At 42.1% G+C, this 497,347-nt stretch overlaps 11 protein-coding genes and 2 long non-coding RNA genes across 14 annotated transcripts; 5 read left to right on the top strand and 8 right to left on the bottom strand.

Moving 5' to 3' along the window:
* Positions 1 to 22,326: 22,326 nt before the first annotated feature.
* On the bottom strand, positions 22,327 to 65,443 carry stxbp1b (syntaxin binding protein 1b). Its single transcript, XM_034118327.1, has 20 exons — positions 65,342 to 65,443; positions 52,377 to 52,426; positions 52,178 to 52,259; positions 51,211 to 51,287; positions 50,466 to 50,544; positions 42,819 to 42,922; positions 35,220 to 35,368; positions 34,757 to 34,841; positions 33,862 to 33,992; positions 33,067 to 33,174; positions 32,900 to 32,960; positions 32,124 to 32,189; positions 31,818 to 31,898; positions 30,523 to 30,661; positions 30,211 to 30,320; positions 29,768 to 29,869; positions 28,848 to 28,933; positions 28,533 to 28,687; positions 26,392 to 26,533; positions 22,327 to 22,453 (listed from the first exon to the last, which is right to left on the bottom strand). Exons 1-19 carry the CDS (start codon positions 65,376 to 65,378, stop codon positions 26,406 to 26,408), a joined length of 1,830 nt encoding a protein of 609 aa, XP_033974218.1. The 5' UTR covers positions 65,379 to 65,443; the 3' UTR covers positions 22,327 to 22,453; positions 26,392 to 26,405.
* Positions 65,444 to 80,888: 15,445 nt separating this feature from the next.
* Positions 80,889 to 124,021, top strand: niban2b (niban apoptosis regulator 2b). Its single transcript, XM_034118107.1, has 14 exons — positions 80,889 to 81,181; positions 100,529 to 100,659; positions 102,292 to 102,420; positions 102,493 to 102,601; positions 105,240 to 105,407; positions 107,436 to 107,551; positions 108,682 to 108,786; positions 109,352 to 109,514; positions 110,852 to 111,039; positions 111,180 to 111,335; positions 121,174 to 121,287; positions 121,522 to 121,629; positions 122,026 to 122,137; positions 122,459 to 124,021. Exons 1-14 carry the CDS (start codon positions 81,127 to 81,129, stop codon positions 123,289 to 123,291), a joined length of 2,487 nt encoding a protein of 828 aa, XP_033973998.1. The 5' UTR covers positions 80,889 to 81,126; the 3' UTR covers positions 123,292 to 124,021.
* A 6,123-nt stretch (positions 124,022 to 130,144) lies between these two features.
* On the top strand, positions 130,145 to 187,401 carry npdc1b (neural proliferation, differentiation and control, 1b). The gene is given in 10 exon segments (XM_034118452.1): positions 130,145 to 130,528; positions 144,935 to 145,093; positions 153,214 to 153,303; positions 153,408 to 153,456; positions 153,458 to 153,621; positions 162,028 to 162,094; positions 174,603 to 174,684; positions 175,732 to 175,811; positions 178,256 to 178,355; positions 184,416 to 187,401. Coding segments are annotated over 10 exon segments (1,035 nt in total). The 5' UTR covers positions 130,145 to 130,356; the 3' UTR covers positions 184,488 to 187,401.
* LOC117472986 lies at positions 132,760 to 135,166 on the bottom strand. The gene is made up of 5 exons (XM_034118453.1): positions 135,093 to 135,166; positions 134,802 to 134,992; positions 134,578 to 134,668; positions 133,496 to 133,668; positions 132,760 to 133,109 (listed from the first exon to the last, which is right to left on the bottom strand). The coding sequence occupies exons 1-5, from the start codon at positions 135,152 to 135,154 to the stop codon at positions 132,931 to 132,933; spliced, it is 696 nt and encodes a 231-aa protein (XP_033974344.1). The 5' UTR covers positions 135,155 to 135,166; the 3' UTR covers positions 132,760 to 132,930.
* Positions 187,402 to 187,835: 434 nt separating the features above from the next.
* LOC117472984 lies at positions 187,836 to 188,381 on the top strand. Its single transcript, XR_004554974.1, has 2 exons — positions 187,836 to 187,882; positions 188,059 to 188,381. It is a non-coding gene; the product is annotated as an uncharacterized LOC117472984 (long non-coding RNA).
* A 3,735-nt stretch (positions 188,382 to 192,116) lies between these two features.
* Positions 192,117 to 194,963, bottom strand: LOC117472982 (fucosyltransferase 7). The gene is made up of 2 exons (XM_034118451.1): positions 194,875 to 194,963; positions 192,117 to 193,635 (listed from the first exon to the last, which is right to left on the bottom strand). The coding sequence occupies exon 2, from the start codon at positions 193,577 to 193,579 to the stop codon at positions 192,551 to 192,553; it is 1,029 nt and encodes a 342-aa protein (XP_033974342.1). The 5' UTR covers positions 193,580 to 193,635; positions 194,875 to 194,963; the 3' UTR covers positions 192,117 to 192,550.
* Positions 194,964 to 213,520: 18,557 nt separating this feature from the next.
* Positions 213,521 to 399,525, top strand: abca2 (ATP-binding cassette, sub-family A (ABC1), member 2). Its single transcript, XM_034118098.1, has 49 exons — positions 213,521 to 213,873; positions 239,834 to 239,927; positions 244,184 to 244,295; positions 279,642 to 279,805; positions 279,980 to 280,101; positions 295,877 to 296,053; positions 302,920 to 303,141; positions 303,855 to 304,231; positions 304,844 to 305,003; positions 305,727 to 305,855; positions 306,034 to 306,201; positions 306,399 to 306,495; positions 324,786 to 324,959; positions 325,967 to 326,069; positions 326,318 to 326,432; positions 330,187 to 330,377; positions 330,612 to 330,762; positions 330,911 to 331,115; positions 331,208 to 331,372; positions 331,910 to 332,090; positions 332,537 to 332,749; positions 336,503 to 336,699; positions 338,987 to 339,160; positions 347,254 to 347,292; positions 347,449 to 347,606; positions 351,776 to 351,896; positions 352,088 to 352,378; positions 356,307 to 356,528; positions 361,455 to 361,557; positions 372,182 to 372,507; positions 373,357 to 373,570; positions 379,615 to 379,720; positions 379,785 to 379,896; positions 380,065 to 380,125; positions 383,844 to 384,018; positions 384,134 to 384,249; positions 389,194 to 389,341; positions 389,443 to 389,566; positions 390,003 to 390,135; positions 391,125 to 391,245; positions 391,558 to 391,736; positions 392,341 to 392,482; positions 392,588 to 392,722; positions 392,903 to 393,006; positions 393,615 to 393,707; positions 393,797 to 393,899; positions 397,923 to 398,060; positions 398,152 to 398,361; positions 398,860 to 399,525. The coding sequence occupies exons 1-49, from the start codon at positions 213,808 to 213,810 to the stop codon at positions 398,893 to 398,895; spliced, it is 7,467 nt and encodes a 2,488-aa protein (XP_033973989.1). The 5' UTR covers positions 213,521 to 213,807; the 3' UTR covers positions 398,896 to 399,525.
* On the bottom strand, positions 262,179 to 277,941 carry LOC117472733. Its single transcript, XR_004554957.1, has 3 exons — positions 277,920 to 277,941; positions 277,668 to 277,669; positions 262,179 to 262,305 (listed from the first exon to the last, which is right to left on the bottom strand). It is a non-coding gene; the product is annotated as an uncharacterized LOC117472733 (long non-coding RNA).
* A 10,163-nt stretch (positions 399,526 to 409,688) lies between the features above and the next one.
* On the bottom strand, positions 409,689 to 414,565 carry paxx (PAXX non-homologous end joining factor). Of its 2 annotated transcripts, none has more exons than XM_034117593.1 (7): positions 414,386 to 414,565; positions 414,073 to 414,148; positions 413,320 to 413,369; positions 413,041 to 413,207; positions 412,878 to 412,928; positions 410,546 to 410,627; positions 409,689 to 410,464 (listed from the first exon to the last, which is right to left on the bottom strand). In XM_034117593.1, the coding sequence occupies exons 1-7, from the start codon at positions 414,484 to 414,486 to the stop codon at positions 410,413 to 410,415; spliced, it is 579 nt and encodes a 192-aa protein (XP_033973484.1). In that variant the 5' UTR covers positions 414,487 to 414,565; the 3' UTR covers positions 409,689 to 410,412. The 2 variants fall into 2 exon arrangements, with proteins under 2 accessions (XP_033973484.1, XP_033973485.1); XM_034117594.1 differs by having other exon boundaries at positions 413,320 to 413,363.
* Positions 414,566 to 416,067: 1,502 nt separating this feature from the next.
* LOC117473005 (phosphatidylinositol 4-phosphate 5-kinase-like protein 1) lies at positions 416,068 to 422,400 on the bottom strand. The gene is made up of 10 exons (XM_034118472.1): positions 422,277 to 422,400; positions 421,299 to 421,487; positions 421,170 to 421,220; positions 420,889 to 421,043; positions 419,145 to 419,269; positions 418,716 to 418,750; positions 418,565 to 418,620; positions 418,363 to 418,475; positions 418,077 to 418,239; positions 416,068 to 417,970 (listed from the first exon to the last, which is right to left on the bottom strand). Exons 1-10 carry the CDS (start codon positions 422,361 to 422,363, stop codon positions 417,619 to 417,621), a joined length of 1,326 nt encoding a protein of 441 aa, XP_033974363.1. The 5' UTR covers positions 422,364 to 422,400; the 3' UTR covers positions 416,068 to 417,618.
* Positions 422,401 to 440,907: 18,507 nt separating this feature from the next.
* On the top strand, positions 440,908 to 442,604 carry LOC117472835 (C-X-C motif chemokine 10-like). Its single transcript, XM_034118257.1, has 4 exons — positions 440,908 to 441,046; positions 441,755 to 441,881; positions 441,955 to 442,032; positions 442,109 to 442,604. The coding sequence occupies exons 1-4, from the start codon at positions 440,992 to 440,994 to the stop codon at positions 442,176 to 442,178; spliced, it is 330 nt and encodes a 109-aa protein (XP_033974148.1). The 5' UTR covers positions 440,908 to 440,991; the 3' UTR covers positions 442,179 to 442,604.
* Positions 442,605 to 445,296: 2,692 nt separating this feature from the next.
* ppm1f (protein phosphatase, Mg2+/Mn2+ dependent, 1F) lies at positions 445,297 to 454,209 on the bottom strand. The gene is given in 9 exon segments (XM_034118362.1): positions 445,297 to 447,002; positions 447,696 to 447,789; positions 448,143 to 448,286; positions 448,875 to 449,063; positions 449,156 to 449,278; positions 449,280 to 449,359; positions 451,272 to 451,402; positions 451,919 to 452,102; positions 454,134 to 454,209. Coding segments are annotated over 8 exon segments (1,293 nt in total). The 5' UTR covers positions 452,083 to 452,102; positions 454,134 to 454,209; the 3' UTR covers positions 445,297 to 446,634.
* Positions 454,210 to 456,746: 2,537 nt separating this feature from the next.
* top3b (DNA topoisomerase III beta) lies at positions 456,747 to 496,672 on the bottom strand. The gene is made up of 18 exons (XM_034118367.1): positions 496,508 to 496,672; positions 476,649 to 476,780; positions 475,946 to 476,052; positions 475,744 to 475,818; positions 472,969 to 473,159; positions 471,553 to 471,709; positions 471,353 to 471,466; positions 469,774 to 469,864; positions 467,226 to 467,380; positions 466,469 to 466,574; positions 466,017 to 466,163; positions 464,624 to 464,797; positions 463,423 to 463,551; positions 463,021 to 463,170; positions 461,879 to 461,979; positions 458,463 to 458,664; positions 457,827 to 458,014; positions 456,747 to 457,133 (listed from the first exon to the last, which is right to left on the bottom strand). Exons 1-18 carry the CDS (start codon positions 496,575 to 496,577, stop codon positions 456,861 to 456,863), a joined length of 2,562 nt encoding a protein of 853 aa, XP_033974258.1. The 5' UTR covers positions 496,578 to 496,672; the 3' UTR covers positions 456,747 to 456,860.
* Between the last annotated feature and the right edge of the window lie 675 nt (positions 496,673 to 497,347).

Below are 497,347 nucleotides of genomic sequence, written 5' to 3'. Positions count from 1 at the left end.
AGATCATTTCATATTTCCCAATATTCTATACTACATTACTCCTAATTTATTTTATGTATACTACAAATAGCTTGCAGTGCAGGATGTTCCATGTTTTAAATGAAACCACATCCACCTACACAGTGGAGGTCAATGAAGGTCACATATGAATGATGGGGACTGAGACTCTGCTAAAGCACTGTACAGCAAACTCAGCCTGGGTCTTCTATCAGAATCACTTAGGTGTATACACACCATAGGCGCATTCACACCGGAGTACTTTTCCCAGGAATAGTTCCGGTAGTTCCTGGGATTTTGCGTTCACACCAAAAAGATCTGGAACTAGAACTTAGTTCTCGGGAACCTTTTCACCCCTTTTCAGTCCCTGCTAGAGAGGTGGAAAAGGTTCCAATTTCTGATTGGCTGGGCGAATTGCAAACCACGCCCCGTAAAACGCCGAAAAGTGTTTGTGAAGCCGCCATTTTATTTGCTCGCATTAGCATTATTAGCATTAGCATTAGCCCAGCACACCAACGGAGAGAGACTAACTTATGGCAACACAAAAGAAAACATGGGAGCGGTGGAGTGATGAGGAGGTGTCGGCGTTCTGGCGATTTACTCGGAAGGCTTCAGTAGAAGCTGCTGGGACTCCCAGCAGCTTCTACTGAAGCCAGTCCCCATCTCCGGGGACTTCCGGCCGGGGACTTCGGGTGGCAGTATACGCCGTGAAGTTGTTTATGGCCTGCCAGTAAACCCAAAGCAGAAGAAGAAGAAGTGACGTCAGCGGCTTCATTTGCGTAATCCTCCCTCAGGGACTTATTCCGGTGTGAACGCGATCTTCTAGATAGTTCCGGAACTAAAGATTTCCGGGGAACTAAGTTCCGGGAACTATTCCTGGGAAAAGTACTTGGTTTGAAAGCGCCTCATGAGGACCAGAGCATAGTGTCAGGTGCTTTTTCTGCTTTGTACAGAAAGCATGACCAACTCATAAAGCCGTAAAATCCTCTGTCCGAGCAGTTCTGGTAAAAAGATGAAATACAGTCATAAAAATGACCCTGACGTGGCAGTGCATCAGGTCGCTGTCCCACTGTCTGCCTGAGGGGGCGATGTTGGCATGTGTTGTTCACAATAGCCGACCTCCAATGCTGAAAAATGAAACTGACAGAATTGAAAAAAGAATAATTGACATTTTGAAATAGAAATCGTTTAGTGCTGTCCCAAAAACATATTCTAAAGATAACCCTGCTGTCATAGTGATGTCATCAGGGTTATCTCATTGTGGAATTGGAGACCTCACATCCATGACTACAAAACGGTGTTATAAACTGCATAGGTGAAGATTACATGGAAAATGATTACTTCCAACTAAAAGATGCTATCGCTAGCGTTATGGGAAATAAAGAATCTTGTGTTTTTGGACCAACACTCAGGATAGCTCGTACACTACAATTTCAAGTAAAAGTTTATTTATTCCATGGTACATTTTTAACTAAGGACACCCAAATGAACGCCTGCAGCTGATGAACACAACAGTCAGAAATGTGACTTTTATTTGAGCTGCTCATAAAAAGTGTGTATTTGTTTAATAGAGCTGAAAAGTATTTTGGAATATGTTTGATTTATAACTGCATCCACCCTGCAATATGTTCCAAATGTATATGGTAAAACCATTAATCCGAATTGAGCCGGTAGTAGTAAATCACAAATGTATTTTGAGAAGATTCTATTTACAATGGTTACATTATATTTTTGTAATCCAATGTCATAATCCCACTCAGTGAGATAGTAGGAGTTAAGTGATATAATGTATGAGTAATGCAACATTAAAGGCTCTGGATTCAACGATGAAGTGTTGGGGAGAATATAGTGCTATTGAATAATGTGTAATGAGACTGTTTTGTTCAAAAAGGATTGATCTCTTACAAAAAAGCTGCACATATATGTATAGAGTTTTACTGTACATGCAGTAAATGGGGAGACTTTTTGTTTATGTAACCTCTCTGTGGCTGACGGTCTGCCTCTCTTGTTGGTCTCCTTCTCATATCCTTCTGCAACTGTTACCACAATAATATCCTCCTGAACAAGTCACCTGCTCTTATTTGTGAAATTGCCCCAAAAAATTATATTATCAAACATTCCCCAATTAGATTTCCTAAAGACAATAAAAAAGGTGTGATTAGTACCAATGCATAAACGTTTTGTTGCATATTTGACACAATATGATGGTCAAGGATTTGTTTGGAGTTTTTTATTCTATAAATGGTAATGGATATTGATTTATTTAAGACATGGGGCAAAATAATTGTCAAACTGAACAGTGATGATAGACTGATGGGTTGACCCAACAATAAATATATAATCTACTAACGAGTATAGGGAGAATCATATCTAATATATTCTCATCCTCTGGGCATCATTGTCCAAAACTAGGGCTGTCAGTCGATTCAAATATTTAATCGCGATTAATCGCATGATGACCATAGTTAACCCGATTAATCGCAAATTAATCGCACATTTTTATCTGTTCTAAATGTACCTTAGAGGAATATTTTTCAAGTTTTTAATACTCTTATCAACTTATGAGTGGACAAATATGCTTTATGCAAATGTTTGTTTATTATCATTTGAACAATGACAAATATTCTCCTGAATATTCTCAACACAAAAACCTCTGAACAATGACAAATCTCCTGAATATTTTCAATACAACAACCTGGAACCTCTCTCTCTCTCTCTTACATTCTCTCCCAACCCTGTCTACTTCTCTGCACTGAGCCAGTTGCTCAAACAGACAAGCCTGTTTACAGTTGTCGGCGAAATGCCGCTCCTCTGTCTTCATAACAGTCAAAGCATGAGACTGAAGTTCCCACTGTGGGTCAAAATAATGCGCTGTGATGTGCAGTCAACACGTTGGATGGGATCCGAATTATCTCACACAGTCCCTCGTCCTCCACAATGTTAATTGGCCTGCAAGCTGTCGCCACCGCCACCCATTTTATCTTCTCATACTGATATTCTGCACAAACTGTGCTGTTGTATTTGCTGTAAAGTGTCTTTACTGTAGGGTATTTTTATTATATGTACAGCACTTTGGCTCGACCAAAAATCGTTTAAAAATGTGCTATATAAATAAAACTTGATTTGATTTGATTTAGCTATCGCTGTTGAAAGCTTGCTGCTCGTAGACGCCGTGTCCAGGCGTCTCCCCGGCAAACTTTCAAGCGTGGTCTGCCGCAAGCGAGCACCAGGATCGGGGCTGTCAGCATCAGCTGTGTGCTTGGCTTGCGGTTTAAAACACCTTTTTCTCGCTAGAATCTCCCACCATCCAACTAACAACAACAACAACGTTAAGCCTTTGGGCACTGAAACTACGGGCGGGCCGAGGACAAATACACATGCGTTAATCGCAGACTCACAGAGAGTCACAGATCTGTCTCACAGAGCGTCACACATCTGTCTCACTGAGCGTCACACATCTGTCTCACAGAGCGTCACACATCTGTCTCACTGAGGGTCACACATCTGTCTCACTGAGCGTCACGCATCTGTCTCACTGAGGGTCACGCATCTGTCTCACTGAGGGTCACGCATCTGTCTCACTGAGCGTCACGCATCTGTCTCACTGAGGGTCACACATCTGTCTCACTGAGGGTCACACATCTGTCTCACAGAGCGTCACACATCTGTCTCACTGAGCGTCACACATCTGTCTCACAGAGAGTCACACATCTGTCTCACAGAGCGTCACACATCTGTCTCACAGAGCGTCACACATCTGTCTCACTGAGCGTCACACATCTGTCTCACAGAGCGTCACACATCTGTCTCACAGAGTGTCACACATCTGTCTCACAGAGCGTCACACATCTGTCTCACAGAGCGTCACACATCTGTCTCACTGAGCGTCACACATCTGTCTCACTGAGCGTCACACATCTGTCTCACTGAGCGTCACACATCTGTCTCACTGAGCGTCACACATCTGTCTCACTGAGCGTCACACATCTGTCAGATTCAGGTGATAAGGTGGGGGGGGGTTACCTTGGTTGGTGATTGGCTAATGGTTACACAAGCCAACAAATCGTTATGACATCATAAAGTGGCCAAAATCTGATCAGCTCATTTTCAGACAGGTTTTTCTATAAATGGATCAGGAGAAAAAGAGAGGGGCTCTTTTTTCCTGAAACTTTCAGAATCTCTTTACACAGAGGGGACAAATGTTGATGTATAAAAGACATGAAAAAGTGGATTTTGCATAATAGGTGACCTTTAACTTAAACCTTAGAAATTAAAGAAAGGGGGGGCAGAAACATTTAATTTAATAGGGGTGGAGGATTACTCCAAAGGGCAGCATAAACCTAAAAGTCACCAGAGCTCCACCCCTGTATCAGAGATCGTAGTTGCAGTCGAATAGTCAAAAAATCAGCTCCTTATCGTCTATTCCTATCCACTATTCCTTGACCTCTGTGTGAAACGTCCACGGGCCAGGGGTTAAATTGGGCCGGGGCCCCGGCACATAGGACAATGCCTTGACGTCATCACCCTCGAACATTTGTCTTACAAAAAACGATATATATGTTAAAACGTTAGGGGGTCGATATGTGTTGACTTTACTTTAAATAGCAGATCTCTCTGATTTTTCGGCTTAGTGAATGCTTAGTGAACGTGTGTCTCTGCTCCGATCAGGAGCTGCAGCTCCTCGGTACAGAGGACCGTCGTACCCGACCCGTCCTGTAACACGGAGCCCATTTCCTAAACCATGCTGAAATGTGTGCATAAAGCTGAGTTATGATCGCTCATAATTAAATAGTTTACATTGAGATTTCCCACATACTTTTGGCCATACTCGCGCAGCCCCTATGAATTGAGATTGAGACATACAGTATAGCCCTTAAGGTCAAATAATGAGATCCTCAACAACCCCACCCCCCCCTCGGCCTCCGCACAGAGCCACCCCACATATCAAACCCAATTTAACCCCTGGTCACGGGGTTAAGGGATAGTGGATATGAGAATTCAAAAGGATTTAGGAGAAGAGACTGCGGTGCGGTCCGACTGCACTATCGACATATTTATGATGCGCCAGCGGACATCATGAATGTGCGTCTGCTGTGGGGAAAACTACAGTTTTCTATACAGCAGACTACATGGATGTATAATAAGAACGGTGGACTACTTTAAACTCATCAAGAGACTCTGCACTGTGCTCTGATGCTGTTGTTTTATGCTTGTAGGGGCCAAAATCCAACAGTTTGTCTTATAACTCGATACTTCAAAAGTTATTTTTTCTTGGCCACATGTAGAGCTTGGGCTGGGAAGCAGTGTCAGACTCGCAATAAAAGATCCACTGGACGTTTGTTGCTCTTGAACGTTTTATTTCCAGAAAGAAACAAAACCAATACGAAAAAAATATGCCTTTTTAACGTAAACTTAAAGGGCCCATGTCATGGCCACTTTTTCACTGATCATAATTACATTGTTGAGGTATACTACAATAGATTTACTACTGTGCAATTTTCCAAACTCACATTGGTTTTCGCATATCCAGCATCTCTGTAAAGTATGTGTATTCAGCAGTATTCACTCTCTCCACTAAACGACTCGTTGGAGCTCTTGCCCCCCCCCTCCCTGTGAGCCTAGTGTGCTCCGATTGGTCAACTCGGCACTCTGTTCTGATTAGTCAACCACCAGAGAGGCTCCGCCCATGTCTAACAGTGCTTTTTTCGGCTTCGCTCTCATCGGAAACAAACACTGTCTTATAATGGCGTCGTACAGCCGTATATTTTATACGCTAACTAACCGAACTGTACCTACAACTGTTGTTTATAGAAGAGTAAGTTATTTTTATCTGTAAATAACTTACTACTGTTTGATGAGAAATCAATCATGGTTTGCTATATATGATGATATGTTATAGGAGCAAATAATTCAGGGAAGAAAGGATAGGCCTACTAAGTATTTCCATCAAACTTTATTTTTAGAAATGTACAAACCCCCTTATCTTTCTTACAGTGCAGACGCTTTTCCGCTTGCTCTGGCCTCTGCTTACTTTTTATGCTGATTTTCTATTCTTATTCTCTGAAACTTCAGCAGCGGCTCCTGGACATTACTTATCACTGGGACAGTTATTCTTCGTAAAATAGACGGAGGGTTTTCAGCCATATTTCAACATTTTTACGACGACCTCAGTCTTACAGTTGCGTGGGCACTAGCAACAGCTAAGCCTGGTAGGCTACTGCATGCTATTTAGCTTAAGCTAGTTGGTAGCAAAATGCCTCCGTTCTCTACAGATGACTTCCACAAACTTCTACAGAAGATGGCTGTGTTGGAAATGAAAATGCAACGGTTGGAAGTTAACGTGGAAGTGAATGGATTATGTTGTGGGAATAACACCACTTTACCAGTGTTGCAAAATAATGGAAAAGTGTATGCTAACTCACAGCTAGTTAGCAGCTACAAGGTTTCCAAGGAACAGGAGGGCTGTGTACTGGGTAATAAATATACAAGTGGTAGTCCTCCCTGGAACTCTCTGGGTGCAAAGCCTAAGAGTAAATCATTTCCATGGGATTTGGGAGGACAAATAACAGGCAGAGCCCAGCGCTCTGAAATCTGTGATGCGACCGGCTGGCCTGCATTGTTATCAACCAGGAAGAGTGCCTCTTCAACCCCTATTCATACTAGGAAACAGCCGTGGACAGCTGCTAAAGGGAGAACTACAAACAATCCTCCTAAACCACCAAGTGTGCCAATCCAGAACAGATACGCTCCGCTGACCGAGAACCGGAGATCTCTTTCTGATGACCTGGATAACCTGTCCTCTTCACACAGCAGGGTAAGGACCAATAGCTACTCCAAAAGTAAAAGGCTAGAGGGAAAGCTAACGACTGGGCCTGAAACTCTGATTGTGGGTGACTCTGCTGTAAGAGATGTAAAAGGTCTGTGTAGTAAGAACAACACCCAAAGTACTCTGTTTCCCAAGGATATGGTCTCCGACTTGGCTGAGAAGATCCCTGCATATTGGGGCTGAACATCCGACTGTGAAGAATGTGGTACTACCATATTGGAAACAAATGATGTTGTGAAACAACAGTCAGAAGCGCTGAAAGAAGACTTTAAATGTCTGTTGGAAACTGTCAGCTCTCTAAATGCGGAGGGTGTTCATCAGTGGCCCTCTACCGCCAAGTCAGCAGAGGAGTGGAGAGATTCAGCAGACTGTTTGCATTTTGAACATTGTGGCTTTCAACTGCCTGTACTGACCATTTCTGTCCATTTTATTGACAATTTTAACTTTTTTCTGGGATCGCAAGACATCTTTTTAAGGCAGATGGAGTTTGCCTGAACAAGTCAGGAGTGAAATTGTTTATCTCTAACATATTCAACTGCCTGCGTCATCAATCTGTTCCCTCTGCCAAGGACAAGCGGCAAGAGGAATCAAAACAGGAGAAAGACACAACGACACATCGCGCAGAAAACCCTGAAGAAGTATCACTGCACTCCGCCTGAGGAATGTTTCTGATTATGGGAGACCTATGACACAAATGGAGGAGTCTCCACTGCCCGTCACCCCATCCTGTCAACGCCTTTGAGGATACTCTTCATTCATCCCCCAGCTCTCTCTACTCTCCACTCACCCTTTCACCCTCCGCCCTCCCCCCTGGGAGTTCGATGACCGCATGAAGGCGATACGCAGGGTTGGCAGCATGTCCTTTACCCCCGCCCCTCAACGAAGCCCACCAAAATCACCGAAGACAAGCCTACGTCAACCACCTCCCCCCCCTGGCAGCATGTCCTTTACCCCCGCCCTTCCACAACGCCCACCTCTATCTCCCTCCGTCTTCATCACCGTGCCTACGTCAACCACCTCCCCTCCCTTCAAGAAAGCTATCTGCAGTCTCCGAAGCCTGATAAGGATGTGTGTGTACAAAACGGCAACAAACTCTTACTGATATGTGCTGGGTCCAGGCTTCAAGGGTATGGCACTCTCAACTCTTTCCAGGACATGCCGGGGCCCTGCCTGCCAGTAGCTTTGCCGATATCTGTGTTGATAGGTAATAGAATTAAGAGCGGTGATGAATCAGCTTAGAAAACAGGAAGTGGTCTCAACGTTTGTGTGAGGTTATCATAATTTAGCAGTGATTCCATGTCAGCCACAGCTTGTCACAAAAAATCTTACTGATAGTGTATTTAACAAACTTAAACTAGCTTTATTAATGTCAGGTCTTTGGCAGGAAAAACATTTTTAATCAATGATTTTATCACTGAGCACAATCTCGATTTTATGTTTTTAACGGAAACTTGGATTTGAACAAAATAACAGTATGCAGCTGTTCTTATCGAATCAACCCCTCCCAACTTTAGTTTTATGAGTCAGGAAAGATGCATAAGAAAGGGGTGGAGTTGCTATTTTGTTTCAATGATTCCATTCAATGCAGGAAGACATCTTATGGTGGACTTTGCTTCTTTTGAAATATGTGGCCCTTCAGCTGAAATGCTCCTCTCGAGCTCTGTTCCTAAACATCTATAGACCACCCAAATACTGTGCAAGCTTTTTTGATGATTTTACTGAACTGCTGTCTATAGTGTGTGTATTGACTTTGACCGTCTAGTCATTGTTGGTGATTTTAACATCCATGTTGACAACCCCCAGGACAGAGGGGCTAAAGAACTGTTTTGTGTTCTTGATAACTATGGACTGACTCAGCATGTGGCGGAGCCCACGCACAATAAGGGGCACACTCTGGACTTAATTATCTCAAGGGTCTGAATATCTCAAGGTTTGTGGTGACTGATTGTTGCACTCTCTGATCATTCCTGTGTTTTCTTTGAGAGCTCTATTTCTGTTCACAAAAATGTTCAGAAAGAGGTAACCACAAAGCGATATTTAACTGTAAATACTAGGGAAATGTTTACTCATAATTTTTCTTCCACACTTGCCCCTGCTAACATCTCAGTAAATGAGCTAGTAGATCATTTTAATTAAAAATTAAAAATGTTATAAGATACCATTGCTCCAACTAAGGTAAAGGAAGTGATTGGCAAGAAAATATCTCCATGGAGAAAGGCCATGACCGTGAGATACAGAAAAAAAGAGAGTGTCGAAAAGCTGAACCATAGGTGGCGAAAAACAATCTCCAGGTTCACTTTGTAATCTATAAGAGAGACTTGGCCTTTGTAATTTGGAATTGAAAAAACGCACGACAGTCTTTCTTCTCTGACATCATTACCAAAAACAAAAACAACGCACGTGCCTTTGTTTGCTACCATCGACAGACTAACTAACCCCCCCAGTGTCAGTAGCCTCTGAATTTCTATCCACCAGGGCCTGCAATGATTTTGCCTCCTTCTTCACTGACAAAATTCAGAAAATTAGACAAGCAGTCAGTGCATTGAACAAATCAATGACTGGATGTGTCAGAACTTTCTCCAATGAAACAAAGATAAAACTGAGGTAATGGTTTTTGGAGCCAAGGCAGAACGTATAAAAGTTAGCGCTGAGCTTCAGTCTGCAATATTCAAAACAACAGATAAAGCCAGAAATCTAGGTGTAGTCATGGACTCCTACTATCACCTGAAGAACATATCTAGGATTAAAAGACTAATGTCACAGCAGGATTTGGAAAAACTTGTCCATGCTTTTATCTTCAGTAGACTCGACTACTGCAATGGTGTCTTTACAGGTCTCACTAAAAATCTATTCGAAGTTGCAGCTAATTCAGAACGCCGCTGCTCGAGTCCTCACTAACACTAAGAAAGTGGATCACATCACTCCTGTTCTGAAGTCCTTACACTGGCTTCCTGTGTGTCAAAGAATAGATTTCAAAATATTGTTGTGGTTTATAAAGCTTTGAATGGTTTAGGCCCCAAATACATGTCTGACCTACTGCTAAAATATGAACATCCAGAACTCTCAGATCATCAGGGACTGGTCAGCCTCTCTGTCCCCAGAGTCAGAACTAAACATGGTTTAAAGCAGCATTCAGTTATTATGCTCCAAATATCTGGAACAAACTCCCAGAAACCTGCAGGTCCGCTGCAACTCTTACTACTTTGTGCCGTGCCGTGCCGTGCCGTGCCGTGCCGTGCCGTGCCGTTCCATAACCCGAAAGTACACACAAATTACACTTCAGATACTCAACTTCCTTGACATGCTTCACGTTTTGAAATTTCACAGATATCTGTTATCGTTCTTCCACAAAACGTTCACATGTAAGAGCTTTATCTCTCATCAGATACAATGCAACCTTTGATCTCTACAGAGCTCGTTAGCTCAAACTATAAAACACCTGTGTAATGGAACACGATGATGTCATCACTCCAACTGACAGCAGTCAGTTCTAAATGTTCATTTCATTCTCTTCTCTCTCTCTCTCTCTCTCTCTCTCTCTCTCTCTCCTCTTCTCTCTCTCTCTCTCTCTTCTCTTCTCCTCTCCTCCTCTCTCTCTCTCTCTCAGACTTCAGATGACGTTAATGGTCCAGCCCTCAACATGTCTATATACCATTAGTGAGTTTTCCTCAAAAGCTGTTGCCATGGCAACGCATCCCTCGCCATAAAACACGATGTCCCTTTAACTCCTATGAAAATGTTCAAAAAGTGCTAAAACTTCACATGTGTAATAACAGTCCAGCCGTGAAGACATCTACGAGACAGTTTTGAGATTTCTTCAAATGCCGTTGCCATGGCGACAGACCACACCGCCATGAAACACATGTCGCTGTAAGTCCAATCGACACGGTCCAATCGTCCCCCCAATCTTCACTTGTATATCACCGGTCCATGCCTCAACAGCTCTACGCCAAATCTGAGATCTCACCATATGCCGTTTCCATGGAAACGCATCCCTCATGATGTCGCTATAACTCCTATGAAAATGTTCAAAAAGTGCTCAAACTTCACATGTGTGCTAACAGTCCAGCCGTGAAGACATCTACGGGACATGCCGTTGCCATGGCAACACAATGCCCGCCATGAAACACGTTTTTCTCATAACTTCAGTGAAAATGCTCCAAATGGCCCAAAACTTCACAGGTTTGGTAACACAGCCATCAACGCATCTAAGCGTATTATGGGATGTCATCAAATGCCGTTGGCATGGCGACAGATCATTCGCCATCAAGTTAGTTCAAAAGTTTGCATTCAAATATTCTGCTGCTTTTCCAAGCCTTTTTACTTTCTTTTCTTCTCTCATCACACATTCAAGCCCCCAGTGTTCATGTATCATTTCAATCTAAATTCTTCACTTTCTTCTTACACATTACATTTCAGCATAGCAGTTTAGCGTCAGCTTTTCAGCATAAAGCATTCCCACTAGCAATTTCTTCAGGAATTGCATTATCTAGTTATTGTTGTTATTGCTATAATCAGTGTTGGGACTAACGCGTTACAAACTAACGCGTTACTGTAACGCAACTACCTTTTGCGGTAACTAATAACGTTACTAGTTACCTATTCCCATTCAGTAACGCCGTTATAGTTACTGTGATTTAAATGGATGCGTTACTGCGTTACATTATGTGATCCAACTGAACCGAATCTCCCTGCGGATGTAACTTACAGGCGAATACAGTGATGTCCTCTCACAGTACCATGGAAAAGTGAAAGTGACCAGAGAGGAGTGATGATTGGTTAACGCGGGGTAACATTTCAGGGTAAGCCAATCAGAGACAGAGTTGGGCGGGTCTTGCCTTATGGGGAAAATACACAGACACACAAACACTTGCTAACACACACACATACACGGCAACGCCCACCACCAGCACACACACACACACACAATGGCAGATGCAAGTATCAGCGAGAGCAGCAGCGCATTTACAACTTGGAGATATAACCACTATTTTCAATTTGTGGGGATAAAGGACGCAAAATATATTACGGTCAAATGTAAACTGTGTGCAGGACAGAAAGCATTGTCCACATTGAATAACAGCAATGCCAATCTCCTGAAGCACCTAACTAATGTACATGGGGCTATAAAACTAGTCGCCAAAGACCCCACCGTCTCAACCACCGGCAGTGACCCAGATGGAGCAACACCAGATTGATTGCCAGGTATGTTGTTGAGGACATGCTGCCCATCGCAACGGTCGAGTCTGTTGCCTTCAGAGAACTAGTCAGCAAAATACCAGTGAAAGCAGTGAAAGCAGGGCCACAGTGCAGAAAGACCTTTTCCAACAACACAAAAACTTGTATTTTTATTGTTATTATTTTTAAAGTAAAGTAAAGTAACTTGTTACTAGTTACTTTTATAATTTAGTAACTAATAAAGTAACTAGTTACTTTTTTGAGAGCAATAACTATAACTATTAGTAGTTACTTTTTAAAAGTAACTTGCCCAACACTGGCTAAAATGCAGGGGTATTATTATCCAGTGGAAAGTCCTTACCTACTGGCCTAGTTACTTTTTTTTTGGCTGGGCAGTGTAGTTTTACACACTGTCTTATTTGACTTTCTCAGGACTTAAAACAGTTTTTTGGGGGCAGACCCCCACAAAGAAAAAAATATATACACACGTAAGGTCATCATCTTAACAGTTTTTTATGCTCATCGAGTCATCCGTGAGCAGAGCATCAAGTTGGGATGCCTATAACAGCTGAATGCGGCGATTACCATCTTGTTCAGCAAAACGCCTCACAAACTTATTAAGGTCTAAAGCTTTAGTGCCTTTTGATTCAATGCTGAGTACAGCCACACTTGACAGTCTCTTCTCTGTCATTGTAGACCGCAAATACCTCATTCCTTTCTTCTACTTGGGTCCGAATACTTCTCGTTTTGCGCCATCCCGTTCAAATGAAATCGCCGCCAATCACATTTCCTCGCTCGCGCAAGGGGGGTTACAAGGCTCGCGTCTTGTGCTGCATTCACTTGCACTCGGACATTAGGGATTTTCTCTCATAAATGTCCGATGAGCCACAACTTTTAGGTAGATCCGCCTTTTTGGCGAGGTGGGGGAATTCGGTCTCCACAGACAGCCAAAAGTGTGCAAGTGACGTTTTCTGCCAAACGCTGTCTCCTCTCTCACTTTAGGTAACTTCACAAAAATAGATCCATGTTGCCGCTAGCATAAAGTTAGCTGAAGTTAACTAGCTAGATTTCACAGGTTCTCGTAATATTTTTCTCACGCTGCGCCTCCCCTGAAGCTCTCTGGCGCCCCCCAGGGGAGGCACGCCTCACACTTTGAAAACCGCTGGCATAGACAAATGTCTCCAATATAACCCACAGTCTATGGCTGTTACTTGTGGGTTATAGCATCATTTTATATCTGTATTGTGCTCTGGTAGGAATTCGCACCCAACATGTTAATAACAGTCAACTTTTTTATTTTTTTATTTAACTCTATGGTTGTACACAGTTTTTATAACCTGAAATTCACATATTTAACAATTCAATCCAAAAAGTAATACAAGTCCAAATGTGTTAAAATTTTGTTTTTTTTACTATAATAGGATAGTCAATACCTGTGTTTTTACCAGTTTATCAATGTAAAGTAGTAGTTAAATTAAGCAAAATTACAAAATATTTCTTTCTTTACTCATATATTTTCTTGCAATTATAATTTTTTTTTAATGAGTATTAACAGTATTTGTTATGTATTTGACATATAGCCATAACAAAAGTATTTTTTTGTAAAATTACAGAAAATGCAGCTAATTTTGCCAACAGAATTTTTTTACAATGTAGCGCTTGTACTGGCATATGATTTGATTGGCTGGTGCTTCCGTCGACGCTTGAAAAGTTGAAATTTTTTTAAGCGAGCAACGGAGGCAAAGCCACGCGACGGAACCACAATGCAGTTTGGCAAAGCTTGACGTCACCCCATTCAAAGTGAATGGGAAGCGTCTCCGTTGAAGCACGCGACGGAACCGTGTGGACGTTACGTGACAGGAGTCGAGTCCGCCTCATCAGAACTCAGAATTTTAATCCAAAATAAACTTCAAAATGTTTAGAAACAGTTATTTCCGTTATCCTTGTATTTCATAGCTTAACTCAGGTTCATTCATAAGTTCATTCATAAGTTCATTCATAAGTTCATTCATAACGGCCCGTCCACACAACGGCGTGCGATGAAGCTTCAACGCTTCTGCCCATTCACTTTGAATGGGGTGACGTCAAGCTTCGCCGAACTGCATTGTGCGTTGCTCGCGTTGCTCACTGCAAAAAGTTGAGCAATGTTCAACTTTTGAAGCTTTTGAAGCTTCGGTGGAAGCGTCAGCCAATCAAATCCTGTGTATGCAAATCTGCCAGTACAAGCGCTAGCCAATCAAACCGCGTGTATGCTGGGAGAGACATATCGCAGGTCATTTCCTCATATTCCAAAAAATGGAGGAGAAATTAATTATAACGGTAGGGAATCACCCGGTGCTTTACGACCAGTCCCTATTTACCTACCGGGATACAAATCGGAGGAGCCAGGCATGGAGGGAGGTGGCAGAGACAGTGGGTGGAACTGGTAGGTTTTCGCCTGTTTGGGGAGTTTATATCCAGTTTTACTTCGTAAACTGTATGTCGGGGGGCGGGAGATTCATGTGATTGGTTGTTGGTCTCGTTGCTCGCGAGAACTCCCCCAAGCTTCAGACACGCCCACCGCCAAGCTTAAACGCACGCCGCTGTGTGGACGGGCCGTAAGAGGCCGTTTTTTCACCGCTGCTCTTTTTTCTCCAACGTCACAGAAAAGTTGACAAATAAAATATTCACTGTCCATAAACACAAATATCAGCGATGAAATCCGTTTCCAAACACTTCAGGTATTTCTTCCAAACGAATAATCCTTCAGTGATGTTTGATCTGAAAGCACATACCTCCTCCGAAGTGTTTCTTTGTTTACTCAGCCACGCGTCGGGCCGGTGTTTCCTTTTTCTTTGATTCCTTTGGTTCCTTTGATCCTCCAATAGTCCTCCAGTTTCCAATCACAACTCGTCATTGACTAATTGTAGGGGCCAAAATCCAACAGTTTGTCTTATAACTCGATACTTCAAAAGTTATTTTTCTTGCCCACATGTAGAGCTTGGGGCTGGGAAGCAGTGTCAGACTCGCAGTAAAATATCCACTGGACGTTTGTTGCTCTTGAACGTTTTATTTCCAGAAAGAAACTAAACCAAATACGAAAAAAATATGCCCTTTTTTTACCTAAACTTAAAGGGGACCTATCATGCAAAATGCACTTTTGTACGTCTTTTATACATGAATATGTGTCCCCGGTGTTCCAGGGAACTCACCAAGTGTCAGAAAACACAACCCTCTCTATTTTCCTCCATACCCAAATCTCTAAAAAAGGGGCTGCAACGGATCTGATAAAAACTGATCCAGATTTGAACACTGTCCTGACGTCAGGACGGTGGCGCTACGGCTATTGGGCCAACTCCACCAATCAGGAGGAGACAGCCACGGCCATTGCCGTTCGAAAGCGCTGGAGACGCTGTAGTACATATGCCAGGCCAGTAGATGGTGCTGTTCTCACTGAATCTGCCCTTGCAAATCCAGAGCTAAAAAATGTCAAATTGAGCAAAATGAGGCATGGCTAAAATGCATGATCTGTTTGGTATTTTGAAAAAAAAAAAGTATAAATATGCCTTATATAGGTATGGTCCTACACTATATTATTCTAATATAGCATGATAGGTCCACTTTAAACAGCATATCCCAATCATCAGTCTTTACTAAAAATAAGGCTGCGTGTCAATGACGGTATTACTGCTGCCTGCTTCCCCCCCGTCACACACCGCACCTCCAACTTAAGGTTTTAGCCCCGCCCTCACCTGAGCAAACCGCACCTCTCACTGAAACAGAAACATTTATTAATAAAGGTTCCAAATTAATCAAAACAAAATAAACTTAAATGCGGCTCCTACAATGCTTTATGAACGTGGACAACAGAGAAACAAATATTTTTCGTGACCAAGGTTGGAATTTAAATAAAAAAGGAAAGTGAAACTTGTGCTTGTGGACCCGTTCAAATCCAGTTTTGGATAGTCTTCCGTGGTTCCATCCCATTTCAAAGTGCTGTTTGACACTCGGCGTAACCCTCGGCGCACTGCCACTCAAACATCCAATCACAGAGCTTGAGGACTAATCACAGGGTTTGCCAAGTAAAGCGGAGAGAATACTTACTTACTTACTGGCAACGCAATCGCACAACGTCACGTCCGTTAATTCCACAACTACACACATGGATTAACATCGATTTAATACATTAATGTAGCCTTTGTTTCTGCTAAAAGAGGTGTCAACCAGCTGGGGCAACAAGAAAATCGGCGAAATCGAGTGTGACTATTAAAAAATAAATAATTATTATATTAATATTGACAATAACAAACGACCGTCGTGGTAGACTATTTGCTTGGCATTTCCGGATATTTCTCCACTGGTTGGGCCATGTTAACAATACCGTGTAACTGTCACGTTTGAAGGGACAAAATCGTGACATCTTCACGTCTCCCAGCATGGTAAATCGTCACATGTTCACGTCTTGCCGTGATACCGGGTTGTGTAATTATGCCTTTACAAGCTTCAAAGTTGTATTTATCATCTGAATTTGGCGAAACAAGTTTAATATTCTAAAAACCAAGACATTGTTTATTTGAAATCAGATGAAAACAAACTGTCACAGACCCTGCCGTGTTATCTATGATTACTATACGCTTTTCATTCATAATTTCAGCGGGAGGGAGGGGGAGCGGCGCTGAGGAACAGCAGAGTGCGGGTTGACAGGTGCCTGTGTTTACATTCCCCTTATTGTGCGTCAGCAGAGGCTACAAGTGTCTTAGGTTCAAGTTAGACAACTAATGTCTGGGTTAGTGGTCATGACTTCATGTTTATGTCATCTTAATGGTTAATCTTAATGCACACACATTTTCCGTGCTTTCCAATAGTTTAAAATAGTTTTATTCCACTGTTAAATAACCTGTTCAATACAAACATGTCACTTGTAAAAATTAAAGGTCCCATGTCATGCTTTTCTGGTTATTACCCGTCCCCTTGTGTGTTATGAAGGTTTTTATGCATGTAAACGGTCTGCAGAGTCAAAAACCCTCAAAGTACACCCTGTAGGGAGTAAAACTCTAACACAGAAAAGACCTCCCCAAAACGCCTCGTTGGAGATTTCTCATTTTCCATTGTTTACTTCCTGGGTACTCTGACGTGGGGATACCCAGAGGCCACACCCACTGCCAGCCTTTCACGTAACAAAGCTTCCCAAACCTTTCAGCGATTCATGCCGGATATGTACAGCGTAGGGCACTGAAGAACGATGCTGTTCCTACTTTGTTTGTATGGGCTCAGAACAGTCTCATAATACTCACATGCACACAGAAGGATTCACACTTGTATTTCATGATCCGCAAAAGGATTCACACTTGTATTTCCGGATCCACATTTGTGTTTTTCAATGCACACACAAATGTGTTCCGTTTCATATACATGTAAATAAAATCCAAATACAGAAAAAAGTTTTACATATGTATTTTTGATCCTCACATATTTGTTTTCCGTTTAAATCCCCTGAACCTGCAAACACAAACCGCTTTCTGTGCATGGATCGCTGTGCATTCGTGTGTGGGTTTTTTGAGACTCCCCTGACGGTCACCCGATTCGTACTTGTAATTTTTTCTATAGCCAATCAGATGTCTCCTTCATTCTAAGCCAATCAGATGAGGGCGTCCCCACGAGGGTATGATTTATTGCGTTCATGACACTTCATATACGCATTTTGCGCTGTCCGGAGCTGGGTGGACAGAATTTATTTTACCGGACAAATTTTAAACTTACCGGTCATGTTTCAATAATAATAATAATAATAATAAGAAGAATTGTGTAGCAGAGTTTCCGTTAGCAGGTAATTACCGGACTATGACCGGATATGGCTAATAACACGGGAGTAAGGATCATCTCTTTTCCTCTGACCCGTCAGTTTCTCATGCAGCTCGCTAAAACTTCACTCGCGTTTATGTCCATATCGATCAGATCCAGCTCTCCTGATCGGCCTTTATAGAGAGCACCGATCAAACTATTAAGAGTGAATATCGGCCGATAATGACCGGCGGGGCTCCCCCCGTTGACAGTTCACTGTCTAGCACTGGCTTCGTAGTGCACTGATCGATTAGGTTAAGCTAACCTGTAGCTGCTCCCTCCACACTCACAACAACTTCATACAGACATCAATAAAGCAGCTGTATTCGCCATACAGGAAACACACATTTTAAAACGGTTTTGCCTGCCGTTTTTGTATACACAAGCATTCATTAATGGTTCGGAAAGTGGCACTGTACCTTAATAATATAAAGGCTTGTATTTGCGTGCATTTCCTGCTCTGAAAGTGGCAATGTACTGAGAGTGGAATTGTCCTGAGATTAGCGCCTGCAGGCAGGCTCCATGGACCTGTCAGCTCCGGACAGCGCAAAATGCGTACATGAAGCGCTACGTCATAAACGCAAGAAATCTACCCTCGTGGGGGCGCGCTCATGTGATTGGCTTAGAATTGAGGAGACATCTGATTGGCTATAGATAGAAAAAATTACAAGTACGAATCGGGTGACCGTCAGGGGAGTCTCAAAAAACCCACACACGAATGCACAGCGATCCATGCACAGAAAGCGGTTTGTGTTTGTAGGTGCAGCGGTTTTAAACGGAAAACAAATATGTGAGGATCAAAAATACATATGTAAAACTTTTTTCTGTATTTGGATTTTATTTACATGTATATGAAACGGAACACATTTGTGTGTGCATTGACAAACACAAGTGTGGATCCGGAAATACAAGTGTGAATCCTTTTGCGGATCATGAAATACAAGTGTGAATCCTTCTGTGTGCATGTGTGTATTATGAGACTGTTCTGAGCCCATATGTTTGGACCAGTGGGAGATTCGGGTACACAACCTGTAAGTATTCATTGTTGTTTGTGTATTTATGATGTTTAAAACAAACAAGGTATCTACCACGACTGTTTAAATGGGTAAACGTTTTTCGGGCTACTACGTTGGGATCGCGGAGAAATGCTCTCCGCAGACCCATGCTCACAGCGTTATAAACCTTTTTCTTACTCAATATCAAGCCATACTTATTGTTTTTACTTCGGCTGTGAGTGTTTGTGTGTGCTCAGGATGAGTTTCACTTGTTCTCGCTGTATCGCCGACACGGAAGCCTGTCTGCTCCTCGCAGCAGCTCGCAGCAACGAGCCTCTCAACGTCCTGACCAATCAGAGCACACTGGGCTCACAGGGGGGGGGCAGGAGCTCCAACAAGCCGTGTAGGACAGAGAGTGAATACACATACTATACAGAGATGCTGTATGAGAAACCAATGTGAGTTTGGAAAATTGCACAATATAAATCTATTCTAGTAGACCTCAACAATGGAATTATGATCAGTAGAAATGGCCATGACATGGGACATTTAAATAACATTTCTGTGAACTGATATTTGTTTAGTGAGCTTATTAGAGGATGTTCCCTGAAAGATTGTAAAATGTCAATGAAGATGTCCGACTTAGTATATTTGTTAATAATTGCATACAATACATGGAATTTGTGTGTGTGTGTGTTCCAAGTGAATCTGCGGCCCCCTGGTGGCCAGTACATAAATGATGTGGCCCCCACCACCATCCAAGTTGCCCATCCCTGATCTAGAGCAGCAGGTTTTTTATTTTTTAAATTTTGTACAGGCTAAAGACACAAACATGGACATAACAATAACATATAGGAGATGACATTCCCATCTCAGACAAAAACAAAACAAAAACAGGAGAAATAAAGATACAGACAGTAGGATCACTTCAACATTTCACAAACAAAAATACCCCCAAAAACACAACATGGCAAGCATATTTATTGTTCCTTTAATCCCACTCTTCGTTAGAGCTAATTATTTCCCATGTCATGGCGTGTTGAGCCACCCTTTGATTTTTTGTGGCAATCATTTTTTTCAAAAGAAGTTGTATTTTTTATCTACTCTTCAAACACCTTAAATTAAGATTACTCCTTGATTGAATTTAAAAAATATGTATTTTAGCCAGAAGAATAGTTGTATTTATTAACTGTGTGCGGTCTTCATCTAAAAGCCCAAATAAAATATTAAAGGGTGTAAATGTAAATTCAATATTTGCCGCCAAATAATCTGCCAAACATTATGATTTGTGTGGAAACATTTTCATTATTAAGATTTATTTTTTATTTTAACCTCTTTTCCTTTCTTTCTTGATCCTCCTTAGCAACGGTCATTACAGTCCTTGACAGCGGTCTGTTCTACTGGATTCACAACATGTCACATGTTCTGAATTGACCAATCAGAACTTTATTTAGCCTCCGTATTGTTTATGGTTGAATGTGGGCAGCGAACATTTTTTTGATTTTTAAGTGGGCCCTGAGTTGAAAAAGGTTGGGAACCGCTGATCTAGAGAATTCGAACGGCTCTTATCATGGCTGCCACTGAGGTACTTCCGGGTCATTTCACTCCGTTAGGAAGGTTCCTAAGCTAAACTGACAATTCGAGTGCAGCCTAAGGTTCTACCAACTAATTATAAAACATTTGTTGGCTCTATGAACCAAGCAGTACAATTATTTGTAGATAAGTTTCACAAGAGCAGTAAAGATTGGATTGCCCTCTGTAACATCTGAGGGTAAGGTGAAGCAGAATTTAGACACTAAACGTGTTACAAGACATTATCTTTAGTTATGTGCTATAGGCTTGGACATGAAGTTGGGGTGTGGCTGCTCCATGCGTGAGTTTGGCCTTTTCCTGACTGACTTCCTTGATTTATCAATGGCTGGCTTTGAGAATTAACCTTTGGACTTTGACTTCTATGAATCTGCCCCTCTATGAATTGTTGGTTTCTCCAACTCTTCAGGATACTGGTTTCCATAGAGTTAAAATGATTCATAAAGTATTATACTGCCTTTTTGCCTTGGGGCTTCGCAGACTACAGTGTTACATAAACAGATCCTCAACCAGATAGATAGCAGAGCATTATTTATGGTGTTCCACGGCTTCCCACTGCTGGTTCACTGGTCGGATGCCCACAGAGAAATAACTAGTAAATAACTCTAAAAATGGCCTTTAATCACAGCTGTGCTGCTGACATCACATGCTCTCAGAAAGAAGGCCTCAGCTGTCGAGCTTTAACAGCTTTCTTTAGCTTTAGTTTGGCAAAGGCTCCCTCCAGTGGCTACATGACGAATAACAGCTGTCCTTTCGGAGAGTATTATTTAACAAGGCTAATCTCCTAAATACTCAATGTACCATGACTGATGACAGAATTATGGTGATGTATTCTGACTAATATTCATGAGTTTATACCAAATGAAGTGTTGAGTTCATTGTCGAGGTACTTGAACTTCACTTAAACATTTCCATCTTTATGGTTGTCATGATTGGTTAGTATATCACGAGAGTGCCAGGTTAATGTTGCATGACTTTATATGCAGAATAAAAACACTGACCTGAACTCTGTAAACTAAATCAATTTGCTTTAAAACTCTGTAAAAGGATAGAGGGTGTTATACGCAAAGATAAAGACACATTTGTGACTCGACTTCTACTTGAATGCAGTATGCTGTACACTCTCACATTGTGCTTTGGAGAGCTAATGAGCGTTTCCTATTCATTCAGACCACACAGGAGAGACATTAAAAACAACCAAGGGAAGAGCTATATGGAAGCAGTTTATTAGCTAACTCACATCCTGTGAGTTTTGTTCATCCATTTGAACGTACAAGAACATACTCGTCATAATACTGACATCTCTCTTCATACACAGTGGATTACTAGTTAAAGAGAATCACTACACAACAATAATCAATCACATCATAATGGTCAAACACAGGAAACCAAAAGCAAACTGAATCTCTACAGGAACAACACACATATGTTAACTGACACATGCATGAGACAATCCAACGACACTGTATGCATCTCTCCAAAGCTCGATCTACAGCTACATATATATTCAGGGGCTCTATGTTGGCATTTCCAAGTTTTCCGAAACATTAATGAAAATATGATTGTACTGAATGGCATGGTTGCTTCAGTAAGGAAAGCACTACATGAAACAGAGGAAAATAGATGATTGGTAGAGGACAGCTTCTAGAATATCCACAGAAAAGGTCAAAGCATGTTTTGTTATATCTGTGTCCCAGTATACTCTGGAAGCAGCTTTCATGTACAGCCATACTCCCTGAATCTCATCTGATCATCTAACCTAATTCACATACATCTATTTTCAAAAAAATAACTTCCCACAATAGACAGTAGACAACATTACAAAGAATTAAAAGATTGTCGGACAAAATGTGATCAACATCAACACAGTCATAAATCTTAAAAACTGTTGGGTTTTATAAGTAAACAACAACTGAATCTTAAACAACATGTATGTGATGCATCATGCTGGGGGGGTCTGTTGTTTCTGCTGAGGGCTGATGACTGACCACTGCTCCAAGTCTTTGAGGGCTTTCAGAAGGCGAGAAGGGGTGAAGATGCAGGGATCCTGGAAGACAGAACATGTGGGATGATCACTTTTTAGTCGAATTACCTTAGAGAAGTATTGTAATGATAATAACGTAGACATCATTAAAGGAAAGCCCCTTTTTAATATCTGTTTGTCAACTCAGAACACTATAATAAATCATACATGGGTTTTTCTTTTTTGATTAAAGGATCATTTCAGTTTATTATGGTTTATTAACCATAGAGTGACTGGGCGAGCACCTGAACTGCCCGGTAACTCCAGGAATTACATCCATCATGGACAATTGCTAACACATCACAGTAACTGAGAACTTCAAAAGCATTGGCAAAAAATAATCAGGTGTTTTTTTAAATCATCGAATAAAATTCAACAACAATATATTCTTGATTTAAACCCAGGTTAAACAGCCAGTTATATCCTGTACTGTAAGTTTAAATATCCATGTTAGTTTACTATGGATATTGTAAAGAAGAGTAACTTGTAACTTATATAGATAACTATAGATGCTCAATGGGCACATCATTTCATGTTTTTGGGGCCCATATAGCATAACTGGTTGCTACCATGCTAGTGTACACAGTTTCCTGATGCAACCGTGAATTCTTAGTGACATTTCAGGTGCACTCCCTGTCAGTTTTAACACAAAATAAAGTGTGACTGTTTATTAATGATTGTATCTAACACACACACACACACACACACACACACACACACACACACACACACACACACACACACACACACACACACACACACACACACACACACACACACACACACACACACACACACACACACACACACACACACACACACAGACTATAACACCCCTTGCTGTTAAATACCAACCAACTATACAGTATGCAATATGTGCTATATGTGCAATATATATATATATGCCGTTAATAACTGTGCAATATATACCTGGCTGCTAAATCCTAAGACCTGTTACAGGATGTGTATTTTGTAAATTGTGTAACTTTTTATTTTTATTATATTTTTTATTATATCATAACTTTTTTTTTACTTTAATACTTTTTAATGCATGTGACATATGTAACATTAAGCTGTCTGTGGCTCTTTTTCTGCTGTAACAACGTACATTTCGCCTCTGTGGGACTAATAAAGGTATTCTGATTCTGATTCAGGCTCTTCAGGTTCTTGTGTATTGTTGTCCGGGTTTTTTTAAGTGGAATTTGGTGAAGGGAATCTTAGGGAAAACAACGACTAGTTTAGCTGCTACCTGCTGATCGTGCTACCTGGTTTTATGAATGCTGTGTGAGCCGGTGACATAGTGCTTCTCTCGTCAACTGGAAGCTTTAGAAGCCAAACTTTGGACACACACACATCTATTCACCAAAGACACACCATATATCACATCTTCCTATTTTTAATTCCTCCGATCCATCATATTTTGATGCCCAAAGAATGTTATTTATGTAATCACCAATAATGCCAAAAGTAAACCCAAATGAACTGCATATTTCATCTTTCAAGGATTATATTATTGCAGCACGATTTTGATCATTAGTTTTGTTGACGTTTTGTGCAAATGAATTTAAGTTTTAAGCTTAACATGCAAGATGTTGGTTACTCATGTCGAGGATAGTACAGCCATGGTGGAAGCATTATTATCTGAGTGCTTGTGTATATTTCTCCTTGTGTATATTATGGCTGTTCAACTGTTGATTTACTTGTGTTCAGACACTAATGCTGGAAGCACATGGTGTCTGAGCAGATAAGGGAAGGGGAAATATGCATGTCAGAAACGTTTGCCTTCTCTCGTCCAGTTTAACAACTTTTTTCTGTGAAGTTGGGCAATAAGGGACATACTGTTCAATGAGAGCATGAAGAGATTGTGTTTTATTTCATGCCAGAAAACCTGTTACTGCTTGACTAAAGCCTCTGGAACAGGAGCATAATACCACAAGATATACAACTGTGTAGGCATGGAGTCACTCTGCACACCAGGGTTTCCGCTAGGATTGTTTCTTGCCGGTCAAGTGTCCGGAAATAATTAATTTTACCGGACAAATTTGAAACTTACCGGTCATGTTTCAATAATAATAATAAGAATTGTGTATCAGAGTTTCCGTTAGCAGGTAATTACCGGACTATGACCGGATATGCTGATGTTTAAAACTCAGTTAATGGGGCTCATTTTTATATTGCTTCAGTTTATAATCGTAACAGATCGAAAAGTTCAGATTCATTTTTCAATAAATGATGCGCTTCCACAAACAACAAACAACATAGTTATTACATTCAAACAAACTACTTATAGTAGATGAAGTACATTATTCAAAAGTTTACATTAACTTTGGATAATAACACGGGAGCAACGGAGCCTCTTTTTCCTCTCTCCCTCCCTCTCTCCTGACAGCCCGTCAGTTTCTCATGCAGCTCGCTAAACAGTGGGCGGGGCTTCAGGTGATCATGCAGAGCTGCGTGTCTCCGTCACGGACCGTCTCCACAGCAGCGTTAAAAAAATCTTGGAGGTGGGCGTATCTGAGGCTTGGGGATTTTTTTGCGATCAACCAATCACATGAATCTCCCGCCCGCGACATACGAAGCCAAAAAGCCCGAAGTAAACTGGATATAAACTCCCCAAAACAGGCGAAAACATACCACTGTCTCTGCCACCTCCCTCCATGCCTGGCTCCTCCGGTTTATATCCCGGTAGGTCTGGTCATAAAGCACCGGGTGATTGATTCGCTACCGCTAATTTCTCCTCCATTTTTTGGAATATGAGGAAATGATCTGCGGTATATCTCTCCCAGCATACACGCCGTTTGATTGGCTAGAGCTTGAACTGCCAGATTTGCGTACACGGGATTTGATTGGCTGCCGCTTCCACCTCAGCTTCAAAAGTTGAACATTGTTCAACTTTGAATCTTGAAAATCCTGAGAATCTCCGCTCGCCTGCCCACAATGCATTCCGGCGAAAAGTGAGGGAAAGTGACGTCAACCCATTCAAAGTGAATGGGCAGAAGCGTTTCAAGATTTTTTAACGCTGCTGTGGAGACGGCCCGTCAGACTCAGCAGCTGATCTGATCTCTCTCTGGCGTCCGGTTATACTTCACTCACGTTTATGTCCATATCGATCAGATCCAGCTCTCCCGATCGGCCTTTATAGAGAGCACCGATCAAACTATTAAGAGTGAATATCGGCCGACAATGATCGGCGGCCGATCGATCCTAATTATTACCGGACATTTTGACCGGCAGGTTTTGAATTTACCGGTTTTTAATAAATGTTACCAGCTAAAAACCGGTAATTACCGGCTAACGGAAACCCTGCTGCACACATACTGTATGTTTGCTGCTCAGTCTTTCTACTGACTGGGGAGGGAACACAGAGCCACACTTTACCACTTAGTGAACACATGTAATTCTACTTTACTGCTTAACTCGGAAATCAAACAAAAACATTCACTGGTCCCTGGTCATAAAACTATCTTTGTAAAAACTGAAACATGAATACTTTCAATCCCTAGCCAATGCAGTCAACATGTTAAAGTGTCCTTTGACAGGGTAATGAACTGTACAGTGCTCCTGATGGCTGATGATTGTGATTGGTCCTCTCTCCTGATCACACGGCACCTTGTGGCAGCCTCGGCCTCCAGTGTATGATGAATGAGTGGAAAAGCCCTTTGACTGGTCTTTACGATTAGATCATCACTATATAAATGTAGTCAGCTGTATGTGCTCCAACAGCATGTACAGTATATGCAGAGTTAGCAGGGAGCAGTAGAGACAGTGATCCACTATAAAGACATGCACGTTATTAGAGAATATATTCTCTGAGAGGTAAGCCCAAAATGCTGTCATATTGCTTCAAGATATAGATATGGAGCAGGAGGGCCAGGCTCAGCTGGAGCAGGGATCAATGGCTCACTGGGTGGGGGGGTTGGCAAACAGGGATTTACAGACCACAGCATGATTTGTGTATTTACTTCCAAATGTGTTTTCATTCTGCAGGCGGCTCCTCTGGGCCCTCTGGGCCCTCTGTGCCCTCTGGAGGGGCGTTGGGGTCAAGGAAGTCTGGGTGCTGTAGTTCCTTTAGATACTTCGGGGGGGTCAGAATATGGGTGGAACCTATGGGGAGAACAGCCTGAAAGCTTAGCAAGGACTCAATCCTGAATCTTGGTTTATTACGTAATAAACTTAATATATTAAACTGATCATGACAACAACAATATTAAATTCACAGTGGTATTAAAAGTTACAGGTTACTAATAAATAGGACTGTCTCAGGGGTCAGTGTAACATTGAAGTCAAGCTTCACAGGAAACTCTTCCATTAGGGGTGCATACCGGTTCCCGGTATTACCGAAATACCGGTTACTGGCGGCTACGGTATACCGTACCGAAATCAGATCCGGTTTTCGATACTTTTCTTCTTTTTTTTTTTCAATTTTTTTTTTTTTTTTTTTTTTCTTATAAAAGTGAGGCGTAATATCCTTAAACTCGCGCCCAAACCCTCGGAATTACGATGTAAATTTCGCCGTGAAACTCCGCAAACGAGTCACTTCAGAAAATCTAAAGTGTGGCTGCATATGACTGCCAGTCTGAATGGTGGGGTCTGTAACCACTGTCAGTCTGAATGGTGGGGTCTGTAACCACTGCCAGTCTGAATGGTGGGGTCTGTAACCACTGCCAGTCTGAATGGTGGGGTCTGTAACCACTGCCAGTCCGAATGGTGGGGTCTGTAACCACTGTCAGTCTGAATGGTGGGGTCTGTAACCACTGCCAGTCTGAATGGTGGGGTCTGTAACCACTGCCAGTCCGAATGGTGGGGTCTGTAACCACTGCCAGTCTGAATGGTGGGGTCTGTAACCACTGCCAGTCTGAATGGTGGGGTCTGTAACCACTGCCAGTCTGAATGGTGGGGTCTGTAACCACTGCCAGTCTGAATGGTGGGGTCTGTAACCACTGCCAGTCTAAATGGTGGGGTCTGTAACCACTGCCAGTCTGAATGGTGGGGTCTGTAACCACTGCAAGAAGTTTATTTCTGGGAAAGGTGGCAACCCATCCAACCTCCAACCAATGCTGTCTCGTATGGCAACCAAGTACCTTTGTGTTCAGGGAAGCAGCGTGCAAAGCGAGAGAGTGTTCAGTTCAGCAGGTGATATCCTACGCTGTGAAAGGGCCCGTTTGGATCCAGAGAGCAGATATGCTCATCTTCTTGAAGATGAATGCACAAAACTGAACTGTGATGGGATTAGTTTTCTTTCATCAGGAAAATGTTGATTTTAATGATGCTATTTGTTTTATGTGCAATGCCGAGATCTCATGATCCTTTATGTGTTCTCTGGTCAGTCGAATCTCAGGTTGAATATTGATTATACTGGTGCCATTTTCTTTTTCCATTGACAAGATGTACTATTCACGCCTGATGGTTGATATAAATGATATTGCAGATTCAGTTTTCTTCATAGATAACGTGTTTTTCATTGTTTGTTCAGTACTAAAAGATCCAAGTCCCACAATTGAATTTAATATTAATTTGACATGTTAACTATATAATAAAGCGCCTCATGGGAGTAACTGCGGGATGATTCAATTGTTCCCTTATGCAACATGAAAGTATCACGATATGTATCGGTTGAGTATCGGTATCGTTCAGTGGTATCGGTATCGGTATCGTAAAAAAGTCAACGATATGCAACCCTATCTTCCATATCCACAAAGACCCTTATAAAGATCCAAACACTGATTTATCCAAGAGCATGTCAGCCAAGGCTGGAGCCAACATGTCAAACCACATTAAGAACAATAATGAATAATACAACCCAGAGAACTATGAGGATATTGTGTCATTGTAAATAATCTTTTCGAATTAAACTAAGCATCTATACTTCACTAGCTGAAACCTTTTCTGAATGTACAATATGCAAATTATAATTATAGCATTTGAACTGTATTTAGTCGATGTATGCAACAAAATGTAGCAGTAATGTTGAAATGGAGTTTTAGACACCTTGATAGGAATAGCATTCTAGATTTAACAATGTAATGTCATATAAAAATGGTTATTCCAAACATGTTGTGTACTCTTCAGTAGAGTGTACGGACTTTCTGTCCAGTGAACTCACCGATCACAGCCTCCCACTTCCCATTGGCCTGTGTGACCTCATACACACAGCGCATCTCACTGTACGTCATCCCTCCAATAATGAAAACGATGATCCTGGGCCCTGTCTTCATCTCTGTGGGGCCCCTGTTCTTATGCCAGTTACCATAGCGAGCACTGGAAGATGTAAAACAAGAGCATACAGAAGCATTAACTGCAAAATAACTGCATGGTTCTCATCTACTAAGTTGTGATATATTATAAAGTTATAAAAGCAATTCATTGTATTTTAAAGCGTTACACAAAGTGTAAGCTCCATGTATTGAAGAACACACACCTTGATGGAGCGCTGGTTTTGGAAGATGCTTGTCGCTGGGAGATGTACGGGTACTGCTTCGGGTCAAGTTTTTCCTCAATGGCATCCTGTGGGAACACATTTCAATTACTACAGTTTGCACCAAAGACAGACTCAAGCATGTTACACATCTTTCCCAAAATAAAGCCACATTCAGACGGGATTAACATCACAGGGAGGATGGTTAGTCAAATATTCCATCCCTAAACGATACGATATTGAAACTAGTTCATTTCCCACTGTAGCTGCGCTGTCTGAATGCACCAGGGAAAAATAAGGTTCATCTCAGCTACTCTACAGTCAGGCACTCACTATCCAAACATGTTGTTCTTGATTCAGTGTCTCTTACCATTTATCTATTGTGCCAAAGTGTCTGTCAACACTTGCTAGGCAATAGCGTAGAGGCTAATGGCTAAAAAATAGCTTATGTTAATCACCAAACAACAACTAAAAGGTCTGCAAACCAAACAGTAAACAACAGTCATCGAGTGGAGCAACTCAGCTGATATTATCCAAGAGCTCTGGCTCTCTGTATGTAATTATGGCTGTTATTATTGTTAATCATCACATGTCAAAAGTTACTGACCAGAACAGTTCATGTTAAAATCACCCAACCAGAGACATATATCCAGTCCATATGGGGCTAAGCCTCATCAAAGAGAAGTAGGCGTGTGAGCTCAAACTGTCAGAACGTTTTCAAGATGACCAAGCCAAGCATAATACGGTATATCACTAATATGAAAAGACTATGCTCTAATTGTCTTATTTTACACATTACCCAATTGAAGGCCACATGACTTAGTTTGAGAAACTAATGTGAAATCAGAACTTTGTATAACAGTAATAACTGTTATTGAAGCGTGAAGTTACTGCATAATGTCTGATAATAGCGTGAGAAGTACCTCAATGAGGTCCTTGACCAGAGGCGTCCAGCGGGACAGCTGGTAGGTCTGCTCACTGACTCGCTCCTTACGATCCGGCTTCTTGGCTTTCTTCACGATCACCTTTGAAGAAACAGAGCTGATCACACTGGTGGAGGTTATTACTTTTGGGGCTAAATGCCACAGACAGAATACAGAACACCAGCAGCAAGGACAAGAGACTCTGATAATGACTGGTCTTCAAATATAATAAACAAGTTAACAATATTTAATGTGCTTTTGTGTAGGGTCTCACATTGTTATTCACACAATTCCATTTATAAAATGTTGAGAATAAGACAAGCTTAAGACTTTCTATATTATGCAATATAAGAAGTACTGTATGAGGGATTTGATGACATGTCAAGACAGGATCCTGCTTGAGACAAAGCTTCATTCGGTTCATGATGAGACACTCGGCTCACCTCAGAGACAATGGGAATGCCCAAGTGGGCCATGTTGGAAATGATGTCACTGTCCTCTGGTGGGATGTTAGCATGCTGAAGGAGTTTACAGAGGTTCTCCTCAGTCACACCTGGCACACATACAGACATTAACACATGCAGCATGCACCAAGGAGGAAAACTCAAAGTGAACAGCGGTGGAGAAACAAAAAAAATGTGATTGCATGCACATTTAGCACTCTAACTGTTCCTTTCTGCTTTTGTCATTATAAAGGAGAAATAAACCTTGGAAGGATTTGATGTGAAAAACATTAGGAACAGTGAATATCTGACCATTCTTAAGGAAAATGTAGAGCAGGATAATGCGGATTTTGTCCGACACAGTGACGTTGGCATCCAGTAGAATGGGTACAATGAGCCTCATGGGATCCTTGATCTTCTCCCCCTCTGCATCTATGCCCATCGCCAGATCCTTGAAAACAATCAGAAGAAAGCAAAGCTTAACTTAAGTTCCGTTTGAACAATACTGATAAGAAGTTCTGTGCAGAAATGTAGCTTAGAAGTTAGAGAAGAGCCTGTATGTGGAGTCATCAGGGAGCGGTCTCATCCTATCAACAAACGAGCAGAACACTCAGTACGAGTCTAAATCAAATTCATCTGCACGCTTTAAAAAGGTGCGATGTGTGCTGTCTGGCCACATGCTTCAAAGAAAAAAAGGGGGCAGCATGTCATGTTTCCAATGGGGTTTGACTTATATCGGCCAAGAGACGACTGTAAAAAGATGAACTATAAGGACTACCCAGTACGAACACTATGTAAGCCATCATTTAAATCATTAGGGTCTAACAGTTGTAAAACTCATATGACTGATCCGAGAGCGGCCGTGACTCTGCAGATTGGAGACTCTTTCTCTCTCTCTAGAGGCAGCCATTTCCTGCTCCACTGAGTCCCACTTCCAACACCAATCCAGTTCTCTGTGTACATCCATGGGGCAGACTGGCACTGTGGAGCCTCCTTTGTACGTGAAGAAGCAGCGGCTCTACTCCGAGCCCCTCCCAGAGTACTGAGCTGCTCACCTCAACACTAAGGGAGATGCCGGCCATTCGCAATCTCATTCTTTTGGTCATGACTAGTTAAAAGTATAACAATGAATAATACATTTTATTTTTGCCCCGTTTAATCCTACACACTGCTCCTCTGAGTAATTAATAATGCTATACAGATATGCAAGATGATGAATACAACTGTCTGTCAGGGATAAGTTCCATTAGGTGTGATGATCATGAAACTGGTGAAATTCATGTGGACACCCCCTCAAATCTGAACAACAACTATCAGAAACAGCTGTGAGCAGTAAATACAACACATCTTTTTGGAGTCCATTTTGTTTCCAAATTATAATGTAGCGCATGAACACACCACATTTGGAAGAATGACTCTCCAAATCATGAAATGATCCAATCAGCATGTTAGTGCATCATGGTCTGCACCCTCCAAGTGCCTTCTACTTTCAGACTGTATCTGTTCATATTTTGTCATATTGTGGAATGCCGTTCAGAGCTAAATTCCTTAATTTCCACACTATTACCCTGGAAACATATCTAATTCAAAACGTCTGTCTGATTTACCTGCTCTATACGACAGAGTTTGTCCACAGTGCCCTGGTAGCGGTTCATACAGTCTTCAGCCAAATGCAGATGGGTTGAATACTGAATAGGCCAGAGAAGAGAGCTGATGTTAGTGACACAGAGCAAACTCAGCACAAACACAAAAAACAGGCTTTGTTTCAGGGTTCATAAATACACTTTTGGAAATCTGCACAATAAAGTTGACCGCTTCCAAGTCTTGGATATACAAAATGTGTGTTTAATATATATATAGTGTATACATGACATGCTGTAACTGTATATGCTCACAAACACGCCAGCACTTACCTTGCTGAGCTCTTTCTGATACTGAGGCATCTTCTTCAGCATCTGAGCCAGTTCCTTCATGGTGGTCTGAAAGACGCAGAGGAGTGATACACTTTAGTCATGGTGGGAGTGATGTCCAGGTCTAAGTTTGTTGGCCTCAATTTCAAATGCTCTGTTCTAGTGCCACCTACAGGCAGTTGCGGCGCCAGGGTATTTTTGTTGGGTAATCTATGGTAGGGCTAACCCATACAGTGGTGGGGCTCAAGTCAGTATTTGCAATGAATTTCCACACCTTTAGTGTATAAAACTCCCCCACTACTTAGACTATTCCTTGCACCCCTCTTCTAGCATAAGCCTGAATGGTCTCAACCATATTGCATCAGTAACGTGCACTTGTTGTTACAGCAGGATCAGTTTGTGTGTTGTGGACACGACCCGTATATTTTCGCAAGCCGTGTTCTCAACATTTAGCATTTTGCTTATTATTTAATTTAATTTGCATCACTTTTCATGGTGGGGCTAAGGTGGGGCTAAGGCGGGGCTAAGCCATTTCTTGGTATGGCTGTAGCCTACCCCAGCCATACCCTCTTCAGTCGCCTGTGTATGTGTGTGTGTGTGTGTGTGTGTGTGTGTGTGTGTGTGTGTGTGTGTGTGTGTGTGTGTGTGTGTGTGTGTGTGTGTGTGTGTGTGTGTGTGTGTGTGTGTGTGTGTGTGTGTGTGTGTTGTGTGTGTGCGCGCGTGCGTGCGTGCGTGCGTGCGTGCGTGCGTGTGTGTGTGTGTGTGTGTGTGTCCTCTACCTTTTCTCCAGTGTTCATCTTCTTGCTGGCAGAGAATTCTTTCAGAGAGCGAGTCACAGCCCTGTGCAGACACACAAGACAGAAATGGACGAGGAAAATAAGGGAGGAGGCTTTGTGACGGAGCTGTGGGGGTGTGCATGTGTGAGGAGAAAGTCAAAAGCCCTCACGTTGACACTTCTGCGATGTGTTTGTGTCTCAGAGTCAGCCACAGGTCATCATCCTCATCTAGCAAGACCTCCTTTGTCCTCGTCTCTCCCATCCCACTGGTCTCAAAACTGACAGAGAGGGCGAGAGAGGTTTACAAACAGTGTGTGTGCATCTGAAAGAGAGAGTCTAACCACATAAACACTGAAGAACATGTTCTCTTTATGTTGTGCAGTGCACTATTGTTTTGTTGTTTTTGGTACTCAGATCTTGTACTTAAGTAAAAGTACCAGAGTTACAAGTAAGAGTCCTGCAAAGTCCCTCAAAATGTTATTCCATTAAAGTACAAAGGTTTTAGCATCAACATATACTTAACGTACCAAAAGTAAAAGTAGTCATTGTGCAGATCCATTCCATCCAGGTCCATTTCAGAATAATTATATTATTATAATAATTATTGATCATTAAAGTGTTATCAAAGCTGGTAAAGGTGCGGCTAGTTTTAATGACTTTGTATACTGCTTGATCATTAATCTGTATTAGCAAAGTAACTTAAGGTACTACATAAATGTAGTGGAATAAAAGTACACTATTTACCTCTGAATTGAATTGAAGTACAAAGTAACATATCATGGAAATACTCAAGTAAAGTACAAGTACCTCAACATTTTACTTAAGTACAGTACTAAAATGAATGGGCTTAGTTACTTCCCACCACTGAGTATACCCAAACTAAGTGACGTTCACGACAATTAATACATTCAAATACAGATATGGACAATGCTATGACTCCCAGCTGTTCCTCTGTAGAGTCTGACCTGTACACGTCGTTCTCGATGCCCAGCAGGTCGTAGGACATGGCCTGAAGGGTGAGCTCATGCAGGATGGGTGTCACGGGATCAAAGCTACGGTCCAAAATGAGCAGCTGAGTACGAGACTTGTCTGGACCCTGAAGGCATCAGAGCAGAAAAGAAACACTACACACACTGTGGAAGTATGACACACATTGTACTTGACTCATCATTTAATATTGCTACATTTCCCATGTTCACATTTCCCATGTTAGCAGCCCATTGAATGGCCGTTTAAAGTTGCGTTTAATATAGCATGTTACTCCGGTAGGACGAAATGTGCATAAGCAACTTTATTTAATCATAATTCATTTTTTTATTAGGTTTAGGCGCCAAACCTATGTTGTTAGACTTATGAAAAAGATCATGGTTGTGATTAAAATACGTATCCCTAAGTGTTTTATTTAAAAAATAATGTAATTACCAAGTGACATACACTCTGCTTTGGCAGGCAACTCACAGTTGACTTAAGATTTAACACAGGATCAAAATGATGCAAAAGGAAAACCAGCCTCTTGGCTAACTAAGTCTATTGATATGAAGTGTCCCTATTAAATAAATAAATCAAATATCATAACTATAAACACCATACCTATGATACTGATGGCCTCTAATAACGGCCAGTCAATCATGTGATGCAGCATACCATTTCTACTCGGTGCAACTGAAGTCTGATCATATCAAGAAATTGATATTATATGTTTGAAATATCCCCATTTGGGGAGGATTCATGTCACATACTTCTGTGCCAGATTATTGTGGAATGATGTTTGTCTTATAGGACCTTATGAACACAAATAAATGTACACATATACACATTGTTCACCATTAATAACTAAGTCATTTATCTCCACTTCCCTACCTCTCCCATGGTAGGGTCATCAGCCTTGTAGCCGTCGAGCTTCTCCTGAAGCATCTGAGCCAGGACTGCACAGTCTTTGTAATCCCTAAGCCGACACACAGCATCACACAACAACTGCTTCATTTACTGCTCTAAAGCTGCAGTGATTCAGACAAGCAGGTTTTGTGACAGTACCACAGTATACAACTTGTTAGATCATTAAGAAATTAAGAATAGGCAAATTCAAAATACTGGTTCACTCTGCAGTTTAAGGTGAATAAGCCACAAAGAATTGGCTTTGCATGTGAGTTACTTCAAAGAAAGGAAAGTAGGCTGAACATCCTTATAGATTTATCCACTCATTAAGAAAAAATGGCAGAGGCAAGAGACACCAAATGCACTAATGCTATATATAAGAGTGCATTAACATTTGTAACATAATCGCAAAAAAAACAAGACAATGCAAGATTGTTGCTGGGCTCACCCTCTGTAGCGGACTCCAGGGTACTCTTTGAGCGTGACACACAGGGTGGCCATCTGCTCAGCACAGCGCTCCAGCATGTTGTTCTTCACGTCAGCCTTGAAGGGGCTGTAGAAGTCCTGAAAGGCATCAGCTTTGTCCAGAGAGAAGACCTGACAGAGGACATGACAGAGAGACAAACATGAGATCTGATCCCAGCTGCTTTCTGCTGCCCAACACTTCAACTCTTACACTCTGCACTGTTCGTCTACAAAGAGCTTAACCTGCATTTATTGAATTGATCTATTTGCAGAATTTGAATCATTATTGTTCTTCTGTTAATTTTTTCTCTCTTTCTCTTGCACAATAGAAAACAGTCACTAGTAATATATAAATGTCCCCCCACCACGTTGTTTTATTCAGTTTCCTTTAAACCCCCTTGGTATTTTGACATTTGTCTTACTTTGTCACACCGAATACAGTGAACTTATTACCATATCATTTTTCATATAGAGAGGCGAAGTCCCTCCCTTTCCGGTGGACCTCCATGGGACCTTATTTCGGAAAAATTATGTATTGAAGTCAATGGCGAGAGAAACGTTATCTTTCGATCCCATTTGAATTGTGCCACGAATTACACATATTATGTTTGTCAATTTAAAAAAAAAAGTTTGCCGTAAAACTGTGAAGTAACACTTTTTTTGTGTGAAACCGCTCAATGAACTACATCTCTGGTCTCCCACAACAACACACGTCACCAAGATGGCCGTCACTACTGTCTTGCCAAACAAGGGATTGACTACCCTCACTATCACCACAATGAAACACGTCCAGAATGTCATGCAAAGCTGCCAGCCTGCCTGCCTGCCTGCCTGCCTGCCTGCCTGCCTGCCTGCCTGCCTGCCTGCCTGCCTGCCTGCCTGCCTGCCTGCCTGCCTTCGATTCTCCCTGAACTGCCTGATCTTATTAATGTTCAATATTAACCATTTGTGCAGATAGCATGAAGTAATAAAAGATCGCCGATGCTAATGTAGCGTTAGCATGTCTCCCCGGGGGCATCCGGGCTTAAAGGTGTATTATAGAATGATCACACCAGTGTGACAGTACTCTTCAAAGGGTTCACGAAATATGACTACTACTCTTACTGTTTAACACTTTGGTTAACTTAATGTTACTTCATGTTAAGGCTAATAAAAATGACAAGGCTAAGCCGGCTGTAATGCTAACTAACGTGCTTGCTACTAGCTAGGTAGCTAACTTGATCCAGCCAGCCACTCCTGGTCCTTTCATCAGACGGGAAGCGAAAGAACAAGTAAGACCCATTGCGGGTATGATTACAGCCTGGTACAAAGCACACAGGCATATTGTTAAAGTTATCTTAGCTATCTCTTATATTTAGAGGAGGAAAACAATTATGACATCACTTACTCTTACTCTGGGATTTGTAGTCTTTCTAGTTGCGTATTTTTCATAGTCTTATATTTTCAGTTTTACGACAAACTTTGCCTTTTTTTTACATGGAAATGCTTTTTTAAGATTAACAAACATCATATGGCACAATTCAAACGGGATCGAAAGATAAGTTTTCTCTCCCCATTGACTTCAACACATAATTTTTCCGAAATAAGGTCCCATGGGGCGGAAGTAGAAGGGCGGGACTTCGCCGTTGAAAGTGGTGAAGGACGCTCGAGCGGTGCGGCAGTGAAAGGAGTTCCCTGGGGACTCCTTTCACTGCCACACCGCTGAAATGCATGCTGGGGTACAGCGCCAAGCGTAGCAGCAACATGTGAAGCTGAATGTAAAGATGGACACTGAAGAACATGAGACTGGAGATCGGAGATAGGACACACAGCACAAGAAGAACTTGTGCCGAGGAGAGGAGCTGAGGTCGTTCAGAGGTTTTGGGGATTTAAAAAATGTGACGTGGACCAAACAAACATTTATCGTAAATGTTGTCGAACTAAAATTGTTGCCCGAGGAGGTACAAGTACTTTAACCCCCCACCTCGACAGAAAGCACTTATTGGAGTACGAGCAACGCTGGTGAAATGTCTTTCTGTAATGTTGCAGTAGTTTCATGCATTCGGATTCCTTTACAACATAAGACTCATGAGGGCCAACACTGATCAGGTGTTTTTCTGTGGGACCAAAATGTATAAATGTAAATAAATGTACAATCATTGAAAAATAAGTAAATACCTTGATGTAGCCTACAGTGATACCGTTATCATTTGGAAAAATACCATGTTATTAGTTATATCTCTCACAGGCTCCGCCCTCTACTGGACTCTATGGGTACTACCCTCTATGCAAGCATTCACCTACTGAGATTTCTATAGACGTAGCCGGCCCCGGGGCGGGCCTACCTGAATGCGCGCGCATCTCACCGTATAAAAGGAGGCCTCGCCTCCTGACTATCATCCCTTTCTCTTCAGCGAGTGGGCAACATCTGAAGCAGAGATAAGACGTTTGAAAGAAGAAGAAAGAGTTATCATACCTCCAGGAGACCTCCTTGCTCACGGGATAAGGAGTAATCGCAGCGTGGCTGCTTCTTGCCCATCCCCAGAGGAAGAAACACTGTCCCACACTCCCCGCCCCCTGCTGTAAACCCCAGTATAGGGAGCCAGCAGGTGGGCGTCTGCACGTGAGTGGAATAAACCGAGTGCTGTCAAAGCACTGTGCGGGTTCAAGAGACGCTATTGCCGGCGTGCTGTTGTCAGAAAACACACCTTGCCTAGTATAATAGCTCCGATTAATGCATTTCACCGTTGAAGGGGAAATACAGCGTTAATACGTGGGCGCGCGGCCCTCGTAGAAGAGTGGCCGCGGTGCGTTCAGGGACCTCCGCAGGAGAACGGTGGTTTACGTTTGTAAACTCTAGTTCCAGAGTGATGTGTGTGTGTGTGGGAAAAATGCATTAGGTAAAAACGATTGCATTTATCCCAGAGTAAGAGTCATCTCTCTCCACAATTCCACTTTTCCCCATAATGTCCGTTTCAAAGAGACGGCATTGTGACGGCGCGCGCGGCCCCCCTCCCCCGAGGGCGGGCCGCGGTGCGTTCAAAGACCTCAATAGAGAGAAGAGTCACCGCAGCGCGCGCTCCTCCTCCACAGGCTTTCCTGCAGACGAGGGAGCGCAGCGCGACGGTGAGACGAAGGGAGAGGTGCCGGCACGGAGATCCCGTGCCCGCGGCGCCCTCCACCTCTTCGGCCCACCCCGTGGAACCGGCGTGCCAGCACTCACGGGGACGGGCTGCCCGTCTTCACGGATCTGGCAGGCGGGGGGGAGAAAATCTCTCCGCCCGGGACGAGAGGGCGAATCCCGCCTCCTCCCTGTATAATGCACAGATCACTACGTTTTCTAATAAGAATGAGGTTGATTTGAATCCAAATCTAAGTGTCTTTTGTTTTCACAAATGCTACACTTACACACAATGTTAACCGTACAAATTCCCCATTCGCTGCCCCAGCTGTAGCTCCTGTAAAGGAGGTGACTAGTGGGCATGCGCAGATGAGAGGGATGAACCGCAGGGAGTGCTATCTAAAGGAAAGCGCTATGCGGTTACAGGGACATTATGGCCGGGGTATTGCTGTCAGAGAACACACTACGCCTAGAGCAAAGACTCCAGTTAATGCAGTTTACCGTAGTGGTAAAGGCTGCATTATGGCGGAGCCCGCACTCACACAAGAGCGCGTGGCGGTGCGTTCAGGGACCTTAGTAAAAACACACTACGCCTATAAAGACTCCGATTAATGCTGTTTACCGTAGTGGTGAGAACAGCATTATGGTTGGGCGCCCACTCACACAAGAGCGTGAGGCGGTGCGTTCAGGTACCTCAGTAAATAATCGGCCCTTTCTGTGTCGTCCTTCCATGGGCAAATCTTCCATTCATGGGGAGTTTTGCGGCGGAACGTATCACAGCTTCATAGCTGCGGCCCCACAGCTGAGGGCTTGTCCATAAACACAATGTTATGGGGAATGGAAACTCAGCTGTGTACTGACAAGGTGGATGGACAGGACGCTGAAACGGGGCTATTCACTCCAGTTTTCCTTTTATGGGCATGCGAGAGGTAAATCTGTCTTCCCAGGAGGAGGTGGGTTTCCTCTCAGCAGAGATTCAGGCTCTGGTGCAGAAACAGGCAGTGTCTGTTGTGCACCCTCAGCACAGAGAAAAGGGTCTATATTCCATGTACAGGGGGACAGGGGAATTCAGACCTATTCTAGATCTCCGCGGCCTGAATCGCCACATTTCCTGTAGGAAATTCCGCATGTTAACTATGAAACAGTTACTGGGCTTGTGCAGCCAGGCGATTGGTTCACCACCATCGACCTGAAAGACGTGTACTTTCATGTAGAAATTGCTCCAGAGCACAGAGGAAAAACCATCTGCGTTTTGCGTTTTGCCTTCCAGGGGATAGCCTACGAGTACAACAGGCTGCCGTTCGGCTATTCCCTATCCCCACGCACATTCAGCAAATGTGTGGCCACAGCGCTTCAACCGCTGCGCGCCCACGGCATGAGAGTTTTCTTTTACATAGACGACCTCATAGTCATGGCTGGGTCCCGGGAACAGGCAATGTTTTGCACAGCACGATTGATCACACACCTAACCAAATTAGGCTTTGCGATCAATTGGAAAAAGAGCACCCCCATACCTCGCCAACAGGCGTTGTATTTGGGAGTGGTGCTCGATGCAGACGCGCTACGCGCCACCCTGTCAGAGAGCAGACGTGCGTCCCTTCTCCGGGCGGTGCACAGGCTGCGACAGGGGGCAACAGTGACAGCTTTAACTGTCATGCAGACTCTGGGTCTCATGGCGGCTGCTCACATTGTGGTCCCGCTGGGGTTACTACATATGCGCCGCCTGCAGAGGTGGTTCTCCAGCCTGCGTTTGGACCCCAAGAGGCACAAACGACGGCTGGTGACCATCCCCCCCTTCAGTGGAGGGCAACCTCCGGTTTTGGGGGTCCCCGGATCACCTCCGGAGGGGGTCTCCACTGGGACGAGTGACCTCCTACATCACAGTGTTCACGGACGCATCCAGAACAGGATGGGGAGGGACCTGCCTGAAGAGGGCTATAGGTGGGCGCTGGGCTCTGACAGAGTCTCGACACAGCAACCTCCTAGAGCTACGGGCAGTAGTGTTAGTCCTCCGGCATTTCAAGCCCCTAATTCAGGGGAGACATGTAATGGTCAGGAGCGACACCACAGTGGCTTATATCAACAGGCAGGGCGGAGTCCTCTCCGCCGCCTTGTTGACCACAGCGGAGAGGCTGTGGTTATGGGCTTCAGAGGTGGTGTTATCTCTGAGAGCCCTCCATATCCCGGGACTGGAGAACAGGGGGGCCGACCTCATGTCGAGGGGCGGCCCCCTGCCAGGCGAATGGACGCTTCACCCGGAGGTGGTGAAGCAGATCTGGGCCCAGTTCGGGAGAGCGGAAGTGGACCTGTTCGCCAGCCGGCGCAACAGCCACTGTGCCCTGTGGTTCTCCATGGCCCTGAGCGACGACCCGCCCTTGGGGGTGGACGCGTTTGCACATGAGCCATGGCCAAGGAAGCTGCTATACGCCTTTCCACCGCTGCGTCTCATTCTCCCGCTCCTGGGGAGAGTGAGGCGAGAACGTCTGGCAGTCATCCTAGTAGCACCGGATCGCGTCGGGGCTCTGTGGTACTCAGAGATGACACAGATGAAGGTGGGCCAGCCCTGGGCGATCCCCCAGTTCTGGGGGGCAATGTCTCAAGAGGCAGGTGCAATCGGGGCGTTACCCACTCTGGGCCGTCCTCTCCAGGCTTGGCTCCTGAGAGGGACAGGCTGAGACAGGGTGGATTGTCTGACAGCGTTATTCAGTCTATCCAGGCAGCTAGAGCTGGATCCACCACAGCCTGTTACAGGCCAAAGTGGCTGAGATTCCAGCAATGGTGTGAGGAGCGGAGAATAGAGCCCCTATCTTGTGAGTTGGGCTCTATTTTATCCTTCTTACAGTTACTGGTGGCGCATTCAACAGTGAAAGTGTATCCAGCAGCCATCTCGTCCTGCCATGAGGGATTTGGTGGCAGGTCAGCCTTTAGTCAACCACTGATGTCACGGTTTTTACAGGGGGTCAGGAGGCTGCGCCCAGTAGTGCACGCCTCCACCCCGCAGGTGCCCTCCACACTTCAGTCACGGGGTCAGTGTTTGAGTGTGGGGCATGGGCACTTGCACTCTCCCTGTGATCCTTAGGGACTCAGAGAGGTAGGTGCACAGTGAGCAGGGCTGGGGATTCTCCCCATCTGCCTATGGGCGGAGGGGGGGGGGGGGCCCCAGCACTGTTTTTTTAGCACACTTTCTGCGAGGTAAGTGCAGCAGAGTGTGCTCTGTCAGCCGCAGCCCAGACTTCTCCTCGGTCACAACCGGGTTAAAGGAGAATGTGGGGCAGCAGCTGCTGACCAGAAAAGCCGGTCAGGGGCAGTAGGGTGGAACGATGTTGTTGGACGACAGCGCGTGTATACATCAGGGCTCCACCCACTGTACCCATAGAGTCCAGTAGAGGGCGGAGCCTGTGAGAGATATAACGCTGGGTTACGTATTGTAACCCTTGTTATATTAACACAGGCGGAGCCCTCTACTCAGGGCACTGTCTGTCCTATACCGCTCGCTGAAGAGAGGTGTAGGATGATAGTCAGGAGGCGAGGCCTCCTTTTATACGGTGAGATGCGCGCGCATTCAGGTAGGCCCGCCCCGGGGCCGGCTACGTCTATAGAAATCTCAGTAGGTGAATGCTTGCATAGAGGGTAGTACCCATAGAGTCCAGTAGAGGGCTCCGCCTGTGTTAATATAACAAGGGTTACAATACGTAACCCAGCATTTTTTGTCATACTGCCCAGCCTTTTTTGATCACTCAATAAAATAAAAGATAACAAATAAAACTAAATGAATCTAAAGCAAGGATTGTCTATTTTATAAACTTATTTAATCAAGAGTTTTTGTGATTTATAAGGATCTTAATGGAGTGTTAAGAAAAATCCGCTATGACAGAAAGATCGTATTTAAAAATAATAATATTTGGGCTTGAAATTGGTTAAGCTAAAAATATTAAGTATAAATATTGACCACCAGAGACGTTTATCCTTCAAACTGGCATTCAAACGCTGACACAATGAGACACTCACAAACTCACTCAAATACATGTTTGCACCCATCTGCTGCTGACTGCATCACATGACAGCAATCTCTGTGCTATCTCTTGTCACACATCTTATCTGAGCTCCCATTGGCTGCAGAATATGAGCATTGGTTCTGTCATCCAATGAGCTAAAGGGATGAGGGCAGGGCCTCCCTCTCCGGATTAAAAGTACAGGACGACAGAGGATTGAAGCTAAAGCTGCTGCTCTGATCCTCTTCAGTACTGCCTGCCCCCCCCCCCCCCCCCCTATTGTAAATCTGTCTGCACCTTTATATTTCAATCTAGTCTTTTATGCAAAGTGTCAAGCTACTTGGGAAACAGAAAGCTGATACTGGACTTCTTTTGCTGAAGTAAGAATTCATGTTACAATTTCACATGTTTTTTAAATGGCTATAATCAAACATGATGATTAATCAGATGAACATATGTAGCCTAATCCAAAAGTGTAGACGATGTGTACCTGAGACTCGTAGGGCAGAAAGGCCACGTGGATCTCAGTCAACGCCTTCATGGCTTTGGAGGCGCGGGATTTGGTCAGCAGTCCAAACAGAGAGTCTGGGATCGCTGGAGAGCAAGACAGAGAAACATGCTGACTTACTGAGATAATAAGAAATTGGAAAATGTTATATCAATCATGAATATTTCAACTTTATTAAATTAAAATATATACAGTTTATTGATAGATGAAATTCAGTTGTTCACATATAAAAGTAAGTTTGAGTACTACACAACTTGTACAAATATTTTCAAGGTCTTCTGTTCACTTGAAAAAACCTTATGATGCCAAATGTTAGTTCTTTTCATTTGGGCTCACAGGCAGTGGTTTAGGCCTGCTGATCAAAGTGGGACATGGAGCTTGATAAGAACATGTTAAGTAGAAGTGTTAAAGTGAAACTAGAGATGGGTGAGTCCTGATTCATCCGGATCATTAACCCGGATCCTAGTAATGACCTGCTGACGAGTCTCCCCTCTCCATTAACCCGAGTCCTTTGAGACCTGGTGACGTACAAATTAAAACTATAAATTGCTCCTCTCGCTACTCTCTTTATAACATGTAAAATCACATTACAACGTACCCCAGTCCATCTGCCTAGCCTTTAGCAAGTAGGATAGCTGCCAGAAGTTATTGTTTGGCTCAGGGGACGCGGATCAGTGAAACTTCCTGCAGACTAGTGGGGACTCAGAGCCGTAACCGTAGCAGATCCAGAGATCCAGAGATCCAGACTCGTAATGCACGAGTCAACAGCAGACTCAGATTCGCAAATCCTGACTCACTGTGCTAACATAGCAGACTCGTGCGGACTCAGAGCTGTAACTGTAGCAGATCCAGAGATCCAGACTCATCATGCACGAGTCAACAGCAGACTCAGATTCGGTGAGCGGACTGAATGAGTGGATTACTCCACACAGCGCGAAAGAGCAAACGGTTTCGGACTTGTCATGGTTTTCAGACTCAGTGAGTGTCAGCTCTGTTTGTGATAACGTAGATGCATACTGTGCACAGATAATTTGACGACTTCACCCAGTCAAGTATAAGAAGCCAAATACTGCAATAAACAAGCATTAAGACACAAACGTTGTTAGATCATGTTTGTGAAGCGGAGGTTAATGTAACGTTAGTTTAATATGCTCGTGAAATGCAAATCTCAAGTGACAAATTCAAAATTACAAATACACAAACAGTGGACTGCCGCCCTCACTAGTAGCTCTAAAATTTGAATTTATTTGGAGTTGGAGACTATGTGCTCCTGTTTCACCAGTAGGATTTCTACGCTCTTGGTGACTCATATGACTCAAAGGACTCGTATGATCCGGATCTCTTCAATGACTGACTCAGAAGACCTTGAGTCCGTAAATGGATCCGGATTTGCCATCTCTAAAGGCCCGGACACACCAAGCCGATTTTGGCCGTCGATAGATGTCTGGCCGTCGATGAGCATCCTGTCGCCCTACTCAGATTGGTGTGTCCCGCACAGTCGTGTCTTTTCGGCCATGCCGATACACGGAGGCTGTCGGCAAAATAAATCACTCTGATTGGCTGTTCAGCTTAGCGAAACACTATTTGCCTGAATGGGAGTGGAGCAGTACAGTACTTAAGTAAATGTACTTTGTTACTGTCCACAATCTGCCTAGAAGTATTTTAATGTTGTAGCTGTTCAAGATGGTCATTTTAAAATGTTTTAAAAATATACTGTTAGTAGGCTAGTTAAACCAATAATAATGCTACGGCTGCAACTGACAGTTATGTATGCACATTTTTATTTTTTATTAACGCTGTGTGATTAAAAGAATAAACACAAATAGCAGGATAGGCTATATTTGCTATATCTTGCCCCACTGAAAAGGCACTGCACCGATACTGTTAACATATTGGCATATGCTGCTTGGCTCGAGCTGTAGCATGTAGCTATTTGTTGTTTGTATATATCACGCAATCTGTCTTCTGGTTGCCTCTTCTGAATGACGAATACACACTACCGCCGCCTGCTGGTAAGGAGAGTTATTGCCACTCACGCATGCGCAGTTCGTACGTGCTATTTGGCCGTCGGCTGAAGTCTTTGCGGTGTGTTCCAGTGCGACTGTTTGGCCAAGACGCAGGAGACGTGAGGCGACACAACAGTCGTGTTCCGTCGTGATGTGTTCTTTGGTGTCAGTTTGGTGTGTAGGGGCCTTAAGTGAGACCTGACCCAGGAGCCAAGTGCCACTAATGGCGCATTTCCACTACAGCGCGGAGCGCGGTTTAAGCATGCCGTGCCGTGCCCGGCCCGTTTTTGGTTGCGTTTCCACTAGGCGTAGTTCCGGCTAGCGGGTACTTTTTCACAGTTTTCTGGCTCTCCAAAATCGAGGTTCTTTCCGTGAGAGAATCGCTGGCAACTACAACAAAATGAACATATTTTACCGTGAATTTAATTGTAATACACGTTTCAAAATGATGCCGAAGTAACAACATACTGATACCGGTTAGTAAAAACCATGAATTAATGCTTTGACAAGTCTGCAGACAGACGGCAGGCGAAAAACCTTTTAAAATGCGTGTTTTCTGAATGGAGATTGGCTAAGCTAACGCAGTATATGCTCCGACCGTCCACACTCACAACGGCCTATACAGACATAAATAAACCAGCGACTGTATTCACCATGACACAGACAGTCTGTGGTTTGTACTTGTTTAACTTTTGTCTAGTTTCTGAACAGATATGAGGAGCTGTGAGCTCTGAGTGCTAACAGCTAACGGCTGATGTTGGTTTTGTGTTTCGCATTGAAGATGACAGTTCCTAAACTGTAATGGAAATGCAGCATAAAGTGAGCCTGGCCTAACAAGGCCTAACGAGGCCTAGCCATACCGTACTAAGCCGAGCGAGGCCCTGCAGTGGAAAAGCGCCATTGCCCCCCGTAGTGGCTGAAATATGTTACAGCATAACTACGTCTAAAACTGTTCCAATACAAATATTTCGTATATCAATATTTTAATAGATGTAATAAAATGATTATTACAATACAAATCTGAATAATATCATGTTTTGTTTGAAATAATTTCATTTTTTAGCAGTTGCATGTTGTGACGTGTGTGTGTGACGTTAAGGACACAAGTTCCCTTTCTTTTTTTTGCATACAAGGGATTCAGCTATTGTATTACAAGAATTAGTAGTAATGGATATTTCTGGGACGTTTAAGGCGTCTACTTCTGCACTAAGGTAGGACACTGGTTAATAATATTGTAGCGTGTTCAAGTAACCAAGGGATATAGTAGTTATCAAATAAGTATAAGATGTGCACAGTTATGATAAGTTTTACAGTTATGTAATGCACTGTTGTTGGGGGGAGAGACCGCCCCTTCCATATGAGTGTGTGTGTACAGCGGGCATGGAAAAGTCATACTCAGTGCGGTGAGCGCTGGCTTTATTGCTACTGTATCCGTAGCACCCCACGCAATAGTTGGGACTGTACTGACGTCAGTAAAAAAGGTTTGCCCCCCCAAGCGCAAATGTCAAACTCCGCCTATGGGTGAGTGTAATAAGGAGGCAAAGTTGACGTTCAGTGTGTTGCCGGGAGCATATAAGGATTCATCCACCATGTTGAAAATGTTAAAAATGTTTAAAGAAAAATGTTTAAAACATAAAGATAAAAAGGTTTTAAAAAGTTATTGTTTAATGTTTTAAGGAGGTGACGCTACTCAGCCAATCAAATCGGTGCATAGGGGGCGTGGCTGTTCTTATGTTCTCTGAGGGGAGGCTCACCTTCCCACACTTTGAAAACCCCTGCTTTAGTAGATATCTACAAACAACGAGTAGGTCTTTTTCATAAAACCATTTAGTGCTTCACATAATAAAATACACACCGGCTGTAGCCTGATATGATATGCTTTAGGAGCTGTACTGTAGGTATGTGTTGTACAGTGTGTAGGTGTGTGTTGTACAGTGTGTAGGTGTGTGTTGTACAGTGTGTAGGTGTGTATTGTACAGTGTGTAGGTGCGTGTTGTACAGTGTGTAGGTGTGTGTTGTACAGTGTGTAGGTGTGTATTGTACAGTGTGTAGGTGTGTGTTGTACAGTGTTTAGGTGTGTGTTGTACAGTGTGTAGGTGTGTGTTGTCCAGTGTGTAGGTGTGTGTTGTCCAGTGTGTAGGTGTGTGTTGTCCAGTGTGTAGGTGTGTGTTGTACAGTGTGTAGGTGTGTGTTGTCCAGTGTGTAGGTGTGTGTTGTCCAGTGTGTAGGTGTGTGTTGTACAGTGTGTAGGTGTGTATTGTACAGTGTGTAGGTGCGTGTTGTACAGTGTGTAGGTGTGTGTTGTCCAGTGTGTAGGTGTGTGTTGTACAGTGTGTAGGTGTGTGTTGTACAGTGTGTAGGTGTGTGTTGTACAGTGTGTAGGTGTGTGTTGTACAGTGTTTACGTGTGTGTTGTACAGTGTGTAGGTGTGTGTTGTACAGTGTGTAGGTGTGTGTTGTACAGTGTGTAGGTGTGTGTTGTACAGTGTGTAGGTGTGTGTTGTACAGTGTGTAGAAATGTTTGCGTTGCACTAGCAAAAAAAACAAAACAAGGCATTGCACATAAGTAGAAATTAAAGAGTAGAAATAAAGAATACTATAAATTAAACATCTCAAAATAGAATTAAAACAGCACTACATATTAGAGAAAATATACAGTATACTGTGAAGATAAAAAATCTATAAACTCTGACAATAAAACACTAGTGAAGGCTTTATATACACACAATATAAAGCAGGATATTATATACATTAAGTGTGTTAAATGAAATATAAATATGAGATGTACAGTGTGTCGAGTTATTCAAGAGAAACTATGGAGCAGAGAGTTCTCTGCCAGCCAGGAGTTATTGCAGTAGGCAGGAATGTTTTGGGTGGGGTTATCTGTCTGTCCAGCTGCAGGTGGAGAGGGGGGGTGGGGTTATCTGTCTGTCCAGCTGCAGGTGGAGAGGGGGGGTGGGGTTATCTGTCTGTCCAGCTGCAGGTGGAGAGGGGGGGTGGGGTTATCTGTCTGTCCAGCTGCAGGTGGAGAGGGGGGGTGGGGTTATCTGTCTGTCCAGCTGCAGGTGGAGAGGGGGGGGTGGGGTTATCTGTCTGTCCAGCTGCAGGTGGAGAGGGGGGGTGGGGTTATCTGTCTGTGCAGGTGGAGAGGGGGGGTGGGGTTATGTGTCTGTGCAGGTGGAGAGGGGGGTGGGGTTATCTGTCTGTGCAGGTGGAGAGGGGGGTGGGGTTATCTGTCTGTCCAGCTGCACGTGGAGAGGGGGGGTGGGGTTATCTGTCTGTCCAGCTGCAGGTGGAGAGGGGGGTGGGGTTATCTGTCTGTGCAGGTGGAGAGGGGGGTGGGGTTATCCATGATGGGCAACAGCCTGTTCATGTCCTCATCTCCACCACAGCTACAAAAGTGTCCAGTTTGACGCCAATGACCGAGCCAGCCTTCTCAATCAGTTTATTGAGTTTGCTGGTGTCACCGGCTCTGATGCGGCGAGGATAGGAGTCAAGGAGAGGAGTCAAGGAGGGGAAAATGAAAAAAGGGCTAAAGAAGGTAGACAGGAAGAAAACACTCACAGGAACACGGTATGGGCTTTGGCATTGATTAAGGACTTGTTAGTGGAAGAGGAACTGTGAACATCGATCAGTGCTGTTAAATGAATTAGTCAATAAAATAGTAAAGTGGGTAGTTTCTTCAGTATGTGACCATGTAATAAGCGGGATAATGAGTTGGGTGTTCTTTCTTGGTAATTAATTACACCTCACTGCACATTAATCCCTTTAGTTTGTAGCCTGCTCTACTTTTGTCATCATCGCTTATCCTAAAATATTTCCAAACTGCAGACATTGCTCCTCCTCCGGCTACCTGCTAAACTGAGGAGAGGGTAACGTCACGTTGCTGTAAAGCGGTGTCGGGTGCGGTTGGATCAGAGTAGATTTGCGATTACAAGTACGAGTACATGAGCACAGTATTGGGCTAATACTGGTATCGTTATCGGTTTATCCCTACTTAATGCATTTCTTTCTCACCAAGGCTGCCTGCTAACTGGTAGTGATTATGATGGGCAGATTCCTGTGTTAGTTCTAGGGCTGTCAGTCGATTAAAATATTTAATCGCGATTAATCGCATGATTGTCCATAGTTAATCGCGATTAATCGCAAATTAATCGCACATTTTTTATCTGTTCTAAATGTACCTTAGAGGGATATTTTTCAAGTTTTTAATACTCTTATCAACATATGAGTGGACAAATATGCTTTATATGTTTGTTTATTATCATTTGAACAATGACAAATATTCTCATGAATATTAAACACAACAACCTCTGAACATTACAAATATTCGCCTCAATTCAACCTGGAACCTCTCTCATACAATAATACTGTGTGTGTGTGTGTGTGTGTGTGTGTGTGTGTGTGTGTGTGTGTGTGTGTGTGTGTGTGTGTGTGTGTGTGTGTGTGTGTGTGTGTGTGTGTGTGTGTGTGTGTGTGTGTGTGTGTGTGTGTGTGTGGAGACACACTGTGATGGATCGTTGGAGCTATGTGCAGCTCAAGGCATATATGCTCGAACGGGAGCTGCCTGGACGCTGCAATCATGTTGCGCGCACTATCCGTGCTGAGTGTGCTGACTTTTCGTACAATGTCCCACTGTCTGGCTACCTGCATAAAGTCAAGTGCTCGGCGCAGTTGTCGGCGAAATGTCGCTCCTCTGTTTTCATTGAAAACAGCTCCTTATATCCGTTAGCGCAGCTAGCTAGCACCAGATGCTAACAACAACAACAACAACAACAACACGTAAGGTGTGCCTCGCCCGCGTCACACATACACACACCCTCCCGGTCCTCCCGATGGCCAGTCCGGGCCTGCCGGTGAGCGTGGAAGTGTGGTCTGCCACAAGCGGGCAGCAGGAGCGGGGCTGTCAGCATCAGCTTGTAGATGGTATTTTAAACTCGATGCGCTCTGAAACTACGGGGCGGCCGAGGACAAAAAATACACATGCGTTAATCGCGTTAAAATAATTAGTTAATTTAATTTTTTTTTTAAATGCGTTAACGCGTTATTAACGCGTTAACTTGACAGCCCTAGTTAGTTCACATAAATTGTGACTGACCTTGGGTCCCTTCTTTAGTATGTTGGATTAAGGAAGGTTTTCCAAAGGGCATTTTCAGATAGCGTGCAATATTGTAGACTTGTGAAGACGTCTCATCCAATGACGTGCAGCCACACGCTCAAACTGTGATAAGTAGTCGACATAGAAAGGGACATAACTGCCAAGAATATCATGATGATTAAGTATTCTACCTATAGAAACAAGTTGTTGTCTGCATGTGTGTCTGTGAATAGAATATGTAACCGCCACAATGGCCTCACCCTGCAACATGCTATCATGAAACTGTATGAATGTGTGGTTAGCATCAAAATAAAGGTTGAGTTGTAAAATGGGCATGTTCCAAGCTTGGGGGGGCGGGGCTATTGGATGGTCTCTACTTTAAGATTGGATCAGCCATAAACCACTTCTGACATGACACTGGATTAGGTTATTTCAACAAAGAAAATATAAATGTTCAAGGAGTCAACTTGACTACATCAAATATATCTCTATGTGTGTGTTGTTGGTGAGGAATGGATGTACTCACTGTCAGTGAAGAAGACGTGAGCCCCTCGGTACCTTGGAGACTGGGGGTCTCTGAAGTCATCGATCAGACCCTCGACAGACTGACACAACAGGACAGGGCTTTAGTCTAGAACTGTTATTAATTCTGTTCAAAAGATAGTGAAATGAAATAGCCCAGTGTGCTTCTTACTTTATCTTCAAGCAGAACTAGCAATATATTTATATATACATATTGTATATATATTTATAGGATACAGTATATATTACTCTTAAATTGAACCAATCAGAGCAGAGCTAGATGACACTGATGATGTCCGATACACATAAGGGACAAAGCATGACTCTATGACCATGAACTAGAAATATGGAGATCAATGTTAAACAGGTATTATTCACTACATCAATCAATCAATCAATATGTTTTGTTTATATATGTTATGCGTGTTCTGCTTTATAGTAGTGATTCGACTGCCTGGCTAAGATCTATGTTGGTTCTAACAAACGGTATTGTACGGTGTATGCAGATATGTATTAGTTTTTCAAAAACCCTACATCTTGTCTGACTTTATCATTGCATGAGTTTTAAAAGAACAAAATGTAAATCTTCATAAACCACACTAACCATAAGACCCACTGGAACTTCATTTTGAACTATTCTGTTGTCAGTTGCTTGACAAAATAACAAAACACTGAAGGATGAACGAGATGCTGAAATAATTTGTATGGTTAACTCATGAAGAGCCAGGGTGAGGGGCTGTGACCGGTACCTCGTCTGAGGGGGTGATCAGGTAGATGGCCTCCATGCTGGGGAGAGGCTCACGCCGCTTGCCTATATCTTCTACAACTGGAGAGCAGGGGAAAACAATAATCAATATTCATCATCAGCGCTACGGAACTATGCCTTCAAACAAGGACTTAAAATAAACTACCCTGCCTGCACAATCATGCACAAAGGAACAGAAGTGCTGTTGAATTACAGCAAACATTTACCAATTATTACAAGATCTTAAAATGTAACATCATCCATGTCATGTGAGTGATGGACAGCACCAAGAGCTTAGTGTAGAGTACATGAACTCATCGCTGTGGCTGCATGGGACTCTTATTTCTGATAGACATTTAATACGTGACATTATAACACATGCAAATCAGGACACATATTTATATTGTCAACCTACAAGTCATTTTGGTTTGCAAAAAATATATAATAACTAAGATTGTTGAGATAAACTTTTAGTGTGAGCATAATAAAAAGGGCATAGGCTTAATACTTGCACTCATTGTGGGTACACCTCACATATTACTAATCAGAATTGTGACATTGTGATTTCATCCAAAACATTATAACCATTAAACCTTACCATTATTGGTGGGTGTGTTTCTGCACACTCAGACAGGTTGTGTGTGGTCTTTGAGCTAAGCAATGCTAACAACATCCTGACGAGCTAGCTCTGTAGTTTCCTAAATGCACATGAGATGAGATATCAATCTTCATTGCTTTATATCAACGCTTAATAAAAGACATGAAAGGTGTTTGGAAAGCCAATGTGAGCAATTCAACACAGTACCTCCATCCATAAATACTTAAATTAAACAATCTAGAAATGAATCATCCACCGTATAGTGGGTTTAAACAGACCCTTCCAGCTGAACTGAATTCATATATCCTGCATAGAGTATAAAGTTATTTCAATGCCGCAGCTGTAGTGAGGTGAGGGACCAGCTGGAACTTACTTGTGATTCCCTCGGACATGATGTCTGTCATCTTACAGCACGAGGAAATCATCCTCATACTCAGTCTGTCCACCACCAGCACCTGCAGCACGGTGACACAGCAGGGGGCTTAATCACCATTCTCTTTTACATCTTATTATCCAGTGTCAAGATCATAGGGGAATTACGCCATATTGAATCACTATAACAGGAGCGTTACCTTCCATTTTCCTTTTTCTCGTGCCTTTTTGATGACATCATTCATTATCTCTGTAAAGAAGGAAAAGGTCATTATAGTCAAGACATCAACAAAAAAACCTGGACTTCACATAACACAACCATTCAACTCTCAGTTTAATTAGACCCGGGATTGAGTAAGCATTAAAAGAAACATTCTAATTGGATATCAGTCTTGTGGTGAGCTGGCTTTGATAAAGTGAAGTATAACTATGGAGACTGACTTTAATTCACTCTTAAGATTCTTCAGTAGTTACAGTATGTCCAGGAGAAATGTCAACATGTTGATTTATTTTTGGTTCTATCAGATTTCCTGCTGCAGATATGACATGTGTCAACCTGCCTCGTACTGCCCAGATCTGATGGCTGCAGGACTAGGAATAACGCTCTGCTCCCCTCACTAGCCTGCAAAAAGACTTGGAACTCAGTGAAGTTAGTCTCTGCCTGATCTCAGAATTGTTATGAGTGCAATGGCAAACCGATCAGTTGGTACGTCACTGTGCTCATGTATATAAATTATTATTTGTTCTTTGGTTGTTGTTGTTGTCTGTATCTTCTTATGCTGCGGTCTCCCTTATAAAAGAGAAGCTTGCTGTCAAAGGTTACACTTTATGACGGCACACTGCAAAGGGAGCTGGTGTTTCTCGAAAAATACATGATCTTAGTATTAACAGTAATACCACATTTGAAAAAGCACATCTCAGAAATATCTGTACAGTTCGCTGGTAAAGTATGTCAGAATATAAGTTCATGATAAAGACCTGCATGCTGAGCTGTCAATGGGACAGCCTTGATGAAAACAACAGAAACAAACTGAACACACATTAAAAAAAAAAAAGACTAGAACACGGTCTCACAACACCCTGATCAAATCCCTCTCCAGGATCCAGGTAGCCGGCGCAGCGGCAGGAAAACAGAGGGACAACGAGATCCCTCATCACCACGGCAACACAACTTAACCATATACTCTGTGATATAATAATAATAGGGTGTTGGACTTATTCAGGGATCCCCCCACTGTAGAGCCTTGCCCAGAGGCGCGAGAAGGTATTTTGAGTTGGGGTGCTGAGGTGCTGTCCGATGTGCTAATTACGCACCAACGGGGGCCACTGTGTGTGTGTGGCAAAACCACACACACACAGTGGCATAACAATGGACTCCAGTGAACACTATTACGGGCACTATAGAGCACGCACAAAAGCGCGAGCACACACACTACAAAGATGGAAAATATTATTTTACCAACAATGTGGAATTTATTGGCTACATATTACACAGATTATGCACGGCTGCAGCAGCAATCATAGGCGGCGTGTGAGGCTCAGGTTTGGGAAGGCTAAATAACTTTTTTTTACCTGACGCTGCCCGCCCCCGGCGTCTATAGAAAAGAGATCAACTCAGTGAAAGCAACGCCTGCTGACCAATCAGAGCTCAGTGTGCGGAGTTTAAATCTATCAAGTCATATTACAGGATAAAGGAAATACAGTTTAAACTGCCGTTGCAGAGAAGACGCCGACGTGTCGCACTTATCATTCATATCACATCATCAATCAGATCATCGATCATATAATATCACAATATTTCCTTATCTGAGTCAGCTTCTTGAGCCGTATCTGGCCGTGCATCACTTACATTGTCACATATACTGTATGCAGAAGTATTATTTTAAGCAACACATTAAGTTGACGAAACACTCAACTCAAATGTAATTAAAGTCAGATCCACTCGTGTCTTAGATGGGGCAGTATCATAAAACTGTTGTACGCTTTCAAACACTCTGTAGTTTATTTATTTTTTAACCAGTTGTTCTGTATTCACCTTGCAGGTGAAACTATGTGGCTTGTATCCTGGATTATATGTTTAAGTCATGGATGTTTAAAATTCATATTTGTCTAATATTAGTTTACTTTTCATTAATGAAGTATGACGCTGCGCTGTCAGTACACTTGTCCCTGTTTGTGATTGGTCAAATGTAGCTAACCCCGCCCCTTTCACGTGAACGCGCTCTCAGCTGGACGGAGAAACCCTTGCTTGATTTACAGAGTTGATAACCAGCGTCGTAGGACCGCTTAGCGAGATCTCGTTTGTTAGGATTAGTTAAGCGCCATGTCAGTTACTTGTGTTGTTGTGCGTCACGTTAAAAGTAGCCGACTAAAAACTAACAAAAAACGTATTTATTTTTCTTCCCTGAAGCAAAATAATTTATTATATAGTTTAAAATTATCATTTGAATAATAATATATAATATAAAATATAATCTCAGGCACAATTAAATGAAATAAATATATATAAAACAAAAATAAAATAAATGTGCAGACAGGGGAGCTCCGCACCGCCTGCCTGCCGCTAGGGGGTGCTGCAGCGCCCCTGGCATTGCCCCCCCCCAGCTGCCCCCCTAACTTTTGTGTCCCTAAAACTGTACTTGTAGAAACAAACCTACACTATGTCCACAAGCTTCTCAGGCAACAAAACAAGCAGTACATTAATTCAAAGAGAATCATTTTAAATATCATCTTAGGCCCGTTAAAAACGCAGCTACGGCCCTGCATTAAAGTGCGGAGCGGCGTTCACAGACCGCGGCTCACACCGCTGCAGAGAGACCGAGCTGTCCCAGCACCTGAAGGTGGATCAGCTTCCCCTGGGAGCATTTCCCCTTCCACTAGTTTTGTTTTTACTAAGGACGAGAGCTTGAAACAAAGTATTAATAAAGCGCTGCCGTTTGAATCGATAGCGTTTAACAGACGGTCGCTGTTTGGGGCGTTACGTTACAAAATACTACGCAGACAGCGCTAGCTAGGAGATCGATCACTTTTATTTGCTAAACTATGCGGTACTATTAAATCCACGTAAATTACTCTCACACATCACAGCAATGAGGCTGATAAATGAAACCAGGATACATCCTTTACCGTCAAACTGGTTCTAAACACAGCTGCATGTGTGCGTTTGATAAATACTTTCTGATTTTATATTTATTGTTGTGGTGACATTTACGGGACACTGTCACTACCCGATCCGTCCACCTGCCCGATCGGTACTGCGCATGTGCGAGATGGTCCGCCATATTGGACAACTACATACGGCAACTCTAATAGGACACTTGACACAGTGGCTTTTGGCAAAGCAGAAAAAGAACTGATAGAGATGAGTTATTGTTATTACAACGTGACTTCACTATTATTTAACAACTCTTTTTATTGGGTTCTTTTATTTGGGGTTAAGTACATTGTTAGAATAAGTGAGAAATGGATTTAACTTCTGTTAGACAGCTATCATACTGAATAAATATTTACTGTGAATGTATGCAAAAATGTATGGCATATAGCTGTCGAACAGAAGTTAAATCCATTTCTCACTTATTCTGACAATGTACTTAACCCCAAATAAAAGAACCCAATAAAAATAGTTGTTAAATAATAGTGAAGTCACGTTGTAATAACAATAACTCATCTCTCTCGGTTTTTTGAGTTTTCTTTGTGTGCTTTGCCAAAAGCCACTGTGTCAAGTGTCCTAGTTGGGTTGCCGTACGGAGTTGTGCAATGTGGCGGACCATCTCGCACATGCGCAGTACATATCGGGCAGGTGGACGGATCGGGTAGTGACAGACACAATTCACTGGGTTGTATAGAGTGTGTTGCACCACGGACGAGTTAGTGAGTGCACCTGCGTTGTGTTGTCATTCTAGCTTGTGTAGCGTGTAGACAAGATCATCCTGCTTTGCTGTAATGTGATGGAAAATAAAGTGTGGAGTTCCATACTAAACACACCGCCTCCGACTCCCATTCATCGGCTTTACACTGGTGACCCTGACGTTTTCGAGATAGATTCCGAAGACTTAAAGGAAACCTATCATGCTATATTTAAATGATATATTGTAGGGCCATACCTATATAAGGTATATTTATACGTTTCTGTTTTCGAAATACCAAACAGATCATGCATTTTAGCCATGCCTCATTTCGCTCTATGTGTTGTTTGCTGTCTACGGGTCTGATTTTGTGAGCTGCAGCTGACCACGCCCCCCTGCAGGACAGGGGAGCCGTGCTCTGATCAGCTGCTGGGCTGTCAGAAGAGGGGGAGAAAAAGAGATCTCCGTCCTCCGTGTTTTATTATAGCCTATATAGAGTCGTTATGGCGTGAGGCCTATGTGTTTATGTGTTGGGGGCAGCGGTTCAACTGGGACTTCGTCACAGCAGACATTTATTTTCCCCTCCTCTGGGCGGATTTTTTATGTGCTCACGGGCTCCTGGTGGACGTTAGGAACAAACGCTTGGTTGATGCCTTGACGTTTTCCTCCCTTGTGTGTACGCTTGGCAAAGCGGCGTACAACGGGGTGTCGGGCTCGCTGTCGGGTGCGGACAAGTACCTCAGGTTGTTGGCTGAGTTCCCGGACCTGACGCTGCCCCCCTTCTCTGCATCTACCACCAAGCATGGGGTGGAGCACCACGTCACCACTGAGGGACCCCCAGTTTACGCCAGGGCCCGGCGGTTGAACCCTCCTAAACTCACAGTAGCGAAGGCAGAGTTCGCAACCATGGAACGCCTGGGTATCATCCGACGGTCTGACAGTCCTTTGGCGGCGCCGCTGCACATCGTCCCCAAGCCTAATGGCGGTTGGCGCCCGTGTGGGGACTACCGCCGCCTCAACGATGCTACGACACCTGACCGCTACCCGGTGCCACATATTCAGGACTTTTCGGCGCACCTGGCGGGTAGGCTGGTGTTTTTTAAGGTGGACCTGGTGCGTGGATACCACCAGGTGCCCATGCATCCCCTGGACATTCCCAAAACGGCGGTGATAACGCCATTTGGGTTGTTTGAGTTCCTGCGGATGCCTTTTGGGCTCAAGAACGCAGCTCAAACGTTCCAGCGCCTGATGGATTCGGTGCTGCGGGACTTGCCGTTTGTGTTCGTCTACCTGGACGACATACTCGTCGCCAGCACTTCTGAGGAGGAACACCTGTCCCACCTCCGAACCCTTTTCGCGAGGCTGAGCCAACACAGGTTGATAATCAACCCTGCAAAGTGCCTGTTCGGGGTGTTTGACATTGACTTCCTTGGGCACCGCGTCACCAAAGGCGGAGCACCACCCCTGCCGGCGAAAGTTGAGGCTGTCACGGCGTTTCCTCGCCCGCACACAGCCCGGTCGCTCCGTGAATTCCTGGGTATGGTAACTTTCTACCACCGTTTCATGCGGCCGCTGTATGAGGCATTGAAGGGCAAGGCCCCCATCCAGGAGATCGACTGGACGGCGGGGGCTGAGGTTGCCTTTAAGGAGGTCAAGACCGCGCTGGCTCAGGCGGCTCTGTTGGCGCATCCGTCATCCACGGCCCCCATCTCCATTACCACAGACGCGTCGGACTACGCCGTCGGTGCGGTGCATGAGCAGTGGGTGGAGGGCACTTGGCAACCGCTCGCTTTCTTCAGCCTTGTGTGGTGACATTTACGGGACACAATTCACTGGGTTATATAGAGTGTGTTGCACCACGGACGAGTTAGTGAGTGCACCTGCGTTGTGTTGTCATTCTAGCTTGTGTAGCGTGTAGACAAGATCATCCTGCTTTGCTGTAATGTGATGGAAAATAAAGTGTGGAGTTCCATACTAAACACACCGCCTCCGACTCCTATTCATCGGCTCTACATTATACTACTTATTAGCTACATGGCCCTAACGTGTAAAGTTATACAAGCATTTGTAACAGAGCTTTTCACAAGTAGACTCTTGCAGGCCAGAGTAGCTGGAGTGAGTCAACAACAAAAAAGACATATCTGAGAAGTGATCAGGATGAGTAGAAAGAGGGAAAGGAAAAGAGAGTACACTGAAGAGACCAGGAGTGTGAGAGCAGGAGGAAGCCAGGAGGAGATGAAGACATTAGTGAAGAAGAAGAAATGTACGTTGGAGTACTGCAGCGGGTACATGAGATTTATTTTATGAAAATAAAAAAGTGCAGGTCACCCTTGAAAAAGAGATCTCAAGGGGCTTTCACCTGGTTAAATAAAGGCTACAAACAAACAATTACAACTTATTAAAAATATCAGTTCAATGCAACTAATGTCGTCTTAGTGTTATTGCATGATGTTCAAATTGGTTTGCCATGAATTTAGTGATGGATTGTAAAGATTTGAAATGTAGCATTTAAGTGTTTCCCAGTTACAAGGTTAATGTTTTAATAAATCAGACACTGATGGTGCAGCACTGTACTGTACCTCTTTATATAGGCTTTTTTCCCCTAACAAATTGTTTTTGCGCTGATCAGGGGGTACTTGGCTGAATTTCTTTTTCAAAGGCGATACATTATTGAAAAAGGTTTGAGAACCACTGATCTATGTATTGTATCTATCTATGTAACATGTATTATGTTTTCCTCCACTGGTGCTCTAATAACTGTGTGCTATTTGGCTGTATGAATAGAATGTGATTGATTGATTGATTGATATTAGGGACACGTGGTAGCTGCTGACGCCAATCAAACTGATGAGACAGAATCCAGTATTTGTCTTGTGAAGGTGGGGGGAGCATCTGTCCTCTGTCAGACTGACATGAAGGGACGCGGCAATCACTGCTCTAATCTGCCAATCCTTACAATCCTCTTACTGCCTCCCACCCAGCTATTCCTGTTTATGTGTCAGCGGACACACACACACACACACACACACACACACACAAACACACACACAGATTATTACACTGCACTCCTCCTCCAAAATATCCTCCCCCGTCAACATGTCCTGGTTCCACAGAGAGACACTCAGGTGGCCACACATTTGGATCACATGATGAAAGTGAGCACACTGTGGGGCTGAGGACGGTATTTGTGAAAGACATAATGACAGATGGAGCAGAATGTATCTTACCCTTCTCATGGTTGAGAGTTAGGGCTATATTGCTTACATAACATGTTGTAGTAGTAAGAACAAGTAAGAATACATCTACTGTACATGTGTATCTAAAATACACATGTAGGTGTTTATTTCTCAGTTTTTCTTATAAATTCAATAAAAGTTAGTATTAGAGAAGGCCTCATTTGCACATCTAAAGATTACTTGTACTTCTCACCTGGGGTGTCTCCCCTAAAGGACGAATGATTTGATTTACCAACAAACATTTCCATTGGGGTGCATCAGATGTTTGTGTTGGAGGGAGGCTGGAGACAAGGAGGGAGAGGCCAGGTGAAGCAGCTGGTAAACAGGATTAGGAGGAAGTGTGTGGGAAAGAATGGGACGCCACCTGACCTGAAGCTTTACGGCGGGACAAACAACAGGCGGCTGCTGATGTGCAGAATGATCCCAATCCAGATGCAAAGTTTGATTTAGACATTTTGAAAATAACTAATTCATTTCAACAGATGTAATCATAGGGAGATTCAGAGGGGTGAAACAGGTTAGTATTCATAAACCTTATGTAATGTCTCTCAGAAAACAATCCCAAATGGATCTCAAGATGATGTGTGCCTCGGACGGTCCTAACTCACAGGTTGGGATGTCTGTCTTCCAATATTGGTGTGTCCATAAACTTTAAAGAGGACACATCACAAGAAACTCACTTGTGATTATTCGATGACATCCTGGTACCTGGACTGCCTCTCAACCAACCAGAGCCAGAGACTTCTCTCTCATCCCTGGAAACCACACCAAGGCTCTGAGCAGGAAGACGCTTCAGAGAGCTGAAGAGTGGTGATAGCTCATGCGGTTAGTCGCTGCAGTAACTCAAAAACACTTTGAGTATCAATAGTTTTTCCTTTCCTCTAAACTACCCAAAAGATACCCAGTAGGTTACTTACAAAAATACTTATGGCCTAAATAATTCTGTAAATGTCCCAATTGCTAGCCTGCTCCTTTGTTCCACTGTACCTTAGCAACTGGTTCGTTTTTTGATTGTATGTGTTGATTTATACGACACCACAATGGAAATTGAAATACATGGTAAATGTCAGGAAATGTCACAGAAATTGCAGGCTGTATTATAAAGTAAAATACTCAGTAGCTCAGTGAGGGCTCAGTTTGGTAACTAGATTGATGCTCAATGGTTCGAAATCCCTGGAGACCAAAATAATATATATGTTGTGTGGACAGCAGCTGGTTTGCAAACTAACAAACCTGGGCCTTAGCCCCTTTCTCTGCAACTGGCTGCTGGACTTCCTCACTGCCAAACCCCAATCTGTACGGGTCGGCAACAACACATCAGGCACCATCACACTGAGTACAGGGGCCCCCCAAGGATGTGTGCTCAGTCCCTTGCGCTTCACCCTGCTGACCCACGACTAGTGATGGGAATTATGGCTCTTTGAAGGGAGCCGGATCTTATGGCTCCGTTCCTTTCAAAGAGCCGTTCAAAAGAGCCGTTTTTTTAAAGGGGGCGGGGTTACTAGGTTTATCTACGAAATAATCACCAGGATAATGATTGACTGTATTGCCAGACCTAATGTCAATAATCTGCATTGTAAACATGACACAAGGTGGCGCCATATCCATGTCATTCATGTCAGTGAATGTACTTTGAATTTACCCTCTGTATGTGTTAAGTAAATAAAGTTGCCTTGCCTTGAATGAAATTCATGCAACTCTTAATATTAGATAGGCCTACTGTGTTTTTAAGTGGCGATGGAGATTATTTGTTGACCCTGCTTTAAAGGATATTTTGCCTTTACAAATGGTGCACTTTATCACTGCCTGGGTTTTGGTTGAAGTGCATCCAAATGCTGCTGCGTTTTCGCGTTTGGCTCATTTTCCATCCGAAAAACACGTCGTCTACCTGTCCTGTACCAGTTGTTATGACTTCTCTCTCTCGCGTATTCCGTTAAGACCCACCCCACCTCACTCCTCGTGCTGAAACCTACCAATCAGAGTAGGGGCGGGTCTTCACAGAATACGTTTGGGGAACAAAATCAAGCTTTTTGAAAGGCGAGTGGATTTTGGCAGGCAGTGAGTGCGGACCAACGATTGAACGACTCTCACCAAGTACGACTCGGTTCCCCTCGTTCGTACCAAAGAGCCGTTCAAAATAATCGGCTCGTTCGCGACCGACACATCACTACCCAGGACTGCACACCCACCCACAGCTCCAACCACTTCATCAAGTTTGCGGATGACACAACCGTGGTGGGTCTCATCAGCAACAACGACGAGACCCACTACAGGAAGGAGGTGAACCAGCTGGCCACGTGGTGCAAAGGTAACAATCTCTTACTCAATGTGGAGAAAACAAAAGGGATTGTTGTCGACTTCAGGAGAACCTACACCCAACACCCCCACCCACTGACCATCGGTGGTGCTGCTGTAGAGCAGGTGAGCAGCACCAAATTCCTGGGGGTGCACATCACCGGGGACCTCTCCTGGACCAACAACACCATGTCAATCACCAAGTAAGCCCAGCAGCGCTTTTACTTCATCCACAAACTGAAGAGAGCAGGTAGAGCATGCTCTACTTCTACCGAGGCGCCATCGAGAGCATCCTCAGCAGCTGCATCACGCTGTGGTTCGGAAGCTGCACAGCATCCAACCGCAAGACCCTGCAACGCATAGTGAGGAAGAGAGGATCATCTGTGCCTCACTCCCATCACTCCCAAAGTGAACACTGCAGAGAGGATCATCGGTGCCTCACTCCCATCACTCCTGGACCTCTACAACACCCGCCTCACCCGCAGAGCACTCAGCATTGCTGGTGACCCCACCCATCCCTCCACCTGCCTCTTCACCCTCCGTTCTTCAGGGAGAAGGTTCCGCAGCCGGAGGTCGAGCACCACCCGACTAAAAAAACTGTTTTTTCCACCAGATTGTCAGGAGGCTGAACTCTCTCGCCTCCCTCCCCTCCCTCCCCCCTGCCCCCACTGGACTTTAACACCCCGCACACACAGACACTCAAATCCAGCACCAGACACTTTTTTTTTTAACGCTGCTATGAACAGTCTTGCACTAATGTACATTCTCAAAGATATTGAAGTGACTGTTATTTTTGTATATATTGATTGTTGTGCTTTTATTTAGGTCTTAATGTGTGCATATGTATAAATGTGTCTTTGATTGTGTATATATAGGTATATACTAGGGGTGTAACGGTATACGTATTCGTACCGAAAATATTCGGTATGGGCCCTTCGGTTCGGTACACGTGTTCTTCAAATGCCGTTGCCATGGCAACACAATGCTCACCATGAAACACGGTTTTCTCATAACTTCAGTGAAAATGCTCTAAATGGCCCAAAACTTCACAGGTTTGGTAACGATGCAGCCATCAACACATCTAAGCGTATTATGCGGTGTCATCAAATGCCGTTGCCATGGCGACAGATAATTCACCATCAAGTTAGTTCAAAAGTTTGCAGTTCAAATATTCTGCTGCTTTTCCAAGCCTTTTTACTTTCTTTTCTTCTCTTATCACACATTCAAGCCCCCAGTGTTCATGTATCATTTCAATCTAAATTCTTCACTTTCTTCTTACACATTACATTTCAGCATAGCAATTCAGCGTCAGCTTTTCATCATAAAGCATTCCCACTAGCAATTTCTTCAGGAATTGCATTCTCTAGTTTTTTCTGCTGTACCGAAAACGTACCGAACCGTGACCTAAAAACCGGTACTGTTAATGTACTGGTAATGTTTGTGAACCATTACACCCCTAGTACATACATATTTGCATACATATTTTTATATATAGTTGTTTTTGTATTCAGGATTGTGGGAAACGGTGCTTCGATCTCTCTGTCTGTACACACAAACTGAAAGATTGACAATTAAGTTGACTTTGACTGGTACTTGGTGAAGTGACAGTTCACCTCCAGGTACTGAAGCCCCTTCACCCTCACCTCTCCATCAATACATGTTTTTTTTGCATGTGTGTATTTTTGGCCTAATTTGTATATCCTGTTTGCATGTGTGTGTTTGAGCAGTAAAGTGCACTCAAGTACTGTACTTGAGTAAAAAAGTAATTATTTAAAAATAGCTCAATTAAAATAATCAATACATTCATGCATAGCTAATGTGATTACAGCGCCCGGTATCATTTTACACACATTTGTATCATGCAGGACTTACACACGCCTGTTATCTAACCGACAGGTCCGCACGCACTCTCCAGACGAAACTCTAATAAGCATTCATTCACAAACTAAATCAGGAGACCTTTAACGTTTTACGTCCGATTCGCTCCTTTTTTCCTCGCTGTACACAGCTCCAGTTTGGGCATTGGCCTGTCATCAGATTTCATTTTAGTTGCTGCTGTAGCGGAAGTTTAGTACAATTATTTTTGATTAAATACTCCAAATCTCCACCCTCCATAATTGCACTTGCTTCAGTTGCTTGCTACTTTCTAACGGCGGTGAGAGTGGTGCAGTGACGCTATCTATCTATCTATTAGATTTATGATTCGAAAATTATAAAAGTAGAGTAGACATGTGGATATTATCCGGCTGAACAAAACGTGCATTTATCTAACAGGTTCGTTTTCCACAGACCTTATTTCGAGCAATTTTCCAAAATCCTATGGAGAAATCCCATTGCTTTTTTGTCGAGGGAACGCGAGCGCAGCTTACTTCCGGGTTTTAGGACGCGTCACTGCACCACTAAGTTGATGCGATTTGATTGGATTGTGAGGCAAGGGAAGCCAGCCGCCTCTGGCTTCCCTTGGCATGGCTCTGACTAATCACAGGTTGGCAGGGACATGACGTGAGCCTTGTCTGATTGGTCAATCCCTCCATTTCTTTTCACCAAGGGAAGCCAATTTCGGCTGGCCTCCTCTCGCAACAGAGAGTGCAATCTACTGTTTTACCATAACATCTAGAGGGGCGCTGTTTCACTCTTTGTAAAATACTCAATGAGAATGGGGGAGTGATCGGCCGGCAGCAACACACAGCAAAGAAGAATTCCCGAAACTAAACGAAGTGTTTTTATTTATTTATTAAAATGATAACTACAATCCGAAAAAACAGGGGAAGCCTGGCTTCCCTTGACCTCCAGGAGAAAACGCCACTGGTGACATCATAAAGTGGCCAAAGTCTGATCAGCTCATTTTCAAACAGGTTTTTATATAAATGGATCAGGACAAAAAGTGAGCGAATCTTTTTTCCTGGAACTTTCAGAATCTTTTCACACAGAGGGGACACATGTTTATGTATAAAAGATATGAAAAGGTGGATTTTAAATAGGAATAGGTCCCCTTTAAGAACAACATCTGAATACTTCTTCCACCTCTGGCTGAAACTGTGTATAAAACAGAGAGAAACCTGGAGTAAGCCTTCTTTAAATACTCATGTATTTTAAAGCCATTAAATATCTTAAGGCAACCCACATGAAAGTACCATTTCATCCAACACATCTTTAGTCCCGAGACCAGACAGACCTGTCGCTCTGCGTCATCATAACAACTCCATGATGTGTAATGACTCCATGGTGTGTAATAATGACTCCATGGTGTGTAATAATAATGAATCCATGGTGTGTAAATTAATAATGACTCCATGGTGTGTAATGTCTCCCGCATAGTGATGGGGGAGCAGCAGAAACCTCTCCTCTGCTCTGAATGATGTCACAGCCCTTAATCCGCAGCCAAAGATTAGCGAGGCCGGATTTACACCAAACCAGGACTGTGCTCTATAACCGTCTTTATACACTTCACTCCAGTTTGCCAAAACACCACCGAAAATATTTGTGTGTCAATCCATTTGACTTACATTTGAGAGGCAAGCCGCATGGTCTGTGCGTCCATGCGCATTGCACTACCCAAAATAAAGTTGAACACATCTTCATCGGCCTTCATTACCATCAACATAGAGAAAGAGACATAATGCAAGCCGCCTTATTCCTCAAGTCCTCATCTGTTGTGAAGGGACAACCCGTCATTCACTAGGCCTACTTTACATTCTTTTGAACTAATTAACAACAAATCAAGTATGGATTATATATCAACATGTCTGTATGAAAGTACAAATATACTTAGAAATATAATAAACTCACTTTCTCCGACAATGGCTTTTAGACCAAGTGGTGCCATGATGCTGCGTGTTCTCCTCCTCACTGACTGACGGGCCACCTGCTGTCAGGCTCTGTGCGATGAGCACCGCACTTCCGGTCCGATCATTCCAAAATAAAAGCCCTGTGATATATTTACTTCCGTAAACATAAGTGTGCAGAAACTATGGAGGGGAAGTTCATTTAAGTAACCTACATTTCAGAGCAGGTGTATATTCTTTACCCTGACTTTATGATCTTTCGGGTGTGTCGCCCATATTCATGTTATGAGTAACGCTGATTAAACGTCACACGTCATCATACCCTCCGCTCTCGTGTCCCCCCCCCCCCCCCACACACACACACACACACACACACACTCACACACACAGTGGTGTAGTGGGGATTTCTTTACTGGGTGGACGCTATTTTAATTAGGTCATGCGCGCAGTGCACTCACACAACGGGCAGACAGGTCTACAGAAACTACCGGTAGCCTATGCTTAGTCCTACTTTAGTTACTGTACTGCAAAAAGCAGACGGCGCTGCGCCTGCACTGAACACACACACAGACTCAAAACCATGGACACACCGGCACATAAATTACATAAATTACTGTGAAATGTATATTTTCGTCATTATTACAACAAATACACACTTGCAACTGATAACACTGGCAATGATTTTATATTTATTAGACCAGTGGTTCTCAACCTTTTTACACCAAGTAGGCCTACAACCTGAGAAAATAGTTGGCTCTCCAAGTACCCCATGACCAATGTTAAAATACAGTCTATTCACAGTTCATGCAGGACTCGGAGGCAAATGTATTCATAATAACATTATTTATTGGCAGCCACAGCTACATGTACAAAGGGCAGTCTCTCTCTCACTCATCACTCACAAACCACAAGTGAGAACATAAAGAACAAAATAACTTGTTCTCACAAAACAAATAACTGTACATACATGTCATTTCCTATACCAAAGTTTGAATGTAGGCCTCCCGCAACAACCTACATTGTAACAGAAAATGTCCTCTTGGGAATTCAGTTCCACAATAATAATGAAAGCCTCCAGGAGCAGATGAGCTTGAGGGCTAATACACTGTAAAACCTGACAAGTTAATAGAACTCAAACATTTCTTTGAAACTGATTACATAGAAGTTTTTGAGTAATACTTATACCTTAACTGAAATGTTTTAAGTTAAAGTATAATCTTATCAATTGAGTTCTATTTAGTAGTAATTTTCAAGGGACACAAACATATTGTTTGTAAGTTAAAGAAACATTATATATTAAGTTTCTTTTAACTAATAATTTGTGTTAACACTGTACATATAAACATCAAGTAGCTATTTTGTTAGCACAGTACAAATGAAAATCAAATATATTTAACTTGAATATTTGTATTATCTCTAAATAAAAAACTTTTCGCTGTATAAAACGCGATATGAATTAAAAACGTCAATTGATTAGTAGTCAAAACTGACTGAATGTAGAGTACTTAAAACATTTTTTGAAACCGATTACATAAATATTTTCAGATAACTGTAACTCAAAATCCCTAAGTTAACATTGAGTAAACATTCAAAAGCACTTTAACACTGACAATTTAAATGCAAATCACTGTTTTATTAAGTGACAATATAGAAAACTCAAAATATATATAGTATAGCAAATAACTCTTTTAAATAAAAAAAATACCTTAAAAACAGTGCTAGGGCCTTGAGAAATATCTGTGTGTATTTTAACCATCACTTATGAGTGAACACAATTTTCAGGAACAGTTCTGCGTGTTAATTTAACACATGGACCATAAAGACCCAATACATATAAAAGTATAAAACAACATCTACAAACAGTCCTTCAACTTGAAGCTGAACAGTAACAAATCTGTCAATGCAATACAGAACACAGATGTAAAGCAGCAGGATGTAAACAGAGGAGAACAGTGTGTGTGTGTGATTGTTAAAGTGTAACTTTGTTGGTAGGATTATACTTCCAAAGGCTCATTTTTCAGGCTCAACACCCTGGGCTTCAAGTTCCCCTCATCCAGGCCCATCAACACTTTCTGGGTGAAGTCGAAAGTGTTGGCCAAGTCTTTTGGGTAGCTCAGATGCAGGGCAAAAGTCAGTGCAAAAAGCAGGATGAATGCGTCAGCCAGTGTGGGGAGTTCGATAACTCTGATCCTCTCTGGGCAGAAGAGCGTGGTATCTGTTGACCTGGCACTGATCATGAGAAGTCCGACCGCAATGTCCTCTATGTCTGGATCATCAGACTGCTCCACCTGATGACAAGAACAGATAAACGTTACCCATTACCCCAAATTGCCTTGGCTATCTCAGAAATCTGTTTTCTAAAAAATACATCAGTGAGATATCACATCAAATAACCTAATGTTTTGTGCATAATGTGGCTTTAACCCTTTAACTGCCAGACCAAGAAAAAAAGCTATGGAAAAATTATTTGTTTGCATTTTTTTATCAAATGGGCCACAAATAATTTTATTTTTCACAGTTTTGTTTTTATGAGCCTCTACCAAATGGTCGAGCTGGCCTTTTATGGTAAAAGTGCATTTTCAAGAATCATCATATACAGTACAGTATTTGTATTTGTTATTATCACTCTTTCACTCTGCCTCATAAGGCAGTACTAGATTTAGTAATATTACCATGAATCTAGCCATTTATTTACCATATTTTATTGGAAAACATCTCTGAAACGCTGAAAAAGTCATATTGCTAATTTACCATAAAAAGCCAATTCCACCGATTGGTTGAGCATATTTTCCAAAAAATAATTACACCCTTGTTAAAACTTTTTTTGTGCATCAAGTTATCTAAATATGTTCACTCAGTGCTCTGACACTAAAATGTGTCAAAATTGATATGGTTACCTTACAAAAGTTGACCAAAAATAGTGATTTCTTCAGCAGTGATTTTTAGCATTGCCAACTTTCTCAGTGGAAGCTAGCTGAAGGGCTTTCTATTCGAACCACAGTGACATCTAGAGGTTGTTTTGTGCATAGCACGTCAACCAGATGGTAGAGCTGGCTGAATCAGATGGAGTTCAACTTCTTTTTAACAAGATACAAAATGTGCTTAAAGGGTTAAGGAAACACCTATTAGCATTGCACAACATAATGTTACAGCCCCAGAAACTTCAGCCTCCAAAATAACCAATCAGTTGACATAAATGCTTTCTACAAAAAAACATTTATAACCTTCATAAGGGTAGGATTTATTGTATCACTGTATTAGACTGTGTTACTATTAGCTAGTTGTACCTAATAAACTGGCAACTGAATATATATTTACAGTATAATCTCTCCCTACTACACATACAAAAATATGGGGAACACTAGAGATTCTTTTGTATTGAACACTGATGCTGCAGGAAAGAAAGCCCTCTCTTAATTGTATATTTTATTAAATCACGTGAGCCCATTTTTAACACTGAAACCTAAAGAGCTTTCAAATAAATCCTAAAGTAGTGAAGTAAAGGGAGATTATATTCAACATATCCATTGTGTACCTTACAATAATTACAATTCTTATGGCAATATTCAAATCTTGGAACTAGAACCTGAATGGGATGTGAGCAACACAAGAGATAATGTTTGAGTAATATAACCTCAGTGACAGAATCAAGCTTTGATGACACCAGGACAGTTCATACTTTTCAAACTAAATCTATCATTTATTATAATTTTTTCACTATAAAAATTCAAATAATTGTCTTCCTGCGATAGAGCTCCTGAAACAATGTAACAAGATAAACTATATTTTTTGATGATCTGTCACATACATTCAAAACAGTTATTATGCTGACTTACATGCCACAGCCTCAGAAACGTGGAGTCATCTTCATGCAGATATGCAGGCAGAGCACAGCAGCACGTCGGACATGGACGTCACCTTGCTCCTTGAGTGTGAGAACATATCTTTGTTTTACTTTGGATGCTAAACAGTATAGCCACACAACAATTGATATCACAAGAAAGGGCTCTTCTATGACTGAAGAGATTACCATTTTGACAAAGATAATCCACTCTAGTATGAGAATAAAACACCAAGAGGCATAACCGACTCACCTGGAGGTCATAGGAGACGAATAGCTGATTCAGAACTTCAGCTACCTTCCCTTTGTTTGCCGCCTTCTTCCTGAACAGGCTCTGAAGACGGGGGGCATGTCTATCCAACTCCGCATAGAAGTGGTTCTTCAGGTTGAGGTTTGTTATCCTGTGAAACTCTGCACAAATCTGCCAAAATATAAAATGACTATTTAATTCACAGTACAATGTACATGTGGACTGAAGGCAGCAGAGATAAACACAAACATAACATGCTAAAACTGAGTAAACATGTCAAAGTTATCAGTGACAAAGGCACACAAAATAATTATATAGTGGTAATAAATACAATATTTTCACCTGTGACTCCATTTTCAAGGCAGGCCAGCATTCCAGGATCTCTCCAACAGGTAGCTCATCATTGATGATCTCATTGCGCCGCAGGGCAAAGGTAGTCTCTGCATTAACTTTTCAATCAAGGGAAGGTTTTTATCACTCCTCGTAACTTCATCTACGATTTGGAGTCTCAATCGCTCAAGGCTTGTACCATCTTCACCCAGTGGGAAATTAGGCAAGAAATTCACCTCTGCCCTCTTTGGTCTTTTGATGTTATGGCGCGTTTCCACTACACGGCCTCGCTCGGTATGGCTAGGCCTCGTTAGGACTGGCTCACTTTATGGCGCATTTCCATTACAGTTTAGGAACTGGGGTAGTATCTATAGTAACGCAGTGTAGGCGGAGCCGTGACGTCATCTTCAATGAGAACCCCAGAAAAACAACACAGCCGTTAGCTGTTAGCACTCACAGCTCACAGCTCCTCATATCTGTTCAGAAACTAGACAAAAGTTAAACAAGTACAAACCACAGACTGCCTGTGTCATGGCGAATACAGTCGCTGCTTTATTTATGTCTGTATAGGCCGTTGTTGTGAGTGTGGACGGTCGGAGCATATACTGCGTTAGCTTAGCCAATCTCCATTTAGACAACACGCATTTTAAAAGGTTTTTCGCCTGCCGTCTGTCTGCAGACTTGACAAAGCATTAATTCATGGTTTTTACTAACCGGTATCAGTATGTTGTTACTTCGGCATCATTTTGAAACGTGTATTACAATTAAATCACGGTCAAATATGTCCATCTTGTTGTAGTTGTAGCCCCCTTGCCAGCGATGCTCTCTCTAGTTTAGCATACTCAGTCCGACTCAGCCTCGTTGTCTCTGGCCCTAGACCCACGATTTTATGAGACCAGAAAAACTGTGAATTAGGACCCGCCGGCCGGTACTAGGCCAAGTGGAAACGCAACCAAAGACGGGCCGCTGACGTCACAGCCCTCTTAAACCGTGCTCCGCGCTGTAGTGGAAACGCGCCATTAGAGTCAGATTGAAGAAGCCATATATCTGCCAGTTGCTTCAGTTTCCTAAAGAGAAAAAACATTGAAGGTTAGCTGGGTTGCAAAGTTTTCACAAAATGATCTGAGAAACACTATTTTCGAACCTAAAATGGCAACACAGTCTCACGGCATTTCGTGTTATAGTCACGAAATTAATCTATTGATTCGTGTTCACCAACACGATTTCGCCATTTTTTCGTGTCACACAGAACGATTTTAAAAGCAATGTAAATAATAACTGTTAGGATGGCGTGGAAGGGTAGGACCCAAATGCAGACTATCAAAAAGGTAACAGGTCTCGTAACAAAAAGCGAGCTTTATTTTAAAAGCTGATCAAAACAAGGCATGAAACAAATGGGTTGTACAAAAAACTGACCGTGACCCACATGGAGGGAGACAGGAGAGACAACCGTGACTGACATGGAGGAAGACAGGAAAAACCAACAATGAACCGACAGGGGAACACAGGAAGAGACAAGACTAAATACAGGGAGGGGTAATCACAAGACAAGACAAAGCTGGGGTAAGAGAGGCAGAAACACAAGGGCAACAGGTGAACACAATCAGACAATCAGACACACCAGGGGAACTAATGACAGGAAGGCAAACACAGGAAGAAGGAACAGAGAAGACACAAGGAGGAAAACATTTCAAAACAAAAGGTGGAAAATGAAAACATAAATACAAAACCGTAACAATAACAAATTAGAAGGAAAAAGACATTTAAAAAAATACAGATTTAAGTATTCTGACACAGAACGATTTTAGAAGCAATGTATTTATATTGGTAGTATGTTTCGTGCCTGCACCAAATAATAACAAATTAGAAGGAAAAAAAGATGACATAAAATACAGATTTCAGTATTCTGAGGCTCTGAGCCATTTATTTTCCTCACTGACGGCAAAAAAAACTCAGACATTATACAATTTAAAATAAAAGGGATAGGGTTAGGCTTAGGGTAAGATATTGAGTAAGAACATGTTTTTATGAACCACACAGCTTCCGGTCTTCCAAGACCCGACCGGACAAAAAGACGTGGTGCAGGCACGAAACATACTACCAATAGAAATACATTGCATTTAAAATCGTGTTGGTGAACACGAATCAATAGATTAAATTAATTTCGTGACTAATAACACGAAATGCCGTGAGACTGGGTTGAAAATGGCGGCAGGAGGCTCGCTTTTCTTCTTTTTTGTTACCGCATGCATGTCTGTGCATGTTTTATTAGCTTGGAGGCATAGAGGATTTACGTTAATTTTATCCACTAACGTTTTAACATAACCGTGCATTCTGAATGTTTGTAAAAGCAAGCTAACTTGAAACACTAGACTATTAATCTGTTAAACCGGGCAGCCCCCGGTACCGAGGGCTTTTTGTTCACGAACTTTGTCTCAGGGCTTCTTAACATTTAAAAACCTATTAATGTGTCATCCCCACTTAACGAAACTCACCTAACTGACGATACGAACCATTTTTACCGAAACAAAACACAAGTCTCACAAGAAGCGTCTAAATTAGCCCTGAGCGAAAAAATGCCTAACTCACGGTAGAAATACTTTATTACTTATCAGATTAAAGCTGAGATTCCACAGATTCTAGAAGTATTAGTATCATCACTGTGCGATCATTACCTTTGCTAAGTTACATGTAATTGAAAACGCTGGGGGGTATAAATTACCTTGTAAAATGAATAGTCTATTGTTTCAAGTTAGCTTGCTTTTACAAACATGCAGAACGCACGGTTATGGTACATTGTAGTGGATCAAATGAACGTAAATCCTCTATGCCTCTAAGTTAATAAAACATGCCCAGACATGCAGTAAAAAAAAAAAGAAGAAAGAAAACGCGCCGCATGCCGCCATTTTAGGTTCGAATTTTCCAGAGAACTTTTGCAACACAAACGTTCCACTTTGAGATATAACTTAAAACAATATAGAAATACTGTCTTACACGTAAGTTAAATCATTTTTCAAGTGAGGCAGATATTAAATGTAGGCTAGCTAACAAGAGCTCAAATCAAACTAACACACCATGTGACACAAAGTGCATTAGATGCAGAAATTAATAAAACATAATTTAAATACTGTGCAAAGGCAAGACGTTAGTGATGGCAGTTTGACACTGAAGCTTTGAACGGAGCTTCAACCCTGGACTTCTTATTCCATAGAAGCAGTGATTCGAAGCTTGCTTCAAATCACGTGACATATGACGTCCGAAGCAGCAACTGCTTCAAATCACGTGACATGTGACGTCCGAAGCAGCAACTGCTTCATTTCCTGAATGAATCACTTGACTGGTTCGCGGTCCAATCACGCGATTCAATGCACTGCCTCATCTCTATTCTGACAGGTGACAGGTTGAAACAGTTTCGAATTTGAGCGCTTCAACACTTTATGACCGCTCTAAACAATGCGCAATGTGTGGGTAGTTTGCGTTGTTGCTGTTGAGTTGTTGTTGGTATTGCATTTTAATTGGATCATTATAGAGCAAGCCAGGAAGAAAGATAGGTCGTTCTGGCTCGGGAAACACTTCGAAATGTGGAGAACTTGTGAACAAAAAGACAATTAACACGAATATAAAAAACATGTTTATAGCTTAAAGTATAGATAGCCCAGTGGTTAGAGCCGGCGGCCCGAAGTGGCGATGACCTCCGCGCAGCTGGTTCGAAGCCTGGAACGGATGAACGTTTAATCATTCCTTTTCAACTTTAATACTTTATTAACTGATAAAAGGCCCTCTCCGCCCAAAAAAAATTCCAGCACTCTCTAGTCTCTTCTCAATAACCCAATACACACAATTATCAATCTTTAATTGCAAATAGAACATGATATTCAGTCTTAGTGTGTGTGTGCATCGAATATTTTTCAAGGCAAAGATACGTTAAACCCACTGCAGCCTTGCACTTCGCCAGGAGAGGTCGCTGTAACTGAAGCTTCGAGAAATTAACCTATTTCCGACACAATTGTCCAAGTGGTTCGATGCTTCATTCAAAGCTTCATTTTGCCATCACTACAAGACGTAACTCACCAGAGTAGTGCGGCCAAAAAAAGGATCAAGATTCCGGCAGTGAGTGCAATCAGCAAGGTGGGGAAAGTATTCTTAAAAGTATGAGCGATTTCAACCGAGGCGAGGAGCTAATGGCGGACTCTGGTGAAGGCATGGGTGAGAGAACGTCTCCGCACGTCGGGGGCGGAGCACATACGTGATGACGTCAGACCAGCGTCAGACAGATTCAGTAAAAATGTTTGAGTACAATCACCAATATGACCCAAAGTGGTTGAACACTGTATACACAATATTAAAAATCAGTTCATAGTCATCAAAACATTAGCGGTGAATTAACTTTTTTAAATGTTTGAGTTAAAACAACCCATTTTCTTTCAGAAGCTTGTAATGTTCGGTCTTACAGTGTAGCTCATCTTCAGTCTGCTGATGTTTGCTATTGCCATTTCTGTGGTGGCAAAGTAAAAAAGAAAAGAAAAAAGATAACAATTAAGGACAAATGTGTGTGCTTTTTCAGCTTTTGACCTCGGTCACAGCCTTCTCTGCATTCTTTGCGCAAATGCCTTCTTCCTGAGTCACTTCTCTCCTCCATCACAGCGTTGTGGCTGTGCATATCACTTTTGCGTTGCTGGCGGAGCCTGCGCTTGTGCTCGGTTGATGACTGTCCTCCTCCTCATTCACTTGTTCACTTTTGCTGGTAATATTCTCCTCTGTACCTCTTTTCCTAATACCTCCCGTTTTGAGCCACATTTTTAACATCATTCAGCTTTCTTCTTTCTTTAGCTTGCTTGCAACGTTCGCTAATCGTTCGCGGGTAGTATGGTTGTCATTAGCAACGCCAGAAATACATTTTTAAAAAACAGTTTCAATTATCTCAAGCTTATTTTCATTCGTTGTAGTATTTTGATAGTATGATTTATTTTGTAATTAATGTTATTCAATCAAGCCTCAAACTGATGGCACTTGTCTCTATATCATGTTTTAAATTGAAGTTGTCTGAGGTCCTTACCACCAGCTGCTCTTGCAGTAACAAGTAGTGCACCTTTCTTACTGTCCTAATGTGCACAATGTAGTGACTGCTTTTCGTCTTTTTGTTTACTTAGTTGTGTTTTCTGTATTTGGTATGTCTGTGTTACTTATGTGTAAGAACCGTTGCTGCCTTCTTGGCCAGGTCAGCATTGTAAATTAGATGTTGTCTCAATGTTTTCATCTGGTTAAATACAATTATTTAAAAAAATAAAATAAAAAATAATTGTTAAAAAAAATAAACATAATGTATATTTCAGATTCCTCCGCGTACCACTAGCAGGAGCTGGCGTACCACCAGTGGTACACGTACCACAGGTTGAGAACCACTGTATTAGACTATTGAAAAAAAATCATGCTTAAAAAAAGTGGGGCTCAAATAAGTGGGGGAACGGCGATCCCCCATGTCCAACGACCACACACACACACACACACACACACACACACACACACACACACACACACACACACACACACACACACACACACACACACACACACACACACACACACACACACACACACAGAGCAGAGCGGAGGAAAGCAGAGACAGAAACGCATTCTAGGAAAACACTGCCGGGGAGTGCTGTACAGGGCCGTCCCTGGCCAACTTGAGGCCCCACGCAAAGTTAGATGATGAGGCCCTCTGGGTGTTTCTCAGGCCCCGGCCACACGAGGACGATAACGGTCGTATCTGCTACAGTTCTCTATCAGATAGACGGTTCGGCCACACGAGGCCGACATGGAAATGCAGAAAACGATAACGATAACGAGTCCCAAGGTGGGTAGATCTGCAAACTAAACGCTCTGGGGGGGGCAAACGGCTCCGTGTTTACGCCTATACGATCATGTCCTGATAACGTTGAAGCAATAGCCCCGCCTCTCCCCACCTCTCCTGCTCAGAGATCAGCTGCTGGGCTGTCAGAAGAGGGGGAGGAAAAGAGAGGCTCCGTTTTTTATTCTTATATTATTATATAGAGTCGTTATCAATTTGTTTTAAAGCTCAATAAATAACAAAGAAGACCTTTGACCGGCACTTTTCTAAAAGAAATCGAACTGAAACTCTGCCGCACGGTCCCCTCGTTCCTTGGAAGAGGCGGAGAGGTGGGTGTTTTTCATCTGCTGGTGGACTAACCAGAGAGATTTACAGAAGGAGCACATGCTTGTCTCGGGGAGGGAGAAAAAAAGCCAGAGCCACAGCGGAGAATAAACAGAAGGGCATGCCATGGTTGCAGCGAAGAAGAAGTCTTCTTCGCTGCTTTTGTGGCCGAAGTACAGCGCCACTTACAGGCCCGGCATATGTACTAAAGCGTCTCCAGCGCTTTCGAGCGGTCTCGTGTGAACGGACACGTTTCTGGTGCCTATTGCGTGTGGACGGAAGACTTTTTTGAAATCGATTTCGGTCCATTTGCGTTATCGTCCTCGTGTGGCTCCAGCCTCAATGTCGAGGAAGGATGCTCCAGAGCCACTATTTCAAGCATACTACGTCATTGAGTGCCGCCGAAGGACTGTTCCAATGTCCAGCATACTGAATTCTACCGAGGCCGGCGTACTTCGTAGCGAAAAATTTCGAGGCTGCACATGTGTCTTAAAATCCCCACAATGCTTTGCGCACGGACCAATTTCCAAATCTTTGGCGGAAATCGCGCTCCATTTAATGCGGGGCCTCGCATATGACGCACACCTGCACACCTGTTAGCCCAGGGGTCGGCAACCCGCAGCTCTTTAAGCCCTCTGCTCTGGCTCCCTTGAGTTTAGACAAAAATAAGAAGGAAATAAAATTTAAATATTTGTAGGACTATTTATATTTTGTTGCACGGTTGAAAATGTTTCGTATCTTGTATTTTGAGGTGATACTGTGACACAAATTAAAATAAATTTTAAAAACGGTTTTAATTAGGTCAACTAAAATATGCGTCATATCCTGCTACGGTCCCGCACCAGCGCCTTTTCTTGCAGGCGAATAACCGGACCCCCGGCTCGATGAGCGAACTGGATAAATCAAAGAAAAGAAAAGTATCGGAGGAACATAGGATTTAATTCTGCATGGTTAGAGTTATATGCTTTCACAGCAAACGATGCTAGCTTACCGGTATCTTTGATATGTAGAGAGAAGTTGTCAAAGGTGCTGCAGCCTTTACATATTGGAGGGAAAACACGGAAGAGGAAGACAGCTGACGATCTTCAGTCATAATTCAATCAGTTAACTCTTTTTAGGGTGCAGCTATATGTTTTATTTATTTCAAAGTGGGCCCATTTTAATTATATACATTTTCTTCAAATGTGCAGAGGACTCCCCAAGTGCTGTGTTGATTTATTTTAAAGTAGGCGAGGCCTGTGTATTTTTTGTAATTCTCCTTATAAGAGTTCTTTGTTTATTATTAGAGGTTAACAGTTTTATATAATGTAATAAATGCAAAAAAACTGCAGTTTTTGTCTATGATGTAAGAATATATACAACTTTATAAGCTATCAAGCTATCAAATAGTTTTGCGGCTCCAGACAAAAAATATTGGTGGAAAAGGGGGCAAAATGGCTCTTTTGGTCAAAAGGTTGCAGACCCCTGTGTTAGCCTATTCCACAATTCTTCGTTTTCCGAGGCTAGGAAGGATTCTTGCCTCGCTTCTGAAGCAAGTGACTCGGAAGACATGTGCTACCAAGCAAGCGTCCTCGACATTGAGAAACACCCTCTGTTTCGCGAGCGTCGACGGGGGGGGGATGCTAGTGGAGCCTCGAATGCAGCGGCGACACCGTGTCCCTAAAGCTGTTACCGTTTATGGTGTTCGCAGGTCAATTTTGACCCATGATTTATCTCAGTCCAAAACACTCAAAAGTAATGGCTATCATCCAATATTGTTTTATCTACATCATAACTAACTTATTATGCATTCATAACCGTACAATGCTGTTGTAATTTTATTTTATGGCCCCAAAAAACATTACACCACATATTTAAAGTGGACCTATCATGCTATATTTGAATAATATATTGTAGGGCCATACCTATATAAGGTATATTTATACGTTTTCTTTTTCAAAATACCAAACAGATCATGCATTTTAGCCATGCCTCATTTCGCTCTATTTTGCTCTCCTCCACCCCTGTCTTTGCATGCGCTGCAGCTGACCACGCCCCCCTGCAAAGGAGGGGGCCGAGTTACGAGTGTCATGTTACCATGCTGGTACCATGCCACGGCAACCTCTCATTCCCCTGATAGGTGGAGAGTTGGCCATATAGGCGGAGCTCCTCCGTCCTGACGTCAGAGAAATGTTCAAATCTGTATCAGTCTATATCAGATCCGTTGCAGCCCCGTTTTTAGATATTTGGGTATGGAGGAAAAGAGAGAGGGTTGTGTTTTCTGACTCTTGGTGAGTTCCCTGGAACACCGGGGACACATATTCATGTATAAAAGACATACAAAAGTGCATTTTGCATGATAGGTCCCCTTTAAGTAAAACATGTGATTCAATTCACTCATTATATTTCCTATAGTGAAGACAGTGGATCATTATGTTATCTGACTATAATAGACTAATATTAGAATACAATCTCCCCAAAAAAAGTTTTAAATTATTGTTACAGTGGATGAAGGGGTGTGGTGTCTAAAGTCAAAGATGAATCTTGATTGGGCCAAATTTGACCCCGAGTCACCCACAACAATGCTGCTGGGTCTTCCCAGACCCGAGCACCAAATTATAGGCTACACTTTTTTTTAGAGACCTTCAGACTTGGCTAAAATTGTCAAAATCAGTTTTTTTGTGTTTATATAGATGTTGTGGAGGATATCATGAAGCCTTTAAGTTCCGTTAAAGAAAACTAGAGCGTAGTTATTATATAATTTTAACTTGAAATGGGTCACGGGAGACCCGAACACAACATAACTTTAAAAAACAATATCCTGCAAAAGTTCAGACCTTCGCCTCTGAAAAGTTGGCACATATACTGTATAGCAGACATCCAGAGCCAGGCCCCGAGACAGAAACAGACAACATGAGCTTCAAGTAGGCTACAGGATGACAATCAGGAAACAGAAGAGCTTCAGAGAAACTGCAACACTAGGTGTTAGGAATAATCTTTATTTGAAGACTAACTATACACTTAATATAAGACGATGATAAAGATGCACCTGATGTTGAATCCTCTGAAGTCCCTCCCTGTCCACATCAGCTGACCAGAGGGCAGAGGCTCACAGCTGGAAACATCTCAGCAGCCTGTTGCTTCACAAACCACAAATAAAGAATTTAAGAGTTTTTTGACACTTTCCAATTTTCCTCTTTTCGGTTGTCCTTTGAAGGCTGATTTGATGCACCATTGATGTGATATTATTTATAACCTAAAACATGTAATGTAAATGTAGGATCTTCAGCACAATTCCGGGATGTTGCTTAGCTGGCTGTTTGAGATCATGTAACTGCTACAACACAGACACACACAACCACACGTGCCAATCTGACGAGGTGAACACAAGCTAATATCATTTTGTACTTGTAGTCTTAAGTTTAAAAACATAATTTGTATAGTTGTACTAATTTTATAATATACAACTTTTGAAGAAATACTGAAAACATGATTGACATGAAATCAGGCAATTATAGGAAAAATACTCGGCTAAGTGTAGCCTACTATTCTACTGTTTGTTCTGTTTCTTGAAGCCTGTTGATAACATTTACATTTGTGTAATCCCCTATGTTATATTCTCAGGATATTCAAAATTCTAAATAATGACTCTTTTAGCACAAATAGGCCAAAGTGCCGTGTCCCAAGTCATGTTTGCTCAACTTCCATAACAGATATAAAAAAAGCAATAAAACAAATTCTGTTTTATTTATTTGTATTGTTTAAAGTGTATTCAAAAGTGTGTGTCCAACGTTTGAATGTCCCCCCGTTACTCTGATTTAAATCCCCTGGCCATGCCCCTTTAATATTCTATTATTTGTATGACTCAGGAAGAAGAATTCATTTTGAGCAGGATAATCTTATTCGAAGAGCAGAGTTAGAATCGCTCTTCATTTAGATAGAAAGATAGTAGATAAGTACTTTATTGATCCTCTGAATTTACAGGTTTTTTAATTATTTGTAAAGAGCTTGACTGTTTTGGTAAAGCATACCGTGTCCACCCTGTTATTTTTTGTGGAAACTCATATATATATGGAAATATCTGGTTAATATATTTATCAAATACGTGTTTCTGTTGTCACCAAGGGATAGCTTGATCATCATCATTCAAGTAGCAATATAGTCCCCCTGTTACTGTCTTTCACAGTAACAGCAATCATTTGACCTAATCTCCTGAGCTGAACCAAAATATTGTTCTTATACTTTAACAAGCCATTATTAGCTAAGGACACCACAGACTATGGATGCTTTTAAAAAAAGGCCTAAAAACGCATCTTTTTAGAATAGCCTTTTACTAGATTTTTAAAACCCCCACATTTTGCCATGCCGGCATTAATGCCACTGCTTTTATTCTGTTGTTTTAATTGTTTTTGTTGTTTTGTTTCACACTTTTTATTCTGTAGCACTTTGAGTTTTGTTTACTCGAATGATAAGTACGCTTATAAATACAATTGATTATTATTAGTACAATTACATTAAAAAAATCATGGAATATTACGATTTCTTAATTTTTTATATTTAAATGGCTGAAATGGCACCGAATGCTAAATCCATGAGAGGGCAGCAGAGGAACAGCATATCACTACAAGTGGTGGGGAATAAACATGTCATCCCAAACGTTTTGCACATTGTCCTCTCAGCGCTGTTTTGTGCCAACCCCTACGTTTTACAATATGTTTGAAATACGCAGGCTGATTATGTCCAGAATGTTCGACACATTCAGGTGCTTCTGTTTCAGGCTCTTGTTCAGGGCTCCTCCCAGGCTCCCACAGACGTATTTCTCCTGGCAGTGTGGTGAAGGTTTGAACACACGGTTGAACGTTCAGCGTTCACAGTGCGGTAAAATCCTAATAGTTCTAACAGATTTTATCCTGAGAGATTGAAGGGGAGAGTTAAATTCCCCCACATGACTTGAACGCAGCGCCGCTGGGAAGGGGGGGGGGGTTTAAAGGAGGGTGTGTCCCTCTCCCACAGCTCCGTCAGTGTGTTCCTCCGCTCACTGTGTCCTCCCTCACCGTCTGCTTCAGTCGTTCCCGACCCGCTTACTGCAGGCCCGGTGATGTTGGACAGCCGGTGACAGCTCAGCCTCTGCAGGAGTCTCCGTTTTTCCGGCTCGGTTCCCTTCTTTAAACACTGCACAGACCAGGAGTCCATCCGCGGTTCTGAGTTTCCTCCAGCATGGGGGACGTGATATCCAGTCACCTGGATGAGGGCAGGCGCGAGCTGATCTCAGGTGAGTCTGCGCGGGCTCTGGAGCTCTGGCTCGGCTGGGGTGGCGGTTTGACACGTTTCTACTGAAGCTAGGAAAAATGAAAAGACTGTAATCTGAGCAGGATGTGTGGTTCTCTTTACTGTTTGTACTTACCGACATACATTTTAGTTTGTCTTCTACTCGCATGTAGTAGCGTCAGTTAATGCGAGATATCGCGAGGAGTGGACAGCACGGTAACACCGGGTCATATCTGACTCACAGCAGAGCTGGGGGGGGGGGGGGGGGGGGTCATCTAAGTATCATACTATAAAAGCAGAGGTAAGGGGAAGTACTCGGATATTGTACTTGAGTAAAAGTACCAGAGTGTAGGAATACTCTGTTACAAGTAAAAGTCCTGCACATTTCACATTATTAGTCAAAATCTGCAAAGTAACTAAAGGTATTAAATAAATGTAGTGTAGTAAAAGTACACCATTTATCCTCTAAAGTGGAGTAGAAGTACACAGTAGCAACAAATGTCCCTCAAGTATAGTACTACTTAAGTAAATGTTCTTAGTAACTTTACACCACTGTATAAAAGTAATTTAACTGATTACTTTCCGTTACTTTGGGATTACCTCAATATCAAATACAATGCCAATAAATATAGAGAATAACAATCAGTAAGATGTTTTTTTACCTGGATGTATTGTGTAATACACAACACAAATTAAACTCCAAAAAAGGAAACTATGTAAATGTTTGTCCATTTCTATGATGGTTAAAGCTAGCCACTAACTGGAATATCTCTTCAAACTCTCCAAAGTGACTGGAACAAAGCTCAACTCTCGTCTACTTTCTGTACATGTCTGTATTTTACCTTCCCTTTTCTTATCATTTGAGGATATATTCACCTCCTCCAATGACCTTTCTGTGTTGCATTAAGTTTCCATTCTTGATTTCTGCATTCAACTTTAGAACACATGCAGTGAACTACCTCCTCAGGAGAAAGAGAAAAAAAGTAATGTTACAAGCCAACTGAGTACACACGTACGCACGCACGCACGTGCGCGTGTCAGATTTGGAATCTGAGGTATGCATGAAAAAGCGTGCGTGATTGTGTGTGTCCTCCAGTCCTTGAGCTGCAGCCACACAGTCTCTGCTGCCGAGACAAGGACAGGGTCTGGCTGTCTTTTAGGGGAAGTGCCTGGATTTATCATTGACACGCACACATTCACACTTTCACTCAAAGTCAATTCCTGTTAATGAAATGGGTGAAACACATGTTGTGTACTTGACTTATCAGACTTTAGGTTATCGTGTTGATAGAGGGCTTCATTAGTATGTGCGTTGTGCTAGCTGATGATTAATGAGCAGCTGATGAATGGAGCACCCCTTACTGTGGAGAAGCCGTGTCTTGATCCTGATAAGAATAATACTGGAGACTCTGGAGTCGTATGTAACCAGTTAGCGGCCTGTTTGACTTCCCTCATAACCTCGAGGGTGAGGTCAGCGTGGGAGGGGGTGGGAGCGCAGATCACCCGGATCACATGGCTAACCTCTCATTTCCTCTCTTGAAACTGGCATGAGCTCACATGTGTTGTGGTTACTCAAGTCAGGCGTATGCACGTACACACAGTTACATGGAAAGCAGATTTATTATTGCTTGTTTATTTGCTGTTTGTTGAAAACCAATACACTCTAACAAATGCACATGAATGCAAAAAGACACTCTTTCTCTTATTTACTCATTTGTGTATTTCCGTTTTGTATGTTTTTGTTCTCTGATAAATGCTGTGCACTGAAACTGTTTTTATTTCTACTAAAGCAATCGGAGATAGTACTGACAATATTTTTTTGAACATTTTAAAGTAAAATACTTAAATCTGGTGCACTTTGAGCTAGTGTTGTAGTGCTAGTACCGATACTTGAAAGGTACCGCGATACCCTGCCGTTAAAAACGTTAAGATTCCTCCGTGTCATTAGTATCGGTACTTTAAGAATGACAGGGAAAAGTACTCCGGTGAGAAAGCGCTGTTTTAATAAGAGCTGTGTGTGTTCAGCGCTCTGCTTCCACTCCCTGCACTGCAGCCGTGCCTACCGTCCCTCCCCTCTCTCGTGCACGCGCTAGCTGCATGTGAGAAAACGAGAAGCTGCAAGTGGGAGTGCAACTGCCGCTGCGCCTCGGCTTGTTGACAAAAAAGACGGCAGAAGCGAAATTTGGAAGTATTTGAGCTATATCTCTGACAGTGAGGGCAAGCCTACGGACACCATGAGGCCTGTCTGTAAGACATGTTTTAGATCCCTGCAAACCAAGGGAGCCAACACATCAAACTTGGCTAAGCACCTCGCCGACCGGCATCCAGAGCTGTTTAAAGAATTTAAAGACAGACAGGTTAGCGAATGTGATAGATAACATAATTACATCATGCTCAAGCCCATGCCCTCAAATCTAAGTCAAACAAGTGTCATTTATTTTGTGACAAACGAACGTTTTCGTAGTTTGACGAGGCAATGGCAATGATAACTGTCTAATATGGCTATCTTTTTAGCTAACTTACCAATGTGGCTAACATCTGCAATGTACATTTTGTCAATAATTATTTATATTACTGTACTATTACATGTTAATAAAATATAAAGTTAACTATCAAAGAAATCACATAAACTCAAGTATAAAGAAGAGACCATGTTGTAAGAAAACACTTAACAGATAAACTACAATTTTATTGATCATGAAAATAATAAAAGAAAAGTATCGAAAAAGAATCGGAATCGCAATTCTTGACTTGGTATCGGTATCGAAACCAAAATGTTGGTATCGTGACAACACTACTTTGAGCACACAATTACTAGAGACCTGATCTAGGGGGTACAACTCTAAACACCCATATGAAAAAGATCGGTTTACATTTTATTAATCAATAAGTATGTGAACATAACCAATAACCTACCATAGCCAATAACAAATAAATGTAACTGATTTTATTTTTGTTGTTCATTTATATCTTATTTTACCTTAACATTTATTTATTTATGCATATTTTTGTATCTCTCCAACTTTAAACAATATTTTTGGTTTACTGTCCTATAGTATACATTGGAATGATTTCAAACCTGTTTTTATTTATCCTAATAATTATAAAGGAGTGCCTTGGAAATATGTGTTTACATAATTTGTGGTCAAAACGTTTGAGACCTACTGAGATAACTTAGACTAAAATTAACTATCTAAACCCTCAGAGTCCTTTACCTCACTGAGCCTCTCAGTCAGACAGGAGAGCTCTCCTCCACCCTGGTTGTAGAAACATCTACTTCTTATATCCGTTAGTGCAGCTAGCACCAGATTCTAATAACAACAGCGCCGGTACCGGTGCGCCCTCTCTCTCTCTCCCTCGCTCGCTCTCTCGCTCCCACGCTCGCACTTTGGCTCTGAGCTGCGGGCGCCTGATAAGCCAACATCCCCCACTTTCATCACTTACAGCGCCCATCGTACAGGGCAAATGAAAAGTGTAACCGGGGTGAAAAGGGTGTTACATTTACTTAATTATGAATGTTGTTACATCAAGGCCAAAAATTAGGATGAGTGCCAACGGTCAAAAATGTTTTTTCCCCTCCCAGAGCTTTGCCCCCCAGATCTGGCGCCCCTATGCCAAAAATCGGCCCTGCCAGTAGATACAGTGGCAATGTCTCAAGATTTAGCAAAAATACACCTTTTATTGAACATACAGTAACACAAATCCACATAACAAACAATCAAAAATGAAAAAGGGTCGCCACTTATTATTATTTTAATATTAAGTGGCGACTATTTGTATATAGGGGAAACACTGACGTTGATGTTCTCTTTTAATGATCTTGTGACCCCTCAGATTTTTATTTGAGGGTCCTGACCCATGGATTGGGACCCACTGCTCTGAGCAGCTTCATTATTGTTGTTGTAAAAAGAAACATGTGTTTCCTAATTATGGGAATCATTGCCTGGAAGATAACAAACAAAATTACAAAATCTAGAATGAAACCACAACAAAAACATAAAAAAAAAAATACACAACTATTTTTGTCAAATGAAAGCAGGGATCCCAAACTTCATGTAATGCATAGAGTAGTGGGTGAGGGGCCAGGAAACAGGAAATCCTAATGTGGTGTGTGTGTGTTTTCTGCCCCTGTTAAACCCTAAAGTTCTGGAGGGAGTGTTAGGGGCCCAACAGGCCGGCTCTGTAGCCTGAGAGGTGTGGCCCTCACCTTAAAACAAGCCTCTCTGTGCGGAGCCGGTTCAGATAGAGGAAGTACCTGGGACCCCACAGAACACACACTGCTCTGATTGAGACAGAGCAGGTCTGGAATGATCTCATGAGGTCAACTTTAACAAACAGCCACAGAATGTTTCTGCTCAGGTTATTACACACTGACTCCCAGACAAAGGGAGACAGGTAAACACACCTTTTAAGTTTTAAATGAATGAATCCAGATTATAAGTATCAAGTTTAGTCAGCCATTTTTCTAAACCTGTAAAATCAAGAAACAGTCATATCTGCACCATAATCTGAAGGTAAATCCTGGATCAGCGCCTTGCACTTTGAAGAGCTGCTGCAGGGAAATGTTTGAATTAAAGCTGCCATCTAATTCCCCTGGTAAACATGCCTAAATGTGAACTCACTTGGTGCTCCACTACATCCTTTCACAAGCACAGCCGTCTTCTTTCAGCTCTAATGGGAACACAGTCTAAATTTATGAGTCAACCTATGGGTCTATCTCAGTGGAATGTTTTTGTTAAGGCACTGGTGGGGGGGGGGGGGGATTGGGGGTTTGTCTTGTGAGTCTATTAAATAGCAGTCTGGTCTCAGCTCAGATCTCTATGATCAACACAGGCTCAAGCAGTAGACCTGCCGTCAGTGATAGGATGATCCGTGTACTGCAGCTTTGATTAGGTGACGTTGCCACAGTGATGAAGGGCACATGGTGGCATTATCAGAGCAGAAAGCTGTAGTTAGTGTGGTATCCAGCTGCAGAACAACAGAGCCACACGAAGCAGCAGCTCACAGCGCCTCTGATATCTTCTTACCTCTAACGCCGTCATGTACTTTGTAAAGAAACCTTCTGCAATGTGACGCGGTAAAACATTAAACTGTGATTGGGAGACGTTGGCCCAGATACAATTTATTTCAGTTACTGTTTTTAAGTTTCATTCATTAATGGGTTACATTTAAATTCTCAATGTCCTAGATAATTGAACCACACAACTGGTTAACGTTATTCAGTTTTAATATTCCACCGTTTCTGAAAGAGCATGTTTTTTTCTTCTGCAGTTTGGTTTGGTAGTTAGCTCTAAATACTTCATTAACACTGATGGAAGGTAAAAGTAGATTTACTACTTGACTGTACTTAAGTAAATGTTTGGGGGAAATAACATACTTTTTACTCCACTTTATTTATTTATATGACTGATTTGATGGTGCTTTATTTGAATGACCATTAACACTTCCACCCCTAACAATGGTAAGCATGATTGTTCTCTGGGAACTTTGCTTTACTTTTCTCCTTTTACATTTTTTTGTTAAAAGGCTTTTAGCTTTAACTTTTGCCAAATAATTAAATCTGGTGTAACACAGTTGCTCATATTTTGTACTGATGATTCAGCCTGAACACTTTCATGTCCATCCTCACACAGATCTGTGCAGGACATAACCTCTGGACCCCCAACCGGAGCTGCTCAGTGCCGCTCAGCCATCTAAGATGCCTCCCATTGCATTTGTAGATTCAGCAGTACGTGTTGTTCTAAGTTGAGTTAAATGAAGCAGTGTAACAGAACAATCGTTCCCCTTGTCAGATATGGTCTCAACCATTGTAGGTGCTGCTGTGTATGTCTTGCAGAAAGTGTAATTATTTGTCTTCTTTTTATTCACAAGGCAGTGATAATACTGTGTACAACAGTGTCCACAAAATCAATGATTATGAACAGGATATAATAACATGACAGAACTGATGGTCCATGCTTTGTTAACTAACACAGAATCCATCTTTAGGTTTAAGGCCAGGGTAGGAATTTCACGACGGTCTGGCCGTTATGCCCCACAAATAATTGTACGTCCTACGGCCACCATGGCCTTTGTGCCCCTCACACTATTAAAATCTCGAAGTTGCTTTAAAAGCGTCAGAGCAGTGGTCTGGTCTCTGAACTGCATTATGCTGCGTTCACAACGGACGCGATGCGAATATTCGCATTGCTCTAATCGCTGGAGCTTCACCGCGGCTGTCAGCTGTGTTTACTCCTGTCATTCAAACAGGACGTGCTGGAGGGGGCGGGGGCTTATATTCATGTAAATACTGTGGTAGATACCAACTACAACAAAATGAACATATTTACCGTGATTTAATTGTAATACACGTTTCAAAATGATGCCGAAGTAACAGCATACTGATACCGGTTAGTAAAAACCATGAATTAATGCTTTGACAAGACGGCAGGCGAAAAAACTTTTAAAATGCGTGTTTTCTGAATGGAGATCGGATCGATCAGGCTAAACTAACCTGTAGCTGCTCCGTCCAAACTCACAACAACGTCCTAAAGACAGAAATAAAGCAGCGACTGCATTTGCCATGACAGACAGTCTGTGTTTTGTTCATGTTTAACTTTGTTCCAGTTTCTGAACAGATATGAGGAGCTGTGTGCTAACAGCTAACGGTAACGGCTGATGTTTTGGTTTTCTGATTCAACGTCAGTGGCTGAGATCCTCACTGCTGATTGGCTACTGCGAGAACGCGTCACGCAAATTTGACGCTCGAGTTGAAAAATGTTATTAAAGAGACTCTCGTACACACACACACACTTTAGCATTTCAAAGTATTGCTTGTTCATACAGTTGATTGTTTGAGCTTCACTGTGCACTGCTGAATGATGTATGTGCAGAGTTTGACCCTTATAGGCTGTTTCTTCTGCTCTGAAATTGAATATATGTGACCTGCTCCATCGAAATCAGTCGCATTGACCCGAAGACACATTTTGAGTTGTATGCACTGTTAGAAAGAGGAGATTCCTAGTTTTTGTACTCCAAATATTAAGCGAAATATGTCACATTATATAATGAACACATATGTGAGAATGCTGTTCATTGACTACAGTTCAGCATTCAACACCATTGTGCCCTCCAAGCTGGCCATCAAGCTCAGAGACCTCGGGCTCAACAGCGCCCTCTGCGACTGGATCCTGAACTTCCTGACGGGCAGACCCCAGGCAGTGCGGGTGGGAAACATCACATCCTCCACCCTGATTCTTAACACCGGTGCCCCTCAAGGCTGCGTGCTCAGCCCTCTCCTCTACTCCCTGTTCACCCACGACTGCGTGGCCACACACAGCTCCAACACCATCGTGAAGTTTGCTGATGACACGACCGTCATCGGCCAGATCACAGACGATGACGAGACGGCGTACAGAGAGGAGGTCGAAAACCTGACATCTTGGTGCCAGGATAACAACCTCCATCTCAACATCAGCAAAACAAAGGAGCTGATTGTGGACTACAGGAAGCAGCAGGGAGAGGGACACGCCCCCATCGCCATCAATGGGACTACGGTGGAGAGAGTCAAAAGCTTCAGGTTCCTTGGGGTCCACATCACTGAGGACCTGACATGGTCTCTTCACACCACCACCATCACCAAGAAAGCTCGACAGCGGCTCTTCTTCCTCCGCAGGCTGAGGAGGTTCAAAATGGATTCCAGGATACTCTGCAACTTCTACAGGTGCACGATAGAGAGTATCCTCACTGGCAGCATGACGGCCTGGTACGGCAGCTGCACCGACCTCGATCGTAAGGCTTTACAGAGGGTGGTGAAAACTGCACAGCACATCACCAGGACGGAGCTGCCATCCATGGAGGACCTTTACTCCCAGCGGCTCAGGAAGAAATCACTACGGATTATCAAAGACCCCCATCACCCCAGCCACAAACTGTTCTTTCTGTTGCCGTCTGGCAGACGTTACCGCAGCATCCGGGCAAGGACAAGAAGATTCGGAGACAGTTTCTTCCCGCGGGCAGTGAGACTGTTAAACAATTGAACTGTTGAAACAACATCAAACATTCAACTGCTACTCAGTAGTATGTATCTAATACCTAATATATATATATATCATTCCAATAACTTGTATATAGACTCATACTGCACTATTCCACATCATAACTTTATTTCATTTTTATAACTATTATTATTTTTGTATTGCTCTTGCTCTTATTGTTATTATGTTATGTTATTATGTTGCATTGTTGGAGAAGCCTGTGACATAAGATTTTCAACTGCATAATTACTCTGTAGCTATGTCAGATTGACAATAAAGAACCTTGAACCTTGAACTTGAACCTTGACTGTCACCGAGTCATCATTTTGAGAAAAAGGTCTTTAAAGTTTCCTCCTCTCTGGAATCCATCGATCTGATTGTGTGTGTGTGTGTGTGTGTGTGGTGTGTGTGTGGGTGTGTGTGTGTGTGTGTGTGTGTGTGTGTGTGTGTGTGTGTGTGTGTGTGTGTGTGTGTGTGTGTGTGTGTGTGTGTGTGTGTGTGTGTGTGTGTGTGTGTGTGTGTGTGTGTGTGTGTGTGTGTGTGTGTGTGTGTGTGTGTGTGTGTGTGTGTGTGTGTGTGTGTGTGTGTGTGTGTGTGTGTGTGTGTGTGTGTGTGTGTGTGTGTGTATGTGTGATGTGTTGTGTGTGTGTGTGTGTGTTGTTGTGTGTGTGTGTGTGTGTGTGTGTGTGTGTGTGTGTGTGGGTGTGTGTGTGGTGTGTGGGTGTGTTGTGTGTGTGTGTGTGTGTGGTGTGTGTGTGTGTGTGTGTGTGTGTGTGTGTGTGTGGTGGTGTGGGTGTGTGGTGGTGTGTGTGTGTGTTTGTGTTATGTGGTGTGTGTTGGTAAGTTGGGCAGAGCCTATTGATTATAATGTTTGATATTTTAAAAAAAAAAGTGATCTAGTTTTTCTCATATTGTCATTCAGTGGTTTTTCTTATCAGAAAGGGAAGTTATTTATTTGTAAGCTCCAAATCCAAATGTTTCCCCTCATGTGGCCTTTGTGCCCTAAAAAATATTGTGACACTAAAGGCCAAATGGCCTTTCCCCTAAAATGACGAAATTCCAAGCCTGTTTAAGGCTCTTTCTCTCTCTGTCCTTCTCTTTGCATTTACATTTAGAGAAAGAGTTCTCAAAATGTTGTTGTGAGTGGAGTAGGGGTGGCCGGTACTGATTTGATCAGTCAGCAGTTTCACATCCTGCCAACACATGGATATTGGGATTTTGTGAACACACATGCTCAAGGTTAACACGCTCTCTTTAGCACAATACCGGAGAAAGTGTTTTGAATGATTATTAAATGTGGGTTGAAATAATGGACTGGTATACAGTTTATGGTTAAGATGTGAATGTTTGTTAGCTATGGGTGTCTACTTCAAAGTTTATGTAGTGTAATGTTATTCCCAGTGTGGCTGGTTGTCCTATGTCAGAAAACAAAGCGATTGCCCCTCTATTTCAGAGGTCAAAATCTTAAAGCATAGTGAACGTGTGAAAAAAAACAGTTTTTCTGTGAGAATAAGCGCTTTCACACCAAGTACTTTTCCCAGGATTAGTTCCCGGATCTTAGTTCCCCGGAAATCTTTAGTTCCGGAACTATCTAGTAGATCGCGTTCACACCGGATTAAGTCCCTGAGGGAGCCGCTGACGTCATTTCTTCTTCTGCTTTGGGTTTACTGGCAGGCCTTGAAATCTGCATGATCAGGGATATGCTTAGTAGGGAAGTCAATGGTTAGTTGAAATATATTAAAACGTTTGCTGAACTGTTCTAATGCAGCTAGCACGCTCAAATAAGGTGAATATCATCTTTAAATGTTTCTCCTGTCGTCTTCTATTGTTTTAAATATATAAGGTCTTTGATTTCCCCTCAGTTGTGCGTTGCAGTCTAGGTCATGTGATCGTGCTGAGTGAATTTACAAAAGAAGCTTATCACTCATGGTGTTTCAGCAAACACCAGATGATTACTAATTTCACAAATAAGTGCTGATTTATATTTCAATGGACAGAACCCGCTGGCAGACGGTGTGAGTAGGGCTGGCTACTGAACTATTGAGTAAAAACACCTTGTCATTCAATACCAACTTTCAATACGTGAGGCGAAAATCTCATCAGTGTTCCTGAGCCAATAATCATGCAGCATGCTTGTCTATTGCTATACATCGTAGGGGCTTGACGTGAAAACACTATGTCCAAAGCTGTCAGACAGTTTGAACAGGGAGTAGAGGAGAGGGCTGAGCACGCAGCCTTGAGGGGCTCCGGTGTTGAGGATCAGGGTGGAGGATGTGATGTTTCCCACCCGCACTGCCTCGGGTCTGCCCGTAAGGAAGTTCAGGATCCAATCACAGAGGGCGCTGTTGAGCCTGAGGTCTCTGAGCTTGATGACCAGCTTGGAGGGCACAATGGTATTGAAAGCTGAACTGTAATCAATGAACAGCATTCTCACATATGTGTTCCTCTGGTCCAGGTGTGAGAGGGCAGTGTGGATGGTGAGGGCTATGGCGTCGTCTGTGGACCTGTTTGCTCTGTAGGCAAACTGCAGGGGGTCCAGAGAGTTAGGGAGGGAGGAGGTGATGAAGGTTTTACTAACCGCTCAAAGGACTTCATAATGATGGAGGTGAGTGCTGCTGGGCGGTAGTCATTGAGGATGGTGGGTTTTGTCTTTTTGGGGACAGGAGGAATGATGGTGGAGTGTTTAAAGAGAGTTCACCTCATCTGGGGAGTCGCACAGAACAGCAACAATGGCGGGCTGCGTCGGGATAATTCTCATTTTGCTTTTACTCGTAAGAAGCCAGATTAAATTAAAGAACCACTTCTCCAACGTTATACTCTTTTCCAGAGTGTAGTGGTTAATTGTTCATATAAACAGACTTGCTAGATCTGGATCATAGATAATCATTTCATTGGGATCAGTTAACTTGCATTTCCAGGAATAACTTTGGGCAAAAAGGCAATGCAAATCTCTCCTTTTAGAAGTGTAATATGTTAGCTGCTAGATATGTGAAGGCTGCCCAGAGCTCTTACTGATAAAGAAAAAGAGCGCAGTGTATGATACCATTCTTTAACCTTCCTCAACTTTCTATTGGACTTTAACCTTAAAGGTCCCCTATTATACTCTTTTTTTTTTTAAACAATATATCATAGGTCTCAGATATATACAGAAAATGTCTCTGAAGTGTTTGGCTGAAACACCAAACCGAGTATTGCAGCATCCCATAGACCCCTCTGTTTCAGCCCTGTTCCAAAAGTGCTGATTCTGTAGCTTTAAATGCTAATGAGCTGCTGCTGGCCACGCCTCTCTGAGAGATGATTGGTTTAAAAAAACAAAACACAATGGTGCTCTATAGAGAACAGAGATGCTGTGGGTCATTGTGCAATCATTACCTGGGAGGATTCATATTCAAAGGAAAATGATACTGAATTCATGCTAAAACAATCACCAAAGCCAAATGAGTCCATGCATCATGTGTGTTTATGGGTGTGAGTGTTTTTATCAGTTCTGCGGAAGTCACACACCCTGACAGGGTGACCGTTTCATTGGAAGAACATTGAGAAAGAATTGTGGTGCAAGAAGTAAAAAAAGCAGGAATGTACCACACACACACACACACACACACACACACTGCCTCCCCATGACAGTTGCTGCACCTTTGATCCCATACAGTACCAGTCAAAAGTTTGAACACAATTGATTATTTAGATTATTTTTTACATTGTAGATTAATACCGAAGACATCAAAACTATGAAAAAACATAATATGGAATGATGTGGTAGACATAAAGGTGTTAAACAAACCAGTATATGATTTATATTTTATATTTTTCAGAGTAGCCTGCAACCTTGGGCTGCTGTGCTCAGTGTTTTGTCTCCCTGCTCCTGCCTGTTGGCGTCAGCTGATAGAGGTGTTATGGTCCTATGTTCCTGCCTGTTGGCGTCAGCTGATAGAGGTGTTATGGTCCTATGTTCCTGCCTGTTTGCGTCAGCTGATAGAGGTGTTATGGTCCTATGTTCCTGCCTGTTTGCGTCAGCTGATAGAGGTGTTATGGTCCTATGTTCCTGCCTGTTTGCGTCAGCTGATAGAGGTGTTATGGTTCTATGCTCCTGCCTGTTTGCGTCAGTTGATAGAGGTGTTATGGTTCTATGCTCCTGCCTGTTTGCGTCAGCTGATAGAGGTGTTATGGTTCTATGCTCCTGCCTGTTTGCGTCAGTTGATAGAGGTGTTATGGTTCTATGCTCCTGCCTGTTTGCGTCAGCTGATAGAGGTGTTATGGTTCTATGTTCCTGCCTGTTGGCGTCAGTTGATAGAGGTGTTATGGTTCTATGTTCCTGCCTGTTGGCGTCAGTTGATAGAGGTGTTATGGTTCTATGTTCCTGCCTGTTGGCGTCAGCTGATAGAGGTGTTATGGTTCTATGCTCCTGCCTGTTGGCGTCAGTTGATAGAGGTGTTATGGTTCTATGTTCCTGCCTGTTGGCGTCAGCTGATAGAGGTGTTATGGTCCTATGTTCCTGCCTGTTTGCGTCAGCTGATAGAGGTGTTATGGTTCTATGCTCCTGCCTGTTGGCGTCAGTTGATAGAGGTGTTATGGTTCTATGTTCCTGCCTGTTGGCGTCAGTTGATAGAGGTGTTATGGTTCTATGTTCCTGCCCGTTGGTGTCAGTTGTTGCGACAGTTATTGCTATCGGGATGTTAAGAGCATTCCATGGAATATAACAAAAAGTGTATCTCGAGCCGGTTTCTCAAACGTACCTACCCTACCTTTAAGTGTTTCTCAGTTACAAGGTAAATGTTTTAATAAATCAGACACTGATGGTGCAGCACTGTACTGTACCTCTTTATATAGGCATTTTGTCCCTAACAAATAGTTTTTGCGCTGATCAGGGGGTACTTGGCTGACATTTTTTTTCAAAGGGGGTACATTATTGAAAAAAGTTTGAGAACCACTGCTCTAGGAGGAGATTATAGGTGATAAGGTGGGCGGGTGTTACCTTGGTTGGTGATTGGCTAATGGTTGCCCAACCCAAAAAACATAGTGACATCAAAAAGTGGCCGACATCTCAGCTCATTCTCAGACAGGTTTTTATATAGATTGATCAGGACAAAAACGTTTGTTCCTGAAACTTTCCCAATCTCTGAAAACAGAGGGGACACATTTTTGTATAAAAGACATGGAAAAGAGGATTTTGCATAACGGATGACCTTTAAAACAATTCCACATAATTGGATAGAAGTCTTGTTTTTCTAATAGGAATTTCTCTTTAAGCATTTCAAAACTAAACAGCGTTCCCGTCTTTAATTATGTTGCAAAGAATAGTTATTCCTTTGGCTGTCCAATCCTTGAATCTAGTGTCTAATTTATTAGGAGTAAAGTCGGTGTCATCTGCACACCATTTCAGAATTGTAATATGTTCCTCTAATTTATACTCAGTTATGACTGCTTTCCATACTTTAAGAGTCAGTTTTACCCATGGATTTTCAAAGTTATGTATGTAGCCCTGTAGGTCGCTGTCAGCTATGATTGCTTGTATGGGAATGGATCATATTTTCTCTTCCATGGTTTTCCATTGGGCATCATACGATGGATTGCACCAGCATGGGCCTCAACTGTGCTGCCCGGTAATACTCTTTAAGGGAAGGTAGAGCCCACCCCCCCTTTTCTTTTGATAATTGTAAAGTTTTAAAACAAATTCTAGGTCTTTTAGCCTGCCATATATACCTTGATATTATTCTGTCCCACTCGTTAAATTGTTTTTGGTTAATCTCTATTGGTAAGATCTGGAACAAATAAAGTAGTCTTGGCAGTATGTTCATTTTGATGGATTCAATTCTTGAGCTGAGACTAAAGAAAGGGATTAGGTTCCATCTAGCCATGTCCTCCTTAATCTTTTTGTTTAAAGGTGAATAATTGTATTCTGATAGTTCTGAAAGATCCTTTGGTATTATAATGCCTAAATATTGAAATGCTCTGTGTGCCATGCCAAAGGGTATCTATTTCTAATTTCACCTGGTGGGCTGTAGTTGTAAGTAAGCAATTGTGTTTTAGCAATATTGACCTTGTATCCTGACAGTCGACCATATTGTTCAAGTGATTGCATCAATTTAGGGAGAGAGTTTGTTGGTTGAGCCAAAAAAAACTAAATGTCGTCCGCGTAGCAAGCCAGCTTGTGTTCCCGCCCGTGATTAGTAATTCCCCTATTCTCTCCATTTTGTCTTATGTATTGAGCCAATGGTTCCAAGTATAGTGCGAAGAGTAGCGGTGACCATGCACAACCTTGTCTCGAGCCTCTTTCGAGGGTAATGCTATTTGACAAATATCCATTAACTTTAATTCTAGCAGTGGGCTTGTTGTATAATGCCTGTACAGTTTTAATAATTGTGTCATGTATACCAAATCTATGTAGAACTCGATAGAGAAAATCCCAATTTACTGAGTCAAAAGCCTTTTCAGCATCCACGCTTATCATCATTGCCTCAATTTTACTTCTTTGAATGTGGTCTATGACATGTAGTGTCCTTCGTATGTTGTCTTGTGTTTGACGTTGTCGAATAAAACCTGTCTGGTCATTGTGGATCAATTTAGGCAGGAATTGTTCTAATCGTCTGGCCATGATGGAAGTAAAAAGCCTGTAATCCACATTAAGAACAGATATTGGTCTGAATGATCCACACTCCATTTGATCCTTTCCTTTTGGTAATACAGATATTATTGCTTCGTTCCAGCTGGGTGGTGTTTGAGCCTTTTTTAAGACCCAATTGAGTGTTGAGAGTATAATCGGTGTTAACTCGCCCTTAAATTCCTTATACCATTCTGCCGTATAGCCATCTGATCCTGGTGACTTGCTTAGTTTGAGTTTACTTATTGCAATTTTTAATTCACCTTCAGTTATGTCGACAGTCATCATTTTATTTTGTTCTTCATTGGGGGTCGGCAGATCTATGGAGCTTAAGAAAGTGTCATTTTGAGTAAGGCTGCCCCCTGGAACTCCAGAGTACCATTTTTTTGTAGAATGCTTCAAAAGCTTCCTGGATATCACTTAATTTGGTTTTTATTATTTTGGTTCTTGGATCCCTGATTTTGTGGATTGTATTCTCTGCTATCTTTTTTTTCAGTTTCCATGCCAGTACTTTCATAGATTTAGTCCCGCTTTCATAGTACCTCTGTTTAAGAAACATTAGTTTTTTTCTCAATTTCTTGTGTAGCCAAATTGTTCATTTCGTTCCTTATTTTCTTAATCTCCTCCAATGCATCCTGAGTCTGTCTAATTTTGTGTTTTCTTTCTAGTTCCTTCAATTTATTTTGTAAATCCTCTTGTTCTTTATTCCTTTTTTTTTTCTTGTATGAGGACAGTGCTATAATTTTCCCTCTAAGAACAGCCTTTAAAGCATCCCACAAAATGGGAGGGGAAACCTCTCCATTATCATTGAACTCCAGGTAAATCAAATCAAATCAGGTTTTATTTATAAAGCACATTTAAAAGCGATTTTTGGTCGAGCCAAAGTGCTGTACATGTAATAAAAACACATTACTACAATCACAATAAAAGACAATAAATTACAACAGATATATATCAAAAATAAAAATGAAACGCAAGGAAAAGTCAGGAGTCGTACTCCGCTCTAACTAGAAGGCCAGAGAGAAGAAGTGTGTTTTTAGTGTAGATTTAAAAACCCCTAGGGTCTGGGCCGACCTCACATGGAGGGGCAGAGTGTAGAGAGGTAAAGGCCGATCTCCTTCTTAATTTGTTCTTTAACATAGGGATCATTGAGTAAACTTGAATTTAGTTTCCATAGATTATTCTTTGGTCTTAGGTCCAGATAAACTGTCAGATATATGGGTGCATGGTCACTTAAATCTATTGATCCAATTCCACACGTGTTTATTTTATCTTTATCTTTACCAAATGTTATGAAATAATCTATTCTCGTGTATGAAGAGTGAGGGGCGGAATAATGAGTATAGTCTCTTCTGTTAGGAAATAGGTCCCGCCATATATCAATCAGACCAACATCTTCAAACAGTTTGTTAACTTTCTTATGTAGAGATTTAGTACCATTAGTTTTCTTCCTAGAACAGTCTAATTCAGGTTGTAAGTGCACATTTAAGTCCCCCCCGCATATTAGAATACCTGTAGTTTCCATTATAATGACATCAACAATTTTCTGGAAGAAATTAAAATCACTTTCATCTGATTATTATTGACCGTGGTTTGTCTCCTGGTCCCCCGGGGGGCTTTGGGACGAGCGACCGGTGCGCCCTCTCGATGTGGAGCTCTGTAGCGGGGGGAGGTCAAGGGTGTCCCGTAGTAATTTTTCCACAAAGTCCACCATAGACGTTCCCTCCTCACCTTCGGACACATTATATATCCTTAAATTCTCCCGTCTAGATCTCCCTTCTTGGTCGAGTAGTTTGCTTTCTTGCCGAGTCAGCACTTTCATCATCTTAGCTAGCACCTGCTCCACGTTTTGAACACGGTCTTCCATCTTTTCAATTCGTGTCTCTGCCTCGGCTATTTTTGTATTAACGTTGGTAAGCTCAGCCTTAATATCGCTTAGTTGTCGTTTCGTGTCCTTTCGAAAGTCCCGTATCTCCTCCAAAACTTTGGCTATACCCAATGAGCTAGTGCTAGCTTCGCCATCTTGTACCTGCGTAGGTGAGCCGTTATTCGTTTTTTCTTCATTTCCAGGTTGTCCATCGGCTTTTTTATTGGTTCCATCCCTTCTTCCCATTATTGCCCCACTGCCAAGTCGCTTATTCTCAGAGTTTGTTTTATTTGACGACCTTACGGGGTTAATTAACTATTACTTTGGAGGAGCTGCTATCTTAGGCTGCCATTCAGGGCGATGACGTCACCGGAACCCGTGTTTGTTCTTTTCAAACTTTTTGTATTAGCTTTGTTGATCTTATACCATTGATAACAAAAACCTTTTAACTAGGGATGTCCCGATCATTTTTTTTTGCTCCCGATCCGATTCCGATCATTTGATTTTGACAATCTGCCGATACCGATTTTTCCCGATCCGATCTTTATGCAATGCATTAAGAGAAAAAAAAAAGGAGAAAAGCATTCAAGTTGTCCCTTAAACCCCACGTTCTCCACCACAGATAACGGCTGGTCATCCAACGCGATGAATTCAGCTATCTTGGCTGTTATTTTTTTGGCCTTTTCATTGTTCTGGCGCAGTTTCTCTTTCCTTTTTAAAAGTCTCTGAAAGTGTTGGTTGTTTCAGTGCCGTTACCTGAATGGCCGCTGTGTACTCGTTGTGTTGTTGTTGGTGTTGGTGTTTGTTTCTCAGGTGGCGTATTAGATTGGTCGTGTTGAACGTAGCTCTGTTCTTTCCACCACGCGGAACCTCCGCCTTGCAAACATTGCATCTGGCTGTTACACTGCCTTCGCTTTCAATTTTATAATACTTCCAAACTCCTGACATTTTCTCTGTCCCGACTCCCGAGTCACCAGCTGAACGTAGCCTCTCGTTAGCTTACTGCTACTATTAGACACTGCGCCCTGCCCACTCTGTTGCCAGATTTGAGAGAAATAAGCAACCAGGTCTATGAAAACAAGCCCAAAAGAAGCAACACATACATGATGTTGTGTAATTTTAAACCAAAACTAAGGCCTCAGGATGACTTTAAGACGTGAACATGGTCATTTTTGTTTTGTAACATTAGATAAAATAAGAAAAATATTTTATTAAAAAAAAAAAAAAAAAAAAAAAAAAAAAAGATTCCCGATCCCCGATTTTTTTCTCCCGATTCCGATCTTTTGAAAATCACGTGATCGGCTCCGATCCCCGATCACGTGATCGGATCGGGACATCTCTACTTTTAACCCTTTGGAGTCCTGGGCTAATTTGGCCGTTTTCGCATACTTTTGATTTGTCTTACTAAACCCCATTAAGAAATGTTTGGCATGTCAATGTTTGGTATCTTTTTTTTAAGGACAACCTCACCTATATAACCTGATAGTTATTTTTTTCATTTTGAGATACTATATGAACATTTTGGACCCAAAATCACAAAAAAATTAAAAAAACGGATTTTGAAAATTATATTATTTTTTATATAGGTAACACAAACATGGACAACGAAACAATTTGAAAGCTGGAAATATATACATGGGATGTCACTATGATAATGTGAAAGTTTGATTGAGGTAGCATGAACCTATATACACATTTTATGAACAAATAACAGGTGTATCCATAGGCGTTTTTTCCTCATTTCTCAAGTTCTGTCAACAGTGACACAGTAGGCACAACAAAACATTTAAAAGCTTAAATAATGTACATTGGATTTCATTCTGATAAGGCAAATATATTATTATATTATTATAAATATAATATATATATATATATATATATATATATATATATATATATATATATATATATATATATATATATACACATTATGTACAAAAATCTGTTTTTTCTGTCTTTATCTGTGCCACGCTTCAAAGCAGTTTCTGTCAACTACGACACAGAGGGCAACATCACAGGCTCCTCCTCCTCCATGTCAAAAAACAAGCTTATAGCTTGACTCGCGTTCAGATTTCTCTTCATCATAGTTGAATCTTCAAAACTCTAAATCTATCTAACTATATCTAAATTCTCAATGTTTGTCTGTCACTTTACTTCAATCGCCGTCTCTCTTCGTCTCCCGCCGTCTCTCTTCGTCTCCCGCCGCCCGCCGCCTGTCTTCGTATATCTTCGTTTCTCTCCATTCCCTGCCGTCTCTCTTTGGTTCCCGCCGTGCCTTTTCGTCTCGTTACGTATCACTCTGTTTACCTGATTACCTCACCCCCTCCCTGGTAAATACATCCTGTTGAGCAGGATCTACAGTTTCCAGTATTTTCCGTTTCGTAAAATGATAAAATACGGCGAAGATATTAAAATATGTGCTTCCATTTTTCATACTTTTGAAATATATTTGTATTAACTTTGTCATCGTATCTCCGTGTTTACTGGGTCTTTTTGCATGAAACAAAGACTGGCATATAGTTTCAAGCCAGTACTTTCGACGGAAACACACGGCAATGTTGTCCGGACTGTTGTTTTTATGCGGCACCGGCTTGAACAGGTCATGTGATCTGATCACGCCGGCGTGACGGTCGACTCCAAAGGGTTAAGATGAGTGTTGACCAAGTCTTAACATTTAGCCATGTAAGCAAACCCTGAAACTGTAATGCTCATTCTTTGACACACAATGTCAAGCCAATGGGCATTACCGAGTGCAAACACGTCCACAATTATTGTGGTAATTATAAAATAATAATTTGTAATCTAAATGTAGAACCTTTCTAGAACACTGTCAGTACTGTGATAACAATCTGTGCGTGTGTGTTTCAGCTCAGACCAGGGAGGTGATGGGGGAGTTTGGCCGTCTGTATGAGCAGCAGTATGCCGTGGCTCTCTTCAACAAAGTTCGCTTTGACATAGAAGGAGGAGCTGGCCCACAACCTCAGCTGCTACACCGCAAGGTAAGACCTCTTCCACCTCTCTGCACGAACATGCCCTCCACACATTGCACACACTCGCTATAGTATTACATATGTTTATATTCCCTAACTTTTCATTCAAAGCACATCAACAGCTTTACAAGTTCATCAGCAATTCATTAAAACGCAACTCATTCTGCCAGTGTTGGTCACATTAGCTAGTTGAGTTACATCAGTGCCAGGTCCCGCACGCTGCCAGACCGTCCGTTAATTTCTAACTTTAACCAGCACAGCTCTTTGAGAGACAAACAGACTTCATATACTTGCTGTTTTGGAGTTCCAGGTGAACTTGTGGAAGCCATCACTGTAGGTGTGGTGAGGCCAGTGATGCCTGCAGAGAGGGTAACGCTTCATTTTGGCATTTTCTTTAAGGGAAATTGCATGTAGGGCTTTTTGCGTTTTAGTCATGTTTCAACATTTAGTTTAACTTAAAGGTCACCTACCAGGCTATTTTTAGGCAATATATATATAAAAAACTTATCTATGAAGTGTTTTGGTCAAAAAAACAAACAGATCACCCATTCTAGCCATGCCTCATATCCCTCTATTTCTCTTCCTGTTACAAAAGTGCTGATTCTGGGTATAAACAGGTTTCTCTTGAGAATGAGACCCTGTGTCTCAATGAGATTTTCACCTGTATAAATAAAGGCTAAATAAAATAAATAAAGCTTTTTTTTTTTTTTTTTTTTTAACTGAAAAAATAAATAAATAAGAGGTGGCAGAGCTTATGCCGGCTCATGCGGGACCTGGCAGGATACTGTCTAAAATGCTGCGCTGATGAAACGCAAGGATTATTAGATCAAGGATTATTTCTGAAACAGTATGGAGCTCAAAGGCTTTCTCTCTTGCCGGTTATACCACAAAGTGAGTTCCTTTTCATTTCCTGCTTCTTCACACACATGCTCTCTCCAGTACAGGTTAGCTCTGAGTGTTAGCGATGCTAATGTAAACACCGACCATATTATGTCCAAAACAGTCGGGCATTGTTTCTGATAGTGCTGTGCGTCCGCCGCCGATATTACGTCACATCGGCCGCAAATCTGGATCAGCTCCGTTGTACCCCCATTTTTAGAGATTTGGGTATGGAGGAAAAGAGAGGGTTTTATTTTCTGACGCTGCGTGAGTTCCCTGACACACCGGGGACACATATTTATGTATAAAAGACATCAAAAAGTGCATTTTGCATGATAGGTCTCCTTTAACATATATGTGGCAATAAAGGTAAATCCAGCAACTGTCACACGGTGTGCTGTGTTCTGCAGCCACTGGAGAAACTCCTTTCTTGATCCCTATGTTATTATTTGTTTCCATTGTCAGACAGAATGCTAGTAAATATCTTTGTCTGCTTTTTACTGTCTGGAGACTGATTATATCCTTGTTTACGAGTGTAGTGAGAAATGCAGTCACCTTGCTTGAGGAAAACATTGTTAGTCTGGTGTTTGGGGATTAAGAAACCACTTCTAATGGCACATTTTAGATGTGTATTTCTATAAAATATAAACACTGTCTTTTTCCTGCTTCTCTGGCAATAACAAAAGCTCCTATGGCCTCCTGCTGTGCAGTCAACTGTCATGAAAATATTTTTGCTTCTATAAGGTTTGTTGTCATTCACAGATTCCTTTGGAAAACAAATCAATTTTCTCTGGCTCGCTCTTTCACTATCTGGAGGAGAACAAGAAATGGAGGAACCGCTTCGTCTTTGTTCCAGACTCCTACAACCTCAACTTTTACGACAGCAAAGCAGTGAGTCTCTCAAATCTGGTTTACATTATTCTGCTTTGACTCACTTTCTAACATGTTAACTATTCTGCCCAGGCCCACGACAGACACCTCCACCCCAAAGGAACCATCAACTGTGCCGGCTACAAAGTGCTGACCTCCGTGGAGCAGTACCTGGATCTGTTCAGCAGCAGCAGCCTGCCTGGTGAGAGGAGGGTGAGGGGTCGGGGGACAGAGGAGACATGTTATGATAATCATTTTATTGAGATGTTTTTCTATTTCAGGTTAGAATAAACAAACAGTTTTCATATGTATTCAACTGTTACTGACACATTATCACCTTGTGTTTGTTTATGCATTTGCCAGGTGTTAATTCTTCATAACTTGGGTTTGATGATACTAGGGCTGCCAACAGTCAAAAAAGTGATGGCCTGTATATTTCCTAATCCTCCGGTATCACTAATTGTTGCCGTTTCATTTGGCAATAACTTTGGTTGTGTTACTGCAAATGGCATGATTTTTTTGTAACAAGGCTATTTTCTCGATATATTTTGGAATTTTAAATTTTTTAAATGGGTCTATTATTTACTGTGTACATTTTTTTTGTTATCACAGTCTTTGCATTGACCCGAAGACACATTTTGAGTTGTATACACTGTTAGAAAGAGGAGATTCATAGCTTTCTAATGATATCGGGATTGTTTTTGTACTCCAAATATTAAGCGAAATATGTCACATTATATAATGACTGTCACCGAGTCATCATTTTGAGAAAAAGGCCTTTAAAGTTTCCTCTTCTCTGGAATCCATCGATCTGATTGGTTATTAGCAAATTATCAAAATACTACGGAGGGAAGATATTTTCGTTTGGATTACTGGTCGTGTGTGTGTGTGTGTGTGTGTGTTACGGGGAAAAGTACTCCGGTGTGAAAGCGCCTAATGAGTTTAAAAAGCTGAATATTTCAAAAAGTATAAAATATTTTGAAAAAGTTGAAAGTTTCCCATCATGTGCTGAAAAGGCTGAATATTTTGATATTGAATGGTTTCTGTAGCTGAAAGTATGCTGAAGTTATTGAGAGCCAAAGTATTGGTTGAAATAAGAAGAAGATTCAAGATTTGAAGAACTATAGTGGAATGCTGTAAACAGCATTCGCACTAATAACTCATTTTCGCTGTTTTTATCATGAAAAACAACAGTGATTTAATTATTCTAAAGGGCATTTCAAGGGTTAAAATCCTGAAAATTATTACATTTTTTATTAGGGCTGAAGTTGCTTTAAAGATTGAACCCAAAAAAGTGGTGAAAAAACATTTGTTGTTTTTATCAAAGTTTTTGCCAGTGGACATTTTTGTCCCGAATGACTAATTGGAGTAGTCCAATCGAATGATACCGGAGGGCTAAGCACTTTCATTAATATTGTTTGTAAACATAATGAGGTCAAAACAATATGTGAAAGGAAAATGAATAAGCAGCTAGGAAAAGACGGCTGCAGTGCTTATAGAATCATAAAGCTCTCAGGGATGTGTCTTTATGCAACTATTGAAGCTCCTTTTATTAGCATTTTGAAAATACAAACATCTCTTCTGGTGGCGGTCACTCCCGGGTCATTTCGTCCCTCATCCTACCTTAAGGAAACATGCAGGTAAAAAACTGTTATTGTTATTCATTGAAGATAATGAATGCTTAAAGGAGAGGTGTCATGCTTTTCCAGTTATTACCCGTCCCCTTGTGTGTTATGAAGGTTTTTATGCATGTAAACGGTGTGCAGAGTCAAAACCCTCAAAGTACACCCTGTAGCGAGTAAAACTCTAACACAGAAAATACCTCCCCAAAACGCCTCGTTAGAGATACGTCACTGTCCATTTGATTCTTCCATTTCGTTCCGGGTACGGCATGATGTCATGCCGTACCCGGAACGAAATGGACCAATCTGTGGAGCCGTTACGTTACGTCCGCGGAGCCGTTACATTAAGCCCCCGCTGATTGGTCCAAATTGACCAATCCACGGACTTCCTCACACGTGGCAGCTCTGCTGATTTCTCCTCCCTGGCTGCAGGCTGATAACAGACAGTTGGGATTGCGGCAAAATTCTCTCTGCAGACCCATTCTCACAGCGTTTATCAACCTTTTTCTTACTCAATATCAAGCCACACTTATTGTTTTTACTTCGGCTGTGAGTTTGTGTGTGCTCAGGATGAGTTTGGCTGTGTTTCGCTATGTATCCTAAACAAGGAAACAACACCTCCACGGAGCTCAGCGCGATTCACAACGTCCTGACCAATCAGAGCACACTGTGCTCACAGGGAGGGTGGGGGCTGGAGCTATTGGAGCTACAACGAGCCGTTAAAGGCAGAGAGTGAAATTCAGTGAATACACGTAGTTTACAGAGATGCTGTATGAGAAACCAATGTGAGTTTGGAAAAATGCACAGTATAAATCTATTTTAGTAGACCTCAACAATGGAATTATGATCAGTGGAAATGGCCATGACACCTCTCCTTTAAGGCTAACCTGGCTTCGTCACTTTACTCAATGAGAGAGAAATGTCCCCTCGAGGCTAAACGTTTAGGTTGCTCTGAAGAGTACTTTGTAATGTTTAATCTACTATAAGGGCAAACCTGGGGAACAAGGGGGTGAGGGCCGCAAAATCTATATTTAGCTTGATTTCCCTCATAATTGTTGTTCTTTCATGGATGAGGGTTAATTTGTGCTTGGTACAACTCAAATAAATCGAGGTGAAAGAGAGTACATTGCAGATTGACAAATAAAATATCTTAGCAGGGGCCGAGCCAGCTTCATTATGCCCCCCCTCGGTGAGATTATGTTGTGTACATTTCTGCAGGTATGGAAGCCAAGGTGGGAAGCTCCCCCTTCCTGAAGTGTGCCACCCAGTTCCCTCTGATCCTCTGGCACCCGTACGCCCGGAGCCAGTCCTTCTGTGTGGTGACGGAGGCGGAGCAGAGGAAGTGGCAAGCCGTGCTCCAGGACTGCGTCAGACACACTAATGATGGTGAGTCCTGCCAGCTAAACATCAACACGCATTCCTGCAGACACACATGGTTATGAATACGTTTGGGAAACAAAAACGTATTACCCTTTTAGTATCTTTACAAATGCTCCAAATGAGTCTTCATCTTGGATGCACCCTGACACATCAGCAGGGTTAGAAGGAGGATAAATGTGAACGGAGTTCTGTGATCTCGTCTGCAGCTGCAGGGCTGCCAGCTCAAAGGAGGCTCAAACAGCATGTGCACTTTTAAGAAATGCATGTACCAACATTTTTTTTCCTTCACCAGGACTTTTTAACTGAAACATTTGTTTCGATTGTCTTTTTTTCTTCTCTGCTCCCATGGCCTCCGGCAGATGCCATATATTTTTTTGTTTAGTTTGGAGTGAGATAGTGAAATCAATCTGAAGAGGACCCCTTTAAAATATATAGCAAAGCAATGACTAAAGGAAATGATGAATTTTGTAATGTAAATTGAGCTGACTTCCCCTTTATTCATTCTTAAACTGAACATTGAGACTATATGTTTGATTTGGATGTAAATCTTGGTTTTCACATCAGTCGATATTAACAGTCATGTGAGACTAGTTAAGAAACACATTGTTAAAAATATGAATTAGTTGTTAGCTCAACAGAAGTAACAAGTGTATCTATCATCCTTAGAAACCAGACCATAAGGGGCAGCATGGTTAGCCTGCTGTGGAACATGAACATGTGTTTCTTCAGGTTGTGTTACTGCACCCCCCCTGCTCACTGAAACTGAGCGCCATCACAGCCCCCCTTTAACCAGTTCTGGCACTTGGAAAGGAGACACAGCTGAATGACTTCATATGTTCTCCGTGAGACCTGACTTTAACAGCTCCGTTAAACAAGGTGTGAGTCAACCAACCTCACACCAGGTCCACTAGTCCACTAGTCCCAAAATTCTGAATTTTGTCCTCTGGGTTGTAAGATAAAAGAAGAAACTAGCTACTTCTGGTTTGTTTGAAAGCGGCTCATACCATTTAAGGCTCCATCTAAATACTAACCCGCTTTTCGAGAGGGTCCTCACAATTTCTGTCTCTGCATCTACTAGGAAATCTGGCCCCCCCCCAGTCCCGCCCCCGCACATACTTCCTGGCTTTGTCATAGTCTGGAGTTCTCACACACTGTCCAATCTGGCTGAACACAATTTCAGCTTTAGCATGTATTCTTTCCCAAAGCACGCTTTTTCCTGATTTGTATTATTCTTTGGTTGCCACAAAACCTTTTAGAATTTGGCAAAGTTAAACTTGAACCCCCTTTGTATCATAGAAGCAATAGGCTTTTTCACAACCTAAATACGGAATTCTTATAGCTGAAAAATGTGTTATCAATAATCTTGAGGCCCCATTCTGCTTTCCTGTAGTGTGTTCTATAGGTTTTTGTGGTCTGCAAAGACTTAAATCCCTGTATCCCCCCCCCCCCCTCCTGCCTGACACACTTTGATTGCAGTCCTTTGTTAACTTCAAGAACATAGTGACATCACTATGTAACACTCGCGCTCCTACTGGCTACTGCTCCAACACATTGTACATAGGCTAAGGGGCGGGACATCTCTAAGCGGTTGACCAATCATAGCAGAGCCGGCCAGCTAACCAATCAGAGCAGACTGGGCTCTGGTTTCAGACAGAGGGTGAAAAGAGGTGCTGCAGCACAGGCAGTATGACAAAAAGAAAGAGCTTTTTGAACATTAAAGCATGGAGACATGTCCCAGGAGCGACGTTAATATGAAGCTGAACATTTCAATAACGGGGCCTCTTTAACAACGGCTCAGTTTTATCTCAAGTTAACCATGATTCAGTGAAGCAGCTTTATAGAATTTAAAATCATTAATTTAAAATTGTAACTTATGCTTTTCCTTATTGACACATCAGCATGTTATCGGCTTGTGCCAACAAGTCATTGATTTTCATATTCAGACGTTTCTTAATTCAAGCAAGAAACTTTCCTCCACATGTCCAAATGGATTGTGTGCTCAAATGCTAACCGCTACTCGTATTCCCATGGCAGGTTTGACAGAGGACAATAAAGTACAAACTCCAGCCTTCACTGATGCAGTACGACTCTATCGCCAAGCTCAAGGGCACTATGGCACTTGGGAGATGATGTGTGGTGTACCATCACAGGTAAGCATGGCAGTACATCATCTACACTGTCCTCTGTCTCTGGATCTGCCCTGAACTTTTAAGTTGGAATGACCCAATACAGTTCCAAAATATACCCGGCCTGGTTCCTCTTTTGTAGTGGGTGGTAAAAAAACACGTTACATTAATCCTGCCTGATTTCAGAATCAGTATATGGTTTATTGCCATGTAGGATTTCATCTTAAAGGGGGATTTTCAAGAAATATATAAATATATAACCATAACAATACAAATGTTAAAAATATACTTTAAGAAAAAAGTACTAAAACAAATATGTACATAATAAGGGTAAAATATACAATATATAAAAGTGAACTATTCAATATCTACAATCCTTTTTTTTTTTTTTAAATGTGTCCCGCTAACCTGGTTTCCTGTGTTCAAGAGCATCTGGTGCTTTGTGACCCCTGAAAGGTCATCCAGGCCTCTGCTTCTATTCCTCTGCCTCAAATCCACAATCACATCACGTTATCATGTGACATGATTTATAGGGTTATAGACATAAGAACATGTCTTACTTTAATGCATTTAGTTGTGGTAGCATTTGTCCATCCTTTTGTAATACTTAAATCTTATTCCATGCATTTAGTTATTTTGAAACATTAGGTTATGTTTTTTGATGACGATGATTTGAAGTACATTTTAATGGGGCTGGACATGGTCCTAAGCACAGAAACAAAAGTATTTGTTGTCCTGTAAACACAACAAATCTGAGTTTTTAAAGCTAAATCTCAATGTGCAGAGTGCAGAGAAGCATTATCTCTGTGATGAGTGAGATAGGACTAAGGCCCAGAAACAACCAGAGATAACTTCAATGACCCATGGCGTCTAGCTGAGTCTGAGTATAGCTGAATGACTTCATATGTTCTCTGTGAGACCTGACTAACAGCTCTGTTAAACAAGGTGTGAGTCAACCAACCCCCAACAGGTCCACACAGAGGCTTCTGTCGGAACACTGTGGGGTTACGGAAGGCCCGGTTCACCTGAAGAGTTGTGGGCCCCTATTGAGTCCTGATAACCATTTTCTATATCCTTACATTTGACACTTTATCCAGTCCAACATGTGTATGTGGTTAGTGAGGTGACTGTGATTGTGTTTGTGTGTCTTGTAGATCCTGGCTAACCTGGTGATGGAGGGCCTCCTCCCGGAGTTGAGGGAGCTCATCTCCCCCCGCCTCAAAGGCAAGCTACACGAGAGGCAGAGAAACTGGATGCTGGTGAGAGACTACTACCTACACATTGTGTGGAGAAAACATGTGTCTAGTTGTACACGGTTGCATAAATCGCTGACATGTTGAGCAAATGGATCATAGGAAACATCATGGGTCTTACCCACCAGTGATGGAAACAGCCAGTCTATGCCTGTATGATAATGTCCAGCTCATATCAGAAAAGACAAGTAGTGCAGAAGAGCATGTGTGATTGTTACGTTCCCTCCTGGACTAGTGGTCCCAAAGGGAAGTAACAAAATATAAAATAACCGGGAGAGAGGAAAACTGATTGCTGAAGCCACAAGGTGATGTTTAATAAGCAAAAAGTAAAGAGGGCTCACCAGCCAATTTGCAAAGTAAACTTAAGGTAAACTGAGAACAACTTTCTTATAAAAGAAAGTGACTAAAGTAAAACAATACACAAAGATACACTGGAGGGAGACAATCAGGGGGAGAGGGGGAGAGAGACACCCACAAACACAACACGGCACGTAACAGTGATTCACACAGACTGAGCGACTGAAGGACCAGGATGTTCTGTTCCCAACATGTGGTTCCTGTATGTGTGTAGATCAGTGATGCAGTGTACAGCCTGGTGCAGGGGCAGTGCCAGGCCCAGTATCAGGCGGTGGTGCAGAAGTGTGAGGCAGCCTGCTCCTCTCTGGAGGCGTCCATACGGTGCGACATGGACCAGATCATCTCCTCCAAGGAGCACGTCAGCAACAAGATCAGAGGTCAGCCTTCTCTCTTCATGAAATCCTTTTCAGACTTCTCTTCTTTAATCCCTGTTTTTATGCATTCCAAGGCCTGTTTGTGATGCTCTGACTGATAAATGAAATTAATGTAGTCTTACCCCCCTAGAGCAGTGACCAGCAACTTATTTTATTTTTTTACAACGTCTCGTGAGTAATGTGCAGTACCGGAGTCCAACAGAGAGACAGTAGACAGTAGCCTTCCCTGCCTTGAAGAAGAAGTGATCCTTCATTGTGAAGAGCCGTCCCGCTTCGACAGAGTCCAACAGGGAGGCAGGAGCTGCTGGACAGCAGAGATGGGGTCGTTACTAAAAAAAAAGTAATATATTACATATTACATATTACTTTTAAAAAAAAAGTAATATATTACACTACTTCGTTACTCTCTACATAAAGTAACTCGTTACTTTACTCGTTACTTTACTCGCAGGGCCGGCCCGCCCCTCCCTACAGGCAGATCACGCAGACTGCTAAAGTTTCAAATGTTCTCTTTAGTTCAGTTTCCATTGTCGCATAAGACTGATCCAGATAGCTCTGACTATGGCTGTCCTCTGTCTCCTGCTATCTGTATTTTGCGCAGTATATCTCTGAACGATGCGATGGTGATTCCACTGTGCAAATGGGCAACATTACCTCTACTATGAAGGATGCTACAAGCCTGTCCATCTCTGCTTTGGTTACCGGTCATTTTTGCTGCTTCGGAGTCGGCGGCGGCGCACTCACAACATCCTCACTCTGGGTTCGGGGGTCCGGTCCTTAGCTATTAGCTTCACCTTAGCATGTGTTCTTTGCAGGTGTTTGTTGAGGTTTGACGTGGTGTTTGCAGCAGTGGATAACAGCTTCTGGCCTGGACACAGTTTGCACCTCACCGTCACATTCCTGTCTATTCTTCGGACGAACTCAAAATAATGGGCATACCTCCACCCCTCGAAAGTTATCGCTGACTCTGCCATGTTTATGCAGCACTGCACGTGGAGATGTGGATGCACATACTTTGTAACGCGTTATACCCAACTCTGCCAGTAGCCTAGAAGTGATCCTTCGTTAGCGTGAAGAGTCTGCTAAGCTTTATGCGCTCCGCAGTACCTGAGCGTGCTCCACTAGCCTGCTTTAACCATTTTATCTGCCGTTGGTTTGAGTGGCATGTTTTTGCTCAAAAGTCAACACAACGATCCCATTTATCCCAGCCAGTGAATGACAAACGGAAATAATCTTTGGACTTTCAAATGTCCGACTGACTGTGTGGGGTTCAGAGTCCTTCAAAAATAAATAGAGAAACACGGATCAGATCTCTCTTCCTCTCACGTTCCTCCCCACAGAGGTGGTCCTCCCAAAGGCTGAGAAGCTGCTGAAGGTGAGCATCCAGCCCTACATCAGCTCCATCCTGGACGCCCTGATGGAGCCCACCAGCCGAGGTTTCTCTGAGGTCCGCGACGTGTTCTTCAGAGAGCTGGTGGACATGAGCAAGAACTCTCTGAACAACGGCACCAAGGAGGCCGTAGCACAGGTGAGGAGAGAGAGAAACAGGTTTATTAAAGCATCAAACTCTGAAATACAAACGATTTATGTCCATTATGGTTTGTGAAACAGATGTATTAATTAATTCAAATGTAAAATAATACTCTGCCCCCCCTTCCTCTCCTTAAGCACATGGAGAAGATCTCCATGCTGGCCTTCCACCCGGTGAAGATGCAGAGCTGCTATGAGAAGGTGGAGCCGCTGAGTCTGGAGGGTCTGCAGCAGAGGTTTGACGTGTCCAGCCCCTCAGTGTTTGTCCAGAGGGCCCAGATCCTTATGAGAGAGGTGACACCCTGACACTGCACTTACCCATGTTGCTTTGCTTCCATCAATGGGGTTAGTCAGGGATGTCACAAGAACATTAGTTGTTTATAAAACTGCACTTTTTATATATGGACAAAGCAAGTTCGACCAGACAACGGCCCTTATTTATTCACTAACATTTCTTACATTCAAAAGTCATGAATCCTTAATTCGCCCCACAGCAGGGAAATGTACATATATTGCATATAGATGTTGTGACAGTGTTTGGTTAAGTTACAGTTTGAGGCGACGACAGTTGTTATTTCTATAATTGAAACGTTTTTGTCAGCTTTCGCAAGAGTTTCATTGCAAAATATGCCTTGTTATCATTATAATTATATGTGCTTAGAAAACTTCATTGTGTTGTCAGTCCACAATTTGGAGTTTGGAGTGAACCATTTACCATTTCAACTAGAAAGCCCTTTTTTATACACTGCTCAAAAAAAATAAAGGAACACTTTTTCAGAGTATAGCATTAAGTCAATTAAACTTCGATCTGATGTGTTTTCAAAGTGTTCCTTAAATATTTTTGAGCAGTGTAATTAAGGGGATCCAACCCTTTTCTTTTGTTCCTCGTGAAGATACAAATAAAATCAGGGTGCTGAGTGAATAGGATGAAATATCAAAAAGATCACTTGATTCCTCAATACATGAGGTTTTCCACCTCGGAACAAAGCGGAATGACCTTGGTCTTGCATATCTCTTGAAGAACTCTGAAAAGGTAGTTTGTATATGTATTGAAACACAGCTGCAACAAAACACCAAATCTACCAATTGTACTCTGAAGCAAACGGAGCAGTGCTGTGTGTGTGCATGTGTTAGTGATAGTGTTAGGGAAGGATATTGTCTTATTGTTTAGTGCCACAGTATTGACTGTATGTAAGTCGCTTTGGATAAAAGCGTCTAACCCCCCATTCTGTCTCTGACCCTTTATACAGAACAGGCTCTGAAAGGGGCCTCAGTCTCAAGGAAGAGGAGCAGGGGATCTACACTCCCTCAGGGTCATTCTTAGTTCAAGTGTTGTTTAAAACTGCAGTCGACCTTTAAGTTAGCCCCCCAAACCATACTGAGTCAGGTTGAGGGTCTACAGAAAGATCTTAAAGCGGCAGCAGATTACTGTATGTTGCAATAAAGAGGTCCATGTTGATATGTCTTGCCAAAGAAAGTCGTAGTTATTCTTGAAGTATCACACACTGCCTCAGTGTGCAGAAGAGTTATTGAAATTCCCTTGCTCTTATTCTGATGGTAACAGATATTCTACCCACTGTGTGATGTAGATATTTTGAAGCTGCTTTGAGTCTAGTTTATTAGTTTATTTTGTTGAACATGCAGATGAGTGATTTTATCCTAAAAGCTGAACAGAAGAATTCCTTGTGTGACATTTTATTCCAGTCAGTTTACCTCAAAGAAACAGAGGACCGAGGTTATGGTTGGGTTCAAATTGTCAGTTTAGCTTAGGAAGTTTATAGGAAATATGAACGTTAGTTTTTTACTCAAATGATCAAATAAAGTCAACATTTCACAGTGTTTACTGAGCTGTCTGGGGGTTTCTCTATTGTCCACTTTCATAAAGCATAGAACGAGGGGTTACGTATGGTAACCCTTGTTATATAAACACAGGCGGAGCCCTCTACTCGACTCTATGGGTACTTCCCCTTGATCCTATCATGCCAGCATTCATCCATTGAGACTTTCTAGATGTAGCCGGCCCCGGGGCGGGCCTACCTGAATGCGCGCGCATCTCACCGCATAAAAGGAGGCCTCGCCTCTTTACTGTCATCCTACACTTCTCTTCAGCAAGCAGCATAGGACAGACAGGGCCCCTGAGTAGAGGGCTCCGCCTGTGTTTATATAACAAGGGTTACCATACGTAACCCCTCGTTATATCTCTCACAGGCTCCGCCCTCTACTGGACTCTATGGGTACAGTGGGCGGAGCCCTGATGTATACACGCGCTGTCGTCCCACAACAACACTGTTCGATCTCACTGTTTCTGACTGGCTTTCTGGTTAGCAGCCGCTGCGCCTCACTCACCTCTCCCTCGGTCGTAACCGTGGAGAAAATTGAGGCTGCGGCTGACAGAGCACACCCTGGCGCGCTTACCCCGCGGAGGTGTGCCCTAAAGCAGGGGGAAAAGAGTCCTCCAGCCCCTATGGGCCCAAGTGCGCGTCACGTAAGCGTATTACGCCCGGGGAGGGGGTCAGATGCCCACTGACCCACAGTCCCCCTCCCTCCTCACCAGTCCTGCGTTGCCCCAGCAAGCACAGATGATGAAAAGGAGCCAGACATGTCCAAGAGATAAAACTTTATGAAGGGGCCTGGCGTTGACCAAGACGCCGCCGTGCATATGTCCTCCACACTCACGCCGTTAAATAAGGCTGTTGACACAGCCATGGCTCGTGTAGAGTGTGCACAGACCCTCGTGGGGAAGGCTCTCCCCGCCTGTCCGTAGGCATGTGCAACGCACTCGCAGAGCCATCCTGCCAGGGGTTTCTTGGACAGGGCTTTCCCGATCACCCCGCCCCCGAAGCACACAAACAGCTGTTCAGTGCGTCTAAGGGCAGCCGTGCGCTCCACATAATATGCCAGTGCACGCAACGGGCAGAGGAGGTGCAATTTAGCCTCCCTCGCCCCACTATGGGGTGGAAGATTAAAGCTCCCCAACTGAATAGCCCTCGACCTGAACGCACTCCTTAGGGTCTTGGGCACAAAGGAGGGGTTCGGTCTGAGTGTCGCCCCGCTCTGGTCACCCCGGATCATTAAAGGGCCCATGTCATGGCCATTTCCACTGATCATAATTCCATTGTTGAGGTCTACTAGAATAGATTTATATTGTGCATTTTTCCAAACTCACATTGGTTTCTCATACAGCATCTCTGTAAACTACTTGTATTCACTGAATCTCACTCTCTGCCTTTAACGGCTCGTTGGAGCTCCAATAGCTCCAGCCCCCACCCTCCCTGTGAGCACAGTGTGCTCTGATTGGTCGGGACGTTGTGAATCGCGCTGAGCTCCGTGGAGGTGTGGTTTCCTTGTTTAGCGATACACAGTGAAACACAGCCAAACTCATCCTGAGCACACACACTCACAGCATAAGTAAAAACAATAAGTGTGGCTTGATATTGAGTAAGAAAAAGGTTGATAAACGCTGTGAGAATGGGTCTGCAGAGAGAATTTCGCCGCGATCCCAACTGTCTGTTATCAGCCTGCAGCCAGGGAGGAGAAATCAGCAGAGCTGCCTGCACTGAGTGTGTGTGTGTGAGGAAGTCCGTGGATTGGTCAATTTGGACCAATCAGCGGGGGCTTAACGTAACGGCTCCGCGGACGTAACGTAACGGCTCCACGGATTGGTCCATTTGGTTCCGGGTACCGCATGACCGTATCGCGTGATTGCTCTGGGCGTGGCTACTGGGTATCCAGACGTCACGATGCCCAGGAAGAACATGAGAAATCTCCAACGAGGCGTTTTGGGGAGGTCTTTTCTGTGTTAGAGTTTTACTCGCTACAGGGTGTACTTTGAGGGGTTTTGACTCTGCAGACCGTTTACATGCATAAAAACCTTCATAACACACAAGGGAACGGGTAATAACCGGAAAAGCATGACATGGGCCCTTTAAACAACCAATAGAGCGGTTAACTCGGACACTCTTTTGGCTGACGTTAAGGCAAGTAGCAATGCTGTCTTCCACGACAGTGCTTTCAGGGAGGAGAGCTCCAGAGGCTCAAAAGGTTCTGTGACCAGAGCCTCGAGCACCAGCGGCACTACTGGGCGCAGCCTCCTGACCCCCCGTAAACTGCAACATTAGTGGCTGAGAAAAGGCTGACCTGCCGCCAAATCCCTCATGGCAGGACGAGATGGCTGCTGCATACACCTTCACTGTGGAATGAGCAAGCCCCCTGTCCACCAATAACTGTAAGTACAACAGAATAGATCCCAATTCACAAGATAGGGGCTCTATTTTCCGCTCCTCACACCATTGCAGGAATCCCAGCCACTTCGGCCTGTAACCGGCTGTGGTGGATCCCGCTCTAGCTGCCTGGATAGACTGAATAACACTATCAGACAATCCACCCTGTCTTAGCCTGTCCCTCTCAGGAGCCAAGCCTGGAGAAGTTGTCCCAGAGTGGGTAACGCCCCGATTGCACCTGCCTCCTGAAACATCGCCCCCCAGAACTACATCTCTGAGTACCACGGCGCCCCGACGCAATCCTGCGCTACTAGGATGTTTGACAGATGTTCTCGTCTCACTCTCCCCAGGAGCGGGAGAATGAGACACAACAGTGGAAAGGCGTAAAGCAGCTTCTTTGGCCATGGCTCGTGTGCAAACGCGTCCATCCCCAAGGGCGGGTCGTCGCTCAGAGCCATGGAGAACCACAGGGCACAGTGGCTGTTGCGCCGGCTGGCGAACAGATCCACCTCTGCTGTCCCGAACCGGGCCCAGATCCGCTTCACCACCTCTGGGTGAAGCGCCCACTCGCCTGGCAGGGGTCCGCCCCTCGACATGAGGTCGGCCCCCCTGTTCTCCAGACCCGGAATGTGGAGAGCTCTCAGAGATAACACCACCTCTGAAGCCCATAACCACAGTTTCTCCGCTGTGGTCAACAAAGCGGCGGAGCGGACTCCGCCCTGCCTGTTGATATATGCCACTGTGGCGCTGTTGTCACTCCTGACCATTACATGTCTCCCCTGAATTAAGGGTTTGAAATGCTCTCCCCAGGCAGGTCCCTCCCCATCCCGTTCCGGACGCATCTGTGAACACTGTGATGTAGGAGGTCACCCGTCCCAGTGGGGACCCCCTCCGGAGGTGATCCGGGGACCCCCAGAACCGGAGGTTGCCCTCCACTGAGGGGGGGGGATGTTCACCAGACGCCGTTTGTGTGTCTTGAGATCTAAACGCAGGCTGGAGAACCACCTCTGCAGGCGGCGCATATGCAGTAACCCGAGTGGGACCACAACGTGAGCCGCCGCCATGAGACCCAGAGTCTGCATGATAGTCAAAGCTGTGATCCCCAGTGATAAAGCTGTGCTACTCTCTGGTGACCCGTCCCGCCGCAAAACTCCCCGCGAAGGGAAGCTCTGCCCATGGGGGGTCGACACAGAAAGGGCCGACTCTCTACTGAGGTCCTTGAACGCGCCACGCTCTCGTGGGAGCCCGCGCTCCGCCATGATGCTCTCACCCAAACAGTGAAATGCATCAAGCGGAGCTTTTACACTCGGCTTTAAATGTTTTCTAACCCTGCTACGCCGGCCATAATGTCCCTGTACCCGCATAGCGCGGTTTATCACTCTCACCCGCGCATGCGCACTAGCTGCCTCCTTTACTGGAGTTACAACCTGGGCAGCGAGTGGGGAATCTGTACGGTCAACATTACGCGGGTGGGTGGAAAGAAAAGACACTCAGACTGGAATACTGGAAGTTATCTTTTTCTATTTTCACTTGAAAAATACGACTTTGTTACCGTTGGGTCAAACAGGGAGGAGGCGGGATTTGCCCTCACGTCCTGGCCGGAGAACTCACCTCTCTCCCCCGGGATGCTTCCTCCCGCCGCCAGTCAACTCCTGGAGGAAGGAGCCCCCCACCCAGTTCCCCTTCGCTGTGGCTGTCCTTGTGAAGGCCGGTACCTCGGGATGGACCGCGGAGGCAGAGGGCACGCCAGGAGTTCTGGGGGCTCTGTACCGGCGCCTCTCTCTCCGCCTTACCACCACCGGGCCATGGCGCCTAGGCTTTCATCCAGTGGGGGCACACCGGGACACTCCGTGTCCGAGTGGTCCTGCAGGATTCCAGCCCATGTCGCCACCGGAGCCTTCGTTCTCAGTGGCTGTGGCCACGTGGCCTCCACACACCACCAGATGTCTGGCAGGGGGGGGTGAAACGAAGGCCGGCTGCGCCGGACCGGCCAGGCCGTAGAAGCCCTGACGTAGGCGGCTCACCGGCCTCTGTGGCAGTGGTGGGGGGAGCGGCAAGCCTGCACGCTCCGCCGCCATAGTCATCACCGCCGGGAAGTCCTGTTGCGCAGACCTATGCTGCTGGCCTTCCTGACGGTCGCCGGAAACATCAGACGACGAGGTGTCGCCATCGTCGTCCCTCTCCCCGACGAGCGGACTCGCCCGGTCCGCTGTAATGGCGAACATGAAGGGCACTCGTTCCTCGAGGTCCTCCATCTCCACCACGTCGAGCTCTGGGTCCTCCACCGGCGAGACGTAGCAATCCTCGAACTGCGCCAGCCGTTGATGGCGACCGGGCCAGGCGCTGCAGACCACAAACGGTCCCATGTTGGCCGCCGCGTGGTCGGACCCCAGGCACTCAATGCACCGACAGTGGGGGTCGGCGCCTTCTATGGCGCCCGGACACGAAGGACAGGGGCGCTCCAATGGTGAGTCCATTTTCTTCGCTTGTTTTATATTTTTATCCGTCTCTCTTCACTCAGTTGGGTCTCACTGCCTTGCTGAAGATAAAGGGATGACAGTAAGGAGGCGAGGCCTCCTTTTATGCGGTGAGATGCGCGCGCATTCAAGTAGGCCCGCCCCGGGGCCGGCTACGTCTAGAAAGTCTCAGTGGATGAATGCTTGCATGATAGGATCAATGGGAAGTACCCATAGAGTCCAGTAGAGGGCGGCGCCTGTGAGAGATATAACAACACCATCAGAGCACGGTGCAAAGTATCTAGATGTCGTACAGTAGTCCGCTGTATAAAAAACTGTAGTTTCCCCACAGCAGACGCACATTTAGGACTGCAGGCCTCTCCACTCCCACTCTAACGGTGCAGCAATCAGCAAAGCGTTCTCCACGTCTTCTCCACACTGTGACCCTACGATCCAAGTGCCGTAGGCAGAATCTGGACTCATCGCTGAACATAATGTTCCTCCACATGTTGAGGTTCCAGTGCTCTGAACATAATGTTACTCCACATGTTGAGGTTCCAGTGCAAGTGGGCTTGACGGTGAAGGGCAGTCATGGCAGGCTCCTGGCAGCTGCTGTTTGGCATTGGCAGAGGAGATTTGTCACATTTTTCATGGGCGCACCCCACATACTCAGCTCTGCTGCTCATCCCACAAATACTTGTTCCTCACAAATGTGGTACCATTGGAAAGGTAAAAAAAAACAGGCTTTCCAACGGTATAAGATTTATTGCATTGTTAAAACATAGAAATCAGGGCCGGTTCTAGCCAATTTGATGCCCTAGGCGAGATTTTAGCTGGATCTTTTTGAACATTTTAAAGTAAAATGCTTCAATCTGGTGCATTTTGAGCACACAATTACTAGAGACCTGATCTAGGGGGTACAACTCTAAAACACCCATATGAAAAAGATCGGTTTACATTTTAATAATCAAATAAGTATGTGAACATAACCAATAACCTACCATAGCCAATAACAAATAAATGTAGGCCTAACTTAGGCCTATTTTATTTTTGTTCATTCATATCTTATTTTACCTAGGCTAGTTAACATTTATTTATTCATGCATATTTTTTTATCTCTCCAGTTTTAAACGATATTTTTGGTTTACTGTCCTATAGTATGTTGAAATGATTTCAAACCTGTTTATCCCAATAATTATAAAGGAGTGCCTTGGAAATATTTGTTTACATAAATTGTGATCAAAACGTTTGAGACCCACTGAGATAACATAGACTAAAGTGAACTATCTAAACACTCGGAGTCATTTACCTCCTTAGCCTCTCAGCCTCCACCCTTGTTGTAGAAACATCTTCTTATATCCGTTAGAGCAGCTAGCACCAGATGCTAATAGCAACAACGCCGGTACCGGTTCACCCTCTCTTGCTTGCTCGCTCCCACGCTCACTCGCACTTTGGCTGTGAGCTGCGGGCACCTGATAAGCCAACATCCCCCACTTTCATCACTCACAGCGCCCATCGTACAGGGCAAATGAAACATGTAACCGGGGTGAAAAGGGTGTTACATTTACTTAATTTAGTGGGAATGCTGATACGGCATTCCAACTATATGTTATGCTACGGACAAAATTCTTATTATTATTCCGCCGACTTATTTTGGCCCTCTTCTCCTCCCACATTCAACATCGCAGAAACTCCGTTCAAACATCAAAACGTTCAGCTCGGTCGGGAATCGCAGGCTATTACTTTTATCATTCATAACTTTCATAATTCCAGAGATACATCCCATAATTCATCACATTTTTAACCATTGAAGTCAATGGAGAAAATCTTCAGACTTGAACAATCTTCATGCGACTTCAACTGCTAACTGTTCATTCATACTTTCACTCAGAAACCTCATTCCAACTTTAAAATGTTACACATCTTTCTGACATTATTCGTGTAACACAACTTTTAAATCTGATTCTTACTTTTAGAGATATTAAACATTGTTCAGACCTTGTTAAAGAGGTTTTCTTCAGATTTTAACATTAACTAGAGTGTGTGATGTCACAGCTAGAGTGGAGCAAATCTTGAAATTTGCCTTCATATATTTTTTTTAAACTGCCATAATTCCCAAACCCTACATTCCTGAGACATAGTTTTTCATGACAAACGTAGGAAAACATCTCGTAGCTTGAAAAATGACAAATAATTAAGCAAAAAATAATTAAACAAAATGCCTCTTGAGGGCATGAAGTGACAAAAACGTTCAACATGTCTCCATTAAAACCCATTGTAATTTCAGGCTGATATTTCCTCACAGCAGCAGCCGCACATCTTTAGTTAAACTGCCAAAAAGGCCACATTATTAACCCGAAAGTACACAAAAATTACACTTCAGATACTCAACTTCCTTGACATGCTTCACGTTTTGAAATTTCACAGATATCCGTTATCGTTCTTCCACAAAACGTTCACATGTAAGAGGTTTATCTCTCATTCAGTACAATGCAAACCTGATCTCTACAGAGCTCGTTAGCTCAACTATAAACACCTGTGTAATGGAACACGATGTCATCACTCCAACTGACATGCTCAGAGCAGCAGACTTCAGATAATGGTTAATGGTCGTGCCCTCAACAGCTCTACGTCAATTATGGGGTGTCATCATATGCCGTTCAAGAGAAGAGAGAGAGGGCGATCAAGAGTCAGTTCTAACTGTTCATTTCATTCTCTCTCTCTCTCTATCTTCCTCTTCCTCAATATCTTCCTCTCTCTATCTTCCTCTTCCTCAATATCTTCCTCTCTCCATCTTCCTCTTCCTCAATATCTTCCTCTCTCCATCTTCCTCTTCCTCAATATCTTCCTCTCTCCATCTTCCTTTTCCTCAATATCTTCCTCTCTCCATCTTCCTCAATATCTTCCTCTCTCCATCTTCCTCTTCCTCAATATCTTCCTCTTCCTCAATATCTTCCTCTTCCTCTTCCTCAATCTCTCTCTCTCGACAGACCACTCGCCGTGAAGCACGATGTCGCTGTAAGTCCAATGGACACGGTCCGATCGTCCTCCAAACTTCGCTTGTATATCACCGGTACAGCCCTCAACAGCTCTACGTCAATTATGGGGTTTCTTTAAATGCCGTTGCCATGGTAACACAAGGCTCGCCATGAAACACGGTTTTCTCATAACTTCAGTGAAAATGCTCCAAACAGCCCAAAACTTCACAGGTTTGGTAACGACGTTGAAGTCCTTTTTAATGATCGAAAAAGCCCTCTATAATCCAGCATCTCCATGACCCAACACAAACGCTCAGACCTTCACTCACTCATTCTTCAGAAGAAATCTAGTTTCCCCAAACTGTCATCTTAGAGCAGCACATTTATTCAAATTTCGCAAATGTACTGATTTATTTTTCACACAAGTTCTTTAATGTAATGTATTGGTCTGTTTCTCTCTCTGTGTGTGTGTCCCCAGCAAATGGACCATGCAGTATATACATTTGAGCAGATTCTCCACCAGAGTCTGGAGTCTCAGGGTACAGAGGAGCTCTGTAAGGCCATCCAGCGCTGCCAGGACAGAGTCATTAAGGTACACACACACTCACAGTTTACTAATAACCTAAATGAGGTATGAGGTATTTATCCAGAGTCGGTGTGTAACCCAGGCCATGGTCCATTTGTCAGAATTTGATCGTCTGCAGCCTCTTTTCCTGATCACATTTAGTTTGGGAACAAAGCAGTTGACTCATGAAATATTTCTTCTTAAAAAACTCCTTTGGCGTTAGTAATGCCAAAGTGTTTTGTTCAATTATTTTGGGTTCAGAAATTTGACTATGACAGCAGCACAGTGAGGAAGCGTTTCTTCCGCGAGGCTCTGCTGCAGATCTTCATCCCCTACATGCTGAAGCAGCTCAGCCCGGCCTGCGGCTCGGTGAGTCCCAACCTGCAGGATTAATGAGACATGAATGCCATCATTTGGTGTGTGTGTATATACAATCCTGAATAACATTTTAAGACTGGGGGGAGAAAAAAAAAAAAACATTAAAAAAAATAGGGTAAGAGTGTAAATATAAAACATTAATATACGCTTTCCATAGTTGTAGTAGTTTGGTATAATGAAGTCTAGTTTATTTCTTTAAATTGGGTATCATACAGATACTCTATGCTTGATAACCTGCTGCTGCTCTTACACAATCAATTCCCAATTTGGGATAATTTAAAGTTTATCTATCCTTCTATACATCTTTAAAAGTCATGGGGTAAAGGAGGATGTTCATATATGTAGAGTAAGATGTTGAAAGGTTTTGATTCTTGTTGTGAACAACAGGAGCTGCCGCGTTTCCGAGAGCTGATCTTCGAGGACTTCTCTCGTTTCATTCTGGTGGAGAACATCTTTGAAGAGGTGGTGCTGCATTCGGTCATGAAGAACATCATGATGGGTCAGTGTTCTCGTCTTCCTTCCTGTCTGATGAGTCCTCTCGAAGGGTTGACCAGACCTACAATCTTTGGGCAGACTTTCAGTTGGTCCAGCAGTTTTGACTAACTGGTGGTGGACAAACACTGTATTACACATGTACTATTGCAATACTGTCGAACACTCAAAAAATATAAGAGGAATTGTCTCCTCGCCCCAAAAGACCTGAGGCGGGGGATTGCAGAATTATTCAATGTTGTGTTTTCAGGAAAGAAGTATTTGTATATATGTTTTTGAGACCACCAATGATCACAATGACACACATTTTGACCTCTTGTGTCTGCAGCTGTGAAGGAGGTGGCGGTCCAGAGGAGACACAATCTCTACAGGGACAGCATCGTCCTCGGCAACAGCGACCCCAGCCTGCACCTGCTCGGAGAAAACCCCTCCATCGACTGGACCGAGGAGTACGGAGGAGCCCAGGAAGAGGCGGAGCCAGCAGGCCAGGCCATTGAGGAGGAGGAGGGGGGGGAGTCTCAGAGGAGGAGGAGGAGGATGAAGCAGGTGGTCTCCATGATCCAGGTGGAGGGCTCCCCAGTGCTGCCCAACGAGTCCTGCATGGAGGTGCCCAGTGTCGACGACATCCTGGAGGAGAAGGATAGAGTTTTTGAGGAGAACTCCGATGAGCACGACCAGGATAGATCTGCAAGTCCCAGCGCTTCAGAGAATGTGACATCTGTGGATGAAGAGAAAGCTAAACCAGAGGAGCAGGGCAGAGAAGAAGTCCCACTGAAGCTCCAATCAGCTGGAGAGGAGAACAGCCGACCCATGGGGGAGCCACAACTGCCATGCAACCAGGAGGAGGCGCCAGAGGAGGCGCCAAAGGAGGCATCAGAGGAGGCGTCAGGGGAGGTGCCAGAGGAGGCATCAAAGGATGCGTCAAAGGATGCGTCAGAGGAGGCGTCAGAGGAGGCGTCAGAGGAGGCGTTACCCCCGCCCCCACCGCCTGAGGAAAGCCTACCTGGAGCCATGGACACAGACCCAGAGGGCCCCCCGGAGCCAGCAGACCTCCCCCTGCCTCCACACGACAACAGTGAGGAGGCAGAGGGACAGGAGGAGGAGCACCCTGAGGGGAGGGCGATGAGTGTTGCCGCAGAAACAGAGACCAGTGATGAATGAGCTCCATTTGAACTGGATACTGCTATGTTCGGTTTTTAGTTTTTATTTGACAAATATTAAATGATACTTCTTTTGGTTTTAACTCCAGGCACAGTAATCACAGATCAGCACATCCTTTTCACCAAGCAGGGCTCAGTTTTTATCGTCATATTATTAAACACGCTTTTTCAGAATAATTTTCACAACTATCCAGCTGACAGAAAATCCTCAGCAGATTCTGAGCTTTCGGTCAACATAAATTCCTCACTTGACTTTCTCTTTACCTGGTATGAATGAGCACAGTGGACGACCGGGGGTCCGTTATGGTGGGTTATGGTATGTTGTGTTGTGTTGAGTGACAGGCTGCAGGGACACCCCAGTTTAGGTGCCTTCGGTGAAATATGTTAATTGGTATAGTTCTTGAGTTCATAAAAAAAAAAAATCATTTTCTCGAATGTGGAACATTAATTCCTTAATTGTGTCAAAGTACTTGCTGGCATCTAAAGACAGGACCACTTGTGTTGGTGGCAAAAACACAAAAGACAAATCTAGCTTTTGTATATTATGTATAAATATTATGGACCCGGGACCTACCAAGTTTTCCTTTTACATTTGATATAGTTTTGTAAGTGCCTTATCAGATCGATCTTTATTTATTGTTATGTATCCCTTTTTTTCACCAATGATTTTTTTACTCTTGTGTGATTCAAATTACTTTCAATGATGATAATAATAAATCATTATCAATTTATTATAATCAGTAGTCATTGTCTTGTTTTTTTTTTATATATATATTTTTTTTTTTTTCAAAAATTGCATTATAATCGGTGACATACAAAAAAAGTAATCTCATTAGGCAGGAAAGTACATGAATATAAGTTTTCACTCAGACGAACATTATACTATATATACTTTATGCTTGTATACTCAAGGCCTTCATTGCCCCACCAGTCGAGTCCTGGGGCCTCATTTATAAACGTGGCGTACGCTCAAAAGATGGCGTAAGAAAATTTCTAAGCAATCTTTGCGATTTATAAAAAACAAACTTGTGTATATTTTGGTCCGTCCTCCACGGACACTCTGGGTGTTTCTCAGTACGCTTGCTTGGTAGCACATGTCTGCCGAGCATCTTGCTTCAGAAGCGAGTCAAGAATACTTCCTGGCATTCGGAAAACGAAGAGTGGAACACGCTAGCAAGTGTGCAGGTGTGCGTCATATGAGAGGCCCCGCCTTACATCTTCCGCCACAGATTTGGGGAAATTGGTCTGTGCACAAAGCATTGTGGGGATTTTAAGACCGCGGCGTCTACACATGTGCAGCCTCGAAATGTCTCGCTACAAAGTACGCCGGGCTCGGTAGATTTCCAAGTATGCTGGAGATTGGAACAGTACTTCGGCGGCACTCGATGACGTAGTATGCTTGAAATAGTGGCTCTGGAGCAGCTTTACTCGCGATTGAGAAACACCCTCTGACCCATGCGTACGCACGAAAACAGGAGAGATGAGAAACTGCGACACCGTTAGCAGAAAGAAGAATGGAGAGAAATAAGTGAACATCATACCATAAATCAAAATATTACCTCATGTATCATATATGAAGAGTTCATTTGCAAAAATGGATAAAAGCCGATCTTAAAATGATTAAACAAACGCCCGTTTGATACTCCTGAGTGCACACAAAAAACATAACTTGGAAAAATAATTAACTACGGATATGTTATTGATCACCCCTCGAATATGTTCTCTTACATGTTATGAAATGTATTCTCTTAAAGGTAGGGTAGGTAAGAATGGAGAAACCAGCTCGAGTGCGCTAGAATTTGAAACTACGCAGCCGAAAAGAATCTGCCCCTTCCTTCAGTCTTCCTTACAGAGCCCCTCCTCCAACACACACGAACGCGCACATGACCAATGAGGGCACGAGATAAATGTGTGCACGAGATGGAAGGCTGGCAGGCAGGTAGGCCAGACCCGGCGCCAGAACAAATCCACAGAGAGGGCATATGATTTTCATGGGAGGGCACACAAAACCGTCATGTGCCGCGGCCAGTGTCGACGCCAGAGATTTTTCTTTTGGGGGTGTGTAGATATTTGTTGATTCTCTCGCGTCCAGGTGAGGAGCTTAAAATAAAGAGACTATTGGAGTCTCTGAAAAGGTTCAAATGGGTACTTTAATTAAATAGCGTGGTAATGAAACAAGCAAAAGGTAAGAGGAGACAAAAGCTGACGTCTCGATGTTGCAGCGTTGAAAAGAGACCGAGCAACCGTCCTCAGTTAGCTTTATCTCCTCCGTGTCTCCTCCTCCGGCTGTGATGAAGGGGGGCCGCCCACCTTACGGCCCCTACACACGGCGGCGTGCGTTGACGCTTCAACGCTTCTGCCCATTCACTTTGAATGGGGTGACGTCACGATTCGCCGAACTGCATTGTGGGAGCAAAGCGTAGCTTTTCTCGCGGTGCTCGCTGCAAAAGTAGAGCAATGTTCTACTTTTGAAGCTGAGGCGGAGGCGTCAGCCAATCAAATCCCGCGTATGCAAATCTGCCAGTACAAGCGCTAGCCAATCAAACCGCGTGTATGCTGGGAGAGCCAGGCTGCGTTTCACTTCTCTTATTTTTCATTTCCTCGCTCCTCGGTCTCGGTCTCACCGGAAGTTGATTTGTCTGCGCCATCTTGAGTAGCGTCCCAATGGCCTTATTTTTGCCGGAGGACCGAGGAGCGAGGAGCGATAATGGAGGAGCTATAACCGAGGAACCACCAGACCATCCTCAGACACTCGCCCCGCCCCCTTACTGTGTATCGCTCACTGATTGGACGATGCAGCGCATGCACTGATCTGATGCTTCTTGACATGAGAGCAGTTTCCCAGCGGAGTGAAAAAAACACATGAAACTCACGGGACTCACTCCTCAGTTTATACTGTTTTGTTTCAATGAATGTATCATTCAGTTACAAATATGTGATATATCTGAACAACAAAGTGGTCAAAAATCATTTTATTCATTTATTGGAAACATTTTCATGATCGCTTTTTTCGTTGTACATTTTCAGTCATAACACACAAGGGGACGGGTAATAACCGGAAAAGCATGACATGGGACCTTTAAGAGGATATGACATGATATCAGCAATACTTCCAGTCAGTACTCCAGCAGCAGCATTTTACACCTTGGAAAGTCTTTAGAGACTGGCCTTCAGCAAAGTGACAAACCCTTGTGACTCTTGTTGGCCTCTTATGACAATGCTGTCTTTTAAATAGGACTATTTCTCTACTCCTAGTTCAGTCCTCTCAGATTATTCCATCAGTCCCAGTCATTGCATGTCAGTCAATAGAGATTCAAAAAATGTGTCCAATTAAACTAAATGTTTTTTTGTGAGTGAAGGCCAGAGCTAAATTATAGAGTGTTTGATTGTGTAATTACAAGGTGAGAGAAAACAATTCCACATCCTCCTATGAAACGTATTTTATTTCCTTCTCCATGTTATAGTTATACTTACTTGTAATAGAACATTTGCATGTTGAACTGCTGGATATCTTCCCCAGCCTCAAGGAAACACAATAAAATGATAAAAATGTATAAATTAATAATGTTGTGTGCCAACATTTCAAATTTAAATATAAAATGATAAAGTTTACTTTTAAATGATTTCTCACAAAAACCTTTCTAAATTATAGTAAATTGTAAATAAAGTTTTAGTCAATATATACGTTTTTTTGCCTAAAATAGTTGAAATTCAACGTAAACTATATCAAACACCACCACCGCAATACATATTGCAAAAAAGGGCTCCAAAAAAGGCATATAACCTGGCCGGCTTAACCAGTCTGTATTTCTTCAAGCACCAAGATTCATAGTTTATAAAGTACAATTCTGGGCCATTTATTGTGTTATTTCTCCAAACACATACAGTAAAAATGCCTGTTATGAAGCCTTAAAATGGTGCAGGAAAAGGACTTTACATTGTATTATACTTAAAGACAGGACTATTCAGTTAAGAGAAGAGAAAAAAGGAAAGCAAATTGTTATAATGGTGATGTAACATTAATGACAGACATAATATGAGGTCCTTGGCACTCAGACTCTAGAGGGGTCATTTTGTGATCATGGGGCATCACCCTTACAGCATCAGGACAATATCATATGGATTCAGACACTGGAAGTGTGCTGGAGGCTGATGCGTTGACTGGGACTGATGGAAGGATGAGGCTGATGAGAATGAAGAGTAAAAAGCAAAAAGCAAAAACGCCTCTCAGACGCTCTTCTGTTTACTTGTTTAATAAAGGAAAACAGTTGGACGGTAGATACACGGATTGTAAATAAATAAAAATGGTCTTCAATTTAAAATAAATATGTTATTTAAACACCAATAGCCTATAGCCTACAGACAAACGTAACTATGAAAATAATAAAAAATTGTAGGATTATTTTATGGGAATATAGCCATTATAGCAATCGCTTAATAATTAGTTTTACTGTTTTGCCTGGTTGGCTGAAGATGATCTTTTAACGTATTGGATCCTACACTTTATATACACTGACCAGGGGCGTCGCCTGGACCTGAAAACATTCGGGGCTTAGCCCACAGTGGCGGCGGCACTACAGTGGCATTTTTCACTGCAACACTCCCCACACACACACACACACAGTACACCCGCGACTGTTACAATGAAGGCTCGATAATCAGCTCACGGCATATAGGCAGGGGTAAAGTGGTATTTTTTATGAGTGGGGGGCTCACCTCCTCTAGGGGGGTCCGGGGGGATACTCCCCCGGGAAGATTTTTTTTTAAATATTGAAGTTAAATGCATCAATCATTTTTGAGAGCAAAATGAAGAGATCTTTGGATACCTCTCTCAACACCCATATGAAGCAGAACTGTAAACAGATGTACTTTTTCTTTATGGATATTTTACTAATCACTCCCCTTTTAAACTCTATTCTTGTTTTACTGCCATATAGTATTTCATAACTGTTTTTCCTTTATTCTCTTATTTTTTTATAACTATAATGATCATATGAAGGTGTGCCGCGGAAATAATCTTTTGAATAATTTGTGACCAAACCGTTTGAGACCCACTGAGATAACGTAGACTAAAGTTATGTATCTAAACACTCAGAGAGTCCTTTAGCTCACCTGAGTCTCTCAGTCTGAGAGGAGAGGACTATCCTCCAGCTTCTTGTGGAACAAACAGCTCCTTATGTCTGTTAGTGCAGCTAGCTAACCAGATGCTAACAACATGGTCCATGCTGGCACCGGTCCCTCCCTCCCCCTCTCTCCCCCTCTCTCTCTCTCTCCCTATCACACTAAACGCTAGTGATGTGTCGGTCGCGAACGAGCCGGCTCTTTTAAGTGAACGACGGGAGCCGGCTCGCGCCCGCGAACGAGCCGTTTTTTTTTGTTATTTTGTTAAGTAATACAAGACAGAAAGATATGATGATCTCCGCGCTACAGCTGCTCCGTGCATGCATGCAGTGACATGTAATATCCAAGGATTAGAGACTGTTGGATGCTGCTGTTTTGAGCATTGCAATACATTTATTTGTATTATGTTTTTTTATGATTAGAGACGGTTGGATGCTGCTATACTGAGCATTGCAATATATTTATTTTCACTATGTTATTTATTTATAATTATCCTTGGGCTCAGCAAAGATTTGATGTCAGCTGTTGCTGTCTTTTTTTCTATAGTTAATACTGAAATAGAGCCCTGCTGTTTTGTCAGGGCCTTTTCTTTAAATATAATTTTAAAATGTCGATACAGTAGCCCCTTTTTTAAAATGTCTATGCTTAAGTTTTTATCTCAATCTCAATCTTTATTTATTTATATAGCCCATTTAAAACAACCTTCAGTTGACCAAAGTGCTGTACAGGCAATACATATTAAATAACACAATGGGAGTACAATAATAAAACAATAATTAAAAACATGATAAAAAGCACAATAACTAGAAAAATATTAAAAAAAAACACATACTAATGTAAAAATGTAATGTTCAACTAGTATTAAAAGCCAGTGCAAAGAGGTGAGTTTTTAGCTGAGATTTAAAAAGTTCAATAGACTCAGCAGTCCGGATATGTACTGGGAGGCTGTTCCACAGTCTGGGAGCTGCAACACTTAAAGCCCTGTCACCTCTGGTTTTTTATAGGTGTTGCTATTTGCTTTGTGTAGCGTGGTTCTACAAGCAAGTCTGTGCATTCATTGGGTGGTATCAGAGAGATACAAGGGTCTGTAAATGCAATGAAAACAATTGGCCACAGCAAATAATTGATATTAAACATGTAATTTTTACTTTTGAATACTTCAGTACAAAGGATGTATTGAATAATTTAAGTGATATGTGTCCACATATAAATCATTAGTCAAAACAGGGCTACATTTGATTGAATTATAAAAGGTATAATATGTGGTAAACTGAAGAGCCGTTTGGGAGCCGAAAGAGCCGGCTCTTCTTGGTGAGCCGAGCCAAATGATCCGGCTCACCAAGAAGAGCCGGAATTCCCATCACTACTAAATGCGCTATTGCCACACACACACACACAGAGCCGAGCTTGAATGACACAAGCACACGTTTATTTCCATGCAACTCTCTGATTGGTCTGGTGTCATGCCTCTGTTGCATTCACCGAACACGGGAAATTACAGTGCTGCCGTCCTCTCTTGTGTCATGATGAGGTTCACGTAAAGCACGGTTAATGTATTATATTATTGAGGGAGAATTGTCCGGGGCTACAGAAAAAACATTCGGGGCTAAAGCCCCGGATGCCCAGGCCAGGCGACGCCACTGACACTGACTATACAGTCTATGATCATAAACAGCACCTGAAGGCAGCTCGAGGGAGCGCAGCGTGCTGACGTCATACCTACAGTACGTGTCCCTGCTACAGCTCAGCAGAAGACACCAGCCTCCATCAGTACTCCAGTCATCGGTGCATCTATGTCGGCAGTCCACGGCGGGGAGCACAGACCCCGCGGTGAACACTCTCGAGGCCCCGGAGGACCCGTGCTGCTGGCCCTGGCTCCTGAATAGTTTTGCTTTAACAGTTGTTGGTATTTTTTCGAGTCTTCTCCTGCCTCGCTAGGGGATGGATGGGGAATGATCCACGCAGACCGTCCTCCTCCGCCTCCTCCTCCGCCTCCTCCGCCTCCTCGGTAGCTCCGTGTCCCGACTCAGGCCCCGGAGCTCTGCCCGGGATGAGGACCCTGCTCCCCCGGGCTGCGGTGCTCGCAGCCCTGCTGGCGCTCAGTTCCTGCCTGACAGGTAAGAGCTGCAGTGGGCCTCAGCACTGCCGAACCGCCCTCTCTGTGCTCGGAGACCCTTGCTCACATGACATCTGATATTGTTGCTGTGGACACCTTCAGCAGTTCATGATGACCCTCTGTACTCACTCACACTCTAGGGTCTCTAGCCTGTTGTCTATATGTTCTCAGGGGGTCTGCAGTGTATCTGCACAAACATCTGTTTAACTCTTTTGGTATGAATATTATAATTGTTGAACATTTTGGTAAAAAGTACCCTTTTTTGCCATATTTATATTTGATGATGAAAATGATGTGTGATTGATATAAATAAGGCTTGTTTCTTGATAAATTCAGAAAATGTCAGAATATAGTAAGAGATGTCAAATGGAACTTCAAAAAGCCAAAAGTGATATATTCAAGCGGCTTGTGTGGTTTGACACTGTTTGCTGAAGGACCATGGCTAATATGAAAGAGAGTACGTCATAAGACAGTTGAAATGATTTGGGGGATGAAAGCAGAAGTCTTAGGGTGTGACGGTGGGCATGCTGAGGTGTCAGAGCCTCAGTAACCATAGAGACGTGGGTGCTGTGCTCTGGTTGTCCTCAGAAACACATTCCTGCTGCCAGAGCTGAAGAGCTCTTACTGACCGGGTGATCATGTGATGTCACACAGTTTATTCTGAGGCTCACATTCCCATCGTGATAGTGCTTGACATCAGGACACTGTGATGCAAACTGTTTTACAACACATGACAGTGATCAGAACAGAATCCAGACCATCATGTCACACTTCTGTACTTTTCTCACTGAAACAGGGATGACATTATTTAATGCAGATCCTCATCATTAAGGCCAGTTCCTGAAATGTAATGTCCCGTTCCACTTCAAATCAATGGATGAAAAGTCCATTAAATTAACAACCATGACTGGATGTCATTCCAAAACAATAAGTGCAATAGATAATCATACAATTATTCTCAGTGAAATATTGAAGGTGTGTAATAGAGGATAAACCCAACTGATCTAATTTCACTCACCTTTTGAAACTGAGATGAACACTATAGTATTAAATAATTGTATACATCCAAATATTGTAGTGATATGCGTTAAAGAGGTGAAATAATTATTATATTTCGGGTTATTCTCACTCTGAAGATTGCTGATTGAAGGTAATGTTAAAATTAAAAAAGATTTTCATCATTAAAAAAAGTATCAAGTTTGGACGAAGGTACGTTTTAACCGTTTGTTTTTTAGTTCAAATTGAAACTAAAAAAAGAGCAGAAACGGGTCGTTTTTTTGTTTTTCAATTTTGCCCCAAAACGAAAAAACGGAAATTCAGCTCGTTTTTTCGTTTTTCTGTTCTTACTGTTAAAACAAGTATACCACTCAATGTTTCGTTTCCATAAGTTGGTGCGTGTCCAGCGCCTCCTTGCTTCTGATTGGCTAGTGTGCCCTATGCTTGCGCTGTACCCTTCAAAATAAAGGTTCTACGTCTTTGCCTTTAGACTGCGTTACAAATATACGTATGTATGTTCATACATGCAGAAAGTACAGAAGACAGTCTGTCCGTATGTCTGTCTTATGTCTGTCTGTCTGTCTCTATGGCTTTCTATCTCTCTGTCTGTCTGTCTGTCTGTCTGTCTGTCTTTCTGTAACTATATTTTAGAGTTTAAAGCGTAGCCACTTTTACTCCACTACATGTATTTAAAACCTTTAGTTACTTTACAGATCTGGATGAATGATGTGAAATATAATCAAGTGTTAAATCAGACTTTAGTTCCACCTGGAGTAAATTCACAAGCTACCCTGCAGTATACAAAGTCATTCAAACTAGCTGCACCTTTACCAGCTTTGAGAACACTTTCATGATCAATCATTATAAAACATATCATATATATTATTCTGAAATGGAACAATCTGCACAATGACTACTTTTACTGTCGCTACTTTCACTAGATTTTGATGATAATACTTTTCTACTTTCACTTGAGTAACATTTTGATTGCAGGACTTTCACTGTAACAGAGTATTCCTACACTCTGGTACTTCTACTTTTACTCAAGTACAAGACCTGAGTACTTCTACTTTTACTCAAGTACAAGATCTGAGTACTTCGACAATGGTTGATTTCCAAATGTTCTGTTGGTGCGTGGATGATAAAATAATAGCGTTTGATTGTATTGCCTTACGTATGCAGCTATTTGCCTGTGTTTAGAAACATAATTAAACATACCATGGACACACATTCAAACAATTATCCATTTATTAAACATTGCAGATGAACAATTAACAAGTCATACAGCTAAAGAAAACTACAACAATTATTTTCTGTATGATGATATCATGGAACCTGGAATTTGAACACACACCACTTAACAATAAACAATAAACTTAACAATAAACGACTGAACTGCTGTCCACTTTAGGGTAGGGCCCTTAAAGCATCCAGTGCTGCAGACAGTCCAGCAACCTGGGTATACACTGGCTCCTGATCCCTGCACTTAAGGCATTGGGGAGATGTTATCCTCCACTCCTCCACACAGAGCCTGCATCCCACGATGCTTCGGCAGCAGGAGGAAAACATGGGTCCAGTCATTGTTTCTTTAAAAAGAAAAAAGACAGGTTTTTAAAGATATGCTGTTAGTTACTGATTGATGTCATGGACTGTATTTCTGAAGCATGCACTCAAACTGAGAAAGATACTGTTCAGAAATAGATTTGAAAAGATGAACTTAGAATAATATGAAAATCCGGCACCTATACGTTTTATTTTTTAAATACTGTTTGTTACGGTACGTCTACACAGCAGCGTTAAAAAAATCTTGGAGGTGGGCGTATCTGAAGCTTGAGGATTTTTTGCGAGCAACCAATCACATGAATCTCCCGCCCGCGACATACGAAGCAAAAAAGCCAGAAGTTTTTTTAACGCTGCTGTGTAGACGTTCCGTTACACTGAGCATTATTCAAAGAGAGGATGAAAACGATACCTCTGCAGATCAAACAGCTAAATGCCTGTTTGACTTCTGGCCTTGGTACTACCAAGTCATGGCTGGCTGCCACTATGTCAGAAATCTTCCTGGTGACTTCTTCCAGGCCTTGGGATGCATCCAGCAGTTCCCCCACCTTGTTGCTCAGTGTGTGGACTTCAGATACCTCATTTCTGTTTTTGTCACAGTTTGAAAATAGTTTAAGTATTAGCAGTCATTTAAGATTTTTTCTTCATTTTATTAGAGATAAAAGAAAGTATTCCGTGGCAAATTAGATGATGCTAAATAAACAAGAGCATGTGGAAACATTTCATTTCTTGAAATTACATTTAAAGGTGGGGTAGGTAAGTTTGAGAAACCGGCTCGAGATACACTTTTTGTTATATTCCATGGAATGCTCTTAACATCCTGATAGCAATGAATATCTTAAGTGCTTTGACAAAAAATCCATAAAAAAATATCATCTGTGGAAGCCGTAATACTGTAAAAAGTACGACCAATTATTTTAGCCGGCCCGGCTAAAATAACTGGATGGCCTACCTGCCTGTCAGCCTTCCATCTGTGCACAAACTTATCTCGTGCCCTCATTGGTCATGTGCGCGTTCGTGTGTGTTGGAGGAGGGGCTCTATAAGGAAGTGGCAGATTTTCTCCGGTTGTGTATTTTCAAATTCTAGCGATCTCGAGCCGGTTTCTCAAACTTACCTACCCCACCTTTAAAGGATATTGTTTATAAATGCTGATTGTAGAACTGATGTTGACTGTGACTCTTCATACCATGTGCTGACCCACAGAGTACTGAGGTGTGCTACAGTGAAGCCCATGCTTATGCATGCCTGCCCCAGATGGCAATCTTATATAGCCCTTGAGCTGCAAAAATGCTAAATGGCCAGAAAGCAGCCTTTTTCAAATAATGAGAGGGTTTTGCCAGTCTGTTGTTAGCGAGTAAAATAAAGTGAAATGCTGCACATCGTGACCCTTCAGTTTGAGTGCTAGCCCTTCTTTACACATTACATTATTTCCCCTATTGATAGACCAGTTCAAACCTTCTCCAGACAAAATCAGTTTTGTTATCCAACCACACCTGCTTCTTGAGCTTCTTCGACGCCATTGCCTGAAAGCAGAACTCTCAACAGCATGGATCTTTCTTGCATTCGGCTTCCAGTACAAAGACCCTTTATGAGAGAAATAAAGAGTAAAGACACGTGAAAATAAAATGTTAAAAGGGGCACATTGTTGTACTGATAGCACTTTCAGACCCTTATCTTTTGCACAAATCAAAATGAAATATAGAATAATTATATTTACCAGTTGTCCCTTCAGACTCAACGATTTCATTCCCAACGGTGTCTGTAAGGATGTACTCCTCACTGTCTCCCATGGCCACATTCACTTTTCCTGTGATCAGTGGAACGCTTGCCTCTGATTCAACAAATCTGATCATGACCACCCTTGTGGAAACAATCTTTCCATCCATTATGTCTGACACATGTATTGACCTGTAATGCAAAAAGAACAGTGACACGCATTTAGTTAGCAACATGGACTAAAACGTAACATTCTAAAGCATGCCAACGTATGAAATGGGCATCTCATTACCTTTGAAATGACCGAGGGGTGCTACTTGATCTAGTCAACTGACTCATGTTTGCAGTAGACATTGGCTGACTATGACGGAACTAAACCTTGAAGACAACATCACACGATATTGTGTGTCCACTCTTACCTGTCGGGTAGCCAAAATTGGACTTGACCGGATGGTGCAGTCCTGGAATGCACACAGAATCCAAGGTTTGTATAGCAGTTTTCAGAATGTTACTTAAGCCCCATAACAAATGACCTTCTTTATGCATTTTTATAAGTTGTACTTATATCCTACATTTGTTTCTCTCTGTATCCCCTTTTTTACACTAGGTTGATGGAAATGTTTAAATGTGGCATATATATATTCCAATATTTCAATAATTGTCTGAGTAAAGACATATCTAATCTAGTTTATAGATTGCTCTTATTGCATGAAACATATATATCTGGTAAGTAAACAGTACAATTAAAAACATACTTTTTAAAGTTTGTAAGAAGTGTACTAATAGCACAAGTAACATTTGTTGTACTGCACTATTCCACATCATAACTTTATTTCATTTTTATAACTATTATTATTTTTGTATTGCTCATGCTCTTATTGTTATTATGTTATGTTATTATGTTGCATTGTTGGAGAAGCCTGTGACATAAGATTTTCAACTGCATAATTACTCTGTAGCTATGTCAGATTGACAATAAAGAACCTTGAACCTTGAACCTTGAAAGGGCAGGCCATGATTACACGCTGTGTGAGGTTCATTGATATGCATGATATGTAACATTACACTAACAATGGCCACTTATTTGTGCTTTTTTTTTAAGGTAAGGGTATCCCAGATCAACTTGCTCATGGTGGATGCCCAAAGAGACTGCCTGCAGATTTTTTGCCTGAAGCTACAGATGCTGCAGACTGCTATCATCAGGAAGTGGGGTCCTCTCTGACACGAGTGTCGCTGTTTGGGAGAAACCCATTTGCCACTGTGGAGCACCAGACAGCAGCTGAACAAGAATTTGCAACGAACTATGCGGACATTGCTGAACTCTTTGAGCGTGCCATTCATAACGAGCCAGCACCATTCCAAAACGGGATAAAGGATCTCATAGACATTGTAAGAAGATATGTGGAAAGGCAAGTGCAGGGATCAGGAGCCAGTGTATACCCAGGTTGCTGGACTGTCTGCAGCACTGGATGCTTTAAGGGCCCTACCCTAAAGTGGACAGCAGTTCAGTCGTTTATTGTTAAGTTTATTGTTAAGTTTATTGTTAAGTTTATTGTTAAGTTTATTGTTTATTGTTAAGTGGTGTGTGTTCAAATTCCAGGTTCCATGATATCATCATACAGAAAATAATTGTTGTAGTTTTCTTTAGCTGTATGACTTGTTAATTGTTCATCTGCAATGTTTAATAAATGGAGAATTGTTTGAATGTGTGTCCATGGTATGTTTAATTATGTTTCTAAACACAGGCAAATAGCTGCATACGTAAGGCAATACAATCAAACGCTATTATTTTATCATCCACGCACCAACAGAACATTTGGAAATCAACCATTGTCGAAGTACTCAGATCTTGTACTTGAGTAAAAGTAGAAGTACTCAGGTCTTGTACTTGAGTAAAAGTAGAAGTACCAGAGTGTAGGAATACTCTGTTTCAGTAAAAGTCCTGCATTAAAAATGTTACTCAAGTAAAAGTAGAAAAGTATTATCATCAAAATCTAGTGAAAGTAGCGACAGTAAAAGTAGTCATTGTGCAGATTGGTCCATTTCAGAATAATATATGTGATATGTTTTATAATGATTGATCATGAAAGTGTTCTCAAAGCTGGTAAAGGTGCAGCTAGTTTGAATGACTTTGTATACTGCAGGGTAGCTTGTGAATTTACTCCAGGTGGAACTAAAGTCTGATTTAACACTTGATTATATTTCACATAATTAATCCAAATCTGTAAAGTAACTAAAGGTTTTAAATACATGTAGTGGAGTAAAAGTGGCTACGCTTTAAACTCTAAAATATAGTTACAGAAAGACAGACAGACAGACAGACAGACAGACAGAGAGATAGAAAGACATCGAGACAGACAGACAGACATATACATAGAAAGACAGACATACGGACAGACTGTCTTCTGTACTTTCTGCATGTATGAACATGTATATACATACGTATATTTGTAACGCAGTCTAAAGGCAAAGACGTAGAACCTTTATTTTGAAGAGTACAGCGCAAGCATAGGGCACACTAGCCAATCAGAAGCAAGGAGGCGCTGGAGACGCACCCACTTATGGAAACGAAACATTGAGTGGTATACTTGTTTTAACAGTAAGAACAGAAAAACGAAAAAACGAGCTGAATTTCCGTTTTTTCGTTTTGGGGCAAAATTGAAAAACAAAAAAAAAGACCCGTTTCTGCTCTTTTTTTAGTTTCAATTTGAACTAAAAAACAAACGGTTAAAACGTACCTTCATCAAGTTTGTGTAGAAATATATATATTTAGTAATATTTGTATATAATGCAAGTTCATACTATAGTGATCATTTAAAAACTTGAACACTAAAACAAATACATAAGATAAGAGAAACCTTCCTGTCGGGAAGTTCATGTGTTTAAGCAGAGACAGGCAGCAGGTAAGAGTTCTCTCAATACATCAGTAGTCATTTGGTGCTAAGTATCTTAGCCAAGGACAATTTGACATGTTGGCTGCAGCCCAGCTGCTAAGCCATGTGTAGCTCACTGCTGTCTGAAGTACAGTGTGAAGGGGGGCAGGGCCGGCCCTAGACTTTTGGGGGCCCTAAGCGAGCTTTGGCTTGGAGGCCCCCCTCACTCTAGCGCGTTCTCACTTCACACAACACGGAACCAACTTTTGTCTTATGATGTTAGCATAAGCACACATGTTGTATAATAATCATGTAAACACCGTGGACCTAACCTCCTCTAGGGGGGTCCTCACCTCCTCTAAGGGGGTCCTCACCTCCTCTAGGGGGGTCCGGGGGCATGCTCCCCCGGGAAGATTTTCTTTTTAAATATTGAAGTTAAAAGCATCAATCTGGTGCACTTTGAGAGCAACATTAAGAGATCTATGGATACATCTCTCAACACCCATATGAAACAGAACTGTAAGCATATTTGTCTTTATGGATATTTTACAAATCACTTAAACTGTATTCTTGTTTTGTCATATGTTTGTTTGTTTGTTTGTAGCCTTTATTTAACCAGGTTAAAAAATCCCATTGAGATCAACGATCTCTTTTTCAAGGGAGACCTGCGGTACATTGGTTACACATAAAAACAACAGAAAACAAAAAGGATATCACAACATAATTACAGGGGTATAAATTAGCAACCTATTCACAGTGACAGGTATCTAATAACATTTCATCCAGCCGTGCTTTAAAATTATGCAAGGGAATCAAAATGCTCAGTTTCAATGTTTTTTGCATAGTGTTCCAAGCTAGAGGAGCAGCGCACATAAAAGCTTTAGTACCTAAAACAGTCCTAGCACTAAAACAGTCCTAGCACACATTATAGTATTTCATAACTGTTTTTCATTTATTCTCTCTGGCTGTCCATCTCATAATGTTCACATAGAAACTAGCTGTCAATAGGAATATCATTCAGAAGAATTATCATTTCTGTCACAAAAAGAGGTTGCACATTTAAATTCAGGTGTTGTTATGGCAACGTCAGTGGCCCAACAGCCACATTTACCAACCTGGTCTCACCAGAATGCGTGACTCCACCACGACTCCTTAACACCGTAGTGCGTGGTGGAGTCACGAACTTTGCTACATTTGCTACGTTACCTGGTGATTTCAAAGAAAGCTCTCTGGGAAATGTTGACTTACTGTTCGACATGAAGCTAGAAGCTACCTTACAGTACACAGTTGATCCTGAGTCCTGTCAGTTAAAGTGTTTCATAGTTAGCTTAGCTAAGCATCAACCTAGCACTGAAATATATGGATGTTATGTGACAGTATTTCTGAGAAAAAGTCAGCTGAAATGGTGGCATAGTTGCCACTGCTTGACAGCATGTTTGAAAGTATTTGCAGCAGTAAATGTCAACCTGGTCTCACCAGAATGCGTGACTCCACCACGACTCCTTAACACCGCAGTGCGTGGTGGAGTCATGAACTTTGCTACATTTACGTGTCTGCACCACGCAAACAACCCCAATGTAAAGTGAATGAGGCTCCTTTGTCGTGGTGCACACACGCAGTTCTACAACGTCCAACATTGAGCTTTTATTCTATAAAACGTTTTTAAAATCTACTTTATAGCTTGTAGTAACTCACGGGAGGCTTCTTTTATTTTATTTGTATTCATAATAATTTTTATTTTTCGTCAGAATGTATGCATTATTCACCAATTTTTGTTCTCAAAAAACAGTGCGTTGTGTGTAATACAACTGTGATTTTTATTAAATTAGTTAGTTTTTAAGGAAGGCCAGAGTTCAGCTGTGTCAAATACATTGTTCCCTTTAGTTAACGTTATTTAAAAGATAATTATATTCCTATTTGATCATGTCCCCTTTATTGTATTACGGACGCAGAGAGCAATGTGAGCGTCCATTCCCATTGGATAACGGAGGATTTTACACCCGGAAGTAAGTATTCTCCTTACTGTCGATTGATTTTATTTACAGTGATATCTGCACTACTCATCAACTCAAAAACACCAGATTATCCTTGTTAATTACACAACATTGATTGGTGTAAATTGTGTACAATGCTTTTGTATTTTCCCCTTTCGATTCGGAGAAACAAATATTTTTTCGTAGTGTGTGGATGGCAGAAGACACTACACTACCCAGAATCCTCAGCTATGGGACTACACCATGTGCTTAGAACTGTCCTACCCCCCCCCCCCCTTAGGTCACAGGCTCCTCCAACAGTGCAACACAATAAAACAGATACACAGACAAAATAGTGCAAGTAAATACAAAAAGAAAAATAGTAAAATAGTAAAAAGTGAAATAGTGCAATAAGAGTCTATATACATGTGATTGGAATATGATATATTAGATAAATAACTTCTAAGTAGCAGCCAGATGAATGTTATGGATGTTGTTTGAAAGTTCAGGTGTTTAATAGTCTTATGGCCTGTGGGATGAAGCTGTCCCTGAGTCTGGTGGTTTTAGTCCGGATGCTGCGGTACCGCCTGCCAGACGGCAGCAGACAGAACAGTTTGTGGCTGGGGTGATGGGGGTCTTTTATAATCCTGAGGGCTTTCTTTAAGGTTAACCTGGTATTTTTACTCCACTACATTTATTTTAGTTACTTTACAGATTTGGATTAATGATGTGAAATATAAACAACCCTTAAATCAGACTTTAGTTACACCTGAGTAAAATTCAGTGAATTCAGCCAACAATCAGGCGAGATATTTGGTAGTGGGTGCTTGAGAAGACTAAATATTTATCTGCAGATCCCTATAAAGCATATTCATTACTCGTTATTCTCTACTAATAGTTAATTAAAAACTGTATATAATAGCTATTTTGCATATCCCTTTCAAGATTTCAAGATTTTCTAAGGTTTATTGACATATCATATACACAACTACGGTGTAGTTATGCAAGTCACAGGTTCCTTAACAGTGCATTACAAGACATCTATCGATATCTGTGTACCTCCACCATTAAACATATTCTGCACCTTTCTTATACTATCTACATACATCTTATAAGAGTATAATTAATATGTATAATATCAGTTAAAATAAGTGCTTCAACATAGTTAACATTGCAGGAAAGTTGATTGTCAATTTCCAAAACAAACCATGCAATATATTAGACGTTAAGTACTTTGTCAGGCTTAATATCTGTAGATACCCCCAAAGCTTTTTTCTTATTTAAAAGAAGACCTTAACCTAAAGTATTCTTTAATGTTTAAATAAAGCCTTATTAGTTTGTCTGTTTTGCACATCCTCCTATCAGGCACTAAACTGTTTTATTGTAGAGATCACTTACAGTATCTTCTTGATATTTTCTATTCTATATTATATATATCATTGACCTTCCACTTTCCCACTATATTAAGAGTATGTACTCTTAATATTTAAATGTTTTCATCAAATATAACACATTCAAAAGTGCTTTACAAAAATGAAAGACATTAAGAAAAAGGCATTTTAAAACAGTCATTAAAAAGCAACACAATCTACCTGCATTGCAATTACTCTAAACGTGTAATAACGTGCTTTAACCAGTAGGAGGTGCGGGTTAAAAAGCTGTCAAGTTTACAGTGTTAACAAAATAAAATATACTGCTGTTTCTGGTTTGGTTTACGACGGATATATTCTGTTATTGTTTTGATATTTGTAACACAAAAGCGATGTAAAAAACCCACAGCAACACAGAAAACATGGTCTTAACATGACCCAGCGGTCTAGTAGTTAATAAAAAACAATAATATCAAAACAAATTATTACTACTAACTTTATTGTGAAATTAAAACAGAACGGTAAAAGAATAGTTTCCGGTCTATTCTGAGGCCCGATCTCTGTAGATAAATAAAGAACTACGACAGATGTGTAATGTTTAATGCAGCCAAACCATTCATTACAATGCATTCATGTGATGACTTTCAAAGAGTAAAGCAAGCACTGCTGAATAAAGTATGATTTTATCTTTTACGAAACGTTTTTTTTCATATGGAATGCAGTTGGAGGTCAACCAATCACAGAGCTTGAGGCAAAGCGGAACAATAGCTGAGGATTCTGGGTAGTGTAGTGTCTTCGGCCATCCTAAACTCTGAACAAATATTTGTTTCTCCGAATCGAAGGGGAAAATTACAAAAGCATTGTACACAATTTAAACCAATCAATGTTGTGTAATTAACAAGGATAATCTGGTGTTTTTGAGTTGATGAGTAGTGCAGATATCACTGTCAAATCAATCGACAGTAAGGAGAATACTTACTTCCGGGTGTAAAATCCTCCGTTATCCAATGGGAATGGACGCTCACATTGCTCTCTGCGTCCGTAATACAATAAAGGGGACATGATCAAATAGGAATATAATTATCTTTTAAATAACGTTAACTAAAGGGAACAATCTATTTGACACAGCTGAAGCTCTGGCCTTCCTTAAAAACTAACTCATTTAATAAAAATCACAGTTGTATTACACACAACGCACTGTTTTTTGAGAACAAAAATTCGTAACTAATGCACCATAATACATTCTGACGAAAAATTAAAATTATTATGAATACAAATAAAATAAAAGAAGCCTCCTGTGAGTTACTACAAGCTATAAAGTAGATTTTAAAAACGTTTTATAGAATAAAAGCTCACTGCTGGACGTTGTAGAAATGCGTGTGTTCACCACGACAAAGGAGCCTCATTCACTTTACATTGGGGTTGTTTGCGTGGTGCAGACACGTAAATGTAGCAAAGTTCGTGACTCCACCACGCACTGCGGTGTTAAGGAGTCGTGGTGGAGTCACGCATTCTGGTGAGACCAGGTTGACATTTACTGCTGCAAATACTTTCAAACATGCTGTCAAGCAGTGGCAACTATGCCACCATTTCAGCTGACTTTTTCTCAGAAATACTGTCACATAACATCCATATATTTCAGTGCGAGGTTGATGCTTAGCTAAGCTAACTATGAAACACTTTAACTGACAGGACTCAGGATCAACTGTGTACTGTAAGGTAGCTTCTAGCTTCATGTCGAACAGTAAGTCAACATTTCCCAGAGAGCTTTCTCTGAAATCACCAGGTAACGCTAAAAAACATTACATTTAGATTGTATGACAAAGTGTTTATTTAAAGTGGACCTATCATGCTATATTTGAATAATATAGTGTAGGACCATACCTATATAAGGCATATTTATACTTACCAGCAGAGTGTATCAGGACCTGGAGAGCTGGGTTCACCTCATTGCACCTCTTCATGCCTTCAGGTCGCTTTTTTATTGGGACTGCTTATGATATTTGTTTATCTCATGCAATTGGGTAATACCATACAGTTGTGGTGTGCGATGAAATGTGTCAGCCATGCAGTTACGGTTAACAGAGAACAGAACACAAGCTATACGAAAAAGCGGAAGTGGGAACTTGTGGGGAACCATAAATACTTTAGTTATTTTGTTAAAACCACAGAAGCTCAAGCTACTGATAAATGTAAATGAGGGTTACACACATTTCTCCGTCTGTTTGTTGTTTTTCTGCTCAGGGCCACAGGACAATAGGGTAACAAATATCTGATGAATATCTACATGGAATTTTCACAGTGGAATACTTACATTAAAGTGGACCTATCATGCTATATTTGAATAATATAGTGTAGGACCATACCTATATAAGGCATATTTATACTTTGTTTTTTTCAAAATACCAAACAGATCATGCATTTTAGCCATGCCTCATTTTGCTCAATTTGACATTTTTGAGCTCTGTTTTTGCAAGGGCTGATTCTGTGAGAACAGCACCACCTACAGGCCTGGCATATGTACTACAGCGTCTCCAGCGCTTTCGAACGGCAATGGCCGTGGCTGTCTCCTCCTGATTGGTGGAGTTGGCCCAATAGCCGTAGCGCCACTGTCCTGACGTCAGGACAGTGTTCAAATCTGGATCAGTTTTTATCAGATCCGTTGCAGCCCCTTTTTTAGAGATTTGGGTATGGAGGAAAATAGAGAGGGTTGTGTTTTCTGACACTTGGTGAGTTCCCTGGAACACCGGGGACACATATTCATGTATAAAAGACGTACAAAAGTGCATTTTGCAGGATAGGTCCCCTTTAATATATCTGGCTAGCTATAGCTACTTGCTAACAGTTTAGCTTACCCCCGCGATTCAAAGTAACGTCAACGTAGCTGTAATTTATGCTTTGCTTACATGTTCCCATAACTTGGAAGTTTACTGACATTTACATACCTTGTTTACCTGTGGCTCTGGGGTTGTTGTGTGAGCCACCACTTGAGAATTCTCGTCTTTTTTAAGAAAATGTTTACTTATGTCCATCTTCAAAAACTCTGAGTCCGACTGACAGTTTATTTTAAACATTGTCACAGCTCACAGGATAGGTACCTGTCATCCAATAAGACAGATGTTTATTTCCATTCAACTCTCTGGTTGGTCTGGTGTCTTGCCTCTGTTGCATTCACTGAACACGGGAAATTACAATCCTGCCGTCCTCTCTAGTGTCATGATGAGGTTCAGGTAAAGCACAGTTAATGTATTATATTATTGACTCAATAATATAATACATGACTTTGAGAGTAGGCAATCTAGGCATATTAACAAAATTAATTAATCATACTTATCACGGCGACGGTGTACTGAGTTTTTTTTTTTTTTGCTAGGGGGCCCCTTAGTGGCTGCGGGGCCCTAAGCGGCCGCTTATGTCGCTTAATGGGTCGGGCCGGCTCTGAAGGGGGGTGTCAGGAGGCTCAGGTGTTGCTTCTTGCTGTGCATGGTAAAGCAGCATTCTGTTGTTATGCTCCAAATATCTGGAACAAACTCCCAGAAACCTGCAGGTCCGCTGCAACTCTGACTACTTTTAAATCCAGGCTAAAGACTTTACTTTTTGCCGCTGCTTTTAATTGATATATTCATATCTTAAACTGCACTTACATTTTATTATCTTTGCTTTTTATCTTTGCCTTTAAATGAGTATTTTTAAATGTCATTTTATATCATTGCTTTTAAATGAGTGTTTCTAGATATCATTTTATAATATGTTTCTTAATGCTCTTAATGTCTTTCATTTTTGTAAAGCACTTTGAATTGCCTTGTGTTGAAAGGTGCTATATAAATACACCTGCCTTGCCTTGTGCTGTTTCTGTGATGTCATTCTCCCAGTGCTAAGGTTCAGTTTCTTGAAAAGTCATTGTGGATTTCTCCACAGGATCTCACCTGTGCCCTCGGAGTTTAGACTGTGCCCGGGCAGGACGGGGCTTCTGCCCCCCGGGCGGCTCCCACTGCGGGCCCTGCCTGCGCCCCCTACTGGAGAATGCCCACGGCCGCTGTGTGGTCCAGAGGAGGCACGCTGCTCACACCACTAAAGGTATGTGGTAGCACAAAAACTAGAGATGTCCCGATCCGATCACGTGATCGGGGATCGGAGCCGATCACGTGATTTTCAAAAGATCGGAATCGGGAGAAAAAAATCGGGGATCGGGATTTTTTTTTTTTTTTTTTATAATTTTTTTTTTTAATTGAATGTTACAAAACAAAAATGACCATGTTCACGTCTTAAAGTCATCCTGAGGCCTTAGTTTTGGTTTAAAATTACACAACATCATATATGTGTTGCTTCTTTTGGGCTTGTTTTCATAGACCTGGTTGCTTATTTCTCTCAAATCTGGCAACAGAGTGGGCAGGGCGCAGTGTCTAATAGTAGCAGTAAGCTAACAAGAGGCTACGTTCAGCTGGTGACTCAGGAGTCGGGACAGAGAAAATGTCAGGAGTTTGGAAGTATTATAAAATTGAAAGCGAAGGCAGTGTAACAGCCAGATTCAATGTTTGCAAGGCGGAGGTTCTGCGTGGTGGAAAGAACAGAGCTACGTTCAACACGACCAATCTAATACAAACACCAACAACAACACGACGAGTACACAGCGGGCCACTCAGGTAACGGCACTGAAACAACCGACACTTTCAGAGACTTTTAAAAGGAAAGAGAAACTGTCCCAGAACAGTGAAAAGGCCAACAAAATAACAGCCAAGATAGCTGAATTCATCGCGTTGGATGACCAGCCGTTATGTTACCTTTTTTTTCTCTTAATGCATTGCATAAAGATCGGATCGGGAAAAATCGGTATCGGCAGATTGTCAAAATCAAATGATCGGAATCGGATCGGGAGCAAAAAAAGGTGATCGGGACATCCCTAACAAAAACCCTTACTTACTCAGCATAGTTTCAATTCCAGAACAACAAAGTGCAAACATATTTAACATCAAATGTAAGCACTGCATCAGGAAAAAGTCAATGTACCCTGTCTCTATCTCTTACTTAGAAGATTAGAGCCTCCTGCCTGGTTTACATCATTGCATTTTAAAACAAGCGCACTAAACCACTGAGCCACAGCCACTGTGAACATGAACAGTACAGGAAGTTGAATTGGATTGGATCTTTTGGCTGTCAATGTGTAAGATCAGTGGAGATCCCGTTATATTAGTACAAGTGTATCATATTAAGCAACAGCACCATGGAGATAAAGAGAACAAGTATGTATGTGAGTAGAAAACATTAATGGGATCAATCATATATATATAGCTGCTTTCTCCAGAGCACAAGAGTGAGTCTTTGGAGACAAAATGAGTGATGAGATGAAGCTGGAAACAGTACAACCCGTCGGCATATCCCTATTTGGTAGATGATACATGTAATAATACACCCTTTGTCTATGACCTGAACTGATTCAAATAAGACAACATGAAAAATAATCCAAACATAATTCAATAGCTATGGCTTGATGTCAAACCTCAAAACGTGTTGTTGTATCTTATGTATTTGTACTTAACAAAGAGCATAGAAACTCAGATGAATCAGATATATTGTCAGATTCATAATCTTTTTTTATTATTTGATCACATAGTAAAATAATAATAATAATAATACATTTTATTTAAGGCGCCTTTCATGACACCCAAGGACACCATACAATTTGTTAAATATTCTAAGAGGTACAAGCAACAGAACATGATAAAAACACAAACAAACCATCATGGAGAAGACAATGAAAGTGGACACACATGATTGGGAAAAGGTATTCAGGGGAAACGATGACAGGGAGCACTACAGTGAGTAGGCTGATCTGAACAGGTGGGTTTTTAGCATGCTTTTGAGGAGGGACTTGAATGTGGCGATTGTGTCAGACTGTCTGATGAGTGGGGGGAGAGAATTCCATAGTTTGGGAGCAGTGCAGCTAAAAGCCTGAGCCCCCATCGTGACTAGGCGTGGGGTGGGGACGGTTAGCAGGCCAGCAGAGGAGGAGCGGAGGGAGCGAGAGGGGGTGTAGGAGGTCAGCCAGATAGGTGGGGGCCAGGTTGTGGAGGGCTTTGAATGTGAGCAGGAGGGTTTTGAAGTCTATCCGGTATTTTACAGGTAGCCAATGCAGATGGATGAGGATGGGGGTGATGTGGTCAGAGGGTCGGGGTGATGTGGTCAGAGGATGGGGGTGATGTGGTCAGAGGATGGGGGTGATGTGGTCAGAGGGTGGGGGTGATGTGGTCAGAGGGTGGGGGTGATGTGGTCAGAGGATGGGGGTGATGTGGTCAGAGGATTTGGTGCGGGTGATGATCCGGGCAGCAGAGTTCTGAATGATTTTAAGTTTATTGAGGAGTTTGATGGGAAGACCTGAGAGCATGGTATTACAATAGTCAATACGGGATGTGACGAATGCGTGAACCAGGACTTCAGTGCTGGGTTGAGACAGGGATGGGCGGAGTCTGGAGATGTTTCGGATATGAAAGAATGCAGTCCGGGTGATGTTTTTTATGTGGGGTGCAAATGAGAGGGAGCTGTCCAGAATGACACCAAGGCTCTTGACCTGTGTAGAATATTGAACAGGGAAACCATCTATGATTAGGTCTGGGGCAGAGGGGGGTGGAGCTTTGGAGAGGGTGGATTTGGAGCCAACGAGCAGGGCCTCCGTTTTGCTCCCGTTGAGCTTGAGGAAGTTATGGCTCATCCAGCTCCTGATGTCCTGGAGGCAGGTGCTGAGAGAGGTGGGGGGAGGGCAGTGTTGGGTTTGGTGGATATGTAGACCTGTGTGTCATCAGCATAACAGTTAAATTGGACATCATGGTGACGGAGGATGGTGCCAAGGGGGAGGAGGTAAATGATGAAGAGGAGTGGACCCAAAACTGACCCCTGGGGGACACCATGTGAAACAGTGGAGCAGCAGGACTTGTGGTTATTGAGTTGTATACTGTTTTCTGTCTGTAAGGTAGGATGTAAACCAGGAGAGTGCAGTACCAGTGATCCCAATGTCTGCCAGACGTTTGATGAGCAGTGGGTGGGAGATGGTGTCAAAGGCAGATGTGAGGTCGAGGAGGATGAGGATGGTGAGCAGTCCAGAGTCAGCCGCACGGAGGAGATCGTTTGTGATTTTGACGAGGGCTGTTTCAGTACTGTGTTTTGGGCGGAAACTGGATTGGAATGGTTCATGGAGGTTGTTTGTGTCGCGGTGGGACTGAAGTTGACTGGAGACCACTCTTTCAAGAGTTTTGGAGATGAAGGATAGGTTGGAGATGGGCCTGTAATTGTTCAGATCAGCTCCATCAGCACCGTTTTTTTTTTTAGAGTGGGTGTGATTGCAGCCATTTTGAAGTAGGATGGTACAGTTCCGGTGGTGAGGGAGGAATGAATGATTCTTGCGATCATGGGGGTGACGGAGGGAAGACAGGCTTTGACCAAGACAGTGGGGAGGGGATCCAACTGACAGGTAGTGGGTTTGGCTTTGATGATGAGATCAGAGATGGTAGAGACAGTTGCTGGTGTGAAGCTGGAGAGGGTGCTGATGGGTAATTGCCTGGTGGGAATCATCCAATAGTTCCCAATTTAAATCATCATTTTGCCTTTTTTCGGTGACTGTTGTTTTTGTATGGCTGTTTGTGTTTAGACAACATTAGACATTTCAGAACTTTTGCTGCTTGGAGCCGCCTTGCCATGAGCGGTATGCCAGTGTGTTTCTATGGAGAGAGATTATGATGCGCAACCAGTCAGATAACCAGTCAGATCATAATAATAATAATAATACATTTGATTTATATAGCACACTTTAAAGACAACGTCATCTCAAGGTGCTTCACAAAGCTATAAGATAACACTTATATGAAGCAGTGCAAGCTAGCAAAGAAGGTAACCATAGAAACAAAACACAACAAGGCTCTGTCTCACCTCGTTGAGCTAAGAGCAAATCGTCCCATTCTCATGAACAGGATATCTTAGCAACACCTTAAGGGGGTGGTCCACTTATACTTTAGCATGAAGTGATTGGATTTTGAGGATGAAATATCACGGTGAGCTAATGTCTGCCCATTCATGTGATATCTCCATAACGCCTTGATGGAATTTCTTTAAATGTAGCATAAGGGTTCACTTTGACGCAAGGATGAACTCAATAGATGAGGTCAAAGATCAAGTTCACTGTGACCTTACACAACTCATATACATATGCAATATGTTCATCTTCAATTTCACAGAAATGTTTAATAGGATAGTATCACCCCACTGTTCTGTATGTATTGGAGCTTCTGAAGGCTCCCGCTAGGAGTCCCGATGAGGAGAGCGTTGCAGTAGTTGAGCCTTGAGGAGACGAAGGCATGGACCAGTTGTTCTGCATCTAAAAGGGAGAGTGTAGGACGGAGTTTTGCAATGTTCCTGAGGTGGTAGAAGGAGGTTCTGCACAGGTGTTTGATGTGGGTGTCAAAGGTCAGATGTCTGTCAAATCTTACACCCAGGTTGGTAACTGCTGTGGAGAGGGGTATGTTTTGGCCAGAAAAGGTAATGTGGGTTATGGGGGATGACTAGACCTGGTTTGGTGTGCCAACTAAAATAGCTTCTGTTTTGGAGCTATTAAGCTGCAAGAAGTTTTGTTGCATCCAAGCCTTTATCTCCTCAAGGCAGGTTTTAAAGGATGTTGATGGGAACAGTGATGATGATGGTGACAGTGAGGATGCATCACACTGTGAGACTTTATTTGATCATTTCAGTAAAAAGGTAACGTTCATATTTCTCCTTTTGATTATTATAGTGATCAATGTTCAAAACAAAGCACTTTAGCAAGTGTCCACATAAGTTGTAAAATGCTGAATAAGCACCTTAACTTTCATGATACGCATTTCTCGGTCACGATCAGTTGTTTCCGTGAATGACTGAATGTTGTGTCATCGTAAATGTTGCAGCAAGGCATTGTGGGACAGCATTTTCGACGCCGATGAAAGTAAAATCCAAAGGATGAGCTAAAAGAGAATAAGAGAGCTGAGAGGCGCTGTGGTTCATCAGGGCAACTGTGGTTCATCAGGGCAACTGTGGTTCATCAGGGCAACTGTGGTTCATCAGGGCAACTGTGGTTCATCAGGGCAACAGACATCAGACACATGACTATGATCCATTGTTGGTAATACAAATGTTAAAAGGCAGTATTTTATTTTGGAACACCGCTAGGGACAGCTTCATTCACTAGCACTAGAACAGAAAGGCTGCCAGACCCCTGACCACACTGTACAGGGGACTGTAAACGTGCACAGTAAACGTGCACAGCCATGCTCTTTGTTCCTACTCTGCCACCCCTCTCTAGCTGTTCGTCCTTCATTGTATTCTTTTCACTCCTCTCGAAGGGTCAGGTTTGAAATGTTTTCTAAATCACAGATAAGGAACTAGGATATTCACAAAGTGTTCATACCCCTTCACTTTGTGTCATGTGTTATATGTTGCAGCCATATGCTCAAATCCAAACCATTATGACAGAATAACTTCTATCATTTTATTTATTTATTGATCCTCAAAAAGATGCTTTACACCTTGATTTGATTGATTTGACATCATTTGGGAAGACACACACCTGTAGGTCTCCCAGCTACCCATACATATTAAAGCAAAACTCAAGGCAGGATGTCAAAGGAAGTGCCTGGCTGCCTGCAGAGCTGAAAGATGAAGCACATAGACCAAGTGTTCCCTGGGTAACCATGGGTAACAAGGAAGCTGTTTCTGGAAAGAGATGTTGCTCTTCAATCTGTTGTTTGAAGGTGGAGGCAGAAATCTAAGAGACAATCTGGTTCCTCCTCTCCCTCTCCCCCCTGTAGCTGGGCCCATGCTTTTCCTTCATGATTCTGAGCTGCTTCCACCCACACAGTAGAACACAGAGCCCTCCACGTGCACACATAACATACAAACACAGAACACAACACATCTATTTACCCACTCACACCAAATGGAACTATAATAAAAAAATGCATTGATGGAAAGGATTTGACACATTTTGCCCATCATCCAGCCCTCTACTCACAACAAACCCTTCAGCCTCCAGCCCCTCACACACTTCCCCCAGCTTCACCTGCAGACCATGCTGTACTATATCCTTGCTCTATTCTTCCAGGACACACATATGGCAAACTAAGCCTTTGTGCCTATGGGTCTTCTTCCCAAACATAAGTGTTATGATACAGATGATAATCTGAAACAGGAAATAGAGGGGACATAAACACTGATCCACTCATTCAAAAACAGTCACGTCACGTTAGCAGTTGCTTCTAATGCCACACAAGGGCGATGTCATCTTTCCTTTTTAAGCCATGACTTGACCTTCAGCAGTGTTCTGAAGGATTAGGACAGGTGAATGTAAGGGCTTCAGTTTATCTGTGTGACTCAGAGGATGTTCATTAGCAACAAACAGCATGTGTATTGCCAATTTGACATTTTAACCATATAAAACTCCAGTGATCAGAGTGTGTACTCCAGGTCCAGTGTGTTGGATTGAGAGGCCTCTAGCAGTAAGGATGCAGATAGCAACAAACTGAACTACGACTTGACTTTAGAATGATGGCTTTATTTAGGACATATTCCTTTTATCTTATAATGTTATAACTTTATTATTATTATTATTATTATCTTTCCAATCCGGCACATAGGCCACGTGCATGCCCCTAAAAGTGACTGGTGCCAAGGTGTGCTCTGATTTAATAGACCAATAAAAGTAGACAGATTCAGGCAGGCCTTGCATAGCCGCACACCATTTATTTTGAGATACTCTTTGACAGTTTTGACAGTAAAGTGTTGAATTGATGTGCTATATTAATTGTCTGCGTTCACAGACATGTAAACCTGTGTCTTGACTTGCAGGATGCTTATGAAGAGAGCAAAAACAATAGTTACCACTGGTCCTCGATGATGTTATACAGTCTCAGTCCGGCTGGTCAAGGTGGTTAAAAAGCTATTCACATGCATGGGAATCTGTTCGATCAGCTGTGCTTCTTGATGAGCTCATGATGTTTTCAGAAAGAAGAAGCTGTTGCTCTGAGGTTAAATCATTTGACATGTGATGTTCAGTTTAATCGTCACTGGGTTCACAAACAACCTACATACTAAATATTAGTCTGTATATTTTTATCAAAACAAAAAAAGAGAGGTAGGAGAAGACAGCCTGTGTAAACCAGTTTTCTACTGTCCTCTAATCAAAACATATTTAGAGATGAAAGATTGTATTTATTTTCATTGCATTTGATATCAAGGTTATTCAAAAGTAACGTAAAGTAATCAGGTTACATTGCTTTAATATTGTGATACTCAGATTTGGTTACCTTTTCGAAGAATCCCTCCCAACCCTGCCTGGTACTTCACTTGGACCCAGCCTGGTCTAGGTTTAAAGGGGGTTCTATCTGCAGTAGAAAACCTAAAGTGTGTTGTCTATGTCTACAATATGCTCTCATCCTTCTCATTTGAGATTCACATTGTAGGTTAAATGCATGGAAGGACAGCCTGCAGACTGAAGTCTCAGATGAAGATTGGAAAAATGCTTGCATTGCTGCTCATACTAATATTAATACACGACTGAAACCAATACAGTATAAATGGTTGATGCGAACATATGTGACCCTGGTTGATTTAAACCGATTCAACAAAAATATACCAGATGTATGCACAAAATGCACATAATCACGGGGAACATGGTTTCACTGTATTTTGCAGTGCAGAAGTGTTCTGGGAAGAGGTACGAGAGATTTGACTGGACCCAGTATTTTCTGATTGGTCCAGTAATGAACATGAGCTAACATTTGTAGACCTCAGCCTGCTCTAAGCCAAAACCTGAATAGCATTGTTTTGGAACAAGGCTCACAGCTCAAGCATCACTCATTGGTTGCGACCGATGCTGTTAGGCCTCCCATTGGAGGAGATATCCTACTGTATATATTAAGAGCCATAAAGACAGCGTTCGAGAACGTATGGAGGCCGTTCATTGATTATGTCAAGGATCTGAATGTATCTAATGGTCAAGAGAATGAGTAGATGCAGTGCCGGTTTCATTGTGTCTTCTCTTTTCTGCATAATGTTTGCAAATGATTACCTTGTATTATACAGATGAAGCATGTTTGTTATTTCTCTTATTTTTGTATTGTTGTATTGAAAATCCAAATATATAATTGTTCATGGCGTCTAATTGTAGTTTTCTGTTCCTCCAGGTAAAGTGAGCACCTATCCTGAGCTGGATGAGGAGATCAACTTCCTGTCTGCGATCATCAGTGAACAGAGAACTCTGTCCAGGCTGCCAGGTACTGAAGCCCCCTGTTCATATTCAGCTCTACAGTACATCCATGCTGACATAATGACTCCAAACCCTTCATTCCTTATCTAAACCCTTCATTCCTTATCTCAGCTCCAACCTCCCAAATTGCCTCTGAACCGTCACCCGGCGCCCCCCCCCCTCACAGCATCCACCACAGAGCAGCCCAGGAGCCAGAGTGTCCTGCCCACCAGTGAGGCTCCAACCTCCTCTACCTCCAAAACCACCTCCAGCACAAACCACACCACTGCTCTGCTCAGCGATCCCATCATCCTCCCGTACCCCCCCCATGACCAGGTCTTCATCAGTAAGTATTTTCTGTACTTTAGCCATGACAACGTTTTATTTTGGAGTTCTACCTCTTGAGCTTGAGGTAGAAACTGTAATTGTGACCTGAGTGCTGTGAGATTTGGTTTAATGACTATATATTCTCAGGTTAAAACGGGGGGTTACGTATTGTAACCCTTGTTATATAAGCACAGGCGGAGCCCTCTACTGGACTCTATGGGTACTACCTCTCCACCATACTATTCGAGCATTCATCAACTGAGATATCTATAACCGTAGCCGGCCCCCGGGGCGGGCCTACCTGAATGCGTGCACAAGCCCACCGTATGTAAGGCGGCCACGCCTCCCGTTTACGTCATCCTACACTTCTCTTCAGCGAGCGGCATAGGACAGACAGGGCCCCGAGTAGAGGGCTCCGCCTGTGCTTATATAACAAGGGTTACAATACGTAACCCACCGTTATATCTCACACAGGCTCCGCCCTCTACTGGACTCTATGGGTACAGTGGGTGGAGCCCTGATGCCTAAACGCCCTGTCGTCCAACAACATCGAGTCACCACACTGCCCCTGACCGGCTTTTGGTTAACAGCCACTGCACCGCAACCTCCTCTCCTCCGTTTGTGACCGGGGAGAAGTGGGGGCTGCAGTTTACCTGGCTGGTAGGGCACACTCAGACACGCTTACCTCGTGAATAGTGTGCCTGGAAAACAGTGAGGAGGGCTCTCCCTGCCTGCCCATTGCCCCCCAGCCCTGTATGGGGCTTACCGCGCACCATGTCTCCCGGGTCCCCAAGGAGCATGGGAAAACATAAGTGCATTATGTCCAGGGGGGGGGTCAGATACCTGCTGACCCACAGCCCCGCCCCTCACCAGTCCTGTGCTGCCTCAGCAAGCACAGATGATGAGAAGGAGCCAGACATGTCCAAGAGATAAAACCTTATGAAGGGGCCTGGCGTGGACCAAGATGCCGCCGTACATATGTCCTCCACACTCACTCCGTTGAATAAGGCTGTTGACACAGCCATGGCTCGTGTAGAGTGTGCACAGACCCCCGTGGGGAAGGCTCTCCCCGCCTGTCCATAGGCATGTGAGATGCACTCGCAGAGCCATCCTGCCAGGCTTTTCTTGGACAGAGCTTTACCGGCTACGCCGCCCCCAAAGCACACAAACAGCTGTTCAGTGCGTCTATAGGCAGCCGTGCGCTCCACAAAACATGCTAGCGCACGCACCGGGCAGAGGAGGTGCAATTTAGCCTCCCTGGCCCCACTATGGGGTGGAAGATTAAAGCCCCCTAACTGAATAGCCCTTGACCTGAACGAGCTCCCTAGACTCTTGGGAACAAAGGAGGGGTTCGGTCTGAGTGTCGACCCGCTCCGGTCACCTCGGATCAATAAGCAACTTGGGTGCACCGACAGAGCAGTCAGCTCGGACACTCTCTTGGCTGAAGTTAAGGCAAGTAACAACGCTGTCTTCCATGACAGTGCTTTCAGGGAGGAGAGCTCCAGAGGCTGAAATGGTTCTGTGACCAGAGCCTCGAGCACCAACGGCAGGTCCCACTGTGGGGCGGGGGCGTGCACTACTGGGCGCTGCCTCCTGACCCCCTGTAAAAACCGCGACATTAGCGGCTGACTGAAGGCTGACCTGCCTCCAAATCCCTCATGGCAGGACGAGATGGCTGCTGGATACACTTTAATTGTGGAATGAGCCAGCCCCCTGTCCACCAGTAACTGTAAGTAGGACAGAATAGTGCCCATCATACAAGATAGGGGCTCTAGACTCCCCTCTTCACACCATCGCTGGAATCCCAACCACTTTGGCCTGTAACAGGCTGTGGTGGATCCCGCTCTCGCTGCCTGGATAGACTGAATAACTCTGTCACACAATCCACCCTGTCTCAGCCTGTCCCTCTCAGGAGCCAAGCCTGGAGAGGTTGGCCCAGAGCCCCGATTGCACCTGCCTCTTGAGACATCGCCCCCCAGAACTGGGGAATCGCCCAGCGTGGCCCACCTTCATCTGTGTCATCTCTGAGTACCACGGAGCCCCGACGTGATCCGGAGCCACTAGGATGACTGACAGACGTTCTCGCCTCACTCTCCCCAGGAGAGGGAGAATGAGATGCAGTGGTGGAAAGGCGTAGAGCAGCTTTCTTGGCCATGGCTCGTGTGCAAACGTCGCAGTCTGCAAACTGCCCAAAGCAAGGATGCCTGTCTGCTCTCTGACAGGGTGGCGCGTAGCCTGCCTGCATCGAGCAACATCCCCAGATACTGCACCTGCTGGTGAGGTATGGGGGAGCTCTTCTTCCAATTGACCGCAAAACCCAACTTGGTTAGGTGTGAAACATTGCCCATTCCCTGGACCTGGCCATGACTATGAGGTCGTCTAGAGTAGTGTTGTCACGATACCAACATTTTGGTTTCGATACCGATACCAAGTCAAGAATTGCGATTCCGATAATTTTTCGATACTTTTCTTAAAAAAAGGGAAACAGTCTTAAATGTAATTATTGTGCTTTATTTCAGCAGACTTCTGTAGTTGAAATAAATGGGTTAGAAAAATGATGGTTAATTAGTTTGTGAGATACCATCATCAGTAGTGTTCAGGGCAGGCTAATCCTGGGTTTGAGCTGTACCAGACTCACAGTTAATGTCATTTATGTTTATTATTTTCATGATCTCTTACAACATGGTCTCTTCTTTATACTTGAGTTTATGTGATTTCTTTGATAGTTAACTTTATATTTTATTAACATGTAATAGTACAGTAATATAAATACTTATTGACAAAATGTACATTGCAGATGTTAGCCACATTGGTAAGTTAGCTAAAAAGATAGCCATATTAGACAGTTATCATTGCCATTGCCTCGTCAAACTACGAAAACGTTCGTTTGTCACAAAATAAATGACACTTGTTTGACTTAGATTTGAGGGCATGGGCTTGAGCATGATGTAATTATGTTATCTATCACATTCGCTAACCTGTCTGTCTTTAAATTCTTTAAACAGCTCTGGATGCAGGTCGGCGAGGTGCTTAGCCAAGTTTGATGTGTTGGCTCCCTTGGTTTGCAGGGATCTAAAACATGTCTTACAGACAGGCCTCATGGTGTCCGTAGGCTTGCCCTCACTGTCAGAGATATAGCTCAAATACTTCCAAATTTCGCTTCTGCCGTCTTTTTTGTCAACAAGCCGAGGCGCAGCGGCAGTTGCACTCCCACTTGCAGCTTCTCATTTTCTCACATGCTCTGGCAGCTAGCGCGTGCACGAGAGAGGGGAGGCACTTAGAGCGTGCTTGAGAGGGGAGGGACGGCAGGCACGGCTGCAGTGCAGGGAGTGGAAGCAGAGCGCTGAACACACACGGCTCTTATTAAAACAGCGCTTTCTCCCCGGAGTACTTTTCCCCGTCATTCTTAAAGTACCCATACTAATGAAACGGAGGAATCGTAACGTTTTTAACGGCAGGGTATCGCGGTACCTTTCAAGTATCGGTACACCGTGCAACACTAGATAAAAGAACACCCTCATGCCACGGTCGCGCAGCGGCTGAAACGCTGTGGCCACACATTTGCTGAACGTGCGTGGGGATAGGGAGTAGCCGAACGGCAGTCTGTTGTACTCGTAGGCTACACCCTGGAAGGCAAAACGCAAATACTTTCTATGCTTTGGAGCAATTTTGACATGAAAGTAAGCGTCTTTCAGGTCGATGGTTGTGAACCAATCGCCTGGCATACAGACAACTCCTGTTTTTGCAACAGGGCCTGAATCTCTGCGGAGAGGAAACCTATCTCCTCCCAGGATGATAGATTTGCCTCTCTATTGCCCCTGAATGGAGGAGGGACGCTGCAAAGCTGGAGTGAGTAACCCAGTCTCAGTGTCCTGCCCCTCTACTCTGTCAGTACACAGCTGGGCTTCCATTCCCCACAAAACTGTGTTCAGGGGGCATGCCAGCAGCTGTGGAGCCACAGCTAAGAAGCTGTCGTATTCTCTACAGTACCTGTGGCCTACTCCGCTGCCAAACCCTCCATAAAAGGAAGTTTGGCATGGGGGCTGACACAGAAAAGGGCCGATTTTCTACTGAGGTCCTTGAATGCACCGCGGCACGCTCCCGTGGGGCCGCGGCTCTGTCCTAATGCCGTCTCTTTGAAATGGACATTATGGTGAAAAGTGGAATTGTGGAGAGAGATGACTCTTACTCTGGGATAGGGATGCATATCGTTGACTTTTTGACGATACCGATACCACTGAACGATACCGATACTCGACCGATACATATTGTGATACTTTCATGTTGCATAAGGGAAAACATGAAGCGCTTTATGATATAGTTAACATATCAAATGAATATTACAATTAATTGTGGGACTTCAACCTTTTAGTACTGAACAAACAATGAAAAACACGTTTGACAACACGGGCTTGAAGACTGTACATTCCTGTACTCTGATTTGTGACAGTAGCAAATGTTTTGAGAGGTTGGATGTGTTGCCGCCTTTCCCAGAAATAAACTTATTGCAGTGGTTACAGACCCCACCATTCAGACTGGCAGTCATATGCAGCCACACTTTAGATTTTTGTGCCGACATCGAGCTAATGAAAAAACGAAATCTAACCGAAAGGCTCAGACGTTCGGGAGGAAGGTGAAGGGCGTTGCTTGGCAATCAAGCCAATCACCGAAGCCGTTGCAAAACGCGCAATCTGATTGGCTGGCGGTTTGGGCGTGAGTTTATGGATATTACGCCTAACTTTATATAAAAGAAAATACAAAAATACAAAAAAATACAAAAATATCGAAAACCGGATCTGATTTCGGTACGGTATACCGTAGCCGCCAGTAACCGGTATTTCGGTAATACCGGGAACCGGTATGCACCCCTACTCTGGGATAAATGCAATCGTTTTCACTGAATGCATTTCTCACACACATCACTCTTTCTTGACAGCACTTCAGTTTATTCCACTCACGTGCGTGCGCCCACCTGCTGGCTCCTATACTGGAGTTTACAGCGGGGCGGGGAGTGTGGGACAGTGTTCTTTCCTCTGGGGATGAGCAAGAAGCAGCCATGCTGCGACTACTCCTCACCCATGTGACCAAGGAGATCGATCCAAAGAGCCCTTCCGTAAACGCGGGGGCTCCCCGGAGATCAACACGATCCTTTTTGAAAAGTGCCATGCGGCGTGATCCCCCAGGGACATCACACGGCAGGCAGCGGCGGCGGCCACACAGTAGACCAAGCTACTAATTCGGCCTTGCGGCCAAATAATCGCTCTGATCTGGTGAGGTGGGGGCATCTCTAGCAATGAGCGAGATGCCCAACACACCTGTGTTTATTTGCAGCCGCCCTGTCACGCGGCAGGTTGGGCAGAGCTCATTTCAGCTCTCTGCCCAACCTGCTGCTTGCTGGGAGCAGCTGCGCTCTGCCACCATGGTCATCACCTAGGGGGAAGTATAGCCCTGGGCGGTGGACTTCCATGGACGCCGGACCCGGAAGTGCCCGACATCGGCAAATGGAGCCATCTGCCCCGCTGGAATGGCGAACGTGAATGGCACCGCCTCGGCCATATCCTGGTCCCCCAAACACTCGAAGCAGAGGTGGTGGGGATCGGCGCCCGCTATTTAAGCCACGGCACGAAGGACAGGCCCGGGTCTCTAGCTGTGGCGACTCCATGGAGGTATGATAACTCTTTCTTCTTCTTTCAAACGTTTTACTTTCTCTGCTTCAGTTGTTGCTCGCTCGCTGAAGAGAAAAGGATGACGGGAACGGGAGGCGTGGCCGCCTTATATACGGTGGGCTTGTGCACGCATTCAGGTAGGCCCGCCCCGGGGGCCGGCTACGGTTATAGATATCTCAGTTGATGAATGCTCGCACAGTATGGTTAAGAGGTAGTACCCATAGAGTCCAGTAGAGGGCGGAGCCTGTGTGAGATATAACAAGTATATCCCCGTTTCTCAGAGTCCAATGAAATAGATTTCTTCTTCCAAAATCTAAAGATTTACTTTAATATAATAATAATAATAATAATAATAATAATAATAATAATAATAATAATACATGTTATTTTTTATAGCGCTTTTCCTGGTGCTCAAGCGATTATGATACCAAAGATAGAAAAGCAGGAAAATCTCCAGTTTTCCAAGGCTGGAAACTTAAATGTACTTTAACTAACTTTAAATAAACAGTAAATGGCCCATACATTTTGTTGCCGTTTTATTTTTCTGTTGATCTTCTAATTGATTAGTCAATGGTTGCTGCCTTATCGCAAAGATGTTTAGGAAGTTCCCGTTATGGATAAGTGCTGCAGCCCTGGAGGCCGCTTCATTTAAGTTTGAAATTATTTTTGCAGCAAGGCAGCATTGAATCTAAACACACTCTGATGATAAGACATTGTAAGACAGTAAAAATAACAGCAGCTGAGGTCGTAAAGAGCAAAAATATAATAATTGATATGACCAACTATTGGAAGGGGACAGGAATACGAGTACTGAAGCAAGCAATGTACTGCTGTTGAAGGGGGGCAAGTGCAACACACATTGTAGTCCCTTAAAAAAAAGAAAAAGGCCTAAACGCAAAAACATTATGAGCTGAATATGCCATATTTAAAATATTTTCACTGCTTTACCTTGCTGCATCGACTGTAGGTGGCTCACTGACAATTGATAAGGACCTCATTCATCCAGGTGTCAAAACATCTGAAATGTTATTTCAAATGCTTTAAAGAATGATTCATACTAATAATTCTAATTATAGTGTTTCTCCCCCTGCACCGACATTTTGCAGCCAGCTATTTATAGTCAGACGTCATTTTCAATCAAATTTCATAAACTTTCAGAATCCTCTCTGGTGTTAGGCATACAGACACGTCGCTCCTCAGAACTAAACGCAGTGCTAAACTGTGCAGGAACCAAGAGGCCGTTCTGCTCCATTAGACACAGAGCTCTTATTCCTTGTAGGATGAAGAAAAACATGAGCCTTCAGAAATCTTTATTTCTGATCAGAGCGGAGGAGGATTCTTAAAGACAGGCTGCTCTATATTTTTCTATTATGCCAGCGTAACATTTAAAATATGGCTGCCGCTAAACAGTGATGTTACTTCATCACAATGGTGTCTAGTTAATTTCTGTTTCTCACATCTAAATTCCTTTATCAATTAATTATTGAGAAAATAAAGACATATTAGATTATAAAATGAGCAATATTCAGGTCTTGATTGTCTGCAGGTGGCTTCAGCTTTAATCTTGGTGTCCTTTCACACTGACTCAGTGTCTGCACACTGAGACAACAACACATGGACTACTAATAGCCACAAGATGTAACAAAGAAAACAAAAAGGCATCTGTTGTTGTTACAAGGTAGAGTAAAACACACATAACCCAGTAGTGTACATCCATCTTAACTGTGACTACAAGTTGCCTTCACTGCACTGTATCTTTGAGGTTGTAAAAACACTTTTTTTTCATTCAGGTACACCACCCTCTACTATGAATTTGCATTGAGTCGATGCAATCTCAATGCAAATGCATAGGAACAAAGCCCAGGGCCTGTATTCACAGATACTGTGGGAATACTCTCAGAGAGCTCCTAACTAACTCAGCCCAAACATCAGTGAGCGCAGAAGGGAATGCACTTTACCCGGTATATTAAGTTGGTTGATTAAGAAAAGAAAACGACAGGCCATATCACAGATGTTATTCTCTATTAAGACATGGTGTGATTAAAGGTATATATTTATGTAATGAACATCTGTGTTGGATAAATTGTAAGCCACATAATGCCTAAAACACAGGAGCCTCTTCACATGCTGATAGTTGGTATATTTGTTTGCTCACGTTTATTTACCATACATGTACTTTTAGTTCTTACTCTAATAATAATTATAATAATCACTCTTTCATACATTTCTGTGATGGCCAGTCAGCAGCAGCGTAGGTTGGCATTTTAATCTCAAAACCAGCAAATCAGCAAACAGCAATAGAAGCAAGTCAAATAGCAGAAAAGCCACCTGCACCGAGGAACATGAAGCTTAGGTCGTTGACCAATCTGAAGTCAGTTTAAATGGAAAGAATACGTCATCTATCTTCATGGGAACAGGCGCCTTAAAGTCCTCAGACTTAGTAAAATACCTCCTTTGTCTGGCAAAATGTTAGCACTCCATGCTGTGATATCTCGGGACTGACCTCAAATTCACTATGGAGCTACAGAACAGAAGAGGTGTGTTTCTGTCCTTTAGTTGTGCCTCGCTCCATATCTCCTCTCAATGCTGTTTCTCTGTCCCTGCGGGGCCATATCAGACACAATGACTCCGTCTTTTTCAGAAGCTCTCCCATGCTCTATAGTCTGCTTCTAACACAGTTCCAGGGCTTTGGGTCAGAATCATGTCTCCTTCCGACGCCTACAGATTTCTCCTCACACTGTGTCTGTATGTCCTCTCAGTCCTCTGCAGTGTCTTCATGGTGGTGGCTTCGATGGCTCTCATCACAGCAGGCGCCTGTTGGCTCAGGTAAGATATATATATATATATATATATATATTCCTGCCTTTCAAATCTACGGCTTCAGACTCTTCAAATATCATGTCACTCACTTTTAGGATTAGATTTTGTACATCTAATTTGATTATATTCAAATATAGTCATATTATGATTGAGGCATCCAGGTGGTTATACAATACATTGCAGCTAACAATATTTTCTATTCTGATTATTATTTATTTATTTATCGTTTATTTCTCAATATTTATTACTCAATCTTTTCTCAGCTGCAGCTCCGCCAATTTCTCCTCCCTGAGACGGCGGGACGCAAACTCCCGGTGTGTGTGTGTGTTCGGGCTGGGTTTCGCTGTGTCTCGCTGTCTCGCAGACGGCCACTGGGCTCATAGGGAGGGGGGGGCAGGAGCTCCAACAAGCCGTTTAGGACAGAGAGTGAATACACATACTATACAGAGATGCTGTATGAGAAACCAATGTGATTTTGGAAAATTGCACAGTATAAATCTATTTTAGTATACCTCAGCTAGCTGGTGGTGTGTGGATCTCTGCTGCTCGGCTGCCAGCCTTTGGCGCGGACGCGCAGTCCTCCGATGGTGTGGATAGAGGTCCTGCTGCTAGGTCGGCAGCCGTCAGCGCGAGACCGCAGAGACCCGCTGGTGGTGCTAGCTGTTCAGCTTGCCAGCCTCTTCGGAAGCTGGCTGGTGGCGTGTGGAGCTCAGCGGCTGGGCTGTTAGCCGTCAGGCTGATGGAAATGACGCCGGGACCCGGACACGGGTGGATATCTCCCGAGAGTAATGGTGCGTTCACACCGGACGCGATGCGATGTTTGGGGGCGGCACGATTACATGTAAAGTCAATGCAGAGACGCGGACAGACGCGGACAGACGCGGACAGACGCAAATTCACTCCGGCGGCGTGCATGAAGCGGTTGATGCGAATGCCGCGGCACGATTGAGGCGATTGAACGGGGCCGCGATAACCGCTCGAGTTCAATTTTTTCAACTCGAGCGTCAAATTCGCCTGACGTGATCTCGCGATAGCCAATCAGCAGTGAGGATCTCAGCCTGCCGTCAGTGACGTTGAACCAGAAAACCAAAACATCAGCCGTTAGCTGTTAGCACTCAGAGCTCACAGCTCCTCATATCTGTTCAGAAACTAGACAAAAGTTAAACAAGTACACACCACAGACTGTCTGTGTCATGGTGAATACAGTCGCTGCTTTATTTATGTCTGTATAGGCCGTTGTTGTGAGTGTGGACGGAGCATATACAACGTAAGCTTAGCCTGATGGATCCGATCTCCATTTAGAAAACACGCATTTTAAAAGGTTTTTCCCCTGCCGTCTGTCTGCAGACTTGTCAAAGCATTAATTCATGGTTTTTACTAACCGTTATCAGTATGTTGTTACTTCAGCATCATTTTGAAACGTGTATTACAATTAAATCACAGTAAAATATGTTCATTTTGTTGTAGCCCCCTGGCCAGCGAGTCTTGTTTGAATGATGCGAGTAAACACAGCTGACAGCCGCGGTGAAACTGGAGCGTTAAGAGCGATTAGAGCGTCCGGTGTGAATGCAGCATTAGAGACATAGCAGAGCTAATAAGACTAAGGCAACATGTCAATACTCACAAACTGGCCCCTGGACAAAGATCATTGCTGGCATTTTTGCTTAAAACAATTTATGAATAAAAAAAATTAATATTGTGTCACTGTCAGTCATCTAATATAATATCATATATAATATGTCCTATGATATCCTGTCAGTCATCTAATATAATATAATATGTAAAATACTGAATACTGTGTTACAGATATCAGCTATAAAAGACTGCTCTTGGTCAGAGTCTACTCCTTTAGCATTAAAGAGTCCTCTCCTGCTGATGTTCAGGTGTATATCAGTATGTAGTGTCTCTACTTTAAAGAGTCCTCTCCTGCTGATGTTCAGGTGTATATCAGTATGTAGTGTCTCTACTTTAAAGAGTCCTCTCCTGCTGATGTTCAGGTGTATATCAGTATGTAGTGTCTCTACTTTAAAGAGTCATCTCCTGCTGATGTTCAGGTGTATATCAGTATGTAGTGTCTCTACTTTAAAGAGTCCTCTCCTGCTGATGTTCAGGTGTATATCAGTATGTAGTGTCTCTACTTTAAAGAGTCCTCTCCTGCTGATGTTCAGGTGTATATCAGTATGTAGTGTCTCTACTTTAAAGAGTCCTCTCCTGCTGATGTTCAGGTGTATATCAGTATGTAGTGTCTCTACTTTAAAGAGTCCTCTCCTGCTGATGTTCAGGTGTATATCAGTATGTAGTGTCTCTACTTTAAAGAGTCATCTCCTGCTGATGTTCAGGTGTATATCAGTATGTAGTGTCTCTACTTTAAAGAGTCATCTCCTGCTGATGTTCAGGTGTATATCAGTATGTAGTGTCTCTACTTTAAAGAGTCCTCTCCTGCTGATGTTCAGGTGTATATCAGTATGTAGTGTCTCTACTTTAAAGAGTCCTCTCCTGCTGATGTTCAGGTGTATATCAGTATGTAGTGTCTCTACTTTAAAGGGTCCTTTCCTGCTGATGTTCAGGTGTATATCAGTATGTAGTGTCTCTACTTTAAAGAGTCCTCTCCTGCTGATGTTCAGGTGTATATCAGTATGTAGTGTCTCTACTTTAAAGAGTCCTCTCCTGCTGATGTTCAGGTGTGTATCAGTATGTAGTGTCTCTACTTTAAAGGTCCCCTATTATACTGTTTTTCTTTAATATATTATAGGTCTCAGATATATACAAAACATGTCTCTGAAGTGTTTGGCTCGAAACACCAAACAGATCATTGCAGCATCCCATAATCCCCTCTGTTTCAGCCCTGTTTCAAAAGTGCTGATTCTCTGTCTGTTACTTTAGATGAACATAAGGAGCCACTCCCCACGCCCCTCTGAGAGATATTTAGTTAAAGTGGCCAAGATCTGATCAGCTGTTTGGTGTTGTTTGGTGGATTGGATGATTGAAGTCTGATGAATCAAGACATATTGGCAACAATTTATTTATTAAGAATGTATTCTTTTAACAAGCAGCCTCAGTAGCGTGTGGAAGAACCAAACACAGCCACAACAGCCTCTCCTCCTCATGCTGTCACCAGCCTGCTCACACTCTGCTGTGGGATGGCATCCCATTCTTCAACCAGCATTTGTCCCAAGTCAGCCAACGTGGTTGTGTTGGTCACTGACAGACTCATCTCTGAACATAATGTTCCTCCACATGTTGAGGTTCCAGTGCTCTGAACATAATGTTGCTCCACATGTTGAGGTTCCAGTGCTGTGAACATAATGTTCCTCCACATGTTGAGGTTCCAGTGCTCTGAACATAATGTTCCTCCACATGTTGAGGTTCCAGTGCTCTGAACATAATGTTCCTCCACATGTTGAGGTTCCAGTGCTCTGAACATAATGTTCCTCCACATGTTGATGTTCCAGTGCTCTGAACATAATGTTCCTCCACATGTTGAGGTTCCAGTGCTCTGAACATAATGTTCCTCCACATGTTGAGGTTCCAGTGCTCTGAACATAATGTTGCTCCACATGTTGAGGTTCCAGTGCTCTGAACATAATGTTCCTCCACATGTTGAGGTTCCAGTGCTCTGAACATAATGTTCCTCCACATGTTGAGGTTCCAGTGCTCTGAACATAATGTTCTTCCCCATGTTGAGGTTCCAGTGCTCTGAACATAATGTTACTCCACATGTTGAGGTTCCAGTGCAAGTGGGCTTGACGGTGAAGGGCAGTCATGGCAGGCTCCTGGCAGCTGCTGTTTGGCATTGGCAGAGGAGATTTGTCACATTTTTCATTGGCGCACCCCACATACTCCGCTCTGCTGCTCATCCCACAAATACTTGTTCCTCACAAATGTGGTACCATTGGAAAGGTAAATAAACAGGCTTTCCAACGGTATAAGATTTATTGCCAAGAAGCATTGTTACAACAAAGAAATAATCTACCAATCACAGATTTCCTTACTTCTTTTTGTTAAGTTTATATTCTAAGTTTCCATGGAATGTAACCAGCTTGTATGGAGGCCCAGTAGAGACCTAGCTGCAAACAATGAGAAGTATATGTTATACATGTATGGGCTTAGATTTGTCTCATAAATATTTGTGTGAACATAAAAATAATTTGTGTGTAAATATGTGATTTGTAAATGTAAAACACCATCCACAAATGCATTTAAAGCTCCCATGTCATGCTTTTCCGGTTATTACCCGTCCCCTTGTGTGTTATGAAGGTTTTTATGCATGTAAACGGTGTGCAGAGTCAAAACCCTCAAAGTACACCCTGTAGCGAGTAAAACTCTAACACAGAAAATACCTCCCCAAAACGCCTCGTTGGAGATACGTCACTGCCCATTTGATTCTTCCGGGTACCGCCTGATGTCATGCGGTACCCGGAACGAAATGGACCAATCCCGAAGAGCTATGGCCACACCAGCAGCGGCGTGTTCCTCCTCCAGAGGTTCGATGAACCGGCATTTCACAGACGAAAGCTTCCAAAAACATTGCCCAGTTTGAGGCCGGATATGCACAGCTTGTTTGGACCGTTTGGAGCAGGGGAAGATCTGGGTATACAACCTGTAAGTTTGCATTGTTATTTGTGTATTTATCAAACAAGACTGTTTAAATGTGTAAACTGTGTTGGACTGCTAAGCCATTGACACAGTGCTAACTGTGCTAACTAAGTTGCTAGAGTTTCCATATATCAACTCTAATATCAGCAGATGGCCTTGCATACATGTATCTCATAGCAGGAGAATGTCTGCATTCACACACAAAATACCTATTGACAGTATACTGCGGGTGATTTGCCGGTCAGTCGCGAAACGTAATTACATTATAGCTGGCGTAGCGATCTAACACACGGAGCTTGAGCTAGTTTTGGTCAGAAAAACATTTTTGTGATGCTACGTTGCTAGCGTTTAAATATATCAACTACAATGTCAGCAGATGGCCTTACATGTTTGTCATGGCAGGAGAATGTCTGCAGTCACACACACGGAATACTCATACAGTATACTCCGGTTTACCGTACATTGTGACCGTACATATACTGCATGTAGCTAACGAGGCTAGCTGTATGCTAGCGCAAAACAATGTATTCATGCAAGTTACATTGTATGGTAGCAGAATACCCGTATACGATTGCAATTATAAACACGTTATTGCTAGCCTAATATGAACCACTAGCTTTTGTTCATAGTAGTTTTATTACACTGCATTATAGTTGCCTTTCCTCCAAGCTAACGTTCATATCGTGTTAGCTACCAAGGTAAACAAAGCTAGGTTAGCATATTAGCAGGCAAGCTGTTCATTACACAACTACTACTAACGAATCTAAAACAACTAAGTTTCTCTAATATTTTGTGATTTGCATTTGATTTCGTCCAGCCAGATCCTGGCGGACAATCCATGACGGGGAAGGGATTCTACTACTACTGAGGCGTCGTGCTAAAAGGCACCGCACCGCACCGGCTGTGCGCAGGCAAGAGGAGGAGGAATGGATGATATACCGTGTATATATGTATATTTATGTTCATTTTGTACATTTCTAAAAATAAAGTTTAATGGAAATACTTAGTAGGCCTATCCTTTCTTCCCTGAATTCATATATAGCAAACCATGATTTGATTTCTCATCAAACAGTAGTAGTTTATAACGGGTAAAAATAACTTACTCTTTGTTATGAGCGGCTCGTAGGCCACAACGGAAAGACAAGGAGACATACACGAGTTTACAAAACCACGGCACATTTATTGTGGTAAATGCAAAGATAGGTGGTTGAGAGGATCGCAGAGTTAGTCTTCCTGCAGCCGCTTTGGAGAGAGACTGGGGCCGTAGTGTCCGGAGGTGTCCGTGATCGTGCTGATTAGCTTCTTCAGCTCCACCCCATCGTAAGACAAAGGCCCTGGGGCCGTCACACTCTTCTATAACAACAGTTAAAAATATATATGTATATAAAATATACCGCTGTACCGACGCCATGATAAGACTGATGTTACGCTGAGAGCAGCCGGGAAAAGCACTGACATGGGCGCAGCCTCTCTGGTGGTTGACTAATCAGAACGAGTGGCCGAGCTGACCAATCGGAGCACACTAGGCTCACAGGGAGGGGGGGGCAAGAGCTCCAACGAGTCGTTTAGTGGAGAAAGTGAATACTGCTGAATACACATGCTTGACAGAGATGCTGTATGCGAAACCAATGTGAGTTTGGAAAATTGCACAGTATAAATCTATTTTAGTATACCTCAACAATGTAATTATGATCAGTGGAAATGGCCATGACATGGGCCCTTTAAAAGATTTGCAAACTCACAAATAAATTTGCAAATGTAAAACGGATCTGCAAATACGCAAAATATTTCCACAAATAAAAACAAAATCTGTGAATATCTCTTTAAAGGTAGGGTAGGTAAGTTTGAGAAACCGGCTCGAGATCGCTAGAATTTAAAAATATACAACCGGAAAAAATCTGCCACTTCCTTATAGAGCCCCTCCTCCAACACACACCAAGAGTACTTTTCCCACAATAGTTCATCAGAACTACGATATATTTGCGTTCACACCAAAAAGCCCCAGGAACTAAAGTAGTTCAAATTAGTTCATCTGACTCGCTTTTCAGTCCCTGCTAGAGAGCAGGGACTGTTGTGGGAGAAAATAGTTCATACGTCTGATTGGCTGTGCGGAATGCAAACAACGCCCCGTGAATCTCTAGAATCTTTTTTGAAGGCCGCCATTGTATTTGCTCGCATTAAGCTCAGCACAGCGCACCAACGAGTGGATTACTTTTGTGAAAGCAGTTATTATGGCAACACTAAATAAATCATTGGAGCGGTGGAGTGATGAGGATGTGTCGGCGCTTCTGGCGATTTACTCGGAGGACGCGAAGCGTCGCATTCAGAAGCTTCTACTGAATGCAGTTTCTGTGGTTCAGCAAAGTTAGCAGACCTGGCAAAGTCATGTCGGGACGAAGGTAAAATAAAATACATGCACTGCACTGTTTTAATCTGCACAATACTGGTCTCAGATGTACTTTTATTTGCTCAGTAGATCGAGCTAGCCATGCTAGAACTAGCTAACAGGTCCAAGCTGGCTAACAACATCTAGCTAGCTAGCTATTCTCAGCCGTGCCCGCTATGAACACGTTTTGACTTGTGAATATGTGTGCAATGTTCTGTAATTGCTTCACTAACTCATGGCACTAATCGTGTGTTTCAGGCGAGGTGTTTCTCTCTGGATTGGAAACTAGTTAGCTTTTCCCTCCGGGATAAAACGATAATATAACGTTAGCAATTAGCATGCTAGCTGGACATAATGCTACCTCTAACAATACATTGTAGTTGCTATAATTTCATCATTTGCAACATTCATTCTACATGTTAATGGTAAAAGCTTAAACAGTTGATTACCTGCATGCCACAAAGACTGATGTTCTAATATTTTGCACATTTAAGCAAAAATGTAATTGAAATTCAATTTATTTTTCCTTTTTTATTGATTGTTATAATTGTACTCAGCCATGTTATGTTAGATGTCAATCCACTTACACTGTAACTACTCTGGCCTTGAAAGAAGGCTACGCATCTAACTGATGTCCACTAATCCCTATAAAACAAAGTTCAAGCATACATTAAGCACAAAACAATAAATAAGGGCACTTTGATATTTATTTGATATTATTTGATCCTATCTTATCTTCTACTTTACACCTGCATTTTGTACACTGTCCCTGCCTGCACCATGTCCAATGTTGTCTCTGTTGACAACCTACTAGGCGATTAAACTGATCTTGTATCTTGCTTATTTCTCCTTAGGAAAGCGGGCACGGGATGACAGCTTCCTTGACACCATCATGGCGATGGACCGCCGTGCCATGGTCAGCAAGGAGAATGAGGACCTGCATGCCAAGGAGATGCACGACGAACGGCTGCTGCATTCACACAAGGCCCAGGAATCGGACGACCAGCTGCTCATGGTGATGCTGCACCATGCTGACTCGGCGGCGCGCCAGGTGGAGGTGTCGGCGCGCCAGGTGGAGCAACAAAATACCTTTCAGGCTGGGCTTCTGGCAGTGCTAAGCGAGCTGATTAAATCCAACAGGCCTTCAATAAAAACATTTAAAAATACTTGTCGTCGTTGATAAACTGTCCAATGACTTGTTGGGAGGCGTGTGGTGCAGTGGTCTGGTGCGTTGGTGTGCGGATCAGGGGAGCACAGGTTCAAACCCCACTGCAGTCAGCATGTCGTTGTGTCCCTGGGCAAGACACTTCACCCCAAATTGGCTACACCTGGGACAGTTAATTTTGTATTATTGTGATTATATATATGCCACTGTTATTAATACTGACACTTCACTTTGCACTAAGGTGTGTCTGCTGAGCCTACCTATTGTTATTATATTGTTATTATCAGAGATGGGGTCGTTACTAAAAAAAAGTAATATATTACATATTACATATTACTTTAAAAAAAAGTAATATATTACACTACTTCGTTACTCTCTACATAAAGTAACTCGTTACTTTACTCGTTACTTTACTCGCAGGGCCGGCCCGCCCCTCCCTACAGGCAAATCACGCAGACTGCTAAAGTTTCAAATGTTCTCTTTAGTTCAGTTTCCATTGTCGCATAAGACTGATCCAGATAGCTCTGACCATGGCTGTCCTCTGTCTCCTGCTATCTGTATTTTGCGCAGTATATCTCTGAACGATGCGATGGTGATTCCACTGTGCAAATGGGCAACATTACCTCTACTATGAAGGATGCTACAAGCCTGTCCATCTCTGCTTTGGTTACCGGTCCTCCAAATTCTAATTTGTGCTGCTTCGGAGTCGGCGGCAGCGCACTCACAACATCCTCACTCTGGGTTCGGGGGTCCGGTCCTTAGCTATTAGCTTCACCTTAGCATGTGTTCTTTGCAGGTGTTTGTTGAGGTTTGACGTGGTGTTTGCAGCAGTGGATAACAGCTTCTGGCCTGGACACAGTTTGCACCTCACCGTCACATTCCTGTCTATTCTTCGGACGAACTCAAAATAATGGGCATACCTCCACCCCTCGAAAGTTATCGCTGACTCTGCCATGTTTATGCAGCACTGCACGTGGAGATGTGGACGCGCAAATCGCGCAGATTACGTACATATAAACCTGCGGCGGAAACCCCTCTTGTCTGTCAGTGTGATTATGACTGATTTTATAAAAGTAACGAAGTAACGCGTGTCGGGGCAATGTTAGTAACTGTAGTGTGATTACTGAATTATAAAAGTAACGCGTTACACTACTCCGTTACCGACAAAAGTAATATTATTACAGTAACGCGTTACTTTGTAACTTTGTAACGCGTTACACCCAACTCTGGTTATTATATATATATATGTTTTGATACTACTGACACTTTATTTGATATTGAAAATGTTAACTTCTATTTACATGCATACAACACACCTGGGACAGCGTGATGCTGTTATTGATATTGTCTTGAGTGTGCTGTTATTGATATTGTCTTGAGTGTGCAATAAAAGAGAACCTACATGGCGATTAAACAGAGCCTGTATCTTACATTTTTCATTACATTTCATGTAACTAAGCTTGCTTATTTCTCCTCTGACACTTTATCTTTACAGTGACCTGTGTAGCGTCCTATACATCACATGTAAGTGATTATTCTGATACCATCATGTTTCATCGGTTATAAACTGGCGAAGATTTATTTATTGTGGCTTTCAAAAAGATAATTTCATTGTATTTCAAACTGGCGTCCAACACAAGCACTATTTATTTATAGAAAGAGAAATGGTTAAGTTTGTTATTACCAGTGTTGTGAGTTAAATATTTTTAATTAATTATAGTAAGGGAACATCTTAGGAGTTAGTGTAGTGAGTTTCAGAGCAGTGTAATAATTATTTGACCTAATACTAAATGTTTTTATGAACATGACATGGGGATTTGCTAACTTTTGATTTCCCCCATTTTACACGACACAAACACACACATACTCGCTGTGAAGTTGTTTGCGGCCTGCCAGTAAACCCAAAGCAGAAGAAGAAGAAGTGACGTCAGCGGTTAATTTGCCTAATCCACCCCCAGGAACTCATTTTGGTGTGAACGCGATCTGCTTTAGTTCATCAGAACTAAAAGAGCTCTCATGAACTAAAGTTCTCATGAACTATTGTGGGAAAAGTACTTGGTGTGAACGCGCCTAATGAGGGCACGAGATAAGTTTGTGCACAGATGGAAGGCTGACAGGCAGGTAGGCCATCCAGTTATTTCAGCCGGGCCGGCTAAAATGATTGGTCGTACTTTTTACAGTACTACGGCTTCCACAGATGACATTTTTTTATGGATTTTTTGTCAAAGCACTTAAGATATTCATTGCTATCGGGATGTTAAGAGCATTCCATGGAATATAACAAAAAGTGTATCTCGAGCCGGTTTCTCAAACTTGCCGATCAGGCATTTGTGAATCCATTTTGTGTTTGTCAACCAAAATGCGCTTGTGGATCTCAAATCTCTGCTTGTGGATCTCAAATCTCTGCTCATGGATCTCAAATCTCTGCTCGTGGATCGTCTTTTTACACACACAGAGTTTTGAGACAAACTTTCCGCTGGTCTCGACCGAAATCTGCTCGTGTCACTCGGTTATTTTCGGAAACCACTTGATGCCTGCTGATGACGACATTTCCGGATTTCAAGGTTTCAAAATAAGAGCATGATGGTTTCTTTAATGTGCCGTTTTTGTATTACTTTAATGAACAGCGGTACGTTAGGTGCATTCTTTATCACCATCATGTTATAGTGATACAGTTAGTTTGTGTTAGTTTATTTGTTCAATACAGCCTATTTCGAGCACATTCGTATGCATTGATGTTGAAGTAGGCTACTTAGGCTACGCCCCTTTCGGGTCCTGGGGGGCTACAGCTGGCAGCAAAGCAGCCCCAGAGATAACTCTTTCTTCATATCTTTTGTTATGTTTTATTTAGCCATTTTCTCAGTCTCTCTCTTGTTTCTCACATACGTTAACTGATGGGAGATACGTGGTTTATGTTTTGTTCTTGGTCGGTAGGTCCTTAGTGATTTCTTGAGTGTCCATTTGTCATTTCAGACCAACATAGCTGCAGCTGCCCCGGCCGAGATTTACTCGACATACGATACAACCAAATCCCACACAGTGTAACGCAAAGTCAAGCTGCTTTGAGCGGCCGTATTGGCTGCTGTGAGTCGTCGGGTAAATTCTCACAATAGGTACAACTGGAAAGCTACAGTTCCAGCGATTCGGTGGTTATCTGCATAATATTTGTTCTCCTTATAATCGAAAAGATCTGATTAAATACGTAGAATAATATGCGCACTTCGACATGGCGCTGCGAGCGTCAACTCCAGAGGGAAGCCATCATGCTCTTACTTTGAAACCTTGAAATGCGGAAATGTCGTCATCAGCAGGCCATCACGTGGTTTCCGAAAAATAACCGAGTGACACGAGCAGAATTCGGTCGAGACCGGCGGAAAGTTTGTCTCAAAACTCTGTGTGTGTAAAAAGACGATCCACAAGCAGAGATTTGAGATCCACAAGCAGAAATTTGAGATCCACGAGCAGAGATTTGAGATCCACGAGCAGAGATTTGAGATCCACGAACAGAGATTTGAGATCCACGAGCAGAGATTTGAGATCCACGAGCAGAGATTTGAAATCCACAAGCAGAGATTTGAGATCCACAAGCAGAAATTTGAGATCCACGAGCAGAGATTTGAGATCCACAAGCAGAGATTTGAGATCCACGAGCAGAGATTTGAGATCCACGAGCAGAGATTTGAGATCCACGAGCAGAGATTTGAGATCCACAAGCAGAAATTTGAGATCCACGAGCAGAGATTTGAGATCCACAAGCAGACATTTGAGATCCACAAGCACATTTTTGGTTGACAAATACAAAATGGATTCACAAATGCCTGATCGAAAGTTGTAAATGTTAAAGAGATATTCACAGATCTTTTTTTTATTTGTGAAAATATTTAGCGTATTTGCAGATCTGTTTTACATTTGAACATTTATTTGTGAGTTTGCAAATCTTTTAAATGCATTTGTGGATGGTGTTTTACATTTACAAATCACATATTTACACACAAATTATTTTGATGTTCACACAAATATTTATGAGACAAATCTAAGCCCATACACATGGAACTAACCTAGTTATCAAATTGATCAAAGGGCAGAAAGGTTTTGTAATGATATTATAATCATTCTGTAACCAAAACTCAGTTGGTGGTTGTTACTCTTATAATTAGTGAATCATATGTCCTGTTCCTAACATGTCTTGGAAATAATTATTTAAGTTTATTGAGGTTTTTATGAACAAATCTAAACTGTCCATCTGCCAGTTAAAATATCCCAGATCCAAAGAAACGCATGCAAATCAATTACAAATGTTTTTTAACATTAGATATCAAAATGTGTATACATCTGCCAGGGAGTGACTTTTGAAAACTTGTTTTCAGAATGCAGAAAGGAGTGAGTCTGACTCACAAGGCGGACTACCCTGCATACAGACTGATGAGAGCACAGGCCTTCGACAATTTGGTGAGTAGTATAAGTTGGTAGTGTTACACGGGAAGAAACCTCCACTGAGTTGTTGGAAAGGTGGGGGCTAACATGAAAAAGCATTTATTAGATTTCCAAATAAAAACATGTTTGGCACATTTGAAATCAATGTTGTTATTCTAAATGCTAATTAGCACTTTTACATGGCGATTTGGATGAGATAAAATATCGTATTTTTACCTAAATAGTTTGATCGATATGAAGTGGAGGAAGGTCATTGACAGAACAGCTACAACAGACTCAAACATATCATTTTACAGTCATGCAGCCTTTGAGAACCAGAAAAAGACAACACGTGCTATATTACTATATTACAAAAGTCCAGAAATCTAATTTTAAATATTTCATCTTATATCCTGATATTGATATAATATTGACATATTGACCAGTCCTTGCCTACTATCTATATATAGACAATTGTCTACTTGTATCAATATTACTACTGTCAACTTAGTTTAAAGTAGAACTACTGAACTTATTTTGGGAGTTAAACGACCGGCAGTGGCTCAGTCAGTAGGGGCTTGGTCTGTGAGCCGTAGGGTCGCTGGAACAGTCCCAGAACAGACCTAAAATATGGAGTGTTGGCTGGTACTTGGAGAGGTCCCAGGTCACCTCCTGGGGAACTGCCGTGGTGCCAGGAGTCGTCCCCCCCCCACTGCTCCCCGGGCACTGTACACTTATCACATCAGCATCTATTCATTATAAAGAGCTTGTAATTGTCTCTGACTGTGACAATGACCTTCTTTTAGAATGCACTTACTCATTTCCACACTCCAACCCTCACTCATGTTAATTCGTTGTCGGGAATAATCAAGGGATTCTGATAGTGATTCTGATTTAGGTCCAGATTATGTAGCAGCTAATGAAAAGTTACCCTTTAACAAGGTTATCTGACAGTTTGATAAGTTTAGAACCCTCAGAGGAAACATGGCTGCCCTTCCTGCAGTTTGAGAACACGGTCACATCATGTAAAGTGAAGGTCAGTTGACAGGAAGTGGATGACCATCTCTGACCCTTGTGTTGCAGCCTGGGGACAGGAAGCTGGCCCACAGTGCCCAGATGTACCACTACCAGCATCAGAAGCAGCAGATGCTCTCAATGGAGAAGTGAGTTACAGTGCATCCGGAAAGTATTCATACCCCTTAACTTTTTTCACATTTTGTTATGCTACAGCCTTATTTCAAAATGGATTAAATTCATTTTGTTTCTCAATATTCCATACATAATACCCCTTAATGACAAAGTAAAAACGTTTTTAACACTAGAACCGCCAACGGGGTCAATTTGACCCCGAGCTGTTTTATATTTGATGTAACTTTTTTTCAATAAAATATTAAAGTCTCCCAGTCCGTGACTTTTCCTGAAAGTGTGTTATGTACCACCCTCTGTTGTTAAAAATTGTCAATATGAAGTCAGATTGAAGAAATCACCCAAAAAATTGCCATTTATACCTATTTCCGCCAAGCGGGTCATATTGACCCCACCCCTTTTCATATAAACATGACGTGTTGCTATAGCAACGCCTTTTGTCTACTGCGGTTCCTCCTTTTAGATTGAGAGAGAGAGAGAGAGAGAGAGAGAGAGAGAGATGAGAGAGAGAGAGAGAGAGAGAGAGAGAGAGAGAGAGAGAGAGAGAGAGAGAGAGAGAGAGAGAGAGAGAGAGAGAGAGATGAGAGAGAGAGATAGAGAGAGAGAGAGAGAGAGAGAGAGAGAGAGAGTCTGTAGTGAGGGAGTGTGCTCCCGCTCACGGGAAACTGCTCGCACTGCGCTCCGCAGCAAACAGCTGTGGGGCGAGTTGAAAGTACGTTATGCTGGCCGCGGTGTCTAAATAATGCTTCCGGGCCAGCGGGCCATTTATAATGTCGAGCCCTGAGAGTCCACAGATTATATTGGTATACGTTTCATCCCTGTGCGATCAAAACTCTCTGTTCAATAAAAGAACATTTTACCTTGAAAATCAATGCATTCTAATAGCGGGTCAATTTGACCCAGGTGGCGGTTTTAGGTATAAAAAATCTCTGGCGGTTCTAGTGTTAAAGAATTGTTTGCAAACGTGTTAAAAATAATAAAATGAAATATCACATGTACATAAGTATTCACACCCTTTGCTTTGACACTGAAAATTGAGCTCAGGCGCATCCCGTTTCCACTGATCATCCTTGAGATGTTTCTATAACTTGACTGGAGTCCACCTGTGGTAAACTAAATTGATTGGACATGACTTGGAAAGGAACACACCTGTCTATATGAGGTCCCACAGTTGACAGTGCACATCAGAGCACAAACCAAGTCATGAGGTCCAAGGAATTGTCTGTAGACCTCAGAGACAGGATTGTATCAAGGCACAGATCTGGGAGAGGGTACAGAAAAATGTCTGCAGCATTGAAGGTCCCAACGAGCACAGTGGTCTCCATTATTTGCAAATGGAAGATGTTTGAAACCACCAGGGCCCCTCCTAGAGCTGGCCGCCCGGCCAAACTGAACATCGGGGGAGAAGGGCCATAGTCAGAGAGGTGACCAAGAACCCGATGATCACTCTGACAGAGCTCCAGTGTTACTCTGTGGAGATGGGAGAACCTTCTAGAAGGACAACCATCTCTGCAGCACTCCACCAATCAGGCCTTTATGGTAGAGTGGCCAGAAGGAAGCCACTCCTCAGCAAAAGGCACATGAAAGCCCCCATGGAGCACCTAGAGGACTCTCAGACTATGAGAAAGCAAATTGTCTGGTCTGATGAAACCAAAATGTATCTCTTTGGCCTGAATGCCAAGCATCATGTCTGGAGGAAACCAGACCTGGCCAACAACATCCCTACAGTGAAGCATGGTGGTGGCAGCATCATGCTGTGGGGATGTTTTTCAGCGGCAGGAACTGGGAGACCAGTCAGGATCAAGGGAAAGATGAATGCAGCAATGTACAGGGAGATCCTTGATGAAAACCTGCTCCAGAGTGCTCTGGACCTCAGACTGTGGCGAAGGTTCACCTTTCAACAGGACAACGACCCCAAGCACACAGCCACGATAACAAAGGAGTGGTTTCAGGACAGGTCTGTGAATGTCCTTGAGTGGCCCAGCCAGAGCCCAGACTTGAACCAGATTGAACATCTCTGGAGAGATCTGAAAATGGCTGTGCACCGACGCTCCCCATCCAAGCTGATGGAGCTTGAGATGATCTGCAAAGAAGAATGGGAGAAACTGCCCAAAGATAGGTGTGCCAAGCGTGTAGCATCATGCTCAAGAAGACTTGAGGCTGTAATTGCTGCCAAAGGTGCTTCAACAACGTATTGAGTTAAGGGTGTGAATACTTACTAAAAATTATTTTAAAACTTTTTTCACTTTGTCATTATGGGGTATTGTGTCTAGAATGTTGAGAAAACAAATGAATTTAATCAATTTTGAAATATGGCTGTAACATAACAAAATGTGGAAAAAGTGAAGGGGTATGAATACTTTCCAGATGCACTGTACATGCCCCCCCTCCCCCTCTGCCTCCTCCAATCTGTTACCCCCTAAATATTAAGCGTGTGTGTGGTTGTGTTTGACCTTTGCAGACACAGGGATGAGCCGAAAATTCCCGACTCAGGAGCATCGACAGATGAGGAGAACGAGGACGGAGACTTCACAGTGTACGAGTGTCCTGGACTGGCCCCTGTGAGTAAACTCTACATGTTATTTTATGTTAAGAGTCATACTGTGTGTATTATTTGGTCATCATAATTATCCAAAAAAACTACCATATTTCAGGAAACAATACTTATATACTTATATTAATAACTATCATTTATTTCTAGTCATATTATAAAATGGGCATATGTATTGCAAAAGATGTCCCTCATTGGTATCATCCTCGACCCCGCCCTCACTTTCCTCCCTCGCGTAAACCAGGTCACAAAAACCGCCTTCTTCCACTTAAAGAACATTGCCCGCACCAGACCCCCCCTCTCATCCACCGCTGCTGAAACTCTCATCCATGCCTCCATTACATCCCGTCTGGATTCCTGCAACAGCATCCTCTATGCATACATCCTCAATAAACTGCAATATGTCCAAAACTCCGCTGCCCGTATGCTCACCTCCACCCGACGCTCCGACCACATCTCCCCTATCCTCCATGACCTCCACTGGCTCCCCATCAAACACCGGATTGACTTCAAATATTACTTCTCATCTACAAAAGCATCAACAACCTTGCCCCCCACCTACTGTACCTCAGTGACCTCATCCAACCACACATGCCCACCCGTCGCCTCAGGTCTGCTGAAGCTAACCTACTAGAGCCCATCAGAACCAAGCTCCGGACCTTCATGCAAATGCATGAATGCAGCCTGACATTACGGGATTGGTTATTGTCGTGGCTTCCTTCCTTTTTTATCTATCAAGCCACTAGACGCCTTAAACAGACATGTTTTAACTCGTTTTCTTCCTTTGTATCACTTACAGTTTGAAGATTTGCTTGGCCTCCGATGGTTTGGATGGTATTAAGCAGAGGTGTGGACTCGAATCACATGACTTGGTCAGAATCGAGTCACCAATTTGATGATTTATTTATTATTTGGACTCGACTTGACAAAATCACAAAACACTTGCGACTCGACTTGGACTTGAACACCAATGACTCGGGACTTGACTTGTAGCCTTTATTTAACCAGGTGAAAAATCCCATTGAGATCAACGATCTCTTTTTCAAGGGAGACCTGCAGTACATTGGTTACACATAAAAACAACAGAAAACAAAAAGGACATCATACAACAAAAAGGACATCATACAACTTGGACTTGAGCCTTCTGACTTGAGGTGACTTGATACTTTAATTCAGAGGTCTACAACACGTCGATCGCGAGCTACCGGTAGAAGAGCAGACTTACGTCGGGGAGAGCCGAATCTTCAGCCGCTCCTACTCTTGCGGGGGAATCCAACCATGCAGGGAGGGGCGGGACTTTATTTTGCTGGCCCACCATGCGGCCAATCCTATGCGAGGACCCACTAGGATCATACCATTATGTGAAAGAAGGGTGGGGGGCAGACACTCCAAAGACAGCAGGTGTAGTGGTACAGGCCAGCTACAGAGCGACGGGGAGAAGGGGGGCCGTATTTAAATGCAAGCGCGTCGGAAAAAGTCAAGTAATGTGCGAAAACTGAAAAAAGAAGCAGCATCTGGCTGCATTTCAATGATATTGGAGAAAGCAAAGCTGAGTGCAGGATTTGTAAATGAAAATAACCTTCAGAGCAGGGTTTTTTTTTTTGGTAACCACTCAGGATTTATTGCCAGAGGTGGGAGAAGTTCAGATCTTGTACTTGAGTAAAAGTACCAGAGTGTAGGAATACTCGGTTACAATAAAAAGTCCTGCATTCAAAATGTTACTCAAGTAAAAGTACACAAGTATCAGCATCAAAATATACTTTAAGTACCACCTACAGAGGGATCTAGATTCAGGTGTTCTCTTCCCCATAATGACCGCCTCGCTGCACATTATCCCTTGCATAAAAATAGATTGTGGGTCCCTTATAACAGTGGTTCTCAAATGGGGGTACGCAGACCCCTAGGGGTACGTTGGAGTACTGCAGGGGGTACGTGAGATTTATTTTATGTAAAATAGATAAATATACCAATTTTAGGAAAAGTAACAGAGTTTGAGCAGTGTGGGTTTTATATTAATAGACTAGAGTTACACATATTTCAAAACACGAAGTGTAATAACTGCAGTTGCCTCCCTGTCAGAATGACAAAGATCCTCAGTGAAGCACAAGCCCATGTTTCTCACTAAATTGTAAGTACAACTTATTAAAAAGATCACTTCAATGCAAATAATGTCATCTTAGTGTTATTGCATGATATTAAAATTGGTTGGCCATGAATTTAGTGATGGATTGTAAACATTTGAAATGTAGCATTTAAAGGTGGGGTAGGTAAGTTTGAGAAACCGGCTCGAGATACACTTTTTGTTATATTCAATGGAATGCTCTTAACCTGTTAAGCCCTGAGCCTGTTTTTCAGGTCTCAGGCTCGAAAATGACATTCCCAGAACAAATGACCATATCTTCCCTTCTAAAAGGGTTAAATTAATAATCTTTTTTCTCAAAGTAATGATAAAACTGTGAGTTGGATGTAGAAAAGTCAGAATCAATATAGATACTTTTTATTTTAAAGAAAATTCAGATTTTACATAGTAAAAAACTGTAAATTATAGTGTCCGTCCAAAAATTCTTTTTTACTTATAGTGAAAACCACCCTTGGATGATGGGTTAGTAGACTAAAAGCTTTAGGAATCCAAAGTACAACATATAATAAGTACCCTGTATCAAGATTGATGCAAAACAAGTGACATTTGACCTTTTTAGAGAGATTTAGCAAAAAGAAACCACTTCTGGGGTCATTTGGGTGGATTTTCCATATCTCTGGCCCCCCTTGCTCGATTGTGATGGTTGACACCTCTTTCTGACCGTTAGAGCCAATAGAATCGAAGGGGGAGTCCCACACACACACACGTTGTGAAGAGAAGAGGTGGGGGCTTCGCGCATGTAATTTTGCATCAGAGTGGACCGATCTCTAGCTTTGACATCTGGAAACGGAAAAGCAGTTTTAATGCTTATGGATTATCAGAAATCATTTCAAAGGGACACAGACACATTAGATTAACCTATGGATTAACTTCAGCAGCGTTTTTTTATCGTTTTCATGCCATTGAAGACCACTTTGGAGAGACTACAGAGCCAAGGTAAAAATGTTAGCATTTTTAGCTACCTAGCGTCACCTGTTTTGATGTCCGTTTTTGCTTATAACGTCGCAAATACGTATAATTCAGTGGTAATGTCGGTGTCGTTAGATTCTGTGTCACCTCACGATGTGTTGGGTGTGGTGAAAAGATAAATAATAAGGTTTTGTGAGTGATGTTCGGTGCAGTAAGGTGTTAGCATTTTTCGCTCGTTGCTAATTCAGAGGCTCAGTGTTAGCATTGTGGGTTTTCTTTTGAAAAAAAAAAAAAAAAGATCAGTTAGATGAGTTTCTTCCCGTTACATGGATATAAAACATTCATAGTTTTATTAAATGAACATGCCCTCAGACACTGTTTCCTGCTAGATGTTGCGGCAGTACCCCGGTACCGGGGTCTCTCGGGCTTAACAGGTTAACATCCCGATAGCAATGAATATCTTAAGTGCTTTGACAAAAAATCCATTAAAAAATGTCATCTGTGGAAGCCGTAGTACTGTAAAAAGCACGACCAATCATTTTAGCCGGCCCGGCTAAAATAACTGGATGGCCTACCTGCCTGTCAGCCTTCCATCTGTGCACAAACTTATCTCGTGCCCTCATTGGTCATGTGCGCGTTTGTGTGTGTTGGAGGAGGGGCTCTATAAGGAAGTGGCAGATTTTTTCCGGTTGTGTATTTTCAAATTCTAGCGATCTCGAGCTGGTTTCTCCAAAATTACCTACCCCACCTTTAAGTGTTTCTCAGTTACAATGTTGTTGTTTTAATAAATCAGACACTGATGGTGCAAGGCTGTACTGTACCTCTTTATATAGGCTTTTTTCCCCTAACAAATAATTTTTGCGCTGATCAGGGGGTACTTGGCTGAATTTCTTTTTCAAAGGGGGTACATTATTGAAAAAAGTTTGAGAATCACTGCCTTATAACATGTTGTACACAGTGGAAATAAACATTCTGGTCAACTTAACATCAGGGATCTTATACATTAAACTCCTTCTGAATCAAACCGTCACAGTAGCCTAACCTTACTGATCCCTCTTAAAATAGAAGAAAAACAGGTTACTTTACCAGCAGAGAGAAAATGGATTATTAAATGATTAATGTGACTAATAAAGGGCAGTTTGATCATTAAGTATTATTCTGTTGATTGATGTCATTACATTTGATGAAAAGCACATAATGACTTGTTTAAGACTCGGTTTTTCAAAGTTTAGGACTTGGATTTGACTTGAACTTGCCCATCCTGACTTGAGAATTGACTTGGGACTTGAGCGCAAAGACTTACTTGTGACTTGCAAAACAATGACTTGGTCCCACCTCTGGTATTAAAGGTGGGGTAGGTAATTCACTTCAGAAACACTTGTTGTTATATTCCATGGAATGCTCTTAACATCCCGATAGTAATGAATAAATTAAATGCTTTGACAATAAATATATACAAATATTTCATCTGTGGAAGCCGTGGTACTGTAAAAAGCAAGTCCAATTATCTGCCTCGGCCCGCGGCAGATAATTGGATGGCCTACCTGCCTGTCAGCCTTCCATCTCGTCCACAAACTTATCTCGTGCCCTCATTGGTCATGTGCGCGTTCGTGTGTGTTGGAGGAGGGGCTCTATGAGGAAGTCTGAAGGTAGGGGCAGATTTTTTTTGGTTGTGTACTTTCAAATTCTAGCGCACTCGAGCTGGTTTCTCCATTCTTACCTACCCTACCTTTAAGCGATGTGTTTGCTCAAAATAAAATAACAAACTTTTACATGTGCAACAAAGAAAAGAAGCCTTTACAATATTCAAAACAAATAAGCAAAACTCAAATAAAATAACAAACAACTTAGGTATTCTTTCTTTCTTGACAATGCTTATATAACTTAATAACTTGTTCCTCGACGGCGTCTTTCAAGCAGGTTGCCCATCACTGTCACTTTAGAGGAGGCGCCGCGGGAATTGTAGTCTTTTATAGTGTGTTGACTACATTAGGTGGCCTTTCTTATCAAAACAAAAATACTGGCTCTAATGGTTACTCTAAGGCACATGTGTCAAACTCAAGGCCCGGGGGCCAAATCAGGCCCTTGGTGGATTTAATTTCGGCCCGCAGGATAATTTTTAATTACTATTAGATCTGGCCCGCCGGTATATTGCACGCACACCTTCACTCCATCCTGAGGGTCTCCTCAGCTCAGAGCCTGACCCCAAACATTGATGAACTTGCACCCAAGATGAGATGCCAAGTATCTGCTTGAACTAGCATCACAGAGCAGCACACGGAGTTTACATGGATGTTTCCTTCTGCACTTTCTTTCTTGAGACAACAGGGCATGTTTGTTTTTTTCTTTGAGGGAAAGTGTTTTTTTGAAGCTGTTGGCCTGTGGGAAAATGTAATCATAAGAAATGACTCCGGAAAAGCTGCAGATAGAGCCACAAGAAATGAATGCAACTGATTATTTAATGTTGTTTTTATAGGCAATCATTTAAGCTTTGTTAGTTCCAGGTTTAATATGTGCAATAAGTTCATTTCAATACGTTTTGCAATAAACATTGAACCAGTCCGGCCCTCGACTAGTACCCATTTTTTAATTTTGGCCCACTGTGTATTTGAGTTTGACACCCCTGCTCCAAGGTATTGTTTACAGATTGTTGCGCTGCCCCCTGCTGGCCAAAGAGATTTTGAAATGCTTGTTTAATGGAATTCAGATATTATTTCTCTGTTATGATAAGTCAAAAAGTCTGTTGTGAAGGATAAATGGGCTGAGATTTTTTTTTTATGTGATAATATGTTGGATTTTTTGCTTTCAACCATCCACTCATGTATTGCAATTAAAACAACAAAATCAGTTGTGTTGCCATTATCCAAATTCCAATGTGCTCTACTCTTTTATCCATTTTGAAAATCGTGAAGATTGAAACGTTTTTTTCACAAAACCTAATTCCTGTGCAAACATGACACTGATTATAGCAGAGTAACATTTCTACTAAATCAGCATCTATTCTTCTGTTTCCGTCTTTAGACTGGAGAAATGGAGGTGAAGAACCCACTGTTTGACGACTCCACCCTTTACCTTCAAAGGATCCACAAGTAAACCTGGACTCGAGACACTTCACTCTGAATGCAGCATTGTGTGTATAAATAGTAGGCACAGTTACACATAATCCTAGTACACTGCTGTGCTCAGGACAGGACGGAGAGTGGAAGGTCCTTAGAGGAGGAGGAGGATCAAGAGTGAGGCGTTCATGGACACAGGGCTGGTTTCTGTTTGAAACAGGACTGAAGCAGGGACCAATGCCTCCAACATTCTGAATAACTTCAGAGGGGTAACATACACAAACATTGAATCAAATATCCTGAGTGAATAACAAAGCAGAGTCCAGTAACAGACAGGTGTCTGCACCACTGAGCTACCACTAAGAAATTCTGAGTCCATAGGTTAATAGGTCTCCATGAATATCCATGTTTATTGATAACTAAATAATCCTTAATTTAATGTGTTCACACTGCAGGCTTTGATTTTATTCACGCATTTTTAAATGTGATTTTAATATTTTATTAACACACCGTGATCTTTATCAGTATGTTAGTTATGTAACCGTTGTATCTAGTTCCTCTATGCATGAATTGATAACGCTGTGTTATGAAATCTGAAAATCAATATGCATTTTATACATGCATTCCACACATTTTGCAAGATAATACAGGTAAATCAGTTATAATTGATAGATGTCTCTACAAGGCTTCCCAGGGGGATTTCTTGATGAGGCATTACCTAATGTTGACTTTAAGGATAAATCTAAAGACGCAAATAGAGAAAAGTGTAGAAAATAAGGTTCAAGGTTCTTTATTTAGTCATACGAACATAGCTACAGTGTAGTCATGCCGATTAAAATCTTGTGTCACAGGCTTCTCCAACAGAGCAACACAAAACACAGATAAACAGAAAAAATATAGTGCAAGTAAATATTAAATAGTATTTTACATTTCTTAAGTATATAATATAAAATGATTTCAAAGGAATTTGGAACCTCTTTACCTAAGACTCTGAAACAGAGTGTACAGTATCTCTCAAACATGGCTTGTCTCCATGGTTTTGTGATCTGTAAATAGCTGCTAACATGTACAGGACAGAGATCTTGTGTTAGTACTTGTGTTCCGCTAGTTTGTGTCACATCTTCAGTTGTTTGTTTCCTTGTTGTTAACTGAAGGGTTTGAAGAGTTCCTACACATGTGCAAAGGACAGCAAATGTCTCAGAAAGTAAGTAATGTCAAGGTTTTGAAAAAATTATTCACCTATTATCTGTGGTGCGTTACAGTTTGTAGTGTAATAGTTGTGTAGATAAGAGCGTAGGTATCAGCACACTGTATAGCATAGCTCCCGCACATTTAATCCTACCTTCACCAGATAAAACATGACAAAGGGACTAGGTCTTTGTTGGTACAATGCAAAAGTGCCTTAAACTTGCATTATTTATAATGGCCAGCAGCGGCTGCAAAAAGAGGTCGGATTGTATAGAACTCAATGAGAAAATGACCCTATTTCTCACTTGATTTATTACCTCAGTACACATTTCACTCGCCAGTTTCATGCTTCTTCAATACAGCTGGATGTTTATTTCATACATCTTTACCCCAGTCAGAGTAAATAGACAAAAAGCAGGGTGTGCTTTGGGGGGCAACTTTCTGATTGAAAAGTCACCAACACCATGTTCTCGCTTTAGAAATTCAATCCTTTCACATCGTGTTTAAAAAAAAAATGTTTTAAACCAGTTGGTAAAAGTCAAAGCTGTAATCCACTAACCAGTTGGTGATTGACAGAAGGTCACGTTGACGTTTGGCCCCAAATGAATCCAAGTTTTCCATTCCTGATAATTAATGGTAGAAATGCTGAATGTTAAAATGATGGTACTGTATGGGCACTGTTACTCATATGACCTCTTGGATTCTCTGCTTTTACCTTTACTGAAGCGGCTATCCTCACCTGGCCTAAACACTCTGGTGGAAATTCCAGACTTAATCACCTTCTGGTAAGAAAAGAACACATACAGTACAAGCTTAAACCAAAGTTGTGTTATTTAATAAAGAGTTATAGCATTTAACAGAATCAATCTATTTCCAGCTGGAAAGGACAGATAACCTTTACCACTGATGTAGTACAAGAATCTGACCCTGTTACACAGAAAAACAATGACTTTATACACAGGAAGAGCATTCATTCAGCTAGGTCATTTACATTACAGCCTTAAGAAAGGTCGGGGGGCAGACAGAAGGGGAAGTATAGCATGGCAATTAAAACCCTAACATCCATATGATAATTGCCTGACAATGGTCAAGGCGACACCCTTCTGTCTGAGAACATTTTGTAGTTAGGAAACCTATATATTTATATTGAATTATTAGACATTCCCATGATACATTATTTTAGGACTGGATGTGAACTATCTTTCTGTGTACTGTATGTATGCTCATATTGCCCCAGATTACATTCAACTTCCAGATTGATATTTGGCCTCAGTGACAGATGTTTGTCAGGAAACTGTGCAGGAACCCTGATCTAACTCAGGAAAGCTGCACTCTTTAGGCCCCTCTCAGCTCTACCACATTAAGAGAGATGGTTTAACTGTATTAGACCTGGACACATATCCACAATATGTCAAAAGAAAATATCTACAGCAGATGCCAGGGAGTATTAACAGGGGAGATATTTAACTATGTTGTAAGACAGTTTTATCCAAACATACTGAACTTGTGGAACAAAACAAAGGGCCATGTGGGATGACGAGAAATTATACAATTGTCATGCTGTTTGCCTTTTCTACATGTTATATAGCTCTGAGTGCAAAGAGCCAAACGGTTGCCTTGTTTTGGTCATGCTCGCTCTGATACAGACTGTTTTTGACTACATTAGTTCTACACACTACGGAGAACTTCTTTACCACCATGTTTAGCCTGCATGTAGATATACCAGAGCTGAAATGAATGAAATAAATATTTATATAATCTGATGTGAAAAATGGTTTGACTCTTTTTTCCTTATTCACATTTTAAAGGGTCTAGAAAACACTGGCATGTTTTAAGTGCTCATTGACCCTCCCACACTCAAAAAACTGACTTTTTGGTGTAATAAAATATACTTAATTAACTGTCGTACTTTTTACATGGTAATATCAAGATTCACAAAGAACTAGAATTTCTTAAGTAACATTTTAAATGTATACACCTTTTATTCATGTAATACATTTACAGTATGGGAGGAGTACGTTTTATTATATATTTACTCATCCTATTTAAATGATTTATAGTCACTGCTCATAAACCTTAAAATACTAAGTAAATGTTAATCTAAAACCATAGTAGCTGTTTGAATCCGCGCATGCGTCTTGACAAGACAAGATACCCGTGTTTTTGGACGACGGTGCAGTTGGGTTTGCAGTTGCACATTTGAAGGCTGTTGGAGGAGCTGCATGGCTGGAAAAAGAAGTGTTGGTAAGTTATTGTCTCTCTGTTTAAGACTTATGATAATATATGTGTCTTTGTGCATAATAGCCTGATTCTTGTTTGCTTGAACCATGTTAACTGTTATGTTTATGCATGGGTTTTGTTGTGTGATTTCCTGTTTTGCTCCTTTTACCCCTCACTACCCTGTCTCTCCTTCTCTGCAGGGCTGGTGTGTGACAGGGGGCGTGGCTGGTATTCTCCTGGCTGCAGATGAGGCACACCTGTTCCCATTCAGATAATCACCTGCTCTTTAAGAGCCTGGCCCTCACCTCACTTCTCTGCCAGAGAATTAAATGCTGTTCAACGATCCAGAGTGCCTTTCTGCAGCCTTGAGTTTTGTTTTGTTTCTTTGCAGTTTTTGAGCTACTTTTCGAGTATAGCCTGGGACGTTTCCCTCTGCTTTGTTTTTGGACCTTTCTGCAGCCAGCCAGCTCCCTGTTTTCAGTACCTGCCTTGGCCTATTATTTATTAAACACCTTGAGCTTAACTTGTGTCTGTCTCTGCTTTGGGGTCCAAGAATCCATACGTCACATTAACGTTTCTGTGCATTAGTTCACAAAGTTGAGAGATTATGTTTTAGATATGTTACGTGCTGTTAGCTAGCTAACCTTAACTGTAATTTACCAGATAATTACACTCGCATGCATCTAAAGAAGGTTCCACGTTTTATTTCAAATAATTGAAATTCTTTCATTTTCATGTCTTGTATGTAACTTTTTCTCGGACTGGATGGGATTAAGCTGACCCCAAAAGTACAAGCTTTGAAGGTGAACCTGCTGTCTTAAAGACATGGAAAATCTGTTCTTCATATGTACCTTCCACTGTCCATGTTGCAATTGCTCAGTTTCAGGGAGCTGTATCAATCTCTGTCTCCCCCCTCTACCATTTTTTTCTTTCTCCGTATAAACATTTCTCCCTCTTTCTCTCTCTCACACGGATTACAGTTGTTGCCGTCTATTCATATTCTGTTATATGTTTTTCCCCCCTCCTTAGGTAAAGAAACGTTTGTATTGAATGTTTAAAAAGCACCACTCCAAATCTATGATGGAGTAGATTTTGTATTTTTTGATAAGTTAATGTTAATATAATGTTAATGTTGCATGCAGTTATTATAATGTTAATGTTGTCGGCTAATAGTGATTGAATTGTTGACAAAATAAAGTTTAATTCTATTGTATTTTAGTTGTGTGATTTGTGCTCAATGTATATTAAATGCATAGATTATTACATTTATTAGGTAACATTTTTCAAAAGTAAATGAGTAACAATTACGTAATTAAAGTGAGTAATATAACTTCAAACAAATGAGTAATTCAACATTTTAAACAGAAAAAATATGATAAAATCTACTTATTTACTTCATAACAGTAACTATTACAGATATATAATATTTACTTAATAATTTGATAACAGTGATGTTCCTGTCCATGAAGAAAATAATTAGACTTTACTTAATTAGTTCAAATAAATATAACGTGTAACTTAAACATTATTAAGTAAGATTTACTTAATATTTTCACAAATGTTACGTCTGGTGATAAGTACATTTTACTTGATACTGGAAAGTAAGTTCTACTTGATATTACAGCAGTAAAATATACTTAAAAAAAGTAAGTGCAAATACTTGCTAAGATTTAATCAAGTAAATCCTACAAGTCGTTTCTTTCAGTGCATGCCAGCAGCGACTTTTCCTTCGAAAGAAACTAGTCAAAACAATGGACAGCATGTCACATGGAGAAACAGGAACAAGTCTTCCTTAAAGAAAATACTTTTTATATCATTTTCCAGCAATGTGAGTAATTCCATTCCATGAACCAACATTGTACTTGGCACTCTTCTTCTTAAACTATTAACACTTACCATTTTCCTTTAAACAATAGGACTCAACCCTAACCGCTTTACAGGGCACCACTCTCTATTTATATAAATACATAATTGACATGTCAGCATAATTAATAAATGCAGTTTTTAAAATATGAAGTTAGTAATAAGTGAAGTTATTATACAGAGATGTAAATACTTAAAAATCACAAAAGCACAAATCAGCTCCCTTATAAATGAAGGATTTATTTACTACTTAAGATTTGTGGTATCTGTTGTGTTTTGCTGTTGCAGTTTATGCCTCATTAAATGTAATTTATAAACATTAGCATTCATTATTTTATTGTGGCCCAAAAAATGGTAGAATAATGGTTAGTCACTGAGCCGTCCATTGGTGTCCTTTTCAACGCCAGATCTGTCCCGCATCCTGTAGGTTGAGCTTCATTGAGTTTACCTCTTGGGAAGAAAGACATCCTGTGTCCCCCCCACCACCGGCTGCATCAGAGAGGATACCTCTCATACAGGCATTCGTGATATTTATGGGCCCAAGTCCCCCCCACTTCCTTGTGGACGAAAAAACAACTGACAACAGAGACGGGTGAGGAGTCCCAACCAAACCTACATTCATGAGATGGTAAACTGCTCGTCTACAAATCAGAAGGTTGGTAGTTCAATTCCCAGCCCCTGCAGTCAACATGTTGATGTATCCTTGGGCAAGACTTAACCCCGAGCTGCTCCCGATGGCATGGCCACCGCTGTGTGAGTGTGCGTGCATTTCCCATTGAGCACTGAAACTCACTGAAGTCATGAGCAGACAGCAGAGGAACAATGTAAGCCACCTGGTGGGACTCATAGCAGGGGAACGAGCTGGGATCATCTAAAGACTTTCATACAAATATACGTATTGGGATGGACATGGGTGGACCGGAGGGTGACAACAAAAAGTTCGCTTTACTTTTGTATTTCAGTTCCAACCTAATGAAGAGTATATTGTCACTGTAGTCCTCTGTATATAAAATTGTAGTTTCCCCACAGCAGACGCACATTTATGACCTCTGCTGGCGCGTTATTAATACATCGGATAGTGTCAGTGCAGTCGGATTCTCTTGAAGCCCGGTCGTCTTCTCCTAAGTCCTTTTGAATTCTCCTAACCACTATTCCTTAACCCTGTGACATACAGAGGTCGAGGAATAGTGGATAGGAAGAGACGACAGGAGACGTTTTTTTTGGACAATTCCACCGCAACCCAGGAGTACTTCTGAGGTGTGAGCACTGACACAAGATGGCTCCCAGGACTGAACACAGGAAATGGTGATTAATATCATGATTGTGTGTCTTTTTAACATAATTTTAAGAAGCAACATTTATTGAAATGCATAGTTATTTGCCTTTGTAAATGGATTAAATGAGATAAAGAATTTCTTAAGAAAAATGCCTACCTTTCTTTACAGACAAAGGGCTTGCAAAATGTCCAAATGTTAGTGAAGGAGTTTGTGCTTCCTCACAAGGTGAAATACCACAGGGAAAAACATGTTTTTTTCACGCACCTCTCAATCTGTTTTCTTCCATAACATGTCTTCTTATAGGCCAATGGAAAGCAAAACTTTCAAAATACACATTTAGCTGTTTTTGTTATTGTACTGCTCTTTTATTGCTCTTATATTACACAAATACATATTACATAAACGGGTAAGTAACTAGCCAAGTTTCATATTAGTTCAAATGTTGTTACCATATTCATCTGTCTTGAAAACAAGTTTTTACTGAGGTTGGTCAAATCATAGCCTGATATCAAAGCCTTAAAACATTGCAAATATAAAAGTAATTGCTGTAAACAATATTTAATATAAATGTATGAAGGGATACACGGAGATGAGGTCCACAATCCTCTAATTCTTCCACACAAATGTAATTAAATGTACATTTTGTGCCTATTTTACATATTTATACCAACAATTTCAGAAAACTCTTAAAGGGGACCTATCATGCAAAATGCACTTTTGTACGTCTTTTATACATGAATATGTGTCCCCGGTGTTCCAGGGAACTCACCAAGTGTCAGAAAACACAACCCTCTCTATTTTCCTCCATACCCAAATCTCTAAAAAAGGGGCTGCAACGGATCTGATAAAAACTGATCCAGATTTGAACACTTTACTGACGTCAGGAAAGTGGCGCTACGGCTATTGGGCCAACTCTCCACCTATCAGGAGGAAACAGCCACGGCCATTGCCGTTCGAAAGCGCTGGAGACGCTGTAGTACATATGCCAGGCCTGTAGATGGTGCTGTTCTCACAGAATCAGCCCTTGCAAAAACAGAGCTAAAACGGTGCAAATTGAGCAAAATGAGGCATGGCTAAAATGCATGATCTGTTTGGTATTTTGAAAAAAACAAAGTATAAATATGCCTTATATAGGTATGGTCCTACACTATATTATTCAAATATAGCATGACAGGTCCACTTTAATGTAAGTATTCCACTGTGAGAATTCCATGTAGATATTCATCAGATATTTGTTACCCTATTGTCCTGTGGCCCTGAGCAGAAAAACAACAAACAGACGGAGAAATGTGTGTAACCCTCATTTACATTTATCAGTAGCTTGAGCTTCTGTGGTTTTAACAAAATAACTAAAGTATTTATGGTTCCCCACAAGTTCCCACTTCCGCTTTTTTGTATAGCTTGTGTTCTGTTCTCTGTTAACCGTAACTGCATGGCTGACACATTTCATCGCACACCACAACTGTATGGTATTACCCAATTGCATGAGATAAACAAATATCAGAAGCAGTCCCAATAAAAAAGCGACCTGAAGGCATGAAGAGGTGCAATGTCAGCTGTGAACCCAGCTCTCCAGGTCCTGATACACTCTGCTGGCTGCCAGCCTGGGGAAGTGCACACAGATCTGACACAGCCTCTCTCTCCAGTCAGTGAAGGTCTTTATCCTGTGAGTGTGGTGCCACTGGAAGAACTCCTCATAGGCCTGCCTGTCTGCAGCCACTTGCTTCAGATAGGCCGCCAGATCTGCTGTATTCTTGAAATCAGCCACATGGATAAAGGAACCAGGGGGGGCCATGGCCTCATAGGTGGCCCTGCTGGGGCCGAGAACGACAGGCACCACCCCTGCTTGGAGAGCGTTCCTCCAGAGCTTCTCACTGATGTAGTCCTTTGCCTCAGAGTTCTCAAAAGACATGTAAAATTCACACTTTGCAATTGTGGGCAACAGCTTCTTGTCCGAGAGGGGTTTCTTGTTCCACTTGCCGTACACCTGTATGGGGATGTACTTCTTTAGACTTCGGTAAACAGCAGCCCGAGCCTGCTGAGGCCGGAATCTGCTCACCACCCAGCTGACGAGGCAGGAGCGATTAGGAGCAGCCTGGAAGCTCTGTGCATCCCCCCCAAGCACGGTCTTTCCGTAGGGGACGTATATGTCAGCATCACGTCTGTAGCTCATCGTCCAGTTGAAGATGCCGGAGAGAGGAGTGAGGTTTGCATTGTTGACAGGGGGCTCCATGGACAGCCACACCCAGTGCTGGGAGGCTGGGCGGTCCAGGTGCAGGGGCAGCGCCGACAATCCTTCTTTTAGCTCCTGGTGATGGAAGACAACCACATCAGCAGTGGAGAAGGTGGAGGTGTTATCAGTGAGGAAACAGCGACGGATGTTGTACATCTCGAGGCATTTGTCTCCATCAAGCCTGTAGGAGCGGCCAAAAGGCCAGCGCCACAGCAGGATGCTGATGTTTCTCTGAGGGACAGCTGGCTGAGGGTCCTGCAGGTAGAGGGTCGGGTCAAAGAAGATGTAACAAAGCAGGGCTGAGAGGGAGCTGAGGACCAGGAGGGCTCGGCATCCAGATCTCTTCATGGCAGCCAGCCGGGCGTGTTTCAGGTCAAAAGGGCACTGTTTACTGGTATGCAACTCTTAGAAAGGAAGGAAGGGTAGATCTGAGGTATATAAGGTTTTTATATGTTCACATCAGTGCATGATCTGCAGAGGGCAGGATGTATAACACAAAATATTTCCTCCTGTGGGAGACATTAAATATGTTTGTGTCAGAGGGCTCAGAGGTTAATTACAAGTGAGTTTGCATCAGAAACATAACAAACCCCTATACAGGCTTGGGGAGTAATGGATCACATGTAACGGGATTACGTAATCAAGATACAAAAAAGAAGTAACTGTATTCCCCTTACAGTTACATTAAGAAAAGACGTAATCAGATTTCTGTTACATTTTTAATTACTATTACTTTTTTCTTTGGACTGGGTGGACAACTGATTTATTAAAACAAACATACTGTTTGCTTTAAATTCATATATTAAACTAAAACACTTTTTGTAAGCGCTCCTATTCTGTAGGTCTAGCCTGGATTTAAGAGGACACATTTTTTATCCTAAATATCTTGGTTTATTCTTTTCTAAGGTCACATTGTTCTGTTCGCGTACATAATACACTCAAGCAAAAACATCTTATAGATATGTCTCTCTTTTTGATTTATTTGCATTGCGTTTGATGTTGACGTAATCCAAAAACTGACAGAAAGTAATTAGCATTAACATGTTACAGGTGACTAACAATTGTAAAGGGTTACAATTGTTTAAGTTACCCTCCCATCCCTGCACTTATCATCAAGTTGTTCTCTAATAATATCGAACAACTCTTGCGTAACGTTTGAAGAAATCTTCAATTGTGTCTGTCTTCCTCTCAGTTTCTTCAGTAAGTTCTGCTTCTGTCCGCTTTTTAGGATTTCATCATAAGTATTGCGGGCTTAAAAAATAAAAGTTAGTTAACGGATAGTTAATAATAAAAACAAATAAAAGTCATTTCTGAATCAAACAAAGCACAAACATGTATCTGTGTATTGTTTATAAATGAGTCACTTTCTGATAAGAATGTTCGAATAGATATTCGAACTATGAACACTAGACATAGTGTGGGTTGAGGATAAAGTATCTTGTAAAATAACACTGACAGAAAAAGGATTTCTGATTAAAAGAAAAAAATACTATTTCAAATATATTTCCTGCAAGATCTTGTTTTTTAACAGTTTCCTCAACCCTGAGGACAAAGCCAGTATTCAGTATTTAATTAAATGTAGATATCAGCAGGTGGATTAGAAGGACAATAACATCGAGGGTGGCTGAGTTCTTGGCACTTACCTGCTGCCGTGCAGCTCAGTCCTACTCATTCTTAATATGAAGGAAATCCCGCCTCCCTCAAATTTCTGACACATGTCTTGCTTGACACACACACACACACACACACACACACACACACACACACACACACACACACACACACACACACACACACACACACACACACACACACACACACACACACACACACACACACACACACACACACACACACACACACACACACACACACACACACACACACACACAGCTCCGAAAGGCAGGGGGGACGGGGGTGTGAGCAGCAACCAACCAACACTAATCATGAAATCATGAAATCATTTCAAATGGATGAGTTTTAAGTTTTAATGACTTTATTTTCTTACAAAATGAATTATTATATACATTTTCACTTCAGAAAATAAAAGTGATATTGCAAAAAAATAATAAAGATGTTTTAAATGTTTATTTAAATCTCTGAATCTGCATTTTGTTGTTGTTTTGACATTTGGGTGTGTTTAATCGGATCTGGTTAGGGAAACAGGGTGGTAAAGAAGGGTGCCACACAACCACCCCGTTTCACACAAGTGTTAAACTGCTCATGCATCTGCTGTTTGCAGAATGAGCTCTGCCAGCAGTGAGTCACACTCACATTCACGTGTGATTTTCATTTTGAAACCACAAGCTGGTGTTCCTCTTCCTGTTCTTGTAACTCTGCAGAGGGGCCCATGGTGACAGAGATCATGTGGGCACTAACCACATCATAACCGTTTCAAAAATCTGCTTCGCCCTCAAAATCCTACTTGACGTTTATGTTTTCAAAGATTCAAGTTTCAAAGGCTTTATTGTCAAATGCACAGTAGCTGCAGTGTAGAAATGTCAATGGAAATTAATTCCCAGGCTCCTCCAACAATGCAACATAATATATATAAGATATATGACAATAAAACTAATTGAAATAGTGCAAGAAGAAACATAGTAAAATACAATAGTGCGAGATTATGTTGCAAGATCAATGCATGTGATGCAGATGACTATACATGTCCAACAAAAAGATACAATAAGCTAAATAGTGCAGAGAATGTAAGTGACCAAGAAAATGCCGGAGTCTAAATATTGTACATACATGTAAATAGAATAAGATGAACAAGAACTGAATGTACAATTAAATGCTGTACAATAAAACAAAATACTGTTAATCACAGTGATAACGATTAAGATAAATACGTTTAAAATGCAAACAGATGAATTCTTTAGGACAGGGGTGGCCAACCAGTCAGAGGTTGAGAGCCAAACATGTCCCCCCACCTCTCTCTCTCTCTTTTGCTCTCAGCCTTGCTGTCAGCTCCCTCACTCTCTTCCTCTATCTCTCACACATACAAAATGAAAATCTACACACACACACACACACACACACACACACACACTCACACTCACACACACACACTCAAAGAAACACCCTCCCATATACACACACACACCCTCACACAGCCACACAAACACTCAAAGACACACCCTCACAGAAATATGTATTACAGTTTTTCTCGATTGCTAACACATTTTTTTTTGTAATTGCTCAGTTTCTCAGAACACTAAACACAATTCACAAAACCACACACCCAAAGTGCTAAACACCTCATTTCTCCTGCTAAGAGAAGAACTGCACTCAAAACTACATAAACACTTACAAATGCAAACTTTTGCACCAAATATAACACTTCATTCATAATACTAGATGGTTTGACCACCCAGCTACACACTGCTGAGCATACTCTAAAGCAGTGGTTCTCAACTGGTGGGTCGCGACCCAAAAGTGGGTCGCGGACCCGTTTCGAGTGGGTCGCGGATGTGTGAGTGAAGAAAAAAAAGTTGAAAAAAAAAAAATTGAATTTTTTTTTTTTTTTTTTTTTTGGGGGGAAAAACTCAAACTTTTATTTTGAAGGCCCGATTTTCTTCTCAGAGTGTACCAGAATGCGTAGTTTGTTAGTATTTCTAAAAATCTCCTGGGGGAGAATCCCCCAGACCCCCCTGCTGGGTTGGGTTTCAGCATGTGTGCCTATTTATATAGTTCAGCTTTGATTCCATCATCTCATTAAACCTTTTTTAAAAGCATACTTTAGTTCTGTGAAGGGATATATGCACTGTACTTCACTTTTATTAATATTGTATGCTCAAAAGCGTATATATTACAGCACAATTTTTTGTTGAATAGATTTGAGTGCTTCAAAATGTTGGGTCGCGATGTATTGACCAAGTAAAAAGTGGGTCCCGAGGCCTGACCAGTTGAGAACCACTGCTCTAAAGCACTTTAATCTGTTATGGGCTTTGCTCTGTACATACAGGTTTCTGCAGAGAAAGTTGCTTGAGTTTACAGAAATACAGTAAATGAAAAAAATCACATTTCATTCAAAAAGAACATTGTGCAACATGCATCTCAGCACATAGTTACTATGCTTCGGATCTCTCTGCATTGTTTGCCAAAACCCAGTTTGTAACTGCTGCTTCCTGTGCCTCATTGAAAACCCTTAGCCTTCCACCTGCACCTCTTTGTTTCTCAGTCCTTCAGATAAACAACCAAGATATAGTGGTTGCTCAGTGTCTGTGTTGCATAACAGTCAGTCTACCACAGTACATTGTGCAGGATGTTTGTACAGGTATGCAACATGCCAACAATTCAATTACAGTAATGAAGTAAATACGTTTCACACAACAGATATAAGCACTGATATATCATGAATTATCCAGAGCTACAAACTGGTAACCTGTTTAGTCTAAGTGTCCGGATTACAGAGGCAACAGTACATGGGCTTAGATTAGGCTGAACCCTCTGTCCAGCCTCTCTCATCGTCACACCATGGTTGATAACATTTCATTTCATTAGAGAGTATTTGTTAGGATGGTGTGGAAGGGTAGGACCCAAATGCAGACTATCAAAAAAGGTAACAGGTCTCGTAACAAAAAGCGAGCTTTATTTTAAAAGCTGATCCAAAACAAGGCATGAAACAAATGGGTTGTACAAAAAACTGACCGTGACCCACATGGAGGGAGACAGGAGAGACAACCGTGACTGACATGGAGGAAGACAGGAAAAACCAACAATGAACCGACAGGGGAACACAGGAAGAGACAAGACTAACTACAGGGAGGGGTAATCACAAGACAAGACACAGCTGGGGTAAGAGAGGCAGAAACACAAGGGCAACAGGTGAACACAATCAGACAATCAGACACACCAGGGGAACTAATGACAGGAAGGCAAACACAGGAAGAAGGAACAGAGAAGACACAAGGAGGAAAACATTTCAAAACAAAAGGTGGAAAATGAAAACATAAATACAAAACCGTAACAGAACCCCCCCCTCAAGGGACGGATTCCAGACGTCCCAAGAAAACCCCCAAAAGTCCAAAAAATTCCAGCAGGGTGGGTGGAGGGGGTCTGGAGGACGGGTTTGGGCTGACAACCCAGGGGCACAGCGGAGGACCCGGAAGGGGTCTTGGGCGGACGGCCCGGGGGCAAGGCAGAGATCAAGGAGGGGGTCTCGGGCGGACGGCCCGGGGGCAAGGCAGAGTTAAAAAAAGGGCGAAGACCACAGCGGGCGAACTCAGGGGGCCGGGCATGAGAGCAAAGGCAGCGGCTGAAAGCGTCAGGAGGCCGGGCTCGAGGGCGAAGGCCACGGCTGGGGAAATCAGGGGGCCGAGCTCGAGGGCGAAGGCCCCGGCACTCAGGGGGCCGGGCTCGAGGGCGAACAAGAAGGCGTCGACGGGACAGCTCCGGAGGCCGGGCAGGAAGGTGCTGACGGGACAACTCCGGAGGACGGGCAGGACCCGTTGTTGGCCAGACAGGAACCGGAGCCGACGGAACAGGCGTAGACGGGATCCTGGACATGACATGGACTGGTGTCAATGGGACCCCGGATGGAGCAAGGGCTGGTGTCGACTGGACCTCCAACGGAACAGGACACAGAGTTGGCAGGACCCCCGGTGGAACAGGTGTCGGCGGGACCTCCAACAGGACAGGACACAGAGTTGGCAGGACCCCCGGCGGGACAGGTGTCGGCGGGACCCCCAACAGAACAGAACATGGAGCTGGCAGGACCCCCGGCGGGACAGGTGTCGGCGGGACCCCCAACAGGACAGGACATGGTGTAGGCAGGAAATCTGGTGGAGCAGGTGTCGGCGGGACCCCCAACAGGACAGGATCTGGTGTTGGCAGGAAACCTGGCGGAGCAGTAGTCGGCGGGACCCCCAACGGGACAGGACATGGGGTTGGCAGGACCCACAGCTGAACCCCCAACGGCACATGACACAGGGTTGGCAAGACCCCCGGCAGAAGAGTAGTCGGCGGGACCCCCAATGGGACAGGACATGGAGTTGGCAAGACCCCCGGCAGAAGAGTAGTCGGCGGGACCTCCAACGGCACAGGACATAGGGTTGGCAGGACCCCCGGCAGAAGAGTAGTCGGCGGGACCCCCAATGGGACAGGACATGGAGTTGGCAAGACTCCCGGCAGGAGAGTAGTCGGTGGGACCTCCAACAGCACAGGACATAGGGTTGGCAGGACCCCCGGCAGAAGAGTAGTCGGCGGGACCCCCAACGGGACAGGACATAGGATTGGCAAGACCCCCGGCAGAAGAGTAGTCGGCGGGACCTCCAACGGCACAGGACATAGGGTTGGCAGGACCCCCGGCAGAAGAGTAGTCGGCGGGACCTCCAACGGCACAGGACATAGGGTTGGCAGGACCCCCGGCAGAAGAGTAGTTGGCGGGACCCCCAACGGGACAGGACATAGGATTGGCAAGACCCCCGGCAGAAGAGTAGTCGGCGGGACCCCCAATGGGACAGGACATGGAGTTGGCAAGACCCCCGGCAGGAGAGTAGTCGGCGGGACCTCCAACAGCACAGGACATAGGGTTGGCAGGACCCCCGGCAGAAGAGTAGTCGGCGGGACCTCCAACATCACAGGACATGGGGTAGGCGTCGGCCATAGAGCCAACAGGACACGGGGTGCTGGAGTCGGCCGGACCACCGACAGAACACGAGGGGCTGGAGTGGGCCGAACCACTGACAAAACACGGGGGGCCGGAGTCGGCCGGACCACCGACAGGACACGAGGTGCTGGAGTCGGCCGGACCACCGACAGGACACGAGGTGCTGGAGTCGGCCGGACCACCGACAGGACACGAGGTGCTGGAGTCGGCCGGACCACCGACAGGACACGAGGTGCTGGAGTCGGCCGGACCACCGACAGGACACGAGGTGCTGGAGTCGGCCGGACCACCGACAGGAGACGGGGTGCTGGAGTCGGCCGGACCACCGACGGGACACGAGGTGCTGGAGTCGGCCGGACCACCGACAGGACACGAGGTGCTGGAGTCGGCCGGACCATCGACAGGACACGGGGGGCTGGCGTCGGCCGGGGAGCCAGTACTGGAGCCGAAACTGAAGTCGGGACCATGGCTGCTGGGACCGGAACAGGGGCCGGAACCATGGCTGCTGGGGCCGGAACCATGGCCGCTGGGGCCGGAACTGGGGCCGGAACCATGGCTGTGTGGGCCGGTACTAGAGCAGGCACCATGGCTGCTGGGCACGGAACCGGAACACGGAACCATGGCTGTGTGGGATGGTACTGGAGCACGGTACCATGACTGTGTGGACCGGCACTGGAACACGGAAACATGACTGTAAGGTCCGGTTCTGGAGCAGTGACTATGGCTGCTGGGCACGGAACAGAAGCCTGGACCCTGGCTGTGTGAGCCAGGTAATGGAGCACGGAAGCATGGCTGTGTGGGCCGGTACTGGTGCACGGATCCATGGCTGTGTGGGCCGGTACTGGACCACGAGCCGGCCTCCCGACCTTGCGTTTCTCCGAGGCCCCCTGGAGGCTCCGTGGACCTCCAAACGCCAGGCGGGATCCCAAAAAAGGGCCAGAGAATGGAGCTGGAACCACTGGAGCACGGGCTGGAATCTTGGTCTTGCGTCTCCTAGAGATTCTTTGGAGGATCTGTGGGCCTCCCCAGGCCTGGTCATACCCCAGGAAAGGGTTAGAGGCTTCGGACAAGTCCTCAGGACTACTTGTGAAAAGTTGTAGCCACTCAGGCAACATGCTCCTAAGCCAGGGCTGGCGAGCAACCTCCTGACGTGCCTCCTTCAACGCAGCCTCTCTACCACGTCTAGAAGAGGCGCCATTCCAGGTATAAAAAATGTACTCCAGAGAGTACCCAATACATTCTGCCTGTAGAGCAAAACGATCCGAGTCTGCTGAGTCCAAAGCTGGTCGGTTCATTCTGTTAGGATGGCGTGGAAGGGTAGGACCCAAATGCAGACTATCAAAAAAGGTAACAGGTCTCGTAACAAAAAGCGAGCTTTATTTTAAAAGCTGATCCAAAACAAGGCATGAAACAAATGGGTTGTACAAAAAACTGACCGTGACCAACATGGAGGGAGACAGGAGAGACAACCGTGACTGACATGGAGGAAGACAGGAAAAACCAACAATGAACCGACAGGGGAACACAGGAAGAGACAAGACTAAATACAGGGAGGGGTAATCACAAGACAAGACACAGCTGGGGTAAGAGAGGCAGAAACACAAGGGCAACAGGTGAACACAATCAGACAATCAGACACACCAGGGGAACTAATGACAGGAAGGCAAACACAGGAAGAAGGAACAGAGAAGACACAAGGAGGAAAACATTTCAAAACAAAAGGTGGAAAATGAAAACATAAATACAAAACCGTAACAGTATTCTTCTTTGTCCACGTCCTCTCCCTCCAGCTCTTCCTCTCATTCTTCCTCCTCTCACTCTCACCCACCTCTTCCTCCTCCTCTCACTCTCAGCCCAGCTCTTCCTCTTCCTCTTCCTCTTGCTCTTGCTTCCATGTTGGCTTCCATTGTTGCTGTAAGAAAGTACTCACCTGTGGTATTTTTATAGCGCTAACATCCTCATTGATGAGCCAACAATGATGCTATCAGGTGTTTGGTCAGGTGGAACGTGTTTCTTGATCATTGGTCCATGTGTGAGGCATTTTGAATATCAGTGTTTTAAACCAGCTAACACGTGACTTTATGTCAGATTCCTGTGTCTTACGTGGAGAAACGTGTGCAGTGGTTTGCAAAAAGTGCCATGTTGATTTGGAAATTGTGTGAAAAGCTGAAAACGTGTTTAGAGTTTTGGAGATTTGAGCCGATGTTTTGCTCTTTGAGTGTCAGTTAACATAATTGTGCTTTATGTATAATTTTAGTGTGTTAGCAATCGAGAAAAACTGTAAAGGTCCCATGTCATGGCCATTTCTACTGATCATAATTCCATTGTTGAGGTCTACTAGAATAGATTTATATCGTGCAATGTTCCAAACTCACATTGGTTTCTCATACAGCATCTCTGTATAGTATGTGTATTCACTCTCTGTCCTACACGCCTTGTTGGAGCTCCTGCCCCCCCCCCCTCCCTGTGAGCCCACTGTGCTCTGATTGGTCAGCTCGCCCACTCTGTTCTGATGAGTCCACCACCGTTACAGCGGAACATCAGTGATTATGTGTTACAGTAGCGTTTGTTAGCAACCAGAAAATGACACCAGTAATGACAAACAGATGAGAATGCTGCGTGGGGTCTGGGTGCCATGTTGGCGGGACGTTGCGCGGCTCGCTGCTGCGAGGAGCGGACAGTGGGAGTTGGGTTCATTTCCTGCTTGCTGCGTGGGGTCTGCGAGACAGCGAGACATCGCGAATGGGGGGCTGCAGCACCCCCATCTGCGAGGCTCCACTAGCTAACTATTTTCCGTGTTAGAGTTTTACTCGCTACAGGGTGTACTTTGAGGGTTTGTGACTTTGCAGACCGTTTACATGCAGAAAAACCTTCATAACACTCCGGGTAATAACCGGAAAAGCATAACATGGGACCTTTAAGACCAGAGGCCAGTTATTATCAACAATTAACATTGTGTGCACTTTCTCACACACACACAAACAATATGTTTTTATCTTACTATGCAAGTTGCTTCTTTGAACTTAGTGGGACTTCTGGCATTCCTTGCCTTGAACAATCCTTTTCAGATCTGGCTTGTATTCCGTTGTGGCCACTCGAAGCAATTATTTCACGTGTGTGTCAGTCGGAACAGATCGATGCTTGGATTTCACGTGTTTCAGGGTAGAAAACACAGACTCACATATGTATGTTGACGTATGTTGACCCAAACATCGATAGTAGATTGAGCGCAGCCCGTTTGACGTTGGAATATTTTTCCATTGGCACAGTTTTCCAGAACTGAATGGTCCCTTCCCTCAGATAAGGTTTCAGTCGGTCTTCTTCAAAAAGTTCAATCATTTCTAATTCGGCTGCTGCCTCATCTGTGACAAGCGCAGCTTTCAAACAGTCCGTCTCAGCACCAAAAGGGTCCACGAGGAACGTAATCTGTGGCCTTTTCAGCTGTAGATCATGGAACTGGTTTTTTTTGCAGGTTTTCAATCAATGCTGCATATCAGGCTGTTTTTCAGGGTGGCGCAGGTGGATTGTCCGCTTGCTTTTAGCAGAGAGGGGAAATGCGCTACTCCTCCCTTTTGAAGGTGTGTCTGGAACAGTTTCAGTTTGTTTACAATCAAAATAAGACGTGCTGTCATGCTCTCATACTGACGCCACACACACACACACACACACACACACACACACACACACACACACACACACACACACACACACACACACACACAGAAACACCCACATACACACACGGAAACACACACATACACACACACAAATACAATTCGATATGAACTGAGGGGCCGCATGAGACTGGGCAAAGAGCCGAATGCGGCTTGAGAGCCGCGGGTTGGCCACGCCTGCTTTAGGCTTGTGGAATCAACCTGTCTCTGAGTCTGGTGGTTTTAGTTCTGATGCTGCGGTACCGCCTGCCAGGCGACAGCAGACAGAACAGTTTGTTGCTGGGGTGATGGGGGTCTTTGATAATCCTGAGGGCTTTCTTCCTGAGCCACTGGGAGTAAAGATCCTCCATGGATGGCAGCTCCGTTGTTGCACCTGTAGAAGGTCAGGATGCTCTCTATGGTGCACCTGTAGAAGGTCAGGATCCTCTCTATGGTGCACCTGTAGAAGGTCAGGATACTCTCTATGGTGCACCTGTAGAAGGTCAGGATGCTCTCTATGGTGCACCTGTAGAAGGACAGGATGCTCTCTATGGTGCACCTGTAGAAGGTCAGGATGCTCTCTATGGAGCACCTGTAGAAGGTCAGGATCCTCTCTATGGTGCACCTGGAGAAGGTCAGGATCCTCTCTATGGTGCACCTGGAGAAGGTCAGGATACTCTCATTAGGCGCGTTCACACCAAGTACTTTTCCCACAATAGTTCATGAGAACTTTAGTTCATGAGAGCTCTTTTAGTTCTGATGAACTAAAGCAGATCGCGTTCACACCAAAATGAGTTCCTGGGGGTGGATTAGGCAAATGAAGCTGCTGATGTCACTTCTTCTTCTTCTGCTTTGGGTTTACTGGCAGGCCGCAAACAACTTCACGGCGAGTACAGTAGGTGGCGGTATGCACCTTAAAGTTGCAATCCGCCAAAAAACCGAGAGAAGAAGAAGAAGAAAAACCTCCCGCGTATACTGCCACGCTCACCTGCTGTATATGAGGCGTCTGTTTACCTTCCGACCTCAGACATGAGCTTCGTCTGAGTTATTTAAAGGGGACCTATCATGCAAAATGCACTTTTGTGAGTCTTTTATACATGAATATGTGTCCCCGGTGTTCCAGGGAACTCACCAAGTGTCAGAAAACACAACCCACTCTATTTTCCTCCATACCCAAATCTCTAAAAAAGGGGCTGCAACGGATCTGATACAGACTGATCCAGATTTGAACACTTCTATGACGTCACAGAAGTGGCGCTACGGCTATTGGGCCAACTCCACCAATCAGGAGGAGACAGCCACGGCCATTGCCGTTCGAAAGCACTGGAGACGCTGTAGTACATATGCCAGGCCTGTAGATGGTGCTGTTCTCACTGAATCTGCCCTTGCAAAAACAGAGCTAAAACAGTGCAAATTGAGCGAAATGAGGCATGGCTAAAAAAAAGTATAAATATGCCTTATATAGGTATGGTCCTACACTATATTATTCAAATATAGCATGATTTTGCAAGGGCTGATTCTGTGAGAACAGCACCACCTACAGGCCTGGCATATGTACTAGAGTCTCCAGCGCTTTCGAACGGCAATGGCCGTGGCTGTCTCCTCCTGATTGGTGGAGTTGGCCCAATAGCCGTAGCGCCACCGTCCTGACGTCAGGACAGTGTTCAAATCTGGATCAGTTTTTATCAGATCCGTTGCAGCCCCTTTTTTTAGAGATTTGGGTATGGAGGAAAATAGAGAGGGTTGTGTTTTCTGACACTTGGTGAGTTCCCTGGAACACCGGGACACATATTCATGTATAAAAGACGTACAAAAGTGCATTTTGCATGATAGGTCCCCTTTAAATTGTCACTTGAGAGTGTTGAGAGATGTATCCATAGATCTAGTCTCTTGATCGATCAGCATACATTTCAAGCTGCACTTTATTTTTATATATTTGAAGGGATTTTTACAGAAATATATTTTTTTGTCATAATTTATCCGCAGCTCATTCTGTTAAAATAAAAATCGTGAGAAAATCTTATCGTGAATTTAAAATCGTGAATCGTATCGAATCGTGAGTTGAGTGTATCGTTACATCCCTAGGGGCAACCCGGTATCACGGCAAGACGTGAACATGTGACGATTTACCATGCTGGGAGACGTGAAGATGTCACGATTTCGTCCCTTCAAACGTGACAATTACACAATATTGTTAACATGGCCCAACCAGTGGAGAAATACCCGGAAATGCCAAGCAAATGCTACCCCGACGGTCGGTTGTTATTGTCAATATTAATATAATAATTATTTATTTTTTAATAGTCACACTCGATTTCGCCGATTTTTTTGTTGCCCCAGCTGGTCGACACCTCTTTTAGCAGAAACAAAGGCTACATTAATGTATTAAATCGATGTTAATCCATGTGTGTGGTTGTGGAATTAACGGACGTGACGTTGTGCGATTGCGTTGCCAGGCAACAGTTTGAGTTCATGTTCATTTACAAACTCTTCAACTACAACCCTAGTTATATTTAAAAACATTTTAGAAGGCCTCACGAAATACTTTAATGTAAATTAAAATTAAAATGTGAAGGAATGTGTGTATAACAAAATACATCCGTCATAAACAATACCGGAAACAGACGTAGGCAAGATCCTCAGCTCGGTGATTGGATGTTTTAGCCGCAATGCAATATTTTAACTGATATTATACATATGTATGATACTCTTATAAGATGTATGTAGATAGTATAAGAAATGTGCAGAATACGACAGTTTAATGGTGGAGGTATACATACATATTGATAGATGTCTTGTAATATCACTGTTGAGGAACCTGCGACCCAAGTTTTTCATCTCCGACCTTGTCAGGTATTGAACATTCAAAGAACACAGAATTATTAAATATAAAACACAGAATTTGTGTGATTATACTAAATGATTTACAAATAAACACCACTGCATATTTACAACTGTTACACATGCTGCTGTAACGAAAACATTTCCAACTTGTGATCAATAAAGTATATCTTATCTTAAGATGATCGATGGCTACTGCCATATTTGCAAAATTTGCCTCTGAACCTTGACAAGTGCATGTTTCAGGCTTATCAATTAACAACAGGAGGGGTCACAGACATAAGACCAGCTGTTAAATAAAGCTCTTCTGACCTTAGCTGTCATGTGGGTATATATTAATGCTGCCCATTATGGACACAAGCAATTTTCACCATTTATTAACTATATGTTTTAAATTTGAGTGTTTCCTATCCCCTAAACCTCCAGGGATGTACACAGTTTAATACTGGCAACTTCTAATTATGGGAAATATGAAAACGTCTTTTAACCTGTCACCAAGCCTGTTTTTCATGTTTCAGGCTCGAAAATGACATGCCCAAAACAAATGACTACAACTTAACTTCTAAGAGGGTTATATGAATAATTAATTTTATCAAAGCAAGGTTACATCTGTGAGTTGGATGTAGAAGTGTCAGAATCAATATAAATGTTTTTTATTTTAAAGAAAATTCAGATTTTACATAGTAAAAAACTGTAAATTATAGTGTCCGTCCAAAAAATTATTTTTTACAGATAGTGAAAACTACCCTTGGATGATGGGTTAGTAGACTAAAAGCTTTAGGAATCCAAAGTACAACATATAATAAGTACCCTGTATCAAGATTGATGCAAAACAATTGACTTTTGACCTTTTTAGAGAGGTTTAGCCAAAACCACCCCACCTCTGAGGTGATCTGGGTGAAAATGGTTTTTTTTCCATATCTCTGGCCCCCCTTGGTCGATTTGGATGGTTGACACCTCTTTCTGACCGTTAGAGCCAATAGAATCGAAGGGGGAGGCCCCCAAACACACACGTTGTGAAGAGAAAAGGTGGGGGCTGCGCGCATGTAAATGTGCAGCAGAGTGAAGCGATCTCTAGTTCTGGCATTTGGAAACGAAAAAGCAGTTTTATTGCTTATGGATTATCAGAAATAATTTCAAAGAGGGCACAGATACATTGGATGAACCTATGGATTAACTGCAGCATCGTTTTTTTATCGTTTTAATGCCATTGAAGACCAGTTTTGACCAAGGTAAGCCATGTTAGCGTTTCTAGCTACCTAGCTCCACATGTTATGATGTACGCTTTCGTTTATAGTGTCGCAAATGTTTATCACTGAGTGTTGAGGTGGGCACCCCTAGATTCAGTGTCTCCAGGACACCAAAAACGAGTGGTTGGCTGTGCATCTAGGATAAGTAATAAGGGAGTTATTGTGAGTTTAAGTGCCGTTTTAGGTTACATTTTTCGCTCTTGGCTAATTCAGAGGCTGAGTGTTAGCATTGTGGGTTTTTTTTGGGAAAAAAAATTAAAAAGATCAGTTAGCTGAGTTTCTTCCTGTTACATGGATATAAAACATTCATAGTTTATTAAATATTAAGATTCCTTAGACGTTGTTTCCTGCAAATGACGCGTTTATCCACCTGATACCGGGCGGATGGTGCGTAACAGGTTAAAACTACAATTCCCAGTAGAGACGTGCCATAGAACATGTTGCGAAACACACAATAGCCAGCATGTGTAGTTCTGGGGGAGGGGGGGACGGGGTGGACCCATTCAAATCCAGTTTTGGATAGTCTTCCGTGGTTCCATCCCATTTCAAAGTGCTGTTTGACGCTCGGCGTAACCCTCGGCGCACTGCCATTCAAACATCCAATCACAGAGCTTGAGGACTAATCACGGGGTTTGTCAAGCAAAGCGGAGAGAATACTTACTTCCGGGTGTAAAATTCTCTAAAGCAACTACTATGAGCTGCTCCGACCCTCGCTCCTGACGGACTCCAAAAGTCAGACATTATACAATCAAACAAATAAATAAACACAAGGATAATTGTGTCTTATTGTTGAGTAAATAACAGTGTGTAGTTTAGAAAATAATACAAAATTAGAAGGAAAAAACGATGAAACAATACAGATTTCAGTTTTCTGAGCCCCTACTCCCCCTAACAACTGACGGCAACAAAAGTCAGACATTATTCAATTAAAATAAAGAAGTAAACACAATAAGTGTGGCTTGATATTGAGTTAGAAAAAGTTTGATAAACGCTGTGAGAATGGATCTGAGGAGAGCATTTCTCCGCGATCCCAACTCGTCTATTACCAACGTTCAGGGAGCTCTATGCAAGTCAATAGGACTCCCTGATAGTTGAAACTCGACGCTAAAGGGCCCCCCTTTGCGTTGGAAAGTGACGACAGGGACCCTGACATAACGTCAACATAGGCCGAGTTGGGAGTGAGAATGTGTTGCATAAACACCATATCCCAACGTGCATTGCGGCTAAAACATCCAATCACCGAGCTGAGGATCTTGCCAACGTCTGTTTCGGGTATTGTTTATGACGGATGTATTTTGTTATACACACATTCCTTCACATTTTAATTTTAATTTACATTAACCTGTTAAGCCCGAGAGACCCCGGTACCGGGGCACTGCCGCAACATCTTGCAGGAAACAGTGTCTGAGTGCATGTTCATTTAATAAACTATGAATGTTTTACATCCATGTAACGGGAAGAAACTCATCTAACTGATCATTTTTTATTTTTTTCAAAAAATACCCCACAATGCTAACGCTGAGCCTGTGAATTAGCAACGAGCGAAAAATGCTAACAGATTACTGCACCGAAAATCACTCACAAAACCTTATTATTTATCTTTTCTCCACATCCATGACATCGTGACGTGACACAGAATCGAAGGGTACCCTCATTGTCACTCAATTATACGAAATTGCGACGTTAACAACAAAAACAGACATCAAAACATGTGGCGCTAGGTAGCTAAAAATGCTAACATGGTTACCTTGTCTCTGTAGTCTGCTCCAAAGTGGTCTTCAATGGCATTAAAACGATAAAAACGCTGCTGAAGTTAATCCATAGGTTAACCTGTTCCACTCTGAGCCTGTTTTTCAGGTCTCAGGCTCGAAAATGACATTCCCAGAACAAATGACCATATCTTCCCTTCTAAAAGGGTTAAATTAATAATCTTTTCTCAAAGTAATGATAAACCTGTGAGTTGGATGTAGAAGTGTCAGAATCAATATAAATGTTTTTTATTTTAAAGAAAATTCAGATTTTACATAGTAAAAAACTGTAAATTATAGTGTCCGTCCAAAAATTATTTTTTACAGATAGTGAAAACTACCCTTGGATGATGGGTTAGTAGACTAAAAGCTTTAGGAATCCAAAGTACAACATATAATAAGTACCCTGTATCAAGATTGATGCAAAACAAGTGAAATTTGACCTTTTTAGAGAGATTTAGCCAAAAACTGGGCCATCTGGGGTCATTTGGGTGGATTTGACCTATCTCTGGCCCCCCTTGCTCGATCTGGTTGGTTGACATACCCTTGTGACCGTTAGAGCCAATAGAATCGAAGGAGGATACCTACATAGACACACATTGTAAAGAAAAAATGTTGCCGCTTCGCGTGTGGAAAGCGAAACTAAACTGGAGGAATGTCTCCTTCTGGAGTTTGGAAACTAAAACGCAGTTGTATTGCTTATGGATTATCAGAAATAATTTCAAAGAAGGCACAGACACATAGGATGAACCTATGGATTAACTGCAGCATCGTTTTTTTATCGTTTTAATGCCATTGAAGACCACTTTTGACCAAGGTAAGCCATATTTATATGTTTAGCTTCTTGGCTCCACATGTGATGATGTACGCTTTCGTTGATAGCGTCGCGAATGTTTATCACTGAGTGTTGAGGTGGGCACCGTTAGATTCAGTGTCTCCAGGACACCAAAAAATAGTGTTTGGTTGTGCATCTAGGATAAGTAATAAGGGAGTTCTGAGTGAGTTTATGTGTCTTTGTCGGTCCCGTTTTTTCGATCGAGGCTAATTCAGAGGCTGAGTGCTAGCATTGTGGGTTTTTTTTGAAAAAAAAAATTAAAAAGATCAGTTAGCTGAGTTTCTTCCCGTTACATGGATATAACACATTCATAGTTTTATTCAATATTAAGATTCCTTAGACGTTGTTTCCTGCAAATGACGCGTTTATCCGCCCGGTACCGGGGGGAAGGCGTGAAACAGGTTAATCCAATGTGTCTGTGTCCCTTTGAAATGATTTCTGATAATCCATGAGCAATAAGACTGCTTTTCCGTTTCTAGATGTCAGAGCGAGAGATAGCTTCACTCTCATGCAAAACTACATGCGCAAAGCCCCCACCTTTTTGTTTTACAACGTGTGTGTGTGGGGGAATCCCCCTTCGATTCTATTGGCTCTAACGGTCAGAAAGAGGTGTCAACTATCAAAATCGACAAAGGGGGGCCAGAGATATGGAAAAAAACCCATTTCCACCCAAATCACCTCAGAGGTGGAGTTTTGTTGGCTAAACCTCTCTAAAAAGGTCAAATGTCCCTTGTTTTGCATCAATCTTGATACAGGGTACTTATTATATGTTGTACTTTGGATTCCTAAAGCTTTTAGTCTACCTTACCATCATCCAAGGGTAGCTTTCACTATAAGTAAAAGATAATTTTTGGACGGACACTATAATTTACAGTTTTTTACTATGTAAAATCTGTATTTTCTTTAAAATAAAAAACATCTATATTGTTCTGACTTTTCTACATCCAACTCACAGGTTTATCATTACTTTGAGAAAAAAGATTATTAATTTAACCCTTTTAGAAGGGAAGATATGGTCATTTGTTCTGGGAATGTCATTTTCGAGCCTGAGACCTGAAAAACAGGCTCAGGGCTTAACAGGTTAAAGTATTTCATGAGGCCTTCTAAAATGTTTTTAAATATAACTAGGGTTCTAGTTGAAGAGTTTGTAAATTAACATGAACCCAAGCTGTTGCCTGGCAATGCAATCGCACAACGTCACGTCTGTTAATTCCACAACCACACACATGGATTAACATCGATTTAATACATTAATGTAGCCTTTGTTTCTGCTAAAAGAGGTGTCAACCAGCTGGGGCAACAAGAAAATCGGCGAAATCGAGTGTGACTATAATATTGACAATAACAACCAACCGTCGGCCTAGGGGTTCACGAATATTGGATGAAGCGCTAAATAAAACAAAGCCCATTTACCATTCTAGTTTCTCACCCACAGAATACTTTTTGTTTTTTACTTATTTGCAAATGTTCAATACTTGTAAAAATAACAGCTTAATATATACACCATTATGATCATAATTTTGGACTTCTAGTTGCTCTGTAGAATCCTTTTATGTTGTTTAGGCTAGAGGAAATGTAATTATATTGACATCATTAACAACCTTGCTCACCTTTTATGACTCCATGAACAGATTATAACAGATCCATGTGTGTACATGTTAAAGGCCCTCAGCACTATAGTGAAAATACATTACTTTAAAAAACATCACACTACCACAAACGGTGTTTTTTTAGCCATTTCTGTTCAGCCATTTGGTGTTCTTTCTCGTGTGATAATTTTGGTTCTTTTTTTGGCGCTACATCTTTTTTATGGATGTATTGTGTCTCTTTTGGTGGCACTTTCCAAGTTAAGCCCAGTGGGGCCACTCAACTTTTTAGGTTAGGACCTTGGGCGATCTTATATTATAAATAAGAATCCATCAAATGACAGACGTTTTACTTTAGTAACTTAAAGCTTTGACCATTATAATTGCATAGAGTCCCTCCAAGTGTACATAATGAAACAAAACTTATTCCAGTCATAATCCAAACCAGAACAATAACGTTTTCACCTTTCTTTCTACAGGACAGCAAAAGATGTAGAAATACACAACATTGTCTCGGTATAAACCTGGGAAATAATCTTTGTGCTCTCATACATCTCTACTACAGATACAGTATGACCAGACATCCACAGCATTCATCAAGAAGGACATCTGTTGCTGTGCGGCCATGACGGAAATAATTCCCCAATGGCTCTTACCACCTGCAAGTCTTTCTTGGTCATCAAGCAATGAAAATAGGTGTAAGATCCCAATCAAAAGTGTATGCTTTGGAGAAAATGTGTTATAGATGTATACAAAGTGCAGCAAATTGTAGTCCAATATAAAAATGTTTTTTATCGTTTTGAATGCAAAGTAAATAACATTACAACGGTGTGTATAATGAGCAAAAATGACTGCAAAAATGGTGGTTGGATTTGATTGAGAGAACTCTTCATTATTTTTGAAAGGTGTTGCAAATGAGTGCATTCTGTGCCAACGCAATTAAAAGCAGTGATCTATATTTAATCTGGTCTGTTGTCTATGTAAAGAGGTGTGAAGGAGTGATTTCAGTATCCAACAGAGCAAACACTGTAATTAATATAGAAAAAGTCAAAACACTAAAAATAATAAATACAAACACTATAGTCTGTTCAAACATTTCTGATGGTCTAGTAGGTGCATCGGGGGGCTTAGACTGGTCACCAGAGGTGGAAGAAGTACTAACATCCTTTACTCGAGTAGAAGTTAAAATATAATGATCTTATAATACTGCATTACAAGTAAAAGTCCTGAATGGAAAAAGTTACTTGAGTAGAAGTACAGATATATACAGTAACCGGCAAATGTATTGTCAAACATATAATTAGGCTTTTTTCTTAGTATTTCATAACGATATAATTCAGTTTTTTATCACCAACCAATACATGTCATGTCATTTTAATGTTGGAGTTTGTCAATGTTAAACCACTTTTATATATATTTTTTAAATACTAAGTAGATTAGTTGTGTCATAAAAGCGTCATCATCTGTGTTTGTATGTAAAAAGTAGGTAGGTAGGTGTAAAAAAGGTACTTTTTTGCCTAAAAAATGTAGTGGAGCACAAGTATTATAACCAAGCACAAATTGGAAGGTAAAATACAAGTATGTCAAAATCATACTTCACTACAGTAGGCCTACTTGAGTAATGTTCTTCGTTACATCCACCACTGCACGTTACTTTTAAAGGCATGCTATGATCACTGTCACAACAGCTTCCTTTAAGGCTATTACACTGATACCAAACTGCTTTTATTTTTTAAGGCCAGGGCGGAAGTGGCCTTTTCCTGACTGCAGTAACTTCACGTCAGGCTGTGTCCACTTGTTTCCTGCTCCGGAGGATGACAGGCGGAACGCGAAGCACCTTTAGAGGCCGCCACTAGCTAATGAAACATTTCTTCTAACCGCTTAGTATTTTTAAAAAGCCAAGGTCCACACATGAGAGCACCATTCCAGGTTCGGACGGGATGCGTGTGAACGGGATAGAAATCCCCCGGTTCTTTAAAACAGTCATAGGCCCCCTTCGGCACCGTTATGCTGATTTGGTCCATTTAACGACAGCCTGAAGCAGAGGTGGAACATGGGATTCCTGCACCAGCTCCATCTCCTGCTGTGGAAGAACATCTCTCTGAAGAGGAGGGGGCCGGTAAGACCTGCATGTGTTCACAGATGGTGAAATGTTCTGAGGGAGTGAACTGGTTCGTCCGTTCGGGAAGCAGACGGCAGATTAAGCCCGCACCGCTGCCAGATTCCCCGCAGCGGTACGGGAGCTAAGGCTCCAGCTCTGGGCTCCAGCCCTGGGCTCCACAGAGGTCCCCGAGTGTCCCGCAGTGAGGGGCTGTGGCGGGGGGGGTGAGCGCAGGTTCGCGGTGTGTGAAGCAGCCTGTGTTCTCTGTGTGTGTGTCCGTACTGTCTAACAGGTTGTTGTGTGGTGAGCAGCGCTGTGCAAACTCAGCGTGTGTGTATTAGATTCAATGTGAGCAAACACACACATATCTGCAGGGAGTGTTGTCATAATGTAATCATGTTTTTATAATAACATATAATAATATAACGTATAATTCATACCCAGATGCAAAATGGCCTGATTCATGTCGTAATCATGGGATTACAGGACAAAACTAGAGAATGCAATTCCTGAAGAAATTGCTAGTGGGAATGCTTTATGCTGAAAATCTGACGCTAAACTGCTATACTGAAATGTAATGTGTAAGAAGAAAGTGAAGAATTAGATTAGAAATGGATACATGAACACTGGGGGCTTGAATGTGTGAAGGAGAGAAGAAAAAGAAAGTAAAAAGGCTTGGAAAAGCAGCAGAAATAATTTGAACTGCAAAACTTTGAACTTAACTTGATGGTGAATGATCTGTCGCCATGCCAACGGCATTTGATGAAACCCATAATAACGGTTAGAATGCGTTGATGGCTGCATCGTTACCCAAAACACTGGGAAGTTTTTGGGCTGTCTGGAAGCATTTCACTGAAGTTATGAGAAAACCGTGTTGTTCATGGCGAGCCTTGTGTTACCATGGCAACGGGCATTTGAAGAAACCCCATAATTGACGTAGAGGCTGTTGAGGGCTGTACCGGTGATATACAAGCGAAGGTTTGGAGGAACGATCGGAAACCGTGTCCATTGGATGTACAGCGACGATCGTGCTTCATGGCGTAGTGGTCCTGTCGCCATGGAAACGGCATTTGGATGACACCCCATAAAGACGGTTAGATGCGGTTGGATGGCTTACAATCGTTACAAAACGGTGAAGTTTTGGGCTTGTTTGGAAAAGCATTTTCACTGTAAGTTATGAGAAAACAGAGAGAGAGAGAGAGAGAGAGAGAGCAGAGAGAGAGGAAAGAGAGAGAGAGAGAGAGTAGATCTAGAGAGATAGAGAGGAGATGGAAGAGATAGCGAGAGAAGAGAGAGAGAGAGAGAGCGATAGAGCTACAGTCGCATAGTCAGAGAGAGAGATCAGAAGACTAGAGATCTACTCTCTCTCGAGAGCGAGACTATACGCGCTCTCTCCTAATCGATCTCTATCGCTATAGCCGTCTATCCTCTCGAGCTAGCGTCCGATCTCATTCCGTGAGAGAGCGAGAGAGAGAGAGAGAAGAGATGAACATTAGACCACTTGACTGCTGTAAACGAGCTCTGTAAGATCAAAGGTTTTGCATTGTTCTGAATGAAGATGATGAACCTCTTACATTGAAACGTTTTGTGGAAGAACGGATACAAGATATCTGGGAAATTTCAAAATGGTGAAGCATGTCAAGAAGGAAAGTTGAGTATCTGAAGTGTAATTTATTGTGTGACTTTCTCGGGTTAATAATGTGGCCTTTTTGGCAGTTTAACTAAAGCCAGAAATTACAATGGGTTTTAATGGAGACATGTTGAACGTTTTTGTCACTTCATGCCCTCAAGAGGCATTTTGTTTAATTATTTTTTGCTTAATTATTTGTCATTTTTCAAGCTATGAGATGTTTTCCTACGTTTGTCATGAAGAATTATGTCTCAGGAATGTAGGGTTTGGGAATTATGGCAGTTTTAAAAAAATATATGAAGGCAAATTTCAAGATTTCCTACCCTCTAGCTGTGACATCACGCACTCTGCCTTAACGAGCTGCGCAATGTTAAAGTTAAAATGTTAAAAATGTGATGAATTATGGGATGTATCTCTGGAATTATGAAAGTTATGAATGATAAAAGTAAGCCTGCGATTCCCGACCGAGCTGAACATTTTGATGTTTGAACGGAGTTTCTGCGATGTTGAATGTGGGAGGAGAAGAGGGCCAAAATAAGTGGCCGGAATAATAATAAGAATTTTGTCCGTAGCATAACATATAGTTGGAATGCTGTATCAGCATTCCCACTAAATAATATCAAATGGAGTTAGCCTATCCATACCAACCTCAATACATGTATAACCAGCTATTTCTGGAAACCACATATTAATATCCTGTCATCCTATTTATGGAAGAACATTACTTATTGTTATTGTCAGATGGCAAAATACTTTTTTGTTTTGAGAAAGAACTACCTTATGACATCATCTTGAAAAGCCTGTGGTGTATTTCACTGATTCAATTTTGCATTTCGACAAAGTTCGGTGATTTTTAAAGGTCCCATGTCATGGCCATTTCTACTGATCATATTTCCATTGTTGAGGTCTACTAGAATAGATTTAAATTGTGCAATTTTCCAAAATCAGTATAGTGTATAGAGAACCGCAGTGACGCGTCCTAAAACCCGGAAGTATGTCAGCATTTTTACCACGTCCGGTTCCTTCGACAAAAAGCAATGCAATTTCTCCATAGGATTTTGGAAAATAGCTCGAGATAAGTGTTTGACACAAATTGAAGAGACAGATCACGTTTTGTTCTACGACATTAAATACATCAGCAGTGGTGATTTTTGCTGTCTGACAACGTGGCCAAAGTGGGCAGGATTCCGGCGATGGTGTGAAGGAAGGAGTCTAGAGCCTCTGTCATGCACGCTGGGCTCTATTCTTACCTGCTTACAGATACTGGTGGACAGGGGGCTGGCTCATTCCACAATTAAAGTGTATGCAGCAGCCATTTCGTCCTGCCATGAGGGATTTGGAGGCAGGTTAGCCTTCAGTCAGCCGCTTATGGCGCGGTTTTTACCTGGAGGCCCTGTCTTTCCTAAGCCGCTCGCTGAAGAGTGTGTAGGATAGTGGGCGGAGGGCGTAGCCGCCTTATATACTGTGGGCCTGCATGCGCATTCAGGTAGGCTCGCCCCGATTGGCCGGCTACGTTTACGTAACTCAGTAGGTGAAAGCACGCACAGCATGATAGAGAGTAGTACCCATAGAGTCCAGTAGAGGGCTCCGTCTGTGCTTATATAACTAGGGTTACAATACGTAACCCCCCGTTTCAGCACCTCTCCCCTGGACAGCCACACTGTAAAAAAAGATCGTAATTTTACAGGAAATAACTGTAAATCTTTATAGTAATTATCATGTTTTTTTAAATAACTTGCAAAATCCTGTAAAATGACAGATATTAACTATAAATTAACAACCCAAAACATTATTTTAAGTATTTTGACAATAACAACAAATAACGATTATTTCATTTTTTTTTACAGTAAATTTACTATATAATATTTACAGTATTTTTGCACTTTCAGAAAATACATGCAGATGTACGTAAAATAAAAAGTATTATCTGTAATTAAATATGTAACTCGTAATATAAAAGTGTATTACTATTATAAGACTTTAAGATATTTCTTTGTAATTTTAAGGTAAACATAAAACTGTAAAAAAAAGCGTCAAACAAAAAAAATGTAAAGTAAAACATTTTTACATAAATCATTTTCTCAATATTCGATTGAATCCACCACAAACACAAAATATCCAATGTTGAAACAAAAGTAAATAAATATGTTTTCATTAAATTCCTAACTTACTATATTGTAAACATCTACAGTTGACAATATCATTAAAAAAAATAAAAATCTTAGAAAGTGGAGAAATCTCTGCAGGGAGGACCCAGGTTTAAAACACACACTGTTATTTACTCAACAATAAGTCACAGTTATCCTTGTTTTATTTATGTGTTCTGTTGCTGTGTTTTTTTCCCCATTGGTCAATATACAGTAATAAGCCTTAGTCTTTCATGCAGTATAATGTGCATGGTTTTCGGATTCTGGCCGACAGCCAGAGCTACGGCACTTGAATTGGAATTCAGCCATAACACGGCAGACAAGTCAGGCATGTTTGGAATGAGTCCACAACACTCCTGATTGGTTAATATAAACGTCATCGAAGAAACCTGCCAATGAGAACTGCCCGCGCCTGTTGTTCACATTTGAAACATTCACGTCAGTTAGAGCGGGTCTCCTCCTGCGGACGGAGCTACAGCTGTCTGCTCCTTTCACACCGGCGCTTTTCCAGCTCCGGCTCGGAGCTGCAGGAGTTTATGGATTAATGGATTAATATCGGGATCGTTTTACATCTACACGTTAAATATGAGCATCGGGACGTCAACAAAGAACAGAAGACTTGAGATCTGGTGAGTCCTGCAACTGTAATGGAGTTAAACATGTATTTAGATAATCCTTAGTTTGTGAATGTTTTATTTTTTATTTAAGGTTACGTTTCTTCTTCTAGTTAGCTGAGTTTGCATCATTAATAGGTTGTTAAATGTTAAGAAGCCCTGAGATGCTGTTTCTTGCAAGATGTTGCGCCCAAACCTGGTTTAACAAGGTGGCTGCTAACGTTAGCTTACAGCTTATTGCAGTGCTGCCGCTCCACCTCTCGTCTCCAACACGGGAGAATTACACATAAACATGCAGCGGGGTGTCACAGTGTTGTCGCCAAGTTTAATGTAAAGTTTCACAGCTTTCTTACAGCGGAATCCAGTTTGTTAATGTTAAGTAGCCAACAGCTAGCATAGCATAAACAGCTAACCGCTAACGTTCGGCTAACTTGCTAGTTAGCTCTGCTCTATATATTACAAGCTAACATGACTAGCTAATGTCACACTGTGTGAACTAAAATACTTGTTGTATTACTACATCATACATGCTTGGTCCAAATCACTGCTAAAATTAATTATTTTTGAAAATGTATAGTAAATAAACACTCAGCCATGCATGAAATAACATAGCAAAAGAATACGGGCAATGTTTGACACATGTTGTCCCTTAGAAGTGTAGTGATACAAACATGATTTTTATTCAAAAAGTAAGAAAGTAAAAATTAGAATCAACCAAGCATATCTTCCCCCTCAAAATCCCAGTTGTACTTCGCTAACATGGACTAGGTCATGTTAGACAAGCAATCCAGTGGTTAGTTTTAGGGTAAGCTCCATTGTTTTTTTTTGTTTTTTATTCACTTTAAGAGAAAGGGATTTCAGAAACAAGTATCACAAGTTTGGCTCAAGGTAAAATTAACAAAAGCTAACTGTTGTTAGACTATGTTCCCCCCTTCTAAACTTATGAAATACTCAATGCCCTTGGGATGCTCGTGTGTGTGTGTGTGTGTGTGTGTGTGTGTGTGTGTGTGTGTGTGTGTGTGTGTGTGTGTGTGTGTGTGTGTGTGTGTGTGTGTGTGTGTGTGTGTGTGTGTGTGTGTGTGTGTGTGTGTGTGTGTGTGTGTGTGTGTGTGTGTGTGTGTGTGTGTGTGTGTGTGTGTGTGTGTGTGAGATCATACAAGATTTAGGGGATCTATTGGCAGCTGCTGATAATAACATCCATCATTATGGTTTACTAATAGTTATCACTTCACTTCCTCCTCCAGCACCTGGACACAGCAGGAACTTACGCCAGGATCCTGTTTGTGGACTTCAGCTCTGCCTTCAACACCATCATCCCAGCTCTGCTGCAGGACAAGCTCTCCCAGCTGCAGGTGGATCACAGACTTCCTGTCTGACAGGAAGCAGCACGTGAGGCTGGGGAAACACGTCTCTGACCATCAGCACCGGTACCCCTCAAGGCTGTGTTCTTTCCCCTCTGCTCTTCTCCCTGTACACCAACAGCTGCACCTCCAGTCACCAGTCTGTCAAGCTCCTGAAGTTCAGACGACACCACGCTCATCGGACCCATCTCTGGTGGGGACGAGTCTGCCTACAGGTGGGAGATGGACCATCTGGTGACCTGGTGTGGGGAAAACCACCTGGAGCTCAACGCTCTCAAGACAGTGGAGATGGTTGTGGACTTTAGGAAGAACGCAGCCCCGCCCGCCCCCATCACTCTGTGTGGCTCACCATCACTCTGTGTGACTCCCCATCACTCTGTGTGACTCCCCAGTCACTGCTGTGGAGTCTTTCCGCTTCCTGGGCACCATCATCGCCCAGGACCTCAAATGGGAGCAGAACAGCAGCTCCCTCATCAAAAAAGCCCAGCAGAGGATGTTCTTCCTGAGGCAGCTGAAGAAATTCAACCTGCCAAAGACGATGATGGTGAACTTCTACACCTCCATCATGGAGTCCATCCTCACCTCCTCCATCACCATCTGGTACGCTGCAGCCACAGCCAAGGATAAGGGCAGGCTGCAGCGTGTCATCCGCTCTGCAGAGAAGGTGATAGGCTGCAATCTGCCATCCCTCCACGACCTGCATGCCTCCAGGACCCTGAGGCGGGCAGGAAAGATAGTGGCCGACCCCTCCCACCCTGGACACAAACTGTTCACCCCCCTCCCCTCTGGCAGGAGGCTGCGCTCCATCAGGACCAAAACCTCTCTCCATCAGGACCAAAACCTCTCTCCATCAGGACCAGAACCTCTCTCCATCAGGAACAAAACCTCTCTCCATCAGGACCAAAACCTCTCTCCATCAGGACCAGAACCTCTCTCCATCAGGACCAGAACCTCTCTCCATCAGGACCAGAACCTTTCTCCATCAGGACCAAAACCTCTCTCCATCAGGACCAGAACCTCTCTCCATCAGGACCAAAACCTCTCTCCCTCAGGACCAGAACCTCTCTCCATCAGGACCAGAACCTCTCTCCATCAGGACCAAAACCTCTCTCCATCAGGACCTCTCTCCATCAGGACCAAAACCTCTCTCCATCAGGACCAAAACCTCTCTCCATCAGAACCAGAACCTCTCTCCATCAGAACCAGAACCTCTCTCCATCAGGACCAAAACCTCTCCATCAGTACCAGAACCTCTCCATCAGGACCAGAACCTCTCTCCATCAGGACCAAAACCTCTCTCCATCAGGACCAGAACCTCTCTCCATCAGGACCAAAACCTCTCTTCATCAGGACCAGAACCTCTCTCCATCAGGACCAAAACCTCTCGCCACCAGGACCAAAACCTCTCTCCATCAGGACCAGAACCTCTCTCCATCAGGACCAGAACCTCTCTCCATCAGGACCAGAACCTCTCTCCATCAGGACCAAAACCTCTCGCCACCAGGACCAAAACCTCTCTCCATCAGGACCAGAACCTCTCTCCATCAGGACCAGAACCTCTCTCCATCAGGACCAAAACCTCTCGCCACCAGGACCAAAACCTCTCTCCATCAGGACCAGAACCTCTCTCCATCAGGACCAGAACCTCTCTCCATCAGGACCAGAACCTCTCTCCATCAGGACCAAAACCTCTCGCCACCAGGACCAAAACCTCTCGCCACCTCAACAAGGCCCCCCCCACTGACACTTTACCTCATCCACAACGCAGACTCTATGCATTACATAATGGAGATCACAGGATGGTAAATAATGCAATGTTTAAATATTGCTTACTGCACATATTTTATATTCTATAATGTATTGCATTCTATTTCTATGTATATTACTGCTTTATTTTATTGCTATCTTACTATATTTTTATTACAGTGTTCTTAATATAGTTCGCTATCTGTGTACTTTTTTTTATTTAATTTTTTTTATTTATATGTGTGTACGACACCTAGTCAAATTCCTCATACGTGTGAAAAACCTGTTTCTGATTCTGATCTTTTTGTCCTCTAGGTTGCACTGCCACGTCTACAGTAGCGCAGAATGGACAGAGGAAACATGATTGGGCCTCAAGGTTTTTGCAGCCAATATACATTCTACAAACTTGGGATAGGAGGGTGAGTGAACAAGTTATCCATTGGTTGGAACCTACATCCCCATTGTTAGACGTACTAAATCCTGCACACTGCTCCTTCAAATTGACAATGTGAACATATGTTGCCATTTTGTAATTTCTGTTATTTTCAGTTGAGAATGTTTCAAAGTACTCTTAAACAAATTCAACTTACTTTTTGTTTCTACTGTTTATAAGTATGATGTTTAAATATGAAATGCTGTATTCATTAGTTTTCATATTTTAAGTTTTCAGAGTAATTGTTTCCGACAGAACATTTTGTGATGTCTTTTCATTGAATGTCTTTGATTGGAAAATGTTAGAAAAAAGCTGTAAAATAACAGTATTCTACCTGTAGAACTTTATGTTCTGTATTTATTTTAGTGTTTGATCATACAAATCTAATAAAAAAAAAAGTAAAAAACAGTTTTTCTCATCCGAACTTTATTTAAGGTATTTGAATGTAACATTTTAAGACAATGGATTTTGAAAAGAGAGGAAAGTTTCCTGTAAAATCGTTAAGGACAATTTCTGTATATTAATTGCTTTTGCACTTTATTTGAGTTAAAGTATTTTTACTTTAATTTTATGGTTTTTGTTTGGCAGCCGCTGCTGCCAGTACTTTGACCGTTTTTTTACGGGTTTTTTGCCCGTAGAAGTTTTAGTGCTGTACTTTTATTAAAGGTTATTGACTGTAAAAAGAGAGGATAAATCTGTAAAATTAGAGTATTTGCACGTTAAAGTATTAGTAATGTACTTTTATTAAAGGTTATTGACTGTAAAAAGAGAGGATAAATCTGTAAAATTAGAGTATTTGTACGTTAAAGTATTAGTAATGTACTTTTATTAAAGGTTATTGACTGTAAAAAGAGAGGATAAATCTGTAAAATTAGAGTATTTGTACGTTAAAGTATTAGTAATGTACTTTTATTAAAGGTTATTGACTGTAAAAAGAGAGGATAAATCTGTAAAATTACAGTGTTTTCCTGTAAAATCTTTAAGGACAATTCCCTTAAATTAATGGCTTATTCACTTTATTTCAGTTAAAGTATTTTACTTTAATTTAAGGGTTTTTGTTTGGCAGCCGCTGCTGCCAGTACTTTGACCGTTTTTTTACGAGTTTTTTTTTTACAGTGCAGCGGAGTTTGTTATGCAGCAGGAGATCTCCTAACAAGGAACAGAATTGCCGGTGGTTTAACCCTTTTGCCACTATTTTGTTCACTATCTGAATAACAAGGTTCATCACCTCAATGCATTCGAGGGGGCATTCTTGGTGCAAGATACACTGAAACGTCAGCAGCTTCCGATCCAGCGACTCCTGAAGTGGAGTCACAAATCCCTTCTGTGCTCGTCGCATACTAGCTGCGTGGTCTTTATTTCTTTGGCTTTCAAACTATTCACAACAGCCTCCCAAATGTCCTCCCCCCCGTGTTTGGCCTTTGATATCAACTCAAGGATTTCTTCCTGCAACAACAGCGCTGTCTGTTGAATATCATTTACATCACTTGACTCATCACAAGCGATTGAGAATGCATGAGCTGCAATGATAATTTGCTGTGTAGTGATGCTAGTTTCCTAAAGGTCTTTGCAGAAAGTGGCATGTCTTTAATTTTGTGAAAAATGTCACTCTTATTTTTAAAGCCCTAAAATAAATGCTCAGATATTTTAATGAACGATTCTTTCATACATTTTCCGTCAGAGAAGTGAAGCCTTTCCACGCCTTACTATCTCATGAGCGCCAGGATAGGAATTTCACGGCGGCCATGATGGCCATGGCTGTCGTTGCCCCTCGGTCTGGCCGTGATGCCCCGAAAATAATTGTACGTCCTACAGCCACCATGGCCTTTGAGGTCCTAATACTGTTAAAATCTCGAAGTTACTTTAAAAGCGTCAGAGCAGTGGTCTGGTCTCTGAACTGCATTTTGCTGCGTTCACACTGGACACTCTCATCGCTCGAGTTTCACCACGGCTGTCAGCTGTCATTCAAACAAGATGCGCTGGCCAGGGGGCGGGGCTTATCTCCATGTAAATACTGTGGTAGCAAACAACTACAACAAAATGAACATATTTTACCGTGATTTAATTGTAATTGTAAAGATGCCGAAGTAACAACATACTGATAATGCAGGGTTTCCCACACATAGACTTTATATTAATAATAACGTCCGCCAAAGTATATTTTGCGACCCATTTAGGTTTACATTTGCTTATCCGTCCGTGAGCACGACGCCATTTGCGATCGATTAACTAGTGGACAACGATCCCTCGCTCTACGCCTCCTGTACCGGTTTGCTCTGCTATCGCGTGAAGGGTCTGCTTTATGCGCTCCGCAGTAACCCCGCTGCTAGGCTCCGGCAAACAGTTCTCTGTGTTCCTCCGAGACTTTTATTTTCATTGATTTATCCATAGTTAGCTCATCGAGCCGGGGGTTGGAAACTCAGGTTATTCACCTGCAAGAAAACGCGCTGGCGCCGGACCATAGTAGGATATGACGCATATTTTTGTTTACCTAATTGAAACCGTGTTTTTTTTATTTATTTATGTTTCACAGTATCACCTAAAAATACAAGATACGAAACCTTTGCAACAAAATAGTCCTACAAATAATTTAATTGTATTTCCTTCTTAATTTTGTCTAAGCTCAAGGGAGCCAGAGCTTAAAGAGTCTCATGCGGCTCCGGAGCCCTAGGGGTAAATTCAGTTTGCCACTCTGTTTGTGCACATTTTTTAATACACACACAGTACAAATACACACAGGTATAGGTGCACACATGCACATGCATTTAGAGAGGTGCCAGAGCAAAGGATCTGTCCGGCACCAGGGTGGTGGTTCTGTACCTTACTCAAGGGCACCTCTGCAGTGCCCAGGAGGTGAACCTGCACCTCTCCAGCTACCAGTCCACACTCCGTTATTGTTAATTTTTGGTCCAATCCGATCCGTGATCTTCGGTTGCAAGGTCAAGTCCCTACGGTCTAAAACACTGCTGCCCCAACAATCCACTAAAAATGATATTTTTATGATAGAACATACATATTAAGTTTGTCTGTATGTCATACTCTACACTTTGAGTGTTTATGTGTAGCACCATTTTAAACAACCTCTAAGTTCAATTTATTTGGAGTGGTATTGTTTTCTGCCTTATTTATTATCACTATCATTTATTTTGCAGGCAATTATATTGTGATGTAGCTAGGGCTTGTGTTGTACAGTGTCACTTTAAATGTTCCGTATTTAAACACGAAACGTTTAAAATATATATGTTTTGGTATTTGGCTGTCTCAGAAGAATGCCAGTCACTGTGTCTTTGTGTCTGAAATGCTATTTCTATTGTCCCCTGGATAGTAGGACTTCAGCACGGTTACATAACAACTGTTACAGCCCTTCAACCCTCAGTTGGTTATTCAGAAAGAAACCTATATGCTGAAAGTCATTCAGATGACATTTCCTGTGTGCTATAATCTAATGGGAATATTTCAAAAATGATTCCCTCTGAGTATGAATATGTAATCCCTTACATCCACACAGGCTCTTTTATTTACCATCAAAATCCTACTTCCTGTCAGCTGGTTTATTTGAATGATGATTGTGCATATTTAGAAAGCGGAGGCGGGTGTGTCTTCAATGCTGCTGTCCTGATATAGGGGTCGGGTTGGGTAGGGCTTGTGTTTGCTGGGGGAAACTATTTTTAGCCCATCTACCTTCAGAAAGAAAACTCCAAGGAGGCAGGAGAGATGTATTGGGGAGCCTCTGTAATAATAATCGTAACAGCTGCACATTTCTGCCTACATTTATAATCACACTGTCCTGGTTTGGCCTCACTAACACTGTCCATCTATTGATGATTAGAGCAGAATCATGTAGTCAGCACTCATCACATTAATCCCATATATGTGGGTCCCTACTGACAGAGACAAGCTCATGCATTAATTACAAGAGCATTGTGACCAAGCTGCATTAAGCACACATGGAGATTCCTATAAAATGTATCGCATGCTCGAATATAGTTTAAGGCCATTAAAGCCGGCTCACTAGTTGAAATAGCATTTACTCAGGTACTGTATTCGGATCGGAAATACTCACATTTCCATTTCCTTACTGTACTACATTTAAGGGAGGAAATAGTAATAAAAACATATGTATAATGTTTACTCCACTACTTCTGACAGATACTATGCAGATACCGATTGATGTCTCAAAATATGATGAAAGGATACAAATATAATATATTGTTATGGATTAAACTACCCCACATTTACACAAGTTTAATTAAACTAAAGCAGCCAGAAGCGTAGCACAGGATTTGTAACTGCTGCATTGGAGAAAAAGAAAGTTCATAATCATTTGCAATTTATTTTTTGTCAACAAAAACAAAGACAGGTTTTGGTAAAGTTCTATATCATTTTTTCATGAACAACATAGCATGCAAAAAAACAACAAACCAGAAAAAATAACAACACTGCGATTATAGTCACAGTTAGGGCTTAATGATGTTGTACAGTACAATTAAGATTACAGTCACTGCTAAAGCTAAACTGTGGCCATGCTAACTGCATACTCAGCATGCTGATGGTCACACAACATTTTAAGAGTTCTCTTTGGTTTGTCATGATGTGCATAAAATAAGTCTAAAGGTAGGCTGAATGTGAACTTGTTTTCTCCACAACCTGAACCATAACCCATAAAATGCCATCCTTTTTTTTTTAATGTAAATTAGGTAGACAGTGATAGCATTCTTGACAGAAACACTACAGCTTGTGCAGATAAACTCTGTTCAACAGTAAATTCCCTAGTTAAATAAGTTAACATTTCAAAATAAATAATACCATTTGACTATATGGCTTAAGTGTTGTACTTAACCCAAAATATATCATGGATATATTAGCTTTATACTGTGCAGGTAGCCTATATTTTCTATCTGTAATTGACAATTGTCAGGACATTAACCAATTGTTAGCTGATCTTTACGACAGGACATGACTGGTGGTTACACCGTGACCTTTATATCAAAGTCAAACAGAAAAGTGGATTGTGAGAATCGTGACCCCCTACTGCTCACAAGCGAGGTGGTGAACCGCTGTAGCTGACATGCTCATCATGCTAACTAGACGGGAAAATCCCACTTATAATTGCAAATTGTTCAATAAGTTCTCCTAGTTGACTTACTTTTATGTTTACCGTCATTCATATGTAAACCCTTTCTGTTTTGTGGACAATTGTGACCTCCAACCTATCAGCACATCCATTTTGTTAGTAAAATCAGTGTGGTGGGGCAGGAGTATTGTTACATGCGTTTTCCTATACTGTAGCTCTCATACTAACCTCCTCAATGCTGAAAATGTGGATAAGAACACAGAGGATGCAGGGTAAATCTAAGAGAAGTTTGAGGAGAGCTGGGTCCAGATTTATGGAGAAAAGAAGATATAAGTCATGTCTCTGCCCTCTCATCATGGGCAACGTAAAATCACTGGCTAATGAAATGGAGCTAATCATCATGAGTCTGAGTCTTCAGAGGCTCTCAGCTGGAGGACGTCCTGCCTTGTTCCTGTGACTACAAGGACTCACACAATTTTACTTCAAATGCTTATGTTTATGTACGTATTGTTGTTATTGAATTTTAATAAGGCACAACTTTCCTGAAACACAATTTCCCCCTGGGATTATTCAAGTATTTTGAATTTATTTTATTTTAGAACATCCTCTGTCGCTATGAGGATAACTTGTAGCTGTCTTATTAAACATGATTTATTTTGAACCTTTTAAACATGTAGGCCCGAACCTCATTTTCTTTTTGGAGCCAATACACACATCTGTGTTTAAAAACATTTGTTTCCTAAGTAAGATTGGTTTCCTTACATTGCAAAAGGAGTAAAAATACTTCAATTCATGGTTTAGGTTGAGTATACCTTTCATTTTGTAATGCCATCAAATAACACTGTCCCAGCAAAGCACAGAAAAATACTGTGTTATTATTTGAAGCCATATCGCTCACCTTTAACATGAATTCTAAAGCTAAATCAGTATTAAATCCATTTGGTGATTGTGGTAACTGATTTGTGAATAAGCAAATCACAAACTAATCTTTTGGTAACCATGGTAAAACCTTTGCTTTCAGAAAAGTTAAGTATTTTACGGGTAAAGAAGTGATCAATCAATCAATCAATCAATCAATCAATCATTGTTTATTTATATAGCCCAAAATCACAAATGTTACATTTGTCTCAGTGGACTTCACAGTTTGTAAAGAATATGAATACGACACCCTCTGTCCTTAGACCCTCACATCGTACAAACAAAAACTTCCAAAGAAACCCCACAGTTAACGGGGAAAAATGGAAGAAACCTCAGGGAGAGCAACAGAGGAGGATCCCTCTCCCAGGACGGACAGACGTGCAATAGATGCCGTGTGTAAATTTAAAAGATAATACATTTTACAACATAGGTAGTCCAAATGTTTGGAAATGCATGTGTCTATAATAAGAAGATGAATCCAGGAGGATGTCACCAATCATGTGGGAGCCATCAGAGAAGTAGTATGATGAGAGTCAGGGAGGACCACAGGGACACAGGTTCAGCCACGACTCGAAATCCAGGACTCAGGATCCAGGACTCAGGATGCAGGATCCAGGACTCAGGACCACAGCAACAGGCAAAGCCACGACTCAGGATACAGGACTCAGGATCCAGGACTCAGGATCCCGGCGTAGATAGACACCAAAAATAAATTTCAGGAAAGCTGGGTTATTTGGAACATGAGAGTACACAGGTACAGACAGAGAGAAGGAAGAAGTAAGGTGTCGCCCGACAGTCTAAGCCTATAGCAGCAAAACTAGGGGCTGAATCTAATCAGCCCTAACCAGTGTTTCCGCCAGACCAGGGCTGAGAGCTTGAATTTTGACTTGAGCCGTCCCTTATAGATACTGTCTTTTTACGTTAGTGAGCCGGATCATTTGGCTCGGCTCTCTTAAAGCGCCGGCTGTTTCGGCTCCCAAACGGCTCTCAAACGGCTCCCAAACTGCTCTTCATGTTACCACAGTTTACCACGGAGCCTCAGTTTCGCCGCTGCGAGGCTCTGGTGCTCGCAGCTCACGCGCGTGCTCCACTAGCACCGCTCATCACGTACAAATCGCGCACGTTCCGTGTTGTCCTGTGGCAGGCACTGCCGATGTCGGGGAAACGATCTTCAATACTCCGAAAATAATCCCACCAGACTCCTTTGCCCCTCCAACAGAGGGATGTCCTTGTCCTTTTTCCTTTTCGTTATTTCAAGCGATAAAAACTCTCGATCTTCTCTCAAATTATTAATATTTTTGGACGTCAAATGACGGCAAGACGCCCCCCTGGCCGAAACGCTGGCCCTAACTATAAGCTTTATCAAAAAGGAAGGTCTTAAGCGCACTCTTAAAAACGGATATGGTGTCTGCCACCCGAACACAAACTGGAAGCTGGTTCCACAAAATTGGAGCTTGATAAGAAAAGGCTCTGGCTCCCATTGTACTTTTAGAGACTCTAGGAACAACCAACAACCCTGCATTCTTGGAACACAATGCCCTAGTAGGACAGTTGGGTATAATGATTCCTTTAAGGTAAGATGGCGCCTGCCCATTAAGGGCTTTGTAGGCGAGAAGAAGAATTTTAAATTCTATCCTGTGTTCTATAGGGAGCCAGTGTAAGGCAGCCAGAACAGGAGTAATGTGGTCCCTTTTCCGAGCTCTGGTCAGTACGCGTGCTGCAGCATTTTGAATCAGCTGAAGCGACTTAACTGACTTCTTGGTACACCCTGATAATAAAGAGTTACAATAATCCAGCCTTGAAGTAATAAATGCATGGATTAGTTTCTCTGCATCGTTTTGAGGCAAGATATGCCTGATTTTTGCAATGTTATGTCGATGAAAGAAGGCGGTCCTTGAGATTAGTTTTAAGTGGGCGTTAAAGGATAAATCCTGATCAAATACAACACCAAGATTCCTTACGGTTTCGCTGGAGGCCAAATTAATGCCATCCATAGTTAGTATATCTTTAGATAATTTGTTTCGTAGATTCTTTGGGCCGAGTACAATAACTTCAGTTTTGTCCGTGTTTAACATAAAAAAATGTAAGGTCATTTACATTTTATTTAGATGATTTGTTTCATCAGGCTTGATGGATAAATATAGTTGAGTATCATCCGCATAACAATGAAAATGTACAGAACGATTCCTTATAATATTACCTAACGGAAGCATATATAATGTGAACAAAATAGGTACGAGCACTGAGCCCTGTGGCACTCCATGGCTAACTTTGGTTTGCATGGAAGATTCATCGTTGACACACACAAACTGAGACCGTTCGGATAGATAGGACCTAAACCAGCCTAAAGCAGTTCCCTGTATGCCAACTAAGTGCTCTAGTCTTTGCAATAGGATATCATGGTCGATAGTATCAAATGCAGCACTGAGATCGAGCAAGACAAGAATAGAGACAAGTCCTTTTAGAAGGTCATTTGTGACTTTAACAAGAGCTGTATCTGTGCTATGATGTGTTCTAAAGCCAGACTGAAAATCTTCAAATAAATCATTGTTTTTTAAGTAATCACAGAACTGTTTTGCGACTGCTTTCTCAAGAATTTTTTAGAGGAACGGAAGATTAGAAATAGGTCTATAATTGGCTAAAACCTCTGGATCAAGGTTGTGCTTTTTAAGAAGAGGTTTTATCACTGCTACTTTAAATGATTGTGGAACCTAGCCTGATAATAAAGACATATTCATAATATTTAATTAAGAAGTGTTAATTAATGGAAAAACTTCCTTTAACAGCTTAGTTGGAATCGGGTCTAAGATACACGTTGATGGTTTAGAAGAAAGAAACATTGAATTCAATTGTTCAAGGTTTATGGCTGAAAAGCATTCTAAATGACTATCTAGTGTAATATTAGAACTTACATTTCCGGGAGCTATTGATAACACTATACTGGTCAAAGGCAAGAGGTCATTAATTTTGTTTCTAAGAGTAACAATTTTATCATTAAAAAAGCACATCAAATTATTACTACTGAGTGCTATGGGAATAGAAGGCTCAATAGAGCTGTGGCTCTCTGTCAGCCTGGCTACAGTGCTGAAAATAAATCTTGCATTATTCTTATTCTCATATATTAATGAAGAGTAGTAAGCTGCTCTCGCTTTACGCAGTGCTTTCTTATATTCATTGAGAGTATTATGCCATATTAAACGAGATTCTTCAAGTTTAGTGGAACGTCATATCCTTTCAAGTTGTCTCGATTTTTGCTTTATTTTGCAGGTTTCGGCATTATGCCATGGAGCTAGTCTATGTTGTTTTATTTTCTACCAACCGCAATGGCGCATACCTCACGGCCCTTCTCATGGAACACGAGCTACTGGCAGCGAACACCACGTTCCGGAAAAGAACAGGCAAGAGATGGACCTTCCAAGATCGAGCCACAGGTATGCTACGTCAGTTGGACTACATACTTGTGAGGAAAAAGTGGAGGAACTCCATCCTGAATGCTGAACCGTACAGCACGTTCAGCTCTGTGGGCTCTGATCACCGCGTGGTCTCCATGAGGGTGCGACTGAGCCTCAGGGTCCCCAAGCCAAGCCCCAAGATCCGGCATGACTGGAAGGCATTCACAACCGACCCTGGCCTTCAAACCAGGTATACAGAGGTGGTTAGGAAGCGCTTTCGGCAGCTGGATAAGGGAGCAGAGCCCAGCAGCGAATACAGGAGATTCGTTGTTGCAAACGAGGAGGCGACCAGGCTATGTGTGCCCGTGCTGGACAGAGCCAGAACCTCCCTTCGGTCCAGACATCCGGAGGTCGTAGCGGCACGGGGTAGGGTGGATGAAGCACGCCTCAACTTTGAGCGTGAACCAACCTTGGAGAGACGTGGGGTACTGAACGAAGCCAAACAGCTTCTCTTCAGTACCTACGACACCATCAAAGGGGAGGAACTGATGGAGAGTGTGCGAAGAGTGCAGGCAGCGCAGGGTGAAAGGCAATATGGCGAGGCCTGGAGGGTCATCAATGAGATGACCGGGCGGAAGAGGACTAAGGAGGGACAGGTTGAGGGACACAGCCCAGAGGAGAGGGTGACGACCTGGTTCAACCACTTTCATAGCCTGCTGGGCACAACGGCGGATGGAGCTGAGGAAAGTATACCAGCATTCCTCCAGAACCTGCCCATCGACGATGGTCCCTTCACAGCCAGTGAGCTTGCCAGGGCGAAGTCCACAGTGAGAGAGGGCAAAAGTGCTGGGCCGGATGGCATACCCCCGGAGGTCTTAAAGAACTGTGATCTCGATGACCTCATCCTAGACTTCTGCAACCTGGCTCTACAGCACAACATGCAGCCTGATATATGGTCTCTCTCCAACATCATCCCGGTGCCTAAAACTGGAGACCTCTCAAAGCCAGACAACTACCGAGGCATCAGCCTGACATGTATCACCGCAAAGGTTTACAACCGGATGATACTGAACAGGATACGGCACGTCATCGACCCTCACCTGAGGGAGAACCAGAATGGCTTTCGAGAGGGGAGAACCACCGTAGCCCAGATCTTGGCACTAAGGAGAATGATCGAGGAGGTGAAAAAGGATAACCTGACTGCTGTACTGTGCTTTATCGACTTCAAAAAGGCATTTGACTCGATCCACAGAAGCACAATGGTGAAGATCCTTGAGGCATACGGTGTCCCTCCCAACATACTCTGGGCAATAGAGACCATGTACGCAGGAACAAGGGCCAAGGTGGTGACCCCAGATGGCAACAGCGAGGAGTTTGACATCCTGGCTGGGGTAATGCAAGGGGACACCCTAGCCCCCTTCCTCTTCATCATAGTCCTGGATTATGCGCTCAGGAAAGCCATCAGTGGATGAGAGCAGGATCTTGGCTTCACTTTAACACCAAGGAGGTCGAGACGATACCCCACAGTAGTCCTGACAGACCTGGACTATACGGACGACATCAGCCTGCTCTCTGACAGCGTGGAACAAGCACAGGAACTCCTGAACAGAGTGGAGTTGGAGTGTGCCAAGGTTGGCCTTAGGCTAAATGCCAAGAAAACTGAGGTTATCACCTACAACATCTTACCGGAACATCCACCTCTGACAACAACAGATGTGCTTAAAGAAGTCAAGGACTTCAAGTACCTGGGCTCATGGGTCAACTCAACCGAGCAAGATCTTAAGTTGAGGAAGGCACTTGCATGGCGGGCCCTGAACGGCATGACCAGTGTATGGAACTCCAACCTCCCCCGACAAATCAAAATCAGCTTCTTCTATGCAACGGTAGAGTCTGTTCTCCTCTATGGCAGTGAATGCTGGACCCTGAAGCCAACCCTGCAAAAGTCTCTAGACGGATGCTACACCAGAATGTTGCGAGCAGTACTTAACATCAGCAAGAGTGTACATGTAACCAACAAGATCCTGTACGAGGGAATACCAAGGGTGAGCGAGAAAATTGCAGCCAGGAGAATGAGACTAGCAGGACATTGCCAAAGGCATCAAGAGCTGCCAGCCAGCAAATTGGTGCTGTGGGAACCAACACAGGTCCACTTTAAATTTGGCTATAGCACTAACAGATCGATTTCTGCTGCAGGAACTTTTGACTAATAGTTTGTAGTCTAGTAACAATACTTCAAAAGTTACAAAAAAATGGTCGGATAAAGCAGGATTATGTGGTTCGACTAATAGTTGCTCAATTTCAATACCATATGTCAGGTCGAGAGTGTGATTATAAGAGTGGGTTGGTTTGTTTACACTTTGACGGAAACCAATAGAATCTAACACAGAGTTAAAGGTCACCTATTATGCAAAATCCACTTGTTCATGTCTTTTATACATAAACATGTGTCCCCTCTGTGTAAAGAGATTCTGGAAGTTTCAGGAAAAAAGATTCTCTCTCTTTTTGTCCTGATCCATTTATATAAAAACCTGTCTGAAAATGAGCTGATCAGATTTTGGCCACTTTATGATGTCATAAAGATGTTTTGGCTTTTGTAGCCAATAACCAACCAAGGTAACCCCCCCCTCCCCCCACCTTATCACCTGAATCTCCTCCTAGAGCACCATTGAGTTCTTTTTAACCAAATATCTCTCAGAGGGGCGTGGGGAGGGGCTCCTTATTTTCATCTAAAGTAACAGATAGAGAATCAGCACTGGGCTGAAACAGAGGGGATTATGGGATGCTACAATGATCTGTTTGGTATTTCAGCCTGACACTTCAGAGACATGTTTTGTATATATCTGAGACCTATAATATATTGATGGAAAACAGTATAATAGGGGACCTTTAAATGCAACAGTAAGGCTATTTTTATCGTCGTCAACATGAATATGTTTTAAGTACCAAAGTTGATAAAAACTCAGAGAATTCTGATAGGAATTCTGAATAAGGACCTGGTGCACGGTACACTGTAACAAATAAGATTGGCTGCAATGTTTTCCAGGTCGGATGCGTAAGACTAAAAACAAAGCTTTCAAAGGAGGTATAATTTTAAGCTTATGTCATCACACATGATTGGTTGCACGCACATACTGTACTCATTAACACAGCATACAGTCATCAATCACATTACCAAGTTTCAATCAGGAGAGACATGTTTTGATGTGACATTATATATTTATTGCCAAGAATACACAGATGAATGTAATGGTGTTTGGCTAAAAGTAAATACTAGTATTTTAAACTTCTGATTAATCATTATTAATCCATTGACGCTTTCTTTTCTGCTCGTTAAATTTGACAGCCCTAGTTTAAACGCTCTGAGCAAAAGATTATGCAACTCCTCTTGTTTGTAGAACAAGAATGACTTGCCAACTCAGGAAATAAGACAACCAGGGGAGCATGTGAATGCACCTTGGGCCTCGGCAGGGGTCTGTATTCTCTGGATGCCATTCTAGTTTTAGCCTAGCATTTTTTAAGGGCTAACGGCCCGTCCACGCGGCGGCGTGCGTTGAAGCTTGCCGGCGGGGGGGGCTGAAACTCGACCAACAACCAATCACATGAATCTCCCGCCCCGGACACACAAGCATGCGGTTTGATTGGCTAGAGCTTGTACTGGCATATGATTCGATTGGCTGACGCTTCTGTCGAAGCTTCAAAAGTTGAACATTGCTCAACTTTCGTCGCGAGCAATGCGTCTGAAGCTACGCTTCGCTCCCACAATGCAGTTCGGCGAAACGTGACGTCACCCCATTCAAAGTGAATGGGCAGAAGCGTTGAAGCTTCAACGCACGCCGCCGTGTGGACGGGCCGTAATGGGTTATCCACCTCAGGTAATGCATGGCAGAGATTAAGATGAATTTGGCTTTTCTCCACCGGCTATATTCTTTTTTTAATGCCAAAGGCATTAGGTTTTCTGGTTGTCCCTTCAATCTCTCTCTCTTTCTGTTTCCTTTCTCAATGTTGCCTCGAGGGACATTTCTCTCTAAGTTTGGCACAAACGTCAAAGTATGAACATAGATTTTAGGTAAAGGTCACTGTGACTTCTCGTTAGGGCTTGAAGAGCCTTCTATACATTTGGCACAAACGTCCATTGGGACTCAATGATGAAATCATAAGAAAATGGTGGTCAAAGGTCTCTTTGTCCTTACAAAACATATTTTTGACCATGATTCAGTTTTCATTTCATACATTTCACACAAATCTCAACAAATAAAATGTATATTCTTGTCATATCAACTGTTGGATTGCTCATTTAGCCTTTACTGCCTTTGTCAGCTTTTACTTGTTGTGTACTTAAATATGAATTTAATGTTGATAACAAAAATGAAAAGATATGTGAGTCAAATCAAATACTGTCAACAACAAAAATCACCACTGACAGACATCATATCACCACTCCGTCTGTTTAAGTATTACTGAAATCGTTGTAAAAACAATTTGCTATTAGCAGTTCGTATTCTCAGTGTAGTCAGAACAATAGAGGCAAACTAAAATACAATCTGTCAGAACTCTCTATCTGTTAGGCTCAAAGAACAAAGCATCATCAGAATTTCAGATAAATGTAGCCAGGAACTTTAAATAGCTACTCCAGCTGAATAAATGTGACTTTGATTTCAAGTTTAGGGCGTCTTTTATTATATTTGTTCAACTTAGATTCTGCCCAAAGACTATCAACAATTCAACAAAAAGCAGTATTGATTATTGCTCGTAGAGCTATCCTGTCAAAAGCCTAGCTCAGGCGGACATGCAGCAGCAGCTGCACTGGAGAAACAGGCTCAAACTGTCTGACTTATTGAGAGTTCCTTCCTCCCGCCTGGGCAATGCACCAGAGACACAAAGAGAGATTCTCAGATTAAATGTAAAACTAGGGATGAATTGAAAAGGGGGCGGGCCTCACTCAGCAACAGCTTAATGATAATGTACATTTTTTGCATTGGCTCACCTGTCCAACACAATACAGTTGGCTTAAGGAAAGGAACAGGGTGTAAGGATTCTCTCCTTCAAAAGTGTAGAACTTTAAGTCCCTTGATTAAAAAAAACAAAACATGTTAAGTGGCAGATGGAGCAGATATGCATGGCTGCTATTTTTAGCTGATTTTAGCACATGGATTTCCATGTTTCTGTTCTCATCGCCTCACAGAATAGTTTCTGTTTCCTTTAAATGACAGTAAAGCCTTGTCTGTGTCCTTTGTCAGTAGCTGTAATAAGCACATGATGACAGCTGCTCAACCCCGCTATTCAACTGTCTGCTGAGGGCCCAGGCTCTGGCCCTGTGTGTGTGAGACAAAGTGTGTGTAACAGAGTGTAGGAAAGTCATGTCCTCACACAGTGGAAGTCTGAGACATTGTGTACTATAGATGCCACTGTTGAAGAACAATAGGCGCGTTCACACCAAGTACTTTTCCCACAGTAGTTCATGAGAACTTTAGTTCATGAGAGCTCCTTTAGTTCTGATGAACTAAAGCAGATCGCGTTCACACCAAAATGAGTTCCTGGGGGTGGATTAGGCAAATGAGCCGCTGACGTCACTTCTTCTTCTTCTGCTTTGGGTTTACTGGCAGGCCGCAAACAACTTCACGGCGAGTACAGTAGGTGGCGGTATGCACCTTAAAGTTGCAATTCGCCAAAAAACCGAGAGAAGAAGAAGAAAAAAAACTTCCGCTTCCGCTGTATGCTTCTGTTTACCTTCCGACCTCAGACACGGTATGGAGTTGACGTTTTGGTGGTCGTGTTATACAGCTTCGTAACTGAGTTATTTAAGCCAATAACTCAGCCACAAATACAAATACAGATCGACCATTCAAATGCAATAGAAATGCTGAGTCGGAGGCGAAGGCGGTTAAGAAGCCTTAACAAAAGGATTGGACGACGAAAGCACACGCTATGGACATGTTTCGCCGTAGGACAGCTGAGGATGATGGCCGTTATCACGCCCAAAGAACAGCAATGGTACGTTCATTAAATCACATTAATACTATCTAATGTAGGATTTATGGAGTTATGTAGGGCTAATTTGTGTCTTTGTATGTGTTCCAGATATGCGAATACTACGGAACTCTGGGTGAACAATAGAACGTCGGCCTGGTGGGAGGTGGTGCCAACGTACAGTGGATCAAAGATTTCCGAATGTCCAAGGGCTCTTTTCAACTCCTCTGTATTCGCCTGGAAGCAACGTTGGGGAGAGGCATCTGAACAGCATGGAAATTGTAAATTGACAATAAAGCTGATCTTTTGGACAGTGCATTTGGTTCTCTCTTTTATTTACCAGTCAACAGACACAATTACAATAGTGCAGACACACCTTAGTGCAAAGATTAAATGTCAGTATCAAAACAGTACTCATACTGTATATTTGTATATTAATGAGTATATTATTATGTTAAATGTGTGTTAAAGACAATGGGATGAGGTTGAAAGCTCTTTAAAAACGTTTGTATACATACATGTTAAGCATACACACCTGAAGAACTACATTACACACACACAGGTTAGTCTGTGTACCGCTGCACTGCTGCTGGTTTAAACAAAGACAGTCATGATGCTAGTGCTGTGCATGTAGGTTCTCTTTTATTTATCAGCAGCAGATCAATAAGTGTCAGTAGTATCAAAACAATATAATAACAGTGGCAATATATATATATATATATAATAACAATAGGTAGGCTCAGCAGCAGACACACCTTAGTGCAAAGTTAGGTGTCAGTATTAATAACAGTGGCATATATATATAATCACAATAATACAAAATTAACTGTCCCAGGTGTAGGCAATTTGGGGTGAAGTGTCTTGCCCAGGGACACAACGACGTCCTGACTGCAGTGGGGTTTGAACCTGTGCTCCCCTGATCCGAACACCAACGCACCAGACCACTGCACCACACGCCTCCCAACAAGTCATTGTACAGTTTATCAACGACAAGTTTTTCTTAATTTTTGTATTGAAAGCCTGTTGGATTTAATCAGCTCGCTTAGCACTGCCAGAAGCCCAGCCTGAAAGGTATTGTGTTGCTCCACCTCGATTCCTGGGCCTTGTGTGAATGCAGCAGCCGTTCGTCGTGCATCTCCTTGGCACGCAGGTCCTCATTCTCCTTGCTGACCATGGCACGGCGGTCCATCGCCATGATGGTGTCAAGGAAGCTGTCATCCCGTGCCCACTTTCCTAAGGTGAAATATGCAAGATACAAGATCAGTTTAATCGCAACAACGAGGCAAAATGTTGATTAATAGTCCAGTTTACTCTGAGATAGAAGATCAAACCGTTTTCATGTAATCCTTTTATTTATACATCACATATACTGAGGTAGCTGGGCCAATCAAGCTTGGAATGAAATATCGAAATTACATCTCTCTTTGATATTGACTACAATTATTGCTACAATGCATCAATTCATTATCAAGCAAATGACTTGTGCATGAACTCTAAGCAGCGGTGATGCAATACATATTTCGATTTACTTTTACTTATTAATAGTTATATCACCTTCTTCTTCTTTCAAGGCCAGAGTAGTTACAGTGTAAGTGGATTGACATCTAACATAACATGGCTGAGTACAATTATAACAATCAATAAAAAAAGGAAAAATAAATAGAATTTCAATTACATTTCTACTTAAATGTGCAAAAATATTAGAACATCAGTCTTTGTGGCATGCAGGTAATCAACTGTTTAAGCTTTTACCATTAACATGTAGAATGAATGTTGCAAATTACTTGAAATTATAGCAACTAATGTATTGTTAGAGGTAAGAATACAGAGGTAGCATTATGTCCAGCTAGCATGCTAATTGCTAACGTTATATTATCGTTTTATCCCGGAGGGGAAAACTAGTTTCTAATCCTGAGAGAAACACCTCGCCTGAAACACACGATTAGTGTCATGAGTTAGTGAAGCAAATTACAGAACATTGCACACTTATTCACAAGTCAAAACGTGTTCATAGCGGGCATGGCTGAGAATAGCTAGCTAGCTAGATGTTGTTAGCCAGCTTGGACCTAACGTTAGCAAGTTCTAGCATGGCTAGCTCGATCTACTGAGCAAATAAAAGTACATCTAAGACCAGTATTGTGCAGATTAAAACAGTGCAGTGCATGTATTTTATTTATTATTTTACCATGGTAGTCGTCCCGACATGACTTTGCCAGGTCTGCTAACTTTGCAGAGCCACGGAAAACTGCATTCAGTAGAAGCTTCTGAATGCGGCGCTTCGCGTCCTCCGAGTAAATCGCCAGAAGCGCCGAGACATCCTCATCAATTCCACCGCTCCGATGATTTATTTAGTGTTGCTATAATAACTGCTTTCACAAAAGTAATCTCTTCGGGTACGCTGCCCGAAGCGAGCAAATACAATGGCCGCTTCCAAAAAAAATTCAGAGTCAAACGGGCGTGGTTTGCATTCCGCACAGCCAATCACACGTACGAACTATTTTCTCCCACGACGTGTGTGTGTGTGTGTGTGTGTGTGTGTGTGTGTGTGTGTGTGTGTGTGTGTGTGTGTGTGTGTGTGTGTGTGTGTGTGTGTGTGTGTGTGTGTGTGTGTGTGTGTGTGTGTGTGTGTGTGTGTGTGTGTGTGTGTGGAAATGAAGCACGAATAAACTTGTCAATGTTGTCCTCTTCCCCTCTAGTGGGTGCTGGCCTTTGAGATCTTCATCCCACTGGTCCTCTTCTTCATACTCCTGGGTCTGAGGCAGAAGAAGCCAGCGATTCCTGTCAAGGAAGGTAGGCAGTGGATCTACTACATATTTGAGTATACTCTTAAAGGGTAAAAGGATTACCCAATACACGCACAATGTCCTTGTGTTTGCTGAACATTTGAAAAGAGGGCTGTTTATCTCAGCTCATCTAAAGTTAACTTTTCAGAGATACGTGGTTCTGACAGCAATGCTAGAAACATGTAATGGAACTAAACAGTATGCATTGCTGTCGGTCCATACAAGAAAATGAGAGTTGGAATGATAAGTTTGCCTGGACCTGCCTGCAGTCATAAAATATATTTTAGAATTCTGTGCTGAATGGTCATGCATTCTAAAAATATGTGTAATCTGCTGCTGTCACCAAGGTGATGTGATGCATTCCACCATGTAGCTGTTGTGTCCTTAGGCGCTGTGAGACTGACCGTTGAGCGCAGACTCAAGACTTTTGGGGGCCCTAAGCAAGCTTTGGCTTGGGGGCCCCCCTCACTCTAGCGCGTTCTCACACGGAACCAACTTTTGTCTTATGATGTTAGCATAAGCACACATATTGTATAAATAAGCATGTAAACACTGTGGACCTAACATCCTCTAGGGGAGTCCTCACCTCCTCTAGGGGGGTCCGGGGGCATGCCCCCGGGACGATTTTTTTTAAATATTGAAATTAAAAGCATCAATCTGGTGCACTTTGAGAGCAACATTAAGAGATCTATGGATACATCTCTCAACACCCATATGAAACAGAACTGTAAACAGATTTTTCTTGATGGATATTTTACAAATCACTCCCCTTTCAAACTGTATTCTTGTTTTACTGTCATATAGTATTTCATAACTGTTATTCATTTATTCTCTCTGGCTGTCCATTTCATAATGTTCACATAGAAACTAGCTGTCAATAGGAATATCATTCAGAAGAATTATAATTTCATGCAAAAATCTGTCAAAAAAAGAGTTGCCCATTTAAATTCAGGTGTTGTTATGGCAACGTCAGTGGCCAAACAGCCACATTTACTGCTGCAAATACGTTCAAACATGCTGTCGACACGTAAAGCAGTGGCAACTATGCCACCATTTCAGCTGACTTTTTCTCAGAAATACTGTCACATAACATCCATATATTTCAGTGCTAGGTTGATGCTTAGCTAACTATGAAACACTTTAACTGACAGGACTCAGGATCAACTGTGTACTGTAAGGTAGCTTCTAGCTTCATGTCGACCAGTAAGTCAACATTTCCCAGAGAGCTTTCTCTGAAATCACCAGGTAACGCTAAAAAACATTACATTTAGATTGTATGACAAAGTGTTTATTTAATATATCTGGCTAGCTATAGCTACTTGCTAACGGTTTAGCTCACCCCCGCGATTCAAAGTAACGTCAACGTAGCTGTAATGTATGCTTTGCTTACATGTTCGCAGAACTTGGAAGTTTACTGACATTTACATACCTTGTTTACCTGGCTCAAGTGGTGGCTCTGGGGTTGTTGTGTGAGCCACCACTTGAGAATTGTCGTTTTTTTAAGAAAACACGTTCTTATGTCCATCTTCAAAAACTCTGAGTCCGACTGACAGTTTATTTTAAACATTGTCACAGGATAGATACCTGTCAGCCAATAAGACAGATGTTTATTTCCATGCAACTCTCTGGTTGGTCTGGTGTCTTACACTCCTGCCGTCCTCTCTAGTGTCACGATGAGGTTCAGGTAAAGCACGGTGAATGTATTATATGATTGACTGAATAATATAATACATGACTTTGAGAGTAGGCAATCTAGGCATATTAACAAAATTAATTAAACATACTTATCACGGCGACGGTGTACTGAGATTATTATTTTATATTTTTTCTTTTTTTTTTCTTTTCTTTTCTTTTCATTTTTCTTTTTTTTTTCATGTTTTGCTAGGGGGCCCCTTGTTCTCAACGTGTTGGATGGACCAGTGTGTAAGTTTCATCATGACTTAATTCTATCCTCAAACCTGGCCGTGTACTACGAAGCCAGGTGAACTAACCCAGCGTGTCTGTTTGTTCTCTGGCTTCACTCACCCTAACAGACCCTTCTAACCATTGCTACGTTGCTGGCTATCACCTCGGTAAATTCAATTATGATTAAGTTAATCACAAACATGACCAAGCGTACTGTCAGCAGAACATCATATTTCACAAGTGACTCACTAATGGCGCATTTCCACCATGGCGCGGAGCGCGGTTTAAGCGTGCCGTGTCGTGCCGGGCCCGCTTTTGGTTGCGTTTCCACTATGCCTAGTTCCGGCCCGGGGGTACTTTTTCACCTCTTTTCTGGCCCGACAAAATTGTGGTTCTATCGGGGCCAACAAACAGGGCTGAGTCGGGCTGAGTTTGCTAAACTAGAGAGAGAATCGCTGGCAAGGGGGCTACAACTACAACAAGATGAACATATTTGACCGTGATTTAATTGTAATACACGTTTCAAAATGATGCCGAAGTAACAACATACTGATACCGGTTAGTAAAAACCATGAATTAATGCTTTGACAAGTCTGCAGACAGACGGCAGGTGAAAAACCTTTTAAAATGCGTGTTTTCTAAATGGAGATTGGCTAAGCTAACGCAATATATGCTCCGACCGTCCACACTCACAACAACGGCCTATACAGACATAAATAAACCAGCGACTGTATTCGCCATGACACAGACAGTCTGTGGTTTGTACTTGTTTAACTTTTGTCTAGTTTCTGAACATATATGAGGAGCTGTGAGCTCTGAGTGCTAACAGCTAACGGCTGTGTTGTTTTTCTGGGGTTCTCATTGAAGATGACGTCACGGCTCCGCCTACACTGCGTTACTATAGATACTACCCCAGTTCCTAAACTGTAATGGAAATGCGCCATAAAGTGAGCCAGTCCTAATGAGGCCTAGCCATACCGAGCGAGGCCGAGCGAGGCCGTGTAGTGGAAATGCGCCATTACACACACCCTGCCTGGTATATGCCTCTGACCCCGGCTCACACTCAGGTAAACCGTGCTCTGGTTGTGTGTTTCTCTCCCTGTGTGTTCACTGTATGTTCACCTAACTCTGAGCCGTGACACATCTAGCCTTTAATTATTTATTTTAACACTTTTCCAAAAGGTTGCTCTCTGTTTCTCTGCAGTGCATTATATTGTTGTGACTTTGTCTTTGTCTCCTTTATGAAGTGCCTTTTATTTCAGGTATTTATTGTTCCATACAGCGAAGTTTGCACCTTTAAGTCCACGTTTGACCAATATCAGTTGGTGTGACAGTACTCTTCAAAGGGTTCACGAAATATGACTACTACTCTTACTGTTTAACATTTTGGGTTACTTAATGTTACTTCATGTTAAGGCTAATAAAAATGACAAGGCTAAGGCTGTAATGCTAACTAACGTGCTTGCTACTAGCTAGGTAGCTAACTTGATCCAGCCACTCCTGGTCCTTTCATCAGACGGGAAGTGAAAGAATGAGCAAGACCCATTGCTGGTATGATAACAACCTGGTACTAAGCACACAGGCATCTTGTTAAAGTTATCTTATCCTAGCTATCTCTTATTTAGTGGAGGAAAATAATTGTGACATCAGTTATGACATCACTTACGCGACTCTGGGATTTGTAGTCTTTCTAGTTGCGTATTTTTCATAGTCTTATATTTCAACAGTTTTACGACAAACTGTGACTTTTTTGACATGGAAATGATTTTTTAAGATTGACAAACATCATATGTGTAATTCATGGCACAATTCAAACGGGATCGAAAGATAAGTTTTCTCTCTCCATTGACTTCAATACATAATTTTTCCGAAATAAGGTCCCATGGACCGGAAGTAGATGGGCGTGACTTTGCCACTCTATACCGCCTACTTTAGGCTTCTCGGCAACTCTGCAGAATCCTATGGGTGACGTCACGGACACTACGTCCATTTATATATACAGTCTATGGTCCAGATCCATAACAATGTGAAGATTCTTGGAATGGCCTCAGTTATGGAGACAATTAGTGAGTATAACTCTGTTGACAGATGGAATATAAACAGTTTCAGACCACTTTCAGCAGCACAGTAACCATGGAAACATTGGGCTACTGGCAAAAGCGAAGTTTTTTTGTTTTCCGGTGGGAGGGCTTCTTTCATAGACTTTTATAGACGAGGAAAATGTCTTCGGCCATTTGTGTTCAGCAAAGTGATGAAAGGCCTTCTCTCTCCTCTCTAACTCTAACACAATCTCTCACTCTGCTTCTTCATCCTCATTGACCTGGTGCGCCTCATACTCCTCTTATCTGTACTGTGCAGCGTTCTACAGCGCGGCCCCCCTCACCTCTGCAGGAATCATCCCTATCATGCAGTCTCTGTGCCCCGATGGACAGAGGGATGAGTTTGGTTTCCTGCAGTACAAGAACTCTACGTAAGTGGATTTTCATTTCAGCATTCACTTATCAGTCAGTATGTTCACATTTTGTGAAAACTCTGAGACTCAGCTAAGATAGTCCCTCAGCAGGGGGCGCACATTGCCGGTCATGCCAACCATCATGTTAGTATGTCACCGCATTAGCCCACTGCACCACAGCGGACCAAGCACATTACATTTTCACTTTCATGATTTATTTTATTGCCTAGTCTGTCTCACCTTTTATCGATGCACCAATCTTTCAACCTCAACCATACAAACGGTTTTGCAACATTTCTCACCAAATTCCCTTTAACATTTAGAAACACCTTTGTAACTTTTCCTGCAAACTCTCAAGGTTGACAGATTGGTTGCAGACATTAGTTTTCTATGAAGGGCCGTGTAGGCCAAAATTCCAACTAACCTCGCACACACACTACTGAAAACATCTGGCCTTGCACACACACACTACTGAAATACTCTCACATTCACTAGTGAACACCTCACACACACACAACTGAAAATTAAACCTCACACACTTACTCCTGAAAATTAACCTCACACACCCACAACTGAAAATTAACCTCACACACTTACTACTGAAAATTAACCTCACACACACACAACTGAAAATTAACCTCACACACACACTATTGAAATACTCTCACATTCACTAGTGAACACCTTGCATACACAACTGAAAATGAAACCTCACACACACGCAACTGAAAATTAACCTCACACACATACTACTGAAATACTCTCACATTCGCTACTGAAATCCTTACACACACACACACACACACACTCCTGAAAACATTTTACTGAAAGGTTCTCAGTAGGGAATGTGCATGTGTTTCACCGATGTGTGTGAGGGGGATTCTTGCTGTAACGGAAGTCATTGTAATGAAACGGAAGTACCAAGCTGCTAGTGGTCGCTCTGCTAGCTCCAGGGTGCTACAGGGGCTCAGCTGCTTCGCTGATCCGGAGAACACAACTTGAACTCGGTCGTTTTCTTTGTGTTGATGCCTGGTGGAGTATTCTTCATTGAAATATCTGACTTATCTTATGGCTCTGCGGTTAAAACAGACCGTCCATGAATGCAGTTTCTTCGGTAAGTGAAATTCAAGCACTTTATTTCTTACTGGTGTTTTTATTCAGCTAAGCTACATCTGTGCTAACGATGCTATCCGTAGCATCCAAGTTTTAATAGAGAAGTACATAATAGAGAAGTGTAAAATATTAAGAAGGATTTTACTGTAGAACAAAAGGCTTCTGTTTGAGGTTGGTATAATAAGGTCATCCTCGTACATTAGTTAGTTTCCTAGTTAGGTAACTGTATGCATTGATATTGTTAATTTAAATTTGCTATGCTCGACGATGCAGACAGCTAGCGTCACAGTAGTGTTGAAGACCAGCGTACTGTATATGGATTAACCTCACTATAAGATCTGTGTATTTAAAAAATATGAATCTCACATTTCCAGTTGGTTCCAGAAATAACATTAACGTAGATATTGCAATATGGTTTGTTGAGCTGGAGTTAATTATTGAAGCTTACTGGTTAACGTTACCATCATAATAAACGAACAAACCCAAACCTTGTTGTTTTTATTAATATTATTACCAATACTTACTTAGCATTTTATTATCATTACACCGGAGTAACCGACTTATTGTGGCAGCAGAACGTGAACATGTAACTTAATGCCTGCATTTAACGATGATAGCGTAGTCAATGCTTTAGTACGGTGGCCCTGGTCAAAACAGCATTTCAGGAAACACCACAGCATTTCAGAAAACACCACAGCATTTCAGAAAACACCACAGCATTTCAGAAAACGCTACAGCATTTTACAAAACACCACAGCATTTCAGAAAACGCTACAGCATTTCACAAAACGCCACAGCATTTCACAAAATGCTACAGCATTTCACAAAACGCTACAGCATTTCACAAAACACCACAGCATTTCAGAAAACGCTACAGCATTTCACAAAACGCCACAGCATTTCACAAAATGCTACAGCATTTCACAAAACGCTACAGCATTTCACAAAACGCCACAGCATTTCACAAAACACCACAGCATTTCAACTTATACGGAAAGGGTATTCCTTTAGGGAGAACACTTCTTGTTTGTGATTGGACAGAGCCAGCCAGAGAAGCACTGCTGTGATTGGTTGTTTTAGCTGCCAGTCAAGAAATGACGCTTCGTGATTGGTCAGCACCTGACAACGCAACATGTCCCGAAACATCAGCCGTTAGCTGTTAGCACACACAGAGCTCACAGCTCCTCATATCTGTTCAGAAACTGGACAAAAGTTAAACATGAACAAACCACAGACTGTCTATGTCATGGTGAATACAGTCGCTGCTTTATTTATGTCTGTATGCCGTTGTTGTGAGTTTGGACGGAGCAGCTACAGGTTGCTTTATCCTGTTCGATCCGATCTCCATTCAGAAAACACGCATTTTAAAAGGTTTTTCGCCTGCCGTCTTGTCTGCACACTTGTCAAAGCATTAATTCATGGTTTTTACTAACCGGTATCAGTATGTTGTTACTTCGGCATCATTTTGAAACGTGTATTACAATTAAATCACGGTAAAATATGTTCATTTTGTTGTAGTTGGTATCTACCAAAGTATTTGCATGGATATAAGCCCCGCCCCCTCTCCAGCGCGTCTTGTTTGAATGACACAGCTGACAGCCGCGGTGAAACCTGAAACTCAAGCGATTAGAGCAATGCAAATATTCGGGGCTTATATCCATGTAAATACTATGGTAGACTACAACAAAATGAACATATTTTACCGTGATTTAATTGTAATACACGTTTCAAAATGATGCCGAAGTAACAATATACTGATACCAGTTAGCAAAAACCATGAATTAAGGCGAGACACCCCAGGTGAATAGGGTCATTTTTTTAACTTAAAGATATTAGCTAGACATTTCTCCAGTTAATTACTTACAATAAGGCAATTGTTTTTTGTATTACAAGTTTTCTGAAATAGCATGTTTAAATATGCAAATGCCCCATTATCTCATGAAATATGCGCATATTTTAACACATTTCAGGAACCGAAATCTGAACTCTGGATAAAGCCAGGATCAAAATTATTGTTTCATTTTGTAGTCATATTAGTATCTAAGGCTTTTACAGAAGGGATTTTGGATATCTCTTTGTATCACTCCATAAATCAGAAAATAGCCCTAAAATATCCATTTTCACCATGTTTTTAGGTATAAAATGTTATATAATTCAGGCTATGAATTATATATGACCAAACCCTTCTGTAAAAGCCTTCATAATATTGATAGGAATATAACTGGAAGGTTTGGTGTATGCAACTGCTACTGAAGTGGAAATTTCGAACTCAGAGTAGGAGAAAAAACTCATTTTGAGAAAACGACCTTTAAAGATTGCAGTGTGACGCTAGCTAAACCCTCCTGTTATCTGGATGATAGCTTGCGCATCGACGCACTCCCTGAAGGTATTTCATGTTCGGGGTCATTTGTTTTTTGTATAACCTTGCTTTGTGCAAGTGACAATTGTTTTCGTCTTCTCTGTGAACGTTTTTTTCGCCGTTATTTTCAGATTTAAGTTTCTAGCGGAAAGCTAACCAGGAAGTGCTTTAGCACACCACGTGACGCATCTGAACGAATCACGTTGTCAGAAATTGACACCAGCCAATGAGATTTCGTTTCTTGGTTTAAGACCCCTTTGTACTTTCACGATTGGTTGCTGATACAAAGGAAATGACCATATTTGGATCCGATGAGATTGTGCAAGAGAGACGGAGCTTTCCAACGATACCTCTGATGACATGGTGCAAACAGCGGTCGCGGTACTTTATGTTACGTTAGAATGCTAACTTTTGGTGAATTTAGGAGAAATCTACAGACGCAAATGGACAAACTATCGTAAAATAAACACTTAAATGTGTATTTTGTACGTTTTCCTTCCAAAAGCCTGAAAGAAAACATGTTGTGGAATCAAAATAGCACAAAATCTCAAAATTGACCAGTGCAAGTAAAACGATGTTTTTGCCTGCCGTGTCTCGCCTTAATGCTGTGACAAGTCTGCAGACACGCGTCCAGGCGACGCCCCTGGTCACCCCTCTTAAATGTACTGCAACTGATCTTCCAATTTCTGATCACTCATTAATATCCTTTACTGTCACCTTAACACTGTCCAAACCAAATCTGTCACGTGTTATTTCCTTCCGCAACATCAAGGATATTAATTTAACTACACTCTCCGGTGGCATTGACAACCTCCCCAGCATAAATTGTTCATCCCCGCCTGATGAACTGGTTTCTCATTACAATAACAATCTTCATAAACTGCTCCTTTAAAAACCCGGTCTGTTTCCTTCACCCATTCTGCTCCTTGGTTTACACCTGAACTACGCCAACTCAAAACAAAAGGCCGTCGATTGGAACGCCTCTGCAAAAAAACTGGACTTGTCGTTCACAAAGAAATGTACAATAACCACATTCTCCACTACAAGGACACTCTCTCTACAGCCAAATCATCATATTATGCAGTTCTCATCAGCTCTGGCAAAGGGAACACAAGGGTCCTGTTCTCTACAGTGAAGAACATTCTACGACCACCGGACTCTCTTGCACCTCATCAGTATTCAACTGCCTACTGTAACTCCCTCATGTCATTTTTTAATGACAAAATAGAAAACATTCACCAGCAACTAACTCCTAACACCACCTGCAGTATATCTCTCCCTGTTTTCACCGACCCTCTCTCTCATTCTCTTTCAAGTTTCACACTTCCCTCTGCTGTTGTAATTATTTTATTTTTTATTTAACCTTTATTTAACCAGATAAAAAACATTGAGATAAAATCTCATTTTCAATGCTGACCTGGCCAAGAAGGCAGCAACGTTACACATAACACATAACACAAACATATAAAATACAGAGAACATAAAGAAAACAAAAGACGAAAAAGCAGTCACTACATTGTGCACATTAGGACAATAAAAAAAGTACACTACTTGTTACTGCAAGAGCAGCTGGTGGTGAGGACTTCAGACAACTTCAATTTAAAACATGAAATAGAGACAAGTGCCCTCAGTTTAAGGCGTGATTGAAGGTCATTCCAAGACCAAGGACCATAATAAGAAAGACTCCTTTTTCCAGCCTCAGTCCGTACAGTAGGTACCTGGAACCGTATCCAGGCACTGGATCTGAGTTTGTAAGAGTCACAAACTGGAGCAAATCTGACACATATGTAGAGTGGAAGCTTACCTAAAATGGCTTTATACATTAATAAAAACCAGTGCTGCATCCTACGCATAGTAAGTGAGGACCATCCAGTTAGGCTATACAATGTGCAATGATGAGTCCTATAGGGTGCATTTGATATATAACGCAGTGCAGCATGGTAAAGTGGGTCAAGTTTGGCCAAAACAGTGGGACAGGCAAATCTATAAATGGTATCACCGTAGTCCAGCTGGGACAGGAATAAGCCAGAGACCAACCTTTTACGGGATGAAATTGAAAAACAACATTTAAATCTGAAAAGGAAGCCAAGAGTGAATTTCAATTTCTTTGTTAAAACTTCAATATGGTGTTTAAAGTTCAGATTACTGTCCAACCAAAAGCCCAGATATTTGTAGGTATCAACAAATTCAACAGAAACGCCATCAAGGGTGTCAATGGAGAGGCAAGAGGAGGACGCTGACTTGGGAGCAAAAAGCATTGCTTTGGTTTTCTTACTGTTTAATAGCAGTTTAGAATCAAGAAGCGCATGCTGCAGCGTGATAAAATCTGATTTTAAATTGGAAACGGCCATATCCAGAGAAGGAGCACACGAGTATACAATAGTGTCATCATTATACATATGATAGGTAGAAAATTGCATCCGATTACAAATATTGTTTACATATAATGAAAAGAGCAAGGGCCCCAAGATAGAGCCCTGTGGAACTCCCTTCTCCAAGGTGACAGGGTCAGAGACAGTACTACCCAACCTGACGCATTGAGTACGGTCGGTTAGATAACTCTGAAACCAGCAAATGGCATTGTGACCGAAACGAGACACCAACATAACATTAGACATAATGTGGTGATCTACAGTGTCAAATGCTTTGGCTAGGTCAATAAACAATGCAACACAAACTGATTTCTTATCCAAAGCAGCCTGAATATCTGACCTCATCAGTAAATCCAAGCCATCTACCTGTCAGTTAGACCCTCTTCCTACCCCCCTGGTAAAAGCCTGTCTACCTTCATTGTCCTCCCTTATAACTGTCATCATACACTCCTCCCTCACCTCTGGTCTTGTTCCCTCACTTTTCAAATCAGCCGCCATCACGCCCATACTGAAGAAACCTGGTGCAGACCCCAACAACTTTAATAACTTTCGTCCCATATCTAACCTACCATTTCTCTCAAAAATCCTGGAAAAAACTGTTGCATCCCAGATCCATACCCACTTGTCTGACAATAACCTGTACGAACAATTTCAATCTGGTTTCCGCCTCCATCACAGCACAGAAACAGCACTGGTGAAAATCACTAACGACCTCCTCATGGCAGCTGACTCCGGACTATTAACTATCCTCATCCTCCTTGATCTTAGTGCAGCTTTTGACATCATTTCCCACAGCATCCTCATTGACAGACTGACCTCCATCGGGATCACTGACACACCCCTCCTCTGGTTTAAATCATATCTCTCTGGCCGCACTCAGTTCATCCAACTCAAAACCTTCAAATCACAGCCACTTCCAGTCACGACCGGTGTTCCCCAGGGCTCTGTCCTGGGGCCTCTTCCTTTTATCATCTATTTACTTCCTCTTGGCAATATCTTCCGTAAACACAACATCCACTTTCATTGCTACGCGGATGACACCCAGCTCTACTTGTCCTCCAAACCAACCACCATCCTCCCTCCATCCTCCCTGTCTGACTGCTTACAGGACATCAAATTCAACTTCACTGGCGCCCCGTCAAATCCCGTATAGTTTTTAAGATTCTGCTCCTCGCCTTTAAGGCCATCCATAACCTCACTCCTCTGTACCTCTCCGACCTCCTGCACATCAACACACCCATCCGCACACTCAGGTCTTCTGCTTCCCTCAACCTCACTGCACCCCCCTTCCGTTTAACCACCATGGGGTCTAGAGCCTTCAGCCGCTCTGCACCCCGCCTCTGGAACTCCCTCCCACCTGACATCCGCAACACTGACTCTCTCCCCATTTTCAAATCACGCCTCAAAACATATCTCTTCACACTCGCATATCCACCCTGATCATTATCCATCACACATCCTCTGTTTTTATTTATTTGGTTATTTGATTGATTGATTTATATACTGCATTGTCTTGTTTATGTTTCTTATGCTGGTGTTATCTATTGTGTATCTTGTTTTTTATGTATTTGTACGGTGACCTTGAGAGCCTTGAAAGGCGCCTATATAAAATAAATGAATTATTATTATTATTATAAGCTTCTGGTGCTTTTTTAAACACGTAAACAAATAGCTGTAGGCTATCCATGGTTCCGAGAGAGAGAGAGGGGGGGGGGGGGTATAAGGAAAACACAGACACTCATCACCGAGGTCACAATATCAATCGATCCAGCAGAGCAATAGCCTATAGGCAAAACACAGAAGATCAACAAAAGATATGACATAAAATGAACTTACCAAAGCTGAAGTAGATGGTCAACTTCATTCATTTTCTTTCCGTTTTACTGATTTTAATCGTTATACGCTGCTCTCTCTCGTCTCCTCTTCACAAACAACTTTTTTCGCGGCACACGTACTTACAGCCAATCAGCTCTCTGAATTATGAGATGACGTTTGGTAGGTATGTCAGCACAGTGCCCCTATGGTGATTATTTTTTTGCCGCACACATTGAATAGAAAAATACTCTGAGCATGCGCAGTGTAGTTTTTACAGCAACCATTCACTTTGGCAGTGAGAGAAAGGGGCTACAGATGTAGCACCTCATTTCGGACAGTTTAAAATGCGAGGGCCGTGGTCGGCACAGGCTCTGCCCTCGCTCAAAGGACAACCTCCAGCGTGACTTGAGACCGCCCCCTTGATTAATAAATGTAATTATAATGAAGCCAGCTGCAATGGATCATTGATCCACCAGGGGGTGCAGTGGGGTTCCACACTGGAGCTCATGTGAAATAAACTCTACGGTAGATTTAAGGACAGAGGGTGTCGTTTTTCTCATACTGATATTCTGAACAAACTGTGCTGTTGTATTTGCTGTAAAGTGTCTTTACTGTAGGGTATTTTATTATATGTACAGCACTTTGGCTTGACCAAAAATCGTTTAAAAATGTGCTATATAAATAAAACTTGATTTGATTTGATTTGATTTGATTTATGTCTGGTACTACTGTATAGCGGATCTTTGTTAAGATCCATATGTCACGGATAGGATCATACTCTGTGCTAAATAAGAGACATGTAATCATTTACAAAACATCACCATGTTTTTATTTAACCTGTTCCACTCTGAGCCTGTTTTTCAGGTCTCAGGCTCGAAAATGACATTCCCAGAACAAATGACCATATCTTCCCTTCTAAAAGGGTTAAATTAATAATCTTTGTTCTCAAAGTAATGATAAACCTGTGAGTTGGATGTAGAAGTGTCAGAATCAATATAAATGTTTTTTATTTTAAAGAAAATTCAGATTTTACATAGTAAAAAACTGTAAATTATAGTGTCCGTCCAAAAATTATTTTTTACAGATAGTGAAAACTACCCTTGGATGATGGGTTAGTAGACTAAAAGCTTTAGGAATCCAAAGTACAACATATAATAAGTACCCTGTATCAAGATTGATGCAAAACAAGTGAAATTTGACCTTTTTAGAGAGATTTAGCCAAAAACTGGGCCATCTGGGGTCATTTGGGTGGATTTGACCTATCTCTGGCCCCCCTTGCTCGATTTGGTTGGTTGACATACCCTTGTGACCGTTAGAGCCAATAGAATCGAAGGGGGAGGCTCCCACCCAGACACGTTGTAAAGAAAAAATGTGGTTGCTTCGCGTGTGGAAAACGAAACCAAAGTAGAGGAATGTCTCCTTCTGGAGTTTGGAAACTAAAACGCAGTTGTATTGCTTATGGATTATCAGAAATAATTTCAAAGAAGGCACAGACACATAGGATGAACCTATGGATTAACTGCAGCATCGTTTTTTTATCGTTTTAATGCCATTGAAGACCACTTTTGACCAAGGTAAGCCATATTTACGTGTTTAGCTTCTTAGCTCCACATGTGATGATGTACGCTTTCGTTTAGAGCGTCGCGAATGTTTATCACTGAGTGTTGAGGAGGGCACCGTTAGATTCAGTGTCTCCAGGACACCAAAAAAGAGTGTTTGGTTGTGCATCTAGGATAAGTAATAAGGGAGTTCTGAGTGAGTTTATGTGCCTTTGTAGGTTACGTTTTTTCGTCGAGGCTAATTCGGAGGCTGAGTGCTAGCATTGTGGGTTTTTTTTTGAAAAAAAAAATTAAAAAGATCAGTTAGCTGAGTTTCTTCCCGTTACATGGATATAACACATTCATAGTTTTATTCAATATTAAGATTCCTTAGACGTTGTTTCCTGCAAATGACGCGTTTATCCGCCCGGTACCGGGGGGAAGGTGTGAAACAGGTTAACAAAATGATGTTGTTTAGTCCACAACTACTGTACAAAAAACATCAGGAAGCCCGCCGGCTCCAAAAACGAACGGGAGGAAATGCAGCCCGGCTCTCGATTTTTAATCCTAATTGAATCATCATCTTCACCACGATCATTTAGGTTTATGTTCGCCGAATTGACATGAAGGCACTGACAAATATGAATATACTTTAGTCAACTTCATTAAAACGTTATTAACGTGCCTAAACTCAGTAATTCACAAAAAATATTTATATTTTAATGGAGCCTCGTCAGGCAGATCAGGATCCCGACGCGTAGCGGAGTATACTGTCTATGTCATAGACAGTATACTCCGGGTGATTTACCGTACGGTCAGTCGCGAAACTTAATTACATTATAGTTGGCGTTCCTAGCATGTATGCTACCGAGCTAAACAAGAAGGCTACCAAGAGCTAGACATGCTAGGGAAAACATTGTTACATGTATCTCATAGCAGGAGATTGTCTGCATTCACACACGAAATACTCATAGACTCTATGAGTATTTCGTGTGTGAATGCAGACATTCTCCTGCTATGAGATACATGTAAGGCATCTGCTGACATTGGAGTTGATATATGGAAACGCTAGCAACTTAGTTAGCCCAGTTAGCACTGTGTCAATGGCTTAGCAGCCCCAAAAACGTTTAACCATTTAAATAGTCGTGGTAGATACCTTGTTTGTTTTAAACATCATAAATACACAAACAACAACGTGTACTTACAGGTTGTGTACCCGAATCTCCCGCTGGTCCAAACAAAGTAGGAACAGCATCGTCCTTCAGTGTCCTACGCTGTGCATATCCGGCATGAATCGCTGCAATGTTTGAGAAGCTTTGGTCCGTGAAATGCCGCGCACACAGTACAATACCGGCTCGAACATCTGAAGGAACAGTGTTAACAAGAAATGTCAACCACTGACTTCGTCGTGGTTCTGCCCTCGGTAAGGCATACATTGAAGATTTCCCCTCACAAGACAGGAAACAGACCCTCGTTGGCATGACTGGATACAGTTTTTAACTGAACCTGAGCTGCCAACAGTATATATGTTCGGCTGGCAGAGGGTGCGGCCATAGCTCTGGGCGTGGCTAGTGGGTATCCCTACGTAGCGATACCCAGGAAGAAAACATGAAATCTCCAACGAGGCGTTTTGGGGAGGTATTTTCTGTGTTAGAGTTTTACTCCCTACAGGGTGCACTTTGAGGGTTTTTGACTCTGCAGACCGTTTACATGGATAAAACCCTTCATAACACACAAGGGGACGGGTAATAACCGGAAAAGCATGACATGGGACCTTTAAGAGTTTTAATACAGTCTGGTTGCAGAGGAGGCACACAGGTAAGAGCACTCACTAGCTACAATCACATGTAACTAAGCTTGACTTGAATTTATTAAAAGTATAATTAAGTGACAGCAAAAAATCAATAACTAAAATCATGCAAAAATGTGAATCTTTGCTGGATCCACTGTTGAATTTACCACATATTATATATTTTAGAAACCTGAAGGCATTTATAGATTTGTATGCAAGTATTATCCCAACAACTCAATACCTTAGATTATTATTGAAAGTTTTGCTGAATAGTTTCATGTTCACTTACCTTAAAGGTGGGGTAGGTCATTTTGGAGAAACCAGCTCGAGTGTGCTAGAATTTGAAAATACACAGCCGGAAGAAATCTGCTACTTCCTTACAGCTTACTACTCTTCATTAATAGATGAGAATAATAATAATGCAAGATTTATTTTCAGCTCTGTAGCCAGGCTGACAGAAAGCCACAGCTCTATTGAGCCTTCTATTCCCATAGCACTCAGTAGTAATGATTTGATGTGCTTTTTTAACGATAAAATTGTTACTCTTAGAAACAAAATTAATGACCTCTTGCCTTTGACCAGTATAGTGTTATCAACAGCTCCCGGAAACGTAAGTTCTAATATTACACTAGATAGTAAATTAGAATGCTTTTCAGCCATAAACCTTGAACAATTAAATTCAATGATTCTCTCTTCTAAACCATCAACGTGTATCTTAGACCCGATTCCAACTAAGCAGTTAACCTGTTCCACTCTGAGCCTGTTTTTCAGGTCTCAGGCTCGAAAATGACATTCCCAGAACAAATGACCATATCTTCCCTTCTAAAAGGGTTAAATTAATAATCTTTTCTCAAAGTAATGATAAACCTGTGAGTTGGATGTAGAAGTGTCAGAATCAATATAAATGTTTTTTATTTTAAAGAAAATTCAGATTTTACATAGTAAAAAACTGTAAATTATAGTGTCCGTCCAAAAATTATTTTTTACAGATAGTGAAAACTACCCTTGGATGATGGGTTAGTAGACTAAAAGCTTTAGGAATCTAAAGTACAACATATAATAAGTACCCTGTATCAAGATTGATGCAAAACAAGTTAAATTTGACCTTTTTAGAGAGATTTAGCCAAAAACTGGGCCATCTGGGGTCATTTGGGTGGATTTGACCTATCTCTGGCCCCCCTTGCTCGATCTGGTTGGTTGACATACCCTTGTGACCGTTAGAGCCAATAGAATCGAAGGAGGAGGCTCCCACCCAGACAGGTTGTAAAGAAAAAATGTTGCCGCTTCGCGTGTGGAAAGCGAAACTAAACTGGAGGAATGTCTCCTTCTGGAGTTTGGAAACTAAAACGCAGTTGTATTGCTTATGGATTATCAGAAATAATTTCAAAGAAGGCACAGACACATAGGATGAACCTATGGATTAACTGCAGCATCGTTTTTTTATCGTTTTAATGCCATTGAAGACCACTTTTGACCAAGGTGAGCCATATTTACATGTTTAGCTTCTTGGCTCCACATGTGATGATGTACGCTTTCGTTGATAGCGTCGCGAATGTTTATCACTGAGTGTTGAGGTGGGCACCGTTAGATTCAGTGTCTCCAGGACACCAAAAAATAGTGTTTGGTTGTGCATCTAGGATAAGTAATAAGGGAGTTATGAGTGAGTTTAAGTGCCTTAGTAGGTCCCGTTTTTTCGATCGAGGCTAATTCAGAGGCTGAGTGCTAGCATTGTGGGTTTTTTTTGAAAAAAAAAATTAAAAAGATCAGTTAGCTGAGTTTCTTCCCGTTACATGGATATAACACATTCATAGTTTTATTCAATATTAAGATTCCTTAGACGTTGTTTCCTGCAAATGACACGTTTATCCGCCCGGTACCGGGGGGAAGGCGTGAAACAGGTTAAAGGACGTTTTTCCATTAGTTAGCACTTCTTTATTAAATATTATGAATATGTCTTTATTATCAGGCTATGTTCCACAATCATTCAAAGTAGCAGTGATAAAACCGCTTCTTAAAAAGCACAACCTCGATCCAGAGGTTTTAGCCAACTATAGACCTATTTCTAATCTTCCGTTCCTCTCAAAGATTCTTGAGAAAGCAGTCGCAAAACAGTTATGTGATTACTTAAAAAACAATGATTTATTTGAAGATTTTCAGTTTGGCTTTAGAACACATCATAGCACAGAGAGAGCTCTGGTTAAAGTTACAAATTACCTTCTAATAGCCTCAGACAAAGGACTTGTCTCTATTCTTGTTTTGCTCGATCTCAGTGCTGCATTTGATACTATCGACCATGACATCTTATTGCAAAGACTAGAGCACTTAGTTGGCTTACAGGGAACTGCTTTAGGCTGGTTTAGGTCCTATCTATCTGAACGCTCTCAGTTTGTATGTGTCAACGATGAATCTTCCATGCAGACCAAAGTTAGCCATGGAGTGCCACAGGGCTCAGTGCTTGGACCTATTTTGTTCACATTATATATGCTTCCGTTAGGCAATATTAAGAGGAATCATTCTGTACATTTTCATTGTTATGCGGATGATACTCAACTATATTTAACAATCAAGCCTGATGAAATGAATCATCTAAATAAAATTCAAGACTGCCTCAAGGACTTGGATGACGTGGACCTTAAACTTTTTGATGTTAAACACGGCCAAAACTGAAGTTATTGTACTCAGCCCAAAGAATCTACGAAACAAATTATCTAAAGATATACTAACTATGGATGGCATTAATTTGGCCTCCAGTGAGACTGTAAGGAATCTTGGTGTTATATTTGATCAGGATTTATCCTTTAACGCCCACATAAAATCAATTTCAAGGACCGCCTACTTCCATCTACGTAACATTGCAAAAATCAGGCATATCTTGCCTCAAAACGATGCAGAGAAACTAGTCCATGCATTTGTTACTTCAAGGCTGGATTATTGTAACTCTTTATTATCAGGGTATACCAAGAAGTCAGTTAAGTCGCTTCAGCTGATTCAAAAATGCTGCAGCACGTGTACTAACCAGAGTTAGGAAAAGGGACCACATTACTCCTGTTCTGGCTGCCTTACACTGGCTCCCTATAGAACACAGGATAGAATTTAAAATTCTTCTTCTCGCCTACAAAGCCCTTAATGGGCAGGCGCCATCTTACCTTAAAGAACTCATTATACCCTACTGTCCTACTAGGGCATGGCGTTCCAAGAATGCAGGGTTGTTGGTTGTTCCTAGAGTCTCTAAAAGTACAATGGGAGCCAGAGCCTTTTTTTATCAAGCTCCACATTTGTGGAATCAGCTTCCAGTTTGTGTTCGGGCGGCAGACACCCTATCCGTTTTTAAGAGTGCGCTTAAGACCTTCCTTTTTGATAAAGCTTATAGTTAGGGCTGATTAGATTCAGCCCCTAGTTTTGCTGCTATAGGCTTAGTTTGTCGGGGGACACCTTACTTCTTCCTTCTCTCTGTCTGTACCTGTGTACTCTCATGTTCCGAATAACCCAGCTTCCCGAAATTTCTTTTTGGTGTCTATATACGCCGGGATCCGGAGTCATGGCTGATCGTGTTGCTGTGGTCCTGAGTCCTGGATCGCGAGCCCTGGATCTTGTGTCGTGGCTGTGCCTGCTGCTGTGGTCCTGGATCATAAGTCCTGGATGGATATCCTTGTGGATTAATCTTCTTATTATAGACACATACATTTCCAAACATTTGGACTACCTATGTTGCAAATGTATTATCTTTTCAATTTACACACGGCATCTATTGCACATCTGTCCGTCCTGGGAGAGGGATCCCTCCTCTGTTGCTCTCCCTGAGGTTTCTCCCATTTTCCCCTTTAAACTTTGGGTTTTCTCCGGAAGTTTTTCCTTGTACGATGTGAGGGTCTAAGGACAGAGGGTGTCGTATTGTCATACTGATATTCTGTACAAACTGTGAAGTCCACTGAGACAAATGTAACATTTGTGATATTGGGCTATATAAATAAACATTGATTGATTGACAGAGCCCCTCCTCCAACACACACAAACGTGCACATGACCAATGAGGGCACGAGATAAGTTTGTGCACAGATGGAAGGCTGACAGGCAGGTAGGCCATCCAGTTATTTTAGCCGGGCCGGCTAAAATGATTGGTCGTGCTTTTTACAGTACTACGGCTTCCACAGATGACATTTTTTTATGGATCTTTTGTCAAAGCACTTAAGATATTCATTGCTATCGGGATGTTAAGAGCATTCCATGGAATATAACAAGAAGGAACTGTGTATCTCGAGCCGGTTTCTCAAACTTACCTACCCCACCTTTAAGCAACGTAAAACGTGCAGACCGGGAGCAACAGACGTAGGTTAGCCGGCTAGCATCACAGAGCAGCACTGCTGAGCATGTTAGCTTAGCTTGTTAGCCTCAGCTAGCTCTGGAGCTTCCAGCTCGGTGGCAGCAGGTCCCGCTTCTTTGCCCTTATTTGGATCAGGCTGGAGTACCTCTGTTACTCCTATATTTACTTAATCAACCATATTTAACTGGCCATTGTCCTCTCAGCCTGAAATATCAATCACTTCAATAAATGATAAAAGAAAAAAGGAAAGGTTCTGGCTCAATTTCGGTTTAGTTAGCTTGCTAGCGGGTTGCTTGGCTGCCTCACGAGCTGCGCCAGGTGATGTAAACAAGAACACCTCCATAGACCAGACCGTCTCAGTTTGTAGACCGCTCCGTCCAGGGTCCAGCCTATGGCTGCGGTGCTGTTTCTCTATAAATTCATGCTGAATTGGACCTTCTGTTTCATTCTTCTTTAATGGCGACTTCCAAACAGAGTAGACGAGAATTATCGCCACCTACTGTATCACTGCAGCATTGTTCTTTGTTACTTCCGTTTCATTACAATGACTTCCGTTTCATTACAATGAGTTCCGTTACAGCAAGAACCCCCCTCACACACATAGGTGAAACACATGCACATTCCCTACTGAGAACCTTTCAGTAAAATGTTTTCAGGAGTGTGTGTGTGTGTGTGTGTAAGGTTTTCAGTAGTGAATGTGAGAGTATTTCAGTAGTATGTGTGTGAGGTTAATTTTCAGTTGCGTGTGTGTGAGGTTTAATTTTCAGTTGTGTATGCAAGGTGTTCACTAGTGAATGTGAGAGTATTTCAATAGTGTGTGTGTGAGGTTAATTTTCAGTTGTGTGTGTGTGAGGTTAATTTTCAGTAGTATGTGTGTGAGGTTTACTTTTCAGTTGTGTGTGTGTGAGGTGTTCACTAGTGAATGTGAGAGTATTTCAATAGTGCTTGGGTGAGGTTAATTTTCAGTTGTGTGTGTGTGAGGCAGTGTTGTAGTCAAGTCACCAATTCACGAGTCCAAGTCACTCTCGAGTCACCACTCTTCGAGTCCGAGTCCAAGTCCGAGTCACCAAGGGAGAGTCGTAGTCGAGTCTGAGTCCAAGTCCGAGTCACCCAAGGAGTGTCCGAGTCGAGTCCGAGTCCGAGTCATCATTACCTGTGTTCGAGTCCGAGTCCAAGTCAGAGTCACCCATGGAGTGTCCGAGTCGAGTCCGAGTCATCATTACCTGTGTTCGAGTCCGAGTCCAAGTCCGAGTCACCTAAGAAGAGTCCAAGTCCGAGTCACAAGTCTTCATGTATTAATCTTCATGGATATATGTGTTGAAATGTAGCTGCTCCTCTACATTGCTTTTATCCTGTCATGTTATACTAATGTGTCTATTGAACTGCTGTGAAGCCAGTTTGGCTACAGGTCTTGTAATAGGTGCTATACAAATATAAAGCTTATTACTAATATTATTATTATTATTGTAAATTACCTTTAATATGTCTAACTATATTTAAAATGAGTTACCTTTTAGAGAAGTGATTATATTTGTATGCCAATATTTTCCTATGGTAAAGTTTTCGTTTTGCACTTTTATTTTGATAGTAATAAGATCGGGACTCTTATTTTGAAGGAACTTTTACCGGTTAAATCGGTTTACTGATAAAGATTTAGCCCCAGAAAGCACATGGCTACTTAGCATGCAAAATGACGTCATTCTGCATGTTAAGTAGCCATGTGCTTTCGTGTTATCGGCTGAATCTTTATTTATTGATTAGATCACGTTACTCTGATGATAGTGTTCAAGACAGCCTATATGTCTGAACTCGATGTTTAGAGTAATGTGTTACAGAGCCTTCTCTTCAATATTGTTTCCACATAGAGCATTTTGCGCTGCTCTTTTCCAATGTGGAAGCAGAATGTGTGAAAGCATACAGCACGATGCAGGCCGGGTGTGTCTCTAGACATCTTTAGACTGGAATAGCGGGGCCCAGTACGTGAACTCGCCTCACAGGTGCACATGTCAGGATAGAGGACATCAGACTCCAGAGAAAACTTGCTCGAGTCCGAGTCCAAGTCGGAGCGTCAATGTACAAGTCGAGTCCGAGTCATCATGGGGGGGAAAATTCACGAGTCCGAGTCCAAGTCAGTGTACGCGAGAATTCACGAGTCCGAGTCCGAGTCCAAGTCATCGTGCTCGAGAATTCACGAGTCCAAGTCCGAGTCGCGTCAATCAGTGCGCGAGTCCGAGTCGAGTCACGAGTCCCGAAAATCGGCACTCGAGTCCGAGTCCAGGACTCGAGTACTCCATCTCTGGTGTGAGGTGTTCAGTCGTGAATGTGAGAGTATTTCAGTAGTGTGTGTGCAAGGCCAGATGTTTTCAGTAGTCTGTGTGCGAGGTTAGTTTGAATTGAACACACACACACACACACACACACACACACACACACACACACACACACACACACACACACACACACACACACACACACACACACACACACACACACACACACACACACACACACACACACACACACACACACACACACACACACACACAGTCCTTCCAGATATGATGGAGTCGTATTGACTCCAGTGGCGGGGCCAGGACATTTTCAGTGGGGTGGCCAGGATGGAACCAGTGATCATTTTGGGGTGGCATTGAAATCACTATTATATGAACATAAAAATACATCTCACTAGAAAATAAGGGGTTATTTAAGGCACCTACACTGTAAAAAAAAAACTCGTAAAAAAACGGTCAAGGCAAGGCAAGGCAAGGCAAGTTTATTTATATAGCACCTTTCAACACAAGGTAATTCAAAGTGCTTTACAAAAATGGAAGACATTTTAAAAATGGCATTTAAAATCAGTCATTAAAAAGGAAAGATAATAAAATAAACATTAAAAGAAAAAATACATGGATAAAAGTTAAAAGTTACAGTGCAGTTTAAGATGTGAATAGTTCAATTAAAAGCAGCGGCAAAAAGAAAAGTCTTCAGCCTGGATTTAAAAGTAGTAAGAGTTGCAGCGGACCTGCAGGTTTCTGGGAGTTTGTTCCAGATATTCGGAGCATAATAACTGAATGCTGCTTTACCATGTTTAGTTCTGACTCTGGGGACAGAAAGCTGCCCAGTCCCTGAAGACCTGAGGGTTCTGGATGGTTCATAATTTAGCAGTAGGTCAGACATGTATTTTGGGCCTAAACCATTCAAAGCTTTATAAACCAGCAACAATATTTTGAAATCTATTCTTTGACACACAGGAAGCCAGTGTAAAGACTTCAGAACAGGAGTGATGTGATCCACTTTCTTAGTGTTAGTGAGGACTCGAGCAGCGGCGTTCTGAATTAGCTGCAGCTTTCTAATAGATTTTTTAGTGAGGCCTGTAAAGACACCATTGCAGTAGTCGAGTCTACTGAAGATAAAAGCATGGACAAGTTTTTCCAAATCCTGCTGTGACATTAGTCCTTTAATCCTAGATATGTTCTTTAGGTGATAGTAGGCTGATTTAGTAACTGTTTTAATGTGACTGTTGAAACTCAGGTCAGAGTCCATGACTACACCTAGATTTCTGGCTTTATCTGTTGTTTTGAACATTGCAGACTGAAGCTCAGCGCTAACTTTTATACGTTCTGCCTTGGCTCCAAAAACCATTACCTCAGTTTTATCTTTGTTTAATTGGAGAAAGTTCTGACACATCCAGTCATTGATTTGTTCAATGCACTTACTCAGTGTTTGAATTGGAGCATAATCTCCTGGTGAAATTGTTACGTAAATTTGTGTGTCATCCGCATAGCTATGGTAACTTATTTTGTTGTTTTTCATTATCTGAGCCAGTGGTAGCATGTAGATGTTAAAGAGAAGAGGCCCCAAGATGGAGCCTTGAGGTACCCCACATGTCATATTTGTCAACTCAGATGTGTATTTACCTATAGAAATAAAGTTTTTTCTGTCCTTTAAGTAGGACTCAAACCAATTTAGAACTGTTGCCGAAAGTCCCACCCAGTTTTCTAGTCGGTCTAGTAATATGTTGTGGTCAACAGTGTCAAATGCAGCACTGAGATCTAATAATACTAACACTGAAGTTCTGCCACTGTCTGTGTTTAAGTGGATGTCATTGAAGACCTTTACAAGAGCAGTCTCAGTGCTGTGGTTTGGACGAAATCCTGACTGGAACACATCCAAACAGTTATTTAAATGCAAGAAGTTACTCAACTGTTGAAATACTACTTTTTCAATGATTTTACCTAGAAATGGCAGGTTTGATATTGGCCTGTAATTGTTCATTACTGAGGCATCTAGATTATTCTTTTTTAAGAGCGGTTTAATGACTGCAGTTTTCAGGGCCTCTGGAAAAATACCTGAGTGAAGAGATGTGTTTACTATATGAAGTAGATCTGAGGCCATGCAAGGAAAAACATCTTTGAAAAATCCTGTTGGAATAATATCAAGGCAGCAGGAGGAGGATTTCAGAAGTTGAATAATGTCCTCTAAGTTTTTACCATTAATCTGATGGAATTGTGTCATGGTGTTTGAATTGATATTAGGTGGACATAGGGACAAAACATTTGCTGTACCTGATGTAGAGGCACTGACTGCTTGTCTAATTTTCTGAATTTTGTCAGTGAAGAAGGAGGAAAAATCATTGCACGCCCTGGTGGATAGAAATTCAGAGGCTACTGACACTGGGGGGTTAGTTAGTCTGTCGACGGTAGCAAACAAGGCACGTGCGTTGTTTTTGTTTTTGGTAATGATGTCAGAGAAGAAAGACTGTCGTGCCTTTTTCAATTCCAAATTATAAAGGCCAAGTCTCTCTTTATAGATTTCAAAGTGAACCTGGAGATTTGTTTTTCGCCACCTACGTTCAGCTTTTCGACACTCTCTTTTTTCTGTTCTCACGGTCATGGCCTTTCTCCATGGAGATATTTTCTTGCTAATCACTTCCTTTACCTTAGTTGGAGCAATGGTATCTATAACATTTTTAATTTTTGAATTAAAATGATCTACTAGCTCATTTACTGAGATGTTAGCAGGGGCAAGTGTGGATGAGAAATTATGAGTAAACATTTCCCTAGTATTTTCAGTTAAATATCGCTTTGTGGTTACCTCTTTCTGAATATTTTTGTGAACAGAAATAGAGCTCTCAAAGAAAACACAGGAATGATCAGAGAGTGCAACATCAGTCACCACAACCTTTGAGATATTCAGACCCTTTGAGATAATTAAGTCCAGAGTGTGCCCCTTATTGTGCGTGGGCTCCGCCACATGCTGAGTCAGTCCATAGTTATCAAGAACACAAAACAGTTCTTTAGCCCCTCTGTCCTGGGGGTTGTCAACATGGATGTTAAAATCACCAACAATGACTAAACGGTCAAAGTCAATACACACTATAGACAGCAGTTCAGTAAAATCATCAAAAAAGCTTGCACAGTATTTGGGTGGTCTATAGATATTTAGGAACAGAGCTCGAGAGGAGCATTTCAGCTGAAGGGCCACATATTCAAAAGAAGCAAAGTCCCCATAAGATGTCTTCCTGCATTGAATGGAGTCATTGAACAAAATAGCAACTCCACCCCCTTTCTTATGCATTCTTTCCTGACTCATAAAACTAAAGTTGGGAGGGGTTGATTCGATAAGAACAGCTGCACTGTTATTTTGTTCAATCCAAGTTTCCGTTAAAAACATAAAATCGAGATTGTGCTCAGTGATAAAATCATTGATTAAAAATGTTTTTCCTGCCAAAGACCTGACATTTAATAAAGCTAGTTTAAGTTTGTTAAATACACTATCAGTAAAAAATGTTGTGACAAGCTGTGGCTGACATGGAATCACTGCTAAATTTGATAACCTCACACAAACGTTTGAGCACTTCCTGTTTCTAAGCTGATTTACCGCTCTTAATCTATTACCTATCAACACAGATATCGGCAAAGCTACTGGCAGGCAGGGCCCCGGCATGTGCTGGAAAGAGTTGAGAGTGCCATATGCCCTTGAGCCTGGACCCAGCACATATCAGTAAAAGTTTGTTGCGTTTTGTACACACACATCCTTATCAGGCTTCGGAGACTGCAGATGCTTTCTTGAAGGGATGGGAGGTGGTTGACATAGGCACAGTGATGAAGACGGGGGAGATGGTGCGCGTCTCTGCTTCGGTGATTTTGGTGGGCGTCGTTGAGGGGCGGGGGTAAAGGACATGCTGCCAACCCTGCATCTCGCCTTCATGCGGTCATCGAACTCCAGGGGGGAGGGCGAGGGTGAAAGGGTGAGCGGAGAGTAGAGAGAGCTGGGAGATGAATGAAGAGTATCCTCCAAGGCGTTGACAGGGGGGGTGACGGGCAGTGGAGACTCCTCCATTTGTGTCATACAGATGAAGCGTCTTATTTTGGACAGTTTAAAGTGCGAGGGTCGTGATCGGTTCATGCACGTTCCGTGATGGCCGGCCGGCCCCCAGTCAGACTTGATACCGCCCCCATGATAAATACATTTAATTATTGTGAAGCCAGCTGCAATGGATCATTGATCCACCAGGGGGTGCAGTGGGGTTCCACACTGGAGTCATGTGAAATCAACTTCTAAATAATAGATGTTGTTTAGTCGGAAAAAACGAACGAGCCGGCTCTCCCGATTTTTAATCCTAATTTAATCATCATCATTGATGTTTATGTTCACCGAATTGACATGAAATCACTGACAAATATGAATATTCTGTATTCAACTTCATTGAAACGATCAGGATGGGTGTTATTTTTCCCCACAATGACCAAGTCGCTGCAAATGATCCCATGTATTACATGTACATGGCCACATTCTCAACAAAGTTACGTAACGAAACATTCTGTATTCCTTGCTTACTTTTTATTTAATGCTTTATAACAGCTGGAATAGTTCGTTTAGAACAGGCACCTCACTCGCAATCTGCTCCTCCGCAACGCCTACCACCTACCTCCGGCTGAAATTATGAATGTACAGTAAGGCATAGTAATCATAGATAACACGGCAGGCTCCGTTACAGTTTGTTTTCATCTGATTTCAAATATTTCAAATGTCTGAAGTTAATAAATACATTCTCAGTGTTCAAGTCAATAATAGTCATATAAGAAAAGTACTGATCTAATAACAGAGATTTTATAAGGACTTTTCAATGTTCGACATCGCTCATGTGAAATACAGTAAACTGGATGTTGTGGTGCCGAGAGGCGGGGTATCAAAAGTACAAGCTAAACTTTTATTTAGCATCTGAACGATCTGAACACACTTGTAAACAACGTGATGCCCGGGAAGCGAAGACCCGGCGGAAACAGCTGGTCTGGTTCACTAAAATGTCCGTGTACAGTATATCTGGTACTAATGTATAGCGGATCTTTGTTAAGATCCATATGTCACGGATAGATATTATATATAGAGATGGGATGGCAGAAGGTGCTATATATATATATATAATTCCAAAGCTGGTAAAGACCTTTCAAATTTAGCAATAATAGTCATATAAGAAAAGTACTGATTTGTTCTTGAATATTATAATAAAATAAACACCGGCTGTTGTTATGCCTGCTGTAACGTTTACTTTCTCCGTTCTCCGCTTAAGTAATTATTACTTCCTGGTTAGCTTTCCGCTCGAAATTTAAATCTGAAAATGGCAAAATAACGGAGAAAAAAACGTTCACAGAGAAGACGACAACAATTGTCACTTGCACTTGTCATTTAGCATCTGAACACACTTGTAAACAACGTGATGCCCGGGAAGCGAAGACCCGGCGGAAACAGCTGGTCTGGTTCACTAAAATGTCCGTGTACAGTATATCTGGTACTAATGTATAGCGGATCTTTGTTAAGATCCATATATCAGTAGAGATGGGATGGCAGAAGGTGCTATATATATATATATATATATATATATAATTCCAAAGCTGGTAAAGACCTTTCAAATTTAGCAATAATAGTCATATAAGAAAAGTACTGATTTGTTCTTGAATCAACTTTTTTATGGAAAATGTTTTATGTAATTTTATTTCATTTTAAATAAAATGAAAGACATTCACAGTTAATGTAATTAGATATACATTATTAATGCCATACATTTTTAAATGTAATTAGATATACATTATTAATGCCATACATTTTGCATAAATATTTATTCAGTATGATAGCTGTCTAACAGAAGTTAAATCCATTTCTCACTTATTCTGACAATGTACTTAACTCCAAATAAAAGAACCCAATAAAAATAGTTGTTAAATAATAGTGAAGTCACGTTGTAATAACAATAATTCATCTCTCTCGTTTTTTTTTGTTTTCTTTGTGTGCTTTGCCAAAAGCCACTGTGTCAAGTGTCCTAGTTGGGTTACCGTAACGAACAGCAGCCGGCTCTCGATTTTTAATCCTAATTTAATCGTTTATGTTCGCCGAATTGACATGAAATCACTGACAAATATGAATATACTGTATTCAACTTCATTAAAATGTTATTAACGTGCCTAAACTCAGTAATTCACTAAAAATTACTGATCCCTCCGCGTCGCGGAGGGATCTTGATCCCTGGGTGTTATTTTTCCCCATAATGACCAAGTCGCTGCAAATTATCCCGCTTATTACATGGCCACATTCTCAACAAAGTAACGACATGACTCCCAATATTAATTAAAATGCTTTTATGGATTTAGAAAATATTTTTATTGATTTAAAACATAGTTCTATGTATTGATTTAAATTTACATGCATCCGCTAAGAAAAATAGTCCGTTGTTACCGTTTTTTAAACAGTCAGAATGAAACGGCAGCTCTCAGCTGTGTGTTCACACTCCTAACTCTGATCTTTCTTTTCCAACAGTTAAGTTAACTGTAGGTTACTCTGAGTGACAAGCTTACAGTTAGTGAAGTAACACTTTTTTTTGTGAGTCACGACCTCGCTGTTCTATTCTAACATAACGCTCCAAATATGACTGTTTCCACTCGGACTTCAATACAGCAACACCATTGTTTGGTTTCCATGGTAGCGTGTCTCTTTAGTAGCGTGCACTCCTGTGCGAGGGTGATGACATCAGAGCATCGTCCTATGGGCTTAGCCCCGGACAGGTACAACAGGTATTCACTCAGAGGGGGGTAGTTACCCATTTACATGTCAAAAAGCAACATACAGTAGGCGGGTGGGGGATGGTGAACGTTTACATTTCTCTACAGCAGTGGTTCCCAAACTTTTTGTGCCCAAGGCACACCAAAGGACAAGTAAAAATCTCAAGGCACACCTATTGTGCGAAATAGCCCTTATAACACGTGTTATCACTCATATCATGTAAAATATCTGTAAATGTGCATAATTATTTACTAATGCCAAATAAAATGTATAGATAGAACAATCAGTGGTTCAAGTTAGTATATTCCTCAGTGTAACATATCCACTAGTTGCAAAGCTTAAACATTTTTATATATTTTTTTATTTTAAGGGAAAGGATGTTTTCACTACTCAGTTTGTCAACTATGTTACGGACAAACTTGATGTCATTACAATCATTTGATTAAGTCCTGCACTTCAAGTAAAATCAAATTTGAAAGGCTCTTGAGTCTATTCTACCATATATCCAAAGATTTTTTAAAGTTTAAAAAATAATTGTATTAAAGTTTTGTTTTTTCATGTGATATGTTCAGCACTGTCATTAAGTTTAGGGATATTTTGTATTATAAAACTACCATACAGGTCATTTTGATAGTTTTAAGAGATGTCATGTAAAACTCCAACCTGTGTAGATATACATTATACTATAAAGGATATCAGAAGCACTATTTTAGATATTTTAAATTTGAAAAAATGAGGTGCAACATAGTTGACAATGAAAGTCAAACATTTGACGCAAATAACATAGTTGACTGGACACATTATTAACCATCAGCACTATGTTCATTTCAAGGCAGAAGTGCAAAATTCCATTGATAATGATGTGTAATGACGTCTACATGTCGTACAAATTGTCAACTAGGTTACCTGTCAACTAAGTTACTACAGTTATTACAGTACTGGGTAACTCAGTTGACAGGTAACCTAGTTGACAATTTCCCTATTTTGACCCATCATTTCAATGGTAGGCCTTGCCTGGATGACCACATGTCATTTTCTTGAACAGGTTAACATCACATTTGTACATATAATTGAATTAAAATCATTAAACAATTGTAAACCATAACAATGTACGTAACATTGTTGATTGTCAATGAGTATATTAATTGACCATGTGCTATTATACATAAAATATTGTAAAAATGTAGAGGACAATCACCACAGTGTGTTCAAAATGTCTGCCAAAGAGGAACATGGCATCATGTGATGCTGGTGACATGGTATTGGGACAAACAATTTTTGAGTTAAAGGGGGAAGTTCTCTTAGTAACATAGTTGACAGAACTTTTGCGGACATTCATATATTAAGATATTTAAATTATTTAAAGGGGGAAATCAATTAAAAATATGTTATTATTCTTTAGTATTTAGACTTTTGAAATAAATGAATCATTTTTTAAATTTACTTTAATGGTTTTTATTCATTATTTTGAATCCAAGACACCCTCAACTGAAAAACGGACATAGCAAAAACTGACAATTTAAGAACATCATGACACATTTCAAGCTAAATAAAGCATAGGATGCACATAATGTTTGTGTGATATTATAACATGCTTTCCAATAATAGGCAAAATATGATATTTTTGAAGAAAATAGTTAGAATAATTATAATTATCATCAATGGACATCAATGGACATGGAATGTACCCTAAATTGTAGAATCACTCAGCAGTTACATACACCAAACCTTCCAGTTATATTCCTATCAATATTATGAAGGCTTTTACAGAAGGGTTTGGTCATATATAATTCATAGCCTGAATTATATAACATTTTATACCTAAAAACATGGTGAAAATTGATATTTTAGGGCTGTTGACAGTATTTTCTGATTTATGGAGTGATACAAAGAGATATCCAAAATCCCTTCTGTAAAAGCCTTAGATACTAATATGACTACAAAATGAAACAATAATTTTGATCCTGGCTTTATCCAAAGTTCAGATTTCGGTTCCTGAAATGTGTTAAAATATGCGCATATTTCATGAGATAATGGTTCATTTGGATATTTAAACATGCTATTTCAGAAAACTTGTAATACAAAAAACAATTGCCTTATTGTAAGTAATTAACTGGAGAAATATTTAGCTGATATCTTTAAGTTAAAAATACCCTATTCACCTGGGGTGTCTCGCCTTAATTAGATGTTTGATAAGTGCAGATCACATAGTAAAACACGTACATTATTTTGTATTTTTATTAAATTCGACAATGTCAATTTCACTTTCCACTATGTCCACCGTTGTTTTTCACAACCAATGGCAGAACTTTATTGAGGCCTGTAATTAGTCAACTACAGGTCTCTTGGGTCAGTCTTTTTCTTCCAAAAAGCTTGTGACAAGATGTTATTGCTCTTGGGGCATTAAAAACAAGATTTTAACTTTAGTTTTTTATATAATATCTGCATTTTCTATTGTGAAAAACTAAGTCTTAGTTATTTAATATATAGCGCCATCTCCTGGTTAAACCCTGAAATTGGAGAATAGTGGGAGGGCCTAACATTCCTGAATACTGGTCTTTGGCAGGCAACTGGCTGGGAACTGGCTGGCAGTCGGCAGGAAGCTGTATGCTGGGGTCCAAAATAAGAGGCTCCATCTGTAGGTCTCCCATAATCAGAACATTCCTCAGGCGGGTGCAGTGATACTTCTTCAGGGTTTTCTGCACAATGTGTTGTGTCTTTCTCCTGTTTTGATTCCTCTTGCCGCTTGTCCTTGGCAGAGGGAACAGATTGCTGACGCAGGCAGTTGAATATGTTAGAGATAAACAATTTCACTCCTGACTTGTTCAGGCAAACTCCATCTGCCTTAAAAAGATGTCTGCGATCCCAGAAAAAGTTAAAATTGTCAATAAAATGGACAGAATGGTCAGTGCAGGCAGCTGAAAGCCACATGTTCAATGCAAACAGTCTGCTGAATCTCTCCACTCCTCTTCTGACTGGCGGTAGAGGGCCACTGATGAACACCTCCGCATTTAGAGAGCTGACAGTTTCCAACAGACATTTAAAGTCTTCTTTCAGCGCTTCTGACTGTTGTTTCACAACATCATTTGTTCCAATATGTAGTACCACATTCTTCACAGTCGGATGTTCAGCCCCAATATGCAGGATCTTCTCAGCCAAGTCGGAGACCATATCCTTGGGAAAACAGAGTACTTTGGTGTTGTTCTTACTACACAGACCTTTTACATCTCTTACAGCAGAATCACCCACAATCAGAGTTTCAGGCCCAGCCGTTAGCTTTCCCTCTAGCCTTTTACTTTTGGAGTAGCTATTGGTCCTTACCCTGCTGTGTGAAGAGGACGGGTTATCCAGGTCATCAGAAAGAGATCTCCGGTTCTCGGTCAGCGGAGCGTATCTGTTCTGGATTGGCACACTTGGTGGTTTAGGAGGATTGTTTGTAGTTCTCCCTTTAGCAGCTGTCCACGGCTGTTTCCTAGTATGAATAGGGGTTGAAGAGGCACTCTTCCTGGGTGATAACAATGCAGGCCAGCCGGTCGCATCACAGATTTCAGAGCGCTGGGCTCTGCCTGTTATTCGTCCTCCCAAATCCCATGGAAATGATTTACTCTTAGGCTTTGCACCCAGAGAGTTCCAGGGAGGACTACCACTTGTAGATTTATTACCCAGTACACAGCCCTCCTGTTCCTTGGAAACCTTGTAGCTGCTAACTAGCTGTGAGTTAGCATACCCTTTTCCATTATCTTGCAACACTGGTAAAGTGGTGTTATTCCCACAACATAGTCCATTCACTTCCACGTTAACTTCCAACCGTTGCATTTTCATTTCCAACACAGCCATCTTCTGTTGAAGTTTGTGGAAGTCATCTGTAGAGAACAGAGGCATTTTGCTACCAACTAGCTTAAGCTAAATAGCATGCAGTAGCCTACCAGGCTTTAGCTGTTGCTAGGCCACGCTACTGTAAGACTGAGGTCGTCGTAAAAATGTTGAAATATGGCTGAAACCCTCCGTCTATTTACGATGAATAACTGTCCCAGTGATAAGTTAATGTCCAGGAGCCGCTGCTCGAAGTTTTCAGAGAATAAGAATAGGAAAATCAGCATAAAAAGTAAGCAGAGGCAAGAGCAAGCAGAAAAGCGTCTGCACTGTAAGAAAGATAACAGTTGTCAAAGTACTGGCAGCAGCGGCTGCCAAACAAAAACCCTTAAATTAAAGTAAAATACTTTAACTGAAATAAAGTGAATAAGCCATTAATTTACGGGAATTGTCCTTAAAGATTTTACAGGAAAACACTGTAATTTTACAGATTTATCCTCTCTTTTTACAGTCAATAACCTTTAATAAAAGTACATTACTAATACTTTAACGTACAAATACTCTAATATTACAGATTTATCCTCTCTTTTTACAGTCAATAACCTTTAATAAAAGTACATTACTAATACTTTAACGTGCAAATACTCTAATTTTACAGATTTATCCTCTCTTTTTACAGTCAATAACCTTTAATAAAAGTACATTACTAATACTTTAACGTACAAATACTCTAATTTTACAGATTTATCCTCTCTTTTTACAGTCAATAACCTTTAATAAAAGTACATTACTAATACTTTAACGTGCAAAAAACCTGTAAAAAAACGGTCAAAGTACTGGCAGCAGCGGCTGCCAAACAAAAACCATAAAATTAAAGTAAAAATACTTTAACTCAAATAAAGTGCAAAAGCAATTAATATACAGAAATTGTCCTTAACGATTTTACAGGAAACTTTCCTCTCTTTTCAAAATCCATTGTCTTAAAATGTTACATTCAAATACCTTAAATAAAGTTCGGATGAGAAAAACTGTTTTTTACTTTTTTTTTTATTAGATTTGTATGATCAAACACTAAAATAAATACAGAACCTAAAGTTCTACAGGTAGAATACTGTTATTTTACAGCTTTTTTCTAACATTTTCCAATCAAAGACATTCAATGAAAAGACATCACAAAATGTTCTGTCGGAAACAATTACTCTGAAAACTTAAAATATGAAAACTAATGAATACAGCATTTCATATTTAAACATCATACTTATAAACAGTAGAAACAAAAAGTAAGTTGAATTTTTTAAGAGTACTTTGAAACATTCTCAACTGAAAATAACAGAAATTACAAAATGGCGACATATGTTCACATTGTCAATTTGAAGGAGCAGTGTGCAGGATTTAGTACGTCTAACAATGGGGATGTAGGTTCCAACCAATGGATAACTTGTTCACTCACCCTCCTATCCCAAGTTTGTAGAATGTATATTGGCTGCAAAAAACTTGAGGCCCAATCATGTTTCCTCTGTCCATTCTGCGCTACTGTAGACGTGGCAGTGCAACCTAGAGGACAAAAAGATCAGAATCAGAAACAGGTTTTTCACACGTATGAGGAATTTGACTAGGTGTCGTACATACACATATAAATAAAAGAAATTAAATTAAAAAAAGTACACAGATAGCGAACTATATTAAGAACACTGTAATAAAAATATAGTAAGATAGCAATAAAATAAAGCAGTAATATACATCGAAATAGAATGCAATAAATTATAGAATATAAAATATGTGCAGTAAGCAATATTTAAACATTGCATTATTTACCATCCTGTGATCTCCATTATGTAATGCATAGAGTCTGCGTTGTGGATGAGGTAAAGTGTCAGTGGGGGGGCCTTGTTGAGGTGGCGAGAGGTTTTGGTCCTGGTGGCGAGAGGTTTTGGTCCTCATGGAGAGGTTCTGGTCCTGATGGAGAGAGGTTTTGGTCCTGATGGAGAGAGGTTCTGGTCCTGATGGAGAGAGGTTCTGGTCCTGATGGAGAGAGGTTCTGGTCCTGATGGAGAGAGGTTTTGGTCCTGATGGAGAGAGGTTTTGGTCCTGATGGAGAGAGGTTCTGGTCCTGATGGAGAGAGGTTCTGGTCCTGATGGAGAGAGGTTTTGGTCCTGATGGAGAGAGGTTTCGTTCCTGATAGAGAGAGGTTTTGGTCCTGATGGAGAGAGGTATTGGTCCTGATGGAGCGCAGCCTCCTGCCAGAGGGGAGGGGGGTGAACAGTTTGTGTCCAGGGTGGAAGGGGTCGGCCACTATCTTCCCTGCCCGCCTCAGGGTCCTGGAGGCATGCAGGTCGTGGAGGGATGGCAGATTGCAGCCGATCACCTTCTCTGCAGAGCGGATGACACACTGCAGCCTGCCCTTATCCTTGGCTGTGGCTGCAGCGTACCAGATGGTGATGGAGGAGGTGAGGATGGACTCCATGATGGAGGTGTAGAAGTTCACCATCATCGTCTTTGGCAGGTTGAATTTCTTCAGCTGCCTCAGGAAGAACATCCTCTGCTGGGCTTTTTTGATGAGGGAGCTGCTGTTCTGCTCCCATTTGAGGTCCTGGGCGATGATGGTGCCCAGGAAGCGGAAAGACTCCACAGCAGTGACTGGGGAGTCACACAGAGTGATGGTGAGCCACACAGAGTGATGGGGGCGGGCGGGGCTGCGTTCTTCCTAAAGTCCACAACCATCTCCACTGTCTTGAGAGCGTTGAGCTCCAGGTGGTTTTCCCCACACCAGGTCACCAGATGGTCCATCTCACACCTGTGGGCAGACTCGTCCCCACCAGAGATGGGTCCGATGAGCGTGGTGTCGTCTGAACTTCAGGAGCTTGACAGACTGGTGACTGGAGGTGCAGCTGTTGGTGTACAGGGAGAAGAGCAGAGGGGAAAGAACGCAGCCTTGAGGGGAACCGGTGCTGATGGTCAGAGACGTGTTTCCCCAGCCTCACGTGCTGCTTCCTGTCAGACAGGAAGTCTGTGATCCACCTGCAGCTGGGAGAGCTTGTCCTGCAGCAGAGCTGGGATGATGGTGTTGAAGGCAGAGCTGAAGTCCACAAACAGGATCCTGGCATAGGTTCCTGCTGTGTCCAGGTGCTGGAGGAGGAAGTGAAGTGATAACTATTAGTAAACCATAATGATGGATGTTATTATCAGCAGCTGCCAATAGATCCCCTAAATCTTGTACACACACACACACACACACACACACACACACACACACACACACACACACACACACACACACACACACACACACACACACACACACACACACACACACACACACACACACACACACACACACACACACACACACACACACACACACACACACACACACACACAATTGAGAGCATCCCAAGGGCATTGATTATTTCATAAGTTTAGAAGGGGGGAACATAGTCTAACAACAGTTAGCTTTTGTTAATTTTACCTTGAGCCAAACTTGTGATACTTGTTTCTGAAATCCCTTTCTCTTAAAGTGAATAAAAAACAAAAAAAACAATGGAGCTTACCCTAAAACTAACCACTGGATTGCTTGTCTAACATGACCTAGTCCATGTTAGCGAAGTACAACTGGGATTTCGAGGGGGAAGATATGCTTGGTTGATTCTAATTTTTACTTTCTTACTTTTTGAATAAAAATCATGTTTGTATCACTACACTTCTAAGGGACAACATGGGTCAAACATTGCCCGTATTCTTTTGCTATGTTATTTCATGCATGGCTGAGTATTTATTTACTATACATTTTCAAAAATAATTAATTTTAGCAGTGATTTGGACCAAGCATGTATGATGTAGTAATACAACAAGTATTTTAGTTCACACAGTGTGACATTAGCTAGTCATGTTAGCTTGTAATATATAGAGCAGAGCTAACTAGCAAGTTAGCCGAACGTTAGCGGTTAGCTGTTTATGGTATGCTAGCTGTTGGCTACTTAACATTAACAAACTGGATTCCGCTGTAAGAAAGCTGTGAAACTTTACATTAAACTTGGCGACAACACTGTGACACCCCGCTGCATGTTTATGTGTAATTCTCCCGTGTGGAGACGAGAGGTGGAGCGGCAGCACTGCAATAAGCTGTAAGCTAACGTTAGCAGCCACCTTGTTAAACCAGGTTTGGGCGCAACATCTTGCAAGAAACAGCATCTGAGGGCTTCTTAACATTTAACAACCTATTAATGATGCAAACTCAGCTAACTAGAAGAAGAAACGTAACCTTAAATACAAAATAAAACATTCACAAACTAAGGATTATCTAAATACATGTTTAACTCCATTACAGTTGCAGGACTCACCAGATCTCAAGTCTTCTGTTCTTTGTTGACGTCCCGATGCTCATATTTAACGTGTAGATGTAAAACGATCCCGATATTAATCCATTAATCCATAAACTCCTGCAGCTCCGAGCCGGAGCTGGAAAAGCGCCGGTGTGAAAAGGGCAGACAGGTGTAGCTCCGTCCGCAGGAGGAGACCCGCTCTAACTGACGTGAATGTTTCAAATGTGAACAACAGGCGCGGGCAGTTCTCATTGGCAGGTTTCTTCGATGACGTTTATATTAACCAATCAGGAGTGTTGTGGACTCATTCCAAACATGCCTGACTTGTCTGCCGTGTTATGGCTGAATTCCAATTCAAGTGCCGTAGTTCTGGCTGTCGGCCAGAATCCGAAAACCATGCACATTATACTGCATGAAAGACTAAGGCTTATTACTGTATATTGACCAATGGGAAAAAAAACACAGCAACAGAACACATAAATAAAACAAGGATAACTGTGACTTATTGTTGAGTAAATAACAGTGTGTGTTTTAAACCTGGGTCCTCCCTGCAGAGATTTCTCCACTTTCTAAGATTTTTATTTTTTTTAATGATATTGTCAACTGTAGATGTTTACAATATAGTAAGTTAGGAATTTAATGAAAACATATTTATTTACTTTTGTTTCAACATTGGATATTTTGTGTTTGTGGTGGATTCAATCGAATATTGAGAAAATGATTTATGTAAAAATGTTTTACTTTACATTTTTTTTGTTTGACGCTTTTTTTTACAGTTTTATGTTTACCTTAAAATTACAAAGAAATATCTTAAAGTCTTATAATAGTAATACACTTTTATATTACGAGTTACATATTTAATTACAGATAATACTTTTTATTTTACGTACATCTGCATGTATTTTCTGAAAGTGCAAAAATACTGTAAATATTATATAGTAAATGTACTGTAAAAAAAAATGAAATAATCGTTATTTGTTGTTATTGTCAAAATACTTAAAATAATGTTTTGGATTGTTAATTTATAGTTAATATCTGTCATTTTACAGGATTTTGCAAGTTATTTAAAAAAACATGATAATTACTATAAAAATGTACAGTTATTTCCTGTAAAATTACGATCTTTTTTTACAGTGTACAACACACCTCTACATTATTTGGGATTAACAACAATTTTTTTCGTATTCCCGCAGGCAAAGTATCAACGAAGCTTACATTATACAAATGTAATGCAATATACAGACTGTTTAGCTTATGATGATCAGCAGCACTATGAGCTCATTCTCTCAGTGTATCATCAGGAATACAGAGACACACACACATCATTTAAATAAGAGTTTTTAAATTAAATTATTGGTTAAGAATAAACATCTTAAAGCAAATAACAATAAACAATAGCCCTTAACCCTGTAAGGCCCCCGGTTGTAATTTTACAACATTACTTTAAGCTATCCTAAAAAAGTCAGTAAATGTTTTGGTTTTTTAAAAGACTACATTTACATAGTCAAAAGGTCCTTTTGTTCAGCCTCACAATGCTATTGGGTAGTAAATGTGTTTATAGGTCCGGCCCTCTGGCCATACACGCCAGGGATTTTGGGCCCCATGAAAATATATCACATTGGGCCCCACCACCAGGCCCAGGCCACGCCAACCAAGCACAATCACTGTAACCACACCCAACCGACTCATTTATGCTTTAAATAACTACCTGTACAGGCTTGCATCTATCTTGTGGTCCAATACTAACTGCACAATATTTACTGACACTGAGCTGTGAAAATATAACACTGTGCAGACGTGCAACATTCTGCTGCAGTAGAATTTACTATTTGATATAAGACTAACATTCCTGACAATAGATCTCAATAGTCATCTTTTATGTTGTCAATGCATTTTTAATAACATTTTTGAATGGAACATTCTCAACATGAATGCATAAATCCAAATAAATATAACTTAAATATGTGGAGAAATACTGTGTTTGAAATGTGTAATTGAAATGAGATGTTAGCTTTTTGTTTTGATATATATATATATATTGTATTCCAGTCTCCCTTCAGATATGTTAAGTGACATGTCATTCAACACAATGCTGCTCACCTCCTTCAGTTGGGAGAAAAGCTGGTTCAGGTTCAGCATTATGGGGGGACAGGGCTGCTGAGCCTAAAGATGGATCTGTTGGTCCTGGCACCAGGGGGAGGGAAAACTGATTTAGTATGAATCGCTGCTAAAAATGTACCTGCATTTATTAAATGTCAGCTAAAAGAGCAGTGAAATTAAAAACCTGTATAGATATTAACAGTACTTAATGTCAGCTTAGTAAAAAAAAAACATAACAATTATTATTTACAATGGACTACGCTTAGCTAACAGACACATTTCCACCACTCATGGACCACACCCACCTTTTCTTTGAAAAACTGGGTGACATACTGTCGCCCTCTCTTGTCTTTCTCTCCTTTTTTCTTAATGTTCTAAAATTGTTTGGGCCCCCGTGGTGAGGGTGTTTGGGGTGGCCAATAGGGTGGCCAGGATTCAGCAGCCACCCCCCAGCTCCGCCACTGATTGACTCAGAGGGAAGGGAAAATGTCCCCACACGGTGGATTCAGGAATGCAAGAGTATTCTCCATTTCTGTTGTCTCTCTGTCATCTGTGTTGTCTGTGTGAGCTTTGGAGGTTCTAGTCTTTGGATTCTATTATATTTTTCTTTATGCTTCTTGATGTTAGTTCTAGTTTCACTTCAGTGTAGTTTCAAAATAAATTCTGAGAAGCTTGATAAATACGGCAGTATTTCTTCTCCTGTCACTCTATATTTCATCCTGCATCTCTCTGTTTTCCTTCCTTCTGACATCTCCCTCTGTTAGTGTGACCCAGCTGCTGGAGCGGATCAGTGAAGTGTTGGAGCAGAACCACCTCTTCATGTCAGACCGGCCTGGTTTGTGTCAGGAGCTTGAGAGCCTGCAGCAGCACCTGGAGAGTCTCAGCTCCAGCCCTTTACCTCCGGACAGCAGCCTCAACAGCAGCCAGGGTTAGATAAACAGCCATGCTCTACCTAGTCTGTGATGCCTATTCCAGTTTCCTGTCAATGTGATCCTCATAGGCCCCAACATGAAATCTCTGCTGAAATGTTTTGCTTGGAAAAAAAACTAAAAATAAGTATTTTTTCAGCAATTTGTGTTTTCTTTTCTGTGTGGGGATGCAGGCTTCACTCTGGCCAGTGTGTTGGTGAATCCGTCAGGTTTCCAGCAGTTCCTGGTCAGGAACCTTTCCCTGTCCAGCTCCACAGCCAGCCTGCTGCTCAACACTCCAGTCAGCCTCCCAGAGGTGATCACTGTCACTTTACCTAGTATATATATATATATTTCATGCCTCTGTACTGGCGACAGCCATAGCCAAAGGCATTATGTCTTGTTTCCAGGTTTGTTTGATATGGAATACAGTATGTATCATATAAATATGTGTTGAGATTTATTGTTGAGTGTTTAAATACACACTCACTCACACACTCTCTCACACACACACACACACACACACACACACACACACACACACACACACACACACACACACACACACACACACACACACACACACACACACACACACACACACACACACACACACACACACACACACACACACACACACACACACACACACACACACACACACACACACACACACACACACACACACACACACACACACTGTCCTTCCAGATATGATGGAGAGAGCCTTTATCAACACGTTTGTGGGACATGATGTGGTGGAGCCTGGGAACTACGTTCAGATGTTCCCCTACCCATGTTACACCAGAGACGAGTTAGAAATGCACTTTGTTTGTTGTTGTTGTTCAGAACGTCATGTTTAGCATGGTCATACATCATTGGAGATTGTCAGCACACTGTGTGAAGTCTAGTTCATGGCAGTGGTGATTCTACTAGGAACAAATTGTAGCAGCCATGGTGACTTCATGGAGGTCCTGAAAATAATAATAATATTCTTAGCTGAGATTGTACTATTGTATTATTCTAAGTGAGATTATAAATAAAATGTATTCCTAAGCATACTAGCATACTGCCAATGAAACAACTTTTTTAAAGTAATTAGAATGGTGGATCTTAGGAAACGGAAAGATAGGACATCATCATCATCATGAACAATCTAGTTTTTCAATCATTTCTGTCTTGAGTAAAATTAACAAGGTAATCTCCTCCGTGGAGTGAGGATACTACGAAGTCTTTTTGCGATTAAACATCCAGATGTTATGGTGGCAAGACTCTCCAAATCAAGGGAACATTAACTTTAATGCTCTAACTGCTGACATTACAGCATCTTACCTTAGCCAACCCGCAAATCAAGCTCGTCGATCAGAGCGATCAGAGCTGCGTTGATCAGAGCGTCGCGTTGATCAGAGCGAGCAGAGCGTCTCACCTGGCAGTGCTTTTACTCATCCGCCTCACGGAGCGTGGAAAGCGAGGGGCAGGGCTGCCTCTCTTCCGCTGGTGTGGAAAGGAGGATTTGCACCGAGGGCATTGCGGAGTGGCCTGAACGTTCTCCCCGTCTCGGGCTGGGGCCTGTTTCTGCCTGTTTTGCACTGCTGTAGCAGAGGCCAGCTTCCACCTGTACTGTGCTGCTGTGGTGCCGACTCCGGAGGAGGATTTTGCCCCAGAGACGGAGCGGAGAGACGGAGCGGAGAGACGGAGCGGAGAGACGGAGCGGAGAGACGGAGCGGAGAGACGGAGCGGCTCCACGTTTTTGTCGGGCTGCGGCCTGCTTTACACCTGTCCTGTTTCTGCTGTAGCGGAGGCCTGCTTCCACCTGTCGGGTGCTGCTGTGCTGTGGAGATTTTCCCCCGGGGACTTCGCGGAGAGACCAGAACGGCTCCACGTTCGGGCTTGGGCCTGCCTTCCACCTGTCCTGTTTCTGCTGTAGCGGAGGCCTGCTTCCACCTGTCGTGTGCTGCGGTGCTGAGGAGGTTTTACCCCGGGGACATCGCGGAGAGACCGGAGCGCCTCCACGTTTTGGCTGGGGCCTGTTTTCGCCTGTCCTGTGCTGCTGTGCGGTAGATGATTTGCCCCAAAAACATCACAGTTGCTGTGCTGGCCTGGGAATATGGCCCTCATCGTGATTCTGCTGTGCCTGCTGGCTGTTTTGGACAGTGAGAAGTTTATTTGCCTGCTATGATGGTTCTTCAGGACTGCTTCTTGAGCTGAAATCACACTTTCGCAGACTTTGCTGGTGATTTGAAAGTAGATGACAATTTATGTGTGTCGATTAAGAGGAAAAGATGTCTGGTTTTCTTGTTATTATGGCTATCAGGAAATGTACAACCTAACCCTAGACCGCCCAGTAGTAGTAGTCAAATCGCTACTCCTGCTGATTTTAAATCTAGGTCTGGGTTGGGATTCATCCACTTAAATGTGCGCAGTCTTTTACCTAAACTAGATTTTGTCCGCATTTGGGCAAGCTCGACTGACGCTAACGTCATTGTTTTATCAGAAACATGGCTAAATAAATCTATTTTGGCCTCTGACATTGCCTTAAATGGTTACAATGTATATCGTACCGACCGACTTAATAAAGGTGGTGGCGTTGCCATTTATGTGAAGAATACGTTTAGTGTAACCACATTGGTTTCCAAATCAATTAGTAAACAACTAGAATTTTTAGCCTTAAATATCGAAGTGGCAAAGGGTCAACAGGTCATGGTGGTGGGCTGTTACAGACCCCCCTCAGCTGTCAAGGACTCCTTGTCTTCATTGGCAAAACTTTTATCTCAACTTGACTACTAGGAAATAGTGCTACTTGGTGATTTTAACTGGGACTGGTTAACTGCAGTATCAGAGGATTTAAAAAACCTTTGTATTTCTTTAAATGTTACTCAGATTGTAGACAGTCCTACTCGCCCTAACATTAAGTCCCCAAATAAATCCTCCCTAATTGATCTCATTCTAACTAATGTTCCCTATAAATACTCATCTGTGGGAGTATTTGCTAATGATGTGAGTGACCACTGTGCGGTAGCCACAATCAGGGACACAAAGGTCCAAAAGGGTAAACCTCGCATTATCATTAACCTGTTAACCTGTTTAGCCCTGAGCCTGTTTTTCAGGTCTCAGGCTCGAAAATGACATTCCCAGAACAAATGACCATATCTTCCCTTCTAAAAGGGTTAAATTAATAATCTTTTTTCTCAAAGTAATGATAAATCTGTGAGTTGGATGTAGAAAAGTCAGAACAATATAGACGTTTTTTATTTTAAATAAAATTCAGATTGAACATAGTGAAAAACTGTAAATTATAGTGTCCGTCCAAAAAATCTTTTTTACTTATAGTGAAAACTACCCTTGGATGATGGTAAGGTAGACTAAAAGCTTTAGGAATCCAAAGTACAACATATAATAAGTACCCTGTATCAAGATTGATGCAAAACAAGTGACATTTGACCTTTTTAGAGAGGTTTAGCAAAATAAACTCCACCTCTGAGGTGATTTGGGTGGAAATTGGGTTTTACCGTTTCTCTGGAACCCATTGGTCGATTTTGGTGATTGACATCTCTTTCTGACCGTTAGAGCCAATAGAATCGAAGGGGAATCTCCCCTCTCACACACATGGTGAAAAAAAAAGGTGGCGGCTTCGCGCATGCAGTTTTGCATCAGAGCGAACCTACAGATGTAGCAGCTAATTTAGGATAGTTTGAAACGCGAGGGCCGTGGTCGGCCCGTGAACGGCCCGTGATTTGCCCGTGATCGAGAGACAGCCTCCAGTCTGACTTGAGACCGCCCCCTTGATAAATAAATGTAATTATTGTGAAGCCAGCTGCAATGGATCATTGATCCACCAGGGGGTGCAGTGGGGTTCCACACTGGAGCTCATGTGAAATCAACTTCGATACAGTAAGCTGGATGTACAGTATGTCTGGTACTACTGTATAGCGGATCTTTGTTAAGATCCATATGTCACGGATAGGATCATAGTCTGTGCTAAATAAGAGACATGTAATCATTTACAAAACATCACCATGTTGTTATTTAACAAAATAATGTTGTTTAGTCGAAAAAAACGAACGAGAGGAAATGCAGCCGGCTCTCAATTTTTAATCCTAATTTAATCATCATCTTCACCACGATCATTTATGTTTATGTTCGCCGAATTGACATGAAATCACTGACAAATATGAATATACTGTATTCAACTTCATTAAAACGTTATTAACGTGCCTAAACTCAGTAATTCACTAAAAATATTTATATTTGAATGGAGCCTTGTCAGGCAGATCAGGATCTTGATCCCTGGGTGTTATTTTTCCCCACAATGACCAAGTCGCTGCAAATTATCCCGCTTATTACATGGCCACATTCTCAACAAAGTAACGACATGACTCCCAATATTAATTGAAATGCTTTTATGGATTTAGAAAATGTTTTTATTGATTTAAAAAATAGTTGTATGTATTGATTTAAATTGACATGCATCCGCTAAGAAAAATAGTCCGTTGTTACCGTTTTTTAAACAGTCTGAATGAAACGGCAGCTCTCAGCTGTGTGTTTACACACCTAATGGCCCATCAGCCACAGCTCTCTCCCCCCCTGATCTTTCTTCTCCAGCAGTTAAGTTAACTGTAGGTTACTCTGAGTGACAAGCTTACAGTTAGTGAAGTAACACTTTTTTTTTGTGAGTCACGACCTGGCTGTTTCATTCTAACATAACGCTCCAAATGCTACTGTTTCCACTTGGACTTCAATACAGCTACACCATTGTTTGGTTTCCATGGTAGCGCGTCTCTTTAGTAGCGCGCACTCCTTTCCTGTAAATTACAGGTCCAGCCAGGCAAAACAGTGCACTTCTCTTTTCCGCACTACTGTGACAGACCATGGGGCTGGGTCAGCCACTAACATATTCATATTGCTCTTCTCAAAAATAGAAATATGAACGTTAGTTTTTAACTGAAATGATCAAATAAAGTCAAAATGTCACAGTGTTTACAAACATTGACCATACCGTTCACCAGCCCCCACCCCCCTGCCTACTGTAGGCCTATGTTGAGTATACTCTTTGTTTAAAACTAATTGGCCATCGGAATTTGTGTGTCCCAACCCCCCCCTGTGATATCTCTTCTCCAGCAGTCTGTAGGTTTGTGTTCACATATTTATGCTGTCGCAGTTCCTAAATGACACGTTTACACCTTAAAACGATGTTTAAAACGAAAAGTAAACGTTCAGGGTTTTTATTAATGGTAATTTTCAGACTGTGAGTTGTTTAGTGGTAACTCATATAGTCTTGATTCTTGTGGTTAAACTTTTCGCTCCGTATTTGATGGTAGTGGTGTCGAAATTCATTCGTTACTTCCTTTTCAGTTTTTTTTTTTTTAATCGTTTTTTTTTGTTATTATTGTTACATCCTGTCTGTATACACGTGCTTTAAAATGTATTGTTTAATTCTACATATTTGTCATATAATAATCAAAATATATGTTTACAAATGTTACATAGTCTTTGTCAGCATATTTTTGCCACGTTATGCACCCCTTGCTATCTTACATAATAAAAGTGTCACATTCATGAAACTTGCTCCATTCATTGGTACTAGTCCTACAACTATACCCTAAAAAATGCTTGAGGGTGGGATTAATGCAAACATCTTTTTGGGTGGGGTGCATTTTATGACAGGCCTGATTATCACAATATGCCCCCCCCTTGCTATCTTACAAAATAAAAGTGTCACAGATTGATGCATTTAACTTCAATATAAAGAAAAACATCTTCTGCTGTAACAACAATAACATTATAAATAGTAACATAGCTGAACATGGTATTGCACATTTAGCTTTCAGTGTTACTGACCTGGGATGTTTTTATTACATGAATTAAAGGGGACCTATCATGCAAAATGCACTTTGGTACGTCTTTTATACATGAATATGTGTCCCCGGTGTTCCAGGGAACTCACCAAGTGTCAGAAAACACAACCCTCTCTATTTTCCTCCATACCCAAATCTCTAAAAAAGGGGCTGCAACGGATCTGATCAAAACTGATCCAGATGTCCTGACGTCAGGACGATGGCGCTAGGCTATTGGGCCAACTCCACCAATCAGGAGGAGACAGCCACGGCCATTGCCGTTCGAAAGCGCTGGAGACGCTGTAGTACATATGCCAGGCCTGTAGGTGGTGCTGTAGTCTGCCAAAAAAGCAGCGAAGAAGACTTCCCGCCCATAGTTACCATGGTTACCCTTCTGTTTATTCTCCGCTGTGGCTTTTTTTCTCCCTCCCCGAGGCAAGCGTTTGCTCCCGCTACAAACGCTTGCGTCGAGGCAAGCACTGTAATTCTCTCCGGTTAGTCCACCAGAAGATGACAAACACCCACCTCTCCGCCTCTTCCAAGGAACGAGGCGACCGTGTGGCAGAGTTTCAGTTTCAGTTACTTTCGCCGGTCAAGATGTCCGTTAAAGTTTAAATCTTCCGGACAAAATTAGAAAAGTGCTGGTCAAAGGTCTTCTTTGTTATTTATTGAGCTTTAAAACAAATGAATAACGACTCTATATAATAAAACACGGAGGACGGAGATCTCTTTTTCTCCCCCTCTTCTGACAGCCCAGCAGCTGATCAGAGCACGGCTCACCTCTCCTGCAGGGGGGCGTGGTCAGCAGAATCAGACCCGTAGACAGCAAACAGCACATAGAGCGAAATGAGGCATGGCTAAAATGCATGATCTGTTTGGTATTTTGAAAACAGAAACGTATAAATATACCTTATATAGGTATGGCCCTACAATATATCATTTAAATATAGCATGATAGGTCCACTTTAAGGTGACTGGGGCTTTTTAACATAGACTTTTCAGTGTCCCACATTTTGCACAGAACTGTCCCACATTAGGAAATGCAGATTGTCTGAGACAACTTGGCACTAAGAGTACTGATATGTCTACCATTTATTTTCTGAGTGTAATATCTACATTTTCTCTTTTGAAAAACCAAGTCTTAGTTTGGCCATAGTTTGGCCACTCATTTTTAATCACACACGTCTCCCCATCTCATTCAAATTCAAATTCTTGACTGAAAGAGCAGTGTAGCCTACAGTACATGTAAATGGGTGGCATTGCCTACAATATATCATTTAAATATAGCATGATAGGTCCACTTTAAGGTGACTGAGGCTTTTTAACATAGACTTTTCAGTGTCCCACATTTTGCACAGAACTGTCCCACATTAGGAAATGCAGATTGTCTGAGACAACTTGGCACTAAGAGTACTGATATGTCTACCATTTATTTTCTTAGTGTAATATTTGCATTTTCTCTTTTGAAAAACCAAGTCTTAGTTTGGCCATAGTTTGGCCACTAATTTTTAATCACACACTTCTCCGCATCCCATTCAAATTCAAATTATTGACTGAAAGAGCAGTGTAGCCTACAGTACATGTAAATGGGTGGCATTGCCTACCGTAATTTTCGCACTATAAAGCGCACCTGAATATAAGCCGCAGCAGCTAAATTGAATGATGTGTACATATATAAGCCGCACTGGACTATAAGCCGCAGGTGTTTTAATGTTTAATTACCATATCTAAGGGTTTCGTGCACAGAGGGGATTGTCGGGAAAGAGATGGCTGTTTGAGGAAGCTCCCATTTATTAACATTTCAACAAACAAGTTGCATATTTGCATAACGTATTCAAGTGTTACCATTTAGTGCAATAGTAGCTACAGAACATGTACTGTGCTGTGTAAACTGTACTGTATCACATAGCGTTTCAGACACACAAACTTTTCAACGTTCAAACTTAGGAGAGGTTACGTCTTCTTTGTGTTATAAGATAGGACTGGCAGGGTCAGTCAAACCTGGTCGTTATCCCGCGGAGCTCCTGTCCCGGTCCCTTGCGCTCTCTCGGCCCGGTGTCTACAGGGCTAGCCCGAGGATCCCCCGCTAGCATCCCCCGCTAGCATCCCCCGCTAGCAACAGGCCTTCAAAACAATGTTAGAGGCGCTCCTGAAACAGCGTCAAAACGGGTATATTTCCCGGGCTTTAATATACGCTTTGTTTCACTCGTTTGTTGTTTTGCTCCTCCGTGTTTTCAGAGCAAGTCGTCGGAGCTGTAAAAATCCATAGATTAGCCGCACCGTTATATAAGCCGCAGGGTCGAAAAATGGGAAAAAAGTCGCGGCTTATAGTCCGAAAATTACGGTATATGCATTTGAAAAGAAATAGTACCCCCCTCTGAGTGACTACCTGTTGACTTCACATCTTGTCACAAAACAGGGGACTTTACTTCCTGATTTTTGGAAGACAAGACTGACCCAAGATACCTGTACATAGTGGAAAGTGAAATTGACATTGTCAAATTTAATACAAATACAAAATAATGTATCTGTGTACATGTTTTACTGTACTGTGATCTGCATGCACTTATCAAACATTTAATTAAAGAATGGTGATATACACAGTATATGCTGTGATGCAGCGGGAGGAGGAAAACACACACTTCAATTCAGATCATCACCCTTAGCTATTTTAATTACCTCTCAAACAACCTAAACTAGTTATAAATGTTTATTTTTACTGTCGGCCGGGTCACTCATTACTGGATCAGCTGCTGCATGAGACAGACACTGAAAAGTATTATCATCTGAAATTAATCATTATGTTATTAGTATTAAATATAAGTATTTTTACAGCTTGTATTTAGAAATACTCTGTTGTAATTATTGATGCATAAATGTGTTCATCCATTCAATGTGGCATCTGCTATAATGGGGTTAACCCTTTGGAGTCCTGGGCTAATTTGGCCGTTTTCGCATACTTTTGATTTGTCTTATAAACCCCATTAAGAAATGTTTGGCATGTCAATGTTTGGTATCTTTTTTTTAAGGACAACCTCACCTATATAACCTGATAGTTATTTTTTTCATTTTGAGATACTATATGAACATGTTGGACCCAAAATCACAAAGAAAATTAAAAACGGATTTTGAAAATGATATTATTTTTTATATAGGTAACACAAACATGCACAACGAAACCATTTGAAAGCTGGAAATATATACATGGGATGTCACTATGATAATGTGAAAGTTTGATTGAGGTAGCATGAACCTATATACACATTTTATGAACAAATAACAGGTGTATCCATAGGCGTTTTTTCCTCATTTCTCAAGTTCTGTCAACAGTGACACAGTAGGCACACCAAAACATTTAAAAGCTTAAATAATGTACATTGGATTTCATTCTGATAAGGCAAAAGTGTTATTATAAATATAATACAAATATATATATATACACATTATGTACAAAAATCAGTTTTTTCTGTCTTTATCTGTGCCACGCTTCAAAGCAGTTTCTGTCAACAGAGGGCAACATCACAGGCTCCTCCTCCTCCTCCATGTCAAAAAACAAGCTTATAGCTTGACTCACGTTCAGAGTTCTCTTCATCATAGTTGAATCTTCAAAACTCTAAATCTATCTAACTATATCTAAATTCTCAATGTTTGTCTGTCACTTTACTTCAATCGCCGTCTCTCTTCGTCTCCCGCCGCCCGCCGCCTGTCTTCGTATATTTTCGTCTCTCTCCATTCCCTGCCGTCTCTCTTTGGTTCCCGCCGTCCCTCTTCGTCTCGTTACGTATCACTCTGTTTACCTGATTACCTCACCCCCTCCCTGGTAAATACATCCTGTTGAGCAGGATCTACAGTTTCCAGTATTTTCCGTTTTGTAAAATGATAAAATACCGCAAAGATATTAAAATATGTGCTTCCATTTTTCATACTTTTGAAATATATTTGTATTAACTTTATGTCATCGTATCTCCGTGTTTACTGGGTCTTTTTGCATGAAACAAAGTCTGGCATATAGTTTGAAGCCAGTACTTTCGACGGAAACACACACACACATACATCCTGTTGAGCAGGATCTACAGTTTCCAGTATTTTCCGTTTCGTAAAATGATAAAATACGGCGAAGATATTAAAATATGTGCTTCCATTTTTCATACTTTTGAAATATATTTATATTAACTTTATATCATCGTATCTCCGTGTTTACTGGGTCTTTTTGCATGAAACAAAGACTGGCATATAGTTTCAAGCCAGTACTTTCGACAGAAATACACGGCAATGTTGTCCGGACTGTTGTTTTTATGCGGCACCGGCTTGAACAGGTCATGTGATCTGATCACGTCGGCGTGACGGTCGACTCGAAAGGGTTAATGTATGATATTACTTAATAATACAATACACTATATAATATATGATATGATAATTACATTTTAATTTGATTCATTTCTTATTTCATAGTTTCTCATCATTATTATAACAGTTCTGTTTCATATGAGTGTTGAGAGCTGTATCCATAAATCTCTTAATTTTGCCCTCAAAGTGCACCAGATTGATGCATTTAACTTCAATTTAAAGAAAAACATCTTCTGTTGCCAAAGTGCTGTACATATAATAAAAATACCCTACAGTAAAGACACTTTACAGCAAATACAACAGCACAGTTTGTTCAGAATATCAGTATGAGTATGAGCACCCTCTGTCCTTAGACCCTCACATCGTACAAGGAAAAACTTCCAGAGAAAAACCCACATTTCAAAGGGAAAAATGGGAGAAACCCTCGGGGAGAGCAACAGAGGAGGGATCCCTCTCCCAGGATGGACAGAAGTGCAATAGATGCCGTGTGTAAATCGAAGAGATAATACATTTTACAGCGTAGGTAGACCGCATGACAAATAAAGAAGTGTAATGTAAACATTTACATTATTATTATGATTATTTAATATATAAAGACTATATATTATTGAATTACAAGATTAGATATACTTTATTTGATCTAAAATATTGATGTGTTCAAATGCTCTTCTAAACAAAACTGAAAGTCCATGAAAAGTTGTCTTTCTGTATTTGTGAATGAAGCACCATCTCCTGGTTAAATCCTGAAATTGAAAATCTGGCAACGCCCTCTTGGAAAATAGTGGGAGGGCTTAACATTCCCAGATGCTGGTCTTAGGCCCCACTCACACGGGAACGTTTGCGTTTATGCACAGTATGCGTATTCAAAAAAGTCTTCCGTTCACATGCATTCGTTTCATTTAACGTGTCTGTTCAAACGAGGCCGCTGGAAACGCTGTAGTACATATGCCGGGACTGTAAGTGGCGCTGTAACTTCCGCCAAAATACACCAAAAGCAACGAAGAAGAGCAGCCCGAGCAGCCCCGCCGCAATGTTACCATGGCTACCCTTCTGTTTAAGCCCCGCGGTGTTCATGTAGTTCATGTAATTCTCCATGTCCACTTGTTGCCGATGGTTGTGGTAGAGGAGCTGTAGATTTTGCACTAATATCTGTAGCATGGTCAGTAGCAGTAGCACTAGCAGTAGCTACTGACAGGAGGAAGTGTGTGTGGCGATTGCTGGTATTCAGCGGGATATAGTCATTTCCTCAGCATATGGATAAATGCAACGGGGAAGTTAACTGAAAGAAACCGAATCTGTGGATATTGCATCGACCGACCAAGAAGCACGTCTCTGTGGAGAGGACGGCTCAGAAAGAGATATTCTCTACAAACACCGGGTGAGATCGCACCTTTGTCAATATAATGGATCAATGCATGAAATCTGACTCTGTTTATTTTGTTTAAGGAGTATATTGGGCGTTAACAATTCTGGTTTGCCTTTTATAATATTATTTCATTCAAGAACCCCTTGTGCGTTTAATTAACACAGCTATTTTTGATAGTTGCTACAGCAGTGAGCAGGAGAGGTGGGGCTATCGCTATTTTTTCAGGAAATATTCGTATAGAGGTGATTACACGGACTCGGTTGGCCCCCAGAGCGTTTCGTTTGCAAATCTATCCACCTTGGGACCCGTTATCGTTTGTGGGGTCAGTTTCTATCGGCCTCGTGTAAATAATAGGGCTATACGCACGCGAAACTATGCAGATACAAGCAGTTTTCTCCTCGTGTAAACGGCGCCTTAGGCAGGTCTTAGGCAGGTAGCAGGCAGGTAGCAGGCAGGTAGCAGGCAGGAAGCTGTAAGCTGGAGTCCTATCGGGAGTGCTACATCTGTATACTCTAGCTCTGACATCTGGAAACGGAAAAGCCGTTTTATTGCTTATGGATTATCAGAAATCATTTCAAAGGGACACAGACACATTGGATTAACCTATGGATTAACTACAGCAGCGTTTTTATCGTTTTAATGCCATTGAAGACCACTTTTGACCAGACCAAGAGACAGGTAAGCCATGTTAGCGTTTTTAGCTACCTAGCGCCACATGTTTTGATGTCTGTTTTTGTTTATAAAGTCGCGAGTTCGTGTCATGGAGTGATAATGTATGCACCCATCGATTCTGTGTCACCTCACGATGTGAAACGATGTCATGGATGTGCAGAAAAGATAAATAATAAGGTTTTGTGAGTGATTTTCGGTGCAGTAATCTGTTAGCATCTTAACAGGTTAAGCCCGAGAGACCCTGGTACCGGGGCCCTCTCGCAACATCTTGCAGGAAACAGTGTCTGAGGACATGTTCATTTAATAAACTATGAATGTTTTATATCCATGTAACGGGAAGAAACTCATCTAACTGATCTTTTTTTTTTTTTTTTTTTTTTTAAACCCCACAATGCTAACGCTGAGCCTCTGAATTAGCAACGAGCAAAAAATGCTAACAGATTTACTGCACTGAAATTCACTCATAAAACCTTATTATTTATCTTTTCTGCACATCCATGACATCATTTCACATCGTGAGGTGACACAGAATCGAAGGGTACATACATTATCACTCTATGATACGAACTCGCAACTTTATAAACAAAAACAAAACATGTGGCGCTAGGTAGCTAAACACGCTAACATGGCTTACCTGTGTCGTAGTCTGGTCAAAAGTGGTCTTCAATGGCATTAAAACGATAAAAACGCTGCTGAAGTGAATCCATAGGTTAATCCAATGTGTCTGTGTCCCTTTTAAATGATTTCTGATAATCCATAAGCAATAAAACTGCTTTTCCGTTTCCAGATGTCAGAGCTAGAGATAGGTTCGCTCTGATACAAAACTGAATGCGCGAAGCCCCCACCTTTTTTTTTTTATCGTGTGTGTGGGGAAATTCCCCTTCGATTCTATTGGCTCTAACGGTCAGAAAGAGATTTCATTCGTCAAAATCGACAAAGGGGGGCCAGAGATATGGAAAATCCACCCAAATGACCCCAGAAGTGTTTTTTTGTTGCTAAATCTCTCTAAAAAGGTCAGATTTCACTTGTTTTGCATCAATCTTGATACAGGGTACTTATTATATGTTGTACTTTGGATTCCTAAAGCTTTTAGTCTACTAACCCATCATCCAAGGGTAGTTCTCACTATAAGTAAAAGAAAATCTTTGGACGGACACTATAATTTACAGTTTTTTACTATGTTCAATCTGAATTTTCTTTAAAATAAAAAACATCTACTGTATATTGTTCTGACTTTTCTACATCCAACTCACAGGTTTATCATTACTTTGAGAAAAAATATTATTAATTTAACCCTTTTAGAAGGGAAGATATGGTCATTTGTTCTGGGAATGTCATTTTCGAGCCTAAGACCTGAAAAACAGGCTCAGGGTTTAACAGATTAAGAGAGACACAAAACATTTTGTGGAGCAGGGTTTTGTTCATGATCTGTTTGGGTTTGATTGGGGAAAAATCGATCTGTGTGCTGATGTTGAAACTGCATGGTCTTATTTTTATCTTATTTATAAATTATTAATAGACATGCACCCCTGCGTAAATTTAGAGTGAAGGGACGAGATAATCCTTGGTTTTCTGCTGAATTGTCCAGTCTCCTGCATGAGAGAAACAAGGCCTGGGCAAAGGCTTGGAAATCAGGCTTCGTTTTAGGCAGCTAAGAAATAGATTCACATCGCAAATCAAAAGTGCTAAGTCTAAGTATTATCTGTCAGTTACCACAAATAACCTGAATAATCCTAGACAATTTTGGAAAGCCATTCAATCGTTATCCACTGGTGAAATCCGTAATGAGCTACCTCCTTGCCTTACCACAGCATCTGGCACTATATCGGACAGGGCCACCATGTTAAATTGTTTTAATGAGCATTTTGTGTCCTGTGGCTCTATGTTTGATTCTGTTACTAACTCTGCTTCTGTGAACACCACAGTCTGTGACTCTGAAAAACGTGGTTTGGAAAACCCTTTCAGTTTTTCTCCTTTTTCTATTGAAGTCGTTCATGAAGCGTTAACCAAGTTAGATCCTAAAAAACCGGCTGGTCCGGACAACTTAGAACCTTTCTTTTTAAAGATAGCTGCAGATTTGATTGCACCACCTCTTACTTCTCTTTTTAACCTCTCCCTCAGCACGAACACAATTCCAAAAATATGGAAGTCAGCTTATGTCCTGCCTTTACTAAAAGGTGGGGAGGCTACTTTATTAAATAATTATAGGCCCATCTCTAAATTGTCAGTTCTGGCCAAGGTTCTTGAACGCCTAGTGAGTGAACAGGTAAAGGTGTTTTTAAGTAACAATGACCTACTATGTAAGCATTAGTCAGGCTTCAGAAAGCAACATAGCACCATCACTGCGACAATGAAAGTGGTGAATGATATTGCTAATATCTTAGACAAAAAGCAGAGTTGTGCAGCTCTGTTTATTGATCTTTCCAAAGCTTTCGATACCGTCGATCATCATATCCTGAAGCAGAGGCTACTCAGTATTGGCATATCCAGCCATGTAGTGGGGTGGTTTGTGAACTACCTCTCTGAAAGGTCCCAATGTGTTCACTTTGATGGGCTGTCTTCTGAGTGGTTAAACATTACAAATGGTGTTCCCCAAGGTTCTATTTTAGGTCCACTTTTATCCTCCATCTATATCAACAGTTTAGGTCAAAATGTGGATGAAGCTACTTTACATTTTTATGCTGATGATACCGTGATGTATTGTGCAGGTCCCTCCATTAAGGAGGCTGGTGTTAAATTGCTGGCTGTTTTTAATATTATTCAGACGCAGCTCTCTGAGCTTAAGCTTCTTTTAAATGTTGATAAAACCAAGGTAATGTTATTTTCAAAAGCCAAAAAGACACCAGAGACTGCTTTGGATATTGTTACTACGCAAGGAAAAGTACTTGAAGTGGTTACCTTGGTATCTGGCTTGATGATTGTCTCTCTTTTAAACCTCAGGTCAATAATTTGCTTAGAAAGCTAACGGTGAAGCTAGGTTTATTTTTCAGAAACAAGTCCTGTTTCTTGCTTGAGGCCAGGAAAAGGCTAGGCTCTGTGACCTTTTTACCTGTGCTGGACTATGGTGATTTGATATATATGAATGCACCTGCCCATTGCCTGAACAAGTTAGATGCCGCCTATCACAGTGCGCTGAGATTTGTTACAAACTGTAAAGCACTTACTCATCACTGTACCCTGTATGCCAGGCCAAGTCTGCCATCACTTACTGTTCGGAGACTCAGTCATTGGTACATGTTCATTTATAAAGCCATGTTGGGTAAACTACCACCTTACATCTGCTCACTGATATCACAGAGAGTCACAAGTAGCTATTGCCTAAGATCCCAGGATGTGTTTTTATTACATGTACCAAGTGCTAGGACTGTTTTAGGCACTAAAAGTTGTATATGCGCAGCTCCTCTAGCTTGGAACACTCTGCAAAACATTTGGAAAATTAAGATGTTGGTTCCCCTGCATCATTTTAAATCACAGCTGGATGAAATGTTATTTGATACTCCTGGTACCTGTCTTTGTGAATACGTTTGTAAATTGTACCCCTGTCATTATGTTGTATGTGTCCTTTTTGTTTTCTGTTACATGTGTAACCAATGTGCGGCAGGTCTCCCTTGTAAAATAGATTGTTGATCTCAATGGGATTTTTTACCTGGATAAATAAAGGCTACAAACCTGAAAGTGTGACAATTGTAATGTAAAGCATGTGTTGCATGTTTCTTCCACTTTTGCTGATAAGATACTTTGGACACTTATGTAATGCCCAAAGACTCACAGCTCAGTGATTAATTTGTTTTTTTATTATAATTGTTTTTATTGAACACACTTCTCATCCCCTAAAAAGTATCTCTCTTGCATCTCCTCTCCTCCTTCTCTAGGAAAAGCTGCTGGGAGATGTGCACAGTCTGGATGGAGGTCTGATACACAAAGCCTTACGTGACCCAACCAAAGCAGGCCAGCGGCCGGCTCTGCTCCGGCTCATGTCGCGGGCGTTAGGCCTCAGTGAGGTCCCAGGAAACCAGAGCACTGACCAACAGGCCCTGGAGGAGCTGGAGGTGTGTCTGCTGACTCAAGCTAATCCAGCCACGGCTTACATTGCACTTCAGGGTTTGAGGTTTTCAGTGATTCCTTGTGATAAGACTTCTGCTAGCCCACAGGACTATGTGCCGTCTTCAATACTAACAGGAGAGTCTGAGAGCAAAATCCCCTGCGCGATATAACTTTAATAAAATCATACTTACCCTTCCTTTTCATAGCAGGATACAATTAATATAAGTGCCATTCGGAAGAAAATGTGTGCCGTTATGATGAATTTTGGTTAGCATATCTAAAATGTATAATCATGGCAGTGGTTGATTTTCTTCAACCATATTACATTACATTACATTGCATTTAGCTGACGCTTTTATCCAAAGCGACTTACAATAAGTGCATTCGATCAAGAAGATACAAACTTGAAGAAAACAGAATCATATAAGTACATCAGGTTTCATAGAGCCAAAAAAAAAAGTGCTACTCAACTGGCTTTAGATAAGCCAGTCCTTTGTTAGTATATAAGTGCTTTGTTAGCAATTCTATCGCTCGAAGTGGAGTCGAAAGAGATACGTTTTTAGTCTGCGCCGGAAGATGTGGAAGCTTTCAGCTGTGCTGATGTCAATGGGGAGCTCATTCCACCATTTTGGAGCCAGGATAGCAAACCTACGTGTTTTTGCTGATGGGAACTTGGGTCCCCCTCGCAGTGCTGGTGCAGCAAGCCGTTTGGCTGATGCAGAGCGGAGTGCACGTGCTGGGGTGTATGGGTTAACCATGTCCTGGATGTAGGAAGGGCCAGATCCATTCACAGCATGGTACGCAAGTACCAGTGTCTTGAAGTGGATTCCAGCAGTTACTGGAAGCCAGTGAAGGGAGCGGAGGAGCGGTGTGGTGTGGGAGAATTTAGGAAGGTTGAAGACCAGGCGAGCCGCTGCATTCTGGATGATCTGCAGAGGTCGGATGGCACATGCAGGTAGACCAGCCAGGAGGGAGTTGCAGTAGTCTAGGCGTTAGATGACGAGAGCCTGGACCAGAAGTTGCGTTGCTTTCTGGGTCAGGAGGGGACGTATCCTCCTGATATTGTAAAGAGTGTATCTGCAGCAGCGGGTTGTAGCAGCGATGTTTGCAGTGAAGGACAGGTTGTTATCTAGGGTCACACCCAGATTCCTTGCAGTCTGAGTCGGGGAAACAACAGAGGGGCCGATGTTGATCGTTAGGTCAAGAGTGGGACACTTTTTTCCCGGAAGAAAAAGCAGCTCAGTCTTGTCAAGGTTGAGCTTGAGGTGGTGAGCAGATATCCACTGAGAGATGTCTGCTAGAGAAGCAGAGATGCGTGCGACAACCTGGGTCTCTGAGCGGGGAAAGGACAGAATTAATTGGGTGTCGTCAGCAATGGTATGAAAAACCATGCGGGCTAATGACCGATCCGAGCGAGTTTGTGTACAGAGAGAAGAGGAGGGGACCAAGGACAGAGCCCTGAGGGACCCCTGTAGTTAATTGACAAGGGTCAGACTCGGACCCTCTCCAAGTTACCCTGTAGGTGCGGTCTTCGAGGTATGAGGTGAGGAGGGAAAGTGCAGAGCCTGAAACTCCAAGTTCTTGGAGAGTGCGAAGGAGGATCTGATGATTCACCATGTCGAATGCAGCAGACAGGTCCAAAAGGATGATGACAGAGGAGAGGGAGGCTGCTTTAGCAGTGTGCAGTTCCTCAGAGACAGCAAGGAGGGCAGTTTCTGTGGAGTGACCTGCCTTGAAACCAGACTGGTGGGGATCAAGAATGTTGTTCTGATGGAGATAACAGGAGAGTTGTTTAAAAACAATGAACAGTCACAAAAACAGCTTTAGTATACTTCAGATGAACTGCTCGTCGGATTATAATTTCCTGTCCTTTCCCCACACATGTTGGACAATTTTAGTGCATTGTAGAGGAGTAAAAGTAGGGCTTGAACTTTCTTAAATGCCTCAACAAAAACTATTTATCAATCAATCAATCAATGTTTATTTATATAGCCCAATATCACAAATCTTACATTTGTCTCAGTGGACTTCACAGTTTGTACAGAATATCAGTATGACAATACGACACCCTCTGTTCTTAGACCCTCACATCGTACAAGGAAAAACTTCAGAAGAAAACCCACAGTTTAAAGGAGAAAATGGGAGAAACCTCAGGGAGAGCAACAGAGGAGGGTTCCCTCTCCCAGGACGGACAGACGTGCAATAGATGCCGTGTGTAAATTGAAAAGACATTTGCAACATAGGTAGTCCAAATGTTTGGAAATGCATGTGTCTATAATAAGAAGATGAATCCACGAGGATATCCATCCAGGACTTATGATCCAGGACCACAGCCGCAGGCACAGCCACGACTCAAGATCCAGGGCTCGCAATCCAGGACTCAGGACCACAGCAACACGATCAGCCATGACTCCGGATCCCGGCGTAGATAGACACCAAAAATAAATTTGGGGAAGCTGGGTTATTCGGAACATGAGAGTACACAGGTACAGACAGAGAGAAGGAAGAAGTAAGGTGTCCCCCGACAAACTAAGCCTATAGCAGCAAAACTAGGGGCTGAATCTAATCAGCCCTAACTATAAGCTTTATCAAAAAGGAAGGTCTTAAGCGCACTCTTAAAAACGGATAGGGTGTCTGCCGCCCGAACACAAACTGGAAGCTGATTCCACAAATGTGGAGCTTGATAAGAAAAGGCTCTGGCTCCCATTGTACTTTTAGAGACTCTAGGAACAACCAACAACCCTGCATTCTTGGAACGCAATGCCCTAGTAGGACAGTAGGGTATAATGAGTTCTTTAAGGTAAGATGGCGCCTGCCCATTAAGGGCTTTGTAGGCGAGAAGAAGAATTACAAATTCTATCCTGTGTTCTATAGGGAGCCAGTGTAAGGCAGCCAGAACAGGATTAATGTGGTCCCTTTTCCTAACTCTGGTTAATACACGAGCTGCAGCATTTTGAATCAGCTGAAGTGACTTAACTGACTTCTTGGTACACCCTGATAATAAAGAGTTACAATAATCCAGCCTTGAAGTAACAAATGCATGGACTAGTTTCTCTGCATCGTTTTGAGGCAAGATATGCCTGATCTTTGCTATGTTACGTAGATGGAAGTAGGCAGTCCTTGAAATTGATTTTATGTGGGCATTAAAGGATAAATCCTGATCAAATATAACACCAAGATTCCTTACAGTCTCACTGGAGGCCAAATTAATGCCATCCATAGTTAGTATATCTTTAGATAATTTGTTTCGTAGATTCTTTGGGCCGAGTACAATAACTTCAATTTTGGCCGTGTTTAACATCAAAAAGTTTAAGGTCATCCACGTTTTTAAGTCCTTGAGGCAGTCTTGAATTTTATTTAGATGATTAATTTCATCAGGCTTGATTGATAAATATAGTTGAGTATCATCCGCATAACAATGAAAATGTACAGAATGATTCCTTATAATATTGCCTAACGGAAGCATATATAATGTGAACAAAATAGGTCCAAGCACTGAGCCCTGTGGCACTCCATGGCTCACTTTGGTTTGCATGGAAGATTCATCGTTGACACACACAAACTGAGAGCGTTCAGATAGATAGGACCTAAACCAGCCTAAAGCAGTTCCCTGTATGCCAACTAAGTGCTCTAGTCTTTGCAATAAGATGTCATGGTCGATAGTATCAAATGCAGTACTGAGATCGAGCAAGACAAGAATAGAGACAAGTCCTTTGTCTGAGGCTATTAGAAGGTCATTTGTGACTTCAACCAGAGCTGTCTCTGTGCTATGATGTGTTCTAAAGCCAGACTGAAAATCTTCAAATAAATCATTGTTTTGTAAGTAATCACACAACTGTTTTGCGACTGCTTTCTCAAGAATCTTTGAGAGGAACGGAAGATTAGAAATAGGTCTATAGTTGGCTAAAACCTCTGGATCGAGGTTGTGCTTTTTAAGAAGCGGTGTTATCACTGCTACTTTTAATGATTGTGGAACATAGCCTGATAATAAAGACATATTCATAATATTTAATAAAGAAGTGCTAACAAATGGAAAAACTTCCTTTAACAGCTTAGTTGGAATCGGGTCTAAGATACACGTTGATGGTTTAGAAGAGAGAATCATTGAATTTAATTGTTCAAGGTTTATGGCTGAAAAGCATTCTAATTTACTATCTAGTGTAATATTAGAACTTATGTTTCCGGGAGCTGTTGATAACACTATACTGGTCATTAATTTAGTTTCTAAGAGTAACAATTTTATCATTAAAAAAAGCACATAAAATCATTACTACTGAGTGCTATGGGAATAGAAGGCTCAATCTGTGGCTCTCTGTCAGCCTGGCTACAGTGCTGAAAAGAAATCTTGCATTATTCTTATTCTCATCTATTAATGAAGAGTAGTAAGCTGCTCTCGCTTTACGCAGTGCTTTCTTATATTCATTGAGAGTAATATGCCAAATTAAACGAGATTCTTCAAGTTTAGTGGAACGCCATATCCTTTCAAGTTGTCTCGATTTTTGCTTTATTTTGCGGGTTTCGGCATTATGCCATGGAGCTAATCTATGTTGTTTTATTTTCTTCTTTTTCAAAGGAGCAACAGAGTCTAATTGTATTCGCAGCACATCTGTAGCACTATCAACAACATGATCAATTTGGGGTGGTGTACATTTTGTATACGTTTCCTCCCTTACATGCAGACATGCTATCGAGTTAAGTATTGGTGGAATCTCTTCCTTAAATTTGGCTATAGCACTAACAGATAGGTTTCTGCTGCAGGAACTTTTGACTAATGGTTTGTAATCTATTAACAGTACTTCAAAAGTTACTAAGAAACGGTCGGATAAAGCAGGATTATGCGGTTCGACTAATAGTTGCTCAATTTCAATACCATAAGTCAGAACAAGGTCGAGAGTGTGATTATAGCAGTGGTTTGGTTTATTTACACTGACGGAAACCAACAGAATCTAATACAGAGTTAAATGCAACAGTAAGGCTATTTTTATCATCGTCAACATGAATATTGAAGTCACCTACGATAATTACTTTATCTGTTTTAAGTACCAAAGTTGATAAAAACTCTGAATAAGGACCTGGTGCACGGTACACTGTAACAAATAAGATTGGCTGCAAAGTTTTCCAGGTCGGATGCGTAAGACTAAAAACAAGACTTTCAAAGGAGGTATAATTTAATTTTGGTTTAGTATTGATAAGTACATTTGAGTCAAAGATGGCTGCAACTCCACCTCCTCGGCCTGTGCCTCGAGCAATATGAGTATTGATATGGCTGGGTGGAGTGGCCTCATTTATGCTGATATATTCTTCATGTCTCAACCAAGTTTCAGTGAGACAGCATATATCAATATTATAATCTGATATTAAATCATTTACCAATATTGCTTTAGATGCTAGAGATCTTATGTTTAAGAGACCACATTTAATCTTCCTATTTTGTTGCACTGTAGTAGTTGTTACATTTACTTTTATTAGGTTATTATGTATGACACCTCTATTACTGTAGGTTTTACCTTAAATTGTCCTTGGGCAGACACACACACTGTTAATATTGGGTATTTTATTGGGTTCGGGATTCCTATGGATGACTGCCCAGGAGAGAGCGCAGAGAAGCGTGTAAGACTGCGACTCCGCCTCCTGGTCTCAACTCCAGTTTGTCATGGATTACGTCCAGAAAGCCCTGAAATGTTTGCCGAAATGAGATGTGCACCTTCCAAAGTAGGATGAATGCCGTCTCTCTTAATCAGACCAGGTTTTCCCCAGAAGGCTGTCCAATTATTTACGAAGCCCACATCGTTTGCTGGGCACCACCAAGACAACCAGCGCTGAAATGATGACATGCGGCTATACATATCGTCATTGATCAGATTGGGGATTTATGTCACTTTGTGTGTGAACTCTGCAATACTAAGACACACATTTAGACCAATGTTGGGTCCAGCCTCTCTCTATAAGGCTTCAGCTTTCCTTCCGCTTTTCCCTTTTGACATACCCTACGATACAAAGGAATACTCCCCATGACCTCAGATCATCGAGTAATTTCTCAAAACAAACTAGTCCTACGTAAAAACAGGAAAGGCATTTCATTTTCTGCCCGACATAAGATCACATGCTCATGAAAAAAGACAGCAACTCTAAGAAATGGACTGTCAGGTTGTGCACTTCTCTGGTTAAGTGAGGAAAACTGTTTTTAAACGCCTGCGATTAATCTGGAAGACTGATTGCCTAAAAAAGATATACCTAGAATGACTTAATTAATTAAGAGCTGATGTTCACCATGAATCGCATGGCAGTGTAAAAGATAGGGTGGAGATGGCAGAGCCACATGTGTTACACTGCCCTCGGACATCAGTAAGAACCTTCACTACCTCACTGTAACGGCACAACTGATCCATGACTCATGATCTGCACTCGCTCTTTAGCTGGGGTGAAAACAGAGGAATTTTACTGAACCATGCTCCAGCTTCCTGAAGTTGCAGAGGGAGACAGCAGACAGAGTCTCCACTGCAGGTAGGATTGAGCTGCAGCGTGAATACTACAAACATAAGTCCTGTGTAGAGCACATTATACAGGGGGGAATCACAGCAGCAGCTTTGTCCATGCTTTAGCTAACTGTTGGAAAATGGTCTGACTTCAAGCCAATAATTCATAAATCATCCTAACTGAGGTGAGATAAAACGCTCTGATTTCTCTTAGCAGTTTGAAATGCATTTCTTTATTACGACACACATGTATTTAATAATTTCCTCGCATTATACAAGTAAATACTAGTTATTTCAAACGTTTGATAAATTATGATTAATCATGGATAATTATTGTGAGTAATAGCATGCGTTGTAGATGCTGACGTCAAATAAACTAATTATATCTTCCACAGGGGGTCCTTCTGACTGGGGCCATGTTGGAGGTCCTCACCTGTGGGAAGGGCGGGGCTAGTGAGCTCAGTACCATCCTGATGGTGCCAGAGAAGCAGCGACCGGTGCTGCAGGCCTACCTCGGAGCAGTGTGCGGCGGGGGGGAGGGTCAAAGAGCAGAGCGCTTCAGACTGCTGAGCCTGGAGCTGAGAGAGCAGATCAACACCCAGCGGGTCAGAGAGAAGGTACAGAGGGACTGCTGAACATCTGCCACCTAATCTCTCATTGTCAATGTACGGTCACTAATAGTGCTTTGTCACTGAAAGGCTTCGACTGCAGAGAAATAAAACGTTTCTCTTTAACAACAATAAACAAATTATTTTAGTGGTGGACATTGATGGCAGCCTGTTGAGCAGCACTCAGCCTCAACACTCTTCCAAAAATGTCAACATTTGTCATTTAAACACAAAAACATGGAAAAATAGAGACCAGGTTGTCAATGGTTTTGCTGTGCCTCTGTCTTGATTTAATATTATAAACTCTTTGACAGCATTTCGTGTGCAACTTGAAGAGGCTTGAAATGGAAAGATGTCAAGAACTTTTGTTTTTTAACAACATGTACAATATTATTGGGAGGCGTGTGGCGTAGTGGTCTAGTGCGTTGGTGTTCGGATCAGGGGAGCACAGGTTCAAACCCCACTGCAGTTAGCATGTCGTTGTGTCCCTGGGCAAGACACTTCACCCCAAATTGCTCCTGTGGGGATTGTCCACAGTTTTGAGTATGTAAGTCGCTTTGGAGAAAAGCGTCTAACAAGTAACATGTCATGTAATGTAATTATTGGTATCTTTAAAGTAGACAGTTAGCCTCACTAACAGCAGCCAGTTTGTACCATATTATATTTGCTACCCAGCTCCATCCCTCCATCATTTCTTCCTGTCTTCCCCTCTCGCCCCCCAGCTCCAGCTGGAGCGGCCCCGCTCTGTGGCCCCCCTCTCTCAGGCCGACCTCAGGGCCTTGCTGAAGGACCTGGCTGATATGGAGAGGCTTCTGAAGGACGTGGACCTGCTCTCTGGCCTGGCCCGCCTGCTGCCCAAAGGAGCCTGCGCTGGTCGAACTCCAGCCTCCCCCACAAACATGACTTGGCCCCTTAACGCTACCACATGGGGCCAAAACACAACTGACATCCCTGGAGAAGAGGAGGGTGGAGGCGCAGAGGAAGGTGGAGGAACAGGAGGAAAGAAAGGAAAGGAGGGAGCAGAGAACCCTCACTCTCAGTTTTCAGCCTTTGTGCAGCTGTGGGCCGGACTGCAGCCCATCCTGTGTGGGCACAACAGGTGAGAGCAGAGGACCAATCACACAGCAGGGTCAGTTTGAACACAGCAAATCCTTCTGCGAGTATTGTCTTTATCATTAAAAATATGATTCTGTTAAAACATATGGTTTATTATATTGTACACAACATTTTTTTAAAGCCAAAGGTAAACAATAGGACTGCTAGGATGTACATAGTTGTCAACATTGAATTGCAATTGCTTTAATAAGAATTTCTGATTCTGATTTTAAGATAACAGCTTAACAGTTTAGCCCTGCCATAGGAATGCAAAACTATATCAAATTAATATTATTATATTTCGCTCCAATATGGCCTCACTAGCAAGTGTCAGGTAGTAGTAGGTGGTAAGGAGGTAGGTGGTGTCAGTGGTAATTAGTAGGTGGTGTCACCTAGTAGTAGGTGGTAAGGAGCTGCTGCAGGGTCGTGGTTTGACCTTAGATGCAGCCGTCCTCCTAAAGAGTGACTGTTGATGCTAAGAGAGCCTCAGTTTCTACCAGAACTAAAGAGCATTTATTCCATGAAATAAGAGCAGTGGAGGTGATTATGGTTGAAAATAGTTTTTGCTCTTTTACAAAATAGTTTTTTTACATTTAACCAGCGGCTCTTGTTGCAGGATCATCGAGCCAGAGGCTCTGAAGCAGGGGAACATGAGCTCTCTGGGATTCACCAGTAAAGAGCAGAGGAATCTGGGACTACTGGTTCATTTGATGACTACAAATCCCAAGATCCTCTACTCCCCCATTGGATCGCAAATGGATAAAGTGATTCAGAAGGCAAGTAGTCTAGGTGTTCACATTATTCACTCTGAGAAGGCTGTGGCACTGAAATGTTTTCACCTGGTAAAAGTTTCATATTTTCATATTCATACATCCAGCAGAAAGAGCTAAAAACCTATCTACTTACTTATGGTATGAAAGTCAGACAATCAATTAAATCCATCAATTACATTTGATTTATATAGCCTAATATCACAAATTACACATTTCTCTCAGGGGGCTTTACAGTGTATACAGAAAACCTCACCCTCAGTCCTTAGACCCTCGCAGTAACAAGGAAACACTCCATAATAAACCCCACAGTTTATGGGGAGAAACATCAGAGGAGGGTCCCTCTCCCAGGACGGACAATAGGTGCAATAGGTGCAATAGGTGTCGTGTTTAAATAAAGGATAATACATTTACAACAGAGACAGTCCAAATGTTAGAAATGATAATATGTCTATATGAGGATTATTGTGCCAAAGTAAACGCATTTCTTGCTGCTTAGTGGAATGCCATTTCCTTTCGAGTTCTGCTTCAGTTTTCAGGGTTATGCAATGGAGCTAGCCTTTGTTGTTTTATTTTCTCCTTTTTTTAAGGATCAACGGAATCAAATGTTATTTGCTGCGTGACTGTAGCACTACCAAAGCAAAAGTACATATGGACTCATAGATGAATTCATACAAATGTTTTATTTTAATTTTTTTAACATTTATTAACTGTTTGCACTTACTGTAGGCAAATGAGACCTTTGCTTTTGTTGGAAACGTGACACACTACACCCGGGTCTGGCTCAACATCTCCGCCCAGCTCAGGACCTTTCTGGAGGAGGGTCGTCTGCACAACCACTTGGTGTGGCTGCAGCAGGTAGAATCTAGTCATCTTTCAAAATCAAAGATGCAGTACTATCATGATGTAAAAGAAAAAATGTGCATTGATAATTTCACATTGAGTTGATATTTTCCGAGAAATTAGACTTAAGTCAGAAAACATGTAACGTTGCACACACATTAGTCTCTGTTGCTCCTCCTTCTATTCTCCCCAGCTGTCCTCAGAGCTGCAGCAGCACCCTGAGCTGTTGAATGGCACAGACAGTGAGCTAATGCAGGGTCTGATGGAGGGAAACTACAGCCTTCCGAACATCTCCATCCTGCTGGAGCAGATGGACACCATCGACAACGCTGCCTGCGCCTGGACACGCTTCATGTCTAAGGTCAGTTCAGTGAAGAACTCTGGCTCCCAACAAGACAGGCCAGCTGCATGTGATGTTCTCACATGACTGAGGCAGAAAGAGAGGGAGAGGTTTCTGATTCTAGCAAAGCAGATGCTGCAGTCCTTCATTATGATGGTTTTAAAGGTTTTGATTTGTTCATTTCTGTTGTCAAAGGATATTTTGCCCTATGCTTCCAGGTTAGTGTTGATGTCTTCAAGGGCTTTCCCAACGAGGACAGCATCGTCAACTACACCCTGAACCAGGCCTACCAGGACAACGTGTCTGTGTTTGCCAGTGAGTCCTCATACACTCAAACACTTACGGACCGTCCACACAGCAGCGTTAAAAAATCTTGAAACGCTTCTGCCCATTCACTTTGAATGGGGTGACGTCATTTGCCTCACTTTTCGCCGAACTGCATTGTGGGCAGGCGAGCGGAGATTTTCAGGATTTTCAGGATTCAAAGTTGAGCAATGTTCAACTTTTGAAGCTGAGGTGGAAGCGTCAGCCAATCAAATCCCGTGTATGCAAATCTGACAGTTCAAGTGCTAGCCAATCAAACCGCGTGTATGCTGGGAGAGACATACCGCAGGTCATTTCCTCATATTCCAAAAAATGGAGGAGAAATTAGCGGTAGGGAATCACCCGGTGCTTTATGACCAGTCCCTATTTACCTACCGGGATACAAACCGGAGGAGCCAGGCATGGAGGGAGGTGGCAGAGACAGTGGTAGGTTTTCGCCTGTTTGGGGAGTTTATATCCAGTTTACTTCAAACTTTTTTGCTTCGTATGTCGGGGGCGGGAGATTCATGTGATTGGTTGTTGGTGCCTTGCTCGCAAAAAATCCCCAAGCGTCAGATACGCCCACCTCCAAGATTTTTTTAACGCTGCTGTGTGGACGGTCCGTTATAGTTTCTTGGGATTCACATTTTACAGTGCACATGTAAATATTGTCTGTGACTATGTACGCACATGCATCCACAAACACACAACCCCACAAACATGTAAGCTCAATACCAACGTTCAGCCTCCCTGTAAGAGCCATTATGGCATATCGTTGTTTATGGTCATTATTTATGGCTTTATTTTGAAGGCATCTTTGGGCGCTGGGTAATTGGGGCACCTGGTGTAATCATATATATTGGAGCCAGGTGGTGGTGGGATTAGAGCACATGTAAGCACATGGTTTTTTACCACTGGGAAAAGCATGAGGAAGCCTGAGGATAGGCAAAGGGCAAGTTACAGGAGAATGGTTAAATGCACTTTGTTTGATGATATTGAATCATGAAAATAAATGCACGAAAGGATATTCTTGTCTGGACTTGGATCATTCCCATGCGTAAGATTTGCTATCTGGTGCTTTAGCGGCAGTTTAACCTTTGAGTCAATTTTCTGTTTTATCTGTGTATGATTTTTGCCGCTAAAAAAAAATCTCGCCCTAAAAGCAGACATTGTTTTTTTAAGCTTTTTCTGTGGATGTTTGGGTTGCCCGAGTGCAAAGAGGGAATAATGGATTTCCCCATTTGGATGCTATGTCAGAGCATGAGAAACAAGTGCATGGACTAAGTCCAAAGCTTTCGACAAGGACGTAAGCATTAGGAGTGCGTGGGAACCTACAAAGGACAATTTGGATTATTATTTGCGCTGTGGACATTGACTGCAAGCTATTGTAAATGCCTTACCGTTGGAGTTCGAGCCACTGGATAAAACTGCTGTTGCTGTGTGGTTTATAGAACAGGCTAAATAATGTCGGCGCGATTATGGACAACACCCACAAGAGGGCAGTCCAACCTACAGAAAAGGCCATGGAGTAGCGGCTGCAGCAATACAATGCAAGGAGAGGTAACTCACTGCTAAACTGAATGAAGTTGAGCTGTTCATGGACAATACCGGTAACTTGATGGAAATTCATTCTAAGATGAAACTTTTTTAAACAAGAGTTTAAAGCAGGGGTCTCCAACCTTTCTTCATCTGAGAGCTACTTTGAAAAAATGAAAGTGGCCAAGAGCTACTTCCATCACATCGCTTACATTTATTCACATAGCCCATCAGTTGAATTAAGCTATACTTTTGTACACGTGTGAAATTGCAATACCTAAAGCTTATCAAAAATCTTAACTTCACATCAAGGTCCAAGAAAACGACAATTTCTCACATATTATTATGGCCCACATAGTAAGTACATCACTGAACATTCACATAAATGTCCTTAATCACCACCTTACAAGCATCTTATGGCACATGTGTAAAATAAGAGCATTCACTCTTTTTTACAGTCAGTGGGATGACTGGCACTACATGGAGTCCACCATAGAGGTGTATGCTGGAGTGTACCCACTTAGGTTCACTCTAATAGAGTCATTTAAATGTTCATCAGTCAGTCTTGTTCTGTATTTAGATTTCATGACATTCATATCAGAAAAATCTGCTTCACGAAGGTATGTAGAGCCAAATAAAGCAGACATGTTCAGTGCTGCTTGGACACTGAACAGTTCAGCCATCTTTTTCTTCTTCTTCTTCGTCTTGACATTAAATTATAAACCATAATAAATCAATTGTATAGGTCTAGCCTCCCTATATCTGTGTGTGAAATTGTTCCATCCTCAAAAACAAAAAACGAATGCTTCTGCAGTCTAGCTGCAGCTTCTAGCAACTGTCTTCTGTTAAAAAAAGGACACTGAATGTCCTGAATGTGGCATCAAAAACATGACTTAAAGGTCCCATGTCATGGCCTTTCTACTGATCATATTTCCATTGTTGAGGTATACTAAAATAGATTTAAATTGTGCAATTTTCCAAAATCACATTGGTTTCTCATACAGCATCTCTGTATAGTATGTGTATTCACCAGGTATTCACTCTCTGTCCTAAACGGCTTGTTGGAGCTCCTGCCCCCCCCTCCCTGTGAGCCCAGTGTGCTCTGATTGGTCGGGACGTTGCAAGGCTCGTTGCTGCGAGGAGCGGACAGGTTTCCGGGTCGGCGATACAGCGAGAACAAGCTAAACTCATCCTGATCACACACAAACACTCACAGCCCAGAGTTCCCGTTAGCCGGTAATTACCGGACTATGACCGGTAAAATATGCTGAAGACCGGCAAATCTAAATCTCTCCGGTCAAAATGTCCGGTCAAAATAATTTTCCCTTAGCGCAATACCGCATCAGTTGCGCCACTTATGTGACAGACAAGAATAGTATGTGACAGACGGGGTTCCGGTGGGCATGTAAACAAATGCATAATGCTGCGCTATACTTTGTGGCCTCACCCGGTTGCATAGCGACGCTTATTGTTTAGGTGTCTTTTAATAAGCAGGTAGTCATATCATTAGCTAGAACTAGCTGGATCTGATCGATATGGACATAAACGCGAGTAAAGTCTAATCTGACGGGAGAGAGAGATCGGCTGCTGCTGACGAGTCGACACGCAGCTCTGCATGATCCCCTGCAGCGGTGAGCAGAGCAAAACACACTTCAGGTTAGAACATCACACGTAGCTATTTTAATTACCTCTCAAACTACCTAAACTAGTTATAGATATGTTTAGTTTTACTGTCGGGTCACTCATTACTGATCCGCGAGTTGTATGATACTGACGGGCTGTCAGGAGAAGGAGAGAGCGCTCCGTTTATTATTCCCGCATTTTTGTAAGTTACTGTACACTTTTGAATAATGTAGTTAATCTACTATAATTAGTTTGTTTAATATCGAATCATATCAACTTGTTTTAAAGCTCAATAAATAACAAAGAAGACCTTTGACCGGCACTTTTCTCATTTTGTCCGGAAGATTTCAACTTTAACGGACATGTTGACCGGCAAAAAAATATTCTAACGGGAACTCTGTCACAGCCGAAGTAAAAACAATAAGTGTGGCTTGATATTGAGTAAGAAAAAGGTTTATAACGCTGTGAGAATGGGTCTGCGGAGAGCAGTTCTCCGCGATTCCAAATCGTCTATTACCAGCGTTCAGGGAGCTCTATGCAAGTCAATGGGGACCCCCTATGAGTTAGCCAAGGGATCCTGGTGTGTGAGGTGCTCTGCGGATTGGTCCACTTGGGCCAATCCGGTCATTTGTTGTTGATTTGGGTGTTCACACGTCACAGAACCCAGGAAGCAAACAATGGAAAATGAGAAATCTCCAACGAGGCGTTTTTGGGCAGCAAAGACAGGTATTATCTGTGTTAGAGTCAGTGCTTGAATTGGGCCGGTACTCGCCGGTACACATTACCGGCACTTCTGATTTTTACCCATGTGGTACCGGCACTTCTTACTGAGTACCGGCAAGGTGCCGGTACTCAGCCGCCGGCCATCTGAAACTGAGAGCGGAGGGGAGTTGGAGGAAGCAGCTGCGGGATGGACTTCAAAAAATGGAAAAGTGTTTTGGTCTCCCACAAACACTGAGACACTCTGCTACGTCCCAGCACCCAGAAGTTTGATCCCGGGACCAACACACTATGCTGTCGCCCGAATCAGTGACCCGGCATCCAGCTTTGCACTGCTGCTGACAGATGACATCCTGCAGCATATTGTGTCCATGACAAACCTGCATGGGAGACGGTCAATTGCAGAGTGGCGAGATATGGACATAGAGGAACTGCAGGCTTACGTGGGGCTGCTCATTTTGGCCGGTGTTTACAGGTCAAAAAATGAATCGACCCTCAGCCTCTGGAGTGAGAAATCGGGACGGAGCATTTTCCGAGCCACGATGTCCCACAAGAGGTTTCACCAAATCAGCCGAACACTGCGGTTCAACGACAAGCTATCCCGACCTCGGCGCCGTCATGACAAGCTGGCTGCCTTCCGCAAAGTCTGGGATATGTGGACGCACCGCCTGCCGATGCTGTTCAGCCCATTCAGCGACGTCTGCGTGGATGAACAGCTTGTCCCATTCAGAGGCAGGTGCAGCTTCAAGCAGTACATGCCAAAAATGCCGGCCAAATACGGTATAAAGATTTGGGCAAACTGTGATGTAAAATCATCCTACGCCTGGAGACTGCAGGTGTATACAGGCAAAGCAGCTGGCAGTCCTTCTGAAGTCAACCAGGGGATGAGGGTGGTCCTGGAGATGACAGCGGGGCTCCAGGGACACATCATTACCTGTGACAATTTGTTCACGTCCTTCGCACTGGCTGAGGAGCTACTCAGGAGAAAACTGGCCCTGGTTCAATCATTGACCAATCTTGGGACCTAATAATAACAATAATCAAATATTCCTTGATATTCCTAGTTTTTTGTTCTTTTCAATAAAAAAAACTGTGGAGTCTTTTCAACAAACTGGCATTTAAAGGGTTAAAATCCCCAAAATATAATTCATATTTCATATGTGTATGTCAGGCTGGAGTAGTTTTAAAAGATTGACTCTCTGAAATAAATATTAATATATCATATTTTTATAGCAGTTTTTGTGAAGGTGGTATTTTATGGCCTTAGGAACAAATAAGTTTTATTTTTTAAGGGACTCTTAAGGGTTAACAACATACATTATACTGCTGAAAAAGCTCAATCTTATTTTATAAAATGGCCTATTTTCCCTAAAGTAAAATAGACTCATTTTAAAATCCACAAATCTACCCCTATTTCTGAATTTAAGGTTTTAAATTAGAAGTAGACCCATGTTCTGTTGAATCATTGGAACATAATTGTTCTCATGCCCTTTTTCAAAATTATGTTAGTCTAATGTGAGAGATGGGTTGTTAACAGATAATCATGCTTTCAAAATATGTCACATTTAATTTTATATTGATAATATGGAATCTTCTATATCTGATTTGGTTAATATAATAATGTTTTGGGTCAAACCATATGCACTGCTGTTAATGGAAAGCTAGCAAGCCATCCTTTTTTTGTTTTATTAATTAATTAAAATAGTTTTTTCTCTCTTAAAAAAATACAGTCCTGGAAAATGTGTTAAAAAGATTCATAGTGATATTTCAAAATGTGTATTATTTTAAGTAAGCTCCTTAATGCCTCTTTCATTCTTTTGTGTCTTTTTTTAACCCCCTGGCTCTTATTGGATGTTTTATTTATGTTTCTTGTTTTTAATGTGAATTAACTCTTATTTTGAAATGAAAAATAACCGGTAAAAGAAATACAGCTTCCTGTGTTCGAATGAGCTCTCGGTCCTGACGGACCCCGAAAGTCCGACATTATACAATCAAACAAATACATAAACACAAGGATAATTGTGTCTTATTGTTGAGTAAATAACAGTGTGTGGTTTAGAAAGGAATAACAAATTAGAAGGAAAAAACAATGAAACAATACCGATTTCAGTATTCTGAGCCCCTACTCTCCCCTAACCTCTTAAGCACGGCGGTCCCCCCATTGGACCCCTCCCACCGTTTTTTTTTCGAGATAATGTCTCAGGCAGTGGCGTCGCCTGGCCTGGGCATCCGGAGCTTTAGCCCCGAATGTTTTTTCTGTAGCCCCGGACAATTCTCCCTCAATAATATAATACATTAACTGTGCTTTACGTGAACCTCATCATGACACAAGAGAGGACGGTAGCACTGTAATTTCCCGTGTTCAGTGAATGCAACAGAGGCATGACACCAGACCAATCAGAGAGTTGCATGGAAATAAACGTGTGCTTGTGTCATTCAAGCTCGGCTCTGTGTGTGTGTGTGTGTGTGTGTGTGTGTGTGTGTGTGTGTGTGTGTGTGTGTGTGGCAATAGCGCATTGTGTGATAGAGAGAGAGAGAGAGGGGGAGGGAGGGACCGTGTCAGCATGGACCGTGTTGTTAGCATCTGGTTAGCTAGCTGCACTAACGGACATAAGGAGCTGTTTGTTCCACAAGAAGCTGGAGGAGAGTCCTCTCCTCTCAGACTGAGAGACTCAGGTGAGCTAAAGGACTCTCTGAGTGTTTAGATAGTTAACTTTAGTAAGTTATCTCAGTGGGTCTCAAACGGTTTGGTCACAAATTATTCAAAAGATTATTTCCGCGGCACACCTTCATATGATCATTATAGTTATTAAAAAAAAGAGAATAAAGGAAAAACAGTTATGAAATACTATATGGCAGTAAAACAAGAATAGAGTTTAAAAGGGGAGTGATTAGTAAAATATCCATAAAGAAAAAGTACATCTGTTTACAGTTCTGCTTCATATGGGTGTTGAGAGAGGTATCCATAGATCTCTTCATTTTGCTCTCAAAGTGCACCAGATTGATGCTTTTAACTTCAATATTTAAAAAAAAATCTTCCCGGGGGAGCATCCCCCCGGACCCCCCTAGAGGAGGTGAGCCACCCACTCATAAAAAATACCACTTTACCCCTGCCTATATGCCGTGAGCTGATTATCGAGCCTTCATTGTAACAGTCGCGGGTGTACTGTGTGTGTGCGTGTGGGGAGTGTTGCAGTAAAAAATGCCACTGTAGTGCCGCCGCCACTGTGGGCTAAGCCCCGAATGTTTTCAGGTCCAGGCGACGCCCCTGGTCTCAGGGCTTCTTAACATTTATGAAACTATTAATGTGTATTACCAGATTAACGGGAAGAATCTCAGCTAACTGAAGATATGAACCATTTTTACCAAAACAAAACACAAGTCTCTAAAGCGTCTAAATGACCCCTGAGCGAAAACATTCTAACACACTGCGGCACACAATTCAAGATAAAAATACCCTTATTACTTATCGTAGCTGCACATACAATATAGCCGATTAAAGCTGAAACTCCACTGATTATTTAGGTATAGTATCATCACTGAGCGATCCGAACTTGCGACAGGGGAAGCAAACACAGACATCACAACACGTACCTTTACGGAGCTTTTACGGCAGATCGTCTCACCGTAGCTGTCAATTAGGTCAAAAGACGTGTTCAATGGCATTAAAACGAAGAAAAAAAATGCTACAACTGTTGATCCATAGGTTGATAATGTACCTGTGCCTTTGAAGAAATTATTTATAATCCATAATTCCATTTTTTATGTAAAGATCGGAGCGGAAAAGTTAGCTGCTAATGGTAGCCACCAGAGTGTATGCAGCCTCCGGTTTTGGTAACGTGTCACTCTCACTCCTTATTTGTTAACGTTTTGGTGTGTATATAACTTTCCCTCGATTCCATTGGCTCTAGCGGTTATAAAGAGATTTCATTCATCAAAATCGAGCAAGGGGGGCCAGAGATAGGTCAAATCCACCCAAATGACCCCAGAAGTGGGGGTTTTTGGCTAAATCTCTCTAAAAAGGTCACATTTCACTTGTTTTGCATCAATCTTGATACAGGGTACTTATTATATGTTGTACTTTGGATTCCTAAAGCTTTTATTCTACTAACCCATCATCCAAGGGTAGTTTTCACTATAAGTAAAAAATAATTTTTGGACGAACACTATAATTTACAGTTTTTTACTATGTAAAATCTGAATTTTCTTTAAAATAAAAAACATCTATATTGATTCTGACTTTTCTACATCCAACTCACAGGTTTATCATTACTTTGAGAATAAAGATTATTAATTTAACCCTTTTAGAAGGGAAGATATGGTCATTTGTTCTGGGAATGTCATTTTCGAGCCTGAGACCTGAAAAACAGGCTCAGGGCTTAAGAGGCTAACTGACGGCAACAAAAGTCAGACATTATACAATTAAAATAAAGAAGTAAAAACAACTAGAAAATGCATTTCCTGAAAAAAAAATGCGTGCGAATGCTGTAAACTGTGAACAGTTGTGGCTGAATTTAGCTGAAAATGCAGAAAAAGCTGAATATTTTAGCTGAATTGTAGCTGCTTTTAGCTACAAAAACCAAGTAAGTGTGTTGCTGAACTTAGCAGAGAAATGCAGAAAAGTGAAATGATTTGAATCAAATTGTTACAGCTCAAATGCATTGCAATGACTTCCATGTTAAAAAAAGACTTTAAAAAGCTGAATGTTTTAAAAAGTATAACATATTTTGAAAAAGTTGAAAGTTTCCCATCATGTGCTGAAAAGGCTGAATAGTTTGATATTTGAATGGTTTCTGTAGCTGAAATTAGGCTCAAGGAGTTAACCCTTGTGCCCTCCTCGGGCATTTTTGTACATTTTTCCTGACTTTTTTTTTGGATTTGGTGTTCATTTCAGCTGTGTTACAGCTTTTGGCATGGATTTTTGCAAGAAGTCTTCTTTTGAGTCAAATTTTTGAAATCCAATGTCGTTTACTCTTACATGTTTTGTATACTCTCGTGATGCATTTTGCACCCTCTGGACCCCTTCGTGGCAAAAATGTACACGCTCATAGAAACTGCTATTAAATCATCATACATCAATATTTTATTAAACTTTTTTTTCCATGAATCACTTGAATAACTTCTAACGTGCTCAAAACTACCAAACATCCAATAATTTTCAGGATTTTAACCCTTTAAATGCCTGTTTCATTATTTGAATTATTTAATTTCTCTTAAAAAAAAACACAAAAAATGAATTTCTTTCAATATAATAATTAGTAGAGGGATGGAACTTTGGTGGTTATTAGAGTCTGGGATGTGTCAAAGATTAGCAACAAAATTGATTTGACTGCATTATTATTTTTTACGTAGTGTCAGATACTACCTCTGGACACCTTCGTGGCAAAAATGTACACGCCCAAAACAACTGCTATTAAATCATCATAAATCACCATCCACCACCACGGGGGGGCTTTCTTCTCACAATCTGTGAGGACACCCTGGTTTTCCCCAGCTCCTGGGAGAACGACCTCCGTTCTTCTCTGTCCCCTCACTGTGGGCCGGACCCTCAGTGTCCTCTCCACTTTCAGATGAAGGGTCAGAGGAACTCAAAGAAATGCTGGACTCCAGAGAGCATTCAGTGTCAGACCCCCCCTCGAACCTTGTGTCTTCTTCAGATGAGTCCTGCAGCTCGCTGGCAGAAGAAGGCTGCAAGATTATTTCTGAAGTCTCTTCTGCACTGAAAAGCTTCTTCATTTGAGTTCCTTCTCTTTGCTCCAGGTCTTTCTCCTTCTCTGCTCACTAATGAAATAAGCCCTTGGTCAAACTGCATGTTTATCTTTGGCAGCCAGGTGCATAAACACACTAACAGTTGTTTTTTGTTTTTGAGTAATCAAGCAGCTCTTCAAAGACACATCAAACACATCCCTCAAAAGATGGCCTTTTGTTCCCATGAAATGATCTGTGCATGCTTACAGATTCTCACACACACACACACACGGAGAGGGAGGAGAGGTGTGTGCTGGTTGTGCACAGGCCTAAAAAAATGTTGTTCTATCACCTGAGAGCACCAGGTCACATGCTGCAGAACCTGCTAGTCTGCTGCTGGAAATGACACACACACACACACACGCACACGCACACGCACACGCATACATATACATACACACACACACACACACACACACACCACTCTCGGGGCCCCCTGGTAGTCACACGGCTCCATAATATAACTGGCAAAGATGTAAGAATTTAATGCATCGGCCTACAGTGGGAAAATGGTTTAATCTGTTGGAATAGAGTAGAAATATCAAATATATCAAAAAAAATATCACTACTTTTCTTCTAAATGAAATGCTGACATTACAAAATGCATGGTTTTATACTGCAATGGCAATGAGATCAACAAATGTGGTCTGAATGGAAGTCAATGAGGCATTTTTGAGATAAATGAAATAATGAAAATAATGAAACAGGCGTTTAAAGGGTTAAAATCAAAACCGAAAATGGTAGTTTTGAGTACGTTAGAAGTTGTTTATGTGATTCATGAAAAAAAAGTAGAAAAAGATATTGATATATGATGATTTAATAGAAGTTATTATGGGCGTGTACAATTTTGCCACGAAGGTGTCCAGAGGTAGTATCTGATACTACGTAAAAAATAATAATGCAGTCAAATCAATTTTGTTGCTAATCTTTGACACATCCCAGACTCTAATAACCACCAAAGTTCCATCCCTCTACTAATTATTATATTGAAAGAAATTCATTTCTTGTGTTTTTTTGTAATAAATAATGAAATAATTCAAATAATTAAACAGGCATTTAAAGGGTTAAAATCCAGAAAAGTATTGAATGTTTGCTAGTTCTGAGTATGTTATAAGTTGTTTATGTGATTCATGAAACAAAAAGTAGAAAGAAATATTGATGTATGATGATTTAATAGAAGTTATTATGGGCGTGTACATTTTTGCCACGAAGGTGTCCAGAGGTAGTATCTGACACTACGTACAAAATAATAATGCAGTGAAATCAATTTTGTTGCTAATCTTTGACACATCCCAGACTCTAGTAACCACCAAAGTTCCATCCCTCTACTAATTATTATATTGAAAAATAATTATGTTTTGTGTTTTTTCGTAAGAAAAAATGAAATAATTCAAATAATTAAACAGGCATTTAAAGGGTTAAAATCCTGCCAATGACTGAATGTTTGGTAGTTTTGAATACGTTAGAAGTTGTATATGTGATTCATGAAAAAAAAAGTAGAAAAAGATATTGATGTATGATGATTTAATAGAAGTTATTATGGGCGTGTACATTTTTGCCACGAAGGTGTCCAGAGGTAGTATCTGATACTACGTAAAAAATAATAATGCAGTCAAATCAATTTTGTTGCTAATCTTTGACACATCCCAGACTCTAATAACCACCAAAGTTCCATCCCTCTACTAATTATTATATTGAAAAAAATTCATTTTTTGTGTTTTTTGTCATAAATAATGAAATAATTCAAATAATTAAACAGGCATTTAAAGGGTTAAAATCCAGAAAATTATTGAATGTTTGGTAGTTTTGAGTACGTTATAAGTTGTTTAAGTGATTCATGAAAAAAAAAGTAGAAAGAAATGTTGATGTATGATGATTTAGTAGCAGTTATTATGGGCGTGTACATTTTTGCCACGAAGGGGTCGAAAGGTTGAAAATTCGAGGAGGGCACAAGGGTTAAATAAAGATATTAAATGTAAGTAGTAGTGAATGAATGTTTACAAACACCTGTGTGTGTAAACCCAGAGATGAAAGGTTACCATGGTGACGACTTATGACGATTTACCAACTGCAGCACCCATTAAGTCCCATTAAGAATGCATTGAGGATTATATCTGACAATTTTGCCACCTGTTCAAAAACTATGGCTCCTATCAAAAAATGACCAGACCGTGAGCATCAGGGAACCCCAATGAACTGATATATGTTGTTTTTTTTGGTTTTGTGTGTAAAATGTGGAGATGGGAGCAGTTTGTCTAAAGTGTACTTCTCTCTGTTCTGAAGAAAGTTCCGGAAAGATTTAACATGGGAATCAATTGGGAGCTAGGTGGACTTTTTGTCTCTTCATGCCCTCAAGAGGCATTTTGTTTAATATTTTTTCTTACATTTTTTAAATTGTTCAACCTAGGAGAGGTTTTCCTACGTTTTTCATGAAAAAATATGTCTGAGGAGTGTAGGGTTTGGGAATTATGGCAAGTTTAAAACATTTTTTGGGGAGAATTTCAATCACTCCTGCACTCTGTTTTGAGATCAAAGCACTCTAGACTTAACGAGCTGCTCCATCCTCACTAATGTTAAAATCTGAAAAAGCAGCATTCGCACTAATAAGTGTGGCTTGATATTGAGTAAGAAAAAGGTTGATAAACGCTGTGAGAATGGGTTGGCGGAGAGCATTTCTCCGCGATCACAACTCGTCTATTACGGACGTTCAGGGAGCTCTATGCAAGTCAATGGGACTCCCTGATAGTTGAAAGTCGACGCTAAAGGGCCCCCCAGTGCGTTAGAAAATAACGCCAAAGGATCCTGACATAACGTCACTATAGGACGAGTTGGGAGTGAGAATGCGTTGGTTGAGTACAAAATGGTTGTACATCTTTTTGGCGCCACGTCATCTGCCTGCTGTGCTAACTTTGCCTTAAGAAGAGCAGTAGAAGAAAACAGGACTGCGGCATCAACTCAAGCCTTAGAGACAGTTCCGAGGAACTTTTATGTCGATGACTGGTTCAAATCGGTAAGTAGTGACTATGAAGCCATTGCCCTGAGCAGAGACCTCATGTCGTTGTGCGCCTAAGGGGGCTTTCGCCTAACGAAATGGACAAGCAATAGGCAAGCCCTCTTTAAGGCTATTCCAGAGAATGAGAGAGCCAAGGAAGTAAAATACTTAGATCTGGCTAAAGAGGGTCTGCCTGTTGAACGAGCACTCTGCGTCCTTCGGTGCATAGAATCAGATTCTTTCAAGTTCAGAGTCGACATCAGCCAGAGAGCAGTCACAAGAAGAGGAGTTTTGTCAGTAGAAAGCTCCATCTATGACCCGCTAGGATTCCTGGGAAGTTGTGCTCCCAGCTAAAATCTTTCTGCAGCAACTATGCAGGAAAGGCTTAGATGGGATGAGGAGATTCCTGACAGGCTTGCACAATGCTGGAGGACCTGGTTAACCCAACTACCACAGCTTTCCCACTCCCAAGTAAGGAGACGCGTCAAGCCTGAGGGATTTGGACATATTGCTACTGCACAGCAACACCAATTCTCCGATGCCAGCGAGAGTGGTTATGGATTGGTTTCATTCCTGAAGCTGAAAAGCAAGGAAGGCCTTGTGCATTGTGCCTTTATGATATATATATATTTATATGCCAAAGACGATGATGGTGAACTTCTACACCTCCATCATGGAGTCCATCCTCACCTCCTCCATCACCATCTGGTACGCTGCAGCCCCAGCCAAGGATAAGGGCCGGCTGCAGCGTGTCATCCGCTCTGCAGAGAGGGTGATCGGCTGCAATCTGCCATCCCTCCACGACCTGCATGCCTCCAGGACCCTGAGGCGGGCAGGGAAGTGGCCGACCCCTCCCACCCTGGACACAAACTGTTCACCCCCCCCCTTATATTTGACTATATTTCTTATTATTTTTTATATTTTTCTAGTTCTCTATCTGTGTTTTACATTTTTGTTTTACTTTTATGTATGCACCATGACATCAAGTAAAATTCCTCGTACGTGTCAACCTACCTGGTAATAAACCTGTTTCTGATGATGGGAAAGGCAAGGGTGGCTCCACTACAGTAAATCAAACTACTATCCCACGTATGGAGCTAACCGCTGCTGTGCTAGCTGTAAACATGGACGGACTGCCTAGAAAGGAGCTCCAGCTACAACTACAAGAATCAGTGTTTTGGGTCGACAGCACTACAGTCTTGAAGTACAAAGCAAATGAGGCCCTATGTCTGAAGACCTTCGTGGCTAATAGGGTTCCTGTAATCCAGTGGTTCCCAACCTCTTTCAGTCAGGCCCCCCTTGTGTAATTGGAAATATTTCCGAGCCCCCCCTAATCCGGTTCCCACTGAGATTGGTAGAATTAATTGTATATAGTTGTACAAACATTACATTTTCTCTGCTAATAATGACAAGACAAAAATATCCAACTATAAGTTTATTGAACATGAACAAAAGTGCTTGTATTGGCATATGATCCAGTGCCACTGTGAAATAATGAGGCCTAATTGAAACAATTACAAGTACTGCTTATCGATCCGGTTCTTTAACATTATTTTTATATGTTATTTTTGTTCTTTTTTAGGGGGAAAACTAAACAAATTAGAAACAGAATTCATATTGATTAATTGTATGTATAGTGTGGATTATGGGCTGCTAGCACACATATAATACCTTCAGTGGTGGTAGTAAGTAGATTTACTCAAGTACTGTACTTATATTGAGGTACTTAAGTATTTCCACTTCTACTTCTACTTCACTACAATTCAGAGGTAAATGGTGTACTTTTACTCCACTACATGTATTTAATACCTTTAGTTACTTCACAGATCTGGATGAATGATGTGAAATATAATCAACTCTTAAATCAGACTTTAGTTACACCTGGGGTACATTTACAAGCTACCCTGCAGTATACTACTTTTACTTAAAGGTCTGGTAGGTCATTTTGGAGAAACCAGCTCGAGTGCGCTAGAATTTGAAAATACACAACCGGAGAAAATCTCCCACTTCCTTACAGAGCCCCTCCTCCAACACACACGAACGCGCACATGACCAATGAGGGCACGAGATAAGTTTGTGCACAGATGGAAAGCTGACAGGCAGGTAGGCCATCCAGTTATTTTAGCCATCCAGTTATTTTTACAGCGCCACGGCTTCCACAGATGACTTTTTTTTATGTATTTATTGTCAAAGCAGTTAATATATTCATTGCTATCGGGATGTTAAGAGCATTCCATGGAATATAACAAAAAGTGTTTCTGAAATAAATTACATACCCCACCTTTAAGTACTTGATCTGAGTCCTTCTCCCACCAAGTCACATGCATATGATGCCTTTTGGCCAGCTGATGGACAGATTGCTCATGTTTCCGCGAAAATACTTAAGGCAAACGAGCATTGACCACATCGAGCTCTGTAGATTAGATTGTCACTTTTGAACACTACGTTCTCCACCGGCGGATCTCTGTGTGCACGGCGCTGCCTGCAGCAGTGCAGCGAGTCTGTGAGCGAGATGCCCCACCCCCCACACAGACGAGAGAGAGAGAGAGAGAGAGAGAGAGAGAGAGAGAGAGATCTGCACCGAACACGTTAGATGTCAAGGGAGATATATTATGCCTCATCATACTTTGTTTATTTGGGCATTATAGCTGAAAGGCTTGTCGTGGGCTCGTCCACTTTTCTTTTAACTGCCGGTTGTGTTAAAAATGTGTCAATTTTATTGATTTTACGAACAAACAATGTTTGTTTACAACTTCTTCCCAAGCTTCACGCGCCCCCCCTGCAATAGTGACCCCCAGGTTGGGAACCACTGCTGTAATCCAAGAAGCAACAAAGATAGACAATGGCGGTACATCAACACCACAGAAAATCCAGCTGCCTCTCATGGTATCACAGCAGAGCAGTGTGTGGCAGAGTTGGATGGAAGGACCAACAATCGTAAAGGTCCCAGACTACATGGTCTGAAAACCAGGACAGTGTGAAACGCTCTGAGGATGATATTGAGGTGAGAAAGCCTGTCTTTGTGCACTTTACAGATGTTACTGAAAGCATGGGCACATTGGACGAGCTGGCATCATCTGAAAAGAGCCGTCTCATGGAGGCTGAAGCTCTGAGAAAGTCTCCTGCTTTTAAGTAAAAGACGTCAAGAATTGGAGGTTGGTACTCATAAAGACGACGCAGACTCAAACAGACAAAAAATAAAAGGATCCAGCAAGATAAAGGTACCTTAAACATGGGGTTTCTTACTGTGGAGGACTTGTACAAATCAGAGATGGAGATCATCCACTATTGTCAACGCCGCAGGTTCCTGGCAGAAATCTCGCTGGTCAAAGGTAACAGTCCCATTTGCAAACTAGACCCACTGCTGCGAGGCGGCATCCTGAGAGTTGGAGGTCGACTCATTAAATCTGCAATACCAGAAGAATCAAAGCATCCCATAATCAAGCCAAAAGACATGCATCCTACAACACTGCTTCTGCAAGATATACATGAAAGAGTTGGACATTCAAGAAGAAACGACATGCTTTCCCGTCTGCGTCAGAAGTTTTGGATTCTTGCATCAAGCTCAACAGTGAAGAAAATCCTGTCAAAGTGTGTCACATGCAAGAAAATACAAGCAAAGGCTCATGGACAAAAGATGGCAGATCTGCTTCAGATAGACTGCTTCCAGACAAACCATCTTTCACCAGTGTACAGTACCAGTCAAAAGTTTGGACACATCTTCTCATTCAATGGTTTTTTGTTTATTTAAAATGTGTTCTACTTTGTAGATTAATACTGAAGACATCAAAACTATGAAACAACACATATGGAATTATCTAGTAGACAAAATAGTGTTAAACAATCCAGAATATGATTTATATTTTAGATTCTTCAAAGTAGCCCCCTTTTGCCTTGATGACGGCTTTGCACACTCTTGGCTTCTCTCAGTCAGCTTCATGAGGTCGTCACCTGGAATGGTTTTCAATTAACACGTGTGCGTTGTCAAGAGTCAGTTTGTGGAATGACTTGCCTTCTGAATGTGTTTGAGAGCATCAGTTGTGTTGAGCAGAGGTAGGGTTAGTGCACAGTGGAAAGCCCTATTTGACTGCTGTTGTAATCCATATTATGGCAAGAACCAGTCAGCTCAGTGAAGAGAAGCGACCGTCCATCATCACTTTAAGAACTGAAGGCCAGTCGATCTGGAAAATGTCAAGAACTTTGAATGTTTCCTCAAGTGCAGTCGCAAAAACCATCGAAGGCTATGATGAGACTGGCTCTCATGAGGACCCCCCCCCCCCGGAAAGGAAGAGCAAGAGTTACCTCTGCTACAGAGGATAAATACATCAGAGTTACCAGCCTCAGAAACCGCAAATTAAAGCACCTCAGCCTAGAGCCCACATAAATGATCACAGAGCTCAGCAGACACATCTCAACATCCACTGTTCAGAGGAGACTGCGTGAATCAGGCCTTCATGGTCCAATTGCTGCAAAGAAGCCACTACTGAGGATGAACAACAAGAAGAAGAGAATTGTTTGGGCCAATAAACTCAAGGATTGGACATTAGAGATTGTAAATCTGTACTTTGGTCTGATGAGTCCAAATTTGAGATTTTTGGTTCCAACCGCCGTGATTTGTGAGACGCAGAGAAGGTGAGCGGATGGTTTCTGCATGTGTGGTTCCCCCCGTGAAGCATGGCGGAGGAAGTGTGATGGTGTGGGGGGGCTTTGCTGGTGACACTGTTGGTGATTTATTCAGAATTTAAGGCACACTTAACCAGCATGGCTACCACAGCATTCTGCAGTAGCCAGCAAAATAACACTTTTTAGTTACTAGATCATTCCATATGTGTTCTTTTATAGTTTTGATGTCTTCAGTATAAATCTACAATGTAGAAAACATTTAAAAAATAAAAAACTTTGAATGAGAAGGTGTGTCCAAACTTTTGACTGGTAGTGTAGGTGTGGATTATTTTGGGTCCAAAGAGGTCAAAAGAGGTCGCAGCATCATTAAAGGTATGGAGCATTGTTAACATGAATGATGACCCAAGCCATTCACCTAGCAGTCGCTCACACATTCCACATGGACTCCGGTGTAAATGGTCTTCGTCGCTTCATGTGCAGAAGAGCTCAAATGTCACTTATGAGATCCGACAACGGCACCAACCTAGTCAGCGCAGACAGACAATTAGTAAGATTCACTATCTGGTGCCTCAGTGGCAGTTTAACCTTTGAGTTAATTTTCAGTTTTATTTTTGTATGATTTAAGCCGCTACACTCCCAAACAAAAACTGATGTGAAAGCTTAATGTGGAATACTGACAAAAAAAATGCTGTCTTATAAGTCAATATTACCCATAATGTTTGAAAGATGCAACGTTGTACACTTGAATGGACCTTCAAGCTAAAAGTAGAGAAGACTTGGAAGAATGAATACGAATCAGGTAAATGTCATTCATGTGTGTCACCTGCAGTATGTATTTTTCCCCTGATTAACTTGTTATTTCTGGTGAAAGGTGAAACTATAAACTGTATTTTCAGTAGAAAAGTTCAACCTGAACATACTATGTATGACAAACTGGCCTGAATTCAAGCCAAAGTTTTGCAACATGCAGGCATTGGCCCTGAATCTAGAGTCAAATGTTGGAATGCTTGCTGAGCCACCAGGAAACTACTGACCTGAGATCTGTTTCTCTGTTTTTCAGGTGTGATAGTCCAGACTAACAAAGATGGCTCCCTGCCATCCCACGTTCTCTACAAAATTAGACAAAATTCCAGTTTTACAGAGAAGACCAATGAAATCAGACGGGCCTACTGGCGCCCTGGGCCCAACACCGGGGGGAAGTTCTACTTCCTGTACGGATTTGTTTGGATCCAAGGTAAGTGACCGAAATGCTTTGCTTCCAATTGAATTTAATGCATCATTTATAGGTCAATATTTGATCTTGTGTTACTTCTGACATGAAGCAATCTGATCATTTCTTAAAGTGGATTACTGGAAGTCTGATGTGCTATAACTAAAGCCACAGACTGGAGTGCACAGGCAGCGAAGACTGTTGCATCAAACACATTGTTTTGATCTATATACACATATACATTTGGAATATATTGGACATTTTAAACACGATAAAATGTTTTCTTTACAAGGAAAACAATATACTTTTTTCAACATTAATAAGCAAATTCAACCAAACCCATATGATATAATACACCACTAAGAAGGAGATAAGGGGTCAGAGCTGTGTGGCTGCAGCAGGCCGACACTATATGTCCGCTGACATGCAGCTTTCATTTCCTCCAGTATCATTTTCAGCATTTACATTTTTGTTCCAACAAATTGTGGATACCTTTTATATAATTTTGGGAAGAATTGCTAATTTGTCAGAGTTTAGGTTTGTTTGAGAGCCCCACACTTCCCGTCCATAGAGCAGAATGGATTCTATTATTGATTGAAGTATTTAAAGTCAAATTAAAATAAAAGTTTGAATTTGCATTTGTCTTTTTATTGCAGAAAATGCCCTGTGTGTTTACTGTTTCAGTCCAGGCCTGAATTATTATTTTCTGAATAGTTTTCTATTGTATGTGTTCTAAGTTTAAAGTTATGTGTCTTTATTACTTTAACTTCCAGGGCCCAGGTCTGACAGTAACATTCAAGTATGTTTAAACTGTGTTGAAGTCCGTCTCTGACAGGATTTAATGATCTGCGTCATCATCCCTTCCCTCCCTTTCTCTCTCTCTCTTTCACACACACACACACACACACACACACACACACACACACACACACACACACACACACACACACACACACACACACACACACACCCACACACACACACACACACACACACACACACACACACACACACACACACTGTCCTTCCAGATATGATGGAGAGAGCCTTTATCAACACGTTTGTGGGACATGATGTGGTGGAGCCTGGGAACTACGTTCAGATGTTCCCCTACCCATGTTACACCAGAGACGAGTTAGAAATGCACTTTGTTTGTTGTTGTTGTTCAGAACGTCATGTTTAGCATGGTCATACATCATTGGAGATTGTCAGAAATGGTTGTATGCAATGTGTATTTTTTACGTTTTTTTGACAATGTTCTTCCTATCTCTTGTAGTACATGTTAGCTCATGTTAGAAATTCTATAGATCCTACACATTTGAAATGAAGGAATTAGCCTTTATTTAAATCTGCATATCGTTCTTCACGCTTGTTTTTTTCAGTTTCCTGTTTGTGATTGAGCACATGATGCCTCTGTGCATGGTGATCTCCTGGGTCTATTCAGTAGCCATGATGATTCAGCACATTGTGGCTGAGAAGGAGCACCGGCTCAAAGAGGTGAGTCTGTGATCATAAGGCAAGTTGATTTATATAGCACCTTTCAACACAAGGCAATTCAAAGTGCTTTGCAAAAATGAAACACATTATGAGCATTAAGAAATAGTGCAGCAGAAACATATTATAAAATGCCATTTAAAAACACTCCTTTAAGAGCAAAGATAATAAAACATGAATAACACAGGTACATGAATAAAAGTTACAGTGTGAGATGTGAATATATCAATTAAAAGCAGCGGCAAAAAGAAAAGTCTTTAGCCTGGATTTAAAGTAGTAAGAGTTGCAGCGGACCTGAAGGTTTCTGGGAGTTTGTTCCAGATATTTGGAGCATAATACTGAACTTCTCCATGTTTAGTTCTGACTCTGGGGACAGAAAGCTGACCAGTCCCAGAAGACTTGAGAGATCTGGATGGTTCATAATTTAGCAGGAGATCAGAAATGTATTTATGCCCTGAACCATTAAATGCTTTATAAACCAGCAGCAATATGTTGAAATCAATTATTTGACAGACAGGAAGCCAGTGTAAAGACTTCAGAACAGGACTGATCCACTTTCTTAGTGTTAGTGAGGAACCAGTGTAAAGACTTCAGAACAGGAGTGATGTGATCCACTTTCTTAGTGTCAGTGAGGACTCGAGCAGCAGCGTTCTGAGTAAGCTGCAGCTTTCTAATACATTTTTTAGTGAGACCTGTAAAGACACCATTGCAGTAGTCGAGTCTACTGAAGATAAAAGCATGGACAAGTTTTTCCAAATCCTGCTGTGACATTAGTCTTTTAATCCTAGATATGTTCTTTAGGTGATAGTAGGCTGATTTAGTAACTGTTTTAATGTGACTGTTGAAACTCAGGTCAGAGTCCATGACTACACCTAGATTTCTGGCTTTATCTGTTGTTTTGAACATTGCAGACTGAAGCTCAGCGCTAACTTTTATACGTTCTTCTTTGTTTCATTCAACATTCTGACACATCCAGTCATTGATTTGTTCAATGCACTTACTCAGTGTTTGAATTAGAGCATAGTCTCCTGGTAGTCCATTATTGGCTTCATATGTCTAACTCATATTTGCTATTAGTGTCCCCATGGTTGCTCCCTGAACTACGTTTCGTGGATAAAAACTACAATGTTATAATAATTGCTATATATCTTATAGATTTATCGTCCACAAATCCATTGGTTTGTTATGAAAACACTTTTGAACAATCTGGCACATGGATGTTTTTAGCTAAAATAATGGAGCTCCTTGGAACCGAGGAAAAATGTATATAAAGCCTTAGCATATATATCTTTCACTAACATATGTACCTTTCCACTTTGCTTAATGGCTTTTAGTTGAACGTCCTTTCTTATTATATTATATATAATTTAGATATAAACCTGTTCCTGCGGAAATCTCCAATTAGTGTTAGCTTTATTTAGAGATAGATTTTAAGCTGCATTAAAGGTCCCCTATCATGCACGATGTCTTTTATACATAAATATGTGTCCCCGGTGTGTCCCCGGTGTGTCCCCGGTGTGTCCCCGGTGTGTCAGGGAACTCACAAAGTGTCAGAAAACAAAACCCTCTCTCTTTTCCTCCGTACCCACATCTCTAAAAACGGGGGAACAACGGAGCTGATCCAGATTTGCGTCCGATATGACGTAATATCAGAAATGTGGGCTGGCTTTATGCCCACGGCCCAATCAGAAACATCGCTGTATCAGAAACAATGCACAGCGTGTTTTGGACTTAATATGGTCTTTGTTTAGATTAGCATGCATTGCTAAAACTCAGAGGCGAGCTAACCTGTACTGGAGAGAGTATGGAAATAAAAAAAGGAACTCACCTTGTAGTAAACCCGAAAGAAAAGAATAATAATAATAATAGCTTGGATTTATATAGAGCCTTTCATGAGACCCAAGGTCGCTTTACAAAGAAGAACAGGAGTAGAAACAAACATAACAAAAACAAAAGGCAGTCAGACAGACAAGACAACAAATAGATTAGGGGCCAAAAGCCTTGGCAAACAGATGGGACTTGAGGGCCCTTTTGAAGGCGTCAAGCGTGGGGATGTTGCGGATCTCCGCAGGGAGAGCGTTCCAGAGGGTGGGGGCTGCCACACTGAAGGCTCTGTCCCCGAAGGTTCGCAGGTTGGTACGGAAGGTGGTGAGCAGGCCAGAGTCTGAAGACCGCAGGTGCCGGGGTGGGGCATGTGGGGGAAGGATGTCCGATAAGTACTGGGGGGCATGGGCATGGAGGGACTTGTAGGTGAGGAGGAGGACTTTGTAGGTTATGCGGGACTTGACCGGCAGCCAGTGGAGGTGGATGAGGGTGGGAGTGATGTGCTGCCAGGGCTTTGTGTGTGTGAGTACCCTAGCAGCACAGTTTTGAACATACTTGAGCCTGTCCAGTATTTTGTTGGAGACCCCAAACAGGACACCATTGCAGTAGTCCAAGCGGGAGGTGACGAAAGCAGGACTAGGGTTTCTGCGACCGACTCCGAGAGTGACGGTCGGAGTCTGGCAATGTTCCTCAGGTGGAAAAAGGCAGATTTGGTGACAGACTTGATGTGGGAGTGGAAGGAAAGGGTGGAGTCAAAGATGACACCCAGGTTGCGGACTTCAGGAGATGGGGAGATGGAGCAGCCGTCAACCTCAAGGATGAAGTCACCAACCTTCTGGAGCAACGCCTTGGGTGCCACAACCATGAGCTCTGTTTTCCTGCTGTTGAGTTTCAGGAAATTGGACGACATCCAGGTTTTTATGTCGTGCAGGCAGTTGACAAGAGACTGAGGGGGCAGCTGGGAGGATGGAGTAGTGCTGAGATACAATTGGGTATCATCAGCGTAGCAGTGGAATTTGAGTCCATGATGGCGGATGATCTGGCCAAGGGGGAGCATGTAAATGGTGAACAGGAGGGGGCCAAGCACAGAGCATTTGAGCTCCATACTATTTCAGAAATAATCCTTGAAGTGGTTTGGAACATGATGGCGTTTCATCACGGCAGCGTTTAGCTGCATCTGAGCAGACAGCCTGCTCGTCACAGAACTCACAGTGTGCCTGCTGCTCAAAAGGGGGCGGGGCCAGCAGAGAATCAGCCATTGTCTAACAGGGCTAAAATAGAGGGATATGAAGGATGTCTAAAATGCATTAGATATGTTTGGTATTTTGAGCAAAACACATTATAGATATGTTTTTTATATATTTGTATATATCTGATACCCATAATTTATGCCTAAAAATAGCATAATGGGAGATCTTTTATGTGCTGAATGAATGTTGGCCCACTGCAGCAGGTGGTTAGGAGGTGGATCTCGTCCTCCAGGATGCTCATAATAACTTTATAATGATGGAAATAACAATGCGTGTGTATAATATAGAAAAGTGTTGTCAACACCGCAAAAAATAATAACAGCAACATAGTTAACAAAAATAACAATACTTGGTATTTATAGTCTGGGTATATGTCTTCACAACCACCCCCCCCCCACCCCCTGTAGTGTTATGTAGAAATGATTAGGAGACAGCGACTGTCTTTAACTGTTTAATAAAGATATTCTTGAGACATAACACCGGAGACTGTGGTGGACACGTTCATGTCTAAAGCACACCGAAGCATAAACTAGTTCCGGGCATTACATCAAACAGGACTGACACCACACACGTATCCCTACGCCCTGTACATTATAAAATAGTACCATTACAACACACCCCCCAGCATTATTTCAGTTTGTGACTCAGCTGAGACTATAACCATTACGCCCCCCCCCCCCCAGGTGATGAAGATGATGGGTCTGAACAACGCCGTCCACTGGGTGGCCTGGTTCATCACCGGCTTCGTACAGCTGTCCATCTCTGTCACCGCTCTGACAGTCATCTTGAAGTATGGCCGGGTGCTGCTCCACAGCGACCCTTTCATCATCTGGCTCTTCCTCACCATCTACGCCGTGGCCACCATCATGTTCTGGTGAGATCTTCCAGCACACTCATGAGTCCATGACTTCTTTAAAAGGTTCAAGCAATGGCACAGAATTTGTTTCACCTTTGAGGAGGAAAAATACGAGTTTATTTGTATGAATCCAATTGAATGTATAATAAACAAAGATTAATACTTTTTCTTGAAATATTACTTTGACTAATATATAAGATTTCATGAAACAGAAACGACGAAACAATAGAAAAGATATCCTTTTTCTTACAGTTTTTTGGTGTCAGTAATCTACTCTAAGGCCAAGCTGGCGTCAGCCTGTGGAGGGATCATCTACTTCCTCAGCTACGTGCCCTACATGTACGTGGCCATCAGGGAGGAGGTGGCCCATGATAAAATCACCGCCTTCGAGAAGTGCATCGCTGTAAGGCCTCCTCCTTTGTTTGAACTGCAGTTGGAGTGTGTTTTAAGAATGTGTTCCTTGTGTTGTCAGTGTGAGGTATTAATTACTTAAATAACCAGGATGATACTAAGGTGAATACAATGTCCGTCCCCCCCCCCCCCCCCCCCAGTCTCTGATGTCCACCACAGCCTTTGGCCTGGGCTCCAAGTATTTTGCATTGTATGAGGTAGCAGGGGTGGGCATCCAGTGGCGGACCATCAGCCAGTCTCCGGTAGAGGGTGATGACTTTAACCTTGGTCTGTCCATGATGATGCTCATGATCGATGCCGGGGTGTATGGAGTGCTCACTTGGTACATAGAGGCCGTGCACCCAGGTAGGATGAACCTCTAAATCTCTTTGCTGTTCTTAGTGTTTGACACATCTTCTCCGATTGATTAGATAAAATGTGTTTCTCCTCTCCTATAGGAATGTATGGGCTGCCCCGACCATGGTACTTTCCCCTGCAGAGATCCTATTGGTCAGGCAGTGGGCGTGTCGAGACCTGGGATTGGCCGTGGTGTGGGGGAGGGGCGGCCCGGCTCAGTGTGATGGAGGAGGATCAGGCTTGTGCTATGGACCAGCGTAGATCTGGTATGGAATAATGATTATTCTGAGCTGATGAGGACATCTTGTAGAGGATATTTGTATGTTCTATAGATCCACTTAACCAGGTTACACTTGAATAACAACAATGTAAACCATCTTACTGATGTGATTGACAGAACCCCATCTTCTAACTTTAATTCCTTTCCTAACTTCTGACTTCCATTCGCCAAGTAAGCTTTTGTCCATGTCAAAACAGATAGTTTGGAACGACCAATCATTTAGGGTTATACTGTTACTTGCTTTATTTGTGAGAAAATGTCACTATTTGAGCATGATGTTTTTTAGATGGCTAGGCTAAATAGAGAACAGCTGTTTAATTATTATATCAACAGGCTTGTTAATTAAGAGAAGGTATTATTATTGGCAGATACTTAAGGTTGCAGAATTGGAAATGTCAGGCCAGCATATGCAAAAGTGATCAGGAAAGTGAAAGTGACAGAAGTAAAATGAGACTGTTAAGACAGTTAAAATATTCGGAATGTTTTATTTAATTTATTTGTAACTCTCTCATTGTAACCCTAGAGGAAATGCGGGGCATAGAGGAGGAGCCGAGCCATCTCTCGTTGGTGGTGTGTATAGACAAACTCACCAAAGTGTACAAGACCGGCAGCAAACTGGCCCTGGACAAACTGAGCCTTAACCTCCATGAAAACCAGGTAGTCTCCTTCCTGGGACACAACGGCGCTGGCAAGACCACAACCATGTGAGGGGATTAGTGTGTGTGCTTGTGCATGTGTGCGAGGATTAAAGTCTGAAGACCATTGTTCAACTTTAATATGATTTTTTTATTCAAATTTTAAGTACACATTCTGTTCAAACTAAAAATACATTTCACATTTTAAGCACCTGATAACTAGGTTTCAATAGTTCCTTCGATGTCTACAAAACACCTGAGGGCTGTTTGATCTGCTGTAGCTAAACCAGAAGCATGAAAACATAAGCATCTGTCAGATGTTTGAGTAAAGAATGAGTATTTTTAAGTTAACAGTTGTATTTTATGAAAGTTATCGAACTACATCAATTTTTGCCCAAAATATCAAATAAGGTGCACAAGATCAAATATACTGTATAGAGGTGAACCGCATCAAAGCGTGCTTGGATTGCCTGCCTGTTTAACCGCCACTGACTGCCTGCACTGGATTGTCACAGGTCCATCCTCACTGGCTTGTTCCCGCCCACCTCTGGTTCTGCCACCATATATGGTCATGACATCCGAACAGATATGGAGCGGATTCGTCAGAACCTGGGCATGTGTCCACAGCACAATGTCCTGTTTGACAAGCTGAGCGTGGAGGAGCATCTGTGGTTCTACTCCAGACTGAAAGGCATGGCTGAGGAGGATATCCGCAAGGAGATGGACAAGTGAGACCAATCTGCTTCCTGCAGTTCAATGTCTCTAACGCATAGAATTATGATTAGCTTATAGCACTGTATAATCGTATTTATAAGCACATTTCATAATGACTTATAATGTCAAGTATTATAATACTTGAATTGCTGCTCCCTCAAAAATTAAACACATTTTAACGTAATGTTTTTTATTTTGTTAGTGCATAGATTTAATGAGCGTTTTTCACTTTACTCAAAGCAAACAACAACCACTTAGATCAGGAGTGTCCAAATTACGGCCCGGGGGCCAAATGCGGCCCGCGGACCATTTTGAATCGGCCCTCAGCAAATTCAAAAAGTATAATGAAATATGGCCCACAAATGAAACTTCTGCTTGTCTTATATTGTACTTCTTACAGGGGTGGGCATTTTACGGCCCGCGGGCCACATCCGGCCCGTTGGCCGGCCTTGGCCGGCCCGTGTGAGGTTGATCATAAATTATAACATAAAGAAAAAAAACAGCAACCTTTTCAAAATAAAAGCAACACAGCTGTATTGCTTGCATGGCGTAAATACTTTTCTAACTGTGTTGCTTTTATTTTGAAAAGGGCGCTGCTGTTTTTTTTATTTATTTACGTAAACGCTTATGCTGTGAACAGCTACGAGTGATGCTGGCCGGCTAGTCCTCGAAATGTCCGCTAAGGGAAAAAAAAGAAAGATCGATACTGAATGCCGCATTTTCAACAAGACATGGACCGCTAAGTATTTATTTACAGAAGTGAAAGGTAAAGCTGTGTGTTTAGTTTGTGGTGCGCAGGTCGCTGTGTTCAAGGAGTACAATTTGAGTCGCCACTATGCTACCAAACACGCAGATAAATACAAGAACCTGTCTGAGGAAGAGCGGGCAAAGGGGTCGGATGCTTTGCTAGCTAAGCTGCAAAGCCAACAACACATTTTCACAAAACATTCCACATCCAGAGATGCAGCTGTCAAGACGAGTTATGTCTTAAAAGTTAACCGTTTTCGGAGGGAGAGTTCATTAAGGAGTGTTTGTTGGACACTAATATGCCCGGAGAAAAAGGAGGCATTTGAGAAAGTGCCGCTCTCCCGACGCACTGTTACGAGGAGAATTGAGGACATCGCGGGAAATCTGGAGCTTCAGCTGCAGAACAGAGCGGTCAACTTTGACTTTTTTTCCTTGGCTTTGGATGAGAGCTGCGATGTACGTGACACTGCCCAGCTACTCATCTTCCTACGTGGGATAACTACAGACTTCAAAATCACGGAGGAGCTGGCAGCCATGCAGTCAATGAAAGGGACAACAGCAGCGAGTGATTTGTTCACGGAGGTAAATGCATGTGTGGAAAAGTTGGGACTGAAATGGGACAAGCTGGCAGGCGTGACAACGGATGGTTGTCCAAATCTGACAGGGAAAAATGTTGGACTATTGAAGAGAATGCAGGATAAAGTGACAGAAATTAACCCTGAGCAGAAATAGGTATTTTTGCATTGTATTATACATCAGGAAGTGTTGTGTAAGTCAGTGTTAAAAATTAACCATGTTGTTGATGTTGTAACTAAAATAGTTAACTTCATCAGGGCAAGAGCATTGAATCACAGACAGTTTGTTGCACTTTTGGAGGAAAGTGAGACTGAACATCGTGACATACCCTACCATGCAGCTGTCAGGTGGCTCAGCCTGGGCAAAGTGCTGAAAAGAGTATGGGACCTGAGAGAAGAAATTCAAGACTTCTGTGTGAAGAAAGGAAACGACATCCCACAGCTTTCAGATGCAGACTGGATGGCAGACCTTGGTTTTGCTGTAGATGTGACTGCACTAATGAGTGAACTAAATGTCAAACTGCAAGGCAAGGGCCTTTTTGTGCATGACATGTACAGTGCAGTGAAGGCTTTCATGAGAAAGCTGCAGCTTCTCTCAAGCCAAATGGAGGACAACATTCTCACGCACTTGCCAACACTGAAGGAAGCCACACCATCAGCTGATCACCTCCAGAGGTACTCATCCATGTTAGAAGCACTGCATGGTGAGTTTTCAAGGCGATTTAAAGACTTCAAAACAGTTGAGAATGAAATGAACATGATATTTTCCCCATTTACATGCCATGTGGATGATGCACCCAGTGATGTTCAGCTTGAACTCATTGACCTGCAGTCTGACACACTTCTGTCAGAGCACTTTAGGTCAGTCTCACTGCCTGAGTTTTACTTTTCCCTGAAAGAGGAGAACTTTCCACACATCAGGAGACGTGCTCAGAAGATGATGGTCCTCTTTGGATCTACCTACATATGTGAACAGACATTCTCAGTGATGAAGTTCAACAAATCCAGATACAGATCCTCTATCACTGATGATCACCTCTCAGCTGTCCTTCGCATATCCACCTCAGACATTGAACCAGATTTCCGTGCACTTGTTCAAGCCCAAGACAGACTGGATTTTTCTCACTGAACAAGTAAAATGAACTGAAAAACAAAAATCAAAAGCACTCATTTCTTTTTGTATAAAGCTGATTCATTTCTTATCTTTAACATACTGTAAAACACCTTTTCAGTATTGGAATATTGAGCAGAATTAAGTTCAACTTATTTTTGATTCGGCCCCCCAACACAGCTCGAGTTTCTGAAGTGGCCCCTTGTAAAAAATAATTGCCCACCCCTGTCTTACATATATATGTTCAAATATATTACACAGTATTCATGTGTTAATAAGCCACATTTTCAAATAAATTCAGTCAATTAAAGTTTATATTTTTTTCTAACAAATCTAAGTTCATAAGAAATAAGCCCAATAACACATTTACATAACAACCTTGAAATATACCCTTCATATTTCCTCTTATTATAAGCGATCTGAAGCTTGTGTTTTAAGGAATAAGCCGCCAACCAAATAAATGAAACCCTATGGAGAGCTGAGATGTAGGCTGTTTGTTCCTTAAAGCATTTTCAAGTATCAAGAATAGTTTACCTACATTTGATGGATTTTTCTGATGATGTGAAAGATGCAAAACAAGTTACACAACTAGTACCTAGAGTAGGTATTTACTCAATACATTCTCAAATAGAGACGGGGGTCTTTATTCACCTGCAGGGGCCTTTTTTGGAACAGAATTTATGTTCTCTCCCACAGCCACTTATTAATAGTGAATAAACTCTGGTAGTTAAAAAAATAAGCAAGCGATACACTTTCACGCACAAGTTCTCCCAATGTTTCCCAATAAAAAGTTTGCCAACCGGCTCAAAAATAGTCCTTCCCTACCGGGATAGCTCTTATTGTGAAATAGAGAAAAGAGAAAGGTTTAAGTTTCACTGATTGTCACTAACAGTACTGAAAAACAGCAAATTAGATTCATTTATGATTAATGATTTAGAATAATTATGAAATAAAAATATTTCTGTCAACATAAGAACAGGATGGGCAGAGATGGGAGAATGAAATGACGTCTCCAGGAAATGCATGTAAGTCAATGTAATGTCCCCTGAAGTGGTGTGTGTGTGTGTGTGTGTGTGTGTGTGTGTGTGTGTGTGTGTGTGTGTGTGTGTGTGTGTGTGTGTGTGTGTGTGTGTGTGTGTGTGTGTGTGTGTGGTGTGTGTGTGTGTTGTGTGTGTGTGTGTGTGTGTGTGTGTGTGTTTGGTGTGTGTGTGTGTGTGTGTGTGTGTGGTGTGTGTGTGTGTGTGTGTGTGTGTGTGTGTGTGTGTGTGTGTGTGTGTGTGTGGTGTGTGTGTGTGTGTGTGTGTGTGTGTGTGTGTGTGCGTGTGTGTGTGCAGGATGATTGTTGACCTGGAGTTATCTAAGAAGCGCCACAGCTTGGTGCAGACGTTGTCCGGCGGGATGAAGAGGAAGCTGTCGGTGGCCATTGCCTTTGTGGGCGGCTCCAGGGCAGTGATCCTGGACGAGCCCACAGCGGGGGTGGACCCCTATGCTCGCAGGGCCATCTGGGACCTCATCCTCAAGTACAAACAGGGTGAGTGGAGACCCCGTACCAGAGCACACCACCACCTATTCTCAAAGATGTCACTGCAAGGCAGGTCGCATTGAAAAAAGACGCTTGTGACACTCTTACATGCTAATCTTAAAGACTGTATGTAAAACAAGACCTATTTATATATGTTTTGGATTTCTTTACATAATTCCAAATGTTTTCAACAGTTTCCTCTGTTGTCTTAGTTGGTTGCCTGTAATAAGGATTTATGTGTCGGGGTTGTTTGTCTGCAAGAAGCTGTCATAAATTGAAAATGTCTCTTATTTTGTCATAAGACAACTGGATCTGAAATAATCAGAGAAACAAACTGAGTAAGGTTTGCTGCAGAAGAACAGCCTGGGAGGAACATTCCACTCCACACAGAGGAATTCTGTGTGTGTTCAGTGTGAATCTAAACCAGTGATTCTCAAACTTTTTCTGTCAGGCGAAAAAAAAAAGTCGGGCCCCCCGAACACAAATAGTCACGTAATGGGCCATGTTAACATTTATTAAAATACATCAATATGAACGTGAGCATTCCTTTTAAAAAAATCACTTTGCTAGAACAGTGATAATAAAACAATGCTCCATAAGTCTGTGTGCTCAAATATATAATACAATTGTGCAATCCCTTTGCTAGAACAATAAGTTATAATACTTTGCCACTTTGCAAAGAAAATGCTGATATTTGGCAAAAAAGTGTGTGTTATCACAGATGGCTGCAATGAGCCTGTGTTGCACTGCACATTTCTTCAAAACGGGGTTGCAGGCTCAGTGGCGGCGCCAGAGATTTCTTTTGGGGGTGCTGTGCTTGACGTTTCATAGAGGGTGCTCAAACATTTAGGGTTTCCCATTAATGTACCGGGCGCTACAGTGGAATGTTCTACTGCAACAATCCCCACGCAAATACACAGTGTGACTGTTACAATGAAGGCTCGATAATCAGCTCACGGCATATAGGTGTAAGCAGGGGTAAAGTGCTATTTTATAAGTGGGGAGTGGACCTCACATAGGGGGGTCCAGGGGCATGCTCCCCAGGGACGATTCTTTTTTAAATATTGAAGTTAAAAGCATCAATCTGGTGCACTTTGAGAGCAACATGAAGAGATCTATGGATACATCTCTCAACACCCATATGAAACAGAACTGTAAACAGATTTACTTTTTCTTTATGGATATTTTACAAATCACTCCCCTTGTTTTACTGTCATATAGTATTTCATACCGGTTTTTCATTTATTCTCTTATTTTTGTATAACTATAATGATCATATAAACGTGTGCCTCGGAAATAATTGTTTACATTAATCGTGACCAAACCGTTTGAGACCCACTGAGATAACTTAGACTAAAGTTAACTATCTAAACACTCAGAGAGTCCTTTAGTTCACTGAGCCTCTCAGTCTGACAGGAGAGGACTCTCCTCCAGCTTGTTGTTGAAAAAGCTCCTTATATCCGTTAGCGTAGCTCGCTAGCACCAGAAGCTAACAACAATGATCTCCGGTACCGGTGCTCTCTCTCTCTCGCTCGCTCACGCACGCACACAAAATGGCTCGTTCCACACACACACAGAGCCGAGCTTGAATGAAACACAGAGACCCAGACGTAATTGTACTGTACTGTATCATATTATTTTCGAATCATAATTTTTCAAATTATGATTTTTTATTTTTTCTCTCCCTGTCATGCCTCTGCGCCCCCCCGGACAAGCTAACTGCCATCAGAAACTCCTGTGATCCAGGGCTACAGTGGCGGCGCTAGGGGGTGGCTACTTGGGCTCAAGCCCCGGATGTTTTCTGAAAAGCCCCGAATGTTTCACTTGAAGCTATTCTTTTTTCTTTCTTTTTTTAAACGTCTCGTGAGTAATGTGCAATACCGGAGTCCAACAGAGAGGCAGCAGCTGCGGGACAGTAGCCTGCGTACTGCTTAGCCTTCCCTGCCCTGAAGAAGAAGTGATCCTTCGTTAGCGTGAAGAGTCTGCCTTATGCGCTCCGCAGTAGCCCGGCCCGCTGCGAGGCTCCGGCGAGTTCACAGTTCACAAGCGTGCTCCACTAGCACCTCCCCCCCTCCCCCCTCAACAACTTCAAAATTCTGGGCTAAGCCCCGGATCTCCTACGATCCTAAATCCGCCACTGCAGGGCTACCTCACAACTTCCGTCTTTCTTATGGTTTTGAACTGAGAGACTCCTAGTGGCAGAACATTTAAAATGTTTACATTATGGTTCAGATCCAGTGTTTTTTTTATTTCTGTTTTATAATTGCAGTATGTGTGTGTTCCACCTCCGCCCTAGGCCGCACAATTCTCCTGTCCACCCACAATATGGATGAAGCAGACCTTCTGGGAGACCGCATTGCCATCATCTCCCACGGGAAACTAAAGTGCTGTGGCTCACCACTCTTCCTGAAGAGCACATACGGAGACGGATACAAACTGACTCTGGTCAAAAAGCAGAATGAAGGCAGAGGTGTGTGCCCTTTCTCCATACCAGCTCTAAACTGCTCTTGTTGTCACTTGTTCCACCTGTTAGGTTGTCAGACTGGAAATCATGGACACTTTTACAGTCAAACTGATAGTAGCATAGGAGATGCCAATTACCAAACCACTGGCATCTTTCTCTTAGGTTCCTCTCAACAACAATATAAGTCATATTGCGTTTTAGATATGACCTATATTGTTGTTGTTGTTGTTTTGTATTTGCTGGGATACTTGGAAAGGCCATTAATTGGCATGTGAAAGGTACATACTATTTTGTGATATTGTCACTTCTTGTTTTGGTTTTATTCTTTTTTATTGACATGGCTATGCCTTGGGTTTTAGCCTCCAGGGTTCCCATCAGATCCCATTCTGATTCTGAAGTTATGACAATGTAATATCATGGAATACATGTTGTTTTGTTGTTTGAATGTATTTGTGGTTGTTGATGTGCTGAAAGCAGAGTCCTGCATCGGGTCGGGTACCCGCGGGTCTGGGTAAAACAAAGAAGATGCAGGTCGGATTGCGGGTGTTGCATAATAAATATATTACAATTATAATAATTTAATGTAATGTTTAAATCCTATGACCTCTCCCCCGCGGGCCCGCACATTACCTCTGACCACTCCCCCCCGCGGGCCCGTGCATAATCATAACATCTGCACCGCCAATCTGCTGCTGAGCGTGCCACATTCGAAATGGCTGAGCCGGTGAAGGCGAAGCTCTCTAGCGGAGAATACAGTATTGCCGAAAACTCTTCATCAAGAGCAAAATCCATTGTCTGGGAGGCTTTTGGGCTCATCCTAGATGGAGAACATAATCAGGTCGCTGGGTTTGCTGCTTGCAAGAAGTGCAAAAAAGTGTTGGTACAAGCTAGGTACTTCATCATTGAACAAAACATATGGAGTCGAGCTGCGCTGCCAATGCCACAGGTACAAGACCAATCAATCAATACTTCACCAATAACCACGATCTTAAAGCACCCAAAAGGGAAGACAAGGAGACTGTGTCCAAATTAGCAGTACAATTTGTCTGCAGTGATGTTAGATCATTCGAAACGGTGTGTGGCGATGGTTTCACTGGATTAGCACAGGGATTGATTGACATTGCGTGCTGGCCGTGTCGATGCAATGCAGCTGTTACCAGATCCGACAACAATATCTCGCAGAGTGACAAAATATGCAGAAGACATTCGCCAAAGCATAATTCCTGAGCTGAGAGAACAGATGAGTGAGTACAATGGAGCAGTCACTTTAGACATACATGTGGACCGGCGATTATCGGAAAATAAGCTACCTTTGTCACACAATACATTACATCACTAGCAAGTGGGAGCTAGTCGAAAGAGTGCTTTCTACGTCGGAATGGAATAGTACCTTGCGTAAAACGTCTGATAACATCAAACCAGCAATAATCCAAGCCCTGCGGAGATACAGCATTGAGGATTTCTTCACCAAACTGGTGTGACAGACAGGGGTTCAAACATAGTAGCAGCCCTTCGCTCCGTCACAAGACTGAGCTGTGCTGCACACATCCTTAACACCGTGCTGTACACTACGATCGGGAAACCAAGTCAAGAAGATGCGTTCGGAGAGGAAGTGACTACGCTTGTCACGGGGGCAAAGTCACTCGTAACTTACTTTAAGCAAACGAGTATCCAGAATCGCCTTAAAAAGACATTAAAAGCATCAGTGGAAACGCGCTGGAACTCAGTCCACACAATGCTCGAGTTGATCAGCTGTCAATATGAGGACGTTCGTGCACTGCTGTTGGAAAGGGGGGAATATGGGATTAGTTTTGTTTCATAAAGATAAAGCAACACTTTCTCAGAATCAAGCAAAACTAAGAGTTTAAGAGAAAAAAAAACTGAGTCAAGCTAAATACATTTAATTTAAAAAATGAAACTATAATTTGCAAACAAATCATTTGTGTAATCATGTAAACCATAAGTCTTTTTTCTTTGTTTTAACATGTCTTTTTGTTTGCAGTTCTCCTGGGGAGTTTTCATGAACATATCGGACTTATCTTATGGATTGCTGTACAACTTGTGTTGTGTAGTTTATACTTTATTCCAACTTTAAATATTTTAATACCTGAACACACTGCTGCTGTAAAATAATTTCCCAACTTGGGATCGATAAAGTGTTTGTCTATTTATTTATTTGATAGATAAAAAAAACACATCTATGTATTTTCAAGCTAAAGGTGATACACAATATAAACTGTATACTATTATTTATTCAAAGACATTTTACATTTAAAAAGCATATATTGCTATGTTTAGGACAAACAATTAAAGACTGCTTTAATTTAACAAATTCTACAATATAAAAGTGGCAGATTTGCTTTATTAAACAGACCAGACCTAGGCTGCATACCAACACAATTAGGAACATGCTCACATCTTACTATGTTGGTCTGAAGAGCTGAAGCATTCATACACAATGGATAAAAACTGTGTTGTCTCATTCTATATCCTGTTAGAACATGATATACATTTAGCATTAAAAATTAGACATACTATTCCTAGCCTGAGGAAGATATGAATAATCAACAAGTTTGAATGGAATCTCTAACATTTTCATGTAGAATAAAGACAAAAGAGTGGTTATACAAATGACATTGACATTTGAACCAGAAGATGAAGTCTCAAAGAATGTTTTAAATAAAAGGACATAAAACAAAAAGGTGGATAATAATAACATCTATTAAATGTATATGTAAAGACATTTGGTCAAATGAAATGACACTGAGCAAGTGATAACAGCAACGCCAGCGTGGATGAAGCTGGTGCAGGTCTTTCTTCATGCCCCCCCTCCGTGCTGTCCCCTCAGAGGAAGTGGGAAAACGGGATAAGACCTCTGGACACCACGCTGTCTCAATGATCCACACTGTTAATATGAGAGGAAAATAAATGTTTTAGGAAATGAAAAATATGAAGTTAACAAATAAAACACAGCTCAGGGGCATCATGGACGGTAGGTTTTCTTACAAAGAGAAGTAGTAAACTCAGCCTCCATTGATTTTCATATCAAATTAGCGTGTTAATAAAATAAGCTATCATGGCTTATACTTGCATATCTAAACAGAATCATGAAAGCATGTTGGTAGAGTCAGGCACACAAGTCCGTTTGAGTGTGTCTGACTCTACCAACATGCTCACGAACTGCTAGCTAAGTAGCCAACTGTCCCTGCTGTTAGTCTGCTCAGCTAGCATTGGTATGGATCTAAAGGTAGCAAAAGCTAACTTTCATAGCACAGCTTTTCTTTACTTAACACAATAAAGAAACAGACCGTATAGTACAGCACAAACAACACAAATGATCAATACTTACATATATTTTCACTTGTAGTATTATAATAATTGAAATGCTGGTTCTTCTGGGGGTGTCCTATGGTTCTATCCACGCTCAGCTACCGCACCGCAGCTGCCTGCACTGTACAATCGCTGGAGGACTGGGCTGTCACTCAAAAACTGAGTAGCCAATGGGGACGCACCCCTGAAAGTCCTGCCTACCTTGGACGTTTGTGTCAGAATCGAAAACAAAAGATGAGGGAGCGCAAATGCGAGAGCTGCAGCGAGAGCAAAAGTCTGATCATTGAGAAAGAAGCAAAGAGAACTGCAAACAAAAAGATATGTTAAAACAAAGAAAAAATACTTATAGTTTACATGATTACACAAATGATTTGTTTGCAACTTATAGTTTTATTTTTTAAATTAAATGTATTTAGCTTGACTCCGTTTTTTTTTCTCTTAAAGGTAGGGTAGGTAAGTTTGAGAAACCGGCTTGAGATACACTTTTTGTTATATTCCATGGAATGCTCTTAACATCCCGATAGCAATGAATATCTGAAGTGCTTTGACAAAAAATCCATAAAAAAATATCATCTGTGGAAGCTGTAATACTGTAAAAAGTACGACCTATCATTTTAGCCGGCACGGCTAAAATAACTGGATGGCCTACCTGCCTGTCAGCCTTCCATCTGTGCACAAACTTATCTCGTGCCCTCATTGGTCATGTGCGCGTTCGTGTGTGTTGGAGGAGGGGCTCTGTAAGGAAGTGGCAGATTTTTTCCGGCTGTGTATTTTCAAATTCTAGCGCACTGGAGCTGGTTTCTCCAAAATTACCTACCCCACCTTTAAACTCTTAGTTTTGCTTGATTCTGAGAAAGTGTTCCTTTATCTTTATGAAACAAAACTAATCCCATAGGGAAAGAGGGTCGTCTGAACGACTTGAGCGAAGAAACTTTGAATGCAATGGTGATGTTTCTTCAGAGATTCAAGGAGGCTACTAAGGCACTGGAGGCATCCAAAACTCCAACCCTTCACCTCACCGCTGTGTGGCTCGATCGCCTCAAACGCCACCTGCAACCATCCTCCACTGACAACCTGACATTCTCCTCTCTAAAGGCAAAATGTCTCAGAATTCTGGTTGAAAAGTACGAGTTACACCTCCTGCACAAACTGGCCATGTTTTTGCATCCAAAGCTGAAAAGTCTGAAGCTGCTTGCGGAGGAACATGCAATGGAAACAGTGCACAACGAAGTGCGGCGTCTTGTGAAAGGTAAGGCCGAAGGAAAATACAAGTGATCTCACCCCAGTTAAAAAGTGTGTTAGGTCTACTACATGTCAGCTTGACTGATCTAAATATAACAGTTTAAAAGTGTCCGCCTTGTTGCAATTGCACTGGTTTCAGTTGGCTTCAATTAGTTTTATATCGTCAGCCATAATGACTGTAACATTATGAAACCAAATAAATGCACGTAATTGTTGCATAACAATATGATAACGTTCCGTTTTTAATAAGTCATCTAATTGATATGTGTCTACATGAATATAATTAAATGGAATGGATGGCATCATTTAGGCATTGTATTTCCTGGATTAGGCTACATTCGTTTTAAAATATACTATCCAAATTTCACATATGAAATGGCCAACAATTATCACTTTAAACGTCGTAGGTTAGGCTACTTGATTATTATTATAATTATTATTATTATGTAATTATTAACATCCCACGCTTTTTGAGCCAAATATGCAACTGCGTGTGTTCATAATTGCATGATTCTCTGCATCTATAAGTTAGCAGCTCGAATAAATCGTCCAGCTGAACATTTAGTGGAAACGCAACAAATTAATAGTTTATTTTCAGTAAGTGTTCAAATTTCATCGGTTCCTTCAGAGCCACATGCTCTTATTACTAATCGAAAGGTTGCCTGGTGGCGCTCTTTCAGCATCTGGACAGCTCCTCAAACTCCTACAGCTTGTATTTAAGGCAGCGCTCTCCCTCGGGAGCTCCATTTCCCTTTAATCGTGCTCTGTGAATTCTGTAAATTCTTTCACTGCTCATATATATGCGGGTAGCGGGGCGGGTTCGGTATTGCACGTCGCGGGGGCGGGAGCGGGAGCGGGTCTTGAAAATCAGACCCGTGCAGGACTCTGGCTGAAAGTCACCTGTTCAACGCTTCTCTTTAAAAGTGCGTAATAACGTTCTGTGTGCCTGCCATGTGTTAGCTGTTGGGACTCAGATCCTCTCAGTCTGTCACTGATTCCCTTTCTAGTTGATGAAGTGCGGACAGCCTCTTCTACATTGTATAGGCTTCGCCCTCTAAGGCTATCGCTATTGGGTAATCCCCTGCGCATGCGCAGCACTGAAAGACTTGTAATCCACGCCCACCTATGACGTGGGCCCCACCTACGGACTCACTTCCGTATAAATAGGAAGGAGGCCCGACAATCTGCTCCCACTTTTCTTCAGCACTCCGTTGCAGAAGCACTGTCAGGCACACTAAAAAGCAAAGATTCCTCCTCTAAAAAGCTTTGTTTCTAGTGATAAAATGGAGAAAGGGCGGGTAAGTCAAGGTTGCCGGACAGCGACCCATGTTTGCCTTTCATGCTAGGCGGGTTACATTATGACCTTTGACCGGCACTCACAGTGTGAGTCCTGTCTGGGATTGGAGCATGCAAACCCGGCTCTCACTCCCCAGGTCATGCTCACATTGTGCCCGTCTCCCTCTGGCCCACAGACAGCAGAGAGCGGACACTCTCGCTGCTGCTGCGGCCGAGGATGATTGGCCAGTCCAGGAGTCTGACTCCGTGAATGAAGCCCTTGACTTCCTGGATCCGAGTGGCGGGCAAGAGTCGGATGACTCCGTCCCCATTCACGGATCACCAGGTGGTTCCCCCATCCTCTGGACGGAGGAGAGAGCCCATTCGTCAGCCCGGCAGACGAACCGGTGGTCCCTCTCTCCGCCTCCACGGCTCTTCCGTCTATTGTCAGAATTCTCCTGGAACTCCCGGAGATCATCTCTAAGGCAGCCGCCTGGAGAGATCTCCCCGTTCCCCCAGCTCAGGAGAACTCGCCTCCGGATGACATGTCCGGGGTGTGCTCCCGGGTACAGAGGGTCAGGAGTGACCCGATCTGGCCACGCTTCCCGGCCATTAGGAGGTACCAGGAGGGGGCGGTGGCGGACCCTAGGACCCTGAGGGCTCCGGTGTTGACATACGTTCCCCTCACGAAGGTGGAGGGATTTACGGATGTGGGCTTTCCGACCGTGCCTCCTCTAGAGCCGAGCCTCACGGCGTTCTTAAGCAGTCCAACACGGTTGCCGGACAGCGACCCATGTTGGCCCAGAGATCAGTTTGTCACCCGACAGACCAACCGGATGCACCAGTGTGCTTTCCAGGCGTCAGCAGCGGCAAACAATATAGCGTTGCTGTCCAACTCAATGGTGAGGATATCTGAGCAGTCCGCCACCATGTCCTCAGTGGAGGCTGAGGAGATCGGTAAGGCGGCCAGCACTGTACTTACCCTGTGCGCGTCAGTCACAGTCTCGCAGGCGCGGCTTGGGCGACGCAGGTCCACCGGTACCTCTGGCTACAGCAAGGATCTATACCGGAGGGTGCAGGTAAAGAACTGCTAGAGGCTCCGATCAGTCCGGACCCCAGTTCCACACCATGGTGGAGTCTATGAAGTCTGCGTCTGAACAGTCAAACAACATTAGACGTCACGTCAGCTGGCTTCAGCCTGCTGAATGTCCCCAGCAACAGCAGCGACAGCAGCACCTGCAGCAATCACAGCGGGGGCAACGGCGAGATCAGCAGCGGCATCAGAATCGCCCTTCGGTGGCTGCAGGGGCATCGTCCCATATCTCCGCTCCTCCGCCACCTCAGAGACAGAAGGGGGGTGTCCAGTGCCTTGCTCAAGGGCACCACGGCAGGGCATGAGGTGAACTGGGACCTCTCCAAGTAGAAGTCCACACTCCATATTAAGGTCTGGTCGGGGACTTGAACCGGCAACCCTACGGCTCACAGTCCAAGGCCCTACTGACTGAGCCACTGCCGGACATGCCGTTTAGTCACCTTTTTATGAGAGGGATGTTCCCTTTTTTCCCCTCTTTTATCGTTTTAACAAAGTGTGACATTCTACTTTTCACAACGACCTTCGTCCCCTCATGGAGAATATTCTTTTTTTAAATGCTATATTCCCAGGGACTGTGATGCACCATTACGCATGGCGTAATGAGCATGGGGTATTAATTGAGTAGTTGTGTTTTTGTGCTTATGGTAACGGACGGACCAGTGGGGCGTGGACTACATCCTGCTTCGCCCTTAACCCAATAGCGATAGCCTTAGAGGGCGAAGCCTATACGATGTAGAACTGGGGTTACGTACTGTAACCCAGCTTCTATGAGTATAGGCGCAGCCCTCTAAGGTTCGGGCCCCACTGGCTCCGCGAATAGCTGAAGAAAAGCTGTTTGTGTGGGAGCAGATTGTCGGGCCTCCTTCCTATTTATACGGAAGTGAGTCCATAGGTGGGGCCCACGTCATAGGTGGGCGTGGATTACAAGTCTTTCAGTGCTGCGCATGCGCAGGGGATTACCCAATAGCGATAGCCTTAGAGGGCGAAGCCTATACTCATAGAATCTGGGTTACAGTACTTAACCCCAGTTCTCAATTCATCTTCACCTGTGGTTCTTTTTTACTGACACCACTGTTTTCCTTGTCTTTTGCTTACCTGTCTGACTCTACTTTAACCATCCTGTCCTCCCTGTCCTCCCATCATGCTGTGTGTCCTTCAGGACAGGGCAGCCAACAGCAGCCTCCCTCCTCTGTGGCCCCACCCTCCTCTCTGTCCCCCTCCTCTGTGGCCCCCTCCTCCTCTGTGGTTCTGTCCTCCTCTGTGGCCCCCTCCTCCTCTGTGGCCCCCTCCTCCTCTCTGTCCCCCTCCTCTGTGGCCCCCTCCTCCTCCTCTGTGGCCTCCTCCTCCTATGTGGCCCCCTCCTCTCTCTCCCCTTGCTCCCAGGCTCGTGTCAGCCAGTTTATCGGGCAGTTCGTGGCCTCCTGCGTGCTGGTGTCCGACTCGAACACGGAGCTGTCCTACGTGCTGCCCTCCGAGGCTGTGAAAAAGGGTTGCTTTGAGAGGTTGTTCCAGGTACACATACATAGACACACACACAAATGAATGGTATTGGTTATAGTCCTCTGTTACTAAATAAACAGTTAACATTTTTTAACAATTATTTTTCAAACGGCCACATTTTTCCAGGATTCTAGAGTATGGTTGGGCGTATTGAAGATTACTTAACAAATTCATACATTTCTTATCAACCTGATCCAGCCATGTTCATTCTTTAGGGCAGGCTGTAGCCAACCTATTTTAATGTTAATTAAGTGGATATCCCAAAATGGGTTAATGTCTCAAAAATGAACCTTTGGGTAGGCACAATATTAACGCTTATTTTAATTTACCGCATCTGTGTGGTCCCAACAGCAGCGCTACACACAGAATACAGTTAGAGGTTATTGTTCTCCTCACAATAAATGTGCTTTTCTTTACACATATTTATCTATATATTTTTTACGAATTTGTATTTATTGTAAAGTACTTTAGTTCTTTGGGGATTGAGAACCTTCAGCACAGGTAAAGATAATAAGAATTGTTAGCAATATACAGTGGAGGAAATAAGTATTTGATCCCTTGGAGATTTTGTAAATTTGCCCACTTACAAAGAAATGAACAGTCTTTAATTTTAATGGTCGGTTTATTTAAACAGTGAGAGTAAGAATATCAAAAAGAAAATCCAGAAATTGACATTATATAAAAGATACACATTGATTTGCATTTAACTGTGCGAAATAAGTATTTGATCCCCTTGCAACTACAACAAGAATTATGGCTCCCACAGACCAGTTAGATAAGTCCTCTTCCTTTAGGAAAGTACTCCTCATATCAACTTGTTACCTGTATAAAAGACACCTGTCCACAGAATCAATCAATCAGATTCCAACCTCTCCACCATGGGCAAGACTAAAGAGCTGTCTAAGGACCTCAGGGACCAGACTGTAGAGCTGCACAAGGCTGGGACTGGCTACAAGACCATCAGAAAGCAGCTTGGTGAGGAGGACACAACTGTTGGTGCCATTATTCAGAAATAGAAGAAACACAAAATGAGCATCAATCGCCTCATTGTGTGGAGCCCCAGCCCACACAAGATCTCGCCCCGTGGGGTATTGATAGAAAGGTGAGGGATCAGCCAAGAACTACACGGGAGGAACTTGTTAATGATCTCAAGGCCCGCAAAGCCCCCTGATCAAGAAGAACATGAAAGGCCGTCTGAAGTTTGACAATGAACATCTGAATGATTCAGAGAAGGCTTGGGAGAAGAGGATGTGGTCAGATGAGAGCAACATCGAGATCTTTGGCATCAACTCGACACGCCGTGTTAGAGGAAGAGAGATGCTGAGTATAACCCCAGAACACCATCCCCCCCCGTCAGGCATGGAGGTGGAAACATTCTGCTTTGGGGGTGTTTCTCAGCTAAGGGGACAGGACCACTTCCCTGCATCGAGGAGAGGATGTATGGGGACATGTACCGTAACATCTTGGCCGATAGCCTCCTTCCCTCAGCCAGGACTCTGAACATGGGTCATGGAGGGGTCTTCCAGCAGGACAATGACCCTGAACATACGGCCAAGGCAACACAGGAGTGGCTAAAGAAGAAGCACATTCAGGTGAGGGAGGGGCCTAGCCAGTCTCCGGACCTTAATCCCATAGAAAATCTGTGGAGGCAGCTGAAGCTTCCAGAGGCCAAGCATCAGCCTCAAAACCTGAAGGGTTTGGAGAGGGTCTTCAGAGAGGAGTGGACCAACATCCTTCCTGAGATGTTCACAAACCTGGTGACCAGCTACAAGAAGCGTCTGACCTCTGTCTGTCCAACAAGGGTTTCTCCACCAAGTACTAACACATGTTTTGCAAGCGGATCAAATACTTATTTCCCACACTTAAATGCAAATACATTTGTATCTTTTATATAATGTCCATTTCTGGATCTTCTTTTCGATATTCTTACTCTGACTGTTAAAATAAACCTACCATTAAAATTACAAGCGGTTAACCTGTTAAGCCCGAGAGGACCCTAATCCGGGTCTGGCGGGTAGTTTATTCACGAAACTGTGTCTCAGGGCTTCTTAATATTTAAAAACCTATTAATGTGTCATACTCACTTAACGGTTAGAAACTCAGCTAACTGAAGATATGACAATGTTTACCGAAACAAAGCACAAGTCTCACAAGAAGCGTCTAAATTAGCCCTGAGCGACAAAATGCTAACGCACTTAGCACAGAACTCAAGGTAGAATTACCCTTATTACTTATCGTAACTGCACATACAAGATATCCGATTAAAGCTGAGATTCCACAGATTCTATAGGTATTGGTATCATCACTGAGCGATCACAATTCGCGACAGGGGAAGCAAACACAGACATCACAACACGTAGCATCACGGAGCATTCACTGGACATCTCTTACCTTAGCTGTTGGTTTCTGATCAAAAGTCGTGTTCAATGCAGTGTTGTAGTCAAGTCACCAATTCACGAGTCCAAGTCACTCTCGAGTCATCACTCTTCGAGTCCGAGTCCGAGTCCGAGTCACCTAGGGAGAGTCGTAGTCGAGTCCAAGTCCGAGTCACCCAAGGAGTGTCCGAGTCGAGTCCGAGTCCGAGTCATCATTACCTGTGTTCGAGTCCGAGTCCAAGTCCGAGTCACCCAAGGAGTGTCCGAGTCGAGTCCGAGTCCGAGTCATCATTACCCGTGTTCGAATCCGAGTCCAAGTCCGAGTCACCCAAGAAGAGTCCAAGTCAAGTCCGAGTCACAAGTCTTCATGTATTAATCTTCATGGATATATGTGTTGAAATGTAGCTGCTCCTCTACATTGCTTTTATCCTGTCATGTTATACTAATCTGTCTATTGAACTGCTGTGAAGCGAGTTTGGCTACAAATCTTGTAATAGGTGCTATACAAATATAATATTATTATTACCCATAATTTAAGAGATTTAATATTAGCTGCTAATGGTAGCCACCAGAGTGTATCGCAGCTTCCGGTTCCGAGGCATTCTGGCTGCGCAGCCAGTGTTGCCAACTCCATAGTAAGGAAAGTAGCTATTGGCTGTCCTAAAAGTAGCTAGAAGTCGCTAAATGACATCATCGCCTAATTTGCATATTTAGCAATTTGCACGTAGTTGTAATGAAGGAGAGACAAAAAGTGGGAAAAAAACACCCTAAACCTGTTAAGCCCGAGAGACCCCGGTACCGGGGCACTGCCGCAACATCTTGCAGGAAACAGTGTCTGAGGGCATGTTCATTTAATAAACTATGAATGTTTTATATCCATGTAACGGGAAGAAACTCATCTAACTGATCTTTTTTTTTTTTTTTTCAAAAGAAAACCCACAATGCTAACACTGAGCCTCTGAATTAGCAACGAGCGAAAAATGCTAACAGATTACTGCACCGAAAATCACTCACAAAACCTTATTATTTATCTCTTCTCCACATCCATGACATCGATTCACATGTGCGAAGCCCCCACCTTTTCTTTTCACAATGAGTGTGTGTGGGGGACTCCCCCTTCGATTCTATTGGCTCTAACGGTTGAAAAGAGATGTCAATCATCATAATCGAACGAGGGGGGCCAGAGATATGGAAAATGCACGCAAATGACCCCAGAAGTGGGTTTTCTTTCTAAATCTCTCTAAAAAGGTCAAATTTAACTTGTTTTGCATCAATCTTGATACAGGGTACTTATTATATGTTATAGTTTGGATTCCTAAAGCTTTTAGTCTACTATCCCATCCTTCAAGGGTGGTTTTCACTATAAGTAAAAAGAAAATGTTGGACGGACACTATAATTTACATTTTTTTACTATGTTCAATCGGAATTTACATTAAAATAAAAAAGATCTATATTGATTCTGACTTTTTTACATCCAACTCACAGGTTTATCATTGCTTTGAGAAAAGAAGATTATGCATTTACCCCTTTTAAAAGGGAAGATATCGTCATTTGTTCTGGGAATGTCATTTTCGAGCCTGAGACCTGAAAAACAGGCTCAGGGTTTAACAGGTTAATTTCTTTGTAAGTGGGCAAACTTACAAAATCTGCAAGGGATCAAATACTTATTTCCTCCACTGTATAAATGTGACCATTGATCCAGATATAAATGACAGGCCATGTTGTGGTGTTATTGTGGGTCTTGGCAAAGGAGATAGCTCATTGTACAGTTATCTGAGCGTCTCTTGTGCTATGTGTGCCTCCAGGCTTTAGAGCAGAGTCTGGACAGCCTCGCCCTCACCAGCTTCGGGGTGATGGACACCACCCTGGAGGAGGTGTTCCTAAAAGTGTCTGAAGAGGACCAATCTCTGGAGAACAGTGACGCTGGTGAGAGCACATTCTTCCCCCAGGTTTCCAGATAGCTCAACACATGTTTTTAGCTTTCAAAAGTTAGCCATGAATTTCCCATCACTAATAGATTTCTGCTCTGATTTAAAGCTCCGACCTGAGACCTTTTTAATTTTATTCTTTGGCTCCAGGGTTACTGGTTACTTTTCTCCCTCTCTGTCCATTGGCAGACATGAAGGGGTCCCCGGGGGGAAGCTCAGTGGGGAAATCCTCAGTGGGCTCAGCTGGCCTGGGATTGCCACAGGAGGGTTCTGGACCTTCAGTGGAGAGTGAGAATCCGGAGGTGGAGCTGAGTAATCTGATGTCGAGCTCCACCATGAGCCAGAGCCAGTCCTCTCTCAAATCCTCCTCGTCCATTGGTTCAGTGAGGGGAGATGAGGGGGGGTTCCACGCAGACTTCTATGGAGATTACTGTCCGCTCTTTGACAGCAGCCAGGAGCCAGACTCTGCCATTCTGAGGGGTGAGACAGAAATACAGCAGCATGTGTGCCGAGTCCTTGACTTTATTATGTCATACGAACATAGCTACAGTGTAGTTATGCCGATGAAAATCTTAGGTCACAGGCTTCTCCAACAGTGCAACACAATAACACAGATAAACAGAAGAATATAGTGCAAGTAAATAGTAAATAGTAAATACAAAAAGAAAAATAGTTTAAAAAAGTGAAATAGTGAAATAAGAGTCTATATGCAAGTTATTGGAATTATATATTAGAGAAATAGAGAAATAATTACTAAGTAGCAGATGAATGTTAGGGATGTTGTTTCAACAGTTCAGGTGTTTAGCATTCATTGTGGGATGAAACTGTCTCTGAATCTGGTGGTTTTAGTCCTGATGCTGCGGTAGCGCCTGCCAGACGGCAGCAGACAGAACAGTTTGTGGCTGGAGTGATGGGGGTCTTTTATAATGTGGCGGGATTTCTTCCTGAGCCGCTGGGAGTAAAGGTCCTCCATGGATGGCAGCTCCGTCCTGGTGATGTGCTGTGCAGTTTTCACCACCCTCTGTAAAGCCTTACGATTGAGGGCGGTGCAGCTGCCGTACCAGGCCGTGATGCAGCCAGTCAGGATACTCTCTATGGTGCACCTGTAGAAGGTCAGGATGCTCTCTATGGTGCACCTGTAGAAGGTCAGGATGCTCTCTATGGTGCACCTGTAGAAGGTCAGAATGCTCTCTATGGTGCACCTGTAGAAGGTCATTTGATGTGCGCCTGGAAGAGAGGCTGGTGTCCAGCCTTGAGGGGCTCCGGTGTTGAGGATCAGGGTGGAGGATGTGATGTTTCCCACCCACACTGCCTCGGGTCTGCCCATCAGGAAGTTCAGGATCCAGTCACAGAGGGCGCTGTTGAGCCCGAGGTCTCTGATACCCCTTTCACACCAACGGTGTTTCAGGGCCGGTTCGGTGCTGGTGCTTGAAAAGCACTGGGTTTTCCTGTTCACACCGCAGCGGAGCAGCGTCATAGCTCCGGAATCCGGTTCGTTTCGAGCACCAAAAAGTTGTCCGTCTAGAAGCAAGAACCGCATACGTCACGCTTACGTCGGAGGGGGGCGAGATTAACCTGAGCTAACACTTAAGGCGAGTACGGCAAATACAAGTTGTAACAAGCAGTAGTGCTGAGCAAAGTGACTAGAACGCAACCACACACTTGTTAAAAAAAACACACTTTATAAAGTCAGGCAACACTAACCAGGCTTCGTGTGATTCTGTTTACTTTGACCATCCGTTCGCTGTTATTGATCATTGTGGAGAGCAGGCAGACGTTTTGTTTGTTATTATAGCAGCTATCGGATGGAATCAATACATGGGCTGCACAGGTTGTCATGTCCGACTATCACAAGTAGAATCATAATGAAAAATACGTCGGTAAAAAGTGCCTGTAGAAAACTGCTTAGCAAGTAGTCAGTTTAGCTTCGGTTGCTATGCTAACATCACCCATGTTATACCAGAGAAACTTTCATAACAGCGTTGTGATGCCAAACAGCGTCAATTCAGACTGACACCAAACAGCGTCAATTCAGACTGACACACATTCACTTAAGGGGAACTGGGGATATGTATCAGCTGCTTGTGTGACAGTCAGACAGTGAATACTTTAGAGCCGTGTGAGCTAACCCGGAGCTAACGGGAGAATACACTCCCGTTGAAGAGCAGCCGGCCAGCACTGCAGCGGTCGGTAAATGCCGCTGAAACACATTAATAAACAATGAACCACGGCACTCTGGAGAAAAGTATAAGGTTGGAGAAGTCGTTATTTAATTTAATCTGGCTTCGTATGATTAAAAGCAACGCAGTCCCCGGCCCGTTGTTGTGAGGTGAGCTCCGGCGTTGGGGAGAAACTCAGCGACGTAAACTGTGACGTCATGACGCAGCAGCGGCAGCACGAGTCGGGCTCTGAGCGGTGTGAAAAGAGCCGGCGCTAAACCGAAGAACCGGTTCTGAACCAGAAAAGCTCTAGCACGGAGCTTGAACCGGAGTTGCGTTGGTGTGAAAGGGGCATGAGCTTGATGACCAGCTTGGAGGGCACAATGGTATTGAAAGCTGAACTGTAGTCAATGAACAGCATTCTCACATATGTGTTGCTCTGGTCCAGGTGTGAGAGGGCAGTGTGGAGGGTGAGGGCTATGGCGTCGTCTGTGGACCTGTTTGCTCTGTAGGCAAACTGCAGGGGGTCCAGAGATTCAGGGAGGGAGGAGGTGATCAAGGTTTTGACTAACCGCTCAAAGCACTTCATAATGATGGAGGTGAGTGCTACTGGGCGGTAGTCGTTGGGGCAGGTGATTATTGTCTTTTTGGGGACAGGAACGATGGTGGAGTGTTTGAAGCATGTGGGGACTACAGACTGCAGCAGGGACCTGTTGAACACCTCTGCCAGCTAAACTGCACACACCCTGAGAACACAGCCAGGGATGCCATCAGGTCCAGGAGCCTTGTGTGGGTTAACCCTTTTAAAGGATTTGCACACATCTGCCCTATTTAAAACAAAAGGGCAGTGTAGCTCCTGGTCCCTCTGTACCTCCACAGCCTGGCTGCTCTCAAAGCGTGCAAAGAAACTGTTCAGCTCATCTGGGAGAGATGCGCACGCAGACACCTGCAGCACCCCCCGCTGCTCCTTTGTAGTCTGTCATTGTTCTTAGTCCCGCCCACATGTTACGGGTGTTACAGCCTTTGAAGTCAGACTCCACTTTGTCTTTGTATTGTCTCTTTGCACTGCTGATTGCTCTCCGGAGATCATACCTAGATTTCCTGTAGTCCTCCAAATCTCCAGCTCTGTGCGCGATAGTGCGCACTTTCAGCTTTGTACGCACCTCGCTGTTTATCCAGGGCTTTTGATTTGGGAATGTTCATACAGAAACCTTCGGTACCACGTCATCGATGCATTTCCCAATGTAGCAGATGACAGTGTCCGTGTGTGTGTTGATGTTATTGTCCTCAAACACACTCCAATCCGTGGATGCAAAGCAATCCTGCAGTGCTGCATCTGACTCCTCGCTCCATCGTTGTACTGTCCTTGTTACCGGTCTGTCCCTTTTAAGTTTCTGCTTGTAAGCAGGCAGCAGCAGCAGTGAGATATGGTCTGATTTGCCGAACGGAGGGAGAGGGAGAGCCTTATATCCATGTCGAAAAGGGGAATAAACATGGTCCAGTATGTTTCCCCCGCGCGTCGGGCAGCTGATGTGTAGTACTTCGGCAGGACCTTCTTCATGTTAGCGGTGTTAAAATCTCCGGCCACAACAAACGCCGCCTCTGGCCGTGAAGTCTCGGTCTTGTCGATAATCCCAAACAGCTGATCGAGTGCCGTGTTGTTGTCGGCGAGCGGCTGCGGGGGGATATACACTGCTCTAATCACAACAGATGTAAATTCTCTCGGAGGGTGAAAAGCCCGGCATGTGATCATGAGGTGCTCTAGATGAGCGGAACAGTCCGAAGAAATAATCCTCACATCTGTGCACCAGTTGTTATTAGTCATTACACACACACCGCCTCCCTTACTTTTCCCCGAGTTAGCAGTCCTGTCCTGGCGAAAAATCGAGAATCCGTCAGGAACGATGGCGGAGTCCGGGATAGCGGGGTTGAGCCAAGTCTCAGTGAGAATTAACACGTTATAGTTCTTAATGTCCCGTTGAAAAGCAATCCGACTTCTGAGTTCATCTAGCTTATTTTCAATGGATTGAACATTAGCCAGAAGAATACTCGGAAGAGGGGGTTACATTTCCTCAGGTGTTAAATACATATTATCTGAATCAGAATTCACCTATAGTGTTGTTGTCTTTGTTGAACTGCATAATGTGTTTAAGTCTGCAGAATCATCCAGTCATGCAGACATGACATGCAGCTGCCATCACTACAAACCATTTCATTCATTTTTCATGCGATGTGTCCTTCACCTCCAGGAGATGCAGAGAAATGTCCGTCCCAAGAGCCGGAGGTCCTGGAGGGGCAGGGCAGCTTCAAGCTGGAGGGCTGGTGGTTGAAGCTGAGTCAGTTTCATGGCCTCATCGTCAAGAGGTTCCACTGTGCCAAGAGGAACACCAAGGGCCTCTTCTCTCAGATCCTCCTGCCAGCCTTCTTTGTCTGTGTGGCCATGACTGTGGCCTTATCTGTGCCTGAGATTGGTGAGATTTTACATATAAATGTCGAACATAGCTTTGTATCCTGCTTCTCCAGAAACTGTTTTCTTCTGTCCTACAAGGCAGTTAGAAAGTGACGTTATGGAAAAAGCAAGTGAATAGATACTGTCCTGCTGCTGAAGTGTTTGTGCTGTTGATTAAACTCATTGGTGATTACATGTTTGTAGACGGCTGATTGCATTATTCTGCATTATATGGGTTTATTGCATTCATCCAGCTATGAAGCAGTTCTCTATTTGGCTTGACAAGCAAAAACAAGCAGGACTTCTTCTGAGGAGTACAAGGATCCAACAAAGTACTGATGCCAAAATTGCTTTTGGCTTTTGACGGCATTTTCTGATTTGCGGAGTGATGCAAAGAGATATTTGATACGGAGCCCCTAAAGGTTCATGGAAAAAACAAAAAGTATCTTGTGCGCATACTTTGTTATGGTTAGACACATCGAACTGCCCGATTATTACGCCATATTATTAGTTTTATGAAGAAGATGTCCAGTCACCAGGGGGTGTGTGTGTGTGTGTGTGTGTGTGTGTGTGTGTGTGTGTGTGTGTGTGTGTGTGTGTGTGTGTGTGTGTGTGTGTGTGTGTGTGTGTGTGTGTGACGTGCGTGCGTGCGTGCGTGCGTGCGTGGGTGGGCATTTGTTTTCAGAAGATATTATGATAGTGGCGTTCGTTCCGGTGCACTCCGACAGCATTTAGCACTACATCGAGATTAAGATTAAACAAACTTCTTTCACTTCGGAATACACATATGGAGCCAGATGTGTGTAAATGACTGTTCATGGTCATTTGAAAACAAGTGCCGGTGTTGGACAAATACACCGAACACACACACACACACACACACATACACACACACACAGAGCGGAGCTGAGCAGAGCACAAATACACACACATCATGTAGCATTTCCCTCCGAATAATGGTCGAAGACTTGACTGATGATATGAATTTATTGAAATCTCCAATATCAACGTAAGAGCTTGTGCCTCTTCGTAATTTACACATCATGCGCCCTGGTGACCGGACACCTATGGGATTAGTTTTGTATCATAAAGATAAAGCAACACTTTCTCAGAATAAAGCAAAACTATGAGTTTAAAAGAAGAAAAGAACGAAGGGCAGAAAAAAAACTGTAAATAAAATACATTTCAAAAATAAAACTATAAGTTGCAAACAAATCATTTGTGTAATCATGTAAACTATAAGTGTTTTTTCTTTGTTTTAACATAGGTTTTTGTTTGCAGTTCTTGTTTCTTCTTTCTCAATGATCAGACTTTTGCTCTCGCTGCAGCTCTCTCTTTTGCGCTCCTTCACTTTTTGTTTGAGATTCTGACACAAACCTCCCAGGTGGGCGGAACTTTCAGGGGTGCGTCCCCATTGGCTACTCAGTTTTTGAGTTACAGCCCAGTCCTCCAGCGATTGTACAGTGCAGGCAGCTGCGGTGCGGTAGCTGAGCGTGGATAGAACACCCCCAGAATAACCAACATTTCAATTATTATAATACTACAAGTGAAAATATATGTAAGTATTGATCATTTGTGTTGTTTGTGCTGTACTATACGGTCTGTTTCTTTATTATGTTAGTTAAGTGAGAAGTAAAGAAAAGCTGTGTTATGAAAGTTAGCTTTTGCTAACTTTAGATCCATAACAATGCAAGCTAGTAGCCTAATAGCAGGGACAGTTAGCTACAAAGCGAGCAGTGAGTGAGTGAGCATTCAGACACCGGTGCACACACTCAAACGGACTCGTGTGTCTGACTCTACCAACAGGCTTTCATGATTCTGTTTAGATATGCTGTTATCACTGGCTCAGTGTCATTTCATTTGACCAAATGTCTTTACATATACATTTAATAGATGTTATTATTATCCACCTTTTTGTTTTATGTCCTTTTATTTAAAACATTCTTTGAGACTTCATCTTCTGGTTCAAATTTCAATAAATGTAATTTGTATAATCACTCTTTTGCCTTTATTCTACATGAAAATGTTAGAGATTCCATTCAAATCTGTTGATTATTCATATCTTCCTCAGGCTAGGAATAGTATGTCGAATTTTGTATGCTAAATGTATATCATTTTCTCACAGGATATAGAATGAGACAACACAGTTTTTATCCATTGTGTATGAATGCTTCAGCTCTTCAAACCAACATAGTAAGATGTGAGCATGTTCCTAATTGTGTTGGTATGCAACAGTGGCGTCGCCTGGCCTGGGCATCCGGGGCTTTAGCCCCGAATGTTTTTTCTGTAGCCCCGGACAATTCTCCCTTAATAATATAATACATTAACCGTGCTTTACGTGAACCTCATCATGACACGAGAGGACGGCAGCACTGTAATTTCCCGTGTTCAGTGAATGCAACAGAGGCATGACACCAGACCAATCAGAGAGTTGCATAGAAATAAACGTGTGCTTGTGTCATTCAAGCTCGGCTCTGTGTGTGTGTGGCAATAGCGCATTTAGTGTGATAGAGAGAGAGGGAGAGAGGGGGAGAGGGAGGGACGGACCGGTGCCAGCAGGGACCGTGTTGTTAGCATCTGGTTAGCTAGCTGCACTAACGGACATAAGGAGCTGTTTGTTCCACAACAAGCTGGAGGAGAGTCCTCTCCTGACAGACTGAGAGACTCAGGTGAGCTAAAGGACTCTCTGAGTGTTTAGATACTTAACTTTAGTCTAAGTTATCTCAGTGGGTCTCAAACGGTTTGGTCACAAATTATTCAAAAGATTATTTCCGCGGCACACCTTCATATGATCATTATAGTTATACAAAAAATAAGAGAATAAATGAAAAACAGTTATGAAATACTATATGGCAGTAAAACAAGAATAGAGTTTAAAAGGGGAGTGATTAGTAAAATATCCATAAAGAAAAAGTACATCTGTTTACAGTTCTGCTTCATATGGGTGTTGAGAGAGGTATCCATAGATCTCTTCATTTTGCTCTCAAAGTGCACCAGATTGATGCATTTAACTTCAATATTTAAAAAAAAATCTTCCCGGGGGAGCATCCCCCCGGACCCCCCTAGAGGAGGTGAGGTCCGCCCCCCACTCATAAAAAATACTACTTTACCCCTGCCTATATGCCGTGAGCTGATTATCGAGCCTTCATTGTAACAGTCGCGGGTGTATTGTGTGTGTGTGTGTGTGGGGAGTGTTGCAGTAAAAAATGCCACTGTAGTGCCGCCGCCACTGTGGGCTAAGCCCCGAATGTTTTCAGGTCCAGGCGACGCCCCTGGTATGCAACCTAGTTCTGGTCTGTTTAATAAAGCGAATCTGCCACTTTTATATTGTAGAATTTGTTAAATTAAAGCAGTCTTTAATTGTTTGTCCTAAACATAGCAATATATGCTTTTGAAATGTAACATGTCTTTGAAAAGATAACAGTATACAGTTTATATTGTGTATCACCTTTAGCTTGAAAATACATAGATGTGTTTTTTTTATCTATAAAATAAATAGACAGACACTTTATCGATCCCAAATTGGGAAATTATTTAACAGCAGCAGTTCAGGTATTAAAATATTTAAAGTTGGAATAAAGTATAAACTACACAACACAAGTATAATGCACAGCAATCTATAAGATAAGTCCGATATGTTCATGAAAACTCCCCAGGAGACACCGACACTAACGTGGACGAGTGGACTCCGGAGTTTGCTGCATGAGTTGCACTGTATGATCTGTGGTGTAGTGGGCTGTCACTCAAAAACTGAGTAGCCAATGGGGACACACCTCTGAAAGTCCCGCCCACCTGGGACGTTTGTGTCAAAATCGAAAACAAAAAATGAGGGAGCGCAAACGAGAAGAGCTGCAGCGAGAGCAAAAGTCTGATCATTGAGAAAGAAGAAACAATAACTGCAAACAAAAAGATATGTTAAATCAAAGAAAAAATACTTATAGTTTACATGATTACACAAATGATTTGTTTGCAATTTATATTTTTATTTTTGAAATTTATTTTATTTTGCTTGACTCTTTTAAACTCATAGTTTTTGCTTTATTCTGAGAAAGTGTTGCTTTATCTTTATGATACAAAACGAATCCCATAGACATCTCCTTCATAAAACGAGTAATAGGGGGGATAATCGGGCAGTTCGATGTGTGTAGAGGTGTGTGTGTGTGTGTGTGTGTGGTTAAAACGTAGCAGCCTCGATCTCTATTCAGCTGTTCTAATGAAGGTAAACACAGTGAAGGAGTCGCGTAAAAGGCACAGCTCTCTGCGCGCAGATAGCAGATACTGTGAGTCACGGACATGAATTCATAGATCAAAGCAGACTGGTTTAGACTCTACTGTTTTGCGAATCCGGTGCTTAAACAAATAGCTCTAAACCCCTGGCCGAAATGTCCCTAAAATGAAGTCCGAGTTTGAAATATATCTCAAATAATGTATGCTGCCATTTTCCCACATAAACACAACAGTCTGCAATGAAACGGTTGTCTCCTGTGTGCTCCACTTCCTACTCGGCGCACCGGTATCTCGTGCGCACAAGAAAGTATCTCATGGGAACGAAAAAGTATCTTGCAGGCACGAGAAAGTATATTGTGCGCACAAGACACTTTTTTTTCCATGAACCTTTAGGGGCTCCGTAATTTGACCCTAATTTGTCGACAAAATGAAACAAAAATGTTCATCATTTCTGTTCTGGAAATGTACGCAAATAAGTATATCATTTTAAAAGGATATTCCCTAATATTAATATATCAATTTAAAAAAAACAAATGTCTTAATGTTAGTTATCAACTGGGAAAGCTAATTTGTGATATACCTTAGTTCAAAGGTTTCGCCTAAAGTATTCACCTGTAGGGTGCAATAGTTGCATGCTTTGTATCTTCCTTGCCGGTACATGTTGAGGTTTTGCAGTACTTTTTAAAAGAATCCCTAACATTTAGTTTTTCTTGTTTTGCAGGAGATTTACCACCCCTAATCTTGTCCCCATCTCAGTATCATAACTATACACAACCTAGAGGCAACTTCATCCCTTACACCAACGAAGACAGATCCCAGTACAGGTAAGAAGATATTTTTATTAACAGCAATTGGACCATACAGACTGGTATGTCATGGTTCAGCCTAATGATGAGTGTTATTTTAGAAAAGACATACTCAAAAGTTGATCATTGCTTTTGGGGAAAAGTAATTACCACATGTCAACAGATGACAGCTTCCAAATTCAATTAAACTGAACATGATTGTCAACTAGGTCAGCTAAATGCCAACATGCTAACATGCTCCCTAATGACACTTCTAACAACATAGCATAATTACCAGAGGTATGGACTCGAGTCACATGACTTGGACTCGAGTAAGACTCGAGTCACAAATTTGATGACTTTCTACTCGACTTGACAAAATCACAAAACACTTGCAACTCGACGTGGACTTAAACACCAATGACTCAGGACTTGACTTGGACTTGAGCCTTCTGACTCGAGGTGACTTGATAATTTAATTCATGGGTCTCCATAGCTGTGTCTCACTTCTCTTAACTGCCATCCTTGCGTCCCTCACTTGCGTATTTTCCTTGCGTCTTAGTCCCTCCCGCGGGGGTGTTTCACAAACACCCCCGCCTCTGTTAGTACACATTTACTGACATAAACATTTGTATCATCTGTTGTAGACCCAAATAAATAAAATACAATAAGAACTCATTTTCAAAAACAGATGAAAGCCATTCTTAAAATGTATAAACAAACTATAGTTTAATATTTCTTTGCGTGCACAATAGAAAGAAAATAATTGAGAGAAGAGAAAGCATAACAGAAATATTGTGGGTTAAATAAACGTGAACAGATGTTGCATTATTGTAACGGTATTGTTGTAGGCATAAAAATAACATTAAGTAATGGCACCAGACTTGTGTTGGCTGAGACAAATCACGTAATTCATGTCTCAGCTGTGACTGAATGGAAATGACAATAAATAAAAATGTAAAACGAAAAAAGCTGTTCCTGCTGACAGACATTAAATCTGTCTCTCTTTTAATTGTATTGTGTTCATAATAAAAATGAATTGAGATCATGAAAAATGTTTCCAATAAATGAATAAAATTATTTTTGTCCACTTTGTTGTTCAGATATATCACATATTTGTTACTTAATAATACATTAATTGAAACAAAACACTTTATAAACTGAGGAGTGAGTCCCGTGAGTTGAATGTGTTATTTTCACTCCACTGTTAAACTGCTCTGCTGTTAAGAAACATCAGATCAGTGCATGCGCTGCATCATCCAATCAGTGAGCGATACACAGTAAGGGGGCGGGGCGAGTGGCAGAGGATTTCACCGGAGGATGGTCCGCTGGTTCCTCGATTATCGCTCCTCTGTTATCGCGCCTCGATCCTCGGTCCTCCGGCACAAATAAGCGCCATGGGACGCTCCTCAAGATGGCGCATACAAATCAACTTCCGGTGATACCGAGGAGCGAGGAGCGAGGAAATGAAAATTAAATAACTTGAGATCCACCCCAACAGGTCGATCGCGAGCTACCGGAAGAAGAGCCGCCTCCCGTCGGGGAGAGCCGAATGTTTAGCGGCTGCTGCTCAGCATTGCTGAGAATCCATGCATTTCAATGATATTGGAGAATGCAAAGCTTAGTGCAGGATTTGTCAAATGAAAATATCCTTCAGAGCAGTAGGATTCTTTTTTTTAAAACCACTCAGGATTTATTGCCAGAGGTGGGAGAAGTACTCAGATCTTGTACTTGAGTAAAAGTAGAAGTACTCAGATCTTGTAGGCTACTTGAGTAAGAGTAGAAGTACTCAGATCTTGTACCGAGTAAGAGTAGAAGTACCAGAGTGTAGGAATACTCTGTTACAAGTAAAAGTCCTGCATTCAAAATGTTACTCAAGTAAAAGTACAAAAGTATTTTCATCAAAATATACTTAAAGTACCTTTACCTACTTAAAATAGCAAGTGGGTGTTCTTTTCCCCATAATGACCGCCTCGCTGCACATTATCCCTTGCATAAAAATAGACTGTGGGTCCCTTATAACAGTGCTTCTCAAACTTTTTTCAGTAATGTACCCCCTTTGAAACATTTTCTCAGCCAAGTACCCCCTGACCGACCCCGGACATTTTTGACAGAAAAAGCCTATATAAATAATTACAATATAGTGATGTTTGATTTATTAACTCCTTCATGCATGAATTACAACAAACTAAGGATATTTGTATTTTGTCCAAGGAGTTTTTCAATTGAAGTAATATATGTTTAACAAACCAATGAACAAAATGATATATTATGAAAAACTATAAATACAATACACAAATGTAACATGTTTATATGAGGACCCCCTTAGTGGTTCTCGGAATATTTTATATAAAATTGTGTTTTCTATTTAATTTATTGTACTAAGATTATTTTTGTAATCATGCATGGTATTTTTTTAATTAACCTTTTTATTTATTTTTATCTCACGTACCCCCTGCAGTACCCCAACGTACCCCTAGGGGTCCACGTACCCCCATTTGAGAATCACTGCCTTATAACATGTTATATCTCTCACAGGCTCCGCCCTCTACTGGTCTCTATGGGTACTCCCCTTGATTATATCATGCAAGCATTCATCCACTGAGACTTCTATAGACGTAGCCGGCCCCGGGGCGGGCCTACCTGAATGCGCGCGCATCTCACCGCATAAAAGGAGGCCTTGCCTCCTGACTGTCATCCCTTTCTCTTCAGCAAGCAAGAGAACAACTGAGTGAAGAGAGACGGATAGAGAAAAATGGACTCACCATTATTGGAGCAGCGACCCTGCCCTTCGTGCCTGGGCGTAATTTAGACCCTCCAGAAAAACGCGGGCTAAAATCCTTGATTATGCGGGCTAAAATCCTTGATTATGCGATTAAACATGCGGGGTTTTTATGTGATTTTATGCGGTGAAGTTGCGAAATATGCGGAAATATGCGAAAAGTTGCGAAATATGCGGGAAGCGGAAAAAAGGTGATTCTTCTCCCACACCCTGTTACTAGGCTACTACTGAATGAAAGGAAGCCCTTTTAAAGAGTTCATATGATAAACAAGCATACTAGAAGCAAGCTACATCACAGAAAGTGCTGGTAATGTTTTAGTTCTTTTTTATTATTTTCTTAACTTAAGCATGGCTTAAACATTCCTGAGTCACAACATTTTCAAAAAATAAAATAAATGCTTCCTGCTTTATAAAAGTGAGGTAGAACAGACCATCTGTTATGCTACAATAATATTTACAAAGACAGAAAGACAGAAACTGAGTAACTGTTGAACATCAACTCGCCAAAATCACAGGATTTTGAAAATAACATATCTCTCAATGAGGCAAACCTACTTGACCATTGAATGGTTCTATAAAACTTAGGTAACACAATACTGTATTGCTATGCAATAACAAAACAAAACAAAGTGCAATAATCTCTCACAACTGTAAGGTTGTAGTAAAGTTAAGCTATGTGCACAAAAACAGTGCAATGATCTTACAATTGTAAGGTTTTTTAGAATAACACACACAAGAAATAGTGCAATCTTACAACTTAAAAGTTGTATTAACTACTGAATGCATTAACAATAGTTCACAGTGTATGAAAAATGAACACAGGTTACCAACATTTTTTCAAGAGCAATCTTACAACTCTCAAGTTGTATTAATTCCTGCATTAAATGAGAGTCCACTGTGTTTGAAAACGACTGCATAGTCTGTGTCACTGTCCAATCATTCATCATCCTCCATCCCCTCTCCCTCAATATCCATGTCCTCCCACTCCTCCATATCCTCCCCCTCTATCACCTTTCCCTTTTCCTTCTCGTCCCTCTCAAACGCTCCACTGAGGATCCGTTGGTTATGGCATAAGAAGACCAAGGCTTTGAGGTTTTGGTTGGTCGTTGATCTCCTTCGGCTGGACAACACCAGCTTGTAGATGCTGTTGCTTCGTTCAGCATCGGCTGAGTTGGAGACAGCATCTTTGTATCGGTGGGCCAAGGAAGACAGTACAGGAAGTCTCTCCTGTACGCCATCCCAGAACACATCCAAATCCACCACGCCAGACAGTGCAGCTCTGAGTGCTGCTGGACCCAGGGCTGTGAAATAAGAATCAAATTCATGTCTTGGCACGTGAGTGAAACCTGGAATGGCCTTGTAGCTTTCTACAGACTCATCTAGGAATGCGATGTGACGAGGATCAAACACCCTGACCTCCTGGAGAAACTCTATGGCTGGCTGCCCATCTGACATGTACTTGGTGAGCTTTTCTTCAGCATTGACGTATGCCTCGCCAACTGTGCGGAGGATCTCGGTCTTCGTGCGGCGTGGCAGGTCAAACTCCTTGAAGTATTCGTCACATACCTCATACTGCATCTCTTTGTTGGCAGCAATGACCACCTGCAGATCTTCCAGATAATTGAAGATCTTTGTGGTCACTGGGCGTCTGCTCTCGAAGATGTCTAGTAGATTGAGGATGTGTTTGCACTTGTCAGCCATGATATTGATCTGCACATTCAGAGTCAGGTTTGGGTCTTGAAGCATGTCCTGGAGTCTCTCTACAGAATGTGGTACACTTCTGCCACACACCTGTGAATAAAAATCACAAAGAGAAAGAAAGTGATTAGGTCAAACATACAGTAAGGCTTAAATGTTACTACATTTTACGTTTATATAATTAACACATTCATGTTTGTGTGTGTAAGTGTAAGGGGCCTAATTGGTGGAGAAAGGGATAATTACTGTTATGTGAAGTTACACATTTATTTACCTGTGTTTCCATCTCGATGAACTCCTTGTACAGTCCAAAGTATTCTCTGTGGTATTGTACTGCAAAGAACCAGGAGTTCCACCGTGTTGCACAGGGGTTTGGAGGCATGGTCACCTTTTTTCTTGGCAGCTTGTTTGTCATGAAGCAGAGATATCTTCTCTTGCGTGATCCAGCATTGAAGAACATCTGGGAGAAACTCATCATGAAGCTGTTCAACTGAACAAAAGGTTTGCGGAAGGCATTACCGATGAGGTTCATTATGTGTGCCATGCACGTGATGTGCAGTGAGTTGGGGTACAGCGCCTGCAGAGCAGATTTGAATGCCTTCTTCATGTAGGCTGCATTATCTGTGTCAAACACAATCACATCCTCATTTTGAATGCTGTATTCTTGTAGGCACTTCACGACAGCCACAGATACAGTGGAGTGATTGCACTGCTCAAGGAACACGGTGTCTGCAAGGTAGGCCAAGATCCGACCAGAATGATCCTTCTTGAGTGGTGCAAGCAGGATGTTCAGCACGCATCTGCCCTCTACATCTGGAGTCTCATCAAATATCACAGCAACAGGTTTTCCTGCAAGAAGTGTCTTCAACTGTTCTTTTTCCTTCTCATATACTGCTCCCAAGTATTTCTCTTGAAGTTGGTGAAATCCTGGAATGGCTCCGCCATTGATTACTTTTTCATTCAGGAATTTCCTCATTGCAGGATGGTCGCTCTTAGACAGTGGAATGTTGACAGCAGTGCAGGTGGCGACCCAGGTCTCACAAATCTACCAAAAAAAGAATAGATTTTTTTTTTAAATATTGGGCTGTCTTATTTATTCTCTCTCACACACAACCTGCCACTACCGTTAAACCCCTTTACTATTCAATTAAACACATTCAATGTTTATTTATTGTAAAAGCAATTGGGCTATCACACACACACACACACACACACACACACACACACACCTCCGCCTCATTCTGTTTTCATTTACTCGTTCGTTATCTGACCAGCTTCAATCTTGTAGGCTACTCACCTCGTTTCTTGTAGCCCTCGAAAGGGTTTTGGAGGTTGATGCCTCGGTGAACGTGAGTTGTTTGACTTTCTTGTCCGCAGCAGCAGAAAGCATTTTAGAATGTTTGAATGAATCAAAGTGGGTCGTCACCGTCGTTTTTTTCTTATGCTCCAACACACAGTTGCACGGGGTGCAGAATAGTTTCCCCCCACTTTCGTGCAAGACATCGGGGTACTGCTTTGCCCGGTCTTTAGCAGAAATGTTCGTAGGCAAATTAGATGGATTCGATTTGTTCATCTTGGTCAGAGCCGTATAATAGTATAATAGGATATAATAATAATAGTATAATAGTATATAATAATCTATATGGCGGGATTTTTTGTTGATCTTGTTGTTTTCTCTCTCGTGTGAGTTCCACACATTCACTCTACGGTGTTGTTTACCTGCGCGAGCTGATGACATCACTACTTCACGTTAACTTTTTTTTCCCTCAACTTTGTGTGGAAAAATGCGGGGATTATGCGACCTTTTAATAAATATGCGCGCTTTTAAAAATCTGCGCCATTTTGCTGATTATGCGGTAAATTATGCGATCGCATAATCGCGTTTTTCTGGAGGGTCTAGTAATTGCAGGCGCCGACCTCCACCGTCGGTGTATCGAGTGCCTGGGGTCTGACCACGCGACGGCCAACCTGGGTCCGCTTCCGGCCTGCAACGCCTGCCGCCTGATCCCTCGGCTCAGCCGCCGCCAGCGGCTGGAGCAATTCGAGGAGTGTCATGTCTCGCCGGCGGAGGACCCAGAACTCGAGGTGGTGGATATGGAGGAACACGATGACGGAGTGCCCTTCATGTTCGCCATGCCAGTGGACCGGACGAGCCCGCTCGTCGGGGAGAGGGACGACAACGACACCTCGTTGTCTGAAACTTCCGGCGGCCGTCAGGAAGGCCCGCAGCACAGGTCTGTGCGGCAGGACTTCCCGGCGGTGATGACTAGTGGCGGAGCATGTAGGCTTACCGCTCCCCCCACCGCTGTCACAGAGGCCGGTGAGCCGCCTACGTCAGGGCTTCTATGGCCCTTTAACCACACACACCTCTACACACATCGAACTGCCCGATTATTCCCCCTATTACTCGTTTTATGAAGGAGATGTCCGGTCACCAGGGCGCATGATGTGTGTGTGTTTGTGCTCAGCTCCGCTCTGTGTGTGTTTGGTGTGTTTGTGTGTGTCGGACACTTGTTGCATTTATTTTCAAATTACCATGAACAGTAATTTACACAAATCTGGTTCTCCATAGTTATATGTGTATTCCCAAGTGAAAGACATTTGTTTAATCTTAATCTCGATGTAGTGCTATAGTCCTGCTGGAGTGCACCGGAACAAACGACATTATCATAAACAAATGCCCACACACACACACACACACACACACACACACACACACGCGTAATAATCGGGCAGTTCGATGTGTTTTACCATAAGAAAGTATCTTGTGCGCACAAAAAAGTATCTCGTGCGAACGAGAAAGTATATCGTGCGCACGAATTAATAAAGCGTGGCCTCGTTTTATATACCAAAGTTCACCCAGTTGTCTTTGTGTATTTGTGAATGAAGCGCCATCTCATGGTTAAATCCTGAAATTGAACAAATGGGGAAATCTGGCAACGCCCTCTCAGGAAATAGTGGGAGGGCTTTAAAATCCCAGCCACTGGTAAACGCTGGGTTTTTGGTTGGAATCCGCTGGGTGGAGTCCTTTCTAGAGTGCTACATCTGTAATGTATCATTTAGTAAAACATTTGATATATCTGAACAACAAAGTGGACAATCCAATGAATGTTAATCTAACTGGGTTTTGATAGATAACATATCTGTTTTTCTTCTCTCAATCATTTTCATTCTTTTGTGCATTCAAATCAATATTAATCAAACTATTGTTCGTTTATACATTTTAAGAATGCCGTTTTTATTTTTTGAGAATGAGTTCTTATTGTATTTCATTTATTTGGGTCTACAACAGATGATACCAATTTGGATGTCAGTAAATGTGTACTAACAGAGGCGGGGTTGTTTGTGAATAAAACGGGGACAGAGCTGGCTGCTGTCAGACGATCAGCTGTGCGGCGTCATCACAAACGGACGTCGCTTCACGTGGCGCTCCGGAGGAAAGGACGTCCCATTGCTCTTGAAACTCATTTCCCTGCTTCTCGTGGTTACCTTGCGTCTCTCCCAAGCAGCAAACTCTCGGGAAGAGCCGGGACGCCAATACGGAAGTGCCACAAACAGCAGTTCATATATTGGCCGAGAGGCGATGACTGCAGAAAGGAGCAATTTCCATAGACCCCATGTTAAAATGCCCAATTTTACAGCAGAAAAAAACATGTTTCTACCCCTGGATGCAATAAATATTATTATGATATAGTTAGATTCCACCTTCATGATTATGAATCTGTGAGTGAATTGTTTTCTAACGCGACCCTTTTATTAATATTAGGTCTTAAAGTATTTGCATAAATTAGGGCGTGGTCACTTTGATGGACAGGTACGTGCCTCACTGTCAGCTAACAGCAACTTGTCCACTCTGCTAGGCTACAACGTTAGTTAGTTGTAGTTACTGTACTTGACCCTTTAGCCGTGTTCGTGGTGATTGTGCCTTTTAGGGAATATTGTTACAAATACCAGACAATTAAAATGTCGTGCTGTGCGCTTGAATGTACTAACAGAACTTCCAAGAAGTCTAAAATGATAATATTGTACATGTTAACCCCGTTAGCAGGTGTTTGTGTGCTTGTTAGCTTAGCTTGTTATGTAGCTTATTAGCCAGCTAAGGACGTAAACACTTTATACATGTATGTGTATGTATATATATATATATATATATATATGTATATATATATATATATATATATATACGGTTTAGTTTATGATTCAGCCTTGGGTACGACTTTTATAGTATATGGCTATGACGCCCATAATGCTAACCGGGAGCAAATGTTAAAAGGGGACCCAATTATCCCAGTGGTGGCCGCCGGAGCTAACGGAGCCGCAGGGGGCTAGCTCCAGCCGGCGTCCAGCTCCAGCCGGCGTCCCGGAGCCCCCTGCGGCTCCGTTAGCTCCGGGCGGTGGAGTCCGGCGTTATAACTGGAGATCAAGGAATGCAGCGAAACGCGGACTTGGTTCGCCTGCAGCCCGCTGTAGTATTAGGTAAATAAATTATGTTGAACAAGGCTTATTAAGCTGAACATCGACACAATTGTTCTGCTATGTATCGGTACTTCTTTTATTTTATTAACGTGATGACAAGCATTAAGAATAACAAAAAATAGCTCATTCTCTTGCAGATTGTCTCGTTTGATTATGAATGTAACGTTTATATAGGGGAACTACACTGTTTTATCAAAACCAAAGTGCCACGCAGTAACTTGGTATGCATGTATTTCATGTTAGCTTAGCTTCTTAGGCCACATTTACACGAGAACGAAACGGCTTGTATCTGCATAGTTTCTCTTACGTATAGCCCTATTATTTACACGAGGCCGTAACAAACGGACCCCACAAACGATAACGGGTCCCAAGGTGGATAGATTTGCAAACGAAACTCTCTGGGGGGTCAAACGAGTCCGTGTAATCGCCTCTATTCGAATATTTCCTGAAAAAATAACGATAGCCCCACCTCTGCTGCTCACTGCTGTAGCATGGCCAGTAGCTACTGTCAGTAGCTACTGCTAGTGCTACTGCTACTAACCATGCTACAGATGTTAGTACAACATCTACAGCTCGACCATGCTACAGATGTTAGTGCAAAATCTACAGCTCCTCTACCACAACCATCAGCAACAAGTGGACATGGAGAATTACATGAACTACTACATGTTGCTAAATCCACCGCGGGGCATAAACAGAAGGGTAGCCATGGCAACATTGCTCCGGGCTGCTCCGGGGTCTTCTTCGCTGCTTTTGGTGTATTTTGTGGCGGAAGTTACAGCGCCACTTACAGTCCCGGCATATGTACTACAGCGTGTCCAGCGCTTTCGAGCGGTCTCGTGTGGAAGTACAGCGCCACTTACAGTCCCGGCATATGTACTACAGCGTTTCCAGCGGTCTCGTTTCAACAGACACGTTAAATGAAACGAATGCATGTGAACGGAATACTTTTTTGAAAACGCATACTGTGCATAAACGCAAACGTTCCCGTGTAAAAGCAGCCTTAGCCTGAGCTAGCTCTGTTTACTTCCAGTTCGGAGGCAGCAGGTCCCGCCTCGGCTCCGCCTCTTTGCCCTTATTTGGAGCAGGCGGGAGTTAGACTCTGACGTCACTGTCGAGCCGTTAGTGGCCGACTCCGCCTACTAAGGGCTTCTCGGCAACTCTGCAGAATCCTATGGGTGACGTAACGGACACTACGTCCATTTATATATACAGTCTATGGTCTCTCCATGCTTCCCTGGTGGGAGGGACTAAGACGCAAGGAAAAGACGCAAGTGAGGGACGCAAGGATTTAAGTTAAGAGAGCCCAAGAACATAAGGGAAGACACAACACTAATCACAGAGACAAGACACAGCTGGAGAGGGTGGGGGGGGGAACACAGGGGCAGCAGGTGAACACAGGAAGTAAAACCAGACAAGACACAAGGAGGAAAATACATTTCAAAATAAAACAGGAAACTAATATCATGACACTAAACACTCTATAAAATAATTATAAAGGTATGTATATATGTCTGTTTTCTTGTCTTTTTAATCTATTCACACACATTTCTTTATTGATATCTTTGTTCAATATTCTACTTATTGGCTGATTTGACCGTTTAGGCTGTTAGCTTGTCCATCAACAACAGTTTTGAAAATATTAATGTTTGACTGTCAATGACCAGTTCAGAATGTTAGCTCATCATCATTGGCCTCCCCTCTCAGGATTAGGCTGTCACCGGACGCCAGCCCACAGAAGATCATCAACACCCTCCGTCTGCCCTCGGGCGTGGGGGCCACCTGTGTCCTCAAAACCCCCTTCAACAGCACCCTGGACCAGCTGGCCCAGACCCTCAACCCCAGCGCCAACAACTCCAAGACCCTGGCTGCACGCTACTTTGACTCCATGTGTCTTGACTCCTTTACACAGGGGGTCCCTTTCTCCAACTTTGTACCCCCCCCTCCCTCACCAGCGCCTTCAGATGACCCAGATCCTGGCTTTGAGGACGGACTGTGGAACTACACAGCCGCCCATCCGACCGCAATGCGTGGTGAGTCCTTCTCATAAGGCTTGTGACCACTTTAATAGGAGCAGGCCCAAATATATCTTACATAAGAATATATCAGCCTGGCATAACACATATTCAAACATTAAACACAAGAGTAAAACAACATTAATGACCATAAGTCTCCTACTCCTGATCCCCCCCCCTTGCTCAGGGTAAATATTACAATCATACAGATTTAAAATCCTAGTTCACATTCAAAGTTCTCATTTTAATGTAAGCGAACAGTCCAACTGGTGTGTGAATAATGCCTCCACTGATTACTTTTATACTCTGGGGGCGTGGCCAAAATCTCAGTGTGTGAGTGCTGTTGAATCTCATCAAAGGGGCCCTTTGAGGGAGTTTCTCTCCCACACATCCCCCCCCCCCCCTGCCTGGAACACCTCCATTGGACTTATTTGTTTACTACTGTAACATAATTCACTTCTATTGGATAGCCCTCCAACATTGTGTGTGTGATGTTCCGACAATCTCTATACATATACACGGCATTACCGCTTACAAGTGAGCATTTTGCTAAGAGGAAACTCAAAATGATATCTTACATTAGGTTGATGTTCTAGTAGACGGTGGGATTTAGGTTTGTAGTTATAATTGGGATTTGTGATCCTGCGGAATAATCATCACCATCTCTGTTGTACAACCAATGCAGTGTGTCCTGTGTTGTTGATAGCTCTGAGGAAAAGTGATTCAGTGGTCTGTCGGCTCGACAGTAAAACCAGCAGTCTGATGCAACTTTAATGAGCTTGATTCAACCAGTGTGTCCTGCTATGACAAGTCAAAATGTAAAGAAAGGACTACTGATTAAAATAAACGGCCTCATTGTTTCCTCAGAGCCTGTTACGTCCCCCCCCACACTCCCCCTGTCCCTACATGAGCCGGTGCGTTGTACCTGCTCTATGCAGGGGACAGGCTTCTCCTGTCCCAGTGGGGTGGGGGGACGCCCCCCCCTCATGAAGGTGGTGACAGGAGACATCCTGGTGGACATCACAGGCCGCAACGTCTCTGAGTATCTGCTGTTCACATCAGACAGACTGCGCCTGCACAGGTATGACTGCAGGGGGGCATTTCATCTCACACTCACTGAGACTATAACTGAGGTTGAGAAACATTTTCAATTATAAAATGATACTTTTATCATAACCTTACATATGAACATGTTTTTAAAGTATTTTGCTGTTGCTTTGGCTCAGAGTTTCAGTATATAAATCGAAAAACATAAACTGCTACTTTTGGCCTTGAATTCTTAAATAGCTTTGTTGAAAATAAAAAAAGTAAATTGTTGTAAACAAATAATGCTGCCAGAATAAAACCGATATTAATTATTTTCAAGGGTGGGGCTAAGAACAAAAGGTGTGCCAGGTTGGTCTTTGGTTTTTCCAAGCCAGTTTCGATCTAACCACGCCTACTTCCGCATTACGCAAGCTTGGACGTAGCTCTACGTGACAGCCTCATAGACGTCCTCTTCGGCAGCCGTGTAGCAACCATGGATTTAGGTAGCAACTCGCAAGCATTGCAGCGAAACGCTAGAGCGGTCGCGGTAAAGCATTAAAGTAATGAAACCATTATATATATACACTTTTATTAATTCATTTATGCACACACATATACTGTTTTTATATATTTTTTTGTTTATGTGTGTGTATATATAGCGTGACAAACAAAAATACGAGACATATACAGTATAAATATAAATATATCTACAGATGTTTGCTAATGTATTCCTCTAATATCCATCATGAATTAATATCAAAATATGAATTAACATTACCTCAGCGCTGCATAATTATGATCGTCTTTGGGATATGTAAATCCTCCACTTTTTCCATATTTCCTCAAATGTATTTTCCTGAAGCCTCATTGAGAAAGTGATTATTTCCATAACATACATTTCATGGATTTTGTCGTACCAGTTGTCAAGAGAAGGGATGTCCGCTTTGAGCCATTTTCTAGTTATTACTTTTTTTGCTGCAACAGTAAGAATTCCAAATAATTGTTTTGTTTTGAGGTTTGTGGGGATTGAATGTACGAGCCCAAATAGAAATGTGTCCCAGTTTAATTGGATTTTTTCCTGTAGTACTATTTCAATTTCTAAATGGATCTTTTGCCAAAAAGTTACTATTAAAGGGCAAGCCCAAAACAAATGGTAGTGATGTGCTAACTGAGAACCACATTTCCTCCAGCAGCTGGGGGGCCCTAGATGATGTGATGACTGAGCAGGGCTGAAAAAGTACCTGCTCAGCATCTTCCAACTAAACATTCGATAGGTGCCTGAGCTAGAGATCTTCCATTGAAAAGTACAGTCATTTGTCCAGACTTCGTCAGGGAGGATCTTGAAGAGCTTTGTAAAGTTTTGAGATTACTTTCATCCCTGTGTCTGATGTGTATGCACTGGTGAAAACTATTAATAAAGGATTTTCAAGGGCCTTCTGGCTGTCTGACAGGGAACTATTTAAGTAGTGGCGTACCTATAGAAATCTAAAGAAATCTCCGTTATTCAATCCATATCCATAGTTGAAAAGTACAGAATCTAATCCTTGGTTTCTTCCCTTGCCAAATGTACCTTGATATGGTTTTATCCCATTCATTAAACTATGATTTCAATTGGTAGATTCTGGAAAAGTTATAAGAGCCTAGGTAGGATGTTCATTTTCACTGATTCTATTCATGATTCAAAGCTCAGCACTGGGATTAAGTTCCATCTATTTATGTCTTCTTTTATTTTCTGATTTAGACGGTTGAAGTTTAGTGTATACAATTCCTTTGAATTTTTTGAGCTGCTTACTCCCAGATATTTTAAGTGGTTCAGATCCCAATTAAGTTCAATGGTTGAGTTTATATGTTGGCTTGGCTTGTAATTAAAGCTCAGTATTTGGGTTTTTGTTATATTGAGTTTGTACCCTGAGACAGAACTATAAGTGTCCAAAAATGTAAATAAACTCAAAAATGATTCATCTGGGTTTGACAGGTATATTAAAATATCATTAGCAAATAGTGATAATTTATGTTCCTGATCGTATATTTTTAATGCCGGTAATATTGTTATTTTGAGTAATCCCTAAACTCAGAGCTTCAATATAAATTGCAAATAACAAAGGGCTAATTGGACATCCCTGTTGTGTCCCTCTCTCAAGGTTGAAAGAATTTGATATGGCTCCATTTATTTGTATTCTTGCATAAGGGTTGTCGTACAATGCTTGAACAGTATTCATAAAGATCTTATGAAAGCCAAACTTTTCAAGAACTTGGTATTGGAATTTCCAGTTAACTCGATCGAAGGCTTTTTCTGCATCGAGGCTCAAAAGTACTGCTTGGAGTTTGTTTTTGGACATATGTTCAACTATATGGAGAAAAACTATAACCAAAAAAAGTATAACAATAATATCCACAAACATAAGTGTCATTGACTTCCAGATTTAAGGCCTCATATTGGGCCTTGGAATGTTGGAGTGTGGAGGGAAAGTCTCTTCCTCTTAGTGATGGAAGGGGGCCCTCTTCAGCCCTTAAGCTGCAGGTCTCCCTTGAAAAAGAGATCTATGATCTCAATGGGACCATCTGGATAAATAAAGGTTTGAAATGAAATGAAATGAAGCTGATACATGGTCCATAGTATACAGAGAGTAGCAAACCGACCCAAAATTTGGCCCACATGTGCCCGTGGTATAAGCCTTCTATTCAATTTAGTCTCAACCTTTGGGTAGGGAGGAAAATAATAATAGTAAAGGCAAAGAAAAAAAATAGCCTTATTATTGTTGTTTCTTTTTAACCAAGATATTCAGAAGGGAGCATCCATTAAAGTGGGCATTTATGAAACATAGGCTACTTATCAGGTATCCCGATGTCGAAAGCCTCAAAACCGTTCCTTGAAATGTTGCTTGGAGCTCGGGTGCAGTTGATCTCCCCGCTTTCTGCTGGGTTCCCAGGTCAGCCGGTTAATCTGGTCCATTAGCGAGCTCGGATTTTTTAGGACCGTCACTGGTATCCCTCTCTTCACCATGTCTGCTGTTGCCTCCTCAGCCGAGTTGTAGACCACTGGGTTGTCATCAGAAAACACTTTTAGTCTGGCCGGGAATGGGCTCTGGAATCTTATGTTTCTTTCCTTAAAGAGCCTGTGACAGCCTCCCAACAACTGTTGTGCAATGAAATATTGGGCTACTAGTAATCTCGAACCGTCAGCTTAAAAAAGAAGGTGCGATACCGTTCCGATAAATATCAATCATTTCGAACATCGCAAGGAAATTCCTTCGACTCATTCTGAAGTTTTGGGGGAAGCCGGAAGTGACGTCAATGCGGGAAGACTTCACTGTGCGGCGAGAGAACCAAACACGGACAAAGTGTGTTGTCATGAGTAGAAATGGTGAATTACTGAGTTTAGGCACGTTAATAACGTTTTAATGAAGTTGACTACAGTATATTCATATTTCTCAGTGCTTTCATGTCAATTCGGCGAACATAAACATAAATGATCGTGGTGAAGATGATGATTAAATTAGGATTAAAAATCGGTAGTGAGAGCTGCTGAATTTCCTCCCGTCGGATGTGATATAAAAACAAATCGATTATTTTTGTAGTTGTAAACTCAAGTGGATTAAACTACATTCATTAGTGCTTTCATGTCAATTCGGCTAACGATACATTAAATGATCGTGAGGATGATGATTAAAAATCGTTTGTTTGAGCCGTTCTGCATTTCCTGATGAAAAAACAAACCGATGCTTTTTGTAGTTGTCGTACACCAACATGGATTAAACGTGTAGTTTTTTTTACCACAATGTTGGGGAAATTAATGGATAAAATGCACGTATTATGATTTATGATCATGATTATTATTATTATTATTCCCACTCCGATCGGGACACTAGGGCCACCGTTTCCCCGCAGCGAGGCTCCCCCCGTTGACAGTTTACGTGGGCTGGGCTGGGTGCAGTGGCGGACTGGCCATCGGGACGAATCCCGATGGGCCGGTACCGAAGTGGGCCGGTCGGATAAGTCACTAGCACATCCCCCACTCCCCCCGTTGACAATTTACTAGCGGTACCGAAGTGGGCCGGTCGAGAGTCCCGGGCTGATTTTTAGTCCCAGTCCACCACTGGCTACATGACCGTATTATCGCCCATATTGACGAACCTAATTCCTAAACTAAACAGATAAAACATAAACCGATCCTTCAGCCTCATATGAGCTCTCAGACACGTTCAAAATTAAACTGTCATCGCTGTCTGAGCTTGCTGCTGTGTGCGCCACGGTGCGTTTGCATGCAGATGCTGGGATCCGGAACGGTGCAGCTGGAGCTCTTGGCCCGCAATTACGTCACACATAATTTGGCGGGATTTGAAGAATCCCCAAGAAGATCCAGAATATTGTCAACATTGAAGGGGAGATTAATGGTTATCAAAGTACAAATATCCCAAATCAGTTCAGTAACGGTTTCAAGGGGACAATATTTACTAACATTGATGGGTTTTGGATGATGGGTGAAACCCGTGTCACAGGCTCTTTAAGTGCTGGTTTGGCTTCCACATACTGCCTCCTCCTTCTCTGCAATTCAGGTGCGTAATCATGGTCCACGTTGACCTTTTTTTCTTTGAAATAAAAGGTAATTGATTGAGGGTGTGGTGACCGAGCAGGAGAGTGTTGTGGTGAGACAGTATAACAGCTGAGCTGGGAGGGGATTTCCTTGCCGGCTCAGGGCTCGGAAAACTTCCCGAGTGTCTCAGCACGGCCTCTTTGAGGAGTTTACGGCATGAAGAGGAGGTCGCCAGATGGGATGAGGGACGCCGAGTTGACTCCACAGTGGCCTGGGAAGGAGCACAAACGCTGTTGGCTACCGGCGCAGAAGTTGTTGCATTAGCTCTTTGAAGTAGCACATAATCCTCAGGGTGTTTTGATGGCATTCTTGAGTGTGAAAGGATGCGTCAAGATGTTGTACAAGCAGGGGTGGCTAAATGTTTGTAAGCAGGATAGCTAGATGCTAACAGGTAGTGGGAGCCTGTAAAAAATGCGACTCACCTCTAGGCTCGCATTCTACGTATGCGAGCTGTCAAGGGATGCCAATTTCGGCTGGCCTCCTCTCGCAACATTGAGTGCAATATACTGTTTCACCATAACATCTAGAGGGGCGCTGCTTCACTCTTTGTAAAATACTCAATGAGAATGGGGGAGAGATGGCAGCAACACACCGCACAGAAGAATTACCGAAACGAAACGTTTTTATTTATTTATTAAAATTATAACTACAATCCGAAAAAACAGGGGAAGCCTGGCTTCCCTTGACCTCCAGGAGTAAACGCCACTGCTTAACTTGTGTGTATATATAGTCTGCGTCTCCCCTTGTCCTGTGCCAGTTCGTCTTGTCTAACCAAGTCTGCCAGCCATCCCTCTTGACCTTGTTAAGTATATTTTGATCGACTCCTTTTGTTACGTTTTTTGATAGTCCAAGTAGATGTTTTGTTTAGCGTTTTGATCTTATAGTTTCTCAGGTTTGATCCTCCAAGTGAGCGTTTTTGCCTTTTTATTAAAATACTTAATCCTGACCTGGTTCTGGTGTCGTGCGTTTGGGTCCTGTGCCTTGTGTCATTCATAACAATGCTAGGGTGTGAGGCAGTGACGTAACGCCGGCGGCGACGCCGTGACACTCTGTTGCGTTGATGCTTGCGTAATGCAGAAGTAGGCGTGGTTAAATCTAAACTGGGTGGGAAAAACGATAGACGCTGCCAGGTTTCAGCCAGTGATCTGTTTTCAAATGCAATTGTATATGTTTCCAACTTACCTTGAAGACAGTTAGCTACAGTTGGTCCTCAGCTGCTGACATATTTCTGGAGGTTTATTGCGTATTCTGTGGCCAGCCACAGTTCTTCGATTTTTCATAAAAGAAAATCACGGAGGCATCTCAAAGTGCTTAACACACATAAGAAAATTCAATAGAACAACACATTTAAAAACACAATGACAAAATACAGTCAGATTACACATTTTAAAATAAAAGACCAAAAATGATTCATATTGTGACACACCGTAGGTGAAACATACGTGTACAAATATATATATACTTTTAAAATATTTTGTTTTCAACACGGACTTTGTTCTTAATAGATATGGTGGATTAACAGTGGGGAACATTCAGAAATCAATCCCAGCGTCCTTTGGGAGAAACATACCTCCCATGGTTCGCAAGATAGCAGTTCGCAGATCAGCTCAGGTAAGGCTCTGAATTGAAGATCTCAAATACATTATAAACAGCTTCTGACAGCACTTCTCTCCAGGTTCTTTACAACAACAAAGGTTACCACAGCATGCCGACATACCTGAACGTCCTGAACAATGCCATCCTGCGCGCAAACCTGGATGCATCCAAGGGCAACCCTGCTGCCTATGGTAACTACATAAGATACAACATCGGGACAGAATGTTTTCTTATGTAAAGACTTGGATGTTTCTCCCCAGCGTAGTTCCCAATAATTCACAGTCATGTTATAAAATGTTTTTGGCAAGCCCCTGGTTCAGTTCTTATTATCTGTTGTGTTATGTGTTTGTGTTTTTCAGGCTTCACACTGACAAACCACCCAATGAATCGAACCAGTGCCAGCCTCTCTTTAGACTACTTGTAAGTTGCCCAGCACTGATATATAGTACCTTAAATCCTCACTTAGTTGATCATATTAAAATGTTGGCCCTGATTACTGTTTATCCTGTTAAGCCCCATAGCCCCCGCCGGGGGGGGCTTTTCACGAAATGTTCACGAAACTGTGTCTCAGGGCTTCTTACCATTTAAAAACCTATTAATGTGTCATACCCACTTAATGGGAAAAAACTCAGCCAACTGACGATATGAACCATTTTTACCTAAACAAAACACAAGTCTAACGCCAAGCCTCTGAATTAGCACTAAGCGAAAGGGTGCTAATGCACTTAGCACATAACTCACGGTAGGAATATGTTATACTTCATCGGATCTGCAAACTAGATATCATATGAAAGCTGAGATTTCACAGATTCCAATGGTATAAGTATCATCACTGTGCGACCAAAACTCGCGGCAGCGAGTCTATGAGAGCTGTAACCCAGCTTCCGGTTTTGGGCATGCTGGCTGCGCATCACTCTCATTCACCAATGGTAATGGTAATGTTTGATGAACCTCCTGACCTCTTTTTTCGTCTTGGGCACTGGACAGACTGAAATGGCGGCCGTCTTTTCTATTTGTGGCCGCACCTGCCCGCCGCCCAAGTGATACCCCAGATACCTTCCTCCGCCCACTTCTTTGGGTTGGCCATGAGCCCCTTCTGCCTCAGGGACTCGAGCACTGCCCCCACCTGCTGCATATGCTGCTCCCAGGTCTCACTGTGGATGATGACATCATCCAAGTAAACCGCAGCATATGCAGAGTGGGGATGCAGGACCCAGTCCATGAGCCGCTGGAAGGTGGCTGGAGCACTGAACAACCCGAAATTAAGTGTGACAAATTGGTACAAACCATACGGAGTGGAGAAGGCAGTTTTTTCCTTAGACTCAGGAGAAAGGGGAATCTGCCAATAGCCCTTGTTAAATCCAGTGTTGTGTAAAAGCGAGCAGTGCCTAGCCGATCCATGAGTTATTGGACACCTCATTAACCCTGCGGTAGTCCACACAGAACTGGATTGACCCGTCAGACTTACGTACCAGCACGACGGGGCAGCACCAGTCACTGGTGAACTCTTCTATTACTCCCATCTCTAGCATGGCCTGAAGCTCCGCCTGAACAATTTTCCTTTTGTGCTCAGGCAGCCGATAGGGCCGTGAAAGAATCGTCACACCGGGGGGCGTTTCTATGTGGTGGTGAATGAGGGTGGTGCGCCCTAGCAGTGGGGAGAACACATCGGCAAACTGCCTTTGCAACAAGGCAACGTCTGCTCTCTGACCCGGTGAGAGATGGTCGTCACAACAGACCGGGGCTAATTTGTTGTTTTTAATTATCTCCGGACCCAACTCATCTCTCTCGATCAGCATGGTGGCCAGGGAAGCAGACGCCACCTCCCTCCATGCTTTGAGGAGGTTAAGGTGGTAAATCTGTGTTGCTCCCCCCATGTCAGAACGCACCACCTAATAATAGATGTCCCCCACTCGTTGTGTGACCACGAAGGGCCCTTGCCACTTGACGAGTAGTTTAGAGCTAGATGATGGGAGTAACACAAGCACTTTATCTCCAGGTGAAAATTGTCTCAGTTTCGACCTTCTGTTGTACAGGCGCTGCTGACGTTCCTGGGCCTGGAGCAAATTCTCACGTGATATCTGCCCCAGTGAGTGGAGTTTTGCTCGCAGGTCCTTAACGTACTGACTGTCATTCTTACTGGAGTTTTGACCCTCCTCCCAGTTTTCCTAGGTCCAAGACACCCCGGGGCTTCCTGCCAAACAATAGCTCAAAGGGAGAAATTCCTGTGGAGGACTGGGGCACCTCCCGCACTGCAAACAACAGAGGGTCTAACCATTTATCCCAATTACGACTATCTTCGTGAACGAACTTACGAACCATGTTCTTTAGCGTTTTGTTAAACCGCTCCACCAGTCGGTCTGTGCATGGTAAATGCTAGTCTGGATTGAGTGGACGCCCATCAGTTCATACAGCTCGCGTAGTGTGCGTGACATAAACGATGTGCCCTGTTCAGTCAGGATCTCTTTTGGGATCCCGACTCGGGAGATTATATGAAACAGTGACTTTGCAGAAATATTACGCAGCGGCACTGCCTCGGGGTATCGTGTTGCATAATCCACTAGGACGAGTACAAAGCGATATCCCTGTGCACTCCGGTCTAATGGCCCGATGAGGTCCATACCAACTCTCTCAAAAGGCACTTCAATTAATGGGAGTGGGCGCAAAGGCGCTTTTGGGGTGGCCGGCGGGTTAACCGGCTGACATTCACGGCAAGATGCGCTCCACCGCTTCACATCTGCGCGAATGCCCGGCCAATAAAACCGGGCCATGATCCGGTGTAGTGTTTTGTCGTACCCTAGATGACCGCCTGGAAAATCATTTCCCGACGGCTTTTTGGTACCAACAACTGGGTATTTAGCTCTCCTGTCTGTGTGTCACGGCTCACACGATACAGCCTGTCCCTAATCACAGTAAAGTGTGGGTGAGTGAGTGCTGCGTTTGGGTGTAGCTGGGAGCCATCAATACTCACCACCTGGTCGAAGGCGTGCTGAAGGGTCTCTTCCCTTGACTGCTCAAAGGGGAAATCCTCCACCGGAACCACCAGCGGAAGTGGCCGGGCTGCCCGCACCGCCAGCAATCCTGCCCTGGTGTCTGAGGAGGAACTTGTTGTCTGAGGAGGTGCGCCGGATGACCAGACGCGTAGGCTGGACCCTGAGAAGAGAGAGCAAAAGGGGGGTGGGTTAGTCGGGGGGCTCTGTGGTGTGTGGGTTTGTGTGTGGGTGGGTGTGTGGGTGGGTGTGTGAGTGACAGCAGCATCCGCTGCGGGGAATCTCCGCCTCAAGGCCGGGGTGGGTCTGCCCGCTGGGACCGTTGAGTACCGGGGCTCCTCCTTCAGGCTCCGCTGGGGAAGAGAGAGATGATCCTCCGCGAGGATGACGGCTGCTTCTAGGCTGGCGGGGCGGTGGCACTGGACCCAGTTCGCTGTGGATGTCGGGAGTCCTGCGACAAATTGCTCCTGGGCCACCTGCTCCACAACATCCTCAGCGGAGTGTTGTCCCGGTCGGAGCCAGCGCCTCGCGGCATTGAGGAGCTGCTGCGCGTCGGAGAAGGGACGGCCAGCGTCCTCGAAGGGGATGGCCCAGAACCGGTGACGATGCCCCTCCGGCGTGCTGCCCAGGTCCTTTAGGAATAGGAACCCTAGCAATCAGGTCAATAGCACAATGGACGGTGAGGAGGAAGAGCCAAAGCCTTGGATTTGCTAAAAACCTCATCTAGATCATGGTAGCAGGAAGGGACTGAAGGTGATTCAGGAGGATCTAACCTTTGGTCTGTTTCCTGCCTACAATTCCCAGTGTTGCTTCCCCTGTCCATCTCAACTGTTTGCTTTAAACAGTGATTTAAGCATTCCTTTCCCAACCCCTCCACCCTGCAAGAGTGCCAATTTATGTGGGGGTTATGACGTTTTAGCCAGGGGAAACCCAAAATGAGAGGATGTTGGGCTGAGTTATAAAGGTGGAAAGACATAGCCTTGTGATGGTTATCATTTACAATCATTTCTAAAGGCTCCTTTCCTCACCTCTCTCTCCTCTCTCCTCTCACCTCTCTCTCCTCTCACCTCTCTCCTCTCTCCTCTCTCCTCTCTCCTCTCTCCTCTCTTCTCTCTCCTCTCTCCTCTCTCCTCTCCCTGTATCTCCAGGCTCCAGGGGACAGATGTGGTGATTGCCATCTTCATTATTGTGGCCATGTCTTTTGTACCGGCCAGCTTTGTGGTCTTCCTTGTTGCAGAGAAATCCACGAAGGCCAAACACCTGCAGTTTGTCAGCGGGTGTGACCCTGTCATCTACTGGCTGGCTAATTACATATGGGACATGGTGAGAAAACCCTGGTGTCAATACTGTACAAAGAATAATGCATGTGTAACTGAGGTTAGGGCGGTGGATTTTCTTGTGTTTTTAATAATTCAGTGTGTGTCTGCTCTCTCCTCAGCTGAACTACCTGGTGCCTGCCACATGTTGTGTGATTATTCTGTTTGTGTTTGACCTGCCGGCCTACACCTCACCAACTAACTTCCCTGCAGTCCTCTCTCTCTTTCTTCTGTACGGGTGAGACTTTTGAGTGCACACATCTTTACTTATCAGCTTTTATACCTGGAATTAACGTCTCATTATAGTGTAGTCTAGTGGTCTTACACTTCTATTGAAGGGTCAGTTCACCACATTTAAAAAAAACTGAATGGAATGTAGTTTGTGGTTAGTTTGTAAGTCAACACTTAATGAACGCAATATTATATTATACTGATATTCATTGTGTGATGGAAACCAAACTCATCAACCCAATGAGGGCTGGAATTAAAATTCAACAGAAAATCTAAGTGAACTAAATTCAACAGGCTGTTCCAACTAACTTCAATCCAATCACGACCACTTATCATAGGGCTCAGTAGTGTGTATGCCCCCATGGTCCTGTATGCACTCCCAACCACATCTGCTCCTGATGAGACAGCAGTTAGTGTCCTGATGGATTTCCTCCTAGACCTGGACCAGGGTAACTGTCCAGCTCTCCTTGTGTAATGGCCCCTCTCCCAATGTCTCCTCCACACTCTGGGAGAGCAACTATTATATAGATGTAAAATATATGAAGGCTACAAGGCCTTTTGCTAACCTCGCTTGTAACATCACTGTCAACTCTGAGTGATTTAATTTACAGTGGAGGAAATAAGTATTTGATCCCTTGCCGATTTTGTAAGTTTACCCACTTACAAAGGAATTAACAATCTATAATTTTAATGGTAGCTTTATTTGACTAATAAGAGACAGAATATCAAAAAGAATGTCCAGAAATGTACATCATATAAGAGATAAAAAATGAATTAGCATTTAACTGTGGGAAATAAGTATTTGATCCCCTTGCAACCAACAAGAATTCTGGCTCCCACAGACCGGTTACATAAGTCCTCTTCCTTTAACCTGTTAAGCCCGAGAGACCCCGGTACCGGGGCACTGCCGCAACACCTTGCAGGAAACAGTGTCTGAGGGCATGTTCATTTAATAAAACTATGAATGTTTTATATCCATGTAACGGGAAGAAACTCATCTAACTGATCATTTTTTTTTTTTTTTCAAAAGAAAACCCACAATGCTAACACTGAGCCTCTGAATTAGCAACGAGCGAAAAATGCTAACACCTTACTGCACCGAAAATCACTCACAAAACCTTATTATTTATCTTTTCACCATATCCAACACATCGATTCACATCGTGAGGTGACACAGAATCTATTGACACCGACATTACCACTGAATTATACGTATTTGCGACGTTATAAGCAAAAACGGACATCAAAACATGTGGCGCTAGGTAGCTAAAAATGCTAACATTTTTACCTTGGCTCTGTAGTCTCTCCAAAGTGGTCTTCAATGGCATTAAAACGATAAAAACGCTGCTGAAGTTAATCCATAGGTTAATCTAATGTGTCTGTGTCCCTTTGAAATGATTTCTGATAATCCATAAGCATTAAAATTGCTTTTCCGTTTCCAGATGTCAAAGCTAGAGATACAGTAGGTTCACTCTGATTGAAAATTACATGCGCGAAGCCCCCACCTTTTCTCTTCACAACGTGTGTGTGTGGGGGACTCCCCCTTCAATTCTATTGGCTCTAACGGTCAGAAAGAGGTGTCAACCATCAAAATCTAGCAAGGGGGGCCAGATATGGAAAATCCACCCAAATGACCCCAGAAGTGGTTTATTTTTGCTAAATCTCTCTTAAAAAGGTCAAATGTCACTTGTTTTGCATCAATTGTCAGTTTAGCTTAGGAACCTTCCTAACGGAGTGAAATGACCCGGAAGTACCTCAGTGGCAGCCATGATAAGAGCTGTTCAAATTCTCCAGTCTAGATGATAGGAAAGGAGGTTTCAAACTTCCTTTATAACCTCCTTTAGCTTAGGAACCACTGGACCTTCCTTTACGAAAGGAAAGGAGAAAATGCTGTCCCACAATGCCTTGCGGCCGCAACATTTACCGTCACACAACGTTCACGGAAACAACCGATTATGACCGAGAAATAATATCATGAAAGTTACGGTATTTATTAAGCAATTTACAACTTATGTGGTAACTTGCCAAAGTGCTTTGTTTTGAACGTTCAACACTATAATAATCAAAAGGAGAAATATGAACGTTACTTTTTTACTGAAATGATCAAATAAAGTCAACATTTCACAGTGTTTACTGAGCTGTGTGGGGGTTGTTCAACTTTTAAAAGATGTTTGAATGGTGATATACACAGTGATATGTTAAGGAATAAAACGTTAATATCCACATGAATCCCAATACGTATGATTGTATGAAAAGATCTTAAAACAAATACAAATGTATTTATTATAATACACGTATTAACGTGTGGACCGGAGGGAGAGGGTGACGAACATAAGTTTAAGTTTCACTTTACTTTGTTATTTAAATTCCAACCTTGTTCATGAAGAATATGTTTCTCTGTTGCCCACGTTCATAAAGCATAAAACAACACTATCAGAGCACGGTGCAGAGTCGTCTCTAGATGGGTTTAGTCCGCCGTTCTTATTAAACATCCATGTAGTCCGCTGTATACAAATTGTAGTTTTCCCCACAGCAGACGCACATTTATGACGTCCGCTGGCGCATCATAAACACGTTGATAGTGTAAGTGCAGTCGGATTCGCAAAGCACCGCAGTCTTTTTTCCTAAGTCCTTCTAAATGTTCCTATCCACTATCCCTTAACCGCCTAATGTTTCACACAGAGGTCAAGGAATAGTGGATAGGAAAAGATGATAGGAGCTGATTTTTGGACAATTCGAATGCAACCCTCCACAAGGCTGGGATCGGCTACATGACCCATCAGAAAGCAGCTTGGTGAGAAGGAGACAACTGTTGGTGCGATTATTCAGAAATGGAAGAAACACAAAATGAGCATCAATTGCCCTCGGTCTGGGGCTCCACACAAGATCTGGCCCCGTGGGGTATTGATAGAAATGTGAGGTATCAGCCAAGAACTACACGGGAGGAACTTGTTAATGATCTCAAGGCAGCTGGGACCACAGTCACCAAGAAAACTATTGGTAACATACTACACCATAATGGATCGAATCCTGCAGCGCCTGAAGGTCCCCTGCTCAAGAAGAACATGAACGGCCCGTCTGAAGTTTGACAATGAACATCTGAATGATTCAGAGAAGGCTTGGGAGAAGAGGATGTGGTCAGATGAGAGCAACATCGAGATCTTTGGCATCAACTCGACCTGCCGTGTTTGGAGGAAGAGAGATGCTGAGTATAACCCCAGAACACCATCCCCCCCCCCGTCAGGCATGGAGGTGGAAACATTCTGCTTTGGGGGTGTTTCTCTGCTAAGGGGACAGGACCACTTCCCTGCATCGAGGAGAGGATGTATGGGGACATGTACCGTAACATCTTGGCCGATAGCCTCCTTCCCTCAGCCAGGACACTGAACGTGGGTCATGGAGGGGTCTTCCAGCAGGTCAATGACCCTGACCCTAAGGCCAAGGCAACACAGGAGTGGCTAAAGAAGAAGCACATTTAGGTGAGGGAGGGGCCTAGCCAGTCTCCTGACCTCAATCCCAAAGAAAATCTGTGGAGGCAGCTGAAGCTTCCAGAGGCCAAGCATCTGCCTCAAAACCTGAAGGGTTTGGAGAGGGTCTTCAGAGAGGGGTGGACCAACATCCTTCCTGAGATGTGCACAAACCTGGAGACCAGCTACAAGAAGCATCTGACCTCTGTGTTTTCCAACTAGGGTTTCTCCACCAAGTACTAACACATGTTTTGCAAGGTTATGTTTGGGTTATTTCCCACAGTTACATTTAAATCAATTTGTATCTTTTATATGATGTCAATTTCTGGATTTTCTTTTTGATATTCTTACTCTCACTGTCAAAATAAACCTACCATTAAAATTATAGACTATTAATTTCTTTGTAAGAGTGTAACAAACTAAATCTGCTAGGGATCAAATAATTATTTCCTTCACGGTGCATGATCTAAAATCAGTGTTTTTCCAACATCATCCTGTCTGCAGGATAAGGCCCTGGGTCAGAGTAACTGTATTCTTCCATGCTATGGATTTTTGGGGAAAAGTGGTTTAAAGACAAGAAATTAGAGAAGGAGAAGGAGATTCAAGGCATCTCTCCTTATGTTTGTCAAGTAGAAACTTCATAAGAAATGTGACTGCAGACCACACTTTCCTTCTGATATTTGACAGCAAAAAAACTCCCTGAATATAAGATCTGGAAAAACTGCACCAGTGCAGACAGTGTTTTATTATAGTTACTCAACTAATGTGAAGTTGACCATATGTATCACAGAGGTTGAAGCTGGGCAAAAGTGAGATGGTGCTAACACAAGCTAGCTAGCTTTGTAAGAAAGGAAGAATTGTGAAATGTATTGGGATGCTAGTTTTAGTTAGCAAGAATCAGGCTTGTGCTTTAATGTACTTGTGGAGTGCTTGGAGTACGATACGATACGATATACTTTATTGTCCCTGTAAGGAAATTTGTTCTGGACTCCGTCCTGCAGTTCCGCATACATGTACATATACAAACATAGTAGACATAGTGTCTTTATTAGTACTGAATGATGAATAACATCTGGCAGCAATGCCATAGAATCGAGATGTAAATCAGAAGGTATTCCGGCCCTTCAAGCATACCCTGCTTTGTTGTCTTTTTTACTATAAACGGGACCATAATTGTGCTTATGAATCATGCTGTTTTTCAGACTTCTTGAATCTGGCCTTTGAGAATATGAACCAATACAGAAAAGGTTTATAAATAGAGGTAATACATCAGGTGAGGCTAGGGTTTATTTTCTCATAGACTTCTGAACGTACTGACTTCTATTTGCAACCAATGCAGTCCATTTCTGATTATTCAAAATAACGCAGCTTCAAGGCACTTCCTCATTGACTTAGCGTTTTAGATGAAGAGGTGTCCTCTTCATTTAAAGTGAATGAATGCGTCTTCATGTTTTTGGCTTTCAATATGTCCTTTCTTCTTCCAGTTGGTCCATTACTCCCATCATGTACCCAGCATCCTTCTGGTTCGAGGTGCCCAGTACAGCCTACGTGTTCCTTATAGTCATCAACCTCTTCATAGGCATCACTGCAACTGTTGCCACCTTCCTGCTCCAGCTCTTTGAACATGATAAGGTCAGTTTGACTATTGTTCCCTCAGCTTTTGTTGTGCAGTATTATCAGACGTAGTCTCACATCACTTCTGTGTTAATTCTCCACTATCTTCATGTCTTTAGGATCTGAAAAGAATCAACAGTTACCTGAAGTCCTGTTTCCTGATCTTCCCCAACTACAACCTGGGACATGGCCTGATGGAGATGGCTTACAATGAGTACATCAATGAATACTACGCTAAAATAGGTACACCTATAACGGAGCAATGTTTTTAGTTTCTCTCACGATTATTTAATGTGATTGTGAAGAAGTCAGAATAATTATTGTATGTGTTTGTGTGATACAAGGGACATAAAAAACAACATTTGAATGTACCATGATAAGGGCAAACAGGATGATGTTAGAATTTAGAATCATTGTTATTTCATCTTTTGTTGCCTATCATTTTCTTTTATGAAAATAATATAATAATACATTTACTAGCAAAATCTACTTTATTTGCAGAAATAATAAATGAAACAATTAAATAAGTATGTATTTTAGACAGTAACAAATTGAAATGCATAAACCTTAAGTTGGCCTCAACAAGGTGGACCTTTAACTATTTTACCTTTCAAACAGACAAATGTTTTTGAAAGAAAAGTAAAGAAGATATCAATCGTTATAAATGGTGTGCTTTCAGGCCAGTTTGACAAGATGAAGTCTCCATTTGAGTGGGACATCGTGACCCGAGGGCTCGTTGCCATGACAATCGAAGGCTTTGTTGGCTTCCTCATCACCATCCTCTGCCAGTACAACTTCCTCAGAAAGCCGCCGTGAGTCCTGTTTGTTTCTATGAGTGTGGGGAATAGGCGCTTTCACACCGCAGTACTTTTCCCACAAAGGTTCATGAGAACTTAGTTCATCAGAACTCTTTAGTTCTCATGAACTAATAGATCACGTTCACACCGGAATAAGTTCCTGGGGGAGGATTAGGCAAATGAAGCCGCTGACGTCATTTCTTCTTCTTTTGCTTTGGGTTTACTGGCAGGCCGCAAACAACTTCACGGCGTATACTGCCACCCGGAGTCCCCGGCCGGAAGTCCCCGGAGTTGGGGACTGGCTTCAGTAGAAGCTGCTGGGACTCCCAGCAGCTTCTACTGAAGCCTTCAGAGTAAATCACCAGAACGCCGACACCTCCTCATCTCCACCGCTCCCATGTTTTCTTTTGTGTTGCCATAAGTTAGTCTCTCTGCGTTTGTGCGCTGGGCTAATGCTAATGCTAATAATGCTAATGCCAGGATAATAAAATGGCGGCTTCACAAAACTTTTTGGGAGTTTTACGGGGCGTGGTTTGCAATTCGCCCAGCCAATCAGACATAGGAACCTTTTTCTCCCACGAAAGTCCCTGCTCTCTAGCAGGGACGGAAAAGGGGGTAAAAAGGTTCTCATGAACTCATTTTAGTTCCGGCTCTTTTTTGTGTGAACGCTACATTTCGGAACTAAAGTGGGAAAAGTACTGCGGTGTGAACGCGCCTATTTCACAGGATTTACTGTCACTCCTTCAGACTTAATGTATGTGTGTATGTGTGTGTGTGTGTGTGTGTGTGTGTGTGTGTGTGTGTGTGTGTGTGTGTGTGTGTGTGTGTGTGTGTGTGTGTGTGTGTGTGTGTGTGTGTGTGTGTGTGTGTGTGTGTGTGTGTGTGTGTGTGTGTGTGTGTGTGTGTGTGTGTGTGTGTGTGTGTGTGTGTGTGTGTGTGTGTGTGTGTGTGTGTGTGTGTGTGTGTGTGTGTGTGTGTGTGTGTGTGTGTGTGTGTGTGTGCAGGAGGATGCCTGTCAGTTGCCAGCCAATAGACGATGACGATGTAGACGTGGCCTGTGAGAGACGGAGAGTGTTACGAGGAGACGCTGACAATGACAAGCTTAAGATCGACAACCTCACAAAGGTTCAAATATTTAGCTCTCAAAATGTAGAACATTCCAAGAAGCAACTGTTTTGTTTCTACAGAAATGTGCACACAAATGCATATTTCACTCAAACATTGTAGCGTTAAAATTACTCGACTTGACGGACATAATGACATCACTATGTCAAATAGTGTGAATTAGAAGCAAACAACTGTTTATGTTTACTGCCACAAATGAGTGCCACCCCTGTTTCCAATACTGAATAATGAATTTAACCTACCAGTAAAACACCCATTTTATCTGTGGAATATACATGATTTATAGTTAAGGAGCTATGTCCCTGTGTTCAGGTTTACAAATCCAGGAAGATGGGTCATATCTTGGCTGTGGACCGGCTGTGTCTGGGCGTCCGGCCGGGGGAGTGTTTCGGACTGCTGGGAGTGAATGGAGCAGGGAAGACCACCACCTTCAAGATGCTGACAGGAGATGAGTCTACCACTGGAGGAGAGGCCTTCATTAACGGAAACAGGTCAGTGGCAGAAAATGATAACTTTTAATGTTCATGTGCTTTTCTATTTTCTTTACTTAAGATCACAAAGAAGAAGAACAATTAGCAACACACATCAGTTAAAAAACATAGTTTATGACCTATAGTATGTGGACACCTCTCTATTTGTCTCAGCCACACTCTAATGCTCAGCTGCTGCACGTTGACATATATAGAGGGTAAAAATCATGTTCTAAGTTTCAACAGTCAATCTGCAACATAGGAACTAGAAAAATGTGTAATGTGTCTTTTTATTGCTAATTGCCACAACATGCCTCAGATTAATGCACACTGCTAAGGATGTAGATGTGCCACAGAGTGCAGTTCCCTGAATGTCCACTTGAGGCCTGTTCAAAAGTGATGTGAGAAAACAGTAGACTCACAACGTTACAGAAGAAATAAACATGTTTGCAGCCTGGTACACGATACCAGGTACATTAAAAGTTATTTATTAAAATTAGGAATTTTTGTTGAAATCAAGCTTTGTGTAAACACTGTGTGTGTGTGTGTGTGCGTGTGCGTGTGCGTGTGCGTGTGCGTGTGCGTGTGTGTGTGTGTGCGCGCGCGCGCGTGTGTGTGTGTGTAGTATCCTGAAGGACCTGTTGTGTGTGCAGCAGAGTATCGGCTACTGTCCGCAGTTTGACGCTCTGTTTGATGACCTGACTGCTAGAGAACATCTGGAACTTTACACTCGCCTCCGTGGCATTCCCTGGAAGGACCAGGAGAGGGTCAGTCAAACATGTACACACACACACACACACACACACACACACACACACACACACACACGCACACACACACACTCTCCCAGCTCTAACCTTTCTCTCCTCCAGGTGGTGCAGTGGGCATTAGAGAAGCTGGAGTTGTCAAAGTATGCAGACAAGCCTGCCGGCACTTACAGTGGAGGTAATAAACGCAAGCTTTCCACTGCCATCGCTCTGATTGGATACCCCTCACTCATCTTCCTGGTAAGAAGCTGGAATGGATGTTTCTATATGCTGCACCTTGTTTGAGTGACGCATTGGGAGTGGAATGATGCTTTAATGTTTATGTGGACCTGGTAGAAGGGCAACAGAAACTATAATGAGAGTACAGTATATACTGTGTTTAAAACTGCCCAATAAGCTGTATTTTGTGGGGGCTTCCAGGATGAGCCCACCACTGGCATGGACCCGAAGGCCCGCAGATTCCTCTGGAATTTAATCCTGGACATAATAAAGACAGGACGCTCTGTTGTGCTGACATCACACAGGTGAGACGTCTTAGTCCTTACATTCAGTGGAATCCCGCTCTTACTGTTGCCATATACTTTCACTTGTTTCACAATAGTACTTCAATTCTGAAAGGCAAGCAAGAACAAAACAGTTCTGGTGATCCATTTCCTAATGAAATTCTTCTCTCCAGTGTGTATGACTGAACGACACAGAAAATAAGCTTTATTTTAATTTTGTCATGTGCGAAACAAGTGGAGAATAAAAGGTTTACTGGGAACATTGATTTGGATCACTAATTCCATTTCTCATTTACCAGTTACTCTTTTTTCTCAGGCAGTGAAGCAAGAGCAAAGAGCAAAAACTGCATTTCCTCAAATAGCTCTTTATTGACCCCCGTGTTAAGAGGACCAACTGTACAGTAAGGATAAACAGGTTTACAGCCTGGCAGAGAAAACACATGTATATAAAATGATATATTTTGTATAAATCACCTGTTTATTATTTCACAAACACAGGAGAGAACACAGGAGAGAAACATATTAAGATGTTTATATGGATCTCTTGGGGAAAACAATCGGACTTCCTTTCAGGGCTTCCAGACTGTAGCGTACTGTAGCTAACGTAGTGTGTCTGCTGCTCTGTGCAGCATGGAGGAGTGTGAGGCTCTGTGCACCAGGCTGGGCATCATGGTTAACGGCAGGTTCAAGTGCCTGGGCAGCATCCAACATCTGAAGAACAGGTCAGAAGCTCCACCTTCTTCCTGTGTTTTAATAACAACTCTCAGATCTATGTGACTATGTCTCATGTCCATCATGTCTTTATGTCCAGGTTTGGGGATGGCTACATGATCACAGTGAGGACCAAGAGCAGCTCTAATGTGAAGGAGGTGCTGCGATTCTTTAACAGGAACTTCCCTGAGGCCGTACTGAAGGTACGTTACTGCAGAGACTCCAGGAGATCAGAATCTATGAGAAGGAAACAAACCATGAGAGGGTTGGTAGGCAGTGTGCAGGGCTGTGAGCCTCTTCATTTTGTGGGTTCAGAGCTTTCACTCTTATCACCATGGTTTCCTGCCGCAGCACAAAGCTGTTATTAGTGATAACACTCTTAACCCTTTCTGTTGTCCTCAGGTCAAATTTGACCAATCTTCAATTTTTGTTAATGTCCTAAAGTTGGTTTATTTCCTCTTATTGCCACAAAAATAGCATGGATGGTATCATGCTATGTTCTTTGTAAGAAAAGGTAACAACCACTATTTTCAATAAATTATGGGCTTTTTATTCAAATTTGTAGCATCAAATGTTGACGCTGGCGGCTTCAGATGCTACTTACTTACTTGCTTACTTGAATCCTGACAATATTTTGATTTGTTTGTGATCTACTGATTTTGCTAGAATCCTTCTGCCATGCAAAGTAAATGCTCTGGCCGCTGAAGTCCGATTTCTAAGTGTGGAAGTGGTGAGCAGAATCCTTGCTGCTACTAGTAAAGCATTATTGATGAAAACATGGAAAATAACCAGATCCGTAGACCTTCAATGGAAAATTGTGTGATTTGACTTTGGCAAGTACATTTTGCACATTGCGGACGCTCAAATATTTGAGGAACCACACAACCAAAACTCTTTACAAATACAGGTCTCGACTAATTCAAAATATTAGATTTTTCCAAATTGTAGAATTCCAAAAAGCAGTGTAAATGTTGTGGTAATGGGTTGGCTGAAGAGGTGTTTTACTTAACCTGTTAAGCCCGAGAGACCCCGGGGCACTGCCGCAACATCTTGCAGGAAACAGTGTCTGAGGGCATGTTCATTTAATAAACTATGAATGTTTTATATCCATGTAACGGGAAGAAACTCATCTAACTGATCTTTTTTTTTTTTTTTTCAAAAGAAAACCCACAATGCTAACACTGAGCCTCTGAATTAGCAACGAGCGAAAAATGCTAACAGATTACTGCACCGAAAATCACTCACAAAACCTTATTATTTATCTTTTCTCCACATCCATGACATCGATTCACATCGTGAGGTGACACAGAATCGATGGGTACCCTCATTATCACTGAATTATACGAAATCGCGACGTTATAAACAAAAACAGACATCAAAACAGGTGACGCTAGGTAGCTAAAAATGCTAACATTCTTACCTTGGCTCTGTAGTCTCTCCAAAGTGGTCTTCAATGGCATTAAAACGATAAAAACGCTGCTGAAGTTAATCCATAGGTTAATCCAATGTGTATGTGTCCCTTTGAAATGATTTCTGATAATCCATGAGCAATAAAACGGATAATCCATGCTTTTCCGTTTCTGGATGTCAGAGCTAGAATGTAGCTTCACTCTAATGCAAAATTACTTGCGCAAAGCCCCCACCTTTTTGTTTCACAATGAGTGTGTGTGGGGGACTCCCCCTTCGATTCTATTGGCTCTAACGGTCAGAAAGAGGTGTCAACCATCAAAATCGACCAATGGGTTCCAGAGATATGAAAAAAGATATTCCACCCAAATCACCTCAGAGGTGGAGTGTTTTTGGCTAAATCTCTCTAAAAAGGTAAAATGTCACTTGTTTTGCATCAATCTTGATACAAGGTACTTATTATATGTTGTACTTTGGATTCCTAAAGCTTTTAGTCTACCTTACCATCATCCAAGGGTAGTTTTCACTATAAGTAAAACATTATTTTTGGACGGACACTATAATTTACAGTTTTTTATGTCAAATCTGAATTTTCTTTAAAATAAAAAACATCTATATTGATTCTGACTTTTCTACATCCAACTCACAGGTTTATCATTACTTTGAGAAAAAAGATTATTAATTTAACCCTTTTAGAAGGGAAGATATGGTCATTTGTTCTGGGAATGTCATTTTCGAGCCTGAGACCTGAAAAACAGGCTCAGGGCTTAACAGGTTAAAGGGGACCTATCATGCAAAATGCACTTTTGTACGTCTTTTATACATGAATATGTGTCCCGGTGTGTCGGGGAATTCACCAAGTGTCATAAAACACAACCCTCTTTCTTTTCCTCCATACCCAAATCTCTAAAAACGGGGCTGCAACGGAGCTGATACAGATTTGAAAATTCTCTGACGTCAGGAACGAGGAGCTCCGCCTATATGGCCAACTCTCCACCTATCAGGGGAATGAGAGGTTGCCGTGGCATGGTAACAGCATGGTAACAGCATGGTAACATGACGCTCGTGCCTCGCCCCCCTCCTTTGCAGGGGGGCGTGGTCAGCTGCAGCCCATGCAAAGACAGGGCTGGAGGAGAGCAAAATAGAGCAAAATGATGGATGGCTAAAATGCATGATCTGTTTGGTATTTTGAAAAAAAAACTTCACAGACATGTTTTATATAGGTATGGCCCTACAATATATTATTCAAATATAGCATGATAGGTCCACTTTAAATATTTACTATTTCAGAAATAATCCTTGACGTGGTTTAAACAGGATGGCGAAATATCACAACCGAATTTAACTTTATCTCCGGTAGAATTCTGATCAGGCATTAGCTCCGCCTCCTCTTATTTATTTGTTTCAAGCTAAGGACCCCAAATCTGCATTTCTCTAACAGGGCTTCAAAAGAGGGGTTTGAGCAATATGAGGCATGGCTACAATGGGCGATCTGTTTGGTATTTTGAAAAAAAAAACACCTTGAATTTCAGGCGGGGCGCGGGGCTCCGTTGACAGGGCGCAGCGCCCCGCCAAGACAATGGTAGGGGAAACACTCAGTCAAACCAGACAACAGGAGTCATTTGTGCTGCCATTAAAAATCTTTAATCCGGACTAAACCTTGACATATACCAGTCCAGGATAATCTATCAACTCATATTCCTCTGAATGAAAAAAAATCTAAGTTGGTGCCTTTTTTTATCTCAAAATGTTTATTTTGTAAATCAAACAAACAACAGCACACACAATGACACTTTATACACAACACACATTACAGTGCCTTAACAATGAATCATTTACTCATAGTGTGTGCTTAATCTATACAGGGAGAACCAAGGTTTGAATATACTTTCTGTATATGATACCTGTTGGGGAAATATTTTCCTAGGCCTTGACCCAGTTAATCAGTTTGCACTGCCCTCACTAAGCACAGGCTGTGCTCTCAGTGTTTTGTCGCCCTGTTCCTGCCTGTTGGCGTCAGCTGATAGAGGTTATAGTGCTTTATCTTGTTATGCAGCATGTTGATTATTCTCTCAGAACTAGCTAAATACATGGGTCTGGGGGAGAGATCTTCAGAACTTCTGTGTCACCTCGTGGCTGCAGCACATGTCTTGTGAATTCTCCGGCCGAAGCTCCAAATAAACCCTCAGTGTTTGCCATCAAAGTTCCTGCCCTCCGCATGTCTCTCTGAGTTTCGTCTCCATTGCTTCAGAAGTTTCCATCACAATGCTGACTGCAGGTACAGTGCTGAAACGGATTGCCACACTTACTTATACTAATTCCTTTCAGAAATCTATTTAGTGTCACTGATCTGCTTTATCTTCTATACAAATAAGTTCAAAATGTTCACGTTACAATGTTTCTATTGAAGAAATGTATAACTTCCAAATATGATTGAATTATTACGGTAGTGTTATGAAACCCAGTCCCTCTGCCCACAGCCTGCCAACAGGGATCAGGAGCTCCGATCATTCTGACTCAGGGATGAAATGATAAGAATGAAGAAGTCCCTGTTCGCTGTTCGCTAACAAAAACCGTTTGTCCATACTCCTATTACTATCACAATTTCACAAGAAAAGACAATAGAATAAAAACGTGTGTTGACATGTTGGACACACAGGGAGGACCAGCTGACCGAGGCTGTTACTCTACTTTGGTTTTGTCGCATTTGATATTTCACATTTTACATTTCCAGATTTTTTTCAGATTTTGTTGAGGAGGGTTAGGTTAGTGATCTTTGTCTACTCATTGAAGACTGCCAGCTGTTGTGAACTTTGCAGGAGCGTCACCACACTAAGATCCAGTACCAGCTGAAGTCTGAGCGGATCTCCCTGGCTCAGGTGTTCAGTAAGATGGAGCAGGTGGTGGAGGTGCTGGGCATCGAGGACTACTCCGTCAGTCAGACCACTCTGGACAATGTGAGGCACTGTACCTGGATCAGCTTCATGCAGGACATCCCACAAGGGAAACAAATGGAATAAATCCCCTTTATTCTGTTGTTCTGCTAAGGTGTTTGTCAACTTTGCCAAGAAGCAGAGTGACAACCTGGATCAGCAGGAGGTGTCCCCCCCGGTGCCTGGACAGTCCCCCCTGCAGCGCATCCTCAACCTGCTGAAGTCTCGGCCGGCCCCCACGGAGCTCAGCGCTCTGATCAGCGAGGCGCCCGCCGAGCTGGAGAGCGACGATGACGAAGGACTCATCAGCTTTGAAGAGGAAAGGGTGAGTGGATCACAACTTTCTTCATTTATTTAACTAAAAAGTTGACAACATTAATAAAGTTTCTGTCTTTTTCAATAGATCAGAGATGTATTTTGTTGTGAGCTTCCTCTGGCGTATTCCTCTTAGTCATGATGAGAGAGAAGAAGCTCTAAGCTGATCTCAACTGTAGACTGATCATAGACTCCATGGAAGCTTACAGGATGTCCGCCTCTTGGCTCAATATAGTGATATAGTAAAGTGATACCAGATGTAATAGTACACACAATACAACCGTTCCACAGACAGGATGCACTTCCTGTAACATGGCTACAGCAGTCCTTCTGTCCTCTGCACCTGTCAGAATGAACCCTTGGTCTGTCTATTCTCCTAACTGTATACAAGTGTTTTACATTGTAGCGGCCTTGAACATGTAAAAGTGTTGGTTGCATTCTGTTTGCGTGATGTTATTATTGTTTGCTCCTGCACAGATTTACCTACATATGGATGTGTGTTTGGCAGGTGCAGCTGTCCTTCAACACGGACACTCTCTGTTGAAAGAGCATCTGAAGGGCAGAGAGCAGTAGGGGGTCTTCAGAGCTGCTGATCTTAACCCTGAAGAGGACCAAAACTCTCATCGTGAAACATAGGACCAGTAGTTCAGTATTTCAGCCTCAAATTTTGTATTCTGTGAGGGACTCATGTGGTTTGGCAGCTGGAGATAGCAGCAGCATTCAGACTGAAAACTTGGTCCTGGAATGTTTCCCTTTCAATTTTTTTTGTAAGAATGTATCTCACTAAATGACTGATGAATACAGAAGGCAAGCTACATTTTCAGTGGATGATCAAATCATTGGTTGGAGATATGTTAAAGTGTACTTTAAGTTGGTGGAACGCGCATTCTACTAACAGGGCCTCATGTAACCAGAGCAGGCCCTTACTGAACCACACTGAACCGGATTGAACCAGACTGAACCAGACTGAACCGGACTCAACCAGACTGGACCAGACTGAAGGAGAGCATGCTGTGATGAAGTCCCTCCCCATTGGTCATGTTATACAGTCTATTTTTGATGTGGCAAGAAGAATGATTTATTTTGGATATCAAAGCAGCTATGGACTGGTGTGTGTGTGTGTGTGTGTGTGTGTGTGTGTGTGTGTGTGTGTGTGTGTGTGTGTGTGTGTGTGTGTGTGTGTGTGTGTGTGTGTGTGTGTGTGTGTGTGTGTGTGTGTGTGTGTGTGTGTGTGTGTGTGTGTGTGTGTGTGTGTGTGTGTGTGTGTGTGTGTGTGTGTGTGTGTGTGTGTGTGTGTGCGCGTGATAACATATGATTTATGGAAATGCACCTTAGAAAGAGCTGTTGCCTTTTCTTTGACCTGGACGTCGGACATGAGGGAATGTAGCGGCATGTTACCTGCTCTCACTCTGTACATCATCTCGTTCTGCTGAATGCTCTCTTTTGTGCTTTTAACATATCATTATGTTGTTGACGCCAAGAAGATCCTCTACATACCGGACACAGTGTAAAATAATAAAAATATATGAAAAGAAGAAGAAGAATTCTATCTCCAGTAAAGGTTCTCAGCAATCTAACAGTTTGAACATGCAGTGTAAATCACTCTGCTTCTATTACCTGACAATAACTGCACTGACATCACTGTGATACTGAAGGAAACTCTCAGATCCAATAATCTAGTGTTTTAGTTGGGTAAAGCACATTTATTTATTTTTATGATTTGCAAACATATTTGTAGTTCTCCTTGGAATTCGGGGAGCTCAAATGTGCTAAATATATATATTTTTTTTTTATGGATGTTTCTCTGACGTATGTTGGCATGTGGCTTTGAACTGGTCTTATGATTTTGTGGTTATTAAGTTGTTAACATTCTTGTCGAACATATCTGTTTTTCAAAATGTATTTCACAGCTAATGCAGTCATATTGTTGATGATTATTATGGCACTGATGAGCTGTTTTCCTACTTGAAGGAGTTGACATTAAACAGGGAAACTCACTGTTGTCATCTTTTTATTTACTTAGAATGTTAAAGAGCAACTTGCAGGGTTTTTTTTTTACTAGATTTATGCTTAACCTTGCCTGAAAATTACAAATAAAAAAGTTAATGCAGGATTTGATATGTTTTACAAGACATAAGGACAGGAATTCAGAGGGGAAAGGAGCCGTTTTGAGCTCTGCTACTAAAAACTGCTTTTTTTTTACGTCATACGTCAAACGCGTCATATTACGTCACATGGGTCGGACTCCTTCTCTGCCCAATCCGCGGTCGTAGTTTGTAGCGGTTGTGATTCAGTGAGCTGGTATTTTTTCGGTAATTTAGTGGGAATGCTGATCAGCATTCCAACTATATGTTCTTCTACGGACACAATTATTATTCCGCCGGAACTTTGCACCTCTTCTCCTCCTGCATTCAACATCGCAGAAACTCCGTTCAAACATCAAAACGTTCAGCTCGGTCGGGAATCGATGGCTATCATTTGGATTATTCACAACTTTCATAATTCCAGAGATACATCCCATGATTCATCACATTTTAACCATTGAAGTCAATGGAGAAAATCTTCAGACTTAAACAATCTTCATGCGACTTCAACTGCTAACTGTTCATTCATACTTTCACTCAGAAACCTCATTCCAACTTTAAAATGTTACACATCTTTCTGACATTATTCGTGTAACACAACTTTTAAATCTGATTCTTACTTTTAGAGATATTAAACATTGTTCAGACCTTGGTAAAGAGGCTTTCTTCAGATTTTAACATTAATCGTGATGTCACAGCTAGAGGGTAGGAAATCTTGAAATTTGCCTTCATATCTTTTTTTAAAACTGCCATAATTCCCAAACCCTACATTCTTGAGACATAATTTTTCATGACAAACGTAGGAAAACATCTCGTAGCTTGAAAAAGGACAAATAATTAAGCAAAAATAATTAAACAAAATGCCTCTTGAGGGCATGAAGTGACAAAAACGTTCAACATGTCTCCATTAAAACCCATTGTAATTTCAGGCTGATATTTCCTCACAGCAGCAGCCGCACACCTTTAGTTAAACTGCCAAAAAGGCCACCTTATTAACCCGAAAGTACACAAAAATTACACTTCAGATACTCAACTTCCTTGACATGCTTCACTTTTTGAAATTTCACAGATATCTGTTATGGTTCTTCCACAAAACGTTCACATGTAAGAGGTTTATCTCTCATTCAGAACAATGCAAACCTTTGATCTCTACAGAGCTCGTTAGCTCAACTATAAACACCTGTGTAATGGAACATGATGATGTCATCACTCCAACTGACAGCAGTCAGTTCTAACTGTTCATTTAGTGGGAATGCTGATACAGCATTCCAACTATATGTTATGCTATGGACAAAAAGTTTATTATTATTATTCCGCCGACTTATTTTGGCCCTCTTCTCCTCCCACATTCAACATCGCAGAAACTCCGTTCAAACATCAAAACGTTCAGCTCGGTCGGGAATCGCAGGCTATTACTTTTCTCATTCATAACTTTCATAATTCCAGAGATACATCCCATGATTCATCACATTTTTAACCATTGAAGTCAATGGAGAAAATCTTCAGACTTCAACAAATCTTCATGCGACTTCAACTGCTAACTGTTCATGCATACTTTCACTCAGAAACCTCATTCCAACTTTAAAATGTTACACATCTTTCTGACATTATTCATGTTACACAACTTTTAAATCTGATTCTTACTTTTAGAGATATTAAACATTGTTCAGACCTTGGTAAAGAGGCTTTCTTCAGATTGTAACATTAACTAGAGTGCGTGATGTCACAGCTAGAGGGTAGGAAATCTTGAAATTTGCCTTCATATATTTTTTTTAATTGCCATAATTCGCAAACCCTACATTCCTGAGACATAATTTTTCATGACAAACGTAGGAAAACATCTCGTAGCTTGAAAAATGACAAATAATTAAGCAAAAATAATTAAACAAAATGCCTCTTGAGGGCATGAAGTGACAAAAACGTTCAACATGTCTCCATTAAAAACCATTGTAATTTCAGGCTGATATTTCCTCACAGCAGCAGCCGCACACCTTTAGTTAAACTGCCAAAAAGGCCACATTATTAACCTGAAAGTACACAAAAATTACACTTCAGATACTCAACTTCCTTGACATGCTTCACTTTTTGAAATTTCACAGATATCTGTTATGGTTCTTCCACAAAACGTTCACATGTAAGAGGTTTATCTCTTATTCAGAACAATGCAAACCTTTGATCTCTACAGAGCTCGTTAGCTCAACTATAAACACCTGTGTAATGGAACACGATGATGTCATCACTCCAACTGACAGCAGTCAGTTCTAACTGTTCATTTAGTGGGAACGCTGATACAGCATACAACTTTTTGTCCATAGCATAACATATAGTTGGAATGCTGTATCAGCATTCCAACTATATGTTATGCTATGGACAAAAAGTTTATTATTATTATTCCGCCGACTTATTTTGGCCCTCTTCTCCTCCCACATTCAACATCGCAGAAACTCCGTTCAAACATCAAAACGTTCAGCTCGGTCGGGAATCGCAGGCTATTACTTTTCTCATTCATAACTTTCATAATTCCAGAGATACATCCCATGATTCATCACATTTTTAACCATTGAAGTCAATGGAGAAAATCTTCAGACTTCAACAAATCTTCATGCGACTTCAACTGCTAACTGTTCATTCATACTTTCACTCAGAAACCTCATTCCAACTTTAAAATGTTACACATCTCTCTGACATTATTCGTGTAACACAACTTTTAAATCTGATTCTTACTTTTAGAGATATTAAACATTGTTTACACAATGCTCGACATGAAACACGGTTTTCTCATAACTTCAGTGAAAATGTTCCAAACGGCCCAAAACTTCACAGGTTTGGTAACGATGCAGCCATCAACGCATCTAAGCGTATTATGGGGTGTCATCAAATGCCGTTGCCATGGCGACAGACCACTCGCCATGAAGCACGATGTCGCTGTAAGTCCAATGAAAACGGTCCGATCGTCCCCCAAACTTCGCTTGTATATCACCGGTCCAGCCCTCAACAGCTCTACGTCAATTATGGGGTTTCTTCAAATGCCGTTGCCATGGCAACACAATGCTCGCCATGAAACACGGTTTTCTCATAACTTCAGTGAAAATGTTCCAAACGGCCCAAAACTTCACAGGTTTGGTAACGATGCAGCCATCAACGCATCTAAGCATATTATGGGGTGTCATCAAATGCCGTTGCCATGGCGACAGATCATTCACCATCAAGTTAGTTCAAAAGTTTGCAGTTCAAATATTCTGCTGCTTTTCCAAGCCTTTTTACTTTCTTTTCTTCACTCATCACACATTCAAGCCCCCAGTGTTCATGTATCATTTCAATCTAAATTCTTCACTTTCTTCTTACACATTACATTTCAGCATAGCAGTTTAGCGTCAGCTTTTCAGCATAAAGCATTCCCACTAGCAATTTCTTCAGGAATTGCATTCTCTAGTTTTACATTGCATTTCACAATTTTTTGTTTTACATTGCATTTCACCATTTTTAATCACTTTTTTTTTTCTTTTTTTTACCGCTGATGATATTGAGACGCATCAGTGCATAGCGCCATAGGTGGTGTATGATAAGCCAATTATATGCTCAGCAAGTATATATATATTATATCGATAAATGTTGTTTTGTCTGCGAAACAATACATTTAGACTGCATTCATTGTTTTGGATAGTGCAAACAAGTCACGCACCTTACTTTACTGATTTGCAAAAACTTCCATCAGACGAGTCCTTCGGGGGGCGGGGAAAAACGTGCTCGTCAGAATCGTCACTTCCTGTACTGACAGTGGAGGGGTGTTTCTCAATCGCGAGTACGCTTGCTTGGTAGCACATGTCTTCCGAGTCACTTCCTTCAGAAGCTAGGCAAGAATCCTTCCTGGCATTCGGAAAACAAAGAGTGGAACAGGCTAGCAAGTGTGCAGGTGTGCGTCATATGAGAGGCCCTGCCTTACATTTTCCGCCACAAATTTGGGGAAATTGGTCTGTGCGCAAAGCATTGTGGGGATTTTAAGGACGCGAAGTCTACCCATGTGCAGCCTCAAAATTTCCCCCAAACCAAGGACGCGGCCTCGGTGGAATTCCAAGTATGCTGGACATTGGAACGGTCCTGCTGCGCCACTTGATGACGTAGCATCCTTGAAATATTGGCTTGGAAGCCATATCCTCGCGATTGAGAAACGGCCGAGGTGTCCTTATTTTCCCGGATTTGAAGGATACATCTGATGTATCCTTCGCGGTCTACCATATCCCAGGGTGTAATGCGCGCAGGGAAGAGTGAGTTTTTTTCAAATGAAATGGTGGTCCGGTCTCCCGAGCAGAGTGGATTTAAAAGCAGCAGCAAGCGGAGGAATCACTAATAAATGTGAGTATTGGGTTTTAACTTACTTTAAATTAACTAACGTCACACACGTCAAACCCAAGGGGCATTAAAACGTACATTTTCGTTAAATAATACGGTTAAATACGTGACATTAGTGACGCTAACTAGCTAGCTGGACGTACTGCACTTATTCTTAATTCAATTCAGAAGTTTACTAAAGTCATACAGAGATCTTGGCTCTGTTATAGATACGTTATACTTTATATTACATAAATAGACCAAAGTGAAAACATTTAGACCTGTATAGCCTACAGTATGGTGGGATTTATAAAATACTACCCTGACGTGTAGCTGCTGTTTGCTTTATTTATTTCTCTGACATGTTGTAATGTTTTACTGTTTATTAAACTTTGGGACAACATTACAACCTTTGTGTTCAGCTCATGCTGCTTTGAGGTAAGGCTAAAAAAGAGCCTATTTTAAATATTTCCACCAGATTTGATCAACTTTTATTTAGGTTAAAGTGTATTTAATTTATCCTAATCCCATAATAATAATACGACAATCACAAATAGACAGCAGCCTTTTGCTTGATGTTAGTTTGTGCAGTGCTGTCAAAGGGATGCAAGTGTGACTGTCACTTCATCTCTTTAGTTTTTAAAAAACCAAAACAGTACATAATTTTAAATAATCCTTTAAGGATTGTTTGTCTGAAATGCTTAGTTACATTTTGCAATAATACTTTTGCAACCCTGTGTTTAATATGATTAATTCACTTTTTTATTTTTCTCTTGTTTTTCTTTGTAAATAGGACAATTCTGGAGAAATGGATCTGCTGGAGAAGGACCCCTAATCTGAAAAGTGCACAGCAGATCATCAGGACAGAGCTGCCATCCACCTGGACCCCCCGTGGTGCTGGAGAAGGACCCCTAACCCCAGCGGATCATCAGGACAGAGCTGCCATCCACCTGGACACCCCGATGTGCTGGAGAAAGCAAAACGGCGATCAGGAACATCCTCCACCCAGACCTCTGCTTACTGCTGTCTTACAGACTTGTGTCTTAGTTTCAGAATTTGATTTTGTATGTGTCCTTTCTTTTAATAGATATGTAACGATTATAGCTTGAGTCTGTCTGATTCCCCAAACGGCTGCTTCTATATACTTGCTGCACATATAATACAAATAAACAACTCCATAAACACACTTTTGCTGATATTTGTTTTACTGCTGGTGATGTTAAATAACATGATTGATTTCCTCTCTCAATGATGAAAGTTATAATAATAGAAGACATGAAGCTGCAGAGAGAGGATGGATATATTCTTACCTCTACTTTGTGATAAGATGAAAATACAAAATGAAATACTTAATACTACTTATTCATCCAAAAAATAAAACAAGTATAATTCATACACACAAAGATGAACAACATTTGTAGAAGCAATATTGGCATTATTGCGTCAAAAACGTATAGAAATTAAGGAGTACAAAGAAATAAAGAAAACTGGAGAAAAAATGTAATAAAAGTTAGGGCAGGAAAAAAATAAATGCATATATATATATAAATAAGAAAACTAGATATAGGGTCATTTTCTGCACATGTCAATATCAGTTTCAACTATCTTTTTTTGGAAATGAAAATACTATATATAAATATATACATATGTATACATGTACTTGGCAACTGAATAATAATAATATATATATATGTATACTTCTTCTAGTACTAGACTCCTGGTACTAGGATGGGTTAAAAGCAGAAAACAAATGTCACTGTGTGTGCTGTGTGCTCTGCATGTGTGACCATTAAAGAGGGTTTCATCCCTCCCAATTCTATTCGATTCTATATGCATATAATAATATATGCATATAAACATTGTGAACACTTATTTTCAAGTGACTTTTTTTACATTCATATGTTCACATACACAAAATATACATAAGCACCATATGTTCAAGTGTATATGTACACAAATGCACTCATATACACCAATACAAATATTGCAAGGCAATTTCCAGGGCTGAAATAATAATTCAACCCCATAACGATTTAAAGAAATAAGAAGGAACAAATAAATAAAAAGCAATGTAAACAATATTGAATAAATAAACAAACTGAGAAGTTATTATTTCTAAATAAAAATAAATAAAAATACTGATTCTGGGAATACCCAATATTTGTTAGCTGGAGTAATCTGCAAATATAATTTTTTTTTATTTAGTTTTGTTGATGACAAGTGATACTTGAAAGGTCTGGGTGAAGTCCATTCCACGTTCTAACTGATTAGGGATCAGCTGTGTGATTTGATGGTTGTTCTACAGGGCTTGCTACACAACCAGTTAGGATGCCTTGTTGGGTATTTCCTGACTGTGGTTTGGAACTGCTTTTGAATGTTATTAGGCATTTTGTTATCGGTGCATAATCAGTACTGTTTTAAGCTTTACTATGTCAACACATTTTAATAGATTGAGTTTTTTAAATATGGGAGTTGTATGTTCATATTTACCAACAACCCAGACTATTCGTAATACCTTTTTTTGGGATGTTATTATTTTTTGTAGATTTGTTGAGTACGTGTTTCCCCATACTTCGGAGCAGTAGTAAAGGTAAGGGAGAAATAGACTGTTATGAAAAGTTCTGAGTATTTCTTCCTCAAGAATGTTCTTAGTACAAAATACCTATTGTTTTTGACAGTTTAGTTTGTACAAAATTGATATGGTGCTTCCAGTTGAGTTTTTCGTCAACAAGCAGTCCTAAAAATGTACATGCACCAACTTTTTCTATCTCGGTATTGCAAATCCGTATAATGCAGTCATTTCTACTCTCAGACTTTGTATTGAATAACATGTCATTTGTTTTGGCCACATTAACCTGTTAAGCCCCATTTCCCCGAGGGCGGGGGAAGAATCGCAACATCTGCAAGAAACAGCGTCTGAGGGCCTCTTAACATTTAAAAACCTATTAATGTGTCATACCCACTTAACGGGAAGAAACTCAACTATCAGACAATATTAACAATTTTTAGCAAAACGAAACATAAGGGTAATAACAAAGGCTCTGAATTAGCCCTGAGCGAAAAAATGCTAACACACTTAGCACAGAACTCACAAATACCCTTATTACTTATCGTATCTGCACAAACAATATATCGATTAACAAGCTGAGATTGCACAGATTCGACAGGTATTAGTATCATCACTGAGCGATCCGAACTCGCGACATGAGAAGTTAACAAAGACATCACACCACGTAGCATTAGGTAGCCAACACGGCAATATGTCTTACCTTTGTTGTTTTCTGATCAAAAGTTGTCTTCAATGGCATTAAAACGATAAAAACGCTGCTGAAGGTTAATCCATAGGTTAATCCAATGTGTCTGTGTCCCTTTGAAATGATTTCTGATAATCCATCAGCAATAAACCTAGTTTTAAGTTTTCAGATTTCAGAGCGTAAGATAGCTTTCGTTTTGGGCAAACTGTGTGTGCATAGCTCTCATTTCTCAATGGTAACGTGTGTGTGTATGTGGAAATTCCCCTTCGATTCTATTGGCTCTAACGGTTCAAAAGAGATGTCAATCATCAAAATCGACCAATGGGTTCCAGAGAAACGGCAAATACACCCATTTCCACCCAAATGACCCGAGGTGGGTTTTTTTTTGCTAAACCTCTCTAAAAAGGACAAATGTCACTTGTTTTGCATCAATCTTGATACAGGGTACTTATTATATGTTATAGTTTGGATTCCTAAAGCTTTTAGTCTACTATCCCATCATTCAAGGGTGGTTTTCACTATAAGTAATGTTTTTTTTTGGACGGACACTATAATTTAAATTTTTTTACTGTTCAATCTGAATTTACTTTAAAATAAAAAAAATCTATATTGATTGTGACTTTTCTACATCCAACTCACAGGTTTATCATTGCTTTGAGAAAAAAGATTATTAATTTAACCCTTTTAGAAGGGAAGATATGGTCATTTGTTCTGGGAAAGTCATTTTCGAGCCTGAGACCTGAAAAACAGGCTTGGGGGTTAACAGGTTAAAGGTCCCATGTCATGGCCATTTCTACTGATCATAATTCCATTGTTGAGGTATACTAGAATAGATTTATATTGTTCAATGTTCCAAACTCACATTGGTTTCTCATACAGCATCTCTGTATAGTATGTGTATTCACTCTCTGTCCTAAACGCCTTGTTGGAGCTCTTGTCACATCACAACATTGTAAAGTTAGCTATCATATATCAGGCTATAACTAAAGTAGTATTGATAATATAGTAACGTTACTGGCAGGACTGTTGATACTGATCCATGACAGAAACTAATGCGCAAGTATCAGCCGTATCTCGCGTTACCTAATGCAACTCCACACTACGGCCGTGTCTCAATTCAGGGGCTGCACCCTTCGGAGTACGCAGCCTACGCGGTCCACGGAGGACCCAGCCCACGTAGACCGGGTAGGCTGGACCTAGCAGCCTACGAAATGAGACGGGCCGTTTCTCAATGACGAGTAAAGCTGCTCCAGAGCCACTATTTTAAGCATACTACGTCATGGAGTGGCGCCGAATCACTGTTTAAATGCCCAGCATACATGTGCTACCAAGCAAGCCTCCTCGACATTGAAGGCTTCTCAATACTCTAATTTCCCCTCCTCGACTGCCCTCCTCGACTCCTATCCTCGTGTCTTAGTCCCGCCCACAGGAGATGCGAGCGGAGGAGTCGAGGAGGGGAACCGAGGAGAGAGGGGAAGCAGCAGGTGTTTAGAGAAATGAGAAATCCTCTCCTGAGCGGTCATTTTAAATCAATTATATTTCTCAATGCTAAATCAGACATAGAGGACCAAACCCAGGGGTCAAACAATGAAGTGGAAAGGCATGTCACGAGCAAACACTGGAGTTATGTGCAATCGTAGAAGATATTTCAAATATTATTTAACTATATGTAAAATGTATTATTTATAACTGTTTATTGGGTGAATCTCATTTCGACAAATCATCTGACATTTAAGCTCATGTATGGTTAAACAGCTGTTTCTCAACTCGTATTTTGCAGTGAAACAGTGAGTGCCCACCCCCCCTCAGAAAAATGCTGTGCTTCTGCCTGACCTCAGCAGTGTGAGCAGCAGATCAAGCCTTCCAGTCTTTTTAAATGAAATGAGTAGACATGGATCATTAGATCATTCTAATGAGAAAAGCCATGGCTATTTTCAGCAAACACAGAATAGTGGATGAATTATGTCAATTATAGAAAACAAACAAGTAACAGATGTGCATGTGTCTTCAGATATGTATTCAGAAAGTGTTTACATAGCAAAGACAAATACTCAAATAAAAGATGTTTATATTCAAAGTTCGCCATGTGCTCTATATTTTTCATTAGTTTTGTTTTACAGAAAAAATTGATTTATTGTATTATGTTTAATTTAAACTAGACATAACAATGAAAACCGATTTCAAGAGTGTAAACCACAGTCTATCAAAAAAGAAGTTTCACAATGATTTATTTATTTAATAAATGACCATTTAAAATTGTAGTCCAGTTTCATTTGATATCATCTGCCATTAAAAACATTGAGAAGAAAGCGGGCCGCTGAAGGATCAGTCCTCCTCTTCCTCCTCTTCCTCCTCCTCCTCCTCTTCCTCCTCTTCCTCCTCTTCCTCCTCCTCCTATTCCTCCTCCTCCTCCTTCTCGAAGGCCACGCCGGTCGCCGGGCGCTTCCTGCAGGACGAGCAGCACTGCTTTACGTTTGCAGATAATATATGCGAGTACTGTCAGAGAGTTAGGGACGGCTCGTTGTACCTTTTAGTTCCTGGGTTGATAAGAGAAGCTCCTGGAAGTCGTTTCTTCATCGTCACTGCTGGAGCTGCACTCTGCTGGCCCTCTGAGGAGAAGCCCACCATCACACCGTCACAGCCCCCCATCACAGCATCACAGCCCAGCATCACAGCCCAGCATCACAGCCCAGCATCACAGCCCAGCATCACAGCCCACCATCACAGCATCACAGCCCACCGTCACAGCCCCCCATCACAGCCCACCATCACAGCCCCACCATCACAGCATCACAGCCCACCATCACAGCCCACCGTCACAGCCCACCATCACACCGTCACAGCCCACCATCACAGCATCACAGCCCCACCGTCACACCATCACAGCCCACCGTCACACCATCACAGCCCACCATCACAGCCCACCGTCACACCATCACAGCCCACCATCACAGCATCACAGCCCACCATCACAGCCCCCCATCACAGCATCACAGCCCAGCATCACAGCCCAGCATCACAGCCCACCATCACAGCCCACCATCACAGCATCACAGCCCACCATCACAGCATCACAGCCCACCATCACAGCATCACAGCCCACCATCACAGCCCACCATCACATCACAGCCCACCATCACAGCCCACCATCACAGCATCACAGCCCACCGTCACAGCCCCCCATCACAGCATCACAGCCCACCATCACAGCCCACCATCACAGCATCACAGCCCACCATCACAGCCCACCGTCACAGCCCACCATCACACCGTCACAGCCCCCCATCACAGCATCACAGCCCACCATCACAGCCCACCATCACAGCATCACAGCCCCACCGTCACAGCCCACCGTCACAGCCCCACCGTCACACCATCACAGCCCACCGTCACACCATCACAGCCCACCATCACAGCCCACCATCACAGCCCACCGTCACACCATCACAGCCCACCATCACAGCCCACCGTCACACCATCACAGCCCACCGTCACACCATCACAGCCCACCATCACAGCCCACCATCACAGCCCCACCGTCACACCCATCACAGCCCACCATCACAGCCCACCATCACAGCCCACCGTCACACCATCACAGCCCACCATCACAGCCCACCATCACAGCATCACAGCCCACCGTCACACCATCACAGCCCACCGTCACAGCCCACCATCACAGCCCACCGTCACACCATCACAGCCCACCATCACAGCATCACAGCCCACCATCACGGCCCACCATCACAGCCCACCATCACAGCCCACCATCACAGCCCACCATCACAGCATCACAGCCCACCATCACAGCCCACCGTCACACCCATCACAGCCCACCATCACAGCCCACCATCACAGCCCACCGTCACACCATCACAGCCCACCATCACAGCCCACCATCACAGCCCACCGTCACACCATCACAGCCCACCATCACAGCCCACCATCACAGCCCACCCATCACAGCCCACCGTCACACCATCACAGCCCCACCATCACAGCATCACAGCCCACCATCACAGCCCACCATCACAGCCCACCATCACAGCATCACAGCCCACCATCACAGCATCACAGCCCACCATCACAGCCCACCATCACAGCATCACAGCCCACCGTCACACCATCACAGCCCACCATCACAGCCCACCATCACAGCCCACCATCACAGCCCACCATCACAGCCCACCGTCACACCATCACAGCCCACCATCACAGCATCACAGCCCACCATCACGGCCCACCATCACAGCCCACCATCACAGCCCACCATCACAGCCCACCGTCACACCATCACAGCCCACCGTCACAGCCCACCGTCACAGCCCACCGTCACAGCCCTGATTTGTTTTAATATACTTTATTATTCACCTAGCCTCAGGGTTTCCAAACGTAATAGAATAATTAGGCAAAAGACCAAAATAGCATACTAACTCACAGCAAATAGTAAACTTTAAATAAAAAGATGTATAGTACACTATGTTTATATATATTTCTGTCCCTTTAGTAGATTGGTATATTAGAGTATTTATATCATTTATTATTTATATTTTATAGTGTGTATTCTTAGATACTCCTCTAGATAAATGTCTTCTCTACTGTGAAAATGTATATTTTGGCTTTTAAAGTTTAACTTTAAAGTATTTAATTTGATTTGTATTTCATTCTACTTTTAAGATTTTTTTTTCTTGCACAATGTCTGTGACGAAATAATTTTCCAACTGAATGTCATGAGAGCTGTCATGCACTCGTGTTTTCTGCCCTTTGCTATACTTGCAGAACCCCCCCCCCCCCTCCCAAAAAACAAAGTGGAAAATAAACTCGTAAATTGGTAACTTTAGAACTCTTTAGAAACATACCTGCAGGCCGCCACTGGTCAGGTTTGACTGGACCGACAGAGGGGGGTCCACCTGGGGGAGCGGTGGACAAGATGACAGCGTAGAGTTTAAACTGGGGATAAATAAAGTTATTATTAAATAAGCGCAAACCCTGCACTGAATGTGACGTCACTGCAATAAATACATTTACTGTCAGCCATCCTGAACAGCAGCTCCTTCACTTCCTCAGGGGCCCGGGGGCCCTCCAGCCTGGGCAGGGTCACACTCAGGTCCCCTGCAGCCGAGCTCACACACACCTCTGCACACGATTCATGGAGCACAACAGACACCCCCCCCTGACCACAGGCTGACCTAGGGGAAAGACAGAAGCATATAAAGCCTGAATAACGTGTGATATTATTATTTTGATATTATTAATAATGATTAATATCACACAAAGTGGTTTTAAAGACTATAATCTCACCTGAGGTTCAGAATATAATCCACTGTAGACTTCAAGGCAATCCTCTGCCCCTAAACAAACAGGTGTATGAGACAGTGGTTCAACTTAACCCCCCTTGAGGCTCTGAAGTTAAGTTAGGTCTCTTAAGTAGTGTAACATTGTATTTCATATGTCTGTAGTATTACACAACTGATTTGTTTTTCATGTTTTAAACATTGTAAAAAAGCTATCATGCCAAGAAAGTGGAGGAGAAAGACTGAGGAGAAGGAGAGAGAGCCACTGATGCTGAAGCTACTTCTTTAGGAACGGCTACAGCCTTCAATAACACTACAGTAGAGGAGTTATTTGACAATCTGGCTAAAGTGACCGAAAGATGAGCGAATAACCACATTTGATAACCTGAATAACTATCAATGACTAGAAATAAATCAGTAGTACATGTACAACAGACTGGTACATGTGTTTACCTACCAGCCACCTTTACAAGGATTCTGTTTAGGGCCGTTTAGTTCATTCTGATTCAGATCTGGCTCTATCCCCTCTAAACATGATTTATAATGTTGACTACAGTGCAGACACCAAAGCAGCCAGGCAGAGAAAGGTTATTATATTTTTCAGGTTCAAACAAAAAAAAGTCAATTGTTCAGTTTGTTCAGATGGCTACATTTTGATTGACAGAAGACATCCTGAAGTAAAGGTTTTTGTTGTTATTTGACTTCTATCTAATTTGTCTTTGCCTAGAGGACAACATAAGTACAGATGGGCTCATCCTACCCCACTCCCCCCTACAGACTGCTTGAAGGTGTCCTCCGTGACCTCTGTGCTCCACACATCAGTGGCATCTGTCAGACTGCAGGAGGTCACAAAGGGGTCAGAGAAACAGTGTCAGTCCATCAGACTGCAGGACGAAGCTGACAGATGAAATCTCTGTAAGTATTACGGTCTAAGAGGCTCACAACATCTGCTTTATGTTCTGACATTTCGCTCATAAGAACAGCCATTAATCTGTTCCAAGTTAATTCAATGGAGCTTTTAGCCTTCTCTGAGTCTTAGAAATGTTATTTTTTCAACACAAACTGTGACTCACCAAATATTCAACATTCCGTTTTTCCTGTGTGTGTAGCATATATATTTAGAGTGGTTCTTTTTATCCAACACAATGCAGAACCACGTCTGAAAGACTTCCATGTTTGGCAGACGGAAAGCAGAACTACTTCTTCTTCTTCTCCTTCTTCTTCTTCTCCTTTTTCTTCTTCTCCTTTTTCTTCTTCTCCTTTTTCTTCTTCTTCTTGAGGTTTATTAGCGGTTTGCATTACCGCCACCTACTGGACTGGAGATTGAGGAGCAGTAGTAAAATATGCTAGAGATTCCTGTGTCACTGATGAGGTCCCAGTATTCTTGCCAACTTTTGCGTATATAATCTTTAATAATGTTTATACCCTCCGCTTTACTGAATGGTATTTGTGTGTCTGTTGACTGTTGTTTTAGTGATTGTTTGGCTAGTTTGTCTACCTCCTCATTCCCTCCCTCCCCAACTTGAGCAGGAACCCAGAGGAAGGAGATTTCAGATCCTCTATCATGCAACCTAACTAGTAGTGCAAGATTATAATACACAATGTCCTGCCTGCATAATGACTTATGTGATGACTTCCAAAGAGAAAAGCAAGCACACTCGGATTATTTATTTATTTTTTAAATGTTTTTCGGATTTCATATCGCATAGACACACGTGCATTGCGGCTAAACAATCCAATCACCGAGCTTAAACCATAGCTGAGGATCTTGGGTAATCAGTTCAGTGGGTGTGTATCTGTTTCCGGTTATTTTATTTTGAAATTCAGTTCCTGACGGACGCCAAAAAAGCCCGGGATTATAGAATTAAACAAATAAATAAAAACAAGGATAATTGTGTGTTATTGTTGAGTAAATAACAGTGTGTTATTTAGAAAAGAATAACAAATTAGAAGGAAAAAAAGATTTAAAACATACAGATTTCAGTATTCTGAGGCTCTGAGCCACATTTATTTTCCTCGCGGACGGCAAAAAAAGTCCTAACCCTAACCCTAAAAACAATAATCGTGGCTTGATATTGAGTAAGAACATGTTTTTATGAACCACACAGCTTCCGGTCTTCCAAGACCCGACCTGACAAAAAGACGTGTTGCAGGCACGAAACACACTACCAATAGAAATACATTGCTTTTAAAATCGTTCTGTGTGACACGAAAAAAAGGGGAATATCGTGTTGGTGAACACGAATCAATAGATTAAATGTCGTGACTATAACACGAAATGCCGTGAGACTGGGTTGCCGGTGCTGTTAAGACTCTGGGTTTGTTGTTTTCTCCACCCACTGTTTGAGTTTGAGGTGACTGTGTGTTAATATTAGGCCTATATAAACGACAACTAGATTATGCTTCACATCCATCCGTGGAGACTCTCCTTGCACATCATCTCAGCCTCAGTTAGCTAACCATGGATAAATTGAAACATAATAGAGTTTAATTCTCCGTGGAGTGACTTATTTACTTTTACTATATGTGGCAAGAAATCAGCAAACAACCCAAAATGTAATTGTAAGACATTTCGAGAACAAGCACACAGCAGAAAGAATTAGGATGACACACTGAAACAGACTTGAAATACAAAGAGTGTAGGCTGCAGCTATGTTTTATTCATTTCAAGGTGGTCTAGTTTTTTGTCCTCTTCAAACGGGTTCGGTGATTTGCTTTGTCTCAACAGGTTAAAATACCAAACATGTAGAAGCAGTTCTCTTTATTGTTGTTCTTTATTTTATAAACACAATAATTTATAGTTTTTGTACATATCTATACATAAAACTTCATAAGCTGTGCTATCAAACATGTTTTGTGGCTCCAGACAGATTGTATTTGCTGACCCAGAGGAAGGGAAGGAGGGGGGAACAACCTCAGTCCAAATGTTGAATGCACCGATGAGATAAAGGATAAAGATGGGACACCTGTACTTAACCCAAATCTGAATACATTAAACCTCTCTCCCCAGGGGGGAAATGATGGGAGATCTGTGGAGTGACCTAAATCCGACAAGGAGAGGTTACATCTTTTTTCTCACATCCTCATTCTGTATACCCGAGGCTTTCTTTATATATTCAAAGAGATGTGTACACTGTAAAAATGGATGTATTCGGACCATGGATTTATCGGATCATACTGCGGGCTCCATGGACTTGATACTTGGACTTCAAAGTAAAAAAACGGTCTTGGTACTGAACTTGAGGTTTCTTAACTAAATGAGGGAGCAATTTAGGACAGATAACAAAGGTTATCCGTACAATAAGGATAAGTGTCCCTGTTGATGGGATGCATGCACAGCTGTCCTTACTGTAGATAAAAAGTAATAGGCTATTGTTCAAACTTAAAAAAGCAGAGAGAACAAAAACTGAAGCAGCTTCACACTAATCTTAACATCTGGAAAGTATACATGAGAAACGTTTTAATCAACAAACAAAAATGGAAAATGGTTATTTTTAAAACAAAGATATAATGAAACAGGAGGGAAATCTTGCAAACAGATCAAAAAAGCAACAGGCACAAAACACCATTTATAGGACCCTAAAACAAGTTTCAAACACAGCTAGCATGTGGCTATCTGTAACCTTTTATAAAATGTATATGCAAACACTCAAATAGACAAAACCTATATCAAGGTATTTTTGATGTGATTACATTTAAATGGTGAGGGACAAAAAAAATGAAATTATGGATAAGGAATACAAAAAATGGAATTAAAACAAAATAATGCAGCAGGCCCAGAAGGTTTCCCTCTGAATGGTTCAGGGAAATGAAAGATATGCTGACTCCATAATGAAGGACACCTTTAACCACAGGAACAGGATCAGACTCTTCAGGCACTTCATAACATCAACTGTGAGTTGGTTGGAAAGGCCCCTGAGTACACACACTATTAAAGTCTTTATCAGTGCATGCAGCCAATACAAAAACATTCCCTTTTCACTGCCGTACCCCCGATCTCTGTGCTCTGATCAACTATTCCTCCTACAAAATGATGTTAACAACAAACTGCTACAACTAAACTGCATACCCAATTACGTTTCCAGGGACAACAATTTGTTCTGGGTTGTGGTCGCAGTTTAGACACTCAGTTATTGTTAAAAATTGAAACAAAACAAAATGGGTTCTTGCTTTTGAAAGTTTAGGGAACAAAACTATTTGTTTATGCAAAAACCAAAAGGTGATCAGGGCTACAATTGAAGTAGCATTTGAGGAGACCAGTGGGTTCTTATTGAGAGAAACTCTGCAGAGCTGCCATGGCATTGTGTCACTGAGAGTGGTCCTGAATCCACTGGCAGAATCTGCGTGAGTAATTGGCAGGGCTGACTGTGGAAAAGGCCCTGCCTGGGTATCGGAGGCTTTTCCACATGTTCTCCAGTCTTTTCTTCCAGCCATAGACAGTGAAAATGTCTATAATGCCCACAAAGTAGCGTTGTTCTGGCCCGTCAATCACTTGATTGCTATTTTTGCAGTTGGGCAGAAGCCGACGATGATGTTCATGGAACCCTTCCCCAGCTGCTGCCTGGGGCTGGACTGACCCCTCCTCACCCAGGGTCTCCTTCAGTAAAGGTACGGTGGGCGGGTCTGAACCTGTGGGGCTATCCTCTAAATCCAAAGACCTTTAGGAAGGACAGAAAACAATAGAGGTTCAAAAAGGTTGCATCTCAAAAAATAAGACACATTGTAATGCACAGCATTTGGTTTGGACTTGCTCAGGAGACATACTTTGTGGTGCGAATAACGAGGTTAGCCAATGAGTGCTTCCCGTCCAGCTCGTCTCTGTGCAGAGGCTGCTGGGCCAGCAGCAGACTGTAGTCCAGCACATTGAGCTCTTGAAGGAAGGCAGCGTCCACTTTCACTTGATGGGCAAACCAGGATTTCTCTTGACCTACAGTAGCATTAATTTAGCGTGCCCTTACACAATGTGTTTCACTTTTGTTTTGCTGCTAAAAGATACTGAAATAGCTCATCATCATCATCATCAATTAGAAGAGTAATTAAGTGCACTTACCTAATGCAATGGTTTGCCCTTCAAAGTTATTGTCCTTCAACACTTGTATTATTTGTTTCCCGCCTGTGTCAGGGTTAGTCCATCTACCCACTTCACAGCCTTTTATATCATATCTATGAAACCGAAAAATCACAGCGTTCATACACCCATAAAATATATCAGAAATCCATGTAAAAAGCTTGGTAAAACCTGGAAGCTGTACCTGATATTGATCCTGTCATCAGGGTAAAACACACTCTGCATCACAATAAAGTATTTCTGGAGAGCAGACAAACAACACTGTGTTGTAAACACTGCTACTGTAAGGAAGTCGTTTAAATAATGACCCACTGGTTATTATGTTGATGAAATACCTTTATTTGATTAGGGATAACAATCCTGTGGACACCTGGAACATGTAAAGGACAATATGATATTATTAAATCATATGAATCAGAATCAAGCTTATGCCAGGTACGTTTACACATACAGGGAATTTGCCTTAGTATCTGGTGGTGCGAACATAAACAATCTAAGAAAATAAGTTGCCTTAAATAGGTAAAAAAAAAAGAAATATATAAGGATAATAAAACATAGTATTTTTAATAAACGATTTAGCATTTAAAAAAGGATACTAAAGACAAGTATTTACACCAAAAAACAAAGACACTTGGGACAATGAAAATATGGCAATATACAGTGAATTATATTCTAAAGTGGAGGGCTGTGCAGACATGTGAACAAATATGTGATATTTCTAAATTAAAACATCCCACTGCAGCATTGACCTGCACTTCTCTTACCCAGAAATTTCACCATCAGTGAGTGAGGGTATTTCTCCAGATGGGCCATGTATGCCTGCAGGTTGGACAGCAGGAAGCTGACCTCACGCTTGCTCTGGGTCTTCAAGAAGAATCTCTTATCATTCCTGAAACCAAGAACAACCTTATCACCAGGCAAGAACAAGAACCCAACGTTAATATTGGATGATTGTGCAAAAACCCCAGACTACGTCGAAAGGGTTTTTCTTCTACTCCAGTGACTACACTTTTAAATTCTTGCGATCACCTTGACCCAGCTAGGGAGCGATCAGTCAACCTTCACATTTTAGTCACACTGACATAAATCCATGTTCTCGCCAACATATTTCACCAAGGCATTTGTTATTTTCGGCAAGACCAGCAGATTATTTTGTTACATGGCTATATATGTGAAAAAGATTGTGTAGATTTAACCGTGCTCACATATCTGCATATATGTACATTCACCGGATCAGAGTGTAACTCGTTATGTTTGTTATTTCTATTCATACTGGTACATTTTTACATACTTATTTGGCCTCTTATTATGCCCGTGTAATGTATATTCCATGTGTATTATCTGTGTTTCTCTCTTATTCTGTTGCTGCTATGACACCTGAATTAGGGGGATCAATGAACGTCCATCTTGTTTTATTTTAAAGGGGACCTATCATGCAAAATGCACTTTTGTACGTCTTTTCTACATGAATATGTGTCCCCGGTGTTCCAGGGAACTCACCAAGTGTCAGAAAACACAACCCTCTCTATTTTCCTCCATACCCAAATCTCTAAAAAAGGGGCTGCAACGGATCTGATAAAAACTGATCCAGATTTGAACACTTTCCTGACGTCAGGACGGTGGCGCTATGGCTATTGGGCCAACTCTCCACCTATCAGGAGGAAACAGCCACGGCCATTGCCGTTCGAAAGCGCTGGAGACGCTGTAGTACATATGCCAGGCCAGTAGATGGTGCTGTTCTCACAGAATCAGCCCTTGCTAAAACAGAGCTAGAAATTGTCAAATTGAGCAAAATGAGGCATGGCTAAAATGCATGATCTGTTTGGTATTTTGAAAAAAAAAAAGTATAAATATGCCTTATATAGGTATGGCCCTACACTATATTATTCAAATATAGCATGATAGGTCCACTTTAAGTAAAACTCCCAGCAAACAGTCAACAGGAAACATGGCCGAAACAATGAGACTTCTAACTAATACAAATTGAAAATCAGTCTAGTTGGCTCCTATTTTACAAATCTTAAAGAATATACTTGGAATCCTTTGGATCAGCTCTTTAGTGCTGACTAGATCAGTTGCTCAGTGGTGGTGCCATGTAGGAACATTTAAAAAAAGGAAGGTGCTTCTTGCCTCCACAATTGTATTTATCTATTTATCCATCTATTCATCTATATTTATTTTTTTGTATTTAAATATTCTGGCGCAGGCCTTCCATGTTTTTGAGGAACCACGCACAGAACAACCCAGATTGACAAAATTCACAAACAGCCCTCTAACAACCCACCCTCTCCACCTGGCTGAAGGCTAGACTTTGGCAGCAGAGGTCGGAAGTAACTAAGTACATTTACCTAAGTACTGTAGTACAATTTAAACTACCCCCCCCCCCCCCCCCGGGCTATAATTGAGACATATGTGAGTTTATTTATGTGCATGCTCTTGTACTTGAAGACAAGGGTGTTAGGATGAGATAAAGATAGACTAGACTGTGTAATAGAAGATTACACTTACGTGACAAAGAAATTTGCCTTGCTCTTGGAGTTACTGACAAACTGGAGGTAGCATTGGTCTGAGCAGAGGGAGTTCATGTACTCCTCCTCTGTGATGTCCAGAGAACGCCTCTGTTGAGCAAACACTGATGCTGCAAATGTCTGCATCTGAAAACCCTGCAAGGCAAGGAGAGATATTCTTAGAAGGAGCAACTGAAACTCAAAATAAACGAGAACATTATGAAAATATGAAAACTGGATAAAGCTTTAAAAAAATGCTCTTATTAAAAAATGCCCACTCACCTCATGAGTTTGAGTTTCCTCTGACGCGAATTGTTCAGCTGCAGGTGTATCCTGTGCAAAAGGTTTTTCTGAGTGAATTTACATCTACAAAGTGTCATGTATGCGGCCTTAAATCAAACGGCTCTTCACCTGGCCTGATGTGTCCATTGTGGTCTGTATTGAAGAATGCATGCCTTCTTTTATCATGGATGTCAGTTGGTAAAACTCATGCTCTGGGTTGATCTCAAACACCCCCACCATCCTCCAGCGCTGTCTCAGACGCCACCAGCGTCCCCGCCTGGCAGCTCTGGAGGGGCCAGCAGCTTTTCTGTCTTCCATCTGTGACACCCGGCAGACGTCCAGTTGAAGAGGGATATTCCAATACAGTTAAATGCTCACATAAACATTTCTAAAGTATGATCATGTGCCAAGATCAACGTGTTTAAATGTTTTAAAAAGCATGGGCTGCAGTGATGTGGAGGGATATGTTATGGTCTTATTTTATGGTGGATCCCAGAACATTGGGATGTTCACAACCGATGTGCTGGGATCCACCATCAAATAAGACAGGTTCATTTGTATCCCTCCACAAGAGTTGTCCAACAGGTTTTAAATAGTTGACAATAAAAGCATGTAAAACCAGTTTCACATGAAAATAACAAAGACCAACCAACAACCCTCTTGTTTGAAGACTTCCCTGAGATTTGTATCTGTTTTGGACATCAGTCTGCCGTGGTCACATGTATGTGTTGTTTAGGTTTGTAGTTCATGAATATACGAAGACAAGTTTAATTTGAATACAAAATAGCTGATTATCATAGAGCATTGTAGCATTTTTAGCATTGAGACTACAAATCCGACTTTCCAATGTGCTGGTGCAAATGTGTGCACCACCACATGTGGAATTATGGCTTGTAAAAAGATAATAAAAAAAGACATAATTTAGGTTTTAAAACAGTCGCACTTAGAGTTGGTTAAGGTGACAGACCTACAACACCATACTAGCTAAAAAAAAAAGCATGCTCACAAGCTCAAAAAACTCAAAGTCTTTAGTTCTGGTGATGAGTCTAGTTTCTACATGATTCTGAAAGGCTAAATCACGCTACAATAAGCTCAAATAGCTCTTACCTGGGTTCTTGCTTGCGGTAAAAAAACACAGCAAATGGTTGAAACGTTTCTGAAGTCTTTGTTTATATGATGTTCCCTCCCATTCATGAATACGGCTAATACATTCCAGACAGGTTAAGCAAGCTCACAGGGTGTGCCACATGAGGGAATGTGTGTTACGTAGGCGTGTCTGCACTGAAACCTGAGGAGCAACCACCTCAACCGCACATTCATGGGCGGCACCAGATATTTTCTGTTGGGGGTGCTGTGGGGTAGCTTGCCGCTTCATTAGCATAGAGGTTGTCGAGTCAAACATGTAGGGCATGGGTCGGCAACAGGCGGCCCGCGGGCCATTGTTGGCCCGCCAGCAATAATATTTGGCCCGTAATTTTGAGAATAAAAAATTAAAAAATATTTTGAGATTTATTTTTTTCTTTTTTTTTTTTTTTTACAACATCGGACCGACAGTCGCACATATAGGCTATAATGTCCGAATAGAGAATCTACCTACACCTGAAGAATGCTTATTGTACTTTTATCTATGTTGAGAATGAATGACATACAGCACAGGCATAATCAGGCAGTGGGGTGCACTGACGTCAATTAAAGTACTTATTTAAAGGACACCTATCATGCTATATTTAAATGATATATTGTAGGGCCATACCTATATAAGGTATATTTATACGTTTCTGTTTTCAAAATACCAAACAGATCATGCATTTTAGCCATGCCTCATTTCACTCTATTTGCTGTTCTCCAGCCCTGTTTTTGCAGGGGGCTGATACTGTGAGCTGCAGCTGACCACGCCCCCCTGCAGGAGAGGGGAGCGTGCTCTGATCAAGTCAGAAGAGGGGGAGAAAAAGAGATCTCCGTCCTCCGTGTTTTATTCTTATATTATTATATAGAGTCGTTATTCATTTGTTTTAAAGCTCAATAAATAACAAAGAAGACCTTTGACCGGCACTTTTCTAATTTTGTCCGGAAGATTTAAACTTTAACGGACATCTTGACCGGCGAAAGAAAACCTAACTGAAACTCTGCCGCACGGTCCCCTCGTTCCTTGGAAGAGGCGGAGAGGTGGGTGTTTGTCATCTGCTGGTGGACTAACCGGAGAGAATTACAGTGCTTGCCTCGGGGAGGGAGAACAAAAGCCACAGCGGAGAATAAACAGAAGGGTAACCATGGCAACCATGCGTGGGAAGTCTTCTTCGCTGCTTTTGTGGCAGACTACAGCGCCACTTACAGGCCTGGCATATGTACTACAGCGTCTCCAGCGCTTTCGAGCGGCAATGGCCGGCCGTGGCCCAACCCCACATTCCCCTGATAGCCCAATAGCCGTAGCGCCACCGTCCTGACGTCAGGACAGTGTTCAAATCTGGATCAGTTTTTATCAGATCCGTTGCAGCCCCTTTTTTAGAGATTTGGGTATGGAGGAAAATAGAGAGGGTTGTGTTTTCTGACACTTGGTGAGTTCCCTGGAACACCGGGGACACATATTCATGTATAAAAGACGTACAAAAGTGCATTTTGCATGATAGGTCCCCTTTAACTAATAAATACATTGAGTTTGAGTAAAATACTTGGTTACTGATTAATTTAGGTTATAATATATTAAATAAATTGCAAAGCAAAACATGCTGTAATTTATTTATTTTGTATTTTTTTAAAGGTTTTCAACCTGAAAGAATCCTAATGTGTCCTTGAAAAGTTGAAATAAAGAAAAGGAAAAAGGATTCCAGTTGTCCATGCGTCCTCTGTTGCCCCTCAAGCCTCTCAAATGTGGGCTCAAATAAATGCCAAAAACCCAGAGAACTTGACAATACTTATCAGAATAAAAGTATGTTAAATAACACTGCTACCTAGTTAATAACTCACTCAGTGGAGGCTCGTCCATTGAAGAAAGGGAGGACCATCCTCCCTAAAATTTCAGAAAAAAATAAACTTGGAAGAGAACAATAAATACACCTCAATTTAAAAGATAAGTCTGTTAAAATACAGATAATGGCCCTGACTTTTAACATGGGACTGAAATGGGGCTAGAGACGACGAGCCTCCCTTTCGGCGGGTCTATCCAGAGGCTCTGGATTGGGCGCCTATATCATCAGTGAACCAATCAGCGGATCTGACTGCGCATCAGAGTGTTGATGGGGAGGGTTATCAGCGATATCAGAGTTTTTTCTGAACCAGGGAACAGGGGCGCTGCGCCCTCTTACCAAAATCAATTCCTTGAATTAGGCTTTGATTATGTTCTGGCCCGCCATCTTGTGGCTCAGCAAAAAATTGGCCCACGGCCAAACTTACTTGCCTACCCCTGATGTAGGGTTTCCCATTCATGTAGCTATGGGCTACAGTGAAATGTTCTACTGCAACACTTTTTTTTTTCATTATTGAAGTTAAATGCATCAATCTGGTGCACTTTGAGAGCAAAATGAAGAGATCTATGGATACAGCTCTCAACACCCATATGAAACAGAACTGTAAACAGATGTACTTTTTCTTTATGGATATTTTACAAATCACTCCCCTTTTAAACTGTATTCTTATTTTACTGTCATATAGTATTTCATACCTGTTTTTCATTTATTCTCTTATTGTTTTATAGCCTAACTATAATGATCATATGAAGGTGTGCCTCGGAAATACATGTTTACATAAATGGTGATCAAACTGTTTTGAGACCCACTGAGATAACTTAGACTAAAGTTAACTATCTAAACACTGAGAGAGTCCTTTACCTCACTGAGCTGACGTTATCTGACAGGAGAGGACTTTCCTTAGTTGTAGAAACAGCTTCTAATATCCGTTAGCGCAACTCTCTCTCTCTCTCTCTCTCTCTCTCTCTCTCTCTCTCTCTCTCTCTCTCTCTCTCTCTCTCTCTCTCTCTCTCTCTCTCTCTCTCTCTCTCTCTCTCTCTCTCTCTCTCTCTCTCTCTCTCTCGCCACACACGGAGCCGAGCTTGAATGAAACACCCAGAAGTAGGCTACTTGTACTGTACTGTAACATATCATTTTCGAATCAATAATTTTTCAAATTATGAATTTCCCATATAACAAAAATCCATACATTTATTGGGGTTGCTTAGCAGTTGCTAGGCCAATTGTTGGTGTTGCTGTAGCAACTGCAAGCTACCGCCTGGCGCCGCCCCACATTTGTATAAAAACAAAAAAAAGTGACAAATTAATAACGGTTAGTCCAACAGAAAACAAAGACAACACTTCATAAAATGTACAATGACTCATACCTGTCATGTGCTACTTCCTGTTGCTGCTGTATTTCTGTATGTTGGTTCCATATGTTACTGTAGCTCCTCTGGACCATCGCTGCTCCCCCTGAGAGACGACTGGACCTCAGAAACAGGGTGGGTATTCCCTGAGCCATAATCATAATTAAAGTGAACAATTAGCCAACACTTGTTATCATATTTAATATATCAGGTGCAAGCAGCAATGTAGCCCAAATTGACTGATCTTTTTGTTCTATGAAAGTCGGCAACAGGTGACACTTGCTGCATTAATCAACATGTTTATGTTAACAAGGGATCAAATGATTATGATTAAATGATTATATAATGTGAAAGGAGAATGACCACCTGACTCTGCAGCTCCTCTCCAGTAAACCTGCTGTATACCAGCCTTGAGGTCATGGTTTGGTGTTACAGCACCTTCCTCCCGTCATGTTCAGCAGATGCCCAGTGAGGGGATTGGTGGCTCGTGTTGACAGAACACCAACTCATTTTAAATTAATTTCTTTTCAGATAATGTTTATATTTTAAGCTGTCCTGGTCTAGAAGTTTTCCAGGATCAATCGTTCATATTGTATTATTTCATGCAGCATATATGTTTGTGGGTCTGTTTGTGTCCTCAGGCTCTCGGTCCCGACTGACATCACATACTGACATCTACCAAGCTCTTGCCTTAAGGCCCAGACACACCAGGCCGATATCGGCCGTCTTCGGTTGTCTGGCGACAAAGCGTGCCCTGTCGCCCAAAGTCAATTTGGTGTGTCCTGAACCCTCGGCCGTGACACGCCTTATTTGGCCTTTCACGGTCGACACATGGCCGATTCAACATGTTGAATCGGCCATTTGTCGGACACAAGCTATCGGGCCAAGAAACCACTCTGATCAGCTGTTCAGCTAGCAAATGAGAAGCGAAACGGAAGTGAGGGACGTAAACAAACGATTTAAGAAGGCACAGGACAGCAGCTAAACCCCAGCAGGTGATACTTAAAGACATCAAACATAGCCCTTACATGTCCTCTCTTACCTCCCACACATAGCAGGGACATCTCTGATATCGGCGGGAGCGTCCCCGGCTGTCCTCTGCTGAGAGCTCCGTGATTTGTTTGGTCAAGTCCGGTTTTTCATCTCATCGGTTTATTTGTCAGTATAAAGTTGCAGGATTAGTCTCAAGTACCTCAACATTGTCCTTAATTGATTGAGAAACACCCATAGACTGTGGGTGCTTCTCAATCGCGAGTAAAGCTGCTGCAGAGCCACTATTTCAAGCATACTACGTCATCGAGTGCCGCCGAAGTACTGTTCCAATCTCCAGCATACTTGGAAATCTACCGAGCCCGGCGTACTCCGTTTGGAGAAATATCGAGGCTGCACATGAGTAGAACGCGGTCTTAAAATCCCCACAATGCTTTGCGCACGGACCAATTTCCCCAAATCTGTGGCGGAAGATGTAAGGCGGGGCCTCTCATATGACGCACACCTGCACACTTGCTAGCCTGTTCCACTCTTTGTTTTCCAAATGTCAGGAAGTATTCTTGCCTCGCTTCTGAAGCAAGTTGCTCGGCAGACATGTGCTACCAAGCAAGCGTACTCGCGATTGAGAAACACCCTGTATATATAAATGGACGTAGGGTCCGTGACGTCACCCATAGGATTCTGCAGAGTTGCCGAGAAGCCCTTAGTAGGCGGAGTCGGCCACTAACGGCTCGACAGTGGCGTCAGAGTTCCACTCCCGCCTGCTCCAAATAAGGGCAAAGAGGCGGAGCCGAGGCGGGACCTGCTGCCACCGGGCTGGAAGTTCCAGAGCTAGCTGAAGCTACCAAGCTAAGCTAACATGCTCCCCATCTGCACACTGCCGTCGCATTTTACGTTTCTAAGGTAAGCGGACATGAGACTATTCAGCAAAACTATAAATAATAATCTAAGTTATTGAGTTTTTAGCATAATACTTCAGAATCTTAAAATCCCTTAACGTTTGTATGCAATTTTGCTAAATTCAACACTGGAATCAATCAAATATTAATATGTTTGCATGACATTAGTTATTTATATTTTGCCATCACTTAATTATACGTTTAATACATTTAAGTTAAGCTAAGGTACATGTGATGATAGCTAGTTAGTGCTCTTACCTGTGAGGCCTCCTCCAAACAGCATTATAACCAGACTGTACCATTAAAACTAGTAGTAGTACCAGTTCTAGATCCTTGACTTTAGACAAACAATTCAAAAGACAAAATGTATTTAAAGACCAATCTTTATTTGAAGGTGCCTCTTAACCTGAGATATTAGTTATACAGTAATAGTATTGACAATCTAAAAAAACGGAGCAACTCAACAGTCAACTTTATATTTCTTATTGTCTAAACTAAGCATTTATTATTTTCATTTTTCCCCTCTCATATTCAGTGTGGATGGATTGAGACAGCGTGGTGTCCAGAGAGCTGCAGAGACTTCAGGGAGAAACCTCCGTGTGATGGATGTCCTGTCTGTTGGTTTGGAGAGGACTGAGGGTCTTTCCTCTGTGAGGAGGACCAGGCCTGATGGAGGAGCCCATGCATAGCTGATACCACCTGATCAGGCCTAGTCTGTCACTTTATTTGACTAAATGTGTTTACTTATACATTTAATAGGTTTACACCTTCTGTCCATATGTGCTTTTTATTTAAAACATGTTTGATTAACTTTTGGTTCACATTTCAATAAATTGTATTTGTATTTGCACTCCTTTTGTCCATTATTCTTACTGAAAATGTTAGATTACACATTCACATCTGACTGAAGATTGGCCCCATTTATTTGCGTTGCAAACTCTGCGGTACAAGGTACATGTTGTGAAGCTCATGAAGTGAGGCAAATAGAAATAATCAGCTGATGGAGTGTAGATGTGGAAATAGGTGCATTCGATCAGCTGACTGTGTTTTCACAATAAAAATAGTTTCTTAGTGAATGTCCTGTACTGGGGCCTGTACTCCGAAGCCGGATTTTCGCTTAGCCGGCTGACTTCAGGGAAAACTCGGGCTTTCCGGTCCTACGACGCTGGTTCTCTTTTTAGCGGGCTAGATCTCCATGGTAACTTATGCTGAGCGGCTAACCTCCTCGGGAGGAGGTTAGGTTGCAGGCTAAGAGATCAACTCAGTGAAAGCACCGCCTGCTGACCAATCAGAGCTCCGTGTGCGGAGTTTAAAGATATCAAGTCATATTACAGGATAGAGGAAATACAGAAAAACTGCCGTTGCAGGAAAGACGGCCGGCAAAAATCAACTGACTGTGTGAACGTGAAAATTAATAGAATATCCCCTCCCATCTTCAGAGCAATCTGACTATTATAACATTAGCGTTAAGAAAGCTTACTTAAATATCTGCCACAACATAAGTAACCGGATCAGAGTAACATTACGTACAGTCCGCGGCACTGTGAGTGCAGACGGCGATGTGTCCCATTATCATTCATATCATATCACATCATAATGTATCATATATTTCCTTATCTGAGTCAGCTTCTTGAGCCGTATCTGGCCGTGCAACACTCACAGTGTCACATACTGTATGCAGAAGTATTATTTTAAGCAATACATTAAGTTGACGAAACACTCGAGTCAAATGTAATTAAAGTCAGATCGTGTCTTAGACGGGGCAGTGATGTCATAAACCTGTTAATGTACGCATTCAAACGCTTTCTCTTTTACCAGCTGTATTCACCTTGCAGGTGCAGCTATGTGGCTTTTATCCTGGATAAAGTGTTTAAATCATGGATGTTTAAAGTTTAACTTCTTCATATTTGACTAATATTAAAGTTCACTTTTCATTCAGGAAGTATGACGCTGCCCTGTCAGTACGCTTGTCCATGTTTGTGATTGGTCGAATGCTCCAAATACCACCCCTTTCATGTGAACGCGCACCTAATTAGATAGGACACGGCTGGCTTGAGCGATCCACTTGATAACCAGCGTCGTAGTACAGCTTAGCCAGAGCGCGTATGTTTTGGATTGGGCCAACCGGCTAACTCAAACATATCCAGGTTAGGAAAATCCGGCTTCGTAGTACAGGCCTCAGGTCTTAACATCTCATAACATCAGCTTTTAATTTTCCTATTGGATGTTTTTCTTGACCCTCGGAGAAAGAGGAGATGCTGAGTCATGTCTTTCAGGCATGTCCTTTCCTAACAAAAATTACAGGAAACATAAAACATATTATTGCAGAACAAGTGTGTTATTTATGAAAGAGGTGTGTTTGTGTTTTTAGGGGCTGTAGATATAATTATTTTGTAATTGTAATGTTTTTTTTAATTTATAACAGTGAGCTACAAAGACAATCAGATTATGAATTAACAGTATGAAATTCATCAACATTGAAATGTATTTTATTATCAAAATAATATTTAACTGTTATTAAAGGGCCCATGTCATGGCCATTTCCACTGATCATAATTACATTGTTGAGGTATACTAAAATAGATTTATACTGTGCAATTTTCCAAACTCACATTGGTTTCGCATACAGCATCTCTGTCAAGCATGTGTATTCAGCAGTATTCACTTTCTCCACTAAACGACTCGTTGGAGCTCTTGCCCCCCCCCTCCCTGTGAGCCTAGTGTGCTCCGATTGGTCAGCTCGGCCACTCGTTCTGATTAGTCAACCACCAGAGAGGCTGCGCCCATGTCTAACAGTGCTTTTCCCGGCTGCTCTCAGCGTAACATCAGTCTTATCATGGCGTCGGCACAGCCGTATATTTTATATACATATATATTTTTAACTGTTGTTATAGAAGAGTGTGACGGCCCCAGGGCCTTTGTCTTACGATGGGGTGGAGCTGAAGAGGCTAATCAGCACGATCACGGACACCTCCGGACACTACGGCCCCAGTCTCTCTCCAAAGCGGCTGCAGGAAGACTAACTCTGCGATCCTCTCAACCACCTATCTCTGCATTTACCACAATAAATGTGCCATGGTTTTGTAAACTCGTGTATGTCTCATTGTCTTTGTGGCCTACGAGCCGCTCATAACAAAGAGTAAGTTATTTTTACCCGTTATAAACTACTACTGTTTGATGAGAAATCAAATCATGGTTTGCTATATATGAATTCAGGGAAGAAAGGATAGGCCTACTAAGTATTTCCATTAAACTTTATTTTTAGAAATGTACAAAATGAACATAAATATACATATATACACGGTATATCATCCATTCCTCCTCCTCGCATCTTGCCTGCGCACAGTCGGTGCGGTGCCTTTTAGCACAACGCCTCAGTAGTAGTAGAAGTGCCTTTTATCACGTCATGGATTGTCCGCCAGGATCTGGCTGGACGAAATCAAATGCAAATCACAAAATATTAGAGAAACTTAGTTGTTTTAGATTCGTTAGTAGTAGTTGTGTAATGAACAGCTTGCCTGCTAATATGCTAACCTAGCTTTGTTTACCTTGGTAGCTAACACGATATGAACGTTAGCTTGGAGGAAAGGCAACTATAATGCAGTGTAATAAAACTACTATGAACAAAAGCTAGTGGTTCATATTAGGCTAGCAATAACGTGTTTATAATTGCAATCGTATACGGGTATTCTGCTACCATACAATGTAACTTGAATGAATACATTGTTTTGCGCTAGCATACAGCTAGCCTCGTTAGCTACATGCAGTATATGTACGGTCACAATGTACGGTAAATCACAGTACAGTATACTGTATGAGTATTCCGTGTGTGTGAATGCAGACATTCTCCTGCTATGAGATACATGTATGCAAGGCCATCTGCTGATATTAGAGTTGATATATGGAAACTCTAGCAACTTAGTTAGCACAGTTAGCACTGTGTCAATGGCTTAGCAGTCCAACACAGTTTACACATTTAAACAGTCTTGTTTGATAAATACACAAATAACAATGCAAACTTACAGGTTGTATACCCAGATCTTCCCCTGCTCCAAACGGTCCAAACAAGCTGTGCATATCCGGCCTCAAACTGGGCAATGTTTTGGAAGCTTTCGTCTGTGAAATGCCGGTTCTTCGAACCTCTGGAGGAGGAACACGCCGCTGCTGGTGTGGCCATAGCTCTTCGGGATTGGTCCATTTCGTTCCGGGTACCGCATGACATCAGGCGGTACCCGGAAGAATCAAATGGGCAGTGACGTATCTCCAACGAGGTGTTTTGGGGAGGTATTTTCTGTGTTAGAGTTTTACTCGCTACAGGGTGTACTTTGAGGGTTTTGACTCTGCACACCGTTTACATGCATAAAAACCTTCATAACACACAAGGGGACGGGTAATAACCGGAAAAGCATGACATGGGAGCTTTAAAACAAGCTTGCTCTGTTGTCTCACTGAAAGAATAACTTTTACCACGTTTTTACAGACAATATTGAGAGATAAATAGCAGTTGTCACTATGCGTTAAATATCTTTGCCTTCAATACATTAAATTAGAAAGCTGACAGTCATATTGCTTGTTAACATCTAAATGTAACCTTTTGCATGGAAAAAACCCTCAACTTCACTGATGTGTAGGTGATCTAGTATTTAGTATTGTTTAATGGAATGTATATCAGTGTATTAAAGTCAATACTTCATTTATTTAAACCAATATCTTTCTTGATTCTTTGTACAGTATGAAAAAAGAGTATTTGTACCTGTGCTGAAGTTCACTGCTGTGAGGAGTCCAGTTCTGTCTCTCACTCTCTGGTCCAGCCTGTCTGCATCACCTGGACACTTTAAACAAACAGATATATATGTAAAGTACCATGTGTACAAACAATATCACTTATTCTCTTCTGTTGAACATGTTGGATTGTGTATTGACCGAGTCAGGGTCCTTTTTATTTTACTGTAACTTTGGAAGTTGTGTTACCAATGCTTACTGTTTATTTGATACCAATTTGGTAATGCAATTAATAAAAACAACAAGGTTTGGGTTCGTTCTTCAGATGACTGTGACGTTAACGTGTAAGCTCAATAATGAACTCCAGCTCAACCATCCATATTGTAATATCTAAGTAATCATCTTGAAATATGACATTAATAATTGTAATATACACACATCTTATTGTGAGGTTGATTTCACATACACTACTTCGACGTTAGCTTGTCTACATACTTGAGCATAGCCAATTTAAATTAACCTTAGCATGCATACAGTTCCTACCTACATAATAAAATATCTCTCTAAGTTACAAGGATGACCTTATTTTATCAACCTCAAACAGAAGCCGTTTGTTCTACAGTACTATCTCACTTAACGCTTAACACTTGTCTATTTCGTTTTAACCTTTATATATAAAGTCAAAGTCAAAGTCAAAGTCAGCTTTATTGTCAATAATTCTACATGTTGTACATCCAGAAATATCGAAATATCGTTTCCCGCAGTCCTACAGTGTGACATATATACATAAAACAAAAAAACAAAAAGGGCCTAGATAAACATGGTATACATTAAACAAAACAAAGGGCCTAGATAACCGGGGTATACAGTTTAAAATGTTAATAATATAATTTAAGTGTTCAAAGTACAGTTTCAGTGCAGTAGCATGGGAGATGGGCAGAAAAGTGAGTTAGAGGGTTAGAGTCCAGGACCATTTGGGGCAGGGGAGAAAGGTCGGAGGCAGGGTGGAGAGTTCAGGGGAGAGATGTCAGAGGGCGGACAGTCTATGGTTTTAACTTGGAGGCTACGATTAGCATCGTTAGCACCGATGTAGCTACCACTCGCTTACACGCTAACCCAAGCCTTAACATTCATTATGTAGCTGATTGAAATCATAAACACATAAATAAAGTACTCGAATTTCACTTACCGCAAAACCGCATTCATGCACCGTCTGTTTTAACCGCAGAGCGAGTCACAATAGTCCGATATATAAGCATGAAGAACAAACAAACACGGCCGGGGTCAAGTTGTGTTCCCTGGATGAACTGAGCAGGCAGAGTCCCTGTAGCTTCACGGAGCAGCTAGCAGAGAGACAAGAAGCTAACAGCAGCAGTCACTTGACAGAGCTGTCACTCAATGTGACCACGCCCTAATTTATGCAAAAACTTTAAGACCTAATATAAATAAAAGGGTCATGTTAGAAAACAATTCACTCACAGATTCATAATCATGAAGGTGGAATCTAACTATATCAATAATAATATTTATTGCATCCAGGGCTAGAAACATGTTTTTTTCTGCTGTAAAATTGGGCATTTTAACATGGGGGTCTATGGAAATTGCTCCTTTCTGCAGTCATCGCCTATCGGCCAATATATGAACTGCAGTTTGTGGCACTTCCGTATTGGCGTCCCGGCTCTTCCCCAGAGTTTGCCGCTTGGTTCCAGTGCGACACATGGCCAAGACGCAGGAGAACTCGCCGATGCAACAGTCGATGTCGGTGTCAGCGAGTTCTCTGGTGACTGCCTGGTGTGTCAGGGCCTTTACAGAGAAGCGAGAGGTAAATGTCAAATAATCCATTTAGTTCATCAAAACAGCAACTTAATAAATTGTTGATGAATAAACAAGCTTTGTAATATGTATTTGTTAATGTCACGATCTGTCTGTGTTGTGTTTTGTCTTGTCTTTTTCTGTCTTTGGTTTCCTGTTTTATTTTGAAAAGTGTTCCCTCCCTGTCTTGCCTGTTGCTTTCTGTCTGTTTTCCCTCCTACCTGATTACCCGATTGTGTTCAGCTGGTGCCCCTGTGTTTTCTCCTCCCTCCTCACCTGTGTCTTGTTTGTGTGATTAGTCTTGTGTGTATTTTAGTTCTGGTTTTGTCTTTGACTGTGTCACGGGGTAGTGTTCTGTTTTCTACTTTGTTACCTTGGATTAAAGGAATTATCTTGGAAATCTGCATTTGGGTCCTGCCTGCTTCACTCAACCCTGACAGAAGGAACTAACCAGAAATGGGCCCAGCAGATCCATTTGAGGTGGATTTACTAAATGTTACCTTTTCTTTGGCTTGCTGCTATGGTAGGTGGAGGGGAGCGTCCAGTGTTCAGCAGAAAGAGGCTGCTCTGGCAGAGGCTCACCAGGTGGCAACAGTGGATCCATGTTTAGTTAAGTTCTTACCTGACTGGATATTGGATTTCCTTTCGAATTCCTTTTGTGATTCCCGGCCTGCTAGCCCCAGGCATGCTAGCCCCCTGCCTCCCAATTCCCAACCTGACACCATACATCTCGGTGTGTTCCGTCTGGAGTCAACCCCGGCTTCTTCGCCATTTCCTGCTCCTGTCCAGGAGCCGTTCTCAGGTACTCGTCTGGCTTTTGGAGGTCCACGGAGCCTCCAAAAGGCTCCTAAGAGAAGGAGTCGCAAGTCCAGGCTAGCAGCCCGAGCCCCAGAAGCCATGCTTTGGGCTCCAGTACAGGCCCCAGCAGCCATGGTTCCGGCTCCAGTAACGGCCCACACAGCCATGGTTCCGTGCTCCAGTGCCGGCCCACACAGCCATGGTACCGTGTTCCAGTACCATCCCACACAGCCATGGTTCCGTGTTCCGGTTCCGTGCCCAGCAGCCATGGTACTGGCTCCAGAACCGGCCCACACAGCCATGGTTCCGGCCCCAGTTCTGGCCCCAGCAGCCATGGTTCCGGCCCCAGTTCTGGCCCCTGCAGCCATGGTTCCGGCCCCAGTTCTGGCCCCAGCAGCCATGGTTCCAGCCCCAGTTCTGGTCCCAACAGCCATGGTTCCGGCTCCAGAACCGACCCATACAGCCATGGTCCAGGTCTCTGTTCCGGTCCCAGCAGCCATGGTCCCGACTCCAGTTTCGGCTCCAGTACTGGCTCCCCGGCCGACGCCAGCCCCCCGTGTTATGTCAGTGGTTCGGCCCACTCCAGCTCCCCGTGTCCTGTCGGTGGTCCGGCCGGCTCCAGCGCCTCGTCTTCTGTTGGCTCTCCGGCCGACGCCAGCCCCCCGTGTCCTGTTGGCTCTACGGTCGACGCCTACCCTTTGTCCTGTCCCGTTGGGGGTCCCGTCGACTACTCTTCTGCCGGGGGTCCTGCCAACCCTATGTCCTGTGCCGTTGGAGGTCCCGCCGACTACTCTTCTGCCGGGGATCTTGCCAATCCTATGTCCTGTCCCGTTGGGGGATCCGCCGACTACTCTTCTGCCGGGGGTCCTGCCAATCCTATGTCCTGTGCCGTTGGAGGTCCCGCCGACTACTGTTCTGCCGGGGGTCCTGCCAACCCTATGTCCTGTTGGGGGTCCCGCCAACTACTCTTCTGCCGGGGGTCCTGCCAATCCTATGTCCTGTGCCGTTGGAGGTCCCGCCGACTACTGTTCTGCCGGGGGTCCTGCCAACACCAGATCCTGTCCTGTTGGGGGTCCCGCCGACACCTGTCCCGCCGGGGGTCCTGCCAGCTCTATGTTCTGTTCCGTTGGGGGTCCCGCCGACACCTGTCCCGCCGGGGGTCCTGCCAAGTCTGTGTCCTGTCCTGTTGGAGGTCCCGACGACACCTGTTCCGCCGGGGGTCCTGCCAGCTCTATGTTCTGTTCCGTTGGGGGTCCCGCCGACACCTGTCCCGCCGGGGGTCCTGCCAACTCTGTGTCCTGTCCTGTTGGAGGTCCCGACGACACCTGTTCCACCGGGGGTCCTGCCAACTCTGTGTCCTGTTCCGTTGGGGGTCCAGTCGACACCAGCCCTTGCTCCATCCGGGGTCCCATTGACACCAGCCTATGTCATGTTCAGGATCCCGTCTATGCCTGTCCCGTCGGCTCCGGTTCCTGTCCGGCCGATACTGGGTCCTGCCCGGCCTCCGGAGCTGTTCCGTCAGCGCCTTCCTGCCCGGCCTCCGGAGCTGTCCCGTCAGCGCCTTCCTGCTCGTCCTCCGGAGTTGTCCCGTCGCCGCCTTCTTGTTCGCCCTCGAGCCCGGCCCCCTGAGTGCCGCGGTCTTCGCCCTCGAGCCCAGCCCCCTGATTTCCCCAGCCGTGGCCTTCGCCCTCGAGCCCGGCCTCCTGACTCTTTGAGCCGCTGCCTTTGCTCTCATGCCCGGCCCCCTGAGTTCGCCCGCTGTGGTCTTCTCCCCTTTTTGAACTCTGCCTTGCCCCCGGGCCGTCCACCCGAGACCCCTTCCGGGTCCTCCGCTGTGCCCCTGGGTTGTCAGCCCAAACCCGTCCTCCAGACCCCCTCCACCCACCCTTTTGGCCCTAGTTATGTGTCCCTCCTCCGGTCCCCCTCCACCCACCCTGCTGGACTTTTTTGGGACGTCTGGGATCCGTCCCTTGAGGGGGGGGGTAATGTCACGATCTGTCTGTGTTGTGTTTTGTCTTGTCTTTTTCTGTCTTTGGTTTCCTGTTTTATTTTGAAAAGTGTTCACCCCCTGTCTTGCCTGTTGCTTTCTGTCTGTGTTTCCTCCTGCCTGATTGCCCGATTGTGTTCACCTGGTGCCCCTGTGTTTTCTCCTCCCTCCTCACCTGTGTCTTGTTTGTGTGATTAGTCTTGTGTGTATTTTAGTTCTGGTTTTTCTGTCTGTCATTGTTAGTTCCTTGTTTGTCTTTGACTGTGTCACGGGGTAGTGTTCTGTTTTCTACTTTGTTACCTTGGATTAAAGGAATTATCTTGGAAATCTGCATTTGGGTCCTGCCTGCTTCACTCAACCCTGACAGTTAATGCATTCCTCAGAGTTTTTGCATGTTCAATTTCAAGTCCATAACATGAATGTTTCAGTGCAAGTTATATATGACAGGCTGAACACCTATGAACTCCTCTTATTTGCTCAAATTCCATCAGTAATGTGTTTTAACGTCAGAATACTATGAATTGTGGGTACCTCCCTCAGTCAAAAGGCTGTGTGAGTGAGTGAGGACATTGAGAATGGGCCAATGTCCATTCAAGTGTCTAAATTGCAAGGACGTACACTACCATTCCCAAGTTGGACTCATAGGACTTATACGGTCGTGACTCGTTGTCTTTAAGAGTCACCGACATTAGGCTGGGGCTTTCCCTTGACTTTGTTTGTTTCACTTTCACATCCCATTTCTTTGGAAAGGCTGATATAGAAAAGGGAACACATGTTGAAACTGCATGACATCAGAATATGACTCCATAAATATAGAACTGGACTTTAATCAAAGTTATGCTGCAATATGTCTGTACTGAGGACTTTTCTTTTTCCTAATGTTATGTGCTGTTGAATCAGATGCACACTTCCTTAAAAAGGCCAATGTTTCCAGTTTCCTTTGAAAGTACTCTTATATTTCCAAAATGAAAATAAATATTAATGCTGTCCTCGCAAAAGAAAGAACCAGTAAGATTGGACTCGTTTTGTAGAAAAAGTGAAAAGAAATGTGCACATATGTAAACATGAATACGTTTATAAGCAATCAAACACACATTACATTACTGCATCATTTTACAAATGTACTTATCAGAAAACCTTTCTAAGACTGACTAGCTTCACTCTTTGTGGCATACAAACATCCAAAATGAAATTAGGAGTTACTGGCACATGAAATCAAGTGAAACAGGAGTACGATAAATATGGTTGACCACAAAACATTGGGAAATATAGGACATCCATTTAACACGCATAGTGTTTAACAAGGCTGGATCGCCAACTGGTCAAAGTGTGGAACTGCTCCAGGACCTCAAACCCTCTCGGGCCCCTAAAACCCCTAGTTTGGTTGATTGAATAAATTGAGCCTTTTGAATATGCACCAACTACCACCTGACATGGGCCAACAAGAAAAATGGGCACAGGTGAGACTGATCAGGTTGATGACACGAGAGGTGAGTTGAGTCACACAATAAAACGGTAAATACAAAATGTTAACTTGTCTTATGAAAGTAATCATTCCCACATCCATACTCTGTAGTGGCTCCCTCACCTCAGGGGGAATGTGCTGGTCTTCATACAGCTTTGTGAGTTAGTGAGAGAAATATGATGGGTTTCGTACATCCTTAGTTTGTGCAGTGTTTCTTCATGTGCTTCAGGCGTTGTGGAGGTTTACTGTAATAAGACTATCTGACATGAACCTGGCTACTTTCAGTGTTACAGGAAAGCCTATACAGGCCTGCGGCATGGAGAATAGCAGTTGTTCTGCTGGTATTGTAACAATCAGAGGCGTTGAGAAATATCTGCGTGCACAGCAGCATCACCATCAGGTCCATCATGTCGGTTAAATGCTGCCCGTTTTTCCTACGTAGAGTGCTAACTGTAGTGATTGGCACGGCTGTAGACATAGCACCTCACACTTACATCAACACTGCACTCTCTCTCCTGCTAAACACCATTAACAACCAACAGCCACTCACCCCGAAGGCGTTTATATTGTTGCAGGAGATGGACAAGGCAAATCTAAAACATGTTCCAAGAGTAATGTCTTGATCATGTGTACTCCAACATTAAGCATGCATACAGAGCCATACCTCTCCCCCACCTAGGTCTGATCATCTCTCCCTGCTGCTTACTCAGGCATACACCCCCTCAGGCGAAGAACATATCCTACCATAAAGACTGTAACAACCTGGCCTGAGGATGCACTTATTCACTTTTTGCAATTTGTTATTCTTTTCTAAATAACACAGTTATTTACTCAACAATAACACACAATTATCCTTGTTTTTATTTAGTTGTTTAATTCTATAACATCAGGAACTGAATTTCAAAATAAAGTCACCGGAAACAGACGTGCGATACACACCCACTGAACTGATTACCCAAGATCCTCAGCTATGGTTGAAGCTCGGTGATTGGATGTTTTAGCCGCAATGCACGTTGGGATATGGTGTTTATGCGATATGAAATCCGAAAAAATTTTTTTTTAAAGAAAATAATACTTTATTCCGAGTGCTTGCTTTTCTCTTTGGAAGTCATCACATAACGGCATTGTAATACACGGTTTGGCTGCATTAAATATTACTGCCGTAGTTATTTATTCATAGAGCCCTTTGGACAAACTGGAAGAACTGCCACCGAAACTGAATATGTGACGTGGATCATAAATATATCAGCAATTAAACAACATCTTCAATTTCTCTTCACACAATACGTCTCCTTGCAGTATCAATAGTAATTCGGCTGACTTTTATATTTGATCCAATTGGTAGATAGGTAGCGGTGCACAGCTGATTTTTATATGTTATATTTGATGAAAAAAATATTAAGAGTACATACTTTCATAGGGGGAAAGTAGAAGGTCAATGATAGAAATATAGAATATAAAATATCAAGAAGATACTGTAAGTGATCTCTACAATAAAACAGTTTAGTGCCGGATGTACAAAGATATTAATAGGAGGATGTGCAAAACAAAAACCGCTGTATGCAATATAGGCGTAGTTCTGTTAAGATAAGATAATAGGATGTACTTTGTTGATCCAAAATCGGGAAATTGTTTTGTTATGAAATCTAAATAAAAAAAAATAAAAAATGGGGACTCAAGTCTGTCACTGGCAGTGGGGCTGAACTGCTTTTTTGCTCGCTTCGAGACACCACAGCAGCAATCAGCCACACCACCCCAGCCCCCACCAGCCTCTAGCACCCCCTCGCTCACTGTAAGAGCATGATGTGAGACGGGTGCTCAGAGCAGTGAACCCAAGGCTGCTGGTCCTGATGGAGCGTACTCCATCAGGAGGAAGGTGCTCAGAGTGTGTGCCAACCAGCTCTCACAGGTCTTCACCAGCATTTTTAATCTCTTCCTGAAACACGCTTTCATCCCACCTCGCCTGAAACAGCCACTATCATTCCTGTTCCAAAGAAAGCAGACGGCCTTAATGACTGCCGTCCTGTTGCACCAGTGATTATGAAGTTCAAGGTTCAAGGTTCAAGGTTCAAGGTTCTTTATTGTCAATCTGACATAGCTACAGAGTAATTATGCAGTTGAAAATCTTATGTCACAGGCTTCTCCAACAATGCAACATAATAACATAACATAATAACAATAAGAGCAAGAGCAATACAAAAATAATAATAGTTATAAAAGTGAAATAAAGTTATGATGTGGAATAGTGCAGTGCTTTGAGAGGCTGGTGCTACATCACATTAAGGCCTGCCTCCTTCCCACCTTCAACCCACACCCGTTTGCCAACAGAGCAAACTGATCCACTGAAGACACCATACACCCATACCCTTACGACAGCAGTCCAGCCCACCCGAAAACATAATTGTCAAGTTTTCCGACGACACCACTGTGGTGGGTCTCATCTCAGGAGGAGATGAGTCGGCCTACAGGAGTGAGGTCCTGAGGCTCAGCGTGGTGTTCAGGGAGCAACCTGACCCAAAATGATTTATTTTGGTTTACCACGAAAACCAAATAAATCATTGTGGACTTCAGGAGGAACAGCACCGACCTCGCTCCCCCTGTGTGGAGAGTCATAAGCCAAACATGTTCTCTCTCTCTGATTCTGGGAAACAGGCTACTTGGAGGAAAAAGGAAGGGACAAAGAAAGTGAAAGTAATCTCGGATGTCAAACTATTGTGCCATGACATCCGAGATTACTTTCACTTTCTACCAGTGTATAAAAGGCAGTTGTTCTTGCGCTGTACTGCATCAGGAGTCTCCACTGAAGGAAGAGCTTAACCTCTGTACAGCCATCCACCATGCATTCAGCGCTCCCTGCCTTGCTCTCCTGCCTGCTGGTCCTCTATGCACAAGGTACTGTAAGAAGATCCATGTTCTGTAAATATCGTGTCATGTTATGCAGTTTACAGCCCACTTTAGTACAGGAGCTGAACTGTTTTAACACGCTCATCCAGCTTGTAACTGTATATTTATGTGGGGTTATTTCACTCTAAGTGTGGCCTCTTTTATTTCTCAAAATGTTAGCTAAACATAAATGTACCAGTTTGTTTAAAGTTGGGTTTGGGGTTACATAGTTGCAACACAAATAAAGGAAACTTTGGGAATGTCTGTGTTATTTCAAAAATGTCAATGTTTATTAATGTGGAACAAAAGAACAGGGGACGGATGATTCAAACTAATGAAGTTATATTATAATTATTACAGATAAAAACATTTTTTATTGTGCGCAGGAGATTCAATAGTTTTTCTCAAAGTTAGAATTATTTTATTGCATTTATGTATATGATATTTAACGCATTATTTCATTTTATTTATAGGAAACAAATGTTTGTCTTTCGATCTTTGAACATTATGGTAACCAAATGGCACAATATAGTATTATTTAAAAAGAATCATTAGATGTTCCTGGCTGAGTCTGCTGACTGACTGAAGAGATGACATTATTATGACTTTGTCTGACCAGTGCAGTTAACATACCCTTTCATTCTGTGCCTACAGGGGCAATTGTTTGTTCAGTATCCCCTGCACCACATGATAATAAATGATCTTTTCTTCCCACAGGGCATCCAGCAAACAGATCCAATACGTGCAAGTGTTTTAAGTTTGCCGGCAAGATCAACAAACAGCAAATCCAGGGAGAGCCAGTCATACATGAGCCCAGTAACTTCTGTCCACGCACAGAGATTATGTGAGTAATCAACTGAATAAAGCCACATATACATTGCATTCCCTTGTTCTAACACGGCTCTTCTCTCTCCCAGTATTTTGATAGCAAATAAGCATAAATGTGTTAATCCACAATCACCACTTGGAAAGCTAATTCTGAAAAACAAAAACAGGTAAGATCAGTCGGCCTGCTCTAACTTCAGAAAATCATAACTAATCACTTACTAATAGTGTCGTATGTTTATTCAGGCATGGGAAGAATCGAGCTGAAAGCACGACAGCTTCCAGTCACACATCATGGAGCTCAGCGGGACTCTGAGACTCTGCACAGAAGATCACAGAAACACTGTTGCTTTAATAGAAGGAGTTGTTCATGGTCATTGTCTTTGTCATGTAAATACAGTTGGTGTGCAGAAATGATTACACTATCAACGTCTTCTGTTTCTGCCATTTTAACTTTCTTTTTAAATGAAAGAAACACACCTGATTGGACTGAGTCTGTTTCATTCTGCCTCATGTTTGTTAACACAACACAGAGACTTCCACCAGGCAACTAATAGTCTTAGAGCTGTCCAGAAGTATGTGGACACCCATCTGTCATAGTTCAACATAACTTTAGTTACAGCTTTATGTCAGATATATTTCATCAACTGTCATATTCTGCCCTCCTCAGATCACACGTTCAGAATAAGCTGAAGGTTTTGAATCGTGTGCAAAATAAATACAGACCATAGTACTTCCAAAACGTGTCGCTCATTGTTTCTGATACAGCACATAGCTTGACATGTTCTTTATTCAGTGTTTACAGAGCCATTATATGTATTATATATATAACAACTTTACTCTAAGCCCCTCCCGTATACATCCGGCTGAACACACAGACACACAGCTGAGGGAGGGGATTCAGCTAGCGACTGTATATGGAGACGATAGGTTGGGACGTGGGCGGGGCGTTGTCAGGAGTTCAACGTGAAGCCAGCCCACATTTTAGTAATGTCGTCATGACTGCAGCAAATCTGGATCAGCTCCGTTGTACCCCCTTTTTTAGAGATGTGGGTCAGGAGGTAAGGATTGAGGGTTTTATTACACACATTTATGTATAAAAGACATCAAAAAGTGCATTTTGCATAAAAGGTGACCTTTAAATCACACAGTGGATCTCAATGAACTAAACATTTAAGTTGAAAATCTTTATTTATGCATTGTGTACATTTTTTGGAGGACATGACATGAGAATTGAGGATGTATTGAAAATCACCTCGAAAAGCCAACAGGCTGTTCCAACTAGCGTCAAGCTGATCACGACCACTCGTCATAGGTGTACTGTTTGTTGTAATCCAAGTTATTTAAAAGAACGAGAGCGAGATGCAAGTATGAACTTTGACTTCTTCACTATAATTAACTCTTCTTCACAAGCATTATGCAAAACATACATCAGGGTCTACCCCGCTATCTATTGGGTGAATTAGGTACTGAAAACACAACATATTAGGAAGCTTATCGTGTGAAATAAAACTATCCTTTAGACCAGGGGTATCAAACTCAAGGCCCGTGGGCCAAATCTGGCCCGCGACCTGAGCTTGCAAAGAATATTATATACAATACAATTGGTTTAATTGTTGAATATTTGCTTTAAATTATTTGCCCTAGACTTCTGCTTTCAGACGTAATTATTTATGAAGTTATTACCAGAACTGATAATGATCCAATGCAGAGCCAATAATGCAATATAATACATTATTTAATATATATTATATACGTATATTTATATAGAGAAGCCAATAGTGTGCAAAGCTGTCATCAAGGCAAAATGGGGCTAATTTGAAGAATCTAAAATATAAATCATATTCTGGATTTTTGTACACTTTTTTGTTTACTAGATAATTCCACATTACATTACATTACATGTCACTTGTTAGACGCTTTTATCCAAAGCGACTTACATACTCAATACTGTGGGCAATCCCCACAGGAGCACTTTGGGGTGAAGTGTCTTCAGGGACACAACGACATGCTGACTGCAGTGGGGTTTGAACCTGTGCTCCCCTGATCCAAACACCACTAGTCCACTGCGCCACATGCCATATGTGTTCTTTTATAGTTTTGATGTCTTTAGTATTCATCTACAATGGAGAAAATTATTAAAATAAATAAAAACCTTCAAATGAGAAGGTGTGTCCAAACTTTTGACTGGTACTGTATATTTATATAGTTACAGCTGGCCCTTTGAGTGTAACCATAATGCTAATGTGGCCCGCGATGAAATTGAGTTTGACTCCTGCTTCAGACTATGAAACAAGGCAAACTTAAATGTCATTCTTATCTAAGCCTTAACAAACAAACATCTTTTCAATAGAATGAGAATATTAATTGTATGACAGTATTACTGAACTTTACTGCAGTAAACTAAATAATTTCACAAAACAAAATGTGCATTATATTTGCAGGCCATTTAACCTCACAATTAATGTTCATAATTGTTAAGACATGCAGGCTTCTTTCTGACCCTGGTGGGTCTCTGGATGTCATCATCCAATGATGGTGCAGGCCCCGGCTCCGGAACAGGAGCAGGGTGAGAAACGTCCTTTGCACTTTCCAGGGAACAGAGCGAGGTGAGTAGCATTCCATGTGCGTCCGTCCTCCAGCACAAAGGCACTTGAAACAGCTCTTCGTCTCACCTTTGCAGGTCCCTGAAACCTCGCTTGGTTGTGCGCACCCTAACATTAGTGAATTGGAATAATCCCTTAAATTATAATTCCCTTGTCTTTTAGTGAAATGTATTTGAATATTACCTGGGAGTCGATTTGAAATTCCGACAATTTTAATACGTTTAACTCTAAGGATAGTTTGTTGTATGTTCCCAATAGCCAACATTTTGCGTCATTCTTATTGCCCTTTTTTCACCCCTGAAATGATCAGTGCACATCCCCCATATATAACATAATGTAACTGGCAAAAATACAAGAATTTCATGCATCGGCCTACAGCGGGAAAGTGGTTGAATCTGGTGGAATATAGTAGAAATGTCAAATATCACTACTTTTCTTCTAAATGAAATGCTGACATTACAAATGTATGGTTTTATACTGCAATGGCAGTGAGATCAAAACATGTGGTTTGAATGGAAGTCAATGAGGCATTTTGAAAAAAAATATATAATGCAATCAAATCAATCTTGTTGTTAATCTTTGACATATCCAAGACTCTAATAACCACCAAAGCCCCACCCCCCTACTAATTCTTATATTGAAAATATATAATTTTTTGTGTATTATTAATAAATGATGTCACTCAAATAATCAAACAGGCATTTAAAGGGTTAAAATCCTGAAAATAATTGAATATTTTGTAGTTTTTGCACTTTACAAGTTGATTTATGAAGAAAAAGGAAAACATACTGATGTATGATTTAATAAGAGTATTAACATACACATTCCTTTGTTTTTTCATTGATTTTAATGAAGCTGTTGATAGTAAATAGTATGTAAAAAGCTCATCATCTTGTTAGAAATACACAATATTACAACTCAAATCGTAACAGCAGAAATATCTATATTCATGTTTTCAATAAGACATAATAAAGAACAGTTAAACACGTGTAAAAACACAGGAGTCAGAAGGGTGTGATCGAGTAAATGATACTCCTTTACCTCAGCATGTATTAAGTTCTCTATGTCACTTTGATTCAAAAACAAACCATTGGTAACTATTCCAAAAGAAATCACAGCATGGGGCCAGTTACAAAATCTACTGAAGAAATAACAGTATTTTTCCTTTATAGTGCTAAATACTCTTAATAGCAGAAGAGTACAACTTCCATCTGGATTCACTATCCTGCATGCACCAATGAAAGTATTTGCTGCAGCTGAACGTGTTGAAGACACTTGAAATAATGTCAGTGTGAATCTTATCCCACTGCAGAGCCTGAAATACTGAACCTTTTCCAAACATGAGCTCAAAGGTTGTTTGCGACCCAAAAGCTACATTTCATTTTAAAATAAAATATGGTTAATGCATAGAGAACATTTGATATTGACCAACAACAGTAATACAGAGAATAAAGACCAAAGTCATACACATCTGAATCATGTGCATTTCTGTGCTTGAAGCTGACCTTTTTCTGAACATAATAGCTCTCACACTTATGAAGGGCTATCAGGGCCAGGCATACAGTAAGTGAAACCAACGGGAGGGGGGAGATAGCTTCTGCTTTTTTTTGCATTAGTAGAATGTAACAGACATGTTAAGAAAATAGTTTAAATATTGAGAAAACATTTGAATATTAACTTCATAACGTATGTCAATTTTGTATAAAGTCGAAGAGTTTTGAATAAAGTTGATATGACACATTTAAAGTAGAAATGTGGAACACTGTGGAGAATAGTCATTTGCACATATACTTTAAGTTTGACTATATCTCCATTTTTGGACTTTATTCCTCCTATCCTCCACTGATTGAGACCTAACCTGGGCTGGATGGTTGGCTGCAGGATACTCAGAAGAGGCCCTTAGATCACTTTTGCCTTTGGACCCCAAATTAATCTTGCCCTGCGTCATTCAATACATATTTATTGAAATGTGTTTGGTCAATGGAACAGTTGACCTGTTAAAGAACTGTTAAAGCAGGGCAGAGAGTGACTCCACCCTGCTGTGTTCTTTGTAATAAGCTCTGTCAGTCTGCAGGATCTGTGACAGATACTGTGGAGGAAGAAGGTCAGAGAAATGCTGAGTCAGGCAGTAGCTTGGCCCAGTGGTGTGTGAGCAGCAGACCTTCTTCACTGATGCGGTGCATCCTGTGCCGGTCCCATGATGGAGCTCTGACCCAGCAGCTGCTCTGGTGGGTGCAGGAACACCAGCATCACGGTGATGTTGTCACATGAGCCCGCCGCCTTGGCATGGGCTACCAGCTGCTGAGCCACTCTCACCCCCACAGTCTCCTCGGATGGATCCAGCGGAGCGTCCCACCTGCCCTCGGGGTCATCAGACTGCCTGAGTGCATCTAGGACCAGTTGTGGGACTTCTGAAGGTTGGACTGCATCAAAAAAGCCATCGCACGCCAGCAGCACATAGTCCTCGTCCCCGCTCAGCTGGGTGGTGAAGCAGTCAGCATCTCCGGACACGTAGGGCTTCTGGTCGAAGTCACCTGCAGGAGGGATGTGGATTGGTTGGACAGCTTCAGCTAAACACAGCTGTACCTCTTCAGACTGACTCCAGGCCTGAAATCTTATCTTACTAAATGTTTACTAAAGATTAATCAGTGTCACTGCTTTTGCTAATAACAATTTAAGATAAAAAATAAAATAAAATAAATGCTGCAGACAGGATTCAGAAATGTAATAATGACCCATTTTAAGGAAATGATCGGGTCTATTTTGCAGATTTCCTAAGTGTCCACAAGAGGGAGTCATTGTCTGCAGAACATGTGTTATAATTCCTGTTGATCATATACAGTCGACTGGCTAATATAATATGAAACCAAACCCGGTGTGAACATGATCCCAAAGTCAGGACAGGTGATTGATACTCCCCTTCCTCTGTGCAGAAACAATACTCCATACGGTACTTCTGGAAATTCGATTGTCTAGGCTCTCTTGTTTTTACAAAAACATTGATAGCCCTGTAGTTGAGGCAGTGGTGGGCCTAAACATATCAGAATCCCTGACTAACCTTTTAATATCGTTTTTTTATGAACACATTACATTATTTCCAATAGTCTATTCTCTTCATCTTATAGCTTGTCTCTGTGGTGCGCTTGGTTGCGCTGCGTCCAGTAATGATTGTTAATGTTGGAGCTTTTATCCAATCATATATCAGTATTACCTAAGCCCAAACTCACCTATAGCTCTGGATACAGCATAGGTGCCATTCACACGCCAGCAACCCATAAAGGTGACACAGCCACCGAGATCCTCAATCCTCTGTTTCTCATCCTGGGGAGGGGAGGACAAAAGAGACCTCAAGACTTTGGAGCCGTCCAATGCTCGATGGATCATCCATCAACTTCTGAGATGCTGTTAGACTCTACATCATTTTGACAAATTAAACTTAGTGCATCTGACAATTGATTGCAAAATGATCAGACAACAGCCCCGTTCACACAGAGATGAGGTTTGATCTCTCCTCCAGACTCCTGACAACTTTATGTTGAAACAAGTGCTACACGTGCCCCAGAACCTCATTCTGTTATACCCCTGTGAATTGATCATGTGATATTTCCTGACCTTCTCTGTTGGGAAAACATAACACTGAGAAGTGAGCATGTGCATGTGTGCATCATCCCCACCTCTCGGTCTGGTTTATGGGGCTCCATGAGGGTCACAGCCTGTCCCTTTCTGACCAGTGTGGCCTGAGAGTCTCCCAGCCAGGCCACGGTCAGCTGCTGACCCTGGATCAGCACAGCCACGCCTGTAGTGCCGCTCCGCAGCCGCTGACAACACACACAACACACACAGATCTCTGAGCCTGGGTTTCTGAGCGAATCAGCATGCAGAGGAGGAGCTGTGAGGCTCTGTGCAGCGCTCTGATTCTTACTTTTAGGCTGCACACTTCCTACACATGTTGGGTAACAGAGAGGTGGCACAATGTGAACACAAACATAACTATTACTGTTATATACAAAATTAGGCAGATGGATAGAAAAAGAAATACAGAAGTTCAATATCAAAAACAAACTATAGTTATTATTACTTAGTAATACTATAGTTGTAGTAAAAGACTAAATAGGGAAAGTTATTAGTGTTATTAATCTTATACGATTCAATTACTTTGTAATGGATCCTTTATATCAATTGCATCGATTTATAGTATTTCTCTTCAATTAATGATTCTAGTAATTGGTCATTATTGGAGATAAGAACACACTTTGTTCCCTCCCAAAGGGATACCAGGGGTGTAACCGCAGCTAAAACAGGAATAAATATAGGTAAATATAATAAGAGGGATACCCAACTGATGAGAATAAAAGCAATAAGAAATAGGAGTTGTAAGCGAAGGTCACCTGTGGCGCACTTCATACCTCTCTCTTGGCTTTGCCCCTGAACATGTGGTCTGTGTGTGTGAAGGCTCGTTTCAGGGCAGTGGCGGGGTCCCTCTGCAGGGTCTCCTGTCTACTCAGGGCCACATGGAGGTGCGTGGCAGCGTAGGTGGCAGCGTCCACCCCTCCATGGCCGTCAAACACAGCGTAGTAGGCACACTGCTCTCTGTCCTGGACACGGAACAGTGTGAACAATAGTATTTATAGCATACAGCTTTTTTTTTTAAACTAACCCATGAAGAATATATATATATATCTTGTACCTTGAAACCAAACAGCTGGTTGAACTCAGCCAGTGCCATGTGTTTGTCCTCCATCTTCCTCCTCGTGTTCTTAATGGCATGGACAGAGCAACGGAGGAAGCGGGGAGGGGGGGGGGAGGGGCTCAGGGAGCTTTTGATGCCATGCCAGCGCCACATTTATAAGCTTGTTGAGGAAAAGACGTTGGACTGCCTCCGACTGAAGCACTGAAGGGAAGATACAAATCAAATCAATTAATCAGAATCTTTAATACTTTTTGGCCATTGGAAATACAATACATGACAGATGATAGACAACAAAACCAACAAAGAAGAGCAGCATGGCAGATTTTCATAGTTCTAGGTTATGGGTGCATTTGGAACTCCACATTAGGGATGCCAGCGATTATTCGATTATTCGTTACAGTCTCCATAATCGAAGATTATTTTTAAAATTCGATTTTATTTATATATTTTTTTATTATTATTTATGTTTTTCTTTTTTTTCCTGGCTTAGTTTCAACCAAAATATAGACTAATGCTAATAATAGTAATAGTATTAATAATTGTAAATGACCATTGATCACACCACCAGTTTGTTTTACTGTAAACTTGGAGGAAGCCAGCAGCGCAGAGTGCAGACTGCTGCTGCCTGCTACACACCGACCCCGCCCCCCCCCCCCTCCCTCTCCGTCACACGTGCGATTGATTTATTGGCGACAGAACAGTGAGAACACAACTAAAGATGAACAGAGCGGCACGTCCACAGAAGAGTTCCTCGTGGAACTACTTCGAACTGACAAGTGCAAATGAAGTCAAATGCAAGCTCTGCGAAAATACTTCTTTTTTTTTCTCTAGAATGAGTATCGGGGGAGGATAAGTTATGAAGTTAATATGACATGTCTCAATAGCCGCTTTCACACAATGTACTTTGCCGTACTTAGTTCCCAGAACTTAGAATGGAACTAAGAGCAGATCGCGTTCACACCGGAATAAGTTCCCTGAGGGAGGATTAGGCAAATGAAGCCGCTGACGTCACTTCGTCTTCTTCTGCTTTGGGTTTACTGGCAGGCCGCAAACAACTTCACGGCGTATACTGTCACCCGGAGTCCCCGGCCGGAAGTCCCCGGAGTTGGGGACTGGCTCCAGTCGAAGCTGCTGGGACTCCCAGCAGCTTCTACTGAAGCCTTCCGAGTAAATCGCCAGAACGCCGACACCTCCTCATCTCCACCGCTCCCATGTTTTATTTTATGTTGCCATAAGTTAGTCTCTCTGCGTTTGCGCGCTGGGCTAATGCTAATGCTAATGCCAGCAAATACAATGGCGGCTTCACAGTTTTACGGGGCGTGGTTGTGCCTAGCAGGCACTAAAAATGGGGGTAAAGGTTCTCGGAACTAAGTTCTCTTTTTGGTGTGAACGCAAAATTCCAGGCACGAACGGAACTAAACGGGAAAAGTACGGGGAACTCCGGTGTGAACGCGCCTATTGTAGTATTGAACACTTTATTGCTGAGGAACTTGAATAAAAACGATTGTTTGAAGGAGGTGGTTTTCGCAGCAACATAAATTAGACAGTTGAGAAAGAATGGACCTTTTTAACTTCCTAATAAAAGAACAGCATGCAAACAATAATAAAAAAACCATGGTATCAAGTTGGCAACAAGAATCGAGTGAAGAAATTCACTGGAGTTCTTTTGGGGTATTGGGTAGGGATGTGCTAATACATCAGCTGCTGTTAGCCCTATTTAAAACCATCGGCTACAATTTCCGCCCTGGGAAGCGAGTGTTTTCAGGATCAATAAATGAAATTCAACTATCAGAGTGTTCTCAACTCCTGATCAGTTCACTGGGAGAAGTTCTGCTGCCGATTCAGACTGTGTGGCAGCAGACCAGCCGTCAGAGCAAAATCCACACGGCCCCGGGGAGGGGTCTGTCTGAGCAAACACACTAAATCTGACCTTGTAAATCAGATGTAACTGTGTTAGTCGGGTGTTCACACAGTGAGCATGCAAACAAAGCTTTATTCTAAACATAGTATGAGACATTTGACATTAGTGCATCTCTAGTCTTGGGAAACCCCTCAATATAACACAGTATGTTTCAACAGCACCACAAACTGCAGCTTCCAAAATAAAACTCACAGGCGACTGGCTGTTCCTCCTCCTGGTTGTCCTCAGCCTCCTGGGGGCAGTGAAAAGGTGAAAGGTCATCCTGCAGCAGCTGGGACTGCGCTGCCTGGCAGAGGAGGGCACTGAAGCCAGCAGGAGCCCCCCTGAACACACAGACACAGGCAGGGATGCATGGTGTATTTTGTCAAGATCCAAACAGGAAATGTCCCTTCTCTTTTACAGAATTACATTCCTGTTGCAGAACAATTCTGGGCTTAGGAAACAGGAAATGGGGATAACAATGGGGTCTCTTCAGACAGGATATTGAGTATTCTTGGCAGGGCATAAGAAAGAGCAGAAGCGAGAACAAACAGTCCAATTGTTCTTGCCTCACACATGTTTGCTAAAACATTTGCGCAGTGCAAGTAAATAAGGAATGAGACAAAAAAGGGTAATTCTTACTGGTTTGTAATAGTTTACACTGCTTCTAGGCTGAAACCCTTCTTAAGTCATGCATACGTGAAACAGATTCATAAGCTTTGATCAAACATGCACAGTGAGGGAGCAGGCAGGAGCAGAGCGGTTGGGAATGTGAAGAATGCAGCCACACACACACACACAAGATTGGCAGACAAAAGAATAGGTTAAAGTTCAAAGAAAAAGTGAAGCTGTTGTCATACCTGGCAGCCAGCAGCCTGAGACCCAGCTCCAGGCTCTCTCCCTGCAGCTCCCCCAGAGATGCTGTGCGGCTCAGGGGGCTGACGGGCAGTGCACCCCCCTCCTCCAGAGCAGCCGGGAACTCCTCCACAAACCTCCCCAGGAAGCACCTGGCCGCCTCCTCCATCCCACTGACTGCAGCAAGCTCTGAGGGGGGTCAGGGGTCACAGGTAACAGTGGAGCCTTACAGGGCAGAGAGAGCGGGGTGGGGGGGCTCAATGACACATCGAGCGACTCGAAAATATACTTCCAAAACTATAAACATACAGTGGCCCTTCCTCATTTCACTAATTACCCCTCCTCGACTCCTCGGTCCTCCGGTAGTGACCCGGAAATGAATTTCAGCGCGCCATGTTGAAGGACATCTCATTTCTCTAAATGCACTTCGAGGACCGAGCATCGAGCGTCGAGGAGGCTCTCTGGAGGAGCTATAACCGAGGATACACTGATGCATCCTCCGCGGATGCATTTCCGGCAACAGTGATGTTTAAAAGAGTCGTGGCGCACGGCTGGACTATATCCAGTCTCTGATAGTGTTACGTTATTATGAGAGTGCTCTCATACTTGTTTGAATCTGAAATTGTATATATTTATATACATATATATATATATATACCTATATATGTGTGTGTGTGTGTGTGTATATATGTCCGCATCTGTAGCCTGTTATTGTCTCATTATACCGCACTGTGAATGAATTAAAAGTAAATATATAAGTCATCATGAACACATCTGTCCATCAGACAGAGGGCTGTGCCTCCTGTCATCATTAATGGACGTCTCTTTAAAATGACCGTTTTCATTTCTCTAACCGCCTGCTGCTTCCCCTATTAGTGAAATGAGAAAGGGCCAGTGTGTAGAGCTATCATGTGTATTTGCATCAGTCGTGTGTGTGTGTGTGTGTGTATCAGTCCTGTGTGTGTGTGTGTGTGTGTGTGTGTATGCATCAGTCCTGTGTGTGGATTTATGTGTGTGAGTGAACTGTTTATATGCATCAGTCCTGTGTGTGTCAGTGAAGTGTGTGTGTGTGTATATGCATCAGTCTGAAGTACTTTGTGTGAATAGATTTTCGTTAAGAATGTGACTCTTAAAGCACTATTTCAGTGAAACAATGCCGTTTTCGGTAGAACATGAAGCACTTTGTAAGGAATAGTGTTTTGTTAATGGCAGTTTGTGATTGTAAGGCCGTTTATGTGTGTGTATGTCTTAGTGAACATGCATCAGTCCTGTGTGTGTGTGTATGCATCACAAGCTGCCACGTGCTTGCAGTCTACTATGTCGTGTACTATGCTTTCCCAGAAGTAACGTGAGTGTACGTGCTGTTATATCTTCGATTCTTTAATCATCTTATTGTTATTATATCACCAAATAGTTTGGCTCTCAATAACTTCAGCATACTTTCAGCTACAGAAACCATTCAAATATCAAACTATTCAGCCTTTTCAGCACATGATGGGAAACTTTCAACTTTTTCAAAATATGTTATACTTTTTGAAATATTCAGCTTTTTAAACTCTTTTTTTTAACATGTAACTCAATGGGAGGATCCCGGTAAACATTCATTCACTACTACTTACATTTAATATCTAACTCCTTCAGCCTACTTTCAGCTGGAGAAACCATTCAACTATTAACTTATTCAGCTATTTCAGGACATTGAGGCTATACATGTTGTTAACTTTTTTTTAAACCTTTTCTTTTAAATATTAAGCTTCTTCACTATTTTTCCTACTCTTCCAGTTTAACATTTCACTTTCAAGTTTTCAACAAAGTCATTGCAATGCATTTGAGCTGTAACAATTTAGATTCAAATCATTTCACTTTTCTGCATTTCTCCGCTAAGTTCAGCAACACACTGACTTGGTTTTTGTAGCTAAAAGCAGCTACCATTCAGCTAATAACATATTCTGCTTTTTCTGCATTTTCAGCTAAATTCAGTCACAACTGTTCACAGTTTACAGCATTCGCACGCATTTTCTGCAGGAAATGCATTTTCCAGTTTCCCTAGTGTTGCACTCAGCAGCATAACATTAGGCTACATTAGTTTAGAAATCTTCCCGACGAGTAGGGTGCACTTTTTTAATGCTACATTGAGCTAGCCTGAAACATGTCATTATCTTTAGCACAGTAAAGTCTTAGGAACAGAGATAAAGATTCACTGAAAGCTCAAACACTGACCTGCTGGAAGACGTGATGTTAGGAACACTGCTGCTAGTATCACCGTGAGGTGTGGTGGATTCCGGCTGGGTTCCGGGTTTCCGTTCGCAGCCCCGCCCACATGCCTCCTTCCGCTGGAGATTTAAAGGGCCATGCCAACATCTAGGGTGTTTCTCAATCGCGAGTAAAGCTGCTTCAGAGCCACTATTTCAAGCATACTACGTCATCGAGTGCCGCCGAAGTACTGTTCCAATCTCCAGTATACTTGGAAATCTACCGAGCCCGGCGTACTCCGTTTGGAGAAATATCGAGTCTGCACATGAGTAGACTTCGCGGTCTTAAAATCCCCACAATGCTTTGCGCACGGACCAATTTCCCCAAATCTGTGGCGGAAGATGTAAGGCGGGGCCTCTCATATGACGCACACCTGCACACTTGCTAGCGTGTTCCACACTTCGTTTTCCGAATGCCAGGAAGTATTCTTGACTCGCTTCTGAAGCAAGATGCTCGGCAGACATGTGCTACCAAGCAAGCGTACTCGCGATTGAGAAACACCCCTAGACACGGGTTATGGCCTTTATATATACAGGGTGGTAGCACATGTCTGCCGAGCATCTTGCTTCAGAAGCGAGGCAAGAATACTTCCTGCCATTCGGAAAACGAAGAGTGGAACAGGCTAGCAAGTGTGCAGGTGTGCGTCATACGAGAGGCCCTGCCTTACATCTTCCGCCACAGATTTGGGGAAATTGGTCCGTGCGCAAAGCATTGTGGGGATTTTAAGACCGCGGAGTCTACTCATGTGCAGACTCGATATTTCTCCAAACGGAGTACGCCGGGCTCGGTAGATTTCCAAGTATACTGGAGATTGGAACAGTACTGCGGCGGCACTCGATGACGTAGTATGCTTGAAATAGTGGCTCTGGAGCAGCTTTACTCGCGATTGAGAAACACCCACAGTCTATGGTTATGGCCATAGACTGTATATATAAAGGTTATGGCTAGAAAGGATCCGTCTTGTGTAAATATGACCGGAAAGAGAAGGGAAAGATTTAGAACCTGAAAAAAAGAGTTCTGAACCTGAAAGCACAAAATCTGCAAGTGAAACAAAGGATTAAAATGTAATTTCTTTGACAACGAAAACATTTTTCAAAGAAAATGCTACATCATAATATTTAATTCAGCATGGAAAAACTTTTCAAATACTTATTTTTAAATTTGAAGACTTTAGTTAATTTTTTATAGTTCAGGATCAAATCTTGACATTTCAAATACATGTTGGCCCAGATTAAGCTCCTTACATAGAGAGGCGAAGTCCCTCCCTTTCCGGGGGACCTCCATGGGACCTTATTTCGGAAAAAGTATGTATTGAAGTCAATGGGGAGAGAAAGATCATCTTATATAATAAGATAATTTTGCAAGTCAAGAAAAAAAATGTTTGTCGTAAAACTGTAAAGTAACACTTTTTTTTGTGTGAAACCGCTCAATGAACTACATCTCCCGTCTCGCACCACACACCAAGACGGCCGTCACGTTGGCACATTTAACTTCTTTCTTTCAGAATGAGGCGGAAAGTATTAAAAGAGGTGAAAATCACTACAAGTCTGGGCATGTTGAGAGCTGTACATACACACAAGGGGAGTTAGTCGGTTCCGTAAGAGCCAGCATGCGGGACCGGGATTCTGGGATTTGTAGTCTTTCTAGTTGCGTATATTTCAACAGTTTTACGACAAACTGACTTTTTTGACATGTAAATTATTTTGTTAAGATTGACAAACATCATATGTGTAATTCGTGGCACAATTCAAACGGGATCGAGAGATACGTTTTCTCTCTCCATTGACTTCACACCGGAGTACATACTTTATATATACATACTTTTTCCGAAATAAGGTCCCATGGAGGTCCCCGGAAGGGGAGGGACTTCGCCTCTCTAGGAAAGAACATGAAATGAAACTACTAAAAAGGATGATTACACTGAAAAAGAGATTTGTCTAAACTTAAAATAATTATTGAATCAATCAACAACCATTTGTAATGCAATAAATTGTAAAAGAGACATCATTTCTCATAAATCTGTGATAATACTTTTAAAAGTGTGCATCATTTAGGGGGTCTTTTAGCAGGAATGGAATGCAAAAATTCATACATTTCACTACTGTATAATCGCCTGAAACTGAGAACAGTGTTAGAATGTGACATGTTGCACCGCCATGTTTCTACAGGAGCTCAGAACAGACAAACACTTTTAATGTCAGCCACAGCTTGAATTGAATTGCCTCTAAAGTAGTGTTTTGGTAAAAGGGTTTTCTGGTGAATGTCATGTGAAGGGTTAGAGCGGGTTTAAACTCAATCCTGCAAGTGTGTAAAGTGAGGGTTGAGCCACAGGGATTCAGTTGGTTGTAATCTGCAACCGCAACGAAAGATGCCGACAAATTCCTTCCTTTAACATTTGTATTTTTGTAAAAATTAAATGATTGTGTAGTACAGATAGCATAATAAAAGTGTACGTAACCATGTTAACTGGTAGTGTGTAAGCTAGCACACTTATTCTAGGATGTTTCCCTGAAAACAGCATTTAAAGTTGAAAAAACACTGTTAAACAACTCTTTAATGATGGGGGGAGAACAGACAGCCCACATTTTTTGTACATATTTTATTTGAGTGTAGTTAAATGCACTTATAAAAGTCAATTTACTGAATCTTCATACTATGTGTCAAACAAATAACAGTATGCATTATACACAGACACTACACAAAGTATGCAGCCAAGGCCGCCATTTTGTCTTTAGGTTTTTTCGGATTGCCACGGCGTCCCCTGCCACGTCCCCGTCCTCCTCGTCTCGCACCCCCACCGCGATACCTCATGGTGGCATGTTTGAGCTCCACCAGATCCTGGAAGACTGGATCACAGAACACACAGCCAGTGTGTTGGGTCTCCCCGGCAGGAAGTGGCGTCCGAGTCTTGTTGAAGTCGACTGCGACCAGAGAGGCGTCGCAGGCCTCGCAGCTCTCCTGAGCAACCTGTGGGGAGAGAGGACCAGAGGCAGGGATGAAGAGACGCTTTTTATGAGATTAAATGATAAAAGCGTCAGAACAAATGTAAGTGGCTCCACAGCTTAGGGTGTAAACTATAATCAATTCATAACTTTAGTGATCCACTGACTTTCCCTCTAGTGCCAACACCTGGTTCTGCTCTCAGTGAAATCAGTAAAACAGCATTATTACTGCATTACTTCCACCTATTTAAATAACTTTTGATAAAAACTGTAGTAGGATATTATTTATTCTTTATAAAAAATTGAACTTTATATGCTTTTTTAAATATGTCTTAGTTTCAAACAAATCCACTTAGGGCAGAGAGCCATAGAAAGGGAAGTCAGACGTGTTGAAAGACTGATTGTATTGTATGTTTGGGCTTGTCTTGGTTTTTATTGTTGACAATAAAATATGGAAATAATGGTACGCATTTCCTTCAAATTCTGCAGCAAAACAGTCTGCACCTCATTGCACATAAGAGGAAACACATTTAAATTTGCAAATCACTTTACATTAAAAGGCTTACATACAGCATGTGAATATACACTATGCATTAATCAGGGAAATCAGCTTCTCATATGTTTGGTGTTCTGGGCCTGTGAAGACTTTTTTGGCATTTTGGGAGACATTTTGCCATTTAAATGAAGTCTTGACAAGATAAAGGTCGTTTATTCTTACCTGCACTCTATGTGCATGTTCAAAGAAGTGCACCACCACGTTACATGTATTACAGGCCATCCTCCATTTTGGTCCAGAAGTGGGATCCAGCACCAAAACCCCACCATCACACTCCACACACTGTCCAATGCCCAAAGAGTTTAGAGAGTGCTGACACGACGGATGTGTACATTCATTACATCCCATACCTGGGAAAAAAAAGTCAGAATGTCAGAGGACTATAGGAGACAAAGACAAAGGGCCACTGTGTTCCATTGACTTTCAGCTCCTGATTTATTACAAACTCAGCTAATTATGCCGAAACTCCAGTACTGAACTGGTACTGACGACTAGCTAAACCCTGCGAGTACCGAAAGATGCTGCGGTTCAACTCCACCTGAGGATAAATATTAGCACTCAAAATAACGTTGCACTTAACATGACAGTGACTTCCCCAAAGAGGTTGCCCGAGGACTTCAACTGCTACTTCTTGATAAAAGGACATCATTTTTCATTGTTATTCATCATTATCTAACAAACGTTCACAAAGTCATTTTGCCTCACTAGTGTTAGAGCCAATTTTACGTTTGCCGTCAGGGTCACATGGCTCCAGCAGCGACCAGAACAGTGACCGAGAGTTCAGGAGGACAGTCCTACCTTTCTTCATGTCCCTGAAAGGCGGGTTGCTGAAGCAGTATGGGCACAGGGGGTAGCTCTTGCCCCGGGGCCCCGAGGTCCACAGCACCAGCTCAAACTCGTCCAGCGGACAGCGCAGCTCCTTGTACAGCTTGATGGCTCCGTTCTGGGGGAGACTGTAGGTCTCGTCACAGTGGGAGCAGTGCAGCCGGCTGGGCTTGGCCTGCAGAGACACACGAGGTTGGGTATGATGTGAGGATTATTCAATTGCAATTGCATCATGGGAATAGACAGTTAAGACAACAATGGGTGAACACTAAATCCAACTAGAAAATGCATTGCGTGTGAATGCTGTAAACCGTGTACATTTGTGGCTGAATTTAGCTGAAAATGCAGAAAAAGCAGAATATGTTATTAGCTGAATGGTAGCTGCTTTTAGCTACAGAAACCAAGTCAGTGTGTTTGCTGAACTTAGCGGAGAAATGCAGAAAAGTGAAATGATTTGAATCTAAATTGTTACAGCTCAAATGCATTGCAATGACTTTGTTGAAAACTAGAAAGTGAAATGTTAAACTGGAAGAGTAGGACAAATAGTGAAGAAGCTTAATATTTAAAAGAAAAGGTATAAACAACAACATGTATAGCCTCAATGTCCTGAAATAGCTGAATAAGTTAATAGTTGAATGGTTTCTGTAACTGAAAGTAAGTATATATATATATATATAGAAATGTATTTATTGGGATAAACCCCTTGAGATGCACCATCTCGTTTTCAAGGGGGTCCCGACAATAGCAACAACTTACAGACATACATAAACAAAAAGACAAAAAGCAAAACATGACACACAAGACAAACCACGTAGTCTGTTAAGTAACATTCAAGTCATACATACAATCATTACAACCATTACAATGTGAGAGACAGTCGAGCAGATCAGTTTCATCAATAACAAGTGCAGACCAGTTGAAAGTGAGATGATAATGTTTAAACATACCCAATGATGCAAGAGATCTAATAGCAGCAGGTCAAGTATTCCAGTCTGTTGGGGCTTTGAACATGAACGCTCTTCTGACAATAGGTTTTTTTGCAGAGGGGACAGAGAAATAAATCTGGACAGAGTGTCTAACTTGATGATTTGGCGAGTAGGGTACACAATACTGCTTTAAATAAGGGGGATAGTTAAGATAAATGCATTTAAATATCAGCTGAAGCCAATGCGTGTGTCTTCTTACATTTAATGAAGGCCATTTAAGTTGGTTATACATTGTGCAGTGATGTGTACGAAAAGGACAACCAAGAACAAATCTGCATAGTCTATTGTCTGACCAACAGGTCAGACTGTTTTCCATTAACAACCACACATTGCTTTCTATTGTGAAGGTACGAGTTCAACCATAACACTGTATTTTTAGAAAGGCCAATGCCGTGAAGTTTATCTAAGCGCAGATATCGATCAACGAAATCAAAGGCTTTTGTCAAGTCAATAAAAAAAATATATATATATATATTAGGGCTGTCAGTCGATTAAAATATTTAATCGCATGATTGTCCATAGTTAATCGCAAATTAATCGCACATTTTTTATCTGTTCTAAATGTACCTTAGAGGGATATTTTTCAAGTTTTTAATACTCTTATCAACATATGAGTGGACAAATATGCTTTATATGTTTGTTTATTATCATTTGAACAATGACAAATATTCTCATGAATATTAAACACAACAACCTGAACATTACAAATATTCAACCTGGAACCTCTCTCATAGTGTGTGTGTGTGTGTGTGTGTGTGTGTGTGTGTGTGTGTGTGTGTGTGTGTGTGTGTGTGTGTGTGTGTGTGTGTGTGTGTGTGTGTGTGGCGGCGCTCAAGGCATATATGCTCGAACGTGTGCTGCCTGGACGCTGCAATCATGTTGCGCGTACTATCCGTGCTGAGTGTGCTGACTTTTCGAACAATGTCCCACTGTCTGGCTACCTGCATAAAGTCAAGTGCTCGGCGCAGTTGTCGGCGAAATGTCATTGAAACAGCTCCTTATATCCCTTAGCGCAGCTAGCTAGCACCAGATGCTAACAACAACAACACGTAAGGCGTGTACGTTCTCTCTCTCTCGCCCCACACATACACACACCCTCCCGGTCCTCCCGATGGCCAGTCCGGGCCTGCCGGTGAGCGTGGAAGTGTGGTCTGCCACAAGCGGGCAGCAGGAGCGGGGCTGTCAGCATCAGCTTGTAGATGGTATTTTAAACTTGATGCGCTCTGAAACTACGGGGCGGCCGAGGACAAAAAATACACATGCGTTAATCGCGTTAAAATAATTAGTGGCGTTAATAATTTTTTTGCGTTAACTTGACAGCCCTAATATATATATATATATATATATATATATATATATATATATATATATATATATATATATATATATATATATATATATATATATCAGGTGATGGAATGAATCCAGATATTATTATTTTACAATAAATTGTATCTATGGGAATTGTTCACAGTCACAAGGGGAAATGGACTGACAAAAAGGTCAAACAATACATCGATTCCATTTCCAATTGAAATCTAAAACACAGATACTTTCATAACTGACACGCTAGCGAGAGACCAGATGTAAATCCTCAGAGCACATGGAGCCCTCTGCACACGTGAGCTTCCTGCGTAGCTCCAAGGTTCATTAAAAGAGTTACCTTGTGCCTTTCACCAACACACCACTTAACATGCACATACAACCCACTACGCATATATTCAGATACAATAAAAGATCTGCAGCCTCGTGATTTATTCATGAATTTAAAAGTGGTCCTATTATGAGGGGGACTTTGAAAAGCTGAACTTTGAAGGCCAGAGCTCAACAGCCAGACATCATGTGGTCCAGAAAGGAACATAAAAGGGGGGGGGGGTGTGTGTGTGTGTGTGTGTGTGTGTGTGTGGCGGTCTGATGGTCACTGCTGAGTAACAAAAGTTACAGCAGAAAGAGTAGAGTAGAATAATAATATACTTTTTAATATATGGCAGCATATTCCTTTAGATCTGTGGTTGGTTTTACTTTGTTGTTCACAAACTAAAGTAAGAGATGATTTTTACTTCATTTTGGAATATTTGTAGGCAAATTGTTGTGTGTATGCTGTAAGTGTAAAACCCAAATACTTATGTTCTTGCGTTCATAATTTAATATTTGTAAGTATTTCGTCACATCGTCAAGAATATTGTAATCTAAAAAATACCGTGAAATATGTTGATTTTGTTTTATGCTCATATTGCTCTGCCACACTTTGAATAGGCGCCTAGTGTTTATGTACGTGTATTCTTCACCTCTGTGCATTTTGAAAATTGTGATGTTAAAAAGGGCCAATGTCAGACTTTCTGATGATGAAATGTTCAAGCATGCTTTCTGATGATGACACCGTGCTGGCACTCTTCTCCTCACCTGGATGTACTTCATGAAGCGATGGCACTTCCCGCAGCGGGACAGGGGCTTCCCGGAGGCAGCAATGGGGGAGAAGGACACTTCCATCAGCTCATCCATGCCTGTAAACACCAAACAGACACAAACTCAACTTGTAGCCCTTTTTCTTAAACCCCCTAGTAATCCATATTACTATGTAATATGGTGATGCTGCATTCTAACACTTTTGGATCAGTTTCCCCCACACAACCTCCCTGAAAATCACTGTGTTCAAATGGAAAAGAAGACGTTGAATTTTCAGGCTGGGCTATATAAAGCCAACATCTTTTATCATGATATAGTTATTTTCATAAAAACTATATGTGACGATTTATAGCATGTTTTGTGGTAATTCAGGGTGTCCGCGGGGTCTTAAAAAGTATTAAAAGTTGATAAGAAAGAAAGATGGACTTTTATTAATCCCTCGTGGGGAAATGGTTTCTCTGCATTTGACCCATCCTAGTGTTAGGAGCAGTGGGCTGCCATTTTGAACGGCGCCCGGGGAGCAGTGTGCCCGGTGCCCGGGGAGCAGTGTGCCCGGTGCCTTGCTCAGGGACGCCTCGGTAGCACTTGGTCTTGCCGGGACTTGAACTGGTGACCTTCCAGTTGCCAAGCCAACTCCCTATCGACTTCGCCACCACCGATATTATTGATAATATAATTGATAAATCAATTTAGCGAAAATGAAGGCTATTAAAAAGTATTAAAAAGCATTTTCCAAGGTATTACATTTTGTAGCTTGTTTTCAATAAGTATATAAATTGTCCAAAGAGGTTGTATTCTACAGTCTGCCTGAATGTAACCATTGCGTAGGTGTGTAGTGTGATTGTGTACTTTATTTATGGCATCCCGTTGGATTTGACGTCATCTGAACAGGACATCGCACGCTCACTGCTTGATAGCGTGCGAAGCTCCGTTTACGCCGGTTGTTAAACAACATCGTTATGGGGAAATGCAAGTTTGCGTCCAAATGGTTGGAAGATAAGGAGGAAGGACAATCAATACTGTATATAGTCAATGTGAGGTAAAGTGTGTCGCCAATGTAACCAGTTAGAACTCAAAGTGGCGATGAGGTCCTAAAAAGTGTTGTGCAGACAATGGCTTGGAGGAGTTTGTGAACTTACTGGGGATGGAATCCACAAAGTAGTGGAACTTCCTCTTGAAGATGTCCAGCGTGTGCTGCAGGACCTGCTGGTGGTTGGCTTTCCCCAGAGAGATGAGGTTCAGCTGCTTCTCCACAGCGCTGCGGATGGTGGGCAGCACCAGCTCTGCATCTGCACACACACAGCCCCGCATTTATGTTTTCATAGCATTCCATCAAAGCCACTCACACATTCAGATGTCACCAACAATGCGGCTCACACATTTGAATAAACCTGACCGTTGTGTCTGATCTTATGTCACAGGGTTGATTAGATGACTAACTGCATAGGTGTCCAAAGACCATTAAGCAATGTTCTAGACATGAAGTCACAGCTCCAAAGAACACATGTCAGACAATGTAGAATAATATACAAATAAATAACCTGTCTTGTAGTAGCCATGCACTAGAACAATGCCCAGGTTGGTTGGCTTCAACTTGCGTCCATTCTCTACAGTCACATAGTTCCTCTGGCAGACGTTGTTGATGTGGACAGGAATGCTGGCGTCCGTCCCTGGAGGGGGGGCAGAGAGGCCAACATCTGTAAAACTCTTCATTATTGATTTGATCATCCCTTATCCGATGAAGGAAGTCATGCAGGTCCTCTTAAAGGTGCACATACAAAGGCAGAAAACAAAGGTCATCCTCAGTGAATACGGTGAAGAGTTCTTTTGCCTGAGGTACTGGCAACTATTTATTTCTGCTTTGTTTTGCTTGTTAAATCCAAATAAGACTGTTGGAGCTATATACTGCTTTATATTATTGAATAGTTTAACATTTATTTTCTTGTTGTGTGTATACTTAATGTTTTATTAAGTGTTGTTATTTAAGTTAGTTTTATTTCTAAGGCATGTTTGGGCACTGGGTGATTAGAGCACCTGGTGTGATGGTATATATTGGAGACAGGTGGTGGTGGGAGCAGAGCATTAGTGAGCATGCAGCTGATGCATGTGTTCATCACAGCTGGTAAAGGTGGAGCTCATTTAAATGACTTTGTGTACTGCTGCTGGATCTTTTAACCAATCATTCTGATATATACAGTCTGTTATATATCAATGTTTTTATTAGTTAATTTATATTTTGTATAAGCTCATACTCTGAATCAAATAACTACAGCTGTTAGATACATGTAGTGGAGTGAAAAGTACAAATATTGGCTTTATTGGAAGTATAGAGTAGCTTGCAATGAAAATAGCCTGCTAAAATACAAGTACCTCAGGACAGTATTTGAGGACATGCACTTGGCTTAGTTTGTGGCTCAGCTTGCAGGCAGATTCAATTAAGTTATATATTATTAGTATAAGGCAACATTTGTCCACTACAATGTTGATAAGAGTAAGACAAATATTCCTTTAATGTATACCTTAAATAAATGTGCTTGTTGTGTAGCCCTGAATTAGCAAAACAAATCAATTGATTAATGCCGACTTATTTTAACTTCATTTCTTGAGTGTCTGCAGTGAGTGCTCATGTATAAACCCCAGATGAATGTAGCATGTAGTTACACTGTGAGATTTACTCTTAAGAATATTGAAGTAAAAAGATATCAACAGCAATTATGTTTGACAGAAAGTGCTGAGATATACCAATGCCATGCTTCTCCATAAGTGTGATGAGTTCAGCCTCGGTCAAGTAGTCGGGGGGGCTGGTCTGTTTTTCCACCAGCTTGATCTCGTCTACCGTGAAAGTGTCACCGCGCTCACAGGCTGGCAGGGCCTCCTCCAGAGGGATGCCCTGCCACGGCATCACAGCGGTGTAACCTGGGAGGAGATTAGCATTACAACCACATGTTCAGAAATCCATCTCCAAGTTCATCTGCCACATTCCATCTTCCTTCTCAGTAACTACAAAACGGTTTAAACCAGTGATCAGATTTCACAATTTACACTTAAGTCAATCTTCACCAGTTAAGGCATGAATTGGTTGCTAACAGACATCTTGGGCCATGTCCAATCAAAACCAGTCAACTATGTAAACAGGAAGTCACTATAGCACAACCTCTTATGGGGAGATCAGAGTGTTTCAGTGTGATTGATAAGCAGTTTAAAATGAGAAGGAGAAACTTCACTCCAATCCTTTATTTACAATGTATGTAGCCAAACTTTGTCAATTAAAACTGAAAAAGAGGTGGCCCACACCCCAATGTTTGCAGTCAATGTTTGTATGTCAATCAACCACTTTAAGGTAACTTAAAGTGGACCTATCATGCTATATTATAATAATATAGTGTAGGACCATACCTATATAAGGCATATTTATACTTTTTTCTTTTCAAAATACCAAACAGATCATGCATTTTAGCCATGCCTCATTTCGCTCAATATGCACTTTTTTACCCCTGTTTTTGCAAGGGCAGATTCTGTGAGAACAGCACCACCTACTGGCCTGGCATATGTACTACAGCGTCTCCAGCGCTTTCGAACGGCAATGGCCGTGGCTGTCTCCTCCTGATTGGTGGAGTTGGCCCAATAGCCGTAGCGCCACCGTCCTGACGGTGTTCAAATCTGGATCAGTTTTTATCAGATCCGTTGCAGCCCCTTTTTTAGAGATTTGGGTATGGAGGAAAATAGAGAGGGTTGTGTTTTCTGACACTTGGTGAGTTCCCTGGAACACCGGGGACACATATTCATGTATAAAAGACGTACAAAAGTGCATTTTGCATGATAGGTCCCCTTTAAATTAACGTGTGTTTTATTTTTAATTTTGTTTTTTAAGATATATCTGTTGTAATTTATTGTCGTTTATTGTGATTTGTAGTAATGTGTTTTTATTACATGTACAGCACTTTGGCTCGACCAAAAATCGCTTTTAAATGTGCTTTATAAATAAAACCTGATTTGATTTGATTTTACCTGAATGTCACCTGTGACAAACTTTTAAAGACACCTAAGATCTGACTTCTACTACAAATGATTTCTGTTGTTTGGAGGCAGAAATGTGCACTCAAGAAACAAGCAATGAGCGAGCCACTGACTTCACCTGCTGAGATCAGAGTCTTGCCACTGCATGAGAAGGCCTCCGAGCCGATGGTAAAGTCGATGGTGGTCTGAAGGTACTTGCAGTCCTGACTGACAGTAGCGATGAAATGCCGTGTGATGTAATCGTACAGCCGCCAGCCATCACTTCCTGTGGAATAGCAGAAGAGACAGAACCTGGGTAAGAGTCTGAACATGGAGGGGTGTAAAAATATTAAGGTCAGGGGTCGTGTCTGATAATGCCTGAAGGACAAACAGTTAACAGTTCCAAACAGCAACACTTGAACACAGAGTGAAAAGCTTCCGGGGGGGAGGGGGGGGGGTCCAACACTGGCTGAAATAGGACTGCTGTGGCCATAACATTTAAAATATATATATATATATATATATATATATATATATATATATATTTAACATACATTTTACTTTCACAACTGACATACAAGGCTCACTCACCCAGCTCCCCTTCTGAGGCAGCACGCATGGGGGTGATGGGGGGGTGGTCTCCAACATCACTTCCTTTCCTGGGACGGTTCAATCCAGTTGAAAGCAGAGCCTTCACCTGACGGAGGTAAAAGGTTTTTGTAGAATGATACATGTATGCATGTCCACCTTTAGGCTTCGTATCCAGGGACCAGACTCAGGGACACTTTCCTCCCACAGGCCATAACACTGCGAAACGCCCGAGCTCTGCAAAGTGCCTCCATAAAGCATTCATCGGTTTGCTTCTTAAAATGTATTTATCTTAATAGTTATCACTACAATAAACAGTATTTTATTTCATTGTACAGCATTTAAAATTTGACATTCTGTTCTTGTTTATATCATATTATATTTACATGTATGTAGACTCCTGCATTTACTTGGTCACTTACAACATCCTCTGCACTATTTAAGCTTATTGTATTTATTTACATGTACAGTATATAGTAACTTCATCTGCATTTCTTGATCATTGGTCTCCCAACATCATCTATACTGTTATTCTCCTCTATTCTACTCTGTTTCTTCTTGCACTATTTGTATTTTATTTAAAAATGTGTTTTAATGTTATATATGTATTATGTTGCACTGTTGGAGGAGCTTGGGACTTTGCCCTACACTGTAGCTACTGAATCTTTTAACAGCCTATGAATACAAATACAAACAAGGTGTATGTGCACACACACACTGCTGTGGTTAGTTGAAGGTACGAGTCCTCACTGCTGCTCACCTCCTCCGCCCAGTATGGATTGCTGCTCTGCTGCTTCAGCGCGCCCTTCAGGTCAAAGTTCTCTGGGTAGTGGGTGGTCTCAGTGCGGGGGTAGCTGATGTAGCCCTGTATGTACAGACGTTCTGCTATCTGCATAGTATGCTGGGGACTCATGCCTGAGACATCAACAAGTATCACATTAGCTTCTCTTCTCCTCACACCACAGAGCTTTGCTTACTTCATCTCGCTGAGTGCCAGACTCCTTCAGAATGCTGGTTCACTTGTATCTTGCCATCAAGACAATTGTTTCTTATATTCAAAGTTTTAAAAACGATTTAAATATAACATTTTCCGGTAACACTTTATATTAAGGTACACAAATTAACCATCAACTAGTTGTTAATTAACATGCATATTAGCAGTATATTGGCTCTTTATTAGTCATTATAAAACACTTATTAATGCCTTATTCTGCATGACCATATTCTACAAGTAATAAGCCATTAGTTGAGAGTTTTTCCTCAATAACCCTCTAATTAGTGCTTATTTATTGTAAGTAAGGAAGTTGTTGTACATGAGTTTTGGTCTTAATAGGCTCAATATGGGCCTAATAAGGCAGTAGTACCACAAGAATAGTTATTCTCCCATAATAACACTTAACAAATATGATCTATTCTTATGTAACAAGACATGAAACTATAAGTGTTAATTGTGTCTAAATAACTAATTTAATAAGAATTAGGTATTTGCGTTTGAATGTCAGTGGACTGCAAATAAGTCAATAAAGGAGCATGGCTGCTCATTCCCTGGCTCTCAAAAGAGTTTGACTGGCTGTTTAATCTATGTTCACACTGAGACAGGACAACACATAGAGAGAACAGTACACCTATTGTGTAAGTATACAAGCAGGTCACACAGTATGATCACAAATACATAAACTCTGTTAAAAATCTGTTTCTATTAAAAAGTACAGGCTGCATATGTGTTCTCAGCCTTGGAGAAACTTGACATGTTTTGGGATGTGTCTGAACCTCTCTTTAGTGGTTCATTAATAAAACAGATATTTCAACGTGTGCCTACTTTGTTCATGTACTGTTGAGGTTAATTTCAGTAGTTGTGTGCTATAATGTATTTACAAAGTGTGAAGAGGAGGCAACTTTAGAATAGGGAACCTGTTCAGGTCAATTAGAGTCAAATTACTAGCTTATTGGTTATGAACAAGACTTCACTTTAAAATAGGGAACATGTTCTTAGATAGAAATATCCAATTAGAGTCAAACTACTAGCTTATTGGTTATGAACAAGACTTCACTTTAAAATAGGGATCATATTCTTAGATAGAAATACCCAATTAGAGTCAAACTACTAGCTTATTGGTTATGAACAAGACTTCACTTTAAAATAGGGATCATATTCTTAGATAGAAATACCCAATTAGAGTCAAACTACTAGCTTATTGGTTATGAACAAGACTTCACTTTAAAATAGGGATCATGTTCTTAGATATAAATACCTAATGTTGAGTTATTTAGACACAATTAACACTTATAGTTTCATGTCTTGTTGCATAAGAAGAGATCATATTTGTTAAGTGTTATTATGGGAGAATAACTATTCTTGTGGTACTACTGCCTTATTGGGCCCATATTGAGCATATTAAGACCAAAACTCATGTACAACAACTTCCTTACTTGCAATAAATAAGCACTAATTAGAGGGTTATTGAGGAAAAACTCTCAACTAATGGCTTATTACTTGTAGAATATGGTCATGTAGAATAAGGCATTAATAAGTGTTTTATAATGACTAATGAAGAGCCAATATACTGCTAATATGCATGTTAATTAACAACTAGTTGATGGTTAATTTGTGTACCTTAATATAAAGTGTTACCCATTTTCCTTATCCAAGAGTATGGCATATGTGAGTTCTTCATGTTCAAGTTCTGAGTTAATCCTCCCATTTGTCCATCAACTTTTATTGAAAATAAACCTAAAAGGGCATCTCCTATATTTCACGCGCAAGGATAACACCTAAATATTGAATACCCCATATGTTTAGTGATATTTAAAACACAATGATTTGTAAATAATAGTTTTCATGGGAGGATTAACTCAGTAAATCAGTTCTATAAGATTCAATAAGATACTGTATTTACCCGCCTAAAAGTAGTAGTATCATTTTATATTGGGTATATGAAAATGCAAATGCAGATCCAACTGTTCCGATTGCATTAAAAGGTTTAAAAAAGGAATTAAATGTTTTGCATATGGTGCAGTGATCTTTATAATATAACAATGTTACTAATATTACATTCAAGAATATTCTGCCTTGCTTACAGTTTTGTGTTGTAACGCATGTATCAAGATATGTATTGTGATCCCAAACTCTTGCAAATACAGAACCCTTCTACAGGTTTTGAATAGAAAGTCCTACTATTTTGAAGAAAGATTCATATTCTAAATTACTCATTAAAAAAGCAAAAAACAAACAAACAATAATTAGTCATCTTCCTCTGTGCAGTAGAGTTACATTTCTGTTGAAAAACGATTCCCACCAATGAGCATACCTAAGGAGGAGCTGGCCACTTTCAACATCTCCACTGTGTTCAGGGCCTGGGGCCTCTGCTTCGCCTTCTCCTTCTTACTCACAGACTCCACCTGGATGAAGAGGGGCATGACACAGCGCACGTCAGGGATCCACTAAATTCAGCTCCAACTCTGGCTGACCTCCAAGAATCCATAAAGGAAAATAATCAAACAGGTGTAGCACTGCAGATTATCTTGTGAAGTTGGGCCAGTTGAAGTTTCCCTGAAATGTGTTGATTTCCAATACAGGAACAATTCTACAATATACTATTAAAATGTCCTAATGCCAAGTTCACAATTACAGAGCCCCTAAAGGTTCAAGGGGAAAAAAAGTATCTTGTGTGCACGGTATACTTTCTCGTGCGCACAAGATACTTTCTTATGGTTAGACATATCGAACTGCCCAATTATTACGCCATATTATTAGTTGTATGAAGAAGATGTCAGGTCGCCAGGGCGTGTGTGTGCATTTGTTTTCAGAAGATATTATGATCGTGTCCTTCGTTCCGGTGCACTCCGACAGGACTAAGCAGTATCGAGATTAAGATTAAACAAACTTCTTTCACTTGGGAATACACATATACCTATGGAGTTAGCCAGATGTGTGTCAATTACTGTTCATGGTCATTTGAAAACAAATGCCTGTGTCGGACACACACATACACCGAACACACACACACACAGAGCGGAGCTGAGCAGAGCACGAACACACACACATCATGCGCCCTGGTGACCGGACATCTCCTTCATAAAACGAGTAATAGGGGGAATAATCGGGCAGTTCGATGTGTGTAGAGGTGTGTGTGTGTGTGTGTGTGTGTAGAGGTGTGTGTGTGTGTGTGTGTGTGTGTGTGTAGAGGTGTGTGTGGTTAAAACGTAGCAGCCTCGATCTCTATTCAGCTGTTCTAATGAAGGTAAACACAGTGAAGGCGCTGCGTAAAAGGCACAGCTCTCTGCGCGCAGATAGCAGATACTGTGAGAGTCACGGACATGAATTCATAGATCAAAGCAGACGGGTTTACAGACTCTCCTGTTTTGCAAATCCGGTGCTTAAACAAATAGCTCTAAACCCCTGGCCGAAATGTCCCTAAAATGAAGTCCGAGTTTGATATATATCTCAAATAATGTATGCTGCCATTTCCCCACATAAACATAACAGTCTGCAATGAAACGGTTGTCTCCTGTGTGCTCCACTTCCTACTCGGCGCACCGGTAACTTTCTCGTGCGCACGAGAAAGTATATCCTGCGCACAAGATACTTTTTTTCCTAGAACCTTTAGGGGCTCCGTACACAAACAACTTTCAGGTCTTTAAAATGCAATAGTGTTATGAATTCACATGGCTGAGCGGCACAGAGGGTCAAATTAAGATCTTTGAACAGGAAAACTCAAGGACACATACATTCCATACACAAAAGGTAGTAAATGATTGGGCTACAGAGAAACAGTTTTCCATTGATCCTATGGAGACTATAAAAGATGATACTGCATGCATCCAGCTTCTCAACGGCTTACATCATATTTTTACAAGACTTTAGATAAATAATTAACTTTCTCCTACCTGAGCCACCCGGGATGTCTTAGCCAGGTTGACGAACATCTGACCCACCTCCCTGTCGAAGACCCTGACCCTGCTCCAGTCCAATGTCAGAGGGCTGTCCTTTCCTTTGAACACCTGACAGAAACACAGCATGCCTGTCAGTATAGCGGAGGAGGATGAGACTGATGCCGCTGTGTAATGAGGGGAAATCTGAACTTTACCTTTGCCTGAATGACCCAGTAAGTCTCTGGTTTAAAAGACTGGATCTTATCATGGCGTTCCACGCAGAAGCCCAGTGTTGGGGTCTGGCATGGTCCAAATGAAATCAAGGTGGAGTCCAGATTGCCGTACTTACCCTGGAAATACTTTGTCTGGAACCTGAAAAATATTTAACCAACAAAGGACAGGCTTAGATTATATTTGATATTACCTTAGATCATAAACAAACTCTTGGAAGGAAATCTAAACCAACACTATGGATCAACCGAAATATCAGAATCTAAATCTGATTACATTTTTATTATCATTTCCTTTTAATCTGTTTTTAGACTACATAAAACTATAGTTTAGAACAGTGGTTCTCAACTGGTCAGGCCTCGGGACCCACTTTTTCCTTTGTCAATAAATCGCAACCCAAAATTTTTAACCACTCAAATATATTCAACAAGATATCGTGCTGTAATATATACGCTTTTCAGCATACAATATTAAAGTGAAGTACAGTGCATATAACCCTTCACAGAACTAAAGTATGCTTTTAAATAAGGTTTAATGAGATGATGGAATCAAAGCTGAACTGTATAACATCAAAAAGCACACATGCTGAAAACCCAACCCCCAGGAGATTTTTAGAAATACTAACATATAAACTACGCATTCTGGTACGCTCTGAGAAGAAAATAAATTAATCTATTACTACCCGACATATTAATAATATTTTATGCCATTGTTTGTTTTTCACTTTGTTCTGACAGCTTGCTGCTCCACACAGAGAGAAGAGCAAAGAGGAGATAGTCTGTGTGACTTACTTTAAATTGTGGGTAAGGGTAGATAGCCCCCATTGTTCTGTGACCTGTCAATCATCAAACCGGGGGTCATATTTCATTATGTGTTCATTTTTATCTGAAGTTGTACCCATGGATGTATAAAGAATACTTCTACCGCAAAGTTATTCTCCACTTCCGGCAACAATCTTGATTCTGATTGGCCAGAAGACTCGAAAAAACATCAGCAAAGATGTTTTATTGAGAAGATGATCACTACGTGACAAAATAAAAGATTTTATTTTTTTCTTCACTCACATCTGCGACCCACTCGAAACGGGTCCGCGACCCACCAGTTGAGAACCACTGGTTTAGATGTCATGTCATGTAGATTATGTTTTCCCATAATGGGATGGTAGGTAATTCTAGGAACAATTTGCTTTTATTTCTTTGATTATAAATAAAAACAAGGCATCAGAAGTGTTGGGGGTGACAGGCAGCAGTGAGATGTGTGTCTGGGCAGCAGTGAGATGTGTGTCTGGGCAGCAGTGAGATGTGTGTGTCTGGACAGCAGTGAGATGTGTGTGTCTGGACAGCAGTGAGATGTGTGTGTCTGGACAGCAGTGAGATGTGTGTGTCCTGACAGCAGTGTACCGGGTGAAGGCGCAGCCAATGCGCAGGTCCAGCTCCTGACGTGCGTCCACTGACAGGGCTTCATTGCGGTTGGGCTCTCCCAGGTGATCCATGGCATTCCAGATGTCAGTGTCCGTGATGGAGCTGAATTTGGCTCGGTAAACACTCTGCTCCCTAACTCTGTTCATCACTGGCTGGATGGCATCCAGTACCTGTAAGGCAAGAGAAACAGTGACAGAACAGTCAAAAGCTAAATAACCAACTATAGCATAGTTCAGTAACAGGCGGACCTATAATCAGGGGTGCACATAACTTGTACGCAGGTACGCATGCGTGGCAAAAATATGAAATGCGTAACGTTACTTTTGTCACTGCGCACCTTTGCGTACCTGATGGGTCATCAAAACAAAAGACATATTTCGTCTACACGTGTTTCTTGTAAACACTCAGTGGAGTAAACTATTTAATTAGACATGTCCAAAAAACTAAAATACATTAAGCAGCCACTTTGGCGTTTTGCTCCCTGTTAAAAATCTTCGGACGTTCTTGGACTGATTGAACTGGGTGCTGGCCGAGCCGCGCAGGCCATAACCGACGGACTGGTGAAGCCTTTACAGGAGGCAGGCTTAGATCATTGGATGACACAGTTGGTCGCCGTGTGCACAGACAGGGCTGCTTGTAACGTCGGTATGAACAACAGAATTGTACCAAAACTACGCCAACTGGCTGCGGAGGGAGACTGGAGAACTGCGTAAAATCTGCTGATCACAACGTCCTTAATGTGAGACTTTTAATCGATCTGTGGTCAAGCTGCTGCAGTTTTATTTACAACAAGGTGGCGCAAAACACACAGCTGCAATCTTACTCAGGGTGTTAAAGGAAGAGTTTGAAATCAGACAGAGGTGCAAGAAGTACTCAGCTCTTGTGTAGCAATACTCTGTTACAAGTAAAAGTCCTGCATGCACAACGTGACTCAAGTAAAAGTAGAAGTACTCAGATCTTGCACTTGAGTAAAAGTAGAAGTACCAGAGTGTAGGAATACTCTGTTGCAAGTAAAAGTCCTGCATTCAAAATGTTACTTAAAGGTGGGGTAAGTTTGAGAAACCGGCTCGAGATACACTTTTTGTTATATTCCATGGAATGCTCTTAACATCCCGATAGCAATGAATATCTGAAGTGCTTTGACAAAAAATCCATAAGAAAAAGTCATCTGTGGAAGCCGTAATACTGTAAAAAGTACGACCAATTATCTGAGCCGGCCCGGCTAAAATAACTGGATGGCCTACCTGCCTGTCAGCCTTCCATCTGTGCACAAACTTATCTCGTGCCCTCATTGGTCATGTGCGCGTTCGTGTGTGTTGGAGGAGGGGCTCTGTAAGGAAGTGGCAGATTTTCTCCGGCTGTGTATTTTCAAATTCTAGCGCACTTGAGCTGGTTTCTCCAAAATGACCTACCCCACCTTTAAGTAAAAGTGTTACCTCTGAACTGTAGTGGAGTAGAAGTACAAAGTAGCATAAAATAGAAATACTCAAGTAAAGTACAAGTATCTCAAAATTGTACCTAAGTACAGTACTTGAATAAGTGTACTTAGTTACTTCCCACATCTGAAATCAGATATGAATTCAAGTCATGTCATTTCTTAGTATTTGATCCTTCAATTTGGCCTCAGGAAATGCAAGGACTTTTTTTGGCAACAAGTTTGGAGAAAGCAAATGGGAGGCTTAAACGGGGACAGGGAGGAAGACTGCAGTATCTTCATCATCTACCATGCAAGAAGTGGAAATAGAGGACAGTGAAGGAGACACTGAGGAGGACAGTGAGGAAGACTGTTGCATATCCACAGTATGTTACTGTATATCTGTATAGTTCAATGTTAATTGACAATAAATATTGTTGTTTTTTGTTTTTTTTAAATTGTACTTTCTTTATTTGATTGGCAGTCAGTTGTTGATGACATGCAGACGTTGATAAAGCTGCAGGCTACTTCAATATATCACACTAATTCATAAAGCAACTTAGACATGTTGATGTTCCGGACCTTTGCATGGGGACATTTTCTCTAACTGGACCTCGTTGAATTTTAGTTGAATACCCCTGAACTATAAGAATCAATCAATCAAGATTATTAGAATGGGTTCAGATACTCTTCTAAGCTGCACTAAATCAAACCTGTGTCAAAAAAGAAGCAGCATCAGCGATGAATTGATTAAGTGGAACAGTCAGATTGTGACAATGCCGTGTGAAGCGTGAAGAGGTGGATCGCACAAATCACTTGAAATGGGGAGCGTAATGTATATTTCAAACTGTAGATTTAGTTGGAGTGAAAAGAATACTCAGTATTAAACAATATGATATATTCAGTTAGCAGTCAATATAAGTGTGATGTCAGCCCACTAACTGCATCAGATGTGGTCAAACTGAGCGATGAGGAATACGTGTTCCTGCATGTGAGGAAATTCTGATCATCTGCAGTGCAGTTTAACCCAATGAGAATACAAGTGCTACTTAAGTGCACTGAACAGCAACATGTCATCTCTTCCTTTTGACTAAGCAGACTCCTTTTCAGCAAAAGAAAATGAGCAGAACCCAAAAAGCAGCACTGACCTAGGATTAGGCATGTTGTGAACCATGCCGTCTGAACTATTTGTATATCGAGATTAAATAACAACGGCAGTACAACCAAAATAATGTTTTTAATACCTAGTGAAAAGAGCCAAGGATTGGATGTCCTTTTATACATAACATCTTCAGATAATGCTCGCATTAATAGCAGGTTTGAATTCGGCCCTGAATTACCTCAAAGCAGATGTTCTCCCCTTCTTTATCACAGTCCAACCATAGAACCACGTAGTCACAGCCTCTCGCTTCAACCTGACATGACACCAGAAATGTGGGGTAAGCACCACAAATATAATCCATGAAACACTGACATCCAGATGATTAATAAGAATGCTGTGAGCTCCAATGTCTTCTGAAAATCAATATCTGGGTCACTTACTTGGAGGAACTTGACCATGTTGAGTTTAGGGTTGGCCTCCTTCTTTTCTGTCGGAGCTTTGCTAAAGAGTTCTGCAGGGTCCACCTTGTCCCAGTTGTTGTACTTCCCTAAAAAAACAACAACAAAGCCTAAACTGTAAGAAAGGACAAGAAATGGGAGCTAAATAGGTTGAAACACGTAAAACGATACGATTAATACTTTATTGTCAGATCAAGTCTGACATTTTTCAGACATTTTACATATGTTACAGCAGCTCCATCCTCAAATATTAAGCGGGGGAAACAGACAATTAACACAACAATACAATCACTGAAGACAGTATGTTCAAGAGCTTCTAACGTACATTTATAAACTCTGTATTTCATTTGAGGATTGACTGGTGCACAAAGGAGTGCTTCAGTCTAACCCTATTCAATTGTGGGATCTGTATCTCCAATTTGATGGTAACAATTCATATTTACTGTTAAATGGTGTTTTTAGTTATTACTTTTAGAAAGGTGTAATGGTACATTCAATTAAGAATGTTCATGTTTAAGATGTTGATCAGGTCATGATTAGGGATGTACTGATAACGTTTTTCCTTTTCTGACACAGATTCAGAAAACTGAACTCTTAAAAACATGTTATTACATTATTAAGCACTGCAAGGAAATGTCATCAGTGAAGGTTGGGTGGGTTAGGGTGAGCAGGAGATGATACCCACCGATGAAATCCAGACTCATCACATGTCCACACACAGAAGTCATCTTAAAGCGTACACTTTGGCCCTGGAAGCTGCCGGGGTATTCGTGCACTGAGCATGCTCCGTTGAGACCCTTGCGACTTGTACAATTTCCTTAAGGCCAAGGATAAAAGATAATGTAATTAGTCAAAAGTCTTTTAAAAAAGGTGCAGGTTTTATAGGCCCATGAAAAAAACATTTAAATGCCCACCTAACTACATAAAAATGCAAAGGCTTACACATAAATGATCAATTGCAGAGGTAATTAATATGGTTGAAACTCTGAAAAGATCCAAACCAACACAAGTATTGTGTGTACCAAAGCCTAATGTGTTCCAATGTATTTGTCCAAAAACTATTAAAAACCAGATGTTAGAGGGAATTAATGAGCCTGTTATTGAAAACATATAGTTAAAACATATAGCCTTCTACTAAAGATGTAGTTCTTCAGTAGAACCCAATAGCCGCTTTCACACCAAGTACTTTGCCGTACTTAGTTCCCAGCACTTAGTACACCCATGGAACTAAGAGCCGATCGCGTTCACACCGGAATAAGTTCCCGGAAGATTACGCAAATGAAGCCGCTGACGTCACTTCGTCTTCTTCTGCTTTGGGTTTACTGGCAGGCCGCAAACAACTTCACGGCGTATACTGCCACCCGAAGTCCCCGGCCGGAAGTCCCCGGAGTTGGGGACTGGCTTCAGTCGAAGCTGCTGGGACTCCCAGCAGCTTCTACTGAAGCCCTCCGAGTAAATCGCCAGAACGCCGACACCTGTTTTTTTTTTTGCCATAAGTTATTCTCTCTCCGTTGGTGCGCGGGCTAATGCTAATGCTAATAATGCTAATGCCAGCAAATACAATGGCGGCTTCAAAAAACTTTTCAGAGTTTTACGGGGCGTGGTTTGCACTTCGCCCAGCCAATCAGAAATTGGTACTTTTTCTCCCCAGGATAGTCCCACCTCTCTAGCAGGCACTAAAAATGGGGGTAAAAGTTCTCTGAACTAAGTTCTCTTTTTGGTGTGAACGCAAAATTCCAGGCACTAACGGAACTAAACGGGAAAAGTACGGGTAAAAGTACTCCGGTGGGGATGGGCACATCAAAGACAGGGTTAGGAAGACAAAAAGTCTTAAGAGTTGGACCAACACTTAGAAACTCTCTTTTCATAGGATTTGGAGAATATATAAATATTCCCATGTGTGAATCAGGCCTGAAGGAAATTCTGGGATTAAAGCTTTAACAAAGTGTAAACTTCATGAAATGTAACCTTTTTCTAAATGTAATAGAAATGTTGTAAATCTTTTGGAAGAGAAACAAAAGCCATTTGGGGCTATTTGTGATTTCTACTGGTAAGAAGTCTTTGACCACGTTTACACGGAGACGAAAACGAACCTTAGTCGATATCAAAAAAGTCTTCCGTGCACACGGAATCGGCTCAAGAAACGTGTCCGTCCAGATGAGACCGCTCGACCCGCTGGATGCCCGCTTGTTGCTGATGGTTGTGGTAGAGGAGCTGTATATTTTTGCACTAACATCTGTAGCATGGTCAGTAGCGTCTGGAGCACGAAAGCAACCCTGTGATCCGCCATTGTTGTTGTTGTTGTTGGCGAAACACGCGGGTGACGCCGGGGTGAGCAGCAGAGGTGGGGAGAGGTGGGGCTATGGCGTCATCGTTATCAGGAAATGATCGTATAGGACGTACACATGGAGCCGTTTGGCCCCCCAGAGCGTTTCGTCCGCAGATCTACCCACCTTGGGACCCGTTACCGCTTGAGGGCTCAGTTTCCGCGGTTCCGTTACGGCCTCGTGTGGACGAACCGTCCATACAATAGAGAACTGTAGCGGATACAACACTTTTCGTCACCGTGTAAACGTGGCCTTTGTATGCTAGGGTTTTGTGTATTGCCCTATAGATCATGTTGTATGACCTGTAAGTGTTCTATTGTTGTCTTTTAATGGAACTTTTAGTTCCGCAGGGTAGTTTTTTATTACAAAAATAATATATTATTTTAGTGAGAACAGTGGACACGGACTCTTTGAGACAGACTGACTTCTGGTGTGTACTGCTCAATGTCCGTCAATCTGCAAGAAGCAAAGGGCAAAGTCAAGCCAGGGAGAACATTATGAGACCGTACCAAACATTTTAGGCTTGCTTTGTAGCATTTATTTTCTTTAGCTATTTATTGTACAACTATTTTTATATCACACAAATAAATGTCACAAGGACAGATACTGGAAAACATTCCTGCCCACTGCAATAACACTGTACAATAAATCACCTCTGGCTGGAAGAGAACTCTCTGCTCCATAGTTTCTCTAGAAATTAAACCATGTGGGACATTTTACTCATACATAATCTGTTCAATATTTATACTCCATATTCCATAATGTCATATATTTTGAATATATATATATATTTGTATATATAATATCTGCATGTATATTTTCTATTTCAACATGTATATTTTATTTTTCTTTCTATTCTTGTATATTTTGTAGTTTTGTTTTATTGTAAAATGCCTTTTATGCTGCTGTAACAACAACTTCCCCCCAATTTGGGATCAATAAAGTACTATCTATCTATCTATCTCTATAACGTGTTATTTATTTAATCACTATACTCAATGAAAACATCCTCCCCTCTGTCATGAACCTTGGAGTGACCTTCACTAGCACTTTTAAATTCGACAAGCAGGTCAGCACTGTAGTCAAATCCTGCTTTTTTTAAATACGACTATTGGCCAAAACCAAGTCGTATTTATCTTTTAATGACTTAGAAAGGGTTATTAACGCCTTTGTAACCTCGAGACTGGACTATTGCAACGCTCTGTATGTGGGTATGGACCAGGCCTCTATTAAACGCCTGCAGCTAGTCCAAAACGCAGCTGCACGTTTGCTGACTGGCCACAAAAAGCGTGACCACATCACCCCAATTCTGGCCTCAGGTTAGGGTTAGGGTTCCAAATTGATTTTAAAATCCTTTTATTTGTTTTCAAAGCCCTAAATGGGCTGGCTCCGGCCTATATAGCCGAACTCCTCTATTGCTACACCCCAGCCAGAGCCTTAAGGTCTGCTGACCAGCTGCTGCTGGTAGTGCCCAAGACCAGGCTCAAAACCCGAGGGCACCGAGCCTTCGCAGCAGCTGGCCCTAGGCTCTGGAACACTCTGCCCCTCCAATGTGCGGCTTTCACACCAGCGCTTTTCCCTTTCTAGCTCCTAGCTAGAGCTTTTCTGGTTCAGCTCCGGTTTCCCTTTTCAGCTCCCGCTCTGTTCACACCGCCCAGCTGCCGCTGCTGCGTCATGACGTCACCGTTTACATCGCTGATTTTCTCCCCAACGGAGCTCACAACAACAACAACGGGGGGGGACTGCGTTGGGTCGATGATCGTGTTGCTTTTAATCATACGAAGCCAGATTAAATAAAATAACGACTTCTCCAACCTTATACTTTTCTCCAGAGTGCCGTGGTTCATTGTTTATTAATGTGTTTCAGCGGCATTTACCGACCGCTGCAGCGCTGACTGGCTGCTCTTCCACGGGAGTGTATTCTCCCGTTAGCTCCGGGTTAGCTCACACGGCTCTAAAGTATTCACTGTCTGACTGTCACACAAGCAGCTGATACATATCCCCAGTTCCCTTTAAGTGAATGTGTGTCAGTCTGAATTGACGCTGTTTGGCATCACAACGCTGTTATGAAAGTTTCTCTGGTATAACATGGGTGATGTTAGCATAGCAACCGAAGCTAAACTGACTACTTGCTAAGCCGTTTTCTACAGGCACTTTTTACCGGCGTATTTTTCATTATGATTCTACTTCTGATAGTCGGACATGACAACCTGGGCAGCCCATGTATTGATTCCATCCGATAGCTGCTATAATAACAAACAAAACGTCTGCCTGCTCTCCACAATGATCAATAACAGCGAACGGATGGTCAAAGTAAGGTACAAATAAACAGAATCACACGAAGCCTGGTTAGTGTTGCCTGACTTTATAAAGCGTGTTTTTTTGTATAAGTGTGTGGTTGCCTTCTAGTCACTTTGCTCAGCGCTACTGCTTGTAGGCAGGCATGACGAGACTCTTCAGTCGACCCATGTTCAGGGGAGGTGGGTTTAGTTTCCTGCACGCCTCGACGTAAGAGAGACGTAAGCAACGCCGCGTCATAGCTCCGAAGCTCTTGCCTCTAGACCGACAATTTTTTGGAGGTGGAAGTGAACCGCATTCCGGAGCTATGACGCTCTTTAAATCCTCACTAAAGACTCACTTCTTCTCTCTGGCCTTCTAGTCAGAGCGGAGTATGACACCTGTTTTTTATATTTCTGTTGTAAATTATTGTCTTTTATTGTGATTGTAGTAATGTGTTTTTATTAAATGTACAGCATTTTGGCTCAACCAAAAATCGCTTTTAAATGTGCTTTATAAATAAAACTTGATTTGATACTATATAAAACTTAAGTTATAAAATAATAGCAACCTTATATTTTATAATATGCAGATATAATAAGGAAGTATCGTGAGATTAAAGTACATCATTTTGAAGATATTCAATAAATAAAAATGAATTAGAAAACACAACTTTTGCAATGCGCTTCAAAATGTACACTTTATTTACTTTTTTTGTTTTTATTCTAAAACTCGGGGCTCTGATGAGTCAGACTTTTACAGGAGGTCAGAACATGGCAGGAACAGGAGTGCATATTCCATTAATTGAGGGGGAAGTCATCCCTTAGTTACCATGCACATGACGTCTTCTCTGAATACAATTATTCTTTCAAGGTTGACTGCTAATGAAGGAACATGGACGCAAACTATTCGGATGGGAATGCTACAATGAGGGCAAATAAATAGAGGCAGGTCCAGAGACAGGTCGCAGATCTACTCCAACAGACACCAAGGGAAACAACATAAGACCTACAGCACCCAGGAGCAGCCCATCTCAAGCGACAAACTTCAGCCATGGAACAGCTCCAGGTAAGAAAGTTGCCTTCATGTTAATGGTGATGATGACGGACATTTTTGACAGCTTCCATGTTGGGTTATACCTTAAAAGTAGAATAGTTTTGGTCTTAACGTGAACGTTTAAATAATAAGCCACAAGAGGCCATCCTTTACACTAACTATTAAAGTAGGGCTGGATATCCTTGGAAATTATTAACAATACCCTTGTAATATTGTTTCTGTAGCGATCTGAGCACAAGTAGATGTACAAGAACTTAAGAATGAAATGGGCCAAACTGTAATTCATATCAAGAACTAGACCTTTTTATCAAAGAATAAGAAACAAGATTACATATCTTAACATATATTTGAGGTCAGCTTACTGTAAATGACAGTTTTTAAAACCTTTTGGTAAGCAGTGCACTAAATAAAGTGTTTGATACAAAGCAGAGCTGAGTCCTGACAGCCTTTAATAAATCAGTATGGAATGCCACTCAGAGTTGTCGGCTTATCCTTGAGGGACAAAAACAAATCATAATCATTTCCAAAGCATTGTGATATGCAGTATTTTCAGTTTGAGGAAAAGTAGACTGATGCAAGACATCTCCCGGAAAGTGACGCAGAGAAATGAGACTAACCGAGTAATGTGTGTAGCTGCTGCGGGTCTTCCTGCTGTACCTCGCGGCCCTGAACCAGTGTGTGGCCCTTCCGCTGGGCAGCCAGTGTGTGGAGGAATCCTTCTGCACTTACAGCCTGCAGGACTTCCACAGCCAGCTGGTGAACCTGCCCAGCCAAATCAACGAGCGCAGCATCGCCACCTGGAGCTACGTGTGAGTGTACACACCACCATTACTGTCTTTAAGCTAAAACACACTATTCTATTCTCAACCAGTCGTTCTGGAAGAGTGGATCAAATAATCCATTAGATGATTAACAGAACTTTTTAAAATATTAATCAGTCTCTTCGGATGTTTCATTTTGTTCCATTATTCGGGACAAACCTAGACCTGTAAATGTCAACTTGAGAACTCTGTAGTTTTTTCATTTTTAGAGCAAAAATCATCATCATTTTCCAAGGAATACCATTGTCAATTAAGTCTCTCTGTGCTTTAAAATGTTGATTGGACATTAGGAAATGACAAATTGCATGCTAGTAAATAGCTATCAGCTGTTTTTTTACAATGTCCTTGCATTCAAATAATCAAGAAGATTGTGGCTACCTATTGATGACACTTTGGTAGAAGCACCAGCTGACTGAACTGGGAGTGAAGAAGAAAAGAGGAAAGAATATGAATGAGGAAAGATCAAATGTAAATGTGTAAATGGAACTGAAACTAATGATCACTCCAAGTAATGATTAATTTACCAATTGCCCTAAATCAACCATTCATTGGGTCATTTTATTTATTACAACTAATTTGAAGTGTCAAATGTATTGTATTGTTTGACCGATAGCCTAAAAACCAAAAGTATTACATTTTATACAAGACTAAACTAAGTGAAACAAACTAATTTCAAGTTTGAAGCAATTCATTTAAAAGAATATTTGTTTATTATAAATAATTATATTTAATCATTTGTTGTTTAAGGGCGGCTGGCAAACTTTTAGGCGCACCCCTAATAGGTATAATATTCAATTGCCAACAGCACACCATAGCATAATGACCACTTTGTCATTTCTCTATGTGATGAGAAATGTAACCGTTACATTGCTTGCACATGACAAAGACAAATAACTTTGAAGTGCTTTGTATTAAGTGCGGTCTTTGTGTGGGCAATGATCCCAGAGAATGATACTTTATCATGAACGGTATGACTTGTTTGATTATTTGAGAAACATCCCTGTGTATTACTGAAAACATCTGCGAACAGACAGGATTGCAGAATTTTTCGCCAGGTGGCTTAAATAATCCTTTAGATGAAGGATTCTTATGAGCAGCAGATTCACCAATGAATAAAGCCTGTCTGTGATCTGTCTCCAGGGAGAACATCGACCTGAACCGGGTGCCTCAGGTCATCCATGAGGCCAGCTGCCACAGCAGCCACTCCTGCAGGGGGCTGGACAGTGCTTTTGGTCTGGAGACCATCCCCGTGTCCCTGAGGATGCCTGTCCTCAGGAAGAACCCCAGCTGCTTTCCCTCAGCCAGCTACTCTCCGGAGTTTGAGCTCATCACCATAGCGTGTATATGTGCCATCTCCAGGCATAGCTGAGCAGGAATGGCTGATAGGCCTGTCACAACAATACATTATCGACTTATTGTACTCTATATGGACATAGCCTCATCATTTTTGCTGACTTAGATATTGCCATTTGTTTTAACATGCGTGTTTGTTTTAATGAGAAAGTCACCCAAATGTTAGCCAACATGATGCCAGAGCGTTCTTTCACAGCGCCTAAGGCGAATGAACATGTCACTTCCCTGTCACATGTCCCCTCGTCTGCTCTCTCTCCTCTGTGTCAGACTTACAGAGCAGGATTTGGGGTTAGTAACTTCAGATTTAACCCTGGGTTTTCAGTACTAAGACTGTGGTTCACTTCTTAATGGGATAGCTGGTGACGTATGCTGCACACTGGACCTTTCCGGGTCAGGTGATGTTCAAGATTGGTTCATGGCTTGAGACACGGTCTTAGGAGGTCAATATTCATTATTTATGCCTTAGTCTTTCAGCTGCAAGCCTGGTTGGTTAAAACAGACTTGGGAGTAAATAAAAACATAACTCAAAGTGGTGAACAGTAGAATGCACTTAAAATGTAAATGAATGTTTGGCAATTTAATGCTAATAAATAAGCCTTGTTTCCTTTAAAAAAAAATAGGAAGATTAAGAAGATAAAATGAAAAGCTGCGTTCAAGCAACACATTAATTCAATGTTATACACATATTAAATAAGTCAACCTAATAGTAACCAAGATAAGATATGAGATAATATGAGCCGGTTAATGTATGCATTACCAAGGGGTTTCTTTTGCCACCCGTCCTTCCTGCATTTGGCATCTTAAACTGTGTTGCTTTTAGACTGGATTAAGTGTTGAGCGTTTTTAGCTATGTTATATGCTGTTCATTTGTAAAATATGATGATTTTTTGCTGCAAACTCCTCCCCTTTTAAGTGAAACGCAGTCATAGCCAGACTGAGAAACCCTGGGTTTATTTACAGAGGTGATAGCCAGCATTGTAGAACTGCTTAGCAGGATTGTTGTTGTTAGGGTTAGTGAACCCAGATAAAGAAAATATATTCTGGGTACTGGCTTCAGAGTAGAGGACACAGGTAGAGGTAAGATAACATTGAGGATAGGGGTTTTTACGGGTACTGACAGGCCAGAAAGTTTGGAAGAATATTGGTCCAATGGGCGTACAATCTACAGCTCCATGGTGGGCACATTTTGGGTTTAAGTGAGAGTCAAGAGAGTGAATAGTCCAGAAAAGCCTGTTACCTGAATGAGCCAATATGTCGACTCTTTAAAAACAGTGGAAACATAAAATTGCTATCAATTAAAGCTTATATGTTGTTACTTTGCACTCTGTCATTAATGTCCTTAACACTGACAAAAAAAAATCCAATCCAATCAAAATGTCTGAATATATTTTTAAGAATGAAAAGTGCATATGCATTATTATGCTAGTGTATTATCATTTCATATCTGTGGCATAAAATGGTCTTCAAGTGACAAAATAAAATAATTTTGGGACAATGACCCTTTGTCAGTAGGAATATTTGTTTTTTTTAATGCATGGTTTCTGTGGATTATTTGTATACTACGATAAATTATGTGTGCATTGCTAAATAATTTTGTGGAGAATCATATATATTTATTAATCACAAAATTCACTTGGGAATCTTTTTGTGTGCATAACCTATTGAGACTGATCTAAGTCCACCAATGCATCCTTATCCCGTAACCACGTTATTCCACAATATATACTGCGGTGACGGTCAAGCCAGCCTTATGGGCTTAGATTTGTCTCATAAATATTTGTGTGAACATCAAAATAATTTGTGTGTAAATATGTGATTTGTAAATGTAAAACACCATCCACAAATGCATTTAAAAGATTTGCAAACTCACAAATAAATTTGCAAATGTAAAACGGATCTGCAAATACGCTAAATATTTTCACAAATAAAAAAAAGATCTGTGAATACTATAATTAATTTACAAATAAACAAAAGGAATTTGTGAATATCTCTTTAACATTGACCACTTCGATCAGGCATTTGTGAATCCATTTTGTATTTGTCGACCAAAAATGCGCTTGTGGATCTCAGATCTCTGCTTGTGGATCGTCTTTTTACACACACAGAGTTTTGAGACAAACTTTCCGCCGGTCTCGACCGAAATCTGCTCGTGTCACTCGGTTATTTTCAGAAACCATATGATGGCCTGCTGATGACGACATTTCCGCATTTCAAGGTTTCAAAGTAAGAGCATGATGGCTTCCCTCTGGAGTTGACGCTCGCAGCGCCATGTCGAAGTGCGCATATTATTCTACGTATTTAATCAGATCTTTTAGATTATAAGGAGAACAAATATTATGCAGATAACCACCGAATCGCTGGAACTGTAGCTTTCCAGCGATACCTATTGTGAGACTGTGTGGGATTTGGTTGTATCGTATGTCGGTCAAGTAAATCTCGGCCGGGGCAGCTGCAGCTATGTTGGTCTGAAATGACAAATGGACACTTAAGAAATCACTAAGGACCTACCGACCAAGAACAAAACATAAACCACGTATCTCCCATCAGTTAACGTATGTGAGAAACAAGAGAGAGACTGAGAAAATGACTAAATAAAACATAACAGTTACGGACGCGCTAGAGATTATTTTCGCTAGCACTCGTGAAAATGGAGCATCAGAACCAGAAGGCTTCGACTCATCTGAAGAAGAAGAATACAGGGTCAACAAGGATCCATTTGGACATGGGTAAGTGTAAATATTACAGTAATAGTGTACTTTCACTTTGTGTGGATTACCGCAAAAATGAACAATAGGTTTATTGAACTTTTTCTTGGGACAAAATAGACTCTCAAATAGTTAACTTTTACTCTGTGTAAACGTTTTCTATGTGTAAAAGTTATTTTGATGTGTAAAAGTGAGGTTACATGCGTAGATGAAAAAATTATCGTTTATTCGTCCCACAACGGAGACATTTACAGTGGCTATAGACATGTATTTTACTGTTTTGTACAGAGGGGACTTTGTTAGATTTATTTATATGTGTGTCTGTGATTTTATACTGAAGTAAAGTAACTGGAAATACCTGTGTGTGTGTGTGTGTGTGTGTGTGTGTGTGTGTGTGTGTGTGTGTGTGTGTGTGTGTGTGTGTGTGTGTGTGTGTGTGTGAGAAAGAGAGAGAGAGACTCCTGCCCCACCTTCCAAACTTTCTTTTTAGTTGTGCCTTGTTATTTGTGCTTAAGCAACATGCCACTTGAACTTTATTTCAATGAACTTAGTAGTAATTATTGTCCTACATTTTAATTTGTTTTACAGAGAGGTTTCACATCTGCCTGGGCCTAGCGGCTCACAGGCGACATATATCCAGGAGCCAGAACCTCCAGCTGTGCCTGCCACCGGGTCAAGATACACTGTGGCTCAAGGGCCTTCACCACTGCCATCACCACCAAGGACCAGCAGACTAGCATCACTACAGCTGCCTCCACCTCCATCTGTGCCTGCCACCAGGTCAAGATACACCACGCCAGCAAGGAGGTCTCGTAGAGCACACGTACCTCCCACACAGTCACCAGCATCAACCCGGGACAATCAAACGTACCTCCCTCCCAACACAGCCACCAGCAGCCCTGCACCATCACCCCCACCTGCACAGCCAGCCAGCCCCACTGTCTTGGAAGACGGACAAAGACGCTGCCACTGCTCCCCCTGTCTTTACATTTATAATGAGTAGTTGGTTGAAAAAGTTCTGATATTGTAAATAGTAAGATTTTCCAGTTTCTTATATTTATAATATATTGTTGGTTGAAAAAGAGTTCTAACACTGAATTTGTATTTGTACACATCACACAACCTTGGTATGTCATATGAAGTCATTCAGTCCTGATGTATCTCAGTCCCTGCTGTGGGGAATATAAACATTTTCGTTTTAGACATGAATTACAAATGTAAATACAGTGTTAGTCATATATGACACTACTTTTGTGAACCTAAGACTTTGGTAAACCAAATCTAAAACACCAGAAAAATGGATGACATGAGTAAGTCTGTGTTTTCACAAGAGTTTTGAAGATTTAAAAAAAATGGGATGTCAAATGTTCAGCTTTAGAGCTAATTATCTCATCACACAGTGCTCTAAGGCGAGTGACTTTATACCAAGAACAGAGACTGTCCTGAACGCTTTGATATGTAACACACAGGGGTGCCATGTATAACAAGTACATTTAAAAGGTGATTTAAGGAGACATCTAAAAAAGACTCAAGAGGGTTATTGCGCCGTTTTTGTATTACTATAATGAACAGCAATACGTTAGGTGCATTCTTTATCACCATCATGTTATAGTGATACAGTTAGTTTGTGTTAGTGTATTTGTTCAATACAGCATATATCGAGCACCTACATTCGTATGCATTGATGTTGAAGTACTTAGGCTACGCCCCTTTCGGGTCCTGGGGGCTACAGCTGGCAGCGAAGTAGCCCCAGAGATAACTCTTTCTTCATATTTTGTGTGTATTCATTCAAGCGGGTCAAAGTTACAAAGCACTTCACATTTTATTAACCGGCCTAGTTTTACCTTACCAGTGCAGTGATAAGGTTATCTGTAGAAAAGCACCGTATTTAGGTCAGCCTTCACGGTAAGGCTACATTAAATGTTATAATATTCATTGTAGGGCTGTCCCGAATACCATTTTTCGGGCTCCGGATATTCGGTAGTAATCAGCAGCGAATATTCGGCCCACTTCTTTATGTAGTTATGTACACATGACAAATAAAGCCTTTGAATCTTTGATGTCCTATACCATTAGATATATTTTTAGGGGCACTGATATGCACAAAAATTCAAAGGCTTTATTTGTCATGTGTACATAACTACAAAAAGAAAAACATTTCTAAAGCAATAACCCTCAACTCTTCATCCCTGGCCAGCAGATAACTCCCAGCACCATACTTTGTTTGACCGTCTGCTACATTGTACTTACATCGTACATGCACGCAGTGCATACCTTTGATAATTTCAAATGTATTCTTGTCTGTTCTATAGTGTGCATTTAGATTTAGATTTAGATTTTACAGTAAATATGAATATTATTGCTTTAACCTTTATTTCTCTTCTATTTTTTCAGATTTATTCTATTTAGTTTTTTTTATTCTATTTTGTATTTTATTCTATTTTGATTCTGTAGAATGACTCCATGCTGCTGTGACAACCCAATTTCCCAACTTGGGATGAATAAAGTATCCATCCATCCATTTTGAAACTGTACATCAGATTGTCCTGATATTCTCTGATGGGGCTTTCACACCAACGCGGTTCCAGGGACGGTTCGGAGCTAGAGCCTGAAAAGCACCGGTTTTTCCTGTTCACAACGCAGCGGAGCCGGCTCTAAGCTCCGGAATCCGGTTTGTTTCAAGCTCCAAAAAATTGTCGGTCTAGAACCAAGAACCGCATACGTCACGCTTACGTCTGAGGGGGGCGAGATTAACCGGAGCTAACGGTTAAAGGCGAGTACGGCAAATAATTGTAATTGTAACAAGCAGTAGTGCTGAGCAAAGTGACTAGAACGCAACCACACACTTGTAAAAAAAAAACACGCTTTATAAAGTCAGGCAACACTAACCAGGCTTCGTGTGATTCTGTTTATTTGTACCTTACTTTGACCATCCGTTCGCTGTTATTGATCATTGTGGAGAGCAGGCAGACGTTTGTTATTATAGCAGCTATCGGATGGAATCAATACATGGGCTGCACAGGTTGTCATGTCCGACTATCACAAGTAGAATCATAATGAAAAATACGCCGGTAAAATGTGCCTGTAGAAAACGGCTTATGCCACAATAGGATAGCAACAAGTAGTCAATATAGTCAGTTTAGCTTCGGTTGCTATGCTAACATCACCCATTTTATACCGGAGAAACTTTGATAACAGCGTTGTGATGCCAAACAGCGTCAATTCAGACTGAAACACATTCACTTATGGGGAATTGGGGATATGTATCAGCTGCTTGTGTGACAGTCAGACAGTGAAGACTTTACAGCGGCCGCTGCCGTGTGAGCTAACGGGAGAATAAACTCCCGTGGAAGAGCAGCACTGCAGCAGTCGGTAAATGCCGCTGAAACACATTAATAAACAATGAACCACGGCACTCTGGAGAAAAGTATAAGGTTGGAGAAGTCGTTATTTAATTTAATCTGGCTTCGTATGATTAAAAGCAACACGATCATCGACCCGACGCTATGGGCTCAGAACAGTCTCATAATACACACATGCACACAGAAGGATTCACACTTGTATTTCATGATCCGCAAAAGGATTCACACTTGTATTTCCGGATCCACACTTGTGTTTGTCAATGCACACACAAATGTGTTCCGTTTCATATACATGTACATAAAATCCAAATACAGAAAAAAGTTTTACATATGTATTTTTGATCCTCACATATTTGTTTTCCGTTTAAAACCGCTGAACCTGCAAACACAAACCGCTTTCTGTGCATGGATCGCTGTGCATTCGTGTGTGGGTTTTTTGAGACTCCCCTGACGGTGACCCGATTCGTACTTGTAATTTTTTCTATTTATAGCCAATCAGATGTCTCCTCAATTCTAAGCCAATCACATGAGCGCGCCCCCACGAGGGTAGATTTCTTGCGTTCATGACGTAGCGCTTCATGTACGCATTTTGCGCTGTCCGGAGCTGACAGGTCCATGGAGCCTGCCTGCAGGCGCTAATCTCAGGACACTTCCACTCTCAGTACATTGCCACTTTCCGATCAGGAAATGCACGCAAATACAAGCCTTTATATTATTAAGGTACAGTGCCACTTTCCGAACCATTAATGAATGCTTGTGTATACAAAAACGGCAGGCAAAACCGTTTTAAATATGTGTTTCCTGTATGGCGAATACAGCTGCTTTATTGATGTCTGTATGAAGTTGTTGTGAGTGTGGAGGGAGCAGCTACAGGTTAGCTTAGCCTAATCGATCAGTGCACTACGAAGCCAGTGCTAGACAGTGAACTGTCAACGGGGGGAGCCCCGCCGGTCATTATCGGCCGATATTCACTCTTAATAGTTTGATCGGTGCTCTCTATAAAGGCCGATCAGGAGAGCTGGATCTGATCGATATGGACATAAACGCGAGTGAAGTTTTAGCGAGCTGCATGAGAAACTGACGGGCTGTCAGGAGAGAGGGAGGGAGAGAGGAAAAGAGATGATCCTTACTCCCGTGTTATTATCCGGTCATAGTCCGGTAATTACCTAACGGAAACGCTGCTCCACAATTCTTATTATTATTATTATTGAAACATGACCGGTAAGTTTCAAATTTGTCCGGTAAAATTAAATTCTGTCCACGGAAACCCTGCTCCGGACTACGCAAAATGCGTATATGAAGTGACATGAACGCAAGAAATCTACCCTCGTGGGGGCGCGCTCATGTGATTGGCTTAGAATTGAGGAGACATCTGATTGGCTATAGATAGAAAAAATTACAAGTACGAATCGGGTGACCGTCAGGGGAGTCTCAAAAAACCCACACACGAATGCAGAGCGATCCATGCACAGAAAGCGGTTTGTGTTTGCAGGTTCAGGGGATTTAAACGGAAAACAAATATGTGAGGATCAAAAATACATATGTAAAACTTTTTCTGTATTTGGATTTTATTTACATGTATATGAAACGGAACACATTTGTGTGTGCATTGAAAAACACAAGTGTGGATCCGGAAATACAAGTGTGAATCCTTTTGTGGATCATGAAATACAAGTGTGAATCCTTCTGTGTGCATGTGTGTATTATGAGACTGTTCTGAGCCCATATGACGCAGTCCCCCATTGTTGTTGTTGTAGTGAGCGCCGTAACGCCATTGTGGAGAAAATCAGCGACGTAAGCGGTGACGTCATGACGCAGCAGCGACAGCACCAGTCGGGCTCTGGGCGGTGTGAACAAAACGGGGGCTGAAAAGAAAAACCGGTTCCGAACCAGAAAAGCTCTAGCACGGAGCTAGAACGGGAATCGCGTTGGTGTGAAAGCCCTATGAGTGACTAGATGGGGTGTCCTGCTATCACCCTGAAGTGAAATAAGTATTTGATACTGGAGAGTTTTTGTTTTACTCCTATCTAAAAACAGAGGGATGATAGCTCATAAATAAGATTTCAAAGGTCTTTTATTTTGAAACTGTACATCAGATTGTCCTGATATTCTCTGAGTGACTAGTTGGGGTGTCATGCAATCACCCTGGAGTGATATTAGTCTTTGATACTGGAGAGTTTTTGTTTTATTCTTATCTCAAAACAGCGGGACGATAGCCCATATATGAGACTTCAAATGTTTTTATTTTGAAACTCTACATCAGATTGTCCTGATTCTCTCTGAGTGACTAGATGGGGTGTCCTGCTAGTGAAATAAGTATTTGATTGACTTTGAATGACTCAGACTTTGATTATGGACAGTTTCCATTAAATAATAATGAAAATATAGATGGACAATAGATCTAATTTGAGATTTTAAACAGCATACATTTTAAATTGTGCTTCAGAAAGTCATGTTATTTTAGGAGTGTTGTGAGATGGTGTCAACATCAATTGAAATGAGTCACCCAGTGGAAATGGACAATTTAATAATGAATGTAATGGTCAGATATGTCTTCATAACTGTATCCTTAAGTTTTACATTCACACCTAATAGTCCGTTTTCAGGTGTGCACCAGACGACAGTTTGTTACATTGTTTCATTTTTCAGAAGGTTCGGTTTGCGTTCACACGGGCAAAACTCAAACGGACTATAAACTTTAAACACAAGTCATGTGCACGGAAATGCTGTTCAACCATTGGTCAGACATTAAGGGGGTAAAAACGCAAATCCCGGCAATTTCTACCGGAGCCTCCGCCATGGAGCATCGGCACTTTCGGCACGTTATTCTCATGCTGCTGTTAATCTGGAGATCAACAGACACTGGCGGCCCGCGCATATGATTATATAATCAGACAACGTCCGTTAAAAAACATTGAGACGTTCTGCAGTAAGGAGGGGCGTTTCACCGACGACAGGTGTTCTTACTTTTATGTAGTTGACGGAGCATTTTTACTTTACAGGACACTGTTCAACACTTAATTCTGCTTCACTCTTTAAAGGGGACCTATCATGCAAAATGCACTTTTGTACGTCTTTTATACATGAATATGTGTCCCCGGTGTTCCAGGGAACTCACCAAGTGTCAGAAAACACAACCCTCTCTATTATGTTATGTTATTATGTTGCATTGTTGGAGAAGCCTGTGACATAAGATTTTCAACTGCATAATTACTCTGTAGCTATGTCAGATTGACAATAAAGAACCTTGAACCTTGAACCTTTCCTCCATACCCAAATCTCTAAAAAAAAGGGGCTGCAACGGATCTGATACAGACTGATCCAGATTTGAACACTTCTCAGAAGTGGCGCTACGGCTATTGGGCCAACTCTCCACCTATCAGGGGAATGTGGGGTTGGGCCACGGCCGGCCATTGCTGCTCGAAAGCGCTGGAGACGCTGTAGTACATATGCCAGGCCTGTAAGTGGCGCTGTAGTCTGCCACAAAAGCAGCGAAGAAGACTTCCCGCGCATATGGTAACCATGGTTACCCTTCTGTTTATTCTCCGCTGTGGCTTTTTTTCTCCCTCCCCGAGGCAAGCGTTTGCTCCAGCTGCTTTAATTCAATGCAATCCCTCCCCGTCGAGGCAAGCACTGTAATTCTCTCCGGTTAGTCCACCAGCAGATGACAAACACCCACCTCTCTGCCTCTTCCAAGGAACGAGGGGACCGTGCGGCAGAGTTTCAGTTTCAGTTTCTTTCGCCGGTCAAGATGTCCGTTAAAGTTTAAATCTTCCGGACAAAATTAGAAAAGTGCCGGTCAAAGGTCTTCTTTGTTATTTATTGAGCTTTAAAACAAATGAATAACGACTCTATAGGCCTATAATAATAATAATATAATAAAACCATAGACTGTATATATAAATAAAACACGGAGGACGGAGATCTTTTTTTCTCCCCCTCTTGACTTGATCAGAGCACGGCTACCCTCTCCTGCAGGGGGGCGTGGTCTCACAGAATCAGCCGTAGACAGCAAACAGCACATAGAGCGAAATGAGGCATGGCTAAAATGCATGATCTGTTTGGTATTTTGAAAACAGAAACTTATAAATATACCTTATATAGGTATGGCCCTACAATATATCATTTAAGCATGATAGGTCCACTTTAACTAAACAACCGCGGATGTCTTGAAAGACTCTTTCGCTAAAGATTTTGAAGACATCCGCATTCTTGTGACACGTAAATACTACGCTTCCTATGTTTTGGTGCGGACTGCGTTCACACCAGCAATGAACCGCTCCAGAGTTCGCAAGCAAGCGTTCCGAGACCACCTATTTTAGCGGACCAGAGTCCGGTTGTTTAGTTCACTTAAGAGGTCTCGGACTGTGTTCACACCGACCCAAATGAACCGCACCAAGCGGCTAAACGCACCAGGGTTCGATTCAACCGGACTAAACAAGGCTGATGTGAATGCGACCTTAAATTATTATTGATCACATTATTACATATTTCTTAATTTAAGCTCCAGTATATATGAATATGTTTGGTATGTTTTTTAGGTATATTTGTTATTGACCGATAAGCGCTTTTATTTTGAAGGCCATTTTTATAGGCCTCTACCGTAATGCATAGGATATTCGCGCACCGCAATACAACGTGGGGGCTGGCTTGACTGTGTTTTCTGAAGTGGAGGCTAGCTTGACCGCAGTCAATATATTGACTAATTTGAGTTAATATAGACTAAGAGGTTAGAGCAGACGATCTAAATTGTGTTTTTTCAATTGGCCTGCAGTTAATAGAAAGCACATGATGTAGCTTGTAGTGATGGTAGTTTGACACTGAAGCTTCGATACGTGCTTCAAACCCTGGTTTTCCTATTCCATAGAATCCATATGTCAATCACTTGACATATGACGTCCGAAGCAGGGATGTATAATAAGAACTGGATACAGCGTGGGAGGCGGGGCCTCGTTCATTCCTATGAGAGTTGCTCATTGGCGCATGAAGACAAAATGGCCCAACTTTTGAGAGAGCGAAACGTCACACAAATATTCATATAATCCGTTCTTATTGTGCATCCATGGGTAAAGGTAAAACTCATGTAGTACTGAACACGTCACATGAACGTGCCGGGCGGCGCGGTCCCGTGGGTTAGATCCGCGTTCATAATGCAGAGGAAAATAACTCTCAGAATAACATTATTAGCACATTTTACAACTTGAGAACCGAAAGTTTTTAATAAGGGCTATACAAATGTTCATATTGGGTAGTTTATTTAGTTTAAAAAAAATTATCCAACGATTTACAGGCGTCTCTTTCCCAATGTAAGTCAATGGGAAAAAGTATTTCCGGGACCAGCGACTGATACGGAAGTGTAGTACCGCCGTTTGGCCACAACGAATATTTTCCTCAGAGTCCAGCGCACTTCCTGGGGGCTTGGTCCGAAGCAGCAACGGCTTCATTTCCTGAATGAATCAACTCACTGGTTCGCCGTCCAATCAGGTGATTCAATGCACTGCCTCGTCTCGATTCTGACAGGTGACAGGTTGAAACAGTTTCAAATTTGAGCGCTTCAACACTTTATGACCGCTCTAAACAATGCGCAATGTGTGGGTTGTTGTCGTAGTTTGCATTGTTGCTGTTGAGTTGTTGTTGGTATTGCATTTGTATTGGATCATTATAGAGCAAGCCAGGACGAAAGATAGGTCGTTCTGGCTCGGGAAACACTTCAAAATGTGGAGAAGTTGTGAACAAAAAGACAATTATGAGTATTAAAAAAAAGTTCAACAGTTTAAAGAATAAATAGCCCAGTGGATAGAGCCAGTGGCCCGCATGCGGGGACTTCCTCCGTGCAACTGGTTCGAATCCTGGAATGGATGAACTTGTAATCATTGCCCGCTTTTCAACTTTAATACTATAACTGATAAAAGGACCTCTCCGGCCAAAAAAAATGCCTTTAGAAAAATACAAAATAAAAAGAATAATGTAGGCTACCTCAATAAAGATATTTGAGTGTTCCCCATCCCACATAAACACCCCCTGCCATAATTACACAAGCACACTCAACCAATGCCACATTTTCCAGCACTCTCTACTCTCTTCTCAATAACCCAATACAGACAATTATCAATCTTTAATTGCAAATAGAACATGATATTCAGTCTAGTGTGTGTGTGCATCGAATATTTTTCAAGGCAAAGATACGTTAAACCCACTGCAGCCTTGCACTTCGCCAGGAGAGGTCGCTGTAACTGAAGCTTCGAGAAATGAACCTATTTTCGTGGTTCGATGCTTCATTCAAAGCTTCATTTGCCCATCACTAGTAGCTTGTTCATATTTAAAGTAATGAGGAAACGGCTGCTGATTGGCTGTTTCTGGCTGTGAGAGATCAGAACTCCCGCGGTGGTGTGGACCTCCATGGTGTGGACCCGCCAGCCCTTCATCAGGAAGGCTAAAGGCTTCTCTAGTGTCTTAGTTTGGTTAACGTGAACGGGTTGTTCTTGATGTGGACATCGTCGGGGTCACCGTAAATTACACCAAAATATAACTCACACTACACTGTTCACACTTTAAATCTGTTAACAAGTTACCTGACACACTGCTTATTTAAAGGTACTGTGTCCAACAACAAAGAGACATACTCACATACTCTGCTACTCACCTTTAGACAGGATTTTGGCAATGGACAGAGCCAGGGACGGTTTCTCTGCCACCATCAGGACAGTCCTCATTGTGACGGCCACTTTACGATTAAGACTTAAAACTAGTTACTTTCCATATACGTGCTTGCTATGTCGAGCAGAGCGGCCATGACAGTTTACGGAGGGTTCTGTTCTTCTTCTTTGTTGACATTTTGGCAGGTAGCGACCGTTTCATATAAGGTGCATACCGCCACCTACTGTTCCGGAGATGTTAGGTTTTCAAAAGTTATACATGAACTATAACATTCATAATTAAACCAAGAACATCTTCAAGGTCCACTTTTCTTTCCTGCTAATAATTTAAGCCAGTCTTAGTCTTTCTTCCCAATACACACAACACAGATCTTTTCTTTTCTTTTTCCTGTGAGGTTTCGTGTGTGTTGGAGGAGAGGCTCTGTAAGGAAGTGGCAGATTTTTTCCGGCTGTGTATTTTCAAATTCTAGCGCACTCGAGCTGATTTCTCCAAAATGACATACCCCACCTTTAAGACACACAACAGACGATCAGAAATGTAGCAACCCCGGGTTAGTTTAAATTTAGAAGGGAAAACAAGAGTGAACAGTAACATTACCACCCATGGGATATTGCTAGCAAATTAGGAGAATAGAAACATCTTTTAAAACAAATCCTACTTCTATTTTTGTATTGAACGCTGCTATGATCAATAGTTTTACATACACAATTTCATCAAATGACGATGTATAATATGACTATGTGAGTCACTTTTGGAAATCACAGAGGTTCAAGCTGCATTCAAATTATGGGCGGGGAAACAGCTCTGCGCTGAGATTTCCGTTGTT

This window comes from Trematomus bernacchii, unplaced genomic scaffold (genome assembly GCF_902827165.1).
Source record: "Trematomus bernacchii unplaced genomic scaffold, fTreBer1.1, whole genome shotgun sequence".
NCBI classification, from domain to species: Eukaryota; Metazoa; Chordata; class Actinopteri; order Perciformes; family Nototheniidae; genus Trematomus; species Trematomus bernacchii.
Note: the sequence above shows the minus strand (reverse complement) of the source record. Positions and strands in the feature narration are given on the sequence as shown.

What these genes read in the sequence shown, in the direction of transcription:
- stxbp1b (XM_034118327.1), bottom strand. Translation starts at nt 65,378, where the DNA reads ATGGCACCACTTGGTCTAAAAGCCATTGTCGGAGAAA. An exon ending in TCACGTCTTCTTCACTGACA is followed by an intron (nt 42,923 to 50,465) that starts GTGAGTACATCC and finishes CTTGCTCTCCAG; the next exon opens with CGATCCCAGACTCTCTGTTT. An exon ending in TGGTCAAGGACCTCATTGAG is followed by an intron (nt 28,934 to 29,767) that starts GTACTTCTCACG and finishes GTGTTCCCACAG; the next exon opens with GATGCCATTGAGGAAAAACT.
- abca2 (XM_034118098.1), top strand. Translation starts at nt 213,808, where the DNA reads ATGGGATTCCTGCACCAGCTCCATCTCCTGCTGTGGAAGAACATCTCT. An exon ending in CCCAGCGGGTCAGAGAGAAG is followed by an intron (nt 303,142 to 303,854) that starts GTACAGAGGGAC and finishes CTCGCCCCCCAG; the next exon opens with CTCCAGCTGGAGCGGCCCCG. An exon ending in GCTTTGAGAGGTTGTTCCAG is followed by an intron (nt 347,607 to 351,775) that starts GTACACATACAT and finishes GTGTGCCTCCAG; the next exon opens with GCTTTAGAGCAGAGTCTGGA.
- LOC117473005 (XM_034118472.1), bottom strand. Translation starts at nt 422,363, where the DNA reads ATGAATGGGAGGGAACATCATATAAACAAAGACTTCAGAAACGTTTCA. An exon ending in AGGAAACTCAAACTCATGAG is followed by an intron (nt 421,044 to 421,169) that starts GTGAGTGGGCAT and finishes CTTGCCTTGCAG; the next exon opens with GGTTTTCAGATGCAGACATT. An exon ending in AAGGCAAATTTCTTTGTCAC is followed by an intron (nt 419,270 to 420,888) that starts GTAAGTGTAATC and finishes TCTTGGTTTCAG; the next exon opens with GAATGATAAGAGATTCTTCT.
- LOC117472986 (XM_034118453.1), bottom strand. Translation starts at nt 135,154, where the DNA reads ATGTCTACTGCAAACATGAGTCAGTTGACTAGATCAAGTAGCACCCCT. An exon ending in CGAAGAAGCTCAAGAAGCAG is followed by an intron (nt 133,669 to 134,577) that starts GTGTGGTTGGAT and finishes TGACAAAAACAG; the next exon opens with AAATGAGGTATCTGAAGTCC. An exon ending in TAGCTGTTTGATCTGCAGAG is followed by an intron (nt 133,110 to 133,495) that starts GTATCGTTTTCA and finishes TTCTTTTTAAAG; the next exon opens with AAACAATGACTGGACCCATG.
- LOC117472982 (XM_034118451.1), bottom strand. Translation starts at nt 193,579, where the DNA reads ATGAAGAGATCTGGATGCCGAGCCCTCCTGGTCCTCAGCTCCCTCTCA.
- top3b (XM_034118367.1), bottom strand. Translation starts at nt 496,577, where the DNA reads ATGAGGACTGTCCTGATGGTGGCAGAGAAACCGTCCCTGGCTCTGTCC. An exon ending in GGGAGAACATCTGCTTTGAG is followed by an intron (nt 473,160 to 475,743) that starts GTAATTCAGGGC and finishes CTTGCCTTACAG; the next exon opens with GTACTGGATGCCATCCAGCC. An exon ending in AACATGCACATAGAGTGCAG is followed by an intron (nt 457,134 to 457,826) that starts GTAAGAATAAAC and finishes CTCTCCCCACAG; the next exon opens with GTTGCTCAGGAGAGCTGCGA.
- niban2b (XM_034118107.1), top strand. Translation starts at nt 81,127, where the DNA reads ATGGGGGACGTGATATCCAGTCACCTGGATGAGGGCAGGCGCGAGCTG. An exon ending in TGTGTGGTGTACCATCACAG is followed by an intron (nt 107,552 to 108,681) that starts GTAAGCATGGCA and finishes TGTGTCTTGTAG; the next exon opens with ATCCTGGCTAACCTGGTGAT. An exon ending in CGTCAGCAACAAGATCAGAG is followed by an intron (nt 109,515 to 110,851) that starts GTCAGCCTTCTC and finishes TCCTCCCCACAG; the next exon opens with AGGTGGTCCTCCCAAAGGCT.
- paxx (XM_034117593.1), bottom strand. Translation starts at nt 414,486, where the DNA reads ATGGAAGTCTTTCAGACGTGGTTCTGCATTGTGTTGGATAAAAAGAAC. An exon ending in AGTCTGTAGGGGGGAGTGGG is followed by an intron (nt 413,370 to 414,072) that starts GTAGGATGAGCC and finishes CTGTTTGTTTAG; the next exon opens with GGGCAGAGGATTGCCTTGAA. An exon ending in TGACCAGTGGCGGCCTGCAG is followed by an intron (nt 410,628 to 412,877) that starts GTATGTTTCTAA and finishes GCTTCTCCTCAG; the next exon opens with AGGGCCAGCAGAGTGCAGCT.
- LOC117472835 (XM_034118257.1), top strand. Translation starts at nt 440,992, where the DNA reads ATGCATTCAGCGCTCCCTGCCTTGCTCTCCTGCCTGCTGGTCCTCTAT. An exon ending in GCTGGTCCTCTATGCACAAG is followed by an intron (nt 441,047 to 441,754) that starts GTACTGTAAGAA and finishes TTCTTCCCACAG; the next exon opens with GGCATCCAGCAAACAGATCC. An exon ending in TGTCCACGCACAGAGATTAT is followed by an intron (nt 441,882 to 441,954) that starts GTGAGTAATCAA and finishes TCTCTCTCCCAG; the next exon opens with TATTTTGATAGCAAATAAGC.